The following is a 559614-nucleotide window of genomic DNA, read 5'->3' on the forward strand; positions in this document are numbered from 1 at the left end:
ACGTTAAAGCAAAAACTAGAGAGGGAACACGTTGAGATGCTTCTCTCTCGAACCGTCGTGGCTAATCGATTAGGACTCACTGCAGGGTATCGAATGATGCCATTTCTTTTCTGTGCTACCCACGAGGCACGTTCAGCAGCAGGTGGAACTTTGAGAACGCTCCTGGTGAGGGATGCCCCGTCCCTGGCAGCGCCCAAGGCCACGCTGGATGGGGCAGCCTGGTCCAGCGGGAGGTGTTCCTGCCCATGGCAGGGAGGTGGGAACGAGACGTTCTTTGAGGTCCTTTCCACTGCAAGCCATTCCGTGATTGTGCGATCTGGGGCGAAGCCCGTGCGCTGCTGAGCGCCGTGAGGGCGGTCCCGCAGCGGGGCAGGAGCGGGAGGCCCGGAGCGCAGGCGGCAGCCGGAGGGGCCGCGGGAGGGCAGAGGCGGGGCCGGCCGGGGCACTGCGGAGCCGGCGCGGCGCTCACCGGGCGGGGACTGCACCTTCGCCGCCGCAGCGCGGCGCCGCCCCCGGCCCCGCCACACCTCCCGTCCCCCCGGCCGTCCCCCCGGCCGTCCCCCCGCTCGTCCCCCCGCTCCCCGGCGGCGCGGCACCCGCTGCCCGCCCGAGCGGCTCTGCCTGCGCCGCCCCGCCATGGAGCAGGGGCCGGCGGGGGGCTCCGGCCCCGCTGCCGCCGCCGCTGCCGCCGCCGGCACCGGGGGTCTGCTGCTGCCCCTGAGCGAGACCGAGCAGCAGCGCTACTCCGAGCTCTTCTCGCGGTGCTGCCCGCCCCCAGAGGCGGCCGCCGGGGGGAGCAGCGTGGGCGAGCTGTTCCGGGCCTCGCAGCTGCCCCCGGACACGCTGCACCAGGTGGGTCCGGGGCTCTCCGGTCCGGCTCCCCCCGGAGCTGCGGGGCGCGGGCGGTTCGGAAGGTGCGGGACGGGACCGGCTCCCGCAGCCCTTCGGGAGAGGGGCTGGCGCTGCCTCCGCCGGCAAGCTGGGGGCTGCGGGCGCCCTGTCGGCGGCGGGGCAGAGCGGAGCGGGGCGGTCCGGTCCGTGCGGCGGTGCTGGGCTTGCTCCGTGCCCGCTTGCCTCCTCCCGACAGGCGCTGGCAGTGCCGGGGCAGCGCTCCGCGGCTCCGAGGGGTTCTGAGGGCCGGCCGTGCCCCTCGGTGCCGCCCTGTGCCGGGCTGCGCTCCCGCGGGCTCTCCCTGTCAGGTCGGTGGTGCCGTCGCCTTTCTCAAAAAGACCCCGAAAGTCATAAAAGCAGTTGTATGAAAGGACGTGCCGTGTGCTAAATTCCTGATTTACCACTGAAGGCTCTTTCCTAAATGTTGTTTCAGCGGATAAAAAGTCCGCGGGTAAAATGATGTTGCGGTGTTTTCTGTCAGTTCTTGAGCGCGAATAGAGGGTGCGAAGTGCGGGGCTCTCCCTGGTAAGAGCAGCAGAGCCCCAAAGTGTCCCCAACAGGGGCTATGGGGCAGAGCTATTGGAATTATTCCTGACTTCACACCGCAACACAGAGCCCTCCTGCCTTTGGAGGGAAAGCTTGTCCGGGGTGGCAGAAAGCTTGTGCCAGCCAGTTTCCAGGAACAGGGAGGAACCGGACTTGGGTCCTCTCCACCTGCGGATTGGTAATTTAACTAACACACTGTAGTTACCTCATACTTTCTGAACAGAGATAGGAGATTACTGATTGTTTATTTATTTATTAATTTAACTTTTATTTCCAGGAATTTAGTTCTTCAGTAGCTTTTACTGATCAAGCAGGAAAAAGTTACAATGAAATAGAAATCAGGTACCTAGGCACTGCCCAAAGGTACTGAGCTCTGCTGCTGTCCTGGTAGCTGGCAGCTCATCTCAAAATGGGTTATATAAATTCGTATTGCACAGGGGATTCTGAATGAAAATTGTGGTGTTTCAAGGATATTTTTCTTCCTATTTGTGCTCTTTACCAGTTCAGTTAAACAAAAATCTTACCAAGCACTATATTACTGCCTTGTATTGAGCCACAGTGTGACCTTGGTCTTGCAGGTGAAGGGAGTAGTGAAAGTAGAGATTTCGCACAGATCCAGCACCAGGAGTGTTCTTCCTCTTTCCTCTTTTTGCAAAGAGGAAGAACAGGACATTTAATTTCAAATAAAAAGGCTTATCTAAATAGCCACTTAATTTTTCAAAGTATGGAAAAAACCTCATATTTTAGCTATGTAGTTTCTTACCCTATCATTTAAGTGAAATTTATAATTTTGTTATTATCATAGTTTGTTTTCAGGGTTGCTTTGATACTAATGTGCAATTTAAGCCTGGAAAAGGGTCAGGTATTGATTTTGGTTTTGTTTTGGGGATTTTGTTTTTGGATTTGTTGGTTGGTTGGTTTTAACATTCAAGGATTTTTTTAAACTATTATTTCCAGGTATATTTATGCTGTGGTGAGAACATTACTGGCAAAGAAGCCTGTAATTGGCTTCAGGAATATTCAGATAATAAGTCCTGCGGGATCTGGGTCTGTTTTTCTTTTTCCTTCCTTCCCTCCCCCTCATGTTTATAGGGCACTAATCACAGTGGCATTCTGCTCTACTGCTGGTGTGCCTGTCCTCAGAACCCACCCCTGTCAGGTATTCTTACATTTACTGAGACTCCAGGAAAAATGAATTAATGGAATGAGTTAAAAAGAATAAATTGCAAATGGGGATATTTTAATAGGGAAAATCCCACAATGTTATTTGAGATATTTTTCTGATGTTTCCCCTTACTAGATTCCAAAAATGCAATTGAGTATTTTCCCATTAAAAAATCCTACTGTTCTATCAGTTAGGGGAGCAATACACAGAGATTCCTGGTATTAATTTTCTGCTAGTACAGGGAACACCTATTTTAGGCCAAGACAGCTCATTTGGGTTAAGATAAAATGCTTTCTTTGAAATAATTTTTGAGTATGAACATTTTTTGGTCTTTTTAAATGCTTTTTAAAATCCCCATCTGTCACTTTTACTGCTTTGTATACAGGCAGCATCCCTACTGACCGACTGAGAAATGGTCATGCTGAGTTTATTCATGTCAGAAATGGGGAGATTTGGTTTGGAAACCAATTCTGGATTTCTACTAAGCAGAGCCAGCACAGTCCAGAAGGTACTTAACACAATTCTCTGGCCTTGCATGGGTATAGCAAGAGACAGTTATGGATGGTTTTGTAAGCAATGTGCAATTTGCAGCTTTTTATTCTCAAAGCATTCATTGAGGAGTGGTTTTCCAAATCAGGATGCTTCCAGAAGAGACATTTAGTGCTGTGGCAGTCTCAAACCTGAGCTGTTGTCTTCAGTTGTACTTGTGGGATAAATAAGTGGGATAAATCTTTGAGAAGGAAGGAGCTTTTCCTTATACTCTTTGATTGAGATTTATTACTCATCAGGATGATGCTCACAAGCATCACAGGAAATCTGCCTCCACTTCCTTACCTGTAATGGCAGGGTTTGCTGTTAAGACAAAAATCAGTGGGTGCATCCTGGCTGGAGTAGTGCTCTTTGGGATGTCAGTTCCTAGGGGAAAAGCAGTGGTGGGTGCTCTCAGACAGCAAACAGACAAGGCTCTGGTTTGCTTTAAAGGTTAGTTGGTTAATGCAAGAAGTTACATGTATGAAATAGGCTAGGTAACAGAGAGCAGGTAGGGAATGCCAGAGCATGTGGCAGAAGAGGAAATGCTGGAATAGATGGAAAAAATCCAAGCGCAGCCGGGTCAGTCGGAGCAGATGGCGTGCACCCGAGAGTGCTGGGTCTTGCTAAGAATGAAGTGATTGAACACAGATTCATTACACCCAGGCTCATTAAAAGCAGCAATTCTGCTGGGCAGTAGGGCTCAGCTGAGCTTGTACTGATTTTGCTTTACTTACAGACAGGATCGAACAATGAACTCAGCAAGTTATTTCAGTTCTGGAAAAAAGGTTGCAGTTAGCACTAAAATTAAAAATGTCAGACACTTCATAGGACAGAGAAGGGCATGACAGGGACAGAGCAGCGTGGTATAATCATACCTCCCCAGTGTACTGGAAGTCTTTGGCTAGACATATTGTTTGGTTAAAGGCAGAGCTATTAAGATTGCATTTAGACTTGAACAAAACCTATGGCAGATCTTTTACCAGGGGCATTTAAAGTAACTCTGCAAAATGTTTGCAATTATTTGCCTGAAAGGTCTGTCCTGGGTTGTTTTTATATTTTACAATATTTATGTTGAAGGAGAGGGAGCAGACTGGTCACGCACCAGGCACTTATGTAGACTGTCAGAATGAGAAGAAATTCAACAGCATCTGCTGGATTTATATGAATGCAAATGTGTTGATTAGGTTGAAAATGGTGTTCCCTATGGTTTAGGCTCCTAACAAAGGAGAAAAGAACTGAATTTCTACAAAGAAAAAAAAAATTGAAAAAAGTAAATGTTTTGAACACATTGGGCCCACAAAAAATCTATGATCCTGCATCATGCTTTGTTACGTAGATCAGTATCAGTAACCCTTCTAATGAGGGGAAACAGCAGGCAGAGGTGTGGGAGGAAGCACTGTTGGTCATCAGTGGATTACTAAAGCAGGTCTGTGTGGCCATGTGGGCAAACTCTCTGGGGGTTTGGGTCTATTCCTTGTTAGATCTGTTGGATTATGCTCCCCGAGTGCACTGGATGTCAGTACCCCACACTGACAGCTGTGCCAGGTGCTGACAGCATCTGGTTTGCCCAGTCTTATTGGGGGCAGCTGATTTGTGACCCTGTTTTGAAGCTGGCCACCAGCAAGTACATTCAGCCTCGGCTGCTTGAGTCTGGGGCCCCAAGTGTGCCTGTGGTGGCTGCCAACTAACAGGGGGCTGATGTCTGCAGGCATCTCAGATAAAATAATGCTTTACAGAGTCACTGCCCTCTGATCAGCAAAGGCAAGGTACCTTGTGCTAGTTTTACTGTCTGTTGACATTACTATTGTCTCTGAATATTTTGTCTTAAGAAATTGAGGAGCAGAATTGGACTCAATATTTACACTAAAATGCATATTTCTTTTCATTAGTTTCCAACTTACTAATTCTCGCTTGGTTGTCTGACAGTATCTTTAATTCTCACTTTTATAAACCCTAATCTTATTGGTGGACTTGGCACTATCAGTACAGAGATCCAATTTTCTTAAGAAAACGCATTCTTTCCTCTGCAAACGAACACACTGTGTTATTTTGAGCTCCAAGGATGACAAGTACTAATTGTGTGATGCTGGAGCTGTACAGGCACTGCATTTTTTAGCTGGGACTCTCCTTCCAGCTCTGTGAATAGGGAACACAGACAAACGGTCGTGCTTGTCTTCCACAGACTTCGTGAGTTAACTTGTGTTTATTGTGCCTTGTCTCTATAGCTACAAATCTACACTTTAACTGTATTATGTTCAAAAAGCAGAAGTGTGAATAGGCTAAAAAAAAAGTGGTTAAGTTGATATTTCTTTGGAAAAATGCCAGGAGGGATTGGCTTTCTGAAATTTTTCTTCATTCCCCAAGTATAAGTTATTACCTGCATGATAGCTGGGGTGGAACTAACAGTCTGCTTCGAACAGGCAGAAAGGAAAAAGAGCTGTGGCAGCTACAATGTGAGCTGTTTGAGTGAGGAAAGTCTGGACTCAGTGTTACTTTACAAAAATCAAGTTCCCTCTGCTGCAGCTGTGGCATTATGTTTGTGCTGGCTGTGTGATTTTGCTGAGTGAACAGTTGATCCATAAAAAAGTGGTGTTAGAGAGAAGTTGCATCCTACTGACGTCTTTGGGTCAGGAAAAAGCCTGGTACATCACCATGTAAGCACTGCAGCAAGAGGAGGAAAGGGAAACTGACATTTCAGCGTCAGTGTTTCTGACCACAATCTCCTGAGTTGTCATTGCCTTTCTAGAATCACAAGCAAACCTGTGTTTATGTAAGTAGGGAAATAAAAACCCAGATGTAAAAGCTGCAGCGGTGTTGTTAATGAGAAAATTTCTAACTAGTAACAAACTAAAGGGTAAAACTTAACCTGGAGCTATCTTGCTGATGTGTTCCATAAAAAAATATAAAATGATGATCTTAATACATCTTGAAACTATTTTTTATGATGTAAACTATCACTTCATAGTTGCTGCTTACACAAGATTAGTAGTTTTGAGTGCCTCAGTGTTGACATACACAGTACATGATTTGTAGAAGCCATTCCTTCCAAGTGTGTTTCAGATCACACTGTAAAACAGACTCTTGGACCTGCTTGTCACAGACGTCCAGTGGGATGGTCAGGGCCTGCAGCCTTCAGTAATTAACACTCATAACAGCCAAGTGTCAATTAATTATTGAATATGCCAAGAAAATAATGCTTTGCTGTCCAGTGACTTCAAATAACACAAAAGGGGTGAGGGAAGAAGATCCACTGGGGTGAAAAAGAGTTAACTGTTTTCATGAGAGGTTGCTGCACTATTAGGTGGGGACAATGAAGAATGGTTTTCATTTTTATATTTCAGTAAGTGGTTTTGTCATGGTACTTACATAGGTGCAGTGGGGTTCACCAAAGAGTTGAGTATAACCTCTTCTAGTCTTGTGTATATCTACAGCACTCTGCTGTCAGTACTGTGATGTTTATACACAGATTGATGGTGTTGCCACAGTCTGTTTTGCAAAGGAGATGTTGAACACAATTCACTTCAGTGGCTGAATTTGGCTCAACAACCCCTGTGAAAGAGGGATAGTATAAAGTCTGAAAATATGAATTTAGCTGAGCTGAAAAATGAATTTACAGAGATGGAACAAACATTTCTTAAGCAAGGAATCAGGATAAATGACCTATTTAAATTTAAAATACTATGATATGAGAAATACATCTGATATAATATTTGTAAAGCAAGATCCTTTGATGTATTAACATCTAAACATACCAACAGTATGGTAAAATAAAACTTTAATGAGCCATATGTGCTAGTTCAACTTTTGAGACAGTCAAACAGTTTAACAGCTGAGTTAGTGGATAATTAACTAGAAAAGGTTAATTCTTTTCTCTTCCTGAACAGAGGGAATATTTTCTTTATCCATTGTATTCAGCAGCATTATTGGGTGACACTACATAAAACTGAGAACTCTGTAGGGAATAACTTATTTTTGTTTATAATTTTTTTAAATTTCACTTTTATTTTCTATTCCTGCCTTTTAGATAGGATGACGAGGTGGGAAGTTGTGGTGGGATGAGATCCATTAGTTCTGTGACCTGGTAGGAGATAGCGACCAGAAATCATCAACTAAATCATTAACTGCAAATTATATTTACTTCCTTTATCAATGTGTTTGAAAGGCAAAATGTGTTTATAAAGTTCCAAATCTTTGTATATATGAGAAATGCGTAGCTTTTGGTTTTTCAGCAGATGAAGACATTGTATTTTTAAATGAATTCCAGTTTTCAGCTAAATTTAACTTTGCATATGTCATACATACCCACACAAGTAGGTGTGTCTCTTATTAACAATTATAATTGAGCAAATTTTGTATTATAATTAAGAATTAAATTAATTCTTATAATAAAATAATTAATTAAATAATTAAATGAATTCTTATTATAAAATAAGTATTTAGATGTTTATTAGGTGATGTGGTTGTGCAAATATATTTTAAATTATTACTTTGTGGTAAGAGCCAAAATGTTACAGTAATTTTGTTTTTTGTAAACATAAGAGTCTTGTTTTAATGATGACCAACTGACAAGACAGGTCTTTATCTAGATAAGTGTGAAATTAAGCTCTTACCTCTTTGGACTTAAATAATGTTTTAAGTAGCTTATTTTTCCCATGAACCTGCCCTGCAACCACTGCAGTTCAGACGCCTGGTGCTGCCAGTTGCTTCAGACTGGGTGGGACGTTTGCAGAGGGGTGTTGAAGGTGCTCCTCTGTACCCTGGCACACTCTGGTCTGGAGCAGGCTGCTGAGAACCACGCTGAGGTTACACAGTGTGGTTCCAATTATCTCTTGTGCCTGTTTGGGCCATGCAGGCCTTTACAAGGAGCACACATTGCTGAGCAGAGCTACAGCAGTGCCCCAAGTTCAGCACTGCAAAAAATGGGGGATCTGAGTAGCTTTTGATAGCTTGACTACCAGAGCACATCTTCAGTGTTTTCTTCTGCTTTACTTTTTATGTCTGTAGGATTTTTTTCTGCCCTGCAGTCTTTCCCCCATCCAAAAAAGCTGCAAATATTGGTTCTAGTATTTTAGCCCTGCACCTGTGTAGTCCCCCAGTCTGAACATGCAGGACTGGGTTGGTCCCCTTCACTGTCAGGAAGTGGTGGGGAGATGCTCCTTTGGGCCAAGTCATAATAAAGTGCTGGATTTGGGCCTCATAATTCCCACTGCCTTGGTGGCACTGAAGGTTTAGTGTTGGCTAATGGGAAACACTTGGCTGAGCTTGAATTCAACCTGTCTGAACATGGCCCATGGTGTCTGCTTGCTCACTCTGATATGAGTCGTGAAGCTGAATTCTACTTCTGATAGCAAATATCTGTAGCATTACTTTATTATGATGATTATAAATTTCAAGTGGTTTTTTGGTGTGAGCCTTTCAAATGAATGTACCTTTTTTTTTAATCGTTTCTTTTTCTTAAAGTCTCTTTCCACACCGAGGAACATTAGATCAGCTTTGGCATAGGCAACATTTCACATTTCATGCATTATTTACTTCTGGCATAATTTACACAATGATGTCCTGTGGAAGCCAAGATGATGGTATTGGGAACAAAACAATGTGTCTAATCATTTGCAAAACAGGGTGACTGCTGTGGGCTAACAAAGAGAGTCAGAATTACTTTGTTGTGAACAGTAACAGCAGTGAAACAGTAAGATGTGAAGTACTTTGAGATCCCAAATGCCAAAAATAAGAATAAAAGGGGAGGGAGGCCAAAACTCAATTGTGTGATTCTGTATGTATTTATCTTTTTATAAGAACATCTGTGTATTTTAATAGCCATAGGCTGCTTTTCCTTTACTGTGTACAGATAGAATTGCAAATACAAATTGTGGTAGGAAATGTGCCATAAATGCTGACATACTGTGCAGAGGCACAGGAGACAGTGTAGTGTTTGACAGTGTTGCTGTTTTGAAATCCTGTGCTCTTTTGCTGAATCAAGGACAAATGTTTGGTTTGGACACAAACAAGTAGATTCTCACTGACAGAAGGATGCATTTCTGCACATAAGGTGCAAGCATGTTGGGTGGAATTGTGATAATTTTAGTGTTTTGTTTAGTGGTGTGGAAGAGAGAAAATTTAACCTGCTTTTCCAAAAGATGTGTTGATTCCAGCTAGAGGTAAATGGGATATAAGATCAAGGAAGGGCAGGAAGTGTCTTCAGCATACACCATGTGCAATGGAATTAGCAACAAGGGCACACCTTCACTTAAGAAAACTTGTGACAACTCTTCAGTCTTATAAAAGTAGTCCGTAACTGTCAACTAAAGAAGGGGTTTAATACATGTTATTGATTAAGACAACTGCACAGCTGTAGAAGTAAATATTTTGTGTGTTTCTGCATTGTCTTTAAAAGGACCCGCTGTAGTTGTAAGCAGTAGGGAAGTGAACTCAGGAAACATGCCAAATATGATAAAACAGGAGGGGTACAGGAAACATCAAGGTTTTATTGGGGTAGCCAGTCCAAAAGTCACATAACAGTAACTGTGGAAGAAAGAAGCTCATTTGAAAAAAAAAAAGTGATGGAGTGGGAGATATGTCTGTAAGAAATTTGTTTGTGGCAAAAAGGCATCGTGTGTCACAGAATTTCTGTTTACTTCTGTATTAGTTAAGTCTCATTTTGTCTGAGAGCAGAACAAAACCCAGAACTGCATTTTTATGGGAAATGCCAGAATTTGTTCCTGTCTTCTAGGGAAAATTTAATTATGTTTGCACGAGAAGTTGCTTTGGAAATGTTTAAAAACTTGTAATTTGTTGAATTAAATCAAAACCCTTTGTTTTGAACTGCTTGGATGTTGAAGCATTGTGACACCTTAAACACATGAATTTTGGGAAAGAGGTTGTTCGTGTGCATCACCTCTAGTTCCTTTCTGTTCCTTACACTAATTCTGCCCTTACAGGTAAAGTGGTGGTGGCCAGGCAGAGCCTGTTGAGAGGGGAGACTGTGGTGCCTCAGAGATGTCGCCTGCTGAGGAACCACAAAGGTGTGAAACATCAAAACAGCAGCTTCCATGGGGCTCTATGGTTCCTTTGTGTTAAGGTGACCTGGAAAGAACCCATTTCATTTCCTGGTAGAAATTTGAAAAGTTTATTGGAATCCAATTCATTGGAATTGGTTTGGGTTTTTTTTTTTCCGGAGAAGATTCAAGATGTTGCAGTATTTTCATTTAGTCTGGTTCAAGATGACTGGATGTGGTGGCTACCATCTAGCTGGGGAAGATTTCTCACCTTTTGCATGCAGTGTTTGCTGCTTCCTGGATATTAACTCCAGTGGTTTTTGCAACTTTAAATGATTTCTGCCACTGCTTTTGGGGTGAGGGAGACACCAGCTGTCAGATCTGCCATGCAGCATTGTCCATAACTCATTCTGATAAGCAAGAAACAAATATTTAAACCTCTGAAGAATGAGCTTATCCTCTATTCTTGCTGAAGGTTGTAGAAGACCTAGATAGTTTTAGCTGCTAGAAGTGTTCTCCTATTTAGCTACATGGACATGTCCCCTGCCTTCAGTCTGTCTCTTCTGTAAGCTCTGACTTCGGTATTAATGGAAACAAATTTTCCTTTGGACCTAATATATGGTAATACCCATTCAAAGAAGCATGAGAAGGAGAAGCAAGCCTATTCCAGAGCAGGTAGTACATTTCTGTGGGTCATGGTGGGCTGATGTCTGGGTTACTGGCTGGGTTCCTTTCTGGGTTTGGTACTTGTGAAATTCATGCATCCCAGCAGCTTTTTGTGCTTCTGGTGCACATAAGGAGATCCCTTATGGTGCTGGTTGGAAGCATAAAGAGTAGATAGGCTGAAACAAGTTTTCCCTTTTAAGAATGTATAAACAAAGACCTCATCTGAGGCTGAGGGAGATGAGTAGAAGCAGGACAGCAGTGAATGTCATTGCAAGCAGTGGATGTGAAAGAGATTGAGGGAGCCTGAAGGAGTCATCCTGGTGGCCAGTGTTTATTGGGCCTTCTCTTTGGGAGGAGATCAGGAGGCAAAAATAAATAAAACCCAATTATTTCGTTAACAGCTGCTCTCTGTTGTTGAGTAACAAAAGGCAGGGTCCAGGAAGCTGCTTGTTTCTGGTTTTTATTAGCTGCTTTAGGTATCATGGTGATGAGCAGGTTATAAATATAAATATCTGCTGCAGAAGGAAGATGAAACAGGCTAGAACCCAGTGACCTTTAAAGAGAGATAACATAAGGTTTAAAACTCTGCTGAGATCTGAAGCTTCCTAGAGTCTTTGGGTAATCTCTTGGAAAGCCTGGCAACAGCAAGAGAAGCACCAAACCCAAAACAAATAAACAACCCCTCAAAATTCCCCAAAACAACCCCAGTTTTGGAACCAAAATCTTAGCCAGTTTTTAGGTTGAGTTTTTCACGAGGTGCTGCCAGGGTTAGGAGTGAAGAGAGCCTCAGCTTTCTGTGCCTGACGTATGATGGAGATGTACCCCTGTAACAAATAGTTATGCGTGGGGTTTTTTGCATTTGTATTGTACCCTGCTAATACCCTCGCTTAGCCATGGACTTCTATTTAAAAACATCACTATATTATCATTCTGGAGATACAGTGTACCTCTAAAATAATACATCTGTGAAGTCATATCTGTCAAAACATACTTTGAGTGTTGTGAGAGGAAGGAACCAGGATGGGGAGCCCTGGGGTTGACTATGTTGTAGCACCTGCTGCCTCGCAGCCTGACAGGTACCAGGTTCACTGGCCAGAGCAAATGTTGCAGAAAAAGAAAGAGCAGCATTGGGCAGTACTGATGTCAGCAGGAAAATAATTCTTAGTGTTATTTACATCAAGTTATCAGTCCCTTATTTTCTTTCTCCCTCTCTCCTCCCCCTCCTCCACCCACAGCTGTATTATAGTAATTATATCTTTTATTTGATCTAGTCTAAATCAGGACTGTCCTTGAGGAGTATATTCTCCAAAGGAGTATTTTTCCATAGGAAATACTCATTAGCTGTTTTTAGATTGCATTACTTACTATGCATATGTTTGATTGCAGGGGAAGTGTGCAAGAGGTAAAGCTTTAGTTAAGCCTAGCAAGGCACTCTGTATTCAGTATAACTACTGAATTTAAATCCTGCAACAAAAGAGATTACTCTGGAAATGGAATGAAGGTCTTCTGTTCAGGTACTGAAGGATGGACCTTAAGTGAGGGAAACTTGCAGAAGGGCAGAAGTAAAAGAGGCATTTGTGAATATTTTTTCTTTTTTTTTTTTTTCTTTTATTCTTACTATATAGTTTAAATTATTTGGCAATATGTAAGTGCAAATATTAGTCACCATCTAATTAATAGCTGAGCACCACAGTACTTTTATAGTCCTTCTGGTAAGGTCAAGTTAAGTTTCAAAACATTGGTGTTTCACATTTTAATGAAAAGAAAGAGAAATGATGTGTCAGGAGCTGTAGGAAATGATGTGTCAGGAGCTGTAGATGTGAAATACATTTAAGAAAGTGGATGAGTAGTACTGTCTAGCTTTGTGTTCCTGTTTCCCATCCATATGAAGAATCCTGGTAATATTTAGTGCCCTAAATTGGGAGTTGTAGGACCATCCTATGATCAAATTTGCATTGGCCCAGAAAAGCATTTCTGCAGTTTTCCCAGCACTGTCTCATTGAATGGCTTGGGTCATATGGGACTCTACAGATAAAGACTTCATTTGGAGCAGTGAAATTATTTGGGCCAACTTTAAATACCTGAAATTCTGCTTTGCTTCCTGGTTACACTTTAGGGGAAACATTGTACAGAAATTTTCCTTTGTAGAAGAATATTAAGCTATTTCAAAAACATTTCACCATTGCTCTAAGGTGGCCAGGGCCATAGTTTTATAATGAAAGAGCATAATGGAGTTGTGTAGTTCCAAGGAAAGGTGTGTTTGAATCATAAGGTAATACACATTGCCATAGTGGACCTCTTCCCAAACTTAACACCTAAAAAATGTTTAACTTCAAATGGCTTTTCAGTACTATGTCATGTAAAATGTTTCTTTTGCTCTGCTGCTGATGTTTCTATTCTGTTAGAATTGTCTGTCAATGCTTTTAATGATAGTCTTGCTCTCTGTTGAGTTCCCCTTTTCTTGTGGTTTATCTAGAACTGCTGCAAGCTCAATGCTAGAAGTACTTATTTGCAATAGAATATTCAGTTTACCCCTCTGTAGCAGCAGTGGCTCATTTACCAAGGTTGCAAGGAGAATGTGAAGGCTATTTATATCCTTGTGTGAACACTCATCAGTCTCATTAACCATTAAATGGTCAGATGGCTGAAGACACCTTTGAGTTTCTGAATGTGCAGTGTGTGCTGCAGAAAAGGCATCCCTCATCTGGTTTCACCTTAGGGGCTGGCTTAACATGTCACCCTGTTCTTTATTCAATTCAAGATTTTATCCCTGCTAGCAGTGACCTATCAACTAATGGTCTGTTTCTTATCACTGTATGACTAACCACAAACCTATATTTCTGAAAGGTTTTGCCATTTCCTACATAGCTGTGTGCTTTCAGAAAAAAAAAAAAAAAAAAAAAAAAAGGTATTACTACTTATTCTACTTCACCTTTCTTACTGTAATCTAAAATTTGTCAATTTCCTATGTCCTGGGCTGAGGTTTCTTTGGTCTGATTTTCGAAAGAGGTGAGGCTTGTGCAATGATGCTATTAATTCAGCCCTGTAATAACTTCTGAATGTGTTAACTATTTCAGCAAAATTTCAGCTAAATTTAGAGACTTTGAAGAGTACCTAAGAGTTATGTGGAAGTCTTAAGTCATCTGGTGAAAGAAAAGCCTATTAATTATGCTGCTGAGAGGAACATTCCCAAAGGAAATAAGCCCAATCCCTATAGGAATATCACCTCAAGACAAGGGTCTAGAGAAAGTTGGGGTTTATTGGTTCTGCTGCTCGAAGACAACTCCTTGACCAATGTTGGCTGCCCAGGGAGGTCAAGTCACTGTCTCTGGAGCAGTGCTGGATTAACAGCTGGACTCAGTTAGGGTCTTTTCCAACCTAAATGATTCTGTCATTCTAAAGAGTGTTGTGGGCATGAGGTTAAAAATTACTGTCAAATAGCATTTAAAACCCACTGTAGTAGTGAATGGGGAAGAGTGGAGGGGCAGGCGAGTGTCTCCCTCTCTGCTCTGTGTCACTATTTTTGTGCCCCTCTCTGCTGCCCCGTCTCTTCCCACAAGGCTCCACCTGCACTGCTCTTTGTTCCCCGAGTTTCCAGCTGGCGGCTTCCACCAGCCAAGAGAGCTGCTGCTTCAGCACTTCTCTGCATCTGCCAGGAAATAAATAAATAGAGGGATGAGAAACGGAAGGGATGCGTTCTTGTTCTTTTTGTCAGCTTTACATAGGGCTTTTTTTAAACTGTATGCCTGGCTAAAATGCATTACTTGAGAAGATTTACTTGAAACGAGAGCTGAATCCTATCACTTCCTTGGTTTCCTTAGTTTTCTGGCATTAAGAAAAATGTGAGTGCTTGGACATTGGTGGAGATGGATTCTCATATATTCTGTTATGTAATAGGCCACAGCCACTGAGAGGTTTAATGTTGTCCCCTGAGGGCTTGCCAGGAGTTCTGTTTGCAGGCACACCTTGCTCACAGAGTGCTTTGCAGAATCACCTGCACCTGCGCCCCCATTTGATCACTGCAGGGCTTTGGGAGCTCTCTGTCCTATAAATTCCCTCTAACTCCCCATAAAGCTGAAGACAGTGTGCTCCAGCACTATTCCTGTTCCTTTTGTACCATTTCTTTCTCGCAGTGTTTCCAGCCTTTGTGACAGCCATCTGCCTGGGAGCTGGAGAGAATATCTGTTCCTTTCCCCACTCCTCCCCACTCCCTTTTTTTTTTTTTTCTAAATTGTATTTAGGCTCAGGTTCCCAGTGACCCCAAGTGATGTCTCATATTGTGGATTGATATGAACAGGTAGATTATCCTTGGCACAACAAGGAAATGAAAATGAGCCCCTCACACACAGTGAGCCAGCTCAGGATATTGCATTTGATGGTTACTTCTAAATTAAATACACAACATCATTGCCATTTGCTCGTTCGTCACTCATTTATGTGAGGAGGCATTAATTTCTTCAGCTATGTCTAAGAAGTCTGGGTCATGTAGCATTGATTTCACTGCAGGTTTCAGTGCCTGTGGTGAGAGAACTGCCCTAGTTGTGCTAGTGTGCAGGAAATTCTTCTGCTTGTTTAAGTCTCCTTTGCAGCAAGATTGTCTTATTACAAAACATTTCTCTTGTGATATATCTATCTCATTAATTATCTCCATCTCTATTTCATCCTTAATTAAGAGGATTTTGGAACCTTCTGAAAGTACTTACAAATTTATTTATCTTTAAAAAAATCCAGGGTTTTTTATTATGAGTAAAAATGAGTAATAGACTTTCCTAATTTCTTACTATTCCTGTGCTGTCAGTTTTTCTTTACTTGGAAGGAACATTTGTCTTTTAAATTTTTGTTATAGAAATGTTTAAGTATAAACATTGCAGGAAAGTACTTTTTTTGTATAAAACCAGCACAACTATGCCCAGTGGAATTTAAAAATAACAAACTCCACCATTCATTTCATGGCAGAAGTGTTTTTGCTGATACTAAATCCTGGAAAAATTATGTAAGGTTATCTATTTATGAGCCAAACTTACCTTGACTATGTACCTTTTGACTTTGTAAATGTGTTTTTAGATCTTGAGCTGTGTAAAGTGCTTGTGACGTGGTTTGTTTGAAAGACTATGTGGAATGCGAAATAATTTCAGAGGATGTATGCTTGTGTTTAACCAGCCTCCCCAGTGTAGAGGGATGTTTGTGCATGTTCTGAAAATGCCAGGACTGAGCTTCCTCTGAGAAGCAGGATACAGGCAATGGGCAATGCACACCTTCATCCCTGTAGCCCTGCTCAGCTGGGTCTGGGTATTCCTCTGCTCTTCATTACTGACTCTGCTGCTTTTGGGGCAAGAAGCTGGTAGGGAGGAAGACCAGTGAATCTGGAGTGATCAAGGATCACTTTAGTGTACAAAAGGAAGAGGGTTTGGTCATTAGTAAGAGAGGCTGCCCAGTGAGACCAGACTTCGTAGTTTTCACTTTTCAAAGCATTACAGGGAATAAAACAAAGCATAATCAGTAAAAACATGTCTGAGGTTTTTGTAGATGGCAGGTGTCATTGAAAATCAGTGATCTTCCTCTACTTTTTTCTTTAAATGGCTGCTGAGATATGGACCAGTGGACACAGGCTTGTCTTTCAGGCCTTAGGACTTGTGTCCTCAGTTCCCCCTGGGTTGCCATCCCTTCTCCTGGCCTTTCACACAGCCTTTTCATAGGAAAGGCAAGTGGCAGCCTGAGCACAGCGTAGCACTTTTCATGGGCCAGTGGTAGCAGAAACATTAACTGGTTCAGAAACAGCTTGTGACACCTGATGGCTGTGTCAGCACAGAGAAGGGGCTGAGCTGCATCAGCAGTGCTGATAAGACCTGTGAAAATCATGGTCTGGGAAATGCTTTTCTTGACACTCTGCCCTTCTTTCAAACCAAATGGACACCAAAGCTTATGAGTTCTGAAAAGCGTTGGAGAGAGTATTGTATGGTGTGACAACATCAACCACATCTTTACAGGAGGCTGAATAATCCACAAGCATGGAAAGGACCTTGGACCATCCCTAAATAGCCTTTCATGCCCATAGCAAAATCCCATTGCCATGTATTGAGCAATTTGTTAATCCTTGGTGCTAACTCTACAACTTCTATAGGTAATGGACTCTACTGCTACCTTATCTTTGAGTTCTAGGTGGTTTTAAACACTGATGTTGTTTGTATCCGGTGTAAAGAACAATTATTCCTCTCCTTTTTCAAGCCTACTGCTACCATGCCTCCTTTTAATTTAGTGCTGCAAACTGACATTTACATTTGGACATTCCTGCAGGATGTCTTGGGAAAGTGCAAGCAGAGAAAGTTTTTCATCAAGAATCTTCAGGTAGCATTTTCTAGTAAGACAGAAAACCAGGCAAATGGTCACATCAGATGTCAGAATAAAGGCCAGATGGAAGTGATTCTTCAGAGAGGTGGGAACCACTGTGGCTCTCCTCTGGGTTCGAGTGGGGAGTCCCTCGTGCCTGAGGCACACCGGTATGGTTTCAGAGGCCCTGGGGAGCTGCAGTGCCAGGAGAGGTTCTCCCTGTGGATGAGGCTGTACTGCCCATCCTGCTGATCAGAACCACTGATCACAGCCCTCAAGACAGTCAAAATGCATCAACCAGCTGCAGGATTTTACTGTCCATCACTGAATTGTGTCATTACCTGCCCCAAAACTGTCTCCTTGCCCCAGTGGGCTAATCCATAAAGAGTTCATGAAGAGTTTGAAGTTCATAAAGGCATATTAGCTCCCAGCAAGTCAGGGTTGGAGTTTCTACACATGTGCTGAAATGGTGGATTGTGTTGTGTGGTGTGTTCACCTGTGTCTGTGTTCTTTCCTTTAAGTTCTAATTTTAAAAACATACTGCTGTTAGTGGCTTCCTTGTGTGATCGTGTACACTTCTTGTTCCTGAAACCAGCATTGGTTGTGGACCAGAAAATAAAAGCCTTGTAACAGCACCTAGTGTTCAAAGGGCCCTCAGCTGGAAATACTGGCACCAAACTGAGCAAACAACCCCAAAATTAGGTTTAAACCCCCCCCCCCCCCCCCCACTCTTCCAAATCATCCCTCAGGAAGGGAATGAATTCACAGTAAATTCCTTGTTGAGTCGGAAATGTTTCTTATTAATTCCTTTAAAACCAAGTCATATATGAAGCTCTTGGGAGCGAAATAATGCCATCTCATATGTCTGTCAAGACTTACAGAAGATCAGCAATTACTATGTAAACAATTTCATTCCAGAATGCTTAATAAGGAGACTTAGGAGAAATGTTAAACTCTAGAATTGGTTTTTTGTTACCTTCCATTTAGTTCTGCCTATTCTCAAAGTTTCATCCGATGTGGACTCGTTCAGTGTGTTGGGTTTCCATGTGCTGCACCCTCATCTGTGAGCTGTGTTGTAGGTTGGGACCCAAATGGACTATAAATGTCTTGCTCAGGAATCCAACGTGAACCCTTCCCAAAGTTGTTGTAGAAAATCAGTTTCCTCTGGGGAGTGTCAAGGTTTTTAAAGTTACTCTGTGGAAGTACCTCCAGCTTTTTTAGCAAGAAGGGAAAAAAATAAATCTGGTATTCTTATGCAATCTGAATTAAATTTGTACTGTTGATGTGCAATAAGTGCAATTATATACCTCATTAAAAGTTCTTGTCTAAAAGGACAAAAGGTTTTGTATTCTTTCAGTTTGAATTAATTCCTTTTGACATTCAAGTATAGTGCCAAACATTTTCAGTGTTGTGGGAATTATTATTCTGAAAGCAGTTCTGAGGGATTTAAAACAATAAGAGCCTGGGTATGGTGCCCAAATATTGTGACATTAGAAAGAAAGGTACAGAATACAAATAAATTCTGTTATAAACTGTAGTTTAATTGAGTCATTTTTGCATGACTTGTTCATTGTGAATAAAAGGTTTTCTGTATTTCTGAGTCTGGAAGGATGAAACATACAGGTAAGCAAATAAAATTCTAAAAGGGCATGGCTATTTTAAGAAAAAGGCTGTCTTTCTGAAAAATATTTTTTTAATTGGTGTTACTAACTGTATTATTTATGTGGCATTTTGAATGCTTTTATTTTGAATGCTTTTTCCTGCATAATGCATGGTAACATTTGCAATTGTCACAGTTTTTCTGTAATTGTTTGTGTAGGAACATACAGATTATCAGTCAATTTATGTAGTTCTAAGGGTCTATTTGAGAGAAAAAAGTAGCACAGTTTGTTTTTTGTCAGAGTTAAAATCATCTTGGTTTTGCATGTACCTCAAGATCACCTGAATCTATGGGCACAAAATTCCTCAAAGCTGTATTTTATGTGTCAGCATTAAATACCCTCTTTGTGCCAGTAAGGTAAGTACAGTGCTGAGAGTCAGAATTATTTGTGACATCAGTCCCAAATGGGGTTTTGAAGTCATAGTGAGTAAATGCAGTGTATCTGCCATACATGTTGAGAAAAGGCTTTTTTTATTTTAAGAATTTTTACTTACCAGAAATTTTTCTGAGAATTAGGGAGTTTACATTTTTTGAAATGTATAATGGACAGTGCTGCTTTTAATTTCTTGTTGCTAGTTAGAGTAGGCAAGTTGTTTTCATTCAGAAATACTGTCGTACCATAAGTTATTTTAAAAGTAATTTTATCTTGATGTTTCACTTTTATATAAAACCAAGGAGTCTTTCAGATAGTATTGCAAAATTATTTGTTTCTAGAGAAAAAGTGCTTGTGGGTAAATAGTTTGATTTTTTTTTTTTCTGCTTAAAACAATTTTTTTAGAGGTTGAAACTCCTCAGTACAGATTCTGTAGAGCAACGTAGAAAGTTATTATGGCTAAGGACTTAAAGAAAGAAGAGACTTCCATTCATGCTTGTCAGCAGTGAGCCCACAACTGTGGTAAGAAGCAGATCATCAGTGGAGGTGCTTTTTTATTTTCTTGGTGGATGGGTCACCAGGAGAGTAGATGTTAAACTGGCATTTTCCCCCTGCCCCTGTGCAAGCCCTAGCAACTTACAACACCTCCCTCTTCCCCCAAAAATTCCCAGTATCTTGCATCAGCCCTTCTCTCCCTGTCAGCCTACCCTCAAAACCAAGGATGAAATGTAATCTATATCTATTTTAAGTATTTACACAGAGAAAAACCACTCCTGATTTCTGACTGTAGACCTGGTTTCATCAGCAAAATAAAACTAAACCATAGTTGAAAAACGGCAAGTGAAGAAATGTGGCAATAATGTGTTTACTGTTGTATTCAAATATTTTCCTCTTCCATTTAAACTTACTTTCAGTAAGTTGTCAGTAATAGGAACGCCTGAAGTTTAATTTCCCAGTGTAAAATAAAACTTGAGATATCCCAAACTGGCAGCACTTTCTGTGCCAGTCGTGCTGGGCAGCAGCTGGGGAGGTAGAGCAGTATTTGTTAGGTGGGACCAGGGTGAAGGGCAGTGTTGGGAATAGGACTTTCCTTGTTATCTTGCTTCTCATGCCTAACAAAGTGGTTGTTGTAAGTCTGCTAAGCCAACAGATTCCTGTGCAATGGCACTAAGGGAATTAAAAGCTCAAGCGGTTCCTGCACTCTGAGGAGTTTAAATGGTTTAGTCAAGGAAAATAGGGGAAAGAGTATATATTTGTTAAGTACTTCTGCTTGTTCTCAGTTAGGCTTCAAACTGACTTAGCAGTTAAGAAACACAGGAGTTTTCAACCCTTCAGCTTTCCTAGTGAATTTTCATGGGGTTGTTTTAATGTGAATTTGAGAGAGAAATTTAGAAGAAAAGAATTTCTAGCTCAGTTATTCAAAGACTACGTGCTTAGTAAAGTATAATTTCATTTAAATCGTCTGCAGTTTGTTTTTTTTCTTTTGAGCTGCTGTACTTTGACTCCTTTTGTGAATATGTTGTGGGGTTTAATTGCACGATAAACTATTTGTGCTGCAAGACTCCTCTTGCATTTAGTGCAGAAATTGTGCAAAGTATAGGGCAGAGGGCTAGGAGAGGGAAGATAGGCTGCTGCCTTTAAGAATTGTTGTGCAACACAGGCTTGGGTTCTGGTATTTAGTTTTCATTTACTTTAAGCAATAATTTGCCTGAAGACTTCTGCCTAAATATAAAACTTCCCAGTATTAAAGAACAAGAAAGAAAATAAAGCATTTGAAAGGAAAAATGATTGCTAACTAGTTCATTCACTGTCCTGGTGCATAGGCTTAATTTTCAATACTGAAGCAAAGTAATGCTAAAAATGAACAGATATTTGGAAAAGCTGCATGTGGCAAGCTTTTGCAAATAACTTTTTATTCTGATATGTAGTAACGTGTACAGATGTCCTTTTGTTTTTCTAGATTAATGCCAGAAAGTCCTGTGAAAGTCATAAAAGCCTTACAGCTAATATTCTTAAATGCTTTGCCTGCTGTGTTTTTTCCTCAATAATGGAGGTGCATTGAAATAAGCATAATGTTAATTGTTGCATTAAGACCAAAGAAATGAGAAACTGAATAATTTTGCATTTCAAATATCTTGAGCTCCTCTTGCACACGCAACTGTGCTGGGAGCTGGGGAAGGTGTTCCAGCAACAGCCTGAGTGGAACCGGTACACGGTTGCTCTTTCCCAGTGCATCTCTGCTGAGTTTCTTTTTCTTGAATGATGGGCCAATGCAAAGTAATTGCTTTATAGAATAGTTATTTAGAGCAGATTGTAAATATCGATTATGCAGCACAACAGAAGACAAGCACAGAACTGCCTTCTGATGGCAAATGCAGACTTATTGTCCTGTTTTTGGGTTATGCTCCATTTGTGAATTGTCCCATTTGATTGTAGAAGGATTTCTTGCTGGGTTAAAGAAGTGCTAGCTGATGTACTTTGTGTCAATCACAATAGATTTCAGTATAGCTCTTTGTGATTCAGGTCTCATTTGATACAGAATGCACAGAGTTTTTTGAATTCTGTGTCAGATGAAGCCTGGATCACAAAAAACTATACTCAGATCCTTATAAAATCACTAAGTTTTGACTGGACCTTTGTTTCTTGCTTTGCAGATAGTGGTACATTTCCTGCAGTGATCATTAGTGCCTTTGGAGAGCTGAAATCAGCATGCAACACTGGTCACAGATTTCTCTCCATTTTACCCATCTCTTCAAAATCGAATAAGTCAGCAGTCTTTTCTTTGCACAATGTTTTAATTTCTCCCTTATTAATTTGCTATTTTGAGCCATAAATTTTTGTCGAAAGTTGTGCCAAGAATGGAGAAATGAAACAGGGATTTGCATACCTATCACAAACCTCTGCCATTGGGTTGCTCCCCTCAGCTCTGCAAGTGAGAGTTCCTTGGTTTGGTGCACAGATTAACCTGTGTGGAGAATTATTGATGTCTTAGAAGTCCAAAGCAGTAATTGACAGTGTTTTGCAAGTGTAAGTTAGGATATCATTATCTTTATAGAACAAGAGAGAGAAGTTGAGCAGGAATGGCTGCAGCAGTGATGGATCATGCAGCATCTCTGATAGCTGAGAGATAGGCTGCACCATTGAGTGACTTTTGCCTTTCCAGAGTGAGCCAGCCTGAGCTGTTCCACACAAATTGCCATTGACCTGGTGGTTAGAAAACCCTTTGACAGAATTTCACTCCTGACTTACCTCTTTGTCAGGGTATTATGCCCATTTGAATTGAATGCAATGCTCCTAATAACGTGTCAATTAATTTTAAACTGCAGAAATCTTCAGTCTGCCATGAAGACTTGGAAAACAGGCTTCATCACTTGCTCCCTCTGGGGTTTTGGAAAAGGCATAATTTGAAACACTGTAAGACTTTTGGTCTCCTTTTATAATGTACAGAATTTAATTTTTGTAACCACAAATTAAATTTAAATTTAATTTAATTTAATTTTTGTAACCACATTGGTTAAAAAAAAAAGTAGTTTTTAAAAATAGTTTCTGAATCTTTAAAACCATGTTGCTTAAGTTTAATTTTGGACAATTATCTCTTTCTGTAGTGCTGTGGAAGATTTTACAAGACAGTGTTCTTAAGTGGTGTAATATTTATTTTTGCATATTGTGTTGTTTGGGTCTTAGAGTTGTTTTAGGCAATTAAAGAGTAGGGAGGAAATGTAATGAAAAAAGGCATAAAGGTGTTGCTGAGCTGAATGTTTAAACACTCATCTGTATTGCACTGGCTGGAGTGAAAAAATATGGTGTTATAAATTATATGTTAAAGAAAAATGTATAAGAAAAGCTTTATTCCATTTCTTTACTGGAGTCCAGTCCCATTGAAAACAAATAGATCCAGAGGGGTCAACTAGAGTTTTGTCTTGCAGAAAAATCTTGCTGTTGAAGAGTCGTGTGTGGGAGAGGCCATCCAGCTTTGATCCATCTGCCAGGCTTTCAAAAGTTCAGTCCAGAAACCTGGAGCTGATAACTTCACTGCTGTATCGTTTTGGCCAGCTCTGCTGTGTATCACAGGTTGGGGTTGGGTCACTATATTTTTGGGGGGTCTGAGAATATTTCCGAGATGCATATCCAGAGTCTCAGCTCAGTTTAGGGTCATTGCCTCTGCTTTAATTTCTTTCAATAATTATGGAAGCTGATTACTACTCTTGCATTTTAAAGGGTTTATCCCAAAAGGAATGGGAAACCTGACTCAATTGCTAATTTTTTAGAGCAAAATGAGCCTGCTCTAAGCCTTTGTCAGCACATCTCCCAAGGGAGGAGTTTTCCAGACTCCTCTGAAGGCCCTCACTCAGGGATATGAGCTCATGGATGTGAAGATCTGCAGCTGGGCACTTTTGGGTGCAGCCTGGCTGCCTGTGCCCTGAGCTGCTGGGGCATTCTGGAAGGCACACAGTGCTGGCAGTGTGGGAATGAGAAGTGGAAATCTCTTGAGCTGTGGACTAGGATTTTGTAAGGGTATGTGGAAGGAAACCTGAAGAACAGATCAATGCACTTAATAGTCAGTGCTGCTACTGCTGCTTGAGGCCAAAAGAGCTTGGCAGAGTTAGTTAAGCGATGATGACTGCTGAAAGGGGAGTTTGATTACTGCCTCTGCCAGTGACCTCTGCCTATGGCTTTTCAATTTTTCAAAGTACCTCATTATTTGGGTAATATTCTGTGTATTTGAACTCAAACAGCAGAAAAGTAATGTTTATCCTGAAACTTCAAAAGATTTTGAATTTCTTTACAGGTCTTGTACTGCAGTGCTGTGAGTTGTCACTAAAATGTAAAGAAGCTAAACACTGGATTTTTTTCTGTTATCTTTCTAAACAATATTAGGTGTCCTCTCTGTTTGATCTTTTGTCATCTACAAACATCTACAACCCACACAAAAATTTGTCCCACACAATTAAACCACGGCCAGTGTGGCTCAGCATCCAGGTGTTTTGTCCCTGTGCAGAGGGGAATTGAGTGAGGTGCCTTGTTTAAGTATGATCAGAGATGAAATATTTAGTTAGATCTAATTTGTGACTGGATGCATCAAGACTGCAGGGGTGTCTGGAGGAGTTGTGTCCCATCAACAAGTAGGAAAATGTTTGCTAAGAAGAAAAGGCTGCCCACCTTCCAAGATAAGTAGAGAAATGTTTTTGCCTGGATATGAGAAGATAAGGGCAATGTCATGAGGTTTGCTGTTGGTCGTTCTTGGTATGCTTTCAGATGTGAGAACGCCTACAAATGGAACAGATTGTAAAGTTATCCTGGCATAGCATCTGAGAGTGAAACTCCTGAAGTATTTCCTTGTAGTTACAAAGAAATGTGGAAATAATAAGGCAGCTGTTGTAGAGGCAGCAGGAGCACGCTGCAGTACTGTCTGTAGGCAGTAGGTCCTCTAGACCTCTCGGTGGTGACCTAAAACAATTTTGTTTTCTGGGGCTCACTTACAGCAATGCACTTACTTGGACAGATTAGGAAAAGAAAAATTTGACTGTAAAGGCACGTATTTTGGGTAGCCTTGGCTTGAGTTTCACAGTAGAACTGTTGAAAGAAATTTCTGGTAACAGTTAATTTTTATACTTTTACAAAAAAGATTACAAGCCTTTCTGCCTATTTTCCTCCATATTCTTGACTTCAGCATTTATCTAGCAGGAGTCTCCATTGTTTTTCCTTAGGTGCTAGAAGGGTCTCTGAATTTGAGAAGATGTTTTGATTGTTCCTAACACATTATGGTGTGTCAACAGGAGATGTTATCTCCTTAATGCTAAGATTTTCCAGCCTTTTTCAAGATACTCTTTGCACCTTAGGCGAGCTTGGCAAGCTTCTTTATGGGTGGTGGGGCAATGATTTCACAGACTGTTACTTATACTCAAACTTTTAATGATGATGTTTTAACATAAGAACAAAATGGAGTTGTATTGCATATGTTACTCATATGTTACTCATTTATTGAAGAGTAAGTTGCAACAAAGAGTTGATGTTTGCTTTTTCAAAGGGTAAATTAAATCCTGTCTAGCAGCACCTTATGGAATTTTCTGTAATACACATTTGTTTTGTATGAGTAATACCCCAGCTGAATTTGTACTCCAAGAAGAAATAAGGCATCAACCCAGCCAATGAGGGTTTATTTTTTCTTCAGAAAAATCTGTTATTTCTCAGTGTGTGGTGGGCTGTTAAGAGACTGAAATTTAACAAAGGTAGGATAAGAATTCTCTTTATGAATGACAAACTAAAAGATTCATTTATATGCTTTTGTGCATACTTGGAGAGTCCAGCATTTTAAAGGGTTTCAAGTTCTATTATAAAATGTGAGTGTTTTCATGGTTTTTAAAAAAAATCCCTGATGATAGGTGTTTTAGTCCATATCTGAACTGCAGCAATGAAGAAACAATTTTTCTTTTTGTAAAAAAAGGCTTGGACAGATTGCAGAAACCTTGCCTTCAAAGGTTTGATTTTTTAGGCTGAATTTCCAGTTATATTTAATTTCAATTTTGCATGTGTATAGACTCACAGCAGTTTGAGTAGATTTTAAAAAACATGCATTTTGAAATATGTTGGACTCATAGTGAACTCAAGCTTATAAATAAGTGCCGTATTTTTCAGTCAGTAAAAATGTACTCTGAAGATCAAAATATGCTAATGGATATGCTGCTTGTGTAAAGCATTACTTGAAATAATAAGCAACTTTGTTGCTGAAATAGTCTAAAATGCCCAAACCACAAGGATTTTGCGTGGCAAAAGTAGTGTTGTTCTTTAATTTTCCCATCATCATCCTGTATTTCCATAGACAAAGGACATGGGTGCAGCTCCTGTGCAAAACATGGCATTTCCACTTGAGCTAAAAAGCCGCTCCCCATTCACTCTCACTAAGATTTAGATACTATTTTCGTTCAACCTTCAGAAAATGAAAGTTTTAGGAACAGATGGATATTTTGGTTGGCCTGGTTCCAGCCCTGGCCAAATTTCAGTGTGGATAGTTACATCCTGCCTCCCTCAAGCTCTTGCAATGTCAGTTGCTTGTGGGTAAGGGGAGTTTAGGATAATGTCACTGCTGAGTGGACAAGAATTCGAGAGTCTGAGTTCTATTCTGTCACGTCCTGGACCTTCTCTGTGTTGTGTCCCTAGATATGCTCTTGAAAGAGAGGAGGTGAGCAGGAAAATGAACAGAAATCCTGGGATGACTAGTGCCTTTACCATATTTGCAGTGTATAAAATATATAGTGTTAGCCATCTGTAGGATGATCTTTATGAAACTCATGTCCAAGAAAATTAAATGCTCTTGGCAGGGACTTGCATCAGAAGAAATTTGGATAACCCTTGTGGAAATTTTCTGCAGTTTACTTGTTTGGATGAGGCAGTGTGACAGCTCCGTGCTTGCCATTTTACTTGCTCCTACTCCCTTGCTTCCACAGTCGAGATTTGAAAAGCAGATAAAGCATCTATAACTCAATTTGGTTTATTTTGCAAATTTTGGTGGATTTTCAGATTTTAACAGTGATTTTTGGCAAGACTGTGCATGCAGCATTTCAGAGAGTGACCTGCTGAGTATCTGTGTTGCCATATCTAGATGCAAACTGATTATCTACAAAGAATGGATTTAAATAAAAAAAATCTGTACTGATTGTTGGCATCTTTGTGCCAAGTTCTTAAAGCTGGAGTAACCTGTTTTCAGACTTTATTTTTGTGTTCCAAGCATTACTAAAATTTTACTTGTACTCCTACACATGTTTATTGACATATGCTGTATTTATTGAGCTTGTTAATACAAATTTGATACAGCCAGGGAATATGAAACACAGAACAACTTTAGAATGCTGTTCTTGTAGCATTCATTTTCCAAATAGTGAGGAAAAAAAAGGCAAGGAGGTTTTGAAAATAATTTGCTTCATCTCTTTCACCTCTGTAGGCTTTTCACATACTCCTAAAGGTATGTGTTTGGTGAAGGTGGTGCTAGGTTTTCTATCAAAGACAGAATGGAGTATCAGCAAATGTGTGTAACAACCTCTGACCTAAAGCTGTTATCATGAAAATAATTTACTTGGTGTGAGGATGGTCAGATATTTCTCAGGAATGGGGCTTCTTAAACTCCCCTGTGAGACTGACATGAGATGAAAGTTTCCAGATTTTCCACTTTACATGCAGGTAAATGGTTGAGTAGCCTTTGTGTATTTAAGAACAAAGGTTGAGCATGGGAGATGGCATTTCAGGTGTATTTCAGTGGTTATAAGTATTAGCCTGCCTCAGCAGCCTTTATTCTCTGGCAGACTTTTTCTTGTCAACACTCCTTAATAATTGAAATCTTTTGCTTATCAGTGCTGACTCACATGTCCTCATAGCTGTATAATTCAGATCAATATTAAGTGACTTGTGGTATGCTGGCATTACCAGTCTTCCCACTTGAAGAGAAGTACTGCATGATTCACATGCTTGGTTTTCCTTAGGCATTTAGAGCTCACTGTTACACAAGAGAGAGGACTGGACAGAGCCTTGCACTGACCAAGTGTCACAGCCCTGCTCCTGCCCACAGGCTCTTTAATGATTGAAACCAGTTGTGTTACAGGTTGGGGTTATTTTTAACCTCTGCTAAGGAATCAACATTTTCCAGTACATAAAATGGTTCTGCTGTTAAGCTTCATTGTCAGACTTGGAGTTGTTTGAACCAGGTTTTGTGTTTGTTTCATGCAGTTCTGTCAGCAGTGTTGCAGACAACGGGCGCTGAATCATGACCCTTGTGGTTCTCAGTGTTGGTGTAAAATGTTCGGCTTAGAGCTGATGGAAAAGTGTTTCCCTGTTCCCAGAGTGAAGTGCTTTCCCCCATATGCAGAGGGGATATGCAAAGGTGTGATGGAGCACTAGTGCAGGCAGGTATGGATGGTTCTGGGTCGTGCCCGGAGGAGGGAGTTTAGGGAAATCCTGATGGTGTTGTCAACAGGTTTTTGCCTAACTCAGGGGGTTGCTCTCTGCTGCTTTTAGCTCGGTGTTCGTTATGTGAAGTTGTGAAGTTTTGCAGTTTATCTGTTGCTTGCCTTGCAATTTAAAATTATGGTGTTCTTAAATGTAAAGTGATGATCATGTGGAGCTTAAGCCATGAGAATGTATTATAGTTAGCTCTTTAAAAATATACTATATATGTGTTGTCTTCTGTGCCATAAACTAAGCTGTTTTAAGTTTTGTTTTAAACATTGGAACCCTGCTTGTTTAAAATAGCTTGGTTTTTAGTAAGCATTTCAGGTGATGTTTAAAAAAGTCTCAGATAAAACATCTGTTTTTAAAAGACAAAATGACAGAATAAAATAAATAGTTACAGAAATACCACTGATACTGTGGAGCAGAGGTAAAGAACCAATCCATGGCAGAGCCTCTTCCTATGTCCATCTGGGAATGTAATGCCCCAGCATATTCCTAATGCCTTCCCAGTCAGTAATCCTTGATGTGTTGTTTCTTACTCTGCTTTAAATATTGAAGAAATAGATATGTAGCCCTGAGCTCCAAGTAGTATTACAAATGTCTGAACAATGATCCATTGAGAGAGAAATACCTGTTTAAGAATGTAGCAAAACTTGTCTGTAATAAGCAGATCAAAGAGTCTGTAAACACAAATTAAAGAAAAAAAAAAAAAAGAAAGGGTAAAGTGGGTCAGATGCATGACACAATTTTGAGATAAGCTGTTGATAAGCCACTGCTGCAAATATTTGTCTTTGAAACTATTATAAGCAGCTGGCTGACCCAGAAGGGAGCCTGAGGTCACTCCGGAGTTCAGGTCTGAGCTGTGGCATCACATTGGTTGTCCTTGGGAGAGCACTGGGTGAGGTGTGCATTGGGTCATGGCAAAAGCTTTTCAACACCTTCCCTAAAATTCAGAAGCAGTTGATAAACTGGAAAATATTTCTGCTTCATTTTAGATCAGGCAAGGACAAGTAAAAGAGATGTGCATTCTGGGGTTGCACTGAGATGGAAATTGTAGTGAGAAAATTTCCTTCAACATAGGCCAGTGATGGTCACCTTCTTTTTCTCTCCCAATGAGGTGACTTGTTCAGCTCACCTGTGCTCTCACAGGATCCCACAGCCCACACAGAGTTGTGAGAGCCTTTGAGCTGGATGTGCCCACAAATGACAAGCAGTGACCGTCTATGTGGCAGGTATCAGCAGGGTGACAGAGAACAGACAAAAATTGTGTGCCAGCCTGATACAGAGGGTGCCACAGCAGCTAAATGAAAAAGCAAAAGGGCCAGGTCTACCTTTGCCTTGAGGCTCCAGGATGATCATTTCAGCCTGTCCATAGGATTAGGGTATAATTATTTCTGATTATACTCCTTTTTCTACTTACTAAAAACAAACTTCAGCTCTTGGCTCATATTCAGTTTCTGTAGTTCTTGCAGTCTAAATTAGACCTGGCCAGTGTGTTTGTGAGGTCAGTGCTCTTGGAGACTGCAGTGGAAACTTGTTTGGAGAGAACTGGGGAGAGCTGGAAAAATGTCAGATTGGCTGGGAAAAGCTGCTTCATATGGGATGTCTTCAAGGAGCAATTATAAAAATAACACTTGATGTCAGCTGATAGAGCAGAGCAGTGAGTGGATAAAAAATATAAAAATCTGCTCTGTGTTCCAGTACCTGAAGATGTAGAGCTTTTCTATTAGAAGTTTGCATGGAGCACAGTGGTTCCAAACAGCAGCTCTTCTGAAGAGCTCATAGTTCATTTCAAATTTTAATGTTTATGAATTGGAGATTTTTTTTTTAATACTACTAAAAAGTATTTATTTTTGTAACCCTAGAAAAACTTCTTACCTGTCAGTAGGTGTGCAGGCTTATAGATCTTGCTCTTTCTCCCCTTCTTATGGTGCTTGGTAGAGAATGTGGTGTGATTCCTCTACAGAGCAAGTGTGTTAAGGTTACCTGCTGAATACCCATTGTTTACTCAGCAGTGTTCTTGCCTCACAAACCATTGAACAAGGCAATTTCCCATGACTGGAATATTGCTGCAGGCCACCTGATTAGGAGAAGGAGTTGATGAAGCCCTCTAAAGACAGTTGGAAGAATTCGCATTCACCACCTTCTTCAACCACTCTGGTATCTTCTGGAAAGACAACACAGCTGGGCACGCAGTCCAGGAAAGTCCTGCAGAGCACTGGTGATCAGTTTTTGATACAGGGAGTGGAGGAGCCAGCATGGAGAGGTGTGGTGCTGCACCTTGTGCTAATGAAGAAAGAAGGACTGGTTTGGGATGTGAAGGTTGGGGCAGCCATGGCTGCAGTGACCATGACATGGTGGAGTTCAAGAACCTGTGTGCAGGATACAGGGCAAAAAGTAGAGTCCCAGCCCTGGATTTCAGGAGAGCTAAGTTTGGCCTCTTCAAGGATCTGCTTGGAGGAATCCCATGGGTTGGGGGTCTGGAAGATATGGATGGATCCAAGGGGTTAAAGTTCAAGCATCTCTGCTCCAAAGATGACCAGGGGACTGGAGCATCTCTTAGGAGGGGACTGAGGGGCCAGGACCTGTTTAGCCTGAGGAAGATGGAGAGGGGATTTTATCAGTGTTCTGTAAGTATCTGAAGGGAGGTGTCAAGAGGATGGAGTTGGGCTTCTTGGTGGTGCCCAGCAACAGAACAAGGGGCAACAGGCACAAAGTAAAACATAGGAAGTGCCTTCTGAATATGAGGAAAACTTCTTTACTGTGAGAATGGCACATTCTCCTTCTCTGGGCATTTTTGGAACCTTCCTGTACTCAATCCTGTATAACCAGCTCTAGGTGATCCTGATATTCTGAGCAAGGAGATTGGACTCACAGATCTCCAGAGGCCACTTCCAACCCCCGCCATTCTGTGATTCCGTGTGATTTTGGACTAACTGTTTATCATCTCAAGGTTAGATTTGGCAAATAACATCTGTAACCCACCACCATGAAAATTATTTCCAATACATTCTTCATTACACTTCAATATTTTGCTATCACTGGAGGATTAGAGTTTTTTGCTGGAGAATTAAAGGAAAATATGAATGGACAGTCAATAGTTTTGCATAAAAATCCTTTGAAGTATCAAGGCATGCAAGTTGTTTCCATTTATACATGTGTCTGTTTAGCAATGCACAAGCAGAAAATACCAGTTCTCTTCTTGCTGGCTTGCTAAAAAGCACGCAGCCCAAACTGACAACAGATTCAAGGATTTGAATGAAAAATTACCATATCACATTCATATGCAGTGCCTTTAACTTGGATGGATCTTGGGAGACTCCTAATAGCATATCACACAAACTAGTTTAATTTCAGAATTGCATATAAGTGTAATCTGCCCATCAAAAGCTATGTGCACTGACCCTGTGAAAGGTAAAACCAGGAAACAAAAAAAATAATGCAGTGTTCAATTTAAGCTGCTGTGGAAATTTGAGCAGGCAGCATGTTCTGAGGATTTACTTTTGGATAAAGGCTAATCTGCTACCAACTTCTGTGGTTGGTGGAGAGAGGGGCTGCTCTGTTGGCACCTCTGAGCAGGGTTCTGATGCAGGTAGTGTGAAATGCTGGCTGGAAGGAAGCCAAGACTCTCTCCTTTAACTGGACAAGAACCTGATGTGAGTAAATGCCTGTACCTGCAATTAATCTGTATAAATACCCACAATTCATGGTGTAATAAATTTAACTATTCTGTCAGTTTCCATCTTCTGCTCTGGACCATTAACGAAAATTCAGAGTCTGGTTGCACAAATAACAGAAGCTTGTGTCTATGAAACTTATTTCTGTTGTTATCAAAAAGCAAAATTACAGAGAGGCAGTTTCTGCTTGGTTGGCTATAAGTGTGTACATGATAAACGTAATTGTATTTTTGAGGGGTGAGATGTCCTTGATAAAAATTTTTAGTCTGCTTGTTCAGAATAAAATATTCATGTCTCTGTGTGAGGAACAAGTAGAGCATTTGCAGCATTCAGCAACCTTAATTTTTCAAAGTATAGAAAATTCATGGAAAATGAACTCAGGAAGGTAGTAGCATCTCTGTGAAAGTCCCAGCTGCTCAGTATTGCATTTTTCCAGCAGCCAGTGAGAGAAAACACATCATGGTGACACTGTTGCTCCATGTCAGCAAGCATAGGCAGGGCAGGAAGTGTAGCCATGGCAGGAAGAGAGCCCAAGAGGAGAAAAGTCCCTATAGGATATACCCTATAGGTACAGCCAGGGACTTTGTGTGCCATTTCTGCCCCCCAGCAGGAGCTGGGCCAGGCACTGCCCGTGGGTCACAGCTGAGCACCCACAGCCTCCAAGGGAGGGCCTGGCCACCAGTGGGTGCCCAGCTTTTGCCAACTGCCCTGTTCAGCACTGGCATGTTTTATACAAACATCTCCCATAACACACCAGAGCTGTGAACCCAGATGGAATTTCAGCTTGGTTGTGCCCCTTCTCCATCTGCGTTTCCCCAGGCTGTTGGGTAAGCTGATGACTTCTCACATGCCTGCCACCACAGCATTGTCCCCAGAGCTGCCAGATCCTGGCGTGCCTGGAGGTTTTGCCCATGAGGAGCAGTCTGAAGTGAGCTGCTGTGCACATTCCTGCTCCACAGTCCAGTCCAGTCACCTGTGCTCCACACCACTGCACCAGGGCTGCTGGCTGGGGAAGGACCGTGCAGGAGTGGGTGGTGTGGGCAGTGGGACTGGGTGAATTGGGAGCATCCAGGACCAAGGGGAGAACCCTGCTGTGGAGCTCAGAAAGGGTACCAAGGGTGTGCCCAGCCATCCATCTCAGGCACATCCCAAGTGCTTTGCTTTCCCACTGGAAAATAAAAGAAGCAAGGCCAGTGATAGAGGGAAGGGCAGAATAAAAAAGGACACAGTAACAGAGAAAAAAGTAGAGGAAAGAGAATGAGTCTCTGTATAAGGACAGTTTAAATTAACCAGAAGCATTTGTCATTCTCCCTTTTCCATCAAGCAGTAGGAGGAAAAAAACCTATTTGATGTGTCTTGTGACCAAGTCTGATACTTGCAGGAAGAGCAAGTAGCTGGAGCTCATTCGGTCAAAGCAGTTTTGAGAGAGACTCAAATCCAGAGAAGAAGGGGTTTGTTTGAAAACAGTTGTCTTTGATTAGTAAGAATTACCATTCCAAAAGATATGATTTTTTCATTAATTTTTTGGCCTGTCATTTTTCCACTATGTATGTATGTGTATATATACATATAAAAATAAATCAGAAAAAATAGACAATTCATTTGTGCTGTTTGCTTATATGCAACTTAATACTTTCTGTCATGCTGTTGTAGCTTGGGAGCTAATCCATAGGCATGACTTTCCAGAAGTAACAATTGCCCCTGGAGGGCTGTCACAGAAGCTGCACCTCGCCAGCCAGTAGACATTGCTAATCTAGGTGTATTTTCATGAAAACAATTTGAGATTTCCCATTATGTCTGGGGCAAATGGAGTTTTGTTCTAACCCCAGTGCTTGTCTGAGGTTTGTTTGTGAACATCTGGGAGCTCCAGGCATGGGAGAATTGGCACCTATGCTTAAAACCTGCTGATACCTGCTGTTTGTTTAGGCATTGTCTGAGTGTGTGAACATGGTGCTCTTTGCTTCATGAAAGTGGCAGAGTGAAGCAAATAATGAAATGTACATAGAATTTAAACTTCAGTGCTAAGACCTTGGTAATTTTTCACACAAAAAATCGTTTGCTGAAGTGATGTGCTGGGGTCTTTTGTTGTGTTTATGTTCCAGTTACGGTGATTATCTGAATTGTTGTTGTTAGGGCTAATAGTAAGTATAATTTTCATGGTGGAAATGTTTTACTGGACAGGATACTTAAGAACTTCTAATTTCCCCTGCTGTTAAAATCTTACATAGTATGAAAATCCATAACTTGTTGTAGGATGGAAGTGTTAACCAGCAGTGCTTCTGAAAAGTATAACAACTGCCAACCTGTCTCTGGTGTACTAATGTTCTGAGTTGAAACAAATACATGTAGTAGAAAACTTCAAAAACAGCAAGCATTTTGTGTTTTTAAAGTTTTTTCTTTGTTTATGTGGAGATGTTGACATCTGGAAGAGTGAAATTCATTTAACTGACAATGTGTGTCTTCTCTCTCAGATTACAGAAGTTTGTGGAGCCAAGCGTGTGGGTTATTTTGGTCCTGCCCAATTTTATATTGCTTTGAAGTTAATTGCAGCAGCACAGTCAGGGTTCCCAGTACGGATTGAGAGCATTAAGAATGGTAAGTAGCAAATTTTGCTTGCAGTGCTATGCACTTGTTTCTCCCTTTCTTTAATTCTTGTCAGCTCTCCATGGTGGTAAACTCTTTCTTCTTATGTTTCTCCGAACAATTTTAAGGAGCAGAGAAAGAGTGGGAGGTAATTTTACATGCGCCAGGTGAGTGGTGGAAAATTGCAGGGAATTATGGATATGGGAGATCTGAGATGACATCTCCCTCTGGAAAAGGCACTACAAAGGAGCAGCAGGAATGACAGATAATCAGTGTGGGAGATGCATTTCTCCCTCACCTTCAGTCTCTAATCTTGACAGCTGTCCAGAGTGAGAGCTGATAGCTGCTTTGGGTGGAGGCACATTGTGGGGGATGTGGGCAGGTCAGGGAGTCCCTCTGTGCAGGGCACATTGTAACGCTTGTCTGCTTTCACAAATAATCCTGCCAAAATAAATGGGTAGTGAAGATAAAATCATAGTGCTTACTGTGAATAGGTGTGAAAATTAGACGTATTTTAAAACTTTATTCTTCCCAATGAATTGACAGTAATATTAAGTGTACCATTTTTGGTGCAGAAGAAAGCTTCTTGAAAAAAATCTTACCTAACTCAAGCAATAAAGAGAGAAAGGTCCCTTTCAGCTGTGAAACCTTGATAGCAACTTGAAGGAACTCAGTGTTCTTGCTTCAGTGATGCACACTCTGCCTCAGCAGGGCTTGGGCTTCAAAGCCACAGGGCTTTTTGCTGGAGCTGGATCAGGTTGGAGCCCTTAGCTCCCATATCCTGGGTGGGTGTTCAGGCCATGTCCTGAGCTGTGCTTGCACCATCCCACTGGAGGAGCAGTGCAACCAGCTGCAAGATCAGAGACAGGGCTGGAAGGGCAGCACCTGCCTACAACTCTGCAATCAGGTCACTGCTCCCAGCACAGCTCCTGCTCAGCACTCCCTGATAAGGGCAAAGAAATGTCAAATTCATGTGCATTGCAGGGCACAGGGAGGGGGTTCCCAGGTCTGCCCCATCCCAAGGAAGGTAAGGCAAGCACATGATGACCTGTGTGAGCTGAGCTCCCGTGGTGCAGAGCTCCTGGCCAAATGCAGGGGGTCAGATGAAGCTGGGACAGTTCAGTGCCTTGCTGGAACAGGAGTTTGAACCAAGAGTGAAGAGGAGTGGCCTGGATTTGCCTGTCAGTTTTCCTTACAAACAGCTTGTGCACTCTTGCATTGCTGTCCTTTTAAAAGATATTAATTAAAAAGAAAAAAAACCCCAAAAAACCAAAAAGCACAACCAAACAAAAAACCCCAAACAACAAAAAACTCCCAACAAACTAAATTAAAAACCTGGACTGAGATTTACTCTGTATGTTTTACTAGTCCAGCATATGTAAATAACCCACAAATTTGAGTGAAAACAGGTACTTGCTTCCTTATTGCTTCAGTAAAATTTCAATAAAGCTTATTCCAGTGCTAATTACATTTTCTCTAGAAAATATGTATGAGCGCCTTTAGAGTGGAGTGAGTAACATGTACCAAATTCCAATTGATTTATTTTTCTTATGGTTGTAACTGTACCTGGAAAAGATTACAGAGGTGATGGATGAATGACTTTGCGTGTGTTGAGCATTCAGTGAATTTTAACTATATTGATCTTGTAGGGTTACTGTGCACAAAAATAAATGGTGTTTCTGCAAAATAATTGAGAATTGTCTTAAGGAGTGACAAAGTGTCAGTCTCTTGCTCAGCACAGCAGATGCAGCATGGGACTTTTTAACACAGCTGTCTCTCTAGGCCTGGGTGTGATCTCTGAACCCTGCCATTTTTGATCTGTTCTTTTTATGATGGCAGCATTGAGCATACTGTGATCCTGACTGATTAATTTATCTGTCCCACAGTTTCTGTGGGAAACTATTATTTTCATTACAGGCAAGGTTTTGAAGGCAGGAAATGAGTTTGCTGCTTGCTTTAATAACATGCGCAAGGCTTATTTTTTTCTCTTTGTATGGAGAGATTATATATTAAGCTAGTGAATGTAGCTTTGTGTAACATTCACATTTTTATTAAGATACAAAATAATCAAAGTAGTCCCACACTTAAAAATGTTACAAAATATAATTAGCAGTCTTTTATAGATAAACTTTTCATTGGTTTTACAAGATGATACTGCTTAAAGTGCTTCTTATGTTCTGTAGTCTCAATTGAATTTTTCTCTCTTTTAATACAGAATTGCCTCTACCACGATTTATGGCGCTGAAAAATGACACTGAAGTACGTTATGGGACTCCAGCAGAATTCCATGGAGTTAAGTTTCAGGTTCCACATGCAACTTTGGAAAAAAATTCCTACAAAAGAGCAGATGAAGGGGAAAAACAGGTAACAGCCTTGTCTCCTTCAGGCCAACATGTCATCATGCATCCTCCTTTTAGGTCCAGTCCTGTAAATGATTACACTCACAGGGGCTTACTCAGTTTTCCAACACTAGACAGGAGATGAACTCCTGATGTGCAAATAATCCCCATCGTGCCTGTCGTCTGGTTTTGATGCATCCCAGTTGCTTCCCTGAAGAAAATTCTCTATATGAGCTTGTATAAAGCTGTCAGCCCTGTAATATTCTATCTAAGTTCTTTCAGTGTTTTCCTCCTACCTAAACCCGCACTGTTTCTCAGAGAAGAAGTGGAAAAAGCAGCAAATAGAAATCTGTGAAAGAGAACAGGAAAGTGAGTGATTTCCCATGGCCAGTATTGTAGTGGAGTAATGGTCCTCAGTCACTCTAGAAATACTCAATTCAACAAGGTATTCAATCATGAGCCGCTATTTTTGGGTGGGGTAAGGCCCCCAAGTTTTCTTTCATTTTTATCTCCTCAAGAAATAGTCCAGAAGACATCTGCTTTTCTTTTTTCGGAGTGAAACATGCCGGTTTAATGAAGCATCCAAGGGACGTTCCTGTTACCTGTATTTAGGAGAGTACAGAGCAGTTGTTCAGATACAAGAAGCTTCACAGTGCTGCATAATTTTCATAAAAACTGATTTGCATCATTTTCCTCAGGCTTGACACCTTCTCCTGTGGTACTGTATCAGGTCATGTTGTAAGTGCCTGGTGGAAGCACTTATATCTTCCCAAAACATGTCCCCACGTTTATCACGGGCTGTGCTGGCGTCGGTAACGGCGTTCCCAGCCCAAGGTCAGCCAGCAGGAGGGAGCTGATGACAAGATACACAGGTGGAATAACAGGATCAGGAAGAAGAGCATCTATGCCTCTCCTCTGTGTACTGGCACCCAAGCAGAACACTGCCCTCAAACCCCTGGCTCCATCTGGATTATCTGTGTTGTGTTATATTTTCCTCTTTATTCAGTAAAACCTTTCAGACTTGCATCCTTTTCTCAAGCAATCTCAGTAAATCAAAGGAAAAAGGAAGCTTTAGGATAGTTACCCAGTGATACTTACAAATCCACAGTGTTTAAAATACTGATCCAGAGATGTATTTTAATTTTTTGTAATTTTTTTTAGTATGAAAATGATCTCCCACAAAGAGTGCACTCACACTACGTAAATTCAAAGCTGTCCACTCACACTGAGCCTTCTACATATACTACTTCAGGCATCTCTGGAAGTAAAATACATTGAGCTGACCATTGTAAAGCTTTGTTACAGCACTGCCATGTTTATCCCTAAAGGCTCAGTACCAAATCCTGTCTTGTCCATTTTAAGCCTTTTCTTGGAAATAAAGGGCCTGAGGATGCTGCAGTGATTTTTCTTGTTTGTCCATCATATTGTATGCACTTGGACCACTTTGCAGCATTACTTGGTTGTTTCTTACAATTTTTGTCTCAGGATTGTATTTTGTGTTGGTGTGTTTTTGAAATAGGAACCCAAGTCTCCTCCAATGTCTCCAATTTGCTCCCCTCCTGCTTCTCCATCTACCTACCAGAGAATAGCCCAAAGTTATGGATATGGTAAAGCAAGGAGTGCATTGGAACAGCAGCATGGAGGTAGGATAAAAATGGCAATGCACATTGAATTCAAATACTTTTTTCCTTTTTATTTTTTTCCCTTATCAGAAGTATTCAAATTCTAAATGCTAGTGACAATCAGCCTAATGATTTTAAAATTCAGTTAGACTCATGTTTTGAAAAATTATTTGATCAATATATTTTGACTGTTCAATTCTGTCTTCCTATTCACTTTCTATTAAATTAGATTTATGTCTGACTGCTCACAGATGCTTAATACCTAATCTCTGACAAAGCTCTGCAGTATACCCCAGTGGCAGAGAGCCTGCAAGGATTGTCAGAGTGCATGATGGTTTTGGTTTCATTAGAGGGCAAGAAAAGCCTGCTCCTGATTTCAGTAGATGCATATTAATTTTCAGATTGGAAGTGAACCATCCTTTGCAGGAATGGATCATATCATCTCTGGTTTTGTAACAGAAATAATGATAGGATGAGAGTGTAGAGGCAGTCCCACAGTGTAACTTCAGCAATTCAGACAAAAACTAGACACTGCATAGATTATTCTGTCTCTCATTTTGGTGGCATTACAGTAGGTGGGAAAACATTCAGACTTTAATAAGAGGCTAATGGGGCAGAAGCCAGTTTAACTATGGCTTTACAGGTTCCTCTTGTAGTAAAGCACCTGTGCTCTTGTAATTGCAACATGTGGTGACCAAGTTAATGGCAATAGGAGGCATTGGTGTATACCATCATCCCTCCTGCTTTACATTAGTGTGTTTGCAGTGGGTGAAGATTGAAGCATGCTAGTCCTTCACCTTTTGTCCTTATTTACAAATGAGTGACAAAAGAGCTATTCAACATGTTGAAACTCAGTACAGCTGTGATAAGAATGTGTTTGACACTATAAAGTGGACTCCACCTGAAAATTGTACCAGTACTGAGTCACAGGCATTCCCCTGCTGTGTAGGTAAACTACAGCTTGTTCAGAGTGGGATTAATTCTGAAAGAAGCACACTAGTACAGTTGCTTTCTGGTACAATGCATGTTCTGCCCCAGTGAAGAAGAGTGGCAGAGAGCCCATGCTGTGGAGAGCTGGGCAGGGAGTGTCTGTCTGTGTACCTGCTGGGTGCTCTGCTCTTTTCTGGCACTCTGTCCCAGATCTGTCAGTGCTATGAGGGAGTATTTTGGGTGTTGTTTTTTTTTTTTTTTTTTTCTTCTGAATTTGGTTGCAAATTTAACTTCTGTGAAATTTCTCATGGACTCAGCAGCTACACAAAGTGACCAGGGACAGCAGCATCCAGTCCAGCTGTCAACATCTTCCAAAATTAATTATTTAAATGCTTGAATTTCTAAGGTAATAAAATCTTAGAGGTGCAGAACAATGACTATTTTTCAAAAAGCAATTTTTCCTATTTTCCAGAAAAGGAATCGCTCCTATTTTAATCCCACTGGGGATACTTCATCCAAATGTATTCTCAATGGCAGTGAGCAGTTAACATTTTGTGACCCATGCTGTACCACATGCCAGGCCTAATGCAAGCCCTGCTGGTTCTTCCCGGCCTTTAAGATTAAAACCCTTCCAAGTTTCCTGAGGAGCACTGCAAAGGGCAGCTGTGTGTATGCATGTGGAGGAGGTGCCTGTGCCCCTGCCCTGGGCTGGCAGGGCTGTACTGCTCATCTGACCCTGAAACTGGACAGGGTGTCTTCAGGGACAGCCCTTTGCACTGCAGCCATGACTGTGGACATTTTATAGTTCTGAAAGTTTCTCATGCTAGCAAGCATATAGCCATGAGGCTTCATGCTTAAATCTCCCCTCTGAGGAGAGAACACCTAAATGCTTCCCACCTTTCACCTTCTTTCCTTTTTTTTTTTTTTTTTTTTTTAATCTGAAATTAGCAGTGACTTGTACAGGAATAGAAATAGATAACAATACAGGATAAGACACCTTAGGAAAACAAAGGGGTTTAGGGGCATGATTTTTAAGCTCTTCCTAAGATCAAAAGTTTTAAGATTTCTTGGACTCCTTTTTCATCATGAGTCTCTAAGGTTCTGACTATCTAATGTAAACTTTGTAATGGTAAATTTTAAATAGGCTGGCAGCAGTTCTCAGCTGTGTAAGGGTTTGCAAGTGACTTGCCTTTTTGTTTGGATGCTTGCCCTATTTTTAAACATTGTTCCTAAATATGTTGTTGTGTCACTGCTTACTATATTTGCTGCAGTGGAGCCTAAGTAACTTATTTTAGCAAAAGAAGAAGAAATTGTTACTTTTCTTCACAAACTTTTCTCCAAATAGCACAAAGTGGTGAGTCGTGTATTTTGATTTTCAACAGAAATTAGGGAAGGGAGAGGAAGAGTAGATGGAGAAATAATGGTTTGCTATTTGATAGCATTGTCAAAGCATATTTTTTATAGACCAAATGAATTATTTCTTCTTAAAATAGTTCTTGTGCTAAATGTGGCTGTAAGTATATAAAATGTGTAAATGCATGGACAGGCTGTGTAAGTGTATATTTAAACATGATGAACAGTGATTTCTGTGGACTAGCAGTATATGAGTGACAGTGTCTCAGTAATGTCTGAAGAAGAATGGTGCAATGGGAAAGACAAGTGTGTGGCTGGAATTTTGTTGCATAAGACAAAATGAACTTTGATACTGTGATAGTGGGTTCACTTGGTAGGTGCTTGACCAAATGGACTTTGATGCTCAGATACAATGTTCACGTTTATACATTCTTGATCTTGTGGTATTTGATTCTTTTCTTTCGCTTAGCAGCATTTTTTTTATTATCCTGACATTTATATATTTAATTTTAAATGTCTGTTGTAGCTCCTTATGAAGTCAGACAGTCTACTCACCAGCAAGATGGACCATCTTCAGGGAATTATGGAGCCAAATCTGCACTCACCTGTTCAACTCCTAACCGGGTAATGAATTGCATATTTTCTTCAGTAATACTAGTAACAAAACAATAGAGAAATTTTTTTAAAAGGCAGAAAATTCTCACTTTGAAAGTGAAAAGTGTTCACTGTGGTGTTTTTAGACTTGAGACTGAATTGTGCTTTTTTTGGTATATGAGGAAAAAAGCTGATGGGATGGAGAAATTACAATAAACAAAGAAATTTATTAAATCACTATATGTAAATTGAAGTAAAACATTTTCATTGAAAGTACCTGAGATTTCACAGAGATTCCTTCTTGATTTAGATTGCTATCTGTAACATATGCACAGTATTTATGGCCAACATTCTGCATATTTTGGTTTTTCACCCCACTTGGTTAAATTGCGCCTTAAACTGAACATATTAATTTCTGGGCATTTGTTTGTTTTTATGAAAATGGGTCTTATATTTTCCTGCTGGTTGTAAAAGCAGATCTTTCCTGTGTTCCAGTGTGCCTGCTGTGCATTTATTATGCAAACAATTAGTTTGCCGTAAGGAAGGGCAAAGCTCCTTAAGCGAGAGATTTTTCTAAATAACAAAGACTCAGAGACTCTACCTTTTCCTGAGTGCTTAGCACCTCACACCCACAAAAAAAAGTCACCTGAGCCTCCAAAAGAGATCTACAGGTAGTGTCACATAATTTGTGCTAACTTGAAATGAAATTGGGTGCATTTGTGTAGCACTTTGAAATGAAAATTAATTTACAGCTTTATGATTTGCCTGTTTCAGGGATCTTTTGATGTATTTCAGAACTGGTCTTTTGTATTTGATTCTTGGAAAATAGACAGGTGTGTCAGAGAAAGGGTTTCACAGCTGATTGTTGTTCATTCTTGCCCTCCCTTTTTAAAGCTGTTATTATGCAGGCTTAAATATTGAATACTCATTTATTCCATTTTAACAAAGACACCAGCTGTACTGGCAGCCCTCTCGTAGATACCTCCATCCAACCTGCAAAAGGTACAGGCCCCCCTTAAAAAAGTTAATCAGAGAGCAAAGTCAGAGCAAAGAAATAATTGGGTTGAATACCCTTCTTCTCCAGAATATTCCTTTACCCAAAGGCAGATTTTTGCTTAAACCTTGGGAAGTGGTAGAAGTTTGAGAGGGTCTCTAGGGGCTTGTGTGTCTCCCTGACTTTGCATAATGAATTACTGGGGTGAGCAGAGGGTCCAGAAGTGGAATATTTCAATTGTTACAGCACCATTCCTAGATTAAATATGTGGCTTCATAACAAACATAAATTTTCATGCACAAAGCTGCATAAATGCAGCTTTAGGGCCTTTACTGGTTCCATCCATTTGAGGTGTTCAGTGTGCAGTTCAGGGCTGTAATGCATTGCAGAAAAAAAAGTACCCTCAAAATGAATCTAGAGGTAATAAAGTATGACTTGGACTTTTAGTGGTCAGCAGTAGCCAGATTTCCTTTGATCGCTGGTCATGTAAAGCTTCCTTTAATTGCAGGGGTAAAGATACCTAATAATAGCCTCAGTTTTCACAGGTAAGCAGTGGGATGGTCATCACTGTGGCCTTTTCTGCTTCTTGTGTTCTGAAAATTTGTCTGTGCTACATAGAAGAGTGAGAGTCTGGTTTCTTGAGGTTCCCAGTGCCCTTGTGGTGCCCTCCCTGTGGCTGGTGCCAGTGTCCCTCCCTTCAGTCTCTTTCAGTGGAGCGGGAGCAGCAGGACAGCACTCAGTACTCGGATGACCCTTGGAGGATAACGGAGGAGCAGCGAGATTATTACATCAACCAGTTCAGGTCCCTGCAGCCCGACCTCAAAGCCTTCATTTCAGGTAATTTTATCAAACACTGTGCACACTGAACAGGGGAACCAGGCTGGGAGGTGAAAAGTGTTAAGTAAATAAATTATTTTTTGTCTCTGGCAGCGCATTTGTAAGAGTTGATTATGTTTTCTTTTTAAAGGCAGACTATTCAAATCAATATTGTGGCCCTTACATTTTCTCCTAAATATCCTGATTTTAGAAAAGTAATTGCATCTCAGGGAGAAGTGTTGGGAATTTGGTAAAAATTAAAATGAGCTCTTTGCATTTCATGTGCTGGATTTGTGGATCACACCTGCAGTGTATATTGAGTTGAAAAATCCCTGAGGGTTGTGCTGACTTATCCAGCAGAACTGTGGCAATGTCCATGTGATGAGAGTGAAGCATGCTCTGGCCAGTCAAACCTTTATGGTTCTGGGGGACTGAGATTTTGACCTCTAGGTAATTACGAAACAATCCTGGAGAGCACACACATGGTAGAATTATTGTTAAGAGCATACTGAGATGACTCTGATCATACTCAGATTTCCATCCTGAATAGAGGGTCCAGGCTGCTTGTGAAAGGAGACTTTGCCACATACAGACAGTTGGTCTGGCAAGGAATATGTCACAGGTTTTAAACTGAGGCAGTTGTAATGAGCCCTGCTGTGTCACTGGGGTTCAGGAGGCCTTGATCCAGCCAAAAGTTTAAAGAATGACCTGCTGCTAACTGAAATTATTGCTTCAGCAGTTCTTCACCTCAGTTAAGTCTCCTTCATGCAGTTTGCTTCCAAGAAAAAATGATTGTTCAGTGTTGGTTCTTTCCCCAGTGGTTGCCCAAGGGGAAGAGGATTTTTGTCCCTGAAGTCTGTCTGTGCTTTATTTCCTTATGATTTGTAGCCTGTACCCAGGAAGGGCTTCCAGAGTACCCCTGACAGCCTGTGCATATGAGATGGTGAAGAAGTGTGTTTGTTAACTAGAAGTATGAGAAGGGCTGCTGTGGCAGGGTGCCTGCAGCAGGACAAGAGCTGTGTGCTAGCTGAATCTTCGGCAGTTTCTTTTTTATTTTATTTTTTTTTCTCCTCTGTAAAATTTTCACTGCAGGAAAAAGTCATGGTTGAAGCAGCACACTGGGAGAGCAGTGCAGATGTCAAAGCACTGTACTGCTGTGCACATGACTTCTGGGTGAAGCAGGGCCATTTGTGTCTGTTATTTCATCATTGGTGACATACTTGTTATGCAGGTTAGAGTTACTAGTACTAAAGTAGGTTTCCCTTGATTTATTTTTCCCATATGGAGGGAATGGAGAAATGAGGTCAACAGCTCTGTCTGGCTTTCTCTGTCATTTACTCAGGAGACAAATGGTCCAGCATCTATAGGAGCATCCGATTAATCTGGGCATCTCTTGGACATAAATTAACTGTCTGCTTCTGGCATGGCAGACCTGGTAAAAGGGAAGAATTTGGAGAATTAATTCCCAGTGGTTGATGAGGCATGCTTTCCCAACAGGTTCTGTAGCAAAGAATTTCTTCACAAAATCAAAGCTGCCCATCCCAGAACTTTCTCATATCTGGTGAGTACTGTAATATTGTTGGGGATGCCTATCACACTTTTTAAAAAGATGCTTAATTCAAGAGTTCTTGTTAAATTTTAAAAGTGTCTTCAGTTATAATTATTGCTCTTATCTCCAGAATCACTTTGAGGCCCAAGCAGCAGGGTGGTCATTGGTCTTCCTGACACACTTGTTTTCTGGAGAGATGTTCACCTACTCAGCAGGACTGGGAAGGTTTGAACCCCAACTAGCTGAGAGCTGTTCTTAAATGTATTGTAAGCAGCATCAAAGAACTGGCATTTTTCATGAAATGACACAGAGGAGAAGCACCTCTGGAATGTTTTAGATGTGTTGTTGGTTTTATGTTTCTGTCTCTCTTCTGTCAGAGGAGGCCTAATTAAACAACTACATAATTCATTAGTGCTTTTCTAATGAACCAGTGCTCTTACTTTTAATGAGCTTATTGCAAAACAATTGTGGATGGAACTGTACGTGATAAAATTTGACAAGGATTCTATTATATTTTCATCAACAACATGGTGCTTTGTAATTTGTTGTCATCATTGCTTTTCTGATAGGAGGAACAAACAGTTTTAAGCATGGATCAGAAATGCTGATAGTGATTTTGTTTTTATATATGCTTTTATGAAGAGAGATGAGAAGAAAAGCTTGCGAGAGCCTAAACATCTGTCAGGGTCAAAGGATATGTCTGGAATCTTTTCAAAGCGGATTGTCAGTTGTGAAAATAAAAAAAATAAAAGCCCAACTGAAGAAACATAGTGCTGGGGGAAGTGAATATTGGAATTTAAATTTAAGATTACTTAAAAAGAATGGATTAACCTAATATGTTAGCAAATCAGGTTTTATTTCTATTGCTGACACAAGTTGTTCTCTGTGCGGAATTTCAAGAAAAGTATGCCTTTCTAGTAGATGCTTGTAATTTTGTGGCAATGTGATTTATCAGGTTGTGTTGCTGTGTTAAACACATGGGATGTTTCAGTCCTTGTCACTGTAACCTCAGTAGTTTGAGAAATGCTTGTTACTTTCCAAGAGTAAGGAGTTATATGTTTATTTTAGACCATGTGCCCATGATAAAATATTACTCAATATTTGCAAAGAGTTAATTTATAAAATTGAATTCCTGAATTTCTGAAGTTTAATTTTAGTGTTTGTGAAGTGTGCTAGATTAAGAGAGAACCACTTAGTTGGAAGTTAACAACAATATTTAAACTTGTCAAGAGCATTAATTTTCCCCCTTTTTAAAGGTTAGTCAGTGGTGCTAAGTAACCATTGCTGAAGTCCATGTTTAACTTTTTCTGCTTGAACTGTTTTAAGATCCTGCATGGATTAGCCAAAGTGCTTCCTAATATTGGAAGGTTAATTCCACCCTTGGAACAATGTGCAATTAATGGCTGCTCAGATGGCCAGCTACATCCTGGGCTGCATCAAAAGAGGTGTGACCAGCAGGGACCCCATCTGGAGTGCTGCATCCAGCTCTGGGCTCCCCAACATGAGAAAAACATGGAGCTGTTGGAACAAGTCCAGAGAAGGTCCACTAAGTTAATCACAGAGCTGGAGCACCTCTGCTATGAAAACAGGCTGAGAGACTTGGGGCTGTCCAGCCTGAAGAAACGGGTCTGGGAGATCTTCTAGCAGCTTTCCAGTGCCTAGCAGGGTCCACAGGAGAGCTGGAGAGGGACTTTTCACAAGGGCATGTAGTAATAAGACAAAGGGAAAGGGCTGTAAGCTAGAGGAGGGCAGGTTTAGATTAGATATTAGGAAGGACTTTACTGTAAGGGTCATGAGGCCTTAGAACAGTTGCCTAGAGAGGTTGTGGACTTCCCATCCCTGGAAGTGTTCCTGGCCAGGCTGGATGGGGCTTTATGTAGCCTGGTCTAAAGGAAGGTTCTCTGCCTATGGCAGGGGAGTTGGAATTATATCTGGAATGATCTAATGGAATTAGTTGGAATGATCTTTGAGGTCTCTTCTAACCCAACCTCCCCTATGATTCTATAAATATAGATTATGTATTTCACATTCTAATATAAACATACCATCATATTCAATGGTGTGATGTATTAAAGAAATGTACTTTACTGAAAAAGAAAAAAAGTGGCAAGTCAGTTTCAGAAAATCAACTTGCTTCATCTTCCCCAAGACAAATGTGCAAGTCAAGATCAAATGACCATGGCAGAAATACTTGTCTTGTGTTAAAATATCCCTTCTCAGAGCTGCATTTTTGTCTCCCACGTGATGGCACACATGTTTCCCTGAGATCACATCTTGGAAAACATGTGCCTGTTTTATCCACAGGGAGCTGAGTGATGTGGATTGCGATGGGGCGCTGACACTCCCGGAGTTCTGTGCCGCTTTCCACCTTGTGGTTGCGAGGAAGAATGGCTACCAGCTGCCTGAGACACTGCCAGAGACACTGATGCCCGAGTACCTTCAAGCAGGTAAAGCTCCTGGGCAAGCCATGTCCCTGCAGCCATCTCCGAAATCCAGTGTGTCTGTGAGACAGGTTCATCTTCCATCCTGGAATGGGCTTCTGTGCTCTCTAATGATTCTCCAGCTGCATTTAAGGCCTGTGTTTTTAATTGTGCTTATGAGGTGATTGCTGTAGAAGTCCTAGATCAGAGCAGAGAAATAGGGATGCAAAGTGGAGCAGTTACTTGCCTCTTAATGTCTGCCCCTTTGCTCCATTGTGCTTCAGGTGTCAGGAGAGATGAAGAGGCAGTTGAATGCCTGTAAAGCAAAGGGAATCCAGCAGTGGCTTTAAATTGAAATAGGACAGGTTTATGTTAGATTTTAGGAAGAGATTGTTTACTGTGAGGGCAGTGAGTCACTGGAACAGGTAGCCCAGAGCAGCTGTGGATGCTCCACCCCTGAAAGTGTTCAAGGCCAGGTTGGATAAGGCCTAGAGCAACCTGGTCTGGTGGAAGGTGTCCCTGCCCATGGTAAGGGAGGTTGGAACTAAGTAATCTTTGAAATCTCTCACAATTCAAACCATTCTGTGAATCTGTGATATAGCTTTTAATTATTTTGATCATTTTTCCTTAAAGTATCTATGTCTTGAAGATTTGTTAAAAATTATACTGGATTGCATTAGAACTTAGTATGCTAGTGTATTTTTTTAGATACTGGTTATACTGGAGATACTGGCTATATCAAAGGTTGAATTTTTTTGTAATTTATTTAATGTAATCCACAGGTTCTTCTGTGAGTTGTTTGCATTAATGACGGGATTACAACAATTTGTGTAGCACAAAGAAGAATTAATCCAAAATACAACATACTTCAGTAACAATGTGCAGTGAAAGACCTGCCCTTTCATTTGTTCTCTTCAGTTATGTCTCTTTTAATGATAAATGAATGTTGGAATATATACTGTTACATCTAAAAATGTGCATGACTCTTGAGGGCAAGGAGGATTAATCACAGATGATAATTACAGTCCTAAGGGATAATATTTAAGACCTAATAAAATCTCCATTAAATTTGATGACACTGAATATATTAAAAGGCAGGAAAAGAACAAATCAAGCTGCAGTTAGGAAAATTAAATGTTGACCCCATATCAGAATTGTGAAATAATTTCTGGTGGAGTCATGTTCCCTGTAATCCACTATATTCATATCCAAAGCAATAAGCTCCTGCAAAACATGCACTTCCAAATCTTCATCATTTTAGTCTCTCTGATTACATTTCCCTGTCATAATTACAACTACGTTTTTCCCTCCAGGACAACCACTTTTTTCACCACTACTTTCATGCCTGGTCTCATGATAAATTGGCTTGTAAACTCATCCATGCAGATTCTTTTTGATGTGTGTTCACATTGAGCCTTTTTGGAAATAACTATCTCTAGTAGCAGGGAATCATTGTGTCAGTGGGAGAAATAGCACGGTAAGCTGCAGTTGTTCCCTGGGAGTTTTCTTTTTCCCTCTTTGTTCCTTTCAGCACTTAGTTCTACCATTTTCTTAGATTATTGTTTCTTGCTATTGCATGAGACCAAGCATTTCAAGCAAATCTACATGGAAGAGGTGAAAGGACTAATTATTTCTTGTGGGTCCTTTAAATACCCCAGCTAATAAACTAATTCTGGTTAATCTGAGGGTCTGAAAATATCTCGTGCTCATTCTTCTATCTGGTCAGGATTCATGAATCTCTTTTGAAAGGCTTGCATTAATGAAAAGCAGAACATCTCAACACACTGTGAAACTGTGAATAAGAGAAAAGCGTAGAGTCCTGGTTGTATTACTTCTGAAATAAAACCATTGACAAAAATGTAGGTTCCTCATACAGTTACCTAAAATATCAAAAGCAAATTTCAAGAGAAATCTTATGTATTCATGTTCTCATAATTTGATTTCTGTAAAATTTAGACTTTTTTTCAAATTTTTTTGGCTTCTTAGGACTCCAAAGAAGAACACAGTTTTTCATTATGTTGCTCCATTAGTTTCAGATTGAGGCATAATTTGGTTCAATTGAAGTATTTGCATCTGATAAGAGTGCTGTTAAAGCTTCAAATAAAATGACTTGTAGCAAAAAAGCATTTAAGAATGCATTAATCTTGCTAGTTTTATGGCTTGTACCATAAACTACAAGCACAACTGGTCCAAATGCTCTCCTGGCACAGCTCCATTGACAATTTGACCCACCACCTTTTTTTGGAAACTTTTTATTAAAACTAATTTGCAAAATCTCAAAAGCTATTTGCCCTGCGTGTAACCCACTGTACTGCAAATTAAGACAGGTTTCTAAGAGCTTAATTTATTGAAATAAAATAAATGCTTGCCAAAAATTAGAAATGTGGTTGTTCTGCCTTTTAATATATTGATCTTTAAAAAAAGATGTTTTCCAGTTCATAAGACAGATTTATCTCAGAGGAGCTAATCCCAGAGTGATACCAGCAGAAGGACCTGAGCTTGTGGGAAGAAATTAGCTTGTTGTGAAGATTTCTTTGAGAAGTTAGATGTGATTTTTTTTTCCTTTTTTTTCCCCCTGCTCTCTGTGTTGTTTAGTTGAAGGTGGCATATACTACAGCATCTACAGTGTTTAGTGCTTTGCTTTCTTCTGGCCTTCAATTTTAGAGTATAATGTAGATTCTACTATACTTTTCAATACTCAAAAAGTCAAAATTTCAGCTGAAGGTAATGTAAGTACCTTTAACACTGTTAAGAGAATAATATATAAACTATAAGATAGTTGATACTAGATTGGGAGAAGAAAACATTTCTTCCAAATTTCACCATTATTTCTACAACAGAAATTATACTAACTATCCCTTTCATGACACTGACTTACTTAAGATGCAAAATACAAAGATTTTCTTCATGATATTTCTCATCCATGTCTTATGGATTAGGTCTGAGATGTAGAAATGAAGAGCAAAATTATGCTAGATCAGGTTTTTAAGAAGTATGTATTAACCAAAGACTTGGTGTGTCTCTGTGTTTGGCTTTGGGTTGATTTTTTGTTCATTTGGGTTTTTTTCACTTTTCTCTTTTATTTTTCTTTTCCCTGCAGCTTGTTTGAAGCCTGTGCGTGACTGTGCACTGTTTGACTCTTACTCTGAGCCCTTGCCAAGCAGTCAGCAGACTCGGGACTTCAGTCGGACAGAGGTGAGAGGCTGTAAGCTGGGTCCTTACCTTGCAGACTCTGAGTCTCTGAGAGGACTTTATGATCTCTAAACCTCTTATTAAGCCATCTCAAACCCCCAGCTCAGCCATTTTTTCTGTGTATGGAAAGGGCTGACAGGCTTTTCAATAGGTATTCCCACATAGCAGAGTTCACAGTAGTCACTGAGGGACTTGTGAGACGCTGGAATCTTCAGAGAAATAGGCTCTGCCTGCTGGTGTCCTGCAGGGCTGCTGCAGGAGTGGCAGTGGGGCACATGGGCCATGTTCAGGTGAAGTATCTGCTCAGTCTGAATTGGTTGAAAATATGAGGCTTCAGGACAGACCTAGAATCATAAAATCATGTAGTTTGGAAAACACTTCCAAGATCTTCAATTCCAACTGTTAGCCCAGCACTGCCTTCTTACAGATGGTTGTACAGAGCAATAAAGTCATCCCTGAGCACCCTTTTCTCCAGGATAAACAGCCCCAGCTCCCTCAGGCACTCCTGTGCTCTGGACCCTCCACCAGCTCCACTGCCCTTCTTTGAACACACACCAATGTCCTTTCTTGTAGTGAGGGGCCCACAGCTGTACGCAGTAGGTTTGTTTGGATGGAACAGGGGCTTTGGACTAGATAACCAGAGCTCCCTTCCAAACCCAACCATTGTATGATGCCATGAAGTCTTCTGCAAGCAAAACTGAATTAAGGAAAAGAGTTTAACACTGAGATTAAAATTGCAAACTTTTAAAGACCCTATAGAGCTGAACTAGCTATGGCCACTGAGTTGTGCCTGAATATTGCAACTCTCAATATATGTGCTGTGGGATTTAAAGGTTTAGTGTTAAGGAAATAAATCAAGTGGCAGAGTGACTGCAGGAACCAGCCCTTCTGACACTCTTCCAAGTTTAAAAATAATGGTGTGTCATGGCAGCTCAGCAAGGCTGTTCTCCAGCTATTTCCTCCCAGTGCCTTGCTGTGGGGAGTCCCTGGGTCAGAACCCAGCTGCTCCCTCATCAAATCCATCTTGGTAGTGGTACCACCAAACAGAATCTCCCAAGCTTCTCTGGACTACAGTGTTCTCTTTGGGCAGTGCTGCAGCCAGCAGGTTGAGCACCCAGTGTATCTTGTGGAGCTGATAAAATACTTGTTGTATCCCTGGGAGGTGTGGCTCATCCTGCAGCAGCTTGCCCAAAGCACAGCAGCGACGCTGGGCTTCGAAAGCATCACTGCAGATCTGGTAGTGCAGGGTGCTGGTATGTTGGCAGCATGGGCAGGTCCTTTACCAGAATCACCTAATCCCTTGTTTGTGACCCTATTTTGGGTGGCTTGAAACCTAAAATCTAAAAGAAGAAACAGATATAATATAGAATTAAATTATATTTGAAATGCAAGCAAACATATGATTATGTATCTTTCATACGCATAATTTAAAAGCTTCAGTTTACATTGTCCAAGATTAATGGACTTTAACATCTCCTCAAAAGTGATTTGACAATAATTTTGGCTTGATTTTTTTGTTCAATTTATGTTTTTACATTCAGAATTAATACACTGAATGAATATCATTTGGAAGGTCAGTAATTCATCTTCCATTCATCTCCCTCAGTGGGAAGTGCAGCAATTCACTGTTGCAATTTCCTTTTTATATTGGCTAGTGGAGGAATTATGCTTTAGATACTTGATCACTACATTAAAAATATTATATTAGCAATGCAATCTGTTATACATTACCTCCATGTCTTTTTAAATTTCCACTTATCATCCATTCAGGCTATTTAATTTCATTTCAGATGCCTGTTTTTACTGTGACTGCTGAATTACAGTACTGCAATAAAATAGAAGCAGTTCCTGAATGCATTCATAAAGAAAATAATGGCAGGAGACATGTCACCTGCATGCTAGGCTCTGTTAAACTTGAATAACACACCAAGGCTGCTGATATTATGCTTGGGAGTGCCATGGGTGACTGATTTCTGTTTATCAAGGAAGTTTTGTCTTCACTGTTGTTTTTTTTCCTCAAGTTTTTTTGTCTCCCACTCTCCTTTGGTTCTTTTCTACAAGTTTTCTCACTGCCAAAATCCTAAAGTTAAAACATGCATAAAATGACTGGCTGGGGTTCCTCTGGACTCCCTCAGAAATGCCATGCTCACAGTTCATTGAAATCTCTGAAAGTCATTCCATCAATTAAAGTTAGATCTGTGGTCTCATGTTCTTCATTTGAGTGTCGGGGCTAGCTATGGGTGTAAAATGTTTTGTTCATACATTTTCAGAGTCCTCAAGCCATATTTTTGCTGTGTTGCTCTCTCAGAAGTACTAGGGTATTCCATTCCTCAGAAATTTTATAAAAGAAATCTCACTTTTACTGTGGAGTTTTCCTTTCTGAACCAACTTGAGGTTTTTGTGGTCTTTTAAAAATGTCTATGAAATCTAGGTTTCTCAATTAATTTGTTTAGGCCAAATTTATTTCAGGACATTTTCAGGTCAAACCTCTTCCATACTCCCTGGGCAAAAACCAGCATCACTTAATATTTAGAGAAGTTTAGAGTTTCTGATGTTTATTTGAATATTTGGTTACAGAGGGTATTCTTGTTCTTACAGATAATAGAGGTAGGATTTGTTCCAGCAGAAGCTCCAAGAACAATAAATGCTTATAAGTTGCTGCTGAAATAACAGAAAATCAAGGAATAAGACTGGGGAGAAATTCCCTGTTCTCCTATCAAAGGCTTGAATGGGCCTCCAACAGACTTGCTAATGAAATTTGTTTTTCCCATCTCTGTGACTGCAAGTTGAAAGAAAAGAGTAGTTCAAGGATCAGCCACACCAGCCAGGAGCCTTTAAAGCATAACCATCAGGCTCTGCAGTACAGCTGGAGTTCTGGTTAGAGAGACTTTTCTCATGGAGACTGGGGAAGCTTTCATCTACCCTTACACAGGAGTTAATATGGCTCTGTTGGGAGAAGCCTCTCCTCACATACAGTCCTTACCTCCTTTAGTTGTTCACTGCTGAAGTGCTCCTTTACCTCATTTCTGGTGTGGAACTGCTGTGCCTTGAAAAGTAGAGTTATACTGTCTCAAATGTCACCATTATTTGTGTTGATCTGTATTCTTAAATATTTGGCTGTGGAAAGGTACGAGCTATACAGTCAGTGTAATTAACAAATCTTCTATCTTTAGAAGTCATCAGCTGAAGAGGTACCTGATAACTCTGCCCTATTACAGGATGGAAAGAAAGATGACAAACAAGGTATTCAAATAAATAACTTTTTTTCCATTAGGGATTAAATGATATGTGTTTTTAATAAACTCCTATGTTTGCTGGATGTGTTCAATTTCTAAGCTGGCTGTGTGTTGCTAAAGATTTAAAGAGACAGCTCACGGCAGATGAGATGAAGACAAATAAATGGAGGGGTTTGCTTCAAAATTCTGTCAAAGTTCTATCATACACCTTCTAAAATATGTCTAGCCCTAAGGCAATTAATGTTGTGCTTCTTACTTAAACAAATTTTAATTGTTACCAGGAATTTTTTAAGAGTAAAGATTGCACTGTGCCAAATTTTCAGTTTCCTTTTTTGCAAGAACTTCAAAATCAGTTTTTACTCCTATTTGAAAAAAATAATCCCTGTATTTTCTTGCAAAATGAAAGTTTGAGTCAAATTGGATTGAAAAAATTCATCAATTCATTCATTTCAATAGATGTCCATCATGTGAAATTGAAGTGATCTTTCTCTCTTTTGCTTCAGTAGCTTTTATGGCTTCTAGAATTGGCACTGGATCATCACACATATTCTCTTTTCCCAATTCATACTTGCTGTCCCTCTGTTGTAGAAACAAAACAGTTGTGAGTATTCTGCTGCCTGATTCTCAGAGCTACAGATTATGTATGAATAAAAATAAAAAATATCTTGGCCTCCCAGATGTCCACATGTTAAGGTTGCATCAGAGCTGTGAGACCAGGTAGTCCACATTCCTGATTCACCTGCCACACTCAGGTGTGACAGAGTTTGACAGATTCCCAGTGTACCCTTTTCAAAGAAAGTTTGTCAAGGGTTTGTGTGTTTGTAAAACATTTTGACATGTCAGCATATTCCAAGTAATCAATGTTTTGTTGACAAGGTTTGTTTTGTTGCAAAATGTATAATGAACCAGAGAAGGACATGAACCTTGAAGGTTATTGCTGTGAATTGTCTAGGGAAGATTTACTTCTTACTAAGGGAATATTTTTCCCTGTTCAGATGATGAAGTTGTGCTTTGATTTTTGTAGCTGGCATGTTAAATCACATGGGAACCTGTTTTGAGACATGCAGTCCTCCTTCAGGGCTGAAGATATGCTGTATTTATGACACAGATTGCTACCTTTTCAGCCAAAGAACAAATACTTTTGTTCTACCTTTTATTACTATTCTGACAAACATGAGAACAGATCACTCTCCTAGCTGAGGGGTTCCCCCAGAAGTGTTCAGGGAAGTAGAAGCAAAAACCAGCTGTTCAGGGAAGTAGAAGCAAATTTTCCTGCATTTTCAAAAGTATCCACGTAAATTGACTGCACTTTGGTTATGTATGTAGTTGAATGTAGTTGAATTTGGAAGATAATGTAAACCCAACTGGGTTACAAGACCCAAAACTTTTCCCACATGTTTTGGTAGATAAAGGCAGATCATAGAGCAGGTCAGGTTGGAAGGGACATCTGGTTCAACTTCCTTGCTAAAGCAGGCTCATCCTAGAGCAGGAGAGATTTCATTCCAAGTGGTCATTTAACACTGTGTCACAGTTCATCAAAACACACTATGGTGCATTAAAAACTCCATTAGAAAGGATGTGAAGGGGAATGTGGAAGGGGAATAAGCACTCAACTCCACAAATTCTCAAAATTTGAGATTATTTGGGAACTTGAGCATAGGTCTTTCTTTCTGGTTTTGACTTTTGTGCTCTGGTAAATTGTTACTTGTTTGAGTACTTCAGTTTTCTGAGGCTATTTGGCTACTTTTCAAGTATTTTTGGCATTATAAGATGTCTAATACCAGTTCAGGTGTTCTTTCTCAGACCTGATACTTCTAGGTTTTACCCACACATACTTAAAGTAATTATCTTTTTTTTTTTTTCTTAAGCTGTTAAAGTAAGCACTACTCTCAAAACTATACCAAAGGAATTTCAGCACTTGACTATGAAAGCAGGTAAGGAAAAAATTGTCATGTGTTACTTGCATGAGAATTTTGATCCAGTATTTCTATATCACAGGAAGCCTAAATTAGTGTAACTTGATTAATTTTTGAAAGAACTTTTTGCTCTTGTACTACTTTCCTACTGGTACTAGCTTTTATCTCATAATGACTACTATTTGTAAGATAAATATTAATTACCTTTTCAGGTTGTCAAAAGGTTTTCTTGTTTTTTTTCCCTCATTGTTAGTGTATGGGTTCTTTCTGTGTGGAAAATGTTTTCAGCTGTTTTAAAGATTCTGAAGTTCTTCTGTGCTACAAACAAGATGCAAGAGCATGAATATTGTACCTCTTGGTAAAAATACATTTAAGTATAGAATAACTATGTAATGTTTTGGTAACTATTCTGAAATTGCCTGTTTCTTTGTGAAAGCTCAGCTTTCCTATTTTGTGTCAAGGAGTTACAGGACAGAGAGCCTTTGGAAACACAGACCTTGAGGCACTTAAGACACTGCCACAAGCTTTTGATTCAGGGCTTGTTTCTTTGTTGAAACCACTCCTGATTTTTCTCTCTCTAGCTCCAAAGTACACTCCTTGTTCCTGTCATTCTGGAAAATGTTAGTTTTGGAACAGCATATGTCAAAATTACTTATTTGATCCAGAAACTTCCCCAGCATTCAGTTCAGTTCATCAGACCTCCCTTGCCTTCCTCTTTGTTAATCTCTTTCTACAGTGGTAAGAATGTTTGCAAGCCCTCCCTGGTCCCAGTCAAGCTAAAATCTTGCTTTCTCTTCCTTTTGCATGAATGTTTTTTCTCATGAAGATATCCTTGATTAAGAAAATGGACCCCACATGTCTGTCACAGCAGTTTTGTCTTATAGCTCGATTTATTCATGGCTGCTCAACAGCTGCATGCCTCATTTCCCAAATCTTTTTTTCCTGGCTTCTTCCCAAACACTTGGAAGCTGCCAGATTTGCTATCTTCAGCTTCTATTCTCAAAAGATTTCTGCTTCTCCTTTACACTCACACACACTCTTGCACATCCCTCTCAGGGAAAGAAGAAGGTGCTTGCATGACTTTCCATTCTGTTCTCCTTCCCCTGGTTTTGCCCAGGAGGACAGGGGAGTTTTACTTTCAGTTCAGCAATTCTGTCTTGAGTACATGTAGGAAAAAAACTTACTGTCACCTGCACATCTCCTTCCCCTGGGTCTTTCATCTCCTGGTCAGGGAGTCTTCCCCATGCTGCTGTGCTCTCCAACAGTGTTGCTGTGTTTGTGTACCAAGGGACACAGTGGCAGAATTTCACTCCATCATCGTGGCTCCTGTCCCTGCAGGGTTCCACTCTTGCTGTGCTGCTCATTGAGGATTTGAGCCAGCACATTCTCAGGTTGCATGCTACAACTGGTGTGAAAAGTAAAAATGTTTATCTGTCCAGTCGAGTTAGATGCAGCACAGTAATTGAGTGCTTGTTTCAGAATCAGTCACCATTCTGAAAGGTCATTGTAATCATTAACCTCCAGCATGAAAACTCATTTGGGATGAAGCGGGAGAAATTCTACATGCTTCTTTGGTTATTCATTTAGGCTGTTTATGTAAACTCAGGAAAGATGATAGTCTGTGAAAGTTTTCTTCTCCATCAGAAGGTCTGGAAATTTGAAATCAGTAAGAACTTCATATGCTCAGCATTCTGAATATCTGGACAGTTTATTTAGATTCCTAAGTGCAGGATCATTGTTGACCTTAGCCTTTTAAAGGATTGAGGGCCAAATTTCCAAGCGCTTAAATTGTACATTTCTCCCTAGATGACCAATAAGAGATGAGTCGTTGATGTTGACTAGTGGGGAATGCTTTGTTTTTTTCTTTAGCTTTTCACCTTTTTCAACACAACTTTTCCACCTGATCTTAAGCTTGTAAAACAAGGAGGGAGCTGTTGAGTGTAAGATGTTAGGTTACAGTTAAAAGTTACCAAATCAGCATCCTTCAAAGTGTTAAAATAAAGTTGTCTTCCAAGAGCGCTGCAGGAGCAGCTCAACACCCAAACAAGGAACTTCACACCCTCTGTAATTACTGCAGACCAAGCTGCTCATTCCATCAGGCTCTACTACTCCAGGAATTGTGCAAACTTTTGAATAATCAATGTAAATCATTTACTCAACAGGTTTAACTTATCCATTTCATGAAAGTTAGGCTTTTGTAACCATAGCAGTAAAAATATGGAATACTCGTGAACTGGAAATAGTTTAATTAACTGGAAATAGTTCTGTATCATCTTGAATGATTTTGTCATGTATGTGTATAAACCTGTACCTCAGACATGAGTGTGCACACACTGTGGATGTACCAAAATAGCTGCATGTTTCTTGGAAAACCTGCCACAATTATTTGTATGTCCTAATAATGAAGTACCTGCTTCATAGTATTTTTCGTATTATGCTACTTCTTTTGAAAGCAAAGCTAAGTCTGGGTATTCTGTAATTGTAGCCTTGAATTTCCTACTTTTTCAAAAGCTTAAAAAGAAAATCCTTGGCAATGGCATTCTATTGCCATCATTTTTTATTAGTAGTCATTTTGGAATTCTCTCTTCCTTATGTGCTTTCCTGTTTACCTCAACAGGATGTCCTTGGAGAGTTTGAATGTCAGTTTTACCTACGGGTTTTTTATTTGAAAGGCTTTCTAGAATAGAATTACAGTCTCCATAAGAAAAGGAAAATTTGAAGAGTCTTAAACATGGTTTACCTTGGAAAGGATTTATACTTCCTATTTCTAAGTGGCATATTTAATAATTGTGCATGTAATTTAATAATCAGCAATTTCAGCATTGGAAAATTGGGTCATATGGCTGTAGGGAAGCAGTGTCTGAAGTTGTATTCTCTGGGAGTTTGACACAGAGAAGAGGGAGGAGGATTATCACCACTGCATATTTTAATATTAATTCCCTCTCCCTTCTTTAGTTGCTAGGAAGAGTTTGTTGCAGAGAAATCTGGAATGACTGTGAACTAGTTTGGTGATGACAATCTACTGGAACTTGGTTTTTAAGTGGTCACTGCCAGCTGCAGTGGGTTTATTCTGTCCAAAACACCAACTAGCTCCTCCTGATCCTAAAAGCAGTTTCTTTTGTGAAGGGCTGTTGTGTGGCTGTACATGTGCCATATGCTTGTCTTCTGTGAGCCTAAAGCCTCCTATGGATGGTCTGTGCAGCAGTACAGTGCAAGCCATTAAAAGCTCAGTATTTGCCAGCTGCTGCCACAGGCACCTCCTGCTCCGTGGTTTGGAGGATCCATTGTATTCTCAGGTAGTGCTCTGTAATAGCTGATGATAAATGCTCTGTAGTAGCTGCTGGTGATAAATGTCTGACTTGAAAGTAGGCATAAATCTGAAGGGAGCTAGAAATTCTGACAATTATTTTTTTTTTTTTTCTCTTGACTGTTGTACCTTGATTAGTAGACTGAGAAATATACAAGGATTCACTTTGTATATGCACTGGGATAATAGATGCTGCTCTAATACCTTAAGGATATCTCAGTGGGATGAATTTGAAAGCAATCGTGCAGATATGTTTTCTCAAAATTATCTGATTGTAGTAAGAAGAGTAACAGAAAAGACAATGTAAAGCAAGGAACAGCCTCAAGGAATTACCTAGAGATGATAATTCAGTACTGTTGTTTTCCTATCACATAAAACCTGCATGTGGTAGGATATTTGGAATTCATCCAAATAACAGAAACCCATTTTTACATTAATGGAAATATGTTTGATCAACATTTAGACTTAAAAGCTTTCTTTCATTCATATACCTTTTGTTCCCAAGGTCAAAACAGTCTCAGCATGACATGTTAGTATTTTGTACTGGGTGGTGTACATTTATACTAATTAATTGAAGTATTTAGGAAGGACATAAACCTTTGTGCTTTTGGAAGCAGACGAAGTAATAGATTAAGAGTTCTGGACTAAGAACAAGATGTTTTCTATTACTAGTTTATATTGTTCCTTACCTTGCTGTATCACAACTACATCCATGACTACAGGTCAGAGCTACCAGACCTATTCCTCTTCCTGTATTCTGGTAACCAGATTGAAAAGGTGAAGCTCTCACTACATGTTGGCTTTTGGATTCTTAGTGTATTCACACACTACAAAAACAAAGGGGAAGAAGAAGTGAGAATCAATCCCCATTGCTCATGTGAGATGAGTATACTCTCACATCCACATTTGCAATGTGAGTATACTCTCACATGTTTAATGGACACTGATTCTGAAGCTAAAGAAATTTATTTAAAGTATGATGGTTTAGCAGTTCTTTTCTCTTTTCTATTCCAGCTGCTCAAGAACCTAATGCACACAGAGCCAGACCACGATCCAGGTACTGCTTTCACTCCTGTTTCAGGAAAAGACATATGTTCCTCTGGTGTTAGATACCAGGCATCAGAACTGGTGTTGGATTTTTTTTTTTCTAAATTGGTGTTGTGCTGGAAGTACAGCTCAGATCAGACAGATTTACCAGAAGGAATCTGTAAGCTATGGACCCTACATGAATACTGCACTAGGGTCCCATGATCCCTGGTCATAAGGTGCTGGAAGTTTTGCCTATCTGCCCAGCCCTGCTGCCTTGTCAGGGGGGTGACTGCCTCCAGGCCAGCCCCAGGGGTGTCGTGGCAGGAGAGCTGGGACCACCCCATTGCAGGGAACATCCTCAGCAGTTCCGTGCTCTTGCAACCTGCACGGTGATTGCAGATGGAGGAAGGCACTGCACGTTCACATGGAGGGAGGCACTGCAGAAACAGCAGTGGTAGCTCAGCTCTCAGCTCTGGGTGAGTGAATTCTTTTGTTGGTATCCATGTGCTTGGCTCCAGTTGGTTGGTGTGTGATGCAAGGACTTCAGGACTGTTGTGTGCTAGAAGTGACACCTGCTGAATTCGGGTGTTTGAAAGAAAAGGGACTGTGCCAGAAAACACTGTGTATAAATGGATTACAACTTGGGTCGGTTGTCACCTACTGGTGTGTAGCCATATTGTTAATTCACATCCAACTTTTAATTTTTGGTGCTAGTTAGAGGGCTCTGCTTGGGATTTTTTTGCTTGGATAATGAAGTATAATCACAAGCTGTCTGCTTACAGTCTTGTCAAAGCCTGCTAGTAAGAGAGGATCAGCTATAAGCATGGTGATTGAGGATTGAAATCCTCTGTTCTTAGGACCTATATTCAGGAAGGCTGAACTGCCTTGTGTGCTGTTTTTCTGCTGCTAGCCAAAGCTTTTTAGTTTCTGCAGAGTTTTAAATTTTCTTGCTGTGTTAATAAATAGAAAATATGCAAAAATGTGCACAAAACATAGAACACTGAATGCTTAAACAAGCTCAGAAAAAGTCACTTGAATGTGACTGCTCTGTCACATGTGCCTGTCTCACATCTGACTGTATGCCACTGCTTCAATGCAGAAGTTGAGACTAAAGGTTCTAGAGCACATCCTTGAACTCAGACCTGCTGTGCTTGTTGGGATGAAATACCATAGAGAGATTTATTTTTTTCTTTAAAGAATGATTGGGATGTTAGGAAAAAATGTGTATTAATGGACTTCAAAACCAGATTGTAATATATTCAGTAACTGAGCAAACAAATAAAAACAGTTAAATAAATTGTGGTATGGAAAGTAAATTTGGTAAACTTGGTGGTGATAATGAACAAGTAGAATTGTTGATGGCTCCTTTGGTGGGTCCTAAAAATTCTGATTCAGAGGGTGAGGATGACTCTGACAGTCCTATTGGAGAAAGAAGTAAATCAGGAAGTCTTGTCTCTCGCAGAACCAGAACAAGAAGGTGGAGTAAATCAGTGATTCAGGCTCCTTTAAGAAGAATTGTGGGACTGCTGGGAAAGCCATCTATGTGCATGTACTGTTTACTAACTGTGAATTATTGACTTAGAAACAGGATGTTGCATCTCATTGTAACAATCCAAATGATATGCATAGTATTATTAAATCTGTGATGATGACACATGACCCCAGCTGGGGAGATACATAATTTTGGTTAGAAATTTGTTTATTTATGAAGAAAAAAAAGAATAGTTCTAGAAAAATCATAAGAAGGACTGAGTAGGAGAAAAGTTGTGGAGCTAGATCAGAAAACTGGGGGAGCAGGAATGTCAAATCCTGATAAACCTCTCCCTAAAGAATATCTTGAATGCGATTTGAATGAAGATGTTGGATTAAAAGGAGTAAAAGTGTTGATTTTATATGGAATTCATAATGGAATGGAAAAACCTAGGAGTCTTGCAAAGTTGTATGAGGTAGAGCAGGGAGACCGAGAATCTCCATTAGCTTTTTATGAGTAGTTGTGTAAAGTGGCTCATAAATGGACAAACTTGGACCTGGAGAGTGAGGGTAATAGGATGTTGCTCAATATGCTCTTAATTGGACAGTTGGCACTGGATATTAGGAACCTGTTTGGCCAAAAAAAGAATATCCTTTTGTCATTAGTGGGAGTTATTTCTGTTTCACCCAAATGTGCTTTTGGTCTTGCCCTGACATGCAGTATGACAGTAAGTCTAACATCTCATGTTGCCAGTGCTCGTTTTGAACAGTCTTGGTCTTGCTTGGTCTTGGTTTTTAGTAAACTCATAACTACAACAGCTGAAAAAATTGAACAGTATTTGGCAAAATCAAAATTCTCAGCAAATCCATCACACCACATTTGGATTAATGTGCTGTGGAGGGCCTGGAAAGAGGTACTGACCATGTATTTGAACAGTTGTAGTCACTTTGGAGCCATTCATTTTTCTGAATTTTGTGCAATTTGGTGACTGTTTCCTATCAAAAATTTATTCCAATAGTTAAAAATTTATTCTGCTAGTGAGAATGTCACAAATTACAAAATGCAAACTTGCAAGAGATAGGTTGAATCTATACCTGTATAAACACTACCCTAGCAGTTGGGGAAGGCAACAGAAACTCCAAGGGGTGCTATGTGGGGAATTTTACTTTGGTTTATTCAGAATAGTTGCTACAATTATCCTGCTGGCAAAGTTACATAAGAAGGCCTCAAGCTGTGTTACAAAAAGCCTTAAAAAATACTAGCCCTGTAAGCATGACTCATTCCTTTCTCCACACGCTTACATCCCTCTGTTGCCAAATAAATCTGTGTTGTTATAAGAGGGAGCTCTTAGTCATTAGGGCAAGGAATTTCCACCATGAACCTGACTTCTGGTCAGTGTAATTTTAGGTACTATTCACTACAGTTGTTTAAAATTAATTTCTGAAATAAAATATTTTCTCCTTTTCCCCATGTTTTTCCTTAGGTCTTATTCTAGCACGTCAATAGAAGATGCCGTGAAAAAGGGAGAAGAGCCCCCTACTCCACCTCCAAGGCCACAAAAATCACATTCCAGAGCTTCCTCTTTGGATCTGAACAAAATATTTCAGCAAAACACACAAGGTAAAGTTGGCTTTCTTTGCTCATTCTGAGACCATTCAGGTTAGCTGCATGCTTGGCAACTTGATGTGTTTGCAGAAATGCTTGGCAATATGTGCATATGCTGGCCTTGCTGCAGACAGTAATGCACTGCAGAACAGGAGTTCTGCTTGTTCACTTGCTTGTGTTACATCGCCACTGAGGGGAAAAATCACTGTTTCTATAATTAAGGTGATTATAATGATTTCTGGCACAGTAATGGGAAGCTTAACATATGGTAGTCTGTCATCACTGACTGTTTATAACTAGTCTGGCTGTTTAGACAACTCTCATCAGTAACTAGAGTATAATTGATTTTTATTACTATTTATTTTTTGTAGTTCAGAAGCAGGAAGAAAACCCCTAATGTTTAAACTGGGAGAAAGAAAGCAAACATTTTTGATGTTAAAGTCTGACATATGCGTGAGAACAATCAGAAGCCACTCTGAGTTTAAAAAAAAAGGGTAATTTCTTTTGACATGAGTGCATGTTGAGGGGAGAGAAAGAAAATGTAGACTAGTAGCTGGGGTGAGCTGAAAGAAAATGGCTTTTCAGCACATTACCCTGTGAGTGTGCCTCTTGCCTTGAAGTGGGAAGAGGAGCTGTTTGTTCAGGGCAGCAGTCACCCAGCGTGGCTGTGCTTCAGCAGTGTCCTTGAAGCACACCAGAGGTTTGTGTGCTGCACACCAATCATCTGACTCAAGGGTCATGCTTATGCTTCAGAAGAAAGGCAAGGTTTGACTGTGTCAAGGAATGTTTAACTGGGCTCTCTAATGTGGTTCTTGGAGTAGAAAAGAGTTTTACCTCTTGCTATATGGGACTTTTTGTGCAAACACTAGAGGGAATTCAAGAGTCCTGCTATGTGTGCTGATCCCTGAAACTCAGTAGGAGTAAACTTTGTTTTTTGCCTTACACAGAGCAGTAATTCTTTATTTTCTTTGTTCCTGTTGAGGAATCTGGTGCCTCTAATTTTGATTTTGTTATACATCAAAATAAAACCACAAACAGAGCCAAGTTCACATTTTCTACTGCAGCAAATCTTCTTGGAATCCAGATAACAAGTATAACTGGAAGGAAATTGGGTTTAAATTGGGTTTAAATTTCACTTGGAACACAAATGAAAGAAGGATTTAAATTCTTGAAGAAGAAGTCGTTCTGTGAATGAAAATAAACATCTTGTTTTTGATGTTAATTAAATAGTTAATTTTGAAAGTCACAAAGCGGTTTCTTTTGGGGAAGTTAACTGTGTGCAGTTTTGAGTACCACAATATAAAAAAGACATTAAGCCATTAGAGAGTGTTCAGAGGAGGGCTGCAAGGATGATGAAGGGTCTGGAGGTGAAGCCGTATGGGGAGCAGCTGGGGTGCCTTGGTCTGTCCAGCCTGAAGAAGAGGAGACTGAGGGGAGGCCTCATTGCACTCTGCAACTTCCTTGTGAGGGGAAGTGGAGAGGCAGGCACTGATCTTCTCTCCACGGTGACAGTGACAGGGCCCGAGGGAATGGCCTGAAGCTGTGTCAGGAGAGGGTTAGGTTGGATATCAGGAAAAGGTTCTCCATTCAGAGCATGGCTGCGCACTGGAACAGCTCCCCAGGGAAGAGGTCACAGCTCCAGGCCTGAGTTTGAGAAGCATGGGGACAATGCTCTCAGGCACATGGTGTGACTGTTGGAGTGTCCTGTGCAGGGACAGGAGTTGGATTTCATTGTCCTGGTGGGTCTTTTCCAGCTTAGGATATTCTGTGCTGCTGTGTATATCCAGCATGACTAGAATAATCCCGTTTTAGTGCATTAGTTTTTGTCCTACTAATTCGAGTTCAGAAATAATTGTAGTTAGGGAGATTGGTGGATAATCTGCTTCCAGACCCACAAAGGAATGCTCATTAGTACTGAGTTTTGTTTTCAGTTCCACATAGGTCATGTTGATCTATAGGTATCATTTCTTTAATTGTAAAACCATCTGTGTTTGAAGAATTTGTTTTGTTTATTTCTTTTTTAAAGGTCAGAAAAAGAAAAATATTTCAACTAAATTCAGTTAAAGACTGTGGTGAATCCCTGTTGTGGACACTGGATTTTTTTGTTTGTTTTTTGTTCTTCATTTACTCCTGCTATATAATGCTTGTAATCATCGTATGCCTTTCTCCTGGCCAGTATACACGCAGAATATTTATCTGTGATGGCTGGGATGTCCAGCAATGGATTAGTCATAAAAATATGCTTTAAAATTGTTGCATTATGGGGTAACTGGACTGGGAGAAGAGACCTCCATTCATACTTCATAGCTGCACTTCTCTGGATTGCTGCAATGAGTGTTACCCAGGACAGACATAAAAAAGCATGAGAACTTATTGAAAAGCACACCTTTCTGAAATATCCAAATGAATTTCTGTTAAGAGACAGAAATCTCTTCTGGTTTTGTTTTTATTCATGTAATCTTTATGTTAGCATCTGAGAAAAATCCTGTGCTGCTACATTCTCAATGTATTTCTTTAGTTGAATGTGTAATCTCTGGCATTTGGCCTGTGTTCATGTTAAGAAAATACTTGGCTAGTTCATGCATTCCTGGAAGGACAACAGCAGGTTTTAAGTAGAAACAAAAATGTCATTTTAAATGCATACATGACCTAGTTTACTTCTTCATTTCTCCCCTAGCCCAGTCTCCAGTCAGATACGAGCCAAGAGCTCCCAGAGTAAGACCTGAGTATTGAGGGGGCCAAAAGTGGGGCAGCTCAGAGATCCTGCAGCAGAGCCCCAGCCACCTTCTAGCCTCAACAGCAGCAGTAAGCTGGAGTCTGCCTTGGGGGGACTCCAGGGCTGGGGCAAGTCTCAGTTTGAGTGTTAAAACCTGAAAATGCATCCATGTTCTTCTGATGTTTTGTTCAGTTCTGTTTGCTACCCATGACAGCCAATAAAGAATTTACTTCTGGGCAGTGACAGCAGTCTGAGTCTTGTTAGATTCATACAGTTCCCTCTGAAATACATTTTATTTCCCATTTAGTTTCATTTCTGAGTTGCATAACTACTTTTAATTAACAGTTCTGGATAAAGGATACTTGTTAGGAAAAGAGAATTTGCTTTGATGAAACAACAAGCTTGTCATAAACAGTGTAGTTTTGTGTTATCTGGAAGCAGATTGAACAAAACAGCCATATAACTATTTACAAATGAATTTTTGACTGGAGGTTTTCAGCACTCATTTGCTTTGGAAACTCACCTCCTGCTGTGGCTGTCCCTGTGGTGAAGAACACGTGGAATGCCAGCACCATTTTTTACATAGGCTTCTAAGGAAACACTCACTGTAGCTTGGATTCTCTGTTTCTGGGGTGCTGGCTCTAGCCAGCAACAAGGGGCTAGTATTTTGGGGTTTTTTTCCCCTTTTAAAATGTGAGGTCTTAAGTTCCACACTTTATCAGCAAGCATTTTTTTGCAAGGACAGTAGTTTCTGTCACAAATGATGTTTTCCTGCAGTCAGATCTGTAAACTGTACTTAGCATTGCTGGGCTAGTGATGGCTGCCAGACAGTAAAACATCCTTTTTGCTCTAATTTGGCGCTCACAGGAAAGGAACATGGGAATAGAATTTATTGGTGTGTATCAGCATTCCCATCAGTGACATAAGTGTGTCCCCACATCACTCCTGTATTCCTTCACATGGCTGTTTCCCAAGCAGTTTGAAGTGGTACTTTCAGATTCTCTCAGTACAATTGCCTTCCTGCACCCTCTCATTTTCATTAGTGCTAAAGGAAGACTGTTCAGTATCACATTTTACCCTCTTTTTCATACCTTTGAAGAAGACTTTTCATTACTTCTTTACTTCATCAGACTTTCATTCAATTAGCCTATTCTTTCCTTGAGCTTACAGACTTGGTGGGTTTTGTTTGCCAGGTGTGAGATTTGTGAATAGTTAAATGTATATTGAGCTTTTTTATATTTGCCTTAGTTGAATTCTTTGTATTTCTGAATGGTTTTAAGTCTACATGTAAAATGAAACAGCTCATAACTGTGTTGGAAAGAAGATTTTGAGAATTAAAATTATTGTTGCTGTGGTGTCATAGATGTTTTGATACAAACAAGCCCAAACAGTTACCATGATACTGTTGCCCCAGTTGTTTTCAGGAATATCTTTTCAGCTAGATTGTCTTTTTAGCTTAGTGAGCCAAATGCAAATGACTTTCCCTTTTGTGTATGTGAAACTGAATACAAAAAAACCTACAAAAATTAACCTAGATAAGCATGATTACTGTATTATCTTCTGAATTCTTTTATCCTTAATTGTATTTGCTAGGAAATGTCTGTGCCCAGTGAGGTTAGCTATCTGAAAGATGTAGTTGCTAAAGACAAGCTATTAACAGGTGGTGCAGTTAAGTTTTTTTATTACCAAAATTACAGATTTCTTAAAAATTTTATTTGAAAGCCAAAGTGACAAGGGGGAACTTAGAAAAGTAATGTTCTTTTTTAAGGCTAAATTTAATTAAGTAATTATTTTTCAGGACTCCCTCCTCTCGTTGCTCTTACATTAGTCTTGATTTAGTAAAAACCAGCTATTTTCTTGGGATTTTGTTTGTGCTGTAATACTGTACTGTCTTGCATGTTACTGTGTTGTGCTTATTAGTCAGACCATTAAACATTAAATTAGGAAGATGAAAATTTACTTTTGAAGGACTTTTATTTTAGAGAAAAGATAATGGCAAATACCCTCAACAAATATGACATTTCACAAATTATTGTTTGCATAGTGCACAAGGACTCTAATATTGCAAGCTTAATCGAGTGAGAAGTTGTAGAGTCACGTGAGTGACTGCTTGTAAGAGTTGTGACAAATTTAAATTAAAAATGTCTTCTACATAGAGCACAGAGAACACAAAATTGAGCTGCTATTTGTATTTATCTCTATGAAATACATTTTAAAAATAAGTGCTGCAAAAATACTTTTTTGAATCAGAAAATAAATTTTTTTTGGGACTCAGCCCCTGATCTGCTACTGGAGCTGTTGGTTTTTTCTAGTCCTGTTCCCTTTCAGAATATATTTGATTACTGAACTGAGCTTATTCTGAATAAAATATTAATATCTTCCTTCTGATTTGAATGGAAGAGTTTTGTGCCTGTCAGCCTTTTAGAATTTTTTTATGAAGGACCTATATATTTACAACTGTGTAACTTCTTTGCCCAATTGGACAAGAACATAAGTAAGGTTAAATAAGATGGAGAAAATAGTGAGGATATAAATGGATGAATAGTTATTACATGACAGGATTCTGATGGGGTAACATATTTTTGCATTTTTATATTTTTATGTATATCTCTAAGGGCTGAGTCTGGACAGCACTTTACTGGGGTGGTTCTTACCAGCCTTTCAAGTGTAGCTGCTGTTTTTACAATTTATGTGAATGAATTAAACTTTTAAAAAATTATATTTTCCCATTTATCTAAGCTTAGCTCTTTCAGGGATTGAGGAATGATTTGCAGTCTATTTTCATCCTGTTGCAGGTTGTTAAAAATTAAATTTTAATCCAAAGACTCTTCTACAGAAAATTGTGAAGGTTGAAATATTCTTGACTAGCCCTACCAGCCCCACTGACCTTTTTCATGATCCCACGGGGGTTACTTTGTTCTGTGAAAAAATGCTCATCCATCATGGAACAGCTTTATAGGTTCAACAAGATGGGCTCTGCTGCGTCTCATGTGGAACAGGGTCAGGGTGCCTCCCTTGTGGGGAGGACCCTGGAGGTGTCCCCAGGAAGTGTGTGAGCCCCAGGAGGGACCCGAGGGGTGATCCCTGGCAGCCCCCTGCTCCTCCTGGCTCCCGTGGGCCTGTTCCGAGTGTCCACGTTGGAAATGGCCACAGATGGCCAGTGCTGGAACCTCCAGCTCTGCCCCCCAGGTCTCCAGAGGGGAGAAGCTCTGGCAACATGGATCTGTAGGAGGAAGGTGGAGGGACTGTGCCTCCCTGTGGGTGGAGAATGAAGCTAAACGTGAAGTGAGAACAAAATCTTGGATAGTTTTGTTTAAGGGCAAAGGCAGGAGGGAGAAACAGTCCCCAGATAGAAACACACAGAAAAGGAAAGGGTAGAGAAAACAGTAACTAGAAAATTAAATGGTTTAAGGAAAACGAGGGACAGGGAGGTAAAAATGCAGATGTGGATATATGACGTAAACCAGAAAATAGATGTTTAAAAAGAATCTGTCATACAGAATTTCTTAACGCATGCTGAAATTCATGGAAGGGACATTAAAAACAGACATCATAAAAAAATCCTCTAGTGATATTTTGCTTGTTTGATTTGGAAGTGACCCATCAGATATGCTAGCACACGATGTCCTAAATGGTCACACGTGTGAGTTCATAGTGCAAAAACATCAATTGCTTACGGCCTGGATATATCTCTTCCTAATGACTTGGAAAGTACATGGATCATTTTCCACTCACTTAAGGTACAAATAACATTCTGTATGGTTAGCACATGAAACAGACTTGTCACAAGAGTGTGTGTCTCTAACATCAGGTGTGCATCATTTGCTGTGACACAATAAACTGCCTGCTGAGCAGGTTCCCCAAACTAACTGTGAGAAGAGAGGTCATTCTGCCACTGACAATGCTTTCTACAGCATTTCTACAAACCTGGTAACAAAGTTAGTGTCAGGAGTCTAAAACAGGGTTGTTTTTTTTCCACAATGATATTACCTTCCAAGGAGACATTAGCAAGAATTATTGAAACAGATCCTGGGATCAGTGGTATTTCACAACCACCTTACTATAATCCTTTATTAGATTTATATTCCTGGCTACAGCTTTGCAGGTTTTTTTGGCTTGGGTTTTTTTGGTATGTTTTTTTTTTTACACATACCAGTGAGAATTAATAAATCAGATCTCTTGAGAAATGGTTATTTCACAATCACTTGCTAATGCTGCTGTCAGGAATGTAAATAAATGAATTTGTGCAAAGAATGGTGTTAGTGTTAGGGGATAACCAAGTACTAATTTCACTGAACAAGAATAGAAGTTCAGGAAGAAGGAGGTAAACAGAAACCAACTTAGACACAGAACTTCTCTGTGCTCTGCCTTTGGCAACCGAAGCAGGAAAAGTATCTCAAAAACCTTCTCCAGAACAGTGGAAAGCTGAAATTGCTGGCTTTCCTGAGGAGCCAAAGCCTTAGGTAGTTGGAAATAGAATAGTAGTAGAAGAATAATTCATTCTGTTAGCTTATCTTTTTGAGTTGATTGCAGTATCTTACTTCCTTTGCTTGCTGATTAAATTAATTGGCTGGTGTTTCATTAAACCTGCTCTGGGAGCTCAGGACTCCGAAGCAGCATAAACTGATGGAAATCTACCATGCAACCAGGCTCTCCTTTGATCCAGCAGTGCTGTAACATCCACTTGAAAAATGCCAAATACATCAGCCAGACTCTCTTTTGACTTGAGATGAGGTCAGTCTTGATCCTAGGCAGGATCTTTGTTCAGTTTGGTCTGCAAGGTAAAAAATGGCCCTGGAAAAGCACCCTTCCCTTCTTTCAGGAGACTGCTTACATATGTGTCCAATTCAGATGGGAATGAGGGTGTACTTGTCTGAGGTGATACTCAAGCTAAGGTGATAGACATTTAAAACTAAGATGTCATCCACATGTAGGGAAGTAATATTAAATATCTGACATGGAAATATTTCAGGAAATGTAGTTTTATATGCTGCTATTCTAATATGAATTTTCAAAAATAGCAGGCATCCAGAAGCTCAGTGTATTGTGGCAGTTTTTTCTTCAATACTGAAAACCAAGAGCTAAAGTGACTGTTGTTGGGTAAGAGAAGTACAGCATTTTGCTCTTACATTGCTCTAAAGGATCCCATGAGCCCAGACTTGTTCATCCTAGTTTGGGATTCACCACTGCTGCTGTATCTGGTGAATTAAAGACCTATTTCCATAGGTTTGTGTGGGCTGTTACAACTTCTGTTGTTCCTTCATATTCTCTTTGTACATCAAATAAGTAAAGGACTTACCTGAGTGGTTGTTAGGATTGTCATTTTTCAGTGCCACAAATAATGACTAAGTGCTGACTGTTGTCTGCTGGGGAGGCTGGAGGCAGAGTGGTCAGATAAGATGGCATGACCAGTTCTCAGGGTATACAATTGCAGCCTGCTGTTTGTTTTAAAATATTAATCTACCTTCAGATTGGAAAACCTGTTTTTTAATCTGGTGTGGTGTCATGTTAGTACTGTTAGACTTTTGTGGTTTTCAGAATAGGGCAGAAGAATGGTCTTTGAAGGTTTCCACGCAGATAGTCCGTCTACAAATGTAAACATACTGAGTAGAGAGCAATGATTTTTGAACTGAAAACTCTGTCAAAATGACTACTGCATGAAAATGCTGTCAGAGTACATGTGACATGGATACTCAAATCTGTTTTACTGGTACCTGCATGGGCTTTCCACAGTGCTGTCTGTAGGATTTGCCTTTTATGATGGGGCTTTCAGCAGTCTGGTATAGGGGTAAATGTCCCTGCTCATGACAGGGGGGTTTGATTGACTCTAAAGTCCCTTCCAGCCCAGACTGTTCCGTGATTCTGTGCCTCGGCCTGGTTTGAATGCCAGCACGTTGCTCAATAGCAAGAGGAGCTGTGCAAGGCCCATCCAGCTCCCTGGGCTTCTGCACAGGGTGAGAAGATCAGGGACATGAGCTTCTCCAAGCTCTGAGGTGTGCACCTGGAAGCACATTTGCCTATTTGTCTATTTGCTGCTCAGCCCTAGGGTACTTGCTTTTGTTTTGGAAACAGACCTTCCCCTGTATTTGTGTTTGCTCTGAGGTAAGTGGTGCTGCCACCTCTGACAGCAAGAGCCGGTGTGTGCTGGGTACTGTCCCAGGAAGGAGAGAGGAGCCCTGTTCCAGCCTATTCTGGAATAGCTGGAGAGCACAAGTCTCCTCCAAAGCACATGAACACCCACGAGTGTCTGTTCACACTGCCTTCTTTTAGGATAGTAGCACCAGAGAAGGCTGAAGCCTGGGGCTTTTTTTGTAAGTTGTTACGAGTCCTCCAAAGTCAGCTAACTTTTGCTAGTAATTGTGCTCACATAAGCATGATTTCCCTCTAACAACAGGCCAAAGATCTTCTGCAACAGCAGGAATTCTATGAATATTTCATGAGTAGCTTAAGCTAGAATTTTTAGGATTAAAAAGAGGAAACTGGGTCAAATGCACATGTTGTAAGCATCTAAGTTCTTTAATGCTAGATTCATATATGTTGCATTTTGAAAGCTGAAGAAGGAGGTCTTGTGCGGTGGCTTTTTTGTGCGGTGGTGTGTTTTTTTTCATTGGACTATTTTATGGAACAAATTCCTTTCCCCTTTGGAATTTTGTGGGCCAAATCCCAAGAGACTCGTGGAGTTTCACAGTATGTTCAATGACTTCAGGAGATTCTTTTCCAGCATATGGTGTCTGAGCTGGGTGTTGTTTTCAAATATTGTCACAAGCGAAAGCCACTGCCAGTGCCCAGATAAATGAAGTAACAACCTAAAGTTCAGATTAAAGGAAAGGAATGTTTCTTCCTTTCTAAAGATCAGTTGCATGGGAGAGATGGAATATGTAGTTACTACATCATGCTGGTACTGCAATGGTCTTATAAACAGAAGTAATCAAATGCAAGAGAAAGATCCTGATGACTGTTATTTCAAATCTCTCTTACACCTGTAGGTGTGTTAGTGGTTCCCTGGCATAACTTCAGTTCTGTTTTAGTTGTTTTAACTCTCTCTTTGGTATTGTGTGCCATATTAGGCTTCATTTTATAAGATACAGGAGATGATGAAGGAGAAAATGGAAAATCCCACCAGTGTATTATAAGTCTCTGGAGCTGTAAATAATCAATATGGTTGTTCTCAGTGTTTTCACACATGGTTTTACTCTCTTGTCACAATTATCTGTAATGGTTAGTATCTTTTTTCTTATTATTTTCAGCCATGTAGGCATTTTTAGATTTGGTGTATAAAATATGTAAATGGCTAAGCTATAAGACTGCTCTTAGTGTTCTTTGTGGTCTTTTTAAAATATGTATGGAAACAGAAAGTGTATAAATGTAATTGATTGCTTAGCATTATTGTGGTAAAGAGCATTTCTAAGCTGAATACTGTTGGAGGTTTTTTGTTACACAGAAATGCACCAGTGCAAGATGGACTGTCTGGTGTCTTTGCCAGAGCAAGTGCTGAGCATTCAGTGCAAGAGGAGCTTGGGGAGGGTAACCCTGTTAGTGCTGGTTGATGTCTCTGTGCCAGCCTAGTCCTCTCTCTGCCTCCTCACAGTTGCCTTTGGGAAGCTGTCATCTATCCTCTAGTTTTGTCCCAAATGGGTTTTAGGTATTTTAAGAAAACTAAAAATTACAGCATGCACTTCATGATTATTACCCTCCCTTTTGCTGGCTCAAACTCAAAGCTGACATTATGTTGTCTTATTGAGGCTTGATAAAACTGTTAGGATTTGCCTTCCTCCTCCTTTGAAATACCTCTATGGAGTGCTAGCATGCAAATACTAAATATAAAAGCAAAGAAATTGATTTCTTTTTGGTTAATTTAGGCTTTTGTGCTATTAATTCCATGGCAGATGTTTTCTTTTTAAGGCTGTACTCTGTCAGGGAGTGTGTTTTATCCAGAGTGAGTGCTAGTGTCCACATTGGGTGCTAAAGTGTCACTTTTAAGAAGGGTAATATTTTTAATGACAAAGAGCAAAGTCCAAAGAACAAGTGGACCCTGTTTCTGGGTTTCTTTAACTGGAATTGGATTGCTTTACCTACAGGTTTGGTGGCTGACTGGCTTCTTTCTCTGCTTTTTATCATAACATTTAGGGGTTTACAGCAACTAAATCACTACTCATGAGGTTATTTCAAACAAGCTTTTGCTCAATAAAGATCAAGTTTGGGCTTTGTTTATGAATCTTGTATACTGCCTTTTCACTAGGAGGAATTTCCACTTATCCTGGGAATTAATTCTGGGTTTATTTGGAATTAAATTTCAGTAGTTTGGTTTGGATGGGGTTTTTTATCATCATCTTCTTCTTTTCCCACTGTTCAGCTGTGAGGTCTGGCTGGCTGCCCCCACCACCACCTGCACTACCCCCTCGACCTTCTGTATCTCAGGTATGGACAAAGCTTCAGTTCTTTGCTGTGTGTTACTTGTTTATTTATGGTACCATTGCAGTGGTTAGCACTGGTTGGCTTGGACACAGCAGTTGATCCTGCTTCCAAGTCAATGAGAATCTGCAGTTTGCAGTTCCATGTCCTCCTTCCTGTGTCTTTCTGGCCGGTGTGATGCAGTGTCAAATTACAGACTAATGAATTAAACCTCTTTGCAGTGGAGCTTACATGCACCCACTACCCTTTACTTACCTAACTGTAAATGAAAGGCTAGCAAAATTGATCTACTAAAATGAGTTTCATGCCTGAAAACATGGGCTTGATACCTGCTGTTGCTCTTTGCTTCTTGAGCTTCAAAGCTGAGGGAATCTGCTAAGGGAACCGTGGCATGGAAGTGTGTGTTGCACCCATGGGCTTAAAAAAATAATGCTGAAAGGAAGTGAATGCCATGTCAGCTATGTTGTTAAGTTTCAAACCATTAGTGGTGTGCTTTTATTTTGCATTTTGGGTGAGTTTTTGGGGGTTTGTGTTTTTTAGAGCATGACAAAACTACAGCACAACACAAATTGACAAAATAATGCATGTCTGCATCAAGGTAATTCTTTGCCTTTCAGGAGATCATGGAGTATCACAATATTTTTCTGTGCTATTGGCTGTGTTAAGTTTTAGGCACAATATGCTTCATGTATTACTCCTTTAGATGAAGTGTATGATAGGAAACAAATCCACAGGGGAGCTGACAGCCCTTACATACTGAAAGCTGGTGAGATACCTTCCATAGGCCATGATGGTCATCACTTGAGCTTACCCTTAAGAGTGTGCTGTTGAGCACCTCTTACTGCACAGTGCTTATGATGGAAATGATTAGAGGCTTGTTGCCAGACACAGCTCCATCAGCAGCTGGTTGTGCTCTCCTTCTCCCCATCCCTTGCTAGCACTGAGTGCAGTTCCTGCCTTGAGGACTGTAGAACACTCTGGTTTGAGCTTGCATGTTTCCCCAGTCAGGATGGCATTAGCCATGCTGCTGCCAGCACACACCCCTTGGTGCTCCCATCACATTCCTGCTTTGTCTGACACAGAGAGAGAGCAGAGCAGTCTTCCCCTCTGGCTTCTCCAGATCCCACAGCACAGCTCCCACCTCCCAATCCCAGATCAGCACAGCTCCCACCTCCCAATCCCAGATCCACAGCTCCCACCTCCCAATCCCGGATCAGCACAGCTCCCACCTCCCAATCCCAGATCCACAGCACAGCTCCCACCTCCCAATCCCAGATCCACAGCACAGCTCCCACCTCCCAATCCCAGATCAGCACAGCTCCCACCTCCCAATCCCGGATCAGCCCAGCTCCCAACTCCCAATCCCAGATCCACAGCTCAGCTCCCTACCTCCCAGTTGTGTGCCTGCAGCAGTTGCTGCTGCAACCTATGCCAGCCCTCCTGCCACTGCTGCAGCTTCCCATAGTGCAGTGCAAGCCCTCTTGCTGCCATTGGGAAAAGCACTAAAGACAACAAATCCTGTTCTCAGAGAACAAAACCCTTGGTTTCAGGCAAGGTTCTGTTAATTCTCCATTTTCTTGTCCTGTGATCAGGTTGTGTTTCCTTAGCAGGGGAGTGACAATTTGTGTATGCATGCCCAGCATCTTCCTAACCAAATACTGAACCAAGTGCTCATCCTACACTTGGACATGCAGAATACAGGACCCTCCTAAAATTATAAACACAAGAAGATTGTCATGTGGAATTTTTGATCCAGTCCTCTCCATTACAGAGGTCTGGTTTCTAAAAGAAAAAAAAAAAAAAAAAAAAAAAAAAAAAAGAAAAAAGGTTTCTCTGTCTGCTCAGTAATGAATATGCAGCTGATGCTTTGCTAACATGCATCACTTACATTTACTCAATTTATTTCTGATGATATTTAAAGATATTGGATCAAACATCAAAATACTGTTGTACTCATGTCTCTCAAAAGTATCTAAAACTAGTTCTTGAAAACATGAATACACTTCATGCTCATCACATTGTTTATTTTTTCCCCAAGGATGCCTTTATGTGATAAAGGTAACAGAGAAAAGGTTACAGGGAAATATGTGTGATGGGGTCATAATTCAGCTGACCTGACCTTTGCAAATAGCATGTAAGCAATAGTGGCATATGGATTACCATAGTCCAGTGGGGCCCTTGAATTAAAGAGCACAGAAAAGCTGGAGGAAGGGATCTGCTTTCAAAGCTGAGACAGGATCAAGACCTGAAGAAAAGCCTTGAGGCTGGAACTGCATATTCAGCTTTTTCTTATTTCAAGATTTACCATACTCTCCTTAAATTTCTGTTTTAACTTATTTTTCAACAATGTTATTGAAAATCATACTTTAGTGTCATTTTGCTGTACTCTTGCAGTTAAGCACTGTTAGTGACAAATGTAGCTTGGAAGTGACGCAAACCCTGCATATTTCAGGTGGCTGTGCACCTTAAAGTATGCTCATGATATGATTATTTTGGCTCAGCTTTGGAAATCAGTTGATGGAGGAGCAGAGGGAAATAATTTCTTTCTGAGGTCTCTGGTTTTCTATGGATGACTGAGAAGCAGATTGAACCAGTTGGCTTTTCAGAGTGAGATTAAAGGGCTCATGGAATGCAAAGACCAAAGTGCATAAAAGAGAGGTACCCAGGGACAGGTGTTGCATATCAGTGGATCACAAGTCCAGAATATAGAAATGGCACCTTGACTTTGCTCCTATGTTGCAGTGCTTTTTAGTAGAATTTATTTCAACCTTTAGGAAAACATTATTTTTCCTGTCAGAGGCTCCAAGATAATCAACCTTGGTGAGTTACTGAATCACTGATTATTCAGTGTGCCAAACATCTTTACTCATATCACAAACGTCCTACATTATGTCCACATCCAACTCTGCTTCCATAGTCCAGCTGTATTACAAGGGACAAGGATTGTGTCACTGGGTGAGCAGAGCACAAGGTGATGCAGCTGATGCTGTTGTGGCCTTGACTTCACAGCTCAGGGGATGTACAGGATTATTGTGGCAGGCTTGAGTCTTGGGATGCTGTGAGGATCTGGCCAGTTTATGGCAAATAGCAGCAGGACTGGCTTCTCTGCTCAGCTTGCTGCTGCCAGCCCATGCTGTTCCACACCTCTGCTGGGCAGACACCTTTACAGGTGGTGGCTGCGTCTCTTTTTTCTTCTATGACAGCTGTTCAAGCTGGTGGATTTAACTCTGTGTTTCTTTTTGCTTGATGGCCTCAAAAAGGCTATGGTAGTTCCTTCTCAGCATCTCATTATCTTCAGTTCACAATCTTTTAACCCAAATTCCAACCCAATTCTGCACCCCAAGCCATTCTGAATTGATGTTTACAGTAAGACATTGTGAATTGCATGAATCTAATAAAAGAATTAACTCTTTTATTAGATTCATCAATTCATATTGCTTTCCCATTAAAAGTCATTCAAATTTTGCCCAATTTTGTAAAAAGTTCTTGGAAAGAATATGTATGGAAAAGCACTTACACATAGATGAGAGGGTTTTTTTGGATATGTTATTTTGAAGTATTTTCCTTTTATGCTTAAGGCTGTGTGTAACTTCACTGGCACCTTCTGTGATCTCTAGTAGCACATCTCACATTTAGCAAGTCTGCAGTAGCTTCTTGGATTTGAGGATAATTTTATCCATATTGGTTTCCCAATTTTATTTGCCATAAATATTTCATATCCTACAAACTGTTGTAGACTTGCTGGGATACTTGTAGGATACTGGCATGCTTATTTCCCATGCCATGCTGTAGTATATAGAACAGATAACCTGCAGCTTTTGGAGATAACTGTGGTTTTTTTCTGGGCTTGCAGAGAATGGGGTTCAGCAGCTTGGGTAAGTTTTCCTCATCCTCTGTTCCTAACTTGATGGTAAACTTAAGTAATCAAGGAGAAATGGCATAAAGGTGGCCCCAAAACTGTTGTGCAGATCCAGGGCTGTGCAGAGAAAATTTGTGCTACGTGGAGGTGTAGGAATCACGGTAGGAAGGCAATAACTATACAGCTGATTTGCAGTGACACAGATTTCAGATAGAAAGTAACTTTGGGTGCTCATGAATAACTGGAGCCAAACATGTATGCACATTTCATATAAGCCCCTGTTGTTATTTTTTTAATGGAAAACAAAATAATATTTTATTACTGTTGGCTTTTAAGCCTACAGAAGTCATTTACCACAGCTGCTTTCTGGGAGATTTCGTAACATATTTATGTTAATAGGAATTATGCATGAACACCGAAAAGCAAATATAACTTTAGGAGTTTAGCCAACATCAGCTAACTATCTGCAATGTTGCCCAATTAGATCAGTTTTCCTGTATTTAAATTACTGTATTTCAGTACCTTCCTGTTCAACAATGAAGGCGTATCTTCAATCCTGCTTGTGCTGTATAAGGGAATTTGAAAACAGTGGGACTGGAAGAAAACTCTGTGTATCTTGGCTGAAAAAACTGATGTTCCTGGTCTCTTTTCCCAGAGTCACAATTTTAAGCCTGTTGATTTTGTAAATTCACAGTGGTTTGTGCTGCACTTTTATTTCTGGAGACCTTGGGATGTGTTTTTCCCACTGATTCCATGATGGCAGTTTTGGCAGGCACTGAAAAAATTATGGGTGAAGGCAAAGCATTCAAGTGGAGTAGAGTAGGTAGGCAGCTGTTAACATTATCAAACTGAAGTACCCTGAATCCAGTGCAGCTCTGAAGATTAAAATCTCACTGTGTTACATGAGCTCAGAATTCAGCTGTCAGTTGAGTGGCCATCGTAACCTTTAGATGTTATTGATTTGGTGAAATCCTGGAAATGAAGCACTGTGAGGGGTGATGGGTGGGTCACCCTGCCCAGTCACAGCCCCTGGTGGTGTTGGAAAGCAAAGATAGTGCTCTTTTTAATATATTAAATGTTCTGCTTTCCAAATGTTACTTGATACTTCATAGCTCCTTGAAGCTTTTTGGCCATTCATCATCCAGAATTGCAAGTGAAAACTGGGACCCATTTCAAGAAGTTGTCTCTACTAACATGCCTCCACATCCTGCTGAATCCATGGAGAGCCACGAATGTGGCTCAGGCTGGATTTTTAACCATCAATTACACGTGCCCATGCTGAGGCCAGGAGGTGGGGAAGGACTCCCACCCATCCTGCTGAGACCCCTGGGCCTCCAGAGCAGGATGGCCACGTGCAGGCTCCGTGTTGGGAGGTGGCCCAGGTGTCCCCCCACACCAGTGTCTTTGGCTACAGCACAGATACATGGAGGCTGAGGTTGGACTTGCTTACAAGGTTGTTTGGAGAAAATACTCAGGCATTCCTTTATTCTGCAAAATTACATGAGGAATTTCAAGTGCTGGCAGGACACCTTGAATTTTTCAGGAAGGAACTTTTCTGTTGCATGAATAAAAATTGCCCCTGCAAAAAAGTGACTATTTTGCTTTTGGCACCATGCAATTTTATACAGTTTTATACTCTCCCAAATAACTATTTTATATTTAATGAAAGGAATACTTTTCAGCTTGCATTTACAACCATTGTGCAAGGAAAGGTTGGGATTTTTTTTATTATCTCCATGGCTTTGGCTGCACAATAACATATGTTGTATAAGCCGTGCAATAGTACTGAAGAGGCATGTAACAGTAATGAAACTGAAAGTCTTCTATAACATGAAAGATTTTGCCATCTGCCACTTTAATATAATACAAATGGATTATCTTCCTCTCATGAAAATTATATATTAAATCTAAGACAGCCAGACAAATTACGATTTAAGAAGTGGTGGAAAGTAGCACAGTTAAAATTGAATTTGAGGAGTAGTTGATGGATGCTGTAAAATCCTTTCTAAAGAGGTTTCTGGAAGAGTGGAAGAAGGCAAGTGTCTTAATTAAAATATGTTGTAACAATTTTTTAATTTGGCTTCACATTTATCATAACAACAAAGAAAGAAGCTAAGAACCCAATGCCTGTATCTCTAGTGGAATGCACATATGCCTTTCTAGCTTACGTTAATCTGGTTTTGTGGAAGTTGAAGTATTAAAACAGATTGTTAATGCTTCCATCTGGGTCCTATTCTTTCCTTGTGAATGAGCTGAACATTGCAGCAATTTGTTTGTATTTACTGCCTTTCTCCTCAACCTTATCACCAGCCCTCAGATAGCTCAGGGAAAGAAAAAGCTTATCAAAACTTCAGGGCTGCACAGTGCTGAGAAAGCAGGCAGCACACTAAGACCCTGGCAGCTTGTTGCATTTGCATCCCTGTGGGGTTTTTTTTTTTATGTTTTACCATTTTCAGTTTTTGTAATAAGCAATAAAAAGAATTGATGATTCGATGTGGGATGCAGGAGACTCACAGAAACTGGAATTGAGATGTCTCGACTTCCCAGAAATTGGCTTTAAGCACAAAAATACGAGTGTTTAGAAAGGAGCAAAGTACCTCTTAAATGAACTTATGCAGAGATGATAGAAGATTGCAATGGGCATATGCAGAGTGTTAAGCATATTTAGTAGCCTACTTTTCCTTACAGATAAGCTGTTCTCAATACTTTTTTTGCAAAGCTAAGCAGTGGCACTATATAGGTAATGATTATGGGCTACTCCAATGAATGCACAAAGAGAATTTCATTTCTATGAGTAGTGCCAGTGACTACAATGGGACTATTTCCATGTGTAAAGTTAGCCTGGAGCACAAGTGTGGGCAAAATTGAATTGTGGCAATGATTGAATATATTGGCTTGACCTCTTGAAAAAAGGTAGGAATTACTATCAGATGACAGGAATTATGAAGGCTTGGTGTAGATCTTCTGTTCTGAAAAAAGGTAGGAATTACTATCAGATGACAGGAATTATGAAGGCTTGGTGTAGATCTTCTGTTCTGGAAGATCAGTTACGGATTGTCTTGAAAAGTGGGTGTTTAATCTACATATAATCCAGCATTGCAAAGCGATAGAACTGGAAATATAAGTCAAGAACTAGTTGTTAAAATGCTGTGTTCTCTTACAGTCATGAAAATCTTTCATCTGAGGCTCTCGATGCACTCAGTGATTGAGTGAGCATTACATATTCTTGTAGAAAGGAACTGTTAAGTATTGTCACGTGGAGCAGTGAGGAGATTATCAATGGCTGGTCAGGGATCATGCTATGAAATAATGAGCATTTGCAACTCTTAATATTCTTCTTAACGATGAGGAATTATTTGTTCTAATGCTCAGTGTTTGCCATAGGCCGCAGGTTGGGCTCTATCTGTGGCCATTGCACAGAAACTTTGTTGGCCAGTTCTACCTTCTCCCTGGAAGAATGAGAAGGGTATGGCTGTTCCTAGAAAAGTCAAGACTGTGCTAAGGAAACAGGAGATACTGTCTGCTAGTATAACTGGACTGGTCTCTGCAAAAAGAATCTCTTTAGGAGATTTGGAATAAGAACACTCTGTTGCTCTTTTCTGTGGTGTCTTACCCTGCTTCCCAAAGTCAAGATACCACAGGCCTCCTCTGCAGACTCTGCAGTGCACTATAGGCAGTGCAGAAGACCAGAACATTCTTTGCCTATCTCCTATAACCCTGTATGTGCTCCCAGCTATACCAGATAGCACAGCAGCGTTCCTAGTGTCAGTAGTTTACTCCACTCTGAGGATGTGAGACACCTCCATCAAAGCCCTTCTACGCTGCCATAAATGGAGGTTCTCTTGGAAGACCATATTGCATAATTTATAATTAATAAACCAACGGTGAAGAATTTAAACCCGAAAATAATTGTGTGAAAATTTTAAGACGTTTCTGTGATTGGAGGGAGGTAATTTATTGCCATGTTTCTGAATGAGTTGTGGGCACACTATGCTAAGCATGGTATTAAAATGATGAAGAACTAAAGGCAATTCACCTCAGCTGCTCCTGAAGGACATCCTTGTCCTGTACTCCACTAGAGCACCAGCGTACTGCTGAGTCAGGCTCTCTCTGCCCAGCAGGCTACAAATACCCCACATTCAAATCAGTGAAGGAAATCTGTGAAGAATCCCTCTGCCAAAGGAAAAAGCAAGAGTTATTTTTCCTTTAAAATCTGTGTGGGGACACATCAGCTTGCAGATGCATTCACAAAGCTTTTGAGAGAGGGCTTTGTTGGGTCGGCTGCACCAGCAAACCTTCTTTGCAGTGATGCCAGGCACTCGGAAGTGGCCTGTCCCACGGGCCGCTAGGTGGCACTTTAGGGACGTGGCAGTCACTCGGTTTTATTCATTATGCAGGAGCTGATCACCAGAACTAGGGGATTTTTGGGGGTTTTTTTGTTGTTTGTTTGTTTGGGGGGTTTTGGTTTTTTTTTTTCTGTTTTATTTTGGGGTTTTTTTGTCTTGGTTTGAGGGGGTCTTTTGTTTGTTTGTTTTGTTTTTTCGGGTTTTGTTTGGGTTTTTTTTTTTTGTTGTTGTTGGGATTTTTTTTACGTGTTTTTTTTTTTGTTTTTTTTTTTTTTTTTTTTTTTTTTTTTTTGTTGTTGTTTTGTTTTTTTTCAGTTGGATGTAGCTATTTCTTTATTTTTACCTGCCCCTGCACCTCTGGCTGCCGAACTTTGCCATCCTCCTGTCCTGGCAGCAGGGAGATGTGGCCAGCCCAGTGACCCAGCCACGGCCAGCAGGTGCCACAGCCCTGAGCATGGGCTGCAGGCTGGCTCTAACAGACACATCACAGCACCCAGCTCACAAAAAATGGCCTGCTCTCACAGATTTTGAAATCTTACCCTTTTTGACATTTTTACTGTGATTTATATTTGCCTTCACTAGAACACAAGGTTTACCCTTTCTTTTCCTTTCCAGTTCTCTTTGGTTTAAAACAGTACTCTCCTGCAATGAGACCATAAAAAAAGATAAAAAGGAAAAAAGAGAGGGTTGTTCTGGAAAAGTTTGAGTTCTGTTTTTTTTTAAATTTTCTTTCTCTCTAGGCCCCTTATCTGACCATGATTTCAATTTTTCTGATTGTTTGAAACTGACACTGTAGAATACTAATCTGTTCAGTTACTTTTACACTGTTGGAACAAACTGGTTCTTCAAAAGCTGCCTTTTTTTAATCTATAAATAAATAACATGGAGTTGGTCAGGGTTTTTTTTTTTTTCCTCTCCATTCTGTGGAATAAGTGAATATATTCTTGCTTTTGATGCAAGGTTTGCTGTAGACTCCAACAAGACTGTGAGCAACAGAAGCTGCCTGCCTGGCCAGGTTAAGGCAGATATTTAGTGCTCCCTGTCACTAAAGGGTCATTAAAAGCTCTCTTTCCTGTACCCTGACACTTTTATGTGTTACGCAGCAAAGCTACACCATGAGGACTTTATAGTATGTGTATTACATATCCCTCTGAAGGGCTGGATTTACTCTTGCTGTCCCTAAATGAATGAATTGGTTGTCATATTTATGTGGTCCAGACTTACTGTGTGGTTCTGTTCATTATTTGAGCTTTACCATCCCCAGACCATTCATTAAACCCTTGTGGACTTTGCCAGTGCTCAGAGCCTTAATTTCTTTCGAATATATAAAAAGCTATTGTAGAAATCAGGGAGGTTATGGGCTATTCAGCTTGCTGATAAAGAAATATTCTGTTGCATTCAATGGACTTTTAAAGGTCTTTGATTTTTATAGATGCACAAAAAATTGCTTTTTTCCATTTCACTCTCTTTGACCAGAAACCTACATTTACAGAGAAAGACTTTCAATATATAAAAACCTTTTCAAAATTCAAATGTTAGCATGCAGTAGTTATTAAAATTTTTAAAAATTAAGATATTCATATTCAAATACTGGAAATATTACAGTGTGAGGGGCTCTTTGGGTTTTTTTTAACCATCAGGTAACACTGCAGATGTAACACACTTAAAAAAGGGTGGGAGAGAAATCTTGTTAGTCCCTCACTTCCCTCTCTCCTGAGGAATTTCACATGTGTTTTAAAGAAATTGGTTTCAAAACTTCCTCCTCTGTGCACATGTTTGATTCTGTATGGTTGCAGAAGAGCAGTACCACAGAACCACATTGCCCTTGCACCTTTCTTTACAGCTCTTATTGTGTCTGTTATGGAAGAAATAAAAATGCTATGGAAAAGTTCCTCCTTTATAAATATGCCAAATTCAGTGCTTTCTGTTGTTTTTATTTAACTTACACAAGTTGGAAACTTGTGACTGCTACAGAGCTTGGTGGGCCTGTGCAGAAACCTCTTTGCAACAGTGAGTTAGGTTCTTTGGTGTGCAACAAATTGTTACTATGGCTAAAATCCTGGCCCCTTAAAAGTTTGAGATTGTGAACTTGGTTTTAAACACAGGCTTTCACCTGTATAGAAATGAGCCTCATTTGAGGAGGGAGCAGGATGGCAGGTTGCCCCTGCTGCCTGGGGCCATTGCCAGCCTGGCTCCACCTTGGCAGAAGCTAGGAAAGAGGAGAAGAGGCTGTCTGGCTGTCTGGCTGTCTGTCTGTCTGTCTGTCAGGGCCAGGTGCCTCAGCCTCCTGCTCCTGCCTGCCTTCCCCATCCTGGGGAGCCAGCCCATAAGTTCTGGACAGAAAACAGCCCCACCATGTTTACAATGCCGTGTTTGCTGCTGTGCACCTGGGGACAGGCAGTTCTAAATCCTGCCACCCTCACTGGTGCTGGGCCCTGTCCTGGTGGAGGACATCAAAAGAAAAAACTTTCATGAGAGGCAAAGCAAGTGATTAATCCTCTGCTTTAATTTGCTTCTCAGTCAGGTATTTTGGGAAATCAGGTGTTTTGTTTTGCAGATGTGTAGATCTGGGTGGTGAGTTTTCAGCTGGATTTCTGTTTGAAATGTGAGAAGGGAGGAGGGAAGACTTGTCTGCTTTTTTATGACTTGTGTTTTCAGTACCTTTGCTGGAATCTTTGGTATGATACTGGCTTTCTCACTTCAGCCTCACAAGTTTCAAAGATAGAGGCTAACTCCTGTGAATCTTCATTGGTTTCAGGTGATAATAAGGTGACAGGGCATATCCAAGGTCTTTCTAGCTTTTTTCTATTCTCTTATTTTTTCTCACAGTATTTAGGCCATAATGGTAATTCTAGAAGAAATTCTGGCTACTAGATTGTTTACATTCAGAGACATGGTTCCTAATGCTTCACTGAAAAACTTTTCTCCCATTTTCCCAGCACAATAAAATGCAAGAATATGGTTTCATTAAAAATCTGCAAAAGACATATGTCATCCATTCAGCTGTCACCCTAGATCTCCATTTTCCCTACTGTTGAATTGTTAAAGTAACTTTTCTTTTGTGTGTAACATTTCCTTTCATTGACTTTATTGTATATGACTGCTAGTCATTTTCTGGGTGTAGCAATGACTGATTTGTTGTTGCAGACAGAGCAGCCATCTGAGGTTGAATTCCATCCTCAGATGAACAGACCTCCATCACAGGCAGAAGAAAACAGTTCAGCAAAAAAGGTGAGATCTGCACACATGGTACCATTATGGAGTGATTTTCCTTAATCAACAAATGTGGTTGTTTTAAGGTTAAAAGTAATTAAACAGAGGGCTAGGGTTATGTTTTTACATGTTTACCTTTGCTGGAGGTCAAGACACTGGAGGAGAACTGTGATCATATGTGACATCAACTCACATAAATCATTAAGAAACCTCTTAGCGTGTACACATTGATGCACGTGCCTTGAGAGTGACAGTTTGCCATTTATTTCAAATCAATAGGGGCTTGTGGAGCCTTAGGGAAAACAAAAAAGAGTTTGATTGTACTCCAGCCCTGTCTCACTGTAGTTCCTCCAAATTGTGATGCACTTCTTGGTTTCAGTTATTGAGGATTTGATTTTGATGTGAACACCTGTTTGGTAGAGGTCAGGATCTGCCACTAAATGTACATAGAATGGGAGAGATTTGCTCAAGATGTGCAGTTTCTAATATGTTTTTGTATGGACCTATCAGTTGTAAAACCTAAGCACTGAAATTAAAATGGCACCCTTCAAAGGGCTTTGCTTAGGGGTGGAGTGGCCTTAGCAGTGGCTGTGAGCATTTCCTCTCTCCTGATCATGCTCTGACCACCTCCTTCCACCATCCCCAGCCAGAACAGGTTTGGATAGGGAGCAAATACAGATCGTCCCCATTCTGGCCCCTCCTGTAGCCAGAGAGCACCTGCAAGACATTTACTCAGCCCAACCAAGAACTTTTGGCATGTGCTGGATGTACCTTGCCCAGGGAGCACCATCACAACTTCTTAGTGTAACACGGAGCACAGGCAAACATCCAATGTCATCATTTTTTGCATGTGACAGTGCTTTCTGGGCAGTGTCCTTGCTCTGCTTGTGCTCATCGTGTGCTCCTTCCAGTCTGGCCCTGCTCTTTCTCATCCCACCCCATGCTCACTCTCATCCCACCTGGTTCCCTAAAATGCAGTGATGCCCCAGGCTGTGGGGTGTGGGAGGCAGGTGGGTGTTGCACTGCTGAGCCACCTTCCAAAGCAGCAGCAGAAACCAGCCAAAGAGCCTCTGCCAAGGGATCTGCCTGGACCATTGCTTACACTGTTGTGTTTGAAAGGGGAGAGGGAGTTACCCTGTGGATTTGGTAGGTAGACTGGCATTGTGTGTTGGGCATTACATTTGTGGAAGGCATATGCAAGTTCCTCCCTTGCTGTGTGGGGCGTGTTCCACCCTTGTAGGGAGCTGTGCCTGTGCAGAGGATTCCAGAGCATGGCATTACCAGATATCTGTGCAGTCATGATGTGCTGACATCCTGATCAGAACATCTGATAATATTTTTAGATGTTTTTCAGTAATTACAAAACTGTTTTTTAATGTTTAAACCTTTTTCCTTATAATTAAAATTATTTTAGGAGCTTTAACCCTTCTAATATGAATGATTGATGGTCTTATATTGGTTACATTTTGTATCACTTATAGAAGTTTCTTCTTGTGAGTCAGGCTGCTTACTACAGTGTTATTTTTTTTCCTTGTAATTGCTTTGTCATTAAATGTTTCCTCATTTTTTTTCTTATTTTATTAGCGTCTGGTGAAAGCACAGTAGTGATGGTAATCTAGCACAGTAAAGTGTGTGATAGTGAAATTTGGTCACTGGTTTTGTCTTTGATGCTGAAAAATCCTGTCTCAAGTCAATTCAACTTTTTGAGTCCTAGCTTTCTCATTCATGAAATGAGGCTGTAATAGCCATATCCCTTGTGAAATGTATCTAATAATAAAATACACTGAAGAGGATACATTTATGTTTATAATTTAAATCATCTATAAGGTGGTAAAACTACTTCTCATTGCAAAAGAAAGGATGTCTTAATTTATAATAATGAAAACACTTCTTACCACTGAAGTCATTAAAATGCAAGACTCTGCTTTACCTAGAAAACACAGACTATTTCTCTGATGTAACTTATCAAGAGAAATAGCTGGCCTTTATACTTCAACATGTTAATTTTGCATGGATAATGTAATGTATTTGTATTTCAAAACTATTCTGTGTTCCTTCTTGTAAGAGAGGAGGGGAGAAGGGAGAGGCTCTGTGCCAGACGTGTGAGGCAGTAAGTTGGGATGCAAGTGATTAATTATTGATTCTTTCAAACTGAGCATAGTCAAAAATAAATCTTGCTCTGTTTTTAATGCTTTTGGGTGAACTGGGGGCTAGTACAGGTGTTTATACCCCTCCCTCCACCTCCACCCAATGCACACTAAGCTGTACAGCCCAGTTGTGAAGAGTCTGTCATCCAGATGAAGGTAAAACACCCTTTCATTCATGAAGGGATTGCAGGAGTTACTGTTCCTTTTTCAAAGTCAGAAACCTGAGAGGCTATTACCAAATTGGAATTAAGCTCTGTACGTCTTTAAATTATGAAATCTTCACCAGCTGTCAGCAATTTATGTGACACAAGTATTTTTCTAGCCTAATGATGGGACACATATGGCCTGACTTAATGTTGCTGTGCTTTTTCCTTTCAGGAGGTTGTTCTTGCTCAGCCACCCTCCAAACCCGCGCGCAGGAAGCTCCGGACGGAGGCACAAGGGCTGGAGACCCCTGAGCTTTCTCCCACTATAAATGTGACTTCTTCCCTGCCAGCAGTCAAGCCTCACCTCCCAGTCCAAAAGTAAAAACCTGTACCAAGCATGCCAAAGTGTAGCGTGAGATCTGATGTAGCAGGGTTTGCTCTTTGTATAATTTTGGGCTTAATAGTTCTGTTTCTGAGAATGCTTCACAAGATACAGATTCTGAAATCTACATCTGCATTCTGAAATCTACATCTGCATTCTGAAATCTGCATCTTCTGTAGATTATGAAATCTACCTCAGTCTTCTCCAAAGCAGACTAAGCCTGTAGTGACTGTCAGTGGTATTTGATAGGTAGATAACCTCTTCAAAGGTGTCCTACTTCTGTACCTGCTAGACATGCCTGAGGAGCAAGCCTAGCGATTCAACCATCTCTAACACAAGCTGTTTTATATGTGAGGGTCTGTGTTTCTGCCTTGCATGTGTCTTCTGGAATTTTGCTCCTTCATGTGGACAAATATGACCAAAAAATGCCTGGGAAGCTGAGTCATGAAATGCTTGGTGTTGGTCATATCCTTGTGATATTGTTTCATTGTGAGGCGTGTTGGAAACGGGCTTGTCACTGGTGTGAGATGAGCCACAGACCAGTGGTCTGATAATGGTCAAACCCAACATGTGTTGTTTGCTCTTGTAAATACAGCTGTCAAAGCTGTCAGCTGACTTACAGGGATTTCACTCTATGTGTATTTAATAGTGATGGAGAAGGGGCTGTACAAGTGGTAAGCAAAGGCACTTGAGGCCCTGTTGGGTCTGTGCATCTCCTTCAGCTGAAGCAGTGTGCAAGCATTATACCCCACCATCACCCAGGCCTTGCAAAAGATATCTGATTCAGTCTGAAACAAAATCAAGCTGCCCAAATCAATTGAGCGTTTCTTGGCAGACTGTTTATCAGTAGACTGAATCTGTGCTGCATAATTGGAGATTACAATAAGTAATAAGACTCCTAGGATGCTCTTAAAGTACTATTTTGTGCTTTGGGAGTACATATTCCATAGTGGTTCAAAGATAACAGCATTTGTTAACATCTCAATCCTGACTTGTCTATATCTTTCCTAAAATGTTAAAATGGCCACAGACATATATTGCTCTTCTTTTATTTTTTTGCCTAACATTTATTACTTTCTAGCCCATGGAGAGTAGTTTGCAGGAAAACAGTGAAGCAGAAAACTGACAGTTCACTGGAAGATAACAGCATAAAGTCCTGTCACCGTGCTGAGAAAGAGTCTATTGCAAAAATCAGTGTCATCAGCTCTGTTAAGAGAGAAGAGCTAATGGGAACTGTGTGCCACTGGACCATATTTAAATAGGGCATCTGTTTTAGATCTAATCTGGCATTAAAGAGCTCTTGTTTCCTCATGTAAAACTTTAAAATAATTTATTTGGAAAGGGGCTTGGATATTCAGTCAGTATTTTGTGTATTTTCTTTCTTTTTTGCTGTTGTTATCTCTCTTGCTTTGAATAGGTAGGTCCTTATCTACAGCTGTCTGTTTTTATACCTGTCTGCATAGCTGTCATTTCCTCCAGATAAGTTACCACAGGCTATGAAGCAATAAAAATTCTTAATTAATAAAATAAATTCTGAAAATAAAAAAGGTACATTCTTTATTTTAACAGCAAAAGAACTGAGGGAAGTCCATCAGTCATCTTCCCGTTTATGATGTCAGATGGTTTTGGTGGAAGTGACTGCTTTGAATAAAAGTATTAATTTTTGAAGAAACATCAGAATCAGCAGAACTCTGAGACAGAATTTTCATGCCAATGTCCTTTCTTTCTGTATAGAATGACTTTTGTATTTTATGTTAACCACTCCTGACTCTTTAAATTCTACAAGTCTCTGAAAACAGCTAATGCAAAGAAACTGCAATAAGCACAGCTATGCAGGGATCATTCTTGAGCTCAATGAGAATGCAGTGATCTTGAAATAATTGAGACAGCCTAAAATATTTCTGTCATTCAGGTTAACAAGTTTCAAATATTCCATCCGATTCAGGCATCTTATTTCAGTGTTACATTTTTCTTCTCTTAAATCTGTAGTTTGTACCTTGTCTTTGACACATAGTCCAGGGTGCAGGGAGCTATGCAGAATGGGTGGCTGCTCTTCTGGCATCAGCCGGTGCTGAGACTCTTAATTGAAATGTCTTGTATTTATCTGTCTGGCAGACAGTCTTCCAAGCAGAAAAGGGCTATTCAGACCGCTATACGGAAAAACAAAGAAGCCAATGCTGTGCTCGCCAGGTTGAACAGTGAGCTCCAGCAGCAGCTGAAGGTAAGGAATGCGTTGAAAATCAGGGACAAAGCTCCCTGCAATCAGTTCTGTGTCACCTCCAGCAGTATTGAAATCAGAGCAAAAAATAGGACAGTAGTTGAAATAAGCACAGAGATGAAAGCTTTTAATGAGAACACATTGCCATCCTTCCGTGGGTCAGGTGTTACTTGCTTCCATCTTCAGCAAGCCAGTGCCGTTACCTGTGTTTTGCAGCAGGAAAAGACAGAGAAGTTTGTCTAAATTCACTAAAGAGAAGAAAACTGAACTTGTAATTCAAGTTGTATTGCTGACTGGAAGCTTTCTGATAGAGCAGAGCTCTGCTGTTTTAATGGAGACCAGAAGGCTTGATGGGTACTCCTCAGGCACATTTTGTACTGAGGCTCAGGGGGGTTCAAGTGCACTCCCACTCTGGGCTCTGAGCCTGCCCAGATGGCGAAGCAGACCCCGGAGGAGTTGCAGTCCAGCCCAGCTCCACACTGGCAGTGAGCCCTTTCATGGGAGGCCAGCAAGAGCCTGTCTGGCTGCCCTTTCCTGGAGCAGGGTGCTGCATGTGAGCATCCCCAGAGTCCTAACACACCTCTCCTCCTGCAGGAGGTTCACAAGGAGCGCATTGCCTTGGAAACGCAGCTGGAGCAGCTTCGTCCTGTCACCGTCCTGTGACTGCCTGCATGGCCGTGCACGAGCAGGAGCAGAGCAGTGTCCAGCAGCCTTGCAAGGAGAGGAGTTCTGTGCAGCTGAGCAGGGTCTCTGCCAAGGCAGGGGGGAGCACTGGCCTTGCTGGCTCTCTCTTTGCCCCATGACACACTTTTTGCCTTTGCAGGTGAGGAAGGTACAGAAAACAAATACCTGACTATGGGATATTTCCGAGTGTGGGATGCTTTGCCTTCTTTCCTCCCACCTCCCAGCCTAATGTGTAAATGCAGTTTATCACTGAAATGAATAACCTGAGAGTATTTTATTTATGTAAAGAATTCCTGATTTATATGCGTTTGGCAGCACCTCCTGCCCCGATCGTTAAGAGGTACAGCATTCCTGAGTTCTTGCTTAAATTGAAAACTCATCCTCTGAGATGGGCTTCTGGATGTTACTGATTCCTGTAAGATTGTATCATTGTAGAGTACCTGAGGATTTAACATACCACAGGAATAGAACTTGCAAGATGTACAGAATCTTTATCCTCAATCACATGTCAAATAATTATTTTCTTAGTACTGTTTATTATGCAATCACGGATGTATTTTAATGTTAGAGAACTTGTATTTTATTAGTTCAAGTCATATAAGAGAACAGTAAAAAATACTAAAACATAATTATTTTGGAAATTAGGAAAAAAATCTTTTTGAGCTACAGCTGTTTCTAATCACCAGTATTTGAGCACTTGCTTGCAACTACCAGTGTCTCTGCATTCTTTTAGCATGTTTGAGATGGCTGGTGTATAGCTTTTTTCTTTTCTTTTTTTCCTTTAACCAACAGTGTATTTCTAACAAGAGGTTAAAAATGCATTCAGGGCATTTTTATAAAAGCCATTCTATGTACATTTGTATTAGTTTGCTTTGTTGTCTTAATAGCTGCTGTTTTGTTTTAAGGATGTGTACAAGAACTGTATTTCCAGAAGACGGAAGATAGCAGAAGTGCTATGTATGAGGCAATAAAATGTGAGATGGAAGTAATTGCCTTTTACAGCAGGCTTTTGTTAAGGTTCCTTTGCACATCAGTGGAGATGCTGCTGATAGGAGAAAGCTGCTAATGCCCATCTGTTTTCTAAAGGAAGAAGCAAAGATTAATCTTTAACATGCATTTGATCCAGGGCCAGCTGAACCCTGTAGGGAGTTTTCCCTGGATGCAGTGGTGGCTTTGGGCTCAGTTCTTACAGTGGAAGCTGGCTGTGAATGTTGCAGTATTTCTTGGGGCAATACTCTTGGATTGGGTGACTTCAGACATAATAATGTCAGCCCTGCTCCCACCATGGGTATGGTGTGCTTTACTGCAAGGGGATGTCACCTGCCTGTTGTCCACCTTAAACATGACCCTGCACACGTCTCACTGACCTGATTTAAGTGTATGTGGTTGCCTTGCAGAAACCTTGCAGCAGTTTTGTTACCCTTGTGGGTGTATTGCTTGCTCCCTGTAGCTGTGGGATGGCCTGGGGCTGAGAGGAAGGTTTGAAGCAGCTGGGTAACCTCTCCTCGGGGTGTGTCATGGAATGGCTGCCGTGGCATATCAGAGGGCACCAGAGCAGCCAAAAGTTTTGTTGAGAGATAAGAAAGGCATCACTAGGAGTGTTTGAAGTGGTAAGGAAACAGTCTGCTTTGCTGAAAGGAATGTGGAAGGGGGACGGGAATCCAGAAGTCTGCAGGTGAAAATAAGCATTGGCAGAATTGTTACTGAAAGTCTCTTTTTGTAATGCACTAGTTTTGATTCAATTAAAGATCACTATGTCAACAAGCAACAACTGTTCTTCTGGATTTGGGACTTCTCTCATGTGGCTGTTGCATAGCTGGGGTCAGATGGTCATTCTTGGTCAGTGACAAAATGTGAGGAATGCAGGCTTTTCTGGGAATCTGCAAAAGAGCCACTGCCCTCTTGCTAATAGTGGTATTGCTGAGAATTCATCATCATTTATTTCATTTGTTCATAATACTACTGAGTCATTCCTGAGATTTAATGAGGTTAAGTGCTTGCCCTGTTTGCTTTTTAGTTCATACATTGTAATTTGGTTAATAAGACCTTACTATTTCATAGGAAAAAATCATATGGCACACTTGTCTTTTGTTTTATGGGTAATTTTTAAGGAAGGCTTTTAAATTACTGCAAAGAAGTGTGTACATTACATTTTTAAGGCAGTAGAGGACTTCTTCATGTTTGAAAAACATTTATTTCACCTTTATTTATTTCCCATTTATTTCACCTGAGTTACTCATGGAATAGACACTCTCCAAGGGAAGAGTTGAAGAGTCTCCTTTTTCAAATGTCTCCCTTCTAAAATCCATGATTTTTTTTTATTCACTGGAAATTATGATACTTGCTTAGCCAACAATGAAATACTTGCTTGGCTGTTACTTTACCACTGGATTAATAAATAAAAGTATTTAACAATTCCTACATTTTAGTGTTGCAATCAAATCCTCCACTCAGCTTCAATGACTAGAATCTGAGTTGATTTGTATTCTTTTTGGTGAAATATCAGCCATGATGATGATACACCACTTCACACATCAGTAAAATGAAATATTCAAGGAGAGGTGTTGATGTGTTATACATAAGAAGCAGGAGGTTGCTCTTCTGTGTGTTTCAATGGTTAAGCATTTATGGCAGCCCACACTGCCATAAATGAAAAAATGTGTCTGTTCTTGGGAAGCTTGTTAGCATTTTGAGGAGAGGAGAAGGCATCATGGAGCTGTGACAGTGCTTCTGTCCATTGCTCCCTGCAGCCATGCTTATGGCTACTGTTAGCAGGCCCTGGCTGGTCCAAATTCACATCTAAATCCAGTTTTACAGATTTTCTTCAAAATTACTTTTTCTTTAGAAAAATGTGGGTGGAGCAAAATCATAATTTCTTGCAGAAACCTTTACATTCTCAGACTTTGGATGGGAGGTGCTCCAACATCCAAAACCATTTGGTCAGAAAGTGAGACCTCACAGGCTTGATGTCCAGGGTGCTTTCTTGAGCTACAGGTGAGTGATCAGCGTTAAGCCCCTGACATCCCTGACCCAGAGCAGCAACTGAGGTTTGTCTGCCCCAGCTGCCAGGCTGCTGAAGGAGTGGAATCACATTTCCATGCATGAGTTCTCACTGTCCTCAGTTTTTGCTTTCTGTAGGTACTTGGGCAGAGCACAACATCCCCAGCAGGAGAGGATAAGTGGGAACAGGAGCACATCCTTGTTTCTGAGTGGATGTGCTGACCATGAGCCTGGTGCCCCTTCTCAAGTCTTCAGTGGGCAAATAAATATTTTTGTCTACAAAACAAAAATAGGCAGAGCAGATAAGGATCTTGCTCAGTGTGTCTGTAAGTGTGCACTCAGGTGTATTCCATTTGTTCATGCATTTCTTTATGGGTCTGTTAACATTCATATCACCTGATACCTATATTTGTTTCAATCTATGGTAATTCTGTGGTGAAAAAAGAAATGCCCAGCTAAGTGTAGTGACTGATTGGCTTTGAAAATAAGCCATTTTTATTTGAGCCTTTCAAAATAAATAATGACCTGGTAATTAAGCAAGGCAAACAGTTTCCATTTCTGAGGCATTCCTTTATTAAACAAACTACCTGTGAACACACATTAATCCTTAAGGATCAATGTCCCTCTCCTAGTTATTAATATTATACTAGGATACAGTGGAAACATTACCAACTCTTTCCAGAAAGTTCCCAGTTCCCCCTTCCAGAGAGTTTTGGTGATGTAACAAAAGTATCTTTAGTCAAGGCAGCCTTGTTACTGGCAAATTGTTGGATATCCTGTTAAAGTCAAAATATTATCTTCAGACTGCATGGCAGTAGTTTTCCTGTTGGAAATTCTGTATCTACATCAGGGAGAGGAGTTTGTTTGGCTATCAGCCAGACAGTTCCAGCCTGATGGATGATCAGAGGGCTGGAGCACCTGTCTTGTGAAGATAGGCTGAGTTCAGCTTGTTCAGCCTGGTAAAGAGAAGCCTCTGAGGAGACCTTAAAGCACCTTTCAGTACCTAAAGGTGCTACAAGAGAGCTGGAGAGGGACTTTCTGTAGGAGCATGTGGTGATACGACAAGGGGGAGTGGCTTCAAACTGAAAGAAGGCAGGTTTGGATTAGATATAATGAAGAAACTCTTTACTGTGAAGGTGGTGAGACACTGCAAGAGGTTGCCAGAGAAATTATGGCTGCCCATGCCTTGAAGTGTTCAGGGCCAGGTTGGATGGGGCTTTGAGCAACCTGAGCAGTGAAAGGAGCCCCTGTCCACAGCAGGGGGGGTTGGGACTAGATGATCTTCATGGTCACTTCCAATCCAAACCAGTCTCTGCTTCTACAACACTGCCAAGGCTAGCCAGCATAGGGTGATGAGGCTGTGCATGGTAAAATGACCACAAAGGGATGGTTGGGATTTGGAAACCTTCAAGGGAAGCATTTAGGATGGGCATAATGTGAAAATTGCCTGTTGGGGGTGCATAGGTTGCTTTCCTCTCAGCTGAGCTTCCAAATCAGGAGGCAGAGATCTGCAAAAGTTGCTAGCTGGGAAATGAGGGATGTCCATTTTCCAGTACCATCAGCCTTTCAGTCTCCAGCATACACAGCCTTTGACAAGAAAACACATGGGTTCATGAAGCCACATATTTTATTGACTAAAGAGTAAAATATTTTTTTTTCAGGAAAAGAAGTAAATCTTAGTGATTTAGTATCTTTGAAAAGAGATTATGTATTTTGAAGCTTTTTTCAGCTATCTTGATATGTGCTATGAATATATGCATTATGTTTTATTCTGTTACAGATTTTTTGATACAAAAAAGTTGTATTGCAAGCATTATGGTTGTTAATCTAAAAAAAATGCCCCAAGGCTATTATATATTTGAATTTTAACTTTTAAATTAGATAGCCAGATTTAAGTAATTTGTTTTCACAGCTGCAGACTGTCCCCATGGTAAGCTGCAAAATGTATAGTGTTCTATACTATGCCCATCTAATTTTGGAAAATGTATGTGATATGAAGCTGGGTGCTACATTAAAATAAAAGTGTCCAATGGTTCAAATTGCCTTGCTTTTGTGGTTTATTTAGGATGTTGATGGTATAGATCTGCCAGGAGACCAGAAACTGTGACACCCAGTGGAAAAAACACCATGTTGAAATGGCTGACCTTCAGCTTTGAAAGATGAAATCACTTACACTGGAATTGTACTACACAATAGAGACAGAGAGAGACTTATTCAAAGTGAAATCATATTTCCTTAGGCTCCAGTTAAGTCAAAACTTCATCTTTGCTTTGTCAGGCCTTGCTTTGTCAGAATTCAGACATAACTCCCTGATTTAGCCCAAAGAGGGACACTCTTTCACCACTGTGAAGGAAAAACCATTCCCAGCCTCCAAGAGACCCTTAGTCAGAGGGTGGCCAGGCAGGACCTGCAGGAGGACTCCAGGTGTTCCACACCCAGAATCCCTGTGATCAGTGGGTTTGGCCCCTTGTCAGCTGTAAGAGCTGAATTTAAACTGGGAAAAGGAAAGCCATTTGAATAACTGGCCTTTGTGGGCAGGGAGCCAGAAGGTACAGCATATTCTGCTCTTTAACTAGTGTGATTTTTAAGAATTATGTCACAGCTATCCAAAGAGCAGAGCTTTAAAAGAGGAAATAATGAGTGATAAATTAATTCTTCCAGCATTAAGCCATGACAAGGGATGTTTTATTGGCCTTAAAGTATGTCTCTGGTGCATGTGAGGCACAAGGCCAAGGCGTTAAAAACTTGTCAATATTCTGTGGGGAGCTATTCCCCATCAGCAGTGGGATGGATTTAGATGGTTCCTCCATGCTTAGTTTTTACAATTAGATGGTACTCTGGGGTGCCTTCATGCAAATCTAGATTGGCTCTATGTATTTAAATTAATGGTTTCAATAATCTTTCTTAAAAATTAAAAATGCATCTTCCTGCTCCAGAGAAAAGTTCTTCGTTAAAGTGGGAAAGAAAAGAAGTAGGAGAAGCTTTAAGAGCCCTTTTTTATCTGTTTTTTAAGGTAGTGCTGCTTTACAAGTGTGCCTGCTTCAGTGGGATGTTTACTTGGATTTTGCAGTAAAGCAGAATAAAGGAAAATTAACAAAGAAATGGAATCCCTAGGTATCTGTAGCCCATAGCCAAATCAGAGTTCCGTCACCTCATGGTCTCGTTGCTCCTCCTGTTTTACAGTGCTCTCAAATGCATCTTGGAGCAGGAGGCCTTGGGGATGTGAGCTCCACTTGCAGCAGACTCTCTTATCCTCAATATTGCCTCAGTACCCACCGTTTTGGGCACACATCTGGAAGGAGTGGCATTAGCTATGTTCCAGATGTGCTAGCCCAGTAGTCCCCCCACTACATGCTGAATCAGTATTTCCAGTTAAATCCTGGATTGGTTTGTGTTTATTGATTGTTAGCTTAAATTGCATGAGACAGGAAAAATATCTTATCTGAGGACATTTGGAAGATGCTTCATGCATCAGAAATGTGATGGGCTAGACAAGACTAAGGCTATGTATTACATCTAGTCTGGTTTTTGTGGGAGGGAGAGAGGATAGGAGAGAAGGGGAGATTGCTTCCTTAGCCTAGGCTGGTCCCACAAGAAATGTTATCTTTTTACATGCCATCCTTGGTTCATGTAGGGAGCTCATGGGTGTGCTGTGGTTTTCAATAAAACATGGGTTTTACAGCTGGCAGATGTGCAGGTAATGCCTCACTGCCACAGGCCCTCCAGCAGGACCTCATTGCCCTCCAGAGATGAGCGGGAGCAGAGCAGGGTAGCTCTGTGACAGCCAACAGCATCCAGAGCCCAGCGAGCAGGAAGGAGAATGTCAGCTCTGGCAGGACCATGATGAGGAGGGAGGAGGAGAAGGAGGCCGCATGTCAGCTCTGGCAGGACCATGATGGAGAAAAAATGTGACCCTGGAGAAGTAATCATGCTCCTGAGGTGGCAGGGAAGTCAGTGTGCCTCTGCCACTTTGCTCCATGCCCACAGGAAAGAAGAACATGCTTAAAAATGCTCTGCTGGACTACTCACTGCCAGGACGCTTGGAGTAGGGCTGCCACTTGATACGTGAGTTATTCCCTTCCAAGGTCACTTCAGGAATTCAGTAGTTTGTGCTGTCTGTCACAGGTTTGGGTTGTGTTAAGGCAGTGATATGAGTGTTGAGCAGACCGATACAGAGCACGCATTGTTTACTGCAGTTTTCACGCTCTTATCTGAGAGGAAAAGGCCAGCACATGATCTCACCTGGATTTGTTTTCCAGCCTCGTGCTGTTTGTAAAGGACACTGTAGACTTGGTCAGAAATAATGGTTTCCTTTTTCATTAATGAGTTCTTACAGCAATTTCCCTTCAGAGTTATCACCTTGGATGAAGGAGGTGTGCACTTCCAAAAGCAATTGGCCCTCCCAGTGGGTCATACTGGGGGCACCACTCTCCACCAACAGAAAAAGCACTCCTTTTTGGGTGTCTCAGTTTGGATGCTAAAGAAACCAGTGCTGCCAGAATGATCAGTCATCTGAAGCTATCAGTCAAAATGTCTCCTGGGAATAAAAAAACCCTCCTTGGGAAAGGTATGTTTCCAGCATGTAGTACCATACCACATAGGGGGAAAAAAATTGTTGCTTTGATTGCTCTCCAAATATCTGGTTGTATTACTCAGAAGCTGCTTCTTCAGGGCTGCACTTTTTGAATTTGTATCTGCAAAAATCCACAGGAAATTTGATCCAAGCATCCCAGGACTTTTGATATCCCAGACTTTTAGGGGCTCTGATTTGGAACTAACCTTCCCATTTCACTACAAACTATTTACTCCTATCATTCACCCAGTCACTCATATTAGAGAAAATAGTAACATGCATGTATTTATTCATACAGCCTTTGGAACTGCTGCTGCAGGTATGCCATACTCCTGTTAGAGCTGGCCATGAAGTGCACTTGGAGCAATGTCAGAGTGAGAATAAACAAGTTATGGGTGTTTGGGTCAAGTGTGACAGACTCCAGGGCTAGTGCTGGACTGCAGGGGCTGAGGTGGAGGCAAGCCAGCAGCATCATTCTCCTGTTCTGAATTTTATCACCATAGGTAAGTCTAATTTGAGGAAGAAAAATGCAGTTTAATTTCCCCCACCTTAGTTATAAATCTAACTTAACCTAATTCGTATTTTAATGAGTTTGATCCTCAGCTGGACTTCATTACTCTTTTCTCTAGTTTGATTCACTGCCTTGTTTTCTAGATGTGGCACTTGCTTGGTTTAGCACAAACTGGGAAGGCTGAGCAAAGCACAGGTGCTTACTGGCTGGTCCTGCTTTCAGCCCATAGCCTGGGGGACTCATCTTGCTTTTGTTCTCCTGTACAAATGTATGTTGGGGTTTATGGCTTTGCTCTGATTGAGTTGACTCTGGAAGGGGCTTTGGCTGCAGGTGATGAAGCAAAGGGTGTGTATGACACATCATCTGGATGGATATAGTCTTATGTAGACTTGCAGCTCTGCAAGCTGAATATTGAAATGGTCAGTGGAAACCTGCACTCAGCTCCAACTGAGCACAGGAACCTGACAGTGCATGACACAATTTGGGAAAACTTACAGAAATAATGGTATTTGAGATTAATAGCAACACTAGCACAGGACACACAGGGCTGTAGCTCCCGGTTGGCCAATCTCTTTCAAGATGTCACTCTGATATTATGCAGTGCTAAAAAGTGTTAGAGAAAAAAGGAAGAGCCCTAAAGTTGTCAAAACCAATTCAGTAAATAGAGTTTGGGTGACCACTGCCTTGGCTGACACATTGGTGTTTCTTCTGGCATCCCTGGAACCTGAAGCATGTGGTCTAGGCCAGCTTCTGCTTCACTTCTGACCACAGTTATTTCTCTCTGCCTTAAGCTGAAATACCTGTAATGCACACTCAGCATTATAAGATCTATACAGACGTATTTACAGAACACAGAATCTGCTTTACTTTTCCTTTTGTAGTTCATTATTTGGTACATATTTTTTTAAGCTTCTCCTGTGTTATTTTTCTCCAGTATAGACAGAGGAATTCCCATCTGTTCAGCCTGTTTTCTTCCAGATATTCGTCTCTAGTTGGTTTTGTTGCTTCTCTCCTTTTTTGTTGTAGTAGTAGTAGTAGTAAGGTAGCCAAATTGAAGCCAGTTTGTTGTCATTTCTAAAGCAATGACTCTGTAAAATACAGCATCATGACACCCAGGAGTTTATAGTCCTTATTTTCTTTTTTCCCCATTATCTGGCAGCTCTACAAAAGTCAGCTGGCATCCTGGAATGGTGGGATCATACTAATGAATTGAGAATTTGTAAATAACACTATACAAGTTTGGAAGAGACAGTGTGAATCTCTGTCTCTCACTCTTTTTGCAGGGTTTGCATCAAACCTGAAGCATAATTTTAAAGCAATAATATTTTTGTAAACCAGCAGATGCATGTGTGAGCCCCCCTGCCCCATAGCACATACCTTCTGTAACAACATTGAAAATTTCTGTGAGAGCTGGAGCAGCAGGCCCAGGCTGACTGAATGCCTGTGTCTTCCTGAAAAGCAGTGCTAATAAAAGGTGTCTCTTCAGAAGGATAAAAACTCTCCTCTGACCTTGTGCTCTTTGATTTCCGTTTCCTCGGGTGACAGCATCACTGTGTGCATCTCCTGAGAAGGTGAATCCCAAGCTCACGAGTTGCTCTGGAATTTTTGGTAATGGTGACTCTGAGCATAGGCTTGGGAAGCTCCCAAGGAGAAGGACCGTCTTGCAGGTAATTTTACATCCTGAGGTGTCTCATTAGCAGACTCATTTTTTTAGTCTCACGAAGAAGAAGTGAGATCAAAGGCAGGAGAAGAGTGAGATAACAAAATCAGTTCTAATAAAAGTAATGGATGTCTCAATCTTTACTTCCCTTAAACAGGAGTATTTATTGCTCCTCTTTGAATTTTGCAAAGCCTTTTGAGAGTTGCACTCATTTTTGTGCTCAGACATCACTGCACATTTTGCCTTATGCAGCTGTCTTTTATCATTAGGGAAGAAGTAATAATTCAGGCCTCAAATTTAGCTTTTGTCTAAAAGAAATGAGGTTGATATATGCACTGCCTACACAACAGGATACCATATAATCCCCTCATCTGTTAGAAGGGCACAAGTTATTTATGTTAATCCTCAACCTAGATGTATGTGTTTGGAGCTGTTACTTTCTGACAGTAGTTTTATTATGCATCTTTTACTGCAATGGGAAGTGGGTGACACAGGGGAGATGTGAGCTTGTTTGCTGTATGTTGGAGTCTGCTGTAGGCAAGTGCTTTAGGTTTAAAGCAGTAACTGTGCAGGTCAAGGGTAGCCACACTACTCAAAGAGACTGGTCTTTTTCCTTGTCTGGGTGGAATAAATTGTGAAGTCAATACACATCACAAAGTGGGAAAAATAGATTAAATTCTAGAAGTTCTTCAGGAGTGTAAGAAATTAGTATGAAAAAAAAAATTCTAAAAGAGGTTTGATTTTCACTTTCCTGATGTTGTGTTGGCCAAGGTGTGACAAGACTCAGTGAATGATATTTATGAATCCAGATTTCAAAACCATGAGATGAGCTTAAAAACAGTGACTTCTAAAATTTTAATGGGAAGTTTGCTTCATGTGACTTCTGGCCCCTGAATTTTTACTCAGGGCCCCTTTTTAATTCTTGACCGCAGATTTCTCTGAATTAAGCTAAGCTTACTCTTTTTTAAATCCCTTGCTTCCAACAGCTGGAGCTTTAAGAAATGCAGTCAATACTGGGAGAGAACAAATAGGCAGCAGTGTTGTTCAGCTGTCAATACTCATGCAACAGCATTTCTCCCATCCTAAATCTTTGTATTCAGTGTATGAGTAACGGACTACAGGTCCTTCTACTAGTGGAGGGCTCAGTAACTGTGACTTCCAAGAACCCTTTGCAAAGGACTAAACCTGTGTGTCCTGTACTTTCTTCAAGGTTTACCTTCTCAGAGGAGACTGCCAGAATGTTTGGGACTGTGAGGTGCCCAGTGGCAGGACTAGAGGCAATGGGCACAAACTGAAGCACAGGTGGTTCCCTCCGAACATCAGAAACACTTTTTCACTATGAGGGTAGCACAGGTTGCCCAGAGAGGTTTGTAGAGATTCCCTTCTTGAAAATATTCAAAAGCCATTTGTACATGGGTCTGGACAGCCAGGTCTAGGTGGCCCTGTTTTAGAGGATTTCCAGAGAGCCCTTCCAAGCTCAACCAGTGTGTGATTCTCTGATAAAATAATATTGTGCCATTAGAAATGGGAACATCCCATCTGCATTCACCACCACACCCATCTCTATAGAAGAAATTAGAAGACATTCCTTGCTGCATTTTGCTTATGATTTGTAGCCCACATGTATCTCATGTTTAGGCAGCAGCTGATCATAATTATTGAGCTGAGTGTTTCTCTAGTGATATTTAATGAAACTGAGTTCTTGTTTCTGTGCCCTGGAGAGGCAGGAGAGCAGTGATCTTCCTTGAGTCAAACAGGATTGGTCTCAGCACATAACCCACTTTTTTGAGGACTGTAATTTTTCAGAGAGACTGAATTATTTAATCAGCAGTGACCTAATAACATATATGTGGCAGGTGCAACAGGGCTCAGTGAACTAATGAAGTATGGATGGCCCTGGCTCAGGAGTAGGGGGATGAATCGGGAAGCTAATATGGGATGAGCCAGCCAAAGAGATTATTTTCTTGCACAGGCAATAGGGAGAGCTCCACAAAGCTGTCTGAAATCCTGCCTTCCTAGAAATCCACTCCTTTAAGCTTGTGGACTGGATTCTTTGGCCCTCAAAGAGAGTCAGAATGCATTTCCCCTTATCTGTAACCAGCTGACAAGGAAATAGAGACCTGGACTTTATTCAGCATTATCATGAAGACAACTGGGAAACCTAAACTGTTGGGACTGACTGGGGGCAGGTGCTGAGCATTGCCAGCCAATGTCCCACACTGTGGGACAGGCAGCAGGGGGCCCTGACAGGAAGCTGCTAGTAAATGTAGGTATTAATGGGGTGGGTTACAGTTTTAGTCATAAAATAAGGAAATAATTGGTTTAATTATGAGAGGAAAAAGTGTTTGAGGCTGTCTTTGCTGTCATGGTGTTTGATTCTTTGCAACTGACACTGCAGATGAGAGTCTGAGATGCCAGAAAGGAAAGATAGTGCAGGCATTAGGGCATGAGCCATGTAAATCTGGATTCAGATCTTTTCTGTGGTCTGGGGAAGCCATCAGAGATGGACTTAACGTTCCTTGGTTCCACCTGGTTAGGAATTAAAGCTCAGGTGACCAGTTGCTGGGCTCCCTGTGCACTAAGGAGAGAAGAGCACTTCTGGAGGGCAGCCAGTACCTCACCATGGCCTGTCACCCTTGTGTCTTAAACCACCTTGCAGCAGCCCTGCTCTCCTGCCTTCCCAGCCCTGCAGCTGCTCCTTCCTGCCATGGCAATGCCCTGTGAGCCCTGCTGCCACCCCAGCTAGAGGAAAAAAACAAGCTAAAACCAACCTGGCAAAAAATGCATTGTCTTACCCCAAACTAATTCCTTCCTTTGGCTTGCAACAAGGCCATTGGTGCAGCTGGGGCTGAGGAGAGGATCAGCAGCCAAGCCAAGGAGCCCATGCTGTCCCCGTGTCTGCCCTCAGTAGCCACATACCTTCTTCTGCAAACAAGGCCATTATTATGGGCTCCTGGAAAAGAATTAAGGCTATTTGAGCAAGTAAGGGCAGAGCCAAGCCCTTACCTGTGGTGTTTTCAGGGTCCCCTGGATGAAGGAGGAATTGAGAAATCTGATTCCATGTTCTTAGAAGGCTAATTTATTATTTTATGATATTATATTATATAAAGAATGCTATACTAAAACTATACTAAAGAATAGAGAAAGGATACTTACTGAAGGCTTAACAAGATACTAATTAAAAAACTCGTGCCCTTCCCTCAGAGTCCCAACACAGCTGGCTGTGATTGCTCATTAAGTAAAAGCAATTCACATGTTGGATAAACAATCTCCAAACTGCATTCCAAAGCAGCAAAAGAGGGAGAAACAAATGAGATAATATTCTTTTCCTTTTTCTCTGAGGCTTCTCAGCTTCCCAGGAGCAGAAATCCTGGCGAAGGGATTTTTCAGACAATATGACAGTGACACTTTCCCTGAGCTGCTGGGACATTCAGAGCAGCCGGGTGAGGAGGAGCCATTCCTCTGGGCACTTAGGGAGCCACAGCACGGTGTCCCCTCAGGGCGTCCCCAGCGCGAAATCCCCTCAGGGAGCCACAGCGCGGGGTCCCCTCAGGGTGGCACCAGCGCGGTGTCCCCTCAGTGTCCCCAGCACAGTGTCCCCTCAGGGGGGCGCCGTGACTCATTGGCCCAGCTGGGCCCTGTGTGCTTCTAATCCATCCCAGGCCGTGTCTCACATCCAGCTGCTTTGACAAAGTTTGAGAAAGTTTGCTTTACTCTTGATTCCTCATTTTTGCACAGCTCACTCCATCTGAGTCTGAAAGTCAAAGCACTGAAATACATCAATAACAGCTGTGCTCGCAAGCCTCCTGTCCCAGCTGATAATTAAATGCACAATGTCTCAAGAAAAACTCATATCTAGAGAAGACAAGTCCAGCTTTAAAAAAAAAAAAAACAACTGAAAGAAACATCTGAATCTGCAGGTGCTTGTGCAAATTAAAGCTGCTCTCCCCTTCTCAGGTTAAAGATTTAGCTGAGGTCATGAAGGAGCTCTCCTATTGTTTAAAGCTGCTGGTGCATAAACTCATGGTTGTGTTAAGCAGCTATTGGCAGGGACACAAAGTGTCCACAGCCCCAGCCATCACTCCAGACATGTACTGTTTGGATGGATGGATGGATGGATGGATGGATGGATGGATGGATGGATGGATGGATGGATGGATTCTCTGCAGGCACTGCCTCAGCCTGTTAGCTTGCCCTGTACCTTCCCAGCCTGCCAGCCAGGGCAGGGACGGGGATCAGAGTTTGCAGGCCCCAAGCTACAGGGAAATGTCATTTACTCAAGGCTGGCTGAGGGCAGAGCTTGTAGCCAGCTGGCCCTACCCAAGGTAGAATTGATGATGCCTGCATGTTAGTGGTAAGAAAAGATCCACTTGATTATAGATTATGTCTATCATGTATCTCTCTGGCTTGCTTGGGGAGCTGAGCAAAACATGATCAGATTAGAGCAGCTGACCTGAAAAAATGTTTATTTTTCCTCTGTTCAGCTGGGGCTTTTTCTGGGTTTCATTTGCTCACAGACTGCATTACAGGGAGCAATACCTGCATACTCTGAGACTGGCCTAGCACAGTGCAGTGCTCCCAGCAGTAGCAGTGGGGGACAGAAGCAGCACTGCCTTGGGTACATCTTGTCTGAAAAATATCTGTGTCTTATCCCTGGTTTCCATGGTCTGGCTGGGGGCAGTTCTAAAAGCTGGAAATGGCCTCAGACTCCTCTGGTGGAAGACCACCTAATTTTCTCAATGCTGATATTTCAGTTGAAAAGCAGCAGCCTGGGTGTGAGCAGTGTGAGCAGTCTGGGGTCCCGGTGAGAGATGAGGCTGCAGGGGCACCCAGAACCCCCAGGACAGCTCTCCAGGCAGCATCTGCCAGGCTGGAGGATATCCAGTGCCCACCAGGGTGGGTACAGGCAGAGCTGCCATGTGGAAGTGCTCCAGCTCTCATGCATATGCAATAAAGACACCAGAGCATTTTCATCAAGAGGTCTTTCTGTTCCTTCAGTCTATGAGATCTTTATCTGTTAGTTTTTGGACAATATTTATTCCTTCAGGCTTATATGGGTGGGAAGAGGACGGTTTGATGGGAAGAATGGCCGGTGCTTGTTCCCAGGGGCAGGAAGGGCATTTTGAAGGACGTGCTGTACATCAGCGCTTTTGTAGAAGGTACACACACTTGAACTCTTGGAGAAGTGTGCTTCATAAATCAAGGAAAAGCTTTCCTGAAAATAGAAGGTTGAAGCAAACAGGGGAGGTGGTGGGTAAACACTTGTGTGGTTCATGGCTGCCTCATTCTTCACAGAATTAGCTGTTTAACACAGCATTGAAATGCTCTGCAGGAATTAAAAGGAGACATATCTAGCCTTTGTATTTGTGAAATTAATTTTGAAAACTGTGGATCAAGTTCAAACTGCCATTGGGTTTGTTTCCCAGGTCCACAGAAGTCTTGAAACCACAGTTTTGAGAGAGGCAATTAACTCCTTAACCTCAAGATGTGCATTGACATGAAGCATTGTTAAGGGTTCCCTCGCTAATCACTTCTGTGGTCTTTAATCAGCTGACACACACATTCCTCGACTCCAGACAGCTCCTCAGACAGCCAAAAGTAACGACCCTCCTCTAAAGCAACCTCTGCAACACGTCCTTAATTCTTTCCATATTGCACATATTTTCTTAATATACAAAGCTGTGGTATACTGAGTTTGTGGGGGCAGCATAAAATTAGTATAAAAACAAATAATACTGAATCTGCCGTGCTTATTTTATTACTCTGATTGCATTTTATTTATTAAAAGCCCTTCTTTTTTTCCTCCACTTTTTTTTTTCTTCACTTCCGTGAGCTAGCTGACGAATTCCCCAGCTCTTACACTTGATCTTTGAAGAAATTAGGGGATTTGTTGGAAAATTAGTTTGAGTTTACAAACTTCTTGAGGTAGGCTAGACTAAATCCCATTTCAGTAATGAGCTCTAGATGACAGGAGACTTTAGCAGGAACTTCATTCAAATAGTTATCACCTCCACTAACTTCACCTTTTGAGTGAGGCTCCAAGGGGTCAGGTATATCTCCTGACCTAAAATAGTTCCACCTCGCTGTAGTAGAGGTGGCCTTTGAGTCCTAGTAAAATATCTGTATTGTAAAACGGGAAATATAGTACTTGAATATCTGTATATAGGCCTTGCCCCGGTAGGTCCCAGTTGTTCTTGATGGGCTGCAGCTGTGATGTCCTTAATTGGGTGGCAGCTGTGGCTAATGAAGATAACTGGGATAAAAGGGGGTGGGCTGGCTGCTCAGGGAGGGCCTTGGAGGAGCTCTGACTAAGAAGTAGGGACAACACTGCTGTGAAGAGATGCTTGTGAGAAAACCACTCAGAAGGTATGGGACTCTAGAAATGTAATAACAACAATATGAATATGACAAGTGGTGATCCCGGCGTGACAGAAGATAGGACAGCCGAGAGCTGTGGCAGCCTGAGAGCTGTGGCAGCCTGAGAGCTGTGGGTAAGACAGCTAAGAGCTGTAGGAGAACATAGCCTTTGAGTTGAGGAGCTGTGACAGCCAAGAGCTGTGAAGAATATGGCGTTTGAGCAAGGAGCTGTGTGTGTTGTATGTGGCCTTTGAGTCGTGGGAAAATGTATGTATTGTAATGTGGCCTTTGAGTCATAAGTAAAATATATGTATTGTGTTGGGAAAATATAGGTGGCCTTTGAGTTACAGTGAAAGATATGTATTGTAGAATATGTAAATATGTCTATGTAAAATCTGTTCCTGTAAGTAAATGAAAAGGGGGAAATATAGTAGAGGTGGCCTTTGAGTCCTAGTAAAATATCTGTATTGTAAAATGGGAAATATAGTACTTGAATAGCTGTATATAGGCCTTGCCCCGGTAGGTCCCAGTTGTTCTTGATGGGCTGCAGCTGTGATGTCCTTAATTGGGTGGCAGCTGTGGCTAATGAAGATAACTGGGATAAAAGGGGGTGGGCTGGCTGCTCAGGGAGAGCCTTGGAGGAGCCCTGACAAAGAAGCAGGAACAACACTGCTGTGAAGAGATGCTTGTGAGAAAACCACTCAGAAGGTACGGGACTCTAGAAATATAATAAGAACAATATGAATACGGCACTTTCCGATGCTGAGCTTCTGGGTGTCCTGGCTCCCATAGGGAAAGGTGCTCCATGGGAAAGCTGTTCAGTTGCCTCTCCAGGTAAAGGTTGCTCAGATGAGGCTTTTGCTGCAGTTGGTAAATGTTGCCATCAACTAACACTGCAAGGTCTGGGTCCTGGGACTGGAGAATGATGGGCATTTCTCAAGGTAAACATGGGGATTTGGTTGAGAAGTAGCTGTTAGCCTGGCTTTCAGCACTGATGGTGTGATTGTTGTGTAATGTCAGCTGAAGAGGCCAAAACTCCCTAGGGGAAAAAAAAAAAAAAAAGAAAAAGAGGCCAAATGAGCTTGAATGAGAAATATGCTGCATGCTGGTTAATCCTCCTTGATTTAGTGCTGACTGGAGGACCAGGAAAGCTCCATTTTGTTTTCACATTTAAATAAAAGACAATTGATGCAGTTTCTTCCAAAATATGCAAATAGTGACTAACTTAAAACATTGTAAATCCTCAATAAAGAAAACTAGTTATAATTTCAAAATAAAATTTTCTAGAAGTAAATATATTAGGTCATTCCCAAGGTAGTCTGTAACCTTAGCTCTTTACACTTTTTGCCTGTTTAGTATGAGGTGCCTTAAAGGGACTTGAATGTGAGAGGCTTTAAAATTGAAGGCTTTTGTCTTGCCTGCATGACAAATATGGAGGGTGAAGCAAGGGCTTTATGAGCTTCAGCAAGCTCATGGCTACTCATTGTCCCTCATCCTGTCATCACATCCCTATCTTGCCCCACCACCTGCCCCTAGCCCCTTGGTGCTTTTGATTTGGAGATCTCTGAAGGTCACTAGAGATTTTTAAAAGCTCTTTTTTGCCTATTGAAAGGATGCTCAAGTTTTCTTTTCCTCTCCTTCTTGATGCTCCTCTCTGACATTGTTTTCCCTTTTCCTCAGCTTGCACAATTAAATGGGACACTGCCACCTCCCAGTTCCCCTGCCCATTTCCTGTTGATCCTGGTGAACTGTCAGTAGTTACCTGTGTGGGTTGTGTGTACACAGGGCAAAGTTTGCTGACTCAGGGCATTCCATCATTTTTCCTTATTAGAGCAATAAATCCATAGGGAGAGTTCACTTTTTGCCATAGAACTCATTTTAATTGAAAACTTAGAAAGAAGGGAAGGACCTCTGACAGCAGTGGTTCTCTGCAGTTCTCTACATTCCTGGTTTTTTCTTTGACTCTGACAACCAACAACATCAAACAACCCTGTTTGATGGCATCAATTCTTATGAACCAACAACATCAAACAACCCTGTTTGATGGCATCAATTCTCATGGTCCTTACTTTTTCTTCCCATCAAAGACTACCCTTCCCAACATTACCATCACCTCATGGAAACTGGTTGGGTGTTATGGGTGCTTGGGGAACAAAGCTAAGCTGACCCCGTCTAATTTTCTTTTTCAATAGGACTCCCTTTCATAAAGAGAGGAATGAACCTGAAAATAAGGCTATGGAAATAACAATGCTAACAGCTTCTATGTTGTATTCATATTCTCAAGTCCCATACTGTACCAAGCTGTTCTTCTCTGCAGCACAGTTCTTTGTGTCTTCTCAGAGGCTCCTCCTGGGCTCTCGACCCACCCCTATTTATTCCAGTTACCTTCATGAGCTACAGCTGCTGCTCAACTAAGGACTTTGCAGCTGTAGCTTGTTTGGAGTAACTAGGACCCACACAGATCTTACAGGGACTCTCTCCATAACAATACATATATTCAGACCCCCACATTTCCCCCCTTTTCTTTTAACAATTATACAATTACAATACATGTACAGTCCCAGCTCTCAGACTGCCACAGCTCTCGGCTGTCTTAGATACATACATAGAAAATATACATATCCTTATACAGTCCCAGCTCTCAGGCTGCCACAGCTCTTGGCTGTCTTTGAACACATACAAATCCCTAGATATTCCAAGGCTCTTTTCCTTAAAGGCAATATTCTTACAGCTTTCTGCTGTTACAGCTCCTTAATTCAAAGGCCATATGATATTCTAAAATCCCAGCTCTCAGGCTGCCACAGCTCTCGGCTGTCCTGTCTTCTATGATGTCAAGGGGTTCCATACCTTCTTCCAATGCTTGGCTGCATGTTCTTCATCACGTCGGGGTCACCAGTTGTTGTATTCTTGTTGTATTAATATTTCTCAAGTCCCATACTGTACCAAGCTGTTCTTCTCTGCAGCACAGTTCTTTGTGTCTTCTCAGGGGCTCCTCCTGGGCTCTCGGCCGACTCCTACTTATTCCAGTTACCTTCATGAGCTACAGCTGCTGCCCAACTAAGGACTTTGCATCTGTAGCTCGTTTAGAGTAACTAGAACCCACACAGATCTTAACAGGGACTCTCTCCATAAGGACCCACTTATTTAATACATAGATCTTAACAGGTACTCTCTCCATAACAATACATATATTCAGGCCCCCACACTTCTATGGTCTTTAAAAACACATACCCATTTCTACAAATTTCCATCTTATCAGGCGTCACCCAGTTTCTCTAAACCCAAGTTCATGGTTTGAAATAAAAAGTCTCTGCTCTCTGGAGGATATTTATGTGTGCACTTCCCAGATCAAACACACTTTTCCAGAAGCATTGCTGCTGGAATGAAGCCCTAAGGCAGACTCTATGCCATGGAGGTGGGGGCAGATAGCAGCAAGTACTTGAGCAGACTGCGGTGGCACAGGGGCTACCAGGGACAGAGCAAGGAGTTTTTAAGGTCTGAACAGGGGAGATATGGGAACAAAGAGGGTCTGCACTAAACTGTCTTGCAAGTCTGTGTTCTCCAGTGAGCAACTTTATGAGTGAAGGTTAAACCCTGGTATAAGCACATGAAAACATTGAGTATGCACCAAGAAATAGTTGTTTAGCCATTCAGCCTGTTATGTTTGGTTGAAAGGATTTGCTGCACTGCCATGACCTGGTATGGTTAATTTAGCACTGGCTTGTACTTTGACCACACTGAAGTTTTCACATGTCCTCGGTGGCTCCTGTTCTCAGTCAGAGCATACCTGTATACAGCACAGATGAGTGATAATGCCACAGACAGACAAATTCTTCTCATCACATGATCTGCTCTGGGACTTCTGTCACTGTAGTACACAGCAGTCCTGAAGGTGAGCCAAGTTCTGTCCCCTCTGCCTCACCAGCTGTGAAACTGGGGCTCCCAGAGGCTGCAGCAGCCAAGTGCCAGTCCTGTCCCAGTGGGTGGTGAGACCTTGCTGCACAACTCTCTCAGCACCAGGGACCCCAGGCGAGAGGTGGCTGGGCACCTTGATGGATCCAGGTGCCCAGGGCAGTCTGCCAAGGGACAGGGGTGGCTGCTGGCACAGAGGATGGAAATGGCCTCCCCTACCTGCTGCTCTGGCCAGTCTTCTCTGGACAAAAAGCACTTGTTTGGAAGGAAATTTGAGATATTTATCACTTAGAAACTATATTGGCTATGTAATTCCTTGCTGGAAGGGATAGTTTGGCAAGATAAGCACAACCAACATAATTGGGTCCAATTTCTTTAAACACACTGCCCTGTATAATGAGAATAACCGAGGCCTTTTGCTGCCAGGCTATTGAGTCACAAATGTGAAAGAAAGAAACTCAAAATAAACAAATTACTGAGGAGTTTGAGCTGGCTACTTTGGATCTATTTTTAAGCCAGACTTTATCTGTAAAAATCTTGAGATTTAAGATTTTGCCTTTACCCTCCGTAAATAGCAGTTGGCATTCCAGTGAAGTTCAGTGTTGAAAATTCAAGAAGTTGCTTTGGTTTGGGTTCATCTGTAGATATATTGTCAGCAATTGTTGATTTTTTGCAACATCCATAGCATCTGCAGTTGTGTAAAGCACGTGAGCTTGTGTTGGCCTTGAGTAAATGTGGCAGCTATAGCAGCAAAGTGCTGTTCACAGTGTCAGCTCACATAAACCTCTCTTTCTTCCTTGAGGGCAGCCCCATTTCCTAAAAGTGCAAACCCACACAGTTTGCATGGGAGTGCGAAACACAAACTGCTGCACTGTAGCTGAAACACGCTCCCCGACCCTCCGCTGCTTCTCGGATCCTTCAGCAGAGAGGGAGGGTGGCTTTGAACTGTCTCGTCTGAACAGCTCAGGGCTGTTTTTTGAGCAAAACCTGACAGATTTGTGAATATCCACAGAGATGCTCAGATATGACCCTAAGTGAGATTTCCTCACTTTTATAAACTCAGAGATGAAGGCAAAAACCATCCAGCCCATCCTTCTGCCATCACAGGTTTGTTTTCACTGATTTCCTACAGCAAACATTGCATGAGTTGTCCTAGTTTAAGTCAAGGTGAAACTTGCCTGCCTGCATAAAGAATTGTTGCTTTTTTACAGCAAAATGGCAGTCTTGCTTTGCAGTGCCAACACAGATGTCACTCACCACTGGCAGCTCACACTGAGCGGGCTGCAGCCTGAGGAGCCCATTCTTCAGACACAGAAGGCAGCTCTGAATCCATCCAGTTATTTATTGTAATAAAGCTTTGAATGTAATAAAGCTTCATTTCTTGATCTGGGAGCACTTCAGGTGGTGAAAAGGACAAGAGACATGCAGACGTCCCCTCATGGCTCCAGCCCCCTCTCTGTCCCTTAAGGCTGTAGCAGCAGGGTATCTCGCTGCTCTTGAGGAGGTTTTTATTTCATCTGGGAGCAGAAGGAGGTTCCATGCAGCCACCAAAGCATCCATGGGACCAGGTAGCCAGGATGCAGCAGCCTGGCTCCTTGCACCCACCAAGTTCCAACAATCGGTCTTTGGTCTGCAGCTATTTAAAGGCAGACAAGAGTAAAATAGATTTGAAAACAAGTTATGATTTTTTACCCCGTTCCTTGCTGTGGCTCACTGCACGTCTGTACAAATATGGGCTTGAGGGGGTCTGGGTCCACAAAGACCCTCTGGCCTCACTTGTGTGCCCATCTTTGGGTGACACATAGCAAAACCAAGCTTGTAAATGTTCCAGGGCACCTTTCCTGGCCTCTGCCATGTGCCACAGGGCTCTCCTGCAGCCATGGCTAGGGGCATTGCTGCATGCTGGCAATGCATTCACACTCCCATAGGATCATTCACTCTTTCTGAAAATTTGAAACCATGAAGAATACTATTTATTGATTATCTTTTATCAACAGGCAGCAGGGGCACATAGTGGGAGTGAGACAGGGGTCTGGGTTCTGCCCTCCTCCTCCAGCACACCACAGTCAGGTGCCCCATGGAGACCTCTCCTACAGCAGGGAGCCAAGGATGAGGGGAACTGGAGCTTACTTCTATCAGGAAGCATTTGCAGAGCTCAGACTGACATACTGAGGCAAACAGCAAACGCTCCCAGACCACGTAAATAAGCCATCACTTTGAGCGAGTCTGTAACTGAAAAGCAAGCAGATTGGAAAATTATCTAAAAATAGTGGAGCAAAGATTAGCAGCACAAGAATCAGCTCAGAAGCATCAGGACACCCCTGGGCTTATTCAAATCACAAGTTCTTAAAGGAGGATTGTAAAGATGTTGAAAATACACAAACCGCTCTACACATTACTTGGGTTTGCCTGAACTGCAGGAGAGCATGACGTTCCTGGCAGGGCACAGCAGATACCTGGGAAGTCTTAGCATTTTTAATGAGGGTTATGAAGAATTTCATTATCATAGAAAGGAATATAATAATTTTCTCAACAAAAAAAGCTCCTTAGTCAGTAACCACTGTCTAGCACTTGGAGGCAATTCAGCCATCTTTAGCTGTCATTTCAGAAAACATGGCAAGAACAAGATCAAATTCATATTGCCTTTCATATCAGGAAAATTTCCCATTAATAATAGGTCTGTCTTTATAATGTGTGTCTTGGAGTTAAATAATTTGAGCTATGTGGAGTTTTATGAGATATTTTAGAGGGGAGAGTCTGCAGAAATTTCTGACCAGCTCCTCTCTTCACCTTCCTCAGTTCAGACCTCATTAAGAATTTCACAGCCTTCCAGTTCATTTCAGTTGCGCTTGCATTTTCTCCCACCTTTCTGCAATCCTGTTTAGTTTGGTTTTGTGTTGGAATCATTATCCATTAAGTATTTATTACTTTATTGAACCAGCATGGCTCATGAATGCATATTTTCTTTCCCTTATTCTTCCTACTTTTTATAGTGTATTCATTAAAACTTGCATTCCTTGTTGTGGGAGTACAAAACCAACCTATAATACTAATTGCTGTTGCAGGATCTTGGTAGCAGAAGTGCCCTTGTTTTCTCCCAAGCTGACACCTCTCTTGCAGTTCTCTTTGAGTCCTCACCATGGTAGCCTGTAGCATGAGCTTGCCATGAGATCCTTCAGAAGCTTTCCCCCTACAGCTGTAGAGGTGACTCAGTTGTCCAGACACTGCTGTGATGAGATCTCTGCTGTGATCAGTAAGGGCTTGGTGATGGATGAGCTGAACCTGGAGCTACCTGCTGCTACAGGAGGGGAGAGCCTGTTCTCCTCCATCCTGGATGCCCTCTATGCCTTTCTCTAGACTCCAGCCTGCACTATCCACTCCCCAACTCCCTGACTCCCTTTGCACCAGTTCTGGCACTCATTGTAAGATAAGCCAATTTGGAACAGTAAAACAGCAGACCTGTGAGTTAGTCATTCACCTTTAGGTGCCTTGTGAAACCACACCCCTCCAGCTAAAATCACATCTGCACATTGAGCTGTATCTGGACACAGTCTGCACCATAACAAGGAGTATACAACCTTTCATTTCTTAAAATTTGAATCATAAGTTCTAGAGAGTATGGAAAAACATCTCAGCAGTGGATATGAAATGGTTACTAGACTATAGACCACTAACAGCCAACTTTTGTGTCACTTCTCATGAGGTGGCATTTCAGTGGGCAAGCTTGGGCAGCTACACCAAAATTACCCGCTCCTGTCAGCAACACAGCTGCTTCTCCTGTTGGTTTGCCCTGCAGCTTTGGATGGGTCATCCCTTTTAGACCCTCTGTGTCCAGCTGTGAAGCTGTTACCTGGTGTGCACCAGGATGGTCCATAGGCTCTAAGCAGGCTGGGAACAACAGAGGTGGAAGAGGGAGATGTTATAGTCCTTTCTCTATTTTGACTTGCTCCCATTGTCTCATGCAAACCCTTAGTTCCCAGGAGGAAAATGTCCTGAGCTCTGGCAGTAATTATTAAGAGCACAGCAGATAAGCAGTTTCAGTAAGCTGAGCAAGGATCACAGGGCAAAGTGTGTACCTGGGAAGTTACAGAACATACTTTTGTAAAGCGCTTTAAAGATGAAGCATGCTTCTTCATCATGTGTTCTCATTATTATTATTATAGTCTTTCTATCTACAAAGGAGCAATGGCACCTGCCAGGGCTTGCTATTGCTCTCCCTGCGTCACTGTCAAAGCAGGGGGACTCAGTTTAGAGAGAGGAGCTGGGAGTGCTGCTCTGGCTGCACCACTGCTGTGCTGGGAGAGCCTTCTGTACCTCTGTTTAAATGGGGACAATAGCTACCTGCAGCTTGTCTGTGGGTGCTGTGAGACTGGACTCATTAGCACTGGCAAAGTACACAGGTACTGCATAAAAGGGACAGATAAGCGCTCGGTTTCGTTATTTGAAGACCCAGATCAAAGAACCAAGGGCAGCCTTGATTTACCACTGGAGGTACACCTGCAAGAAATGTCCGATTAGAAATCAAGCAATAAAACCACTGACAGTAAAAACAACAATGAAAGCATGAAAAAAGTTTGCAGCTGGTCAGCTGGAACACAATGAAACAAGGAAAACCACAAAGCAAACGCTGCGTTTTTTTCTGACACTTTTTTCCATCTTGTTACAAAGACTTTTAAAATAAAACAAAACAAACACTCCACAGGATATGTAGCTTGGGCTTTTTAGGTTTTTTTAGAGGAAACAAAGAAAGAGCAGAAAGGGCTTTCTTTCCCTTCTAATAACTGCAGCTTTTGGAGGAAGGAGGTTCTAAGTTGTTAATGATTGAACAATAAATTCCTGGTAGTTAAAGTGGGGGTGAAACACAAATCTGTCTCTGCCTCTATTCCCTCCCACTCTGACAGCCAGAAAAGGTCGTCAGGCCTAAAGGTACCAAAAATATTCCTGGTCCCCAGCAGCACACTATAGTCTTCATGCCCCAGTGTCTCCAGGTAAGCACCTTCACAGGGTATTATGTGCAGGCTGACACGTTTTATACATCCCCTCTAGACAGTAGGCACTCACATTCCTGCAAGGTTAAGAAAGGGCATTCATTCCATCAGAGAGCAGTAAAAGGAAGCAGAAAGGTAGGTCACAGTTATCCAGGGTGGGAGAAGAGGTTGCATGGACCTTTCTGGGGAGCAAGCCCTGGGTTCTGGAGGGAACTGCACCCTGACCTCTGAACAGCAGGCATGCCTCCACCCAGGCTGTGGGCAGGAGGAAGCCATTTCCCACCTCCAGCACCACCCATCAGCATGACACGAGTTTCCTAGTTTGTGAGGTACCTCAGGACAGACATCATGAGCCACTGTCTGGAAAACAGCCAGCTAACAAGAGGGGAAAGGTGACAGGGAGCTGATGGTCACGTAGAACATGAGCTGTAAATCAGAGCTGTGTCAGGGAAAGGGATCTTTCCCTTGGAGCAGCAGAGAGAAACCCTTTAGCTTCACTCTGTCAAATAATCAAGCCTACTTCAGCCTGTTTCAGGGCATTATGAAGGGAAGACTGAAGGGCTGGGGTTGTGTGGGTTCAGAGGGTTGTGTTAAAGACCCTTGCAGGATAGGGAGGAAGAGGCAAAGCAGACATGAAAGACAGTGGTCAGAAAATGTCATTGAATCACTCAGCAAATCTAGGAAACTTGTTTTGATTAAGTTTATATAGAAATACTTAAAAAAGATAGAGGAAAAGAGACCACCAACACAGCAAATCCAAGTTGAGCTAATGGAAAGAAACGAGTTTTTATTATTCTAGCAAATATTGGTGGATATGATTGAAACAACCCACTGAATCTAAACTCCCTCCCTTCAGGAAGCTGATCAAGCTCCAAATTTCCCTGCTGGCCTCAGCTTCTCTGAAGGGCCAACCCAAAGCCTTAGAGATGAACAGTGGGAACGTGAAGAACATCAGGAGCAGATCCAGCTCCGTGTGGCTTTGGCTTGTGTCCCGGCAGACACAGTAAAATAGGGGCGAAATCAAACCTGTGGAGGCTGGAAAGGGTTGAGACACCAGTGGAGCTCCTCTCTTCCAGACCTGGCAGTCTGAAAGCAGGGTGCAGAGCTCTGCCAGGCTGCCTCAGCTCTCTGTATTGGACCTGGAGCCACACAACTTGAGGCGCATTTGTGCTTTCAAATCAGTCCCCCACACTGCCAACATAGTAATTAATGCTGAGACCCACCCCAGACACCATCTAAAATAAGTTTCAAGAGGAAAACTGGCCCCTGCTAGGAGGACAGTTTGCCCCACACCTTCAGGGGCTGTCCCCCAGCACTGTCGTGACAGACCTAATACTCTCTCATATCCCTGTACACATTCCAGGCTCACAGAAGCCTTAGCACCCCATCCCAAAAAGCTGCTGTGACTCTGATGCTCATCCCTCTGTGGAGCAAAAAGAGGATCTTGTCCTTTCACATGACCATCTTTCCACAGAGACCACAGAGAGAGGGCTCCCTCAGAGCAAACACCCTGCCTGCTTATGGTGAACAGAACCACTCCTACCCAAAAGGGTTAGGAGTTGTCAGTGGGCAGCCATTCCAGCATTGCAATACTCTTTATTAGAGAAGCATTCCTGTGGTGTTTAAAATAACTGTCTCTGAAATTAATAGCACCTAGAAGGTGTCTGTCCTTGGTACCACAAAAATCCCATACCTCATCCATGGAAGTTCCTGCTCAGAAGGAATCAGTGTGGCTGGGATTTCAGACCTTCCTGGAAGGGGTGCGTTTTTTATGAAGCCAACCAAATAAACTCCTTCCACAAGCAATGGCATCAAGGCTAAAATGCTGATGAGTAAACACAGGGTGTGAACTGGACAGGCGTGAAAAGAGGGCTGGTTGATCTGCAATTCCTCTAATTGAAAAGGTGATGGATTTTACTGTGTGATGATTTTACTAGAGACCAATAAATTGCAATTGTATTGCCAGGAGGAAAGAAGACTCTCTAAGTGTTTCCTGTACCAGATGGGACTAAATAGGTTGTGCCTGTGGGAGGGGAAGGGTGTCCCTTGCAGGAAGCTGTGCTGCTCCAACACTGAGCAGCCAGGCCTTCGAACACCTGGGGCATGTCAAGGCTGGGCAGCATCAGTGTTTCTGAGGGGGTTCCTTGAAACACAACTTACCTGGTCTTTTGAACACAGTTCAGTGAGAAGCGAGAATAGCTGGCTGAGAAAAAGGTTGCAATATGAAATAAATTCCTAAAAATACCGAACACATATATAACTCTCTCCCACTGCAAACCCATCCCTGCTCAGTACCTCCCCACACTTCTGCTAAACCAACCAAAACCAAAAAGAGATTATATTTCAAGAAAAATAAAGTAGCATAATTAAGTAGGTTACCATACACAGCATACTATTCAGGAAATTACAGTGCAGTAAGTTACTGTAAAAACATGAGATACATGTGCTCTCAATGACTACCTGTATTTGTACCCTTATCCTCTGCCAAATTCAGCAAAAGCAAGAGAGCAAACACCTCCCAGCTGAAGGAAAACTTCCTCACCTTAATGGAGGATTAAGAAAGTCCCCCCTAGGGCCATGCTAATGCCACTGTGCTCCTTCTGCCATAGCCCTGTGGGTCTGCCAAGAGCTGAGGGTGCTGCTGGATCTGCCCCCTCCCCAGGAGACAGAGACACCAATATTAGCAACAGGTTATCAGTGTCACAGCCATTTTTAATATCTGCTTTAAAAAATATACTATTATTGAAATAATGCACGTGATCTTAGTTAAAACATAGCATTTTCCTGTGAATTTATATTTCCTCTGAAGTTTATTTCCCTCTCAGCTTATATTGCTTCCTAGATGCAGTGCCTTTCACTGAAGAATGTTACTCTCATGGTGCACCCTGTGCATTTATGCTCCAGCTACTTGTAGCAGACGCTGTGTAAACGTGTCAAAAAGAACTTACACTCCCTCCACATGATGAAGAATGAAATCCTTCCAGGATTTCAGGTCCTGACAGCATTTGAACCAGTCTCTTCCATGGCCTAAACTTGTGGGTATATAGCCAGAGATAGAAGAGACAGGTTTCTTCTTACATGCTTATTATTCCCCTTGAAATTAATATGAATGAAAAGGAATCAGATCATTCATCAGCTCTGATAAGCTCTGTGTGACACAGATCACATCTGAATGAGCAGTAGCTGATAAAATACTGATATTTGAAGACAATAGCAGTTCTCTTTTATAGTGTCAGATCTTTTTGTGCTTTCCACCAATATTCAAGCAGATTAATTTTTTTATGTTTTGTTTGTTTGTTGTGGGGTTTTTTGGTTTGTTTCCTTTTGTTTTTGTTTTTGTTTTGTTTTGTTTTCTTTTGTTTTGTTTTGGTTTGGTTTGGTTTGGTTTTTTTGCCAGAAAAGCCCTGTAAAATGAAAATAATGTGAAAACTCATCTGATTGTCATCACCTGTGGACTCTCACTGGCAAGGCTGGTGGCCTTACCAGTGAGACTGAAAGACTGAAACCTCTTTTATGGTCTTGGAAATAGTTTTTAGTCTGAGAGAGAATAGATATGAATTCTATGACCAATTACACAGATCGCATTTCATGTAATAACCAAATTGTAAACAGCTCCATAGTTGCCATCTAATTCATGAACAAAAAATAGTTGAACTGTGAAAGCAAAGTTGTGGGTTTCCACATTCCCTTCCCAGTTGTGTTTGACAGCTAGAAGAGGAAAGCATTGGTCTGGATTACAAATACAAGACACAGCCTGCAAGAACAGCACAGAGATTCTAAGCCTGGATGGGAATACTGTCAATTTTCATGGAGCAGTATTTTCAGTGCTCAACAGTTTGATCTTTTGTTCATTTTGGACTGGCCTCTTTTTTTCTTTTTTAATGTTGAGATAACCTCTATAAATGAGGAATTCCTCACCTATGAGTACAGAAATATAAAAGTATTAATGACCATCAGATGAGAAACAGATGAAGGACTCTTGAAGCCAAATATTCACATCTCTGTGACAGGGATCTAGCCAACATAAGCACATAATTTGCATCAACATTTTTGGCACCTAATGAAATAGTCTTTTTAAAGTAACCACCTAATTTCCCTATTGACAAGTAGATGCCTTTGAAGGTCTCCCAGGGAGATATGCTCTGTGGAACAGAAGCACCTGAATCTCTCTCCATCAGGTGAACAGGAAACTCTGGCAATATCTGTCTGCTCTCAAGGCACCTATTTGTCAGTGGCTGGAGCCTCTCAGTCACTGACCAGGAAGCCTAAACTTGTTCTAGCCACCACCTCAGCTCTGCAGCCTGCAGCCTCCCCTACCTGTTTGCTGAAACAAATTGGTGTTTAAGATATTGTATGAATGCACAGACACGAAAAGTTTTGTCAAATCAATGTTAGTTTTAAATATGTCAAAATTCAACTGCTGAAGAGAGCACCCTAACTGATACCATAATGCTCACATGCATTATTCCTTTTTTCCTTTCACAGCCAAGAAGCTTAAAATACTCAAAAGCATTAACTGAAAGAGGGTGGGTAGCCATTACTGCTTTTTATCCCATTGATGTCTATTTAAATGCCTTTTTATGTATTTATAGGACAGGACCCAGCAAAATACACACAGACACACAAAAGTACAAACTCATATATTCATGTTGCTGAAATTACATAGCAAGTCTGGAGATTAGACCAGAAATAGAATCCAGATCTCTGGATGCAAAACCTTTTGCTTTAACCATTTGAGAATAGATCCCCCTAGCCTCACAGACTGTCAGATTAAAATGAAAGAGGAAAAGAATCACAGAAACCTCAAATCAAAGCATGAAATTGAAAATCTGTCAGATCCATAAAATGAAAATTCTCTCCAAAGGAAAATTCTGACACAATCATATTTTCTCATGAAATTGGAACTGGAAATAAGGTCATACTGAGGGAAAAAAAAAGAATAATATCAAGAAATACCCTCCAGAACAGCATCAGCCACTTCAGTAAGAGAGTCTGAAGGGTTTTGACAAGTACTGTGTCTAAGCCAAAAAACCCCAGGGCGAGATCTTCCACAAAAATCAGAAAACTTAAAGGGACATTGTCAAAGTTGGTAGACCAAACATTTGAGCTACTTTAAACTCAGAGCAATACATGAGAAGTCATCTTTTTCTTTACTAAAAAGAACAGCTGAAAGATATTTATGAAGAATATGGTGACATAGTTTGCATATTTATTTTCTAACTAAGGATAACAGGCTATGCAACCCTTTTTTTTTTTGGCTTGGTTTTAAAGCCTTGCTTACATTATAGGTTGAAAGATTACTTTCTAATTAAAAATTAGGGGTTTTTCTCCTGTATTTATACTGAGAAAGTTATGGAGAAAGTCAAATGAAAAAAAGTAAGTCGAAATGGGACACAGAGAGGGGGCAGGAGGGGGAAATGTTTATTTTTAAGTGCAGCATGGCATCATTCTGTTATAAAAATCTGGTGCAAACTGATTTTCTGAAGTGCTGAGAACCTACAGAGTCTTTGAATTCATCAGGAGATCTGAGCACTCAGCTGACTCCTTGGGAAATCAGGCCACATTTCTTTAGCTCCTCAACCCTGCAAGAATTTCTTCACATGTCCAATTTACCATACACAGTTACTCCAGCTGGACTCAAAGTGACTTCATGGTGGCTTCATTGTTGTATGTGCAGAGCTTAGTGGCTGGATATCCAAATGAGATTGCACAGATGTAATTAATCTGCTTAAAGATGAATAAAGACTGAAGCCAGCAGTGTGAGAGGATCACTTGGCTCCAGTTAATGCAGGAAACAGGTACTTAGTGGGCACAGGCCATCCCTGGCAGGCCCAGCACACAACCCCAAGTGCCAAAGCACTGAGGAGAATGTGTGCAGCCAAACCACTGCAGGAGGTCACAGTGGATCCCACTGACTTACATGAATATCTTTTTTTTGAATTTTCAAGTGCTTGCTGTAGCATTTTCTGCCACATCTGTAAGGAGGGTCAGCACCTCAGATGTACATCTCAAAAGCCACTATGCTAAACAAGATTAGATAAGGGTTTTAAAATTACAGTATTGCTGAATAATCTGACAGCATGCAGTTGGTTCAGTTGTTACTATTGAATTAGTAAATATGCAAAACAGTATTTGCACTGGTTGGTACCTTGCATATTTATCCACATTTTCCTGGGGATCCTTTTTCTACTTCTAGAACAATTGCGGTTTTGAGCTCATTTATGCTGTGGGGACATTTATTTAAGGAAGACCAAAGCCTTCATATTAAAATGAGACCTGTGGTGGGACATTGCATCTTGGGACTGCAAGGCTTCTGTGTCTTTTTTCCTTCTCCACTGAGAAGAGAGCAGTTTCCTAGAAGCTTGCCTGGCTCCTGGCCAGCAGTCTCTTCTCCACTAGTGGGTTTTTAAAACAGGAGCTGGAGGTTTAAGCAGCCTCCCTATTTCCCATGGCAGCTTCAGCCTGCAGACATGAAGGTGATGTGGATGTGGCTGCAGAGCCATCCTGCTAATCCTGTGGTGAATATTCAAGTGGAGCAAAGCTGGGCACTGGAGAGGCCATTTGCCAAACTGCTGTCCATCCCGTGCCAATGGCCAAGGGACAACTGATGGGATGAGTGACACTGACAGAGCTGTGCAGCTCAGCTCAGCTCAGCTCAGCTCAGGGAGTACCTCTCAGCATTGATAGGGATGCCCTCACCTTTTTAAAGTCCAAACCCCATTGCCAGGCTGTGTGAGAAGGCAACAGCACTGCCCAAAGCTGTGACTTAGCAGTGAGTGCACCAGCAGGAACTCCTTGACCCACAGCACTGCAGAGACACAGAAGATCAGGCTTAGCACACAGAGATCTTCTCCAGGGAGTTGAGACTGACTGACACCCATCTCCTTGGTTTCCAGTCTCAGATTCCCTTTTGCTAATGGGAAAAGTGATGGAGGTCTTGTTCCTGCCTCTCTCAGAGATGTAGGCTTCAGTCAATCACTCAGTGAGAAAGTACTTCCAAGAAAAGATCTCTCAAGCTTGAAGCTGTCCCACTTCACATGTAATCAGTAAATATTAATTAGGCAAGGAAGAGAGGTAAAAATAACCCCCTCACCATGGAGATTTTTTATGAAACTTACAGATAATTTTTTGAAGTGGTGCCCGGATCCTCTTTCTTCTCACCAAATAAATGTCAAATTCTCTGTGATGAGAAGAAGCTATTCTCCCCTGCATGGTCCATTTCAAGGCAGGGATGAATTTGATTTCCTCATGCTGTCTGAGGTTGAATTGAATGCAGATCCAGTATTTTTGGGGTCATCTTCAAAAAAGTGACTCTTTCCACCCCATAGCTAGAAGGCAGCCCTAGAGATCTCCTCCTTTCCAAAGCAGGTGCTCATATTCTTTGCCCAATCAACTCTCTTGATTGGAAAAATAGGAAACAAAAAAAAAACGAGGATGGGCTCTGAGTGGAGGAAGACCAGCTGTAACCAGTGCTGCTGCTGCTGCTAAGAAGCTTTGTGAAGGGATCTTGCACACAGAGTTCAGCTTGTGGGTTCCTAACCAGTGCCAGCCAGGAGGATTTCTTTGCTCTGTGGGTATTTCAGGAGAATTCTTGGTAAGTCCCTGTCCTAGACCTAGCCAGGCTGTCTTCCTCAGCTGGTGAGCTCTGCATTTACAAAGAAACATGAGTTCCACCTGAAATGACTTTTCTTTCTCTGTGAGGAGTAAATGACTTACTAAAGACTGTCTTTTTCCCGAATGCAATTCCATCTGTAGAGACATGGACATGGATCAACACATAACTCACAATTCACACGACATCACAAATACATTTCTTTGTGCGGACCTAATTGTCAAGGCAGATTTGGAGGATAAATTCAGAAAAGTACAGAGTGATTTTTCATGGCCATTTTCATATCATCACCTTTGTTAAACTAGCATTAATTTCTTGCTAACCAACAAGTGGAGATCAACTGGGACATCTTGGTTTAAATAAAAAAATAAACAGATATCCATGATTTGTCAAGTCATGCTGGAAAATAGCAAAAAAGGACAAGAACAGTGTAGCTGAGTCTGAAGCCAGGGAATGCAGAGAAACCTGGATTTTCTAAACCTTGGGAGTATGTCAGGATATACAGGATATGTCAGGATATTCAGTCATGTTGTTGTAGTTCAGCAATCCTATCTATGGCTGTAGTTCAGGTTCTCTTGCAGTAAAAATATATTAAACAAGTAGCAAAGAAGGTATTTGGACTTCAAGAAGGTCTTGAATAAAGTTGACTGAGAGACCAAGAGATAAATTGTGCTGAACTTTGGGAATGGGTTTATTTAATTTAACATTAATCTGGATCTATTGTTTTTCTCTCCTCCCTCATTTGTCACTGGGATCATTTGCATAAGGTTCACCAGATGATGGTGAACCATCACTCCCAGATGGTGGGAGAAGAGCAGTGCCAGTGAATGTGGTGTCATCCACCTCTCTGCTGCATGCAGAAGGATCCTTTATGACATTTTAATTGTTTCTGAGTAATTAACAGCATACCCCAGACACAAGGGAGAAGAGCTAGCCTACCTTATAAAGCTGGATTTTTAGAAGTATTTTCTAAAGGTTCTTCTGGAACCTTTAGGATTTTCCAATGGGGCAGGGATTCCTGCATGGGGAATTTAAGTTTGATGACAACTCTGTTTTTTCTGGGCCTTAGAGGGTCTAAGAAATTGATTTTAATTGATTTCTTTGAAAAAATACACCAAAATTCACATCTTGATCTTGACCTAGATCAAGATCACTGAACCTAGTGATCAGTGTTTAGTCTTCAGTGAAGTCACTGATTGAGGTGAGTAAGAGCAGAGCTTGATGATTTTTATGCAAAATTTCTGTAGTAGTAGATATACACAAAATTACTATATATGAATATTTCTTTAAAAATATTATGCAGTAATAGAAAACACACAACCAGAAAAAAAATCATTTTATTTTCCTCTTCTGAAACAAAATATGATAATAACTCTTGAAATATTTCCTCAGTTAAAGAGAAACTTGCTGCTCAGCAACAGGGTTTCACCACCCAGAATCATAATCCAGTTGCTGCTGGTGAGAGTGGGGAAAGCAAAAAGGTATTTAAGCCCTCTGTAGTCAGCAAACAGTGACTTGTACAGTTCAATACTCCAGAAGTCCAAATGCCTTTGGATTTTCAGACTTGCAGCTGCAGAAGCCATGTGGTTGTTGGTCTTGGAGCAGACCAGCCCATTTGGTCCACAGGCCCTGTGATCAGCATGTGCTTCATTTGCTGACAAGAAAAGCTAAAATTCAGATTTGGGGTCTACCAGGAGCCTTGAGAGGATCCCATAGGAAAGCCTGTGGGACAAAAAGGCAGGATTTTTTGCTACTCTTTGGTGTAACAATTATCACAGAGTAAGAACCTCACTTACCTTGCACCACCTACCAAGGAAGGTGCCTTTCCCTGCAAGTCTAAATATTCCAAAGAGGGTAGAAATGTATATAACATCCCTCCAGTTGTGGGCACCCCATGGGTTTGCCACATGGCTCACAGGTGAATCCCACTGCAACACACACACCCCAGAGGCTTCTGGAGACTGTGACACTGTGTCCTGTGTGTGCGAGGATACTGGGGTCTGGAGAGAGCCCACGGAGTTCTGCTAACCAGGATTTCATTTCTCAGTCCTTCAGACAATAATTGCACTCACTGCCAGCCAAGCAAACACTGTGCATGCTCCAAAATGGAAATGGATGTTAGCACTGGAGGCGGTCAAACACTCCTTTCATTGGCTCAGGAAAAATAAATGTGAAAATATTTTTGAACTTTTTATCTTAAATTGGCAAGACTGAGGCAAAAATTTTGGCATTTGTTTTTGTGTGGGTGGACCTCTGCAAATGTCAGGCAGTGAGGAGGTTTCTGCACAGCTACTGAGCTGAATGAGACCATTTGAGAGGGCACAGCTTCCAGTCCTCCTGCAGAACTTCAAACACAGGCTCTACTTTTCTGTACAGGAAGCAGTTCTTCTAAGCCAAGAGGCTGTTCACAGCACAGGAGTTTAAACATGAGTGCAAACTTCTGCATGACCAGGTCAGAAATTACTATCTGAGAAATGCTGCTGGCATGTTATAATTAGCAATTTTTAAGAAAAGGGCTTAGAGATACAATCACAGTTCTAACATCAAGGATTATTCAACAAAATAGAGACAAAAGGGGAATTATTTTTCTTTTATTGTATTTCTCAGTGTAAGAATTATTAAAGGACTCTACTTTTTTCATCATTTTCCCACAGTCATTTATGATAATCTCTTGGAAAAATCAAACTAAAGCGTCAGTCCTCACAGGAAAAATTTGCCAACTCATGCATTTGGTTTGTTATGTATAGTTGTTGATGTGGGCTTAAGACAGTGCCACAAAATGAAGTTTACATCTGACCTTTGAGAAGTCAAAACTTGTTTGGGGAAACTGCATACAAAATAGTTAAAATGTTTTCCCAAAGTGTATCCCTGAAGCAGGTACTGAGATGCTAAATCCAGCAGTTACAGTGAGTCCTGTACATCAGCCTCAAGCCTGTAGTTGCATTTTAGAATCACCCAGGGGGGAAAAAACAACTTGTTTTTGCAATATGGGTCAGAAAAAACAATATTGTTTTTGCAATATGGGTCAGAAACACTAATTAGCTGGAATTGTTTTTCATGATCAGTAATTCAGCAGTTCTCCTTCTGCCTCTGTTAGAGAACTGAGTTGAAGAGTGGTTGCATTAAAATAGCAACAAGCAACATCCAAATTCTAAACACCAGTCAGGCTTAAATTTATCTCCTGTAGTGCTTCCTTGTGACAGTGGCGATGACAGTGTCGATTAGATAGGGCTGGCACTTCACACCGTGTGTCACTCCTCATTATCTGATGAGAGTCCCTGCAAGAGGCAGGTGCTGGGGAATGAAAGATTAGGTGCAGCTCATGTAATCAGGCTAAATCCCTCACTACCTCCACTGAGTGATAATGAAATATAAGCAGCTTTCTCCTTTCCACAAATTCTTCCCCACTTTTGCTGTGCTCATGAGTCTGTGGGTGTAATTACCCCAGCTCATGGCAGAAACCAGCATTTCCAGGATGAAGGTGGTTCTGGACTGCAGACCTGTATTCCAGACAATTTCTGTTCTCCCAGGAATATGTACAGTCCTAATCATGCAGCCTTAAGCCAACCTGCAGAAGTGCCCCTCCCTCCTGTGCAGATGTTTGAGCTTTTCCTCCTCAGTTTTAGCAGATCCTCTTTAATTCTCCCTAATGACTCTCTCACTCTCCAAAAATAAGCAAATGGATTTTGCAAGTGAATGAACATAATGAAAAAGCGAGGTGTGAGGCTTGGAGACACAGTCTGGATTTTGACACTTGCTGCATTTTTCTAATACCTCTTAGTGTGCTAATCAATGTTTGGCAGCATTGCTACTAGAAATGAAGTTCCAGTAATGAGATCTAGCAAACTTCATGGAAAAAAGACAGTAATCTTTCAGCGCCAATTACTGCTGAGAACTTCTTGGGCTTTTTGCACCCTTTCAAAAACAAATCACTCTTCAGATTTGAAATGAGAACACTGGCTTTTTGGGAGAGAGCCAGGTCATGCTGAGTAAGACTCAGACACCTGGCTATGGTAGGGATTCATGTATGCTAGACACAATTAAAAAACAAAATACACAGCTAGCTTTGGGTAGGAATCAACTACCACTTGTTGCCTTCTTGGAGTGTCCCAGATAGAGGTTGTCTGCAATCACCGCTTCTACAGAGATATTTGTGGGAGGCCATGAAGGTGGCAACTGGAGTCCCTGCATGAGAAATTACAGACCACAGGGAAGTGAATGGGCAAACCCAGAACATTCTGTACTTGCCAGCAGTCGCAGGTGCAGGTTACAGCTGGTGAAATGGCAAGTGTGATGAGAGTAAGTGTTTCACTGGAGGGCTGGGATGTTAAAGAGGAAGAGGAGCAGAAAGTAGTTCTGTCTATCAAAGAAAACAGTGAGGGAGAAGCACAGTGGTGTGTGGGGAAGGTAAAGAACAGCACAAAGGTGGTGGCCAGAGGCATCCAGAACCACTGGCCACAGTCAGCACCTGTGGGCACCCCTGCTCTGTTGTGCCAACAGGGTCCCACACCACTGACCAAAAAGTTTAATTATGGCTGGATGAAGCACTGGAGGATGCACTGTGGAAGGTTTGTGCTGCTGGGAGCTGAACCCCAAGCTCATTTTGACTTTTTTGTCATATTAAATGTTAATCTGTAAGATCCACATGGCTGCTGCTTGGATGGATGGTCCCCACCATGCTGTCCTCGTGTGACACTGTGGCGGCAGGCAGAAGTTTAACTGCCTGGTTGAAATGCCAGTCTGAGCATGCCAACCTTCCCAGGAGCTCAGGTGTGCCAACAGGCTCCTTCCAGAGACTGAAATCCAGCCAGGGGCTCCTGTTCTCTGCTGGAGTTCTGGATATTTGGCTGAAAGAAAAAGGATGCTCCTGTTCTACACTGCGGAGAGGTAAATAACTATACTTGGTACAGTGTTATGCCTGAGCCATGATTTGGAAGGAAGAAGATTTTTCCATGTCACTCTGAGTCACCTCATGCCCCATTTAGTGGGCTCAGAGGAACATCTTCCCCACCCCAGCAAGAGGCCATGGCCTTGTGCTCACTGGGAGGCAGGCAGGACTTGGCAGCAGCTGATGCAAACTTTCCCAGACTCCAGGGGATAACATTTAGTCACACAAAAATCCCAGTTGGTTCCTTCATACTTCAACCCCTGCCCTCTGCAGTTGAAAAGTTAATTTGGGAAAAATGGCTGGATGACAAAGCAAGGAAAATATGGTACAACAGTCTTAATTTTATTTTTAACAATTGTCACTGTTGAAGTAATACTGGACATAACCCTTATTTAGTACTCTACCATTTGATCTTCGTGGTTACAAAACATGTGTTCCTGTCTACTGAAGATGAAAATAGGGAAAAAAATCCACTGCTGACTGTCTGCTCAGGAATGGGACTTGAGCAAGAGGAATCAAGTAAAATACGTGTTTTTATAAGTGGAAATTTTTTTTTTTTTGCATTGAAATCCACTAACTTCTACTCTGCATCATTGCTTCTCTATGTGACAATTGGAATATTGCTGAGTATTTTTAGTGTTTGCTAATTGCACCTGACACACAAAAAGAATATTACATGTTTGGCATTTATTAAATGTCACTGGTTTTCCAGTCTTGCAACCTGGCCCATCAGCTGAACACCTCTGAGCTCCTCTGAACTCTTGCAAGGCACCAGGCCAGTTACTGCAACCTTCTCAGGACAGGAATCTGCCTCTTCTGCATGTGCAATCACTGTGATACCAGAACAACCCAAGCCTTTGGAAACTGTGCTTAGGCTAGGCTTACGAGAAGAGAGGAACCACTTCTGCACTAAGGCATACTTGTTACTGATCGAGCTGAAAAAATCACTCCTGAAAGAATCCCTGAAACAGGAAAACATTACTGCTCCACTTTCCTAAAATGTCACATGCAAGTAGTTCTTCTGATGGCTTGATTGTCTTGTTTACAGAGAACAGTTCACCATCACTGCAGAAAAGCAGACTAGCAAGCAGACATACAAATGTCCCAATGTACACATCAGCAAGTAAAGCCCCTTTTCCACTGTCAAGGAATGGAATAGGCAGATATCCACTATTCAGGCCTTACTTCACTGCCACATAATGATCCTAAAAGTAAATATTTTTCCAGGATAGGTAATAGAGATGTTCAAAAGTCAGAGTATGGGAAAGGTAATGATAGTTTTGTCTGCACAGGAAGCTAGGTCTTCTCTCCAGGGATGAAAACATATCAGATAATTGAGCTTTTGACCACTCACAGTTTGAAGTCTTTCTGCTACTCCAATGATGCAGAGGGTGGGAAAAACATCCAAGTCTTGAGCAAAAGTCACAATGTGCTCACATGAAAGTCACTTTTCGAATAATTTGTATGGATACACAGAATCTCTATCCCACAAACAGATGTTTGGGATCTTGAACAATGAGCTGTGGCTCAGCATTCATTCTCATTACATGAGCATGAAATCCCAGAGGAGCAGGGAGCTGGCAGTTGTTGTAAGCTTTGTGGCATGTCCAGTGGAGGCAAAGAGCCTGTAAGTTTCTAGTGGCCTCTTACAAAACTGTGGAAGAGAAAAACAAAATCAAATGCATACAAGAGACTAGTGGAGAGGGCACATTTTGCGAAAATTTTCTAAAAAAGGTCCTCAAGACTAATTGTATGAAGTGATTAGAAAAGCACAACAGCCTTTCAGATATGCTCACCACTTCTCAGAGAGAAATGAGTTTGAATTGGCTAAATCCAGTGCAGTGCTCTGTCCTTCAGCTGAGTAAACCCTGGTATTAGCCCAAGCACACTGCATATTGTGTGCAGGATGCCCATGGAACAGACCATAAATCACTCTGTGTGCATAAAAAATGGAAGCCAGATGAAGAACTGCAAAACTTGGCCACAGGTGTCAGGTTCTGATTTGCCTAGCAGAGATGGTCCAGCCCAATATGTGTTTGATTGGCCTCAGAAGTGCAAGGATTTGGATGTTTTAACAAAGCAAAGTTCAGTGCACCAGTCAGACTGAGAACAGTCACATTCCTGGTCTTTTCTTTATTCTGTATTTTATTTTGTAGCTGACTAACACAAAAGACTCCTCCGTGTCCTTTGCAGGACCCTGACATGAAAACCACCTCCAAATCTTCCCTGCCATCTGAGGGAGACGTATAGAGGGAATGAAGGGATGGATGTCATGTTGTTGGTGTGTGAGTGAAAAAGCAGCTGCAAATTGCTGTGCTTGGGGTTGATTTGGAGTGCTGACTCAAAACTGGCAACTGTGGCAGCTGACAGCAGCACTGCCAAAGCCAGGGGGACGAGACCCCAAGGAGGGAGCACCCAACCTGGCCCACGGGCTCTCTGTCTTACCCAGCCTGCTTTCCCACATGGCTAATGGGCTTTTATAGCCTCTAGCTGTTTGTTTATCTTGGGGCTTCTAATTGTTGTTATGGTAATACCTAAAATTTGCATTCCAAAACTCATTTTGTCCCTACCTACTCAATCGTCTAGACAGCCCACACTGGAGGAGAGAAATTATCCATAGTACTGAAACTGCAGCCTGGATTCCTGGCTTTTTATTTTTTAGAACCAGGCAAACACAAAGTACTTGTCCTACTTTCTAGTCAGTAAGCTGAAATTCAGCATGTTTAATTATAAATCAAATAATTGACTACAAAGCTATTGTGGTATGGCCCTCCATGCTGTTGATGGTTTTAATTGCAAACTGTTACATGATGTGCTTCAGTAACAAAGAATGAGCCCTGAAGTAGCAGAGGAAATGTCCTACTTTGACTCTATTTTTACAGTCAGGATGCAGAAAATTTTCTGGGGCGTCCCTCCTCTCCACGATGGACATGGACAAGAGAACTGTAGGCCACACAAGATGCCATTGGGGGCCATGGTGTGTTCAGAGGGACAGCCCAGGAGCTTGCTGCAGACTGTTCCTGCTGCCCCTTCCTCAGGACCCACTCTCAAGAGAGTCATGTTCCTCCCAATAACCAAAGAGGAGCTTGCATGGCTCATCCTGGAGCTGAGGATGAGACAAACCATGCTGTGTGCACTGAGCACTCTCATCACACCAGATGGAACCCCTGGATGGCAGTGATGGAGGGGAATGACTAGAGGTTAAAGCTCACAGTGCCCATGGTGTTTTCATTGCTTGAGAAAGCAGGGGCTGCTCTCTCCCCTCTCTGGACACAAGGATCCTAATAGCCCCATTCCCCTGTTAAAAAACAATCATAAAGTAACAACTCTTGATTCCAGGGCATGTAAAAGAGTCCCAGGGGAGCTGGAGTCTTTCCTTCTCTCAGGCCTTCCACTGGTGTCAGGCCCAGGGTGGGCACATATTGAATCTTCTGGGAAATGGTGACACCTGCTTCTGCTGGACTAGACCACCACCCTGGAACAGACTGCCCAGAGGCATTGTGGTTTCTCCATTCCGGGATACACTCAAAACTGAGCTGGACATAACCCCGAGAAACTTCTTCTAACAGGAGTTGCTCTGAGCACGGGACAACCTAAAGCCCCCTCCACACTGGTTTTTGGGGGCATTTTATAACCTTGAAAGTTCTTCACAAAGCAGAGAGTAGGGGTGTTTTCACTGAATTGTGTCTTCAGTGGTGAGAATAAGACACAAGTTTGGGTTCTTATGCACAACAGTACCAGGCAGCAGCTTCTCTGTCCGCTCCTCCAGAGATCCTGCTTGCTCCTTTCCACTCATCCCACCCATGTATTTCCACCCTCTTCACCAAGCACCCCACTAGGATGATAAGTATAATCTGGAGGAAGGTTTTGGGAAGTTCCTTGTACAGTACCTTGAGCACATTGAAGTGAGAAAGAAAAATGAGATTTTCCTTCGTCAGATTAACATGAACTAGGAATGATCCTCACCTGCACTGGAGCCAGGCAGGACCCATCACATGCTCAGTTTGGGCAAATGGGTGCTGATGAGGAAGGGGCATCAGCCCTCCAGTGCCCCAGGAGGATGAGGAGGTTGGGAGGAGGTGGGGAGGTGTATGTTCAGACAAAAACATCTCAGGAGTAAAAGGCCATGCTGGCGGCAGATGTTTTTAAAGATGAGAACAGGTCCAATTTCAACAGATCAGGAGAAGTGAAGAGGGGAGAAAAATTGTGTAGCCAGAGAGGCACAGGACCTACTAATAGGAGAGAGAAATTGCAAATCTCTTTTCTCCTTTTCTGTCCAAAACTCTGGTCATCCCTGTGAATCTGTACCTGGATAGAAGGCCTTCCCAGAAGTTGCTGTAGACTTATTTGACTTCTTTTTCTTTTCATTCCCAGTAGGATGGAAAGAAAATAATAATAAAAGATACTAATGGGAAAAAATAAAGAAAAAAGAGAGAAATGAAACCCTGATGCACCAGCTGCTCACCATCCATTGGCTTGTGCCCAGCCCATCTCCGAGTGGCAATCAGTCCTTTCTGGATAACTCCTTAGAAAAGAAATCTTGAAAGCTGCCACCAGGATGGACTGAAAAACCACTAAAAACACTGTCTCCTTCACCCATGGACAGGAAAATCTGGAGCCTTCCTTTGTTGAATGCAGAGACTGAGCAGACCCAATTACCTGCAGTGCCAAATAGTGTTGCAGCAAGTCTTTGGGCAGAATAAATATAAAATCCTCCAAGTCAGCTACGACATATTTCAGGCATATTTAGTCATTGAAGCTGAATATCCCCAGCTGTGTTAAACTGTTAAGCTGTTGAGTTTCCGTTTGCAAACCACTAACAAAAAGTAAGCTAAAATAGTCTTGCTGTGCCTGCTCTTGCCTAGCATTGCTGAGGAAAATGAAACTTAAAGCCCAGATCATTTCATGTTTCTCAGAAAATCACCCAAGTCCTTCACATTGATGATGTGTTCCAGTACCTTCCTGATAGAGAAGTTTTTTATTTAGCAGTGTCTATGATGTGAATCCTTAAATAAGGACAAGTGAGCAACTATTTTATTGTATTACAGGTTCTCTTTGACCTTACTCTGCTGGGCTACTGATGTGGCTGTGCTGAACAGACCTGTGCTCAAGGAATAGTTTTGGTCCTGCATTTCCTTAATGAGAGAGATCTCTTTTCCTTTCTCTTGCATGCAACAGCAGTTTCTAGGCAGTTTTGACTTAAAATCCTCTATTTTTATATGACTAACTATAGCAGCTAATCATTTATAAAGCTAAATGGTTGAGATTATTGTGAGAACTTGAAATCCAATCTCCATTTTTTTAAACTGAACTGCAGCCTATTCATGCACGAAGACAAAAGCTCAGAGTGTGTAAGAGGGGAATCAACAGGGCCAACTAACAGACAAATCTGTGATTTCAGGCTAATAGGGAGGAGTAAAAATCTTCCTGAGCTTTTGTGCTATTTTGGTGTGAAGTGTTTGTGGGGGAGAGATGTTTTCCCCTCTTTCACCCTCCCTGGTGGGCACTGGTCTGTGCACACCCTGTGCCAGTGTCCTTCCAGCTGTCACAGGCGTGCTGGAGGCAGGTGATCCTCTGCCAGTGAAAACTGATGCATTGGGGTTTTTTCTTGATGGGTGGCTTTTCAGCAAGGTCACCTTGTGCTGCAGGGTCCAAGTGTGGCAATTCAGGGAGTCTGGACGGCCTAGGCTGCTGGAGCTGTGCTGAAGCAGGGTGGCTGCTGGTGAGGAGAATAAGGAGGAAGAGGAGAATAAGGAGGAAGAGGAGAAGGGGGTGAGGATTCAGGCCTGAGCCCTGCTTCCAGGCAGCAGCGGCCTCCTGTCTGCCAGGGACACGGCAGAGATGCCAGCTGCAGAGCTCCTGTCCCCTGGGAAAGGAGGAGCCCATGCTCTAGTGGGGTCCAGTCGCTGCTGGAGCAAGAGCCCTGTGTGGGGCTCGTTCATTCATTCCACAGTGCAGCAGTGGGTTCTTCTTTTCCAGCCATATTTCTCTGAAGCCCCAAGAGCAAGTGATGCTGGCCACTGTGTTGTGTGAAGAACTACTGCTGTGATAATATGGATATAAGGATATAGATAATTACCATAATCTTTCTTTATTAATCTCTGATTAAAATCCTAAGTAATTTATATGCAAATTAGCTGCTTTGATTATTATCCTGACAAATGGCCAAGCTGGCCCTTGGCATGGCAGATCTGGCTATTGTCCTTGTCAGCTATGCTGCTCTTGGGCCATTGGCACTGCAGGAAATGGTGCTGAAAACTCCTCAGCTGCCTCCTAAACTCTCACAAGATGCAAAAGAAGCCCATGCCAGGAAGTGGTGGGAGGAACCCAACAGCTCCCTGGCTGGGAGAGTTGGGTGAGACCTCTCCCTTTCCCTCTTGACCCAAATAACCCATGCATTGTCAGCACAATGTTTGGGGGGCTGCAGACTAGGTCACAAGTGCTGGATGGTTTCTGAAGGATGCTCCTTGTACAGCAACAAGGAATGAAGCTGGGGGTAATTTTCTTTTTCTTACAAATTACTGCAGGGTAAGTTACCTCTTTGGCAATTTTCTCAGCCATGAAAGTGAGTGGGTAGCCCAGCTCTTTCTCAGCTGTGTGCAAAGACAGGGAAAAAATACACAGCTAGAGCGTCATGAAGGCAAAAGAAATTATTAGCTAATTTTTTTTTAGCTCTGTGGCTAAGAAGTTCGAGGTAAGCTATTGAGTAGATGAATTTAGTTTTGTTAGCTGAAAACACAAATACTCATCAATATTTTTCAGAGTAAAAAAAAGGTTTTGAATGATTATATCCTTCCAGGCCCTTCCTGGGGACAGCTGGAGAGAGTTAATTCTAGAGGCTGAGGCAAGCCTGTGATGGTTGTTGCCATCCTTCTGCAATGCCTGGAGATTATCAAAAGGCATTAATTCCCATAGTCTGTAAGGCAGACTACACCATCCCAACATATCTCAACAACAGTGATGAACCAGCCAAAAGCACCTGAAGACTGCTGGGGCCACATCCTGAGCAGAGTTCTCCTGCAGGGTGCAGTGGCAGGGCCAATGTAAAGGGCCTTGGTGCTTGGTGTGAGCAGCAGGTCTGAGACCTGAGAACTGTTTTACATTGCAGATAGCAGTCTGTACTGGACTCACTTCCAATTAGAGTCCCATGGGATAGGCCTAGGAGGGCACTGTGCTCCTGAGGGCAGCAGGGCCCATGAGGGATCCTTTCCTACACATCCAAGCTGGGAATCCTTTCGTGCTTGTGGGACTGAACCACCTCATGGATGGGAATGGGGCATCTGTGGTTGTTCTGGGCAGAGATTGCAAAGCCTTGTCTTCAGTGGGGCATTGTCACAATATCTCCATCCAAAACCTGAATGTCTGGTTTTATGGCTTGAGCAGGACTGCATTTCTGAGATGTCCGTGTCTCTGGGCTGGATCCAACCCTCACAGCACACTCAGAAGTTGATGGAAACCAAGGGAGGAGCGTGGTCCTGCATGGTGTGGGCCAACATGGCTTTTTCCTGGTGCTCAATCACTGCAAAAGCTCTTTCTCCTCATCACCATGGTGCTCCTTCAGCCTCAGGTTGACATATCAGTGGCTGAGGATGCCTCACCAACTTAAACAAGCCTGCTGGGCTGTATCAGAACCTAAAAATGGAAGATTCATTAGCTTTTAAGAGCACAGCTCACTAATGGAAGTGCACAGGAGTTCATGGCTGTTCTTGTGACAATAAATTTTCCATCAAAATAAGAGTTTATAATTCTCTCTGAGGACAAACAGAATTGGGTTGGACTATAGCAGCTTCAGGCGTGAAAAAATTACTTGTCTGTTTTTCCAAGGCCTGTCAGTAGCTCTAACAAAAGATGTTTCTCTTCCCACAAACTTCAAGACATTACAGCCAGAGAAATAATCCTATTAAGGGCTTGCTTGTTTTGCTCTTTAGTGTAATAACTTTTTTTTTAAAAGGAAAACTTTCCTGCATTTTGAAATGAAAACATAATGGTAAGATAGGAAGTAGCAACCAGAAACAGACTTCAAATCACACTGCAAAAAACCCACATTAAATCTTGTAGTAAATGGGCTTGGCTATTCAAAAATTCTTTCATATACTGGAGGGTTTTCTGTGAAAACCCCCTGCTGGGCTCTTAAAAGCAAAACTACAGAATTTCTGAGTGTTTGGACTTGCTCCAAATTGTGCTATTGAGATAAAAATGCTTTAAAAAATAAAACCACTACTATTTTATCTTATGCTGATAATATGATCTAATTCGATTGCTGTTTTTTACCATTGACTACATAAAGTGAATTAGACTGCCTAAAAGGACAGGAAAATCGATCACTGGAAACAACTGAAGCAGGTAGTCCTTAAGGAAATAATGTCTTAATTCCCTAGGCACTTCCCTGGGAAGGAAACACAATAGTACTTTGTGAGGGCTGAGCTGGTGAATAGAAACATCCTTTTTTTTTTTCCTCTTTTTTCCCTCCACATGGGCACTGAACTGGGAAGTTCCTGCATAAAACTGCAGCACCAAACTTGAGAGCGGCTTTGGAAGACTTCAGAGCTGAGCTGCTTGATTTCCCATCTGTTACCAGGGTCAGAGCTGTTCCTGGGAGCTACATGGCAGCTTCAGAGTTACATTAAATAAATATTTCAAAAAGGTTTTACATGGAAATACATGAGAAAATATACCTCCCCTTCTAAGATGTTTGGCAGTGTATTAAACACTTTCCACTGTCTCAGGAAAGCCCAGCAAGCACACACAGCTCAGTGCATATAGTTTGTCAAAGTCTAATGAACCTTTTAGTGGAAATTCTCTGTGGCTTTGTGGGGATTAGGCTAGCAACCACATTTGTGCTTCAAGATTAAATGAATCAGTTTCCACAGGCGACCTGACTTCCAGAGCATTTTCCTGTCAAAATTAATCTCCAAAGTAATTTGTTATCTGTTGCCTCCTTTCCACTCACCCCCCTCTCCTATGTGTACCTTTGGTGGATCCATCCAGGTCTCTCAGCCATTTCACAAAGCTGAGAAGCAGGAGACCACCTGGCAGGAAAAATATTTCCTATGGGGACCTCTCCTCTCCACTGGGCAAACACCCTTCTGGTCACTTGTGGTTTGCATGGCTTCACCACCCCCCTAGAAACAAACAAACAAACAAACAAACAAACAAAAAAAAAGGAAAATCAGAGACTATTTTCTATAAAAGGACAAAACTATTGTCCTTTATGTGAAAGGAAGAAACTCAAGCATAAAGCACATATCTTGTAAAATTATTAATATTCCTCAGCAGTAGAGAGCTACATTTTCCTTGTAAATTTCTGAAGAAAACTCTGACAGTCTCAGATGTAGGTAGAGATAAATCTTCCACCTGATTCTAATACACTTGGCAGCATACTCAGTGCAGCTTCACCCCCACCACCAACCTTGTTTGCTGGAAACTTGGTCCCTGTGTGGGTGCATTTGCTGAAACTCTCCTAATGTTGTAGTCATGTTTCTGTGGTTGCCCTGTCTGTCACCAGAGCTGCACTGGTGCTAGGCAGAAAGACAGCACCTTTAGGGAAAGCTTCCACGTGCAGCATCTCCCTGATGTGGGACAGGACTGAGATGGGTTAGGAATTTTTATTACTGTGTTTTTGTATGTATCACTCCCCCTTATGATTTGTTTCTTTGGGCAGAAATGTTTGGTAAGGAGTTGCATTGCAGATGAGGGGCTGAGGTACTGAATGCAAGTTCTCCAGATGTTTTACTTCCTCATGGAGGCAATGGGAGATCATTGTTTTCACTCTCCATGGCTGGTCTTGAGTAAATCCCATGGTATTAGCAGGAGAGGTGGGAAGGCACACTGTGATGCCAGGATGGGTGAGTACATGTTCCTGCACAATTGTGATGTCAATGAACTATTCCTTTTAACTGACTACAAAGCTGCAGCTGCAGATAGCAGCAGGATGGAAGGGCAAGAACCAAAGTGGTTTCTGTGCAACAACCTGCGTCCTGACCATCCCTTCCCTGTGGTGGATTACAAGGAGTAAAGTCTTCATGTATCAAGTGATAATGTTCAAAGAGAAACAAGCAAACACTGTAGAGCCAAGTACTCCTCAATATTCCACCATACAGTAAGGAGCAGAAGAGTTGTCAGAAAGTTTAATGACTACATCATATGATATGTCTTTCATCCTGTACTTGTTCACGTGTTTGCTTCTACCCCAATAACAATGGAACAGCTTCCCTGTTTTCAGGACAAGCTACATATCACAGAATAGAGCTGCAGAGTGGCTGTGTAATCTTTTTCACATGCTCATGCCTTCAGAACCCAACATGGCTGTTTCAAAGCTGTGCAGCAGCACCTACCACTGTGGAAGCAGCAGGATGCTGTGGCTGCCATAGTCTCTCCCTCCTGCTCCACTTGAAAGGGATTTTAGGTGGGTAAGACTGAGGCATTTCCTATAAATCCCTTCTAGGGTTTCATTTGCTGTAGTGTGGGTCTCTCTGCTTCCCACCCCTGTCATTGCAACTCCCTCTGATCTGTGTGGTCTCCAAACCACAGAACGAATTTTGGGAGAGCACAAGTTGCTGGCTTTTCTGCATGTCTCCAGAAGCCTTTTTTTTGTGCACTTTTGTGGTTTGATTCAGTGCTGTACTCAAGCCTCACTCGTTGTACTTCTCATCAATGTAACCATGCTTCCTGCTTCCCGTATCTCTACACTCTCTAAGAGCAATCATCTCATTTTATGAATGCTGATTAAGCCTTGCCCAAATTGGTCTGGAAAAGACTGTGGAGCAGAGGTGCCCTTGAATTAGTGGAGGACACAAATGACTGAGGAGCAAGCTTTTGAAAAGACTGAGAGCTTTTTCTTTGGCTTCCAGAGGGCCAGCGTCCATCACCTTCTCAAAAAGCTGCATAAAACTTCAAAGTACTCAAGCACACACACACACTGGAGACCCCTAGCTCTAAGACATGCCACAGGAAATATTACACTCCACATGCCATAAATTTTCTAACTACTTTTGAAAGGGTTGTGAGAGATGGTCCTGCCCAGCACATTTCAGAGTTTCTCACATGTGTCTGCACTCAGTCTGGTTGGGGGTTTTTGCACCCCTTGGGCAAATGCAGTTCCAGCTGGGCAGTTGGTGTGGTTCAGAGCTCCTTGATGGCTTACCACAGATCTGATTCCTTCTCTGCCCAACAGCAGGATCAGCTTGTACCTAAGCTGTTCACAACAGATGTTTGCCTAAGCTCTTATTCAAAAACAAACAAAAAATTATAGACATGTTACAGTTTCCCCAGCCAATCTATCTAGTGCTTAATCATCCTTATTATTGGAAATTTTTTCATGTTCATCCTGAATGTTTTTGGCAATTATCAGTGTCCATTATTTCCCATCCTCTCATCAAAATTATTCCCCCATATTTGCGGATAACTTGGATGTATTTAAAGATGCTTATTATATCCCTTCAGTCTTGTCTTTTCTAGACTAAACAACATAATTTCCTTTAGTCTTACTTCATAAATTGTATTTTCTAGATCTCTGATTGATTTTGCTACTTTGAAGAACTGTACTTGGGACGTATTTCTTTTTCATGCTCTTAAGAAAAAATTAAGATGTGCTTAGAACTGAACGAAATACCCTAGGCAGGGCCTTGGCATCACTAAATTGCCACGAGGTATGTCAGATAGTTCATAAGTGGTGTATCCCAGTACAATGCTTTCAGCTTCTGCAGCAGCAGAAGTTGCTTTCTCATGGTACAGTTACCCCATAATCCTTCTCTGCTTTTTGGTGCTCTGTTCTGGTGTTTTATATGAGTCCTGTCCTCATATATAAGCAACTTGTTATCTGAGCGACAGCAGGACAAATGGGGAATTTCCCATTGATGGCATTGCGCCTCACCTTTTTCTGACTGCTGAAGACGAGCAAGATCCTTCAAAGTCTGTCCTTAATCCTCAGCTCCAATTCAAAGCTTTTGTGATTGGATAGGTGGTGACTCTGTTCTCCCAGCACAAGGCAAAGTGCTGTGCAACACCAACTTTTAAAGCTTTTCTCCTGATAATCTGTTCCTCGTTTCCATTGGCTCCCCCGCGCTGCCGCCTCTTGCCACAGGGGCTTGGCTCTCTGGAGCAAGAACCAGCCTTATGTTCTCTCTTTGCACAGTGCCTGGCATGACAGCATCTTGAGCCATGATTAACAATCCCAAATATAATGACAATAAAAATAATACTGTCTCTCTAACTGAGAAGATCCAGTTTGCAACAAAATGGGAAAAGGAGAGGAGTTTATGAGTGCATTAAACTCTCCTCTGTAGGTCTAAAAAATGTAATGAAAGGCAGCTTTTAAAATTGAACTGCTATTTCTTTAGGAAAATACTCTTTTGCTGAGGAGAATGGTACATTCCTCTCTGTAAAAATGTCACATTTTCACCTGGGGCATATTCATGAAAATTAAAACTTTGCTTCTTGTTGTAAATCTTTGTAAATTTCCATGAATTCGCCCCAGGTGAAGATGTGACATTTTTACAGACAAGAATGCTCCAGTTTTGCTGAGAGAGGCAAGAAGGCCTTTCTGTTAAAAAAAAGGCAACAACAGCTTTCTGCTTGTGAAAAATATCTATCCCTTTTACTGAAAAACAAGAAGAAAGGGGAAAAGGAGTTGAGCTGTTGCAAAGCCGTGTTTTCTATTCCCCACCTTCTGATCTGCTTTTATGACTAACTACTGTGCTCAAAGGCAGAGAATGAAATGTAACCATGCATTGAATTTACAAATGCACTTTAGAAAAAAGACTTCATTTTCTGCTGAGAACTGGTAACTTTGCAATTAAGGTATCATCTTTTCTGGCACTAATGTTGTTATATATCAGTGGTTATCATGAATCAGCTACTACAACTCTCATTCATTCAAAACTTCTAAAATGGATGCAAGATACAACCATGAAAGAATCTATCAAATAATGTAAGTAATTTTGTAATTAGGAAAATAGCAAAATGAAAGTCTAGTGCATTCTGTAAGCTTTTTTCCATTTCTATCATTGATTATTCACTCTGTCCCTGACATGGTACAGGCACTTTAACCTTTATGGCCAAAGTTGCCAAAGGAGAAGGGGACTTACGGGTTTGATTGCATGAGAGAGAGCAAAGTAACCCTTGTCAGCCCATTTTCTTGACTGAGCCACCCATGGGAAAGAGGAGTACAAGGGGGTGATCATGGTAGTGTGGTAAAGAACAGGCTGCCCCAGGATGCTCTGGGACATACCTCTCTGACAGTCTGGAGCAAGCTACTTTATGGCCATTAATTAACATATCATAACTGGGGGTGGGCTCTCAAGGTTTTCACAGAACAATTTGTTTGGAAGGCACCTTTAAAGGTCACCTAGTTCAACCCCTAAGTTTTCATAGGGCTTGGCAAGCCTTTCCAACCTCTAAGAAGCAACACTTAAAACCCTGTCCCACAGCAGAACATTTGCATGATTAGTTTGTCAGAGTGAGAACCAAGATTTGCTTCCAGAGACCCTGGGATGGAGAAGGCAAATCCTTTCATGAGCCAACAAGTCAAAAGCCACTGAGTACATGTATCTGCTGAGGGGCTTTGCCTGCCCTCTGATGGTGCCACCTCACTTTCTTTCTCAGGTACCTCTAAATGCTCTGGTAATCCAGGACTGCTTCAGCCTGAAAAAAGTAGAGGTCTAGAGCTGGTTTAAGAAAATTCATTTCAGTTCTTTGCTTCCTTCCCACCTCCTGCCCATGTTGTGCCTTTGATGGATGACTTCCTGGAAACCTAGTGAAGTTTTTAGGTATTTGGAAATAAAAAGGTGTGTGCATACATGATAACTTTCTTGTTATCACCCTGCTCTTGGCTTGGCAGCTGCAGAGGAGAAGGGTTAGGCTGCCAAACCTGCTCAGAGGTGGCAAATGTGGCTTCATGATAGAAGAAGAAACCAGTGCAGAAGGTCTATTCTCCTTTGAAAGGGCTGTGCCATGAAACCACTGCAGGAGAGAGGCAAATTTGCAGAGCTATGGATAATGCAGGGGAGCAAGAGCAAAGCAACCTGGAAAAGTCTCTAGAAAGGGGAATTATGGAAAAATAATAGGAAAGACCAATGCTGGGCTCCTTGTTCCACACAGAAGCCAACAGACCCATGCATTTGCTAATAACCTTCCCCCAGCTTGATCAAGGGTGGGAAACTCATTGCTCCCTGTCACACATCAGAGCTCACAGCTCCTGGGGAGCCTGTGCTGTCCCAGCCCTGGCTGGTTTGGGAGCCACTGGCCAGCTGCTCTCCCTCCTTGATGGGCTGCTGTGCAAACACGGTGTAACACAGGGTCAGACCTGGAACAAAGACTGAAAGGGGACATTGCTGCAGCTTTTAGCTGGCACCTGACCTTTTCATACTGTAGCTGGAACATCAGAAAGCCAGAAGGGGGTTATTTGCTGCCTGAAGTCTGGTCGATCTACTGTGAATCTTCTGCTTGCTGTGTGTGCTGTGTGTGAGTTCAGCAGCAGTCCCTGTGTGTCTAAGGTCTTGTTATTGCCCACTCAGTTGTAAGGAAATGAGAAGCTAATGCTAATGCAAAAAGAAGGTCACTGAAGCATAAAAAGAAAAAAAATCTCAGACAGCAACCTCTATACCCCAGAGAAGTGGCACCCTATGTTCCCAAACTGGCAAAGTCCTTTAAGCTTTATTAAAACTGATATTTGAATAGGCAAATAAGTGCACTTTAATGCAGTGTAAACCCATAAAAAGTGTCAGTCTAAAAATATTCTCTACAATGGAGTTTCCCCCTCACTCTAAGCACTGTAAACACAATAATTACTGGTGCTGCCAGGGAATGGGACTCCCATGAACCCCTCCTCAGTGGTTAAACACCTCTGGCACAGGTGTGAGCACTCGTGGCATCCCCAATGGCATCCCCTGTAAAACTATGGCTGTAGGGGTGACACAAGGTTGTGAAGTCAGTGGAGTTACCTCTATGAAAGTAGTTCCTCTTGGCTTAGCAGGTGTTGTTCATGGCTCAAATAAGAGAAGTCATCAACACTGGAAGTTTTGTGCTTCCACATCACTGCTGTTGGTGATCACTGCCTGGCCCTGAGGGGTGGAAGCCAGCAATTTCCCTCCCAGCCCAAATTGCTGACCTCTGATACCCAAATGGAGACATGTGATGGATTAGTGCCAGCTCAGTGCTTTCTGTGAACATTTCCTGAACTCACCACGGTGGCAGGACAATAAGAAAAGCTCAGTTCAGACCACAGCAATTACAGTTAACTATATTTTTCTCACTGATCGTTGGCTTTACACACAGGTCCCAAAAGGGATTTTTTTGCTGACCTCCAAATCAAACTAAGAGAAATCAATAGCATTTAGGTGTCAAAAGATAATTAGATCCTTTTGAGGACTCAGACATGAGTTTCCAAGCCAGCAACTTATTTCATGTTCACTGGTGGCTAAATTGAGCCAGTAGGTCTGGAAATCCCTGAGAGTGAAAAATGTACAGCTCATAGCTATGACACTCTCATAGGAACAAAGGGAGCAGCAAGGCAAGTTTCAGTGTTTTCAGTGCTGTGTTGCCTTGCTGGGACAGGAAAATGAGCTGATAAAGTACACAAGCCTCGTTTGTGCTGAGATAGCCACTGCCCCTCCTCTGGCTTGAGGAGTTGCACCTCTGGTCTGCCACAGTTCCCTGCTGCAGAGGGATGCAGCCATGGAGAAAATGCAGTATTATTTTACTTAAATGGCCTCCACTTCCCAGTACCAGTTGCCCTAGGAGTCTTTACAATTAATCTTACAACACAAGAATGGTGACCACCCAGCAGTCTAACAGATAAATCTGTTAGGCAGCGTGCATGCTCAGCCTGCCAACAGCAGTAAACAAACGCTAGTGAGTGAACTTTGGCAATAAATCAAATCTTAAAAAAAAAAAAAAAAAGAAAAAAGCAAGCCCAAACAAACCAAACCACAAACCTAACCCCAAACCCCAATCCAACAGCCCTTTCCCCCTTGCTTCTGTAATATGCCCCCAGCCTCCCCACAAAACAAACCCTATCAAATGGCTTCTGCAGTGTGTCCCTGAAAGTTTATTGGGCCTGACTTACTTTGAAGTGGGGGAATGGGATTTAAGGGGAGTAGCTTGTCTTTTGGCAGAAACTACAGGAACACTTCCCAGGATCCAAACCAACCCAATGGGAGACCTTGCCCCTGTGGGGTGTTCCCAGCTCCAGAGAGACCAACTCGGGAGCTTTCTTGGAGCTCTGGGTAGCTCCCTTGTCCCTTCCTGCACAGAAGAAAACCATTTGCCCTTGGCCTTGGCCTCAGCCAAGAGCTGGGCTGGAAATCTGGGTGGGATTTGCTGTTATCACAGTGTTGTCTTTGGCAGTCCAATATACCCTGCAAGGATTGATGGCTCTCCCTATTGATTTGGCACCAGATCCCTCCTCTCAACTGTGGCCATGTAAATCCTCTGGGGGAAATGGGCTTGGGTCCAGTAGTAAATGCATAGAATAAAACATGAGATATATGTAACATTTTGTTATCATAATTATTTTGAAATAATTTATTTACCTGGAAAGAGTTAGCTCATGCTCAGCATCTGGTTGTCAGTCGGTCCCTGCATTTTTCTTTTTTTTTAAACCCAGTTTTCCAGCTGAGTAGACAGAGGAACAAACCAAGACCAAACGATTTGCCAAAGGTCATGCAGAGAATCAGTGGCTCACACAGGATTTATAGGGAGATTTGCCCTGGCTGCAGTCAGCAGTTCTTCTTGTCTCTGTTTGGGTTTGCTCTGACACCAGGGATTCCTAATTCAGCTTTGCCAGTTCATAAGACTTTCTCACGAGTCTATTAATATTTGCTGTTTCTTAGAAAGCTGGTTAATTGTTCAATGATTTCAAACTTGGCTTGGACGAATTAGGCTTCTAGTTGTGGTGACAGCAGAGTAAAAAATAGCTTTGGACAAAAGCAGATTGGTGTATCTTCTCTATGCTTAGAAACTGGAATAGAAGTTTCTATTCTTTTAAAACCTCATGATTTTTTACCCTGACTCCTGAGCTTTGGAAAAATAGCCTCATAGCTTATGACTGCTTGGATCTCTCTTGCTGCTGAGCTGCTCATATTTCTGAGTTCCTGTCTCTTATATCCCCTGTGGTGTGAATTGCTTTCTCCACCTTCTTGACACCTAATTCAACTATGTTGTTTTACTTTTCTTCTGTAATTATTCTTCAGTTTTGAAATGTACTTGATATTTTAAAAAATAGAAGAAAGGACATTCTGCTTTCAGGTTTGTATTAGTTTCTTTCTACTCAAATGGCTCCATATTTCTCTTTCACTCATTTCAGAAAGGTTTCAACACCAGAGAAAGCTGTCATGATGTTCAGGGATACTAAGTACTTGCTAATCCCTTGCTGTCTGTGAGCTAGAGCTGCTCAGAACTTCTGAAAGTGAGACAGCAAGCACGGTGCACAGGACCAGGCTTAACAATAATGCAGCAAGCCAGGCAGCTTCAGCTATCAGCATGATGGAGATCCTCATGCAAAATAAGTTTTTGACAAAGATAAGGGGATAGATTTTAAATTGAACATCACCAGCAACAGCTATTTTTGGTTTTAATCAGGACTGCACTGAGTTACGTATAGATTTTGGCTCAATGTCTATGCACAATATACTAGTAGGCCTGAAACTGCCTGTTTGTCCATTGCATAACAACCTTCAATCCCCCTTCTTACATGGAAGTAGACCTTAACATCCCTGCAGTGTTAACTGCCTGGTACTGCATGTAATTATATACAGAGAATTATCCCTACACTATGATTAGCCAAATGCATTCACATGCATGTGAATTACTCTTTGTGCTGACGCAGTGAAAGGCTAGAGGCCGCTTTTGGAGAGGAATGTGCTTGTGTGGTCCTCCAGGAGCACCCCCTAATGGGAACTGTGTTTGCATCTTTTCTGTCTTGAGCAGGGAGAGCACCTGGAGCTAGAGACAGGCACTGCATATCTGCCTTCAGAGCACCGAAGGTTCTGTGATGGTCCTCTCACTTGGATTTTAATTCTTGAGGCTGCTCATTAATGTGGGAAATGTAGCTGCAAACAAAACAAAGCTCTCACATCTGATAGCCACAATGACTCTGCAAGGGAGGCTGTGGTGAAATGGAGGGGTTGTGTCTGGTAGAAAAGATGCTGCTGGGTTTGCATCTGGTGGAGCTTTACAGCTCCAGGTCGTTCTGTATGAACAAGCCTGAGGAACCAAGCCCATCTCCGTGAAAGTGCTGAAAGTCTGCAATAATTTTGAGCAAGTTGCATAGCTCATTAAAGTTTCTCCAATAAGTATTATTTCTCTTCCTTTACAAGGCACTGAGGCTAGGGGTTCACAGTTAAAGGTTATTAAAATATTAAGTGTAATTTTCTGCTGTATTTAACTCTTCCAAAAGAAAGTGCAGGATATGGCACGCAATGTGAAATATAAATACATGTATTGCAGGGCAAGCAACTTCTCTTAGGAGATGGTGATCCCTCAATTATGTGCCTGGGGGATATGTCTTTGAATTAAAAGTTCTTTTTTTTTCCTTCTCTTCTTGGTCCACCCTTGCTAATTAGCAAACTAATCACCAGCAGCCAGCTATTACAGGCTGGAGCAGAAAAAAGGAAGTTTGTAGCCTTCAGACATATCAGCCAGATCTGTGTGACTTCGCTGGTTTGGAAAAAATTCAGATGCAAGAAAGGTGCTGAGCATACAAACACCAATGTGTATCTATTGATGAATGCTGCAGTGTCACAGGCACAGGACAGAGCAGCCAAAACAAATAAATGCTCCTGGAATGAAAGCGTTCCTTGTGGGACAGCTCACTTACAGCACTCTCATGTGGTTCTGTCCAAGGAGGCTTATCACAACACAAACCACAGCTGACTGGGCTCGTGGGGCAGGCAAGAAATCCTGGGCACCTCCACCAGTGCTGCTGGCACGAGCCCAGCTGTGCCTGTGCCCTGGGCTGTGCAGCGTGAGGGGTGTCTGGAGTTTCTTGCAGGAGGCACAGGCACGGCTCTTCAGCAAGGTCAGCAGCCTCTGCCTCCGTAATCTGCCACAACACAACGCGCCTGCCTCCCTCCATCCTGCTCTTCTGGGTTTTCCAGGGTTCCTTGCACCCAAGGGGGTGCTTTAGCACCGCCTCATTTTGCAGCTCTCGGCCAGCATCTCTGGCCACTTCTTCCTCACCTTCTAGACACTGGCTCTGACTTGCTCTGAGGATAAATCATCCACAACTAAGTTGATATTGTAAATAGTAGCTTGCAGTGAAAAAAAAATGAGAAAATATTGAGTGTTTTGGAAATATGGACAAATTAAATCAGTATGAAAAGCAGTCCTGTAAAGTAATATGATTTACGTTATTCATATGAATAGTCTTATGTTCATTTAATTTCTCTTTGAAGAGGCATGGTGCTTCCCTAAGACTTTCCTACATATGTGGTAAGAAAAGAAACAGGTGATTTTGTAGAGTGAATTTAATGTTGTCCTTGTCTGCATTAGTTCTGTGCAAAGACTTCAAAAGAGCACAAAAAATGCAAGAAGAATTAGTATTTTACAAATTTTGATGAGTCAGTATTTCAACAGGAACAAGTCAACCCCTTCATTTTCACACATTACACACTGCAGGGAAATGGGTGTCTCCAGTGTTAGATCCAGTGTACAGTGCAGGTCTCTCATGAGGCCACTGAAAGAACAAGCACATTTCTGTTCATGCTTTTACCATGAGCTCCTATAGACAACACTCTTACAGGCGAAAGTACTTTAGAGAGCGCCTAACTTCCTGTGTGCTCCCTGCCACATTGGGAGCTCAGTCTCCTCCTCTCTCCAGTCCTTGGAGAGACCACAGTAGAAGCATATCACTGAGACAGTCTTCTGCTTTTGTAGCTACCACTGAGTGACAGAGGGACTTTTGGAACAGGTCTGGTTTTGTACAAGTTTAATTCAGTTTATCTATGTAACTATATCTATCTATTTCTCTATCAGTTTATCTATCTGTATCTATCTATCTATCTATCTATCTATCTTTTACCTATAAACTGAGTGTTTTCAACATTTTTTTAATTTATGATCTCTGGATAATGTGACCAGTGAAGGTAGAAGGCCATATGTCAATGAAAGTAGTTCCTCAACAGAGGAACTGGAATAAATGTCTGGCCAACAGACACTTATTTAAAAACAAGTTTGTTTTTCTCAATTGCTTTTCCCAGTCCATGGAAGTCCAATAGTGACAAGAGCAGTGAGAAGGTAAAGGAGGTGTTTGTTGTTGCAGTAGTGATAGACAGCATGAGGTGGTGCTGTTCAGCGTTATCTTTTTCATTTATTTATTCAGGGTCTAACTCAGCTAGAATGTTGTTACATTCCATATTTTTTCAAGAAGGCTTTTTCTCCAAAAAAAAGACAGTGGGTCTTGTTGCAGCAGTTTTATTAGCTGCAAAAGTTTGCTTGCTCTTGTGGCCAATCAGAGAGACCTTTTCAGGGAAAATTTCTCACAGGAAACTACTGCAGATTTGAGCTAAGGCACTGGGAAGGAAGGCATTGCTTGCACACCATATGAGCGCCAGTCTTCCAGGTGGAATTCTTCAGTTGTGAAGAAAATCTACATTACATCTGAGGAGGTCACTATCAAATCCTCAGAGGACTGCATAGCAGAAGAAGTTCTGGGTCAGGAACTGAACTCAGTAATCCTTGTGGGATCCTTCCAGCTCAGGATATTCTGTGATTCTATGACTCTAAGAGAACATAAGCCAAGTGCCAGTGAAAAGGATGGTGATACTTGCAGAGAAATCATACAGGGGAAAAAATGCATCTCAACAAACATTTAGAAAACAAAGTCTGCCTGAGTACTGTTACAGGATTTTGCCTTGGATCCACTGCTGGTGTTCACTGCAGTGCTGAGCTCTTACACCTCTGGCTGACTCCTATCTAGGAGCTTCAATCTGCTGGAGAAGAAGAGCTCCCTAATGCCCAGCCAAGGCAGCAGTTCAAAGCTGTTTGGCGTCCGATTGTAAAACAGCCACTAAGTTTCATGTCTAGAACTTTCTATCAGCCTTTGGCTATTTTATCTCATTCATTTAAACAAATGCAATGTGTCACTGACCTCAGTTAGACCCACAGTGAGACGTGGCCTGAGCTTACACAGTAAGTGGATGCAATGTCATTCATTCATAAGGTTTCAGCTGCATTCTTCATTCCAGGAATAAGCATAGCCACAACACCCACAATATCTTACAAACCAACATCCTTGCCAACTACATTTCCACCCTATTGCTTTATACAAACTGGACAAATTCACTGACAGCAGTTATATACACAAATGTTAAAGGCAGGAGACTGGGAAGTACCCTCTGGCATCCTAAATACAAGAACTGTCAATGCAGGTGTGAAAGGAAAGTGGGTAGGTTTGTATGCTTTTTCTGATTCATATTTCTAATCACTGTCACTGTTGGAGGCAACACTGGGATGGGTGAGAGGTAGGATACTGGGTTTTGCATATGCTCTCATTTCCTTCCTGCTGGGATGTCCAAGGTGCAGCTAACAGACATGGGGAGCTCTGTGCAGAGATACCCAAAGGAGCTAAGGACTTGTCCCTCCTGTACCTGAGGCACTAAGTGTGTCAGGTCCTCCTGAAGCCCGTGGCTGTAGAATAAACATTTTGTATTTTCCTGGAGGGAGTGTAAGCCTGATGTGTCGCCAGATACCAAAGAGTCTTTCTCTGCTCAAAACCAGGATAAAGCCACAGAAAGAGGAAACTGCTGCTCCAGAAAGACTTTTTCACTGAAAAATCCAGTGTCTAACATCACCATGCCAGAAACTGTGTTCTTCCTAAGTCATTGTTCTTTAATTCCTCAGGGTCAGTTCTCTGAAAACTTTTTCTGCGCTGTGACTCCACTTTCAGCAGCCCATAACTTACCTCTCCAACTAATCTGCTGTCCCACTACTGAAAGTGCCTGCAAAACTCACAAAAGAGTCATGCAAGGAAGACTTTTCTGCAGAAAACCAAGCCCATCCTGTTTATCAGCAAGCTGGCAACTGAGGAGTGTGAGCACTTTCATGGTGCTGTTCCCCAGTAGGATCTGCTCCTCCATGGAGATTTTGACCCTTGGCTGAAGAGCTGCTTCCTCTTGCTATTCAGCTGTAAAAGCAGGCAAAAGCAATCCCTGCCCACCTACCTAGAAGTTTCCCTCTGTGAACCCAGATTAAAGAAAACCCTCACTTTCCAATCCTTTCTGACATAACCCAATACAGAGTGTGACCAAAGCTGGAAGGTTTCCCACTCCAGCAATTCAGCAATCATTCAAGAATTAATTAGGCAATAAAATAGAGGAGATTCAGCTCATTTGATCTAACAGCTTGCCAAGGAATGGTGGCTATGTCTCCATCTGATATACATACCTTGTAACTCAAGTACTGATTCCATATAGTCTCCAAAAATACATTAAAACCAGCTGTGAAATACAGTGCTGCCATAAACTAAATTAAAGAGAAAACTCTTTTGAAACCTTAGCCTAGAAAAGCATTAAGAGATCATCAGGTCTGCATTAAATAAGGCTATTTATGTGAACTGTCAGAACCATAAGCTGTATATAATCAGAAATCAAGAAGCTAGGACAGTCAGAGGCATCTCTGAGCTGCCCATTTCTTGATGGGAACACATGGAGAAATGCCCATTGTCTGACTGGAGAATGAGATCACCACTAAAATTACTAGGATGGAAGTTTTAAGAGAAGTTCAGTCAACTTACTGGAGTAATCCCCTGACCTCACTGTAATAACTCCTTGCAAGCACAATACTCTTTCAAAAGGGTGTTCAGAGACTCTCCTCCAGTATAAGACGGTCCCTTAACAGTGAAAATTGTTGTTGCTGTATTAATGACAGCAGATAAAAGGCTCTTTTCAACACTGTTTAGTTCCTACCACTGGAATCAACTATGCTCTTGCCATGGCAGAGATTTCCACTGACTTCAGCAGCACAGAGTCAGGCCTACAAGTTATGCCTATGCACCACATTTGGGGGAGATAAGATATATTGGACAGGATGCCACTTTCTTTTGTTCCCCTCAAGCAGCTTCTCACAGATGCAAGCATTTCTACCTCCTGCTGTAGCCTAAACCCGGATGTAGCTTGCATCTGTGGCTTCTCTTCTTCCTTCCATTTGATATTTCTGCCAGGCAGCACTTTTCAAAGGTGATTTTTTCCCCACATCCTACCTCTGGAAAGCAGGATTTGGGAGAGGACATGCAGCCATTTTTCACTCCTTGAGCAGCTAGTTTTGGAAATCATACACTCATGATATTATTTGCAAACAGTACTTCTGTAAATCAGTAAGCTTTAGAAATTCCTTGGGAAAGTGACAAGAGTTGGGAAGGCTGCAGACCAGTGACTAGAGATGTTGATCAGTGGGACACATCTCACCAGTACAGCAACTGACCTCAGGTATGCAGTTCTTCCACCCTAACAACAGTGGCATGGACAGTTTTATTATGTTTGGAAGGACCTCAAGGCCTCAAGAATGCATTGTGCACTGGCAGAAGAGGAGTGTGTTTGAAGATGTTTAGTACAAATGATGAATAACTTAGGGCTGAGATGAATCCATGATGTACATTTATTATCTGGTTTATATTTCCGTGCTGCTCAGCTTCTTTGTGAGACTACAGGGAAATGTTAACAAATTAATTGCATCCACTGCTAAAAGGGATCATAAGAAGTGTTCTCAATCATCTGGCTTATACAGACACTGTGTGTGGGAGGCTGTGCTGTTTACTACCAGCTATTGCCTGTATTAGCATGGCACCTATAAACCTCAGAAATAGAACAGGCTCCATTTCAGGGATACCATGAACACACTAAAAAAAACAGTCACAGTTTCAAAAACTGTTCTGAGGTATAGATCCCTGAAGACACCTCAAAGGAAAAATCAACATAACTCAGCTGTTTTCATCTCTAAAACTTTCACCTTTTCTTTCTAGGTGAAACTATGACTCAGAAGCTTTTCCTTACTTATCTACTGTCCTTTCAAGTTTTATCTACAAGTCCCTAGATAAAGTTAAGCCTAAAACTGAATATGTATCTTTTTATTTCAACTCCAATTGTGTTGCTGATGTGATGGTGTTAACTTGATAATATTGCAACATGAGGTACATCAGTTGTACTGGAATTGGTGTCCTTCTAACTACTCTACAACAAGATAAGCTTCAAGGGCAGGAATTTTTCCAGAGGATCTTGAATACAGACAGCAGATTTACAGATAATATTTCAGTCAGGTATAAAGCACATCAAATGTGGTGCTCTGTACTGTGAGGTAGCTCTGTGAAGTTGGAACACATAATGCAATAAGTACCTTTAAAAAAAGTAAACAAAGCAGATTTTTGTCAAGAGACGACCTCACTCTAAAGACCTTATTCATTTTCCAGCCAGGCAGTGTGAGCATTCAGGGCCGGGGTACAGCTGCTAATGGGACTGGGTCAGTACTTTGTGCCTGGAGTGGCTTTCCGCCCCATAAGTCACAAACTCATGAAAGTCTATTGGCTGCTTCCAGATGGAAGAGAAACATCAATACAATCCCACTAGATCTCTAGTGGTCCTCAAATCCAGCTGAAAATGTTTTGGTATTTCTGTTTCTCCCCTTCTTCCCATTAGCAGAAAAAAAAAAAAAAAAAAAAAAAAAAAGCTAAATGTTCCTGTTAGAAGTTGTCCCTTCTTGTAGATGGACGATCCAGGGAACTACAGGCCTGTCAGCCTGATGTCAGTGCAGGCAAGGTCATGGAGCAGAAGACCTTCAGAGCCATCAGGTGGCACATACAGGACAGCTAGGGGACTGGGGCCCAGCCAACACCTGTTTAGGAAAGGCAGGTCCTGCTTGACCAACCTCCCCTAATGGCACAGTGATCTGCTTAGTGCATGAGGCATGAGGGAAAGGCTCTGGATATGATCTACCTGACAGCACTGGGGCCATTGCCCACAGCATTCTAATGGAGAAACTGGCTGCTCTGGTTTGGATGAAAGGTAGAACAGTGGCTGAATGGCTGGGTGCAGAGAGTGATGCTGAGTGGAACTACATCCAGCTGGTGGCTGGGCACTGGTGGTGTCCCCCACGGCTCAGTACTGGGGCCAATCCTGTTAATATCCTTACTGATCATTGGGGTCCAGGGCACCCTCAGTCAGTTTGCAGATGACACCAAGTTGGCCATGTGTGTTGATCTGCTGGAGGGTCAGAGGGTTCTGCAGAGGGATCTGGGCAGGCTGAGGGATGAGACCAGTTGTACGAGATTCAATCAGGTGAAATGCCAGGTTCTGCACTTGGGTCACAACAACCTCATGTGACTCTACAGGCCTGGGGAAGAATGTCTGAAAAGTGCCCAATGGAAAAGGACCTGTGAGTGTTAGTCAAGAAGAAATGGCCTCAAGTTGTACTAGGGAAGGTTTAGATTGGATGCTGGAGAAAAATTCCTCAATAAAAGGGTTGTCAAGCATTATAATGGACTGCTCAGAGAAGGGGTGGAATCACCACACCTTCAGCTATTTAGAAGACATGTAGAGGTGGCACTAGGAAACGTGGTTTAACGGTGGGCTTAGCAGTATTGGGATAAAACTGGAATTGATGATTTATAGGTGTTTTCCAGTAAAAATGATTCTATGATTCTGTAAGTACAATTTCAGCTTCTGAAGATGTCTTGGGGCTTTAGTGAAGTCAGTACAAAGGAGGCCCTGTAATTACCTGGACAGGCTGCTAATCCTCTCAAGGACAGCCTACACCTTCTCATTCCACTCTCCCTGGTAAAGCATATCACCACTCAATACAACACCTGTGCTGAGTTTTCTGCATTTTCTGGCAAAAATACATGGTTTCTTTTGCTCATTATTGTTTATCGCAGAAAATGGAACATGAGACAGGAACATTGCCCTTTACAAGGGAAAGATTGAGAATCCAAAGTGATCTCATGACTCCAAAGAGAATCAGATGATAAGCCTGGGAAGCTTACCCAGCTATAATGGTGCCTTGTACCAATCAACAGCTCAGGATTAGTAGGATTAAAGTAAATCTTATTTCTGGCCATCCATGTCTGAATTTAATTTTGGCATCTGGTCAACAAAGCAACCGCCTTTTGCAAGGTAGCATGACAAATTTCTTTCTCCAAAAACATTATGGGGGAAAAATGTTCTGAAAAGTCTGTGAAGTGCTCTGTGTTATCTGTGGAATTGATGCTAAAATTGGACCAGAACTAAATGTTCAACTTTCATTTTATAATAGAGTGCAACAGAAGCACATCATGAAGTCACAGGTTTACATCTGTTCAGCTGAGAAGAAGCATTTTCTTTTGTCTTTTCCATATACCACATTCTCCTTACACCACATCCAAGTTGTCTAGATTAAATGCTTTGTGCCACAAATAATCTTCCCTTTTGTAGCAAGTGTTAACCACAGGTTAGCCACGTTGGCTGACACACTTCAATGTGTCAGATGCAATGAAGAAAGAAGGTTCAATGACATGAAAGGACACGGCTATGCACAGAAGTGAAAGAACTGGTATTTTGCAATTGTAAAGATGCTGAGATTGCAAGCATTAAACAAAGAATGAGACTTACAGCTACATGAACATACTTTTTGAATTATCTTTGCCAGCAATTTTCCTCTTAAACAGAGATTCTGTTTCTAAAAATAACAGTTTAATTCTGATTATTTATAGTGTTAATTTCTCAGAGTGATTCTTAAAGAGTAATTTCTTAAAGATCTCTCAGGGTTTTCTTGAAATTCTGATTTCTTTTGTGCTTGTGGCTAAGAGTCTCATCTTCAGGTACCAGATGGATGCATGATACATGTGTGGACATGTCTGAACCAGCATGGTGAGGAAGGCAGAGCTCAGTCCTAGCTCAGGAACAAGTGAAATATATTTCTCCTGCTCTCTGGTTTCCCTTGTATACCATGAAGTTGCTGACCCTGACAAACACTAATGGTTAAAAAATACACACAATATTTGCAGTAGGTAGGAAATGTCATGTCTGCATTTCAGATGTCTGCAACTCAGTTCAACTTTGATAGGACTGTTTGAAGTACTGGGAATGTATTTCCTGCAACAGACCTTTTAACCTACTATCAGTGAAGAGTTATTTGGGACCATTAACAGTGGTAGGGGCTGCTCCTTGAACTGTAAAAAGCTGAAGTTTATAATCCCTTCAGGCAGGGATTAACATCTTTATGTTTGGAACTACTACTAAAATATCTCCTCACTTCATTCCCCATGCTGGATGAGCTGCCTGCTCCCCTTTTTACAGACTGAAAGTTTCTGAGCTGTGTGTTGGCCACTACAAGTGACAGAACTGGTGGCATCACTCTGACTTATGGGAGCAAAAGATCTGACTTAGATCATGTGGTTATTCTATTCTATTAAAACCATTCCTCTATGAGTACCTAAGGGCTGCCTGCAACTCTGCCTCCTGTGCTCTGGGGCCTGCTGGTGCTGTCCTCTGAAAACAAAGAGTAATAACAGCTTTTTAATCTGAATACAACCAGGTATAAATACCATGCTGTTAAAAAACAACATCAGACAACACAAATGCTGCTCTAAACTCTAAAACTCCCATTTTATGGGAGTTCTTGGTCTAGAATGGAAGCACTATAGAAAGTTCAGTAAGAAATCTAATACCAACAGTGAAGAGTAGTAAATATCTTTAAAGGGATGAAATTCAGAACTCAAATGTTGCTTGTGAGGATACAGACCCACACCAAACTTACCAAAACAGAGTTAATGGGCTGGTCAGTCAGCTGGTACAAAAGCACAGCATTCTGGCCAAGCCTTGACTGAGGTCAAACAATTGTACCTACCCTCCCATCTTTAATTTCACTTCTTTGTTACGCATATAGTGTCAATTACCTGATAATTACCTCATAATTTACTTTCTACAGTCCACGTGCTTTGCCTTTACATAGGATTCACTTTGACAGTTGATGTGAACTACTCCAACCAAATTCCAATGCATTTGCATGAGCTGTATAGATTTTGTCTAGCGTTTATAGGATGTGTTTAAACTTCTGTAGAAGAAAAATTAGAGGCTATTCTTCAATAGTGACCCCCACTGGAGAGTAAGCCTTAACCTTTATTCTCCTCATCTAAGGCATTAAATTAATTACAGAGAGCAAGATAAGTAGCTCTCAAGAACAATTTGTGCTTTAGTAACTAATTTCATGTAACCTAAGACCTTCTACTTGATCAGTGATGTTGCAGTGAATTTTTAATGTGTTATGCACATGGATTTTTCTGAATTGCCATTTCTATTTGATTTTACTTTACAATGCTTGGTGTTGTATGCTTGTCAAGGCAGACTCGAAGGACTGGAATTCTGTGTGTAGTTTTGAAGTGAAAACAATATTGTTGAGACATTTTGCCTGTGGTAAGATTTTAAGTATTGTGACAAATGTTAAAATAGTAACAAATGTAGGTAAAGTTGTAGGAACAAGGTTGAAAAAAATGTACCTTTTTCCTCATGCTTCTCCTTCCTCTTTGTTATCAAAGCTCTTTATTTGAAGAAGAGATTACATGAATTCCAAAAGTAGCACAGTCCTAATTATTCTGGATGCCATATCACTCATTGAATCAGCATCCTGACACATTCTCCAGTCAACAGCCTCACTGCAACATCACTGCCCTTGCACAGAAGGAAGCCTGGTGTGGGTAGCATGGGCTGTACTATAAGGAACCAGAGGGAGTACTCTCAGTTCTTATTTAGATACTCAGAACAGTTTTATTTGCCTGTACAGCCATGGTTGCTGTCAAGATATGTGCAAAATAGTAAATATTCTTAACTAAACAAATGTTCTTATTAAAGTAGCAATGAACACATATCATTTGGAAACTAAAACCGATAGCAGACACTATGGCAGGCATGGAGAAATCCACATAAAATACATGGCCAGGACAACTACAATGAGCCAGAGCAAGGATCTTGATGTAGGTCTTACTGTCATCCTAGTGAACAGGATGTGTTCTAGGGAAGTGTTCTCTGGTAGAATGTAACAAGTGATGAATGGATGTTACACTGCCTTCAAAAACATTCCATGCAGCAAAAGTCATAGAACAGGATTCAGTGCTACCTTCTCTAAACCGGTTATCCTACTACTAAAGTTCCTACTACTTAGACTGGGTAAAGACACCAAAGTACTTTAAAACCACTGTGGTTTTTGTAATTTACTGCGGCCACTATCCTTTTTTGATGTTTCCCCTCTTATAGCTCCTCCTCACTCAAGGCCATCCATAGGTCATTGTTTCTTTGCCTTCTAGATGTGAAAAACAGGAGACTCCAGAAAACTTACTGGAAACCCTGATATCACTAATCTAATACAGAAGATGTTGAGATATATTGTGAGCATATCCCCCTCTAAAAGCGAGACATTGGGACCCAGATTCATTCGCCCTGACTATTGGTACTGAGTTTATCACTGAGATGTCCAGACTAGGAAGACAGTGCCTCTATAAACCAGGGGCAGACAAGGACAATTTTAGAGAACAGTCCTGGTCTTAGCAAGATGAACAACTCCTTGCACCATGACATCAAGTAAAGAGCATGTACAAGGGTTCTAGATACCTTTCTTATAATTACAGTTAAGAGATTCATGTTATGGTCAGAGTATCCCCCAAAATGTGCTTTTTCAGCAACCTCTCTTCCTACTCCTTACCCTACCTGCCCTCAATGGCCTCTTCCCACAGGGAAGAGTCTGTGTTGGGGTGGGAAAGAGATCCTGCAGTACGCCCAAAATTTACTGTCATCTGCTGGAAAATAAATCTGTGCAAAAGAAATGAAAACTTTAACAACTTTTACAGCTCTGATCAAATGCCCTGCACTCACAACATGGCTTTTCTATTTCCAAAACCATCTATTTCACTTGCTAACTTCTAGGTTATTTTTCTTTGAGTAATAAATATTCTATAGCACCCAAGTTGTTTTAAACCTCTTTTCTAACAAAAAAAAAAAATAAATCTCCTGAGCCCTCTTGTTCTCTAAACAGTATTATATTGGATTAAACTTTTCAGCAGGCATTTTGATGCATCCGTGCAAATGTCAATAAAACTATAGAAATAAGGGCCAACAAGAGATGCTTTTGAAAATTGGAACACTTGTGCAATAGTTTAAACATGGATCTAGGTGGGTTTTGTGCCTGCATTTGGATTTTTGGGGGAAGGGTTGGACACATACATGTATAATGTTTGTGAGGCCTGTTTAATAACGCTGTATTAATCCCATTTGATGTCATCAGTCATATTCTACTGCCTGTCCAAGCTCTCCCAGACTGCTCAGAGACCTCTAATTAAAAATATGTATTGGAAAAAATGTATTTGCTCTAGGTGCTGAAGCAAATCAGACAAGTCAAATATTCATTTTTGAACTAGCTAAACTTTTCAATGTGATATCCTGTGTCTGATTTGTGGTGCATACACACATGGCTCAAATGATTGTAACTGTGTCAAGTTTTCTGATATTAGTTGTCAGCACTGTACACCTGATACTGTGTATGGGGACAAAACACATGTCAGAGAATGGACTTGTGAGTAATAGGAGTAGCTGTCTCTTACAGCAAATGCAAGTGCCTGTATAACATATCCAAAATCTCAAAACACTTCAAAATATTTTCATCAAGACATGTGCAAAGCACTCAGTAAAGTGGTGAGCTTTACTGTGTCCCTCTGACATTTTCATCTCCTAATATAGGCAGACAGAGGTCTTTACCATTAATGCTAAAATTAATGAGCTCCCATCACCTCTTTTCTACAAGTTGCGAACTTCACTTTTGTTGTAGTTAAAATTTCACCTGAAAGTCTTAATTGAATTTATAAGCAATGTTGCTCAGCCTATATCTGAAAATTAATACCTGCAAAAAACCTCTTTAGGTTTCTAGAAAATGGTTTGCAAATTTCACCACTAGTCCATCGTTGCTTATTAATTCTGGTGCTCCTTTCCAGGCTGCAACCTACTAAGGGCATCTTAAGCTCAGTTATTTGACTTCAAGTGATTTGTTGCCATGGAAACAGTAAGACATAGCTTTGGGCATCTTCTGGGCCAAATTTTAGGTGAAAGTCTCAGTGAGAGAATTGTCATTGTGAGACAGGCAAGTTTCAAATCAAAGCCAAAGGATCACAGCATAACAAAGGACTTCAGACAGATCTGGCTGGACTTGTCTCTTTTGATAAGCAGGGACTTCTAACTCATGGAGGAGTTGGGATTAGCCATGGATGGAGCAGACAAACACACACAGGACCTTGTAAAGATGATCTTAAAAGAGACAATATGCCAAAGCATATCCATACTGATGTAAGCAGGAATGTGGAGTGGAATGGTGTTTGTTTGCATGTATATAGTGTTTCATTCGTGTACTTGTTATGTAGATATTATTTCCATTATTCATTGCATTGACTTTTCTGTTATTCCCTCCAATATTACTGATAAGAGCAATAATTAGTGTATTATTCTTCCTATTTAAGAAAACCAAAAAACATTATCTTAACAGACCTGCTTTCTCAATAAAGAGCTTAATGTAGTTGGAGCCTTCTGAAATGCTGCTACATTTCAGCACATATATGAGGGAAGAAGGAGTGCACCCAAGATGACTTGAGCAGTGGGAACCATAAGTGCAGTTGAGAAGTTTCTTGTGCACTACCAAAACTCTTTTAATACTGTCTAGTTTCTGCACCTGCAGGAAATACTGTGTCATCTGCCAAAACCCAAATTTCAAGGATTAGCTAATAACATTTTCTTTGAAAAAGAGAGATGATTCCTAACCAGTATTGTGAGCCTTTGAAGTCTCCGTAATCTATTTTCCCTGGTTGCTTTTAATGAGCCTTTGAATGTTACTCTGCAATTTCTTTTTTTTTTTTTTTTTTTTTTTAATTTGGTGGGGGAAGGGAATATGCACTCACTTTCCTCCAAAGAATTTAAAAAATTCATTACTGCAAATAACTTTCACAGTGCCAGAACTCTAAGTTATGCAGTATCCTTTGAGTGCATCTATGGTAAATAAATCACAGCTTTGCTGGAATCTCCATCCAAGAGGTTAATGAGATGTAGAAGAAAATCCCAATTAAATCATATCTAAGTTTGAGTCTCTTTTTTCTTCATGTAGGCCAGCTATCAGTGGAGTTTCTTCTGATTCTCTTTGGTATCTTTACTATTCTCTGCACTACTCTAAATGGCTGCATGTATGCCTGTGCTATGGTTTCAACTGTGTTTACAGAATTAGCACAGCTAATACTAAACTAGACTAGTTAACTTTGGAATCTGTAACAGGTAAGCAATGCCAGCAGGGAATGCAGATGTGATTTTTATGTTTGACTTTTACAGAGGGTTTTACAGCCAAATTGCAGTTGTTAGTAAACTAGCAAGTTCCCTGATCTCCAGGGCCATGCCCCAGTCCCTGCCCTGAGTACGCAGCCTGGCTGGTCTAGCATGAGTCGCCACTGAGGTTGGCATATTTTACATGGATAGCTCCTTTGACCTCAGGGAGTTTATACCTGAGTCTCTCCAACAGCCAGACACAACCTCCCCAAGGCTGGACAGCTGCTTCTCACTCTGGCTTGCAGCCCACGGCCAGGAATAGAGCTGTAGACACGTGCTGCAGTTGTGCTGGCAGAGCTGTGTGCATCTCCTTTCCCTCCGAGACACGTGCCAGCTGAGCGTACCAGGGTGCCAGGCGAAGAAGGCATTGGTAGGAGGTCTCAGCCTCACAAATCAAGGCTGCATTGCTACACTGGGGCTGTGGGCTTGACTCCACTGTTGTGCTCTTGAGAGCCAACCTTCCCTCTGCAGGCTGCTGTGCCTGGCAGCCCCAGCCTCCCCCCCACTCCTGTGTGACCACAACCACAAACTCTCTGTTGATGCCTCCAGAGAGGAGAGAACAGGCCCCAGCCTGTGCAACTTCTTCATTAGTGCTGCTTGAAGCCATAATTAGATAATATGAGAGGGTTTTCCTCTTGCCAGCAGACAGACTTAATGTACAAAATCCAAACTAATAATTTTCAGCATATTGCAACTCAACTATAAACAGGATAGGGCTGGGGTTTTTTCTGTACACAAGGAAGAAAGCCCATTAGGCAGAAAACAGAAAGAGTAGCTATAAAGGTGGGCAACTGTGTAATAGCTCTGTTTATCCTTAAAATAAATGCAGACTCTAATGACGTTCCATAATTTAATGTCTTTCTGTATCTCTTTTTAAAACCCCAAAGACATCTTTTCTCCACCATATTTTTCTGGTTTAAGAGCAGATGACTAATTATGCTTCTATAAACTTTGCCTTCCTTTGAAATAGTAATCACTGACTTCGTCAGACTTTTCCTATTATGGTGCATTTTCAGAGCACTTAGAGTACTACTTGTTGTAAAACAAAACAGGAAGCTAATTTGACTGGCCATGATGAGACCACAAGTGGTCTCCAACTAAAAATGATTTATATCAGATGAAGATTCTTCTTAAAAGCTGGGCTACTGGCTGTACTTTCAGCACCAGTTCTGCTACATGGAGGAACTACTCAGCCTGCTCAAGAGTATGAACCAACCTTCACTGGTTTATGGTAAGATTTAAAATATTAATGTTTAGGATGCCTTTCCCTTCTGCTAGCAGAGGACTGGAAGTACCGCCAAGCCACCAAGCATAAAACTACTCCTCTTGCCTCCGTTGTGGACAAAGAGATGGAAGAAGGAATTAGCCCACCTACAAAGTAATTATATATCTTTTGTTATTTTGATTTCTTTCAAAATCAAAGAGTTACCCCTGGAAGGGAAAATCTATTCATAATGGAAATCATACAGCTGGAAAGAGTACGTGCAGGGCAGCATGAGCTTTTGCATTTACTTACCCCAGTAGCATTCAATTCTAATTTCTCCTCTTTTTTGCTATTTGGACTCCTGGAGCACGGGTTTTCCAATAAATTAAACTTCTGAAACACTGAGCTGGAATATGGTCTGTACACTGTAGGCTAGGGCTTATGATACCCTAATGCACTCTTCCTCCTGAGATTGGAAACTCACCAATTTGGTGAAACCAACTCGAGTCACTCTTGCTCTTCCTCTGCTGGAGTCCACCTCAGTGAGCCCCAGACAAGAGCCTGGCTAAGGCCTGGGGGGAATGGCTGGCATGGGGCACTGCTGGGAGCCCTGTGCTGCAGCCTGAGCCTCCCCTCAGCCCTGTAAGAGAGGGAGCTCAGCCTGCTTTGCCCAAGCTGCACCCACGGCTGAGTGAGCTGAGGTCACCCCACAGCACAGAAAGGTGCAGGCCAGGCAAACGCCCACCCAAGCCAAGCTCCCTGCCCCTGGGAGAAGCAACAGAAAGTGCGGAGGCACCGACCTGATCCAGCCTTTCCCAGAGCATCTCCTTCTTCAGCTCTTCATCATGAGCATAAGAGGAAGTGACATTTTACTGCCCTTGACTTGGTGACATGAACTGCAAGCTAGATTGGCTCCAGAATAGAGAAACTTGAAATTTCTTTCACATTTAGACTGTATGACAGAGAGTTAGGACATGTTCAGCATGCAAACTGCACGTGCCAAATTATTTTGGAATGTGTAAAAATGTGTGTTGTTAATACTGGATAAAAGCTCATCTGAGGATGATGGGGTTTTCACATTCTGTTCCCAATAAATCTTCTTTTCTCTACACTAGTGTACTCCCACTGTTCTGATACAGGCGAAATGTCAGCTGAGGTCATATGAGTCCTGAATCAAGACAGCAGACTTGGCTTGATGTGCACAAACTGCCTGATGCCAGCAGGCAAAATTAAAGACAACAGTGAAAATACCCACAACATAGGTTAAACCCCCACTGCTATCAAATCAAGTGCAATTAAAGAAGTCAGAGCAAAGAAGAGGGTGGATGGAGCTCACACTGGAAGTAAAGTATCTTCTTCCCTTCTGTTTCCCTAGAAGGCATTATATTTCTTTGTAAATAATACAATTTATTATTGTCTCCTTCTCCTTTTACTGCGTTTTATTGGGATATAACCCCCTGTGTTAACTTTTTATCATTGTGAATGTTCCTACTTGGGACTGTAGAGATTGAATTAACCAGTTCCCTGCACAGGCTGGAGTCAGGTGTCTCAGCACTCCAGCTAAGGTTGCTGGTGATGCTGTCTCAATAGAGCTTTCCTATATAGAACAGAATCTGACTTCAGTTTGAGAGCTTTGTCTTCTGAAGAAGCCCCCACCTGCCCTTTCCCAGTGCAGAGTGGCACAGCCCACGTTCAGAATCTTGTTTCCCTGAATTCTGGCTTGAAGCTGAATGCTGCTCCAGCACTGCAGGTACTCTGCTGTGTTGTGTTCTGATATGGAGTCTAGGAAAGCTATCCCAGCTGTCCTCCACACAATTCCTTTCTTCTGAGATGACAAAATGAGCATCAGTATTCTCCAGGATAATGGTGGGGATACTTATACCTGTCATACTAGAGCTGCTGGAAATGTTTAATGTGTTTTAGGGGACCCTGAAATTTGCCAGCAATACCCAGCATAATTTTGATTTGGTCTTGGATTTATTGCACATTCTTAACCACTATTATTTTTAAAGGCTTAAATGGCTTTGATATTTTTCTTCCTTGACATGTTTTTGGGCTTGCAGTCAATGGAATATATGAATGTGAAACTAATATTCATATCAAAGGAAATTACAGCATTTGCTGCTCAGGGGGGTGTTCCAATGAGGATTTTTTTTTTTTTTTTTTTTTTTGACTAGCAATACCAGGTAGTAATGATGGAAAACATTGAGTAGGTATGCACTTAGCATGAACTTGATAGAAAGATTAGGAAGTTCTCCTATTAAAACAGACATTTCTTGCTAATAAAATTCAATTAGCATGTCAGTCTTGACTTCAGGCACATTTTAAAGGAAGTGTCAATTTAATAATCATTCTTCAGTTTGAAATGTCATCCCTACTCTGATTACAAGTAAACTCTATAACAACCATAATTAGGAGACTTTGGAGAAAGGAAGTTAGTTTGAATGTATTCAATTCTGTTTTGCAGCAGCATGTAGAGTCCACTAATTCCTTTTGCCACAGTTACAAGGACTCCTGCAGGCCCTGTATTTTTCCCTCTTAAACCAATGACTGAATCAGTGGGCTCATAGTTCAAGGGTGAAAAGGTTTATGGCAATACAAATAATAACAGCTACCAGAGAGAGCAGTAGTGGGCTGGATCAGTGTAAGCTGGTGACAGCATGTCAGTGCCTGGGGAGATGCAGTTGGACAGGAGAGAGATTAATGCAGAGAAACACTCCCCATTCTAATGCCTGTATGCAGCCTCAGCTGGAGGTGTGAGAAAGATTAGGAAACAGCTCTACTGAGGACAGTAGAATTCTTCTTCTCAAAGAAGAAAACAAGGTGCCCTGGCCCAGAGAACAAGAGAAAATTCAGACTGCACAGCTTTATTAGTGATGGCAAACTGGCAGCAACAATGATTTTGTGAGTATTGTGAGAGAAACAAGGATGAGCAAGGAATACTCCTACCTATAGAACACCAATATCTGGTCATATTCATATAGCAATTCCTAGAAGAGATTTGTGGTCTCTAGCATGCTGCACACTTAAGGAAACAGGAACCAAGAGTGAGAAGATATGTGTCTCAGTACATCAGTAGTGTGGCCTTCACTGAAGGATAAAGCCATCTCCTGGATGTCCTGGACATACCATCAAAATTGAATTAGCATGTCAGTCATTAGCATGTAAGTCTTTTGCCTAACTCAAAGTTAGGGATCATCTTCAGGATTTCCCAGTAAAATCTTAATGTCCCACATTTTGGAAATGGTTTTAACTTTTACCTTCTGAAACAAAAGGTCAGGACTGAGAGTCTTAAATGAGTTCAAACTCAGGTTCAAACTCACAGGGAACTGCCCTGATTGCTGCTTTCCTGCCTTATGGACTTTTACATTTTATGTGGCCTTATTGTGATCAAGGAATGTCAGTGTTGGGTCTAAGTGCAGAATGGCAGCTGAATATTGAAGGGATTTCCCAAAAAAGGATAATTTTCTAGCCTAAGTGGGTACAGGTTTGAGACTGCTTTGTCTGTCACATCTTTGCTGAGAATAAATAAGTGATATTTTTAGGGTGGCCTAGCATAAGCGATGACAGATTCCACGTTATGGCCAAAAGGCCACAACTTCATTAATATGATGCCTAAAGGCACCTTCCTGACAGCTGTGGAAAGAGGAGGAAATGACAGTAGCCTCCAGCACTCATCAGCCTCTCCTCCCTTTCTGGCACTGCAGCAGGCCAGGCAGCCCTGCCAAACCGGGTGAGATTGCCCAATCCCACCTCCCTGCTTCCTGTAGCAGGAAACCAGATCCCTCCTTATCTGCCAATGGCTCTGCCCTCTGTCTCCAAGGGCAGGAATATTCCCTAGCTGGTGTTGCTGGAAGTCACACATCAGCCAGGCTACCAGCAGCCAGTGTGAGCCAGGGAAGGAGCACAGTGGTGGGAAGGGGTGGGAAGGCTGGGGAGCTGCACAACAGCTCCTGTGGGCCATGACCAGGTGCCTGCTACCACCAGCAGCACCAGTGGGAGATCAAGCAGGACCTTTCTTGTACTCTGTCAGGCCACTCTTGCACTCCCACATTGTGTGTGTTGGAAAGCAAAGCACTGCCTTTCACTGACACAGGTGAAAGCCAATGCCATCCACAGCAGCATCCCAACCTGAATGTATAGCAGCTAACACAGGGAGTACAGCTCATGCACATGCAAGAAAGCAGTGCAGTTCAACATGACTTTTTTCCTGCCATAAATAAATAAACAAGGAATCGTTTCACCTATTTATCTCTGTTCATGACTCATATTCTTTCTGACGTGGCTCAGTCTCTGAGGTCAGCAAGTGGTTCTTGAAATCGAGCGATATGGCTGGTTGGTCCAGGCTGATTTGTCCACAAATTAAATACTCTGAGTCTTGGGGCTTAACTCCAGCCAACAGAAACCTCCAGTCAGTGCAGAGGGATTGGCATCTCTGTGGGGCACTTCAGAACTGAGACAACATTCAAAATCCCCCATGGAAGATTTTTTCCCTCTCCTTTTGCTATACAGACTCCAAAGACCCATTGGGTGAGTCTGAGGCTAGCCTTTGGGACTGCTCCCCTCTTACTACATCTGCTGTTGAACAGACATACCAAGAGCAATCCTGGGGGCAGCTGAGAAGCTGCTGAATTTGGATGTGCACCACAAAATATTACTGATAAAAAACCATATAGTAACTGTATGACTGGGGCAATCTGACTCCCCAGCACCTGCAAAGACAGGAACTGTGTTCTGACCAGAGGAAAGTGATATGGTATCTCCACCTGCCTGGTATAATGTGCCAGTGCCCCTTACCCAAGCTGTATATGGGTCTGTTCTGCTTGCAATGAAAAACTAAGAAAAACAATAGAAAAAAACCCTAAGAAATGCAACATCTAGACTTGTACAAGAAAGGACAGTAATGCTGTAAACTTTCAAAATGAAAATATGCTCCCTGTGATGAAGATGCACAGACTTGGCAGAACCTTCCTCCTTCAAACAGGTTCATTCCTGTGTGGTTTGGTGCTGTGTGTTGTGTACTCAAGTCACACAATTGCCACAGGACTCATAGGTCCCTAAGGTAAGCTGTACCTTTCCAAGCTTGGGACAAAAAAGGACCTTGGAGTCTATGTAATGTGAAGTGGTAATAACACACTGGGGAAAGTAAATGAAGAGGAAGCACCAGCTTCTGGTGGCTTTTCTGAGGTTGAGTAGGGATATACTGCCAGAAGCAAGGTGCTGTTTTCTAGGGAAGGAAGAGAGCTGCACAGCTCTTGTCCTGTCTGAGCTGACCAGAGCAATTGGGAAGCTGTGGTAAGATGCAATCTGAAATCCTACTCCTTGCAGCTTCTACCTGTCACCTATGGCTCAGTTCACTGGCTTACCATGTTCCTGAGAGAGAGGCCAAATGAGTGCCTGAGCTGATTTTCTCAGAGGTATCTCCTGCTCCTGCTTGGTAATGCTATACTCCTGTTTCTTGGTCCTTTTCTTGTGATCCCATATCAGTTTGGGTGGCTGCTGCTCTTTCTGAAACATTACAATTTAACAGTTCCCCCCTGCTTTATGAATCCCAAGTGAAATATTAAAATACCTTTCAGTGGCTTATAAATAACATATCATGACTCCCCCAGCTAGGAAGAGGAGTACAGTCCATGCTTCATTACAAGAGCTAAAAGCCTTCCAGCTGCAGAGGAAACTCAGCAATGTGGGGTACAAATACCCCAGTGATTTTAGTAGTGGCTCATCTTGGGTCCAATAAATAGTTTTAGTACTGTTTGAGCACTTCCCTTGGACCCCTGACAGCTCTCACATCCCTGCTTGCTCCCACTGGGATCACACCTGAATTTCAAGCCCCCAGGGAGTGTGGGGAAGGGGTGCTGAGATTGGGACAGGCTCTGTGCCTTCCTCCCTGCCCAAGCATAGGGCGGGGACCCATTTCAAGCCAAGTCAGAAACCAGAGCTAAAGACCTGAGCTGACTTTGTGTCATGGTGTGTTCCTCGTTCCAGAGGCAAAGTGGGAAGGCACACGAACGATTCATGCTAAAAGCCAGCAGCAGGGCCAGCAAAGTTCATCAGCTCAGGCTCTGATTTCTGTGAAAGCAGCTGTGTCCCCCCTCTGGACCTAAGCTTGTCCCAGGAGCAGGTTGTTGCATCTGCAGAACGTGGAGTATATGCATCACCAGGCTGGCAGTGGTGCTCTCTGCAGCTCAGGCTATTTGACCAGAGGTAATTAAAAGCTGCCTCTATGTGGTCATGTAATGACAGCCTGTACCACAACACTCAAGTGCAAGGATGACAAGTTAAGGTCAAGTGGGCAAACAAGCTGCTGTTTCCAAACTGTGGAGTGCCTGCATCTGCATCCGCCTGGATCTCCTTTTACAGTACCTCTTTCAGTGGTATTACTGAATCCAATTACTACCAATCCTTTAGAGTTTGCGTTCAGATTTCATGCCTGCCAGTTAGGCACGTTCACCTTTCAGAAGTGTGTGAAGGCGAACTGAGCTGCGTTGCGTCAGAAGCAGCGCTCCTTGTCTGACGGGAAGCCAGCTTTCCCCGACACCTCCTAAGAAGCCGGTGCCCAAGTGCGTGCACCTGACTCCAGGGAGCGCAGCAACCCCCGCGGTGCCCCAGGAGGTGACACCCGTGGGCGGGCACCACCCTCCCGCAGTTGGGGCCTTGCCGAGCCGGGTTCCGTTCTGCCCCTCGGAGCAGCTTCTCTCTCTTCTGCGCCCCCGGGCAGTGCTCCTGCCGGAGGGCAGCGGGCTGGCCGGGCTGAGGAGGCAGAGCCCGCCCGGAGCCGCGGTCCCGGTCCCGGTCCCGGCCCGGCCCGGCAGGGGCCGCCGGTGCCTCCCGCCCGCTCCCGGCGCCGCCCCGCAGCGCCCCCCCGCGGCGGCGGCAGCTGCTCGGCACCGCCCCGGCCCCCCCCGCCCCGCCGCGCTCCGGGCGGGAGGCTCGGCGGCTCGCTCCTCCTCGCGGCCGCGGGATTCCTGTCTCCGCGTTTTCGGGCCGCCCCTTCACACCCGCCGCCGGAGCGGGACGGCGTGAGAGGGAGCGAGCGAGCAGCGAGCGAGGCGGCGCGGATGTGCCCCGGCTCCCGCGGCGGCAGCGGCGGCGGATGCTCGGCGGCGCGGCGGCTGCCCCGCAGCGCAGGAGCCCCGCGCAGGGAGCGAGCGAGGCGATGAGCCGCCCGCCGGCGGCCGCCCGCGAGTGACGGCGGCGGGCAAGGAGCGGCGGCGGCCAGGAGGAGAAGGACGAGGACGAGGAGGAGGAGGAGGGCAGCGATCCCCGCCAGTGCCCGCGGGAGCCCGGGAGAGCTCCGGCCGAGGGCTCGGCCATGCCGTTCGCCAAGCGGACCGTGGAGCCGCAGCGGCTGTGCCGGCGGCAGCCCGCCGCCTCCGTGCTGGAGGAGAGCTGGGGCGCGGAGCCGCCGCCGCCGCCGCGGGACTCGCCGCCGGAGGAATCGGGAACGGCGGGCGAGGGCGCCGAGGCGGCTGGCGGCGGGGAGAGGGAGGCGGCAGCGGTGCTGATGGTGCTGGACCTCTGCTCGGTCAGCAACGTAGCCCTGTCGCGGATCCTCCGACAGCTCTCCGACGTGGCCCGGCACGCCTGCACCCTTTTCCAGGAGGTCGAGGCTGACATCCAGGGTACCCACCGCCGCGTACGGGCGCTGCACGGCCGCATCGCCGGCCTCCAGGGAGCCGTGCGCGGCCTCGACCCCAAGCAGGAGGCAGTGCGTAAGTAGCGCGGAATGCGGGATGGATGGATGGGGAGCACCGCGGGATGGATGGAGCGCACCGCAGCGCGGGGCTCCGGCGGGGAGAGCCTCCCCTGGCCACCTGCCGTGCGAAGTTTGGGGCAGAGCCGGTGGGAAAGGAGCCCCGGCGGGGCAGCAGAGCGGGAAGGGAACGGGCGGGCGCGGGTCGGGTCGGGTCGGGTCTGCGGGCGCCGCTGGGCGCCGCGGCGATGCCGGCGGGAGGGATGATGTCAGTGGTTTGTGCCTTACGTAAGGAACTGGCTGGCGGGGCTCTCGGGACGCATCTTCTGCAGCCAAGGGTTTGGCCAGGGAGGGGGACGAGGTCTGTCAGCTGGGCGCCGGGAATGATGGAGATGATCCGCCGCACTCGGGCATATTTGGGTTTTCTCCCTTTGCCGGCCTGTCTCCCTTCCCCGGCAGATATCTTCCCCTTACAAGTGTCTCTGAATTCCCGATCGAACGCTCTTAAGTAGAAATAATAAAATTGCTTCGTCGTTACCTAACTGTCGGGGCCATAAAATGAGGGAAGTTTGGCTAATGACTTCTTTCTGTTTAAAGAGTGGCCCTGAAGAGTGAAGAGGGGAGGGTGGAGGAGGGGGAGGAGGATAAAGATCAAGGCATTATACAACTTGTGTTATGAGCAGTGCTTGAATCCTGTTTCTTCTCCACCCAAACTATAAAAGCAGTGAAAAGCTCTGTAGTCGTAACAGCTGCTGATTTCTGCTGAATATGGCTCGTGTTCACAGCAGTGTAATGATTTTGTACTCTCGCTGGTGCATCCGCTTCCCGAGTACTTGTGGATACGTGGGGTTTTTGATAGATAGGGCTGTGGGTTGGAAGTCTGGAGTAGCAGAGATTGGTATTGGTTCTGACCATTCAGTATCTGTTTCGGGAAAAGCAGTGGCTTGAAAGGAGAATTTGGCTTAGTTTTTGCCTTTTGCTGTACCCCTCTAAATCCTGAGTAGCTCCGCTAAGTACAGCAAAGTGATTTTACACCAGTATAAGCAAGACCATGCCCTCCTCTAGGTGTTTTTCATAAATATGCCATTTAAAAATTTGTGCTTTGGATTTCCTCCCCTTTGGAGCATTGTGGAATATACGTAATTCTTGTAGGATCAATGAAGCTGTCCTGATTAACAGAATCAAGCTTTAAGAATTCAGCGGTATTTAAGCTGCATACTCAGCATCTGTACAGTGGCAGTGACTTTGCTGGGGATGTATTAATGTGCATCAACCACAGATGAGACCAAAATGAGGGAGATTTTTTGTGGTTTCAGCATGAGTGTAATCAGAGTAGAGTGCTGGGCTGTGATTGGAAACTGCAGTGAGAAGGAGGCTTGGCTGGGCTCGTGAGGGAACTGTCTGAGGAAATGAAACTCCTCGTATCACATTCTCATCTTTTGAGCTGAGTCTTTTGAGCTGAGTAAGTGTGGGTATATACTAATGTAAGTGAGAGCAGAGCTTAGCTGTTCTAATCTGTATGGCTTTTTTCTTTCTGGATTGTGCAAGTGCAGCTTGTTTGCAAATCACAGAGCAAAATCTTGATATTACAGCACAGTTATGTCATCTGCTTAATTAGAGAGTCTGGCTTTATCCCTGTGATGATAATTTTTTTTAGTGTTTGGTTTTCTTTTAAATCCTTCTCTCTTTAAGAGGGGAGAAATTTTTGGCCATGATCTTCCCTGTGTTTGCCAGCTGTTCCTCCTTCATCTTGTGTACAGCACAGTGCCACTGATAGATCTGCAGATGTCCCTAGGTCTGGCCAGGCAAGGGATCCTCCACAACACTGGCTTTGCCTCCACCCATCCTCCTGTAGGTGTGTGTCTTGCCTGCAGCTGTGCAGCTGCTCAGAGCACACCTCCCTGTCCTCATCACCTCTCTCCATGCACACTGTACCACATCTTCCCTGGAGGTGAAAGCCTCAGTACAATCCAATGTACACAAACAGTCAACTTCTTTGCCTCTTCTGGCTGCTTTTATTCCCCCTCCAGTGTTGGATCAGCAGAGCTGCATTTACACAGTGCTGCATCTGAACATCTCAGCTGAGACCCAGAGCTGAACAGCACCACTGTACACGTTATCTCCTCACATTCCCCCAAAATCCATACGCACCCACAGCAATGCTCCCTCTGTCCTGCAGACCGCTCACTGTTCCCCAGGACAGATAAAAGTGCCTGGCTGGAAGCTGCCCATCTTCCCTGGAGTGTATAATGACAGTGTGCTTGCTCCTCTCTGGGCTGACGCCTCCTTCTTCATTATTACTTTCAGCAAGACTATGCTAATGTTTGTTTTATGCATGAAGTGCCTACATAATTCACTCCTGAAAGTATTACACTCAAGTTACTACACCCAGTTGTGTTTTGAAACCAAGAGAGCAATCTCAGGTGGTCACAGATCTGCCCAGGACCTGATCAGCATCACATTAAGGCATACTGATTTCTATCTCCTGTGGTGAGCGTGGAAATGATGGGATGGCCTCAGGGCTATCTTTTAGCTGTCCAGCCCAAATGACACATCTAAGAATAATTCAGAACTGGCTGGAGGTTTGAACTCACAACCACAAGGAACAAGCTGGTGACAGTCATGCAGCCACCCCACCCATGGCATGACTGTAATGGCTGCATTGAATTTATTGCATGTTAGGAGCCTGGAGGGGCTGGGCTTATTGGTGCATTGATTGAAACACCGTGTACTGGGATGTTAACACCAGGACAGTGCAGCCCAACCACAAGTTTTTCAAATATTCAGTTTAAAACTACTAGCCTATCTTGCCACAGTGAGACAATCTTCATATTCCAACTTCAAATGTAGTACAGTGATTTGAGAATAATGCTACTGAACACACCCCACATACTGAGCTGTGGCAATGGATGGCCTTTTTCTCCAGGCCTCATAAGCCAGATGTATTCTGAGATTCCCCTGTGGACACTTAGAAAAAGGAAATTATGGGCTAATGCCATCTCAAGAGCTATTGGAGCCAGTGGTTAGAGGGGCATTCCTTGCCCAGAATGCCATTCCTTGGCAATTGCAGAGATGATACCAAGGGGAAGGGGAGCAGGAAAGGAGTTATCTTGAAAGTAGCATATAATACAGTTTTGCATAATAATGTTGTAAATTATACTGAAAATTATGTATCATTATATTAATGCATCTATGTTGGATTCAGGGAATATTAATGAAGAATTAAAATTAATTAAAAATGGCATTTTTCCAGTAATGCTTATCACTACTGCTGTCATTTTCACAAGGCTTTAACATTCTCAGCGCTGTTGCTGTTGCAATGGTGAACATTTGCAAGTATGTGTATACTCTGCTTTAAGAAAATTATTTAAAGTTCTCTACTAAGATACTGGTAAAGGTACTTACCTATGTGTTGCCTTTGTTTTCATCACTGTTTAGTGTGATTGGAAAACTTTGTTAGGCACAATAAAGGGTGGATTCTGGGTAGTTACAAGCAGGTCATCTTCAAAAACTCAAGGTCCCTCACCTCTGCCTCCCCAGATGCTGCTTGTCCTTTCATCTTTCTTTTAAGCCTCTGGCCAGCCAGCATCTTGCAAATATGAATCCTTTCCCATCCTCTGAATATAAGAGAAACAACAGTGAGAAATGCTTTCCTGCTCAGCTCCTGAACTAACTACTTTGCCCTTCTGCCAGTCCACTGCTTTTCATCATGAGCAGTTCCAGGGTCTGCTTCTAAAGCAGAACCACGTAGGAATAACATAATTGTTGTCAGTCTGGATGTTCTGTAGAGTTTTCTTGTTGGCAGTGTGGTACTGCCCAGTTTTATTATTAGACACTTGATTATCTTGGTAATATAGAAACACAGAAATGCTGGACTAGTGTGTTGTAGACTTGAGACTCAGTGCCTCCATGGTTATTTGGAAGGGTGATTTCTCAGTCTAGGGCTCTAGAGATCTGGCAGTTTAAGTGGAATATTGTACTTTACAGAAATTGATGATGTAAGCCAACTTGCTTTCTGAATAATAGGCAACTACCGGGCAGCAGATTTTGAAAGCCCTAGCTAATGAGATCCTTTTTGCACCCTGGCATCCCAGAGAATTCCACACATTCCAGGCTTTTTTTTTTCAAAAGCATCAATGTGTTACCAGTAGCCAATCTTTCTAAAAGCTGTATGGTTTCCAGAAGTTGCCTGCCGTATCTTCATTGCTTTTCCATTCCTGATTTTGCTGTTTGCTAACAGTCAGTGATGCAGCTGCTCCCAAGTGTGGGGATCTCCCGTGTTACTCTGCTCTTCAGAGGCCCTTGGATCTCTACAGTGAGCTCCTCTATAGGATTTTCTCTTTTCCTGAAGTGTCAGTACTGAGATAAAAAAGACAGCTCTCAACTGATTCTTTATAATTTTAGACTCTGCATTAATTTATTCTGTTTGATTGAAGTTGGTTACTGAGAACAGCCTGGCAAGTTTCACTCTTGCTTTTAGTCTCTTTCCTTATGCCTTTTAGGTGGTTTTGTTTTGATTTTGTTTGGTTTGAGGTTTTTGTTGGTGTGGCTTTTAGCCACACTGGTGTAACACTTTTCTGTTTGGGTTTTGAGCACTGCAGGGAAATGTTTAATCCCTTATAAGGTTTTTTGTGTATTTTCTGCCACAGTCCTACCATTTTTACAAAACATATATTGGAGCCAAAGCTCATCAGAAAATGCACCTCCTCTTCCTTGACTTAATGCGCTGAAGTCTCAATTGCTGCTGAAATGTAATCAGGAAATTATCATGCTTCCATCTCAGAATTCAGTTGCATTGTAAGGCCACCCCAGGCTTAGGATTGCTGAGCATCCTTGCAGACATCTTCAGGGAGGTACATAAGACCTTAAGAGTAGATGCAACTTGAAAGAAAAAAAGCATCCATGTTGGGAAGATAAGTGTTGCACTTTATCTCAGCTTCTCGAGAGCCTTGAGATTGAAAGTGCAATTTTCATGGTATGGATTTTCTGTGGTACTGAGGTGCAGCTGTAGATCACCATGGATTGGATATGTTTACACAAAAATATCTCAGATACTGCTGGAGACAAAACAGAAGAGATTCCTAGCTTCCTTCAATTTTGTATTATTGTCCATCTATAGTTAGTGAGTCTAAGTGTGAGCGTAGTTACAATTTTAGAGATGCACACTAATGTAACCTGGGGGACATGAAGCAAGAGGATGTACTCAGGGCTCCTTTTGTACACTGAAATTATATTAATTGGCAAGTCTTTGTTGGGTGCAGAATAAAACCTCCAAAGAAAAGCAGCTGTACACTGGATGTAGTAATCCATCACTTTGAGCTCTGTTTCCTTTACCTGCCCAAATGGAATGACACAACCTCTTCACTTATTGTTTTGGAAAAGGAGAAAGGCTTTTGGCTTTACTTGCCAGGTTTGGTTTCTCGGTGTTGAGCTGGCCACTGTGTGCTCATTTGTGTTACAGAACTCACCTCTCTGGTACACTTGCCTGTAGTTTGCCCATCAGTGTAAATAACCCAAGCTGAGGGTATGGGAATGTTGGAGAATTTCCTCGGTGCATGGTTTCTTCTAAATGCAGAGGATTGATGGCACATTAGCAGAGTGGAAAGGAGAGGGAGGCCAAAGCATGGGCTTTCCTTCTTACCTTTACTGCTGTCAGAACAACAAAGGGACAGAGGAAGAAAAACCTGCTCACTTAAGGATCCCATCCCCAATTTACCTTAACATTGCTAGAGCACCATTAGCTAGAGTACTGTCATTTAGCAGAAAAATGCCTTATCTTTGTTTACAGCATGGTGATAGAATACCTTTAACACAGGAACACAATCATTCAGAGGCTTTGCTTGAGGTATTTTTTCTTCATGCATTTGGTATCTGATAGAAGGTAATGGAATGGAATTTGTCAGGTGGCTTTGGCAGGGATGAAACTTTTTGAAAGCCCAGGTTGTCACTTTTAGTCCTGTTAGCTTGTGGAATGCAGACTCTGGTCTCTTTGCAGATAAAAGCATAGTGTAAAATCCTTTGTTCTGCCAAGGCCAGAGAGATGCTGGGTGGAAAGGCTCTGAGAGCTAAGGGCTCAGGTAGACTCACTGGACTTTGTCTGGCACAGCCTGGTAACAGATGAAGAGCAGAAGGCAGTGGTTTTCCTCCAAAGCCATTCCCTGTTATACAGGTGTGAATCTTCTGAAGTTTTGCTGAGTGTAATTTCTTTGGTCTTCCACTGGTGTAGCTGAGAAAGCCTTAGCCTGTTCTTAGCTCCTTGCTTGTCATTCCACAAATAGTACTTCAGCTAATGTACCAGGGTTGAATGTTTGGGGATTTTGTTGCTAAATGGAGAGCTTGCCAGTCAAAAAAAAACATATCAGAAAACATTCAGTGCTTGATTTCCACCTCACTGCAGCTACACATCTGTGTAATATCATAGTAGTTACTGCAGCTTCTTTCTTGCTCATGCTCAAGAGCCAAGCAAGAGTCTCCGGTGGGTTTATTAGAAATTCTGCTGGAAATGTTTTAGCTCCTTTAAAACCAATAAGGTCTCCTTTACACAGGGAGCAAAACTGCAGAGAAAACAGAACCAGACCTGTAAGAGACATGAACTTACTGTGGATCTAATGGTTTAACAGAAATTCTTCCTACAGCCCCTTTTAAAACTCCATGCTTCTATTTAAAAGCCTTAATAGCATAATGTTTGTGTTCATACAGAAATATAAGATAAATGTTCCAGTGAAATTAATGGAGTCATTCCTGCTTTTGGTTAGTTTCCCTGCTCGTACAGGGGAGATATGGTGCTTAAGAAATAAATGGACTCTGGTAACTTGCTGAGGGCATGGGGAGGTCATTCACCTGTTGATTCAGATGTATAAGAGACGTTAGTTTTCCTTTTTGAAAGATGAAGGGCCTGGAGTGTTTCCAAAAAACTCTTGCACAGTTCTCAAATGTCCTTGGACTGAGGGAAGGACTTGTGGGAAGGACTTGCAGGAAGGAAATATAAATACCCAATTTCAGGGTGCCACTCAGCTGCTGTTCTGAATCAGCACAATCAGGTTTTGTTGGCATTTCTTACATAGGTTTACCTGTTCTGAGGATTGGATTAGGCTGATCTGGCAAAGATGTGCAAAGGTGCAGAAAAAGAGTGAGAACAGTCCTTACTGATCCCTGCCATGAGCCAGTCCCAACCTCTTCTTCTCCATTCAGACAAAAGCAGACTTCTGAAGTGTGTCTGTTTAAAGGCAGCCCCTGGCTCTTCCTCTCTCTAAAGTGGACAGCAAAAGAGATCGGGTGCAGGGGAGCGACAACTGTTTAAAAAAGCCCCTGATCTGACACATTTCCTTCACCCATGTACCTAAATCAAGCAGATACTCCCAGGGAACTCTTAATAGCAATGTTGTGATCTCCAAAGAGGGCAAAAAATAGAGCCAGCCGATGTGAGTAATACATGTGTGTGTTTGAAATGCATTGTTGCAGGGTTGCGTGGTCGCCAGAGTCAGAGAGCTGGGATTTCTCAGAAGCTGCTCTTTCCAATTGCTGGCATCTCCATGTAATCAGAGGCTGACATCAGACTCTCCATTGGAGCTACTTGAGCTATTAGGCTGTGAAGAGCAGAAACTCTCTGTGTTACCCAGTGTGTATGAGGGGGGAAGGTTTTTTTCACTTCCTTTGATGTGTTAGCATCAAGAGAGGGAGTCTTCGCTTCATTCCTAATTGCTTCTTGTCTTTGAATTTATATACCAATATGTAAGTAACTGCAAAGGGAGATAGCAGAATTTATAAAAAGTTCAAAAAGGCAGGGCTTAAAGCATGATTAAAATAAAAGATAGCATAGTGTGTATGCTGTTTTTAGCTGAAATATCTCCCTAGAATTCTTTCCATTTACATTCTCATTATATCTAACTGCTTCTAATGCACTGCTTAGTTTAACAACTGGCATGTTTTTAGGGTAGATTTTATAGTAGATATACACCCACTGTGTTCTTAACTTGAGACTTTAAATTGCAGTATCTGTATTGGACAATCTTTTCTTATACCTTCTTGGCTGAAGGCAGGAAAAAAGCAATACTGATAGGAACCTAATTAAGCCTGTAGTCTTATTATACCAGGAGCTGTGTGCTTGAAATGCTGCTCAATTCAGTGAGTGCTGCCTGGCACTGCCATGTTAAGTCCCAGCAGAGAGTGACATACTTTTTTTTTAATAAGATCACTGTAATTCTTACAAAGCCACCATGGTTTTCTCTTTCTTTTCAGCTGCCAAGGCAGTTGGACTTTGAACTACAGCCACTCAGACCAAATCCCTGAGAAAGTTTGGTGGAGATGCCTTGCAAGTGTGTGCATGTGATTAAGGGGAATGAGCATGTGTTTGTGCTATAAAAATGCACAGAGTCTTCAGGCCTCTGCAGATTTTCCCCCTGCCTTTTCAAAGTGTTTTTTGTTATCTTGACAATGCTTGAACAGACTTTTAAGTTGACCTGGACAGAGAGTGAGCTGGGGAGGAAAAGGTGCTAATCCTTCTTGAAGATGTGTGTATCAGTGGCTACAGAATTGGGTCATTCTTAGGAGCAGAATATGTAAGGTGCACTGAAAAATTCCAGTCTATCCAGAAACTTTGGATTGCTTTAAAGGCAAAACTGGGCTCTCTGTGCATGCTCAATTTTGCCTGATTTTTTTTTTTTTCCCAAAAAGGCATTGCCAAGCATTGTTCTCCTCAGAAGCCTATAACTGTCCATGATTGCAGAAATCAGATCTTCTGGATGATGAAACTCAAGATAGGCAGCAGTTATTCACTGTGATGCTCAGAGGCAAACTATTTTAAGATGCTATACATGTTTCACTGCATCCACTACTTAGTGATCTAGTGATCTATGATAAGGGGTGATTCAATTTTAAGTGAAGCAAGAGATTAATTATGATTTAATGTTCACTATGCAAATCAGAATCAGTCCAAAGAATGGATACTACCCAGTTCCATTTTTTCAGCTTGTAAAGTTCATTTACTTGCAGGAAAAAGAGGGCCTATTCTTGTCATAGGCATGGTCTTTTCTTTGGTGAAGTGGTTTTTGGTTAAGTGTTGTATACAGGAGGAGAGTCAGGAGATGTATCTTAATTAATTTCTAAGAAAACAAATCATATGTCATGGATTGACCACTGACTTTCACATGGCCAGCCTTAACCCTGGAAACTGCATAGCTCTGCACAGCCCAAATTTTTAATGCAAGCTTTTTTTCTTTCTTGTATTTTTTGGGGCGGATGACTTTCTCATACTTATCCAAACCAGCCTCTGACTGGTTCTTGTGCTTCAGGCTGTGCTAAACTCAGCTCCTCTGGCCCTCCTCTACCCCAGCAGTTAAAATCATCACAGAGGCTCCTATCTCAGCACACTGAGGAGATCTCACCTCCCCTCCTGTGTTGACTATTCCTTGCAACAAGTATTGCTGCAGGAGCCTGAGGTCTTGGTCTCTGCATAAAATTGCCTGAAGCCTTGCACATGGTTAGCATGCCAAAAAGATTTCCCCCATAAGTTGGATTATCCTGGCAGCACTGTTTAAGTCTTGCTTCTTATCCAAAACAAGTATTAAGGAATAGCACATTCTGTGTGAATAGCAGGGAAGGAGGTGGGTGTGCCTGGGTATCTCACACCAGCCATTCACGATTTTTATATTTGTTACTCAGCTACAATTTCAACTACATTGCCACAATGTAGAAATCATAAAAGAGGCTGCCAGGTAAAGGAGAGGACAGATTATTCCTACTGCATTTGGAGGAAGGTCTTGTTCTTTATTAGAAACTAGAAAATCCACTGGGGAAGGAATCCCTTATAAATGTTCCAATCTAATAAAAAAAAATGCTCCAGTTGGAGTTCACATTTACTTCAATGTGAAAGTCAGTCTTTGCATGATATAAAAGCTGGAGAAAACTAGGCTTCATTAGTTCCACTGTTTGCAGAACTGGTTGTTCGAATTCCTCTTTCCTCTCCAGAATTGCTGATTATTTCTTTTCAATTTCAGTATTGTTTTTTTTTGAAACTTAAGCCTCGAATGAGTTTCATTTTGTGCCATCCTGTCCTTTACTCCTCTTCTCATGGTGGTTTCACAGGGGCTATACTTTTACTTCTGTCTTAATAGCACAGACACCACCCCCTCACTCCCTTCATGGTGTGAATGAACAGTATTAATTTTTACAACTGTGGTTTATTCTCCATTGATTATCTTTAATGTGGTGCTGTCTTGTTCAGTTAATAAACTACCTGCTAAGATGTAATTATCCCCCTCCCCCAAACATAACCTGCTTTTAATAGATGTTGTAAATGCACTCATTGTGCCTGGCACATTAAAAGCACTGGTTTAAGCTCCTGTACTTTCAAATTGCACTGTGGCTGAAGTGTATTTTGTGGCAATCATTACTCTGCTAATATTCTAAAATAAGTATCACTACTTCTTTATTCTGTAGTATTTTTAGGCCTCTGTTACAGCTGCCACAGGCTTGATATAGCCTTGGTGCCAAGACAGAGGTTGGGTAAGCTCTGCTCTGGACAAAACCCTGCTAAGGGAGACTAGGAGGCTCACCTGAAGGTTTATCATTAATTATAGATCTCTGTTAGCTGATGTGAATCAGTGTCCAGAATGAAGTATGACCTAGGGTATTTACCCAGTTTGTGCTGTAAATATTTTTAGGGACCTCTGTCAACACACACACAATTTAGAGTGTGATTCTCTCTCAGATACAACAATAAAATCATGTGCCTGCAGGCACATATGAAAATGAGCACCTGTGTTTGAGAAGTACTGTGTCTGTAAATGAGTGAATGGGTTACAGCTACATTCAGCAGCTATAATGTGACCATTTATGAAATTGTCCAAGTGGAACTTAACACAAATTATTAGTGTAGATTAAAAGTACGTTTCATTTATCTGCTTGTTCTTAAGAACCCAGTAGAATGGCAATTAGTTAAAGAAAATAAGAGGGAACTGCAAAATATCATAGCTCAGGCTGATGATTTCCTTTATGAGTCTTTTTTGGCTTTAGATCTGTCTTGATAAGCAATATCTTGGACTGTGAGACTAAAAAGTTAAAATAAGTAAGCGTGCCCATTTTTGTGCAGACCTTTTTGAACAACAATTGAAATAGGTTTTCCTCAGTGAGGAAGAAAAACAAGAAGAGATTCTTCCTCAAAATTCTGTGTTTCACTAGGGGAGGAATAAGTTTGTGTTCACACACACACACACACACACACTATACACACACACATACAGAGAGAAATGCCTATCTAGATAACAGAAGAAGACCAGTGGAAAGATTGGACAAGATCATATTGATCACTGAGATTAGAAAAGCTTGGTAAATGGAAGAGGAAATTTACAGCCACATTAGCAGCAAACTGGTCAAATGAGAGAAAATATTTCTCTCATTACATAGGCAAAATTGAAGGTAATTGATGTATCTTGTTTTTTGCTTGTTTTGAATTTGTATCTTCATCTAAAAGCATCTAATTGTTGAGTTCACTTCTTTCCCATTCCCTCCTTCTCTCAATGGAAGCTTCGTTTGGACTCAGAAATTGTAATGTTATTAATGGAAACTCTTCTACTGCGTGTAATGGGTGATCAGAAGTGAGATACATCTTGCTTAGGGTTGTGGGAATTCTGCTGTTTGGTACTTGCATACTTGCAAGAGTAAAGACTTTGCTTTTGAATGAACTGCCCCTGCTGTATTACAGCAAGGGTTGAAAAATAAAATTAAAATGTAGAAAAGCCAAGTTAATGAAATAAAATCTTCCAGGAAAACAGATGGGTAAGTGAAAGGTAAAGTGATGCAGGTCTAGGTCATAGGTTGGACTTTATGATCTCAAAAGGTCTTTTCCCACCTAGTTCATTCTGTGGTTCTGTGACACAGTGTCATTTGCAGATGCACTGAAGGAATGTGCTGTATTTGTTTTCACAAAGAGGTGTCTCCTGTGCATTTGTTCTTTTTGAGACAGTCCAACCTTGGGCTTGTTAAATATGTCTCTACAGAAGTTGGCACATACTGACCTTGTTTGCTGCAGTCTGCTCTTCTGCAGCTTCTTGATTCTAGTGGCGTGAGCCAGATGGACAGAGCCCTAGAGCTGAATGCTGGATAGTATAATTAAGTGCTCTAGTACTGAAGGCTGGAGCTGACTGAGACAAACTTTGGCTGATACTACAATATTTCTTTGTCCAAGTTACATCTCCAGTGTCAAAGTAATTCCTGTTTTTCCTTTCAGTTCATATTCCTTGCGTATGAGGATGCTGAATTATATACCAATATTATTTTCATTGACATAGCACAGAGTTCTTTCTACTACTTTGTGCCCTGATAGCACTACAGGTACATTTTACAAATTTGTAGAGCTTGTGGAAGCTCACCTGAATTTTCCTTTCATATCTGTACAGCCTTCTTTCTGCTATGTTTTGGAGTCATGGTGGTCAGTTGTGAGTATCCTGTGAATTCTGCTCCCTGGAAGCCCCATGTTAGTGTGGTTCTGGCCAAACACGTTGTGGACACTGGAATGTGGTTTATGAGGAAACACAGAAAACAGCTTTTAGGTGGACTCTGCTGCTATCTGTCAAGTGGTTGGTAGGTGTGTAGAGCAGACTCATACCCATCCAGGTGCTGAGCTCCTCCTCAGTGAGCTGAGAATGTTTAGTTTTGCAGGCTGGAACTGAGAAGGAGGACCCTAAAATGCTGCTGCCTAGGGGACCTGGATTCACCCACCAACTTTTCATGACAGCTTGGGGGAGGTTGTTAGTGCCGTTCAGATCACCCAGTGTTAGCACTCTAAACTTTGGGCCATCCATCCTGTTCAAAGGTGAGCCTGTCTTTCACTCGTGAGCAGAGGAAGTTTCTAGTTCAGATAAATCCCTTAAGTTCTATGAATGTCACAGTGTGAAGTGGGTACTGCCACAGGCTTTTTGTCACTCTCTTCTCAGGTCTGTGGCCGAGTGACAGCACATCCTTCCTCTCAGAGCAGTTATCACACAAGCAGTGAGAGCAAGTTGGGTTGTGGGGTGATAGATCCATGACACACAGACCTGGTTTGTAAATGACAGTCAATCTGCAAGGCCGAGACCCTTCCACATCAGGAGTGCTTCTGTCCTACATGGGCAAATGCTCTCAGGTGCCACATGAAGGCAGTACCCCCAGGTGGGATTCTCCAGTCTCACTTTTCAGCGAGCAGGAGTCCTTGCAGGCTGGAACTGAGGAGATCTGCAGGCCCTACTCTGTGAGGACTAACCTTAGGTTGGGCTGAGTTTGCAATTGCCAGTCTTTCTTTTGAGGTTTGGCTCACAGAGGAGATTGAGCTTTCTTCCCTTACAGACAGTTTGTCCTGGTTAATTACAGTCATGTAAAGATGAAGTTTTACCTTGGGACTTGGTTTAATTAAAAAACAGTCCTGGGAAGTTTATTAAACATCTACATTCTCTCTGGGTGCCAAGTTCTAACGCTGGTTTTCTTCAGGTGCTCTCCCAGCTTCAGTCAGAAAGGGCCACCTGAACCTGACATCTGCACTAATGAAAGGGGAGGGAGGACACACTGTCATTCTCTGTCCAGCCAGGTTTGAACCTGGCAGCTCATTTTTCACAGCTCGGGCTTGTGTCTGGCTTTGGGAAAAGGTTTTGCAGGTAGTAGTGCCAGAGGAAACGTTGCACTGCAGAACCTGATGCTTGCCCTGTGTAGTGGAAAAATCATGATCATGCACGTGAAATGTGGACTTAGAGGAACTTTGTGTGGGTGGTCCTGTTTTTACTCTTTCTGCCCCCCTTCCTCTCCCTTCCTGCTCACGTATGCTGAAGTCTGTCATCTATTTAACTTGAGCTTTTCTAATAATCCTAGATAATATACAACGAAAACAATAACAAGGTGCCTGGATATACAATCCCTCTGAACTGTAGAAGCCACAAGATCTCTTAGACATTCTTTTTGTTAGTACTGGCTTGTGAGAGACCTAGCACTCCATGGTGCCCATCTGTTAGCAGCATGTTTAAATGTGATTAATGTGAAAGTTGCAAGAATTGCAATAGCTTTTGCTACTCTACAAGAGAATCTGTCACTGTTAATCTCTTGCAGTATTAAAAGCTTAATATAGTAAATCTAATGTTGTGGAAAGCTGTAGCTTTGCTTTTGTTACCATCACCTTAGTGTGTTATTAAACTACTATTAACTTTTCCTCTGTAGTTCACAAGCATGGAGGGAGTGTAGATATCATGCACATGCAGAAGAATATTTAAATGAACTTTTAAGTATGAAGTTTCTCAAGAAAGAGATGCTTCAGCATAAAAGGGCTTTGGACAACATTAGGTTTGGCTGTCATTTCTGAGTTCTATGTAGACAGAACAGGATGTATTAGAAGTCAGCCCTTTCCCAAAATGCTGGTGAAGACTGGGAAAGTCACAAGCAATGTCCTGATTTGGTTGTTCTTTGCTGTGCCTTGGTAGACATGATTTACCCACCCATGGCAGGAGACATACCTCATTAGTAGTTTAATCAGAACTGTTGCATCTTTAACAGAGATGATAGGTAGGATAAACAGTATTATGTCACAAGCAGGGACAGTCTACTGGAGCAGGCTGACACTTCAGGAAGCAAATAGGGGAGGACCCAGGGAAGGAAAATTACTTTTTTCATATAGCTGCTTGTGTTGGAAAGGATCAAAGAAACCATAATGAGTCAGTATCTTTCTTTTTCTTTAAAGGAAATTTCAGAAGAGTGATTCAATTAAATAGTAGTTTACTCAAGATCTGCAGGTGGCTTGTAAAGTGTAATCATATCCCCCTTACCTTTTAAACCCAGATCTACAGCTTTGTTCATTTTAGTGGAGGTGGAGATCTCCATTCTTCTATTTACAGTGGCAGTTTGGTAGAGGAGAGGGCTTGTTATAAAACTTCTTGGTTTATGGCATGATTACAAGGTGCTTTTTTTTCCAGCAGGGACAGCAATAGTGCTTTGGTCAAGACATTTCAAAACTGCTTGCAATCTTCTTGTAAGATCATTGGGCACTGTGGGACAAATTGAGACCTGCTTTTCAGTGAAACACCCCCTCACTCCATCATGCACAGCATCTTCACAGCTGCCAAGCAGCTTGTCCACTTCCACTCATTGCAAAAAGTCAAAATCAGATCAGATAGAATAGTGCTGTCCAAGGGGTAGATCCAGAATAGATATAGTTGCAGAAATCGGACTGGACTCTATGGAATTTTTTGGTTCTTCCATGTGTCCCTCTATAATCTGGTCTTTGGAGCATTTAAGAGCTTGAGGTGCCATGATTAAAAGCTTCAAGGACCATGCTTTTTCATTTACCCTCTGAAAGGACAGGCATCAAGGCCCCTGCTCTGAGCCATTAGGAAGACTTGCAGGGAAGATTGCTTGTCAGTCAGACTGAGTGCAGCAAAGGGGCTTTCTCCCTTGTTGCACATAGTTGAAGTGAAACTCTTAAATTTGGTCCCTGAGGGCTGTTGTGGCACACCCTGCACCTGTGAGTCTCATTATTGCTCCTGCTCTTTGTCCTGTGAATTGAAGAGTGATGCCCAGTATCCTCCATCCATTCTCAACAGGAGAGTCAAATGCCAAAGGCTTCAAGTGGTGAGCTGAGGTGAAGGTCATACAGCATGTTATCAAATTAGGGGACTGCTTTGCTCTGCCCCCTCGAGGCCCTCAGCTCTTTGGCAGTCAGTATTAGCTCACACTGTGAGAAATTCCAAGAACTTCTAGGATGGTATTCCAAAGCCTTGCAAAGCTGTGCACAATAGTGTGAAATCTGTTGCAAGAGTCCTAATGGATCAGCTCCTTCTTGTACTCATGGTTGCAGGGATACCCCTGGAAAAGGGCATTTTTTTCATAGCTTGAAAGACTCTTGGAGACAGGGAGTTAGGGGAAGCAGGATTCAGCTGCATCTAAAATACCTTGTTGTTGCCTTATGTTTTAGTTCACTTCTTAGCTGTTAAAATGTGGAGGAAACAGGATTCAGTAAGCAACTGTTTGTCTTCAGTGAATGCCTGCTCAGGCAAGGCAAGTGTGATTCAGCTACTAGTTCGTAATGCTGATATACCAGAATTGGCAAGCGCAGAACGCTCCTGCTGCTGGATCTGCCCCAGTTGCTTGATGTGCAGTGTTGAATGCATGAACATTCACCAATGGTGTTGCACAAACAAATAAGTTAATAAAAAGCAGCTGATTGTGTCATTGTAAGATGTAAAAACTCCAAAGTAGCACTGAGATTATTTAAAAACAGATGTTCTTATCTGGAAACTCCTAGAAGCATAGAGTGGTTAGGTTTTTTGGTGGGGGAGAAAACAACGACAGGATAGACACAAAATAAACTCTCTGCTTTGCCTTTAAATGATTTAATGGTGAATAATTTCATAACAGTTTTTCTCTTGAAGTCTTATCCCAGGTCTGAGTTTGACAGCGAATTTAGCTTTGGATTATTTCAGAGATAATTGGCACTGCACTGGCATTCTCCAGTGAGAGAATTAACTCACGAGGAAAAGCTTCTTTAAGGGGACACACTGGAAAGAAAACACTGTGCAAAAACTGGAATTATACAAACCAGCTGTCTGGCCTCATACGAAATGATGCTGGCCTTTTGTACCTCCGTGTAAGTGGTATTTAACCCTTGCCATCATTACTGTGTGCTGCTGGGACAGATGAGCTCCCCGGCGGATGGCGGAGCGGGAACAAAGCGGGGCGGCTGCGGCTGGGCCGGACCAGGCCGCAGGTTCATTATCTGGGCACACAAAGCTTCCCTTGCCACCCTCAGGAATCACTTTGGGGTTTGCTTTGCCTTCCCGCCCTCAAGAATCACTTTGGGGTTTGCTTTGCCTTCCTGCCCTAAGGAATCACTTCGGGGTTTGCTTTGCTCTCCCTCCCTCTGCCCTGGAACTCAGTCAAAAGACCGGGCACACGGAGCAGTCACAGCAAGCTGGATCGTTTCCATTTAAATTTCTCTGTCCTCTGGAGGCAAAAGTTGTTGCCATGATTATGGCGTGAGGTGTGTGAGGGTGTCCTTCTGCCCCGTGCTCCCCGGGTGATGATGTGGTGCAGGATTGACTCCTCTGCCCATTTTCCTGGATTTCTTTTCACCTGTGGAAAGGAGCCCAGAGCATTGCTCCTGGGTGCACACAGACTCATTTTTAACTGCTTCCACAGCTCAAGAAGCACTCTGTAGCTATGGCCAGTGGGAGGAGATTTATATTCATGTCCACTTTTTATCAGCTGATAAGAAAAGTGGAGTGGTGTCTGTTCACATCCTCTTCAGTAGTGAAAACACCTGAGGATGAAGGATGACAGCCAGTTTGGGTAGTTGTAGTGAGCCTTGCTACTGCTGCTGCTGGAGAGGAAATGAAGTGCTCCTGTGGGGTGTTCCAGGGCCATGGAAACAGCACATGGCAATGTTAGTGCTCTGCTGTAACAGTGGAGAGAGCAGCACAGGCTCCCTCCCATCCCAGGCATGGCCTGCTGCGGGCTGGGGTGGTGTGGAGAGAGGGCTCAGGGGAGGAAAAGAATGTTCTTTCTTCCTTGAGTCTGATGGCAATCCTCAAATACTCAAAAAAATAATTTTGATCAGAAAGTCGTGGCTGGTACCAGATCGTTCAAGCAAAGTGTAAGTACTGTAGTAAAAAGTAGTAACAACTGCCCACACATGAAGCTTTGTCATAGAGAAGGAGGGCTTGGCTTTGACAGGTCCTTTGGAGCTAGAGCTTCTTATGTGTTGTTTGTTCACTCTGCTGTCATTGCACATGCTACTATTAACTGAGCTGGGTGTGTGGTTTTTTTTTTTTTTTTTTTTTTTTTTTTAATTTCTTCCTAAATTCTTGGCCTTAGTGATGAAACATGGCCAGCAGCTCTGCTGGTTACCTGTGTATTGCCTGGGAACTCTCTGGAATTAATTTAATTTCTCTGAATACCCACTTGTTCTTGCATTACAAAGCTGGATAATTAAAGAATCTCGGAATTCTCTCTCTGTACTATTCATTCCTTTGTGTACCTCTTTCTTGTGCCCTTATATCTAAATTAAATACATTAGACCTCTCCAGTGTCTTTCCATCTGTAGATCTTTTCATGCCACTAATTATTTTTATAAGCTGCTTCTAGAGCTCTTTTATTTCTCAGTATCATTCACAACTCAAAGGAGGCTGCAGACAGCAGTATCCTTATGAGTGTGTTCAGGGAGCTCCTTTCTCCTCTGTTTCTCCCTCCATCCTCCCCATTTTTCCAGGCTCAGTGCTGTAGCCTTCCCTCACTAAACCCAATGACTTCAGCCATTGTAAGTGAAGAATACAGAATCCTTCATTTATGTGTATTAATCTGATAAGTAACTAAAGCTACAGGCCTAAGCATCTTGGTGAGCTGCCATATCATTTGCTAATCATTAACACAGTTGAAAGACTTTTTCTTTATTAAAAAAACAAAGTATAGTCTTTAAAGAGCAGTATTTTGCAAGAAGAGAAAGCTGTGTTTGTTTTGAAAGGAAGATTTATTGGGATGATATAATCCGACTTGTGCTATCTCCTCACCTGTTTTTCCTCAGGGAGACCATCAATCTTTATTAACATTTCTAAATCAAAAGATAGAAATGATAGACAAATTCCAGAATGGGATGAAAATGCTAACAAGAGCTGAAAGAGACATCCTTTCCTTTTAATACCTGCTGAAATTGAATTCAAAGAGGATCTAGTTCACTGTAGATGTGTGTGATCTCAGAGCAGTTTTGTGGCTTCAGTCCTTTGTAACACGAGATCCGACAGAAAGAGCAGTGGTGCACAGGTCCCATCTGGAAGGATTTATCAGCTGAACTCTTAATGCTGGGCTTGCTTTTTATTTTTCCCTCTAATCTTTTTGCACTTACGTGCGTCACATGAAACAACTCTGAGTGGGTCCTGGACTTGGCTGTGTCCAGCTTCTCAGCTTGCTTTACCATTTCCTTCCTTGAGCTGCCTCTAGCACAGCTGATGCTTTCCTTATCCTTTGGGTGTCCCTGCCTCTGGCTTTTGCACTGCTGGCTCCACCACAGCATTCATACACACAGCTAGATGCTGCCAGTTCTGTCTGATGATGGGTGTTGTGCTGCACTCCCAAAGCCAGCACAGGTTTGACAGAACTTAATTTTTTAGTTCCCTCCTTGATGCCATGCCTGCATCTGACCTGTGAAAATGCATTCAAAGAAAAACGAGGCTTTCTAAGTGCTTAGAGGATAAAAGTTTTAGAGAGAAATTGTCCTTTAAATAGCATTGGAAGGACATCTGCTGAAGAAGCAGCAGTTAAGCTTGTGCTGTTGAAGTTCACTCTCATTTCAGGAGAACACTTCAGTACAAGTCACACACAGATGTTCAGTAGCTCATCTGGGGCTACCTGAGGTCTCTTCCCTCTGAACATAATCTATGACATCTTGCCTATGCATGCAGAAAAAAAAAAAAAATTGCTCCATGAATTAGGAAGAATATTAGACAGAAAAGACAGAAAAGGTTGTTTTATGCACTGGTGCCTCTTTCAGATAGAGAAGTGGTAAATCAGGCTGAAAAAAAGATTGTTTTCAAAATTGTCCTTCCCTTTACTTTCTTCACTCTCACAAAAAGTAGTCTTGTGACCCCAGCAAGGCAAAGCATACAGTTTGTCTGACTGTGGTCTTTAGACACAGTCTGAGCATGGCAACCTTATCTATAAAGTCTAACATCCACAGATACATACATGCAGGTTAAATATTTATTCATCCACATATTTAAACTGTAATATCTTAAATTGTTTGATTTGTTCACACATTTAAACTTTGTTTACAATGTTCTTTGTGGCTATTTGTAGTTTATTGTATAGGGAAAGAAAGGGGAAAACCCAGGCTCTTTCTTATTTACAGATAAAAGGTACTATGCTGTGATTCCAGTGACTGATTTTCTTTGTTGACTCACTAACCACAAATTAATCCACAGCTCTTCAGCACTGAACTACACGGGGTGAGAGTTAAAACTGTGGGCTATATTGAAGAATCAGAGCATTTTCTGATTTGTTTTTCCTTTTTGATCTAGTGCAGTGTATTGCCTGTGTTAAAACTAAACAGAATTAACTTTGTAATCTCTAGTGTAAAGCATCAATTTCTTTTTCAAATAAGCTTTGAATAACAGGAGATAGTTGCTATTGACATTTGGTCAACAAAATAATAAATAGAAATGTCTGATAGTAATAATTTTTAATACAGAAACTAAAGAATGACTGTTCCTAAGGGAAATAAGACACTGTTTGGGAGTCCTGGAACAGCCAACCTATGTTACACAGTGCAGCACATCCTGAATTTATGCTGTGTAACAGAACTTTTGGCAGAGCAGAACTGCCATATATAAATGAAGTTGATGGACCTGGGTCACATCTTTCCTATGGAAGCAATTGTTGCTGGATGATTTTAGAGTAATCTCCTCCAGGGTAGTCAGGGAGGGAATTTGTTCCATGGCTGGGAGAAGATAACATATCCAAACATATCTGTGCATTCATGGTAGTGCAGAAGGTAATGTTTGGGAGCAAATGACAGATATAGTCCTGTGGTTTAGGCTTGATGTACTTAATTTGCCACATCTCTCTGGAAAAAGCCTTAGCCCCAATTACTGGTTTCTCTGTGAAAGCATGTAAGAAATCAGCTGGTTTTAGCAATAGAAATTTTGTCTCAGAGATGTTCACGAATGCCGAATTGTGGACCGACACCAGGAGATAAGGTTTTGTTTATTTGTGGGGTTTTTGTTTGTTTGTTTTTCTCTGAAGAGAAGAATTGTAAAATATTCATATTCTTTGTGTGTGAGCATTAGTCACAGGGTGGTGGGTGAGGGAGGTTTCTTCATGGGTCAGGCTTTGCTGCTGTGGCTTCTCTTGCCCATGCAAAACCACTGTGAAATTGGAGGAATTTCTGCTGACACTTTGAGAGTTTCTAAGGTGAGGAATGGGATGAAGCATTGTGATTGGGACTAATGCTTTGGAAGGGCCTTCAGTGCATATGGACCATACTGCACCTTCAGTGCATACGGACCATACTGAACACACAATATATAAAATGTCTCTGAGGAAAGAAGCAACTTTAAATTTAGTCTCACTGCTTTATGCATTCAAATGCAAGTAAGAGAGAGAGAATGATATTCAAATAGACACAGGAGTCTCAGAAAGGACAGGTGCCTTATTTTAAACAGATACTACTTACAGTTTAATTAGATTCCCATGTTAGTTCCTAGGTCTGAAGGGAAATGGAAGAGGTATTCAAAATTCCAAAGGATATGATTAGAAATTGTACTAGTCTGAGCAGGTAACAAAATCTGCTTTTTTCTCTTTGTCTCTCTCAGGAGTGCAGTGGCTGGTGGGGAAAAATTTGCTTCTTGTGATTGGGTGACCTGATTTTGTCTCCCACTTGCACAACACAGCCTCTTGTAAGAAAACGACTGGTCTTAAATTCATACATAATTGCACAGCAGGGAGACTGGGTTTGAAAATGCAGATTTCTGTGTATTAGGGAGCAGAAATCTATTTTGAACCCTTGAACTTCCTTTGTTGTTTAAATGGCCACCTACAGAACCCCTCTGCAGAGAGCCAGTGAAACACAGTAGCTTCTTTTATATGGAACAGTATCTTCCCCCAGCCCTCTCTTTCTCCCCTCCTTTCTGATGTGAATGTAATACTCTATCCTTGCTACAAAGGACACTAATTATGGAACTTAGAGCCTGTGTATGTCTAGGCTATACAGTAGCACTAAATGAGGGTATATTCTGCTAATCAGTGCTACTGAGCTTGGGAACAGTGTTATCTTTCTTTTCTTGAGAAAATGATCTATGTGCTTTATTTTACATGTTTTCTTATTGAATAGAGCTCAGTTAGTAGGTACAAGCCTCCTCCTATCTGTATCAAAGGGGCTAATGTTTATATCTTTGTCCTCAGATGTTTAAAATCGTGTTCTTCTGCTACAATTTGGCAACTTAAGAAAGCATCAAATATACACACCCTACTGTTGCTGTCCCATATAATTAAGTGCTATAAAGGTAAATTCATGTTGAGAATATGATTTTATAGAGCTTGTACTTTATCATACTTGCCAAAGCCTTAATGTAAAGGGCAATTTTGACAAATGTGCTGCGTCTAACTCATATGAGTATCAGCAAGAAAATTTAGACAGTGTGGGATACTTTGTTTCATATAAATGACTTCCTAAACATTCAACTTTACAATTTTGTATCTTTCATGTCAAGAACAAACCAAAGAAACTAAGCTCAAACAAATCATCTTAACTGTAAGTGTGTAGAAAAACAAATTTTGTCGAATGGATGATTTGAAAAAAAAAGGCTTTAGTCCTTGTAGACCTGGGTTAGCATACACCTGTGCTGCAAAATATATTCTTTTACTTCACTTAAGCTAAGGTAAAATAAAGAAAATATACCACTTGGTAGGATTGACTCTTTCACAGTTGTGGTCTTGTCCCTATGTTGTTGTAGAACTGGATAAAGTGGTGTTCTAGCCCTGCTGGGGGTCTTGAGTGTGACCTGTCCTTTGAAACATTTTGGGAGATACTGCAGGGAGAAATGTCTGTGTCCTGGCATGGAGGCAGAAGTGATGTTGGTGATGTTATCATGGCAACTTGCTGTGGTGTGTAGCTGGGAATGGATTGTCTAGAGCCTGAATGGCCTGAACTGCTTCATGAGATCTCACAGCCCATGGCAGAATAGCCACAAACTAGCAGTCAGCAGGGCATGTGGATTTCTTATTCTGATGACAGGAGACACGTGGGCGGGCGTCTCAGGAGGAGGTGTTTGCCCTCAAAGGGTAACTTTGCTTGGAAGAGTGTTAGGCTGCATGCAGCAATGATGGGGCAGGGAGGATAATTTCTGCAAATTTTCATAGGGTAGGGAGGCTGCTGGCTGGTTTTGGAATATGGCTACAAGTGTGGGGAGTGTGGCTGTATCCTTGTGCAGGCCTAAAGTCAGGCTAGGACTGTTTGTTTTCTTTTGCAAGCAGAGACAGTTTTGTGCTTAAAACACTGAAGCAATAAGACAGATTGCTTTGCAGGAAAAAACAGTGTGTAATTGTGCTCCTTGCCTCATGTCTGTGGAAATTGGTTTGATTGTTTTCACACCCTTTGTCACTGCATGACATGAGCAAAGGGTGGATGGCCTAGGAGTAGGTTGTGACCTCTGGAAGATGAGAATGAGTCAAACAGTGAAGCTGAGAGTACTCTGTAAGTTCTTCATTGCCTTTAAGTGTGCAAGAGAGAAATGCATGCTTCTGAGCACACTGTGCTAAGTGTGCAAATGAAGCTAAGGCATTTTGTTCTTATCTTGTTACGACTTTATTCCTGAATGCAATTAACAGCTGTTTTATTAATCTTGTTCATTTTGTACATAAGCTGTACTGTTCCAGAGATGCTGTTAGTACCTGTTTGGAAAAACACTGATGGAAGAGGATCTTGTAACGTGGCAGATGAACAGTTGCCCTTGGTTCAAGGCTCACTGACACTCTGGACAGTGTTGACTGGGATTTTATTGACCATCTTGGACTGCCAAAAACTAGAGTCATATGCTCATTAGAGCATTAGCTCTCTGTGTTTAAAAAAGCCCAAGTTACTAGCTAGTCTGGTTGTAAACATTAGTATTTTGACCTCATGGGTTTTGCAGCTGTAAAGGTGAATGAAGAGCACTAAACTACCATTTATAAACAACCCACAGAGCCCTGGTACCTCTGAGTAGATGTTACTTATGCAGACTCTGTTTTAGCAGCCAATGGCATTTGGCTACTGATGTGTGAATACTTGAACTTGGCAATAATGGACAGAGATTGGCATAGGAGCTGCCTTATAAAGTGATTCTACTTGGAACTGATCTAAGAATCTTAAAATAAATCCAAAGCACAAATAAATGGTGGTTGTCTGTCTAGAGGACTTCCTGATAAGCATATTGCTGCTTTCTGTGAGTGCAATTAGAGGCAATTTTCCATCCTACTTAAAGAAACTTTACTGCTGCATTCACTATGTACTTCCATAGGGTTTTTTCCCTCCAATTTTCATAGAGGAGATCTTAGTAGATTTTGTTTTTTAACCTGGAAGTGGTAGTTGTACCTTCTATTTTTGCAAAGAAAGTTAAAAATTATAGAATAATAACTGTTAAAATTGGTTGAATTGAGGTACTTTTCTTTCAGAATTGCCCAGTGCATGTGACAGTGCTTAGATCTTTTTCTTTTGGCATTCCTCTTATTAACTCATTTCTAAATTACAAGAATCGGAGGTAAATGCTAAGGAGCAACCATATTCCTAATTTTTTTTTTCCTCTAAACCACTCCTTTTAATGCTTTTAATCTCTTAAGCTACTGAACAGACTTAGTTAAAACCTTTCCTCATTTTATGATTCAGAGGCTGCATATTCTATGACCAGCATTTCATATTATGCATTCCATCTATCTGGAAATAATGTGACAAAGGAAGTGAGGAATACTGTCTGGTTTTGATAGTTATAAGTTTACTTATAGAAAACACAACTCAGTGTTTATGTCTCCATCTGAATGTACTTTAATAAAGGAGTTGGAGCAGCACCACCATCAATACCATTGTCTGTGTACAGACTGAGTAGAGCAGCCAGTGCCTTCGGGATAAGACCTGTAAATAGTTATGTTTGGTTATGTCCTTAAATCTGTCTGGTTTTCTGTTTCTTTTGATCCAATGAATCTTAAGGCTTGTGAGCTTGGCTTCAGGCTCTAAAATACAAAGGCTTTTAGCACAGCAATTGATAGTAGAAGGACAATAACCGTTTTGGATTCACTTGGAGCCCTCTCCTTCTTAGCATTAATACTATTAATTTTATTCTCATTTTGTGACATGTACTGATTTTTTTTTGTCTCCTGCAGAACTGCAGTTATTGGAACAAAGTCAGTTTGTTCTCCCATCCATCTCAAGGCTAGGCTATGTCTTTCCTCTCTAAACTAGGATTTCTGTGATTTTAGTAATTCTGTTCAACCTCCTGGTTTAACTCCACTATGGCAGGCCCTTTCTCCAAGCATTTCTGGCCATGCCTTCCCACATACCATATCTCAGGATGGAAATTCCTCATGTGGTAAGGTTTGCTCTTAACAGCAGAGCCTTAAGTGTTGTCAAGCCTGACTGAAGGCCTTTAAAAGCAGTGTCAGGAAGCCTGCTGATTTCCAGAGGCGCTGGATCAGGGTGGCAGTGGAAAGGGAAGAGGTGAGAAGATGGGAGGAGGGAAAAGGGATCTGGTTCAGAACCAGGAAAACAGTGTTACTCCTAAGTGGTCAGCATGTCTGTTCTGTTTTCCACCCTTTGAGAGGAGGGATCCCTGGCTGGTCACCTGGCATGGGATCTGGGGTTTATCTGCCATTAGATATGCTCCGTGGCTCTTTCCAGTGCCTGCTTTTTTCACTTTCATTGCAATGTGCACTTGAAAAGCAGGTAATGGTCTTAAAAATTATCTACTCCAATGTGTCAGGGGTGCATTGGAAGCTGAGCAATATTTTCTCAGCACTTAAATTTATCTTTAGATTATCACTTTCATTGGCAATTCAAAGTTCATGTAGCCCCTGTGACATTGGGAGGGCCTTTCACTGGTAATCAGGGGTACACTGGGGTAACTCTGGGATATGACTGCATTGTTCATCTTAGCTCAGGGGAATCTCTGTGCTGGCTACTACCTCCCCTTTCATCATGTTCAGGAGCATGGTCACTGTTAAAATTTGGGGTTAGTTTTGGCAAGACCTGGAGACAGGAAAGTCAGAGTGTTTGCTCCAAAAGCAGGGGCTCTGGGTTGGGGATTTTTGTGTTTTTTATCCTCTCCCAAACTGCTAACTGGGATTGTTTATATTTTACAATGTTATTACTCCTGTTATGAGCTGCCTAAGGCAGCCACATCAAAGTACTGCAGAGCGTGGATGGTGCCATCTTGAATAATAGCAACAACTGCTGGTCTCCCAAACCTTGGTTTGATTTTATTGTTCCAGTAGGAAATGAGTTGGTGTGATCCCTCAGTCTGTGAGAGTCTTTGACTAGAGATCATTGTTCGGGCACTCAAATCCCTATTTTAATTAGAAAAGAAGGAAGTACTTTGAGCTGATGCTTAGATAAAAGCTGCGAATGATATTTATCACTCTCTGAAGGAGTTTTATTTTCTTTCAATTGAAGACTTCACAGCAAAATCCCCATTTGTTGTTTTGTTTTTTTTTTTTTTTTTTTTTTTTTGTGGGTTTCTTTTTTTTTTTTTGTGGGTTTTTTTTTTTTTTTTGGTGTCTCCCATTCTCTCTGAGGCGGCTGAAGCAATGGCACTGCTGTCTCTGCTCCCACCAGGCACCCCATATGATGTCCTGGCCATGTGGGTTTTGCCATTGATTTTAGTGGGGATGCCCTCATTGTCCACATGGGAAGAATTGACATGTGGTCCCACAAGGGCTGCTGTTACTTTTGGGGGACATGGGCCTCTGCTACCTGGCTTTGGTATGGTGGGAGTAGAGCTGCTTATTGAAGTCATCTTCTGTGTTCTGGGGCTCCAGCAGCCACTGCAAGGCACAGGGCTGGGAGGAAAGGCTTCAGTGCATGCTGTCTCAGCTTATGTATCTGAACTGAAGCCATTTGTTCCGTGCTTACAATGGCAGGAAGTATCATGTTGAGGTCCCGACCGTATGCACACACAGTGATTTTTGTAGTGTGGATTGTGAAGTGAAAAATGCTTGTAATTCTGAATGGACAGTGTTTGTGTTTCAGCCTGTCATTATCTGTCATTGCTGTCATTCTCTGAAGAATAATTTAAAATGGGGCTGTAATTTGTGACCTTCCCTTCCACTTCCCTTTCCCAGAACTTCCATTTCCCTTCCCTTCCCCGAACTTCCCTGAACTTCCCTTCCCTTCCTGGAACTTCCCTTCCCTTTTTTTTTCTAGTTTTCCCTTTTGGAAACATAGTTTGGATTGTCCTATATCCTAGTGTCTGTCAGCAGCCTTTAAAAAGTGCTTAAATGGAAAGGATTAATTTGCACCAGAGTCTTTAATGCCTTCCTCCCAGAAATCCAGCCAGTTCCTAGCAGGAATCTGCCTCAGCACTCATAGTCCCAAGAGAGGACAAGTTGAAAGCATGTTAAAGTTGTTCATTTAGTTGCTCATTTTTGAAACCTGTGTTTCCATGGGGCAAAATTGATAATATTTCATGAACATGCCATTTTTGTAACAGTGGTAAGGTGCAAGTGCATCACAACTGACTTGTGAGGTCCTTGTATTTAAGTTTCAAGTGTGTGACTTTCAAAGCTTGGCCCATCTGCAGTTGCTGTTAGTGGTAAACTATTAGTGATAAACTCTGCTCACACAGACTTTCTTGGCTGGTTCCACTGTACTCTGCCAACTGTGCCATCCTGCTTCGAAACTTGGGAACTGTGGATGTTCAGCAAGAGCAAGCTTGAAAAATACCATTCTCACATAGATAAGAAAGCTCTCAAACCTCAACTTCTGTGGATTTCCAGAACAATCTTTCTGGCCAAACCATTAGAAGTAATCAAGAAGCTAAATGCTTTTTAAAAAATTAATTAAAGACAATCTAGCTACTTGATTGGAACTTTAGCTATGTTGGTAAGAAGGGCAGTTTTTTGCCACTTTGTTACATGCTATCCTGTAAAAGAGAATGCTTGGCAAATGTCTTTGTACTGTAAAATTTTGCATAATTTTTTCCTTTTTTGTAACTTGCATATGATTAAGGAAGGGAGAGGAGTTTGTTCCAGGGCAGAGGAGAAAATGAAAGACACTAGGTAAGGTTTTCCTCATTTATATCAGCACTTATACCAGTGATTTCACAAAGAACTCAGAGAGATGTAGTAATGGGGAAAAAGGACTGGACAATTAGAATGGAAATTTTGTTACTAAAAACTCCAATTTTTTTTTTTTTCTTATAAAAATCTGAGACATGAAAACCAGAAAACAGGAAGGTTTTTGAGAAGTTTGCATTGTCATGTAAACATTTTTATAATATAAAAAGTCACAAGTCTGTGAAACAATTAATCTGCAAAATGATTTCTTAATTTTATGCTATTTTCTTGTAAAATAATAATTTAAAAAAGGGTGGAAATGTTGACATTAAAGCCACATAAAGTTTGCTCTATTAGGCTGTTGACCAGATGCCTGGATTGCTGTATCTTGTCACCAAGGAAACCAGAACAGTTGGTAAATGTAGAGGGCTGTTGGAAACATAAAAACAAATTAGCAAGTGACAAGTTCAAAGCTACGTGAGGTGAATCCTTGGCCACCTGGGGAGCTCCTCACCTAAACATTTGGGCCACTAATGGAAGGGAGATCTGCTGAGCGCTGATAAATGCAGGGGCATCTGCTCTGTTCCAGGAAATTCCAGAGGGAGAAAAGTCGTGGCATGTTCTTTCGGCTTGGGTTACTTTTGGTGTTATTTGTTTTTTGGGAGGTGCTGCCACATCAGATTTGTGTAGAGCGGATGGAGCCAGCTCCTGCCCTGTCTCGCCCATGTAACACAGTGTCCTGTAACCTGAAAGCCCACCAAAGGACAGAGGGAAAGCTGCTGAGCTGCACTGAGTGGTGCCCTGACCTAGTAAGGGTCTTGTATTCCTTGGTTCACACAAGCAGTTAGTAGGCCAGAAGATTGTGTGGCTTGTGCAATAAATCACACATAATCGCTTTGACCTTCAGTTTAACAGTGTTTTCCCATTTCTTTTGGATGTAAGAAGGTCTTGTAGAATATAATTTATGCAAGTATAGTTTATATCAGTTTTACAAGCCTTGCTTCTGAATTTGGCCCAGAATCTATAAACCTTTGGCTTCTAGAAGCTAATGAAACCACAAAAAATGAACAAGTGGTGTTAATAATGAGTCAATCAGAGCATTGGCTTAGCTATTACAGCTACTAAAATTGCTCAAATAAGGTAAATGCAGAGCTCAGACAGCTCAACACTGTGCCACTGAAGTCAGTTTCACAGCTTTCACTGACTTGTCTCTTGATTTTCAGTAAAGCATATGACAGTATTCCTCAGAACTTTCATGGAACTAATTTTAATTTATCTGGGCTTATGCACTGCCTAGCTGATTGAAAAAGCTGGCAGCGTTTCCAGACATTGAAGTCTTATTAGAATAAGGAACAGGCAGTTCTCCTGGAGCCTGGAGCTCTGTGTGTGCCTGTGTGTGGAGGGGGGACCCCAGCCAAGGTCCAAGCCAGGTTTGCAGCTGAATGTGCCCACGATGAGGGAGGAAGGTGACATGGTGTTCTTTCACTGCTGTTCTCATCTCTCATTTCTGAGATGTCTTCACATTTGTTTCGCTCCAAAGCTGAATAACAAATGACTCTGTCCTTCCTGGTAAAATGTCTTTTCCATTCTTCTGTTTATCCTTTTTTTATGTCTTATTGAGAATTTCCAGAGTTCACTTGCAGTGATGGCCTGGGAGCGTGATTAAATCATGATTTACTAAACCCTGCCAAACCTAAAGTAAAATATGTTTAACATTCTCCAGCTGTTCATCATACATAATCCTTGACTTATTTTTATTTTTTTTAAATATTGAGCTGGTATCCTGTAAAAACACTCCTGGGAAAGCTGCTCATTTGCTTCTATGCCAGCAAGAGGCTCTTTGCTTGCTGAAATAGCAGCATCATATGCCTGACACCTTGGTTCTGATGGGTAACAAATACCAGCCAGTGGCTTCCCAAAACACAGCACTTCCAGGATGGAAGAGTAAACTCAGTCTTACATAACAATTCTCACAACACACACTAAATGAGACCTGTAAAGCTGTGATGGTATGCAGGTGCTCTGGCTCCAGGAGCAGAGAAAGGAAAGGTGGTCAGTAATTGCAATGCATGTAGGTAATTTTGTCATTCCTTAAAAGTTAGGAAATGCTTTCATTGCAGCAAAGTTTGGGATTTCTCTCCTGTTATTTTCCATGATCTTTTTCTGTGTTTTGGGTCTGTGCTATTAGAATTTGAATTGTGGAAGCTTCAGGTACCTGCTTAAACCCAGGCTTCTGGTTTTTGTATTGAATTATTTGTTGCATTCCTTAGCTCTGTTTGTCTGGCTGGATGTTTCCCCACATGCTGAGTGCCAAGTGACTGCTTCCTTGCCTTCCTCTTAAAAGTAGCTGCGCCCATCATGAAGACTCCAGGCCACGCAGGCCAATATCAATCATTGGCACTTGTAGCATCCTCCTGTCAGATGGCTTTGCAGGAGACACAAGTTGGGACTCTGTACAAGGTGGTCTTGCAGGTCTTTGCAGGGTTTGGAGCCAGACCCTTCAAGTACTCATTGGGAGCAAGTCTTCACATGTGCTGGAAGGTTTTATGGATTTTCCTCAAGTGATCTCCTCATGAAGTTTTCTCCTGATTCTGCTGAGACAGTTGCTGTCAATAATACTTAAAGTCAAACTTGCTTTGGGCCCCTTGACTGTGGTAGCACCAAGAGATGAGGCAGACAGACATTTGAGGACAAAGCAGGAGGAAGTATTCAAACTAATTTCAAGGATCTTTCAGCAAAGAAAGATTTTTGATTGCCTCTGTCCTATCTTACTCATGGGGAAGTCCTGATATTTTTCCCTCATGTGAGTTTAACAGAGATGAGAACCTTTAACTCAGCCACACCTAAGAACAACCTCTGAAGAGGCTGTGTTTGGGGCTCTACTTTGAAGTAGTGGGTCCTTTTTTAAAGTTGTATGTTTTGCATTTGGGAAAGGGCCCTATGTCATCCACATAAGATTTCCAGTTGATCTCAAGGTAATTAAAATCTCCTTCAAACAAGCTGGAGCCTGTTTACGTATACTCAAGTGCTATGTGTAGATTTCATTTTCTTTAATTGCTCATAGTGTGAATGATTAATTTGAGGGGAAAACTCTGCTGGAGTAAAATAAGGATCTGTTTCTTGTCATTGTGTACTGTTTTAACGGGGAATGAAATCTAGGATTTGAATGACTTGACAGTCAGCAAGACTGTCTTGCTTTTAACAGCTCAATTTAAAACAGAGCAACAAGAAAGGAATACAAACCTATGAGCAAGGGATTTGAGTCTCTTGACATCTGATTTTAACAACACCAAGCACCTCATAAAGTGCGACAGTTTTTCTTAGTGTGTGGGTCAGGGGGCTGGTGATGCATTTGTTCAGTACTGGTTATCAGTGCCCTTTTGCATTCACTGTGTGCTTTTGGTGGGGAGGAACACTTTCATTAGATCTGTCTCTGCTGAAGCTGTCTCCTAGCCAGGTGATGCCAAACCAGAGTGTGCCTGTGCAGCTTAGGAGCACACACAGTGGTGTCTGGGGGCTCTGACAAGCTGACTTCACCCCTGGTGTAGCTGCTGTGAACCACTGGCTTCAGTAGGACTCGGCTGGAGAATAAGTGGCCCCTCACTTGGCTGCTCACCACAAGCATTGTGACTGCTTCTGCTATTAGAGAATAAATAGATTTTTTTCCATGGTTACAGTACATCTAGTCTTTAATGTTCTTGCTGATTACCACTGACCCAAAAAGTCTGCCTAGCATGCCTTTTATATGGAGTATATGTCAGTGAAGCTTAAAGTCTCTTCTCCTCCCCTAGGCTTCACTCTGCAGTCATGTCTTTCAGACAGCTGAAATGCCATACCTCATTCGTTGGGCTTTTTAGGGAAATGTTTGATCTAATCATGTCTGAATATTTTAAAAGGTTTTCGATAATGGAATGCTAGAAATGTGCTTTAAAAAGGTCTGTATCCCTGAAAAGTATGTGCATATATTTAAAGTTCTCCCTTCAGTGTCTCCCAGATTTGTGCCTACTGAGAAATTGTTTCTTGTTTCCCATTAAAACCAGGTCATAGTGGTCCCTGTGTTTCATGTGTCTTTTATGGTTCTGTTTATGTTTGGTATGTATGGTTATGTATGGTTCTGTGAGTTGCAGCATTTGAAACTTGTGCTGAAAAAGACTCTGTCAATGGCACAAACAGTTCCATCATCACTCCTGCAAAGTGTCTCAACCTGTTGAAAGGAGTCCAGAGGAGGACCACAAAAATGATGGGAGTGCTGGAGCACCTGTCCTGTGAAAATGAACGAGGAGAGGAGAGGAGAGGAGACCTTACCTCATAGCACTTTCTAGTACCTAGGAGAGGTCTCCAAGAGAGCTGGAGAGGGACTTTTTACAAGGGTGTGCAGTGATAGGACAAGGGGTATATTTAGATTAGCTATTAGGAAAGTATATTTACTGTGTGGGTGGTGATTTACTGGAACAGGTTGTCCAGAGAAGCTGTGGATGCCCCGTCCCTGGAAGTGTTGAAGGCCAGAATGGATGGGGCTTTGAGCAATCTGGTCAGTTAGGTCTCCCTGACCATGGCAGGGAGGTTAAAATTAGATGTTCTTTAAGGGTCCCATCCAGTCCTAACCATTCTACAATGGTGTGATTCTAAAGTAACTTTCATTAGTTCATGTAATACTGTAATTTGAAGCGTGCTTTGTCATTCCGTTGAAGTTATGCTTATGCTAGATAAGTCTGGGGAGTTCTATCTAGAGGGCAGTTTAAATAAAACTTCTGGTGCTTCTGTCCCTCTGCACTGAGTTCTGAACTACTGACAAAAAAATATTGCCTTTGCTGTATTAACCAGATGCTTTCATGTGATCCATTGTTAAGCTAGTTTTTCCTAATATGAAATTTCTTATAGCTGGATGATTCCTGAAAATAAACAGAATAAGAAATCCTAAACTCATGCTACAACTATGCTGCAAAACAGATCCTGTCTGATATAAAGGTGGGCCTAAGTTATTCTTGCTGCTTTTCCAGAAGTTACAAGGGATGCTTTGGTCTATGGAAGTCACCTACGTGATGTTATAGCAGAAGTATTGTTCCATCTAGTTCTGTTCAACTGCGTGTGCTCTAGCATGTCATGAAGCATCACTGCTGCAAATGAGCACAGGTGGGGCTTAGTTGGGCCTAGTGTGACAGGTTAGGATGCAATGGGATAATGGAAGGGAAGAAGAATACAGTAAGGAAAGAGGATGAAACCTGGGGTGCTGCTTGAGAGGACAAAAAGAGGTAGGTTCAGTGCAAGGATATAAATGGCATGTAACCTTTAGCTGGAATTGAGCTTCAGCAGAAGTTTCATGTGTGCAGGGAGCTGCTGCCCTTCAGGAGGGTAGGACATTGGGAGGCCTTTTGAAGTGTTCTTAGTAAAAATTCATGTCCTTGGCTCTGTCTAGAAGTGCAGTGATTACAGGGGTGAAAAAAGAGGACTAGCCACACTCTATGGATCAGTGTCTTGAGGAATCAAGTAAATTTACTTTTTTGTTGTTTTTTCTTGAGAGAGGGTGGTGTCAGATCATCATTATCCCCTTGTTGCTCTCTAAATCAGCAGTTTGCCAGAGGAGTATACAGACTTTTCTCAGAATTGATTTTCAAGGGAAAAAAGCCAAACATTTCCCATCAATAAAAACTTTTATTCAGAGAGAACACCTCACAACCAAAGTTAAATACCTAGATTGGTAAACTTAAACAGCCTCTCCTCAAATCTCTATGCATACATGCATCTATGTTTTTGTATCCTTTGTTTTAGCAAGTAATATATATTTTTTTTTGGTTACATGCAGGACCTCTCTTGAGGGATAATGACAGTGAAAGGAGAAAGAAGCAGTAAGTTTTTAACAGACCTCCAGCTTCTCATAATATAGTGGAGAAGAGCCAGCTTCACTGGGTCAACCTGAATCTCAAGCAGTATTGGTGAAAGCTATTGCAAAGCTTGCAGCAGCGTGGCAAGAGGCCACCATCCCTGCTGAGAGACATGAGATATGGAATATATTCCGTGCCTGGATAGTAACCTGCTCTGGCAAGCAGGCTAGTTCAGTCGTGTCTCAACTTCCCATGAGTGTTTATAAAACTCTTAGGGGAGGGATAGTCTTTTCATAGATATTGGCTAATACCTGGGTCAAAGAGGCTCTGATGTTAGTGAGGAAGAAGATGTTAGTGACAGCAGAAGAAACTAAGGATTTTAATAAATAATTGATAGCATGTACTTGCTGTGACCATGCTCTCAAAAAGTGAAGATGGAGGGACAATGCATACAGAATATTTGAAAGAGAATAGATGAACTTAAAATATAAAATTTCATCCTGTCTTCACATCAGTATCAGTACAACAACACATTTGATGCTTGTTTTCCTAGATGCTCCACAAGACTTTGTCCTCAAAATAATAATAATGGGGAAAAAAAGGAACTTGATCTGCCAGTTTCTGATCAAAGTTGTTTACGAGCTTTTCGGCTTGCTTCCAGTGGAGTTCTGTATGTTTATCTCTTGAAATAAGCAACAAACACTCACCTGGGATGTTCCTATGTCCTTCTTGTGTCTCCTTTTCAAGGTGGAAACAGTATTTCCAAAAATAGTATGTGTTAGGTCTGTTCCTAGTGACAGTGGGAACCTATGTATGAGTGCTCTGCCCTCTCTTCAGGAACATGCCTGAATGTTATTTGGCTGAGGTGTTCAACCCAGCTATAGATATACACATGTACAGATACATACATGTGCATGTTCCATCTCCTCTTTGCATTGCAGGGAAGACCATAATAGAGGTGTAGAGCAATCTCTCTGATGGTGCAAAATCATCCTTCTAAAGTAAAGGTAGCTGTGAAATTAAGGTCTGAAGTTTGAAAATGGAATGGGATCACCAGTACTGAAGGAGGCTCTGAACTTTTTGTCCAATGTAACAGTTAGTCAAAAGCATCTTGAGATAACCTGGTTATCTTGAGATAACCTGCTAAATATTTCTAAATAGAATAAGGATGGAATGTGAATGATGTTCACCTGCCCAGCCTTTGCTGCTCACGGCTTGATAGCCATGGATGTGACATGCTGAGAGAGAGAGAGAGGGAAATGTTTGGGAGGAGAGTCAGAATCATCAATATGCCCAGAGGGAATCAGAGCTTCTCCAGATGACCTAGCCCCCATGAACCTTAATGCAGTTGAGCTTTAAACTGCCTTGCAGCTTCTCTCTTGTAAAGAAAAAGCCACAACCAACCGCAAAAGTTACATGAAATCATTTTGAATGATGGTTTCATTATTCAGCTCCAGTGGATAAACTTCCTGTGGGCTTAATTGAAGTGCAGATTTCTCCTATATAGAAGTCACGGCCCTGGCTAGAGTCTATCCCTTTAGTGGGCCTTAAGAATTATTTCTCTTTGCTAGCTCTCCAGTGTGCTCCTCTGAATTACTTCTTTAATTTCTTTCTGGAAGCTCCAGCTCTTGCTGTGGTTGTGTGCAGATTGTGGTTATGTGATGCCAAACTTCTTCACCACATCTGAGTGTGGAGCCACTGTAGACCCTTTGGTACCTGGGTGAGGGCTGGCTCCCCTTGATGTTTACAAGTCCTTGCTTCTCTCTCATTTTAGAATCGTGCAGGGTTGGCCAAGGGGCCAAGAGAAAGCAATCAGGGAGTGCCTATTGTCAAGGAAAGGGGGAGAAGGAGCCAGGCAGAAAACTGACTGCAGAAAACTTGTCATCTCTGGTCATCTTGCCAGCTCCATTGTGAGTCAGAAGAGAGAATGGGAGTCAGTATGAGGTGCTCCAGGGTTTCACCTGAGAATAGGACATCACTTTGATGCTTTTTATACCCCAGAATGGAAGAAGATTGGTGGTAATGATGTTCAGGTTTTTATGCATTCCTTAACCTTCCATTAAAGGAAGAGGGATTCCTCTTCTGAGCAGTGTTTGGGATCCCTCAGTTAATGTGCTACCTTTTAATGAGGGAGTGTTGGAAAGCACCATTTGTGAGGACACATCAGAATGCAGCGTGTCCCACAGCTTGTGTGTGTAACTGTGTCATGCAAGATGCAGAAAATTCAAAGTGCCAGACCAATATAACTAGAGAGTCACACTGGAAAAGATTTTGCTGCATTGCACTGAAGGATGTATGAATGAACTAATAAATAAGTAAATACATCTGAAGGAGGAGGGGAGGGAAAGTCCAGTCCACTGCTTCATAAACTTCAGTGCCACATTAACCAGTTTCTCTCTTATTGCAGACCTGCTATGTGCTATGTTATCACAGTGCTTTAATGTTTAATTCACTTTGATTTGCACTACAGAAATATCAAGTGTTTCTGCAGGCAAACCGAGGCATCTAAGGAGCACTGCTGGGAATAAAACTCTAGGAAGACCTTCCGAGAAATTAGAGAGGGGGCACTTCATTGGTTTTTATTCCAGTCCTGCAGTTCTGCTCTGTGGCTTTGTTTTTCCCCATCCATTTAATGAGTATGCGGGACAGATTGATTTTAATATGGTGTCCTCAATTCTGTGCGTGACCCGTGGAGGCTGTCTATAGCAAGATTAGAAAAACAAGCAAATGTTTAATTTTGTAAGGGGGAGGGGAAAGGATTCAAAGGCTCTGCTGCTGTTAAAGAACATGACTGCTGCAAAACAGACATTTTGAAATCCTCTCCTCAGAAAAAAGGGTTTTGATCAACCCTTTTGTTCCTGCTACTTTCAGATAGCCAGATAATGTGCATTTCATAAGGAATCATCAGCAAAAATTAACAACCATTAACACTTTTGTTAATGTCCTGTCAAGTAGGTGGTCAAATATGAATGAATTGTGCCACAGGGACACTGCAGACTCTCTCCATTGCTGCTTCAGCTGTCTGATGAGTCCACTCCTTTCTGCATGGCTGTGAAGGGTTTAGGTGTTGGCAGACAGAGACACCAGGGAGCTCTGAGCAATTAGGTGTGCTACCTGTGCACTGTACAAAAGCTCAGTTCCTCCTGAGGGCATGGTGAGATGAAAGAGGTAAAAGGCCAAAGCTACCTTGGTGTCACCACCTTCCTAAGGACATGATGGAGTTTCTGAGCACGCTGTGTTGGACTGAAAAGTGTGTACAAGTATCCTGAAAGACCATCTTACAACAGTCATTTAACCCAAGATATGAGCTCTGCAGAAGTCATGTCTGGGAACTTTACTTTGTGCTTCAACAAGCTCATTTACCCCACACAGATTTGAGCCACCGTAGTGCTAGGAAACAGCTGAACACTGAAAGCAGAGGCTGAGGGCCAGCAGCTTTTCATGAGTGTGGATGCACCACAGAGGAGATGAGCCTGATGGGCTTCACATCTGGAGGGGGAGAAGCAATTCTCCTTAGGGTTGGCACAGTGGGGAGGGAATGCCCATGCCCACAACCTCACCTGCAGGCCTCTCTTTGCTTATTTTGGCTGAGGGACACCACAACAGCACCTTCCTGGGGCCCACAGCCCCTGGAACAGCTCCAGGTCTCACATGCACCATGGGATGCGATCATCTGAAAATCCTTCTGCCATGCCAACAGAATCAGAAAATCCTAGTGTGTGTGAAGGGAAACAAAGCCCCAATAACCGTCCACAGAATTACTATAATTCATCCTATTTTTTTCCAGGCTCTCTGCACAGTTTTCGTGGTGGTGCCGGCAGACTGCAGAAGTACATGTGCAAATAGCTAAGTTGTAATTTGCAAGTGCAATTAGCTGGTTTTGTGAGTGCAATCACAGTAATTGCAGGAGCCTAACTTATGTGCTTCACTGTTTTTCATCTTCAGAGCAAAGACTAATTAAACATTAATAATAACATTAACAGCAAAATTAACATATATATATTTGAGACCATGAATTATTTGCTTTTCTGCAAGTAACATAAGTGTGAGGGAGACAAAATGCATGTTGAGCAGAAAAGAAGCTTGCTGCATTTTTTTGGACTCCCCCCATACAGCTGCTTCATCACTGTGCTGGTGTTGTAGCTGTAGCAGCAGACAGACTCAGGCATGAGGATTAGGGCTCTTTGTAATGAAATCTAGAGAGTGCATGCTATAGGAATGCAGGCAGTAATGTGGGAAGTCATCCTCAAGATTCCCACTGCATACAGCACTGCAAAAATGCACATAGTGCTTTATGTGAGGAAATACTACTCCTTAAGGTAGTTTACCAGTGCTAAGATGATGGTTTTGGCCATCAAATAGTGCAAATTCACTAGGCCAAATCTGGCAGATGTAGGAAGGATTCAAGGGGAAAATAGGTTCTGTGGAGATTTAGGTCATTAGGTAAAAAGGAAATTGGAAGCTGTTCTGAGTGTTGTGGGTGGTATGGAAAAAAAGACACAGAGCTGAGAGTGGGAAAACACCCAAACTCAAATGTCTATTTTTGTTCGCAAGAACAGGAAGTTGATTTTTCATTTCTTATCTTACCATATGATGGATGCATGCAATACAGTGTGAGGACACTGGCTGTTTCTGGATGGCTTTCTGCTCTTCATTTACCTTCACTGCAGCTCTGTCACTCTGTCACTGCTTTGAGTGGCACAAGGAGTGAAATGTTGGCCAGAAATGACATCTTCTTTTCTTCAGACGAGTTAGGATGAAATTTAAGTTTAAGTAATTAATAATAATTAATGAAATCATTAATGTATATTTAATTCAATGATAGCACTGGTGGTCTGTTAACCCCTTACCTGAGTTGTGCATAAACCAGCTGTTTATGACAAGCTTCCATCCATGCTTTTTAGCCTGAAGATTTATTTTTCACCTGATTAGTGGCCACTTTTGCAGCCTTCAGGCTCTCTGTCCTCTTTAATTACTCCTTTCTGTTCATAGTCTGTCATTTGCTTAGTTTCTGTAAGGCAACTTAAAATCAGTCAGGACAGACTGTACTGGTCATTGGGAATTTCAAGAGGTACAAATGATCCATAGTTTTTATAACGACTGAAAAATTAAAACCCAATAAAACTCTGAGTTAAAATATAAAAAGAAACTGCCCAGGAAGAACAGAGGGGCATAGAACTAGAATTCCTTAATACCGTGCTATCATGGTTGAAGGAGCTGTCATGACTCAATCACAGGCTGAGATGGCTGCTTCATCAGGTGTGAAGCTCCATTTATCCTCCTTTCTGTGAAGGTATATGAGAAATGATTCCTTGTTACTCAGAGGCAGGCTGGCGTGCTGCTGAGATGGAGCACTTCTGACATATCAAAGCACAGGAGCTGTTGCCTGACTTTGGCTTTTATGAGTTGCTGGAAATACTAGTCCAGATCTCATAGCTGAGAAGTTTAGGTCACTGTTGGGTGCAAGGAAAGCAAAGTAGATCATGAAGTGCAATGAGGCAATATTAGGGGACAGGTAGCTTGTGCCTGCTCTTGTATTTGTGTATCCTGGCAAAAGCCCTGCTTCCAGTGAAAAGTTCCTTGTAAGCATGTGTGTTTGGCAGACCTTAGATAAACCAAGCTGGAGAGCAAAGGGAGAAAGATGAAGTGCTTTGCACTGTCTGCAGGAGTAGATAGGGAGGCAAATCTTGTACCAGTGGCATCACCTTTGAAAGCCTTTCAAAGTCTGGGATTTTGTACTTGTCTTTCTGTACTTAATTGGCAGGTGCTTGCTCTCTTATTTGGAGACACAGACTACCAGAGGAAATGGCCCCCTCTAATTGAGCTAAAGGTGGATTTTTTCTTTTCTTTGAACAAGCAAGGGGGAGGTGAAAGCAAAAGCCCCAGACTGCGGGCAAAACTCAGCTGAGACCTCCGCATTTTGGACAGCTGGTTTCTCCTGCAATTATAGACATTTTGATGATGGGTTTAGAGTTCCTATATAAGTAATCCTTATCTCTTGTTTATTGAATGCTCCAGCTGAGCCAGCAATCTGATATTTGTCAGTAGCTTATGGGAGGTTGAGGGCAAAACAAGAGCATGGAGGGGGGAGCAGCCCCCTACCTCCCCGCCCCTTCCTGCAGATAGAAAAGCTGCTGGAAAGGGTGTGGAAGAGAAGGCAGCTTAACTTTGCTATATTAAAACAAATAATAAAAATTATATGTTGCACAATATAGCAAAGTTAAAACAAGTTCATGTTATTGTGCATGAGGATGATATGAAAAACTGCCTAAAGTTTTCATAGAGAGAGAACTCAGGTTGCTAATAAGCTAGATCTAGGGACATGGGAGAACAGCAAAACAGACCCTGAATCTGCATTTCTCCTTGCTGTGTGTCTGCTCCAAATGTCTAGGAAGTTAGAGCCTAGCTGACAGCACCCATCTGCATTCTCTGGCTTTGTTCAGGAGGTAGAGCAGTAATCTTTACCAGTGTTCTGGCCATTGGAAGAAAGATGCTGAGGAAATGCTTCATGGAAAAACACTTGAAGCTAAAACCAAATTTTTGTCATTCCATTGGAATAATATTTTCACCGACATATACCTCTATTCTCTAGGATTAATAAGGCCACTCTGCATTTCTAAAATGCTGGTTTTAATGCTTGATAATCTGTAATGGCTGCTTATCCACCAGGTGACATTAATTGGGAAAGTTTATTTTCAGTCACTTCCTTCGGTTGACTGCCAGTGTTGGGGTTGAGTCACAGGGCTCAGTGCTGGGGCCACTCCCCTTGAATATCTTTATTATAATGACCTGGATGAGGGCATAAAGGGCATCCTCAGTCAGTTTGCAGATGATACCAAGTTGGGGATTTTTTGTGTTGTTCTGCTGGAGGGTAGGAAGGTTCTGGATGGGCTGGATTGATGGGTTGAGGCAAATTGTATGAGGTTCAGTAAAGGCAAGGTCTTGCACGTGGGTCTTAACAACCCCATGCATGCAGTGCTACAACCTTGGGCAGGAATGGCTGCAAAGATGCCTGGCAGAAAAGGGCCTGGGGATGTTGATCAACAGCAGCTGAGCATGGGCCAGCTGTGCCCAGGTGGCCAAGAATGCCAGTGGCACCTGGCCTGTGTCAGTAATGGTGTGGCAGCAGGACCAGGGCAGTGATTGTCCCTCTGTACTCACCACTGGTGAGGCCATACCTCAAATCCTGTGTTCAGTTTTCTGCTCCTCACTACAAAAAGGAAATTGAGGTGCTGGAGTGTGTCTGGGGAAGGGTCTGGAGAACAAGGCTGATGAGGAGCACAGTCTTACATGGAGCAGTTGAGGGAGCAGGGGTTGTTTATCTTGGAGAAAAAAAGGCTCAGGGGAAACCTGATCACTCTCTGCAACCGCCTGAAAGGAGCTTCTAGCCAGGTGGGGGTTGGTGACGAGAGGCAGGACAAGAGGAAATGGCCTCCAGTTGTGCCAAGGGAGGTTCAGATTGGGCATTAAGAAAAATTTCTTTATGTATAGAGCTGTCAAACATTGGAATAAACTGTCTAGGGAAGTGTTTGAGTCACCATCCCTGAAGGTATTTCAAAGACATGTAGTTGTGGCACTTAGAGACATGGACTAGTGATGGATTTGTGGCTTTGGCACTGCTGGGTTGTCCTGGTTCTGGCCAGCACAAATTTTTGCAGTAGCCAGGAAGGGCATGGCCAGGACCTGGAGATTATTCTATGCCACTCTTTTGTACACTCTTGTCATTAATATTCTTGCTGTTACTGTTTGTTTTCTTATCTCTGCCATTTCCAGTAAATTGTTATTATCTCAATTGGTGATATTTACCTTCTGTGCCTCCAATTCTCCTCTCCAGCTGCCCATGAGGGGCACATGGCTCAGAGAATCTCAGTGGGAACACAAAACTGGGGAGTACAATTTCTAAACCATGATATGGGGTAACAGTGGGACTCAGTGTTTTTAAAGGTGTTTTCCAAACTAACCAGTTCTGTGATTCTAGGTATTTTAGTCAAAAAGCTACAAGAATGTCAAGGAAAGGCATGAGATCTTCCTCTGGTCTCTCTAAAGTTATTAGAACCAAAAAGGGCATGTCCCATTCAGAAAACTGTAAGTGCATGCTTCAGCAACCTACGAACACAGGGATTTCTTTGAAAACATTAAGGTTTATCTGGTCAGTGAGATGCCTTTGACACAATAGAGCTGTTTCAGGACTAGTTGTTTCAATATTCCCTCAAGAGGGCAACAGTCCAAAATGTACTGTCCTCCAAAGAGCAGCAGCTACCTCCTGAGTGTCAGATGTGGTCGTTACAGTAGATGCAGACAGAAGTCTTTAAGAACAATTAGAAACCAATATAATTATTTCTGCTCACTTAATTCATTTAAATCTCTTCACTCTTTCCCCTGCAAATCTCGCTATACAGGAGCTCTATAATAAAGATAATGTATTTGAAACTTTTTATTTTTGTAAGTGCTACACATTACTAATGAATGGTGTGAAATAATCCTGACTGGTTGGGAGGCAGTGTGGATGCCTGGAGCGTCTCCTGCTTTTATAATCCCTTGTGCATCACACCATATTTTAATAACCTCTAAGTACTCTCTTTCAAACTGTTTGCTCCCAGACTGAGATTTGCTATGAACTTGCAATGTTGCTGGCATTTACCATTTCACATCTCTGGTGGTGAACACACCAGCCTCACTGTTTTGCTCCTCATCTTCTAATCTTACTTATCTTACACTGTTTTTCTCCAAATGTCCATTCTTTTTTATCCCTTGGCCCTTTGTGCCAGCCACACTTGGATGGCAAATCTTGTTGGCTTCCATCTCCCCTGAGAACTTCTCCTGGGAGGGTAGAGCTGGGTCTGACACATTGTTAAGCAGCATCCTCTCCACTACTGCTCATCCCAAGTGTGTTTAAAAGGAGGTTGGCACTTCTGGAGAGAAAACTTGCCTCTACCAATGTGTTGCTATGGAGGGAATTCACTGAGCCCTCCCATTTCTTTCTCAGTGGAAGAGAGAGGAAGATTTTGGTACATCTTTGAAATATTTTGTGATATTTCAAAGATGGGCTGAATTTGTCACTGAAAGAAGTTTTCAGATTCATTTGTCAGGTTTGGGGGATGACAGGGTTAATCCTGCGAAGGGATACTTGTCCACCTTTGATGGGTTTTGCTACAACATGCCATCAGTTCATATTACTGTTGACAAATGCTTCCATGTACTTGACCGAGTCACAGTTGCAGTCACTCTCTGGGCTTGAGTATTCCAGCATTTCCTGACTGTCTTCTTGAAACTAGGATGAGTTTCTGGCATATTCCCATTCTGAAATCTCGTTTACCACTGCCTGGATGATCTGTCTCTATTTTATTCTTCTACATCCATGCCCACAAAATCAAGAGAGAGTGTTTTAGGGAGAGGCATCAATCCTCAGGTGGGGGAAAAGTCAGCTACAAATGCAATTGGGACTTGTATTTTTCTTTCACAATGCAGCAGAGAGCTGAAAATGAAACTAAGGGGAAGAATTATCTTGTAGTATAGCTGTTGTGAGGACAGAGATAATCTGAGGGGAGATCAGGTAAGACGCCCACAAGTGATTTGAAAACCAGCCAAAATATTAGGGAAGGACAGAATAGTAATTTTAAGCTTTTGTTTTCATTAAAAGTAATGCTCTGTAGGCCTTTTACTTTGCTACAGGAGTGAGACCAAAGAGTAAATACTGTTGCTACCATGAAGAAAAACCATAAAATTCCTCCTTTTTTTTTAAATGAAGAGAAATTATTTGCAAAGGATATTTCTCCCACAAACTAGCTTGTTTTCAGAGGTTATTTCATATTATATGGCAGAGCATTTAAAAAATGCACATATTTTTAGTTTAATAAACAATTAATACAAACATAGAATCATTTATATTGAAAAATATATTCAAGATCATCAAGTCCAGCTGTTAAAATTCATGCTGTCATAGGCAGCTGGGTCTGGAGGAGATCTTGGAGGATCATGCAGTCCATCTCCTTACTCTGAGGCAGATCAACTGTACCAATGTCATTCCCAAAAGGTGTTTGTTTAACCTGTTGAAAGGCCTCTGATATTGAAGTCTTCATGGTCAGCATGTTCAGGGCTTTGCTATTTTTATTATTGGAAAGTGTCCCCAGCTACCCAACTGGAATTGTGTTCTCTGTGATGTAAGCTGGCTACTTCTCTGTTCATCATGAATATAGAAAATTGACTTTTCTCCATGACAGACTTCATGAATTTGAAGACTGCTGTCCTACATCTCCTCTTTTTCTCAGACTAGACAATGCCAGTTCTCTTTGTACCCTCAGATAAATTTTTAGTCATCGCATCTTTCTCATTTCTTTTCTTTGAACTACTCACAGAAGTGTTTGTTTCAGAGTAGTGCCTTACCCAAGAGTTGGTAAGGAGAGGTGATGGACAAAGTGTAAGTTCTTGCTATTTCCTTTTAGTTCAGAGGCTCCAAATACTGAAACTGAAGATTGGTGTAGGCTGTTCTGAAATGTCAGGTAGTCAAAAATTGCAGAGAAACAGAGTCATTGTGTTAGACCTTATTAGTCTATTTGAAGTGAGTTGCAACATGCAGATAGTCAAAATCTAGTCTTAGAACAGCGATGTTTATTAAAACAAAAAGCACCCAACAAATTTTGAACATAACAATGCTTTTGGTTTATTTTAAACTTTTCTCTATTTTGAAAATTTTCTCATCTGTAGATGCTTCTTCACAATTATAAGGTTAAATTTTTTTTCATTTCCTCTTATAAAAATGGTAATCTTAACTTCCAGTCAATCACCTGACATCAGGAGTTTGGGTTGTAGGAAAACAACTTTATGCAATTAATAAAGTTGCCAGATGTGATTACTGGGTTTTTTTGAGGGGTATCAGCTTGATTAATAAGGAGGTGCCAGTATAAAATTTAATTTTTTTTCCTTTTTGGAATATTACAGTTGTATTAAAAAAAAAACAGTTCTGGTAACAATCCACAGTATTCTGCTGGATGTTCACTTCCTTGCAAACAGCTAAAGGCAGGGTGGAGTTAGGACTCATTGCCAATATTTGGGCAGGTCACTTCTGTCTCCCTTTCTGCCCTTTGTGGGAAAGCTTAGGGGGTGACTGTGGCTGTAGTTTGAGGGAAGGGTCATTCTCCACCCATGTTTGGAGGATTGAGTTATCCTCTGTATGGGGAGTATTTTATGACAATGCCCTGAGTTGATTTGTTGTTTTAAAGATTATCTTCTGTGGAAAACCCTTATATCTCTCTGCTCACTTTGCTGCCCTGCCAGTCCCTTCTGTCTTTACTTTTACTGCTGACATTTTGTATTCTTCTTATTGTTGCCTGCTTTGGCTGACCTGATCACTTTCGTAGTTTTGTTGTTCTTTTTCCCTTCCTGCCCTCCCCCTCAGTTCTGTTTTCTGCCCATGATATATTGCAGTTTCCAGAACAACAGGAAAGAAAGATGGGAGGATTAATCAAGAGAATCTAAATTAAAAACTATAAAATCTGAAAGTCAGGCTGGATGGCTTAGGATGTATAACCTCACTCTCCAAGTCACTAGTGAAGACTGCAAAGCCTCCAATGAAATGGATGGGTGATCTTGTCTGGATAATCAGCAGAAAATTTTCTACTCATTCCCCACAGCCCCATCTGGCAGGTCCTTTCTGGCATCTGTGATGGGGATGCCAGAACTGAAATGGCACATTAGTATCTTCCCACCCTATTAAAATATGTCCTTCTAAGCCACTCTTGTGCCTGCTAGTAGGGAAATGTATCTGGCACTGCTCTGACAGAGGGGTTTGCTTCCTTCTTATTGAACATGCACACAGCAACCAGCTTCTCTTTGGTTCAAACAGCATGGGCTCACATGTCTCCCCAGAAAAATCACCTATTAAAGTGATACTGAGAAGCTAGGAGAAAAAATTCCCTTCATATTTACACTACATCTGCCCACTGTTTGTGCTGAATGATGGAAAATGCACCTGCTCAGCACAGGGGAGAGGGAGAAAGGCTGCATTGAAGAAAACCCACCAGGGATGTGGTCCCACTGCTTTGTGGGGGCCATCAAAGTGGGGGCTCCCGTCACCTGAGCACATGCCCACCCTTGCCTTTCCAGCATTGTGCTACCTGCAGATGCTCTTGGGAGAGCCTTTAAAAAGCTGCTCAGTTAAACAAGGACTGGAATCTGGAGGTGCAGCACCTGGAACTTCACTGTGTTGAACCTCCTGGAGTTTACATGGGATGTTCATGGATGTTCTAGTGGCAGTGCAAAGGTGTTTCCTGAGCTGCAGGTATTCACAGCACAAAGGAGGAAGGAACTACTGTGCTGTGAAATATTTTTTATCAGTGTAAGTACATCTGTAGCTACCATTTTAATTTTACAGGTAAAACATCACAGCCCCAGCTGAAGTAATCAAACTATTATGGAAACTTGGAATAGAACAGGTCCTAGAAGAATTAAAACCCAGAGGGACTGGCTTAGCTTGAACCACCAAGTTATTTACGCTAAGCCAGAAGCTTCAGGCTGCTTTGCCTGAAGCAATTGAGGGAGATCCTTGCCTTTCAGGATGCAGTAGGGATGAGGAAGAGGAGTGTCTGGTACCTGCAGCAGACAGGTGGCTGAAGACAATGGGAGAGGGACTCTCCCATAAGAACTGCTGTATCCACAGCAAGACTACTGTCCAAGGACTGAGTCATGTCAACAAGCTTTTAAATGTGTACCAGGTAGTGTAGCTTGCCTTTTCTCAAGGAAACTCTTGCAGGATTTTATGGTGATTTATTGCGCTCTCCTGAGCAGAAGGGAAAACGTTCCCCTGCATTGTTGGAGGCCCACTGCACAAAAGAGAAAATCTCTCTTCCAGGCCTTAGTTTATGATTGAAATGTGTAAATTTAATAAAAACATGCCTGAGTTCTGCTAGCACTAGCGATCTTAACACAGTGACCAGCAAATTGCAAATGCAAGTCCTAAGATCAGTACACTATGTTTGGACTTTTCAAATGAATAAGGTTGAAAGTGATGAGGTGGAGCTGAGGGGCAGTGTTTGAAATTTACATTTGCTTTTAGCTCACATCAAAATAAATATGAATAAATCCATCAGCTCTTCACCCTTTTGTACTCCTTGGTGCATAGTGGTTCTCTGTTTTATTTCTGTGGTGCTATTACAGGGTTAACACCAGTGTCTGTTCACCAGTGGGCCATTTCAGAAACTTTAGTAACTCCATCTTCAGAAACAGAGGGATTGTCCTTGCAGTTCACCAGATTATCTGTCTGCTCCTAAGATGAACTAGTTGTGGAATAACCTTTTTTGGAACAGGTCCTTCTTCTTACAAGAGCTTTGGCAAACGTTTGACTGGTATTTTTTTCTCTGTAGCTATTAATATGTTGGCTTTGCTCTGTGAAGTTGACATGGTGCAGAGTGCTCAGTCTCATGTGGCACCTCCAGCTGCAGAATCTTTCCTCTCACCCCCTTTGTATAAGATTGTACCTGCAGAGGAGGGGGATGTGCTTCACCCCCTCCTTTCCTCCCATGTGAGCTACGGGGATTCTTCAGATTTTTGCTAGGCAGTTCATGAACATGGAGGAAACACTTAATTGAGAGGGCAAAAGTTGCTGAAATATAGGGTTTACTGCCTCTTTGGTGTTTTTTGTTTTTTTTTTTCTTTTTTTTTTTTTTCCTGAAGAGTGGGGACTTGATTTAGACTGCTGATTTTTCCGTCATTTTTTCTCTAGTGAAAGTTTTGTTATCCTAACTGGCATGATGTCCCTCTTTTCAGAATGGTTTGTCATCTTGACATGGCCAGTGAGATCATGAATAAAGAATAATAAAACTAAAGAAACAGATGAAAGCAACAAAGAAATTATTCTTTACTCCTAGATAGTACAAAGCTGGGTTACATGAGTTTCTTTTGTACAAGGGGATGAAGCCCTCCCTGAGATACTGCTGGCATCAGCCTTACTTGTCTTTTTCTAAAAGCTGACTGCTCTAAATCTGCACACTCACCCTTCATGTTATTATGGGCTCCTAGAGTAAGGCATTACTGTTAATGTTTGACTCAGATATGTGAGAATGAATATTTGTTTCAGAAAGCAAAGAAACCTACTCATGTCTATCCATTCTCAGTCAGCTGTGAAACCAGATTTCCCAACCAGGAGAACAGTTCTTTGGCTCTTAAAACCTACTCCGTGAGACCTTTGATAAGAAATGGCCAAGAAACTCAAAGCTTTTAAGAAGCAGCAGCTTGTTATTTTTTTAACACGTTTAAATCTCTTTCAGTTCTTGACATGGTTTGCGAAAGTTAATGTTGACTTGAGTGCTGACTTGTTCATTTTGTAACTTGGATGGAGGAGAAGAACCTCCCCACCTTTGCTCTGTAGAGCCTGCTGGGAGTGCTGAAATGCAGCCAAGTCTTTAGCCATGCTGGTATTGCTGGCTGTCCGCCTGCCACCAGTTTTGCAGCCTGCAAAGGCCAGGCACATACTGCAGCAGGCAGCTTCACTGGAGCACCTTGATGCTACAACCAGAGTCCTGTGAGGGTGCAAGCTCAGTTAGCACAAATCTTGTGAGGGACACACGTGACAAGGCAGTGAATGCATTGCAGCTGCACTCTGACACAGCTCAGGGCTGGCTTCCCTCAGAGGCTGCAGGTATGGGGTTCAGCACCCAGGGCGGGCAGCAGCAATGCCAGAAGCTGTAAAGCAAGGACTAACCTGTTTGAGGAAGGGTGGCAGCTTGTTTCTTGAGGTCCTTGTGATCTCTAAAACGGAAGTGTCCCTGTTTGCCATGGGCTGCCATTGCCCTTATGATTTTTAAGCTCTTCATGTTCATGCAGAGCTCGTGGCCATCTTTCTCTGTGGCCTGCCTGTTCAGTCAGAGGGTAGGCATACAGAGCTGGGGATGGACACAGGCAGTCCCTACATACTGCTCAGGATGTGTGCTCTTCCTGACCCTTTCCCTCTGACTTCTGTGCACAGATGTGTTGCTCCCAGCTGGTCTGTGAAGGCTCAATTAGCTTTGCCATTGATCCCTGCATGGGATCAAACATGTCTGGCTTCATTGGTGCTTGTGTGTACTTATGAATATGAGCTAGCTGGGGAGCTAATCTGTACATTTTGCACTAAGATAATTCAGTTTAATGAAACACAATTTTAAAACTGCAGGTGGGACATTGTTCAGGCGCTGTGTCATGCTGGAGCCAAGACAATAACAGTGCTCGGAGTATTGAGGGCTTGGATTGAGACCATTGCCAGGGGGAAACTTCACTCAGCTCCGGTTGGACATACAGAAAATCAGATCAGCTGTGATCAGTAGGGTTTCTTCATAAAAATATTACACTGTAGTGGGTCCTGGTGTGGGGGATATTTTAGTCTGGGGGGGGGTTATTTTCTTGTTTCAATTTTAGTTGTTTTTTTTTTTTTTTTCCCCCGTGTATCAGTTGCTGTCATTTTGGTCTGTGTTTCTGAACATCCTTTTAGTGTTCCCAGTTAGCCAGTGTCACTGAACCGGGACTGCAACAGTCTTGCTCCATTAGCTATTACTGTTTCTGAGAAGTTAATGTAAATGAGGGCAGTCAGGAGGAGAAAAGCAAGAGGAATTTGACTGTTCCTCCTATTACAGCTCTGCCTGACACTACATATTTTATTGTACATCCGGCACAAAGGGAGATTGATAATATAAGATGAAAGGTCTGTGTGATCTCATGGCTGGTAATAATGACTGAGGGACCACTTATTTCTTCCCTCCTTGCTCCCAGTCTCAATCCCATTGTGAATGTTCTTTACTTCAGTGCATTGTTAAAAGACCACAGGTCTGGGCTTCTTTACAAGGCTTTTTTGTGGTGCAGTCTGGTCTGATTGAAACCACATTTTTATATGTGTCAAAACCAGTTCAGCACTTAAAAAGAAATCAGAGTATCGATTGGATCATATTTCCTAAGTGGATGTCACTGGCTAATTCTTTTGTTAAACCATTTAGCTACACAGTATTAAGCAAGTGGTTACTATTAGGCAGTTACATATGGGTCCTATTAATTCACACTTTCTGGCTGCTTTATGACTAATATCTTGTCAAATAGGTTAGGATTTCAAAATATTTAAGTCACCAAACTTCAGGGACCCTTCATTTCCCAAGCAAAAGCTAGTCCACCTTGGGGACCACAGGTTAGCATAGTATTGACATCTGAAGGACTTCTGTTTCTTTAAAAAATGCCTCAGAACAAAGCAGCCTTAGAGGTTTGTTGGTTTTGTTCTTTTTTTTTTCCTCATTAGGCTTTCTACAGTTCAAGAAAATTGATATATATGGTTTGGAAAAAGAGCTAAGGATGAAGAGGATAACTTCTGCATGTCCTGTCATCTTCCAGCACACATCTCCAGGAGTGAAATGCTTACCTTCTTGCCAAACTTTCTTTCACTCCTTTTAGATTAGGCTCCTTGTCTTTTTGTCAGTCCAAATGAACATCATTTCACCTCTGATGGGTATTGGATTGATGACTGCTGTCATGGCCTGTGTTGACCCTTTGCTTTCCCTGTTCTTCATCCCAACAGGCTCTGTGGCCTATTTGAAAGTGCTCACACCCTTTTTGGAGTCAGGTTTTTAGGGTGGGGAGAAAAAGAGGATATGCCTTGAGGCCTCAGAACAGGGGTTGCAGTGAAGTTTGAGGGGCCTGCACTGCTGTTTTAGCCCTTGCTTTCCCATGGGCTGTTCTCACATAGTTCCTTCAGAGACCTCTGTTCCTGCAGCTCTTTCTGCTGGAAGGACAGCATTTCTTTGGGGAGTCAGTAGCTCAGCCAGGGTGAGGAGCAGCTGAAGCGTGGTTGTCTCACAGCCCTGGCACTTGGCCCCTCTGCAGGAGCATGAGCTCTTCCTCTGGGCTTATGCTGCTGCCAAAAACCCAGTGGCAGCAAAAGGAGGATCTTGCAGCCTCTTGGTAGGGGATGAGAGGAGATATCCCAAGTGGATTAGAGGAATGAAATTAAACTAGCTCAGGACAGTACAGTAACTGAAGGACTAAATGGGAAGGCACATTTTATCAAAGGAGTCTGAGCTGTAAAAATAATTCGGAGCCACTGACCTAAAATGTAATGTGACTTTCATAAACCCTTCCACAGGAGCATCCATAAAGTCCTGCTTTTTCTATTGGTTGTTATGAACTTGTTCAATCTGTAAAAACAAAAAACCACCCTCACCCACCACAACCCTAAATAGAGTCTCTCTGTAACTGCTCCATCTCCCAGACATTGCTAACATCTCCAGGGAGGAGCACTGTCTTCTTTGGCATCTGTAAAGGGAGTAGTATATGACAAGTATGGCCCAAAAACTGTAGTGAGAGTATACTCCTCATGCTCTGAGCTCTGTGATTTACTCTGGCATTTGTTCCTTTTTGATATGTTTGTGGGGCTGAGCTATGAATGTGCCTTGTGGAGCCAGGATGGAGTTAATTTTGGCACTGTAAAGTGGGCAGAGCTGCACTCCTTTTGCCTCCTGCCCAGCTCTTCTTCAGAAGGGAGCTTTTTTTCCCCCTCTCTTTGTGTATTTTCAGTAAGCATGCCGTGTTGCAACAGAATAAGCCAATGAAAGTCAAAACTTCCTCTTTTCCAGTCTGTAAACATTTCCTGGAACAATATGCTCAGCTTTGAAATCCTTTCCAGAGAGTATCTTAAGACCTCCCTCTCTCTTTCTATGAGTCACTTGATCATAGCAGCATTCCCTTTACTTCTGTTCAAGCCACTTCCAGGCAACCTTGTTAAAGCAATGAGGATTTAGTATATGGGAAACCACTGCCAGGTTAGCCATTCCCTCAGGACATGCAGCTGTTTACCATCTGCTGGAGCTTCTTGGGAGTCTTTGGGCTCCAGTCCCAGGTTGCAGACTCTCAGAGCAGGAAATTTTTCTTGGACACTGTGTGTTATTCAGAAGGATAAAGTTCATGGGCACAATATAGTAGGTTGCACGCTTTTTATTGTATTCCTCCATCTAAAACAAATAAGTTAGCTATTTGCTCATTCTGCCCTGCCAGTAATCTGTTACATATTAGACCTTCCTTCATTGTGTAGAAAATGTGAAAACTGAAGGGGAATTTAAGTAATTAGAAGGAAATAAGCTGTCTTTCAAGCTGTCTACTCTTACTTGTTAGGATTGCTCAGGGGTTGGTTAGCCCTGTAATGGGGCTGTGCCAATAGCAAGCGCCACAGGTGAACAAAGTGAGCTGCAAGTTGCAAACTGGGCAAACTGGAGCTTTGCAGCCCATCTGTGCTGGGAAGACCCTCCAGTGGCTGTGGCTGGGTCCTGGTGCATACAGGGGGTGCAGTGAGGGTGGCCTGAGCACTGGCTCCAAGGTCATTAAGAACATTGTGCTCCTGCCCCAGATAGCTGTACCTGTTCATTGCTTACTGAGGCTGCCAGGGAGGGTCAGACTCTCCAAGCTCTAGGAATCCTGAGCAAACACAGAACACAGGGACAGGACTAACCTGCAGCTCGGTCTGGGTGGGAGGAAACCCTCTGCCTGTGGCCATGGTGCTCATTTGGGTTAGATTGTGATTCAGATCATTGTGTAGACCAGGAGTAACCTTCTGCTGTTGTTAGGCATACGTGCTGACTCCCCAGCTGCAGTCAGAGCTGATGTTTACTGTAAAGGAAATTAGATTGAGTTTAACTTTCCAGATTTAAGGAGGTGTTGGGTGGAAAAAGAGCTGAAGCACCTCTGAAGCTTTACACTTATGCCTTTCAGAGAAGAGGAGTGCTTGTCATTTAACGGCAGCTTTGTGAAGTTGCCCATGTGCATGTTGTAGTGTTTTGTCCCTGAAGTATCACTTTACATATTTCTCCTTGCATTACTTGAGGAGGAGGGCTACTCCCTTTCTTTTCTTTCCCTCCTCCTTCTTCTCATGGTCATTCCAACCTGGCACACTGTGCTGCAGAGAGAGAGGGATGCTGGCAGATGTGCCTGTGTGGGGACTGTGCATCTCTGGTATTTATTTCCCTGGTTTGGTCTGAGCCCAGATCTGTGGGTAGTGTGTAGAAGACATCCATTTAAGAGAGCTTTGTGTGTGCTTCCCAGACCAATTAAGGGAAAGGATCTCATTTTTTTACCGAGGTGTTTGGCTGAAAGATTTTCTTTCTAATGATGATTTGAAGGCTCATGGGGTTTGGTACTATGATTAATTACACATTAAGATGCCTAGAGCCTCCAAAAAGCATGCAATTATTATTTATTAAAATCAGAATACCAGTAAATATAATGAAGTGGAGCTTTAAATAACATGGGTAAAAAAAAAGTGGAGGACATTTTCTGCTGAACACATGCAGTTCTGCACTGGGCTGGGGCTCTGTGGAAGAGTGAAACTTGAAAGGAAGCTTTCCCAAGAGACTCAAATCACTGAAGATCAAGACACAGAAAGAAGGGAAGAGAAACAGAGAGAAGAGGTCTTCCTGTGGCTGATGCAGAGCAGGAATCTGATGTGAGGAGCCCCAGTTCCCTCTAGGCAATGCTACTTTTAGTGAACATCCTTTCCTTTTCTTGTTTCTGCTCCTGTATAGCCAAACACCTCCAACACTCAGCAACTTGCACAGCTCTGGGGTTCTCCCAGACATCTTGCAAAGACTGAGAGGTGGAAAAGCACAATCAAAAAGAAGGTGCTTTGTGTTATTCTGAGGAGTTTACTATGAACTTCAGCCTTGAAGGTTAAAAAAAAAGCCAACAGCTCATCTCCTGTTTTCAGTCTCTTTTTATCCATACTTGTGTAATTGAAATTTCCATACTTCCATAATTGAAATCACTCCCTCATTTTCACAGGAATAATATAAGGGGTGTGACTGAATAGCAGCTTTGAGAAAGTAATAACACTTTATTCTGCTTGATGATCCATCTGATATGGACTTTGCCCTGTACAATGTGGCTGTTCCAAGAGCTGTTGAGTCTGGGAAGGCTTGAATGTAAAAACAAATACTTGAGAGCAGGGGAGGCAGCCTGGTTGTGGTAAATGGCTTTTCCTGCCAAAAAGCTGGTAATAGCATGTTGTCCAGGCATCTTTTCTTTCCTAATTGGAACCACAGGATTTTGATTACAAACCTTAAGCATAACAGTACCTCCTTTAATTTAAGCTCCCTTTCTAACTTCCATGGTGTGAATTCTTGCTGCAGTGTTTACCAGTGCAGGCTGCCTGTAATTGTTCCCCTTTGCATCTCTAGGTCTCCTTGCTTTGCACTTCAGGCTTTTCCATCCTTTTATCATTTCAGTTATTCCAAACACCCAAGTTCTGCATGAAGTGACATTTGGTGAGAGTCTGAGATTGATGTCAGTGATTTGTGCAACTTTCTACAAAGATGTAATTCACTGAAAAGAGAAATTACTGAGTAACTAAGTTAGGATTGCAGCTCTTTGGCATTGGATAGCATATTGAGTTCATATGGTACTTCTTTAGAATTTTTTTTTTGGCTTTCAAAAGCTGATAGTGTCAATGTAATTATAGATGCACCAATTCTGTGATATTTTAATGCTTTTGACCAGGTAAAGGAGGTATACCTTATGTTGGTACTAGATCTCTAGATAGAAATAGCTTTAAGAGGCTGGTGTTTTGAGGTCCCATTGAATTTTAGTGATTAAAAGATCACTGAGAAATATGTGAAGTACCCTGGATTTTCAGATAGCCTGTCCCCAGGCGCAGTGGACTCAGGGAAAGTTCTTCATCATTTTATATTCAGATGTGTTGGTTGGGAATATCCTGATACAAAACTTTTCCATCAGAAAATGCCACCTTGAAATTGGACGAGTCTGTGACACTGAGTTAGTGACAATGCAGTTTTCACAGGCACCATCCAGCTTCTTGAGAAAACTTTCTCTGCAGTGTCCCCACCTTGGCAGCAGACACAAGGGAGCCAGGAGCAGGGAGGTCTCAGGTCTGTGTCCTTGGCAGGCTGGCCTTGCAGGACCTGAGCTGTGCCTGTGATGAGACCCAGGTGGCTGGTGCTCTGAAATCAGCCTAACTTTTCTGAAGCTCTGCACATCCCATGTCCCTGAGCATTCCTGTCCCTGCTTTCCAAGGCTCAGGGACCTGTAGGAAGATTTTTCAAGAAGTGCTGACATGAAATACCGGTATTGCATCCCATGACAAGCATTGACTCTGCAACCTGCTCCTGTGGCTGTGGCAAGTTATTTAACTTGGACCTACAAGTCTCCATCAGTGTGTTTGCAGTAGGTTCAACAAAAACACTTTCAAACAGATTAAAATCAATGGTGCTTTCTTCACCTGTGGGCTGTGCAGTACCAATGTGTGCCTCACCTGCTCCCTCTCCTCACAAGTGCTGTGAAAATACTTCAGTAGTATTTCCACTTCACAGTAGCAGGCTCCAGTCCCCAAGTGCCATGTGTGGCAGCACGTATGGCATTAATTCCTTCTGCAATAGCAATGATTAACACACACCTCCCTCCACAGACCCACTCCACAACAAAGAGCTGGCATGGCTAAGACACTGCCTCTTACAGACAGTGTAGAGACCTCTGCCTGCCACTGGCCTGGCTTTTAACCTTCCCAGTTAATTCTCCTAGGCTGCTTCATATAAGAGACTGCTGCTTTGAATGATAAATTTTAAATGGGCAAAATGGGAAGATCAGTAAAAATGCTTGTGAGGGCCTCTCTGCTGTCACACCACTTTTTGGAAACCTGTGATGCCCTGAGTTTGGGATGTAGAAGCCACTTGTACTTAACTGAGCCTTAGTTAACTAGTTGTATTTTCAATTTCTCAGTGAAGAGGGATCCACCAGTTAGATTTGTGCTCAAGTCATCCCTCCACGTTAACTTGAGGTGATCTCTGCTCCTCTGCCTTAATTTCTTTAATCATGTATGTTTGTCATCAGAGCCAAAAGAGGAATGTCTCTACCTTAGTTAAACCAAGGGAAAGGAATGAAGCCTCTTTTTGCTTCTCCTGAGGCTGCCATGGGAGTATCTAAATGGTACCAATCAACAGCTTTGAAATGCTGGCAACACCAGCTGGGAGAGATGGCATGCCAGTGTGGGACCTGACACCACTACCACCTTTTCTGCCATCAGAGCTAAAAATCTCATTTTTAACACTTTGGAACAAATAATATATTTTAATAGCCATTAATTTGTAGCTGACACCTTCTCTCAGTGCCTCTGACAGCCTGCATATTTCCTTTGTAGTGTCATGCTGCTTCTGTTTAGAAGCTAATAATACAATTTCCATAGTTATTACACTGTTTGGCTCTGAGGTTTCCTAGGAGTCTAAGCAGTGCCAGAAATTCTTAGTAGAAGCTTTGGCAAGCTTTAAGTGAATGACATTCATTGGTCATTGTGCTGATGAGGGCTGGGATAGGGCAGTGGTCAAGATACCTACAGAAACTTTGGTTAAATGTCGAAATCTGACGTTATGATAAGTTTTGAGTTTTTTCTACTGTTAACTGTTTCCCTTGCCAGAGGTATGGGAAGGAGGTTTATTTGGAGAGTGCTTGGCCACTGTTATTTTTTGTGATATCTGACTGACACAGGAATTCCACATAAATTTGAGATTGCTTTGAGTCTCAAGAGCAATAAAAAGCAGTGCAGATGAAAGGACAGAAAATATGTTCTGGTAAAATTTGTATCCTTGCCTGATGCCCATCAAGTATGGTAGAACATTAATGCCAACATTGCTCATGTTCAGGTTAAGAGACTTAAGCCTTCTTCCCCCTCAGCTGTTACCAGAAACCACATGAGTAAAGTTGCAGAGGAACACACTCAGAAGCTAGGAAATGCCCTTTTGTTTGTGCACTATAGCAAGCTTTAATTACCAGAATAGTAGCAATTATGGCATGGAAAATTTCAGCCAGAAGTTTGAACTGAAAGCCTTAATAAGCAGCTGAAAAGCTACACTGTGAAGGGTTGCTTTCTACCTCTAATGACATGTTATTGGATCCCATATGCCATATCAAATCTTACCATATCTTTGGCTCCCTTTCCACACACTAATTAACGTAAACACTCCCACTCCTGCTTGCTTTGCAGCTTGGTAAATTTTGGGGGCAGTTGGGCAGCTTGGATTGTGGCAGTGTGTTTGCATCAGAGGGAAAGAATAATTTTTATATAGTTTTTTTTTTTTTTTTTTTAAATGTATCTGTGGCTGTGGACTTCAGCAAAGGGGGTTTGCTTCTGATGAAGCTGTAATAGGTCACTCACATTGCCTGGCAGATGACAGGTTATTTCACTACTGAATTACATACAGAAATTCACCTCCTGTTCTGGCTGAAGTTTTGATCATGACTGTCCCATCTTTCATTAATATAAAAAAAAATTCAGCCTAATAGTCTAAACCTGGCTGCAAATCCAAACTACAGCTGAAAAGGAGGTAAGAGAGCAGCTGTAAGACTTATCCGTGGATTTTTACAAATAGATAAGTCTGATGTTTGCAGTATAAAGAGCACTGCCCGGGATGTGCCGTAGGATACAAAAAATCCACTTGTCCTTGAGGCTGCCTAAGGACCGGTCTGTGGTAATTGTCCACCACTTTTGCAGGTTTCAAAACTTGCAGTCTGAGAAGTTTCTGAGCCTTGTGGGACCTGCAGAAAATGGAGTGAACGTGAGCGGGTCCCGTGCTGCGGCAGCACTGACGAGCGCCTTGGCAGTTTCCACTGCTGCTATTTCAGATTCTGTGGGTGGCAGGGAAACAAGCAGGAATTAGGTCAATTTAGCTCTTGCTGCTGCTTGGGAGAGGGAAGAGCAGCTGCTGAGGCAACCGCAGGAGTTATTCCCTCTAGAAGAGCAGACAAAAATTGAAGCTGGGGGAGGGGACAGGACGCTGGGCTGTGGTGTGAGGAGGGGGGAGATCAGTTGCTGAGGGTGCCCAGAGCAGGAGTGGCCTTGCCTCAGGTGCACAGGGCATGTGTGGGCTGCCTACGTGTGTAGATAGCTCTGAGGATGGAGTAACAGCATCTTCTTGCATCCTGGGAAGGGAAAGGAGACACGTGTGTTTAGTCTCTGCTCTGTGACTGCCCTGAAAATGTTTCCTCTTCCCTTACTGTCCTCTGTTAGCAGTGCTGAGGCAGAGCTAAAATCTGTATTTATGGAAAGACACAGATGTTGTGGTTTGGTACTGGCTGGATCCTTGGTGACTGAGAAGACAGAAAGGAGCTGGCATTCTAGCCAGGGCATATGCAAAGCTACCTGCAGGACACGGTCTCTGCTGGGCATTGCAGGGATGCTGTAGTGCTTGTTGGCAGGTCTGTGGCCCTGTGGGAAGGAGCAGGTACCCTGAATAATACACTGCATGGAGGCAAACAGGGTGCAGTTGTTTTCAGTTCAGAGTGATTTAATATTTTGCTTTCTCCCCCTTATCCACCCAGATGAGTTCCTTGGTCCAGGCTCAGCAGGCCTCTAGAACCAGCTCTATCAGCAGGACTGGAAGGGCACTGCAGCATGTGTGAGCAGGCACTGGGCAAGGAGGAAAGAACCTGTGGCAGCACAGGGAGCCTCTGGGGCTGTCCAGCTCCCCTCTGAAACCACAGCCTAAGAGGGAAAGATTGCCTATGATAAATATAAGATTTCTCTCACTTGCCCACTTTAGAAATAGGACCTGAGAAAAGGTCTTTTCTGGAGCTTTGCAAAAGAGTAAACCCTTAATTTCATTTGCTGTCTCCCAGGTATGTGCCATGGGTGTAGTCAAGCATCCACCATATGGACAGCCCCAAATGTAGGCTGCAGTGTTTTTGCTAATAGCAGTAGCCCAGAAGAAAGAAAGAGGGCTCGCTCTTCTGTTTTATAATCCATTGACTTTCAGACATAGTAAACTGGTAAAACAAAACACTCACAGAAAGTCTGGGTTTACAGAAGGTGAAAATCTGCCACCAAGAATGGTAATGTTGTTTTAATTATGCCAGGGCTCGAATGAGGGTTGCAGCCAGGCTTTCTGCTCTGCTCTCCAGGGCCTGATGGGTGCCAGGGTTATTGTCTCTGTACGTCTCACCCGGTCCCACCAGCTGCCAGGCCTCAATAAAGTTACATCTGAGTCACTGCTTCCCAAAAGGATGACAAGTAGGTTGTGTGTAGCTGAATAGGACGATGCTGGTCCTCCACTGATCCTGCCAGCTCAGGTCTGGACTCGGGCCACAACTGCAGGATAAATCCAAATGAGTGTTGTTGGCTGTTTAAGCGAGCTGGTTGGCTGGGGGAAGGAGGAGAGAACGAGGCATGCAGCTGAAAAGGGGACTGGGCTGCCAACAGAAGAGCCCCTGGCCCTGTTTCAGCTTTCAGCAAACAGAACGGATCACTGGAAAGACACAATGGACCTTGTTTGCAGTTGGGAGAGGGGGGATGCCTCTTTGGGGGACTGTGCCAGGCAGAATAGTTGCTGCTGATGTGGGTCACTGCTCTTGGTGTGCTTTGGTCCTATTGACACCATTCATTTGGTGACACTGTGAGTCTCTGAATTTGTTGTGCAAATATGGAGAAGTAGGATGCTTTTGAGTTTTTTGGTGGGTTTGGTTTTTGGTTTTGCTCTTTCTGTTTGCTTAGATCAGCAAATATATGTAGCCAATGGGGCAGATACACAAAGTGAGCCTGGCTGAGGACTGCTCCCCGCTAAGGGACCACTCTCCAGGCTGGATTAGTTCCTGTGGGGGAAGACAGCTTGTGTCTGTGGCTGTTTTCCAAAGGCTGCTGGTGGTGAGTGCAGGAAGTCACTGCTCAGGTACATGGCAGCTCCAGGTGACTCTATACTATGTAGTGAGGGCATTCCTGCTGTCTGGTTCATATCTTGGCATCTCACATTGTTGTTGTTTTGGCTTTTGACTGCCTCCAAGGAGGGGTCTGGGGTCCATTCTTCTAGGTGCACCAAATAATGCCCAATTTTGCAGATTGCTGTGTTTTCTGCCTTCTTAGCTTTCTTTCCACACAGGAAATATGCTCAGGGCTTAAGCACATAAGTCCTCATTTTCCATGCTTAATACTGGCCTGTTTGTTTGCTGATCCACCTAAGCTGTGTGTGCATCAAAGTAGAAGAGGAGAGAGTCTCCTGACATGATGGTGTGTCTTTTTCCCATGGTCCAGATTTGGTTGCAGAGTCCAAACACAAGTGATATCAGCCATGACATGGCTGCTTTCTTCCAGCTTGCTTTTGTATCAGAGTGCATTCAAACATAATGCAATGATTTGTGGCAAATGTCTGCAGAGTATTATTTTGTAGTCAAGTTAGTCAAAGTCTGAAATAACAGACAAATATCTGATGGAATATTTAATTAGAAAAAACAGTGGTAGAATTTGCATAAAATATTTGCTACAAATACATTTTAATCTGATTTCTAGCTTGTTGCTGTGCTTTGAATTTGGCAAAGCAAAGGTATTTTGGTTTTGCAGACAAAAGCTTGAGAGTTCAGTCCTGGCTGATTATTTGTAAAGGTTGACCTAGGTTATGGGAACTAGTTCATTAGCTGAGGGTGATAAAGGAGGTAAAAGATAAAGGTCATGATATCAGTGGGATTAGTTGGGTGAATTAAAGGACATGTGGAAACACAGTTAATCAGGATAAGGGCCACACAAATGATACCTCCTACTAACAGCTTTCAGCACTCTGATGCCTTGAAATATAACTCCTGCACAAAGCAAGCAGGAGAAGGAAAAGTACCACATCCAACAAGCCACAGAGCTGAGCACAAAAGATCAAAGGGATACACAAGTAAGTATTTTGGGGTATTTGACTGTCAGCTAATTTTAAAAATTCTTTACTGCAAGGAACATCTTCATGTCCCCTGGAATCTATTCCTCACTATTTTTCCTGAAAGCAGTGTCTTTCTCTTACTGCCTGCAGTTATTAACTCCCATCAAGTGTAACAGGATATGCAGGAAAAGTAAAGGTCCTGCTGCAGTTGTGTCAAGCTTAATTTATATACTGCAAAACTGGAACATCTTTTATATAATAACTGACAGGCTTACCAGCTCAAATGAACTGGTTTGCTCCTGCAGTGCCACCAGGCAGAGGCAGCTCTTTTGGAAAGCACTGGAGTGTCTGCAGTGCTGAAAAGAATATGGATGGTAGAGGTGAGAGGACAGCAGAGTAACTGGAGAGGTGTGGGCCAGGCAGCCCATCCTATCTGCCTGCTCCTGCAATCCTCCTCCATAAATCTGTGCCTGCTCTATCACTTTGGCATTTGCCTTTGTGGTGAGGAGCTGGATCCTGACTGACAGAAGCACTTTTGGCACAGCATGTAGAAAACCTTGGGAAGTGCCAAGAGAAACATGAGTGATGTAGCATGTTCACATTTTTAATTTGTCTGAGTTTGAGTGGTGTATCCAGGGTGTGTCAGTTTGGGGCTTAGACAGACTTTTCCTGGGAAAATAGCTTCCACAGACTCTACATAAACGTGGTGTATAGACATACACACAGAATGGAGCACAGGCAGACATCACCACATATCTGAGCAGTGTGTAAGTCATTTATTTTTAATTAAAAGCAAAACAAAATGAGATTTGCTTTCTTGTTCTGGCTGCCATCAGCTCTCTTCATTTACTATGGGATAACAGAAGTGATGAGACGTTTAAAGCCATACAGAAGTTCTGGGGAAATGGATGGTGGCAGTCTGGAAAATGTTGCTTCTCAGGTGTAAGTAATGTCTAAGTAAGGAGAAATTACAACCAACTCCCATGCACAAATAAATGTAAATGTTAAAAGCAGGTTTGGCGTAGATAAGTTGGTAATGCTCTTGGAGTAATGCCCTCTAGTTAGTACTGTTAGAAAAAAAGGGGTTACAAAAGGGAGTGCATGACTTGAGTCTGGTTTGAAACGGGTCTTTGCAGAATAAGCATCACCAGAAGTAAGTGAATAACCTCTGAATTCTAAATTCAGAGAAAACTCTAAGTTGGAAAGGACCTGTGGAGGTCATCTGGTCCATCCTCACAGAGGTTCACAGCAGTTCTGATTTCAAAGTACTCAGCTTAATAATTCAAAATGTTAACATAAAAAGCAGCACTGAAAATAATCTCCAGAATAAGCCATTTGAAGAGACTGCAACATCACCAAAATGCAGTGGCAATTGCATTGAAGCAGTGTTAGGATCTACAGTAAATCAGTGCCCTGCTAGTCATATTTTTTTCTGTATGAGATATCCATGTGAAGTGCTCATACTGGGCTTATACTTCCCACAGAGCTGAATCTTTCCCTTTCAAAAATCCTGTGCACAGACTCTCAGAAGCACCATTGTTGCTCACGTGGTGGGAACTCCCTGCAGGAGCTTTTCTTACCAAGAACCTGTCTAGGAGAGACCCAGCATTTCCAGACTGCTGAGCCAGACCTGTCCCAGGTATGTGCTGCTGCAGTTCCAGTAGCTTCCTAGGAACTGCTGTGGCTTGAAATGAGGATGAATCAGGCCTACAGTCTTTCTTCTGAACTATGAATGTCAGTGCTAGCCTGGAGAAATACAATTTTCAGGCTGATGTGGTTTGATACCAAATTCTCCGCAGAGAGTGGACAGCCCAAGGAGTGAGCTGCCTCCCCTGGGACAGGGATGAGCAATGGGCAGGCACTTTTTCACTTTTTTTGTTCACAGAGGCACTCTCCATGCAGGCTCAGTGACATCCAGGCCCCAATGATCTTCATAAAGCATTGCAGTTTGGGCCTTGTGCCATGGAAATCTCTCTCTTTTCTCTCTGCATTACTCATCTTCCTGAGGGCCTTTTGCTCTTAGATTTGCTGCTGTTTCTGGAAAGCGTCCTGTTGTAGAGCCTGCAGAGAGCACGCACCTTCCATCACACACTTAAAAGGGCTGGTCACAGATTCTTGCTGTCAAGCCCACAAGCAAAACATTGAAAATGGAGAAAAGCAGTACCTTTGCTAAATCCTTCTAGCATTTTAAGGATTTTTTTTAATATATAAACTGAGTGCAGTACTCTGAGAAGGAAAAGTGATATTCTAATGTGACAAATGGCTCTGTTCTCCCTGCTGACAGGTCTGGGGTCATAGCCCTTCAGGCACCTCAGAGGAGGGCTGTTCATTTCTGTCTTGTGCTCAGGGAGGAGGGTGAGGCCACCTAAAATGTTCCCTGTTGTTACCTTGTACACTAACAAGTGCCGCCTGCCAGCTGTAAAGAGGGCAGTGGAGACCCTCTGGTCATCATTTGAGTCTCTGCTTTAGAAAAGTGGTGCCAGGAGAGGGCATTTTCATCTTTCTTGTTTTCTACTCTCCAAACTCAAGATTGCCGAAGCACGTTTTGTCTCATAGGAGGGAAAAACCTTTTTTTTTTTTTAATTTGACCTCTCTTCTGAGTATATCCTGTGTAACTTGTGTGTGGCACAGAGAATTGACACACAGTCCTAGAAGGTCAAGTCAAGACTGTCATCTTGTTTCTCCTTAGCCTTCAAGTAATAATTTTCAGCTACTAATGGCTATGATTTGTTATGTATAAGCTGTAATAACATACTGCTCAAATTAATGAAGTCCTACTTCCAGAACTCTAGGCTAACCATAACTTAACTCTTAAGAGCTCTGCTTAGGGTTTAACTAAGATGGGTATGCCTCAGATGTTAAAGAAAAGAACATCATAATAATAAAAAAATAAAATCACCAAGTGTTACAGAGTGAAATTTCATTATGGTTTCTGTAATACTCAGTAAACATTTGTTGAGAAAGCTCATAATTCAAGCCTTTTTTAACACAAGTAACAAACAAATTATAGTAATTTTCAAAAGCATCGTGAAACAACAATTGTGAGACCATCTGAGGCTAAACAACCCCTAATGAGATGCAGTGGTAGCAATAGCAAGACAGACAGAAAATCTATAAAGATAATTAGGAAATTATCCATTTGAGAGAATTTTAAGTATTTTTTATGTTCTCATCTGTAGAAGCCAATACATGTAACTTCCTTCTCACATCTTCCCCACCTTCAATTATTTAACAATAACATAAAAGTTGCTATAGTATAAAGAGGCATCTGGCAATAAAGCATGGGGGCACAAGCATTGGTTAACACTCTAACTGACTCTTCTTTTGGCAGAGCTAAAATTCCAGCACAAAATACTAGCCCCAGGGGTAAACAAACTCAGAAAAAGATTTTAAGAACATTTTTTCAGGAATAATGCTATGGTGCTTACAATGGACAAGAAAAGCAGGATAATAAGTGCCAGCAAATTCACAATGTCCTGATTTGGTTTGCACTGTGCCTAGAACTGGTTTCACCCACTCTGTGCTTTTAATCTCTCCTGATAGTATGAAACATGGTGATTTTATTATGCAAGTATCACACAGATAAAAAGGAAAAAAAATGATGTCTCAGCTACAGCTACCTGTGAATTTGATCTTTCAATATATGTAAAAAAGAAAATAAGAACTCTCCTACAAATGCCATTCTTGGCAAGTCAGGTAGTGACCCTCAGAAAATCAGGTGGTGCATGCAATGCACATGAGAGAGCATTTATTATTACGCAGGCCTCCATTGAAACAGTATTACCTATCTTCTTCAGAAGAAGTACCTTTAGAACAAAAATAATCCAAGATAATGAGGCAGTTGAAGACCAAGAGTTGTCTGAGCTGCTGAGTCTTGAGCAGTTTGGGGACTGAAGAGAAGACAGGCATTCATGACTGGATCTGGGAAGAAGAGGATGGGCCAGTGCTGTGGAAGTGTCTACTATAGTCCATCTATCTGCCACAGTGGGATCCAAACATATTCATCTTTGAAGCAGATCATTCTGTATCTGCCCTTCAGTGGAAGAAGAATGGGCTGACTGAAATGTATCTTTTGAACACCAATTTTATCTAATTATCTTTGCTGCTTCACACAGCTGAATAAAAAGCAAAAGACATTTTTTTCTGAGGGAGCGAATCTCATTGTAGTCCCTTTTTTTGTTTCTTGTTCTTCTCTTTCCCACTGTTTCCCTTCCCTCAACCATCCCAAAATAAGGTCTCAGAGCTGAAAGCAGTCAGTTAGGTAAAGAGAAACTATTGCCTCACTTATGTTGGTGTTAAATTCCTTACTCACAGCACAGTGGGGAAGTCAGAGCTGTGCAGTGTGGTACATATTGCTGGGATTGCACAATGATCCTAAATTGCTAGTCTAGTGCAACTAAAAATATGTAAATTATATCATCCCTGATGAATGTAAAACTGAGACAAGCAAATATGGGAGTTCCAATAAGAAGCTAGATGCCTTTTTCTAGGATAACAAAGACTTGCTAATTTGTCTCCATTTTTAGAAAGTAAGAAAAAAATCACTGTAGTGATACAACAACCACATTTTATCTAAAGTGCTTCCTTATCAAATGTAAGTATGCAAAGATATAGTCTTATGCAGTCTAACTTCAGCAGGTTGAAGGTTTTTTACTTATTGGTGAGAAGCCAAAAGTAAAGTTATATAGTAACAAGAAGGAATAAATAAATAAATGACTAGGGATCCTAGTTTCCTAGGAATTCTGAAACCTCTTAGATCCAGAGGTTTCAGAATTCAAGTCTTTCCCCTTCTGTCAGATCAATGGTGAAGTTCTTTGGGAGCAGCCCCACAATGTTAAATGCATTAGATCACTTAGATTGGGAATCTCTTGGTAATATATTCCTCAAAACAGTAAATTTGCTCCTGTCAATGACCTAAAAATAATGAAGGAACTTTCTGAACAATCTTCATGAAGTCTGCTTTAGCCTATGGTAAAAAAGAAAATAAAATATTGCTTATGCTGGCTGTGCACAGGTTTGATTTTTCAGGACTTTCCCTTGGTGCCTTGCTCTATGGATTATTTTGGCTGGGTGAGAAAGTGGAGAAGTATGATTATGTCATGCAGGTTACATTATAAAAGTAGCTAACTTTTTCTGCATAGTGATGGAAAATGGTGAACTCAGACTGCTGTGAAGATTATGTTCTTTGATTAATGAAGAAGCTATCCAATTTAATGCACCTTACTTTTTTTCTCCAAAACTTTTCTCTAAATTATTTGTTTACATTGTAAGAATCATGGAAAATTCCATCTTGTTTATGTAGTGTGTAAAGGCTGGACTGACACTGAAGTGTGGGTAATTTTTAGAATTCTACAGTGCCAAACCTGGAGTACTGCATTTGTCACTGCAGTTCTATTTTGAGCAGGTCCTCAGGATCCCTGCTGCTGCTTTACTCATCTCCAATGGCCCTCTTCTGAGATCAGTCCAATTTTTCACTGTAGGTCTACAAGAAGTCACTCAGACCACCTCAATGTCTTCAGGCTATGTCTGTCTGCTTCCTAATATCCTCTGGTGACAGATCCCCCAGTCTCCCTAGGAAATTTATTCAAGTAATTTCCTGCTCTTACTTGCCTTTTTTCTTCTTACACCTGACCTAGATGTCTTCTGCTACAACTTAATTATTCCTTAATTGCTCCCATTATTTCTTGTCCTATCCTGACTATTCATGGAGAACAGCCTCTTTCTCCTTGCTGTAGTCTTTTGTGTACTTGTGGCTTAACTCTTTGAAAGCTGCATGGAATTGGCTAGTCCAATCCCACTCATCATTTGCATCCTGGGCAGCGAGAGAAAAGAGAAACTAGGGGCTTGAGACTTTGTGAAGAAGACTTCTGAATATGTGGAAATCATCTCTAACCATTGACAGGCTCTTGATATCTGCTCTGAACTCTAAAACAGTTTATACCAGATTTTCACCTTGCTGATGCTCTGTTGAGACAAAAGCTGTTCAGTGGACTGATCACTAATGGGAAGGAGAAAGTTTGAGATAGTGATGTGTAGGGGGATAGAATATAAGTAAATAAAGGTAGTATAAAATGTAATCTTACCCCCTAAAGAGTTGCAGCTGAGCCAATTATTAAGGATTTGGAGCAGGCCTGATGCTAACAGGCCACAGCTGTAGCCAATCAGGAGAGTGTTATAAAAGGGTGGATTGGTTGGCCAAGGGGAGCTGGAGTCAGTTGCTGCTGTGAGGACAAGGAAGAGTCAGGGCCTAGAGGAGCTGACTACGAGAAACATCAAGGAGGTTTGAAACTCTAGCCATACAGAACCTTTGCAATATAATGACAACAGTGATCCTCCTTGTTCTCTACCAGCCCAGAGAATGAGATCCTGACTGAGACATGGTTGCATGCCCAGTGTTAAGAAATAACAACAGCAACCATATCTGAATTCTGCACTAGTGGCAAAATACTCTCCCCTCTGTCTTGTGGTTTGTCTGGAGTTCTGCTTTCCAGAGTTTTGTGTTACAATATGGCTTTTGAAGACACAGAGTCCTGAAGTAGTGTAAGTGAGGGACCTCAAAAACCTTTCTGTGACTCGTTGCTGTGTAAACAACACCAATACAAAAATGATGCATATGTGGGGAGGGGGGGTAGGAGCATAAGGAAGGAAGGTTGGAGTCTTAGGGTGCAAGAAATTGGGACAATTAAGCATGAACCCAGACCTGACACCCTGCCCTGATTAATGTAACAATAATTAAAGATTTTCAGCGGAGATCAGCGTTCTGGTAGTTCCCAGCTGTGTGGAGAGGGATGAGTTGTGCAACGGTAACCAGCCCCTATTCATCACAGGCAGCATGCAGCAATTACCAGGGCTGCCTATTAACTGAAGCAGACTTTTGCATTAATTGATTTACTGGGACCTTTCATTCCCTTTCTCTTTTGTTTCCTCCTTTTGTCCCGTATGTTTTTGTTTGAAAGGCTGGTTCATTTGGCCGCATCACACAGCAGTGCTTGGCCATGGGGGATGTGTCCTTGGGATATGGGGTGGAGCTGCCTGGATTTGGGACACTGCCCTCTGCAGCTGTCCCATCCTTCCAAGTCTGTGGTTCCCAGGGTGCTGTGAGACAGTCTTTCTTCTGAAATCCACTGTAGTAAGCAAAGTGCATTAGGCATCCTCTCTTTCTACCTCCCTTCCCCACACCTCTTCCTGCACTCCTCTGTTTTCAGTAGTGATGTCGTTTGCCTCTCATTTCACGCTGAATATGAGAGAGAAATCTCATTATTTCTGACTTAGGTATTCACATGTGTCTCTCTACAACATGTCATGCCAGTTGCCAGCTTGTTACAACATCAGAAGAAGAATTCAAAGTGCTGATTTATCTGCTATTGGAAATGTCTCTAGGGATGAAAGCAGGTATGGTAAGGAGGGAGAAAGGAGAGAAGACAGGGAAAACAGCACAGTGCTGCAGCTTTCCAGAACAAAAATCTAGCCTTATCTTATTTTTCTTGCTTATTTGCTCCTGTTCTGCTAGGTGGACAGAATGATCAATGGATGTGAAATAACCAAAGATGTAATGGGTAGGAAGGTGTTTTTTATTTTTTTTTTTTAATCTGTGAAGGAAAACTGTGGGAGAAGGGTGCTACAAAGTCTGGCTGGTAGCTGTTGAACAAAAAGAAGAGAAAAGAAAAAAAGTTTGATACTTGATCCCAGTCTTTTGTTGGAGAATGAACAGTAGTTTTATTTTGGTGCTGAAAGGCTTCCAAACACAAAGAATCCCCGTCTGCTCCTTGCAGTGAATATTGGAATCAGGTGTCCACTTTTGGTCCTTGGTCTTTTTTTTTTTTTTGTTTCATGTGTCTGGCTCCCTGTATCACTTGTTGCAGGAGTTAATGACCTCTCTAGCCATAGGCATGACATTTCTATCTGTATTCACAGAAAAGTAAAAGGCAGTGAAATGCTTTGGTATCCTCAATCATTGGTATTTATTTTTCATGGGCATGTAGCAGTTCAAATGGGGGATTCCCAAATTCTTTGTGCAAAAGACACAGGCCAATTGAGGCAAGATGCATGTCTGGAGAGTTCCCAGCCCTGCTGGAGGCACAGGCAGCTGCAGCAGGTTGCTCAGAGCAGTGTCCAGCTGGGTTTTCAGTTCCTCAGAGTTTGGAGACCCTACAAGCTCACCAGTCAGTCTGTGCCAGAGTTTGCCCAGCCTCACCACAAGAGCGCTTTTTTCCCCCCTATATTACATTTTATTGCTCAGGACACAGACCTGCCTGTGGCAGATGTGGGGAGAGTGGCACAGCACAGGTGGCCACACAGAAATGCCAACAGGTGCTAAAAGATGTGTAGCTGCTGCTCCAGCCTCAGCCCTGTGGGAAAGAGGGCACTGGGAGGTAGCAGGCAGTGGTGTCTCCCCTTTCCCCATGTTTGTGGGGAAGCAGAAGCTTTCAGTATCCAAAGGGAAAGGCAGCACAATCTGGCAATTCTGTTAGGGAAACACTTTCTGGCTTTCTTTTAAAAATAAGAAATAGTTAGCCTCAGTTTATTTCTTTTTTTTTTTTTTTTTTTTTGAGTGGGGGGAGGCAGGAAATGTGCTTTTCCCAGTCTTGTGTGTATGTGTTATGTATCAGAATGTATGTTGTTCTGTGGTAATATACAAAATGATTCATACAGGTCTTAAGCTGTGCTCGAATCTGAGGTTTTGTCTAGTGAAATGGTTAAACTGCTTTCCTCAACGCTTAAAGGGATGTTGTGAAAACAAACTGATATTTATGCAGTGCTTTGAAGGTTTAAAGTGTGCATTATTTATTTACTGTTATCATCAGAGAAGTGATTGATAGCTTCTGCTTATGCTGGTATTGACATGAACCTGTGAATAATATATATCAAGAGAATGTCAGTTTGTATGCAAATGGAAAAACCAAATGGAAGGGATCCTTTGAAATGATAAAGAAATAAGATAAAGCTATGGAGCAACCTTAAAAACATATTGTGGCGTTAAAATTTCTACTAAATCTGTGTTGTGTTATCAACAACCTTGCACACTGGTTAGTGAGGACCAAAATGTTCATAATTTAACACAAGAAACATTTTTCATTCAGAAAGAAATTACACTTAAAAAAAAACTCCATTAGTATTTTTAAATTAATAGAAGACTGGCAGTAACTCTCTATGACATCTACTTAATAAGCTGTTTAAGTGATTTAGTGATCAATGAGCACTGATATTCCAAAAAGGGAAAGGCAAACTTTGGCATTCCTTTTGGCACTGCCCCCTGCTTCATTTCTGCATGTGGGTAAGAGGGGCATCCTTGGGAACCTGTGCCTGCCCTAGCCACAGCACCTTCACTTGCAGAAGGCTGCAGGGAGGAAAGATGCAACAGATCTTTTCCTTTCCTGATGGAAAGGGAAAAAGGCAAACCATTCTCTGAAAAAATGATTGAGCAGAGCCTTTAATCTTAGGCATGGAGGATAAGGCTACTCCAGTGCAGGCTGAAGTTGAGGTACCTTGTATAAGATGGGTGAGACCTGTCAGGCCTTGCTGAAGGAACTTTGAAAATGCAGAGGATTTGATAGAGAACCTCTGTGTTTGAGGAGGGTGTGGAATGCCTGCTTGAATGCTTCACAACAGCTGACCTGCAGAAAGGAAAACTTTCTGTTCCACAAGGTCATCAAGTAACAACTGTCCTGGTACCTGGAGAGGCCATGCCTGAGAGTCTGGACTGCAATGAAGAATTCCCTTTGCCCTCTCTTCAGACATCTCTGCCATGGGTGTCTACATACAACCATGGAGGCCCATTCCTATACTGTTTGTGTGTGTAGGGTATGCATGCAAACCCATATGGTATGTGTATGGAGAATGTCATATGCCACATATGTGGAGTTTTTAGATCTTTCCATACATATACACATACATACACAACCTTACTTTTTTTTCCCCCACATGCACTGATGGAAGTATTTTTGAAAAATGAATAATTTCTGCTGCTTCCTTTTCACTGAATTCAAATACAGATGCTTGACAGTGAGAAGCAAGTTTTTATTTAAAAAAAAAAAAGAGGCTGTTTCCCTAAATCCAGTGAGAGAAAATAAAACTCAATGATGGTGTTGACATTTAATGGACCAGACTTTAGTAGGAATAAATTGGTATAACTTGGCTAGTATCACTGAAGCTGCACTGATTACCTGTGCATGTGAATCTGAGTCCAGGTTTTTGGTTTTTCGGCCTGTTTTAATATCTTCAAATGATTCTTATTATTAGCAGAAAATACTGTGCTAAGGATCAGCCCTGTGTACACAGTGTTCTGCTCTTTGCGTTGGCATGTACGTGTGGGGCTTGGCACTGGTGGAGCAGGGAGTGCCTGTCTTGCTCATGCAGCACAGTTCTGCAAATTGGTAATTTCCCATTCCTCTTTCAGGTTTGTAACAGTGTTCACAGGGGTCTCAGGTTAAGTGAAGAGACAAGGATTTGATGCCATGCTTCAGAAGGCTTGGTTTATTATTTTATGATATATATTACATTAAAACTATACTAAAAGAATAGAAGAAAAAGTTTCATCAGAAGGCTAGCAAAGAATAGAAAAGAATGATAACAAAGGCTGCTGTCCCAGACTCTCTGTCTGCGCCAGCTGGGCTGTGATTTGCCATTAATGATATACATCCAGGATGGGCCAATCCCAGATGCACCTGTTGCATTCCACAGCAGCACATAACCATTGGTTACATTTTGTTCCTGAGGCCTCTCAGCTTCTCAGGAGGAAAAAATCCTAAGGGAAGGATTTTCATGAAAAGATGTCTGCGGCACAGGTTCATAATTACAGAGGTAATGGGTAAAGACAATTCTACTCTGGAGGCAACTTTATAGCTGATGAAAAGTATTAATAGTACCCATCATAACATATTTGTCAACATACCCTTCAGATGATAATAATTGCTTCCACCAGAATTTGGTAGCTAGTCCTTGCTCCTCTGCCCTTCCATTGCCTACTTTTTGTTCTGATTTGACTTGTATTGTGGTTACCCCCAACACTGCTTGGTTTCCAAAACTGAGGCAAGTGGAATAAAGGGTGTGCTGTACCTTGGTATTTGTGGGTCACTTTAGCCAGACAGACATTTCAGGGAGGCCATCCAAATGCTTCTAGCTTGTAGAGCTGCTCTTGGGAGAGCAGGTGAGGCTGAAATGCATTCTGCAGTTGGCTTTCCTTGTCAGGTTCGATTGTGGGAGGTTACAACAGGACTGGAAAAGCTTTGACTGGGATTTCCAAGCTGCAGAAAATGTTATTGGGCAGGCCAGTGGAGCCTTCCCCACCCTGCTGGCCTCCCATCAGGATGGCTGCAGTGATGTGCTGCAAGCTGACAGCTCAGGGACCTGCAAGGAGCTGCTCTCTGCAGTGCAGCTGCTCTGCTGGGCATTGCTAAGGAGAACCTGGGATCTGCTGAGATGCCACTGGCTCTCTGCAGTGTGGCAAAGAGGGATTCATGCTTGAATACCACTGCTGCAGCACTTGAAAGGCACCCTGGCACAACACCCACATTGCTAGAGAAGCTCCATTTCTTCTTTTTGTCTCTCTTCCCTTCTTTTAAAATCTGTGAAGCAAAGGGGAACCTTTGGTCTGGATTGTAGAAATTGGCACATGGTATTGTCTTTTTAGGGGATTAAAAGAAAGCTTCTGTGCTTTTCACTGTTTTACACTCCTTTTCCCATCTTCTACTAGGTAATTTTTGTATCTTAAGACAAATATATTCTCTACTTTGCTGTCACTTTTAGATTAAAATGCTAGTCAGTACAAATGTTACTCTGTTGTCTTCAGTTTTGATTAATGTGCATGATTTGGGGGGAAGGAAAAACTTTATTTTAGAAATGTCACTGTTGATGCTTTGGGACCCTAATACCTGTACCCCATTTTGCAGTGTCTGCAAGCACACACAGACCTGATGCCTGCTATAGCCAGTAATAAATGTTGATTCTCTGTCAGGGAGTGGTGAGCAAACAGACATGGATGCTGAAATTGAACTTCTGAGCTAGACCCTACCCAATTGGAAGCAATGGTCTGGAAGCACTTTGAGGACCTGTTGCAGGAGTGTTTATGTTCTGCAAGATAGAGATGGACCAGTGAGTGAATAAAAGTTCAAGGCACTCAGGGACCAGAGGAAATTGTCCTACAAGCCATGGGCTGTACCTGGAGTAACTGGAAGCCTGTCTTCTAATGTATGAGAATTTTTGTGTCTAAGATATTTTCTTCATGCCATTGCTATATTGTCTTCCTGATATTAGAGTTTCTGTCAAAAATAAATGCTGTTGATGTTTCCCTCTACTAGCATGCATTTATGGAGGCTTAAGACTCTGACTCACTGATTACTGTCATGCTAAACAGGATAAGTTAGGTGGCTACCAAAACACAGGGTTCAAGAGGGAGGTCAGAGTGTGTAGTCTTAATGCACAGTCTGTTCTAGACAGGTTTTCATATTGATCTTTCTTAAACCACAGCATTCACTCCACTCTCCTCTGTTTTACTTTTTGAAAACATAATGGTTATGAAATGAAGCAGAGTTACCAATATTTGACAAATGAAGAGGATGGATTTGAGGTTTCTTTTCTGCTTTTTTTTAACCTTCAGGACAAGTAATTACTTGCTTTAAAATATATTACTTGAGAGGCAAAAGACTCACCAGGAGGTCAAGCAGTGATGGAGTTTGAAGTGGCTTAATTATAGCAACATGGGAATTATTCACTGGCCTGTTGCACTCTATACAGCTGATAAATACCTGTAGAGCACTGAGTGTCATAAACATCACCAGTTTTATTCAGAGGCAGGAAGCATGATGTTTCAAAACAAGTAAACCTCTTCTGTCACCCCAGGAAACCTATGGGATAAACAAAAAGCCTTGAGAACTGTACAAGCAACTGTTTTGTAAAGGGAAATATGTCTTGAGATACAGAACAGGATGCTCAACACAGCTCCTGTTATACCAGCTTGCTAATATCCAGTGCTGGCCTGCAGGCAAGTCTCACTCTTCTCCTGCACCTGGTTATTTCATTGTGTATCACCACTTCAGCCCTATGTCACCACTCCCTAAAAGCAAAGTCAGCTCTTCTCCAACTAACCTTACAGCTTTCACATGAGTTCTGCTTTTTGCAGCAATTCCAAGCCTGTTGAGAAGTTTCTGTCTCCTATTGTGGAGGGATCTTCTGCAAAACCAACAGCTCTTCAGTTTTCTCTGCCTGTTCTGGTTTGATCACCTCTGGAGATGGGGTTTTCTGTGAATGGGATGAAAAAAAAAATCCATTGATTTACTATACAGAGGCTTCTGTCTGGTATCTATTATTAAATATCTTGTGCATGAAAAAATCCGAAACCCCAAATCTCCAAAACTCATTAAAGTCTTTTTTGAAAGAATACAATTAAGGTTACAAAGAAAGTGTGTGGAAAACACCAGAACTGATGATGTTCATGCAGCCTTACTTCAATCAGCAGAGAGGTGTTTGTTACACTGCAGTCTTCATTCATATGATGAGATGTTGTACTTTGGTGTAGGAGGATTAATATTACTAAAGACCTTTTATAATTGGAAGGAGTGTTTGGCAGTGTCATTGACCCAACCAGATCTATTTTAGGAAGATAGTGAAGCAGTCCTCTGGATTCCTTGCATATTCACTGGAAAAAGGTGGGTATTTTTAAGAAAGGTCATCAATGTCCCTCCCCAGAGTTAAGACACTATGTTAGGAAGGCTGGATCCTCCCCTCCAGTCTTCTCATGTTTATTTTCAATACAAATAAAAGACTGAGTACTGTTTTTCTGTTCCTTCTGACCCAACCTTCTGCTCCTTCTCTGCTGTTGTGAAATGAAGCCAGCACACAACACTGATGTCATGGTCTGCTAAGGAGGCAACACCCACTGCCTTGAAGGCTGGGTACATCTCCATCCCTGGCGTGGCACTGATGGGCTGTGTGTGGCAGCCAGGTCCTCACCCCTTCTCACAGCCCCAGTGCCTCTTCCCCTGCAGCTGCCCCACTCCCAGCTGGCTCATTTCTCCCCAGAGATGTGTCTGGCAGGGCAGGGGCACTGCTGCATGTCACAGGCAGAGGGTGGAGACCAGGTGAAGGTCTGTAAGCTCTCAGTGTGTTCAAACAGGGAGGAGAGCTGCATGTTGCAAAGCTGGCTTTGCAGAAGTCATTAGAAAGCACTTCTGTGGGGGAAGCAAAGGGGTGGGGAAATCCCATCTGTCTTGCTTTGAGAGGTTTGAAATGAAATGTTAGATCTCCAAGTGCTGGTCCAGGACATGAGCAGCGCCTCCACCCAAAATCCTAATGTCTTCCAAATGAGCCTGGGTTTCCAGTGTCAGATGACCTGACTAAGGAAGCAGAGTGTGAAGGTGGCTCTGTGTTAACCCTGCAGTGGCTGCCACAAGCCCTGTCTGTTACTGGTTTGGGGACCTGCCACAGCTCCTTCAGGGCACTGCTGTGCTCATGCCACCACTGCCTGAGGGAGGGCAGATTCTGGGCTGCCAGCCTGGGTTATGGGCTGGGGTAGGAGGTGGCCTAACAAAGACAGAATGTGCTTTGAGACAGAAGGGAGTGCCCATGAAACGCTTGCCATCCTCATGCTCTCTTGCAGCTGGCAGTACAGTCCCAGTTTGGGCATTAGGAGGTGGAGACTGGTGAAGCCATGGGTTTGCTCTGGGATTTTGGGCAAGTTGGTTCCCTCTCTGCAGTGTTCCCCAGCAGGTTCTGTCATACCCATTTAAGCAATCCCAGGCACATTACCCAGGGCTGGGAAAGCTGCTCCCGTGGTGTTTGTGCAGTGCCTGTGTCCATGAGTCTGTGTGTCACAGCTGGTGAAACTAATGGCCACCACTAGGCACAGGCCTGACACAAGTGGGGGAAGAGGAGGATCCTTGTTCTCTAGACATTGTCATTTCTGCTTGTCAGGTGTGAATGAATCTGATGTAGCTGACCCATTGCATGAGCTGTGTGGGCAGTAGCTTCCTTGGGACACTTTGTGGAGCTGAATTTGGCTCTTGTTCCCTGGACTAAAGTTCTTCTTGGTGATTCAGCAGCTTGTGTTCTCCATTGGAGCAGGGAGGGGTGAAAGAACAGAAGGGTACAAAACCCAGAGAAATCAAGAAGCAGCTTTTTCATGAAGACCTGAATTGTGTTTTTCTGTTTCTTAACCATGTCCTTGGTTTTAATGCAATTAGTGTAGTCTGAGGTAACATGAATTCATTCAGCTTCCTTGCCTTCAGGACTAAATTGGTTTCTCAGGGAGATCTGGAAATCCCTTCCCTAACCCATTACTGTGCAACATGATATGATGTGTATAAAGGGGAGCACTGGAGCTGAGCTTAAGAGAATAGACTCAGCTGCATGAAAATACCTGCATGTCCAACTCCCACTAACCAGGTATCCAAGCGTATTTGTTTTCTGGGATGAGGTGATGTAATTTGGAGAGAGGGAATAGGCCAAAGAAAGCTTACCTTTCTTTTCCCTAAAGGAATAAAAGCATTTTTTTATCAGGAAAAGCAGAACATTTATTTGCATTTATTAAATCAAGCTGCCTTTTCTGGTATCTATTCTATAGCTGCCTCTTCTGCTATGTCCTCTCCCTTCCAGATGCTGCCCAGGCTCTCCAGTTGGCCCTGCATGTGCCTGAGGGGAATGGCATGACCTTGCAGTGTGATCAGAGCTGCATCAGCTAAGCAAAGGGCATGGCTTACAGGAGGAGACTGAAGTATTTAGACAGACAGTCTTGGGCTGCTCTTGTGAGAAATAAAGGAGGAAATTATTTCAAAGCAAGCGTCAAGACCAAACAATATCTTTTTTCAGGAAAGATGACGTTTATTTTGTATCAGTATCTGTGAGTGTTTCCAAATGGAAAACTTCACTTTTTTAGCATAGAGCCAAAGCGTTTTGTTTTCTGGATGCCAGAATCTCGTTGGTGGGTTTCTATGAAAATTGAAAAATGTCAGCCAAAAGCAGACAGTTCAGTGTAAAACTCTTGTTTTTCATTTAAAAAAAGCAGCCTGAATAGGAGAATCATGTAGTAGTTCCTTGGCATCACAGCATTTGTACAGCAGCCCTGGAATGTGCATTCCATGTATGAATGAAGAAATGCTCAATGTAACTCTCTCTTGGGACATGCAGGAGAAGGGGATGTGCTGGCATGGATCATTCTGTAAAATGCTAACTGTGAAGACAGGAAGGGAATACTTATGCTTGTTTTACTGCTCTGGCAAAATTAAATGTACTTTTTGTTATTCCCATTAAGAAAGAGGAGAAATACTTTTTCATGAGGGACATAGGTGCTGATTTGCTGTAGTGGAACATTTCCCTTGCTGTTCCTCTGTTGACATTGATTATTTATGCCACCTGGGCCTTAGTTGCTGTACAAGATTTCTGCCCTGGAAACCCTGACAGTTCCCTGGGGATACAGGACTGCTTCTCGCTCCAGGAGACACAGGCTCAGCTGGGCACTGGCAGCTGAAGGCACCCCCAGCCCTCCTGCTCCTTCTCCTCCTGTGCCACATGGGCAGGATGGAGGGAGAGGATGCTGTGCCACCAAGTGCGGTGTGTGCTCGCTGTCTCGTGGGCAGGCACTTCTTGGGGTGGTGGGCTGGAGAAGGCCAGAGGGAATGTCTCTGCCTTGCCCACTCCTGCTCTGCCTGCCTTCTGATTTGAAAGGGAGTGGGGTGGCTCACTGGGGTCAGCTTTTCCTTTCCCATATCTTTTCTTCCAGTTCAGCACAGAGGAGTGGGAAAGTGCATCCCTTGGGACTGCCTTGGTTGGATTGGCAAGACTGTTGCATAGTCAAGCCCCAAATAAGCAGTGAAGGAAGTGGGAAAGGACAGGAACTTGGATTTTGTGTCTCAGTGGGTTCAGCTAAGTGTCTATCTTGGGATATGCTTGTTTGTTTGTTTGGGATTCTTTTTACTTGGTTTTTTTAAACTTTGATAGGGCTTTTGCTCTTACTGCTGTGTTTGGCCATCAGCCTGCACATGCATCTAAGCAAAACCAGACTCTTCATTTTTATTGTCTTTAAAAGGAAATCAGAGCTTTTTATAGACACTTAAAAATTTGATGCAGACACTTCATTATAACCATAACTCTTCCCACCTTCTCAAAGCACTGACATACACCAAGGTGTTCCCAATTCACCCAAACTCCACTATGTGGATAAATGTGGATAAAGCTGTGGAGAGAAGAAAGCTTTGGAGAGCAAAAAACCCTAATGCAACCCTTTTCAGTGTGCTGGAACTAAATGATACAGAGGTGGGTGGGAAAGGGGAGGCTCCCAGCCCCATGCTGTTGTTCAGAGGGCTCCTTGGCTGATCCTATTTCTATCACAAGCAGTTGGCTCCATGCACTCCTTCTGTGTGAAGGAGACGATGTGTTTGTCTTTTGCTGTGCCAATATGGAAGAAGAAACTTTGTTCCTCCTCTTTTTCAAAACAGATTCATAGTTTGGACAAATATATAAATAAATAAATACACACACATACACACACACAGGGAGAGAGAAAGGCATATACAGATTTATACTGTTACATATTTGGATATAGTGGTGGGGACATTATCAGCCTGGACCCAAGTATCACAGCAATATTTATCCAACTGTTTCTGGTTTTCAGGTCACCTGGAGATTGTTAAGAGCAGCCTGGGATGTAATTAATCTTCCTTATCTTGTTTGCCAATGTTTCTGCCACTTATGTGTCCTTCAATTTGCTCAGTGGCCTAAACTGGAGTTGTGCTTTGTGTTCCTCTTCCAGAATGACTTCTAGAAAGGCAGGAGGAGTATTTCTCAAGCTCCAGCTAGTTGTGCAAAACACATCATAGTCATCATGATTATCAATGTAATTTATCAGCATAAAATTAAAACAGAAAAGTACAATTTTTTTATCAGGAAAACAGTCATTTCTCAATCCTTGAACTCAAAAGACTCTTCATCCTAAATAAATCTTGGACATGAAGAAAATTTGTGACAAGCAAGGAACAAGTGTAAAATACACATTTTTATTAGAAATTGCTTACTCCAAAGCAACATATTTGAGCAAGAGTGTGTGGCATGACCCATCACTTGGTTTTCTTAGCAATTCTCTGCCTGAGTAATGCCAGTTGTCTTCTGTAGGCAATTGGATTCCTGAGTATTTAATCTCAATAAATAACTCAGATGAGAACTTTCAAATGAAAAAATGGATGGGTTTAGAAGGAATTTGCCTACAGGTCTGAATAAGGGTGCTCTTCATTGAGGTTTCCATAGTGAATGCTGGAGTGTATATGGAGGAGTCTGGCAGGCTGTCCAACAGCCACATTCCACCTTCCCATAAATGGTCAAAAGTCCCTTTACACCTGTGGGGAATGTGGTCTGTCATTACCCCAAACAGTGTTAACTGTTTTCACACCCTGCCTAATAATTAATTTTCACCAGAGGTCTCCATTTGTTGTCCCTGTCAGTGATGGTGTGATGATGGGGCCAGTTAAAGGCCCTTGCTGGGGAGCAGGTTGGGATCAGGAGGGATAAAGAATCCTTTGCCTGAGATTTGCAAACCAGAAAAACTGGAACATTCACACTTCACATTAATTACATGGCAGATCCCCTGAAGAGCAATACTGTGGAAATACCCTGAGGAAAGCAAGCTGGGAGATAGAGCTCTGTTTTGCAAGGGAAAGCAGAATACTGACTGGGCTGTTGACTAGTGTTTGTTTGGATTCAGTGCTTGCAGAACAAGATAAACACACCCATCCAAGGAATATTTGAAGGTAGCATCATTTACTAAATTGTATCTAAAGGAAAATAACACAATTTAAAAAAAATCCCTTTTGCTTTCTCTTAAGTCCTGTCTCTCTTATTATCACTGTAGTTAGGACAGGATGCTCATGTTTGACAGGATAGTTTCTTCATCTACTTTATTCTTCCTCTTATATACAGTTGCAGTACTTACATTGCTATTTATGCTTTTTTGCACAGCTCTGATGTTTGCTTTTTCTTATGACATATTAACATGAAATAAATGCTAGGAACTAATAATGTTTCTAGAGTAAGATATCAGGATATCAGGTACTAGAAAAAATATCAGAAGAGAAAACCTTTTTCAGTCTCAGGGTTACATATTTCTATAACTCATAGCAAACATAAAAATAAATCTGCATGGTGGTGAATTCTCTTTTAGGAAAAAGCATATGAAAATTTCCAAAACAGTCACCTAATTTCTGCATGCTACAGCTCATCTATAAGAAGGAGCTTGAAGGTAGACCGGTGGGTATAAATTTCTAAATCAGAGATCATTATTTTGTTCTCATAACAAAGCTGGGGCTAATTCTGAGGTGGCCGTTCCAAAATAAGAATGGAATTTAAACAGTGTGTTAAGATTCTTACATACCTGTTTTCAATTATCCTGCTTACCTACTCATGATTCTGGTCAAAACTGCCTCACATGGCTGTTGGTGTGGCAGGAATGTCAGCATGGAGTGGATCAGATCCTGGCCTCAGGATGGGAGTGATGAGTGCATCTCTTTCTGGAGTGCACATGCCCAGCATTGTTTTCCTTTCATATTTTGGACTAAAATGCCATAAAGAAGACAGGTAGACAGCTGTAGGGACCCCTGCAATGGACCCTCAGCAGTGGGGAGTCCTACCCCCTGCCCCATTGCGTTCCAGAGGTTTTGACTGTGTCTGTGGCAGCCTGGAGCTGGAGCAGCTTTGGGGTTGCAGCCCAATTCTTAAACCTTATGACCATTTCAGGGCTTGACAGGCTGAGGACAGGGGAAGATCCCTCTGAAAAGTAAGCACAGCTTTGTTTCTGGTTGCTCCTTTTCTCCTGCAGCAACAGGTACAGTCTGTGCTTCAGGAGGTCACTGCAAGTGGGACTTGGTGGCACTTCTGCAGCTCATTTCTGCCCTTGTTACAGCTATTTGTAGCCGTGAGGTATTTGGGAGAAGAGCTCTTCTCAACTTAAATAGTTTGACCAAAAGAAGCTGCAGGAAGGAAGATTTCTACATGGAGATATTTCTCTTAACTGTGGCTCCAGGGTAAAGGTTTGGCAGCAAAACAGGGAATTCTGCTTTATGTGTGTGACAGTATGAACAGTTTTAGGCATCCTGACTTGGCTTGGCATGTCTACTGTTTTACATTGCATGTTAATCCCAAGATTCTGATTTTCACAAAAATTTTCAAATTCTTCTCTTAGTTTGAAATAAATCCAAGTATCTTTTGAGCTAATATACAGCCTTTGTTTCGGCTGCCTCTCTTGAGAACATCTTCCACATTTATTGCCTTTAACTTGGAGCAGTTCTACCTGTAACTTACCTGTTTTCTCCCAGCTGTATAATTTAATATGTTTGCAGCCTGTTTAGGCATACCTCACCTTCCTTTACCTGTGTTGCTCCACCCTAGCCTGGTAGAGCTTACCTTGATCACCCCATCATGAAAATCATTGAAAATCATCTGCTAGGTCACATCAAAATATTTTCTTTTCCAATGAAAATAAGCATAACTTGCCTTGACTTCACCTGCCCAATAATTTAAGACCCAGTAAGAGCCAAGATCTGTTTTCACTTTTTGTTGCCCTCCTCTTGCTCCCTCTGAGGCAATAATATTCTCTCTGTCATACAGTGACTAATACAGAGCATCTGCTAAGCCTCCATCTTCAGAACAGCAGAAGTTGTATCCCATCTCTCCTTTTTTTTTTTTTTTTCTGATATTCTGCCATATATTAGTGGCTTTAATTACCTATTTTCCCACTACAACCCCTAAAATACCTTGCATCAACAAAGTGCCATGTTTTTATGGTACTTAGCATGCTCAGCTTTGCTTGATTCCTTTTTCAGGGATCAATTTATTTTGTGCTCTTTGTGTTGAGCTACAATTTGCGGTGATGAATGGAGTTACATCTAACTGGTGATCAGACACAAGTGGTGTTCCTCAGGGATCAGGAACCTCTTTAATATCTCCATCAATGAGCTGGGTGAGGGGATCGAGCGCCCCTACGCAAGTTTGCAGAGCAAGTTGGGTGGCTGTGGTCTACTGGAGGGTAGGAGGGCTGTGCAGAGGGATCTGGACGGGCTGGATTGATGGGCTGAGACCAATGAGGTTCAGTAAGGCCAAGTCCTGTACTTGGGCCACAGCAGCCCTAGGCAGTGCTGGGGAAGGAGTGGCTGGAAAGCAGCAGAAAAGGACCTGGGGATGCTGGTCAGCAGCAGCCGAACATGAGCCAGCTGTGCCCAGGTGGCCAAGCAGCCAGTGGCATCCTGGCCTGGATCAATAATAGCAGGACCAGGGCAGTGACTGTCCCCCTGTACTGGGCACTGGTGAGGCCAAACCTTGAATCCCTTGAGGGTGTCCAGTTCTGGGCCCCTCACTACAAGAAGAGCATTGAGGTGCTGGAGCAAGTCCAGAGAAGGAAGGGAAAGGTCTGGAGCACAAGTCTGATGAGTGGCTGAGGAAGCTGGGGTTGTTTAGGAGAAAAGGAGGCTCAGGGGAGACTTTATCAATCTTTAAAACTACCTGAAAAGAGGTTTTAGCCAGGTAGGGGTCATTCTCTTTCCCAGCTAACAAGTGACAGGACAAGAGGAAATGGCTTTGAGTTGTGCCAGGAGAGCTTTAGATGAGATATTAGAAAATGTTTTTTTCATGGCAAGGCTTGTCAAACATTGGAACAGCCTGCCCAGGAAAGTGCTGGTGTGACCATCCCTAAAAGTGTTCCAAAAAGTGTGGATATGGTACCTAAGGCTGATGTTTAATGACAAACATGGTGGTGGTGCTAAGCTGATACTTGGATTTGATGATCTTAAAGGTCTTTTCCAACTTGAAAGATTCTATGATTCTCTGATTTGCTGACTGAACCAAATTCTTCAGCACTGATTGTGCTCAGCCTGGATTTGATGCTTAGATTAGAGCCTGAACCCATGTGAAGGTATTCTCTTCAGTGTTTCTTCACTGACATGGGTGTACAAGTGCATGCTCAGTACTGTGAACCAAAAGCAGGTCTAAAGGACACAGTTTATCACTGCCCTCATGTAAGAGCCCTAATCACAGGTACTGTAGGTTGTGCTGATGCTTTGGTGTGACACAGAAACAATGCCTGGGGCAAATGGGATGGGATAACCCCTGTAAATCTGACCCCTGCATTCAGTACCCTTTTCCCAACATATTTTTTATATCTTATTTGAACTCTTGCTCCACAGCCACTGTTCTGTCCTTTTATTTTGCAATTGATAACTTTCTGTTTGTCTCCATTAGTCATCTCTGATGCTGGACCTTGTCAAAACTTTGTTTGAAAAAAATCTAACCTCAGTGTGCTATGCAGCATCTGTCACACTTTTCTTATCTGCCACAGCCGCATTATCTTCAAAGATATCCGGCAGGTTAGTTAAGCATGACCTCCTGTGTCTAAATGCATGCTGGCTGTCCTTCATCAAACTGTCTTTCCAGGTGTTCTCATGTCACATCCCTGAAAGTTTTCCTGTGCCAGATGGTAATCCTACCTCTCTGTAATTTCCTGATTCAGTTCTTGACCTCTTTTGGGGGTAGGGGAAGGAAGCCAGAGTGCCACTTTGAGTTTAAAACTTTCTACCAGACTCAGGGTACTTTATTAGAGTATCTGCTTTACCCCCTAATTTATCACTGTTCTTGCTCAGTCTCATTAATGGGGACTGACAGTTAATGGCCACTTAATCCATATTCCTCTTTCCAAACCAGTTGGTGTCTCAGAGGGATCACAGGTTTTTATAATTGAGAGGATACCTTGGTGCTTTGCCAGGAAACCAAAAGCCCACACTGATGTACTCAAAAAGAACAATGTTGTAGCTGCCCTTATTTACTAAAGGTGAAAAAGCTTGAATAAATGGCTCAGACCTCCTGCACTAGCATGCAGAGCCTTGGGTTTTTTCAGAGAGATGTGTTCGTGGATGGTTAATTTCCTTGAATTGCAGTAGTTATGATGGTAAAAATGGTGTTGGTGCCTTGTTTTGGCCTTGGATAAACAACTTGCAGTGCAGAAACACTAATTTTAAATAAGGTGAGCTGTCCTTTAAGTGATGAGCATTTCCTCTTCTGTATGCCAGACTGGAGATTATTTCCTACTCCAGAAAGCCATGCCATTTGTTAACTCTTCTTTTCTTACATGTTAATGGACTACAGTCCATGAAAATATTTTTTTCACCTTGGTTTATTTTTAAGCTGGTGTCCTAAATGGAAGAACTGAACCACAGACCAGATGCATGGATCTCCATTCCTCCTTTTCAGTGAGTCAAAGGTTCACATTTCTCAGCTCATCACTGTGGGTGAGACATCAGGAGTAAGAAAGATGATTAGTGTGAGTAGGTGTGGAGGGGCCTTCTTTTTTCTTGTGGCATTAGAGAAACAGAGATTAGAAATGAAAGAATAAAGTGACAGATCAATTATATCACGATAGAAAATACTGAAAATTTGTATTAGAAAACATGCAAGTAAAGACAAATGCCTTTCTTCACTGATTTCCAAATTCTTGGCTCTTTTTTAAAATATTAGATTAGTCCCATTTTAGGTCCATGAGAACTGAAAGTATACTCCTGGGTTTCCGTGCTTAATGCTATATTCAAGAGGCCGTGGTAATATTTAAGTAAACCTCTTTCCCTGTCTATTAAATACCCAGAGCAAAAGCCTTGTATGCCTCTGCAGGTCAGAGTAACTGGAATTACCTTCATAGAGTGCCCTCATTTGCTTTTTAATTAACCTCCATGCCCTTAATGTTGTGATAATTAAGGGATGTATTTAAGATCTCAGATCAACAGCACATGTACTGCGATCCAATACAGGAGATCTTCTCTGGATAAGGGGATTTGTTGAGTCAAGGCCAAAGAGCAGACTCTCTTTTCAGTCAATTGGTCAGTGTGATAAATGGGCTTTAGTCCTTTTCCACACAAGAGCAAAAGCTTGCAGGTAATTTTATGTATCCAGAGGATGGGAGTTTTGCTGCTGATTGCCGCTGCACGAGCAGGGGCTGTTTGTAACATTTAAAGAAAAGTCGGTGTGCAAGGCATTGAGTCACTGGGGCCATAGGATGAACTTGGCCTTGAATAAAGCAAGTCTTGCTCTCTTCCCCTCAGTTCCCATTCACTGCTGCTTCAGTTAGAAAGCTGCCAATATTTCTAGAGTTTGGGAGGACTGTGCCTCCAGGTCAGGCTCTTCAAAGCCCAAAGGGTGGCTGAAATGCTTAGGAGATTCCCAAACCATCATTAACATTTTGGTCCCTTATCTCTGCGAAGTAACTGCATAGTTTTATGTGTTTCTCTTATAAAGCCTTTACAACCCTTTTTCTCCCCCAAGTTTTGCATTTATTGCTTTCGTATACTCATCCTATTTAGAGATAGGCCAAAAAAAAAAAAAGGCAGAAACATGAATATAAAACTGAGAAAACTCTTTCAACAAACATTATTACCACAAACTTGCATACCAGTCTGTTTTGTTACTATAGCAGCAGCACTGGTGAGGTATGTTCAAGCTGTGAGGCCATAAATCAAGTGCAGACCTTCTAGTTGTATCCAGTAGGATCCTGTTCTTCAGTCTTCCCCTACCTGTGTTTAATGTGTGGTTCTGGTTTGGATACTGGCACGTCTAAAGCATAATTTATAGAGGAAATCATTTTCCTCTCCAGACACAAGCCAGAAATGCCAAATTTTATGGCTCCATCAGCTGAGAAGACATTTTCTCTTGTGAGTCCGCTTCATTCTGGTTGTTTAATAGCTATTAGTAAATGCAGAGGCCCGAAAGCCTCCAACTCGTTCTTTTTAAAAATTACCAGAATGTAAATTTATATTCAACATTTGTTTGGAAACAATCCAGAAAAATTTGGATTGCCTCTTCATTGTTAGGCAAATAACTGTATGAACAGCCTGCTCAGTTTTGTTAGAAGAACAAATGTGGACTGAAATGATTGGCAAGACACAAATAATTGGTTTGGCTATTAGCCTGGTTTGGATTTTTGGTCAGTTTGTCTGTATTTGTTTCTTTCTCCAGATAAAATAAATGAGCTTCCCAGTTCATCTTTCATTTTCAGTTGAGCAAGTCTAGCCAGTCACTTTTCTTCCATGATTGATCAAAAGATCCAGAAACAGAAATGCAACCTAACCATGTGCAGTATTTGAAGGAAGGCTGTCACTTTTTTTTTTTAAATTAAATTGATTAATTGCAGAAAATTCCAGTTTCTGACTGACATACTATTCTGCAGATGCTATTCAGAGAAAGATTATTCCTTCAAGAAATTTACCATTTGTTGGGTTTCCATATGTTGGGTTTCCTTAGGCCTTTTACTACATTTTGCCATGCTTTTTGAAGCAGGGTAGAATATAGGTGAGTAGAAATTTGTGTTAATGTAACTCTCAGCTTTTTTTGGCTCACAGTTATTTTAATGTGATAAAATGCCAGTGGAGCAAACATGGTCTGTGTGGTCTTTTGCTGATGGACATAGCATCTATGCTGGCAAGGCTTGAACATCTAATTTCCACTGGCAAATGGGAAGGCTTAAACATGACTAAAGGTGACAGGCCATGAGTTTGGTATGGACAAGAACATGCCACTCAGAAAATACAGAGTGAGCTGCAGAATCATGGAGGAAAAGAGCTTTTTCCAGAATAAAGAGGAAAAACCTCCATTCCCAATGATATCTCTCACCCCCCACCTCCATCCTCATTTGCTTTGATCTTGGGTAACTGCTGAGAAGTCAATATGTATAAATATGTTTTTTCTGGCTGGCTGAGTTTAATTAAAGCCACTGGTCAAAATACTGTTGGTGAACAGTTTGGTTTTGCATTCAGAGCAGTTTAGTCTTCATGCTAAATACAGGACTGCACTGGTGGTTTGGTGACTTCACTGTGTACTGCTCTTGCTCTTCCCATCCTCATCCCCTCCATTTTCATAGCACTGCAAATGAACTCTGCTATTTATCAGACTCTTTCATTGTGCATTCCCTTGCCCTCTTCTGTAGTGGACACAGGGCATCTGAGATGAGCTTGGAGCAGGTAGCAGCTGGACAGTAAGAGCTCAGTCTTTAATGAATGTGAGATCATTCTGCAGAAATGTGTCCCCTGGTTTTCATGCATTGAAGCAGCTACATTATAAGTATGAACTCATGCATTGTGTCCTCTGGGCACTTTGCAGATACCCTATCTCCCCCCTTGCACTGGCTTGAATCCTGTGTACTTCCACTGCATTGGAGTGTTTAGTCACCTATACACACTGGATGTACCACCTGGGTTTTATTTTCAAGCTGATCTCCTTTGTGCCTTGGGCTTTAGTATGGATTCAAATGGACACACCCAAACACATCCTTCTTTCCTTTCTGCATACTTACCTTTTTTTTTTCATAAATGCTTTTTTTAAACATATAACTGTAAAGTGTAGTCTTTTTAGCCATGTATTTGTTCTCATAACTTGTGCTGAACATAATCTATTACGTGATTTAGCAAGGAAACTAAAAGTTTGTACTTTTTTACTATTTTTACTTTCTGTTGTTGTTACTGCCTTTGTGTACAGTTAAGATTTCTCTGGTGGTTTCTGTGGTGGAATGTACATCTATGCATGTGAGATTCTTGCATCACATGTGTTTATGATTACCTTGGAGTACATTCCCAGGTTTCTGCTCTAGTGGAGTAAACTGCATTTAGTTTGCAGTTCTGACCTTCTCACCTGCACTTTGCTCACTATAATCTTACTCTGCAGGAATTGCTTTGAACACCTCAATTCAATGAAGTTGTTTTTATACAACACACTATTTTCTAATAAAAATAACCTGCTATAAAAATACTTTTCTTTTTTCCCCTTCGCCATCTCTTGCAGCCTCCACTGAGTCACAGCAAGGAGTGAATATTGTGCTGATCTAAAACTTAAGAACCACAGGGCTAGGGCTGCTTATATTAAGAACAGATTATCTCATGAATCAGCTAGGCTACAACAGAAGATGTTTCACCAAGGTCCTTGAAAGCTTTCTTTTGCAACTGGCAGGAATAATGAAATGTTATCACACCTTAGAAATAAAAGACTTATGTAGTTCAAGATGTAGGATAGAAATTATTTGTCCTACTAGGGAAAAGCAGACTAAGACAAGGGACAAGGTAAAGTGGGAGGTCAAGAGATGAGCCAGGTTGTCTCTTTGCCTTTCTCTTCCATTTGTTTCCTTCATTGTCATGAGGAGAATGGTGGAATTGCTCAAACTCTCTCACTTCTATGAGCATCCCCATGTGAGGTACCTATGGCTTTTATTTTCTAGAACTTAAAGTTTTCCTCCAAATTACCTGTTAGTGATTCAGTCCAAGAAGTTTGAGTACCATTTAGTCATATCTAGTAAAATATAACTGGTACTATAGTTGTTTCAGGAAACTTATTTTCTTTTTAATCTGAATATGAAAATATTTGGTTACAAGCTTATGTTGGAATGGCATGTATAGATATTGTCACCCAGACCCTAGCAGGAAAACAGTGCATTGTGTTGCCTGTCTATATACACACTGCAATTTGAACACTTGCCAGTTTTCTGTATTTTCTAACTACTATGTTGAACTCAGTGAAGTCATAGAATATATGGTATTTTAAAATGTTCAGCAGTGGCACACACACAGCAGATGTTTTGGGAATGTATTTTCAAGCAGAGATAGCAGCTGATGTTGACTGCTTTGGTGCAGTAAAACAGTAGGCATTGGCCAGGGGGGTCTCTCATTCTGCCTCCTCCTTGTCCTCCCAAAATTTTGTTTGATGGTGCAGAAACTCAACAGTAAAGTCACAGGCTAAATCAGCTGCATGTCAAGAGAATTTTCTAATTTTCTTTTATGTGCCCAAAAGGGTAAGGCAATTCATTTCCAAAATGCAGAGGGAGGAGTGAGAGTGTGGCTCTGCTTGCTGTAGTACTGGAGAGCCATGGGATGTGCCCTGAGCAGGCCCAGCAAGGAAGGAGACAAGGCTAAGAAGGTACCATGAGTCTGTTAATACCCAGTCTAGGAGTAATGTAGATCCTTTTAACTGTGGGACAGCTCTGATGTAAGGACTGAAATGTGATTTGACTGAGAGTAAGTCTGATTGCCCTGGCTTCATAATTAAGTGAGACTTAGTCAGTCTGCCTCTGACTAAGTATAACTGCATCAAAAATGTAGCAACCAGTCTGTGCACAGGGCTGGTTCCAGGGGACTGATGTGGCTCTGCTGGTTCACGTTTGCTCCAAAAACAGCACCAGGGTAACTTTGTGCTGGCAGGCTTTGTGCGGGATCGGGTGTCGTTCATCCTCCCACAGCTGGCATGAGGCCAGCATAAACTCCATATCATGTGTTCTAGCTAATTCATCTTAAATGTGATTATGTGCCCTGGGCTGATCCAGATCAAATGTGTATTGAGAGCAAAGAGCCAGGATTAATGATCATGGAGGCATGACCTGAATTCAGCCATGGCTGGGACAACTTGTGATAAAGTCTGCTTTCTCTGACAGAGCTGCTCAACAATTCTTTCCTTGGGGACCAGACCTGAGAACAGGAAAGGACCAAGTCACTTATAGGAAAGGTTTTTCAAGGTGGTGGAACTGCACTTTGTTCCTCTCCAAAGGTGCCTGTGTTTATTCTCCTCCTTTGAACTATGTAACTGTACACATGGGAATTAGGAGAGCTCTGTAAGGTAGCAGCTTCTATTTTGCTGTGGTCTCTTCAGATCTGATGACAAAAATTTGAACCCTTCAATTGCTAGGACAGACATGAATCTCTCCTAAATTCTGTATTTAAGAGCCTCTCTTTGAACAAAGCTGTTGCAAGTTTCTCTCTTTCTTTCCTCAGTTTGAGGTCAGGGCTGCTGAGTGTGCTCCTGGCACCTCTCCAGACTGGAATGCAGAAGTTTCTTCCTGTTCCTCTTGCCTACCAGGCTGTGGTGATCCCTCTCCAGAGTCCCAGCAGCTCTCCACTGCCTGGCCGCGTCGTTCACATCTGTAAAGGGTGCCTGTGATGGATAAGTCTTTTGGTGGGAGACCTCTCAGGACATGGCTTTTCCTGGCAGGTCACTGCCAGGAGGACAGGAAGAGGAGGAGGATCTGTATGTCTGCTCCCTGTAACCCAGAGCACCTTCTGACTGCAGAGCCATTGTAAGGCCAGCAGGTTCCCTGGGGGAGAGGAAAAAGCTCAGGCATTGGTCCTAGCATTAGAAGGGCTGCAGCAATGGAGAGCATACAGTAATGATCTCCTGTCTGCTTACAATCCACTTGCAACTGCCCAAACATCAGTGTTGTAAAATGAAGCTCAGATGGTGGCTGGAGAGAGGCCAAGGCTGCCTGAGCTTGTTATGAAAAGCTGGAGGTAGTTTTGCAGTGAGAAGTGCACAAAGGTACCTGTTTTGGAAACATGTGGCTGTACTTCACCATCCTGCTTCTCCACCCTGATCCTCATGCCAAAATACTTGGTCACCTTTGTTTCCTCTTCCTCTCATGTCCCAAACCACCTGCAGTAGAAGCTTTGGCCAGACTCCCATCTCCCACCCAGAACTTTCCCATCTCCCTAAATCCACCTCCTATTCTTCCACAGCCTGACTTCTTTCATCTCCCTCCCTATAGCCATGCTGTCACCCACTTTGAATGGCCTCCTCTGTTTCCTCCCTTCATGCTCAAGCACCTTTATCCCCTCAGAGGTTTTCTTCTCTGCATGCTTTGCTTCCACACTGTCCTCTGACTCATTTGCCCCACCAGTGCTGCTAACCTTGCCCACAGAGTTTTATTTTTCTTTCACCAACCATACTTTAGATATGAAATCTACAGATGATCTTTAGGTAAAGTCATGTCCTGGCCCTGAAGACACTCCTTAACTCTGTTTTCTACGTAGAATTACGCAGCTGAGAGACTGCATGAGAGGAGTCAGCACTTCATAATATTTCAGATATACAAATTGAAGCATTTGCTTACATCTTTCTTACCATAGCTTTGCATATTACTTTGGCAGACAGTGGTGAAATACTTAGATCACAAACTCCCCCAGGCAGGGAGCAGGTCCTCCTATCTGCTTTTTACTTGACACTGGTACTGTTATCACATCAGCTTCTCATGATGGTAATTGGACCTGAAAATGGAGGGATTTTTTTTCCTCCCATAAAGTTTGTGAGATTTGAATGAAATACATTCTCTAACACCTAAACAGATTGCTTCTGAAATAGTGCCAGGGCACTTTATGACTTTTATAGTTACAGATACTTAGGGTTTCCACTCTTCCCTTTAGCCTGGTCAAGCCAAATGTCCCCATGTGGTAAAGGGACACAGCCCATGCCAGACTGGCACCTGATGTGGGGTTGTGAGGCATGCAGGATATGACCCCAAGGTGAGACCATGAGCAACACATGGAAACAGTTCCCCAGGTTCACTGCATCACCATTAACACCTCTGTTCTACAGGATTTAATATATTGATGTTTTTGAGTAGAAAACCAAAGTTTAGTAGGAAGTGTTCCTTAAACAGAAACCCAGTTTTCTGCATAATTGTTTTCCAGAAGAAAAATTTCTATCAGTTCTCATAATAACAGCAACTGAACCTTGGTCTGCTGCATTTTACACCTCCAGGATCTTTGGAGCTGTTGTGGAAGGCTGTACATAGCTGAACAGCATTGAAGACTCTGCATCCCTTACTGTACATAGTGGCGATGGAGAGCACTATTTGGAGAAAATAAAGGTGGTCAGACTGTCTGTGTAATTAGCAACAAAATCAAGGGAAGTTTGGAAATTCATTCCATCATATATTTCTAACCCATTTTTAAGTGACCTAGGAAAAGTGATCTCAGTGTTGGAGGCTACTGGCACAAACCACCTCTCCTTCATGTGTCAGACACTTAGGGATGGTTTCATTTTTGAAAAATGAAATAAAAAAAGCACTGAAAATATCTGTGTGTGCAACTGCCAGTGGGCAAATTTAAAGTAGTGGATTGCTCTTCAGTATTAATCATGCTAATTTATATCTAGATGTGACTCATTTATTACTTATGAAAATCAAAGCAGAATGATTTTCTTTACGGTATGTAGGAAGAGGGCAAGTGCGTGTGCATGAGTGTGCATTATCAAAAGAGGGAGTTGCTTCACTAGGCACACTTCTCTGCTGCCTTTCACCCCTGCAGTCCACAAAACAAGAATTAATGTAAAATCAGTTTTCAATGCTTTCATTTTTCATTTATTTATTTATTTATTTATTCTAAGGATTGCCTATCCCAGTAGTTTGCTTCATTTGTTTCCTTGGGATTTCTCAAGTCAAGATCTATGACAGGACTACAGGAGGTTTCATATTCAGCATTTTGATGTTTCCCATGTTCTGTTCATTTTCAGAAATTATCACAAGAATAGCTTGAACCAGTTTGACCTGTTTGTTCGTCTCATAGCACAATGGGACTCTAATTGAGGCATCACAGATTACTGAGCTGATGCCATTATTATTTAAAAGTAAGTAGGTACCTATTAGGAATATTTATTCTCTGTCTTCTATCAAGAAAACAATCTTCTAAAGAGAGTTGTGTTTTTGTCTTATTTAGGGTATTGATTACCTACTGCTTTGAAATAAAAGGGGATTTATATGCTCTGCTGCTAGACAATCTGTGAAGGACTTTTATGGTAAGATTAAGCCCCCAGGCTGGGAGCCAAGAAGAGAGAGGATGTTTTGCAGCTTGGCTTCACCTTTCTCACATGATTCATTGGATGCTATTTACATCTGTTTGTACCTCTGCTGAGTTCTTGATTTCACAAGAAAGTTGTAATCGTTGTAATTGTCAGGATGCTGAATTCTCTGGCCTCCTGGGCCTGCAGGAATTCTTAGCATGATAAGGAGAATGTGCAATAGTTCTGCTTTGCTGGCAGCCCCAGGTGTGCAGAAGTCTTGTCCAAGTCACCTGAGATTTGCTTAAAATAGAAAAGGAAAAACAAGTCACTATTGTTATAATTATTCTGTAACATTTTGAAGTGTTTCAAGTCTTTCTCATTAATCTGCAGTGAGATTATCTAGAAGAAATTTAGTTTTAAATCAAAACAGGCAATCAGGTGATACCAAGACCTGAGGCTTCTGGCAGACCAGCAGACACTGTAGTTAACATGGCGAGAGTCAATGCCTAGTGCATTACAACTAGCACACAGTTCTGTAGATCATAGAATTATTGAGGTTGGAAAAGATCTCTGAGATCCTGAACCTCCGGATTTTGAATCCCCTGCCGTCTGGTTGTCTCTGGGGTGTTTGTTAACAATGGTTTCTACAAGATCAAAAGCTGTGGCTGGTATAAGTGATCAAGTTGGGCCCTCCAAAAAGGACGTGAGTGTACAGACGCACCCCTGCCCAAAATGTTTGAGTTTATTGGTGGCATCAGGGAGTGCTGTGGAGGAGAATTGTTTACGCTGCGAACAAGTGAATGACCTCCTTTTAATGGTGGCTGAGCTTAGGGAGGAAGTAGAAAGATTAAGGAGTATTAGGGAAAGTGAAAGGGAAATAGATTGGTGGAGTTCAGCCCTACCATCTTTAAAGGAGGTTACTAATCAAGAGACTGAGGATTTATATGCCTCCCACTCTCAGACGCTAGAAGGGCACTTGGTGGATGAAGAGGAATGGGAATGGGTCCCTGTGAGGGGTAAAAATGGAAAAATCTGCCCCCCTCCATCATCCAGCCCAGTACCACTACAGAACAGGTACGAGATATTGGATCCAGAGATACAACTAGATGGTTTAGGAGAGAATTGTCTACCTAGTGAACCTCCTAATTATGTTTCACCTGCAACACGAGTTATTACCTCTAGTACCAAAAAGAAAAGAAGGGTAATCGTCGTAGGTGATTCCCTCCTGAAAGGAACTGAAGGTCCTATATGTCGACCAGACCCATCCCACAGGGAAGTCTGTTGCCTCCCTGGGGCCCGGGTACAAAATATTACTGAGAGACTTCCTGAACTGATTCAGCCCTCTGATTATTATCCACTGCTGATAATTCAGGCTGGCAGTGATGAGATCGAGAAGAGGAGCATTAAGGTAATCAGGAAGGACTTCAGGGTACTGGGTCAGGTAATTGACAAGGCAGGAGCACAGGTAGTGATGTGCTCAGTCCCTTTGGTGGCGGAAGATAAAGATGGAAGAAATAGGAAAATTCGTATCATCAACAAGTGGCTTAAGGGTTGGTGTCATCGACATAATTTTGGATTTTATGACCATGGCGAAACTTTTACAGCATCTTCTCTGCTGGAATCAGATGGGGTACACCTCTCCGTTAAGGGCAAAAGGATTTTAGCTCATGAACTGGCAGACCTCATTGAGCGAGCTTTAAACTAAGCTTGAAGGGGGAATGGGAACCAGCTGAGCTAACTGGAAGCAGCCCTAAGAATTGTAAACGTAAAATAGGGGTGAACTCAGTTGCCCAGATGAAGTGCATGTATACAAATGCACGCAGTTTGGGCAATAAACAAGAAGAGCTGGAGGCCATGGTACAACTGCAAAGTTATGATGTAGTTGCCATCACGGAAACGTGGTGGGATGACTCATATAACTGGAGTACTACATTGGCTGGATACAGACTCTTCAGAAGAGATAGAAAAGGAAGAAGAGGAGGTGGCGTAGCTCTTTATGTTAAGCAAACCTTCGATGCCATTGAAATTGAAACAAAGGAAGAAGGGGTCGAATGTTTATGGATAAGAATCAAGGGGAAGGCCAACTACGCCGACATCATATTGGGAGTCTGTTATCGTCCACCTGATCAAGAAGAAGTAGACGATTTATTCTATAAGCAGTTGTGCAACGTTTCAAGAGCATCAACCCTTGTTCTTGTTGGTGACTTTAATCTACCAGATATCTGCTGGGAATTTAACACAGCAGTAAAGAGGCAATCAAGAAAATTCTTAGAAACTATGGAAGATAACTTCTTGTTACAGCTGGTAGATCAACCCACCAGGGAAGGGACTACATTAGACTTGTTATTTACAAACAGGGATGGGCTGGTGGGGGATGTGATGGTTGGAGGTCGTTTAGGGCAGAGTGATCATGAAATAATAGAGTTTTCAATACTTGGCGATATTAGGAGGAGCACGAGTAAAACTCGTACATTGGATTTCCGGAGGGCGGACTTTGGCCTGTTTAAGAGATTAATTCAGAGTGTCCCTTGGGAAGCCGCCCTTAAAAATAAAGGAGTTCAGGAAGGGTGGGCTTACTTCAAGGCAGAGATCTTGAAGGCGCAGGAACAAACCATTCCTGTATCCCGAAAGATCAGTCAACGGGCCAAACGTCCAGCCTGGCTGGGTAAGGAGATCTTGGAAGAGCTTAGGAATAAAAAGAGGACGTATCAGAGTTGGAAAAAGGGTCAGGTCTCCAAGGATGTATTCAAGAGGGCTGCTAGAGTTTGCAGGAAAAAAATTAGGGAGGCCAAAGCCCAGTTTGAACTCAGGATAGCGACTGCTGTTAAGGACAACAAAAAATGTTTTTATAAATATATTAATAGTAGGAAAAAAGGTAAGACCAGCCTTTGTTCCTTAATGGACACAGGTGGTAATTTAGTATTTACAGACGAGGAGAAGGCAGAAGTGTTCAATGCCTATTTTACCTCGGTTTTTAATGAGAAGATAACTTGCCCTCAAGACTCCCGTCCGTCTGGACTGGTAGATGGTTTTAGGGAACAGAATGGTCCCCACATTATCCAGGAAGAGGCAGTTATAGAACTATTGAAATGCCTGGACATTCACAAATCTATGGGACCAGACGGGATCCACCCCAGGGTGATGAGAGAGTTGGCGAGTGAGATTGCAAAGCCACTCTCTATCATTTACCAACAGTCGTGGATTACTGGTGAGATTCCGGATGACTGGAAGCTGGCCAATGTGATACCTATTCACAAAAAGGGCGCAAAGGATGACCCTGGCAATTATAGACCAGTCAGTCTGACATCTATACCTGGCAAAATAATGGAACAGTTCATATTACGTGCCATCATGCAAGACTTGCAGGATGGCCAGGGTATCAGACCTAGCCAGCACGGATTTAGGAGGGGTAGATCATGTCTAACTAACCTGATCACTTTTTATGATCAGGTAACCCGGCTAGTGGATGCAGGGAAGGCTGTAGATGTTGTTTTTCTGGATTTCAGAAAGGCCTTCGACACTGTTTCCCATAGCATACTCCTACACAAGCTAGCTGGCCGTGGTCTGGATAGGAATACCCTTTGCTGGGTTCAAAACTGGCTGGATGGCTGGGCCCAAAGAGTGCTGGTGAATGGTGTCACATCTAGCTGGCGACCAGTCACAAGTGGTGTCCCTCAGGGTTCTGTGTTGGGACCAGTTTTGTTCAATATTTTTATTGACGATATGGATGAGGGCTTAGAGTCTTTTATTAGTAGTTTCGCTGATGATACCAAATTGGGTATGAGTGTAGATCAACTAGAGGGGTGTAGGGCTCTCCAGAGAGACTTGGAACGGCTGGACAAATGGACAGAATCAAATGGGATGAACTTCAATAAGTCCAAGTGCCGAGTATTGCACTTCGGCCATAATAATCCCCTGTACCGATACAAGCTGGGGATGGAGTGGCTGGATAGTGCCCAGGTGGAAAGGGACCTGGGGGTGCTGGTTGACAGTCGATTGAATATGAGCCAGCAATGTGCCCAGGTAGCCAAGAGGGCCAATGCCATCCTGGCCAGTATCAGAAATGGTATGGCCAGCAGGAACAGAGAGGTCATTCTTCCCCTGTACTCGGCACTGGTGAGGCCTCACTTGGAGTACTGTATCCAGTTCTGGGCCCCTCACTTTAAGAGGGACGTTGAGTTACTTGAGCGTGTCCAGAGGAGAGCAACGAAACTAATAAGGGGCTTGGAACACAAGCCATATGAAGAGCGACTGAGGGAGCTGGGGTTGTTCAGCCTGGAGAAAAGGAGACTAAGGGGTGACCTCATCACTCTCTACAACTTCCTGAAGGGTGGCTGTAGTGAGCTGGGGGTCGGCCTCTTTCTCCGGGCGACAACGGATAGAACAAGAGGACACAGTCTCAAGTTGCGTCAAGCTAGATGTAAGTTAGAAGTAAGAAGGAAATACTTCACAGAAAGAGTGGTCAGAAACTGGAATCATTTACCCAGTGAGGTGGTAGAGGCATCATCCCTTGAAGAATTTAAAAAAAGACTGGATGTGGCACTTGCTGCCATGATCTAGCTGAACAGTTAGAACATCGGCTGGACTAGATGATCTTATAGGTCTCTTCCAGTCTTGAAAATTCTGTGATTCTGTGATCACTGAAACCAACCATTAGGATGTTCTTCCCAGGAGACAAAATGTGGAGATGCAGGAGGAGCAGTGAAGAAACCTGCATGTTCCATAGTGGCAGCAGTAATTTCCTACAGCTTCCCTCTGCTTTGATGAATGGAGATACTGCAGGAATTTGTAAGAAGGAAAAAAAAGCACAGTCTGAAAAAAAGGCAGAGGATTGAATCTTCCTACTTTCAGACACACGCAGAGTCAAGGGGTTGCAAAGATGCTGAAGAATTTAAAATTCCTATCAGTGTGTCAGTGGGCGTGTTTTGCAGTGCTTTGCACTGACTGCATCTGAAGGAAGCACTGAGTAACAGGTTTCTGGGAGCAGGGGTGGAGGTACAGGTGCACTGTCTCCCATGCTTTCCATGGAGTAGTAACACCATACTTTGTGTTGGCGTGAGCAGCTCTGAGTGCAGGCTGTGCATTTTCCACAGCCTGGAATTCCCTATTCCGTGCCTGCTCCATGGTCTGCCTTGCTGGAGCCCTGCTCTCCCTGCTGGTGCTGTGTGCAGAGCAGAGCTGCTCCCACCTGTTTGTGGTTGGTTCTTCATTGTACACATCACCTCGGACTCGGTGGGGGATGGGAGCAGAACTAACTTGTCAGGATTCAAAGATGATAAAAATAATGCTCCTCAAGGGCAGCCAGAGAAGCACAGATGGGGAGGATTTTGGCTGCTCTGTGTTTTCACAGCCTCAGGTGGCCAGTGGCACCACTCAGGGTGCTGGCAGAGCTTTCCAGGCACCACAGCACGAGGCCAGCGCCCCATCTGACAGACCCACCCTTGCCAACATGCGACCTGGCCCGCAGCACAGTCCTGATTTTTGGGGTAAAAAGATGAAAATTTCAAAAGCTGAATACTTCCATGAGTGATTTTTTTTTTCCCAGGATGCTGCAAAATTAACATTTACCGTGTGCGCAGTGAGATGCTTTGCCAAAATTGCTGGTGCTGGCACATGAGGAGAGGGCTGCCCCTGGCAGAGCAGCCTGCTGAGCACCCACCCTGCAGCCAGGGCCTGTGAGCTTGAGGCTGCTGTGCACTGAAAAACCCCATTTGGGTTCTAAAGCCCTGGCAGGAGAGCATCCCAGCTTGTGGCAGCACCTGCAGGAACTTTTACCTGCTTCCTCTCTAAAAATCAGTTTTATGGAACTCACATGGGTAGTTTTTCCTTTAGTCTCATTGCTTGAATGAGTGTTGTAGTGAGGCAGTGACAGGGCAGGAGGGGATGTGGGGGTGGTTGGGAACCCCAGTGCTTGCCAGCAGGTCACTGCCACTGACAAGAGCCTGGACCGCACAGCCTGTGCCCAGTGTGCACTGCAGGCTGCATTCCCACTAGGAAAATCACCTGTGGAGGGTTATTGAGTCTGCAAAAACACAGTCAGGGGCTGGGAGTGACATGTAGTTAAAATGAAATAAATGAGGATGTCACTTGAGTTCAGCCTTTTCCAGAGTTGTCGGAGATTAATGGTTTATTTCAAATTCCTGACATAGTTCTCAGTCTCAGATTCTGGCTGCATCTGTTAATCCTCCTGGTTGTGTGAAAATCTGGCAAATAGGAATCCTAAAGTATCAAAAGGCAGAACATGAATTAAGATCTCCTCAAGATAATTTTCCAAACCTTTTTTAAATTGAGATTTTAAAATTGCTTCCATTCTGGCTTGAAGTGTAAGTCACAGCTTTTGCATTGCCTGGGGCAGACAGTGCTGCATAGTCTATGTGTTTTGAAATTTCCAATAATTTGCTATATGTGTGCATGACTTTATTAATTGGATTATATTCTGAGTGTACATGTACTGTACCATATTTATGGGAAAATATAAAAATAAAATATTGCTTATAATATGCCAGTAGAGAAAAGCAACTGATAAAACAGGTTTAAATCATTTGCCCCCAAAGTGGTAGTTAGAGATGGGCCTTGAACTGTTACTATTGTTCTCCAAAACTTCCTCCTAGATGGGATTGATCTTTCTCCTCCAAGGCTCTTACTATGATCCAAAACTCCCATTTATTTTGATTTCCTTCCTTTTCCTGTCGGCATCTCCTTTTGAAAGGGCTGTCATAATGTTGGGTGGAAACTCAGTTTTGCATGGTAATGCTGATACCATTGTTCTCATGGGTTTTGTAATGGGTTTCTCCAAACTCCAGGGTAATTCTTGGTTGGGCTGATGAAGTTTCACATTTGCTCTTCTACTCAGTGCATGCGTACAGCAGGTTTTTAAATATATTTTGCAACTTATAAGCATCCCTTGGCCTGCAACACTGAATCACTGTGTTTTGCACCCAATAGAGCTCTGATTTCCTCAATTTGTGACCCACCAAAGTTTTCTGATTTATATCAAGCAGTTGCTGCTTAGCTGGGAACATCTTTGGAAGGGATGAGATACTAAAGGCTAGAAAAGAATCTGTACTGCAGACAGCTTCAGTGTTACCAGCCCAGCATTTTTGCCATCACAGCGTTGCTGGGTTTTGGTGTAGGTTTGGATTGTGTTACACCAGACAAGGTCTTGGTTTTCTGTGTGTGGCAGTGCAAAGCAGAGCTGCTGCAAGAGGCCTGCAGGGTGTTTGTTATTTGCTCATCAAGGAGCAGCACTGTGCCCCCTTCTGCATGCTCCTCTTGCAGAGCTTACCTGGCAGAAAACATGCAATGATTTCGTTAGGTCAGCTTATATCTTGTCTGCACCTGTGGGGCAAATCCTGGAAACCCCTTCTGCCACTGGCTTCCCTTCTGCTGTGTTTAATTTCCTTGCTGGAACTGCCATAGCCTCCAAGTAGGGATAAACGTCATAGCAGTAAACCTGATGGTGAAATTGTAGATCCTTAATAATTTTATGTTTGAGCAGCACATGAAACAGGTCTAACATGCAAAAGTAATTATTCTCTCCAAATTTTTCAGCTCTAGCATTTCCTAATATTCTCCACTTAGTGACTAGGAAGGTTCAGAGAGGAAGATGGCTCCTATGCAGTGGAAGTATTTTCTCTGTTGCAATTGTGGCAGCTCATGTGGGCTTGTAATTCTTTGAGGCACACTAGTCACAAAAAGAAACTGCCTGAGAATGAAAAGGCTGGGTTTTTTTTTAAAAAAAAGGTAATTTTGATTTGTGTTTTTGCTTAAAGGACATTTGCCCTTTTTACATCCAGTGCATTCATTACATGCTTCCATAGAGCAATTCTATCCTTTCAGTCAGGATGACCTTTATTTTATATTTAAATGCAACAGCAAAACAAGGAGGAAAAAAAAGAAGTAACACGAGTTCTTCTTCAGAGCTCCTTCTCTGCCTCAGTCTCTGCACACGAAATGCAAAATGGCAGCTGCCACTGCAGTGCAGTTGAGAGTTCCCATTTAAAAATGCAGTGCTTACAAAAGAAGCTGAAACAGCCATAAGCTACAAACCCCAACGTCTGATAAATAGAAAAGGACAAAATCAGGTCATGGAAGCAGCACATTTATTTTGCCCTTGTATCGCATCTTTCATCTGTGGTCTGGAGTCACCATGCCTGCCATCCTGGGTGAAGTGGGAAGGGACACAGAGGACCTTGGATCCCAGGGAGATGGGGCAGCTGTGTGTTTGGATATGGCACCATTTTTTTAAGAGGGGAGGTAAAGACTTGCAGGCCTGGCTGAAGCTGCAAATGGCATTTCGTTAGGCACAGGTAATTAACTGAACTGGAATTAATGCTCCTGTGTGCTGCAAAAAGTGCCCTAGGATTTTAATCAAGGCTATTAATCAGCATATTGGTAAAGCAATGCTGAATTCTGCAGCCCTCCTTATGCGGCAGTCTCAGTTGATTAAAAATTCACCAAGAGCCTTCATTTTGCTTCAACTGCACCTCCAAGAGCACCATGTGGCAGCAGCATTTTGCCAGGTCCCAGCAGTCTGGAGGAGCTTCCCTGTGAGTGGGCAGCTCTTCACCTGGGGGCAGTGCTGGGGATTCCTTGCAGCCCAGGAGCCCTGGCTGGCTCAGCCCTGCCTGCCCTGGAGCCCCAGGTGAGGAGCCCCAGGTGAGCAGGGGGGCAGGTGAGAAGGTGAGCAGGGGGGCTGGGCTTTTACCCTTGCTGCTGATCCATCCAGTGCAGAAAGGTAACTCATGTCTGCATTTAGGCAGTGCCACATTAGAAAGGACCCTCGTGGGTGAGTTTCTGGTTGCCCAAAAATGGACAGGAAGGAGAGTACGCCTACTACTTCTCCACTGGCACCACTCCCCCTGCATTTCAGAGGATTTCTGGCCAATTCATACATGACCATTGATAGCCAGTGAAGTCACAGCACCATAAGCTAGGAGTTACAGTGATAGGCATTAAGTTAAGTTAGTGTCAATAATTGGCAGTTTATGAGTTTGGCTATTTTGCCATTCTGCCTAGTGTTATGGTATTGCCTGAAACTAAATTTGAACACTTGCATGTGCATGCATGGAAATGTGTGTACATGTGCATATGCACCACTTTCCATTGTGTAGCTGAGTGATTGCTATGTACAAGCTCTGATATTTATTGATAGGCGAAGCAGAACCCTGCTGCTTGGGATTGGGAAGTTCTACCTGCTGAAGGAGACTGCCCAGTTCAAAACAGGAATACAAATCACCCCTAGGTTTATGTTTTCAGGCTTAGATTTTTTTTGAGGAACTAGCTATGGTGACACCAGCTCCCCTTGCAAAGTATCTTTCTTGTGCTCTTTTACTAAAAGAGCCTCATGTCTCATCTGTGTGGCAGGGTAGGACAGCACCCACAGACTGTCCTGCCAGCCAAAGACTGGTACCAACCCTGGTAAGTCAGGAGACTGGCCTTGGCTGGATATTGTTGAGAGCTTTTAGAATAAAAATCAGTTAGTTCTTTTCAGCTCTGAAATTCTCATTAATCTCTTCTCAGCTTCCCTCCATTCCTACTGCCATACCTAGCTTTTAAAAGCAAGACACCCTTGGTCTCCGCTAAACATAAAGAAAGAAACATGAAATAGAAGCTATAATTGCTTTTCTAAGAGTGGTTCTTCTGCCATCCCCCTTTTCCTGCTGTTTGGTCACCTTTATTTTTCCCTCTTTGCCAGAGGTTTGATGTCTTTGCTCATTTTAACTGTCAACAGTACACAGCAAGCTTTGTGGAGCAGGGACCTTGGATCTGGTTTTGATCTTATGTTCACAGATGTAAAGGGAGTTACTCTAAGTTTCTGGTGGTGTAATTGAGAGCAGAATTGATCTCCTCCTCAGAGATATCAGGAACACGGCATCCACCCCTCACATCACAGGAGTGCTCTTTAGTGTTGTAGTGACTCTGCAGAGAGACTCTGAGAGTTAATTTGTCACGCATGTCTGTGTGTGTTGGTCTGTCCTTCCTCCCTCTTTGTTCTTTTTTAACTTCCTGGCATTTAATTTAGGATTAAGTAATATTTAATTATGCTGTGTTGCAGACTAATTACCAGAAAATTCATTTTTCTAATATCCTTCCTCCCTCCCTTCCTCCCTCCTTTCCTCCCTCCATTTTTTCCTCCTTCCCTCTCATCTTCCCCTAGCCTTTGCTAAGGGTGAAGTTTACTGCAGTGACCTTCCTTGCAGAGGTCATCATGAAGTGCTGGAGGAGCACATAAGGGTCTTAAATGCACCCTTATCAGGGCAAATGAATATTTGCTCCAGGGCATTTTTGGCTGGTATGGAGCCAGCCCAGCTTGATGCTAGTTTCCCTTGGTTTTCCCCGTTGCAGGAAGCATGTCAAGGCGAGGGATGCTGCATTCCAGTGGCTGAAGAGCACAGCACGTGGATCTGCCTTCCCAACATAATGCCTTCTGAGAAACCATTGCACATCAGCCCTCATTAACAGCCCCCAGACTGCTCTGGTATCTGCCAGCAACAGATTCAGCTCTGGGTTTGCTGAAAGCAACACAGTGGCTTAGAGCTGAGCTGGGTGCAAGCAGAGAGGGTTTGGAGTGAAGGAGACACTGCAATCTTAATTAGGGGTGGGTCTGCCTTATTTTTGCTGTGATTCTTTGGTAGCCAACAAGGTTATACCATAAATGAAAGCTGGTTTAAATCAGGTGTGTCTGGAGAGAGAGATCAAAGGCTAATACAGGGAAATAATTTCTTGTGACTGATTCTGGGAAGGCAGTGCTCAGTGTTCTTAAAGGCTATTTACAACTAGCAGAAATGAGAAAAAAAGTGTTAAAATTCCTGCTTCTTTTTGCATTCGGAACGCCAGTTTGAATTTGAAGAAATGGGACCAGCTCTAGTTCTTGACCTACACCTGCGGTGCTTAATTCTCTGTGGCGACTGTGATGGATGCAAACGCACTGGAGCTGGCACTAAATCAGGGCTAACTGTGGAGCTGCATCAGCACAGAGCTAACTGCTTGAATATTTAGCTGCCTTGTCAAGCAGGCTCTGCTGCATGTGCTGAGCTGGGTGCTTTCTTGTCTCTACTGCTAGCAAGCATCCGAGGCACTGAGCTCAAAGTCCCTGTGTGCCTGTGGCCACAGGAACTGTTTTCCCTGCTATGTGATAGCATCTGCGCTCACAGGTAGGACATCCACCCCCAGGGACTGCTGCTGAGGGGGCTGATTTTACCCTTCCCCTTTCCCTGGCTGTGCATTCCTGCCCCTGTGCTGTAATTCATTTTTGCAAGATTAGTTTCAGCCTGGATTAGTTCCCCTGGTCTGGCATACCACAGAGCTGAGCAAATGCTTGTGCCAGCACAAGGCAGAGCAAAGGTAGGGATGAAGGAGCACAAAAGGATGTCTTGGAGAAGCAGGGCTGGGGAAAAGCAACCATGAATTTTTTGCCTTTTGTTCTCGCTTGCTTCTTCTTGTTTGATGAAGAGATACTGCTGTTGTGTCCCCTTGTTTGCTTTTAATTTCCTAATTACAGAAATGGAGAAATGGTGATAGGTATTATACCTAAAGGCCAACTTATCTCTGAGTGAGCCCAATTGCTTTTAGTCACCACATTTTGCTTCCAGAGTTTCATATAATTCACTATTGAATGTTTTCCCCCATCTGCCTGGCAAGTTTGGCTGTGCTTATTTCCAGTAGTCTGTATATGTTCATGCCATCCATCAGTGGCACCAGCCCCCTCGCTGCCTCAGCTGAACCCCAGTGCTCAGCCTGCAGCCAGGGCCTGCTGCTGAGCTGTGCAGGAGCTGAAAAATGTCTTGGTGGTGATCTGTGAGTCTCTGACAAATCCCTTCTTTGTAGTTATTTCTCAGCAGCACTACTGCCTTTAAATACATGCGCTACCATGTGCTGTTGCCGTGGGACAGCACTGCTGTGCAGGTCTGGGTGCTGGACTGCTTTGTATGAGGAGGACCTCCTTGCCTGTTTCCCCCACTGCAGCACAAGCTGAGGATGGGTTTTATTTTTCTGAGCACATCAGGTCTTCTAGCACAGCATGATGTTCTGCATACTGTCAACTACTTTGGGCTGCTTGTCAAGGAGGGGTGCAGTGCAAGTGAAATGCTGCTCTAATTTTTGCATTATCTCTCTTGTTGCAAATGTCATTATTTAATTAGGCTGTGCAGTATTTTCAGGGGAAGGATTTTGGAGGGAAGACACAGTGTTTCTGCATCTCAATGCCTCTATAACATCTGGGCTAGCTGAACACAACACGCAATAAAAAAGCAGAATTAGTGGCTTGGGTCCAACAAAAGAAATGGCTTCAGCAACTTCAGACGGGCTCCATATTTGGCCATGATGTGTTGTTCCTCTCCCTGCAACCATAGCCATAAAAGGGTGGCTGACCAGTCAGTTTCCAAGGAAAAGTGTGACCACCTTTCCTACAACATATGGACTAATCCCTGCAGGATCCTTAAAAAAACAACTTTAGTGTTTTGAAATCATTGAGTGAGTGAGTCCTTGCAGCCCTGCACAGATAACTGCTGCTTTTCTGCTTTTTTTTTTCCATAATGGCAGTATCTGAGAAAAGAGATTTAGTTCCATGCTATCCTTAAAAAATAAGTCATATTCAAACCCTTCCTTTTTCCAGAGAAAAGTCCCAACCACTTATCAGATTTCTGGAGTGTTGTAGAAAGGATTGTCAAATAAATCCCCACATTTCCCCTCTGTTGTTAGTTCATGCACTAACTACTTTCATTTTTTGCCTGGTGGACTTTCATTTCTATCAGCACCTTCCTTTCCCAGAATTACACAAGACTTGTGGTGGTGTTGGAGATAGGAAAGTCCAGAATGCTTTGCTATGTTGCCTTTGCAGTAAGGATTTATTTATTTTACCTTTCAAAAGGTGACCCTTAAGTCGCTATTATTTAAATAATGCTGTCTGTTGCTTTTTTTTTATTGCCAAAGTATTTTTCTTTTACTTAGAGGGCCCGTACTTGTTGGTAACAAGTATATGAAGTGCTCTGACATGTGAAGTACCTCCTGAAGGGAGGACTAGGCTGTTCATATTGTACTGTATTAAACAAATATTTTCGAAGTTATTGCAGGGTTTAGAAGTTAAAATAACCAGAGGCCTGTTGTTGCGAAGTTTTATGTGAGTAATATCTCATATTTAGGTAAATGATGTTTAATAATGCTGCTCAGGTTTGGCGTAATCCCACCATGCTCGCTCAGGTTGTGTGGGATGTTCACCTGGAGGACAGCTGCTTGCTTTCAGTGGAGCTGTTGCATTTGCTACCTTTGCCAAGACCAATTACTCAGACAGATCTTGGCAGCCTTGAACCCAGTGCTGGTCTGACCTGACTTGTAACACTTCCCTGCAGAGCCCAGATGAAGAAAGGTCACCCTAAGCTCTGTTGTTGGATTCCCTCTCACACCATCATTGGGACAGATACAGGGATTCATGTCTCTATTGGAATTCAGTGACATACCTCCCATAGGTTGGTAACATGGAATGGTTTGAATCTTTCCCTCATTTCCAAGGGAGTAAGTGCCTGCAGCTGAAGTTTAGAAATTTACTTGTATGGACAGAGGAAGAATTTTTACAGATTGCAAGTTGTTACTTTTTCACAGAAATCTATAGAAAAACATCATAAATTTTTAGTTCTTTAATTCTCCTTTTCTCCTAAATAGTAAAAAAATAGCCAGCTATGCTTTCTGAGAAGTTTATCTGTATCTGGTATCTTTTAACTGAATCTCATCCTGTGTTTGTAGATGAAGGGCTTTTCTTCCAAACTTGCCTCAGCTTGAGGATAGAGTCATTATATGAAGAAAGTCTCCACATTAATAAGAATTTTTGTTGTAAAAATGTGAAACAGCACTAAACAGACTTTTGTTTCTTGCTAAGTATAAATAGATATTAAAGTGGAACTAAGAGGCTGGTAGAAGGCCTTGCTCCCTTTCACATAACTGTATTTTCACAGATTTTCCAAATCTCTTGTCCATTCTGGAGCATCAGGGAAGAGTAGAATTAAGGTTATTTTTTGTTTGCCTTTGGCTTTCTTTTCTTCTTTGTTGTAGCCCAACCTACTTAAGGACTTAATTTAATCCCTTATCTCTTCCCGAGTTGCTAATCTTTTAGGGAGTCCTGGAGGAATGCACCCACCCCCATGGTAGTCAGAGCAGGATATCTGCTGCTCTGCAGGATTATGCATCCCAGGGTCCTCCTCATTCAACACTTAGGCAGCTTGCAGGGGGTCCTCCAACTTGCAAATGGTCAACAGAAGGAAAACCAAAAGGCATTGCTTGGTAAGAGGGTGAGAGTAGGTGACAGCTGTTCTTGCAGTCTGTGGTACAGCCAAAGGCTGTGGCCACCTTAGGACAGCAGGGCACTGGTGAGCTGTGCTGTTCTGGCTGTGAAGGGACAAGAGAGTCAATCAAAAACAGAGACAGAGTGTTCAAAGTCACAGCAAGAGAGGGCAGTGGAAACTGGGGGCAAGAAGAAAAAACATTTGAGCTACTGGAGTGTGTCCTACAGACAGACTGCATTTTTTTCAGGCTGAAAAACTCAAGACAACTTTTTTTTCTGTATGTAAGGAAAGACTTCTCCCCTCCCTCCTGTCTGTGTCCCCAGCTCCTCCTCTCCTTCCCCAGCATTGCCAATATCCCCAGCTTTGCCAACAACTAACACTCTTGGCGGATATAGATGTTAATATACTGACTTGGTTTTGTTTGTTGGCAGGCAGTAAGGAATGCCATGCTTGGTGGCACGTGTTTCAGAGGCATTTAATAATCATCAGTGTCCCGTGGTTTTGAGCAGAGTAGCTGTGAAATGCAATAACAGCCTTTGTCCCATGCAGTGCCCACACTGATAAACCCAGCAGAATTTCCCAGAATCTGGGCCTGGATGTGTGCCTCAGGCATGTCCAAACTCCTTGCTGGGCACGACCAGAGCATGCACCTTTCTTTCCCATTCCCTGCTGTGCCAAGGAGTTGGAGCATGCAGGCTGGATGGGATCGCTACATCATCCTAGCAGATCTCATGCATGTCCCTTGAGACTTCGCTACCAGATAACCTCTACATAACCAACTATGGCACGTGGGGAAGCTGACAGGGATAGGATTTGTAGCACTCTGTCCAAGGGAATAGTGCTCAAGTGTCAGCTTCGTGCTGAGGTGCAGAGATGAAGGTGGGAGGAGGAATAAGGGATGCTGCCATGAATGGCTGTTTATATCCTACAGACTGCAGGATCTGGAAGTGGTGTGCACCTGCTCAAGTTGTTTGGCTGTCAGATGAAGAGCTGGGTGAGATGCCAGCACACCAGTTATAACTGATGAAGGTAGGAACTAAGCAAGTGGAATGAGGTAGGGCAAAGTCTCAGAGTTAAAAATGTTGTGCAATAGAGCAATGTAAATCATAATTGCTGAGAAAAGCCCTGCAGGTAAAGGATGTAGACACAGGAAAAATGCTGCAGCAGCTAGAAAACACCGTAAGGAACAATGACTTTGAAGCTGTGTTTTCTTCAAAGGCTCAGTAAGCCATGCATAGGATGAATTCTGGGCATGACCAGCCATCTGAGTCTCTGGCATAATTAGTGAGGAAGATGAGTGAGGATTTGGAGAGGGACATATGTACTGTGCTAACCTTATCTACTGAGAGCATTTCTTAAGTGAAACAGGTGGAAAAGATTTGCAAAATATTTTTTTTCATGGGAAAGGTTGGATAAAAAAGAAAACATCCTACCCATAACATGTTTTTTATTCTTGTGAGGTCTGAACTCATGTAAGGATTTATGGAACCAGTAATATAATACAACCATCATATAAAGGCTTTCAATGCTAAGATATTCATTCCTTATGAAACAATACTGAACACATAGGGCAGGCAATCTCTCAAAAGTATGTGCATAATTTCTGTGCATATTCATGTTGTTGTTTTCTGGTACAAATAGTTCTGCATGCATAACCATATACAAATTTAGTATGATTAATTATTCAGACACCACTAGAAAGTGCTAAGAGCCTTAGGAAAAAAAAAAAAGAGCACAAGGTCTTTGCTCTACAGATTTTTTGCACAGAAAAAGCAAGATAGGAAGGAATTGTGAAGGCCAGGTCAGTAATGTAGGTCTATAAATTTAGTGTAGGAAGGCTGCATCCTCCCTTGTAATATATTCTGAACTTTTGCATTCTCTAGCTTGTCAAAGAAAAAATGAAATAAATATTTATCTTCCCCAAATGATCTCTGGTTAGGCTTATCTTGACTATAGATTGAAAATCAAAATATAAATCATAAGTCTTTTTTATGCAAATACCCATTGTTAACATTTGTCAGACAGCGGGAAAACACTCAAAGTCTTCTCTTGTCTTTATGGAGGATGAAAACAAATCACACAAGTAAGTAATACTGAAAGTGCTAATATTCTTTGAAGCTTTTGAGCAGCATTGAAACCTGAAAGTGAACTGTCTATAAAAATAAATAAAAAAACTTGGCATATGCTTGGCATACTAATGACCCAAAGCCACCATTTTGTAGGAATCTTCATACACTGAAAGATTTGCCAAGCACTGGAATTGGCTAACCAGGGAAATGGAGGAGTCACCAGCTCTGGAGGGATTTAAAACACGAGCAGATGTGGCACTTATGGACATGGTCTAGTGGTGGACTCGACAGTTCTGGGTTAACAGTTGGACTGGATAATCTCCAAGTCCTTTTTTAACCTAAATGATTCTATGATTCTAAAAGTAACCCTGGCACAATGGAATTGTGGAATTTCATGTTTCTGTTGTAAAGCATGATCTCCAAGAGAGAGAGAAAAAAAGGCAGAAAATGGGAAAGTTTACATTGACCACATTAGGAGGAAGTCAGAGGAAAGCTAAATTAGGTAATTGAGGAAATATTTCAGACTATTCTCTATCCCTGGAGGGCTCTAAGTTTCTTTTTTGAAAGCTATCACTTTGTAAATATGAGGTACTTGGAATTCTTAAATTATTACTGTCACCAACTTTTCTGACTGGCATGCTTGAGAGGCTTTTCTGACTGGCATACTTGGCTGAGAAGGGTTAGTGAAGGGATTTTGTAATATTTTTCTTCCTCCTAATTTGGAGAATATTACTTAGCTCTTAATCACAGCTTCATAATCATGACTGTATAGTACCATCACAATCTCAGTGACTGTGGTGGAAGAGGTTAGTATCTAGATAAACCAAACCATGTTCTGTATCTATGAACATGGCAGTCTTGATACTTTCTAGTTTTGAATCTGTCTGCCTCCCTCCCTGCCTCCCTCCCTCCCTGCCTCCCTCCCTCCCTGCCTCCCTCCCTCCCTCCCTCCCTCCCTCCCTCCCTCTTTCTTCCCCTTCCTTTCTTATCCAGTCTGGCATCTACTTTTTCACTTAAAAATGCTCAAATTTTCTTACTTTTTTATGTATTACATGGAAAAGTGGATCCCTGGGCACTTGAGAACCTCATTTTTTGCATGCCTTTGACATCAATCATAAAATGCATATAGCAGAGAAATATATAGAGAAGCCTCCCAACTGCAGCAGAGGAATATATAGAGAAGCCTCCCAGCTGCAGCAGGCAGCTTGAAATGAGAATTGAGGCTGTGTCTGCAGGATAAATGGGTGCTGGATCTTCCATATTTCTCCTATTTAGTGGTAGCAGGCCTGGTGGTCTCCAATGGCATGATAGCACAGTGGAGGTCAACAAGAATTCCCAGTCAAGAACAGAAAAAGTCTAAGTAGATATCTTTAATGTAGACCAAGTCTTTCCTACATCTTTCCTTTAGTGCTTCTCTCATGTCAATTAAATAAATCCAGATCGCTTTGGACAGTCAGAAGTTTTAATCCTTCTTTCTCTACATTTTGTTTACGTTTTGTCCTTAAAAGAGGAACCATGGTCTGCAAAGGAGACCTTCAGTTTCCATCCCATACTTCCATATGGATGAGAAGAGATGAAGGATGAGCATACCGAGGTTGCACGGCTGTGCTCTGATCCATCATTGCAGAGAATGCAGGGATGCACTTGCACAGAAATGTTGCCTTTCCTGCATTGTTGTTTGTTCATTTTCAAGCTGAGGGAGCCCAGAAGGGCTCTGCAGTGTGGAATTTTTCTTCACTTGGGGTGACCAAATGTGGTGGTGTTTGCAGGGGTCCCAGGACGAGGGAAGAGAAGAGAATCTTGACTCCATGTTTCAGAAGGCCAACTCATCACTTCATGATATATATTGTATTAAAAGGAAATGATATATTAAAACTATAATGGAAGAAGAGAAGAAAGTATTTCATCAGAAGGCTAGAAAGGAATGGAATAAAATCTTGTGACTCTCAGAGTCTGAGATATCTGGACTGTGATTGGCCATTAATTAAAAACAACTACATGAGACCAATCAAAGATGCACCTGTTGCATTCCACAGCAGCAGATAATTATTATTTACATTTCGTTTCTGAGGCCTCTCAGCTTCTCAGGAGAAAAGATCCTAGCAAAAGGATTTTTTATAAAATATCATGGTGACACTGCAGCTTTCAAGCTCTGCCAGGTTCTTGGTGGGTCCCTCCTGATCAGGGCAAGAGGATGTTTAAGTGCACGTGGGGGTGAGGGTGCTCTTTGTTTCAGTGCTTATTTGGCATGAGGTCAGCGACGTTGAACAAGTCGTAAAGAGCTTGGCTGAGGAGAAAGTCCAAGTTCAGCTGCCTTTGCTGTGGGGCTGGTGTCAGAAGGATTTACCAGCTCTGGGGACTTTTGTTCGGAAAGACTGACTGCTTTTCCAGAGACAATGGCTGTGCTGGGGCCAGGGCTGGGAGCAGTGGGAGACGGGCCCACGGCCGCTGAATGGGCCCAGCCGCTGTGCAGATGGAGGGATCAGCCAGCAAAACAAAAGTAAAGCTGCTGCCAGCACATTGCTGAAAGAGAGGGGCAGGACAATGGGCCTGGGCCGGCGTGGGAGCTGCCTGGGTGGATCCCTGGAGTCAGGGGCGCTTTGCAGTGGTGTTGGTTCCCTCAGAGGAAGAGCACAGCTCTCATTTCAAACAGGGACAATGAAAGCAGGCCTGGCTGCTGACTCTCAGCCTCACAAGTGTCAAATCTCAGCAGGGACTGGCATTGCCCTCATACCTGCCCAGCCACTTCTGTAAGGTTTTTGCTGCATAGCAGGGTTCCAGTGAAATTGCTAGGATCTGTCCTTTATTGAAGCAAATCCTGTGCCTCTGTGGGCAGGCTGTGGCTCACAAGGATTTTGTGATTTTGTTCCCAGAGGCTAAAATGGTATTTGTAAATCACAAATTCACAAGGTTAGTTGAGTAAGGCATCTTTGCAGGTAGAGTGTTTGGTTTCCCACTGCTCCAAGTGAGGGGCACAGCCACCACAAGCCGAGCACTGAGTGCACACGGGGACCAAATCTCTGCCTTTCGTTGGCAAGTCACACAGGTTTGGGCAGAGCCATGTTAGCCAGGTGCCAGGGCAAGGCCCTGACATGGCTGTCTGCTTGGTGGAGCAAGGTACCAAACACTGTGGAGGGGTGCCTTGTTGTCTGGTCAGCCCAGTCATCCATAAAGATGCTTTTTCATAGAATCATAGAGTGTTTTGGGTTGGAAGGGACCTGAAAGACCATTTAGCTCTAGCCACCCTGCCATGGGCAGGGACACCTTCTGCTAGACCAGATTGTTCAAAGCCTCATCCAACCTGGCCTTGGTTGAGTTGGTTTTTTTTGCCCTTGGAAAAGAATCCTTCCTTTTGAAGACACCAAAATATCTTCTTTTGCCCTGGTGGTGGAGTAGGGCATGTGTGTCACTAGAGTTTTAACTCTAAAGTGGAAGGGTTGGCCAGTACCATGCCAGGAGATGACTTTAAGGGAAACAGCAATGATTGGCCATATTTTGACCATTTGATCTTAAATCAACTTCCACAGTCTGCCTTTATTTTTTGCCTTTATCTCCACAGTGAATTTAGAGAAGGCACCAATATAATCTCTCAGCCTTCATTTTGGAGGACTAAAGATGAAGACTTTTAGCCCTGTCTTGTAATACAGGTTCAAAAATCCCCAGTTCATGGTAGTTTTTCTGTTCCAGACCTTAGCTTGAGAACATTCTTGTAAATTTTAGCCCCAAAAGGACTGTGGGATTTTATGTGATACATCTCTGAATGTTTTATTACTTCTACTAGGCTAACATAAATGTGTTTATGAATATGTAGAGTGCACGCACATGTGCAAACTGCAGGTTTGATGTCTGGGAATTGTTATACATATCACATTTTATACTTAGCCATATTTTCTAAAACAGTTTGGTTTATTTTTAACTCCTTACTATATCAAAGAACACAAGTGACTCTGTAATTTTGGAGAGTCCCAAATCAAAATTACATATCACAGTTCATATAGAAAAGGCACCAAACACAGCCTTTGAAATCCCACTAATCTCCGGTTTTCATCTCTTAGAAAGAAATACTTCCTGAAGTAATTTTACCCCTGTCAGAGAAGCAAGTGAAAGAAAGTGTTTCCAGAGAAGTTGGTATTTCAGATGTACAGAGTTTCAGAAGAATTAAAAATATTACTCTTTTAATTGCAGAGAGTATTCCTGGCCTGAATGGTGGGGCATTTGAAAATGGGCTTTTAAAAGCAGTGTTGGAAAATGAGAGCAGATATAATAGAAATATGTTCATGAGCAAATGGTAGCAGGTGCTGGAAATTCCCCAGTTTTCCACCACGCTCCTGTGAGGTGAGCCCTTCCCAGCTGATCTGTGGTGCTCAGAGCTGCTGCTGTGCTGCCCAGTGGGGGAATCCTTTTGTCTTGGCTTCCATGGGCATTAGACATGCTGCTTCTTAATACTGCCTCCATTTAGAGGCTGAATAACACCTCACTGAACTTAAAAGGCCATTTTCTTCCAAAGCCAGTCTCTAACACTAATGTAAAAATACTGTGTTTTCTATCTCTCTTTTTACAACGCAGTGGTTTCATTGGTGGCAAGTGTAGTGAACCTAGCCTGTAGCACTCTTCAGTTTCCCAGAGAGGTACTGGAAACGTGGATTCCTGTTATGTACTGACTTAGAGCTGACCAAGATCTAGCTTGTCTTGCCTCAGTTCCACTCTGCCATTTGCTGGCTATCCACAAGTTCAATTGGTAATTATGTCAAGAAGAGGGGACTTTGCCAAGTGGAAGGAAGCTTGGGCTGTGTGCACATCTTTCCCCAAATATGTTTATGACAGCTTTGCACTGCCAGACTATTTATGAGTGACTCTAGTCCCAAATCTTCCTATTAACAGAATGATAGTCATTTGAGATAACTAATCTCAGCAGTAATGCAAGGGCTGCTTTCTAAAGTTTTGCATCACAGGGAAGGTCCATCTGCTTCTATAAAACAGAATTGAAGGCTTGTAATATGGCAATATCATTCTCCTGATGATTACACCAAACAAGGAGCACTCTTCAGAAATCTTCCTGCTTTCCTATGATATGATTCCCAAGAACTCTCCAGGAAACTTCCAAGGCTGTCATATTGCCAAAACTTCAATAGCTATTAGATTGGAAAGAAGGGCATTCCAACTGATTGATTTGATGTGCTTATTTAAACAGATTATGGCAGGTCTCCAGAGCCAAAGGTGTTAATGTGACCTTGACATGGTGTGGTGTTTAATGGTCAAGTGGGGTTTCAGAGTTTGAGCACAGAATTCTCTGACTGCTTGGGCATGTTGCCAACAACTTCCATTAAAGTCTCTGGCTTATAAAGACTTCACATTATCACATAATACTCACTTTACCATACTACATTGCTAAAGATACAGATGAAAAAGCAGGGGAGCAACTGAAGGCATCTGAAAGATGTTTTATGGACAGATCTCATTTTGCTTCTGAAGTACATTCTGTTTTCCTTTAGCTATGGAGGTTTACAAAGAAAATCCAGTTTAGAAACTTAGAATTAGTATTAAATATAGCATTAAAGATCATCGTGTTGGAAGGCAAAGTCACCCAAGATAAGCTGGAGTAGTTACTGCTGCTTTTTTTAGAGAACAGCATATTCTTGCTTGAAAGATAAAGAAGGAAAAAAAGGCAGATAGAAATTATAAAAAAATGCTACTTCCATTGCTGTTTCTTGGCAGCCTCAGCACGGGAAGAAGGCTGAACACAGCCTTATCACTCACTCCAAGGCTTGGCAAATTAGGACCAGCATTAAGCTGCTCATGACTGCTTTTAGCTTTCTTTTTGGTTATGAGCTCACTACAAAATTGTCAATGAAATGCTGTTGACAGCTGGCTGGGCTTCCTTAGACAAAAGGAGGAAAGAGAAAATTAAGATGTGGAAGAGTCTTTCCTTTTTGCTTCGAGCTAGGACTAGCATTTATAGTACAAATTTTTATTTTCATAAATAGTTGCACTTAAAAAACAAAACTCCATTGGTTTCCCTGAAAATTTTTGTGGGGAGGGAGCAGGGAGGGAGCAGGATATTTTGGTCTGGCCTAGACATGGACTGAAAACAGGCAGTGGGGAGCATCTTCAGATGCACAACTTCTTTGCTGCATTTACTAACCCTCCATCATTGAAAGAGCAGCCTAGCCCCAAATGAGCATCAAGCCTTAGGGAAAACACCTGGGGAAGCCTGTCTTGGGTCACCAATGCATGGTCAAGAATTCATCCATTTGTTTGACATAGTCATGGTGTGGGCAAGAGTCACAGTCTCGGGAAGTGAGGCTGGATGAAGCCTACCCTGTCACTGGAAGAGGAACAAGCTCAGTCCCTTCCCAGAAACTGTAGCCAGAAGATTTGTTGCATCTTTTAATTCATTAAAAATGTTTATATTAGAGGGTCTTTATATCGATGAATTGGTCCAGCTTTCAGTTTACAGTTGGCAAACAAGACTTGCCTACGTTGTCCAGGTTGAAATTGAATGGATTTCCTGGAGGTGGATGAGAAGGGAGTTTTTTCAATTGAGGGCATTGTGGCAGGTGGCCACACTGCAAAGGAAATCTTTTTAAAACCATTAGAATAGATTTTTCCTTGGTGCTCTGCCTCTGCTTGTCTTAAATCACCACTATTAGGAGGCAAGCACCCAACATCCATCATAATTACAGCCACAGGAGTTTGACCTCATGTGCATTTTAAATTCCTGATAGTTGTGAGCTGGTTTCAGACACCCAGTGGATTTCCTTCTCTTCAGAAAGTGACTTTTAGGTTGTAATGTGGGAGAAACAGGGCTGAAGATGCACACCACAATTTAATTTGATTGAATCATAATTTGTCAAAGGAAGAATGGATACAGACATAACCTTTGATGACACTCAAGAAAACAAAAATTAAAAATGTGTGCCCAGTGGTGCACTACAGTTCCACACCTGCACCATCTCATGCATCTCTGCACACACATTTCCAATGCCAATGTGAGTATCACAGTGTGCATTTACAAAGCCAGTTTGAATGCTAGGTTTCATTTACACAGGACTAAACATAAAAATGACTGTCTATCTGTCATCTTTCTCTCCTTCTGTGCAGACATATCAATGATGAAATGAATTGCAGAAATTTATGAGCAAAAAATCTCATGAAAATTGGAATGGGTTATGCAATAAACATTTAACTGCATACATAGAAGTTTATTGGTGCATCATTGCGTCTTTCAACACAGAATTTGAGGTTATGAAACATGAATAAACATTGTGATTGTGACGTTTCTAAATACAAGCAGTTGGAGATTGATAGTGAGGCTTGAGAAAATGGCTATTTGACTTTTTCATGGAATTAAATAGGCTAGTAAGAAAAATCTGATGGGGTGTATAAATTTAGGAATTACCAGAACAAATTAAACATATTCCTATGTTTAAAAAGCAATTGCTTGATTTATCCTGACTACTGGTGCACTGACTATCAGAAGATGATGAATCTAGACTCTTCTCATTGGTGTCTTGTGACAGGACAAACTCAAATGACAGGAAATTTCATCTGAAAATAAGAAAAAGCTTTTCCATGGTGAATGTGATCAAACACTGGAGCAGGTTGCCCAGTGAGGTTTTGTAGTCTCCATCCATGGAGATCCTCAGAACCCAGCTAAACATGGCTGTGAGAAACTGGCTGCAGCTGCCCTGCCCTGAATAAGGGTGGGCCTGGATGTGCTCCAGGTGTGCTTTCCAGCCTCTGCCTGAGCCTGATCCAGAGAGTTTCTGTCCCCTGTGGGTGTCAACACTGTACCAGAAAACATTTCTTTTGGGGGACTCTGTGAAAGCAGTCTGGCTTCTCATGTATGTTTAGAAGCTGGGCACTTAAATTCCAGCTGGTTATCTGGCCTCTGTTATGGTCAGTGTCAGTTTATGGAAGAGCCACCCCTTCTGTGTTCTGGCTGTTTTAGGTGGATGAGGATGTATCATCTTGTGAAGGTCTCTGTTCTTCTTTCTTGACCAACTCAGACACAGAGGTGTAGCTTTTAATTCCCCCTGTTGGTGATTCCTACCACGAGTTTCTCTCAGTGCCTGCCCAGCTATGATGTACACAAAATTAGTAAGCACCTGGGAAAATACCAACCATAAATGCACAGTGCCAGCTGCACTTTCTCCCTGTGCAGAATGGGAATAGTGTCACTGAGCCACATTTGTAAAGCATGTCAAGAACTGAGAACAGACATTCCCTGGGGGACTCTGGCTCTGTCTGCACAGCAGTAGTTCAGGGTAGCAGGAGTAGGCACAAAAATTAAAAGTCAGTGCTCAGAACTTGTCCCTACACTGTGCCTGTTGCAGGGGCTTGCCAGACCCAGCCTTGCAGACTGACACCCTTCAGCAGCTGGAATATGTTAGATGTGTTCCTCAAGCACATCCTGCAGCTTGGTTTTGTATGAAAGTAATCCCGTTTGCATGCTCCCAAAGCACTCAATGATGTTAACTTAGATATGTGTGAGAATAGGGAGGAAATTCACTCTCAAAGCACATTTGTGACCAGGCCCCAAAAATGCAGGCATATTTAATGAAAGTTAAAGACCAAAATAATTAAAAATAAAAAAAGAGCAAAAATTGACCAAGTGCGTTGCTTTTATAATTAAGAGAATCATCCTAAGACAGGTGATAGTACAGTAGGGGATGAGTTAATCAATACATAATAGACTCATGATTCACAGAATGGTTTGAGTTTGACAGGGCTTTAAAGATCACCTGGTTCCAAAACCCTCCTGCCACAGGCTGGAACACCTTCCAATAGACCAGGCTGCTCAATCCAGTCTTGCCTTGAACACTTCCAGGGCAGGGGCATCTGCTGCTTCCCTGGGCAATCTATGACAGTGCCTCACCACCCTCACAGTAAAGAATTTCTTTCTAATATCTAATTTAAACCTACTGTCTTCTGGTTTAAAGCCATTGCCTCTTGTTCCAACCCTATGTGCCCTTGTCAGCTCTCCTGTAGATCCCTTTAGGTACTGAAAGGCCACAATAAGGTCATCTCAGTCTCTTCCCCAGGTTGAACAGCCCCAACTCCCAGCCTGTTCTTATAGGAGAGGTGCTCCATCCCTCTGACCATCTTGGTGGCCTCCTCTGGACTTGTTCCAGCAGGTTGATGTCCTTGTGCAGAGGACCCCAGAGCTGGGTGCAGCACTCCACCTCTTTTGATGCAGCCCAGGAGCCCTTTGACTCTCTGAGCTGCCAGTGCACATTGGCAGGCCATGTCCAGCCTCCCACCCATAGCACCACAAACCCTTCCTGACTGGGCTGCTCTTGATCCATTCATTGCCCAGCCTGGATTGATGCCAGGGGTTGCCCTGATCCAGGTGCAGCACCTTGCACTTGGTTTTCTCAAACTGCATGAGGCTTACATGGGCCCACTTATTGTCCAGGTCCCTTTGGATGGTATCCCATCCTCCAGGAGTGTCAGACATACATGGTTAATTCTGCCTAAAATGTCATTTCAGAGGTACTGAAATTGTTCAAGAAAAAGAATTAGATTTGATTAGTATTTTTGACAGAAAAGAAGAGGCAGTGAGATTTAACAAAGTCAAAACATTTCATTGCAGCAATATTCTGAATACAAAAATATGTCATTTTCAGATTTGATAAATGAAACTTTTCTACCTTTAATTCTAAAACAGTGTGTTCATTTAAATATATGATCTGAATTTTGTAAAATCATAGAGGAAGGTTTTAAGCTGTACTAAGTACACTATAACAGAAGCAAGGATTTTGTTTTAGTTTAATGCAATATAATCTGTGTCTTTTTGTGATATATGAAATATTTCTTCTTTTTCACTGGGCATGTAAAGAAAGAATTTTGGATGAATAACAGGTGTTTAGGTTGATCATTGAATGTATTTCCTATCCATACCACAATTGTATGTGGCATTTATTCAGCTCTTCAAAATGCAACTGTGAGTTTTGCAGACAAGAAGATAATTTGATATAAGTAAACTCTATTGATAATTTTCTATTTTCATTTCTGAAAAAAAAAATTAAAAAGCCTCAGAGGATATGATATGGGAAATTCTGCCTAGTTTTATGGCACTGATTTTGACCACATATGCTTATATAGATAATGGTGGCTTTTCTGCTCTTGTACAGCAGAGTTTCCAGGAATGTCACTGCATTTAGTTGTGCCCTGTGAGTATTCTCATATTGATTTTCACTTCTGGATGTTGGGTTTTCTTCTCAATAGTGAGCTACATGAGCAGCCACAGCTCAGCCATGGACTTCACAACCTTAAGGTTAATTCCACTTCCATTGTAAAAGCAATAAAGCTTTTATTTCAAGTGGATGCCTGTAACAAAATAGGATCAGTTTCCTTCCATCCTTTTCATAGATCTTGCCTTTTTTTTTTTCTTGTGGCTAACAATTTCACCTGTGAACAGATCCACATCCTGCATCAGTCTGCAGATAGGGTGGTCAGCACCTGGCAGAGGAGTTTCTGTGTGCAGGAGCTTTCCCCCCATTTAGATGTTGCTTTTCACCATTGTTCACATCCCCTACCAGTTGCCCAAAAATGGTGTGCAAGCACTCTGTTACTAAAGGTGCCATGCTGTGAATCCATCCCAAGGCAAGGGGCCCTGCTGGTGGCAATCTGGTGTCATGGCCTTTGTCTGTGCTGTGACCCAAAGCAGGCACTCCTGGCACTGGGAAAGGAAGGGAAGGTAGGAGGTGGAGTGGAGTTTCTGACCTTTACACTCTTCCCTTACAGTGAAAAGGATGGGTTCGCACATTGGTGCGGTCCCGCTTGGTCACACATGATGTTTTCAGAAATACACAGGAGATTTCCCTAAAAATGCAAACAAGACATCACGGAAATTCACACGTACATTTTGCATGACCTCTGATTCTGTCTTGAATCACACAGCTTATCCAAAATTGGAGGGCCTGGATCTCTCTGGGTGGCATGTTCCATCCTGCCACGGAGGAGAGAGAGCACTGGCACTCACCTGGCATTGTAATGTAGGTCGTGCATGTTGCAGCACAGCAGCTGAGCAAATGTGAGCACTGCCAAATGGGTCTGTGCATGGTCCTGAGAGAAACAACAGTTTGCTTTATTGCCACCTCCCTACTTCCTCCTTTTTTCATTCTCTCCCCTCTCCAAATTCAATGAGGTACAAAACAAATCCCATGGCTGTCAAAAAATGTGCTGGTTCTGTTTTCTGTTGGTGCCTACTCACTTCAGAGCCTAGAGAATTTACATACCTGCAGCAGACACAAAGTTCAGACTCTGGCTCTTTGAAATATGCACTGCTTCAATTTCTGTCCTTACCTCTGTGTGTTCTTGATGTACACACAGCTGTTGATGAATTGGAAGGAGGGGATGCTCTGCTCTGTTTTAGGTTGGCCATGTATCAGACTGAATTTTAAGACACTGAATGCTTGGGGTACACTTGTGAGTATTTATATGTGAACATGTGTTTGTGTGGGTCCAAGCAGGGATTTTATTGAGGTTTTTGAAGGGTTTTGAGCGTGGCTGACTCTGCATCAGTGCAGAACCAAAATGCTGGCTTTGCAAAGCTCTTGAAAGCCTGAGGAGATGAAGCCACAAGCGATGGTTACCTTTGCTGGTAGGAATTGAGGAGACAGCCATGGCACTGTTGATATGGAAAGTGTATGGTAGAGAGGGGCCTTTGCTGTGTATATGTTTCAGTGACTCAACAGCCTGTGGGACTCTTAGTGAACAAGACATTGAGATGTCTTGGAGGAGAACATATAGATGAAAGTCAAATTTCTCACTGGTATTCCATAGGAACTAGGAAAAATGTTCGTACTGCAAGAAGCCAAGTCAGTAACTCCATCTCCAAGTTGCTTTTCCTCTGCTGTTCAGAAAGAAGCTGGAGGAAAGGCAGAGGGATGTAGTGCTCATCCTCAGCACTCACGTGGAGCTGTGAGGAGCTGGGAGTTCATGCCATGGGTTGCTCTGTCACAAAGGCTTATCTTCACAGAACACAGCTACTTCTCCCAGGGTGCAGCAGAAGTACAAGCCAGTCCTGATAAGGGGAAAAAAAAAGCAGAAGTTAGCATCAAATGTCCTTTTTCATTTCAATTGCTTTCCAGATTGCCATGCACCAAATTGTCTGTTTATTTGCCCCTGGAGCACTTAGTTCTAGTGTGGATGATGATACACTACTTTTTTGGCCCTGTTTGGAGACAATGAGTGGGTGTGTTTGTTCTGGTAGCTTTAGGGTAAGAAATAGCAGAAGAGGTACCACCTCCTGTGTAGCTGGGAGGAAGGTGAGCACTGATTCTGTTATTACAACAGACTCCATCCTGGGGTTTGCCCTCTCCATGCATGGACATGCACAAATAAGAGGAAGAGCAGGGAAATGAATAAATGGAAACAGAACAGCAGTACTGAGCATGTTTAAATGTTTAATGTTATTTTCAAGGCAGCCTCTTTCATTTCACAAAGGACACTGCTGCTTGCATGTTCAAGAGTAATTCACCCATAAAACTTAGCCCATTGCCAGGATGGGATATAGGTGTCACTTCCCAGTACACTGCACTGCTTTACAAATTATTGTGTCTTTTTAGGAAAAGGAGGGAAAAGGTTGTGAGTTGGGTGCTTAAAACTCTGAGAAAAGTACTTTCAGTGAGAGGATAATCTTCTGACTCTCAGAAAACAGCAGATGTGAACCCAGCCACTGAACTTGCCCCCAGAGTGTTCTAGGCCACAATGGAACTATTTCTGTTAAAACTGCAAGACCATAATGTCTCCAGATCTTGTTGGAAGCAGCCGAGAGTAACGCTTAATTTTCATACTTGGCTAGGGCAGTTTTAGTTAGATTTCTGGTGGCAGTTTCTTCACCTCTTCACCTCATCCATTATTCCCACAGGGTGACTTGGAAGGCACGCAGTGGGAAAGATGTTTTTAATTCACTGCTGAGCCCCACAGAAATGTCCACAGATTGGCACAATCGAAAATCCAGGGGCACAGCCATTTTCTTCTCCTGTCTCTTACTGTCTCTTAGCCAAGACTGAGTTTCAAATCCTGTCACTTGAGATTATATCATTCTCTTTGCTGACTTTCCCTTGAAAGAAGAGATGCTTCCTCTCCAAGTCCCCAGAAGCCAGAGGGGAAAGACAAGAAAAACTGGAGAAAATAGGCCATCTCCCTAGATTTGCCCTCAAACCTAAAACAGACCTATAAACCACAAAGTTGGTGTCTCTGAAGATAGAGGGGCCCCTCAGGCAGAAGCCGTAGCCGGCAGCCAGGGATGAAGGTGCTGGAGGGTGCAGGGGGAGCCCATGGGCAAAGCCTGTCTGCAGAGGGCAGAGGGAGCGGCCAGGCACCCACAGCTGCCTCCAGCTCTGCTTTTGGTGCAAAGGGGAGCAGCAGCTGGCCCAGCTCTTGGGAAACCCACAGCCTGCATTGCTGCCTATCTATTGCTGCCCTCCCAGCTGACTGCAGCTTGTGCCCCGAGGAACAGCACAGTTCCCCCCATGGTTTGTGATCTTATCTGGGGAATTCTGAATGTGTTCTTTTGCTGGGCTGGGTTGGTTTTGTTTGGTTTGTTTTCTAGGACAGCACACTTCCTGAGAGGATCAAATTAAGATGCATCACTAACTGCATTTTTTTGTTCCTTCATTGTTTTCTTCCAATCCTCATTTTCTCATTCCCTTTCTTTGTGGATAGATTTTAGGCATGATACTCCATGTCACTGAAAAGCAATTTATGAGCTGGAAGAACAAGTAAACCACAGGAAACTAACTGCAATTTAGGAAAGACTGGGAAAGCAGAGAGGCAAGCAGCAACTGTTGTCACAACTGAAATAGGCTGCAGGACACAGCTGATGGTTTCTGTGGGAGAAGCAGGACTGTGCACAGATAAGCTTCCATAATCATCAAGAAACTAAAGGGAAGAAATCTTTAGTCCATAGGCAGTATTCAAGAGGATTTCATTGCTTTCTGTTGGCTTACCCATTCTTGGGTTAAATAAGTCTGGGATGAGATGGAAAAATGTGCCACAGGGACATGCTTTGATTCTTTTCCACTATAACCAGTCTGCAAGGTCTCGCAGATTTGTTTTCCTATATGAGAAGAAAAATAAATATTCAAGAGTGAATGGACGAACAGATACCAGATCCTTAAAATGGCTGACTTGTTTCATGTCTCTGGCTGTAGGCAGGTCATACACATCTGTGTTTCTCTGCACGTGCTTGTTACACATCAAAATAAACCTTGTAGCCCTGGTTCATCGAGGTGTACATGATTCATTCCAATGGAGTTGGTCAAATTACTCATTTTCTTACAGTTAGGCATGTTCTTGAATATCTTCTTGAAACAAGACTAATGATTCACCTTTAACACAGAAAATACATTGTGGGGAAAAATTAAGGGATTTTCCTCACAGTTTGGAGAGCAGATAGGAAAAGCTTCTTTCCTATCTCTTTAAAGAAGATCCATACCCATATGCAAAATACAAGATAAAGAAACTAACTTGAGGGCAGTAACATGGCATGGGCATGTGTGTTAGAGAAATTCTGTGATAGGCAGTGTCATCCAGGTGCAATGTCAATCACAGAAAAAGTAACAGAGCTACAAATACCAGAGTTCATGTTGAGTCACAGAGCAGTGAAAAAACAGGGAGCAAAGCATTCCTGCATTTTCAACAGTACTAGGGGCTCTTGTGTTTCACATGGAAGAGGGAAAGGTGCACAGTTAGAGGTTTGACATGGTTTAACTGGAAGTGTAAGTTGGCAACCCCAGCCAATGGACACTTGCATAGTTTTCCTCATCCTGTGGTGCACAGGAGATGAGACACAGTAACCTAAGGATCTCCACTGATTTACTGAAACCACTTGAGTTGAGTTTGCACCAGAGGGAATTTCAAACTCTGAGCTGAGGAAACCTTTAATCCCATGTGTGTGTGAGTAGTGTCTAATTTTTTTGTGTTAACTAATTTTATCATTTATCTAGAGAGCTTTCACTCTTCACAGTCTTTATGTTCTCCTTGTGTCTCATGAAACCTTTCAGGATTTCTATCTCTTCCATTATTTTAGGTTTTCATACCTAAATCATTGGTTTTTGCTATATGGTTTTCCAACTTCTGTGAATCTCCTTGCCCCTCTCCTCAGCCGTGTGAGGTTCACATGCAAACTATAGAGTTTCTGTGGAGCTTTTCTACAAGTCCAGACCCTTTTCTACTAATGCTTTTTTTTCAAGGTATGGTGATCTACCAGTGGGTTAACCTACAGGGTGACTATTATGTATTTGACCTTTAGCTCTTTGTGAAAGAAGCACCTCACTTGTAGAATGTCTGAGGTAATGAACAAGAAGTGGCTTGTTTTTTTCTTTATCTAGGAACCATTTCTTTTCATTCACATTGGCTCAGTATTGCCTCTCTTCCCTTCTTTACTAAGATGAGCAACAAGGAGCTTAACAGTCAGAGAGAGAATGGCATCAGTTTGGTATTTCCTATTAAAACCCTGTAAAACTGTGGAGTAGTTGACAGTGCCAGGGATTTCCTGGGGAGAACCTGGATACTCTAGTCTCCATCCATGAAGCAGCTGCTCCTGTTCATGTTCACACATTGGCCACATCGTGGTGAATGGTAAAATGGTGCAGAGCCCTTCTGTAGAGTCCTGAAGTGCCCCTTTCTCAGCCAGCACTGCAGAGATGTCTGCAGCAGCTACACACCATGACACAGCACAGCTGCTCCTCTGAGAGTCCTCCTCCAGCTGCTAATTCTTTGTCCATCATTGCAGACAGAACCCACCCATGGAAGCCTTCAAGGCACAGCATTTTCCTAATTTCTGGTCTGCTGTTCTTTTTCCTCCTCACTTTCCCAAACAAATAAACCCCAAATCCCTGAATGCATTGACTTGATGACATGTCTGGGCAATTATGTCAGTAATGATGTCACTGATACAATACAGATATATAAATGCATAAAGCATGCTTTTCTGGCCAATTGCCCTGAGGAGTGTGCTGTGTAGATTGACACATCTAAAGACTGTATCAATTAAAGAAACATTGAATCTAAACAATCTGGTGATGGAAGGGTGAAATTAATGTGCATCTGGTTTAGCTTGCATTGGCCTTACTGAGTTTCCCATTTTTTTTTTCCATACAAGCACAGAATCACAGGATGTTAAGGGCTGGACTGGACCTTAAAGATCATCTTGTCCCATCTCCCACTGCCATGGGCAGGGACACCTCCCACTAAACCAGGTTGCTCAAAGCCTTATCCAATATGGCCTAGTACACTGTCAGGGTTGGGTCATCCACCCTCTAAGCACCCTGTTCTAGTATCTTGCCACCTTCACAGTAAAGAATTTCCCCAAAAATCTAGTCTAAATTTCCTGTCTTTCAGTCTGTACCCATTACTCCTTGTCCTATCACTACAGCTCCTGGTGAATAGTCCCTCTCTAGCTTTGCTCTGGACCCAAAGCAACACAAGCTGGAGACTTCATCTCAACACTGGTTAGAGGATTGTCATCCTCAATTTATTGTCCCATTTCTTCACCAAGTTTCTTGTCCATCTTTGGGTGCCATCTGGGCTCAGGCTAGGTGAGTTTGGTCACCTTCCCTCACTGATGTTCTCTGTCCATACTTGCTTCCCTGTGTGAACAGGAGAGCATCTCTGCCCATTCTAAGTTTCCTTTACTGTGTCACCTCTCAGACTGGGACTAAGCCAGCTATACAAGAGCCCCTGTGCTCTACTGTAACCACAGGTTCCTCTCCTGTACAACTGCTTTGGCCTAGATGGTTCTCTGTCAACTACTAATGCAGCTAATTCTCCCAGTCTTCATGTAGAAGCTTTCCTTCTCCAGACTGAGTTATAGTATGTTATTTTCAGACTGTTTTTCCAACCTGAATTGTACTCATGTCCTCTGGGGCACGGGCAGCCTCCTCCAGTGTGGTATTACCAGGAGATCTTGCTTCTCCCCCTTTAAAGCAAAGATTCATGCTTACCCTTTTCCAGCCTCTTCAACCATCTACAAGTTCTCAGGGATGAACTCTAATGAGCCTGTTAATAACTGCCTCTGTTAGCTCTCTAAGTACTTTTGGATTGATTTCCTCAGACTCATGTGTTTAAGAGGATCTGTCCATTTAAGTACTTTCTAACCTGATCTTTCCATGACCCAAGCTGAGGTCATTCCCTTTAGTGGGGGCTTGTTGTTATAGAAACATTATTGCTACTGACCTTTTTTTTTTGGTAAACATTAATATAAGCAAGACATTAAACACTTTTAACAGGTTTAAAACTCCTTTTTAGACATGAGCTTGTCTCCAATAGAGGAGGCTGTTCTGAAACCTGTGGCTGGCAGGGATCAAGGTCTCAGGCCAGACTTTCAAGCAGGTTTTTCACTGTGAGTAAACCTTTCAGTTAAATGTTCTGGCCCAGCTGACAGGACAAGTACTGAAATGTGTGCCCCATTCCTCTTCTGACATGGCCAGTGTTCTCAGAGCAGGAGCAGGGAGCAGACAGAGAACCACTCTCTTCCCACTTGCTGTGGTTGGACTGTCCCGCAGGCTGTTTGTTCAGGTGGTGCTGGATTATCATTATCAGACCTCACACTATAAAAACTGAGTTTCTATGCTTTGAATTAAAAGAGTGATGACACAACAGATTAACTTTTTCCTATTTCACCTCCTGCACGTACCTATGCTCTTTACCACTACCTCCATCTAATAACAATAACAATAATGACAGAAAACAAAGCAAATTCACAGCCCATGCAGGAAGCTGCTCTCATGAGCCGCACACTCAGTGTTATTTTTTATGTTGTGCTTGCCAAAACCAACATGAGTCTGCCTGAGGGATGTGAAAACATCTCGAATTTATTTGAAATGAGTATTTTCTGTGGCACCTCCCTCCTCTTCCCATACCATTTTGATGACCAGCCAGTCCATAAAAGTTTTCTGCAAACTCTGTTCTGAGGGAACAATGTGCAACAACTTCAGCTTTGCACAAAAAGGCAAAGGGTTGCCTTGAAAACCAGTGCTATATTTGACTAGTTTCTGGATAACATAATTTATTAGCACACTCCTTAGAAACAAGCTAGGTCCTTCCTGCCGTGGTTGTTTCTTGACTGATTAAAGTAAGAGTGTGTGTGTGTGTGTGTGTGTGTGTGTGTGTGTGTGTGTGCACCTAAAGTAAGCGGCAGATAGAGGAACACAAAGTCCTAGTCCCATGTGATCCTCACTGAGCTGAGGACACGGGTATGTGCAGGATAGACTCTGGCCACTGTGATGTCAAACATGGCCATGGCTTTGTACAAACTGAGCATTGGACCTGCAAGATTTCTCTGCTCTGTTTTCAGCACTGTGCCTATTCCCACTGTGGTGTTTTAAACATGGTAGGTGGATTTTCTTTGCCAGTGGAGAATTGGAGAGCAGAATCTCATTGGAAGTGCATGATGGGCAGTGACAGGCTAATTTATCATGTTAGCCTTTGATGGCCATAGGTGTTTCATGAAGTTATCATAGATATCCAAATTCTTGCACCAGTTCTCAGCAGATTGGCTGCATCAGCTTTTTTTGCCAACACTGTCAGTCAAGGACTAGAAATTTACCATGGTTATTGCCTACTTTTTATAAAACAATTTCCTTTGCAATTTCTTAGCTTTATTTGGTGTGTCTTCCTGCAACCAAGAAAGCTAAAAGTACTGTGATGACTACTTATATTCACTTAACTTGAGAAACTGATGAGTCTCAGTGACCAAATGCATCCTAAGAGAAAGTAGACCTAACATGATTTATTAGCATGGTGATCATCCTTTATCTCAGAAGAAGAGGACCTGTCACAGCAAAAGTGTGGGGTTTGTCATTTATCTTTAAAATCACATCATTCTGGGTAGTTTCATTCTTGCTGGTTCTTCTTTTCTGATCAATGTGAACACAGTTGCCACTCATCAGACCCACTGTGAAGATTCCTTGTGAAGTTCTGAATACAGTGAGTGGAATTAGAGTGCAAAAGCTTTTAAGTGGTTCTCTGTCAGCTCCCAGTATGGGAGAATGGAGGTGAGGGCATGGCCAAAAGAGGGAGGGTTTCCTCATCAGCTGACAGGACCTGAAACCCTGGGACAGAGTGCAGTGCTCCTGGAGTAGCCAGCTTTTCTAAGCCCCCCTCATGCACTGGGGGCCAGAAGCAAATTGGGAGCATCCCCTTGTGTGACAGAGAGCATGAGCTTCAACTCAAGATCAAATGTTAGGTGCTTATACAATAAGTTACAAATATATAAAGTATTTAAAAGAAAAAAAAAAAGTGTGGATTTTGGTTTTGACAAAGAGATGACCTGTCCTGTTGGCCACTTCTACAACAGACAGACATTTCTGGGAGCTGCAGTCAGGACAGATTGATGTTCAGTCTGTGTTGGTTGGAAAATAATTGTGTTTGTGAACATAGGGTGAGGGTGGGTTTTGTTCCACAAAGCCTTCTTGAAGATAGCTAGGACAGTCACTTATATCAACTCAGAAATAATTGCTGAGGGTACATTAGACTTGAGGTCTGATAGGAGAGAGAAGATTGCTGAACCTGGCAGAACTGGAGGCTGGAGTTTTTTATCCGATTCAGACTAAGTGAGCTCAAAATACAGATTTCTATTACAGCAGTGATGTAAGCTGTAGACACCTATAGATGTATGTGTGAGAAAAGAAAAGGTGGATCTCTGTGAAACACATGTTGCAGTCCACATTTAGGACTTCTGCATGTGATCTGAACCCTTTTGGGTTGGGCTTATCCTGTTTCAGTCATTCTGCCTTTGATCATTTCTTGTTACTGCCACAGCATGCCTAATTGAAACACACTCTCTGCTAATCCTGCCTCAGAGATCTGCCTTCCTGGACCAGGAGTGCCTACCTTTTGGTCCCCTTTTAGCAGTGGAGGAGGCTCCTTGACAGGGTGAGTGGATGTTGTGGCTGTCCAGCTGGCTCTTTGAGGGAGCTGTGGGGCCATGTGGACAAGCCCCAAGCTCCCTACAAGCTTCTGTGTTGAGTTACCCACGCACAAGGCAAAGAAGCGAGCCAGATGGGGTTTATGTGTTTAAACAAAGACACATTCTGGACAATCAGAAACAAGTGAGTGGCAGTTTATACATTAAACCCCAATTTAACAGCAGTGCTTGCTCGCTGACCTAGAAGAAACAGGGCAGAGAGCCGTTTGTGCTGCCCCGATCAAACAATTCCCTGTCATCCCTGCTTCTGACAGGGGGGCATGTGTACACAAGGTGAGGGTGTATACAGGAGCATCACTTTCCCAGCTTGTGGAAAGCCTTCCTTTCAATGGGACATGGCCATGGTCAAGTACTTTTAGAGTCAAACCATATTTTTGGCACCGTCATGTTCTTGTATGTGCTTCTCCCTAGACTGTGAGAGGGGGTGTTATTACATTAATTTCCACTGGTGGGTCTCTGCTGCAGAGTGTAGGTGTGTGGTTTTAACCAAACCCTTGGCAGTGTATCAGTGGTTGTTATGGATCCTGCCACAGAAGACAGCATGGGTTTAGTTGTAGCTAAGCACTGTTCATCTATACTTCTGTAAACTAACTAGATTGAATGGAGAATCTATCCTGTGTGACTGGATGGATGTCTGTTGAATACAAAAAAGAAACTGTCAGAATCTCCAGAGGCTGTAACCTCTTGTGTATACTGAGTATCTTGTTTGACTGCATGTACTTATGCACTTTACAGTTAGACACTTGATATAAATAAGAAAAATATCAAGAGAATGGTAAATTCATTAACTTAATCTCTCAAAAGCCAAACAATAGCATTTAACCTGAACTCTGTCCATTTGGATTATGGTAAAATAAACTTCCTCACTTATTATTTTCTAGTAATATAACCTGTCAGCACATGTATCAGTCAGCAAAGATAATGTATTATTTAAAAAAAACCAGTTCTGTCAGTAGGAATTGAACATGCTGATCACTTTGCAGGAATACATCTTTTACTTTAACCAGTGGAAACCAGTGGTTTTTTTCCCTCAAATGCCCCAAATGAAGCCAAGCATTTCTAAAAAGGAAAAGAAGGAAAAAAGAGTGGCCCCTTGCTAGCATGCTAAAGTTTTCTTAGCTTGAAAGGGAGTCACCACAATGGTAGAGGAAGCTCTCAGCTCCTCTGCGCTTCCTCATCAGAACAGCAAATTCCTTCAGACCAGGTAGGAATGCCTTGTCCCTTCAGTGGTTTGTGTGTTGTTTTTATAGAGTTTTTCACACAGGATTTTGTACATTTGGCTACACAATAAAAGTGTTTTCTCCACTGTAACTGTACCAGACCACAGTGATATATTTCTTCTGCTCAACTTCTCTCTCTTCATTATTTTGTTGCATTTGTATTGGAGAAGAGATTAAATGGAGAAGCTTCCCTGATGGCTCACACAATGGATGTTAGCCTCTGTCCTGATTGTGTTAAGCAAAGATGTTTCTCTGTGTCCTCAGAGATTGAAAAGAAGTGGAGGGAAAGGATGCTCATTCATGACATATATGTTTATTGGTGTCAGAGCTGCAATTCCCAGGCAGTGGCATGTGTAAGGAGGAATAAGGAGAAAACATTATTTTGAAATAAGTTCTCTCCAAGGGAAAGAAGAAGAAAAACCCACTCAGTCTGTATCTGTTAACTGTATGGAACAAGCTATATATAGAGTGTGGCTATGACTGACCATGTGTTACTGTGTACTAGGGCAGGCCAACCAGAGAAAACACCATCTCAGCATTAGCAGGATCACTGAATGGTCTGGAGCTAATGAAACACTGGTGGAACATCTCACGTAGATGTCAGGTCTCCAGCTGAGACCCTTGTGATCACAAAACACATATGGGTAGCTCTTTCCTCTTCTGTGCTTGTTTTTGTCAACACCATGTTCCTCACAAGACAAAATGCTCAAGTTATTCCAGGGCTTGAGAGAGACAGAGGTTGTAGTATTTCTGGTCCAGTGAGAAGCAGGAAGTCCTAGTTTCCTGTTTCCTCAGCAGTAAGAACCTTCTCTTTTTCTTGTGGCTTCTTTTCTTCTGGTTTTTTTAACCTGACAATTATTCTTCTACTTCATGTGTTCTTACTGTAGCCGCTTACAAATAAAATATAAATCCCTTTTCTTGCATGGACCAAGAGCTCAGCACTTGCAGTTGGGATGTTACAAATCCTGTGATATTTGACAGATGTCTGTGTGCTCTAGCTTGTGCACTTATGATGAAGTTCTGTGATAAAGTTAGACTTCCAGCTTTTACTGTGGAAAAATGGACCATGCATGTTGCAGCTCTCCAGGATGCAGATGAAATGCAGGACCTACAGTGCTTTTCCAGTTGCAGGTTTTCTGGGAGTGTAATTAAGATACTCACAGTACTGTCATTCCTCTCTGCTGGAGCATTTGCCCACTCCCTGTTGCAAACTGACTCTCTAATGAGTGTGGACTTTGAGTGGATTTTTGGGCGTGATCCTGCTCTTCATCTGACTCACAGCCACAAAAGCAGCTGGCCACAAGCAAACTGTCCCTTGTCAATGCCCCTCTGTCTGTGGGTCCAGGAACGTACATGCATTGCCCTGGCTGTTACCTTCACTGCTTTTCCTATAGATATCTCCTTACTCCTTGTAGGCATGGTGTTGCTGCAGTCATGGTGTTGCTTCTAGAGGTGGTGATGGCACTTCTGGAAACCCCAGACCTCCCCCACCCTTTCCTTTCCTTCTCTGGGGCCTGGATAAGGAGCTGAGTTTGACTCTTCCCAGAAATGGTTGTCATTCCAAATGACATTTTGCACAGGCTGAATAACAGGTTTGCGGTGTTGTGTTTGATCCACTCAACTCCCAGGATGCCAGAGCCACTCCAGGCTGAAACACAAACCCCAACCAAGCATCACACCTGGGTGAGCTCTGTGTCAGGCTACAGTGAGCTTTTGAGCTTTGTCCCACCGAGGGAGGTCTGTTTAAAGCAAAACAAAGCAACTTTTTGGATCGCTTATCAATTAGGATCATGTGGAAGGGGGCAACGTAATAACAGGGTAGAACAACTTGTCAGCTCTGCAATTAACATCACTACATGTTACTTATCTCTCTTTATAGACACATAAACACATTTCAATCAGCCAACTCGTTAGAAAAATCATGACTCATATATATACAGCATAAAGATTTCGGGCTGCTGAATACTGCTCACCATTATTCTTAGTTTATGAAAACAAAAGTCTTAATTATGCTGCCAATAACAACAGCATCATTAGCAGCCAGATGTTTTCTCTTTAAGTTAAAACACACAAAATAGATTGTTTGGGGGCTTATTTGAAACAGAGGTATGCTTAAGGAAGTTGGCACTGAAATATCAGGCTCTTTACAGGTCAGGATGACATTGGGAAGACTTTGAGGAGCTCTGCAAATCTGGCATCCCAGCCACATGCTGTCCATAGCTGTTTCTCAGCATTGTTTAGAGTAACAGAGTCATCTGATAGACAGGAATCTTATATCATCTCCCTGTCACCTCCACATCAGTGCAATAATCCAGAGCCAGAGCATGGGCTGATGACTTTCACACCATCCTGGTGGTGTTACACTGTTGGTGAATGTTCATTAGTCCTGTATCAGCTACTGTCAGAGTGTCCTGGTCTGGGACTGGGGTTGCAGCACTGTCCTGGGCCCTGGGGCAAACTGCTCATCATGAGCAGCTGTCCTTGGCATTTCTGGACATCAGGAACTCCTGGAAAACACCCACTGCACACAGAGTGATGCTGGCTACTTCTACCTCCACGTGCAAGACATTTTCCCCCTACCCCTTCCAAATCTGCTTATACCATCATGCGGATATTTAGGGGAGGGAGCAGGATGTTTTAGCTTTTCCAAAAGCCTAGTAGTGGACCCTCAAAACCTGTAAGATGGATCCTTGTTGTGCAGTTTGTGATTGAACTGGCAGAAGGCAGGCACAAGCTCCATCCTTTCTGCCTCCTCTCCATTCCCCATGGCTGCTCCTCTGTGCAGTATGTTTTTGTGCAAAAGTGCCATGTTGCAGTCCCAGAGACAGCTGTCCCCAGGTTCTTTCGCCCACCCCTGCCCTGAGGGGCCTCACCTCCCTCCAAAGCCACCCTCTCTGGGCTGTTATTGTGGCACAAGGCAAGGGAAGGGAGCTCATTCACAGCTGGCTGGACCCTGGCAGGACCTCACAGTGCTGCAGGTGTGGAGGGCCTGGCTGGGGATTGGCAGCGTGGGTGGACAAGGGTTTGTGCTCTCCTCTCCCTGGTTTATCCCTCCAGGCAGAATGGTCACATTGCCAGGCTGAAGGAGCCAATATCCTGATTAACAGAGAAGGCAAGCAGCAAGTGACAGACCCCCCCTCCCACTGCATCTCACCAGCAGAGCAGGGACAGGTGTGTCCTCAGCTGTGCTGTCCCTGTCCCCCAGGGCAGACACACATTGCATAGCTCGAGCTGTCCCACACCCCTCTGAGCAGGGGACCCTGCATTGGCGTGGTGACAATTTATTTGCATTGAATCTACTTCTCCATCTTTTCCCTCAGAAGCAATTGTTTTCTTGTCTCCATTGGCTCTTGCAGGGTCCAAACTTCAAAGTAAGGCTGCAGAGAACAATTCTTGTGTCTGATCCTTGTGGTGCGGCCTATTTTCCCCACTTGCACGTTACAGCACTTGCAATTTGAAGATTTATCTTTACACCTTTTTGCAGCAAGCATGGTATTTTTCCTGGTCTTTTAAGTTAAGCCTATCACTGGCTCATTTTGCTATTTACCAAATTTCTTCTGTTTTGACAACATCTTTCTGGCATTGTACAATCCATATGAAAATGCAAGTATTTGTAGGAGCATCCCTTCCTGCTTCTTGCTGCGATGCCTTTTAACACTCAACCTCCTTTTTCATGCTGCCATATCAAAATATTTACAGCCTATGTTTTGCCATCATCAGACTGTTTTTTAATTCAGTTTCAAAATTAAGGGCAGGGAAGATTATTATAATTTCCACATTAGTCACTCCATCCAGTTTCTTTGGAGTGAGGAGTGAATCAACACCCTTTCTGACTTACTGTAGGGGTAAATATATGTAATTTGAGTGATTTTTGGTTGCTTGATAAAGCTGTTTGCTGCTGTGGGGATGTGTGAGGAAATACTTGCAGTAGGCACATGCTTCTTGCCTTTGGTCCCTGCCAGTTTCAGTTTTGCAATGCCAAGTTTGATGACAGCCTGCCTTAGGATGTAAATGGGTTTTGTAGAAGGACCTGGCAGACAGTTTCCAAGGCACCATCATGTAGGGCTGGATGTTATAGCAGGGTTTATTTTGCATCCTCCCTGTGCTGTTTGCTGAGGTGTGGCTCAGTGAGAGGATGGGATCCCTCAGCAGCAAATGCCACACTTCATCCCTGCAGTGGGAGGGGTCTCCTGTTTGGCAGCATGACTGTGGCAGTGGCATGGGTGCCAGTTGTCCTTGGTGCAGCTGGGACTGGCACATCATGGCCATGGAATATCCAGGGAGCATGGTGCACGTGGTGACACCCCCAGGACAGACACTACTGCCATCAGGATGCCTGACTCTGTTCACAGCTAGCATAGAAGTGAGAAAATTTTGAGTCCTGGCATGAGTTACAGCTTGTATGGCAACAAAAGATAAGCTCACTGGAGAAGATGGGCCAAAAATGAAAATAAATTTTGTTGGATGTTTCTGTGCTGTCAGGTTGGTTCACTCCCTGCTTTGCCCTTGGGCACAGCTCCACTCTTCACCCATGCTGTAGGTATGAGTGTTTGCATTCAGAGCTCCAGTCAGAAACAAAGCAAATATTTCTCTTGGCAGGGAAATCTCTGGGCCCCACATCGAGAGCAGTCATGAACCAGCACACGTTTGGCCCTGGGGTGAGGGCAGACTCATGGCATGGAGGAATGACTGGGACTGAACTTGCCATGATCACCAGGGCTTTTGCACAAGGCTGGTGCACAACAGCACCACTGTAGATGTTAAAAATTTGGCCCAACCTGGTTGCAGCAGGTCTGCTGGAGCGACGGGCTCATTATTCAGTCGCCAGCACGAAAGCTGTGGCTGCTGCTCTGCCGGAACTTGCTCATCTGCTTGCTGGGAGAAAGCCTCTTCCAGCGGCTGAGGATGCAATCAGGCAAAGCAGATGAGTCAGGCTGATTTTATGTTTGCTTTTCAGGTAGACCAAGGGGCAGAAACCATGCCAAATTAGCAGCCCCGTCTTTTGAGAGAGGTCGCAAAAGACCTGGACTTCAAGGCATGGCTTTAATATCTGAGGGCTTTTCTAATGACTTCTTAACTAATTGACTTGACTTTGGTGGGGAGACAGCTAGTGGCTGAAAAGGATTAAAACTGTTAGAAATGAACAGCTTTGAAGTGGCTCAAACCCTATTAAAATCTGGATGGCAGATTTCTTTCTAATGGTGTTTTTTAACCACTACAACCTGATAGGGTGAGCTCTTTATGCAAAACTTTATGGATAAAAAGGAAAGTCTAGGTAAGTGAAACAGAGTCTCAGGTCTGCTGCCACTCAGTTATTTGATAGCTGTTGGATGCCGTGTGTAACCCACATATCCCACAGATTTTGTTTTCAAGAAAATATTTTGTGTTATGGGAATATTTTCCTTTTATCATATTTCTGATCTGACATAGCATTACTCCACTGTGGTGGAGCCAAATACTATATCATTTTCTGTGGCCAAATGAAACTGGCTTGGAGAAACAATCTGCTGTAGAAATTACTCCAGTTAGGACTTTTTTGCAGCAAGCAAACGGTGATCCAATTCTGTAAGGCTCTAAGCAAGACTGTGGCAGATGACAGCCTTTAAGTAGAGTTTATGGGAATTTTCTAAAAGAATTATTTTATCTTAGAATATGCTGATTTTTTCAGATGTAAAGCATCATATGGAAACATGCTCATTTCAGCTGATTTTCTGTCAATCACCCCAAGCACCAACATGACCTTGCCTGTCAGGCAGGTTTCAAAACCTTCCTGCCAGCTAGGTTTCCTCAGAAACCTCACAGGCTTACTGCCAGCTTACCTCCCCAGGGACTTAGAAAACTGCCTGAAAGATGGCATCAAAGTAAAAACTGCAGGGCTTTTAGGGACCTCAGCTCAAGAAAATCCCTACTGAATAGTCTACCCTAAGGAAATGGACTTTATCATTTCCATACTCCCAAGCCAGCTGGCTCCTCTGACATCTTCATTGTCACTGTGGAAGGAGACTTGCTGTCAGACCTAGCCCTTCAACCAGGTCTCCAAGTGCTCTGGAGCTTCCTTCTTAATTTGAATTCCCCATCCAGTTCATGGTCTGGAAGTATGTGTGTGTCCATGGTCCTGGTGTGTTTTCCACTGTGGTGCTGCCAGAGCTGTGACTCTCCAAGGTCCTTAGTGTCCAAGCAGCTTGGCTGTTGCTGGAATCTGGGAGAGATGTTGTGCATCATGAATGAAGTTATCCTGGATTTTAGTCTCCTGAAAATGTCTGTCATTTGTCTTTTTGGCCATGTTAAAATTTTGAAAAAGCCTTGGGCTGTCTGAAAGTGTTTGTGGAGCATGTATTTGGCTTCTCATGCTGATCCATTTTAGCTCTGGGTTCAACAAGTATGTGCAGGAGCACAGTTTTAAGTTCATGAGCAGTTCTGCTGAGACAAGTCAGTGTATCCACTACCTTAATGCCCAGCTTGTGCTGAGCACTGCCCTGAGCTGGGCCTGTGGGAGTAAAGTGTGTTTTCTACAGATCACAGAGCAGGTCATGGTTTCCTCGAGGGCATTTCAAACCAAGACCTGATGGCTAATGAAAGGCAAATTGTATTATTCTAATTTACATGGGCACTCAGCTGCAGACCTCTGACACATGCTCAAGGAGATCATGTCTGGAACTACTTTTAATCAATCATAACTCCTGCTGGCATGAATCTGTTACAGGAACAACTTAATTAATTCAGTGCAAATGAACTTTGCAGCTACCACGTAATGAGAACAGATATTATATAGATATTCTTCATATAGCTGTGAAGACTCAGTTAAAGCATCATCATGCCTGCACAATGCACTTGGTGCTTGTGTACAGCCATAATTTCAGTAAACCAGAAAATGCCAGTGCTCTGGTCTGTGCTGAGTGTCTGTACCACAGTACCATGTATGCATATTTTATGTAGCTCTCCATCATAGCTATAGATTAAACTCTCTTCCTATTCTAAACCAAAAGTTGAAGGTATTCCCATTAATAAGATTGATTTTGTGGTTTTCTCATCTTCTTTCACAACACTGTGTGTTATCAATTTGAAAGAAACTTGTACAGAGCTCCTGAATGCCTCCATAGGTGAGGATCAGTGAGGGGATCTAGAGTGATGGGCTGTGGATGCATCTTTCACACACCAGGGTTACCTAATTTAGGAAAGACAGAGGGAGAGGTGGGGAGAGAGGAAGAGAGGGAGGGATGGGGGAAGGGAAGGGAAGGGAAGGGAAGGGAAGGGAAGGGAAGGGAAGGGAAGGGAAGGGAAGGGAAGGGAAGGGAAGGGAAGGGAAGGGAAGGGAAGGGAAGGGAAGGGAAGGGAAGGGAAGGGAAGGGAAGGGAAGGGAAGGGAAGGGAAGGGAAGGGAAGGGAGAAGAAGCTAAAAAGTGAAATTCAAACCATAAAAATGCATACTAGTAGATGGGAAGCTGTCACATTTCACCAGTTTCCAAGGTGGATATGACTGGCAGTTACCCAGTCCCTTCCCACAGTCCCTGTGCCATTGACTAACCTAGCTGCCAAGCAGAGAGGGCTTGTGTAGCCTTTCTGGCAGTATTTTTTTCAAGGGTGGTTTCCAATCTTACTATAAGTAATCTAGAGAATGTGTTAGTGCATTTTGTCATGCCCTCTCTGTGTTAACACCATACTGGCTTTGGCCACAGGGCTATGAGAGACTCCTCACAAACACTGGCCGAGCCTTTTCTGAGTGGCCCTTGGCACAGAAGCAGAGCTGTCGCCTTCCTTTACACAGGAAAGGTTTATTCTGCTCCGAGGGCATGGGAAGCCTGGGGCTGTCACCATCCTGTTCTTGTCAGCCATTTCTCATGGAAACACTCCTGCTGAAGTACACATGGTATTTCTACCAAGAAGGAATCTTAACAGGTTTGCCAGTGCTGTGCAGGCTCATGGTAATTACAGAGACATCAGTCAGTGTTCAGAACATTATGCAAGACTCAGCCATATGAGTTCACTTGATTTTAGGGAGCAAAATCCTGTAGAAATTACTTTCAGGGTCTGTGAGTTCCAAGCATAAGGAGGGGTCCATGTTTTTCTGTGATTAATTGCATGTTTACAGTTTTACTGAACAAAACCTGGATTAACTTTGTGATAGGAAAAATGTCTGCTGAACAAAAGCGTCCAATTAACATGGCCCAATTAAAACTCTAAAAGAAATAATCTTCAGTTAACAAACACCAGATGTACTTGTCAGGGTTATCTCACTGCTGTTACATTAATCATTTATAAGCTCTGTTCATTTGAGCACTTACTTGGTAGAGAGTACTATTGAAAGATTGTCTTTCTAAATATTACGCCAAAAATAACCACTTTCCTGATCTTGAAACTGTTAAAATATCAGATTAATAAAGAGGGAGAGATATTGGGAAGGAAAGCATACTTCATCTTTCTTTAATACAAAATGACCATTTAACCTATTAAACAGGTTGAATAAAAGAAAAGAAAATCAGAAATGTTAATTGTATAGCATTTTACTGCTTTGGGGGAAAATTAAGTCACTCATCTGCTAAAGCAGCACATGTATGATAAGTGTAGAATTGATCTGCCAACAGAGAGATGGAGGAATTTTCTAAAAAATGTAGACCATAGCCAAGCAGATCAAATCAAGGGACAAAAAATTCAGAGATTTACTGCACCTTTTTTGCACCCTGGACATTCATGTCAGGGGGGTACAGAATTGCAATTTCCCCTTCCAGGATTTTCCAGTCCTCTGAGCTTCAAGAGGTGCTACTGAACAAAGAGACATGTCACTATTCTTCCCACCTCACACAAGGTCCCAAATGAGCAGGGCAGTCACCCTTGGCTTGAGACATCAGCTGCTTTCTGCAGGAGGGGAGCACCCATGTGACTGTGTTTCTCAGCTCAGCTAGGTCAGACGAATTTGAATATTAAACCCCAACTCACAAAAGTGGCTCTTCAGTCAGTTGCTGAATGCTTCTTCCAATGTGCAGGATGGCAGCAGATGTCAGTGGCTGCCATTTATTTTAGAGACTGAGGGTCCCCTCTGCAGCAGGCCAGTGTATTTTGATGGGGTTTGTTGTGCAGCAACAAGGCTCTGAACACACCCTGCCCGAGTCACTCCCATTGCTTTGGACACAACTCAGCAAGTCTCCCCACTGCTCTGCTTGGGAGGACATTTGTGAAAACCTGAGTAAGGATGAAGAATTGTTTCTGGAATGATTCTGGGAAATGAAACATACAAGGTCTCTGTGGTCAGAGCTCTGTTTTCCTTATCTTGTGCAGCTGGGCTGCACAAATCCAGAGCTGACCTCTTCAGCTGATGCCTCCTCATGATCTTAGTTTGGGCTCCATGCCATTTCCAACAGTTTCACTTAGCTGCCCATCAGCCTGAAATCTTCTTTAAAGATGAGAAATACTAGATTATCTCACCTCCTCAAGAAGCTGTTATAAGAACAAAAACCAGTGATTGTGCAGAGTGTGCCAGCTTTGTTTTTCCTGTGTATTGTCTGAGTTCTTGCCTGCTGCTGCTGCCCCTTGCATGAGTCCTTTACTCTGTTTTGTCCCACTCCTTGTTGCCCCCACCTTGATGGATTGTGGAACAAGACCAAGTTTTGGCAAGAGATGGTTCAGGGTACAGATGAAATTTTCCTCATCTATGTCTCTGTTGGCATTCTGCTTCCCACAGCAATACAGCACTGTCTTGTCCATATGGACTTTGTCCTTTAGGCGAAAGATGACAATGGTTTAAAAACTATTTTATGGCTTTACACCAAGGCAGAATTTCATGTGACAGTGTCTTTTGGTGATGCATGACATAATCACTTGATTATGAGTGAAGTGATTGGGAGCAAAGTGTATCTGCCTTCATGGTTACTACTGGTCCTTGTAGGATGGGGACAAAGGGACTCAGCTCAGGTCACAGATGCTGCTGTATTTTCAGGCAGCATCAAATCAGCAAGACAAGCCTTCCTCCAACCAAATATATTGAAAGGCATTTTACATCCTTCTAAGGGGCTAAAAAAATACCTTGGATGACTCTTGCTTTAAAAAACAGCCACAGTGCCTTGTGCTGAAACAAGGACATAGCAGATTGAACAGTAGCCTGAATTTGGTGATTGGTTTCTCTTTTTGGCAGAAATGGAGGTGTTGAAAAATTTTCTGATCTTGAAAAGTGCCTTGAGAGGAAAATCTGGTAGAGAGTCCAGGAGAGAAATCAGGGCCTTGAAGTTGGTGGGAGGCTGCTGAATGGGGAGGGAATTTCATCCAAGAATCCTGGCTTGCCTGCACCTCAGCCTTTTCCCACCCTTCTGGACTTTGTGGTTGTGTTTAAGTAATTTTCTAGTGCAAGCTTATGATAATGTAATTCCTCACATTATTAACTAATTATAGCCTGTTATTTTAGATGACTGATGGATTAATTTAAGTTCAAGTGTGGAGAGTAGTGGTGTTTTTATTCTACATGGCACTTTTCCAAAAGGTCATGACAAATATATTTGTTCCTGATGTTCTCTCCCCTCTCATTTTTCAGTATTTCTAATTGTTTCACATAAACTGAAATTGTTATAAACAACAAATGGCAATGGTAGAAAGCACTGCCTCATGCATTATGGCACAGAGGGAAATACTTTCTTTTTTCTCACTGAACTTATGCCAGTTTTAGTGGAAGTCATACATATGCAGGCAGGGAATTGGCAGAGGTGTATTCAGGAGCTCTGTTGAATCTGTGGGAGTATTTGTGTACGTACTTGTATGCAAAAGATAGAAAGAATGTTGAAAACTGGGAACAGTATAGTCTGACAGCTGTGTGGTGACTTGTACAGTCCTAATTTAACAATTTGCTTTAAAAGACACTGTGGGATCCTGTTTTGGGATCCCCTGGGACCTCCATTTGTGCACAGCACACTGTAGTTTCCTCTGTCTTCTCTAATAACTGCAATGTACCAAAGTCAGCATTGCCTGGGCTGTTCATTTTCAAATGAATTTTGAAGTGAATATAGTGTTAATACAAATTACAAATGGACTGAAACCAAAGTCTTCTGAGTTTTGGTGTGACAGCAATGGCTATGGTATTACACAGTGCCCCCTTGTATTCATGCCTGAAAGCTGAAAGCTAACCTGAGAAGCTACACCTAAATTGCTATCACAAGTCATGGATTAAAGCACTGAGCATTCTCCCTGTGCCTCACATGGAACCCTCATGCCCCAGTTCCTTTCCTGAGCCCACACATTAGGTGAGGTTAGGATGAACAGGAACTGCTTGCACCTGGTGAAACAGTTTCTTGCAGGCTTCCTACAGATGGAGGCAGACACCTCTGGTTCTTTGGCTCATTTGTGAATGTTTCCTTTATAACAGTAGTGAATAGGAATATCTTTTTTGCAAAATGAAGGTTCTAATCTCAGCAAGTGAAGGAGTTTAGATCTTTGACGTGCCCCTATGATTACCATGGCAAACTCTGATCCTGCTTGCTGCACAGTGCTTGCTCTTCTCCCCAGTCCTACAAGGCCAGAATTGCTCGAGTCTATGAATTATTTAAACCTATTGGATGATCATATTTTCTTTTTGGGTACCAGTTTGATGTAAAAGGAGAAAGTGCTCTTGTAGCTCACGCTGTGTTAAAGCCAAGTCGAAGGTGATGCCGGGGCAGGTGGTCCTACCTCACTACCTTCTCATTTTTTCTGTACATTCTTGCTACTTGAGGAGCAATTGAGACTCTACTTTGACACAGAAATCAGAATAAACCTGTGTGATCAGTTCTTTGACAATCTCATTGTGAGAGGTTACTTCCCTTTAGATCCCAGGGAAGCTTTGGTGTCTCTGTACTGCCCCCTCTTTCTTCTACTGTACTCATTCATCATTTCTTCTCCACATGCTGTAACACCACTGAGCAGGGATACTGAAAGAACAGTGCCCTAGAAACCTAGAGTGAGTTTTACTAATCAAAGAGCAACAGAAAAATGGTGGGAATTCAACAAAGCAAAGCCCCAGCAAGAATGTGAAGCCTATGAATAAGAATTCACTCTGCTAAGCCATCCTGAACCCAAATCTTGATTTGTTTTTACTTTTCCAAGAGATGTTTCCATTCTTTGGTTTCTTGCAGTTATCACAAAGGGATCTGTACAGCCTTAAGCAATAAGGCAATGTTAAGAAAGAAAGCAAAACTACTGAGACTGCCAACTTGCAGTCAGACATCTAAGGGGTAATTAAAATGCAGTCCTTCTGGATAGACAGTGTGTAAGAACATTCCATTATCATACCAGTGGAATAGAATCTTCTAGGGATATAAGAACTGTGACAGTGAGTGCTGCACATTGTCTGTGTCCCTGTTTCTGGCAACAACTGGTATTGGTGGGTTTTCAATACAGCACAGAGCATGAGATGAACACAGCACAAATCATTGCATGCAACAGCATTTCCCATTGGTAGCAAGAGTAAAGTCACTGTTTAACCAAAGGTTTTATAATAGTTTTTCTGAGGGTTCTTTTTGGCTGTAAATTGAAGCCTCATAATTTTTTTGTAGTCCCTATTTTTTTCTTTTTTTCCCCCAAGCTGAAAGCTTTTCTGCTTGTGAAAGTATTAACTGCATAGGCAATCAAAAGCTGCTAATAAAAGAAAAAGTATATACATTTTACAGACAAAATGCACAGATGAAACCAATCTAAGTAGCAGATTGTAACTGTACCTTCAGCATTGCCAATTTGTGTATCTATAGGTAACCAATTCCTTTTATTCCCCATTATAAGCATAATTGTTCTGATCAAAAGAACAACTTTTATCTAAAACCAGAAAGGTAAAAAAAAAGCTTTTAGCTGTGCACATTATCAGGAATTTAAAAGACCTTTTAAAAAGTTCATTTTATCCAGCTGTATTGCATGAATAAAAGGAAAATTATTTATAACTTTCTCTTTTTTATTCATTGCCTTTTCTTCTTTTTGGTATATCAAAAGCACCTTCTTAAATTTTTGTTTTCATTTGGTAAGATTAAGTGTTTGATTTTTTCGTTTGGTTTTTTTGGGGGTTTTATTGTTAATCATGTTTCTGAAGTTCTGTGCTGTGTCCATGTGCTCATAAATTTATTCATTCATTTTTCAGACAGAGATCCATTGGCATATGCCAGTGTTAGTGTTAAAAAACAAAGCTTACTGTGCACAGCATCAAAGTGTGTCCATAACAGGATTAACCAGGGCCTGGGTGTGAGCAGGGGGAGACAGCTCTGCCCTGGCTCTGGCCAGCTGTGACCAGGTCTCTTCATTTATTCTTCACTTTCCCTGAGTACCTCCCTGTCAGTACAATGTGATGGTTTCCTAATGTAAGTGAAGCTGGAAACTTCTGCCTTAGGAAGGGTATGAGGCAAGCAGGGCCCCACATGATCAATTATGGCACAGGCAACCATCACATTGGATTTCAGACTTACTTGGTCCATTGAAATGAAAGTGTAGTTCACAAGGGCAATATTGCAGACACAGCAGAACACAACTATATCAACTTGCTCCTTTTAAGTTCTCAGTTTCCTAAATCATTTCAAGGTGTAGAAATAGCATTCTTCTTTTTTTTCTTTTAAATTGGTTCTGTGAGAAGGTCTGAATTTTGTAGGAAACTCTGTAGCACCATGGCATAACATGGTCAGGGAGCCCAGGTCATTGTCTGTCCACTTTGGATAAAAGAGATTTGAAACTGTTTTCTCAAAAGGTTTGCTTTATCAAAATGATGGGAGCCTGTCCTGGACTGCAGGGCCTTTTCTGGGAGGCAGGCATGCATCTGATCTGTTTTCCCACCCCTCTGTCAATAGACAGTGGCGCTTTGCTGCTCGGCACCATTAAATTTCTGGCAGCAGAGACAGAGATAGCTGCAGGTTTCCCTTGAAGTCTGTCCAAGTCCCCTTTGGCCAGAGCCATGAGCTATGCACAGAGGGATCTCTGGGTCCCTAGGAAACAGAGTAAGCCTGAAACATTCCTCCAGAATTTATTAACTTTTTCTGCAGCTTGACATTTTTTTAGTGGCTTGGCCCTCCTGGATTTCACACTGCTATCTTTACTGGCTGCTCAGAACCTTTATAGTTTTGTGGTTAACATTAATAACAGAGTATAGAAATATCTGGTTTATATTTGAAGTCTTTGAATAAATCCAGATGACATCTGTGGGTACCAGTCCCCTCCCTGGCACCAGAACAGGCTGCTCCTGGCTGGCTGCTCCTCCTCTCTCTGTCCTGCCCCAGCACCTTGGCAGAGATGCCTGAGTGCACACCTGACTCTGGGGCCTCAGACCATCCATGTGCACCACAGCTCCTGTCTTCTCCTCCTGTGAGCTGTAGAGCTTTGTCCTCTCTCCCAAGGATGAGGTGTGACAGCCAACACCTGTTTGCAGAACAGGATTCCCACCTGTTGGCACTGCCAGGACCTCACCTCCTGTCACACACACAGACCTGGGCCACCCCTGCCTGACAGCGGGCATGGTGTGAGCTCTCACATGGGGCCACCTCTGTGGTGTGGACTGGGAACACAGGATGCTCCCACATAAACTTCACTGCTGCTTTTATTGCTTATTGCTCTTTTCTACTGTGTGAAGTTTGTTCCTTGTCAGTAAGAAAGAGCACTGACCACAGAAGGAGTGAGTTTATCAGGGAATGTATCTGACCAAGTCCATGGTGTCTAGATGATGAGAAAGTTCACAGAAATATCTCAGCTCCACACTTCCTATTTCCCATTACAATTATTTATCAGTTGGTCTTCCCCTGAATAGTAAAGGAATTAGAGGATGCTTTTGAGTTTAAAAAAAACCCTCAGCCTTGCAATTTTTGAGCATAAGCCTGAAAATTATAATTACAGCATTAAATTCTGTCATTCCAGTCTTATATTAACTCTGTTGGGAAAATTGTATCCAAAAAGCTCATAGGACACTGATACTAAACTCTTAATCTCCATTCAATTCAAAGGGTAGCAAATCTGTTTATGTATCATATCCTGGTTTCTTCTGGAGAGCAGTTTCTGTCCCAGAACACTGACCAAGTTTAGGAGCAGTGATTATTTTCCAGAGAGGGAAATAAAATTAAGGCAAATCTTTGCAACAAACTTACTGCAACAGTTTGGATCAAATCATGTATATTCCCCAATGATGTTTTGCACCCCATATTGGAATGGTCTGTTTTCTGCTCTGGATTTTGTGAACCAGTCCTCCCCCCAAAAGGCAATGTTTTCATTTAATAGACAAAGAATGAGTTGAGGAGGGCAAAGGGTTCCTTGATGCCAGTGAGATAAATGGAAGGCAGTATGCTTTAAGGGAGGTCCTGCAGTGATTTACAGCAGACAGCAATAGTTAATAGGCCAACATCAGCTTTCTACTTCTCCAATAAATGTGTCGGGTTGGAATGCAAGTGTGCAGCCCCACTGTCAGCTTTATGGCCCAAGGAACTTACACTATTGAAAGCACAACAGCTTTCTCAGCCCTCTTGTGTTGGCTGCCAAACTTTCTCCTTGATCAGTCTCTACCCTTGGTGACCCTTCTGAGGGTTGTTATTTTCTGTGCTCTGTTCTGATGTCTCTGCATTGGTTGTGCTCAGGCCAGCGGGTCTGTGGCAGAGAGAAGGATGTGGAAGAGGGCTGCGCAACAGCTTTTGCGTCTGCAAACAAAGGTCAGGGATTGCCACAGCTTGGAGCTTTCTTCAGGTGGTGTGTGTGCATGCATGTGTTTTTGGGTGCCAATGCTCTTGTTTGCTTAGTCTGAGTAAGAAATTACCACAACTGTTTGTGAAAATGCCTAACAGGCAGCATAGATTATGCTGACAGTCAGACTCTTTATTTTTCCATGCTTCTTTTGAGAGGTAGGTAAAATCCTTTAAAATCTCTCAGAAGTGTTCTCTTTTTTCATGCTCCAGTGGCCTGTGATGCTATTTCTCATTGTGTGGTACTGCTTTCAGGTAGGGCATGTGAACTTGTGTCTCTGGCATCCCCCTGCAGTGTGTCAGTGGCTGCAGCTGCTGAAGAGGCAATGCCCCTGAAATGATCACTCCTCCCATGTCTGCACCCTCTTTGCTCCTGGATTCTCAGCTGATTAAGGCTCATATCAGTGGAGATGGGGCATGCTGAGCTGGATCTTGTGCATTAGCAGAATGTGGGAAGAAGTATAAAGGGAATTAGAACAAGGTGGACATGTCAGAGAAGGATTCTTTTTTTCTGGAAGTTCACCAGTGAGGTGAGAGCACAGTCTGAGAACAACAGCAGCAAAAGTCAAATAAGGCAAAATAAATGCTTGAGTTCAACTGGCAAGCAAAAGTGCTGTAAAAACATCATGCACATGACAAAGTTGTTGACTGTTCCCAAGAACAGTGTCACAGCTAATTGTCTGGGCTGGTTCCTACATACCAGTGAATCCTCCACCTGCCCATCCCATCTCTGCCCAGGTGTAATCTAATCTGAGGGCTTCCCTGGGATGTCTGCTTTGTGTAGAGGCTGAAAATCTGAAAATGTCCATAATCCCCAAAACAAAACCCTACTAAAGCAGCTCACTGCATTTCCCAGCTTTCCCTTTTGAGAGCAGGTAAAGTGCAGCATGGAGCACATGGACCAGGTGCACTGCTGGGTGTTTTGTTCAGGCTTCTGGTGATGGGACAGAGCTGGGAGTGGTGGGCAAGGGAGGTAGTGCAGAAAAGATATGAAATTCAGCCAGTACTTGTGAGGATGGTCTTTCTGCAGCAGTAAAAGCTCTGTATTTGGGTGTCTTTAGGGTTTTGATACTGGGGGAAGAGATGTTTTCCTGTGGGGAGGAGGAGCAGATGAATTTGACAGCTGCTTAAAGTGGAGCATGCATTAATTTTTAAATTGTTTCATAATTCATTATTTTTAGTCTGTCAAAAAAAAAAACAAACCCCAACCCACGTTGTGCCCACAGATACGCAGATACACTGTTATATTGATCATAGATGGTGAATTACCAGAAAACAGAATTTAGTATGTCTTTCTTACTTCCTGAAACTCATTGTCACTTAAATTGAAGCTAGAAGAAAGGAAGGGGGGAAATATATAAAAATGCTGTTCAACTTATTAATGAGGTGGGATTTTCTGATGGGCAAAATTCACAGGGTATGGAGGAGGGAACACAAGCTTCATTTTCCTGTTTGTACCTCTTCACTACATAAAATCATTCAGGAGAGATGCTTGGTGGTGACACAGAGACCCTTTCTTGCTCTCTCCATGTATCCCCTGCCTTGTCTGCCCTGCATGCTGTTTGTTGCAGCCTCTGAGGAGATTGGGTTTTCCTGCCCTGAGGAAAAAGGGAATTCCCTACCTCAAGTGCATTTGCACTCAGAAATGACCATGCTGAGCAGACATGTGCCTTTGTGGGCACAATTCATTCAGAAATATTGTTCTGAATCATGGCTTTTAAAAGTGTTTTCTCCCGTCCTTGGTGCAGCTCAGCAGTGACTCTAGCAGGATTCTGCTTGCAGCAGAGAAACTGCAATTCTGGGAGAGCTCTTGGAAGAGGACTGATAATTGAACAAAACCCAGAGAGAGAGGGAGAACCTCTCCTTTCCTCATGAGGAATTTTCTAGGCTTCAGTGTACGCTTGCTGGTACTGCAATGCCCTGAGGACATGCAGTATCTAGGACTTAATGTGGAGTTGTATGGATTAATAACTGTTCAGTTTTCTAATGTGGCAATGTGAAAAAAAATAAATCCTTAATGGGGATTATTGTCTTGGTTGTGTAAATACATAGTTAGCTATACTTAAAATGCATTTTATCAGCCTCTTTGGAATCATTGCATTCTCTCATGTAAATATGTATTTAGGGCATTTTTAAAATGCAGGGTTTTGCCCTGATTATGTAAATATGCTTGTACACTAAAAATGGCAATTTCTTCTTTGCCCTCCAAGTCCCCCCTTTTTTCTTCTTTAGAATATGTAAGTCAATTTCATGCTTAAGAAAGTGAGAAGTGCTAGTACAGAATGGATGAGAATATTTAGGGCAGGTCCTAGGCAGCCCTTCTCAAAGAGCCTGTCAGTCCACCTAATAGAGCTATCTCTGCATTCCAGTCCTTGTTTTTGCTGGGCCCGTTCATTAAGACTGTCAGAACTACCAGACTGGAAATTACTAGGCTGGCATTTTGGGCACAATCGACACATTTTCTGTACCTTGTGAACTGGAATACAAAGCTTTCTTTATAGAAATATAATGTTCTGCTAATGACAGTATAGATAGTAACCATAAATTTCATTCCTTTACATCAGAGAGAATGTGGATTCCTTTATCTTGTCTTCACTCCTATTATTCTCTTTTTTTCAATATTATCATGAGTCAGTTCATTCTGATTAATCACATTAGTCAAATTTCAAGAACAAAAGGAGCCAGTTTTGACACCTGGGTGGAAATAATTTCATTTTTCTTAGCTGTCTGAAAGTATGTAAGATGTCCTCTAGAGACAATGAAGAAAGACCAGGACTTCTGAAGAGTGAGCCAGCCCATCCTGGCTGATGGTGAGATGAACTCTGCTGGGCAGTTGCATGTTTCTTTTGACTACAGAAAGAACCTAGGCCAAACTTTAGGACAGGTGAAATAAATCCTGTCATTTCTGCTTACTCAGCTTTATGGTGCCTTAACTCTGTATAGGGGCAAGGACTCCTCATGGCTATCACATGGGAGGATTCCTTTGGTGGTACATCAAAATGTCCTGGTCTCTGATGGTGCAGAGTAGATACACATTAGATTGCAAAGTGTCACCCATGTACACCTGGGTTTCCTTCCTTCCTTCCTTCCTTCCTTCCTTCCTTCCTTCCTTCCTTCCTTCCTTCCTTCCTTCCTTCCTTCCTTCCTTCCTTCCTTCCTTCCTTCCTTCCTTCCTTCCTTCCTTCCTTCCTTCCTTCCTTCCTTCCTGCCTGCCTGCCTTGGTGGATCTTGACCTTGGTTTCACCCCAGGACGCAGTGAGAACATTCCCAGGGGTTTGGGAATTATTCTGAGTCCCACTGCTGACAAGCCAGCAGCTGGCTGGGGTTGGCACTGGGCTGCAGAGAGAGCTATGTTTGCACAGTGCTGTCTCTGCCTCAGAATTCCCATGGGATCCATGCTGGAGCAGCTCAGGCAGCTCAGCTGCTCTGCCCACAGATAACTGAGTGCACTGGAGTTTGCTACACTGGTTGGAGACTTCATAACCTGTCCTGATGGGAGAGGAACTTTTGGTATAGCATATCAGCTCCATTTCAGTGCTGACCAGGTGATCTCAAGCTAAAAACTGAGGCACTCATCCCATCCATCCCATAGCCTGTCCTGTGTACCTGCATGCTTTTTCAGCTGTATTTGGCCTGGTTGCTAACATTCCATCTCTGCTTTGAACATATGGGGCTATAGAGGGAGGGGAGAAATTTATGGAGAGAAGGGAAAAAGCCAAAACCAGGAAACTACGAAAATGTTCATTAAGAAAAAGCAACAACCAAATTGTTATTAAAAAGAAGAAAAGAAAACCTACATTAATATGTTCTTTAGAGACAGGCTTTTCTGTTGCTGGCATGTTTATTCACTGGGATTTTCCATCATCATTTCCATGTGGTGCATTCTGATTGCTCACAGTTTTGTGGCTTTCTATCCAAGCCTGAGATAGCAAACATTTAATCTTGGGAACTCCCTTTCTGTTCTCTCATCTTCCCAATAGTATTGAGTGAATTATGGTACAAGTTAAATAAAATTTTGTTTGCATGGTGAAGGGAAAGGAGGGACAACAACTGACTGCATTTTGAGCCCTGCAGGCAGATCTTTAGCTGGTGTAAATTTTCACAGCTTCAGTGACTTTAGCAGAGCTCTTAGCAACATCCAGTGGCTGAGGAAATACCTCCTGGTTTTTGCTTTCTCTGTTGAAGGCCTGCTGGGAAGCCCAAATTAGCAGCCGGATGAGAGAGAGAGAAGAAGAGTGGTGACACAAAATGTTTTTTGTCATTTTAAACAGAAGATCACTGAGGTAAATGCCTTCATCCTGGAATATTTAATTTTTGGTCACTGTCAGCTGTTGTCACTGAATCAAGTTATTCTGCAAAATGGGGCATCCCCATACTCCGATGAATAGTATTTTAACCAGAAAAATTCATTAGGAAATTTTTGTTTAAAATAAAAAATTCTCAAATGGTGGGTGATGAAGAGGCTTCCTTTTAATCTGTTGTCTCTTATAGGTTGCAAACTGGAAATTACGCACACAAAACCATGAGCACCATCTTTCATAAACAAATCAATGCTTACTTGAAAAACCCTAGACATAAGAAAACCAATTACTCAATGGAAGAATCTTTCTGTTGGCTTGGTGGCCTTTGGATGAGTTCAGAAGAATCTTTTCAGAAGCAGAACATTCAGGATGATAACTTTCCTTGCTTCAAAAGTGAAAAATTGTGGTTGCCATGGGAGTAAAGACCATTCCATTTGAATATCAGCTGCTAATGTCCTTGGAAATGTGCCCTTCAGCCAGCACATGTGCTTGCTTTACTACACTGATGGTCTTATTTCTGGTAGCTTGAGTTCAGACACCAGTGGGGAATTCAAGCTTATTTTTGCATTCAGGTACATTGCTTCCAGAATTTTAAATCTAACTACTAGAAAGATGTTTCATCCTGGGAAAAGGCCTCCTTTTAAAACCATTACCACCTAAAACAGGGAATGCAGTTTTCAGATTTAGTGATATCTAGGCTGGTTACTGGTTGGTAAATCCTACGATTTTCAGGATATATATATTATTTAATAATAAACTATCTGTACATGAATTTAAAATGCTACATTTAGATGCCTTTTTGAGTCTCTGTGGAACAGTTCTTCAATGGGTTAGAAGAACCATTATTCAATTTATTAATGGGAACACTGCAGTGGTAGTGGTGAACTGGACAGCAGGTTTAGTAGATTTACTTTAGCTTTATTCTTATAAAGCATCATTACAGTGTAGGGCTCAACATCACAAATTCTTGGTCTGCAATAACTATGGGTGACCTAAATCTCTAAAAGTTAAGCTAATAGAGTATTTCTCAAAAAGGAAAGGGAAATGTATTAAGGAGATGTAACAAGAGAACTCAGAGAAGGGGAATTATGGATAAAACATGTTGAAGAAGTCCATGTGTAGCGATAGTCATTGCTAAGGTTCAAAGAGACATCTTTGAGCATCCACTATCTTTTTTATTTGCTGTCTTTGTGAGGATGTTTGCTGCACTTTATGGAAAAGCAGGCTACTAACAAATTGCCTTGAAGACATATTCATTGAATGGATCTGTGGACATTTACCAGGGGGCAATGAATGTTATTACTAAAGACAATCAAAGCAAATGCAAGAGAGCAGACATTCACTCTGTGCCTTTGCTCAAGACCTGGTGGCCTCAGCTTCAGGCTGCTCATAGCAAGGGGCTCAGATTATCAAGCAGCCCCAAGACCAACCTAGTCTCCTGGCCAGACACATGATACAGTGCATGTAGGTCACCCCTTCCCCTGCCACAGCTCTTCTTCTGAGCTAGATAATTTATTATTTGGTCATTATTTGATCTTTGGAGTATGTAAGAGACTGCAGAGTATCATTGTCTTCATTTGCAAAAGTTCCTCTTAGGCTCAGTTCTGATTATCACGAAAAGTTCCTGTAACTATTGACAAGACAAATTTGACAATCAAAATTCAAAAAGCTTATTGTTTTCATTAGGTTCAGTAGGATATGGATGGTCATTACCAGGGTGGGTAGGAAGGGGGAAAGGAATATCAGGATTTTTTCCTGTTGCTTTTCTTGGGAGCTATTCCTAGAAGTAATTACAAGGCATGCAATTTATGTTTCTGTCCTCTGTATGGCAAAAGTGTAAAGGTTTTCTAGGGAAAGGAATATCACACAGTGACTGGAGTAATTCAAAATCAGAATTCCTTTGTGGGAGGTGTCCTGCCAATGCCAGGAGGGGGCTGTATGGCTGGGACTAGGTGATCTTTAAGGTCCATTCCAAACCCTTAACATTCTATGATTCCACGATTCTACCTCTGACTCACTATTCCCCTGCTGGCAGTTACCAAAAAGGAATCTGCTAAAGGAGCATCCAGCCAATGCCAGAGGAGGGCAGTGAGTCTTTGAGTCTTACTGAACATCTATTAAGCAGTTTGAGATTGAAGAAATGTTTTATACAGATGAACAACCAGTTTGTGTGTTCCTGTATATCATTAGACATCAACAAGATCTTCTCAAGGAACAGGGGAGCTAAATTTCACTGTGTGGCTATTTACCCAGGCTGCTCCTTTCTCTGTCTAATCCCAAGACCGTTGACTTTTTAAGTGTTCTGTTTAATTCTGCTGGGGCTGAGAAGTAGAGTGCTGGTTCTAGCTGTGCCTATGCCTGTGCCACTTTCATGGTTGGAGTCATGGGGACTGACTGAAGCTACTCTCAGAGATCAACAGAGAGTGAGAAATGTGAGTTTTCTGCATAAATGTGAGGAATATTGTATTAGCTCTACCATGTCTGGGGGACACCCTCTCCTGGCATGGGGTTGGACTTGTATGACCTTTCAAAGTCCAACCCAAAATTTTCTATAATTCTATGACATTTACTTGCCACTTGAGTTTGGACAGGGTTTTCTGCCATTTGAGCTGTAAACAACTCCTGTGCAGGAAACATTAGCCAAGAGCCAGATTAACTGAATTGATAAGTCAGCTAGAGTATCATGTCAGATAAACACAGCGAATCCTCATTCTAGCTGTTTTCACACACAGTATTCACACTGATCTGGTTGGTAGGTGGTGATTGCCCATCTGTGATACCTGCTGGAGAAATTTTTTTGGAACAATGCCACTGTATTAGAAGTAAAATCCAAAGATGTGGGTAATGGCTGCTAACAGGTGTCTGTAAAATCTAGGAATTGAGCCAGACACTGTAAATTTGGGAGCCAACCTCATTTGTACCAAACTGTTACAGAAATCTTGAGCTAGATTATTTAACTTTTGGATTTAAGCATTGGTTTTATGTTCAATCATTGCTCAATGATGTCAGCTGAAAATGAGGGAGGAGTTGATCACAAAGTGTTTCTCATTGGGTAAAAGATATTAGGGCTGTGAGTGTACTAGAAAGAAGCAGCTCCCATGAAACCCCCAAGGATATTGTGTGCATGCAGCTGGAGGGAGAGCATGCCAGAAGGCATTAAGCAACTGCCAGAAATTTCAAGAGCTAATAGAGACTTCAACAAGAGGAAAACTTCAAAATGTTTGATCTCATTTGGACCGGCTCCAAATGGTAATGCTTACCTGAGCTGATCTTCACCATTTTCCCTCAACATTGATAGAAAATTGCTTGTAAAAGCCAGTTTTGTAGAACAGCTTGTTTGGAGAAATGCAGTTGTTTGTAGGTTAAATTCTAACCAGACCAAGTGTAGCTGAGGTCCCTGAGCCTGCAGTCTCCAATGAGCTGGGTTGGAACCAGCCACAGGAGACATTGAATGCAGGAGGGAAATGGATGGCAGACTGAGTGTGTCCTTTAGTGAGGTGGGAAATAAGCATACCCCTGGAAGTCATCTTGTCTCCAACTCTAGCCAGAGTGGCAAATGCATTTTGAAAACCACACAAACACAGCAGGAAAACAGTTTCCTTTGGAGAAACTTCAGACAGTTGGCTCTCAGTAGGGCTTTGAACAACTGATGGAGCAAATTTTGTGTGCAGTGGGTATCTGACTGGGAATGACAAGTTTTCTCTTCCAAATTATAGGCAGGAGAGTGATGTCATGCTATAATAAAGCATGCAGACATGCTGGGTCAGACTGTGCGGCTTCCAAAATGTAGAAAGAAAGATGCAAACATGAAGGGCAATGTACTCCGCTGGAATTTTTATTCCAGAAACAAAGACATGGTACTTTGCCAATGTCGTAAAAGCAACTGCACAGACGTGAGACCTTTCAGATTTAGGCAGCATTATCTCAAATCCCATTTGAAATGTTTTGCTGATTGTTTCTTTTACCATTTCCCCCCAGAAGATTAACTTGTGTTCGGGTCCTCAGAAGACGCTTTTGTGAAGCTGCTAATTGCAGAGCTGAGGAAAACGGGTCACACGGTACACTCAGCACTTCCTAATTAATACACAACAGCAATGCTGGCTGCAAATTCAGCTCTGGCTGGCTGAACGCTAATGACAGCACCTACTCTAATAAGCCAATAGTAGTAAAGAAAGTGAAACAGCCTGTTAGGACCCCAAATGGGCGATGAAAGTTTTACATCTTTTAATGTAATTGTGTAATGGCACAGACTGGCACTCAGCCTACCAGCGTCCATTTAATTAGTAAATAAAACACTCTGAAGGCCTTGGCTATATCATGACACACTTAGAAATCCATCTGAAAGTTCCTGGCTGCATCCAATAAACCCAACCAAAACTTTATAACTTTATGGCTGACAGTAAAAGTCCTCGTCTGAAAGTGCATGGGAAGATGTGCTTTATATCTGCATTTCTTTAATTTTAACATGTGTCTTTTGAGCATTGCCACTGCTTGTCCATATGTTTAGAGGACCTTTATTTTCACTATATTGGTATTGAGGCACTCTTTTGTGATGTCCACATCTCAGTCTGTGACTTATATAGAAGGCAGCTGTGCTGCCCTATGGGTTATGCAGTTCACAAAAGGCAGCTTCTGTTTAAGGCTTTGTAAAGCTGCAGAGGGGCCATCTGAAATGCTTTTTTTGATCAATTCTGACAAAAAGCATTGGCTGGAGGATATTGCCAGCCCAGAACTTGTTACTGTAACTAGTTGAAACAATATTTTTTTTTGCAATGTTTAAGCCTGTGTTTTCTTTTAATCTCTAAAAAATTTATTTGACCTCTGTAAAAATTCTGTTGTGAATTTAGAAGACATTTAGCCACAAACCTCAAACATGTTTTATATTGTGTTTTTCTGAACCATAAGAAAAACTGTTTTGTTTTCCTTCCCTCAAAAATGCTGACCCTGAATAAATAGCTCACCGTTCTCTTTTTTGTCTGTGATCTAATTAATCTGAATTTTCCCCTCAGTACCGTGCTGTGCCTATACTTCTCCTGGGCTGTTTCCCACCACGCCCTCGGCAGCATTAGCCATAGGGAGGATCAGCACAACCATCTCCTGTGGCTTCCCCTCCTGGGCAGGGCAGGAGCTGGAGCATGAGCTGGTGGTGGCTTCTTCCCAGCTCCAGGCAGAGAGTCACTGCTCTTGTCAGTAGCTGCAATAGTTATTTTCTACTGGAGAGATCCCTGGGCACCACACCTCTATGGAAATGGCACAACTTTGGCTTGGGAGATGTTCCAGTCAAGGACAAATGTTTTCAGCTGTAGTGTTTCTCCTACCATTAGCAGCATCCCTTTGTGATGGTCATGGTGAGTTACTCTGCCAGCCCTGGGAGGCCTCAAACCTGCTCCATGGGGAGCTTGGTGACATGTTCCTCTGGTCCTGTGAACTATACATTTCAGATTTTGGGGTATAGTTGGAAAAGAATGGTTGTCATAGGATCACAGAATGGTTGAGGTTAGACAGGACTTCTGGAAGACATCTTGTCCAATCCTCCCTGTCAAGTTGGGACACCTATAGCCAGTTGCCAAGATTCTGTCCAGTGGCTTTCAAATAGCTCCAAGAATGGAAACTCCGGGGCCTGTTTTTCCACCAAGTCATATTTAAGGACTATGATATTATGGCACGAGTCAGGGGAGGCTTAGGTTAGTTATCAGGGAAAAGTTTTCCACCCAGAGAGTGGTTGGGCACTGGAAAAGCCTCCCCAGGGAAGTGGTCACAGTACCAAACCTGTCTGAGATCAATAAGTGTTTGGACAATGCTATCAGATACATGATGTGATTCCTGGGGTGTCCTGTGCAGGTCCAGGAGCTGGACTTAGTGATCCTGATGGATCCTTTCCAACTCAGCATATTCTGTGATTCTATGATTTGAAAGGCAGATTCACCAGGAAAGGGGTGTGAGGGAAGGTGGAAGGAAGAGGCCACTGAGTCTTTCCACATGCAGCAGCTTTGCACTCTGGTGCTGCAGATGGTGCAAGGGCATGGATGTCCAGCTGTAACACAGCAGACACTTCCCAAGGAAGGCTGTATGGAAAGTTAGAAACTACTTTCAGAGACTGTGACTACATTAGCAAGTAGCACACTGCAAAAGGGGAAGACCAGTTGGTGCTGAGAACTGATATTATCACCATATATACTCTGACAGTTTACTATGAACTATGACAGTTTGGTACTGGGGAGCTGCATGTCCATTGGTGGTCAGAGAACACTGAGTGCACTCTTGGGAGACTTCTTCCAAATTAATTTCAAGGTAGAAAATGTCCAGTTCAAAATCTCCCACTCTCTGATGTGACCCAAAATCTGTCAAGTGAAAATGACAGGTAGATTTGCTTCCAAAGCATATTCTTAATTTAAAAACCAATAAACAATAATGTAGATGCACCAGAGAGGACAGCATCTCTTTTAGATGTGTTAGGAGACAAGAGAAGACACAGACATTGCTGAAGTTTTCCCTTCTGTGGATGACCATTGTTTTTGGGTTTTTTGGTTTGTTTGTTTGCTTATATTTTTTTACTTTATAGGAATTTATGATTGTCTGAAAGTGCAGAGGTCAAAATGCTGGTTGCTTGGGAGCAATGTTCCTTGGAATCTGGCTGCTGTAAATTAAAACTATGTCACCATTGTAAAGCAAGGAATTCTCAAATAGGCTGTAAAAATAGACACAAGGCATTAGTAAAACAAGTATGAATTGAGGCCATGCTGTTTGCATCCTTCAAACTCACCCCTGTGGTCTATAGAACTTGGAGAATCTCGCTGTCAGATAACCGCCACATGCTGTGCATTGTATATAACTGGAGCGGAAGAAAAATGAGACAGGCACGCCCTTTGTGACTTGCATTTCTTAAAAAAATATTTCTCACTCTTGGTAATAAAAACTTAGAAGTTTGAGGATTACATCTGCTTATTATTGTAGGGTTGCTGACTCTTAAAAGAACATGTAAACAGTTCTCATATATATATATTTATGTATATATATCCTTTCTGTAATGCATATGAGATAGATAGATAGATAGATAGATAGATAGATAGATAGATAGATAGATAGATAATTACAACAGAAAAGAGGGACTCATTTTTAAGTGATAAATAGGAGTCAAACTGCCTCAGCTTCTCTTTGATATCTGTGTTTGACAAAGCACTTTGAAATTTTCGCTGTTTCTAGATTAGGTCATTCTGTGTGTTCTGTTATATAATCTGTAGTCAAGTAAGAGTTTTCAGTTGCACCTTGTGGCTTGCCATAAGGAATTGGTAAAGAACTGAAGCTAGAAACTGAAAGAAAGCAGGTTTAGATTAGATACTAGGACAAAATTCTTTTACTGTGAAAGTGATGAGGCACTGGAAAAAGTTGCCCAGAGAACTGTGGATGCCCCATCCCTGGAAATGTTTAAGGCCAGGCTGGATGGAGATCTGAGGAACCTGGTCTATTGGAAGATGTCTCTGACCATGGCAGGGGGATGGAACAAGATCATCTTTAAGATCCCTTCCAACCCAGCCCACTCCTTGATTCTATGAGCCCATGAAGACCCTTCCTTGCTGCCATGGGAGTGAGGATTTCAGCCACAGTATTTAAGGAGGATTCAGGAACAACATCAAAGGTTGACACACAACTGAAAGAGTCTCCTTTGGTTTTGTTTTTCTTTTTTTCCTTTTTTTCCGCTCAAGCATTTTCACACTGTTAAAAGACAGGGGAATATGCTTACCTAGGCTTTGCTGCTGTAATATTTTAAGTCATAGGAAAAGAGCAGTATCTTGATTGTTGAATCCCACTGGACAGTAAATTAACTAAAAGTTAGTTAATAAAATCCACACTTCACCATTTGTGTGGCAAGCTGCCATTTAAAAACACTCATTGGAGCTGTCTATCACTGCTGTGTTTAATCTTTCTGAATTCTGAAAATGCTGGCCCTCTTGGGATGCTGGATGGCCTTTTTCCTGGTGCTCTGAATCCCCTGCAGAATATAAGCATATCTAACTAAATCAGTATCTTAGCCAAAAGAGTCTTGTACTGAATAATGGGGCTTACACCACTGTATCTCATTGTAGCATCACTGGAGTGACATAAATAGAAATGGAGCAGGATTCAGCCCTATGCTGCTTTCAAGTAGTTTTGCAGTTTCCTTGTCAATCTATTGGTACTGCAGCCTACATGTAGAGCAGTCTATTTTCTCCAGTACTTTAGCAGAGCCACACTAATTATGATGAGATCCACTTGGGTGTCTATTAGTATTAATTAAGGGATTGCAACTTTCAGATGAATAATCTTCTGTCTTCAGCACACTCTGAGCAGAGCTATCAGGTACATGAAAGGTAAAAAGCAAGGGACAGATCAGGAAACATTTTTTCAGCGTAAAGACAGTTGCTGACCCTGCTGTTTTCCTATCTTCTGTCATGCTAAAAGACGATAAAAGGTGAATTATTTTTATTTCAGTTTTAGTGTCAGATTTGCATCTCCATTTTAAAAAGCACTCAATCCTAGAAGCTAGAAGTCCTAGCATTGCTGAAAAGGTAAACTTGCAAACAGATGTTCTTGCCAATAGTGTTCATCTGATAAACCTGATTTTTTTATCCTTGCTGGTGGCTGGCAGTGGGGAGGAAAAGGAGGACACTGAAGGGTGAAGGGAATGTTGACATAAGGAGAATATGAAGATATGCTGAGATTATTTCTTTAGTGTTTCTCCTAAGTATGTCTCCTCTCACTGGACCTCTTCTCTTGCCCTTTACCTAAAGGTAAAGAGCGGTGCTCATTTATCATACCTGGTATATCTGGTGATTTCATAGGGCTGTGGCATCCTGCTGGTAACTTCAGCAGAATAATTCCTTGCCTTCTACTGCATTGCTGGCAAGTATCTAGGTCATTGCATCCATGCAAAAACCTTAGTGGGATTGTTCCTAGACATGGTGTAAGGCATGATTAGTGTACTCATGGAGATCTCAGTGTGTGCTTGGTACATCTGTTTATCTTGCCCAGTGGAGTCTGCAGGCTCAGACTCTGCCTTGGGGAAATTCTCTGACAGCCTTGCCAGCTGGATACATCACAGTTATCTTACCCTCAGCTTCAGGAAAATAAAGCTGTCTTGCTGGGCCTGTTTTCCTTTGTGGCATCCTTGAAGAGTATCCATCACATCTTGACTTTTGGCCTTTTCATTGGGTAGCAAGCTGTGCACTATGTGCAGTAAAAATGTGAGTTTTTTTTTCATTCCAGCAATGGTATCTGTGCATGCTGCACCCTAAATTGCCCGGTGCTGCTGACCTTGCATAAACAGCATTTGAAGGATTGTTCATACAACTTGTTTTTGGCAGGTCCTTGGCAGTGCTGCCCACATCTCACAGCAGGGATGTGATGGCACATTGGGTGGCTGGCATGAGCTTTGACATAGACTGACTCTGAGATCCAGCTTCAGCTTCTTCCACCCCTGATGATGTAGACCTCTCTAATTTTGAGTACTGACAAGTGGGGAACCCACTGGACAGACAGACTTTGCCACTGGTACCTGTTAAACAGATACCATGTAGGGTTTTTTAACTGAGCAGACCATAACATACAGAGAAACCATTTCTGTTGTCTGTGTTACTCCTTTCACACTGAGAGACCCCCAAATCCATCTTATTTTATGCAGAGCTTTTTTTTTTTCAGTTTTACAGTCTATTACTTTACCTTATCTCCCCTTACTTGTCCTGTCCTTTAAGATCCACTCAGTTAATTGGATTTGTTGCCCATTTTAAAGGGTATTCTTTTATTTGATTGTGTTCCACTTTCAGAAAATAGTGTAATCAAATACTAAGCACTTGAGTGCCTGAAAGCTTGTCCATTTTTGCTAAATCTGGTCTGTGGGACTAATTAACATTTCTGTTTCAAGCTGCTCAGCAGTACAGGCAAAAATTATTTTTGCTGCTTCAAAAGTAAAGACTTTTGGAAAAAATGGGACCAAAGCTGGGTAGAGAGTTGAGATGGGGAGATCTGCAGATCTGCTACCCCTGTGGAGCCTGGAGGGCTGAAAGCAGCACTTCCATCAGGGGGAAAAGATGATTGTCACTCCTTTCTTTGGAAATGCCTTCCCTGTTTGCCCATTGCTTTTGTGAAGTGGCAGTCACCATGCCTGGCCAGGGCTCTGTATGGTCAGTAGAAGGACTGGGGCCATTTCACTTCTGCAGGCAAAACACTTCTGGTGTGCTGCCCCCAGAGACCATCCACTTTGCCTTGGTCCACAGTCAGCCTTCATATACAAAAAGAAATTAATTCAGCTTGTGAGTCTTAACTCTGTTTATCTCAGCTGCAAGAGCAAACTTAATCAACACTGAAGAGACTATCTGAGAGCAGTTGTCAGCCAGAATTGATCCAACAGAAGAGCAAGAAAATGATAATCACTACTTTATGATCTGTTGAGCCACATTCTCTGGGTAGTTGGTCATGCCAAAGTCTAGTCTTCTAAAAAACCAGATTCTTTTATTGATGCCCCATCTCTTGAACATATTCTGAGAATGGAGGATTAATATTCTGGAAATAATATAGATCAGGAAACAATATTATTTGTTATTTGTTGAGCTTCAATGACATTTTTGTCTCTAGCAAAAAGGGAGGGAAGTGTGGGGGTGTATTACATGTGTTGCATGGCATGCATTCAGTGATGTAATGATGGTTAAAAATTCTTTGGCCTTGGAAAAGAGCCTGAGGGATGCAGTGTTATACTTCTAGCTGAACTACAGCTTCCACATGAATGGCATGGCTGTATCTTGACTTTATTACTGATTTTCTCAGGATTACTCCAGTGAGGCAAGTGAACAAACTTGGCTTTCTTACTGGATGCTCAGCAGCAAGCCATATGCAAAATACCAGTTTTCAAACCAGTTTATCCTGTCCTTTTCTAATACATTAGGAGTTCTAAAAGAACCAATGCCAACACATGCTAAACCACTCAAATTCTGGGCCCTAGACAGTGGACAAATGGCTCAGACCTTTGGGCAGAGTTAGAATTAACCAGTGCTTTCCAGCACTGGTACAACCAACAGAATCAGAGTCACAACACTAAAAATGCTTTCAACTTTTAGAAGTGGAAGGTTCCCCCTAAACATAGGCTTATAGTTTGATATCCTAGCATTTATATAGCACATTAAAACAGTTGATCTATTTTTTAGCCACAGGGCTCTTAGAGGCAGGTGAAAGATGTTCTGGGCTTGGAAACATCTACTGTTGCCCTGATGTAGGTGCCTTGCTATGAGTGTAGGATTATGTCTTATGGTGTGTCTTGTTTGTGAACTCTTTGTTGGCTCAAATCAGGCCAGCAACTCACATACTCCTGTCTCTGTTCACCGTGCTCAAGTGTTGACACTGATATTTTAGACTCATCTAACACACAAAACTTTGCAGAAAGCCAAGAGGTGCTCTGGGCTACCAAATGAAATCCAAATGAATCTTCATTTCCAAATATATTGTATGCCTGCAATGGTATGATAGGGTTAATGTCTTCCCAGAGTGCTTGAAAAACCCAGCTGGAATTGTGCTCCATGGTGGGACTTTTTGAAAGGGCTGAATACAGTAACATTTTAGATGGGTTTTTTTTTCCTTTTTCTTTCTCTTCTTAGACAGTGTGAATAAAGTGAGAGACAAAAAATCCTTGTATGCTGTAAACTGTGATCTAGAAATTGAGGGGGCTGATGTCGATGGCTGCTGGCAGTGTGTTACAAATGTCATTTCTGGCTGGAGTTATTCCAATAGTGAGGGTCCTGCCATTGCAGCTCCATCATTAGTCAATACCCATGATTGTAATGTGCTAAAATATAATGCAGGCATTCATAAATGGGTGATAGGAGAGGAGGAGCAGTGAGAAATTTCACCCACTGAAATCTCATTGCCACCAGGCTCATCCCATTGCCTGGTCCTCGCTGGTGTTTGGGCTGAATTACCCTGTGTTTTGGGTACCTAACTAGCAAAGGAGGGTTTCCTCAATCATAAATGGCTCCCAATTGAAATTTTTAAGACTCTGTTCCCTTTGAACAAATTCCAGTATCAAATTTCAAACCACCAGTATTCCTGAGGCTAGAAGTGTAAGTGCCATTGACAAAATGGTTTGCAGGGAGAATAGCAAGGAAATTTATGCATTGGGCACCTTGAACAAGGAACAGGAAGCATACCATTTTTCTCAGTTGCAGGAGGCAGAAAAAAATTTATATTTGTGCTGGAAACAAGGGAAGGAGAACTAGATTCCTGCAGAAACATAAATGCTTTGAGACATGCAGGTGCCAGGCTGGAGCAAGAGGACCCAGCCACACACTGGCCATGTTCACTCTGAGCCAGATCAGGGGGTCCCCCCATCACACAGACCCCATATCACCTGTTTGAGTATTGCTGGAACCATAAACTTCCTTTTTATTCCACTGTGATCTGCTGTTCACTGGTGCTGGCAAATGTTTGTTTTTATTTCTACCAAATAAATAAATAAATAAATAAATCTTGCAGCCCAACTTTTTAAGGCTGTTCCTCCCTGCCTGTGTGCAGAGGACTGCAGATCTGTGTGCGATATAATGAAGGCCTAGGGGAGAATATTAGCACTTCTGAAAAGAGCTCAGGGAATTCTGGTTTTTGCTCTGACAACTGAAGGCAGAGGAGAGTTTTTCCTTTCATGTTTGTTTTCAGTACATAAAGTGATTGAAAGCAGCTTCCTAAAGAGGAGGATGGGGAAGGAGTGCTGAAAATTTTTAGAATTTCTAATCTGCTCCCTTAATTTTGCTGCTGCTGCACTCTCACATGGAGTCAGAGGAGCAGAAGATGGGGACGCTGCTCTATGGGCACAGCCAGGAAGGCTCTGCAGAGACACCACAGTGGGGAGGGAAGGGAGCTCCTTTGGCCAGACCCAGCAGCCCCAGTGTGCTGAGCTCCCTGCAGGCAGCACCAGGCATGGTGGTTGGTACCACCCCAGGACCACCCTGCTCCCTCCCTGAGAATCCTCAGCCAGCAGCTGGCTGAGCACCACAGGGCCCAGGGGCAGGAGAGGGGAACACCAACAGGAAAGAATGAAAAAACAGGGGAGGACAGGCTGGCAGCTGTCTTTTGAAGGAATGCTGTCATGTGGGCTGGGTGGATCCACCTGGGTTTCGTTCAGCTCTTCATCCTCAGAAGCAAAGCACTCAAATTCACCAACACAGATGGAATAGGGAGAGACTTGCTGCAGCCATGATGGCACATCAAAGCCAGATTCCCTGGAATGCAGGCCACTTCTATAGTGCCTGCATATTACACTCTCTTATTTTTTTAGTTACTTAAGTGGCAATACTCGAGTGTTGTGCACCCTGGGATAAAATAAACCTGACTCACCCCTAAAGAGAGGAAGGTAAGGCAGGTTTCTGCAGCACTTCTGCTCAGCTGGTAATGAGAAGGCAACAAAGCAAAAGTAAAGCTTTGTGAACTCTCTGGAGTTCCATAGAGCCTGTTCCAGTCTGTTGTATTTGTCAGGAGAAAAAAACAGTTGAATACTTGTTTGCCCCTCAAAATGTGCTAACTGGATATTTTAGAAAAATTTCAAAAAAATTCTGATTAACACTGTAAGGATGAAATCGACTGGATCCTGTCCTTTGGCCATGGCCATTTGGGCCTTCCCTACCTGTGTCCTGCAGCACTGGGTGCTCCATGAGCATTCACCTGGAGAGGAACACAGACCCTGATCCAGTTTGCTGGCTTACCTGGAGTTTTGCTAAATCCTAATCCAAAACACCTCTCCTGGCTCAAGTCACAAAGTGTATTGAGAAGTCTCTCAAGCAACTTTCAGAGTTAGGACTGAGTCAAAGGCCCTCTAAAGAACTAAAAATCATGCCCTGAGTTTTAGTTTGGCCTGCATCAGGCTGTCTGCCCCATCCAGCTGCAGAGAGGAGCTCAGGACTAGTCTGGACTAGTTCCCAGGACTAGTCTGTCACCTTCTGGCACAAAGTAACTGAGACAGAGTGACCAAGAAACCTGAGAGACCCTTGTACTCCCTCTTGCACTGAGCTCTGAACTGATCCACTTGTTTTGAGTGATGCTGATTAGGATGGTTACAGCCCCAGGCCTGCTATTAATAATCTGCTATTAATATCCCTTCTGCAAGCATGGAACAGGGTTTCCCCCCACTTGCTGCCTTCTGCTTTATTGGACTCTTGCTGAGACCTCCTCCTTCACCTGCATATGATCAGCCCATGTTATCACTCCCATGTGTGAATTCAGTGCATTGGAAATGTATAACTGTGACCCTGCTTGGTAAGAGAGATGACAAAAAAGTCAGGTGGAGCTGGATGGGATAGCCACAGTTGCCCTTACCTTTTGCATCAGGTTACTTGTTGAATAACAATTCAGAAGCAAGAGCTTGGCATCCTGAAATAACTAACTGCTTTTAGCTAGTTCTTAATGAAAAAGGAAGAACAATGGTGTGTGTTGACATGTATATGGCACAGAGAGGACTAACAGCAGCCAGTTAATAATCTTTGTCTCCCTCATTGCTGGCACAGGTTTAAAACAAATGCACACAAAAACCATCCCAGGCACGTGTGCTCACAGATGTCTGTGCACGCCGGCATGGTTTAGCATGAAGAATCACATAAATTAGCAGGATTATAATTACTCTTTTTAATCCTTTTGCTTTGAACAAACAAGCTTTAATCAGCAGACAGGGAAGCCTGTCTAAAACCTGAAATATAATCCAAGGTCAGAAATGAAGGGTCACCACCCTTGACCGTGGGCTGAACAAGCAGGTGTGACCAAGAGCTGCAGTGAAAGGCAGCCTCTCCCCTTCCCCTTTCCCTCTCCCCAGGCACCTGAAGGGCACCATGGCCAGGCAGGGATGTGGGCTCAGCATCTCACAGCAGCCCAGTGTTTGCAGAGCCCTCAGGGCTGCAAAGGCAGCCACAGATGGGGGCACGTCAGAGCCTCACTCCTCAGGAACAAGGCAGGCAGCCATGCAGAGGAGGGGTGGAAAAGGCAGGAAGCTTATAAACGCAGTTCCCCTCTCCAGGGATAATTGGGGAGGGGTTAGAGTTAATTAGTTTATATGGGTAACAGAGGTTAATAGGGTTCTTGTTTTGGTTTTTCTCTTCCTTTGATGGAGTGTGTCAGTTGTTTAAAGCTTACAAGCTGCTGAGATGAAAAGCAAGTTAAGTATGTGATCCAGGTGTTGCCAAGAGTTGAGGCAGAAGTGTTAAAAGAAAAAGCTTAGAAAGCTGGATGGGGAAAAAAAAGAAAGGAAAGTGTGCATGAAAAAAAATCCCAGCCCAATCCTTGCATTATTTATCAGGTGTTTAGCCAGCAGAAAAAAAAAAAAAAGGCGATAGCAAACAATGGAGATATTAAGAAGAGCCATCCAGCATATCATTTTATTGACATGCACAAAAGTAGTGCTGTACAGCTTGCTGTTCCTTATAATAAACAGGAGGAGACTGAGAGCTCAGTGCTTGTTGCATGAGCTGAACAGCTGCTTTTTCTGCCCAGGCAGAGTACCTCATGCTGTGATGTCCCTAGACTCTGAAACATACCTTGCAGCTATATGAAAAACTTTCTGACTTGTGTCAGATCTTGAGCAGGAGCCTTCCAGAAATGCTGGGCTCACAATCAAACGTCTGGTCTTCCCTCTGGCACCATGGGGATGTGAAAACAGACCAGAATTTCCTCATGATGCTGTATTCATATTAAAATCTGTAAAGAAAGTCAAAATAGCCATAACAAATTATTCCACCACCTCTGACTTGCTGATTCCTACATGTTCCCCCAATTCCTAGTGCCATTACAATTTTAGTGAACATTTCTAAGCTCTGTTCTTCCTTTATATCCTGCTGTCTCTCTTTTTGTTTATATTTACTGACCACTCTCTTCCACTGCTTCAGCCATCACCTGTTTAACCTGGAACTGTAGATATGAAGATGACAAGGTTTCAAAACCTCTTCTTCCCAGACACACCCATGAGATCTCTGTTTAGAAGCACCAGTTCACCTTTCACTCCTAATGTTAGCTGGTCAGTTTAGAAGGGAAATGTTGATGGTTTTTGGGAGGGAGTTTCCACACCACAAGGTTTGTCTTTGCAGATGTAACCGTCATCCTTCCTCAGAGTTTGGACCAGTTGCAAAAGCAGAAATCACCCTTAAGAAATGTGTGATTCAGTGCCTTGCAACCAGCAGCAAAATTTGCACTGCAGGTGCTGGAGGGAAAAACACCCAGTTAGCCCAGCAAAGAGCTTGTGTAATGAACTAAATTACCAGCAAATGGCATGAAGTTGTTTTATCCTGTGTATCCTCAAGGTCTGAGGTATTCAAGGTGCCCTGCTGGAGCATCAGGAGGAGAACTGCAGTCTGAGAGAGCCAAAGTTGTTGAAGGAGATCCATGGGCATAGGAAGGCACTGAGTGCTCAGATCACCACTGTGGGAAAGCTTCTCAGGAAGCAATCCTCCTCTAAGCTGCACATACTGCTGGATGCTACTAGCTCCAAAATATTTTGTAGACAAGCCTCTTGGCTGTTTTACAGGAATCATCTAGTCAGAACTAGCATAACCTGCTACTGCTTTTGCTACTGCCTAGGGAATGATTTAAAAATGTCCCCCTCAAGAAAGAGCAAATAGTACAGCTCCGTATTCAACCTTGCCAAAAGGTGACATTTGGAGCATCTGGTCCCTGATGTCTGTGCTTCAGCTCTTTCTTAGGACATTTATTTAGTACAAGTCAGATGTGGGCAAGGAGGAGGAGAGAGGATTCCTCTCACAGTCACTGAGAACTTGAAAAGAAAGTCCTGCCATCCTGTCAAATGCATCTGCCTGCTGTTGAGTTCTTCACAGCTCACCTTGTTTGCCAGGTTATTGTAGAGCAGTGTGGTCACTTCTGCTGCAGCCTCTCTGCATCTCTCTTTTGCCCTGCGCTCCTGGAGGGGAGCAGCCTGGTGGAAATAAATACTCCAAGAGAAAGCCCTGAGTTCATAATACTCCGACCTGGAACATCTTTGGAAAATACAAGAGGAGTCTACCTGGTATCAAAGCGGAGGGAAAAAGGTGGAGAGGCAGTGGAGATTTTGTTGCCACCAACCAGCTCTTCATTTTTTGTGAAGAAAGCTTCAAGTGTGAAGGAGCACTAAGAGACAAAAAAGAGCAATCAAATGTGCTAAAAAGCACTGCTTTCCACTTGCAAAAAGTCCTGTTTAGTACATGTTTATGAAACTTGTCTCAGATCTTCTAAAAATAGCCTTATAGGAGCAAGTCTTCAGTAATCTTCAGGAAGCCCTACATGTTCCTAGCATAGAAGCACAGCTTAATCCTGATTTTCACACAAAGAACAATTATTTTTAGTGCTTTTAAAAATAGAACTTTAGTTGCCCAGTGCTGAGTTGTCAAAGGAAAACATGAAAGATGTGTCACTTCACAGGAATGTGGCACAAGTTGATGGGTTCTGAATGACCAGAAGGTCTCACAGTAATATGGTGGCTCAAGTGTGTCAGGAGGTGTTATGATGAAGATTTCAGGCAAGGCTTGTGGGGCAATGTTAAGATGAAAAAAGGGGTCTGAGGAACACCCTGACAGTGGTGAAGGGTGACACAGAGGAAAGGGACATCCTAGGGAGCAGTATTGAACCTGTGCAAATGAAAACAGAACCAAAGCATAATGCCTTCTTCTGGCTGAGGTGCCAGACCTCTTCAACAGGAGAAATGTTGCACAGCTACTTGGATAGTTATAAGGAATGTAATTTTGTATGGTTATGTCATTGCAGAAGCCCAGCTAAACTCGGTCCTAGTGAAATCAAAATCCCATCTCTCATGGACTTAAACCACTCACTTTTCTGTCATCTGGATTTTGATAGTACTGTCTTCTGTGGTTTGTAGATGGGTCTTGGAGAATAAATACTGTGGAACCATTCCTGTTTGTTATCTGCTGAAACTTAGTAGATTTCCCAGATATCCCACCCACTCTGCATGTACTAAAGCTTTTGCAAGGAAGTCAGGAGTGGTGGCAGCTGGCTTCTGCTGGGAGTGCTAAAGCTGAGCTGAAAGGATCAACACCAGACAGATCCAACACTGGGCTAGCTGGAAGGACCCACCAGAAGCATGGCCAAAAAGAGCTCAGCCTCAGCATTTGCTCCCTCCTCTGTGGGTTTATCTCCAATAATTGCCTTAATTCTCTGGCACTTGGACTCCTGGTGCAGGTTTGTCATCTGGGTGACTATTGCCTTTCAAAGGTGTCAAAAATCCTAATGAATATTGCTGAGAACATGGAGGAAGACAAAAGGAAAGCAAGAGTTTCCTAAGCTGACTTTGCTGATGCAGAAAATAGGCCATGTAACTACAGTTCAGCTCCGATTTAGAATGATCTGTATCATATATTTGTAGCTAGCTTTTCCCAAATACAGCTATGTCCAACAATGCTTCAGACAACTACCTTACTAACATATACTTCCCACGCATAATTTTACTGATCTGCTCCAAAGGATGCAGCTGGAAGGTCTCAATGTGGCTGATATGCCTTGAAAGTGATGGGGTAGAGCTCATCTGTCAAAGCTGAGAGAGATGTGAGATACTTATCTCTTACAGACAAAACACCTGGTTGTCTGGCTTTGTGAATGCTAATTTTGCAAATTCAAAAAAAAAAAACAACAAAACCCAACCACAAAAAGCCCCTCAGAAAGCTCCCATCAGTTTTCCCCAAAACTAAAATAAAAATATTTCTATCACATTTCCAAGAGCCTGTAGTTCAGTTATACAGAATGCAACTTAAATTCCATGGAAGAAGTGGTGAAGAATTACCTTCTTTTTCCATGGTTCTAAATATGTTTAATTAGTGTTCACTAAAATATGCTTATATGATATTCACTTGTAAATTTGTGAATTTTTCCCCTTTGTGTGAGAGCATGTGCGTGTGCATTTGTGTGTGTGTTTTGTGTATATTTTCAAGCATTTTTAGTCACATCATTCAAACTGTGCTGGGTACATAAAATCCCCTTTAATAATCTAAGTTGTCAAAACTAAGAGCATTTTATAAATTGTCAGTAAAGCCTCAAATTGAATAATGATGAAAATATTGAGATATATTTGGTCTGCTGCTATAAACATGCCTTGCATATGACTCAGCAAGTGTACTTTTTGTTATTCTTGCCTTCTGTTTTTCATGCAGTCCATTGCTTCTACTCCCCCAGGAAGATGGATTTTGATATGAAGTCTCTAAAAAGTACATTTCCTTATAAAAATAGGACTTTCTTAGAAAAATAGGACTGACTCACTGAAACACAACTCTGTTGTAGCTAATGTGGGTAAACAGAGATTCCTTTCCAGGGAGAAGCAGCTCGCACAGGAAAGGACCACCCCTGCTTTCAAAAACGGGCGAAGCTGTCTCACTCATGGATACTTCCAGCTGTAATGCCTGTAACTTCTCCACCACGAAGTGTCAGTAATATAGCTCAGTCTGGAGCACACAGTTAATGAAAAAACAGGATTTTGTGACAGCTGCTGTTTGTGTTTCTCTCTTTGCTTTGCATTTAATGAGCAAAGACACAGAAACCTCCGAAACAGAAGTAGCAAGCTGCAGTAGCCAATTAAACAGGAGAGGATAACACCACCTCCATCGTGCCACCGTGTCACAGATTTGGATACTGCAGGTGGGAACAGAGATCCTACACAGAGAGCTAACTTGTGCCCCAGGTTTAAACCAGCATCACACCTAAGGCTGGGCATTAAATATACCATGCAATACCATACCATTTTGGACTTTCCAGAAACAAAAAAGTAATTCTTTGCCCTAATAATGGAAAAAAAAAAAAAATTCTTGCAGGGTTTTCCTGGTTGCTCAGTGCTGAGCCACAGGGCTTGGTTTCCAGAGGCACTGGGTGCAGGCACCTCTGCTGGGGCAGTGTGTTAATCAGCACTTGCTGTGATGTGGAGCTGGAGCCATGCTCTTAAAACAAAGCTCTTCCCATGCATCTTCCTAGAGTAACTTAGAAGCAATCACTGCCAAAGTTTTGGAGGCAAACTAAATATTAGATGTCTATAAGCTTAATGGCAAGCTGGAGGAAGGCAGGCAGGAGGAACATAGAGCAGTTCTCTAACAAGCCTCATTGTCAAAGCACTCCAGCTTTGAAAGGGAACATTAAGGTGTCATTTACTCTGTGCCCTGGCTTCCTATAGAGCCCTGCTAATGAAAGACCTCTTTGTGTGAGCGGTCACTGACTACAGAGAACAGTCAAAGACTTTGTGGACACGACCATAAAAAAGAGAGCCTGTAGGCCAGGGCTGATCCTACAATTAGCTCCTGTCTGTGTGAGTGGAAGCACCTGCTCTTGCTGCGGTGCTTTTCAAAACCAGAGACTTTTAAACCTCTGGCTGCTCCAGGGGTTGCTTTTTCCATTGAATGACTTGCCTGTGCTCCCACGTGGGCACACTTTACATTCCAAGCTCTAAGAGAAAGTTGCAAGAGGAGGTAAAGACGAGCCCTGCATCTTCACCCACACACTTGCTGAGGGCAGTAGGCTGCAGAGGGGCCATGCAGACTCTGCAGATGTGACTGACAATCCTCCTCTGGCCCATATGACATGAGTTTTTAAACATCTTTGTCCTTGCTGGCTGTGCTTGCTGTGGCAGCAGCGGTCTGGGACAGGGGAAGGAGGGTGGAGGCGCCCATGGCACCCAGGGCTGTGCTCTGGGCTCCTGCTGCACTGCACAGCTCAGGATCCACATTTTGGAGCTGCCCTGCCCTCGTGATGCCAGGCAGGGAGGTGATGCTGATGCTGATGCTCTGCAGCTCAGGGCTGCAGGTGTGGAAAGGACTGGGTTGTGAAACAGGGCTGACAACCCTTGGTGGCACATCTCATTTCTCATATGTATCTCAACACATATGAGAAAACAGCCAAACTTCTACAATGAGAAGTTACACCTGTGTTAAATATAACTAAAATGCAAGCACAAGTCCATTTTAAGTGTGCCTATAATGCACACAAAGGTGACTGAAGAGAAATGAGTGTAAAGGTGCAGATGTTTTTGAATTTCAGCTGTTGACATCTATTTGGTACAAATCTGTTTTCATGCTAAATAAATCAGTACCAAATCACACTTTACTTAATTGTCTGAATGTTTCAATTGTTTCAGGAGGTTTTCAAAACCCTGAAATTGTTATTGCTCCATAAATACTGAGCTGCATGTTTAAAAAAAGTCAGAGTCACTGCAAAATCAACCTTGCCAGAAGATATCTCTTCTAAAAATCAGAGTTAATTTTAAATGTGTTGTCAGCTTACTAAGTTATTTTGCCTTTGATTACCAGGAGAATTTAATTTTCCAGTTTCAAGTGAAATTCCTTTAAGCAAGTCAGGTCTGAGCCTTATTATCAGATAATGTCATTTGTGGGAAAGATCTAGCTATGCATAGATGGCAAATCTCTGTATAAATGGAAAGCATAGTTGAATAGCACATCTGCTATCACAGGTTCCCTTCCTTGCTTCAGACATGGGCAGGCTGGACTGACTTCAGGAGCAAATTCCTGGGCACTTAAATACACTGGGCAAGATGAATTTCAAATTTGAAATGTTTGAGGATAAAAATAGGATAAAAGTGGGATTAAAAAAACCCACACTTTGGTGTCATGGAAGAGGATCTTTTGCTTGCTGTAGAGGATGCCTGAGCTTGGCAAAAGCTCAGCAGAATTAAGAGCAAAGACTTTCAAATTTGCATTACATTACTGTCCATCTGACTTTATCTTCATTTCAATGGATTTTTAAACATGTACCATAACCCACCTGTCACTGAAGTGGTTATTTTGCAATTAAAAAAAATTAGGCCACTCCAGCCCTCCAACAACAAATTGGTAGTAGAAAGGAGGGAATAAAGGAAGCATTTATTGCAGTAATTGCCCAATGCAGTTGTTTATTTAGTTCCTGCAGTGCAGCATGAATTAGAGGGCTGCTGCTGAGGGTTGTCAGTCAGGAGAGAGGAAGGAAAGGGAGCTCTCACAGCTGGTGGCCTTTCACCTCTGGGAACAGGAGCTCAGTCCATCACAGGGAACTTCTCTACACCTTGATGGCCAATCTTCAGGCAGGAGAAGCTCTGAATTGGGCACTTGAGAATATGTAGGTCAGAGCTGAGGCAGTGATAGAGCTTGCCAGAGGGATCTTGTATAGCTCAGGAAGGGGCTAAGTCAGTGTGCACAAGCAATGAAATTAATATTCCATTAAACTTGGAGTGTGGGAATATCCAAGCTATGCAGTAGATGGGATTTTGAACAGCCCCTTGGAGTTTGGGAACATATATAATCAGCATCATGAAAAAGAAACCTGTACACCTTTTTAAAAAGTTCAGTGATGTAGATCTCACTGTATTCAGTGATGTATCCCACATTATTCTGTATTTTCTTAGTCCAGTTATCCTCCCTTTGCTAGTTCATGCTCTTCTTAATTTTAGCCATGTATTTTCCTGAGGGCAGGCTTTGGTTTCTCCTTGCTAGGAGTAAGGAAAAGAGGGGTGGGGAAATACTTTTGGCAGTCACTGTGTTACAAAGGCTGAATTAAAAAGTCCTGAGCATTTTCTCCATGAGAGAGTCTCCTAGTCAAGCTCAGAGGATGCTCCAAGTCCCCTGTGCTCCTTGCCTTCCCAAGTGCCTGCCTTGCTGGCAGAACAAACATGCATGCCTGAAAGAGGGCTGAAAGACAGCAAGCCTGGGGATTTTCATTTTAAAAAAGTAACCAGGGTTTGCATTTTGCAGCTTATGTCCCTTAGTCAGACAGCTGACAGGCTTCTTGACTCTGCTGCAGGCAGGACTGCCAAACCTGTGACTTCAAGGAAAAGCATTCTGGACCTTCTCAATGCAAAAGACAAACATGAAAAGAGACCACAGTGGCTGCACTGTCTTCTCTACAGAAAGGCTGGATCTCCTGTAAAGCCCACCTAGTGAAAAATTGTGTGTTTTGTGAAAAATGGTGTATTTTGTGAAAAATAGCATGATGCTGTCAGTGCTGATGCAGTCTCTGTTTCTGAGAACCCAGCACTTTGCAGAGCTCTTTGCTTGAGTCCCCCAATTGGATTTCTTGGCATCACAGAGTGGTGAGTCCCCATGCTGAGCACCAGATACAGAGGAACTCACAGGTTATGAGATGTATTTCCCCATCTCTTCAGCAACACTTATTCTGGCCATTATTTCAGCTCCTTCTCCACCACAACCCATTGACCTATTGGATGGACATGGAAATAATTTCCAGAAATGAGCATGTCATCTGCTACTGTTTGCTGAAAGGCATCCCTCCTCTCTAGAGGGAATTACAGCTTCCATCTGCTTCCTAATAGGAAAAATATGTATGGGCCCCCGTGCAGCAGGGTCACTGTGTTAGCAGGCTCCCTACACTCCTGGAGGTTCCTCAGTGTAGACATTTGATTCAAGGAAATCAGGCCACCACTCTGCAATTACTTCATTAGATCTACAGATAATCAGATAAAGGATGGTCTGAAATTTGAAAAGCCAGGCTGTTGGGACACTGAAAGGCATCCAATTCTTCACATTCTCTTTTAGCTCTGTTTTGTTTAAGTACAGCGAGTGCTTGAAGTTGAGAAATGTTAAGTTCGACTGGGGAAATGTGTTTATTGTGCATTCAAATACTACACATGTCATCCACAAGGACAAACTGCCCCAAATCCTTCATCTCATGCATGCTGGAATCCTAAGTGTGCATCTTTCTTACAGCTTGGTGTCTGTAGGAAAGAGATTTGAACAGAAGAGTGGTGAGGGGCTTGTGATGCCACACTCTTCCTCCATCCCTGGATCTCTGTCCCCACCACTCACCAGGGCATCTCTCTGCCTCTGCAGCCTTGTTTGTGTCACAAAGTGGTTTTCTGGCATCTGTGGCTTTAAGACAGGAGCTCCACATCAAATAAAGGAATTAATGTAATGAGGAAAAGCCACTGTTTGGCCTAATAACAGTACAATTAGTAATACTAAGAAGCAGATGAGGGCAGGCTTCTTGCTTGGCTGTAATCTTTTGGCATATCATATTTTAATTACAGACCATGCTACCATCTGGAATATTAATCATCTCTTGCTGTCATTCTTCTTGATTATTTTGTCCAGAGAGAATGAAGTCCACCTTTCTCTGCAGTTGTTTAATTTTTTTTCTTTTAAACTGGCTACGATATTTTGAAATACACTGTAGTCATTTTGATAGATTAGGCTTAAGTCAGACCCCAGTAACCAGAACTAAATGATTTGCTCTTAGTTGCATATATGAAAAGAAATGCTGGGGTTTGGGTGAGGGCTTTTTTTGTGTTGCTTGTTTGTTTGTTTGTGGTTTTTTTCTTGTTTTAAAAATTAAATTCAAAACTCATACCTTTTCTTTAGGATTGCTTTAAGTTCTTTGCAGTCACTCATTTCATTACTCACAAACACAGCCAAGCAGAAATAGATAATTTTTAGAAAATATGTCAAGTAAGTGATTTCACTAGTAATCTGAGAAGGAAGAAAAATCATAATTTTTGTTTTTGTTAATTAAGCACTTGCTAAGAATTCAATACCATGAGGTGGGTTGTGTAACTAGAGAGCAATTAGAAAGAGAAATGAAATAACTTGAAATAAGATGAGACACTGCAAGTGAAATCTTGTCTCTAAAACCAAATTGAGTTTTATTGTTGTTTCCCGATTGCTGATGATATAGAGATGTTCATTTTTCCTGAACATTTAGCTGAAACTCATCAAACTGCAGTATGCTCTTGAGAACACTGATACCAGAGTCTAGAATTCAACTGTATGCATCTAGATATTAAGTGTGGGTTTGCTTTTACAGAATAAAAATCAGGACATCGCTCCATGATTTTTTTTTTCTCATGCTGACTGGGCAAATCCCTTTAAATCTCCGTGTCTTAATTCCCTGAAAGATCCATGAATAATGCCTGCCATTGGAAAGAGCAGAGACATTACCATTGTTTTGAGATCTTGAACTAATTTCTTTCTCTAGGCAAAAAAATAAACTTTTTGCATTGACATTACTCTCTGTCTAACTAGTGCTCACATAGATGGAAAAATTTGCCACTTTGGACAGACTCTGCAACTTGCTATGCTGGCTTATTGATCTGGTATCTTTTCTCTTCTCTTCTCTTCTCTTCTCTTCTCTTCTCTTCTCTTCTCTTCTCTTCTCTTCTCTTCTCTTCTCTTCTCTTCTCTTCTCTTCTCTTCTCTTCTCTTCTCTTCTCTTCTCTTCTCTTCTCTTCTCTTCTCTTCTCTTCTCTTCTCTTCTCTCTTTATTATTAGAAAGTCTCCTTTCTCAAACACCAGTCAAGGAATTTGGAGGAGACACTGTCTTGGAAAGAACTGGAGAAAGCAATGAGATCCATGAGCACTACTGACAGGGAGACAGGCAGGACTTGCCAGGTTGGGAAAATGCAGAGAAAATAACAAAGTGAGATTTGACTTGTTAAAGCACAAGTTTAAGCTCTAGGGAAAAACATGAAACGTGGTTTTGATGTTTTGAAGTGTGGAACACGGTTGCGCTAAAGGAGCATGTGGGAAGGTGGGCAGCGCTTCACTGACTGGCTTCAAAGAAGATTTAAAACATAAAGCCTTATGGACAGACTTCAGGACCCAGGGAAAGAAGTAATTCCTGTCTCCATGAGATTTGATTTGTAACTGGAAGTTTGGTTGCCAGAAAAACAGAGGTAATTTGGTTAGAGTTCAGTAAAGGGCAACAAAGATGGAGCTGGAAGGTTGCTAGGCTGCCAGTTGTGCTTTGCAAGAATTAAACCTGGCTTGCTTGGCAGTGCTACAGCAGAGGAAGAGATGCAATAGTCTGTGCCTGTAGAACATGTAAAGATTAAGGCAGGAGAAGAGTACTCATAGAAGTAACCAGCAGCTCTTCAAAGGGAAAAGCATCCTGATTTTTCCTGTACTGTGCAATAATTTCCAAAAGCAATACTGAAGATAAGGCTGTTGGAGCAGTTCACATCAAATGGCAGCAATCAGTGAGTGTAAAGCCTCTTCTGGTTTACTCTACTGAAAATACCAGAGCAGCTCCAGGCTCAATGGACAAAACCCTGCATGAGTCACAGCTTGACCCATTTTCTCTGCTATTTATGGCAAAACATAACTATGGCCACACCTGCCATAGGCTGCATGCTCTTTATGGCTGGATTGGAGAGCAGTGCTATCCCTGCACCCGTGACTGTGTTTCCATGTGAAATTTGGGTGATGGGTAGGACATGGCTGCCTTGGCTCCTGCAGACAAGGCAGGGCTGTAGGGGCAGTGGCGGGACCTGCCTGCCCTTGGCTGCAGTGAGACTGCATGACCTGCCCTGGGAAGAGCTGATGGGCTGGACTGCACATCAGGACAACAAGATGCCATGGTCCCCCCTGACCATGTCCCAGATACCAGAGATTGGTCCAGGAGTGTGCTCCCCATGGTCCTCTTTTGAGTTTTGGCACCAAACTGCAAGTCCTGTGGCCATGAGGTCCTCAGTTCTGCAGAGTACCTCCCACTGTCCTGCACCACTTGCCAACACAGAGTCCAAGAGGAGGTTCTCTGAGGCCCACATGCCTTACACAGGTGACAGCCATTGCCTTACCTAGAAACAAGGCAGAAACAAATGCTAGTTCAGTGCCCAGCCTCTGGGCCATGGCTGTGAGTCACCCTGCAACAGGATTTCTGCTGAGGTAGATACGTTTTGGGAGAGTTAACAGCATTTCAGGAGCTCTGCAAGGCAGCTGGAGTAAGTCATAGGGATGGTTGGTCACTGCTGACTTTGCATTTGGACTGGTGATTTAGAGGAAAAGCTTGATAGCACTTCAGGATTTGCCAAAGCATTCAGCCTTCCTTCCCTCCTTTTACTCCAGGCAGGCAGGCAGACCACATAATGCAGCACCATAACAACAGGGAGACTATAAATAAATACTCAGGACCTTTTTTGATACTTGTTTGTGTCTTAAGTTACAACAATGCAAACATGAATGCTGCTGATGGGTGAGGAGGTAATGGGAAGAAGAAAGAAAACCAAATGTACAAATTATTTCAGATAAAATGTGAGCAACTTCTCTATTGGCAAGAACATTGTCTGGAGCTGTAGGCTTTCATTTCAGCATGCTGGATGTGTATAGCTCATAATAACATATGTGGGAAAACAGCAGTGATTTCTGGACCAGGAATAAAGTTGGGATTAAAGGGAGACAAGTATCCTTGGTTGAGGCAGTTGAGAAGTCTGCCTGTCTCTTTTTTCTATAAGAGACATCAATCTCTTTCTGTGACCTTTCCAGCAGCCCATCCCTGAATCCCTGGAAAGGGGTGCTGTCTCCAGCAGGAGGGAGGAACTCACTCCTCCTGATATTAGGAGGAGACCCAGTGAGTGTTCTGTGTCTCCCTTTGGAACAGGGCTTTGGTTTGATGGGGGTTTAGCAGGATTTTTTTGCTTTCTAGAAGCTGAGCTGGCAGCTTCTTTTGGATTATGTTTATAGTACCCTGGTCTGCTATAGCTGATAAAATATAAATGACAGAGTCAATTCTGAGGGCTGTAAAATAACTCTAGTGCTGGAAGTGCAAAGGCGAGTGTGCTTTTGCTTGGTGAAATATTTGTTGCTTTTCCAAAGAGGTCATTATTTCAATTTTCATGTGAATTTTCATCACTTAACGGAATGTATTATTTTACACATTTGCACGGCTTTTGAGGTAAGTGCTGGAACATAATACTGAAATAGTGCTCTTGCTTAATCCTTCCCATGAGCTGAGCTGCCAAATTTGTTCACTCAGACTGTGGAGGCAGGCAAGGCAAAGGTCAGACACCACCAAAAAAATGGGGAAATCCAGGATTTACACAAATGCAGAGCTTCAGAGCTTCAGAAATTGCTGGTTTCTTTGCTAAAGACTTGATACTGCTCCATGTCTGGGTCTTTTGGAAGCTCACTTTTGCTTGGATTGACCAACTGAGTGATCATCCAGGGCTGGTTTCCTTGGCACATGGAGATGTGGGTTTCCTGCATGCAGCTGGCTGATGACAAGAGGGGATGGATTGTTTCCCCATCCCACAGAAATCCCACCATATTCAGAGGTTAGCAAGTTTTAAGGGAAAACCATAATTTTTTTCAAGGCAAATTGCCACTGGAAGTGGAACATTTCTCCTTACATCCAGTTCCAGCAACTCATCTTGGACTTTAATTTAAGATGTGGATCATATTTGAAGGATTTACCAGTTTATGCCAAACCCAGCATGGGTTAATTCCTCTCGCTACTGACTGGGAAGCCCAAATCAATCTCTTCCTGAGATGCATGCTATATTTAGTCAGGAAATTATAAATAATGCTATTTGAAGTACATTCTGCTTCTTCCCCTTTCCTCCCCCAATCCTTCTTCCTCCAAAATAACTACAAGGCATAAATAATTTGTACATTTAACCTGAATATTCCTTGCCTACTTAGGTGTGCTCATTTTCTCTCCCTACACAAAAAGTCACTAAGTGGGTTGAAAGTTGTTATTTTATTGATGTACAGTATAAATAAGTCACACTACATAAGATGATTTGCAGTTGTGTGCATGTGTGATTCTCTGTCCTGTTTTCTTATCTGATCTGCCTTTACCACTTGAACTATTCACCTTAAGAAGTGAATTCAGTGTTTGATATTTGAAAGGAAATATTTCCACCACAGGCAGAAAAATCCCACTAGCTGCTATTGTGTGTTTGCTGTTTCTTGCTTTGCTTCATAATTGTAATGTCTGCATTTTTTTTTGTCCCAAATACATAGATTGCTGCCTTTCTGGAAAAACAGGATTGTTTGCTTAATTAAACATGAGGTAATGATGACATAAGAGATTTTAATTTGTTTCTCATCTATGTAAAATTTGTAACAAAAAAAATTGTCTTCACCAGTAAGAAATTTTTTTTCTGTGGAAATAAAACTCCTTCCCTTTAGTGTGCCCCCAAAGTGATGGTATTGATTTTGAAATCACAAGAAAATCTTTATTCCTTTCAAAAGCCAACTTTTGCTGATGGAAGTTTTCAACAGACTCCCATAGGTGCAAACATCTTGTTCACCATCACTTGAGAAATCCTGATAAAACCATGGATTTATGATCTATGAAAATATTTTAGGCCGAGAGTTTTTGATGGAAATCACAGGAGACAGATTGTATGAGTTACTCAATAATGCTGGGCTGCAGGATGTTTGCATCACAGCAGCATAAGGAGGTTGTAAATCAAAGGAGAGCTGAGCTCTGTGTTATCTGCTGAGGCTGTGCTCGCTGGGAGCCCCTGCTCAAGCAGCAGAGCTCATGCAGGTGTCAGGGGAGCTGTTTGGGAAGTGCTATTTGGCATCCAGAGCCAAGGATAGTCTTATCTAGTCTTATCATAAGAGGGAAAACACCCAGACAAATCATCAGTGTTCAGTGTCAATTATTCTGCAGAAGTTGCCTTGCATGTTTATTTATTTATTTATTGTGAGAAAAGACCCCCCCCCCCACATGTTAAATGTTTCTATATATACAGAAAGGTGCTGGCTGGCTACTTCTCGGTATTTAATGTTTCTGTTTGAATTCATCTTTTGAAAAGCAAAATGGACTTGGGAGTGGGAGGAACAGTGCTAATGGTCTTGGGACAGACACTTTCCTACCTGGAGCCTAAACTGAGGACTTGGGGATTTAAGAGCCTACTCAACAGGGTTATTTGCCAGGAAACAGGGAGAATGAGGAGAAGACTCCACCTAATTGCCAAGGCTGGTATTCATCTCATCTAATAGGAGGTCCCTGAAAGAGAGTTATCTGGTCAAGGGTTCTCTGGACTTGGTCCAGAGTCAGGACAGAGCTGTGGATGCATCCAGGTGAGTATTCACTCCACTGTGATGGAAGTGTTCTAGGAGAACCATGGGAGCTGCCCTGCAAAGGTGCCTGTGTCTGTCTTGATTCAGAGGAGTCTGGATAACTGGAGTAGAGTAGGCACTTCACTTTTAGACAACTGGTTTCAGATTAATTGAACTGCACCCCATCAGAAGGTTTTCAACAGGGTTTGGTCCCGTGGAGCTATGGGAATGAACACCTCAGGTGTTTTCCAGAGGTTCTGTAATGTGTTACCTAAGCATCCCTGAAATCATGGGGAGCTGAATATCTGTCCTCTGAGAGGAATATACCCATATACATATTTGTATCCTGTAAAGCATCCATCAGGGCCCTTCAGCATGTACCTTCAAGCCACTTGAAAATCTGCCTCTGATACAGTTCTGCAAGCATCAAATTATGTATGTCACGTCACCTTCTGCAGCAGCTTTTATCCAGCAAGATCCACTGCCTAAAACTGCCGTGTCTGAAAAGGCATCAAGGCAGGAGCAGCAGTGCAGGTGTTTAGCACAAGTATCAGAGCTCATTGGAAGCACAATGCTTTAGTTTAGGAACTATAGCAGTTCACTTTTCCAATTCAAATGAAAAGGGTATGTTGTTCCAAGGCAGTTTGATTTGAAGAAAAAAGTCAGAAGTGATTTAGTGAGATATATCATCAAGATCTTTAATGACCAATGTTGGCTGGGACATCAGCATTGATTTACAGTTGGGACTTCAGCAGTTCATCCCTTCACTGAAGAAAGACCAGAATCATTAGTTTAAATTCAGTGTCCCTGTCACAACCAGTAACTTAAATTAGGTATCTGAGCACATAGCAGCAAGCACAGAAATATATTCTCCTCCACAGCCAAGTGTGAGCAAGAGCTGAGCACTCACAGCTCCTATTGTAGAAAATGCACACCAAGAGGATTAGTGACACATAACATATGCTTGATATTTAGGGCAATTTCCAAGTTAGCGGGTTTTTGTGGACTTACAGCCATCAGCTTATGTCTGTCTGCCTGTCTGTCTGTCCAGCAGAATCTGCTGCATAGGTAATCAGTGATCCTGCATGTGAACACATGTGCAAGTGAGTATAGTATTTGTAAATTCCTAATTAGGTTTAACAATTACTTCTGTAGGGGTGGGTGTGATCAGTATGAGAGGCAACAATGAATCACAATATCTTCCACCTGCAAGTAAAAAAATCACCATTTTCACTCGCTTCAAATTTATTTGCACTTGTTACTGTACTTTGGCTTGGATTTTCATGTGCTATTATAGAAAAAAGTCTCTCTGTCTCTGCAGTTTCCTCTCCTTATCCTCTCTTATTTCCAGTAGCCAGAACAGCACCTTTGTACTGCAGACAGGTACTGATGGTTAGCAGGAGGGATTCAGCTTTGCATTGCAGATTACACAGCTGCATAATCTCCACTCTAAGAAGCACAGTGATACGCATTCAGCTCGGGGAGAGCTGGGAGTTTGGTATTTCTTACCTGTTTTCCAAATCTCTTTCATGACTCTGAAGAGATGTGAAGAAAGGCGTTAAAATAAAAGGGAAGCAGTTTATTTTTTAATTTTTTTTCCCTCCTGATGCTGCTGAGATTGCCAGTGAATATTACCTGAGCAGCAGCTAGCAAGTTTCTGCAGGAGTGTGTTGATGGAGCAAGTAAGTAGCAGCAGCTCTGAATAAATCATTTATGTGTGCACTGCAGACTGTTTCAGGGATTGGCATCAACAGTGGCGCACTAACAGACAAACAGAGGAAAAGGCTTTCACCCAACTTTTTACTGAAACCTCAGAGGAATAAAACAGGTCAGTGGTGAATATTAAATTACCTTTTGGCCATCTTCCAGAGTGATCTGGCCTAGTTAGGAAACATCAAGAAGGAAGAAAGCTTTGCTTCTTCACATCCTGATTTCTCCAGGGAGGTGAGAGAAGGAGATCTGTGTGAAGCATTGCAAAGGCAACCTGATTTTATAAGTCAGCAGTTCTTCCACATGCACAGAGACAGTCCTGTGCAAATCCGCACACCAGCTGCACACACTTTGTTGCAGCAACATTTAACCTACCTGCTTTTTCTTAATGCCAACTTGTATATTCTGATGAGTAAGACTAGATAAACAGGGTGTTTGTTCAGTTTTGCAAGACCATCAGTACAGCCCATATCAGAAGGGCATAATGTGCCTTTGCTGCCTTTGCCTCCTTGGACAGGATCAGTCCCTTACTGGGATGTGTACATCTCCTTGTCCCAGCCATGTGAAAGCCTAGCAAGGCTGATTGCAGTGGAAACTGCTTAGCAGCCACAGAGATACTGTATGGAGGTACCACCCTCCATTTTCTGCATGTTGGATGCTTGTTCAAAACATACAGTTTCATTCAAGAAATGATATATTTTTAATACAGGCCTGGTTATTTAAGGATAAAGGAACAGTGAAATTAAAGCATCAGAACCTGTTGACTGTCCCATGAAGAAAATGAAGAGCTGTATTACATGTTAATAGGTAAAGAGCCACGAAAAGGCACAGCAGAAGATGTAACTTTTAACACAAATGTAAAAGCCACAAAGCAAACATTTTTCTGGCACACATCTCCAGCCAAAATTTGAAAGTGCCACAGTAGGGCCAGCTGGGAACTGTATTGCTGTGCATCTTACTGAGGGTACTGGTGTTTCCCCCACTGGTTACTGAGAGGCCCATTCCCCAAAGGAGCCTGGCCAAGGGGTCATCCCCAGGGGAAGGAGGTGGTAGGGGGCAGCTCAGCTGTGAGCCATTCCACACACCATTTTTCCATGGTAGTGCTCTCTAAGCACTGAGTCTTCCCAGTCTGGGGAAATTTTACAATGGCAGAAAAGATTCCACAACTGATTTCATTGTGTTGAATACATGATTTTCTAATGGGGTGCCAAAGAAAGGACAGATTTAAAAAAAAATTTAAGCAGCCCTCAGTAGTGTCACAAGCTCAAAGCTGAGTGCACCATGTGAAAGTTTCCATGCAGAGGTCACAGAGGCACCAAAGCACCCAGCTTTGCCTCTGGAGCCGATCCAGGCTCCCACTTCTCACCTGTTCCCCACTGGAAACAGCTGTGCACTGATGGCTGTGGCAGGCAAACAGGGACATCTCCATGGCTTTAGGGCTGTTTACAATCTTGACCAGGTTTGGGCACTGGGCTTCCTCCTTGAGGCTGAAGGGCGAGCTGCTGAGCCACTAAACCCTCAGTTATTTTCCACATCTGGTTTGATTCTCTGCAGATAAACAGCAGCCTTGCCATTAACAACAAAAAATTCATTGAGGTTTGTTCAAGGACTGAGAGCAAATATTTTTCCTGTGCAGCTTGGGGTCATTTTAAGGGAAAAACAGGGCTGGAGGTATATCACCCCTTTAAAAATTATTATTACTTCCTAGAGAAAATAAAATTTAAAGCACCTCTTCCTTCCATTTGTGAAGTTATTTTTATGGAAAAAATTGCTGGCTTTGGGAAGGTAACTGCTTTGTGACTAACTTGGAATCAGAACACAGGATTTGAATAAATGTATGGATTAATTTACCTTTTGTCCCTTTTTTTTTATTAATGAAAATGCTCATTCATAAGTCATACCTCAATAAAAACCCTGTAGAAATGCTTGATATGCTTTCCTGTCTGCTCCCTCTTGGTGCCAGGACTTACACACAAAGGGAGGGGACAGAGCAGCCAGCAAGTATTGCAATTATAAGTCTTTTAGGAAATGTCCATGGCTGTATAAGCTGCTGATTTCCCTCACTGCTGCTTGTGAGGCTGAAGCCTCTATGTAGGTCACGTTCTCCAAGACTGCTGCCTCCCTTACAGCCAGACTGCTGTTGACTTGGGCTGTCTTAATGCATCAAAGAGCCTCTGCTATGCTTCAGCTCACCTTCTGAACTCAAGCTGCATCGCTCAGCTCTTCATGTAATCACTGAGGTGGGTAACCTGACCAGGGAACTCGAGCATTAATCACAGTCTTTCTAATTCCCCAGGCAGAGACGAAAATTTCTCACTTTACCATCCCTGGTGGTATTTTTAAATCTTTGAAATCTCTCCCTAAGCCTGTTTTCCCATCTTTTCTGTGTTTTATAACCCAGTTACCATTATCAATGATCATATGCAGTGTACCAAAAGAGGCAGTTAGGATTTAAAAAAAACAAACAACAACTTTTAAGAGGAGAAATGGAGACCCACAGAAAATGAAAATAGGAATGCTGCTGGAGAATCTCTCTCTCTGCTGCACGATGATAACAACACTGGAGGTGCTATTACATGATGGAGCAGACTATTGAACAGCCAGTGGGTTTGGGGTGGGGACTGCTCCTTAGCTTAAAATTACTTTGTCCTCCTTGCAGTTCAGCACAGCATCGCATCCAGAGGTGGGAATCAGGATCGGAGATGCTGGAAATACACAGCTGACAGTGCTCAGGAAGCCTAGGGAAGTGCTGCAGAGGGACACTGGCTGGTTGTCTCCCTGTGCTGCAGTTTGTCCTTCTGGCATGGCAGCCGCAAGGCTTGTGAGCAGTGCATGGTGTGATCAGGCTCTGCGGGCCTTGTCCTGGCCTGGTACCGGCCAGGAGCGCGGCTGTCCCTGTTAGTCACTGGGATCTGCCCAGCGCAGCCCAAGAGGTCACGGTCACAGGGCTGGGCAGGAGATGCTGGGGACATGCAGCCTAGAAATGGCTGGTTTTAATCACAACTTCGGTGTTCTCTCCCCTCTTCCTTCCTAGCACATTTTACCAGCCGTGGTTTTTCTCCATTTTTTTAACCCCCTCTCCCAGCCATGGCGGGAATGTTTCCCTGTTCGAGCAGCAGCAGCACCAAGCGGGAAAGCGGAGCTGCTCCAGGATAGGAAAGCGGAGCTGCTCCAGGATAGGAAAGCGTTAACCCGGCACGGAGGGCGGCAGGGGGATTACCGCTCCCCACCACGGCGGGGATGGGGACGGGGTCGAGCGGGGATTATTGGGCCGGAGCCCCGGGGCCGGGCCATCTGCGGCATGCCGGCTGTGCCCGCGCCCGGCCTCCCCCGGCCCGGCGGGGCCTGCTCGGACCGCAGGGCCTCACGGGCCCGGGGACACCTGGGCAGCCGGGGCCGCCCCTCCCTGGGCCCGGGGACACCTGGGCAGCCGGGGCCGCCTCTCCCTGGGCCCGGGGACACCTGGGCAGCCGGGCCGCCCCTCCCTGGGCCCGGGGACACCGAGGCAGCCGGGGCCGCCCCTCCCTGCCGGCGCTCCCTGGGGGAAGGATGTTCGCTCCAAACCCTGCCGAGCTCTACCGTCCTGCTCAGAGTCGCACCTCGTTTTAAAGATGCCTCCTCCTTTTCCTTTTTTCATTCCCTCACCCAAGGCATACCGTAAAACTTCCACTAACATGTATTTCTTATCAAACCCGATTTACAGAGTGCTGAGGCTTCCCAGCGTTTGTCTTCTGCAAGCTCGCAAAACTGCTGGAGTATTTAATTTTATTTTTTTTTTTGAGTATTCTGTTTGAGCCTTTTTTGATTGGGGGTTCCATGAAGCACCCGGAGCATCCCGCCAGGCAGGAGCAGGCAGCTCCGGGAGCTTGGGCAGCTCAGGGAGCTTGGGCAGCTCCGGGCTCGGTGCTGGCCTTGAGCTTCCTCCCCAGGGCTGCTGGTCAGCGAAGGGTCTGAGCCCTTCCCAAACACCACTCACCCCCCAAGGAAAGCTTCATGGGCTGGTGGAGAGACATGAGAGTGGTCTTCATGTAATAGCATCTGAAATTCAGCCAGCCTTCAGAGGTAGCTGACAGCACTTCTGGTTATTTTTGCTAGGGGTATCCATCTTTTTTTTTTTTTTTTAATGACAGTAGCGATATTGCTTAATTGGTTTGGTGTTAAAATCCGCTGTAAACCCTTTCTGATTTGTTTGGTTCTGCTACTAGGGAGAAATAGCTCTATTTGTCTACTCCTTGCAGAAAAAAAATGCAGACGTGGCAGGATTTTTTTTTTCCTCTAAATGAAACACCAAATTAAATAAATAAAGGAATAAGACCCAGGGCAAAATGCAGATTCAGTCAAACTTTTTTTGCATCGGATGCATGATCAGTTTAATAAGGGAGATCTAACTAAATGCTCAGAGGCAGGGAGATAGTAGAAGAGAGGGTTAGAGTGTAAGTATCAGGGTGAAGCTTGATGTGTTTAGCTTTGCAGTTAGCACTTTCAGCACTTTTCTCAATGACTTGAAGTGTTGGTAGGATAAGGTTTGGTTTTGTTAAACCTTGTTAGTGTCAAATCTATTGATGCCTGGTAAAGATTACACTAATGTGTAAGCCTTTGGGGGCTGGTGTGTGTCAGGATGTGAGGCTGTGTTAAAGCAAATGCTGATAGATTAAAGGGGAGGTCAGTGACAGATATCCCTGAACTCTCTGGCCAGGGTTGGTCACTTTAAAACATTGTCTGTGGATGGCACCTACCTAGTGACAAAAAAGTCAGGCATCTAGATTTAATCCCCAGCACATACATGCCCCTTTTTATAGACCCCCTGAAAATCAGGCATGTGCCTTCTGCTGTGTTCAGCACAGCTCCTTCCTTTGGCCTGACACTATTGCTTTATAGTGACACCTCCCAGTGGCACTCTGCAACATTTCACTGAAGTCCACACAGAACTGCTTCTTAATAGGCTCATGAAACCAAGTGCTGTGTTTGTGCAAATGACACCTTATAAAATTCATCAAGTTTTGTGGGTGCCTTCTTCATAAGAACCATCCCATTCCTCCTTCTCCCAAATATTTGGGTCCCCTATTTAATAAGAATTAAAAGCAAAGAAGTACTTTCTAGTTATGTCTTCAAAAATTTGGCAGTATGGTGCAATTTCTGCAGACATAATGACATCCTGTGACTGAAGAAAGCAATGTCCTGTTCCAGATGTTGCTGCTGTTGTTAACAGGTTTGTGTTGTGAGAGCAATCTCCCTGCTCTGTTGTGTAATGGTGTGCAACACCTGTAGCAATATCCAGGGGCTGCACAGACCTGGTATATACAACTTAAATACGTCTCACTCTCTTAGACCAGCAAAAAAAAGGGATTTGGGCAGACTGAGATACCATCTTGTTATGGTAAATTGCTAGGTTTCCCACTATCAGAAAGCTGCCTCCCCCCATCTCTGTGTTTAGTGGTCTCTACTTACTTCTGCTTAAAACTTCCCTCTTTTACTGTCTGTGACAAAATCACAGAAGGGTAAGGCTGGAAGGGACCACAGCAGCTCATCTGGTCAAGCAGAGTTATCCCACAGCACAAGGCACAGGATTGTGTCCAAACAGTTTTTTAGTATCTCCAGTGAGGGGAACTCCACACCCTCTCTGGGCAATCTGTTCCAGAACACGGTCACCCTCACAGCAAGGTTCTTCCTGCTATGTAGATAAAATTTAATGTGAATTAATTCCTTGAGTTACAGATGTCACTGCTTACCCTGTGGGTGTGTATTTGTTTGGTAGTGCACACACTGAAGTATCTCTGCAGATATTACTTGCGAAATTATTACAAGCCCATTGTGGGTGTGCCCTTAAATAGAAACAGTCTTTGAAGCTGTTTTTGTTTTGTATAAGAGGGACTTTTTTTGGTTCAGCCAAGCTCAATTCTATGTGTATGTAAAAATTATATTCTCAGCTAAATAAATGTGTAATTATAAAACCATTGAATTAAAGGGATGCAGACCTTGGGACAGACAGACCAGGCTATTTTTTTTTAGCAGCTCATTCTGAGTTCAGCAGGAATGGGATAGGTTCAGTCCTCCTGAGGATGTGGAACTGATACATAGCAAATACAGGCACTCTCTGGCAATAACTCCTCCAGAGTACCTGCTGTTGTGAACTGTCTTCCAGAACAAGTAGGGATTTTAGAAAATGGTGGCTCTTCAATAAATCTACTTTATCTATGGAATAGAGAATCTGCACAAAATGGTCAGAAAGAAATAGCATGTTTTTGTCAAATTCCCCATATTAAAAAAGGCCTTTGAAATCAGTTTGCTCCAAACCAAGGAAGAACTATATCCCAGTTAAACATGAAGGGTTTGTACTATGACTACCTACCATTTCATAATGTATATTTATGTTAATTGGTGGAATTTGATCTGTGGACCATCCCTTAATCATAAGAGATGCCTTATTCCTCCAGCAGTTGTGCTCAAGTTATCCCCATGGCAAAAGTGCTGGGGTCCATGTGGAGCAGGATAAAATATGTGAGGGAGCTATCAGACTTTGATCAGTGAAATTCAGAATGAAGATGGGCACAATATGAAACACAAGTCTGCAGGCCTGTGTCTGGCTCGAGCCATCGAGTGCAGAGCAATTCAGGGCTGCTGTCAGCTGAAGCTCTGGCACAGTCCTTTGACATGACTGTGTAATGCAGCGAATCTGTTTCTCGTCATCTGACGCTCCACTGAGACCTCTCGCTATGCTTAGCTGAGAGCTTTGAACATCCTTGCTTTTGTTGGCCTCTTATGAAGTCCCTCAAAAACACAGTCAATTTGATACTTTACTCTGCTGTTGCCAATTATTCTGGTTGTTGTTGGATAGCAGAGAGGTAGTAGCAGTTGGTTTACAGTGGGTTTTGTATTAATGCAGTCAGGGCAGCAGGGCAGCAGTTGTGCAGCCTGGGCAGCTCCTGGCTGGGCATGGCAGGACATGCCATGGGACACCACCTTGCTCTGCTGGTGTCCATGAAATAGGGCAGCATGGAGGAAGATCTCCAGTTCACAGCCCTCCTTGTGCTGGAGGAGCACCAGCTGCAGTCCTCCTACTCCTTGGGGCCTTGGGGCAATTTCCTCATCCCCTACACAATGTCCTCTGGAGCTTTTTGATGCTAGGTGCAGAACAGGAGTACAGATGCCTGTCCTGGTGATGGTGGCTTGGGGCATCTCAGCCAGTGAGTGCTAGAAATGCTCTCAATGTTGCCCCTGGTAGATCTGTGCTCACTTTCATAAATGAGCAGTAAATGAGGAACAGAGTATTTTCTTCCCTGTGAAAAAACCTCTTGTCTGGCCTTTGGGTGCCTCTTACAGCCCCTTCTTTGGGAGAGCTTCCACTTACTTAAAGTGGGATGCACAGGATGGCACAAACCTGAGGCTGATGCGTGGGCAGTCCTGGCATGTGACCTGGAAGGAGGTAGTTGTTCATGCCCTGAGTGCTTGTTCTTTACCCCTGCAAAGCTTTCAGAAAAAAAAACATGGTGTCCCTGTGCCTCTGCCTCATGGTAAGGCAGAAACACAGAAAGCGAGGGGTGTGCAGAAGTCACCCTGGCTTTGGGATGGACTCCAAAACCCAGCTGCAATTTCTCAGTAGCACAAGTACAAATGTCAGACATCGATAAGATGGAGGAAATAAATGTTTTTTGCAAACTGGGAGAAAGGAAGACTGTGGAAATGCTTTATTTCCCTTCTTACATAATTACATCCACAAGTAGTCAGGAAGAAACTGTGATTTATGTCTTGAGTGAACAGTAAATCACTGTAAGAGCCCATGCCCTGTCTGTGTTTTACTCATTGGGAATGGCCTCTGGCCACCAGCAACCACAGCTGCCAAAGTTTTCTATCTCTGACAGACTCAGCAGCAGTTTGGGCTTGGGTGATGAATTTTGAAATGTGATTGTCCTGTAAAGCTAGCTTGGAGCATACACAAAGAGCCAGCCCATGGCTGGAGGAGATGACAGCAGGTGCTGGCCATGTAGAGAAGAAAAGGCAGTGATGCCCAACATGCAATGGCTGGTGGGCTGGTGGCACACACACACACACGTGTGCCTTGCTGGGTTTGGAAAACTGCTGAAGATAGGAGGGCTTGTTATTTTGGGAGGGGATATTCTCAACTCCATAAATGCACCCAGGAACAGACACCCCAGCTTTGCTGAGTGTTTCGGACAGTCTGGAGGCTCTCTCTGTCATGAGGGTGAGATACCCTGGCCCATGGAGCTTTCCAGGGGTGCTGTACAGGCTGGACTGGGAGACCAGTGCAAATCTGCCATGCAGCACCTCCAGTCCCAGTGCTATGCCAGGGCAAACCCCGTGGGCAGCCCTGCCCTTGGGGAGAGAGAGTCCTGCTGCTGATAGTGCCTGGCTTTGGGCTGCAGCATGGAGGATGTTCCCAGCCCTGCCAGCTGCCCTCCAGTGAAAGCACAGCCTGCTGGGGGTAGTTCCTTGGGCCAGGGAGTGCAGAGCCTGGCTGGAGCATTCAAGAGAGTTGGGTAATAGGTGCTTCAGCTTAGAAGCTGCTAGGCTTGGAGAGCTGCATGAGGTATCTGTAGCAGACACTCAAAAAGCAGTACAGGATGTATTACAGGTGTCTAAATCCATCCTGGTGTCCAGCTGCTGTACCAGGGTTCTATTTTGTGTCAACCAGAGAGCTCTGTGTTGTGTACCCTCGGGCATCTCAAATGGCACTGGACACCTTTGCTTAAGCAACTGAATCCCACCCTCAGTGGTTTGCTCAAGATCATATATAAAGCCTCTGTGATGGCTGGGACCCAAGCCCAGACCTCTTCACAGGCTATCCAGCATTTTGATGACTGGAATGTGCCCTGTCTCAAGAATTAACATATCCACATAGTGGGTTCAGTCGGATTTATTTTCTGCTTTCCTCATTTTTGAATAATTTGACAAGCCAAGGGTCATTAAAGGAAGTTTTGCAGTGGGTAACAAACATTTCTCCACAGTGTATGCCATGTACCGGGAAAGAGTCAAAGTCTTTTCACCTACCTTTATTATTCTTTCTTTATTTTTATTTCAGCTTTCAATGTCATTATGTCTTCAGTGCTGGGTTTTGGAGGGAAATGCACATGCTGGTTTAATATCCCTGTGCTGAGCCTTACCCTAACTGTGTGGCTGCTTTGGGGTTGTTCTGCTTTTTGAGAAAAAGTCCATTAAAGTCTTCAGCATGAAAATCATATGAGACAAAACAGGATGAAGAGACACCCCAGATGGAAATAAAACCCCATGGGGAGGTGGGGTTTATGAAAACAGCCTCATGTGTGGCACAAGACTTGATGAAAGTGTCAGTAAGACAGTCAGAAATTCCTCTGGCATGCAGTGGGTGCAGTAAGGTTTTCAAAGTGGCTGTTTAGTGTGGGGCTTTCTGAGGTCTGAAACATTTCCATGCTGCATATTTGGAGCAATAGCTGACAGTCAGGACAGCCTGGGATCTCAGCTGTCATTTTGAGAAATTAGTGGTCTGCTGAGAAAAGTAAGAAAATTAGAGGCCTGGATAGAGAGGAATAAACTGAATTGGGAAGCATGAGCTCAATAGTTTGTCATACCACTTTGGGTGAGACTTGTATTGGGTAAGAAGCCTGCTGAAAACAATTATCTGAAAAAATGAGGCTGCTCAGGTTTCTCCTTTATAAGTTTCTCTGCTGATTTAATCCTGCTCCCCATCCATTCTGTGAGTGCTGTGTCCAGTCTAATGAGGCCCCCTTCGTTCATCTTGTTTGGGCAGCCGTCCGAAACCTCTCTTATCAAGAAGGGCTCTTTCAGCCCCAGAGACTCCTGAGGGATTTGGGGGCAGAGAAGTACAGAGTTCAGAGGAGCAGCAACTACTTGTGAGAGTTAATGAGGGGAAATGAACTCATTTGTGATACATGTAAACTTGAAACCCAGTTTCAGGGAGCACAGAGAGGGCTGGGGCATCCAGCTGCTTGTAACACAGATGTACTGATCTGGGAAGAGGTGAGCTGCTGGCTCTGGAGAGCCTGACTGTGCACAGAGCCCTGTTTCTGGCTTAAATGGGATTCCTTTGAAAAAGAGTCCAAGTCATGATAAAAAATTCTATGTGCCCTTTCCAAACATCCTGTCCCAGAGCTCAGATGCTGACAGTGTGCTTTGTATCCTAATGGTGCTTTGTACTCTCAGCTTGTGAAGTCCTCTGAGCCTTTAGCCTGGCTTCCCACTGTGGCTGCTCTTCATGGAACAGCACTGATTTACACCAGTCTAATCCCTCACCTTTGTGACAGGTACTGCAGAGAGCTGTAAGTACTAACAAACTGAAAAAGCTTTGCAGCCCACTACTCAGTGTCTCATGCTTTAGGTAACTTCATTACCACAATACATTGCAGCAATTCAAATAGCAAATATGGAGCAGTCAAAGAAACTGTACTGGTTTGTTCCCAGTCTTCCCCTGAGCAGCATCCCCCTCCTATACCCCTTTCTCTTTGATTCCTAAAAAGCCATCTATGGCTTTAAATAAACTGTAAGTGGGGACACGACTCTGCTTGATGTTTGGTCTGCAGTGGAAGTAAAGTGTCACTTCCAATTTTTTGTGGGTGCAGAACAAAGACGCCTGTGACCAATCCACTGTGCAGTGCACTCGTTTTGTTTGAACAGAGCGCTTTGGTGAGAAGCATATTTCAAAGGGCCAGGGAAGCAGATTTCAAATCCTGTCAAAGAGAAATTATTTTACCTTTTCTAATTCCCCTCCAAGGTACCTTGTGTTCCTGCCTCCTGCAATAACCTTGCACAGTAGGTGGAGAGAGGCAGCTGGAGCAGCGTGCCAGGGATGGCTTTGGCTCTGTGGGGCTCCACCCCAGGACATGAATTGGGCCGTGTACAGTCAACCAAAGGGCTGCACACAAGGGTGTTTAAAATGGAGGAAGTGTAGAAACAGAAGAGCCAGTAGGCAGACTGCAGCACTCCTCATTTACCAGCAGCAATGCACAACCACATTCATCTAACCAAATTCAGTCACTGTTGTCAGTACCAAATGAAATAGCACTAGATCTCTGTGAGATAATACTATCTGTGTAGCTGTTTCACAACATTTTTTCAAGAAGAGTACAACAAACAAGGAAGGGCTTTATTAAAATTAGTCCCAGATTTACTATGAATAGGAGTTTAGGCAGGTTTAATACATGCTATCAGAAAAAAGTATTTTCCTATCAAATAACTAAGTGGTTGAGTAAGTAATTGAGATAAATTGCTGGGATGACTTCCAATTGTAGACTGTGGTGAGTAAATGAGGTAGGTCATGCCTCCCTGACAGCCTGGGTTTCAGTTTCACATCAGGCAGTTCTGTATTGCTGTGTCTGTCTCTTCTGCACCATTTATTTCATATACTGCATGTACATCCTTCCTCCCCCCATTTCCACTCTCCCTTGCATATATTTAATCATAAAATTTCTCTGCTGTTCTCATTCCTTGTATTTGACATGTGCTTTATCCAGGCTTCTGCCTCTGGGAGCTGGTCCTTGATAAAAAGGGACAAAGCAGACCATCAAGCTACCATGCTTTGTACAAGGCATTATTTTTTCCATCTGTCAAAATTAAATGGCACTTGGGATTTTCCCTTGGCCTGTCAATATTTTCACAAAATTCGGGGCTATGAATGTCTGTGAAACTCTGGAAAAATAGTTGTGCAATGACATTCCCTTGCATGTTGTCATGGTGTCACATAGCTCTCTGCAATTTTTTTTTTTTTTTTGGATTTTTGAAGATTGATCCACTAAGAGGATTACTATCACTGCTCACTGCAGCTCTGTCACTGCTGTTGCACACATCTACCTCAGCCACCAGCCTGCCCAAATAGGCTCCTGTCTTTCAGACTAAGCATTTTTAGCATCCGTTTAAATGTTTGACATGTAGAAGATATTTGGGTCATTCACAGCCTTGGCCTCACTGGGATGCAAGTGGGAATCTTGGGCTCCATCTGGGACAGGATTTCACTGTTTTCCAGCTGGAAGTGACCACTGCAGACTCCCTTTCCTATGATGGGTACTCATCTCTAAAATAAATGGCCATTTACATCCAGGGGATGAAGGCTCAAGGTTTTCTTCCTTTCCTTCCTTCTCTGAGCTGTTTGTGGCTAACAGACAGCATGTGGGATCAGTACATCTGTCACTCCCATTTGATTATGCACATCCCTCTCTTTCCCACAGCAGCAATGAGGACAGAGATAAAATACAATTGTTCTCCCATTACACTGTCACGAAGGCAAGAGGAGACACTGAGTTTATAAGGTATTTTTTAGCTAAAAGCAGAAGATGGTCAAGGCTTTTAAGAAGAGATGCCATTTCCCTCAATCAAAGGCACATGTTCAGTTGCTTTCTTCATCCCATTTTCAGTTTTGAAGGGAAATTTCAGTAGCAGACAACTTTCAGAGACACACAAAGTGCAGTAAGACTGAGAAATACAGGGGGGTTGCACATATCCTTTCTAGGTTAATTTCTCCCTGCCTTTGCCACAGCCATGTCCATCCTCGCTCCAGCTGCCACCTCCTTGGCCACCCTCTCCAGCAGAGCCAGAAGCTCCAGATGGATGGCTCAGCCCTGCCACCATGTGCTGTGTTTTTCTGGTCAGAGCGTGAATATAGCACTGCACTCATGGGCAAATTATATGTTCCTTCATAGCTGATGGATGAAGCACATGAATATGGAAGAACAAACATAGAATTTCTACAATTGTCTCAAACTCTGTGTGCGTTGAAAGGAATTGAGGTGGTTCTCCTGGGGCAGCAGATGGCAAGCTCACTTGGGGATAATACCCATTGGATTCTTGTATTTGTGGCCACTGCTTATAGAGGTCACTAATCCTGAAGTTTGGCTGCTCCCAGGGGGTCACTAAATGCGTTGCTTTGGGGTTTGGAAATCAAGTACAGTATGTGCTAAGTGTTCTAACAGGAAATTTATGTGTACTATTTTAATATGTATTACATCTCAGACGCTTGACAAGACAGGCACATAGATGATGAATGTAATTTGTCAGTAAAATTCAGCAGATGTATCTGCAGGGTTTAACTCAATATCAAAGTGAGAAGGCAGCATTGAAAGTAAAGCAGTGAAAATGACACTCCTCAACTATTTTCCATGAAGTGATAGTAATTATTAGATAAGTAATAACGATTTGTGCCAATGCAGTCAGTAGAGAGTGGTAGTTCCCTAGCTTGTTATTTGGTCCTGTGGGTAGAGCTTGCTGTAAAATGCACATTAAATACAATGGGATTATTGCTCTGTTTTAACAGGTCAGAATAGGGCAGTTCTTGCTGGATGGTTTGCAGGCTTTTCAGATACCAGTTGTGCTGGGACAATGATGTGGTTACTATTTTAGGCAGTGGGTTACTTGAATGTGACTTGTATTCTATTTGTGTTAAAAAACCTTGCGGTCATTTCAAGCAGTTATTAGTCTGTATTATAACAACTGTCTTTAGCTGTTTGAAATGCAGAGTCCTGGCAAGCAGAAATATAGACTTGCCAGGCTAAAAGCAAAATACATTAAATAAAACATCAATATTTATGACGCAGTCAGTAGTTCTTCTGAAATAAACAAGAAGAAAATCTTGTGAAAAAGGATCAGGAAGGCTGGAAACACTAGTGAAAAACAATAAACATAATATAGTTACGATATAAAGCTTGTGTAACTCAGGGCTCAGCTCTTCTGAGAGCCCCAGCACTGTCACCTGGGGCTAAGCAAAGGCTTCAGACAAATTGAGTAATGCCCTTGGGCTAAAAAAGGGTCAATGAGAAGATCCTGTTCTGCAATTCATGTTTTGGAGCTGGCACACATATACCATAGCAGCTGAGGTATTACATTTCTCTTTCTCCTTTTTGTCTCCATTTCTCACATTCCATAGAATCATCACAGAATAAAAGAATGGCCTGGGCTGGAATAGACCCTAAAGATTGTGTCATTCCAACTCCCCTCCCATGGGCAGGGACACTTACATATAGACCAGGTTGCTCAAAGACACATTCAACCTATCCTTGAACATTTAAAGAATGGAGCATCCACCACTCAGCTTCTCTGGGTTTCACTGTCCCAGTGGCTCACCAGCCTCACAGTATTCTAATTTGAACCCACCCTCTTTTAGCCTAAAGCCGTTCCTTGTCCTGTCCCTATGTGCCCTTGGAAAAAAGTCTCTCTCCAGCTTTCTTATCGGCACTGAAAGGCAGCTACAATATCTCCCTGGAGCCTTCTCTTTCTTCTCCAGGCTGAACAAGCCACAATCTCTCAGTCTGTCCTCACAGGAGAGGTGCTTCAGTCCTCTGATCATCTTCATGGCCTCTCTATTGACCTGCTCCAGCTGCACCTTATAAAAAAGAAGGGTAACACCAGTAAGGATCTCCAGGGTTGATTCAGTTGTCACCACCAAATGGTGGGATGCTTAGCAATGCCCTGCCAACGATGGCCAGCTCCTCTGAAATGGGAGCAGCAGGCTGGAGCAGCTTGTTTTTAGGGTACACGCAGCCAAGCGGAGCAGGAAGGAAGACAGATGATGAAATAATGGCACTGAGATTTCCTGTCAAAGGAATATCACTGTGTTCTGCTTCCTTCTCTTGTGTCAGGTCACCAGAACTGGTACTGGCTCTTATTTTCTTCTTTCTTTCCTTGAGAAGGTAAAATAGAGGGGAGGCAGAAATATTCATACTGCTCCTGCTTAAAAGCTACCTTTTATGTGGTCCAAGTCAGCTTTGAAATTGAAACCTCTCTGGGATAATGAAACAGAAGAGGCTGAGTTCCTATTTAGACTGATATTATTTGGCTGAGGGCTGTCTTTACTCAAGAGTAAAGACAAAAGTAATTTGGGAAAGTGACAGACAGCCATGACCTTGATTTACTTTGTAACAGTTTGGGTTGAAATGGAAGAGTATTGAAATTTGGATTTTTTCAAAAATTTCAGGGACATCATTAAAGAGGAGGACTTTCCGTTCTTCCTTTCAGTACGCTCTGTGCTGTTAAAAATAGCAGAGGAAATAGATGTGTGACATTCATCTGCTGACTCCTTCCTGTCTGTTACCAGACTCGATTGCATTTGAAGACTGGTCAGAGCAGGAAAGTACTCCAGGACTCTCAGCTTCCCTCTGAAGGATTCTCAAAATGGGAAACACCCATTTATATGATAAAATGCATTTGTTAAACTGTGCTTGTGGGAGACGTATAACAAGAGGAAAGAAGATAGCGGAATTCCCAAACAAAGTGCATTTGCTAAGGCAAGTGGAGAATTCGTATAATATGGAGCATATTCTGCCCCATTTACTTTGGAGGTACCCCAAGGTACACTGAAATGCATATATGAGGGCAGTAGTGCTACTTGAGGATCATTTATTTGAGCACTGATCTTCAACTCAGTCACCCAAGAACTGGAAGCAATCTGCATTCACCAAGTAAAACAGTTAGTTAATATCAGTATAACAGGAGGGGAAATGGTGGGAGAGGTGGGCAAGCTTCTGTTTCTTCTGACTGAAAGGATTTCTGCCTCTTGGAGAGTTCTGAGAGCTCTGTATAAAGTTCCACCCCTAATTTATTTCTGTTGGGAACTTTCCACCACCCAATCCCACACTTTGTTTGCCTGTTCTTTCTTACAGGAATGAGCTTGTTTTCTTTCCTGCAAAAACATCTCACAACCAGGAATGAGTGTGGAACTTGTCGGGTCTGGGAGCTGTTATAACCAGCCAGCAGTCTGCCAATGTTGTAGATTAAAATGTCTGTAGATTAAAACAATGCCATTGCTTAGGAGAACCAAAGTAAAATGAGAAGGCTGTGTTCAAAGGTTTCATCAGGAAATAAGGTCCACAGGCATTTGAGGTCCAAAGTGCTGACCCATGAGAAGCAGACTTAGGAAGAGAAAACAAAAACACTAAATAAATTGTAACATTAACCAAAGAAAATGAAGAAGTAAGAACTTCATGAGTATTTGCAGACTTGTACTTCACTCTCTTTTTGCCTTTTCAGAAAATCCAGAGGACACTCATCCTTTTCCCATGGCAAGGGGACCACCACTGGCACAGGGCCAGTCAGCCAGTAGATTCCCAGTGAAAATTTTACCTGTTTGTCCTAATGGGAGTGCCACAGATTTGTTTTTTAAATTACTTTGTTCATCTTCAATTTGTAGGTATATAATTATATAGAACCTAATCAAATTATTCTAGCAAATATGGGGAAGGAACTCAAAAATTATGGGGATTGGATGCAGGGGGACAGGCAACAGGAGGTTCACATTTTTTCCTTAAGAAACTGGGTTAAACACTTACTTCATTTAGAAATGAAATATGAATGTGGTGAATTGGCACACTTTCTTCTTCTTTGTCTTTTGATCTAGTATATGATGTATAATCGATGTTTCTCCAGAGATATTATTGATGCTGCTACATGCATATAGGATCCCCCTTTGCTACAGACTCTGATATCCCTGCCAGAGCAGATAGAAAACCGAGTGATGAGTGATGGCAGAGGACATGGTCTTTTGTGTTTATCTGGATGTTCACACTGGCAGAGCTTCTGCGATGGTCCCACATACCTGTGCACCACAGTCATTGCTCCTCAGTCTTGGTCACTCTGCCTGTGCCACAGACCTCTTCCTGCTGCATGCCTGGAGAGAATGAGTGCAGTCTGGTAGGGCTGTGACGTGGAGAAGAGAACCTGTAGAGATATTTGCTGAAAGATGGAGTGAGACACTCTGTAGTGGAAATCCTGCCTCTCATGAGTGTGTAATGTTGTTCTGTCCCAGATGACAGGAGATTCAGGTTTTTAATTCTGGCTCATTCAGAAAGGCTCTGGTGTTTGATAAGAATGTGTTACCAGCCCACATGCAAAGCACAGGTCTGAAAAAGAATGGGGAGGGAGTTATGAATAAACTCTGAAGGCAGGGTTTTTACTGACTTCCTTCAACTTCCCACTGACTCCCTGTGTCTAGCACAGATTTCCTCTGGGACCTGATGCATCAGCATGTTCCTAATTCAGAGAGCTGATGGGGGTTTCATTGTTGAAAGACCTTTCCAGTCCCCTCCATGTGAGACATTTCTAGCTTACAAAGCAGTACCATTACATGATGTGTGTGACATACCACTACCCCTTTTAGAGGAGGCTGTATAAGTTTTGTGATGCTTGTGGAGCCCTGTGTCAGGTACTCACTGCAATCAGCACTGCAGCGAGGGCTGTGCTCCTGTGCAGGCTCTGTAGGCAGGTGGCACAAAAAGCAGCCAGAGCACATTTGCTAATGCAGTCGTATCACAAGATCACAGAATCATTTCAGTTGGAAAAGACCTCTAGGATCATGGAGTTCAGCCATTAACCTAACACTGCCAGGTCCACCTCTAAACCATGTCCCTGAGTGCTACATCGGCACATGTTTTAATTACTTAGCCCATCGGCCCTTTTACTCGTGCAGTATCCGATCCGTCTGCAGCTTTGCTGGAAGGGGGACAGATCCAGAAGGCAAGTCTGTGTTTATATCTCCATGTAGCCGTGCTGTGTCTGTGCAGCAGGTACACGGAGGCGTGTGTGATACATATGCATGTGCACACGGGCTCCTCTCTCCTGGCACCGCCGTGGCTGCCGCTGCCAGCATGGGAGCAGCGCGCAGGGAGGGAAGGCTGCGGATCGCGGGAGCCGCCATCCCTGCCAGCGGCAGCCGAGGGGCTCACCCCGGCCTCCCCGGTACCCGCCGGGGCTGGGCAGGCTCGGCTCGCTGCTCTGCGCTCTGCCGGGAGGGGAAATGCAGGTAAGGGGAATTGCCCTTGGCAACCGAGAGCCGCGCTCTGCTCTGCGGCTGGCCGGGAGCTGCCGGCTCCTGCAGCCGCCTGCCAGCGCCGACCGACCGTGCTTCCCAAAGGCCCCTCAGGGATGCTTTTAAAAAGGCTGAGCAGAGCCGAGGAGCATCGGGAGCGTGTGCGCTGGGGGCTCGCAGCCTGGCTGCCGTGTAGCACACGGGAGTGCTGCTGGCCGGGGGATTTTGCTGCAGCATCATCCCCAGCGGTCAGCCGGGAGCAAAGGAGCTGAGAGGTGAATGATGCGTGCCGGGGAGCGCTCCGGAGCTACCTGCTCTGCTCGCTGGTGATGCCAATGGAGCTTGCAGGGATAGAAACTAGACTGATCTCAGCCCTGCAGCTGGGTCTCCTGGTCTGCAGCAGGCGCAGGGTTATTAAATCCCGATGACAGTGTGCAAGAGCAAAGTATTTTTGTAAGAAGCGACACTTGCTCAGGAGCCAGAATCACCTGGGTCCTCCAGATGACCTCGTCCCAAGTAGCTCTGCTTGGGATCCTTTTTTATTACAGAAGTAGAGTTGTCTCTGATGATGTCACACTCAGGAGGAGGGAAATAAAAAAAGAAAAAAAAAGAGAGATTGCAGTCCTAATGCAAGCAAGGAGGATGCAGCAGACCACAGAGAGAGTCCTCTCCTCTAAGGAAGATGAGGTGAAAGGCAGAGCCCCTTGGAGGGTCTGTGTCTCCCTTCCACTTCAAAGAGTAAGACTGTCTGCCTTCTGTAAACGGAGCTGGTTGTGTAATGCATTATACATCGCAAGGTTAGACCTCTTGTGATTTCTTAATGGCAATGCTATTTTATTTCTCAAGTGGGTGCCAGCGGGGACACTGGAAAAGCGCAGAGACGCATCCTCTGTCCCACACTGACAGCGATGCACAGGCAACTGCAGACCAGGAACTTGTGGAAGAGCAGTGAGGACCAAATCTGGAGCCAATGCAGGGGGAGAGGAGCAGCCTCAGCTTTTTTAGCAAGTGAATGGGGAGGGGAGGAGGGTAGTATGAGCAGTGATGTCATTTTTAACTGGTTCCTCGCAGAGCTGGGGAGTGAAGTTAAAGGAAAAACCTGCAGTCTCAGAATGGCTCTCAGCCTTGACTGGAGACTCTAAATGACTGAGGGTTCCCACAATGGTAATGAATTTTCTTTCCTATGCAGAACTGTTCTGTTATTTTGGATCAAGCAGAGGGCATTTATTTTCTCTCTCTTTCTCTCTCTCTCTCTCTCTCTCTCTCTCTCTCTCTCTCTCTCTCTGTATGTTTTGAGGGTTTGACTTTCACTGTTGCCTCTGGTTTTTTAAATACCTTGCAGGTTATTTGAAGTTTTTCCTGGGTAGTTTGAGAATTTTTCAGTGATGTGGGAATCCATGTCATTACAGGAGAGTTTAGCATGCAGCATTTCTGCTACTCATCAGGAGGGGAGATGCAGAGGTTGCCAAGCACACAGCATTCTGCACAGGAAATGTACTTTTAAAATCACAGGTGGAAAGAAAGGGACTTGACTGGCATTTGTTGTTGTAATGGATGGCATTAATGTTGTTTGCAGGAGGCAGAAAGACTTCTGGTCAACTATAGACAGAAATGAATTTTGCTTGGGTGATAATTTCTATGCTTTTGATTGGCAGGTTTTTATTATGAGCATTTTAATTCTAGTGGCACTGAATGGAAAATGTCAACATAAAATATTCTGGCTATGTTAGACAGTATATGTATGTATAATTCTTCATGGCATGCATTAACCACTTGTGTGCTGCTCTCTCCACTGCATTTGCCCTGTTGCTGTCTTCCATAGAAATCAGTGGGATTTCTGTGCTGTGGACAGAGGGTTATTTTGTCTCTGGTTCCTGGAATCAGCAGAAGCAGTCAAGCCATTTTTAGCTAATAAGTTTGTCAAGACAGGTCCCTCAAGGGTAAAGTGTCTCAGCCCAAATGGCGGGCAGTGAAAAGCATTCCCAGTTTATATTTCCAAGTATTCAGCTACTGGTATCACCGGTACAGTTTGGGTTTGTGGTTGTTGTGATGATGCTGGGTCCAAAGGCAGAGGGTGTAATGCCAAAAGTCCATTTGCCTATGGAAGGCTTGTCACATTCCTCTCTGGGATTCCATTTCCCAGTGGTGAGACTTGCTTGGCTTCTCACCCAGAGGAACACTCAAGACAGCTGAGGAAGCCAGACTGCAGTTTTGCTTACTAGGAACTTGGGATGTTCATGTGATTGCCACAGACCTCCTGCTGTATCTGTCATGACAACTGTGAGCTTAAAGATGGGAGATCTGGGCTCAAGAATGAGAGAGGCAGGAAAGAAATAGGAACATTGTGATTCCTTCTGAATATTAAATGCTCCTTCAGGAAGTTCCTGCTGAGGCTGAAGGCTTGAGGAACCCATTGCTGCCCTAGAGCAAGCTCTTACAGAAGAGTAGCTTCAGGAATAAGGAATAAGCCTCTCTTTTAGCAGCTACTGTGAAGATGCCGGCAGCCATTGCAGGGGCCATTTTGGACTCCTCCCCCTGCAACATGCCATGGTGCAGAGGAAGAGTCAGTCTGGTAACCTCTCCTGCCAGTCCTCTCAACATCAGCCTTGATGTTGGAACATGTCACTCAGAGACAAAAGCCAGGCTTTGAAAATGGCATGTTCCTCCCAGCTTGGTTTTCATCCAGATGTATGCTTGCCTGCACTAACAGTGTTTATGTGGAGGGCAGTGTGCCTGGCAGGTGGAGGGAATGGTTAACAGGCTGAACTGAGCTAGTCACCATGGCACATTTCCATCTCCCTAGTGCCAGGCTGAATCTGCTGCTGTGGATAGGCAACTTGGTTTTCCTGTGATTTTAGCATGGCACCCTTCACCAGAAGGAAATAAATTCATTTTTTTTAAGGAGAGCAAAGAACTGTGCATCTGGAACAAGCAGCGATTCATCATCCTCCTTTGGGGGCTTAGGCATTCCCACTTCCCTCACTGCCTGGTAAGAAAACTAGTTCTGGATTTTGAACCAGGGCACTAATTCTGGCATTTTTGTCTCAGCTCAGTTCATCGGAGGTGAGAAATTGCAAATTTATGGCACTAGGGACAGAGTCTGATATGCAAAGAAGAGGGGAGCTGCATGTGACTGCAGCCAGCATGCCCGCTTCTGCAGCCTGCCCCCTTAGGAGCCAGCTGACTTTGCAGCAGGGGAAGGTTAGCAAGACCTTTCCAAGCACAAAGAGGAATAAAGCACTGGGACAGGCTCCTATGGAGCTTATAGGATCCCCTTCTTTTAGGTTTTTTAAGAATAATAAAATCGGGGTGAACTAAAAATACTTAGTCCACTTTAGAGTAGTGGAATTACACTTGGCTTTGCATTTTGGCATTTTTAGGACAGGTTTGGTCACACGTCAGTCAAAATTCACTATAGGAAACATTTTCTGTGTCAGGAGGTGAGTACCTCATTTGCTGTTAATTTTAGCTGTGTTTCAGAGTTGGAAAAGTCACAGACCAGACAATTCTCTCATGGTTCCTTCCTGCCCTCCATTTCTACTGCAGTGTTAGCCCCATTGAGCTCCTACCACCAAAGGGATGAGAATGGTTCAATGCCTCAGACCACTCAGCTGTAAAACCTTGTACTACTACTGTCAGCAAAAGCATTACTGATGTGTCAGTGATGGACATGATTGTTAGGGAATGGATGGGACCCAGGGCACAGACGTGACTGCAGAGGTTGCAGTATCTTTCTGGACTTCAGTCAGCTTTGAATTTTACCATTAGTTGGCAACTGTGTTTGCTTACATCAGGCTCTGGACAAAATCACATTTGGTTTGGAGTGGTCTCTTGAGAGTGCTGGGGCTGTGGAGCACTAGGGAAACAGACCTCACCTGAGTGATGTGGCTGACCACTGCTCACAAGGAAGCAGCACGTTTTTCATACTGTAACTGTGACCCAGTGTGACTTCCAGTCTACACTGTGACCCTTCTGCATGCTTGTGTGGTGGAGTTTACTTACTGTTCCAGTTGTTCTCACCTTGCATGGTCTTCTCAGGGGAGGATAACATACCCTCCCTGAGAATGAACTCAAGCTCACAGGTGTGTCAGAGAGGTATTTTATGGTGCATGCAGTGGTGATAAGAAAGAGGACCAAGGCTGGGTACATCTGTCCTAGGAAAGGATCCTTCTCAGGAATGCAGAAGAAGTGCAAATAACTCAGTGTATGTTTGTGGAAAAGAAGGAAAATAAGAACTTCCCAGCCCCAAATTGAGCAATTAGTTCAACTCTGTGCATGTGACCAAGAAACACTAAGGTCAAATGTCTAATTGCATTTATGCCATTGTCATCTGAGTCATTATCTTTCCCCCCTGGCATTTCAACAGGGTGAAACTGAAGTGGGTTTGGACTGCAATACTCTGTAAGTCAGAAACTAGGTAACCTCCATGGCTTGCTAGCAGGGCCATTTCCTCTCCTTTGGGCTCTCTTGGTAGAGTAGGCAGTGGTTATATTCCTCTGGAATACTTATTTTAGGCTACTTGTTTTGGGAAAATATTTGTAACTATCCACATAATCTGGATGTAACTATAAAGCAGTGTGCTGTTTTCTGCCAGTAATTGAAGGAGGGGGGCAAGGCAGTGGGGCAAAAGGTGAGTTCTGCACAATCTCTTCTTGTTTCAGAAAGAGCTGGTGTTTTTTTTCCACTTTGCACAGCAGTGCTGCACATAATTTACCTCGTAATGATAATAGTATATAATCCTCATAATAGTGATAATCTTCAGAAGCAACTGCAGATTTCAAATTCTTCTGTTTTTAGTGCAAATTTCATTTGATGGCATCAGAAAACTGTCTTTGCATGTGCCTGCCTATTTATCCCTACATAACCTCATTGCTAGCTATCAGAGCCAAACTTTTGATAAGAAGAAAGGTGATGTACCAATGTCAGAATATGCAGATTCACATCTCACAATTGCACCTCATTTTTTTGTGTACCTGACAATTTTTTTTTTTTTTGGCACAGCACAAGCAATCAAAATTTATCATCCAAATTAAGACTGTAATTATATTTTGATAAAGATCTGGCAATTCAGTGAGAATGAAATTTAAAGGGTTGCCGGGATACAGATGACTCTGGATTATGGGGAAGCGTTTGCATGTGGAATTCTAATAAGACCAGGTTGTTCAGCATCCTTATCTAGACTTTTCCAATAGTGTCTGATAACACAGACAATCAACTGTTTCTTTGCTATTATCTGGCAAAGTGATCAAAGATACAAGGCTGCCTTTAATGAATGAAAAGGCAACATGCTCAACATGGAGTGTCACAGATGTGTCCCCTGTTGGTACACAGGGAAAGTGAGGGGACAGAGTGCTGACCATGCCCACACTATTGAGCCTGCCAAAATAAACTTCTCCTGAGGTTCCCTAGGGTCTCAGGATTGCCAAGGAACCTTTGTGGTCCAGGCAGTGCTTTCCTGGGAGGTGTGGGCCCTGCCCAAGGTGGGGGCTGCTGGGAGCCTCCTTTTACAGGGCTGGGTTGTCACTGGAGGGGTGAGAGCTGGAGGACATGTCAGAGATAGGTGGGGGATATCCAAATACACTGGAGTTTGCTGTCCAGGCAGGATGGCCACAGAAGTAATGGCACCACAGAGCTGGGGGAGGTGACAAACAGCTTGATTGAGCCCACAGCTGCCAAAGGGAAGCTTCTGGCTCTCATGCAGATATATTCTACTAATCCAGCAGATGAGTAAAGCTCGACCTCAGCACTGCAATTTGATGAAGGAAGAGCTATAGGACTTTCTCTAAGTGTCTGCTCTGTATGTGACATTAATTAGTTATTATGGAAAGTTATTGCTATTCAATAGTGTGGCCTGCTGACGAGGTATTATTCACTGCCTGTGCTGTGGTAGCACTCACAGACCTTGGAGAGCTTCACCCGCTGTGCTCCTGACAGCCTGAGCAGCTGATGTCCCCCTGCTGTATCCCACTGGCCAGTGTGGGGCTGTGTGACCACCCTGCTACAGCCCTGCTCCACACTGCCTGCTTCAAATGCAGCCAGGGCAAGGGAGGCTGCTAAGGGAAGGATCCATTTTCCCTTGCACTTCATTTGTCCCAGCCCCTGTCTCAGCTCCACCCGACCAAAGCCCATTTACGTTCAATGTCTTACTCCAAATGCTGAGTTGAGCCTGCAATAATTATTATAATCTGTCCATCAGTTGATTAGGAACTTAATTGTAGCTGATGGTTGCATTTTTACTACAGATCAGAAAAGTTCAGTGACTGTACACTTTTTTCAATTAACTGTGAAACAGTGAGTGTGTCATATAGCAATGTAAAAAACCAAGGTTTGGTGGTATGAACTGAATTCCTGCTGAACTGAATTCCTCAGTCACCACAGGTTTTGGTGACTGAATTTTATTCTCAAGATGTTTTTTCATAATATGTAAGAAAGGGACTGCCCTTGCACTAGGGCAGTTTGAATGGCAGGAAGAGCAGATGTGAGGGTTAATAAGCATTTTGGGAGGGCAGAGCACATAGGAGATGCTGCAGCTGTAATATGAGAAAAGTTACTACAATACCTTGAATAGCCTTTTAAACACAAGGTGTGCTTAAATGATAATCTCCTCAAATTCAACCTGCACAAACAGTAATGTGCTTTCTTTTTCTTTCCATGATGTGCATGGACTTGTGATGCCAATCTCAGACAACTCCAAAACCCCAAGGTTATAGTCCAGGGCAGAGGCTCAGTCACTGGATCAGTATCACCAGCCTGGGTTTAGTGGGGAAAAGGTGTTAATCCTGGAAATGTGCCTCCAGTTCTGGCATGTATGGAAGGCTCAGTACTGGTTCTTTGGATCAGTCCAGGATTGCCCTGTCTTACATCCTTAACCCGCCTTTCATAATTTTTCACTCTTTCAATGGTAGAGAAGTCCAACAAATACCTGAGAGGAAAGGGGTTCTCCCAAATTTGAAACAATCTTTTGCCTTTAATTGTTCTGTCTCAACATATGGCTGCCTCCTTCTGCCTTGGCAGTGTCAGGTGTCTATTCATATGAGGCAGAATTAAAGGAAAAAAAAGTCTGTAAGTTGTACTCAACTGCATAAATGTAGCAGAAAGTGTTTAGCCTACTCAAAGGCTGGCTGATGTGTCAGTCTGGTTTACCCTAGTCAGATGCTCTGAATTTTCACTGGGTTTCTACTTTCTACTATTCATGCAGCTTTTCCTCTGCATTTTTTATGGTGCCTCTTCACAACACCTACACTTACTGGCAACTTTTCAGGAATCCATCTTCCCTGCCCTGATCCTTTCAGTAAGCCTTGCTTGCTTTCCAAACCAGTCATCCTGCCCTGGGCTGGCCTTGTTGCAGTCTCTGATCCTCTCTGCAGGAAGGTGATTACATGACCCAGTCAGCTGGTGAGTCCCAGGCTGTTTCTGATGCCAGCATCACAGTGAAGTCTCCATGGGATTATTGGAAACTTTTTTGGAGTCAGGCAGAGCCCTGGCTTGATCTTCTGGCAGCTGTTTAAACAGAGGCTCTGTGCAGTTGGTGGTAATACCTCCAAGAGATGCAATAAACTTTATTTATATTATGAATTGTGGTCTGTGGGCTATCAGAAGAGGATTTGGCAAACAAAGCAACCCTGAAGAGCTTGGGACCCTGTGAAAAGGTTTTCAGCTTTGCTCAGTGGAGATTTATACTTCCTGGGAAGACATGTTTACTCTGTAGGTCAAGTGGGGAAGCTCAAGGGGAGGAAATTGCAGTCAATGAAGCTAAGAGTATAAGCTGTAGTGCCCCACACTTTAAAATTCCTTTCATGTGGTCTGAATCTAAAAGCATGTGTTCCCCCTAACAAGTCTGAATGAACATACTGAAGCTGATTTTCTTCACAATTCATTTCTGCTTGTGCAAAGGTATGGGACAAAGCTCTGAAAAGAATGTGAACTTTAACCAATAAAACTGTGCCAACCAAAGCCATTGCTACCATTTATCAGCATCATGTACTTTTTGAAGAATATGGACATGCAAAGAGCAGACTGACTGCTAAAATGCAGCTCTGTCAGCATGGCTGCAGCTGCTCTGCCACTATAATGTACTCTATAAATACAGAGCTCATTTTGTTGCATTAGAATCCGAAGAACTTTCACAGTTTAAGAGTGGGAAATGACCCCAGATAACGCAGCTGGACAGTCACTGATAACAGTCACTGCCTCATATGCACAATACATTGGCTTGTATTGACCTCCCAACACAGTACTGCAAAGGTTCTGCATGCAGTGACTTGTCAGACTGAGAGATAACATGAATTTGAAGCTCAGGTATAAAATTAGCAGTGTTTGTCATGTTGGTAGAAAGAATAGACTAGACTAGACTAGACTAGACTAGAATAGAATAGAATAGAATAGAATATTTTCAATTGGTAGGAGCCTCCTACCATGATCATCTACTCCAAGTGGAAGATTGCTAGTATGAAGTAGAATGAAACTCTGGTCATCACCAACTGTAATATTAAAACCAGTTTTATGTAGGCACCTGGCTATGTTAGGTACTGCTGAAGTATGTATCTGATGGACAGCTAGCCCCAAGTGTCCCTGGTTTCATGTTAATGGAGGATTAATTACCTGATTATTTGAGCCCCCATCAACATGGCTGGCCATGATGACAGCTGAAGGGCTGGAAAAGAGCTGTAGTTCAGTGGGGCTTCAGCTCATGGCAGGGGGTTTGGGGTGAGTATGGACATGGCTGGAGGAAGAGTCATTTTTCTCCTTTGGGGATGAATGAATCAGCACAAACTCCACAGTGACAGTGCTGTTGCAAAGTTTCAGTGGTAGGCAACGAATTTTCCTCTCAAATTAAAGAGCTTCTGAATACAAAAATTGCCCTGAGGATTATATGAAAAAGCCCAGCTTTGGGCACATATCTGTCTCAGTGGTTCATGAATGGCGTGATAAAGGTATTTCTGCCCACAGTCTTTTTTCAAGGCTTATTTCTGTGAGGCATGTCTGGTGTTTTGGTTAGCATTTGTTTCTTCTGGCTGCAGTATTTCTGGAGCAACATCACCCTAAACTCACTGAGTGTCCACAGAAGAGCATCAAAGGGGAGGGAAGATGAATGTCTTTGAGCCACCTCTTTAGCAAATATTTCCCTTTGTCATATAGTCATAAGTTATCGTGGATGTGGCTGTAACTTCAGTAGTGATAGAACTTTCTTAAAGCCTTGGAAATAATTCCACTGTCCTGTACAACTATCTTCAAAAGACGTTGTTGTATGACTCTAAATGAGATCTTCAAAGTTTAGATAAGTTATTCTGATGGGCTGAATTTTTGTTGTAGCTTTCCCATCCAGAAGTATGTGTAACAGTTAGCCAAAATTAGGGAAGAGTCCTACTAGCTGTGCAGAGGTTGCTCTGGCCCTTGTAGAGTGAAGAAACAATGTGGTATTTGTGAAGTGTTGCTGTTGTGCAATGTTACAAACACAGAAGGAATCTGGATGTTAATAGATGGGATAAAGGATAACTCAAATGAAAAGCATTTAAATTAATCTTTGCCTAATGCCATTTTCTTAGCTAAGTGGTGGTTGCACTTTTGAGGTATTTTTTCTTCTGTGCTCTTGCACAGAATCCCTTTTTTTCTGGATGCAATGAAAATATGTTAAGTATTACAATACCCAAACTTCAGAAATTTTTAGTGTAACAAAAACCTTGGCAAGCAGAACTCACCTTCACTTACTGTGAGAAAATGTTCTGCATCCCAGAGGAAATCAATACTTACTAATGTGAATAAACATGAAGATGAAATTATCAAACTGGCAAGTGAGGGAGACAATCTTGATTTATCAGAATTAGCTATATTTAAATGCAGAAGTTAAAAATCCTTGAGTGATAATGACTCTGGCAGATGATCAGTGAGTTCTTGTGGGTCTGGGCTCTGGTGGGACCAGGCACCCTCATAATGGTTGGCTCTATTTTCTATACTATGTGGGTTGAATTCTGAGTCATGAACCACCAGTGCTTTAGAGCTGCTTGTGCATGGTGAAGGTTGGTTGTGCTGTAGGAACCCCTGGTTTTGTGGGGAAAACTGCAGCCTGGGCAGTACAAACCACAGCTCATCTGCAAAGGTTTGGAGCATGTCCTAGTGGTGAATAAGGACTACTTTTATCTGTAAGGGTGGAACACTAAACAGACCCACCAGGTACTCCTGGACTAGCACATGAAATGCAGGACCTGGAATTGTATGTGCAAATGCTTAGTGTAAAAGGGTGATTTCTGCTCTTAAGACACACAAGTAGAAAAGGCTGGGAGGTCCCTGGCAGGACAAGAAATGGCTGTTGAAGGCCAGAGGGTAACTTGCACCAGGCCCAGAGCAGGGATGTGACAGCATATCCACCCATTCAGGCCAAACTCCATCCACAAACAACAGCAGCCCAGGCAACTATGACTGAAAATGCTGCCTCAGTTCTTAGCTTTTCCCTGCATACCATCACCTATATTTTCTCATTTTTTCTTTTTCCTTTTTTTAAGCTCAGCAGCAGAGGTAAGACCTTGTTTTCATATTCTCTGTAACACCCTTATGATACTTTAGATGCTACATAGAAATAAGCAGATGGCAGGGAACTGATCTGTATTTGTATATAAAATGTCTCTGACTTTATGAACAAGATCCATATTATAAAAAAGGAAAAAAAAAGAGTTGGCTGGGGTGGCTCCCCCTCCGCCTGTGCTGGCAGATTGGCAGATGCTCCGGGAGCTGAAAGGATGTGAGGAGCAATTTCCACCTCCCCCCTCCCAGATCCTGCCAGATCAGGGCTCTGCTGGATCCGTGGGTGTTGTCTGCCTTTCACTGTTCAGCATGTACAGCATCTCAGCCTCTAGAGCAGTCTGGCACCTCTTCCAGCACTTCCTTTTTTTAACACCACTTGGAAAATCCACACAGAAAGGAGAGGGGGAGAGAAGAGAAGGCAGTGAAATGGGAAGGGGGATAATGGGGCCACACCTGATGTCCTGGCATAGCTGGAGGGTCCAGAGAAGTCAGGCAGATCCAGGACTCAGGAAGGACAGAGTAAGGACAGCACAACTGCACCTGGCCCAGCCTATGGTGTCACTTTTATGAGTGTGTTTATCCCTTCCTTCATAAAAATGAATATATTTTGTTCAGTTTCTCAGGCAATGCTTTACCTTTTGAGTTAAAACTACCTTATGCCTTGGTAGCTTGCCTGTCTGTGACCCAATTTTACACTTTACTTTGTCATTAAATATATTCAACAACTAAATGTGAAAAACATCCATAGCTTTGCAGACTCATATTTGTTTATAAGTAGGCAGCCCTGCTCCTCCATAAAAGTGGTGTCTCCCCTTTTTGGTGCCTGGTGATGACAGAACATGTCAGCTCCTCACATGTTGAAACCAGGACATTCTTCTGGCTGCCGTGGAGGTCTCAAGACCCTGGCAGGGGCCTCAGAGACCTTGGCAAAGAGTCAAAAACACCTGTGCCTTTGATCCTAGCCCATGGAAAAATTTACCAACTTTGTGTGAAGATTTACAAGCCACAAGGGTTTGAGTAGAATGTTAGTGAATTTATCACAGGGTGAAAAAGTAGAATTTTGGGGTTTTAGAATGGGGGTTCAAGAGGCAAGATGGAGGAATCTGGGCGTGTCCTCTTCTTCTTGTCCTCCATCTTCTGCTGTGATGGTGGCACTTTTGGATTGGTTTAAAGTAGAGACAGATTGTCTAACATAGGTGATAGGTATTGGAAAATTATTGTAAATAAAGTACACGTAGTTCTTAGTACAAAAAACTAACACTGCCCCAAGGGCGGTCGGTGTGCCTCAACCCAACCTGCTGGACAGACCTCAGCGGGGTGGAGAAAGAATGTATTAGATAAGAGAAAATAAACAACCTTGAAAAACAGAGCTGAAGAATCTCGACTTCTTCTTTGGTCATGGGGCTGGGAAAAAACTCTTTAATACCTCGGGAGCCATTTCAGCAACACAAAACCTGAGACTCACAGTCAGTCTTCTCATGGTTCTTGCACAGTGAACAGAGGGGGACAGGTGCTGCTAGAGGACTCTTCAGATCTCTCTGAGGCTCATTTGTACTCAAAATCAGTGAGGAGCCTATCTGTTAGCTACAGAAATTCTCCAGGGAGACAAAACTCCCCTGAGGAAAGTAACTTTTGTGATTACTTTCAGTTGTCTGCTTCTTTACGTTTGGAAATATTGTCAACTCTGCCCATAGTGAATAAATCTGAGTGTCCCCGGAGTGCCCTCTGCCCTGATTCACCATTCCACTTGATACACGATACATTAAGGTCAAACACTGTTTGCTACTCAGTGACCCCACTTTTAACTTATACTTTCTGCATGATAACTTTAATGACAATTCTCCCTTCTCCCAATGCCCTTCTCCCTGCTCTCCTTTGTTCCTTGCCTTATTCCTTTCCTGAAAGTATTTCCTAGTTAAATTCCTTTTTCTGTGGGCTTTTCTTTTCTAAGAAGCTTATTTCCTGCAGATTAGTTTTATTTAATTTCCATCACTGCTTACAGCTGAGAGTTTGAAGACTTCCTGCCCAGTCTTGCTGTCATTCCATGGTGGCATTTGATAGTTGCATCTATCAGGTGTTGATACCTGACATTTCTGCTCTGGTTTTCACTGGATGCAATGAAGTGTGGCCATTTCAGCCATGCCTTCTGGTTTTCTTCTTTGTGCAGGGGTTGGTAGATGGGCATAATAAAATGTCTGCCCACACTTAAAAGGTAATAATTTCATATGCACATTAAGGGAGGAGTGTTTGCCACTCTGTATTTGCTGTGCTAGAGCCAATGTGTTGAAAGCTGCCCTGTACTGGGTCAGATGCATGCACAAAGGCAGAGGAGTTACAAATGTGCAAGGATTAGCTATTTGCAGCTATGTGCTGGATGACAGCTTTCACCAGAGAGTGCTCCACACCCCTGCAGCCTCTGACAAACCCTGGAGCTCTTCAGCAGATGTGGCTTTTCAGAAACCCCGTCAGAACTCAATTAGGTTTTGTGCATTAATATGTGGCTTAATAATATAAATGTGAGCACAGACAATAGGATATGGTTTGGGCTCATAAAGCCATGTTAGCCATAACAATGAAGCTTAGCCTATGTTATGATCTTTATTAACACTCTACAACACTTTAAAGGAGTAAACACTTTAAAATTCATTTTAGCTTGATTCATGCTGCATTTTATGTGCTATTTGCCATTGGCTGTGATGTCTCACTTCCAAGTGGGAGTTAGTGGGTCAGTGTGAGCCACAGGGGCTCCCCAGCTGGCATGGTCACAGGTCTGCACCTCTGCAGGGACATGCAAGGGGACACAGCTACCCATGCCCACCTCCTGGTTAAATCTGCAAGCTGTCATTTGCCATTTGAGGCTTGTGGACCATTTGAGGTAAGAAAGGGCTTGAAGTACAGTAGAAAAAACAGCGCAAGTCTGCAGAAAAAAATTTAGTGCCTAAGGTGAGTAAGCTGAGAACATGTTATTCAAATAATAACAACAGTGGGAAAATAATTTATCTTGACATAAGTTATTCATCCTGCAGCCTAGATATACAACATCACTGACAGAGTTTCCAAATGTTGTCTAGATGGGTTTCTTTAAAAAGTCACCCAGTGTTTCTCAGTTCTTTGTATAGAAAGTCTTTTTGTCTGTGTATAGAAAGTCCTGTAAGTAATACAGGCCATTCCATATATTGTAACACATCCATGCATTATGGATGAAGGGCTGATTTCAAACCCAGAAGGCCTGGAGGGGAGAGGCTGCAATTCCTGGGTAAGAGCTGGAGCTCTGGCAGTGAGGGGTGCAGGAACATGTGCTGGGCATCACAGGATGGGTGGAAGGGACTCACAAGAATTCTAAGCTTCCCTAAATCCTAATCAGATTTTTTCATTAAAAACAATTCCCTTGAGAAAGTATAGAAGTGAAAGGGGCATAAATCTCTATTTTCAGGCATCTCTCCTTCCCCTTACCAAACAAAAGGATTGTGTTCCCTATTGTTTCAACAAATGAAACTCTGCAGTTCAGCTGGCCTTGTTCTCAGTGTGCTTCTCTGAACTCTTACAGCCCAGTTTGCTGAAATGTTTAACACAAGTGTCCTGTCAGAAGTGGGACTGGGGAAGGACAGTGTGGAAAGGGGACCCTTCTCCTGGCCAGAGCAATCTGCTCCAATGAAAGCTGTTCTTGCCCACAGAGAGAAGCTGGAACTGGGTGATCTCTAAGGTCACTCACTTACAGCCCAGTCCAGTCTGTGGTTCTGTGGTTTGTGGGCTGATTCAGATGGTTGTCTAAAACTGGGCTTCAAGCAAATGGCTTGGGAGCCAGATCCAGATCTGAGGAGGCTGGTAGGGGAGGACTTGGATATTTACTGAGACTGGGGAAGAGCTGTCTGGAAGAACCCAGAGCTGCACCTTGAACTGCATCTGTACCTGCACCCCTGTGCCAGCCAGCTCTGGGCCACCATCAGGGTGGCTCCAGAGAGACCTTGGGTAGGAGAGTGTGGGATTTTTGTTGCCTGTCCCAAGAAACACACTGCCTTACCATTCTGGGGAGGAACCTATTCTGAGATAGGGATAGAGAGACAGAGCCATGTCTCTCAATCCCTCTGCAAAACAGATTCATGGAGCTACAGGAGCAGCAAGAATACTTCTCTGGAGGAAGAAAAAAAAATAGTTGCTTTTGGTCCCCCTGAGATGCTTGACTTTCTGTCTTCCCCTGCAGGGCTGTGAGTAATTTGAAGGGACATGCTGTAATAGTATTTATCTACATAGTATTGCACAGTATTTACTGAATAGAATTGGAAGGAACTGTTGCTACTTACCTCGACTTGCAGTTAATTGGCATCCAAGGCATCTAGCCAAGCACACTGAAAAAGACTGATGGGAAGGAAGAAGTGTGAAATATGAGCCCCTCTCTACTCCTCACACATGGCTTGTTGTTCCTGACTCCTGGGGGTTGATTCCTCAGCCTACAGGCAGTGCCAGTGGAAGGGAAGAGGGACCCAGCTCATTCATTTTCTGTGCAAAATGGCATCTTTGATTCTAAATGCTGCTTCTGAGAATCAAGAGAAGGTATGGAGACTAAGTCTTAGAAGGTTGTAGTTTTGTAAAATATCAAGGAAAACAGTAATATATTTGCTGTACTTTGAATAAGTCATCTGACTCTTACCTTCCAATATGGCAAGCACAGCATATTCTTTGTTGAGTGTCATCTTCCAGTGTGCTTTTTCAAGGTTCATGATGTTTTACTGATGGTCTCTGTGTTCACAAATGTGGAGAGGTTCATACTGTGCATGCTGATGTGGAAACAGGTGCTGCAATGACCAAGTCTCTGCCCTTCTTGAAAAGAAGATGCTCAGCATAGACTCAAAAGGCTGTTACTTGAAAACAACCACTTTGGGTGCAAATATTCAGACAGAAATATGCAGGGAAATTGAATGTTTTGAGTACAGAAATAGGCAGGATACCCTAAAAGTGCTTGACCTAGTTTGACCTACCATAAAAAACCAGTTTGACCTAACATAAAACTGTCCATAGGATGGTTTTTTCCACAAGATCCTGATGGTAAGCATTAACTAAGGTAGGTAGAATAGTAAAGGAATTTTGTAGAGCTTTGTTCTTGAGTGCTGGCACGTGAAATCAAGGTGACTGATCTGAGAGCAGCATCACAGTGAACAGCACACTTCTGTGTGATCAAAAGGAAAGCATTATGGTGACCTGCTGGAGCAACTCAGGCAAGCTTAGTAGTGATTTGGGCTGAGTCAGTACAGGAGAAAAATAGCAGAGCAGTGGGAGAGAATTGCAAAGGATATCTAAAAGCATACTTACAAAGTGTGCCATCAAGACCACACACTACTCTGCTGGAGATAAGAGACTTCATCTCTCTGCATATCCAGAGTGGGAATAATGTGAATGGCCAACACAGGAAGAAATCTGTGTTGACAAGCACTGAAAGTGTGTCAGATTGAAAGAAGTGCTTTCAACTAATTAGGGATGTAGGGCTGAAAGGGCTCCCTTGGGACACTGATTTCAGTTCCATGCTCTGAAGTGTGTGTGTGTACACAAATACATAGACATGTGGGTGTATGTGGGATGTCACATCATCCCTGCTGTAACAATCCATCCTTATCATAGTTCCAGTAACCTTAAAATAGTTCTGGTTTGGTTTTTTGTCTAAGACTGTCTATGCCTTCACTATTTTACTGGTTAGTTGGGTCTTTTTCTCATGGATCATGACAGCAATCTGAATTGAATATTAAATTAATATTCCTGCAGAATAATTGACCTGACTGCAGCCTTAAGCTTGCCAGGCAGCACTGCCATGTTGTCTGCCTTTTACCATTACCCTGCTGGGCACTCTTGGAGGCTGTGTAAAGCATAGACCTGAGAACAGGAATAAAAGGAGAGGAAGAAATTGCTGGCTAGAGAACCTTCACAGGAATGGAGGCTTGAACATATAAAGCACTCTGTATTTCTAAGAGGTTATTGTCTATCCTGCAGCGACAGCTTTGAAATACTTTGAAATATGAAGTTCCATTCTGGCCACTGTAACATATTTGACAGAGTTAGGAAAAGCAGTTTAAATTATGTTCAAACACCACCAGCAGTGATTGAAAACAGCAAAGCCAAGAATGGGATTAGCATGTGGTACTCTTCACATAAGTGCATATTGCTTAACAGCCTAATCTTCTTATGTGTCTAAGAACCACACGCCTCCCAGCCCTCTTGAATTATGTCTGTTGTGCCAGTCAACCAAACATCAGGTAAATGCAAAATTCAGGGATCTGCTCATGGAAATGACATCCAAATCATATGCTTTCCAGTATCTTAATCTCTCCTGCTACCTGAATGACAAATATGGGGTTTTGCCCACTTGCCCTTTTTTCTCCTGAATAGCTGTTTTTTCCATGTGTAGCATAATGCAAGGCAGAAAAATGCCACAGGGATGTGCTAAGAAACTGTGATTGAAACATGAGAGGTTTCACTGTATTGGCAGGAAATAAAACAATACAAAGAGCATAAAAGATTGTGGTCTTTCTCAACAGATTCTGCTGTCAGTGAGGTTTCTGCCTTTTTGCTTGAGTTTGAAAAATTTGCTAAATTGTCTGCCCATGAGTGCAGAACAGAATAATAATTGTACTCATGCTGTTGCCCACATGTAGCTAAAGACTTAACTTGTTTTGTCAGGTCTCCCCTCCTGTTTTTCTGGAGGGCAGCTGCAGCCTGCACAGACGCAGTTGCACTGGCTTTGATTTGCATGTGCCAGTGCCAGTGGCAGGGCAGATGATGTGCTGATCCAGGCTTCAGGTCCAGACCGGTTGCCCAAACCATCTCTTGGGGTCTGTGTCACTGGAGCTTTCCACTCACATCCATCCCGAACTCAGGCTGCTCAACACAAAAACTCTTCAGAAATATTCTGAATTTCTGCCCTGATAAAAGCAATGAGAAATAATGATGCACAAGGCTATTACAAACCGTGTTTTCCAGCACAGGCTCCCAGAGAGAAGTAGCCAAGGAGCAAACCATCTAAAGTGGGTCATCAGTCACCCATGGCCCTGTGACAGTGGGCACTGGGAAGACTCAAAGGGAAATGTCTGCCCTGAAAGGCACCCTCACAAATGACAGAATACACCAGGAAAACAGGAACAAAAGATGTGGCCAAGGATGGGGGCACCCTATCAAGACCCTGAACAAATCCCAGAGATGTACTTGGTTGGTGAGGACACAAGGGGCTTGGCATGCAGTTTTTTCTTTCATTGAGTTGAGCATCTCTTGTCTCACATGAGAGATGTGCTCGGAAAGCTCTGTGAAGACCTGCCTCATTTCTCACCTGTCCCAGGGAAGAGAAGGACTGTCCCACAGACAGCTTCCCAGGGAAGAGATGGACTGGGAAGCACAGGCAGGGTCCTCAGCAGCCTCTGCAGTGCCAAGGAACCAGAGTGCCTGTCACATTCCCACCATCTGATGTCCCTGCCCCAGCAAAAGAGCTTTAGAAGATTACCCCCATCATTCTCAGGTGCTGCTCTGGCACTGACTTGGTGGGGAAGGAGCATGGCATCCTGCCCCTGCCAGGGTGACCAGGGTTTCCAAGGGCACTGGGCTATGTCCCAGTTTCTAGCTGCAGTTACTTGGTACTTTTTCCTAGAGTTATGAGGGAAATTGTGTGCATACCCATGCTTGTAGGTGTACTCACTGAAGTTATGGTAAGGTTGCCATTGTTCAGCTGGGTGCTGGATAAGCTGACAAGCCAGTAGTGTTATTTGCAATGAACAGCAGCCCCACCAACACACTCCCTTTGCATGGGCATCTTTCAATTGTTAATAAAGATGGGACAGGAAAGTAGCTTATCCAAATAGTACTCACAGTTCCTGTTGGTGGGGTTTGCCAGTGGCAAATAGGGAAATGTCTGCATATATGCATGGCTGGGAGGGAACACAATTGTTGAAAACAGAATGATTGTCCCACCTTCAAGGAGTTCCAGACTCCAGTGTCCCTGCTGGGTAAGGCTGGCACCCCCTTTTTGCCATCACTGGAAAGTGGCAGCTGCAGAGGGAGCTGCTTTGCAAATACTGAGCTTGCTGATGGATGTGGGACACGAACAGCAAAGAAGCAACTCTAGATTTTTACCAGTGTTGTAGGCTTAAACCCCCTGAGTGCTCCAGTGGTTACGAGTACATTGGGGGAAGTGTACATTCGGGACATACAGGGCTGGCTATAAATAAAATTCACATCTCACTCAGCACTTGCCTCAATGAAACATTTATGCACTAAATTGCATGATGAAGTTGGATGTGCTGCCAGGCTGCCTAGTTTTTGAGATAATCTGGTCTTCCTCAGAATTAATTTTCTTGCAATGTTTTGCACACCAGTGCAGCAGGCAGTAGCTCACTGCTGACCTGGGCAGTAGCTGAGGAAGAGGCTGATCACATTGAATTCTGCTGCTGCTGGCATAGGCCTATCTATGCAAAGCTGGATGAACATCCAGCTTCCTTATGACATTGAATCACACAAGAAAACCTCACAATTTTTACATGAAATAGCTAGAAAAAAAAATGGCATATGCTAAAATGACAGGCCAACCACCTTAATGCTGGAGAAGAAGCACTTTCCTAAGCAGAGCCTGGCATGGGGCTGTGGCCACAGCAACCTTTGGGTGCATCCTGCACCCCTGCAGCAGGGTGGGCAAAGAGGTTTTACTAAATGCACAGCTCTCAGCACCTCTGCCTCCTGCAAAGGGCTTGGCTCATTACAGCCTCTCTTTAGCATAACTGGGCTCTGGAATAGGCTTATTCACTAGTCTGATCGTTTTAAATTTTGGGTTTTGTCTTTCGGAACTTGGATACTTTAACAAGGATTCGGCAGCTGCCAGTTCAGCTTTGCCTCTGCAGAATTCAGGGCTGACAGCTCTGGGTGCTGGCCCTTCACATGCAGGCAACCTCCTTGCTCTCTGCTCCAATTCCCTCCAGGCTGCACACTTCTTCACACCTTACAACAAATCTTGTTTTCTCTCTGAACCAGGAAATATAGGAAATTATCTTTTTTTCTTTCTTCCCCTGACAGATAATAGCAACTATAATACACACAGAAATAATAGAAAGTTGAGAAACAGAAGGGTCTGGGAAGGGGGGAGGCAAGTGTCTGTAGAAGCAGACGGAGTTGTGGGGGGAAACCCCTGGATCTATCAAATAAATAGAGCAGAAATCTTTCTTGCTTGGCCTTTGTGGTGTTATTATTAGAACAACCACGCCTGAGTGCACTAAAGCCGCACAACCTTCAAGCATCCACATCCAGCTCTGCCATGGCAGGATCCTTTTTCTGCTTGGCTAAAAGAGGGAGAGAATGAGAGGACGTGAAGATGAGAAAGGTCTGTACATTATAAATATGATCCACTTCAATAAAACAGCTATTTGGAAATCTTCAAAAATCTTCTCTTGAAAAGAGCCATTAGTGTATATCTGTTTGACATTGGTTGTTAGGAAACCGGCCAGTGTTAATGGATCCCCAGAATGGAATAGAGAATCCATTTAAATGGTCTCTTGTCATTTTGTCATCCCACAAGACAAAAAAAAAACCCAACAAAACAATTACTTTAACTCAGGAATGAAATGTAGTGACAGTTTATGTAATTCACTTTGTATAGTCTAAATTGATCGAAGCACACACTAAAAATATGTTAACAGACTATATCTGATGCCTGAAATGTAGCATTTCCTATCTCTGTATCGGCTTTTTTCTCATTCAGTGTGATGTCCAGCTGTTAATCATTTAAAGACTGTGGCTTTACAGTTTCTGTATTGCTTTATTTATTATGCATGTTACGATGATGCTGAGGGGCTACAGCCACGCACAGGCTCAGCGTTGTAAAAACAGCCTGCAGTGTAAAACACTGAGTGAAGGAAGTGCTGGCTGAAAGAGATACCTTATCCTCATTTCACAGAACAGAGATATAGGGAGCCTTACTATTTAATGCCAGCTCCCAGCAGAAGCATATGGTAAAGCTTTGACTGCACATTTCTTCTAGATCTCAGCCCAGTGGTCTTTGTTTGCTGAATTACCACAGGGGTGGCTTTTTTCTTTTAGTGGAAGTAAGAGATTCAGTCCTGTGAAGAAAATTAGATGTTCAGTAGTCCTTAAAGCTCACAGTCCACTTCCACTCCTGTGGCTGCATCCTCTGGCTTCAGCTCCCAGCAATGGTGCCCAGCTCCCAGGGGCAATCAGTGAGGGCGAGGCAAAATGTCATTGCAGAAGAACAGGCAATGTGCAAAGGACAGGGAGGGACATGCAAAGGACAATGTGCCAGCAATGAAATGGAAGCAGGTCCTTTTTTTTGGCAGGCTTTTACTCACTGGTTAGCTTTTTCCCTCTTACTTCTTTCCAGAAGATTTTTTCAGAGTTTTGCTGCTCTGAGGTTGGGATGCTGTTCCACAAACATTCAGACTAACTGCATTCATTGTGAGTTTATACTTACTTACTTATCCTTGGGCCAGCATTGTCCTCCACCCTACCCAGTGCTGCTCCCTCCCTCTGAGCTTCTTCCCCACTGCAGGCTGGGAACATTCATCCCCTTGCAGCTTTTTCTGCAAGCACTTTTGGTTTCTATTCTGGACCTTCTAGAAAATCCACTCCAACATTGGAGTATTTTAAAGGACTGGTCAGCTCAGTGAGTATTGTGCAGTATTTCTGTTTTCTTGGTGTCAGGGGGGTACATTCCCTGTTACCATGAATCAGAGCTCCTGCAGGGAAAGGTGAGAAGACATGGATGGGTGCTGGCTGGGGCCACAGCACAGGGCACTCTAAGCTTCTTAATGCTCTATCATTTGAAGATAAGCAATGTATTTGTGGTTTTTCTCCTGGGACAGCACTCTGCACAGTTCTGCTGGCTAAGGGAGACTTGTTGGGTGGCTAAGAGGTTATGCTATTTCATCTGTCAACAGCAATGTGTGTCTGCAACAGTAGGTGTGTAGCACAGCTTGCATGAACTTGGTTTCATTTCTAAGTCTCACACAAAGTATATTAACCCAATTCCTACTCCTATTTGTAAAACACTGTTGCCAAGACCGAAAGAGCTTTCTACAAGCTAAATTTTGCAGCAAAATCTATTTTAGTCTGATGAAATGTCTTAAAATTTCGTAAGTAGGTAAAACTTTCCACTCACTTACTGATATTCATCACAGACAACTACCAGCACTTCAGTCTAGACAGATTTTTCTGGGAGTAGGAAGGAACTGCTTGTGCCTGCCTTTTCATGAGCCTCCAGGGTACATTGTGTGATCAGGAATATCACATGCCCTAGGCAATACAAAGAATGGGTGGGGTATCATTACTACTGCCTACAAATTTTTGTCTTGAGCTGAGATTCCCAAGGAGGAAATGTGGCTCAGAGCGGGATCAGGGCCTTTGTGGCTCATACCTTGTATGTAAAACAGACATAGTGCTTTGTTACCTTCAAGGGGTAAATGAGATATAAAATCAGCTCCTGTGAGTGAGGCATTTCCCTACTGCAGTGGTAACAGACAGACAAGCCATCAAAAGCTCTGCCTGCAATTTGGCAACATTATGTTTTTGCAATGTCAAAAATTTAATTAGTAAATCCTCATGATGAACAAGCACTGACAGGTTGCCATCATTCATCCTACTACCTTCCTCCTCTATCATTTTTTCTCCCCCCTGTGCCATTCCTTGCACTGACACCATGCCAGTCGCATGGAGCAGCACTAAAAATGTGCTGAAAAATGACTGAAACCCCACCTGCAAAAATCCACTGATAAGCAAAGCAAGGCTCCCTACCAGACAGAGAGTCTGGGGTCCCTTCATTTTTGCTGAACCTCTGAGAACCTGAACTTCAGCAGGTCTGTTCATCATATCATACCACCACCTCCATCATGACACCTACAAATTTTGGTGAACTGCTGGGGTTTTTTTCTAATCAAAGAAACTGATAGTCTCTCATTATCCCACACGTGGCAGCATGGTTCCTAGGTTTCTCCTCTTCTGTCTGCACCTTTATTCTTCTCCAACTGTACTTTCCCACTTCTTTCTCCACACAGAGCACTGCTATGCCTTCAGGCTGAGTGAATGTTGTTTTGCATTGAAGAAAGGCACAAAACAAGATCAAAGCATCTCCACCAAAGAGCCATCCTCTGCTATGGTGCACTGGCTACCCCTCAAAAAAGCTAAGAGAGTGCACAAGCAGGAAAGTAGATGAGACCCTCAGATATGGGAAGGAGGGTAGTGCTTGGCCAGTGCGAGGCACACTGGTTCTTGGCTGCTGACTGGGAAGGGAAGCCCGGGAGGTACCTCCTGTGCCTGAGGGTGCCTGTGGCACACTGTGCTGTCCTGTGAGCACAGCAGCTGCAGCAGCTCCTTGGCACTGGACTGGAGCCTGTCTGTATCAGTGCCTGTGGCAGAAGGAACAAGCCCAGTGCTACCCTGAGGATGTGCCACCTGCTCTGCTGTGCTATATGGGCTCAGGATGAGCCTGCTCCCTGCTGCTGGCTGGGGCAGAGTGCTGGCATCTCCCATGGCCCTCCACTCCTGCTTTAGCCCTTGGAAAAATATCTGCTATGTACCCTGAGGCTGGGAGTAGTCCATGGGACTCCCATGAGTCCCAGCACTCCTGAGAAACTATCTCAAACTTTTAGTGGACTTGATTCATGTAATTTTCAGAGGCAGACTTCTGGGATTTCTCTTTGGAGGAACTGAAGTGTTCCTGTCCCTCAGAAGTCCCTGTCTGTTAAAGAAACCTCTTTTGATAGGTGACAGTCAAAGTCTCCCAGCAGGGCAAGCAGTTAATCTCAGTTGTTACGCCCCAGCAGGCAGTGAACTAGCAACCTGTGTCAGAAACTAGTTGTGTGTAACATGATGTAGTGAAAGAGCACATTGGCAGGAGAATGAGTAAATGGGAGACCTATTCCTCCCACTGCCTTTGCTCAAAATGTCACTGTGGAAAGACTGCATAGCTTCTTTGCATTTTTGTTTTGCTACCTATAAAATTATTATCCCTTTGTCCATTTATATAAGAAACTGATATAGTATCATTTCACCTGCTTGCCTCCATGGAGCCATTTGCAATCTGGTAAAAGGGCATTGCCTAAAGGCTAACTGGTATAACATGATGTGGAAACACAGAGAAGATAATGTTTGCTGCTATTTTATTGAGAGTGAAGGTGCTGTAACAGACCCAGTGCCTGTTCTTGACAATACAGTTCCAAGCAAAAACCTTTCCTTTTTAGCTAGGTTGATGGAAGAGAGACTGGAAGTCTTATGTTGCACTCTATTTTTTATCCTACAGCTGTCTCCAACCTTGATGCAGAGAGCAAACTGAGTGTCTACTACCGAGCACCTTGGCATCAGCAAAGAAACATCTTCCTCCCCTCCAGCAGACCACCCTGCGTGGAGGAGCTGCACCGCCACGCCAAGCAGCACCTGCGAGCCCTGCGCAGAGGTGGGTGCTCCCCCTGCTCCAGATCCTCACAAACACCTCTCCAGGCTCCATCCAGACAGTGGGGGGATGCTCCCCCTGCTCCAGATCCTCACAAACACCCCTCCAGGCTCCACTCCAGGCAGCAAAGGATGCTCAGGCACAGGCACACAGAACTGTGGGCGCTCATCCACACTGGGACTTAGGTGCTCCTGCTAAGAAATCTAAGAACTGTAGAATTGCTGGATGGTTTGGGTTTGAAGGGACCTTAAAGATTATCTAGTCCCAACCCCCTCACAAGGGCTGAAACAGGAGCCCAGTGGTATCAGTCTCCACAGAAACTGGGCTGTCTGCTCAGGGTTTCCAAGCATGATACTGGAGGATGCCTGTGCCCTTCAAGAGTGGCAGCTGAAAGTCAGGTGACAGATATCCTGGATGGCTTGGAAGGGTTGGGCACATCTCCCCTTCCCAGGCTAGGGAACATCTTCTTACATCACCTAACAAACTGCAGATTGGTGGTCTCAAAGCAATACAGAGAGGGAGCAGGAGCAACAGGGTCATAACCAGGCTCCTGGATTCCTGCCATAAAGAGAATTTACTAGATGCAAACATCTGAATGGTCAACAGCACATTAAGGGGAAGGCAAAAGATGGGGAAAGGCCAGTTTTCACTGGGAACCTAACCAAGGGAAAATTATTACCAAGACATAAGACAAAGCAGGCAAAAAAGCCTGTCTTTCTCCTGTGCCATAAGGAGGGACAAAACCCATGCAGGTTACACTTAAAATATCCAGCAGCAGCCTCCTGTCTTGAAGTGTTTTGCACCAACAGCTCTAATTGCCTTGCTCATTTATTACTGTTATTAGCTTATAATAATAATCGATTACTTAGAACTGCAGAGCATCTGTTAGCTGGATAAGATGTTCCAATTAATCACCACATTTGACTGTCTCTGCAGGTTTTAGGTCAGGAACACACTGCACTATGTCTTCATGGCATGGCAGAAAGTGAAACAGCCGAATTGCAGCCACAGTAGTGCTGGAATAGAGAAGTTCTTTTCTGTTCTCAGCAGCTCTGCTTTGCAGTTGTCCCAGAGCCAGGCTGATCTTTGCCTGCCATCTTGTGGGCAGGAGAAATCCTGACAGCATCATGTGAAGGCAGCTCCAGAAAATGTGCTATCATTTTAAAGTTACAAATCTTCATTTTGGCAATTTCCCGTCCTCCACAATTTATGGGGCAGCTGTGCAGGTTCAGCAGGCACCTTGTCATGTGCTGCTGTATCTTATTTTCCATGCATACATGACGATGAAATTTTAGTCTGAAATTTATTCTAAACATGTTTATTGTGTCTCAACTCTCTCTTCTATCAGAATTTCATTATCTCTTTATCTGTTTAATCAGGAGCAATTAAAAATGAAATTTTAGGTCAGAAAACAACTATGCTGGCAGTAAACATTGTTGACTGGAGCACAGCTAGTGGAGCAGGCGAATATGTTATCTCCTTTCAGCAGCACTCCATGCAAACAGCAACTATCTAACTATGACCTAAAATAAGAGATGGGAAGTCCATGAGTCCATTCTCCCATTCACTTGGAAGGTTCCAGAGACTTGGGACTGATGCTGGAAGAGGACTGAATATTGTGAGCCCATGCTGAAGGAAGACTCCTGTGGGCCCAGGGTGGATAAAGATCTTGACCTTCCCAGGATGATCTCCTTCTTGCTGGAACCTGAGCATTACCATTGCAACAACCTTCATGATGTCAAGCCAATGCTCAGGACCTAACACTGCCATGCAGCCAGGGAATAAAATCCCACCTGGAGCTGTGCTTCTGGTTTTTCCCCTAAGAGTGGGGAAATTTTATATGGGTAGGATGCAGGCGTAGTTATTGCATCTCAACATTTCAAGGCAATAGGAGCTGCAGGCTCCTGATGGAAATCAGGCCTTGGGTCTCAAGTGCCTAGAAGAGAGCTCCATTGTCTCTTGGGATAAATGGTGTAAATCTCATCTGAGGCCAATTCAGCTGCAGTGCATATGCTGGGGTGCCCTGTATGGGCATTGCTCTTCTGGGCACACAGATGTCCACTAAGTGCTCCTCCCCTTCAGCTGCAACAGGGATGATTTGTACCACTCACTGGGGAAGAACCTTTGCCTTTGGAGTCCATTGTCCTGTACCTGTCTCTGTTGTGCTGTTAGTAGAGGTATTTGTATGTTTTTAACACTTGGAAAGACTTGTGTCTTCTTTCTCATCCAAAACAGAACATCGAAGCCGAGGTGATAACAGAGAGCAGAAAGTCCAAGGCCCCGTTGCTGTGGTGGCTCCCCCCTTTCCTCCCTTCCCTGCCATCTGCAGCCAAAAGAAGCAAGCGATAAAGGACCGACATTTCCTACCAGTAAGTCTTTCACTACAGCTACCACATACAAATACATTTCTGGCATGGTGGGACCCAGGTGTGGCAGGGCTTCACAAGTGCCCCCTCCCCAAGCTGATGCAGTACAACAGAGCTGGCCTTAAAGACTGTCAAAGCAATACAGAGAGGGAGCAGGAGCAACAAGGTCATAACCAGGCTCCTGGATTCCTGCCATGAAGAGAATTTACTGGATGCAAACATCTGGATGGTCCTACAACAGCACATTAAGGGGAAGGCAAAACCCCAGGGTGGCAGTTTTCAATCAGAAACCTCTTCTTTTTTACCCATGGCCAGCACACAAATGCTCTCATTCACACTTTCCTTCACAAGTCCTCCAAATTCAGCACTCAGGCTATAGAGGTAGCACTTTGAGGACCCTACCATAATTTCAGAAAGTGCTGTAATTTCAGCCCTGGCATTAGCATTGCCATGAGCAAAGAGTTCAAGGACTTTTGAGTGCCAGCTTGAGGCTTGTGTTTGTGCAGGAGGTTCAGGACCATGACCCCAGCTACAAAAAGCCACACTTTTCATAGTCCTGTTTGGCAATGTTCATCTCCATGCAGTTTTTCAGATGTTTCATGTCTCACACATGTCCTTACAACCAGCCAAGCAGGAACTCCAGCTGAAGATCTGGTCCTGTATATCTGTGCTCACTTCTCACTGCTGCAATAATTTGAAATCAAGTTAGTATTGACAATATGGTATTTATCACTGTTAAAAGAAACATGCTGGATTGACAGCTTTAATTCTGATTAGGTTTATAATTCCCACTGGCTTCAGCTGCACTTTGGTATTTCTGTGGCTCTGGGTGTTTTACTCACAGAAGTGTCAGAGTAGCTAATTTTGCCCTGTACTAAGAGCCATTGCATTATTTAAAAGGTGTAGGTCAGACCTGGACTTGGCTTTTAAGTGAAGTGTTTGTTTAATGCCAGCTCTAGGTCAGGTTGTGATAGGTCTGCTCTGCATCTGCCAGGTCAGGGACACTGGCATCTCAAGAGATGCTACACCTGTGAGTACATTATAAGCTCAGTGATGATTCAGTCACCACACTGAATCATCATTTACTTAAAAATCCAAGTGCATTCATCCTAATCCATTGTATTAACCATATTTAAATATTATAATGCTAAAGCACCCACAGTGTAAAAGACACAGTGTAAACGAGTCACACCTGCCCAGGGACCAAAATATCAGCTAATCAGTCCATAGGAAAAGTTCTGTTTCTCATTTAAAAAGCATGAAATACATAATAAGATTTGCATTAGTTTGACTGTTTTAGCTTTTTGGCTGCTTACCTGGTTAATTTTGAGGACAGCATCACCATCACTGCTTTGAACAGGTTAAGTTTTCAGGCCTTATGATTCAACTTAAAGGAGATATCCTGATGGTAAAGGACAGCACAGAAGGGAGTTTGAAGACAGAAAGAAGAAGCAGGATTACCTGTTTCTTCGTGATAAGTTATCATCAGAGCTAGTGTTGTGGTAGAGTCATTGAAAGGTAAAGGGAAGGTGATGCCATGTTAAGGATCAAAACCAGTTACAGATGATAGTTTGGACAGGCTATTGAACATAAAGCTCTCTTACTATCAGATGGGGAACGAGGCATGTCTTTTGAAATTGCATACACAGTGCTCAAAGGCCTGAATCTCTGCTGTGTTTGGAAAACAACCAGTGTATTTTATACATTACTTCCATCTGTGGAACACAAAATAATAACAACTAGTGAGCAACTCTCTGAGCCCTGTATTAGTTGACAAAATTAAGTCATGCTGAATGCAGATGTCTTGGCTATATCTGAAAGTCCACCTTTTTCTTTTCAAGAAGGAAAACATTAAACTTTGTGCCCACCCATATCAGACCTCCTTTTGGAAGCTGACCGGGTTCAGTGTTCCCCTAAGGAGAAGCAAACAAGAGCTCTTGGAGGGCTGTTATTCTGTTGATTTCAAGGCATCTGGCAATGTTCTGCTCTGGAAATTGCAAAAACACTGCACACAGAGTACTTCAAAGTGCCTTGACCAATTTCTGAGAAAACCCCTCATAAATGGGGCAACTTAAAAATTGAAAGAGAATACGGCAAGATGAAGCTGCACACGAATGTTCTGTCTGGCAGAGATTAATCAGAGATTGTTACAAGACATTGCAGCAGTGAATAGCTAATTGATATTGTTCCATCCTTCATGATATAATGATACCATTACAAGAAAAAGTTGAGGATGCTGTAATTGGCTAGCTTGCTCTTTCTGGCATAAACTTTTTTTTGACCGACATCTGCAAGAGTTTATCTGCTTCAGGGACTGCCAGTAATGTTTGATATCTGATTCCAGTTGATGGTATCAGCAAGTCATCCAAGAACTAAAGATGCTAAATCCACAAGAATTTTTATTCATGGCACAGCAGTATGGTGTGTATTCCACTCTTCTGATGCATTGGGAAGGTGCTGAAGGGAGCAATACTACAGAACCAAAAGAGCCCCTTTTTGTGTTTATTTTAATTAGGAAAGGGATCAACAAGAAGCTGGGAAATTTTTGAAAGTTACAGGGTCTGACTTTTCCCAACTGGCTATTTAAGTTAAATGCATGTATTGAGATACTCAAATAAGAACCTTGATTTTGAGGAATGCTCATATTACAACTGTAAAACCTGTGGGAACTACAACTACTGAAAATTACTGAGAAAACAGGTCACTTAAATCTGAGTCAAGGTTCCCTATGTGTTTACCTTTTCACTGCTGCTGCCAATTAGGTGGCTATGAGCTCTTGCAAAGATCTTGCACATTGTATACTAAAACTAGAGAAAATCAATCACAACAGATGAAGATTCACTTTTAATCACAGCTCTGCTCACAGGGAGAAAGATGCCAAAGTCCCACAAATTCCAAGAAAGGACAAATGAATTCAAGGTCAAAGCAAGTAATGCCAATATAAATGGGTCTGGAAAGACGTTTTGGACTGTTCTATCACAGGATCATTTTGTTGTGGAGAAAGAGAACTAGAAATGGAATAGGCTCTTTCATGTCTACTCTTGTTACAGGAAATGCCCTGATTTGGCTGATGAAATGTCCACTTAGCCCAAAGGCCAGAAGGGGATCCTTCAGGACAGAGTATAAGAACAGGACGTGGTTTATGCTGTTTATTGTCCCACGATTTAGCCTTCCAGTTTCATACAGAAACTGGTTACAGAGTTTCTGGGCCAGAGATCAAACACAGAATAACAGCCACCAAAGAACCTCTCTGAGTTGACTGTGAGATTTGTTCAATATAATTTTTTAGCAAATTTACACCTTCAGCCTCACAGCATCCTGTGACAATGACTTAAAAATCTGTATGAAAATGTAGCTTTTGTTTGTTTCAAACCCAGTATCTCATAATTTCATCAAATCCCTTCTGGTTCTCAGATTGAGAAACAGTAAGCATTGCTCTCTCATTCCCTTTCTCCATGCTCCTCATGACTTAACTTTCCTATCCATTCCAGTCATTCATTTTTAAAGCTGAAAAATCGGCATACTTAGTCTCTCTCTACACTAAAGAAATATAGAACCAAACACATTTAAAAGTATAATTCATTCAGGCATTTTTGCCAATGAAGAAGAAAAACTCAAATTAAACCAAAAATAATCTGAGGAGAGTATGAGAAAGTTATGGACTTGCTAAAATGAGGAAAATATTTCTTACACATGTTCCCATGACAACCCTGCCTGTAGCACTGCTGAGGCCAGTCACTGAGTGTGAAGATGCTGTGTCATTCCAACTGCATTTCAGACCTCTCCTTAATTTTTTCTGCATTTCTTCTTTCTTGGGTTTTCCCAAGTCCAGCCAGCAAGGCTCTGAAATTTCTGTATTCCAGTTCAGAGTGTTATGGGACCACACTGTCTCAATCCCCACGTGGCACAGCTATTACAATAAAACCAAGGAGATGGAGCAAGGAATTCAATATTTGGAAATCTACACTCACAATTGCACAAATTTTAGGGTCAGTTTATTCATAATTATAATCTGAGCAGGAATCTAAGGTACGAGAAGCAGGAGGTTTTTTTCCAGACAGGGTTTCTCTGTCCCTGATGCCTCAGGCTAGAGCAAATAATGCATTGGGTAATTTTATTCCATCTCCTTGCCATTTCAAAAATATTCCCTGTGGTCTGCTTTAGGATGCTTTGTTTACAGCAAAGTGAAGGAAGCACAACTGAATTTACTAATTTTCACAGAGTTTTCTACTGAAGCCAGATGAAACCTCAGTAAGAAACAACTGAGTTAAGGGACAGACATGAGTTGGGCTCTGCACTTTCTGTGTGCAAATCCTGCCTGAAGCTGTTAGAAATAAAACCTACCTGACTTTATTCATCAGACAAATCTTGTATAGCACCATTTGTGCAATGAGCCTAATAACTACTACCTGTATTGTGGGATGTTTATTTTGTACCTCTGTCTGCTGAAATGCCATGTGTGGTATGACTTCTTTCATGAAACATGTCTCAGTTTTGTCTTTACCTTGTTAAAACACCGGAGCCACACATTAATTGTTTAAAGGATTATCAGTGCTTTAGCTGATCGCATTTGTGATGCTCCAAAAGAAAAGAAAACACCCACAAGCAGATAAAAACTTGAGGAGAGTGAAACATACAGAAATATAAGCATTGGGAGCAGGCAGGTGAGCAGGGTTGTGATTTGCTGCAAAAATAGCACTGCCAGAAATATTCCCATTATTTTCTCTTCAGCATCAGAAGCTGCAGTATAGTTATGAATTTCTAATTAAGTAGTCAACTGTGCTTTGAAAATACTGGAAAGCTGGTAGCCTTTTATTAGTGTTTCTTCTCCTTTCTCTAGACCTTCTGGTTTTTCTACCATATAAATAAATACCATTTTCCTTAACTCCTGTGAGTTAAGGAAGCAGCAGGCTCTCCCTTTCACAGGCAGAGAGAGGGATACACAGAGTTCAACTAGATCCCCAGGAGTCAGTACTGTACCCATGTGAATGTGGGATTGAACACTATTCACACTTATTCCACATGTTGCCTTTTCAGTGCATGAATGACTGTTCTTAAATGAGATGTCAGCATGTGCTGTACACCTTATTTCTGTGCTTCCACACGGTGAGAGCAAATTGTATGTATGTTCTGTTTGCTGGAGACAACAGAATATATAATGCTTGCAAATGCTGAAGCAACATGCTGATGCTCTGCTTGGGTGAATACCACCCACTATATTCATAAGGTTATCCTGGGAGGGAAATTTCCCCCACCCACTGCAACAGAAGCCTGAAGTTAGAAATAATATTGATCCCTTATGCTTTTTGTTAGCTGCAGCTTTTAGGCAGCAGGAGTCAGAAATAATCCTCTGGAGAATAGCACTGTGCAGCAGCATGCACCAGCCACCTCCTGCCCTCACCCAGACTGTGCCAGCCCTGAGCTGCTGGGGGCTGTGACTCTGCCTCCTAAATCTCTTGTGAGATAACACCTTGCCTGCCTGATCAAACACAGCTGAGGGGGAAGGAATCAGCGCAGCCATGTCTAAATTCAACAAACATGTTGGGGATAAAAGCTCTTGATGAGGCTTTAGCATTCTCCATCTTTAATTAACAGAGGAAAAATTGTTTATTTATTCTTGGGTTTATGTTTTCCCTATCACCACTGCACTGTGTTCCATAGGCCCTGTGCACTACCTTTGAAATCCCAGAATCTCCTGTAAGGTAATTACTATAGGTAAGGCAGGCTAGGTACATGATGTAACACAAATGATGCTTCTTGAACTGCTATATGTTGAAAATGCTGAACAATGTCTCAGTCATGTCTCAGAGCTTGGGGGGATGGAAAAGAGAAGAGGGGCAGAAGTGGCATTTTTGTCCTGCTATTGACCCATTCATTTCTTTCTCCAGATCCCAGCTCTGGGACAATAAATGGGACAGACTCATAACTTGCCAGGCTGGCAAGTTTTTCGACTGCTGATTTGCTTCTTTGTTGCTGTCCTGATGATATTTTAAGGTTTTAATTAATTAAAATGGTTAATGATGAGTCCTAACTTACATATGTGCTAGTAATGCTCTTCCTGAAATCGGGGTGTGAGTGTTCAGGGGTGCTTCTTCTCAGCCCAAGTTAAGTGCTGAAGGAAGGTGAGCTGAATTGCTCCTCAGCAGAGCCACTATCTCTTTCTCTACAGGAGAAGCTCTGTTGACCAGTCAGACTTGGACATCTGACTATTTTGTTGTAGCACACAGAAACCAAAGACTCTCACACTGAAGTGACACGGAGCACTGAGGAATCAGGTCATGTGCATATGCAACAAGATTTTTACTGCAAGGCAGTTTCACGAGCACAATAGCACCTCTGCAAGTGAGGTTGATGGGATAGCTCAGGAAATAAAAATGCTCACATATGTCAGTGACAAATCCCTATTGAAGCAATTATGCACCAGTTTAGTTTCAAAGCAATCTTAGCCCATTAAAGAAAAATGCACACTTAAAAGTATTCTGGTTTTGTATTTAACAGAATAATTATCACTGTTTCTGTTTGCCAAGCACACCCACACAAAAGAAATTCACTTTTAAAACAGCCTAACTTCAGATTTGCCCATCAGACCAGAACAGCCTTGGGTTTATAATAATAATTTCTTGCTTAATTATGTGTTTACTCAGGACATTTAGAGATATTCTGGTTTCCTGAGTGAATGAGAACTTTTAAAAAGCAGCAGCTCACTCCCTCCTCCCTCCCCCAGCACGGAGGTGTTGAAATGCTGAGGCTGCTGCTCTGTGCCAGCATGCCTCAGCTGCCCCCGTGACAGGCACTACATGGGAACAGGCACTAAGTGACCTCAGGACCCCTTGGCAAGGCACTGGTAGGAACACCTTCCTCAGGAGCACAACTGTGACAGCAGAAACTGAAATTTTGCTGGTCACCCTCATTTTTGTCCTATCTCTAATGATAGGAACTTACCTAGGAAGTCTGTCCTGCCATGCTTAAGCAGGGACCTGAGCCTCTGGCACATCAAAGGATGGCTGTAGGTATGTGGAACCAGACCAGGTGTTTCCTCAGAGGCAGCTGGCAGAGTGGCACATGGTGAGGTAGGGAAGTGCTGCACTGATGGACAGACAGATGGGACAGACAGATGGGTAACCATATCTTGCTTGTCTGACTGTAGCCCACACTGCTATCTCTGAGAGCAAAGTTGAGGTCCTGCTGTTGCTCTCATGGACAGGTTTGCCCCTGAGTGGTTTTTGCATGTACCTGTGCTTGAAGCTCAGGGCAGGAGGCCCCTCCTGTACTCTCCTCTTTGTGTACTGACAATCACAGGCCATGGGATATTGCAAAGATTTTCAAATCCTGAACTCTTGTCACCTCAGCTGCATTAGTCTCCCTGTGTCCTGACCCTCCCAGAGATCCTCTAGCACGTTCCACGAGGAAGTTGAATTTCAAGCATCCTGGTACCTGCAGTCAGTCTGCTTACAGCAGGTGTCTGGAAACTTGGTCAGAGGACCATCCTTGGGTATCTGAGGAGTAAGGAGACTAAAATTGTTGATGTATTCAGTATCTCCACAGCCTTCACTGCAGGAACAGAGAGGCTGCTCCTGAGATAAGGACTTTTTCCAGCTTGGGAGAACTGGTTTTCCATTGGCCTGGGCAAAAACTAAGCTGCTGGAAATGTTCACTGGGAACAGCTCTCTTTTGACTTCCCCCACTCTGGTCTCCTGTAAGCCTTATGGACAGCCCATCTGGAGGCTTCCCATGGGCACACAGAACTGGGGAAAAGCAGGAGATGTTGCATATCTAGGAAGAGAGTAGGACAAGGTGCAGGATTAGGCCTTTTGAGACTCACTACAACTTTTTGTCTTGAGAGGAGACCATATAATGCAAAGTCTTTCAAGGTCAGGTTTGTTCATCTGTCACAGTAGTGTTGATAATGATTGATAATGACTGGGAGGAAAGACATTGGTAGAATTATCTGGCATTATTAGTCTAACTAATGCATGGAGAAATAATAACCCCTACCAAGAAACATGTTCCAGAGTTGTCAACAGACCTGTTTTAACTTCTTTTTGTTTCCTATTTCAAAAGAAGTCAGTTGTCCTTCACTCCTTAATTTTGAAAACTGGACATTGCCACAAACAAACCAGAGTTTCTGACAGAAGAGGATTTTGGAGGTGTAGGGATTCACCAAGACCTAGGATGTTGTGGCCATTGCTATTTGTCCTTTCAAGTTACAAAAAGGGACAAAAAGCCAATTGGTTATTATCACCTTGCCACAATGAATGCAAACTTAGAGAAATAGTGATATCATCAGAAACACACAGCAATCAATGTATATGATAAATTACCATCAGCATCATTATTTATATCCATTTGTTTAAAAATTAAGAAAAAAATGGAAAAAATCCCTTACATTATGAAAAAATTTAAATTTATAATGTAATTGGATATGTATCTTCCCCTGCTTCAGCTCCAGGCAGAACACAGTTTGAGTTACCCAATCAATACAAGGCATTCTTGGGACAATTCAAGTATGTCTGTACAAGGAGGCTGAACCAATTTCACTGCAGCTTTGTCTAATTCAAGTAAGCAAAACCAGTACAGACTTCACAGGGATCCAAACCAATCTGTGGTGGGGCATAAACCCATCCATAGGAAACAGGGTGAAAATCTCTGCTCATTTTGGTTCTGATGCTAATATATCCAGACAAAAATTATGTGCTTTTACAAGAATTGTTTTGTGTATGTTTTTAATTTTAATTTTATTTTTTTTCACATTTCACATTTATAGTTTAACAGCACCCGTTCGCCCTCCCCAATTGCGTGTTGCCACATGACCCCCTGGAGTAGAAAGGTACTGGAAAAACAAGCAATCCTCAATTAACAACCCTGTCTCACTCTTCTCCCTTCCAGATCCTAACCCTTCCTCTTGCTTGCTTTTCACTCGCTAACTTTACTGCGCTAAAAGAAGCCATTTCTGTTTTTCTCATGTCAGTAAGACACAATAATAACTTTTTTCCCCCCATTCTGTCATTCTTCACACCTTGGATAGGTTTCAGGAGCTCAAGGCCACAAAGCTGCCTCCCCCTATCACCTCCTTTAAAAAGCCTGAACTCAGACAGACTCAAGAGCGTTAGCAATTGCATTTAATTCTCTTGCCATGTTTTGCAACTGCCCCTTTTTTTTTTCCTAAATGGTAGGAAATGGTTTGGACAATGCCACACCAACAGCAGGTATTTATTCTCTGGCCATTTGGTGATGCCACAGCTTGGAGAGCAGGAGCTCTGGCAGCCAGGGTCACTCTGCCTGCTTTGTCCAGCACTTCTTTGTCATCTAGGGAAGGATGAATTCAGCAGCAAATGCAGAGTGTGTGTGTGTGTGTGTGTGTGTGTGTGTGTGTGTGTGTCCATGTGCCTCTGTGCTCTGTGTGTGTGCAAGGATGGGTTTTTTGCATGCATGCATCAAACTTGGGGGGGGGGGGGGAGTTACCTAGGAAACAAAGTCTTTTGTGCTTGAAGTTTATATGAGCTATTCACGTCTGCCTGCCGGGAATCGGCACAAAAGCTGCAGGCAGAAAGAAGGCTGCAATGTTTGACTGAAATCCTACGTGGGAAAAGAGGGTTTTCTGCGGGCGGGAGAAGAGGAAACTTGTGTTGTCTTGGGTCTGGGGGTGCTGCAGGAGGTGACACTGACCAGGTAAGTAAGTGCCTCCGACAGTTTAAACAGCAGCTGCAGAGTTAAGGTCTTTAATGCTTTTGAAGCCGAGACGTAAATTCTGTTTGGCAAGCCTGAGATGGTTAATTCCCTCAGGATTTGTGAGGAGCCTGGGCGGAGGAATGGCCAAAGTACAATGGCAGAAAGGGCATGATCCTGCAGTGTTCAACACCCACCTGCTCAGGGCTCTGCCATGCAGAGCAACATTTTATTTTTGCCCTGTTTGCTACCGAAACTAAAACTGGCAAATAAAGTGTAAACAGCAGGCATGAAGGAGGGAAGGCTGGTAGTTAAGCAGCTGGGAATTCAAGACTGAAGAGAAAGCCTGTCTGAAAGGGATTGCACTTCATTTTTAAAAAATGAGAGGCAGACAGATGTCCTGAGCTGGCCAAACAGTTGTCACAGCTTAAAGAAGAATGTATTAATGGAAGAAGGGAGGGAAATTAGGCAGAAGAAGGTAAAGGTAAGTTTCTCCCCTCCATCCCTTCCAAACAAAACAAGAAACTTTTTTTTTTTTTTTTTTTTTTTGCAAACAAAGAGACTCCCCCCCCAACCCAAGCTGGCAGCTAGCACCATACGAAAACACACTTGCTTTATTTCTCTTTGCAAGACAAGGTACTGGGGGATTTGTTGTTTCTTCCAAAAGAAAATAAACCACCTGTGTTTCTTTCATGCTGTTTACTTTTCCCTCTGTTTCTTCATGTTCAGCATCTACTACTTCTTGTAATATGCTGTAAAAATATGCATGGTTTCTAAACAATCTTTTTAATTTCTCCTGGTGGTGGATAGTCTTTTATTTGGTTGTTATCTCCCTGTCCCAGCACTGTCAACACCTGCCACTTGCACCACACAGCTGCTGGGTGGCTGTACTAAGGTCTGCTCTTGGTCTGTGTTTGTACAAATGAAATGCAAATGGTCATTCTGAAATATGGATGGGTCTTCTTTAAAACTTTGGACCTTCTGATGCTTGAATGAATGGTTATATGAGGCCAGTTGCAGATGAGAGCCCACATGCCTAATGCTTGTGGTAACTGAGGACACGCCATGGCTACGCACGAATGCAGGATGTGCCCCTTCTGACAGAGGAGATGGCCTCTAAATGTCACTGTGAATGTGCTGAGTTCCAGTATGCTGAGGTGTTTTTCTCCTATTAGCAGGATGTTAAGTTTCCATTGAAGAATGGGTGGTGCTGTGTGACTTAGAACGATTCCTTCCTGCTTCCCTGTAATTGGTTTCTGATTTGTGTGTCTGCTTTGTTTCAAAATTAGCATTGTGTGCCTGAGTGGGAGACACTGATTTTGAATGTATTCATTTGCAGTCCCATCCACCAGAAGACGAAGATACAGATGTCATGTTAGGGCAGAGGCCGAAAAATCCAATACATAATATCCCTTCTACACTGGATAAACAAACCAATTGGAATAAAGCACTACCTCTCCCAACTCCAGAGGAGAAAATGAAACAAGATGCCCAAGTGATTTCTTCTTGCATTATCCCCATCAATGTCACTGGTACAAATCTCTTCTATTTCTTTTTGTATTTATTGCATGGTTCAAGGGAGGTCAAGTACTTATTTTGTTTATTTGAAGTCATGGGATTGTGCAGTCTTGGGGCAGAGATCCTAGCTTGAAGATTTAGTTTCTGAAAGACAGTGGGCTAAATTCATCCCTTATGTGTGACTGCTGGAGTCACTGAAGCTGCATCTAGGATTAATTTGGCCCATATTTTCAGTCATGTTATATGGTGTAACATGAGCCTAGTTCCCTGTATAAACAATGTACTTTTGTTGTGTATATAACCTACAATCTGTATTAACAAAGACCTCAAATAACTTTTTGAATGTAGCTGACTGAAATAATGCAGAAAGCCACCAAAATTAATCATATGATCATCATGTGTAGCAGGAGAAGAGAAACTAGAGAATGTAGGCTACTATTTGCAGTGCTTTAAACATGCAAGGCATGAATGTGTAGCATGCAAACCATCGCTCTGAGATCTCTTTACATGCAGCTATACTGAAGGTATAGTAATGGCATTTTCTTTCATTTCTATAATGTTTGGATATGTTTGACTAGATTTATTTTAAGGAGAACTTGTTTATAGAAGCAGCAGGTATCACTTGTTAAATGTGATAGATTACTTATTTTCAGAATCAAAAATCAGGCTGTTTTTCTCTTTCTCTTTTTCTCTTTCTTTCCTTCCAGAGGGCTATGGTAAATGTAAAGTTGATCTGAATTTTCCTCAATAATATTTTCAAGTACCAAGTTTTGATTAACTTAAGAGCATAAAGTGGGTTAACTTTCACAGTTATAGACTTCAATGTAAACAATCAGGAAAAAAGAAGGGGGCTTTCAGTTAGCCTTCATTCTCCAGAAAAAATATTTGTATTTAATTCTATTTTCCCAGTAACTGGGGGTTGGGATGAGGTCACAGCCCCTCACATCCATTGTTCTTCCCCATGTCTATCAGTGGTACACAAACCTTCCTGCAAGATAGGCTGCAGGATTCACCATGGTGCTGGGGAGAGTTGTATGCCCACAGGCCAGCCCCAGCTCACAACCAAGGCTTTTGGGCTTACAGCATCATGGTCACAAGTTCCCAGCTCCCCTCTGTCCTGGCAGAGGAGGTGACACTGCACAGTGCCACCAGCCCTGCCTCCCTGCGGAGGTGGCAGCCAGGAGTGGGTGTCCCTTTCTCCAGAACAGTGCTCTGGCCACAGCAGGGCTGGCAGCTGGCTGGCAGGACTGCCTGCACACACCCTGCTGGGCTGCAGGTCAGCTGGTCAAGGTCATAGGCTGGGCACTGCCTCTGGAAATCCCCACAGAAAGTCAGAGATAATGTGGCTTATTTCCACAAGGTAAAGCTGGCGATAAAATGATGCTCCTTCTAGTTTCAATACAGAGCCCTTTCTAGCAGGCTTACCTAGTGCAGCCAGAGAACAGTTAGGTCTGGGACCAATGTTAACTTTTCCAGTAATAGCCATTTTTGCCTAGACTCCACCTGCCATACATTGGAACCAAATTTCCACTGATCAGTTTTACAGATCAAGAATGGTATGTAATCTTCTGGATGTTTATGTGTATCATTCTCATTAGCACTAATGGGAATAATTTGTATGCATCACGGGGAAGAAATACCCTTTTCCACTTTCCTCTCAGAGATGACCCCCGTGCATCTGGCACACAGAGCATGTTCAGCTAACTCACAGTTGCTGGAAAACCAGCAATGATGCTGATTGATTTTTTGTTTCAAAGAGTTTGCTTTTAGTTCTCTGATTTTGTTTTTTAAGCTTCTCCCAACCCTGAGAAATGTTCACTTTTTTGAAAATGATTGTTGTTGGAGTTTACGGCACTTTTGTTCCATATTAAAGAAAGTTCTTCCTCTGCTTATTCCAGGGGCATTGGTGGTTACAGGACATCTGTCTGAAGCCTCTATTTCACTGTAGTAGATTTCAAGAAGAACTTTTACAAGAAAGTTACTTTTTAATGTTTTACATTGTTATGTAATGTAATATGTATGTGTATGTCTGTGTATAATTATGTTTTCTATAATTATACGCTATTAAACTAGAGCTTCTTATCAGGATTTCTTTTTCCTTTTGTTTGCTTTAGTTTGTTCGTTCTTCTTAAGATTACAAACCACTGTACCAGCAATCCTTATGTTAGTGTTTTTATGGACCTGGCACATTTTTTCCAACCTGTCCCATGTCAACTTTAGAGAGCATGAGTGAGCATACAGCTCTGCAAAAAACCAGTGCAGAGGGGCACTGGCCTTCTGGTCAGTCTCCTTTTAACTTTTGACTACACAGCGTAAAATCAAACTGAAAGACACGTCCCTTTGCTATTGCCATGGAAACATAAAGAAAACAATGAATTCTCACCTATTCTGTATGAAGGTGGTCATAAACAGATGTACTCAAGAACTTGTGCTTCTAAGTCTAAAGTGAGGATCTTGATTCCATGACCTGAGCAGACTCCCACCCTGTGCTGGGCATGTGGGAAAATCAGGCCACTTCCTGATGTATGCAAGTAAATGGCAGCTCCCTGTTAATGTCACTCTCAGTCATGTGTCATTGTCACAGAGAATGCTCTCTAAACTTGCATGGTGACTTGGGCCCATTTTAGCTGTCTCCTTCCTTTTTGAAATGTTAGCTCCCTTGGCATATTGGTCTCCTAAGAAGCACCCAACTACTGCAATATGGCATTAGAACCTTAAAATGTTTTCTTATGCTTATTTGCTTAAAATACGTCAGGCTACAGGTGAACAGATAATGCTTTGCAGATAAGTTACTATCATTGTCCCTATGACAGATAGATAAATAGCTGTAAGAAAGATGCCCTGCTACCAAGAGCTTTCTATTTGCTTTCCTGATTTTCTTTCCTTTTTCTGTTCTTTTTTCTTTCATGCCTTCTGTTATTTTTGGCAGACCAGGCTGCTGAGGGGGAGCTGGAATTAGACGTAAAACTGTGATATACTGTGATATAATTTACATAAGAGCTACATAAGGGCTCCCTTATGTTTATTCACAGGCTTAATCCAAGCTCACATGCCTCCACTGTGTTCCAGCCATGAAAATTTGTTTACTATTTCTAAAGGCTAATGAGACCTATTTATGGGTTGCAGGAGTTGGTTTTGACAGAGAGGCTAGTATACGCTGCTCTCTTGTTCATTCACAATCTGTACTACAGCGGAGACGAAAGTTGAGGAGGAGGAAAACCATCTCTGGCATCCCCAGAAGAGTGCAACAAGAAATAGGTGTAGTATAAATACACATCTTCCATAGATAGCTTTCTAACCAACTTAAATTGCAGGGATATGAGCTGGTAGCTAGTCTTCCAAAGAAACAAAACCTTGAAAGTGTAAATACTTGTAAAATTTAGGAATGACATGTTTTGTTCTTTTGATTTACTACAGTAAGAAAAGCTATATTACTCCATATGGCCTTGAAGGACTGGGGGCCTTACTGAGTAATATAGATGTACGTGTTCAGCTCTTATTGTGTAAATGTTAATCAGTTCTTTTTTTCTTTTTCATTTTATTTCTGTTATGAACCCATAGTTATGTGCATAAAAAGTAACTAGATTAAGTGAAAGTTTTTTCTTGCTTCAGGGGAGTTTAAGGTAAAGAACTGACAGATGTTACTCCACAAAGTGATGATGAGTTGTCACAACAGCTGGATAACTTAGATGAGTGGTTGAATATCCACCAGAGATACAGCTGCTGGTACTTTACGGGAGCTTTGCTAAACATTCCTTTTATTTATCACACTCCTCGATTCCTTCCTATTATTCTTTATCATCAAGAATATTTGCCTTAAACCTACCAAATTACCCCACTTTTTGTCAGGGTAAATTAGGAGCAACTCTGTTGAGGGCAAATTCAGTGTGAAATTCTTATTAACTCAAAACTAAACTAACAGAATTGCTATTTCTTAATATTCATCTGCACCTGAAGATGGCTCTGGTGTTTCAGTTGGTTGCCATGAAACTCAACTGGAAACAGAAGAAATGTGTTTATGATAGGGAATAAGTAATCAGAGAACCTATGAATGAAAGATCCTTTTGTCTTGCAAATATTCTTGATAGTAAAGAAGCAGATAGTGGAAATACTGAACAGACGGGAAGGAGAAAAAAGAATTATTTTTAGAAGCTTATGGAGTATTTTGTCCAGTAGCCACTCCCGAAAATTTTAAGTAGCTGAAATAATCTTAAGAACTGAAAACTTAGTATTTGTCGTAATATTTAGCACAGCAAGCTCAGCTCATTCTCACATTGAGAATGCATTGCAGAAGTCATGTTGTAGGACTAGAATTTCCCTACCTCACCGGCAGGAGATCTGCCTTATGAATTCTTTATACAGAACTTAAATTTGGTCCAATGCTCAGAAAGATTAAAAAATAAAGAATACAGAAGATAATATCTTCTTGGGTTGCTCTGTGGGTTGTCTCATGCCAGGAAATGTGGAGCTCTCTCCCACTCACCCAGCTTTCCATGTGTCCTAGATTCAGACGAGTCGCCAGTGGCGAGAGAGCGCAATGTGATTGTGCACACAAACCCAGAATTCCCTGGCTCCAGCAACAGGAGGTTGGGGACCCGGGATTCGGAGTGCCAGACGGAAGAAATCCTGATAGCTGCTCCCTCCCGGCGACGGATCCGTGCCCAGCGCGGGCAGAGCGTGGTCGCCTCCCTCTCCCACTCCACTGGCAACATCCTGGTGCTGGCAGACAATGGGGATGCAGTCTTTGCTGCCGCTGTGAGCAACCGCATCCGCTCGCGGAGCCTCCCCCGCGAGGGCGCCCGGGCCAGCGAGGGCCATCAGGATGCCACCACCAAGAGTGCAGGGTACGAAGCAGAGCACTTCCTAGCTGGTCAGGAGAGGATCCCGAAAAAGGGGAAGGAGATCTTGAGCAAGCAGAGTTCACAAGAGTGCCAGCCCATTGGTTTAACTTGTCCTCAGCACCTGCATAGCCCTGAGCACAGCATCAGCGAGAGGGGGAGATCGCGGCTGTCAAGGATGGTCGATTCAGGCAGCTGTGAAATTTCATCCAACTCAGACACCTTCGGGAGCCCAATTCACTCCATCTCCACAGCAGGAGTCCTGCTCAGCAGCCACATGGACCAGAAAGATGACCACCAGTCCTCCAGTGGCAACTGGAGTGGGAGCAGCTCCACATGTCCCTCCCAGACATCTGAAACCATTCCTCCTGCTGCCTCTCCTCCCCTAACAGGCTCTTCACACTGTGACTCCGAGCTGTCACTCAATACCGCTCCCAATGCCAACGAGGACTCCAATGTCTTCATCACAGAGCAGTTTGGTGACCACGCAGACAAGGTCAGGGGCCACAGGGCAAGCTCCTTCACATCCACTGTGGCAGATTTACTGGATGACCCCAACAACAGCAACACAAGTGACAGTGAGTGGAACTACCTGCACCACCACCATGACGCCTCCTGTCGCCAGGATTTCAGCCCTGAGCGCCCAAAGGCAGACAGCCTGGGATGTCCCAGCTTTACCAGCATGGCCACCTATGACAGCTTCCTTGAAAAGACCCCCTCTGACAAGGCAGACACTAGCTCACACTTTTCTGTGGATACTGAAGGATACTATACCTCCATGCACTTTGACTGCGGTCTGAAGGGTAATAAAAGCTATATTTGCAACTATGCAGCCCCAGGCTCCGAGAGTGGCCAGACTGGGAGCGTGACTTCCAGCCTAGCTGACTATGCCTGGCAGGAGTGTGTGAGCCACAGGAGGCAGGCACGGCAGTGCATCTCACTGAAGAAACCAAAGGCAAAGCCAGCCCCACCAAAACGCAGCTCGTCTTTGAGGAAATCAGAGGGCAGCACCGACCTTCCCGACAAGATAGAACCAAAGATCGGTGGTGGGCAGCATGTCTCTCACACTGCCAGGGAGATGAAGCTGCCCCTTGAGTTTTCAAACATACCTTCCCGAGTGGAAGGCCCCAACCTGCCAGCCAAGCAGGAGCTTCCCTGGCCAAACCAGGATGATGGTGGGTTAAAGGACACTCCATTTGACACCACCAGTATCCCCTCCTTTAAAGATGAAGGTGCTGAACAACCTCACTATGCAGACCTCTGGCTTCTGAACGACTTGAAATCCAGCGATCCTTACAGGTCCTTGTCCAATTCAAGCACTGCTACGGGTACTACAGTCATAGAGTGCATCAAGTCACCAGAGAGCTCTGAATCCCAGACGTCTCAGTCTGGGTCACGAGCTACAACCCCATCCCTCCCCTCTGTTGATAATGAGTTTAAGCTGGCCTCCCCGGAGAAGTTGGCGGGGTTAGCCTCACCCTCCAGTGGGTACTCCAGCCAGTCAGAGACGCCCACCTCTTCTTTTCCGACAGCTTTCTTTTCAGGACCATTGTCTCCAGGGGGGAGCAAGAGGAAGCCAAAAGTTCCAGAGAGGAAGTCATCGCTGCAGCAGCCACTCTCAAAAGATGGCACCGCCTCAGTGAGCAAAGACCTCGAACTTCCGATTATACCTCCTACTCACCTTGACCTAAGTGCTCTTCACAATGTCTTGAGCAAGCCCTTCGCTCACAGGCACCAGCTGCACACCTTTAGCCACAGCAAGCAGAGCGCGGTTGGGGACGGCCTGCAGCCCGGCCCTCCCTCTGCCCTCGCCATCACACCCTCCGTTCTCAAGTCTGTCCACCTCCGGGCAGTCAACAAGCCTGAAGGAGTGAAACATAAAGGCAGTACCCCAGACCTGCTCTGCATACAGGAGACCACCTTGATGGCAACTGAGGTCTCTCCAGGCAAAATGAGGCCACTCTTAGCTAAGAAACCAGTATCACGCCAATACTCTACAGATGAGGCCATAATGCTGTACATTGACACTTCCCCAGCAGAAGCAGGCCCTGGAAAACCACCTTTAGAGAAAAGCTCCTCTTTTGGTGGGCAGAATAGCTGTGAGAGAGAAGCTGTAACTTCAGCAAGCATGGGTCTGGTTGAAATCAAACCTGGGAATGACCAAACACACCTGGCCGCTGAACACTTACCAGAAAGCTCTCCGAATCAGACATGTGCCATCCCCATGGATGGCTTTCAGAAGGGCTCAGCTGTCCCCACAAGTGATGATGAAACAAAGAAATCTGTCCAGGGAGCAGAAACAGTGCACGATCTTCAGCAAGTGCAGGCTCAGCAAGAGCTCTCCACAGGCAGCGAGGGGAAGGTGGAAGTTAGGCCTGTGGATGAAAGCCCAGCTCAGGCTGAGGGACCAGCCATCACCTATCATTTTAAGCACGAACCCGACGTAAGCCACCATGTGCCTGGGAATATCAACTATGAAGCAGAGATGGCAGCGGTAGATTCACTCAATGAAGAGGGTAGCAAGCAGGAAAACGATATCACATCAGGTATCCCAACCAAAAGTGCCTCTGATGACAGCAGGGCAGACGAGACGGTGGGCGGCACAGATGAGCCTTCGCTGAAAGGTCAGTTGGGAATTCTTTCTGTGTCATACCCAATCAGGTGGTTTTGGATGGGATGGTAGTGGAATCAAAGCAGAGTGGCACATCAGCTTCCCTCTGTAGGTTTAAGCATAGACACCCCTTGCTTTGTCTGTTAGTTGGCCAGCTAGCCAGCTCACAGCTATTTAAACTTTTCCAAAGTATTCAGACTGCATTTGTGGTATTTATTTCCTCCCTTGTGCTACATTTCAGCTGAAAAGATAAAAGTGAGGAGCATTGGCCCTGGGTACAAGAGAGTTTGATTATCACAGCTATTATGTAAATGGGAGATCTTGTTTCAGTGCTCCTTTTATGGGAATATCCAATATGGAACAGACATGACTTTTAGATTAGAGGGAAAAGGCTGTATAGTAGTATCACCCACTCAGTTGTGAGCGGAGCTGGTGCCTCCAACTGGCAGTGCTCTTGCAAAGTGCAGTGGAGTCTGACTCATAACGTGGCTTCTCTCCTTTTTAAGAGTCTTCTCCAAGCGACGAGTCCATCATGTCTCCACTGAGCGAGGAGTCACAGGCTGACACTGAGGATGCCTTTGTGTCTCCAAACAAACCCCGCACCACTGAGGATCTGTTTGCAGTCATTCACAGGTGACCGAACCTTGTGGCAATGGGAAATGGTAACATGCATCCCTGCACAGCTGTCCACTAACAATAGCTGCAGGATGGTTATTCTATGTTTAAGTCTTGTCCTCAAACTACATTTTTCAGTTAACTCAGTTTCATTTTCTAAAAGGCATCTTTAAAACATGTTTTATTATGGCCTGGAGTGCAGTCTGAGTACCTTCATGGCATGTGTGGGGTGCTTTACAGATAAAAACATCAAGCTGTTCTCTCTAACCAACATACACATCTTCAAAGCAAACTACCTGCAGTGGTTCCTGTCTTCTGCCTACCAGTCTACCAGCTCTAGTCTGGTGAAAGAATTGTTGCAGGGAGAAGGGTATGAAAAGGTATCTCTTCAATTTTAGAGTATTTTGTAGTCAGCTGAAATTTGGGATCACAACTGAAACTGAAGTTTTCTGATACTGAATAGATTATGCTGCATATTATTACTGTCTAAATTTCTGTATGTATTGTTGTCTTTACAAAGACTTGGTTGTGTATACACTGTCTTGGAAGAGGCTGGATGATGTTGAGAGGAACTCTGCAGCTCAGTGCCATGAGACACTGATAGCCTCCAATATTTTACAGAGGATTTGAGAGAACTGGCTAAATATAAAAGCATCTGTGAAACTCCAGGAGAGCGCTAAGCATTATAGTACAAAAATAATATATGAAAGAGTTCTCCTTTGTGTTTTTACAGATCAAAAAGGAAAGTTCTTGGGAGAAAGGATTCTGGAGACCTTTCCGTAAGAAACAGATTGAGAGCTTCATCTGGGACCAGCAGCCAGCCTCCCACCAGCAGCACACTGCCTACCAGCAACCTGCCACCAGCCAGCAACGTGGGCACTCCCATCAGCAGTCAGAGGTCCCCCGGGCTCATATACAGGAATGCTAAAAAGTCCAACACATCCAATGAGGAGTTTAAGCTACTGCTCCTTAAAAAGGGCAGCCGATCTGATTCCAGCTACAGGATGTCTGCCACAGAGATTCTGAAAAGTCCTATTTTGCCGAAGTCTCCCGGAGAGCTGACAGCAGACGCCCTTCAAAGCACGGAAGAGTCTCCTCCCACAACGAGCCCTGATGCATTATCGCCGCTCTCCCCCTGCTCCCCCAGGGTCAACACGGAAGGGTTCTCCTCCAAGAACTTCCCCATGTCGGCGTCGTCGCGCGTGGGGCGGTCGCGGGCCCCGCCGGCGGCCAGCAGCAGCCGGTACAGCGTGCGCTGCCGGCTCTACAACACCCCCATGCAGGCCATCTCCGAGGGGGACACCGAGAACTCGGACGGCAGCCCCCACGACGATCGCTCTTCTCAAAGCTCTACATAGGCTGTGCGGGTGCCAGGACCGGGCTGCCAACACCACTCAAGCTCTTAAGGATGTCAACGTAAGAGGCCAATGCTGTAGGAATCACAACAAAAAAGGAACAAAAAGAAGAAAAAGAGAACAATCACAGGGCAATATCAATGCTTCGGTGTGTATGCATTTGGAAGACGCTGGGGAAACAAAAGGACTACAGCTGTAGCTATTTATTACACTACATTTTCTAAAAGGATGAAGAAATGCTATGCCTGTTCTGTTTTCTTTTGGCTTCATTTGGTTTATCCCACTCTCATTTCCATTGCCACTGTAGATTTCAAGACTATTCACTTTCCATGGAGTTAAAGGTGACTTTGGGTGGGTTTTTTTCCCAGAAGCTGCCCATCTAGAAACAAATCCCTCACTGTAGTGCTTCCCTAGGGAGAAAACACAAAAAAAAAAAAAAAAAAGAAAATGCTCTTGAGAATTGGTATTTTTCTACACTAAAATGAGCTGAAACAAACTTTAGAAAAAATTAACAAACATATGTAAATATCATATTTTTGATAAAAATTTGTAAATAGAAGTATCAAAAAGTGGACATGGCAAATGATTTACTGCATAACAGCTTTGTTTATAGAAGACAAATGAATTCAATTGTAATAACTGTATTCTGTGAATACCATTTTCATATCAAACATGAAACATGGCCACCAATAACCACTTTCAGTGTGACAGGCCTGAAAGATGGCATTGAGCAGTGGAAAGCAGGAATTTTCCAACTTAGTTAAGGAAATTGAAAGGCTGACTGTGAGGGGATTAAAGAAACCATTTGTCTTTCTAAGGCAGTTCTAAAGAAGCTAACTGGAAAGCAGAGCTGGGAGGGTTACCGTGGGGAAGATGAGTGTGTTTCTGACAGAACAAAGCTGGGTCTGATGCTAAGCCCCGAAGGGTCCCACCCCACAGCCTCCCCTGGGCCTTTATTCTTGCAGGGATTGCTTCAGAGAGGATAGATGTGAGAGGAAACAGTACTTAACTTTCATATTCCTATTAGGCTATTGGGACACATAACACAGTCATAACCTGGTACCTAAAATCTTTAAACACAATTAGTTTCTGGTTCATAAAAGGAAACAAATAAATTATAAGCATGCAAGAAGCGCTTTCAATTTATCAATAAATATCTGCAATGAGTTTTCAGTGAAGCTTTCTCTTTGTGCTGATGAGATTCATGCTACCTAAATATTTACAAAAATGACACTGTGAAAACATAGCTGGGAAATAGGTATGTGTATGCATTATTTATATTCATTGCTGAGCTGAGGAGGGGAAAGCTCCAGTTCATTGTGCCAGCCACATACAGTAGGGATCTTGTCTGGGTTTACCAGAAACACAGAACAGGGTGAGGGACTGGGTTGGGGTGGGAAAGGAGATAAATCAAAGTAGCTGCTTTGATACAAATGAAGGCAGGGAGATAAAAACTGAATTACTTGAAGTTACTTGAATATTCTCATCTTAAAACCACAAGAACCCATGAGTTGCTTTATACTTTTAATTTTTAAACAGAATAAAACCAACAGGCCTGATTCTCCTTTGGGCCACCACAATTTCCACTGATGTAGCCCCATCTGTGCCACTTAGAGGACAAGGCCCTCTTTAGCCAAAACTCATGCAGTTGCCATTGGTTGCTGTAGTATATGGTTAGGAAAAGAGGAAAGATTAGTGCAGAGAAAATAGTGAAGGAGGAATGGAGTATGCAGTAGAACAGATCAAGTAGGATGGCAGAAAGAGCGTTCTTTGGTATAAAGGTATAAAGGAATCAACTAAAAGCTGGCTTTAAACATAAGTAAAGGACTGGAGGTGGGATGTGTGAATTTTTATTTTAATTATGTAACGTATAAAGCTGAGAGTTATTTAAAGAAGGTAGATCATGTTTTAAAGAGGAAGGTTCTATCTAAAACTGTTACAATTTCAAGGAGTCAAAGCAAATCAGAGCAGTTTAACATACTCAACAATTTATTTCCCAGAAGGTCCACATATGATTTTGTCTAGAGATTGCCACAAGACATGTATTATTCAGTTTCCTACTGTCCTCCTATGTCACCAGATTGCATTCAGTTGATGAGGTGGAGTCACTGTGCATGTGATAGTTGTGTTGGGATGAGGGGTGATCCACCAGTTGAAGGGCTGCGAAACTGTCTAAAATAGTTTTAAAAATGTAATGGGAGAAAGGTTTTGGAAACAAAATCCTAATCACATTAGTAGCTTAGGTAGGAAAATAAGTCTGAATACAAGTGAAGTGGATGATTGAGAATGTTTTAGGACGAAATGCTCAGCATAGAACAAACCACCTTCTGGAGAATTTGAGAAAAGCTAATTTAGATAATGTGCAGAAAATCCTTAGTTTGTCATCTTCAGTCATTTTCCACAAAAATTTTACCAGAAGCACTTTTACAAAATGTTTAATAGTCCTGAGTTAAATAGTCATTCAAAAAAGTAAAGAGAATACAGCTGAATTGACTTTGATGATACCGTTGTTTATTACCAATCAATAATTTCACAGACATCCTAAATAAATACATATGTATACACTAGGGTTTTTTTTTTTACCAGAATAATGAGGCAATATTTCACATACAGAACAAACACAAAACAATCCCACTGGAGTATAGTCTCCTTTTGCTTAATTTTCTAATTTATATTTAGCAGACTGAAACCCAAACAGATTCTAAATTCTCTATGAAGAAAAGAGTTGAGAACAAATGTTGAGAGTCAGAGGAAGATGAATGGCAGGGAGACCTGTAGCATTCCAAGTGTGCCATTAAGGCACTGAGGACAGGCCACAGAGCTAAGGGAACATCACTCACCTCTTGAGACAGGGTACAGTACGTGCCTCAGGTAACTGCTGAACCATCATTTCAACCTACTGTTCTGTTGCTTGCACTTAAATTATGAAAATTATTTCTTAAGTTATACAGCTGTGTTCTGAAAAATAACATCTTCCCCTTTTCTTCTTTGGTTTTTTCTTCTTTTTTTTTTTTTTTTTTTGCCTTTCTGTTTTTCTGTTTTTGTTGTTGTGACAGCATAGAGGGCGAGGGATAGTTGTAGCAAATAAAGCATATGTTTGCTTTTGCCAAAGGTCAGAGATTGAGTGCATTTGCTGCAATGGTGGCAGATAGAGAAATACTGTAGGTTATGACTTAAAAGAATTTTAAAAAATTTAAGAAGGTTACAGTGTAACTATTTTGGTACTAGCACCAGTTCATGCTGGCAGAAAAGACAATGGTTTATGGACTTGCATCCATTTTGTATTTTTGTAATATTTGTAAATATGAACTTTTTAAATTGTTGCAAATATGGTTTCTTTTGTAAAATGTTTTCAAAGTTTACATTAAATCCAAGCCTTTGTATATTTTAGAGCTGTGCAACACTTTAAGTCTTGTATTTATTTTTAGTAAAAACAGTGACAGTTTCATTGTGAACCCCTCTCAAAAAATGTGTTGGAAAAGTTTGATTACCTAGAAAGTGTGTATAGAAACTGCAAATAAACGTGACTGCAATTAAATCACATTTTCTCTTTACTTTCTTGTAATGAAATGTGAAGTCTAATCTACAGACCACAAGTATGCTATTTCCCAAGGTCACCTTCAGCACATTACCATTTCAAACCTATTTAATTCTGCTTTCTCTTCTACTGATTTTTCATAAATTGAGTAAAGGAAAATGTCTATCCAAAACGCCACTGACTTTAAGTGCCCACCAGTACAACTTTGCCAGAATCTAGTAACTGCTGAATTCACTATGTGGCTTTTGCAGGTAAGAAAAAGCTAAGGGAAAAAATAGCTGGGATGAAAAATGGTGGAGAGACCACTACTTTATCTTCAGCTGGGAAAGGAAACAAATTGCAACACTTCAGACTCAAGATATCAAGAATCCAGGAGCAGGATCTTATCAGATAAAGCAATCCTTGGGAAAAAAGGGAGGCCACAGATTATGAACACAAACTCTGAAGAGCAAACACTAGTTCATTTTAAAATGGTTCAATTATCAGGAGATTGAGATGTCAGGACATGGAAGCTAAGTGTTTAAACAACAGACCCTCACAGGTCTCTTTGAAAATGGATATGAAAATGCACATCAGGAAACTCAGGTTTCAGCTGTCATCTTGTAAGTAGCCTTGAAACACTGTACATGGTGCTTAAGAAATGCATATGGAAAAAAAGGCTGAAATGTGCAGGTCTGGTGCTACAGAAAGCATGGCAACAGAGGAACTTTGGGGAATACTGCTACAGGGCTATCTGCAATTATAGTTTTCAGCACTATGAGGACTGCTCCAATGATATGGTACCCTTAGAGCAGTCTCCAAGTGTGACTCAGCTGGCATAACATTTAACCAAATGGTCACATAGTTAATGATTATGTAGATAATTTCCGGTGGTCTTGTGTGCCTTTCCCATCCCAAAAACACAGGTAAGCAAGATCTGCACAAAAAGCTTAGCCCACAGGGGCAGACACAAGCTGGTTTTCCATCTGCCCATTTCCGCCTGTATTTCTTCATGCTCAGTGAAGGAAAGACTAAACATTAAACGACACAAAATATAACCAGTGTTTTTTTATATATGTAAGGTCCCAGGCCCCAAGAGGGCAATCCTGGGCTACCTGGTCTGGGATAGCCACAAAATGTTGTATCCTAGAGGGCAGTCATGGACTGTCTACTCAGAGGTGCATTTGGGATACCCTTGAACTAAATTATGGTGAAACAATGCCAAAAAATCAATCAAAAAGTTTTATTTATGGCAGCAATTATTTAAATCTTATGATAGGTTAATCAGCCTGTCGCAGCAATGATTTAAATAGTTCTGAACAGTCCATGGATTGACCTTTTTAGGAGAGGACGAAAGGAAAAAGGAATCCATAATTGTGGATCCCACTGTAGTCTGTTTCAAAATATTCTTGCTCTCTCAGTAATCATCACTCTCTGATGGTGGGTACCACCAATCAGTCAGAGCAGTTAAGTTGCTAGCCAGCAAGCCCAAGACTCATGGGGTGACACACACCCACATTAGCCCAAGACTGTGTACCTAGGATCCCACCCATTCAAACCAGGGAGGACAGGACCACTCCCTCACAAGACACGTGCTATAGTCCCAGGGTCAGCAGAAGGAAATCATGAAAAGGCTAATGGATGGTGTCCCCGCACAGGCTAGCAAAATCAGTGCTGGAGTGGTCAAATTAAGACACCCGAAAAAGTGACTACAGAGAAATGTGATGTAAGCCTGAGTGCACCACCCCCTTGACAGACCAAGGCAGAGACAAGAATGCACTGGAGAATGCCCAAGATGGAAACCAGAAGCCTATTCCCACATAGATGGGGGATGGGCTGAGACTGGATTAGGCAACTCAACAACAACACACAAGGATAAAACCTGAGAATCCAAGTTGATACAGTAAGGATTGGAAATTATCATTTCAGGAGCAAGGCTGACAACCTTTGGGCTCTGCTTGCTGCAGCGAAGCACACAGAGAAACTGTTGCTAAAGGAACTGCAAGAGAAATATTCAAGTAGACTGGAGGACTCTTAAATCAAAATGACAGTAAGCCTCACTCCCTCCACTGAACATAGAAATTAAATTAAAGTAAGGTACCCCTTGGACATCACTCCTTTGTGGTAGCAGAATAGCTAAAACAAGGTACCTCTTGAGGTGTGAAGAGTGGGACTTTGGAATTTACTTAAGGCACCCCTGGAGAAGACCACTCCTGTGCATTTGTTGAACTGTGTTTGCTGCAATACTGCTTGGAACTGCAAATGAGAAGATCTTGCTCTGGACTATGGATCACCGTTCTGATACTAAGTGTGGTGGTCAATGTAGTTACATTGTTACATGTTCAATGGTATTTGCCTTGTCCATATGCTCGGCAGAGTAGACTGCTAGAAGCAAGAGTCACTGGAACCTCACCTGGGGACAGCCAGGTGGAACTTAGCCTCAGCCATGTCTGCCTTCCTTCGCTTAGGTTCTCCTGATCCATTGGCTTTGAGGTTTTTTTATGTCCTTGTTTTAAGAAATTATTTCCCACACTGGATTTCTTTTGAGGGGGAAGATTGTGCATAGAATGAAAGAATTTCCACTAACAAATCTAACTGATGTGGACAGACATCTCTGTGAGAAGCAGCTCACTTTTCCGTAGAACTGAAAGAGGACAGTATTCAAACAAAAAAAACTATTTATTGATATCACTGATTCAACTGAGTTGTTTCTCCCCTCCGAGAGGTAAACACAGACACCTAGTTTAAATGGAAACCTTTTTATACCCTTTCATGGCCCAGCATGATCCTGTCCCCTCTCCCACTGGCTGGGTAGTCATGGACTTATACTCTCTCCTGAATACATACTCTTCTTCTTGGGGTCCTAATTTTAAATTTATCAAGGCCTGTTCAAGGTAGCTGGATCCCAAAAAATAGAGCCCCTGACACCCCTAATCCTGTGCATCATTTCCTGATTCCATCATCTGAAAGGTTTTAACTGCCCTCTGTAATTCTGGATATTCTCGTTTGAAATGTCCCACCTTTCCACAATACAAGCACTTCTTGGGACCTGTCTACCAAGTGCTCATTATCTCCCATCCTCTTCCCTGGGGTCTCCTAACATTCGCTTGAAGGCTTCTTTGGGCTACTCCTCTTCTGACGCAGCTCACCAGAGCCCAGGCTAGCTCTTGAAACTCCGGCACTGCACCACGCGTGGGGAACTGCCTTGGGATGGCGATTTACCACAGGCAGAGCCTGTAGAGCCACTTGCTGTACAGCGCCAGATATAAGCTACAACAGGGACAAGGCAGAGGAGAAAGGAGGAGGCTCTCTCTCTTGAGGTTCCACAGGAAAGGGTTTATTCCAGGTGAAGGGTATAGGAAGGAAGAGCCCCGAGCACCTCTGTGCACAGGTTTTTAAACTGATTCAACTCAGGGTGGTTACAAACAGTTGTCCAATGGAGAGATTTCAGGGGATGAGTAAGGAGCGTACATCATTTGTTTGGGACCAATCAGGGTAGGGGAGAGGAGAGGGTGGGTGATATGAGCCACTGGGACTTCCAGGAGTATTCCAAAGGAGTGTTGCAGTAAGGGACTGGCCCACGGTGAAAGTGGCAAGAAAAGTTCAGGGATAAGGGGCGGGGTTGCCTTGACAGGCAGGGAAAGAGCTGGAACAAAGAGCAGGGAATGTACAACAAAAGGAACCACAACAAATCTGATTCCACCTGTGCCCATAACCATGGGGGCCCATGGAAGCTTCCATTAAAGACCTGCTTTATTTATTATCTATAATAATATTGTCTGGAATTCTCGATTCAGGAAACAGTACTGCCTCTGCACAGTGTGAATGCAAAAACTTTGGTTGAGTAATAGATAATAGAGTGGACTGCTAAACAAAACGCTTGTTTTCTTTAGCACTCAGCAAGCAGAAGCATAAAGCAGGATACAGCTGGTCTAGAGAAATAAAATTCCACTGAAAACTCTAAAATTCTTCTGTAACTACTTCTAGGAATCATCCATGTGATGGTTTAGCTCAAACTAAGGAAACAGAAGACTCTACCCTACATCAGTATAATGTGCTTTTCTGGAGACAAACTTTATTTGTCTGACATAGAGCTGCATCAGTCTATATTTGCAGAAAATCTACACGTGAAAATTACACTTAAAAAGCTATTATTTTCATAAAAGATAAAAAAAGGAGCATGATGCACATTAGTACAGAACCAGAATACCCATATGTCTTCGCATTTTAAACACTGATTAGAGCGTGAAGATGAAAGACATTTCCAGTCAGTATTGCAAAACTGCATTTCACTTCTGCAGAGTGACTCCTCGCATGACTCCTCAGAAGACAGTGTTACAGGAAGTGATGAATAGTTTGGAGACAGATCTTTGATAAGAATTACACACTTCAAAATAGTGTCTCTTGCACCATGCAAAGGAAACAGCTGTAATTCTTAATTTAAAATGTTACAAATGAAAAAAATATTAAGGAGTATTAAAGAGTCAGAAAGGGGGATATACTTGTAGAACCCAGGTCTGACTGTCCTGAGACAGCAGCAGCCACCAGAAATAATTCAAGATCAAGGGGATCCATCCATTTCCCATCAAGGAGAAGGTAGCAGCTGTAAAGAATGGAGCAAGGGAGGGTAGTCCATGCTTGGGATAGCAAGCAACATCCTTTTTTCCCCACCTCATTCCCCAAGGTCCCTCTGCACAACAGGCAAGAGGTTTTGCACATGGAAAGCCAGCCAAAAGCTGAAGTGAATAAGGGTCCAGTTGCACCAAAGATGTCACCACCATCAGAAAATAAATAAGAAAGCCTGTGGGTAAGAATTGCAGACCAAGGAAACAAAGGGAATCTTGTCATTGATGTCTAGTACAGGCAGCCTGATAAGAGAAGCCTATTGACAAAGCCTTTTTGCTTCAGCTACAGAGCGTGCTCACAGGCTCTTGTTCTGCTGGAAAAACAGCACAATGCTGCATGTGATTCAGAAGACTCCTGGACCCAGTGTTGTCCAGGGCACTCAAGCTCCCCCACAACACTTCAATTTTACCCTCAGACACATGCCCCCCTCACCCCTTGAGACCCCACTCTAGCTCTATGGTCTCTCCAGCACCTGGCCAGGATTCCCCTGGTCCTCAGCAGCAAGGTGCCCCATGGTCCCACCTTTAAACACACTCCTGACTCTGGGCCATCTCTCCACTTCCTGAGCCATCCAGTTTTACCTTCATTAGTGCTCACACGTTTACTCACACACCTGCACTCCAGAACTGCACCATGGGCACACAGGCCCTCTGTTGTGTCTGACCCCCCTACACAAATGTATGCACGTATCCCAGAGAAAAGCTAGAAAAACATTTACTACACCAGAGTCTTCTTCCTCCCCAATTCACCTCAATCCACCCCTTTCCCTGATTTTTATTAATTTCCTAAACAGAACTTTCCATACATTTCCTTCACTTTCTTTAAAAGTTCTTGGTTGAACCTGCAAGGATTGCTCTTCCTTTTGCCTTGTATAGTGCTGCTGAACTGTACTTTCTTTGATCCTGCAGGCTGTCATAGGCCACTTTGCTGCCCCAAGCCATAAGCAGATCAGGTCCCATAACTACCCACATCCAATATTCTTACACTGTGTCACTGCATTTGGGACACTGGAATGAGCTGCCCAGGAAGACAGGGGAGTCACCACCCCTGGTGGTGTTTTACAACAGAACTCAATATGACTTAGTGCCATAGTTGATAACATGATGTCAGGTCTATAAGTTGGGCTGGATGCTCTCAAATTTTGTCTTTTCCAACCTAATTAATTCTTTGATTCTTCCCACCACTCCCTGAATAAAAACCCCCAGAGAGATTTCTGTGCCTGCAGGGGGGAGCATGAGGACATCCAAGGGGCATCTGGGCAGGGCATCTTCTGGACCTGCTGATCCCAGCCCTGAATCAAAAAAAATAGGGGGCTCTGCAGACCACCAAAACTTAACGTTTTAGTGTGCTAAAAGAACCAGACACGTTTATACCCTGAAACCTGGAGCAGTGAATGGCACGGGCAACAGACTCTGCCCTCACGCAGGGCCCCAGGGAGCAGCTCGGCAGCCCCGCATTCCCCAGGAACCCAAAAAAACTGCACGAACCGGAGCTGGCTGCCCTCAGCGTGGCCTCGGCCAGCACGGAGTGTGGCAGCGCCAGGGAGCCGAGAGGAGAGAGCCCGGGCATTTTCCTAACTCCAAAGCCGCGCCCGACAGGGCACCTCCGGCGGGCTGCTGGAGGAACGGGCCCGCCGACGGACCAGCTGCTCCCAGAGCGGGCCAGCGGGCTGGCTGCCTGCTGCGGGAGAGGGCCGACTCCCAGCGGGCTGGCTGCCTCCTGCGGGAACCACGGACAGGGCTGCTGCGGGAGAGGGCCGACTCCCAGCGGGCTGGCTGCCTCCTGCGGGAACCACGGACAGGGCTGCTGCGGGAGCGGGCCGACTCCCAGCGGGCTGGCTGCCTCCTGCGGGAACCACGGACAGGGCTGCTGCGGGAGGGGGCCGACTCCCAGCGGGCGGGCTGGCTGGGTGGGTGCTGCGGGAACCATAGACAGGGCTGCTGCGGGAGCGGGCCGACTGGCTGGCGGGCTTGCTGGCTGCTAGGGGAGCGGACGGCGTGGCCGCAGACTGAGGGAGTGGGGCAGCCGGCTCTGCGGCTGCTGCGAGAGCGGGCCGGCAGCTCGGCCGCCCATTTGGTTGGCCGGCTGGCTACTGAACGAGCAAGCGGCACCGCCCCGCGCTCCCGTTTCCCGGGCGCGCCCCCGCGCCCAGTGCGCAGCCGCACTGCTCCAAAACAGTTTCTTGTTCACGTCGGAGAAGCCGCTTCCGTTTCCAACGCCGCATTCCGGCCACACCTGCCGGTACCCGAGCCCCGCTCGCTCCGCCGCCCACCCGAGGAGGACGCCGCGCTCAGCCGCCCCAGCAAGCCATGTCTGAGGAGGGTAAGGCTCCCGGCCGGGCGGCTCGCCCCGCCGAGGGGGTTGGGAAGGACGCGGCGCCGCCGCGGCGCGGGGAACGCTCCCTCATCGTTCGCAACAGCCCCAACGCCCGCTGCCGAGCCGGTCGCGCCACGCCCACCGCGCCCGTCGCTATTCGCCCGTTCCCGCGCGGCCTGCGCTGCCATTGGCTGGCGCTCCTGCCCGTCGCCGTCGCGTCAGCGCCGGCGGGGCTCGCGGCGCGGGGGCGCGGCTCATGGCGGGCGCGGCTGCGGCTGTTCGCGATCAGGGCGTGTGGGCCGGCGCGGCCCGGGACTCTCCCCTGGGCTGTCCCCGGGAATGCGTGCTCCAGGGACAGGACTCGCCGGGAAGTTCTGCTCGAATAACGTGGAATAATCTGGCACAGCCACAGCTTGGTTGCCTTAGTTGCGGTGTTGATGGTGGGGGAAGCTTTTGTTGTCCATAGTCCTCAAATGGCAGCTGAGCGTAATGCCAAAATCTTGTGGAGACTTTTCCGTGGAACAGCGAGGTCTCGGCTTTGACAGGTTCTCTCCGCACTGTAGTTACTGGTAAGGGAACCTGAGTTCCCTTACAAAACCTGAGTAAGGGAGAGATGAATGCTGCTCTTAAAGGGAGATGCCTGACCTAGTGAGTTGGCTATGAGAGGGCACAATGCACAGCGCAACTTAAAGGTCTTAGACTTGAGACACCTTGAGTTTTGACGAAAACAGGTCTATTTTCACCAGTTATGTTCTTCATCTTGCCTTTCAGAGAAGTGATGTTTATACAGACTCAGTTTATGCCCATTTAGGTTGTTGCTGTCGCAGATTTATTCTCTAAAGACATTCCAGTTGTGTCTTGCTCAGATGCCAAATTTTCTTTTATGATTTCATTGTTCAAGGAACTTTTCTGATTAGGAAATAGCCAATTCACTGTGCAGTTCTGCAAGTGTCAACATGAGCGAAAGGAGTAGGACTGGGATGGCAGGAGGGTGGGAGCAGAGCAATTGTGATTATTGTGATGTAATTTTTATTAAGTAAACGTGCACAGTGATGTGTTTGTTGGTGCTTCTCCTTTGTCCTTAATTCTTCAGTTTCCTGATTGGCTTTCTTTGTAACTCAGTAATCCTAGCAAATACTATGCCTATGCTAGTCCCTGGCAGTAGAAAAGATATGACATTAATAATATTGTTCAATCAAAAGGTGCAGTATGAGCTCCAATCTTAATAAACACTGAAGATTTTTATGTGAGAGTGTTTTTACCTTGACTTTCAGTGGCTTTATCATCTCAGTGATCTAAATATGACAGGCAAAGGTACAGGAAATCTGGCTTTATTATTTTGCTTCTCTCCATAGTAATTGGTTTGTATGAGCTGAATATTAGTTGCTGCTGTCTTCTTAGTTTGTTGCAAATTCTGACAGCAGCACTCTAAATTAATTGTTTCTGTGTTCAGAGGCTGTTATTAAGCATTTTATCTCTGGTAGAGTATTCTGGTGTCTCTGATCCCTGACAACATATCTAGAGGAAGGACAAAATAATCAGAATTATGCTAAATTCAGATATGATTCAAGATGAGTGCTACCATTTTTTCTGAGTGTAGTATTTAAAAATCTTTGTAAAATCTGGTTTGACTTACACAGAGCTTCCGTGGCTGTCTGTTTCACCTGGATGTGGTGAGATAATGTTTGCAGAAATACAGAGGTGTGTATAACTGAACTCTTAGAAAATTAAGAAAACCCACCAGATTTCTATGAATAGTTTTTAGTGATTTTGCAAGCTCTCCTGGAACTCTGTAGTAGAGGCTGAGATAGGATTTAGTACTAATTGGTGCTTTCAGCCATCTCTTTCATCAACCTCCCTTTACCATTCAGTGCTTGATGATCACTTACATTTGTGTTTCTGCAGCTAGTGAGAGCATTCCTCAGGTAAAGTTCTTCCTTATTCCACTGGTTTATGTTATGTATTTTGTTAGTAACATACTTGGAAAAAGAAAAAAATAGTCTGTCATCTTGTCTTCAGACTTCAGCTGATGCATCAGATCTGTTTCTATTTCTGTGCTTCTAGCTCTCAATATCATAAATCTGCTTAAAGCTCTCAGTTATGTCTGCAGTGAAACTGAGTTTATGGGCAGATGATTACTGAGAGCTGTGATGGGATGATACTAACCCTGAAAGGCACTGGTGTCCCTGGGCTCTCCCCTGTGTATGTTCACTTTTTTGTGTGTGTTAGCACGAGTGTCATGCCATAAATAGCACAGGATCTAATTATGGTCCAAGTTAAGTCTGGCTATCTCCTTTTGTGGTTTAGTTTCAACCCAGGTAAGTTCTTTATTTGGGTGGGGTTGCTTTGCTTGATTTGTTTTGCTGTGCAATTCATAGTTGCTGGAGAGGCTTTTTGAGCTTTATTGGTTTTCCTTTTGATTCTGCCTTTGAAAGAGTTTGAGTTTGTTGTTTGGTTGGTTGGTTTTAGTGTTTCTTGACGTTGAGTACTAACACATTTTCAAGTCCCAAATAATTTAAAGTATATCTTTCTGTTGGTTATTGGAAATAAATTCTTTGTGATGCTTGGCTTCACAGAGCTGTATAAAAAGCTGTAATTTAATGTAGTATAGGGTTAGGCACAGAGTTGAACATTTTTGGGTGCAAATAATTCAAGTGTAAGTGCCTTTGACATGCTTCAACTTGATGATTTTGTGTAGAAGGGAAGATGATCTCCTGATGAAAGAATACTAAATGATAAGCTTAAACATCTTAGAAGTTTAAAAGATCATCTCCAAACTTGGTTTTTAATTTGGCCATTTCACTGGACTGCTCTGTCTATAAATGTCTTTCTGTACAATACACATTCTTCATGAACTTCGATCTTTCAGCATATCCTACAGCTCTACTGAAAGTTCTAAGTCATAGCCTATATCATAACTCAGAGTATGCATTGAGTCTGAAAAGAAATTTGTTTGGTTATGTTTTCTAATTTTAGATGACTCTTACTTCAGATTTCAAACAGAAATTTAGAGTTTTCCTAAACTGATGACTTGATCCAATGATTAGATAAATCAGCCAGTTTAGTAAGCCTTACTAATGTGCAATCCACTTCACAGTAAAAGCCATGTTTGAAATATGTAAACTTGACATATTTCCTTAGTCACACTTTTAAAATTTATAATTTCCTTTCAAGACATACTGGAAACATTTCAATATCTATGTCATGAAATTTTCTGTCAGTGGAGTGAGTTAATGTATATGTATTACTGACTTGGCACAAGAAATGCAGTTGCATCTTCATCCAAGTCAGAAGTAAAAAACACTTGATGGCTGTTTGACTGTTGTTTCTTTTCCCTGGGAGCACAAATTAATCCATAGAATTTGTCAGTCTGTGGTTTCTCCCTGAGAGTCAGAGTTGTATTTCATACTGTTTGGTGCTATATATGTATGGTAATATTCTCTATTCCTGGGCACCTTAAGGAAGCATCAGAAATACTTAGAATTGCTTAGAGGACTAAGTTGCAGTGTCTTTCAGATTATGGCTAAATCCAGCTAAATAGCTGGATCTTTTTCCTGTCACAAATTTTTGAAGGTATGAATAATATTCTGTACTCTAATATTCTATAAGTAAATTTTGTTTAATTCCCAACAGTCTTATAAACAAAATATTTTTATCACATATTTATTCCTCTTGTTGATGAATGTAGTCAAATCTATAGCAGAGACATTTAAGTTTCTCCACTGACTTTAGAGGCCAGGCAACTAGAATGCATTAGGGGAAGGAGGAAATGGTTGGTATAAAACAGGTGAGTCTGCATTCTTGGGGCTGCTTTTCTTATTGTTGCAGTGTGACCAGTCACACTAATAAGCCTTCCTGGAAATGGGTGGTGTACTCTCATCTTCAAGTTTCTTGACTGTTCATGTAAAAATGCTGTTCTGAAGACAAAATAATTCCCTTTCCATGTGTGAAAGCCACCACATTCAGCAATGGGTGATGGAAATTAAAAGGCCAGGGGATGAGGAGGATCCTGGCCATCACCTGAAAGGTTAAAATGAGAGATTACTGCTTGTTGCTGCATTGCTTCCATGTCATTGTAGAAATCTGTTGTAGTTTTGGTTTTGTTTATCTTTTTTATTGAGATGGTTTTGCTTTCTGTATTTTTCTGTTTGGCTTATGTTTGCTCTCCAGCTGTGAGTTGGTGTAGCTGCAGGCTTTGGAAACGCTTTCTGCACAGAATCCACTGCACTGTTGAAATTCTGATTTTGAAACTTATTTAAGGGAGGGTGGTAGAGGGTTTGGAAGACTAAGCCTTGCTTTCAGTATCAACCACTTTTAGAAACTCTCCTAACTTCTGATCATACCGGCCTTCCTCTAGTACAGATGGAGCTGCTCTGACCTTGCCATGTCTTTGCTGGTTGCACAGAATTTTCTCTCTTCTAGACTCATCACTCTTTCAGTGTAGATTTGAGTGATGTAGTTGCTGATCAGGTAGGGTTGTTTTGCTAATGTTATTTGAGTGAGGCATGAGATCTGTGGCAAAGATTATGAATATACAGGTAAATTCTGGGCTTTTTATGGTTGCATAAATAATATACAGTTTGCATTGCTTTGTCTAGTTAGGGATAGAAAGAGGATTGCAGGACAGCAGAGACTCAGCTGTAAGTAGGGCATTTGTCAGACCATGCACTAATCTGGCATCCTGGCTGGGGAAATTGGCAGAGAGGATTGTCATGCCTCCTGCTTCGATGCAGATGCACTTTTACTGACTCTTTGTTAATTCTTTCCCAAAGTAGGTAGGATACTAAATGATTGTCAACAAAAAGATTTGTGCCTGTGAGGCAGTTAAATAATTCAGCACATGCTAATAACTCCCATTAGCCTGCAATGAACTTCAGTCAGTGAATATCACTGAAGTGTTTTGCTAAAAGCTGCACCTAAATAAAATTCATGAGTAAGCCTGTTGTTTACTTCCAGACAGCTGATGAAAACTGGCCAAGAACTGTTCTCCCACTGGCAGCCTAAGCAGCATATCCTGAGTGTGTCCTCAGCTAAACTCCTCTGTACAGTCAGCTCTGCCCCAGGTCGATTTCTGGCTTTGTTTACACCTGTAAACAAAGCTTTTGACTGTGGAGCAGTTGATGGATGTTCCTGAACAGACTATCAGTTTCTTAATCTGATTGGCAGACAAATCCAAACCCTGCTGTATTATGTCTTTTGAATTAGATGTGACTGTTGGCCAGAGGGGAAACTGAATGACCTGTGGAATTCACCTCTATTCTTACCTTTTGGTCTCTTTAAGAAATTGGGAGAGAATGGGATTTGAATGAATTGATTATGCAAGTGTAGAAACCCAAATTGCTGTTCCACTGATACAGTTCTGATTCATTCCTGGAGCTCAGTCCATCCTGTGCACTGAACAGGGCAGAGACAATGTGGAAAATACAGCCTGTGTCACACATAGAGTGTCATGTATGTGTGCTGGCTGAATTTCAGTTTTATTTCCTAACTTGATAAGGTTCCTTCCATTAATTTGTTTCAGCAAAAATAAATTCTACTCCCTCCCTGACCCTGTCAAAAACACTGGATCTAACAATACAAACTATAATACAGTTATTCTGAAACCATTTTTCTCTGAGGTAGGGTGTTTAATTGGAAAAAATCTACTACTGGAGATTTGCCGTTCAGTGTTTCTATACAGTATTGCATTGGGAGCCAATGTTTGGATGGATCTGAATATCAAGTATACAGCTAGAATTTGTAGACTGATTTGTTCAAGTGTATTAAGCAAGTCTTAATTATGACGGTAAAATTTCAAGGCCAGATTGATACATTTTTTTCATATGCTTGAATATGTAAACAGTGGAGTTTGTACAAGTGCTTGTTACTGGCTTATAACTGTTCCTGTTGAAGCTGGACACTTGAGGGAGAGCTGGGTACTGAACAGTTTCAGCAATTCCACCAACTAAACAATAGTAAGCTGCTTCCATTCTAGTGTGTGTTAAAACCTCAGTGTCTATGTTTAAAAGGGACTTTGCATTTAGATGCTGAAGTGAAGCTGGATTTATAATAGCCTGTGGTACAATTGAGATAATGCTGGGTGTGATACAGGCACTACAGTTGGCACCTGGTATGCAGAATGGCCTGCAGTCCTACCTGTTTCTCTTTCTGCTGTTAGATTATTTGTGTGTGAAGACTGAGGAGGAGGATGAAGCTCTGATTGTGGACCCTGGAGACAGCGGGCTGTCCGCACAAAGCTGCGTGCCAGTGCAGCAGAACTCTGAAGCAAACAGTGCTGTTCACCACATGAGTCAACTTGCCTATGGTAATTACTGTTCATTTTTATTGTGATCCGGTAGTTAATGGCTAGTTTTAATGCCATATGTTCTGTGCTTTTGGATTCAGTGCTTTCTATATTACCCCTGTCTTTAAAACATGTTTTATTAGAAAGCTGCTTTATAGAAATTGCTTGGCAGTGCCTTTAATGAGAAGTGCCTTTTACTCATTACTTTCAAGATCCTTATAAATGGTGAGCCTGCTAAAATATTACATTTTAAAAAGACAACTTTTTACTTACTTGTAAGGGTAAGTATACCTAGGAATAAATTAGGAAGCAATTTGGAAAATAAATGTCATGAAAGAACCTAGCTTAAAAAATTAGGTTTTTAGATAATCTATCCAGAGTAACTTAGTCATGGAGATGCTGATGTGTAATGAAATGATAGAAGATGGGTGTTTAAGATGATAAATTATTAGCAGTAAGTAGCCATTGTGATTGTCTTTAATTCACTGTATTTATTTCAACATGCAAGATCAGAGTATCTCAAGAAATCTTACCCAATGCTTCATTGGCCCAGACAAAAATTCTTTACAGCTGTTATGAGCATTTATTGAGTTCTGTAGCAATGTTACCAAGTCAGTGAGGAAAATTATTGTAACTAAGTGAAAGCGCTTCCTACTTTGGGGGATTTCTTTTTTTAATTCAGCCAGTTAACTCTATAGAGAATCCCATCATCAGTATTTCTCTTCACAGACACAATTTACATGTGTTTCCTAGTGTTGTTGGGTGCTTCTGAGAACCTTTAGACTTTATGATCTTCTAATTGACAGTAGAGTATTGTGTACTTGTATGTTTACATCTAAAAACAAATTTGGGAGTGGAGGACAGTTTGCATGGTTTACTTGGGGTTTTGTCTCTGTTATTGAAAATAAACAAACAACCCCACCAAAATTAAAAACTTCTGCCCAAGAAGCTGTCACAGACAGTTGCTAACCTTGGTTTTAGGACATGAGTAATTATTTTATTATTAATAAATTGATCATGATGAGAGCAGTTGTTTCTTAAAAGGTAAAATATGGTTTTGTTATCTTTGGGTGTATAAAATCAAGTATGGTGAGATATATGAGTGAAACACCCCACAGGTTTATCTCAAATGAGAGTATCGAACTTTAAACTGAAATTCTGTCTGATTGGTTTTATTCAACCACTATCTTAGACCAGTCTCTTGTAGAGCAGTGCCTTTCCTTCAGATCTCATTCTGTCTGTCCAAATGAGTTTCTTCTACTTTTGTCTTGTATCTTCTTGCCTACAATAAGAAGCTGTCAGAGGAAGCTCAACATCGTGCAGAGAGAGATCTAGGTCTTCACTTCTCCCTGCCTGCTGCAGAGCACCATTTTTTTAAATTTTTTCTTAGCCATTTATGCTCACAAAGTCAGTATTACTTTTACTGGCTCTTTTAAAAATATCATTATATTTGAAAAAAATATTAAATTGAATTGATAATTTCTGATCTAAATTAATTCAATAAGTAACTGTTTGGCATTATGCTGGTAAACAAATTTCAAATAACCAAGCAGTCTGAGAGTTTAAAAAGAAGGGTGACTGTACCTATTTTTACTGTAGTGAAATGTTTAATGCAGTGGGAAACTTTCTGATGAGCTTTGCTTTCTCTTTAACAGGAAGTGAAGGCTTGCCAGTGCTTGCTGATCAGACAGCCTCACAAATGGGCCACTCTGCAATGAGAGGAAATGGTCACAGCCCTGAGAAAATGGATTTTGTTTTTTTGCGTAATAAAAGAAAGCGACTTTCTCCTGCTGTAGTGGAGCACAATGTGGTATGTTTCACCAAACAATAGCCCTTCCTTTTGAGAAGATGGGTAGGATATCTATGCATGGATGCTTCTAGCAAGTCTTCAGCCTCCTACTCTGCAGTCTGTCCATACATCCAGAATTGCCCCATCCCAGGTGCAGAATCCAGCACTGTCCTTGTTAAACTTCATACAGCTGGTGGTTGCCCAGCCTCTGATTTGTTCAGATCTCTCTGTGGGGCCTCTCTTCCTTCAAGGGAGTCAATGGCTCCTCCCAACTTAGTGTCGTCAGAAAATTCTGTGTCCACGTCATTTATGTCCACATAATTTATGAGTGTATCCACACTCTTGTGTCCTTTGTCCACGTCATTTATGAAGATGTTGAGGAGCACAGGGCCCAGGATGGAGCCCTGCAGAACCCCACTAGTGACAGGTGCCCAGTCTGAAGTCACTCCATTCCCTGTAACCCTTTGTGCCTGGCTCCTGAGTCAGTTGATCACTCATGCTGTGATGTGTTTATCCAGCTGTGTGCTGGACATTTTGTCCAGAGGATCCTGTGAGAGGCAGTATCAAAAGCTTTACTGAAACTCAAACATTGTATCAACTGACTTCCCTTGATCAGCTAGGTGGGTCATCTTGTCATAAAAGGAATTTAACTTTGACAAGGAGGTCTTCACCCTTCTGAAGCCGTGCTGGCTGTGACTGATGACTCGGTTGTCCTTTAAGTGTTTTTCAGTAACTCACAGAATAATCTCCACAATTTTACCAGTCACTGAATTCTGCCTGCTGGAAACAAAACAGAAGTGTTATCTACCCCCCTCCCAGCTTTCCTTTTCTAAAATAAAACCTGATCAGTTAAAAAAAAAATAAAGTATCACCAGCAGACGCTGTAAATCTGTGGTGAGTGATGGATGGGATCGGCATGCATCCAGTAAAAGGAAAATGCCAGGATTGTCCAGGTGGTGGCACCGTCCTTCCTGCTTAAAAGCAGTGTGCAAGCCATGAGGAAATTGCCTCTTGTAGAAATTTTCTACAGCTTCTGCTTTCAGTTATACCCACTGAAGTCTCATAATTTGGACTCAGAGGTCTTTTTCAATCTAAGTGATTCCATGATTCTGTGATTGCATAACCTCGGCTGTATAGTATATTTAGTTAGATGAGAAAGTTCTGCCTTGGAATAAACAAATAAAAGTGCATGTTGCTGTTAATTTTATATATATACATATGTACACACATATGTACACACATATATGTCCTCTTCCTGTACCATGGTAAAATCACTTGAAGAAACCAGAGGTCTGAGAGTGTGCTATAGCAAATCCAGGGTCAAGCTGGTAAGGAAACCTTGATGACTCTGGTAGGTCTTGTTTTCTTGGGCCCTTCTATAGCCAAGGGAGGGAATTATAGCTACAACCAAAAGTGTCCAAGTTTGATTCCTCGGAGAATTCTTTAACTTTTCAAAATATTAAATGTTAATTATGTTATTTCCCAGATGAGTACCAGGGAAGAAGAATATGAAGATAGTGACAGTGTCATTTATGAGTATGAACCAGACTATGAATGTGTAAGTGAATTTTCTTTTGTTTGACTGTGTTTGAAAAGCTGCTTTGGGGATGCATGTTTTGGGGTAGGCTGAAGTAACATGAAAGATTTGAAGTTGGTATTTACTTACTTAATGTGATATCCTAAATCCGTGTATATATCAGTACCTTACACTCCTTTTTTCTCTTTTTATTTCTTTTTTATATTTAATTATTATTTTAATGAAAAAGGAAAGCATTTTATCTGAAGCTTCTTATACTGGATATCAACAGAATCCTCTTATGGAGGTCCTCAGTTATTGCCAGGTATGGTTTTTTCCCTTTCTATCTGAAATGGTGTTTAAACAATTTTAGTTATACTTCAGGAAGTGTTGTATTATAAACTTGACAACCAGTGATGTGATCCTTTCCAGTTATTTGCTTCTTAATTGCCCACATAACTAAAATATTTTCAAAGTAAAACTAATCTCTTTCATATTCTCTGAACTTTTCATAAGAATAATTTTCAAAAATTGAGCTTTAATACAAAATGTAAAGTTTAGTTATTGGGAGGAGTTTCACAGTAATGGGAAAGATATGGCAGTGGTACACACCCAGCTATTGAATGTACATGTTGCTTGCCAAAAATCCTGCTAGTGTTGGTTTTCTAAGTTCTTTCCTTTTGATTTCTGAAGCAGTACTGGCAAAATTGAAAATAACTGCACTAAAAATTAAGCATCCCATATTTATTCAGGTGAGCACTTGTGTGATTGGAGTCATTCAGGCCATGCTTAATGGAAGTCAATTTGTAAGTGATTTGTAGCCAAGTGTTAATGTCTTGTAAGTCTCCTTAAGCATTCAGCGGTGCTGTGGAAGGAAGTTGGCTAAGTTTTAAGGAGGGAGTTCAGCTTTTAATTGAACTTTCTTGGTTTCTTCAGATTTAGGTGGGTTCTTGTGAAACAATGCTATTTTCAGTTTTATATTTGTTGACAGGCCATGTATGATGCCATTCAGAAGCTGGATAAAAAATTTGACCTGCTTCATCGTAAGGTCTTGGAAATGCAGCATACTCGTATAAAGCCATTCTTGCTCAAACCTGTGAGTATTAAAGACCTAAGATGCTTGTTTTTGCTTTAATTCTCTCATTTCCTCTGATGCTTATTTTAAAAATCCCAATCCTTTCACTAAGATTGAAATAAGGAGCAAAATCGTAGACTTGGAATCTATTTCAATTCAATTACTTGAGATTTCTGATGATGTGCCACCTTCAGTTTCCTGTGTTATTGACTGGTGGCCACAGATTGGCAGTGACTGCCATCAAATTCAGGATGCTGTGATAGATGGTGTAAAATTCTATTTGTATTGGCATGAACAGAAGTGAATTGTGTAGGTGCATCTTAAACTTCAGTATATTGCTGTTGTACCTTTGCAACATGTGGTGTGCTGTCTCATTGGTTTCTGCAGTTAGAAGAGAGTTTAAGCATCAGTCAGGTTGGTTCCATTGGTTTACTGAACTTTAGATGTGAGCAGTATGTTGTCATATCCATTACAGTATAGAATTTGTTTTTTTAATGGAAGCTCCTTTTTAAACATTTTTAATAATGTTTGATATTGAGTACACCGTATTCATTTTGTTCCTAAATGGTTGATCTATTGTTAAGTAAGGAGACACAATTTAAGTATTCTAACAATGATCTTTAAAAGGGAAACATAACAGATGGTTTTTGAAAAAGGGTTATAAAATCCATAATGACTTCTTTTGTCATCAACACTACAAAGCTTTTAATGTGGCAGAGATGATTCTGCTGTCAGGAGATGTCAAGACAGCAGTAAGGCCATTTGCTTTAAGGGTGGGTGGAGCTGGATTTCTCACACCTGTCAGCTATCAGTAGGAAACTAAGTTTTATTTAGTTTGTACTTTTATTGTCAGCTCCAAGCTCGTGCTGGCTACTCATCCAAAACCATGAGGTTCAGGGAATAAACTGATCTTGTCAAGTGCAAATGAACCCTGTAGGACCTCTGTGCTCTTACCCTCCCCTCTGATATGTGGGATGGCAGCTGCTTTAATGTTTGGATTTTTGGGTTAAAAGTGACCTGCATTGCTTTTTTTTTTCTTTTTCTTTTTTTTTTTTCCTGAAGGCTTTTATCTGCCAGCTGTTTTCTTAGGTTCTGCCATTTAAAACTATCAGGAGTGCTGTTGGATTTTTTTATAGCTGTACCATTGCTGTACTTGTGAAGGGCTAATGGAATGGTTTGGGGTAAAGGTATTTTTTTACCCCAAAAAGCTGGAGAAACTGACAAACTTTCAGATACATAAGATTTCCTTAAGGTTACAGATTTTTTTTTTAAGGTTACAAGGATGAAATATAATGAGATTCTCTAAACAAACACACAAAACCACCAAATTTAAATAAAATAAGAGAAACAAATCCACATGTGTCATCTTCATTTGGTGGCTCCTGCTCAGTGACTTGTGTTTTGAACTAGAATGCATGCTGTATGATTTTTAATAAAGGCACTTGAAGTGATGGAAATATAGCCTATCTCTCAGTTTGTCCATCTCTTTGGAATCTTCATTGTAGATGAGATCTGAATATTTAATGTTTTCAGCTAACAAGTAAAGAAAGAAGAGAAAGTGTTTGGGTTTTTTCTTGTTTGAAAGGAGCTACCAGGGCAGTGGACCCATTCCTTGAAAATTCTTTAGTCAATGACTGGGTCAATGACTGAAAAATTTTAAATTTTATTTTGCCTATTTACTTTTTAATAGAGGTCTAGAAAGTTGTTTTGCACCCCCAGGTGAAAAAAAATCTGAGAAACATTGAAGCTGACCAGATAAACTCTTAGTGTTGCAGATACAAATGAGAATAGAAGATAGTAGAGGGAAGGCTAAAACGTGGTTTAGCCACGTTTTAGTAGAGGGAAGGCTAAAGCTCTGAGTTGATGACAGAGACTACTTCAAGGAAGAATATGCTGCTCATAGCATCATTACTATTCTAGTAATCTAGTTTTCCTGGTTTGCTAAAAAAAACCCCAAAATTATCAGCTACGTCTAATTTAACCTTTTAATTGTTTTCTGAATCACGTTTGCAGAAACCAGTTGGATTTACATACAGAAGTTCCAGTCATTTGCCTTCAGGAAAAATAAGAGTACCAAAGCACATGGAAAGAGATTTAAGTCTTCATCGTTCTTCATCAGGCCAGGGAAGGCATAGCCCAGTTGTAAGGGTTGCTTTACCAAATGGCCACGTTCAAGTCAATTCCAAAGTAAAACATGCCCCACAGAGTTTTCAGCTGGAATCTCAGCAGCCTGTTGGAAGGCAGAGCCCACCACTCCCCACTATAGTTTCTACACATTCATTACATTCATCATACACAGCAACTAATGGGATGCCTGACCTTTCACCACAATCAAATCTTGCTCCCAGTATAGTGGAAAGTACTGTCAACATTGCATCTTCACCCGTGGCATCACCATCAATGCCAGCACCGTCTGAGCCCAGTCAGGAGAATAACGCTATGGAGTTGAACTGCAAAAATGCATCTGAGGATGTGAATATTAGTGAAGAACTACCATCTTCTTCAGTCTTCATCAATCCTAGCTTTGGTGAGAGCCTTTGTGATAAATATGAGAAACAAAGGCTAAGAAAATGTCTGGTTTACAGTAGGTGCTTTGGGTTCTTTTAACTCTAGGCTCTCTTTTTCTCTCTTAATGTAACCCTTTTTTATTCTGTGTATAACTCACAAGTAATATGTGCATGCTACCCATGTGTTGGAGGAGGCAAATAGATTGCCACTAAAGCTGAGTGAGGCATATGCCTGTATGCATGTTGGAAGAAAGCAGCTTGCCTGATCTGTGTGAAGGAAATGTCTGTTTTCTTCTCATGTGGGATTTTATTCTTTCTGTACATCTTTTCTGTACTCAAATCCTCCAGTGTTCGGTTTCTTCCAAAATACTTGATTCCAAAGAAAAACAAGAATTCTATAGATCATTGCATTATAATACACATATCAAATAGCACCATGTATTAAAAACTGATGGCTTTCTAAAGGGTAAATGCCCTGATTTATATGCAAGGCTGAGCTATGATTTCTCTCCTTTGGTCTAAAAAATACATTTGTACAGCTGAAGAGCTGTGTGAATATTAGGTGAAATATTCAGATATATATCTAAAAATTTGTAAACAGTTAATGTTTTAGCAGTTCTGTGTATGCATGTGCCACTCTTTATAAGTCAGTGTCTTGAAACCGTACCTGGTATCTGCACAAATGTAAAATAGGACACTGTGAACATTGTGGACTATTGGGTGTCTGATGTATTTTCTTGGGTGTTTTGATTTCAATTATGCTGGTGGTTAATGTGAATCAAAAAGTTACTTCTGTTATCATTCCAATTTAAAGCTGCTTTTGTAAGAGCAAGGATAAGTAATAATACATAGTAAAATTAACTGTAGTAGAGAACATGCTGAGAGTCAAGAGAAAGAGTTTGAAAAAATGTTCTGTTTTTAACAACTCGTTTGGGATTTTAATTTTTTTTTTGCTGTATGTTTTTGTTTTACAAAAGAGTTTGTTGGTGACCCAGCAAGAAATGTGAAAGTTCCTGGAAACCATTTGGTGAAGGCTCAGCAAAAGACCAAGCCCAAGTACGCAGCGCGGCACTTGGTGCGCGTCTTGTTCCCCAAGAAGACTCTACTGTGCAGCGTTATGGGAGCGAGTGCACGGGGGCGCAGGACACTGGATCCAAACAAAGTTGCTGCAATACGAGGTTTGGTACCTTTCAAAATGCACAGATTTACTTCTTTCATGCTTAACAAAGTTTTGAACTTAAAAGGAGTCCTTTTCTGTATGTTTCTGGCTAATTGCTGTCTGACAGCTGGTGAGCAGATAAATGCTGCAGTGGATGTGCTCCACTCTGCAGTATCCGTTTGTTTTGAATGTCCTGCTTTGTAATTCTCAATGTTCGTTTTTCCTCAATTTGAATGAAACTATTCAAATTTCTTCTTGTTTTATGTACATTGTGTTCATCAGTCATGCTTGCTCTGTCTAGATTTTTAATTGCAGTTCATTTTGTGTTTGTGTGTCCCATGGATTTTGTCAGTGGTTTTTTGTTTGGTTGATTTGGTTTGGTTTATGGCCATGGTATACTTGGGACAAACATTAACTGGTGGTTTTGAAACACTCTTTATGTTGAGTGAGAAGTGGTGAAGATGGTGGGGGGATTTTTTTAATAAATGTCAGTTCATTTACACAGATCCCATGGCATGTATGTGTTAAAGGATTAAAATTGAGTGTAAGATTATATAAGCCATGTGAAATAGTTGTAGCAACAACTTTACCATGTGTCTGTTCTTTTGGGGGGGATGGTGGTAGTGGTGGTTTTGGGGTTTTTTTAATAGTTAGTATGATAAATCACATATTTCCCCTAATTCTACCAGGAAATATTAAATATAATAGAAACATTATTCACAACATCTCAAAATGTATCACAGAACATCTTGAATTCATAATGCTGGTTATTTTCAAAACATAAGTTTATTATCTTTATTTATCGATGGAAGTCTGAAGCTTGTAAATGGAGAACAGTAAACATATGAAGCATTAGTTAACTTTCTCTCTCTTTGTAAATTAGGATACTTTTAGCTACTGGGCTTTGTAATGATGCTTCAAACATTTTCTGTATTTTATATGCAGAATTTCTTGCAACTAACTTTCCAACCTATGATTTGAGTGAGCGTGGAAAAGACTGGAAAACCTGTATCACAAATGTCAATTCTATGATCCGCTCCTTACGCTCCGAAGCCAAAGCAAAGGTGATGAGTTATTAAGTACTAAGCTTGCACTTTTTTGTCAGATTCATTATTTGACCTGCTCATGGTACAAGTGCTGTATTGGAAGTTCCTTGGGTTCTGTCTCTGTGTGGCTCAGCGCAGGCATGCTGACTGCAGCGCTGGTTCCGTGTGGGGAACACTGGAATATGCTGCTTTCTGCTTTGCCTCTTCCTGCTTCTGTGACCAGAGTTCAGTTAAGAAGTGTGGATACATAGGATACTATAAGGAAAGCACTGCAAATGTTGCCCAGAAGTAGTGTCAAATTTGATTGAGAGTTTAAACAGATAGCTCTTAGCGCTTGTTTTTGCAGGCTTTTTTTCAGATATATTCAGCTATGCATTTCAGTTTTATATTGACTGAAACATTACTCCCAAAACACCTCCAACTACATTTACTTCTAAAATGCTCTGTGCACATCTTTGTATAATTATTAACTGTTTTACTGGTAGTTTTCATGATAGAAATTCAGGAGTAACTATATTGCAAAGATCTGAAATCTAATTTATACTAAATGTGAAGTTAACTGGAACACCAATTAGAAAACTGGTAGGCTTCTCTCAATGTGTGTAGTAACGTTATTAAATATTTCAGCAGAAAACTGAGGGAAAAGAAGAAGTGTCTGATGCTCCTGATACATCTCATTGTGTAGATTTAAATGATAATGAAGATAGTGGAGACAATTCGCAAAATTCTCAGAAAATGATTGGCTCCGCAATTGACATGTTGCAGAATTCAGAATTGGATAAGTTTCCAGAAGCTTTTCAGACATCTTCGGTCAGAAAACATCAGTCTTTGGAACCTATGGGTAAACAAAGAAATTTTTGTGTTCTGACATTGCTTGTTACATTTTAAATAGTCAATGAGAGGCAAACAATGGTTCTGTAGGTATAATTGCATAGTAAAGGGATTTTCTGAACTATATGAGTCTTCTTTTTCTCTTAAGGCAGTCGTTTGGTGTACACATAGTAAGTCTTTTTGGGAAAGAGCAAGGGCATTATATCTAGCTAACAGAATATATGTTTGCATCTGCCAGAATCCCATAATGCATATCTGCTGTGACATTGGGAAGTTCAACTTCAGTTACTCTGTTCAGTGTCCTGGCTTTTTTCTTTTATTTGGTAGATATTCTGCCTTAAAAAAGTAAGCTAGCTCAGAATATCTATTGGAATGATATTGCAATTTCAGAAGAAAAAGCACACCTTTCTGCCAAACTGACTCTTTAGGACAATAAAAATCTTAAAGCAGCCTTTATATTATCACTTTTTTAATGTAAGCGTTCAAAACACATATGCATTGAGGAAAAAATTTGTGTACAGCATGTGATGCTTAGATACCCTCAAGGAAAATGGGCTGAGATTATTTGGTGTGGGAAGTAATTTATTCAATTAGGGTCACTTTGGGGTTGTTTCAGATCTGTTCCTGCGCCCAAGATTTGTTAGTCAGATCCCACAGACCTCTGTATGAACTAAAAATTTTGCATTTTTTTCTTATTAATGTTTGCAGTAAAGTGAGGTAGAAGCAGTTGAAAAATATTCACTCTGTTTCTGCTTGCAGAATCTGAGCACCACTGAAATAGCTGAACTTTTATTTACTTACTTACTTACTTGGAAAAGCATCATCTTTTCACCTGAGATGAAACAAGTTAGAAAGCAGTAATTAATACTGCAGCTTGCATTGCTGAAGACATATCAGAAGTACAGTTTGTGGTTGTAAACCAGGTATTCTGGCTGCTTGGCCACATGTCTGCAACATGTTTCATGTTAGCAGAGCTGTAGTGTTATGGCTTTGCTTTGGTCTTTCCAAGCAAGTAGAGAAGTTTCTGGGTGAGCTTTTTGTGCCAGTTTTGATTTAATACAGCCACTTTGAGGCATGGTCAGTGTTGGATGAGTAAAACATCTCTCTTTCCTCCATGACATCTTCTGCAGAACCCCTTGGGAGCCCATGGCGCAATGTTCAGTTGCCTTTCTCGGTCATTTATGTCGCCAAGGGGAAGACGCGGCCAGAGCTGTCAGCTCGCTTCCTGATTCGTCACATGTTCCCTGAGGAGGTGCTGGTGAAAAGCAACGTGTATGGCAGCCTTGATCGTGGCATGAGCCCACTGGATTCCAATAAAATTAATGCTCTCAGAGGTATGTAAGAAAAAAATCTCTGTTAAATCATAATGTGGGGAAACTGGTAAGAGTATTAACTTTGTATGCTATGAACAAAGCATAGAGCTTCAGAATTAGTCTGTGAAAATATTCTTACAGGTATTTCTGCAAGCAGGGGAACAAAATGAGAGGAAGTAGATAAAGTTATATTTTAGTAGCTCAAGAAATTCTCCACATGATGAACCTGGTTTGTATGGGAAACTCAATTGCCTTGACATTGGCTTGAAAGGGCAGTGCAGTGGGCGATGGGAGCAGTGCCTGAGGATTCTGGAGGACATCAGAGATAATTCCTTGATACAGGGACTGTGTAGATGAAGCAGAGGACAGAGATGTCATGTACAGCAGGTTATGGCTCCCTTCACAAAAGGGGTTCTTGTGTGATAATTGGTGGTGGCATTGCCTGTAGAGATTATGAAATGAGCCCTGAGGTCCTGAATAGAGTAAGAAAGGTCTGAGTACAGACTCTGTAGCTTGGGAGAGCACACTTTGACATTTGGGAAAGTCACAGATGGGAGCTTGTGAGAGAAAGCTCTGAATAGGACAGAATCTCAAGAAAGTTGACAGATCTTTAAGAACAGCCTTCTGCAAGCACATGAAAGTCCATCTTGATGCTTAGGAGAGCTGAGATATGGGGAGACAGGTTGGGCTAAGCAGGGAATTCATAACTGAGCCCTGCAGAAAAAAAGCCATATTTAGAGATTAGAAATAAGGAGAGCTTATGAAGTGGAATTTAGCAACTGTTGTGTTGTAACCCATCAGGTAGCTAAACACAGGTGCTTGCTCACCTTCTTCCTCCCTGTCCTGTTCCCCTGCCCCACCCACTGGGATGAGAGAGAGAAGTGGGGAAGGAGGACTGTGTCTGAGGGAGCAGGGTTCATGCTCAATAAAATGGAGCTGTGACTCACACCCTCTGGGCTGATGTCTGGGCGTAGCTTGAGTAACAGACAGAGAATGCCAGAAACCATTTCCAGCATGGCAAGCACGAGCCTGGGAAACATTGCCACTTAAACATCTCCACTTTTATATATATATATATATGTGTGTGTGTGTGTGTGTGTGTGTGTGTATACACACATACACATATACAGACATGTAGGCATATTTTATTTCTTGACATTTTGAGCTTAAGAAGCATTCAAAAGATGTAGTAAGTGTGTCTTAGTACTGCAGAACACCATGTAGGCCACAGAGCAGATGAGAGACAAATCCTGTGTGTTGTGGTTGCAGCCAGACCTTGTCACTTGACTCTGGAGCCAGAGGACAGTCCCTGCCCCTGTTTCCTTTAACACAGCCTGACTGGATGGCAGCACCAGCTCCCTGAATTTTGCCCTGCAGAGCAGGAAGGGGCCCTGCATAGCCTTACTATAATCCCCAAAATCGGTCAGTTTTGGTCAAAGAAAAGACATAACTTTAAAAGCTGCTTAGTGGACCGTGTACAAAGGCTCTGTAGACCTTGAAGAATTCCAGTTCTGTGCTGTTCCTCTGAGGTCAGGTATTCTTGAATTTACTGCTGGGGATGGAAGTAAGGAGAGCTTGTCTGCTCTTCAGCCAACAGCTGTAGTTTATAACTATGTCAGCATAGTTAATAACAGGAGCATCCTAAGGCACACTTCCTCTCCCTTTCACCTCTCCTTCTGAAGCAGAGTGAACTGCAAGAGCACAAGTTTTTATCTCAGTTACTTTCTTCCTTCAGACCAAAGTTTTTCTGGCAAAATGGGTTTCCAGATTTGTAACTACAAGTTAAAATTTTAACTGTAAGCAATGGTACTATATTAGATTTTTATTCACTGGTAAGAGAAAGCTGACACAATATCTACTAGCTATACCTTTCTTTCTACTATCAAGGTAAATCTGGATATTAATCAGAGAAGAAGAAGCAATGTTGCTTTGATTTGAAATTAGAGATGAGAATTCCTTTTTGGTGTTTATTTAAGACTTATCAGGTTGCTTAGAGAAAACATGGAATTCAGCTCAGCAGGAAATCACTCCTCAATAAGTTTAAAAACCAATTTAAATTTTGGTTTTTTAGTTACTCATTTTACTCATGGAAGGGAAGAAAGGTACTATAGTCCCACCCTTTTTATGTCATTGCTACCAAACTCAAGTGTTTGTTTACTGATCTTACTTGCAGTATGGTAAGGAATGAACTCTCACAATTTTTCTGTCACTGTTGTTCCTGTACATCTGTGTTATGCTGAACTGGTGTGACTGATTTTAGTGAATATAGTTGCCAGAGATCCTCTGAAGGAGAGCTTGGTCCTGCCTAATTCTGGTCATTGTGAATTGGAGCCCAAGATTTGTCTTCGCTAGCTGACCACTTTAGAAGCTGAAGTTACTCAGCACTTCAAAGGATCAAAACCACACACATGGTCACGTTTTCTTTTCATATTTTGTTTTTGTGCTTAGACCTTTTTTTACTCATTTTCAAATATAACAGAAAGGGGGAAAGCAATATCTGCCCTGCTTTGCTTTTCGAGGCTTGTAATATGTCTAGCTGTCCTGGTTTGGTAGCATGCACTTGTTTTAGCTTAAAGAGTATCCAGAAAGAGTATATAGCTTACCTAAATAATTGATAACTCACTATTACATACTTGCTTATTTTTAGACTTCCTTCAAGAGAATTTTCCATCCTTTGATCTCAATGAAAGTGGGTTTGATTGGAAGGCGTGTGTGGCTGCCATAAACAGCACAATCCGCAGCCTCAGACACGAGCTCAAAAAGGCCACGACTGGAACGCGCCACAGAGCCCCGAGCGCAGAGTCCCCCCGAGGATCCCACAGCCGCAAAGCCAGCGGAAAGCATCTCTCAGATTGAAGCTCTCCAGCAGCTGCCTCAAAGCTTAATTTAGCAGGTTTTTGTTAATTCTCTGTAGAAGCCTGTAATATTGAGCTGTCCTGTTCAACTGAGTTGTCAGCAGCACTAAAGAGCATCACTTCATGAGACCAAAATTAGCAGAAGGCTTGGGAGCCCTGACTCTTTGCATAGGTAGTGTTTGGGCTCCTCAGAAATTATTTTCAGTGTTCCCTGTAGCATTTGCAATGTGGTCTCTCCTAAAAGCATCTTCTTCTCATGATTCATTGAATCTGAAAGATTAACCTGGTTAGAAAAGATGCACTGTGCATCAATTCAGCAGAAGCAGATGGAAAAGAGGAGAGGAAAGAGTGGTCCTCCTTGGAGGGTGAATCACAGCCAGCTAAATTATCTCATTATGTATGAGGAATGAAATTTGCTTTGACAATTGGATATCTTCAGTGAAAATATCAGAAAGGAGAAAATATTTTTAATTGCATTTAGGTAACTTGTCGTATGTGGACTTGATGATCTTCATTTCCAACCTTAATGATTGTATGATCTCTCACATTTTTGCCTCCTATATCAGTGTCTTTTGCAGGGTAAGAGGCAAACAGCAATGTAAGTACATCTGGTAATGTATGGGGGAATGATGCCTTAAATTTTAGCTTTCATATTTTCCAGATTCTATACTGCATGAGTACATAACTCTGAACTTCATATAAAGTGTTAGCAGGTTCTCTTCACAGTTTAGTTAGACAAAACAATCCTTTTCCAGTCTGAGAACCAAGGACACCATCACAGCTTCAGGCCCAAAAAGTATAAACAGCAGTGAATTGAGGAGAACAGTCTGAGAGGATGGGACTTCATAACCTGAAGCTGTAATTGGACAATTAACCCCAGTATGTCAATTGACCAAAACTTACAAAAGTGTGAAAACTCATGACCCGTCGTCCATCTTGGGTGTAGCCTTGGACAGGCTCTTGTACTGCCCAAGGTGTATCCTTTGAAGGCTGTCATGGTTGGACCCTGTCACAAAGCCAGTGCCCCCATGAGGATACCCTCTCCCTGGTGTCTGCTGTGAGATGTGACCAGGAACAAGCAAAGCAGGCTCCTACTTAGAAATAAAGAAAACTTTATTAACTAAACTACAAGAAAAGAGGGAAAAAAAACCACAAGGAAAATGAAAACCTTACAAAAGCATTTTCCTCCTCCCATCCACCAAATTTCCCAATGCAATACATTCCCCCAAATCACCAACTCTCAGTCCAGCACCACCCTTTGGAATACTCAATCTTCAGTTCATGAAGAGGAGAGGAGTCCTTCTTGCACCATAGGCTTCCCCTGAAACCTCGTGTGCTTCCATGTCACTCAGCACTGCCCAGAAAGTCCTTTTGCCATCGTGACATCTTCCTTCCATGCCCAGTGCTCTCACCACTGTGCATGGACCTGAGCTGCTTCTAGGGTTGTCTTTTAAGGATGTCTCCCTCCAAAAGAGGCACAGTCTCTCCTTCGGGACATCTGTCCCCCCCAAAGTTTTTTCACCCCCTGGGGCCGAGGGGTCCCCACACTGAACCCTCCCGGTTCTGAGACACTGCCTCCCCCTAAATGCAGTCTCTGTGTCTAAGAAAAAAAAAGGTTCTGTCCATGGCCACACAAGAAAAGTCCAGCCAAAAGGCCACTCCGTCATCTCTCCCCCCACTCAGCCAGTCTTCTCCACTTACCTTGTGGCCCATTCCCTCTTATCTCATCTCTTATCTCTCTTCTCATTCAGCTCCAGGAAAATCAGCATTTGCAAGGTTTCTATCATGCAGGAAAAGGGTTAAAAAGGTTAAAAATTTCAGTCTCTGCCTGTCCCAGAGCTGTGGCACTCCCACGCTGCCCTGCTGGGCACCTTCTCACCGTACTCCCCCCTTCTCCTCCTGGGCTGGCTGCTATCAAATTCAGACACTGGCTCTCCCTCTCTCTCCCCTGGCGGGGTGGGGGTGGCTGTCCGATGTCTCTTGGGGCTCCTCCACCCTTCCATCCTCCAGGGCCTCCTCACCCCCATCTCTGTCCAGGCCCAGGCCTACCGCAGGGCTGCCCCTCCCCTGCCCAGCAGCAGCGGCTGGACGGGGGAAGGGAGATCCGACCTCTTTGCCTGGAAGTCCCAAGAGAAACTCCCAGGGCCAAAGCTCTGCTTTTAACCCCTGTGTGTTCTCGGAGGTGTGTCCAAACCCCACTGGCCACATCAGGTGCCAACATCAAAATCTGAGCACCCATTGGTTTGACTACAGCATCCCAGAATTCCCATTTTCCAGTCAAACCAGCACAAAGGCCTTTTAACAAATACCTACTTTATTCCTTTAACACTGTCTAGCCTCTGTTCCAGGTAGCCTCTCAAGACATCAGTTACACTGCTCTGCACTGATTTAGCTCTACTAAAAGGACAAAAAAAAAAAACCACAGTCCAATGGTTGGTTCTGGTTTTTCTTAATGAAATTTAAGGAAAATACTTCTTCAGGGTCCTGAACTTCACCATCTCATGGTTACTGTGGCTAAGGCTTCAGAATTTTAGTAAATCCCTTGTTGTAGGTGTATGAAGCCCAGAAAAGCACCTGTCAATAATAAATGTTCATGCCCTTGCCTTTCCTTTGTGTCTACGCAAGACTAAGATTTATTAGTGCATTAAGTTACATATTTTTTAAAAATAGCAAACTAACTAATTTTAGCAAACTAATTTTTAAAATGACTTGGATGTTGAACTTTTAAAAATAAAGAATTAATTACCATATATATTCAATTTCACATCTCGGTTTAATTTGTAAGTTAGAATTCAACAACAGTAACTGTACAGAAGTTAATGGGTTTTTTGTTGGGTAGTTTCTTTGTTATTTGGAGGTTTTTTTGTTTGTTTGTTTTCAACAAAAGAAGCAATCATAGAATCATAAAATATGCTGAGTTATAAGTGACATATCAGGATCATCAAGTCCAACTCCTGACAGTGCATAGGATCATCCCCAAAAATGACACCATGTGCCTGAGAGCATTGTTCTTGAACTCTGTCAGGCTTGGTGATGTGACCACTTCCCTGGGAACCTTTGCTAGTGCCCACCTACTTATTGAGTGCAGAACCTTTTCCTGATAGCCAACCCAAACCTCCCCTGCTACACCTTCAGGCAGTTCCCTGGAGTCCTGTCACTGCTCATAAGAGGGAAGAGATCAGTACCTACCCCTCCTCTTCCCCTTGGGAGGATGCTGAAGACCACAATGAGGTCTCCCCTCAGTCTCCTCCAGTCTGGCAAAAACCAAGTGACCTCAGCTGCTCGTCATACAGCTTCTCCTCCAGACCCTTCATCATCCTCATGGCCCTCCCCTGGACACTCTAAAATAGCTGCATGTGTTACTTATATTGTGGTGCCTAAAACTGCCCCCAGCACTTGAGCTGAGGCTGCCCCAGTGCAGAGCAGGACAATCCCCTCCCTGTCCCAGCTGGCAGTCTGTGCCTGATGCCCCCCAAGACCTGGCTGACCCTCTTGGCTGACAGAGCATTCCTGACTGACACTCAAGTTGCCATCAACCAGGACCCTTTCCAAAGCTGCTCTCCAGCTTCTCCTTCCCCAGCTGATGCATGCAGCCAGGGTTGCCTGTTCCAGGTGCAGAGCCCAGCCCTGGCCCTTGCTGCACTCCTTGCAGTTGGTGTAACCCTTTCTGTTCATGTTTTCCAGCATGTCACACAGTCCTTGCAGTGTCTGCCCTGGCTGACTCTGTGGGCCTGCCTTGCTGCTTGTGTGGGTCTGAGTGCTGGCTCAGAGGTCCAATTTCTTCACAGAAGGAAACTTCTTGGAAGACTGGCATAGGGAGTGGATTTTACCTCTGAGAGTTGTGGAAACTGTGGCTTCCAAAATAACACCTGTACATAGCAGAATTAGATTTAATTAAATCTGTCCTCTCCAAGACAAAGGTTTCATAGTTCATTTGTTAGTAATAGGATAAAAAAGTGAATTTGCTCATTCTCTCTTCAGCTTCTGTTCATAACAGACAGTCTTTATTGTACAGGGTAATGGACCAGATTTTTAAGTGCAACTTAGGATATGCAATGGCCTTATAAATATGAAATCAGTTGGTAATTTAAGTTCCTTCTGCCATCTCCTTGCAGAAGTCCTCCATAGGATTCAAGAAACAGACTGAATTTCTGATTTTCTTTTCTTGGTAGAAATGTTGTACTGCAAATTTGGTTGTTCTGGTGTACTATTAACAAACTCTTCTGTTACCTGCTATACAGTCCTTGTAAATGCCAAGAACTTTGTTGTGTATAGATATTACTAGTTCCAAACCTCAGAAGAAGACAAAAATGCTTATATTTTTTCAGTAGTTTTATGAATTGTTTTCACTGCCCTTCACAGATTTTAATGGTGGAAGGATATATTTATTGAATTATGTGTTCTGAAATCTGTTAAGTGTGGTGCATACCTATAGCTTCCAACTTGAAATGAAAATGGAATTGAAGTAGAAATAGTTTTCTTCTTTCTGTTTCAAATGTATCGTATTTTGCTAACTTTTATAAAGTATAATTAAAGTATTTTGCTGTTAGGAATTAAGTATTTTACAAATAAAACTGCCATATAGCTTTTTGACTATGTATGTGTGTTTTAAGTATTTCTTGCATCATGAATTTACAGTTCAAGTTCAGTTTCATCTGAAAAGATTCTTCTGATGTCCTTTGAAGAATCAGGGCTTTAAGAGATCTTCTGATTGAGGTGAGATGATTTTTAAATTTAGACTGCATTAACTTTAAAGCAAAGCAAACTGTTCTGGACTTGAGTTGTCAGTTACAGCTGTGTGTGAGTTATCCTAAACAGCTTTCCAGGAAAGGGTAGGAATTGAGTAAAATTTTTAAGACAGTCCTTTAAACTGATGAATTAGTAGATGAGGCCTTGTTTATGCAGTGCAATCAGTTTCTATGTTAGAATTGAATAAGAATTGAATAATTCTGTGTTAGAATTGAATACTTGAATAAGGATTCAAGGCATAGAACAGGGCTGGCAGGAGGCACTGAGGATTCACTGCGGGTGCTGCAGAGCCCTGGAAGTGACTGAAGGAGTGAAGAGTTTTTGCTGCACGTGGTGTCAGGGAGCAGCTGGGGCTGGGGCACAGCAGCACAGGCAGCACAGAGCACAGGGCTCTGCTGTGAGCTGCTCCCTGCCCAGCAGGGGCCACTGCCAGGGCCACAGGGCACGGCTGGTGAGTCAGGGAGGCCAGCAGCCAGGGTGTGAGTGTCACACAGGAGCCAGTGCTGAGCAGCACTGGGGACACGGCTCTGGGTGGGACACTCTGCTGCCCCTGCCTAGTACAGGGGTTCAGGGCCAGCCTGCAGCACAGCCCTGCAGAGGTGAGGGCACAGGGGTGGCCAAGAGGGTCAGGGACAGGCTGCCCAGGGCACCCGGGGGGTCTTGGAGCACCCTGCAAGCTCTGATCAGAATTTCTGCTGTTTTCACAGAGTGCATGTAAACAACCCATCTTAGAGCCGTGTTCGGCCTCTGTAGCGAGAACTCATTCCTTAGAACAATATCGATGCTTGCTATTTTCTTCTAGTGTTTATTCCAACAGGACTTTAGAATAGGCTGCAGAAAGAGCCAAACATTTGTGCAGTTTTTTATTTGTATTTTTGTATAGATAAGGCAATGTGATAATTTTGTTGGTCTCTCAAATAATTACGATTTTCTTTTCTTCGGTGTATGGTACGATGATACCTTTGCCTTAGCAAGAACTCTAAATGTCACCTGAACTACAGGCTAATGTAAGTGTTTAAATTACAATTTCAGCATTGTTTTGGTTTTTTGTTTGTTTTTTTTTTTTTTAGTATTCTCCCCCCAGCTTTCCACCTCAAGTGGTGAAGTGACACTGGTTGTGTGTCACACTACTCCATGCAATTCATTTCAGCACTGGAAGCAGGTCTGTCTGTCTGTCCCTCGGGTGGATTGAAGAGCTATAGCACCACCTACCGAGACCCAAAAGTTTTTCTGAGAAACCGAAAAACCTCCCTGAGTGATAGGACCACTAAATATTCTGACACAGTGATGCCATTCTGAGAATTTGATTGGTGCTCTCACTGGTAATTTGAAGTTTCACTTGTACCTCTGCTTTATCCATTATAGCTAAGTCTTCCTATTTAAAAATTATCTAATTTGAGTAGGGATTGTTTTTTCAGTGAGATGTTACTTTTTTTTTAGTTGCTTTTAACATCATCTGTAAATCTTTAAGGCATGTGGCAACTGTTGACATACAGTTTTGTAAGAGTAATAAAATGTGGGAGTGATGGAACACCAGGTTCAGCATCGTCTTTTCTCACAGCCTTAGCAAATTCTTTGGCATTTAATCTGGTATTGTGAACTTTCCAAAGGTGGTGTCTGCTTTGTAGGCCCCATTGCCTTGGTTTAACCCCAGATGGCAACAGCCTCATGCAGGTCACTCCTCCCAGTGGGATGGGGAAGGGAATGGTAAAAGGGAGAAAACTCATGGGTTGAGATAAATACAGTTTAATAGGTGAAGCAAAACAAGGAATTCATTCACTGCTTCCCATGGGCAGATGTTCAGCCACCCTCAGGAAAGCTGGGCTTCATCACTTGTGAGGGTGCCTTGGGAAGACAAACACTGTATCTCTGAACATCCTCTCCTTCCACCTTCTGCCCCAGCTCTCTAGGCTGAGCATGATGCCATGTGGTGTGGGATGTTCCTGGGGTCAGCTCTCCTGGCTGTGTCCTCTCCCAACTCCTTGTGCACCCCCAGCCCTTTCACTGCTGGGTTGGGATGAGGAGCAGAAAAGGTCTTGACTGCAAAAACACTTCCCAGCAACAGGGAAAATCTATCTGCATTATCAGCCCTGTTTGCACCACAAATCTGAAACACAGCCCCATACCAGCTACTGTGAAGGGAATTAACTCTGCTCCATCCAAAGCCAGCATACCATCAAGGAAGAGAATTTCAGAGCCATCAGAAGGCAGCCAGAGGCCTGAGAAATTCCCAAACTCTATGAAGCCACCACAGGTAGTCCAGAAGGACATCATTCTGCCTGTACTGTCAGGTTTCAGAAGGTGGTATAACAATATTGTGGGCTAGAAGATACTTAAAAATATCACTGGGTGCCTCATTAGTGACAGGAAAATTTCCATGGCAGAATAACAAACCAGCCTGAATAAGGAGATTTGCAAATTATTGTTTAAGAGTCTGCAAGGAAAGTGTTTAAGTAAGCTGGATTTTGACAGAGGTTTTTGTATTGCATCCTACTTTTGTTCTTTTTGCCCAGAACATCAATCTTCACTCAGGTTTGGCAGAAAATGTTCTAAAAGGGATTGGCTTCGGTTTCTGATCCACAAGATAGTTCTTTCCCTTACCAGCTCCACAGGCAGGACATTTTAGAAGGAAAGGGAAAGCTGTTTAAGTTGACACTGATGAGGGTGGGGGCAGAGAGTAGATTAATATTTTACATTCCTGACTTGCATACTGCTATGCTTATTTTAATGCCTATAGAACAGTAGTGAACAGAGCAGTCAGGTGCTTGGACATGAAAATAAAGTAGGCACCAGTTGTCAAAAGAAGGATGGAAACACTGAAGAAATTAATGAAAATGCATTGCTGACATGATTGGTTTTGTTTAAATGTTTTCCCAGATAATTCATTACCTCTAAATTTTAAAAGTGAGAAAAATACAAGTTTGGGGTTTTTTAAAGAAACCTTAAAAAAGAACCCAAACCCAAACAGATGTCACAACAACCAAAAACCCCAACAGCCTTCTGCCAGTTCATCTAAGAGGTCAAAGATAACACTTCAGTGTCCTATTTTCTGTTCCTCTTTTGCCACTGCTCTGAATGAAGAATTAGTATTCTGTTTTGTGGTTATGACCTTCTTGAAAATAAATTTAGCCACTGAAGGCAGCAATTTATTGAAATATGTTTGTTTTCCACATATTGCAGAACACTTAAATTCCATTAAGATGGTTTTCCATGCAGCATTTTTTCCATCCTTGAATGTATTTGGATAATAAATGAGGAATATTTTTCTGCTGTGTAGTCTCATGGAGGTGCTAGTTGAGCATTTTTTGTCCACCCTTCTCTTTTTAAGAATGTCATTTTACAGAGCTACACTTTCAGCATTCATTGGTAGCAGAGAGATAAAATATTTGTAAAAAAATTTACTTTCCTCCTTGTAGCCAGTGAGGTGGTTTTCCATTGAGAACTTTGTTTTGAATGTAATTTTTCTTTGTCTCTTGCAACTGTAAAAACAGTAAAAGATACTTGCACTAATAACAAGACAGCAGAGATGGCATATTCTTTTTAAAAGGGAAAAAAACCCCTACCACATCCCAAGCATTGAATTTTTTTTTCTAATTTTCTGGCTTTTCTGAAGTTCATTTTAAAGACGCACTTGTCCTAAGAAAGTCTTTTCTCAGAAACTGTGAGTAAAACCTCGTCTTGCTTAGTTGAAAGCAGATCTAGTCAAACTTTTGCTTGGCTTTGAGTTTATTACATTTGAGTCTATGTCCCAGTTCTGCAAGCATCTGGATGTATAACTTCCATCCTATTTATGATTCCTCAAGGTAGGAAAGATTAACATATGGAAACACAGTTGAAAAAAATCATGCAGATCATTTTTTTAAAAATGTAGTAACTCATCAAATGATCACAAGGAATGAATGTAGGAAATGGATGTTGTGAGCACTCAGGAAAGCTTTGCAGATTTAGATACTCCCTCATCCTTGGGGTTGCTGACCTCGTCCAAATGGAGTAACGCACTCCAGTCAGTAATTTGGCATAGGAGCTTGCACAAGCACCTTGGACTCTGAACAACAGGGGCTGAGGTGCCTGCACAAATGCTCTTCTTCTGACTTCTGTGGAGCAGGAAGAAAGACCAAGAGGAGTGACAATGCCTGAGGCTGTCACAAATCTCTGCTGAGGGAACGTGAGCCAAAGTGCCAAGACAGGCAGTAGAAACATCTCCATAATCCAAAGTACTGAAGATTATATTTCTGCATTTTACAAAGCAGTGGGGATTCACTGGTTGCTATTGTGACCATGTTCTTAGATCCCTGTAACTGAGGGACCTAACAACATGCTTTCTACTGTCTGTCTTAATTTCTCCAAAGAAAGTCTATTCAATGCAATGTCAGGAAAATGACAGTGATCATTAACAAAAGCCACTGATTTGCAGAGTAGAGTGATGCTGAAACCATGACAAGTAATCTTTCTGGGCCAGGGGTCATTTTATTTCTGTTTCTATACACAATGCTTTGTGTAAAGGGGTTTCTGAGTAGAAAACCCATCAGCATTACAGTTAATTAAGTATATTCTGGTCTTTACTTGAAGGTCTGACACAAAAACAATTGAAATGGAAAGTATTCTCTCTGCAGATTCTACTGGGCATAGACAAAATTGTTTGTAATGTATAAAATTTTTGAATGTAAATGTATTTTAATATATAATTTTAAATTTTATAAGGGTTATGTGTGAATAAAAGATATTAGGCTAGAACCATTTTGAAATAGCTTTTGTTATGAATATTATGTCTTCAGCCAGAGGAGCAAATGCAAATGCACCTCATCTCCAGCTGCAGATGAGTTGAAATGTGGAGTCCCTAACCCTACATGCACACTTTGAACACTTTTTTTTTCTTTCTGCTGACAGCCTTTTAGCAGCATCCCCTCAGGAGGCTTATATTATAAAGTGTAATCTATCTTCTGTTTGATGAATTCTAGGATATTTAAAGAAAAAGTGCTGAAAGAAGCAGACTTGCTGCTGAACCCCTTGTCCTGAATCAATTTCCCAGCCCAATGCGCCTGTTAACTGCTGAAGCCCTGCTTATCCTTATGTTAGGATTAAATATTCTATATCTGATAGACTGCAGATATTTCCTTTACCCTCCTCACTCTGCCTCCCCCTTTTCTGCCACACCCTGTAGCCTTGAGTGACCCTTCTGTCCCCACTTTGTCACAGAATGAACCCATCCAAATCAGCCCCAGCTGGAGCAGTTCCCCACTGGAATGTCCATCTGATTCCCTTCTTTCCCAGTCCACAGCATACCTGGCTACACAAAAGCACTTGATTTTTTGAACACCAATCACTTTTTTATTCTTACATTCTTTCTGCTGACTTGGAAGGATCAGCTGGGAGAGCTGTTGTTTAAGAAAATACAGCTTAGCAAGTGGTGACTCAGTAATCCGTATTGTCTGGTATCTTCTGACTTGCATCAGAAATGGAACAACAATAGCAGAGTCTGACTCCATGGAGACTCTGAGTTTGGCTTTTTGTGTTTGGTTTTGGGGGTTTTTTTTAATAAAAGCAAGAACATTTGTTGGTGACTGGAATGTCTTGGGTTATTACACTGAGACCATATATTTTAGTTTAGTTGAGCTTTAGTAGGCCTTCTAAAAAATGCACAAAAAAAGAGTTGTTCAGCAGAAAAAAAAAAGGTTTTTATGTCTGCAAAAGGCATTGCTTTTTTGTGTGATTTCTTCTTCTTAAGTGCATTGTGAATGTAACTGAAAATATACTGCAAAGGACTGTGTAGAAAGATATAGTCTCAAATAAATCATGTAAGAGATCTTTCTCAAGGAGCAAAAAAATTATGAAAGTGAAAATAAAATACCTCCAGGCCTCGATGTTGAAAACAATGCAAATGTTAGACTACATTTCATTTTTGTATGCTAGTCATCCCTTTCACTAAAAAGAAAAACTGATCCCAACCTTTTCTGCAGTTAAAAACATTTCACACTTCAGCCCATCACCACAATTTTTATTCTGATGTACCATAGAAGGGAATTATTCTCTTTATGTTTTTTTTTTCTTTTTCCTTCCTACATTCATATATTTCCTGTGAGACTGTGAGCCCTCCTATCTGTGTGTGTCATAAGACAAATATTTGAATTGTATGTCATTTTAAAATAGGCCTTTGGAAGAAAAGTGTTTTAATTAACATTTATTTGCAAAGGAACATTTAGGATCCTTTATATCCGAATATAGGTCAGGGCTCCCAAAGAACACCAACGATGCCTGTAAACTCTGCTATTGACACCTCAGTGTCACACTCCCAGCCTCATTAATTCTGCGTGGTTGTGAAGCACTAATTATTTCTATTAATTTCAGTAATGTGTGGTGGCTGCAGCAGAGGTGTGGGCCTGTGCTAGAGGGTGAGGGCCACATGGAACAGTCAGATCTCGTGGGTGACAAGCAGGAGCAGCCTTTGCTGCAGAGGGGCAGCAAAGCACAGGCTCTGTACCTGGCACAAGGTCACTCTGAAGCTTTTTGCAACCCAGGAGTCTCCATGCAGCCAGTGCGATGGTAGGGAAAAAATGCAAGCACCTCCACGGCTTTTGTAGCCATGATGGTAATTGGCAGATCATTAGGAGCAGCGTGGGAGGGATGGGGCAGGGCTGAACAAAAATCAGATTTGTCCCTGTGGTCCCTCAGCCAGGCTGTGCTGGCAGCAGGCTCTGCTGGGGCATCCCTTACAAACATCCTTGGAGCAAGCACTGGATTCCTCCCCTGTGCCTGCAAGGAGCACAGACATTGTGGGGACTTCTTCCCAGGTTTGCATTGAAAACCTGAAGCTGTGGGGATTTATTTCCTCAGGTGTTGGAGATAGAAAGAGTAAAAGTAATGAAAATCTGCTAAAGACTGAAAATAATAAATTCCTCATATTCTCCCCATCTTCTCCAACCCCCTGGAGCACATGAATTCATGGGCCAGATAAGCAGGATACTTTATGCACTTGGCCAGGCAATCTTGGTTTGTATCCAGGGGACTTTGCAGGTGTAAAATTAACCACAGGAGAGCTCTTCTATTGCTCACCGACTGCAGTGCAAACATATGGAGGACTACAAGTGAAAAATAATTAAAACATTATTTGAGTACATGCCTGTTCTCTTGTCTTATATGTACAACACATGTAAATCCATCCTTTTTACTTGTTCAATATCCTAATGCTGAAAAGTTTTTAAAACATAGTTTTCTCTGTAAAATAGCACCTTTTTGAGATAATTTGCCTGCACTGAGAACACAGCAGTGTCCAGAAATGCACACAAAACCAAAGGTTTTATTGCTTGGCATGAACAACAGAATACCTTGGAATGATCCTGTGAAAATACTGTGGCAGACTAACTTGGCTGCCAGCACCTTTCCATAGCATACCTCTTGAAAAAATAAATCTGGATTTAACTGATATTAAAAGGTCATGGTCCATCAGCTACACTAAAATGTTTTTAAACCTGACCCAATACACACCCATCCAATAAACCAGGGAGGCTCTTTCTGAAATTTTCTTCTATCCAGTAGAGAAAATGTATTTTGGAGTTCATTTAGACAGACACACTTACTCAGCAGACCAGAGTAGTTCCAAATTAAGAGGGTTTTTTTCATTAAAAAACCCTCAAACCCTTCCTAATTATATCTTTTTTTTCAAGAGACAGGAACAGCTGCAAAGGTGGTGTTCTGATTTCTCTGGTAAGTAGCCTGCATTTTATTTACTTATTAAGATCATTTAACAGTCCTGAAAGGTGCCAGCTTGAGAGATGAAGAACATGCAATTCTTCTTTTTTTTTCTCTTTTTAGTTTTTATTGAAGTGGCCAGAGCTACTGTGGCACAGGCAGCTGTGTCATTAGCTTTCGTGCTGTGCCTTGCAGACTCAAAAAAGAGATTCAATCAAATCTCTCCCTCAAGTGGGAAGTGTTGCAGAGTCACTGAAACTGGGCTGGGACCAAGGGGAGAAGAAAACAAGGAATACAAATATCAGAGACAGCAAAGTGCTGGGGGAGAGAGTGTGGGTGGACAGAGATGAAGCACAGCACTGGCAGGGAAGGCAAGGATGTGCCTCCAAAGAGGGAGCAGACCCCACAGTAGCTTCATGCAACAATGGCACGGCAGATCTACTCCCACCTCAGATGCCAATCTGTTGTCTCAGTTTTCCCCCACCTGAATAAAAGCAAATTATGCTTCCCTTCTGACAGCACTGTGCACTTAACTGAGGATCTAGAGTATGTTGCTCTTAAAATAGATTAATATGCATATATATCATTGTATTTGTGTGTATAGTGACTGAGGATTTCTGCCCCAGTGTTTGCCATCATAAATGACAGAGCAAACTATTAGTAATCCACTGCTGGCAATTGCTTTGGGGGTGGGGGGCATGTCACAGCAATTACATCTGCAAATATGGTATGGGTTATGTTCTAGTAGCTCTTATTTTTTCTAAAGCAGCAAACAAAAAGAAACAATACAAACCACTGCCTGGTTACAGATATGAAATCCATTAGATCAATTAGTGGCAGAAGAAGGAACATTTGGATCCATATTTGGGGTCATTATCGAACCTGCTTCTTACATTTATTACAGTCAGCTTAATCTGATGCCCCTCACCCAATCTTGTGCCTGTGATTGCAAGTGTGCATGTGCACAGGAACAGAAAACATACATCCATTATTTGCATGTAGAAACACAGCTGGTTAACATCATTTCAATAACATGCAGGCGTGTGTAAACCTTCACGTAGCAAAGTTCTTTTTAAACACTGCCTTTGGAGATTGACCTCTCAGAACTATTCCCATGGCCTAGCTTCCCACCATGAGCATGAGCAGAGTGGGTTTGCAGCTCAGCTGTAGCTGAATGCAGGTTTGCAGTCTCTTACAGCTCTCCTTTAACCTGGGTTTGATTGGCACTGCCCATCCTGGTGGAATGGGGCTTGGCTAAGTGAGCTGAAGCCCAAGAAGAGCTGCAGGAGCCTGAACCAGTGTCAGGACACTGCCCTGCCAGAGGCCAGGTGGGTTAAAGACTGTGCCAGTCCACTGCACCATTACAGCTGTACCCCCAGAGTGTGTTACAGCCAGCACAGACCTAGGGCCAAGTCTGCTTGTCTGACCTTTGCTCAGGAAATGAAACCCCCATTCTTCTCAGGCCCCTTTGTTTGGATGGGGACAGGACTTCTCAGGTTTCTCCTGCAGGCCCCTGTGCCTGTGCCCCTTTCCTCTGCTTAGGGTGACTTCTGGAGGGAATCACTGTGAATTGCTTCATTTTCCTCTTCCATTTTCTGCAGTGAGGGAAGATGGCAAAATATCTTGGAGACAGTATAGCTAGGGATGATCTCAGAGTACAAGTGGAAAAAAGGCAGCAGAAGCAGGCAGTTGGAAGAGGAGAATTAGGCAGCCCTGTCCCACATCCAGAGCAGGGGCAGAGTATGAGGCTGGCAAAAAGGTCAGTCTTGCACTGTCTCTCCTTGGTTTGGAGGGCCCACTTCAAGACTTCTTCACAATCAAACAGCTGGGAAACACCTGAAGGCAGTTTAGTTAAATCTTAACTGGCCTATTTTGGGAATCTGACTGGGTGCCAGGCTGGCTGCTTATGAGGAAGTAAATACTTAAAAACAAAATGTTCAAGAGTTTTGCCCAAGCCGTGTGTGCTGGCAAGAGGAAAAAATTAAACACAGCAAAGTGTATGGGCCAACAGCAACCCAGCTTGACTGGAATGTGGAGGTGACTCAAAGGAGAGATACACAAAATATGATGAGGCATAGCAGTGTGGAGCAGCCTCTGCCTGCCTGGGCATCCCTGTGGGCCTGCCCACCTGTATGACTGCCCCCTTTCTTCCAGCTCAGTCATCCTCCCACCTTGGAATAGCACTGCTGGGTGACAGGCAGGCATGGAAACATCAGGCTTGTGTTCTTCATGAAATCCAGCTAGTGATTTTAGTGGCTAGAAAAATGGGAGTGATGGAGATCCATCTCCAGATGGCTTTTGGAGTCTGGGTAGCACACTCTGATGGTACCAAGGCAGCCCCTATGGGTACTGCCCAGCTAGGAGGAGTGATGGGGCCACGGGTGCCAGGTCACACCAGCCAGAATGAAAGCTTCTCATGTCACCAGGACAAGTAGTGAGCATGGCTGGTCAGGCTTCAATAGGCCATTTTTCCATCCTTCTTGAAAGGCATCTTGGATGAGGAATGCACAATTTTGACAATGTCATGCTAACATTAATGTAAGTGCAAAGAGAAGCATTCATTGCCCTCATGGGAAATGGGTTTGAAGCAATCAGACAAGGACAAGAACAAGGAGCTGGGGCAGACAGCTGGGCCAGGGAAAGATGTGCCAGTAATGGATTGACAGGAATGTCCTGTGCCCAGTCTTAAGGACAGAGTAACAGCTGGTTAAAAATGATCCTTCCAGAACTGCTTTGCCCAAGAGCAGAACAGCAGAACACTGCTGGCAAAGGCAAGTGCAGTGCTTCTGGTCATCATCTGAGAGAGAATGATACAGATGGTGAAGAGAAACCAGATGGAGTCAGAGCAGGTGTTGCGTGAGCCACTGAAGAGCTCTTAGCATCAAGGCATCTATAAGCATGGGAGGAAAGACATTTGCAGGACCCACTGCCTGCCTTCCACCTCCCTTTGAGGCAAAAAATGTAGGTTTTAATGGAGTATTTTACATAGATATTTGCTTTTTATGCTTTTATTGAATCTTATGAAACTCAAACAAGTGAAAACTACACCACTTGTAGTTCAAAGTCAGTCTGGGATGCATACATGTGCATATTCCCTTTGTGTATTCCCTCCAAAGTGTCTGGTGTGTTGTTCTAAAGTGTCTGGGTGTGTGTGTTGTGTTGGTGTTCAGTGAATGCTTTGAAGAGGACAAACATTTGTCAATTTTAATGCCTCCCTGACCTTCTGGTATAAAAAATACTGCAACTACTGGGCTGGAGACCTTAAAGGCCTATTTACTGCTATCACCAACCATAAAAGCAGTCCTGCAGAAGTCAGCTATCTTCTCTTCTGGGATTTAGATCCCATTCCTTTGAGAGCCAAAGGCCAGTGGCAGCACATAAGGCTCTCAGCCTGAAGACCTTTGTTGTGATAATCCAACACCCAACCTATAACTCAGGCACAATATATGCTAGTGGATGGCAGTGGGCATGCTAAACTCAGCTAGGAAGCTCTTCAGGGCCCAGGGAAGTCATGGAGCCTGCCCATGGCCTCATGGCAAGGCAGCAGGGGAGGGATGTGACCACAGACACACAGGGAGAGATGTCCAAGTGCCAACAGGGACACGTGGATGTCTTACAGGGAGAAGCCCCCTGCCACCATGGTACCTCCAGTACCAATACCACTGTGCAGCACAGACTTTTCAGTGACCTTTCCCTTCCCATGCCATGCTTATAAATGTTGCCATCCAGGCCTGAAGTGGAGGTGGGCTTGCCCTGTTGACCAGGAGGTACTGCTAAAATTGAAGCCTAAAATCTTCAAAATTCTGCCTTCCGGCAAGTTTTGCTCTCTGTTTGCTTCTCCTGGTAGCTGTGCAGCTTGTGCCTGACTCAGGCAGATTCTCCATCCCCTGAAAGCAGCTTTTGAGCCAGGAGCTGATGCGTGCTCCATCCCTGCTCCCACTTGCACGCTCGTGCCAGGCTCTCCCAAAGCTCGTGATCACACCAGCCCTGCAGTGCCTATCTGCTCGATAACTTGTGTCCATGGAGGAATACTAATAAGCTGATTCCTTAGCACCCCCAGATCTGTGGGTAGGAGGGGTTTCCTCTTTCTCTCCTGCTGACCCTCAGATTGCTGTTTTTTCACAGCACTGCTGGTGTGAGCTGATTTGAAACAGAAGGGGGAGGTCCCTCTTTGCCATTTTTTAATTGGTTTCTAAGCCATTTGTGCTTTATTTCAGCTCAAGACCACTACAGCATTTTCTCATCTGTTATGTCTCTCTTTGGTAAAGAAATTTGGACAGAAAATGTCTCCTGTTAAAGTGAAGGGAAAAGCTGGGAAAGAATGCAGGGTGTTAAACACAGTGTCATGAGCTTGAGAGCCTTACCATGTGTTCCTCAAGCTGGGTTGCCTGCCATAACACTGCCTGAAACACAGCTTTCCCTTCAGGCCCACCAGCAAAGTTAGGGCCCTTCCTCCCTATTACAAGTGGCATCATCTGGGAATGTCACAGCCCAAGGTGTACAAGCCCCACAGCATGGAAAAGTTTTGTTGCTGCCTTCACAGATAGAGACACAGAAATCCATCAAAATATATTTCATCATCTTTCTTTTCTGTTACCAAGCCCTGTTAATGTAATGAACAACTGCTGTCTGTGCAGTGAGCTCCTGTGCTATTCATCCAGGGGATTTCAATGGATTTTCTCATGGCAGCACAGGGAGAACTACACATGCACTGGTCTTGGGGAAAAGAGGGTGTTCCCAGCAGGGAAGGTGGGACACATGACAATATCAGGGCCAGAAATTGATGTGCTGGAGACGCCTCTGTCACTGCACTGCCTGAGAACATGGTTTAGGCAAGGACAAAGCCCTGGCTTGGGCTCTCAGGGGGCAAAATGCCCAGGGACCTGTCTCCCCTAATGCTCAGTTCCTGGGTAAGTGAAAAATCTCATTGTCCATGCTCTTGAAAATGTGGTCCCTGGGTGCTGCCATAGTAAATCACCTGTGATGTGCTTGAACCCAATGTGCAGTCACCTTTCTTGATGAAAAGAAGGGTTCCTGCAAGCTTGTTCTTGAAAATTGCAATTATGAGCTTGCTTCAGCCACCCATGCACTCTGCAACAGTCAGCAAAATGTGTTCAGATTTAATGTCAACAGCTCCTGGTGCAACATTCCTTTGGGGCAGAGATGAGCAAAGCCAAGTGGCAAAATCTGCTCAGTTGTGATGACTCTTGTCCTGTCCTTTAGCAGGGCATGAGAGCACAAAATACCCATCTCTTCAATGAGGGGAGGGAGTAATGAAGCAGCTGCAGAACAAGGAAGCCAAGCTGGAACGGGGATGTCAGATCAGATGTTCGTGCACTTTGCAAATAAATCAAAGCACCAGTAAGTAATTCACACCATCATGCTTCACCCATCCCAATTCTTCCTAGACTTAAAACTTGAAGCCATATCTCTCCCCTCCAAAATTAGTGCACTGTTACCTGGGCAAGAGTTTAACAGCTAATATCACAATAATGCTTTCCTATTTCAAATCTGTGTTTCTTGGTTGCACTGGCCCAAATAGCTGGCTTGCTCTTGCTGCTGCAACTTTAAAAAATGCCCCTCAGTGCACACCAAAATGTTGTGCTTTGGAGGCAAGGAAAAAACCTCCAGAGAGTGAGGCAGATAATGGCTTTTCTGAGAGAAAAGAGTAGAAAGCATCTACAATGGTAATGTCCTTCTAGGACCCGACTGTGTGTGAAAAGGTAGGCAGAAGACCTTTTGTGTCCATTGTGGACTGACACTTGGACCTTCTGTCAGCAACACCATCTTCCCTGTTCACCACAGTTAGTGACTGCAGCATGCCAATTGAGTAGCTCTTGGTCTGTGCAAATTCAGCTTTTCCATCAAACCAGCAATGAGTTTCCATCAAACCAGCAATGAGTTGCCTTTTTCCTCCATCTTAAGTCAAGACAAGGAAGCCGCAGTAGTGGTTTTTATTCTGTTGGGAGACATTGTTGCCTGAGGAATCAGCTCTTTGTTTAAGACTAGCTTTATTAAAGGAGAGGAGATTGTGGGGATTAACCCCACCTCTTGCCATTACTGGGGGTAGTTTCCCAGGATTCCACAAGGGGGGAGTGCAGGGGGGTTCCATTTTCACTTAAGAGGTGCATAAGAACAGAAGTCCCTGAAATAATCTATCAGACCAAAGGGTTACTAAGTTCAAGAATTACCAGAAGCAGACACCTAGAAAGAGTACAAAAAAAAAGGCTGGTGCAGCATCACCCTTGTCCTCACCCACGTTTTCTGTCCCCACTTACTGCTGGACTTGCCAAGCCAGAGGCTGTGTTTGAGATTCAATTCCATATATCATGATAGGCCCTCCCTCTGGAACTTTTCTAGTCCCCTTTCTAGTTGCTTTGAGCCATTCATGGCAATGAGTTGCACAGCTGTGATTATGCTCAGTATGAAGCCAGCTCCTTCTTGTGTTAGTTTTCAAATCTGCTGCCTCTTTGTTTCATGGAGTGCCTCTGAACTCTTGTAGTAAGAGAATAAAATTTGCTCCCTGGCTACCTTCCCCATGCCAGCTGTGATTATATTGCCCTCAGTCACAAATTGCCTCTATCACCTGTGCTACTGCTGTAAGGAAACAGGGTCTTTGTTTCTTTATTCCTTCTTCAAATGTAAGAGGTTCTGTGCTTCTTATCAACCCCTTCATCCTCCTCTCTACCTCCTCTGTATCCCTTTTGGTAGAGGCTGAGCAGAGCTGCATACAGTAACCATTGTGTCTGTGCTCCATTGTTTTCTGCATAAGCATTGCCTACATTTTTCCTCCTGCATGTACAGCACAAGAGCAATGCTAATTATTCTGCCCTGCCTGCTGAAAACTAATAAGATAAGTGCATAGCCTGTCCTGCCTTTCACTTACTGAGGTTGTTCATGAAAGCTGGGACTGAAAGAAGAATATGCAAGTTTGTCATGTTGGTACACACTCCCTGGATGCTTCATTCCTTCTGGTGAGGCACTGAGGAGGTGATTCCACATGCTCCAATGCAGGCTGGCCTCACAAGCATTATCAAAACCCAGTAAAAACAGTTTGGTTTTCAGCCACAGCCCAGAGTATCTCCAGGATTTACAGTGTTTTCAAAAGATAAAAAGCTCTCACTTTCCTCAGGAAGGTGCTTTAAATTTCCTGGAGAAATTTTAAATCTTTCTCTTAATAAATTTAGCCTAGATCCAGCTCAGTAAAACATTAAGCATTAAACATCTGCTGAACAGGAAGAACTACTACAAATGCTAAAAACGTGTAATCCCATTCCTATTTAGGTCTTCATTCATCATGGCAATTAAATGTGTGCATTAGTGCTCTGCCGCATTAGGATCTAACCACTTACGTACAATTAAACGTTGTGCTGAACCAGGTCCCAAAGCCAGATTTTAACCTATATTTCTGTCTACTGTGTACCTCAGCTTTGTGAACTGAATATTTATTATTTGAAAGGATATTTTTCCATGAAGAGGGATTTACTTTAAAATATGTCATATGCACTTTTTTAATGATTCCAGCTTGCAGAATTATTTTGCAATGGGAATAATAATTAAGGTTTAGTATATAAATATTTTAAAAATAGGTTTATCTCTTGCTTAACCACTTCATGACCATTATAGGCTGCAGTGTGTTTGCAGGTTTGGCTATGTATAAATCAAAACATGCTGGGGCTATATGTGAAGTAAAGAAATAAGAGTTTCATATTGTTTTACCTACATATATATTGAATTTATTATAAAGATTACCTAAAAAACAGGATAGAAGCCATTTTAAATTTCATCTAATCCAGCCACTATACTTTGAGCTATAAGCTTGAGTGACCATTAAGATTTACAGCAGCACAAAGGCTTCAAGAGAAGACACAAACACTGGTGTGTGCAGTGCTGCCTGCAGCTATCTCTGGTTTCCTTGGGTTTGCATTGTGAGCTTATTTAGCCAGGAATGCTTCTTTTAGCAGCAGCATCTGCAGCATATTGAATATTGGAGCATGCTGCCATCCATTCTGCTTTCATCCAGTTGAATTGCTGGAGTGAATGAGATGCAAAGAAGTCCTAAGACTTGCCCACACAATGAGTCAGTGGCCCAGTGGTTTTCAAAAAGAGAATAAATTTTCTTTGTCTTTGCTTTAACAACTTTATTGCAAGGCACCCTTTATACACGTTAGACTATTTATCTTTTTCAGAAAGGGTGGGAATTCATGGATACCATTAATGCTTCCACTTGCATATTTGATCATCACCTTTCCTGATGGAAAAACATCTTCCCTAGGAATTACTAGTGAAATTTTTTCTCTTTGTTGTATTAAATCAGTTGAGAGAATAAAGTAAATAAGTGAATTTTCCTTGGCACAAACAAAAAGACACAAATTGTTGTTGGCATTGTCTATTATACAGTCCTGTCTTTCCTCTCAGTTACCAGACATGGTGTTGCTGCCTTTGGAAGCTTTTTTTCTACAAGACCTGACAGTTTTTCAGATCAGCCTAATGACCATAGCATCTGCTCATGTCCTGTAACTACCCTGCCATTTACTCCTAAAACTTTTTGCCTCATGATTTTTCTCTATTTTTTGTAGGATTTTTAGATGATGATGATGATGATGATGATGATGATGATGATTTCTAAATGGAAATCAAAATGTTTTTCTATTTACTGGTCTTGTGTCTTTATCTTTTAAATTCAAAATTTTTTAACGAGGCTGAAATTCCACAGAGGTGATGGACTCATACCAATGGATGGCAGTGTTTGCATCCTTGGAAATACAGCAGCGGCAGCAGTACATAACACCATGAGCTGGCACACCAAAGTGCACAGATTTAACTTGAAAACCTGATAATGCCTCAAGAGTCTTGAGTATACCCACATACACATTAGCTGCAAATATGCTTTTTCTCCCCAAAACTTCACTGGCTTCTTGGGGTTATTTTTTTAATCTTCCCAGAATGGATTTTAACAACATACCTCACACACCATCAGGAGCTGAGTTCAGCTGCAGCACATGTATGTGAACTTGTGGTCTGACCCACCCTGGGTTTCTCCTTTGCAGGACCAGCCTTGCTTATCAGCTCCACTCAGTGGTAATGTCATCTCTGCTGTGTCCTTGGTTATGACCTCTCCAAATCACTCCCCAAAACAGTCAGAAACAGCTGAAATTTGAATTGGAATTTTCACTTAAAAGAATCCAGTGAAGAGGTATTAAGCTATTCTGAGCTGCTTGGTTATTGCTATTTTGGGTGACAGTGAGTGAACCCTCTATTTGTTAATACTAGTAGTGCTGCTTGCCTCAAGCTGGAAGAAATGGGCTCACACAATGTGCTTTTTTTCCCATGGCATCCCACACTTCCAGGCTTCCATGGGAATATATGAATAAATCCAATTAAAATATTTTTTTAATTCCTTTTTTACTCCCACTCTGTTCACCAGATGTGCCAACTCATCTCGGGCTTTGGTTGCCAGCCCAGGCTTCCTTTTTTTGTTTATTGAGTTATCCTCAGTAATGTGTGTTCCCTCAGGGCCAGATCCTGGATTCACTTAGAGTCCTACAGCCGTGGTCCTCAGTGGGTGATGGCATTCATGTGGTAAGTGGGTGTGGAGCAGGGAATCCATCCCTGCCTGTGGGGACGGGTCAGCATGTCCATGATGAGGCATGCAGGGGATCAGATCTGCTCACCCTCGCGGGCTGTTGGGAGTACCTGCCATAGCTAGCAAAAATTAGCACAACTGAGATCATATACATTTTCATTAATCTTCATGAGCCTTAAATAAAAGGAGCATTGCTGGCAGCTCTGATTAAGAGCTTTCTATTGATCATAAAAGCCTAACGCTAAAATGAATTGTTTAATGTTGAAGGATTGAGATAACAGCCAAATAATTTGATTTATCGCAAAACCAAGACATAAGAAGAAAGAAAATACTTCAAATAAGAATGCTACAGTCTCTGTAATAGGCCCTGAGCTAGTTTCAGGCAGATCAGTAAAACAGCCCAGCCTCCATGGCCAATCTGCACCTCAGTACAAAGTGGTCACAGCCACTTGATGTCTGATGAGTGCCTTGGCCAGCACTGTGCAGAGGAAGAGGGCTTGAGATGCTTTAGCCTTGCACAATAAACCCATTCCTCTTCTCTGTGTGTGTGTGTGTGTGTGTGTGTGCTTTCACATGCCCCCACTATAATAGATACACATTTTTATGCAAAGCAAGAAAATGAATACACAAATATTATCTATTGTGTGTGGAATTCACCCTGCTTGACCATTTCAGTCATCTGAAAGCTGGGCACTTGAGTTGGTTATTTATATTTAATAGCCTCTATTATTACCAAAAAGAGAGAAAGCAACTCCTTGGTGAATATCCCTTTGAGGGGATCTGACTCCCCTTCTGTTCACTGTTTTGGGAGGGAACCAAGGCTCTTACTAGTTGTTTGATTAAGCTAGATACTGGTGCTCCTCAGTGTGTGTGGGATGATAGAAGGCATGAGAAGTAACACAGTGATGAGCCTGCAGAACTCCCTCACAGCAAGAAATCTGCCATTGCAGTGTGTACTGGAGGCTGACACAGAGCTTGCCACCCCAGGCACAAAATGCACTTGCAAATCCCCTGCCATATTCTTGATAATGAGTAAAAAGCAGAGTCGCTCTCCTGACCCTCACTCTGACTACATTCACACTTCTTAGCAACACGATTTTCTTTCAGCATGGTGGAGTTCTTGGAAGGGTTCTGGCCATTTATCAGCAGCCCTGTAGTCTCTGGGAATAAGGGAATAGGGAGGTGGTAGACAAGTCATTTGGGAGAAATAAGACATATTCCAAATTTCTCCATGCCTGCTTAGCTCCCAAAATGTCTGCTCTGGCTCTGTTAGCAGTTAAGCATCTGTCAAGTTGCTCTGCTCTAGCCAAAGCTGACAGTGGCCAGCCAACTGCAGGCTGGGCAGTGGAGCTCTACCAGGGAGTAAGGGAAACCTTCCTCATGAGCTGTGTGAGCTGTGCAGAAAAAGCTGAGAGAAGCCCAAAGACCAGGAGCTCCTTCATTTGTCCACTAGAAGATGATATTTGTCCCTGGGTGGACAGAAGTTTGCAAAGGAATCACGGTGTCTAAATGTGTGTGCCAAGAATGGGGAAGTATGTGCTGAGCATGAGACACATGCAGGAAGTGTGTGTCCACCTCAGCAGGGCTTAGAGTACAGGAAAGTCTCCCCTGGAGGGAGGGTGGGTGTGTGTGTGTGAGTGGCACATCCTCCTAGCCTAACTAGCCTAGCCTATGCATAAAGTTTTTCTGCACTGTGCCTTTTCCATAAATGTGTTTGTATGTCTTTCTGCTTATGAGCATACGCTTCAAAACAAGTGCATATGCTAGTTCAGTCTGCCACCCAAATTCTCCTCCTAGTCTCCCACCTGGTTTATTCAGGACTTGTCCTGCTTTGGTTCCCACTTTATTGGTTGCACGGCTTTAGATTTTTCCATATACATGAGCTTGTATAGATGCCAGATAGCATCAAAGATCCCCACAATAATTTCCTCCTGGAGATCTGCCAGCAAAAAAAAGGGCAGATAAGAGCCTGTCCATATACTGTTGTGGTGGAATTAATCTGCTTTTTGTTTTTAAGCAGCAGCCTGGTTCTGCTCTCCTCCACAAGAGGAAGAGCCTTCCCAGTTTTCACTATTCCCTGGCTGCTTGTTGAGTCTCTCTTCAAGTCACAGCTTTCAACTACTGACCCTTTAAATTTCCTGGCATGGACTCACATAATGTCTTTCTGCTCCTTATAGCCCAGTGGAGATTGACTCTGACAGCACCACAGTGGTTATGGCTTTGCTTTTGGTTATCATTCTTTGCAGATTTTAGCCAGGCTTAGTCAGAGGCAAACAAGTGTAGGGGAAATTCTTATTTAGTGTTAGCACCCTAGGTTTGGTAGCTGTGCCTTTTCAGGGCATCTCACTGTGGAAGATTTTGCATTTGTCAATAAAGAAGTGAATGTCAAAGCACAAAGGGGGTATTTTTTCTCCTCTGTTGTTTCTTTATGTGTTTTAAAGTTCTGAATTCTAACACATTATGCCCATGTGAAGGGCAACATTTTAAGCACTGTCTGCTTGCTGTGATCTCAGTAAGCAGTGGATGCCACTAATGGAGTCCCTAGCACATTTTTTGAAGAGGAATATAGATGGCACAGAGAAACAATTTCATAGTAATAAGCAAAAACCAGTTATTAGCAAGACACTGCTCTGTAGCTAATGGTGTTAGGGATAGTGAGAACCTGTTCTGAGTTCTGGGTAACAGCTGATTGCTCTCCTCAGCAGAAACACCACCAAGCCAAACACCACTGATCCTTTGGTAGATTTTGGGGAAGCTGTCACAGGGCTCAAGTACGAGCTGCAGCACAGCTCTGGGAGTGGGCTGTGCTGCAGCTGACAGGAGGGCTGCTGGCAGCTTTAGTGCAAAGCTAGGCCAACCTGAGCAGCAGAACAGAAAACCCTGCAAGTGGCACGGCCATGCAGCCATTGCCACTGTGCTGCTGTTCCCATGCATCCATAAGCAGCAAATGTTTGTGTTTCTGTGCACAGCAGTGATAGCATGGCAGAAGTAAGAGCTGAATTATTGTCAGGTTGGTTTGGGAGAGGGTTGTTGATTCATTAAAAAGCACTATCTATCTGAAGGATTTTTTATAACCATTGGAAGAAGACCAGCAATGATACAAGTGGTCACAGGCAACTTTGTGAGCGTATCACACTTCTGGCTTGCAAATAGATTTGCAGTTCTGTGAAGTCTCTGAAGAAAATCCTGCTTATTTTGACCAAAAAAAAGAAAGAGAAGAAAAATAAAAGAAGTAAAATGGGGGAGTAGGAGACAAATCAAGGGAGAAAGGAAGCAAGGGAGGGAGGGAGGGAGGGAGGAAGGAAGTGTCGGAAGGAAGGAAGGAAGTGTCGGAAGGAAGTGTCGGAAGGAAGTGTCGGAAGGAAGTGTCGGAAGGAAGTGTCGGAAGGAAGTGTCGGAAGGAAGTGTCGGAAGGAAGGAAGGAAGGAAGGAAGGAAGGAAGGAAGGAAGGAAGGAAGGAAGGAAGGAAGGAAGGAAGGAAGGAAGGAAGGAAGGAAGGAAGGAAGGAAGTGTCGGAAGGAAGTGTCGGAAGGAAGTGTCGGAAGGAAGGAAGTGTCGGAAGGAAGGAAGTGTCGGAAGGAAGGAAGTGTCGGAAGGAAGTGTCGGAAGGAAGGAAGGAAGGAAGGAAGGAAGGAAGGAAGGAAGGAAGGAAGGAAGGAAGGAAGGAAGGAAGGAAGGAAGGAAGGAAGGAAGTGTCGGAAGGAAGGAAGGAAGGAAGGAAGGAAGGAAGGAAGTGTCGGAAGGAAGGAAGGAAGGAAGGAAGGAAGTGTCGGAAGGAAGGAAGGAAGGAAGGAAGGAAGGAAGGAAGGAAGGAAGGAAGGAAGGAAGGAAGGAAGGAAGGAAGGAAGGAAGTGTCGGAAGGAAGTGTCGGAAAGAAGTGTCGGAAGGAAGTGTCGGAAGGAAGTGTCGGAAGGAAGGAAGGAAGGAAGGAAGGAAGGAAGGAAGGAAGGAAGGAAGTGTTGGAAGGAAGGAAGTGTCGGAAGGAAGTGTCGGAAGGAAGTGTCGGAAGGAAGTGTCGGAAGGAAGTGTCGGAAGGAAGTGTCAGAAGGAAGGAAGGAAGGAAGGAAGGAAGTGTCGGAAGGAAGGAAGGAAGGAAGGAAGGAAGGAAGGAAGGAAGGAAGGAAGGAAGGAAGGAAGGAAGGAAGGAAGGAAGGAAGGAAGGAAGGAAGGAAGGAAGTGTCGGAAGGAAGGAAGGAAGTGTCGGAAGGAAGGAAGTGTCGGAAGGAAGGAAGTGTCGGAAGGAAGGAAGTGTCGGAAGGAAGGAAGGAAGGAAGGAAGGAAGGAAGGAAGGAAGGAAGGAAGGAAGGAAGGAAGGAAGGAAGTGTCGGAAGGAAGTGTCGGAAGGAAGTGTCGGAAGGAAGTGTCGGAAGGAAGTGTCGGAAGGAAGGAAGGAAGTGTCGGAAGGAAGTGTCGGAAGGAAGTGTCGGAAGGAAGGAAGGAAGGAAGGAAGGAAGGAAGGAAGGAAGGAAGGAAGGAAGGAAGGAAGGAAGGAAGGAAGGAAGGAAGTGTCGGAAGGAAGTGTCGGAAGGAAGTGTCGGAAGGAAGTGTCGGAAGGAAGGAAGGAAGGAAGGAAGGAAGGAAGGAAGGAAGGAAGGAAGGAAGGAAGGAAGGAAGGAAGGAAGGAAGGAAGGAAGGAATACATTAAAAGAGGGAAAGGTTGGACCAGCTAAAACAACCTGAAAACCTGAAAAACCCAGCTGTTGGTGATCTAGCTCTTAAGAAAAGAGCTGGCACTTGAGGATGTGCTGACATTGATCTATGACTATGTGTGATGGTCGAAATCCTTAAAAGTGACTAAAGATTTCTTGTGCCTCATTTCCCAGTGACAGAAATGAACCAGGCTTGCAGAGAGCGGCATGCCCAGAACACCCTGGCACACCATAGGTACTGCACACTCAGCCACACTCCTCCCTGGACAGCCTCAGTCCACAACAGGCTGGGTTGATGACCTCTGTCATTCCTGCCCCTCTGCACACTGACCTGACTTTGGTCCGGACCTCTGTCCTCTGAGGGGGACAGCTCACACCCTCCCAGCCTGGTGATTCCCCCCAAGACCCCCCTCAGCCTCCCTCTTCAGCACTGAACCTCCCCCATCAGAAATTAGGGATTTGGGGTTTTGTTTAAAAGTATAGCCAGCAGCAGGTTCCCATGGCCCTGCTCCCCTCAGATGCCCTGTCTTGCCAGTTGCCATGCAGGAAGGTCTGCAGGGCCACCCTCCCACTATCTCCCCACATCCTGCTAATGGCAGTGCCTCCCCCAGGTCACCAAGGGCCACATTAAATGATTATTAATTACAACAGGACCAACAGTGGTGACAGTGGGCCCCAGTGCTGGGACAGCCACCCTCAGTGGCCATAGGATTTGCCTGGCTGCCCACCCTGAAGGGCTTCCCCAAGGAAGCTGTCCTGCAGCTTCCCCAAGCTGTTCTGCAGCTGCTGTCACCCAGAAACTTCCACAAAAAACTCTTTCCAGCAGCACTTGCCTGGGGTATGGAGCCATGGCAGGGTGGTGCCTGCACCACCTTCCTTGCTTCAAGCCACACTCAGCAGGAAAGCTGCAATGTCGTGATCAGAGCTTGCAGGACGGGGTGGTGGAGAATTTCATTCCCCCTCTCCGGAAAGCCCAGGCCAGGCTGAACTTGAGCCAACGCCACTCAGCAAAAGCCAGGCCTGGCCTCCCGCCATCGCCTCCTGATGAATGAGCTGCAACATGCTCGAAGGTGAGAAGGCCCAGCCAGACCCCTATCTCGCAAGCCTTGGCAAAGCTGTGGTAAAAACCTGTGAAATAGCCTTTTTTTTTTGTTTTCTTCCCTTCTGTTTTCACTTTTTGTTCATGTTTTGGGCTCTGTGCCCCCATGGAGCATGCCTGAGCGGGTCAGGGCTGAGGGGACAGGCCGCGGCAGAGCTCTGAGCCTGGTGGGGTGCAAAGGAGGGCGGGCGTCAGTCTTGAAGCATTCAAACAAATGCTGCACTACTCCTAGAGTGATGTCAGGCCACCTTTTCTGCTCAAATTGTAGTAAAAATAAATACAGCTAGAATGTGTGGGCATGGTTTGGAAAAGGATAAAGGGGACATTTCAACATTGGTCTCACTGAAGTGGAAATGATTTCTGATAGCCAGCTGGAAGCTGGCACAGGCACTAGGCTGAAGTTGAGAGTTCATGCAGCTGGGGTTTCATAATACCAAATTGCTAGTCTTTCATTTATTACTTGAGTCGAATCCTAAAATCTTATTTATATGATTAGTCCCTCTGGGCCATATCCTTATTTCTCTTACACCAGACTGACTCAGAGGAGGGGGACATCTGTGAGGCAAAGCCTTCTCATTAAAAGGTCCCTCTAGAATGGAAAAATGAAAGCCAGCTATGGTAACGTCCTCTAGCCTGCGGCGAGGAGGCTCAGACCAGCACAGAAATGAGTTACACACCAGGCAGCTCTCTTCAGCACAGCCCTCCAGAGTCCTCCATGCCTTCCTTCTTCAGATGAAGGTTCAGTTCAAGTACCTGGTACTAATCATCCAGGCCATTAATTTTTTTTGGGCCAACTTACATCAAAATCTGCTCCCTCTCCACACCGGGCAGCCATTACTAGGGCAGTATTTTGTGCAGAGACGGCTGGGTCAATAGCCTAGCTCTTTCATTTGAACCCATAGCCATGGGGACATTGTGATGAACAGCTCAGTGTATCACACAGTGTGGATTCAGTCATTTTTCTGCAGACAGGCCCAGCCTGGAGCAGTGGGGGCAGAAGATGTTGCATCGTGCTTGGCCTGGAGGCCAGGGGCTGCTGGCAGATAAGATCACCCCCCTTATGGATTTGGAAAACGGCTATACCAGGTGGGACACCAGGAATTGGAGACCCCTCCATCAGAATGATGGGCAGAGGGTGGGGAGGGACATCTACTCTGACTGTGAGTCTGGCAGAGAGATATCTGAAATCATGGAGGTCTGAGCTTGTCCATCCATGTGATGAAGCACAGGTTTATTATTCATCAAAGAATCAGGTTGGGAAAAACTCTAGCACCATCACATCCAACCATAAACCCAGCACTATCAAGTCCACCATTAAACCATGTCCCCAGAGGCCAACTCCACATATCTTTCGAACACTTTTAGGCCTATTCCAATGCCTGTTCACTCTTTCAGTGAAGAAATTTTCCCTAATATCGAACTTAAACTTCCCCATGTGCACCTTGAGGCCATTTCCTTTCCCCCTGTCATTTCCATCAAAGTGCTCCTTTCAGGTAGTTGTAGAGAATAGTGTCAACCATGAGCCTCTTTTTCTCCAGGCCAAGCAACCCCAGCTCCCTCAGCTGCTCCACATAAGACTTGTGCTCCAGACTCTTCACCAGCTTCTCTGGATGTCCTCCAGAACCTCAGTATCTTTCTTGAACCAAGGGAACAAAAACCAAACCCAGTATTGAGGTGCAAACTCACCAGTGCCACCTCAGACCCACATACTGCCCAGGCAGCTGAGCCCAGTGGGCAGAATTTTTTAATGTGGGGTCAGTGGAAAAGGAATTCCTTCAGGCTTGATTCAGGGCCTGGCAGGAATCCAGCACAAGTGTCCCTGCTTATGCTTGTCCTGCATATCTAATCCTGTGTCTATCTATCTATAAAACAGTTCAGGGCTCCTTGCACCTGTAGACTAGACTCTGCTGTATTTTGATTTCTGAGCCTTCACCTTAATCAGCAGCCCCCTGCAATAATAGCTGTGGAATGAAAAGGCAGAGAAGAAAAGGCAGGAGAAAGAGGATGAAGCAGAAGGAAGTGGCCAAGCTCACTGGCACACAATATGAACTCAAATGAAGGCAACCTGGTTTCTGTGTTTATTCTGTATAAATATTCCAAACAATTTACAGAGATGGGGAGAAGGCTCTGGAGCAAAAGCCTGCAGAATCAAGGCTGCAGTGCACTTATTAAGGGATGTGAGAGGCTCTAGGATCTCAGGCAGAAATTCCCCAGCAGAAACGTTATGCTGTGGGGAATCACCAATTACTCCTGTTAGCACCTGCAAGCAGGCATTTTAACAAAGCAGCATTCTCTCATTCTGTCGAAATGCGCAGCATATCCCGCCAGGCTAATTAAATAGCAGCCCCTCCCTTACAAATAAGGGCACTGCAGAGGGTGTGCTTGAGCTCAGCCCCTGCACACAAAGGGTGACTATTCCCAGGTTGGATTCCAATAAGGAAATAAAGACTTCCAGCACAGGGATATGCTCTGTGCCCGATGCCACCACTCAGCTCACTCATCAAAGCCAGCCCTGCACCAACCTCCCTCCTGGCCAGACTGGAGGAGACTGCCCAGACGTACTGGGAGCAGGAAAGTTCTGCTGGCTTCAGCTTCCCAGGCACTGCCTAACTGCAGGGCAGCACCATGTGCCACAGGGCAGTTTTGTTTGTCACCCTGCAGGGTTTTGTGTCGGTTCTATAAAGCACAGGCGCAGTGCGTCCGGCGCAGCACGGTACCGTGTGCAGCACAGTGAGGTCGCCTGCACCTGGACACCTCTGGGACCCGTTACCCTTGCTGAGGGTGGGATAAAAAGTACTTTGTTTTGTGCCTGCATTTTTGAAAACTGAGAAGAGTGCTCAGGGATTTCTGAAGCTTGAGTTGATTAGCAGTTAATGATGTGTATCCTGAGGAAAAAGTAAGATTAAATATTCTGAGTGTATTGAGCAGGGCATTTTAAGCTTGAGATTTATAGCTATTTTGTTAGTATTTCATGAAGTGTTTAGGTCTGTTCAACTCTTGGTTACACAGCCGCTCAGTATTTTGAACACTCATTTTATGCAGATATAACTTAAACAACCAGTGCTGTATGAAAATGTGTAAGTGCATGTGTTGTAACTGCACATTAACTCTTGGGGAACGCTATTGAAAAGCAGACACACAGGAGTTACTTCTCCAGCAACCCACAGATCTGTGCTGAAGTGTTGCTGCCTCATCCCAGGGCCATTCTAGACCCAGCTGCCTTGAGTACTGCACCTTCCAATCTGGGAAGAATGCTGTGGCCAAGTTTGTCCTCTTTGCTTCCTCAGCCCTTGCCACTCTCTCTTGACTCATCTCAGCTGCAGTTGCCTTACACTAAGTCTTGAGCACAGTTCTGCACTTTTCCCTGTGTTGTATCTCTGAGTTATGTTACCCATTCGTGGCCTCTGCCCTGCAGGTGCATCCCAGTGCAGTTGCCTTGGTGTCACCCCACAGCATTTCTGTCCTCGGCCCTTGGAATATGGTGCAATTTTCCTGCAGGTGGCTACTATGCTCTTACTACATACCTGTTCTGATGCTTTCCTTCCTGAAGACATACTTCTGTCACATTTCCTCCAGGAAATCCCATCCATCCATCCATCCATCCATCCATCCATCCATCCATCCATCCATCCACTTAAAAGAAAGGAAAAAAGAATGCAGTGGCCTTTTCCAATCTTTTAGAAGAGAAAAAAATTTCCTAGAGATTCTCAATTTCTAGGAGCTTGTCTCCATGACAAGATGAAAGTGTGCTTACAAAAATGTACAAAATAGCAGAGAAGTTGTGCAGAGGCTCCAGGCCTCACTAGTGAGTCTTGGAAGGGCACTTGGGTTGCTGAGCTGTCCTGATTCCTGCACACCATCCTTTCACTTCTCCTGTTATCCCATCTAAGCAGATTCAGTGAGGCATACGTAGATCAAGACACACAACATCCATAACTTCACTTTGCCTTGGAGATGTAATGCAAGATCAACACCTAACACATCATGCTTAGCAAATGTTGGCAATACAGTGCATAGAATGAGGGCCCTAACTTTTTTCCCTTCACTTGGGGACGTTTCCCTCACACAGTACCATGTGTGCAAAAAAGAAATTGTTTGCCAGCACATGAAGTATAGCCAAACAGGCTAAGCTGAACAAAAGTTTCAGGTCCTACATGGCTATTAAGAGTTTCCAGTTAATTGAACACTCAAGTGACAAATGCACACAGCCACATTTGGTCAGATAATCTGCTTAAAATCAACCTTTCTACCCCAGGGAAACTCTAGAGAAATAATTTATAGTGCAAGTGTGCGGTGTATTTCACAATATGTAAAATTTATATCTCATGGTTAAAAAGGCTAAAACTAGTACTGGCTGAAAGAAATGAAGCAACACATCTCTCAAAAGTTCTTAATTTGAATGAACTAAGTCATAAGTCTGTAGTGCATATGCACTGTTAAAACTTGTACTTGGTGTGTTAAATACACAGACAGAAAAAACAGAGTAACTAATATTGCTCAGTAGATGTTCTGTGCTATTACAGTAAATTCCAATATGGAGCTCATACCGATTTGGTTACTGGGATAGCTGTAAAAACCTTCCAACATTTTCTCCCCCCTCTCACCTTTTCCAAGTGTGAAGCTAAATGTCTATCTTGCAAGAGGTACTGTAGATCTGACTATAAATTGGCTTCTCAGCCTGACTGAGCCCACTCTGTGTGGCCAGGGGGATTAGCAGAAGTCAGCTTAAGTGATTTTTTTCTTAGAAGAAGCAGGATGCATTGTATGTATGTGAGCCTTCCGAGGGAGCTCAGCAGCAGCACAGCAGCGCTGCCGACAGGGTTAATAGCACTGCTAATAGGTATGGCACCTATTCCACATGCATTCAAAACACTGGTGGCTGCATCACTGCTCTCCTTATTTTTCCAAGGGACAGACACCAATGAAAAACAATAAAATAATGGTTTATTTTCACTAACATCCTCTTGAAGGAAATGGGACTTAGTCAAGAATTATCTGCTAATTTGGAAGAGAAAGGGTTTTTTAATGCATTGTAAAACAATCATTTGAATTGAGTTTTAGCATTGGTAAAAGTCTAAAGGTCGTGATCCTCCTTTACTGTAGGACTGTATCTGGTGTATATCCAGATTCACAAATAGCTAAAGAATAAAAATTCTTTCTTTGGCAGCTGGAACAAAGTGTCTTAAGCAAAATCATGTGTTTGAATCTACATCCAGACATGGGTCTTACTAGTTCAGGTCTGGAAATTTCTTCTACAGTCAGACAAACATTGCAAGCCACATATTTTAAACAAAGCACGGGGCTTAATTTCGATTGCTTTATCCACCAAAAAAAAAAAAAAGCTATACATATTCAACATATTCATAGAAATTATCCTTAGATCATTCCAACAATAAAGTTTGAATCTAGAAGAATAAACTTTCATTGTTAAATTGATTTGACCTTTTAGGAACCCCTTTCTTTAGACAGACCTTTCAACCTCTAGAGCTGGGGATGGAACACTTCTTCAAGCAGCAAACTATTGTACGTGTCAGAGCTTGAAAAGCATTTTGAAAGCAAATGAAAGTGAAATAACCTCAGATGTTATCACAAACTCCTGTCCTTTCGAATTAAAAAAATGGTTCATGACTTATTACGGATTTCTTGTGAACATGTCTATTGAGTGAGAGTTTTACCCAATATTTTGATGGAATATCAAAATTGTGGGTTCTTCTACCTGGTGACTCTTTGAGATGCACAAATTTCAGGGGTTATATGGTAAGACTTTTTTCTTTGATTGGATGAATAAAACATCTTATATAAGTAAAAAACAAACACCACTAGTGAATGAGGTGCTTCTGGCACAAACACTTGGAAGACTACTCATTCATTCTTAAAATTCATGCCACTTTCCCACACGAGGGTTGTCACATACTTGGCAGTGGTCCAAAGAGCATAAACCATAATATAGGAATAAAAGCAAATGAATGCAGGTCTTTTAGCTGCAAAAGATCAGATTTTGAAAAAAAAATTTCAGTCATTTCTATTAACAGTGTTTGCCATAAAACAAAACCTACTTACACAGATGGCTGCGTGTTAGTTCTGGGATTTTTTTTTTAACCCTTAACTCCTGCATTTTATCTTCTTTTGTGAGTTTGAGTCAGACCATCAGTGTTATTTTCATAGAACTGTTTGTGTTCTAATTAAGCAATAAAGAGCAGAGCCTGTCCTGGGGATTAAGAGTAACTTGGAGTGTTGACACAAAGCTGAGAGCCATTAGTGACACCTGGCCATTAATTTCCCAGGAGATGCTGGAGCCAAACTCATCAGGGCTGTTTCTAACAATCCTTGCTGGGTTTTTAATGGGGAAAAACATATTTTTGACTTTTGGGAAGTACCGGAGGGCAGGCAAAATTACTACAGTTTACCATAGAGAAGATTACAAGAATAAAGGGAATATGGATGACTACAGCAATATCTGTAGAAAAATACTTCCTTATTTGTTAACCCACACACATATTCCCACAGAAAGTAGATACTCAAAATAAATACAAATCTGACAAAAGAGGTGGGAGATATTTTCAGAGCTACCAACTTATAGTAAACCAAATTTCACTAGTGAACTGAGCCGACTTCCAAGCACCACAACACTGTTTATCACTTTTAAAACCACTTCCATTGCTATTGCTTGATAACCATATAGAATAATGATATGAAAAGCTTATCCAATTAACATATTTATGCTTTACTTGGCAGAGAAGGAATGGTGGGTGTGCCCATTTAAGTATTTTCGCATTCCTTCTGGAAATACATTAACCATTCCCATCCCTTCCCCTGCCTCCTCCATGCTGTTACAGCACCTTTATCAGAGAGCCTTGCATTGCTTCTGGGAGAACATTTTCACTAAATTCTTACAGGATATTAATGGACATTCCTGTATAGAATTGCCATATGAATGTTTCAATGACCTAGATAAATGTGCATAATTTCCTTTGTGTGTAATGGGCATGAGTGTTTAATTATGACAAGTTGTGACTTTTGTCGTTTATCTCCGTCCCCCAGGGAGCCCTTGAAAATGAAATTCCCTATTGCCTGGCATGCAGCAAGTGCAATTTTACAATAACCCTACACTAGGACATCATAATCCATGTTCCTTCCTCCTTTTATCCTCCACTTAGTGTATACAGAGGAATAACTGAAAAACACTGAATTTGGAGTTATATGAGACAGTGAGTTTTTACACAAAGCAGAAGGTTACAAATTAAAAGAAAGATTTAATGGAAAATGGGCTGCAAGACAGCAATCAGGATTACCTTTTTTTATAAGTCACTTAAATTACTGACCACACATTAATTCTGAGGTTAAGTCCATTGGTTAAACTAATCACTATTAATCAATGAAGCTGTTAATCAAATTGCTGGGTGCACAGGACCGAGTAAATTGGACAGTCAGATAATCTCTTGGGTTGAATAAAGATGCAAAAAAAGTTTGTGTCCCTCTCAGAAAAAATAGAAATGAGCTAACTAGTTTGCATGCTCTTTGCAAATGGTATCTGCAACATCAAACCCTGCTATGCCTTATTTTTGTGGAGTGTTTTTAACCAGCTCCTGCCCTTCTCCCATATGCATGCTTTTCCCTCACACTTTCACCCTCTCTCTCTTATAGGTACATGTGCAAGAGAGGATGGAAAAGGCTTGCAGGGGAGAGGTTTCAAGTGGAGGATTGATGGCCAGTGATTGTGAAGCCAAATCACTCACTATACTTGCTTTGCACTACATGATTTCCTGCTGTTGTTTCTAGTTACAGTAGATAATAAAAAATGTTACAAAACCCTCTTAACAAGAAAACAAAACACAGATGGCATGTTGAATGTAAAGTATCTGGGGATGGTAATCGAGTCTGGCCTCAAAAGCTATTTTGTTCCATCCCAGTTTTCTTGAGAAAGTGGCAAGGGGACAGCAGGAAATGCTGCACAAGTTTCTGGGTTGTTGAGGGGGAGCACTGAGGGCCAATGTGTAGTGTTATTATCCTCCCATTTCTTGAGGCCTTGGCTGGGAGAGCAATCTCCCAACAGTATTCTTTGGGAATATACTACAGTATTCTTGGGTCAAACTGATAGCCAACTATTTGAAGACCTGCACAGATAGATCTAAAAGAAAGAAAATGTGGTTATTATTTGTGATATAAATTCTGAAAATGAAACATTATTCAAGGCTTAAAGAGCAGATGATGTCTAACAGAAAACTTTTAAAATCGTCCCACTGAGAAATATTTTTATCATGCATCATATTTTAAGTCTTTCTCCTCCTTTGTTCTTTGCTAGTAGAGATAGTGAGCCCGATCTGGAAATCAACTGCACAGTGTAGGTTTGGCATAACCTCACTGCCCCCTTTGCTGCTTGTTTGCCTGCCTTTGCAGCCCAGTGCCACAGAGATCCACTGGGTTCAGTTTCAATGCAAAGATCCCTGCAATGAATACACTCATCTGTTCCCTGGGCCAGCCTTGCAGACTGCTACCTGCTGAGGGAATATTACCCATTTGCTTGTGAGAACATGAAAACAGATAATGGCAGATAACAAAACAGTTATGTCCTAGTTCTTGTTGGCGAGTGAAAAGCAATGGAGCGTATCTTGGGGAAGATTCATGCCGAGATGCTTTGGTTTTATTCCCTGGTGTGAGCTGATGCAGGTCACAAGGGCTGCTGCAATTTATGCTGGCTGCTTGAGGCCTCCTTTTCCAGCAGGCATGAATTTCACTGAGCAAGACGGCAGCTTTCACATTTGTTGTGTTGTGTGTCTTCAGGTCTCTGGGGTCTGGATGGAAATGACTTACTGATGATAGGTATCAGTGTCTGCATTTGAGCACATATTTAGGGGTATCTTTCTGTCTCTTTTCCTCCATGGGGCCTGCCAGTATTGCCCTCAGCTGGTTCAGGCCTTTTGCTCAGCAAAAACAGCAGGAAGCAGGGTAGACTGAAATTATCTCGGTCAGAGCATGGTGGAAATAATACCAAGGTCATGTGTTTGATCCCCATCCGCTTAAGAGTGGGACTTGATGATCCTTGTGGGTCTTTTTCAACTCAGAATATTCTGTGATTCTGTGAAGTCAGAGGAACAAGCAAGAGGTTCAACATATTTCTTTGTTCCTACTGACAGAGGCTATTCCTTTCTCACCAGACATATCCTGAAAGCACTGCCATGTCTATGAGTGGCTTGTTGACAAGCTGATTGAATGTAAGTCACAAGGGTGCCTTTGAAGTGTCTTTAAAGCTGGCATGGATTTTGCCTTACTAGTTTGGGTATGGAAAATCCCCAAATCTAGACTCCACAGTTATTTTGATGTGAATGTTAGTTTAAACATCAACGTTACTACTCTGGTGTTGCTCATGACATCCCAATGACTCCAAAATATCAGAGTTCAACACACATGTTCTGGTTAAGTGGCATCTTTTAAGCCCTGTTATTTGAGCATTATATGTCACTTTTGAGAAGCAGATCTGAGTGTGGAAAACACTCGCTGGCATTCTGTTGCACTTGCCTGAAGGTGGAACTTTCCAAATTTTTCAATGGTAATGGTATTTCTGACAGTCACAGTTGAATCTATTCACCATGAGGCCAAGTAAGAGTCTTATCTGTCAGAGGGAGCCTGGCAGAGGCTGTGTGGAAGGTGATTACAGCAGAGGCTGAGCACTGCAATGAAATCCACCAAGACCCTGTGACTCCTCTTAATCGTGTCTTGTGTAACCCTATTTCACTGAAGTGCCTAATACAGAGGGACAAGTGGATTGGGACTCAGAAGTTTTGCTCCTGTCAGTTTATAGCAGGGCTTGCACCCTTTGAACTTGCAACTCTTTGAACCCTGTCCAGGATGTCACAGAAATTACCCATGATAAAGGTGCTTGGAAGGCCTCAGTACATTCAGCAAGGACTGTGACACAACATCCAGCACAATTTGTGAGTATCTCTCAGCTTCCCTGCTGAGATAGGGGTCTGTTGCAAGGTGATGCTTCTGCATGAGTTGTGAAGGGTATTGTGCCTTGTGATGATCGGTCTGTGGTGTTCAGATGTTGGAGCAGCTGTGGGAGAGTCCTGCAGTGGTACTGATGTGAGCGAGTGGCAGCATGAACAAGGCTGACTCCATTTGTTCTCTGTGGACTGTGAATTCCCCCAGAGAATGAGGGGGGAATTCTCTGAGATGAGATGGCATGTGCCACTCAGGGACCACGACAAGTGCACTGATTCCCTGCACCTGAGAGGATGATTGAGCCTCCCAGGAAAACAAAGTTATGGACAAGCCTCACATCAAACCCTCTCTGATGCCCCTGGGTGATGTAAGAAATGCATCACACGCTGATGTTAGAAATGCCTTTTCATATTTCTTGTCAGATAAAACATTTGTGAGCCTGGAGTCATAGAAGGAAGCCTGGAAACAGAGAATGTGAGCACATGGAGTCCTAAATGGTGTATGAGGCCAAGGTTTGGAGGTGCAGTGGGCACAGCTCAGTGGATGCTGAGCTAGACAAGAGAAGAGGGAGGATTTGGTCTTTCTTCAGTAAGGGAAACCTGGGTAAGAAATGGTCATCAGAGAGTCCAGATCCTGCTCCTGCAGCCACCAGCTGTGTACCTGCAAGGGCTTTCTCACAAGCAGTGGAAGCCCCCAGGTACTGCTGCAATGCACAGACCAGCCTTCCCTTGACACGGGGTGAGTCTGCTCCTCTTGTGTCTTTGGTATAAAGTCTTTCTGTGTGCTTTCACTGCAGCTGTGTGAGGCTGCACAGGCAGTGAGGTGTGAGGCTGCACAGTGGTAGAATGGGTTCTTGGACCCCTATTTACAACATGGGGATCCAAGAACCTGGACCCCTGGGCATAGCCCTCTTACACTGTATAGCACCGGTGCAGGAGGGCTTTTTCCCCACAGGGCCAAAATGCGTTTGTGGGGGTCAGCAACAAAGGCAGGAGGTGCATTTGGCCTCAGGCACCCAGGCAGATGACTGCAGACCTGACACCTCATTCATATGGAAGACAAAGGTTTGAACCTGAGTCTTGGATATGCTGTTACCTCACCCTTACCCTTCAGATTCTTTTTCTTTATCTCCTCTGTCATTTTGGATCTGTTCTCCCTGTCACTGCTGCCTTGACTCTGAAAAACGTCTCAGACACAGCCTCGTTGAAGCTGTATGTGCAGTTTGCCGTGCTCTGGTTGTTCTGATCAAAAAGGTGGAGGTTGTTGGAGAATTCAGAAACATTATGAGGCAGCATGGACTTGTGGCATTTGTTCATGAGGCCAGACAGTGGCTGAAAGCCTCACACCCATCCCCCTGGAGGCAGGTACGAGTTTCTCCTCCTCCTCATCTGCTGCTCCAGTCTGCCAAGCACCTGGTCTGTTCCTGGGAATTACCCTGTGCCATTTGACCTATCACCAGCTCTGCTCTCCTATGTACAGATCTCATGGGTCCAGATAATAAAATTATAGTACTTACATGAAAAATACAAAGGTTGGCATGGCTATGAAGCACTACATTTAGTACTGTAGACTGGATGTATATATTCATGTATATATGTAAATAAAAACAGACCTAGGGTTTTGTGGTGTACATTTTCAGCAGTCTGTACACAAAATCAGAGGTGGTTGGCTCTCAGCAGGTTAAGAATTAGGATTATTTGGGTACCTTAGTTGTTTCTTGATGCATATGCAGTCCCATTTAAGAATAATTTTGATAGTTTTTTTAAACCAGGGGTATTTTATGTTATTTGACAGAAATGCAGAGCTCATTCTTGACTTGGCTTTTAAAAGCTTCACATATGTGTGTGTGTGTGTGTGTGTGTTTGATGAGGATAGCAGCACAGGCAAAGGAAGAAAATGATAGTGTGTGAACATGCATTACCTTCCCAGCAGGGAAGGTTCTTGCCCTTGAGGGTCATGTTGACCTCAGGCATTTAGAGAGTGAGATACCTGGAAATTTCATGTTGAACAGCTCCAGAGAGCAGGAGGGATGACTGGGAGGGGCTGGATGCTCAGACGTGGGCTGGGAAGCAGACAGTCGAGGAAGGACACCAGGCAGCCCTGTCTGCTGCAGAGGGAGATGAAGCCGTGCACGCACAGCCCTCCTCCCCCAGCTCAGAAGGCTGTGATTGCCTGTGAGGAGTTATCAGCCCAAACACTCTGAATATTTTGCTGGGGAATACGTTTTACTTAATTGAGCGGAAAATAAAAATTACATGGACGTGGAGGGTTTATAACAATGCAATGATGGGGGAACATGTGCTTCTTAAAAAATAAAAGCCAGAAGTCCCATTGCTACATGCAGTACTCAGGGTATAAAATATTTGCATGCATTGCAATGGCTGGAGCTTGACATGTCTGCATAACTTTGAAGGTCTGTGTGATTCTCTTATACAGAATTTAAGACCAATTTGGTTTAAAGCTAATTCCTTTTCCCTTAATTCCGACTCAACTAATAGGAAGCCAAAAAACAAAGGCAGCACAACAGGTTCCTGGATACACCACATTTTCCCCAGAGATGACTGGACTAGGTTTCTGATGTGCTTTGCTGATGCAGGAGTAGCAAAGCTGTTTGACTTATTTGATAGCAGGACTGTGCATTTCTTCACAGGAACATGGGACAGTCAAGGTTTCACACTAACTCTGAGTTTGTCTAGCCTAACCCTCTTGTTCAATTGCCCCTTTAGATAGTAAGTGTGTATTTCTCACTTTGCAGAGCTTTAAGGCCTAGCAGTAAATGAACTGAGAGGGAGAAAAGAAAGACACTCCCCACCAATTTGCAAAAATACATTAATTTTTCTCTTTCTACCAGGAGGAAGAGAAGCAGACAGAGCTGATTTTGTAATCTGAAAAATTTATTATGTCCTAAGGATTCATTTAAGGGTGAAATTCTAGCCATTCCTTAAAATACAGTCAGGCATACATCCTAGTGAAGTGTGTGCAGGGAATTGTATTCCATGAATGAAAGCCGGGCGGGCTCCGGACAGGGGGCAGTACTGTCCCTCTGCTCCGCAGCCCTTTATACAGACACGGCCTCGGCTTTTCCGATTCTTTCCTGAGTGATAATGCTCTACGTCAGCGGCTCCTTAAAGTGCTCCTGCATCTGTTCCCAAGGAACAGCCGTGCCCTGTGTGTGTCTGTCTGAGAGCTGGCATAGGGAGAGAGCACCCGGACCATTCCTGCTGAGGTTCTGCAGGGAGGCTGCATTGGCATTCTGGGGGGCTCCGAGGGTGCCCCTCTGCCGTGATCCTCAGCTGAACACACTGCTGCTGCTTTAGGAGGGCTCTGGGTTTTTTACATTTCATCTGCTTTAGCTGTTTGAAGGCACATACACCTTTCATCACATCCTCGCACTCAGACTGTCATGATCCATTTTCCACTGCGTGCATCCAGATGGCTTTTACAGGTTAGATTTCTCCTCCTGACTTTTTTCTTTTCTTTTTTTTTTTTTTCAATACAAAGATGTCACTGTTTACTTTAGGCTCTAAGAGTGCTTAACTAGGATATTATTTTCTGTTGAAAGTTTTACTTTCCTAATCATGGCTGAGTGACTTTCACAGACACATCCTTGGCCACTGAATAGTGGCTCAGCAGCTTGGCAGTTGCCCCCTTTCCCCCAAAATATTCAGCCTGCTGTGGCTGCTGGTGGAGACTTCACAGACCCCAGTCCTCCTGTCACCTGCAGCGTCAGAGCAAGAGAGGGACAACCTCTCCTGGCACACAGCTGGAGCTCCCAGAGCACATTCTCAGTATCACAGGCCCATCTCTGACTCCCAGGTCGTGTCTCCTGCCGGTGGTGTGGGAAGCCTGGCAGCTCTGATCCCTGACACAAGGCTCATCAGCTGAAACCCAGCATGGAGCATGTCCCGAGGATGGGGTGTTTGTTCTGCTCGTGTCCTCCATTAAGTAGTTAGTGAAATGTATGATGCATTCAGCTTTTTTCATATTACACTCCATAATTGTATTAATAAAAGGTATTTACCCTTCATTATTTTAATTCTCCAGAGGATTATTGAAGACAGGATATAATTAATCCAGATGCTCATGTGAATCCAGGGAGGTTGCGTGCAATAGCCACTGTCTTCACTAAAAGTCATTGCACACATTCACCACAGTCCAACCTCTATGGCATTTTAAGAGGAGCATGTCTATTTCATGAAAGGGAAGAATTGGTTATTATCAGTATTATCTGTAGCACTCTGGCTTAATTAAGAGTGTTAAAGAAAGATAAAAGGTAGGAGAAAAATGCAGGAAGATGAAATTATTTGCCCAAGGTCACAGAATGGATATTAGCATCTGGATCTTTATTGTCCCAGGCTTGTACCCTGTCCATTAGATCAGGCCTCCCAAATCACCCTTCTTGATGATCAAGTATCTTGAACACTCATGTAAATCTCTCAAGGAGAAAAGCAAAAATGTCTCAGCATAGTCAGATAAAATTTTAGCAATGCACAAGGCATCAGTGGAATTCATTATAAAGAACATTTATTGAGAAGCAATGTTAAAAAGGAAACACTCATGCTTTAAAACAGTCAAGGCAATGAAACTCTGCTTCATATTGGAACTCATATTTTTGTAAAATTAATCAATTAGATCATACTCCTAATTTAGAGTATTTATGCTTTCAGCTACATTTCTGAGCTAGGGACAGGCTTTCTAGGATTCACAGCTTCTGAAATAAAAGTAATTGGTTTCCAAGGAATGTAAAGTGCTAAGGAAGTAACCACTTATCAACCTATTCATCCAGGAGCAGTTCAAGGATCAGCTTTACATATCTGGCAAGATTTAAAAAGATACAGTTCCTTAGCAGACAACAACGTTAACACTCAGGTTACAGTGAAAAGGACAATGCAAACTCTTTGGGAGTTTTAGTAAAGACACCAGTATAAGCATCATTCCTTCTGAGCAACTCTCATTCAAACACATCCCTTGGCTGTGTGCTCTGCTCAATCCCCCCTCCCAGTTCTCCAGGAGGCCCCTGTCCACTGAAGCAGCCATCATCTCTGCCCACCCTACCCCTGCCCCACAGGAGATGCCAAGGGGCTGCTGAAAAGACAAAACTGTGGGCCTTTAGCAGCTCCTGTGTACTTCCAAAACAACGTGGTGAAGGGAGCAATTGAGGGATGGAGGTCTGGTCCTGACAGCAATCTCAGCATGGGCAGTAATATCTGAAAAATCAGTGTCATTCTCAAAGATCTTCAGGAAAATCCAGATGGTAGTTTCCCAACATGTTGCTTCATTGAAACAAAAGTTCTAGAGGTGCAATCTGCCACTTCTGAGGCAGAATTTTTGTCCAAACTGTGGACAGGCCCCAGAGTAGCCAAAGGCCAGTTCAGGGCAACGGTCTGGGAGACTGAGATAATTTCTAGCTGATATGATGGAGTGAGCTATAGAGTGTACCAAAACCAGCCTAAAGGGGCTGGCCCAAAGTACCTATGGAGCCAGTGGGTGTGATTAGTTTGAAACTGTCACACAGTTTAAGTGAGCTGGATAGTTAAAGCACCATTTGGAGTCAGTCAGGGCTTGGCACAGTTGCCTGACCATGGGTGTCTAAAGAAGTTTCATCCACATGAAACTGGCAGATGTGGCAACACATCTGTGGGTGCCCTGTGCTCTTCTGGGCCACCAGCTGGGGTCCTACTGTCCTACTGTCCCTATGGCATCTCAGCTGATAACAAACACTAATATTTAGATAAGAGTGAAGCTTCTTGCTGCCTTTTAGACCCTTTGAAGAGGATCAGTTAGACCATGTCAGTCTGAAATGCCACGGTGGGCACACCTTTCTCTCAAACACAGGCTTGTTTGATGTGCCTACCTTGGCAAGCCCTGCTGCCCAGCAGGGCCAGCAGTTTGGGTGCAGCTTTCTATTGACACAGGTGTGAAACCCGCCCTTTCTGGCACTGAGGCAGATCCTGTTGGGCAGGGGCTCTCCAGAGCACAGCATAGATGCATCCTTTGTTTCAAGGCTCTTGTTTGAATCAAGTGAAGCGAGGCCCTGAACTTTGTGCTCCCATACCCCAGGCACCACTCCCACTATCACATCTTTGCTTCTGCAGGCTCTCTGGAGAGGCAAATCATCTCTAGCACTCAGGAGGTGCAATCCTAAACTCCATTGGCCCTCTACAAAGAACAACTGTCTGGTGGCTCCAGCTCAAGGTGTATGCCATCTGAATTGGATGGATTGGTCTGTCTTGAGCCTATGGAGTCAGTGGAAAGGATCCATTAAAATTTATCAGGCTGCGGAATCCCATCAGTTTTTAATTGGAAATGCAAAAGAAAGCACAAAGAGTAGGATTCACATGGCCTGTTTTTAGTGGGTATTTAGTCTAAGTGACTGCTAAGACACTTTATACCACATGGGAAGGTATGTGCCTCCAGGGGTTAAATCATAATGTTTCTCTCTCCCTTACATTATTTTTTATGCTTAAATGGCTATCTACTTCAGGGGAGGGGAAGAAGGTAGGCGATGGGAAAGTTCATTTGAAATATCCATCTCCTGTCTAATGGGCTAATCCCCTGCCCTGCTAGAGCAGCAAGACCACAGCTCTTCCATCTAACGCCTCACCACCACAGTGCAAGCAAACACTGCCCTCGAGCCTGCTAAAGCAGAGCTGCTTGACAACACTGAAAAACCCACAATTCACAGTCCTTTATTTTGTATGATCACCATTCAATTCTTGCTTGAATCTAATAGAAAGCAAATTTGAGTCCTATAAGAATGCAATAGAAAGCTATACTTCAGTGCTTGCCTCTGGTTTTGAGTACTTGGTGAATGTTTTTTTCCTCAGAGAGTGGAATTTAAAATCAAAACCAAAGAAAAATAAATTTGTAATTTAATGGGTTAAGATGAAAACTCTGGGGATTACACTGACCTTGAGAAGGTGATAAAGGAATTACACGTTTCCTTAGACACTTGAGTTAAAGTCTCGTTTGATCATTTCCACCCCTCCCAAAAGATGTAAAACTGCTTCCTGATATTCATTATAGCTGCCAACTCAGATACACATACACCCAAATTTTGCTATTCTTACAAGGTCAAAGACTTCAAAACTCAGCAGAAAGAGACATGGATAACTCTCCTCAGGAACCACTTTTTAAAGCCCTATCATTTGCAAAAATCCTCCTGAGTCACAACACTGTAAACCATTTGAAATTACATTAGGTACACAACATGTAAATATTAATCTTGCCTCGGACTTTGCTTTTCCTAGATGTGCTTGTGTGATTTTTTGCCAAAGCATCATTGTATTCCTATGCTTCTAGATAAGGTTTTTTTACACTTTTTTATTTCCAGAATTAATTTTTTCAAGGTACTTGAAGTGGGCCTCACAAGATTGTCCAACAAGTGTTTGTGTTATGCAGAGTTCTGTAGTACTGTGAAGTACTTCAGGCATCTAGATGCTAAGCTGTGGGCACCTTCAGCCACAAAGCAGGAACCAGGCTGTTCCTGCAAGGTGAGCAAAGGATTTATAAGGGAAACACCAGAGATGCAGAGTGGGCAGCCAGACATACACTGAATGGAGAGAAAAAAGATGGGTGTACATGTTTCTTCCAGCCAGGACGCAGGGAAGATATCTGACCTGGCTGTGCCTTGCCCAGTCCTGACCTTTCTGTTACCATGGAGTTAGGAGTGCATGATGGACTCTCTGAAGGAAAACAACAGTCAGCCTCTCCTCCAAAGCAGCCGGGAGCCTACACGTGGCAGTGTCTATCCTGGGTGCAGGAAAACAGCATTAAGATCCTTGACCTTGCTGATGGAGAACAAGGGCTTAACAAACCCAGCTCTTCATCATTGCTCATGAGTGTCCTTAAAGCCAACACACATAGTTTTCCTTTGGAGCACTTAATGATGCTAGAATAGAGGAAAAGTAGGGGATTAATGGCAAGCCATCCTACCTCTCTTCAAAATGAGCCACATGAAAGCCACCTGATAGCTTTCTTTGGCAGGGTGACTGGCAAAGCAAATGCACAATAGCTGCAGTAGATGTCAAATTTACAGTTTTTCCTGTATTTCTGCATGCTACACTTACAACAATACTAGGGAGACATGAGCTAAATGGTGCCCTTGAAAAGGAGATACATATCTGGTTAACAAACTTACTTTAAATCAATAGATAGCAGTGAACAAAGACAATGAAAAATATCACACCTGAAGGAGAAACCTGCAGATTCTATAGCAAATAAAAACAAATGGAATTATTGATAAGTGATCTAAGCATTAGCAAGTGATGCTCCTTCTCTACAACAATCCCTGTCCTGGGTCTTGTTAGCACATGACAGAAGAGACCATTATAGCTTTCTACCTGACTGTGGCAAGACCTCAGCTGTTTCCAGGCCTGGGAGATTCAGGTAAAGATAGATACATTACAGAGCAAACAGAGAGCAAAAAATAAAGTTGTGATACATCTGGGAAATTCAGCATGGGTGAGTGGGTGGGTGGATAGATGGATGGCTGAAAGGGAGAGAGGGACGAAAGGGAAGGAGGGAAGGACTGAGTAATTAGTTTCCTGAAAATGAAAACTGAAGAAAAGACAGGAATCTTGAATTTCTTAAAATGTGTATAAACTTGCTGTAAGTAGGATCTTGCTCATTTTTTCGACATGACCAAAGGCAAGACAAGAAATTATCATCTTAAGTTGCAACATGAGAGATTTAGGTTAAATGTAATGATTGTTAAGAATTGGCCGGGACTACTGAGATTGGCTGTGAAGTGGTTTAGGGCTACACAAGACACCTATCTCTCAGTAATGGATATTCACTCCAGCCTGAGGACAGGAGGATGGATTAAAGTTAGCTGACCTCCTGAGATTTAAGCTAAGCCTACCTTTGTATGATTCTACAAAATGAAAAACAGGCAGTTTGCAAAAGAGATGTCATCTCAAACCAGTATCACTGGGGGATCCTGCTCTTCCACTGTTGCTATTGGTTGGTTGTGGTTTAGGCCAATTCCTTGCACCTGCAATTATTTACACAAGTTAAGCAGACATACAAAGCAGCATGTGATGGGGACTTTTTTCAGTGCAGTCTTTGTTTTAAGCCAATCAATTAATTTGGTATCTAATCTCTGTTCCCCTTCTTCCCTGGGATTAGTTTAAATATTTGAACATGTTAATAAAGAATTTTAAATAAAAGCTAGAACACATTTTGTTGTAAATCTCTTTGTTTTGCAGAAATGTACTTTGACATTTTGTCAGTAATTGAACAGCTTTTCCCACGTACTTTATCTAGTGCAGTGTTAAAGGCGAGGTCTTGTTGAAATAAGAAAAATGTACACAAAAGTATGGGAACCCCGTTCTGCATTTCAGAATAGAGCTCCTGCCTCTGAATGGAACTTGGAATTTTATTTCAGAAAAATAATGCTGTTTTTTCTTGAACAGTAGAATTTGTTCTTTTTGTAGCACAGGGGATGTCTAAGGGATTTCTTTCAGAAGGGCTTATAGAAATGCTTACGGAAAATACTCTTTTTTAACAATTTTTTTTTGTTGAGTCTTTGAAGGAGTTGTTTTCTCAGGTTCAAGAACTCTGCAGGCCAGATAATGAGAAGTAATTAAATCATAACCCATGATTTGATAACCATAATCTGATAATCTCTAGGAAATGCAAAAATGCATTCACTATGTGTTCTCACATGGCTCTTCCTGGAGTGTTAGGGATCCAGGTGCAGCATTTCTTCCTAAAAAGAGGAAAAAAAAATCAACAATCCCTACAAGGTGCAGTGAGATACTACTGAAATTAAATTCACTGGAAAATATATAATGATAGGCTGATTGAATGCTTTCTACTTTCTATTTGAAGGCACTGCTTGCAAACTCAGCACTATTTTCAGCAGTTTCTGTTCCACCGTGTCTCATCGGTGTCCCTGCTCTTTAGGCACCAAGTGTGTGTCAGACCATTGTGATGATCTACTTGGGGCCTCAGTTGTCAAGCACACACGAGCTGTTGAACTACGGATATTCCTTGCCCTTTCCTGCTGACTGGGCATTTCATGGACAGTGCTTTGAGGTCGTTCTGTTTCTGGCTGTAGCAGCTCTGAGGGCCAGAAGAGAGTTTGAGCGCAAGGCAGAGAGCTGTAGGTGTGAGGTGTGCACTCCTTGGTTTCTGTGTGGGCAATGTTGGTGTGCACTCCTTGGTTTCTGTGTGGGCATGGGGCTTCTGCACTCCCATGGCAGGTGGGAGGGAGTTTGGTAAACAGGGCTGTCCCATGTCCCCTGAGATGACTCCCCTCCTACACCTCCCCTCCTGCTGCCACTCCAAAAGGGTGCCCTTGGCCGTGTCACCTATGTCAGCCTCATCTGAACACTCTGGACATCCCAGGGAGTACAAACTGGCACAAGCTACCCAAGTTTAAACTCTAGTGCATAATCTGGAGAGGAATTCATCTGAGCTGCCCATGCTGTCTGCTTTACAATGAGGCACATTGCTCCCCACATCCCCTGACTGGATCTTCACTAATGGAAATTTAGGCACCCAGCTCTGATGTGGAGACCTACCATCAGAGACCTCAACCTGGACCCAATCCCTGCTGTGCCTTTGAGATTTCCCTCTTACTGTGTGAGCACTCAAAGATAATTGCTATGGCTTCTGAAATTACCCCAGCAACCCTCTTCTGTACCTCTGTCAGACCCTGCCGGTTCTGCTGACTGGAGGACATCTAAGTGTTCTTCAACATTGGGATTATTTTCAATAAAGGCAGAAATTGGATCACTGATTGTCTTTCAAAGAAACAGGAGCCTGGTTATGACTGGCACACAAATAACAAAAGGAAACTTTTTGAAATGAAAATTAAAGCTAAGACAGTTACATATACCCAGTTTATTTGTTTTATTTTTTAAATTAATAGTAGCTAAGTTTCCAGGGTGTCTTTCTACTCTCCTCCAGCCATTTGTTTTTGCTTCCTAAAAAGCTCTGTGTTGTTTCTCTCCATTATTTAGCAGTTGCCATTTTCCAGAACAGAATGGCTGTGCTTCAGGTTTTGGCAGGAACAATCCCTTTTTCTATGCTTCATGCTGTTTGTGAAATGCTTTGGGAAAGTTTCCACAGAAAAGCATTGTGAAAACGCAAGCTTATTATTACTGCAGTGGGGAATAACAGGTTCGGCTGTCGACTGGCTCTGTGAGCAGGTGCCAGAATCTTGCTGGGAAATACTGATGGATTTTGCTGATTCACTGCTGCATATGGGATGTGTTAGCTGGGCTCTGAGTACCAGGGGGCTACAGGGACCTGCCTCAGCTCTGCTTAGGGGTCTGGAAGTGGGAAAGTAAGCAAGTCTAAGATTTATACTACAGTAGTGCATAAAGCACAGGTTTTCAGAGCCCAGCTCTCAGAAAAGTGGATGGGTTTTGGCCTTCCTTTGTGCCTTGGAGCTCTGTTTCGAAGCAAGCTGAGAGAGCCATCTGCTTGCTGACTGCTACAGAGCCGAGCAGTGCTTGTCTCTCCTCCACCTCCCTGTAATTGTTTGCAGCATGCTGAGCTTATCCCACCTCTCTGCATGGAACCAGGGCCAAAGTTTAATAGATCTGCAGGTGCTGCACTTTGCAAGGCCTGAGTGCCTCACTGCCTGCCATCCTTGGCACAGGCTTCTGGGGAGGCAGGCTGAGATGGTTGGAGTCTTGAACAGGGCAGGGTCTTACACAATAACATGACCTCTGCACAGCAAATGTGAGGCAGCAAGGGTGGCTTTTTTGTATAGCAAGTAGCACATCTGACCTGAGCACCTCTGACAGTGCCCAGTGTCGGGCTCTGCCCCCTCTGTGAAGTCAGGACCCATGGAAAGAGCTGGCAGAGCTGGGTGTTTGCTCACAAATCTTGCTGTGATTTGCTTGCTCCCACCCATTTCTGTAGGACTGAATGGGGCATGCTCAGCTCTGAGAGCATGAGCCACAGCCAAAAGCAGCAATGAACTGCTGTACCCTGCTCTTTAGGCAGCCCACACTGCTAATTCCCAGGGAATTGAGTGTAAGGAGGGGAGAACACTATAAATACATGAAGGGATGTCATATCCCTCATTCCTGGATATGTGTAGAAAATGTGATTTGATATATGTGATATGTGATTCCACACTATCCTGGGCTACACATAGCACTACAGTCTCAGCTGGGGTGTCATGCAGGGCTGAAGGTCTGTGCTACCACTTCTGTTATTTAAATAACTCCTATAATGGCTGGAAACAGGGAACATTTGGGAGGGAGAGGCTGGTCAGTCTTGCCACTGATGCTGTAGCTTTCTCTAGGAGATGTGCCCACAAGTTGAGATCTCTGTGGGTGTGTGAGGGGCTCTTGCTGCTGCTGGATGTTGCTGGCTCCTGTGTGCTGGGGCTGGCACTGCCATGGATGGTGTCTGACACCACAGGACACACCAGCACATGTACACTTGCTTGGTGTGACTGACCCCAGAAAGTGCCTGCATGCTCAGGGCAGCTGTGTCACCTTGTCTGCCCTTTTTTGCCTTGAGCATGGTCACCTCTGTCATGCAGTGGATCCCTGGAGCCCCAGCAAGCCCCACCCCTGTTCCTCTGGCAGGCTGAACCAGAGGGCACTGGGACCTGTGGCTGGGGGCAGCTGAGCTGAGGTGCTCAGAGAACAGGGATAGCTGTGCTGGGGAGCAGCAGCGGGGACCCCCTCTGTGGTCTTGAGTGGTTCTCGCTTTTATTCTTACTTTTATAAGAGGCACTGATCCCTCCTTGTCTACCATGAACAGCCCTCCTACCCTGACCATGGAGCTCATGGAGTTCATGGCTCTGTCATGGCTGTCATGGGATTTTCTGTGTTCCCTGTGCAGCTCCCCATGTTTGACTGGGCCACTGAAGGAGGCTTTGGGCTGGGAAAATGCCCCAAAAGTGGCAGGCATCTCTGCTATGGATATATAGCTCAGACCCAACAGCAATGCTTAGCAAAAGCACCTGGTGCCCTGTGGAAAGGGCTCAAGTAACAATTGAATAGCAGATCTGGAAATGTCAGTGTGTCTCCAGAGTGCTGTGAAACACTGTCAGTATCTTTCCTAAGGTGCAAGGAAGAGAAGTGATGATATTTCCTCCTCCTGCATTGTTGAACTGCCAGTGGGACTGGTGGTTTGCCCCTAGGTCATGTTGCTTCTTCTGTTGTCCTCCCAGTGGACATCCAGGGGACCTGGACAGCCTGGGTACTCCCTGCTGGCACCCAAATTGTCCCAGGAGTGCAGTGCTTTGCTCCTGGCTCCTGTGGCAGACAGCCTTTGTCTGCCTAAGCCCCTCTTTGCATGGGGAGTGAGTGGCAAGGGCTGCTTCAGGAGACTGGATAAGGCTCAGGAATGCTTCATGCAGCCTTTCAGCTGAACAGGTTTGCAGCTAGCAGGGACAGCAGGAGGAGAGGGTGTCAGGCAAATAACAGTCAACAGCCATGTAGATGAGTGCTGTGTCAACACAGGGACTGCATCCTCACTTATTGGTCAGCATTGTTGAATGTACTTTAAAAAGAATTTTAAGGAGGAGGAAAACTGCAAAATCAGTTCAAAGGATCTTCCTTAGTGTGATATTTCTGGACTTAAGGTACTCTTTCCAAAAAAGGTTGTGACCATATTAAAAAAAAAACCAAAAACCTTTGATTTTAGCAGTAAGATTTTTACCTTTGTCTCTTAATTGATTCTGAAGACAGAATCTGCATTACTAACATTAATGTAATCTGATAGAAGTAGACATAGAAAAGGTAATAAGCATTCATTGGCAAGAGAAAATCCTACAAAACCAGGGTTTCTTTGCATTATTTAAGTTTGTCACTTCCCAAAGAAAAAATTGTAATGCAGAAGCATCCAGTAATTCCCCCAAAGTGTCATGGACATGTCTCAGCTGTGCCCTCCCTCTCAAGTCTCCTTCGCCTGGCATTCCACTCCCCCTAGACTCTCCTTCACATTTCTTCCTATGGATGGAGGAGCCAGCCACATTTTCACATCCTTGAATATTCCACTTTTAGCAGCCATTTCCTCGTTTTTCTTCATAAGGAAGCGCTTTTCTTGCTCTGTACTTCCATTAAGAAAATGTACAAGCCTAATAGTTACTAAACGAAAGTGACTAAAGCTATCCTAATGTTTTTATGGACTCATTAAAGGTCTTATTAATATTTCTCCATATTGGAAAAAATCTAATTTTTTACTTGTGACATAATCAGGAGCTGTACCCTAGTTTTCAGGGGTGAAGCATTTGCACGTTAACCTTTCCTTCTGCTTTGAGCAATCATTCTTATGAACTTGCTGAACTACAAATCAACCCAGGGCTTTTAAAGCAGGCTCGTTTTCTCCCAAGGTCTGTTGAACCCTCTCTTCATGCTCTGAACTGTTTTTCTGCATAGCTGAGCTGGAACCAAGGGCCCTTGTGGAAATGTGCCAGGCTAATGGCACCTTGATCCTTCCATCTCTGGGCTCCCCGTGTCCTGGGGCTCTCCTGGGCCATGATGGCACTTTGCTGTCAGGGCCACAACTCTGCTCACTGGGGGTCTTTGGGGCTGATTTCCAGCTGCTGATCCTTATTTGCTTGCTGCTCTTTGCTTCCTGCTTGCTTCAGGTACTGATCTCCTCTCTGGTGACCAGTGAGAGGACCCAAGGGAACAGCATGAAGCTGTGTCAAGGGAGGTTTAGGTCAGATGTCAGGAGAAGGTTTTTCACCCAGAGGGCATTACAACAGGCTCTCCATGCAGGTTGTCACTGCAGCAAGCCTGACAGAGTTCAAGAAGCTTTTGGACAATGGTCTCAGAAATGTGGTGCGACTCTTGGGGACAAACTATGCAGGGCCAGGACTTTGGTGGTCCTTTTGAGTCCCTTCCAACTCAGGATATTTTATAACTCCATGCTCATGGTGGCAAGAGCTAGAAAGGAGCTCTGGGAATAATTTGGATTCTGGAGCAGCCCCAAGACACCCACATGCGAGCCCAGCACCCAGAGTGCATCTGTGGGAGAGCCACAGGGGAAGAGGCTGTAAACTCTGCTGCTGGGATGGGGCTGGAGATGATCCCCACTGCCTACCCCACATCCAGCACTGGGAAGGGAGGTGAGTACCCACGTGTTCCCTACGCAGGGGTGATAAGTAAACTTTTAACTGGTTTGGTGACAATAGCTAGCAGAAAAAGGAAAGCAATAAAGCTACAAGAGCAGAAAAGCAAGACAGCACACTGGATGTGCTCACCCCTTACTGGGGCTCCAGCATGAGCAGGAGATACCAATGTGTGAGTGTTGACCACGGTGTTGCACAGAGCACCCCAGCACTCCTGACAGCCACATGTGAGCTATCCCAGAAACGCATGGTATGTCTCTCCCATCCTGATGCGTCTCTTAACAATGATACTTCATAAATCTCTGCTTTATAAATTCACTGCCAGTGGAGGAAAAAAGTGTCAGTCAGTAATCTGTTGTCATGGAAATAGTTGGGAAGTTTGATGTATGGAGATGCATTACTGGGATGGGAAATACAAGTGGGCCTGTCTTGATTTTTGCCCTTGAATTCCTCTGCTCTGGAAGTAAAGGTAGAGGTTACATCAAAGCCTCAGGGAGCTGCATTCACTTCCTGGACAGATGCACTTCACTAGCCAAGACAACTACAGCCAACTTGATCCTGGTGAATTTGTTATAGTGCAGCACTGCATTTTCTCTTGGATGCTGCTTCTCACCTGCCTTGTGCTTTCTGCCTGGGAACAAAATGTCTTTTATAAAAGAGTCCCACACAAGATGAAAAGTGAGACAAGGACAAGCAAAGATAAAATGAAAAATAAATGTTAGAGGAGGAGAGTACAGAGAAGCAATATTCCATTTACAGTATTATGGAGGTTTTAATTTCCTGAAAACGTTTTATATGCCAGGCAGGGACATGAGAGAATGGCAGTCACATTATCAGGCCTCTTATCAACCTTGATTTTGCTTAGCCTTACCTGAATGGATTATTTTCTCAATAGTACAGTAACTAAATTAAAAATAGAAAAAATATCCCCACTTTGGTTCAGGATAACATATGATTGTTTTTTCATTATTTCTCAATTCAGGTGAATTTTAGCATAAAAACATCCTCTCAAAATAATGCATTTAAACAATTTATTCTGAAACTCTCAAAGCAAAATATCAAGGAAGTATCACAAATGTCTCACTCCTACATTTTTCCCCATTTTTCCATAAAATCTAACACCAGTCAGTGCATAGTTCTCACTGGAAAGTGAATCTTTCATTTGTTCTGCTTACTATTCATCAAAACAAATCCTATCTCCTTCTATTGTAGTTATTTAATACACACTGAGCTGCCATTCTGCCTCTGCAGTGATAAATCCTTCATCTCCTTTTATAGTGGCTCCATAGGGGCCAGCAAGATGCAAAAAAACATTTTTTCTTTTTTTCAGAAGCACTATGAGGTCAATTTCTTGAGGGGTTCCAGGACATGGAGGCTGAGGTCACATAGGTGATGTCCACCTGGGAGTGCTGGTCAGTGGCAGTGTGTCACAGTGTCACAGCGGGGACAGCATCACTGCCTGCCTGCCTCCCCTGGCCCTCTCTAACAGCAAAGCTGGAGGACAGGATTTATGGCTCTGCAGAGGGTTTTGCAGCATGTGACAAGGGCAGCAGATATCCCAGCACTCTCTGACTGAGACATTGTCCCTTAGCCCACCAGTGACAGCAGGGACCCAGAAGGAACATATTCCTGACAATTTCAAATTGAACCTCAAGCCTGGACTAGTGAAAAGGTGAGCTCTCATTTAGTCACACAGCATGGGCTGGGTTTCATCCTTATTAAAGGGATGAGAATGCAGTGGGAGCACCAGTCCCAAACGTAGCACCAGCGCTGAGTGGCCCTGCTAGGTCTGATCATCTGGGAAGGGGGCAGGGAGACCCACATGCCTGCAGCTCCCCTGATTAGCCATCTTTCCAGGAATGTTTGGCACTGATGCAAACCCAGGAGCACACCTTCCCTCCAGTTTCTGTTAAACACTTCAGCTTTTCCATGGAAAGCTTTTGTATTGCATTGAATTGAAATCCACCTGGGTCCGGTCAGTACTTTACTACAAGGCTTAAGGAATCAATATATAATTTTAACCAGCATTTCTTTATCACACCTGTTTTTCCCCCTTGCCCAGCCATTGTTGTTCCATTACCAACTAACAGCCTGATTGTGCTCCCTCCTACTGATTTATGTCTAGGAGCAAACATGGAAAGAGAAGTGCTTTGGAAAAGCTGTCCTTGAAGTCCCAGTCCACAATAGTTTTTTCTTTTTTGTTTTTTTCTTTCTTTTTTTGAGGACATCAGAAAAACATAAATTGCAGCATATCTTCAAAGTGTTTGGGGTTGTTTGCCACATGACTCATACGGACTTTAATGGGAGTCACATGCTAAACTCCCATGCGACACTTGGAAAGTTTCAAAGTGCCACTGCTTTGCGCAAGAGCCCTGAATGAAAAGCTACTTTTGTTTTCCTGCTCCACAGCACTGGCATTGTCTAAATCCCAGCCCTCCAGTAGTACAGTGCTGGGACAGAGTGAGAGAAATCCAGCTGGGGAGGCAGCACTTCTGCCAGGCTTCCCTGACTCCTGCCTGCCATCTCTCCCCAGCTGCCAGCACAGCAGGCAGGTGAAATCAATGCTGCATCAATGCCTAGGAAACCCTGCCAGAGCCCCCTGAAAAACAGAGACAGGCTGGTGATGGGCCTGGCACTGAGATATTTACATTACCTCTCCTATTACTAGTGCCTGTCTCTTAGCTGCCCTCTTTTTTGCAGGGTTACATGTATTTTCAGTGGTGCCTGTTTCTCCCCTGGTGGTTCCCAGTAAAGCTTCTTATTATGGAGCCTTGAAGTCATTGCCATTATCTTGCCATCTTAAAATACAGCAATATAGCTATCATTGGGAAACAAAGGGGGAATTATGTTTTTTCTTGAGAAAAGAGCTCACCTGGCAAGATGCAGGGTTCTTCCAATTTGAACAAGAAAAGAGCAAAATCTCCTGCCCTTCTGCACCCTTTTTCCCTGGAACAGGTCATGTATTATTCTGCTGTCAGGTCAAATGGCTGAGTGTGATTTAGAGGGATAAAAACCGTGTTAAAGCAAACCAAGAGCAGATTGTTCCAAGTGCACACATGGCTAATCCTTGCCTAGGACTACGCAGCCTAGGCACTGCTGATATGAGAATCTCTCCGGGTTTCTTTGAAGTATGGGCAAGCATATTAAAGTGGTAGGAAAGCACCGACTCCTTCAGGTGGTAATTTGTGTTTATTGGCTGTGATTTTTATGAGTTGGGGAAAGAGGTAGAAATGCCAGCGTAGAGTAATTGAAATGTACTGGGTTGGTGTAAGAGTCTGTTTCACCACCAAGGGAAGGTGACAAAGCCCTTTCAGAGGAATGTTTTTCAGCATTCACTAATGTTGCTGCATAAAGGGTCCTGGTGCTAATGCTACCTTTAATGGTGTAAGTGCAAAGCTGTGAATCATCCACCTGACAATTACAGCAATACATCCTCGGCCACTCAGAGCTGGGACCCTTCAGCATTTTAAAACACTTGCTTTAAAAAGCCTTTCAGTGCTGTGGGTGGGACGAGGGATCCTACAGACAACCCCATCTGCTATACCTCCCCTGGATTGCTTTGTGGGCTTCCTTACTTTTTGGGGTGTTCCTCATCCTAATTAGGGTGGGAAGCAGAGGCCACACCAAATAACAGCTGGCCCATAGCCGTTTCCTCTGTCTGCCATTGTCCAGCCACATTTGCTTGTGAGTTATGCATGCCTTGAGCCGGGAAAGAAAAAATACATGGGATGTAAATCTGGCAGTCGAGGACCCCAGTGAGGCTCCTCAGTGCTTTCAGCAAGCCGTTTATGCAAGCAGGAGCTGCAGGAGCAGGTGTCAGCAATACACCTCCAGCCTGACAGCCACAGCAGTGCTGCAGTGCCTTCCTGTGCATATGGCTATTTTTCTACCTGGAAATGTTGCATAGATAGGATTGAGGAGTTTGGATATTTTTCCAACAGCCCAGCTGGCATTATATCTCTGCTGCACATCCAGAAATGCTGGACAGAGGGCCGCTGGCCTTGCAAATAAATCATCTCTGCGTGCACGTGCCATGAGGCCGGCGTGGCTGGGATGTTTATCACCCAGGCTCTCTCTCCCAGCCTGCAGATGGCCTGGACAGATGCACTAAATCAGCCCCATCCTGACGGGCCGTGCAGCACATCTGGGAAGCGCATGCTGGGAAGGCCAGCCCAGAAGTGCTCCCTCCCCAGGGGCTGCACACAGGCAGCCCTCCCCACGCTGCCGGCCTTCCTGGCCCAGCATTCACAGTCTCACCCTGCAGGGAAGCTGAGACAAGGCTGGAAATCTCTTCATCTGTTTTATTTTCCAGCAAGCGTTTCTTCGGCCGTTTCTCTTCTCTCAGCAAAGCAGGAAAATGAGATAGTTGCTGGCAAAGTCTGGGAGCATCCCTGGGTGCTCTGCCCAGCCCCCACACTGCATCCCCCCAGCCAGCACTAAAGCACCACCCATCCCAACCTCTGCTTTCTCCTTCCTCATCCCCTGAAGTTTGGAGAGACCGTCTAAAGAACAGTTTAATCAGCCCTGTGTGGAAAGAGGGCTGGCATGAAACTTGTCCCATCTGGAGATATGTGTCTCAAAATCAAGATGAGGGGAGGAGGGGAATTGGGGGAGGTGGGGGCAGCAGGGAGAAAGGGGGTGGATTTGCAATTGTTCTCTATGACAGGTGCCAGGACAAGAGCAGTGCCCCGAGGGGCAAAGTCTGGAGGTGGGGTGGTTGCTTCCTTGGGATCCCCTCTGCACAGGGACCTGAGACAACACCCTGAAGCCCTGCCAGGCACCTGTCAGCTTTCCCCACCGTGTGAAAGCACAAACTGCAGTAACCCCTTCAGCTGGTGAGCCTGTGAGCCCTTTGCTGCACCAGAATCCCAGACAGGACATGAGGATGTCTCTTCAGTCCTGTGGCCAAACCTTCTGAAGGTACAGCTCAATATGGGCAGCATTTGCTTGTATGATTGGTTTTTTAGTTCTTCTTTCACATTCTTTTCGGGGAAATAGTCTGCCTGACCTTGACAGCTGGCTAAAAAATGTGGTTGCACGGTTTCTTGGCATAATGTGCAGAATTTGTCTGAAGCAGACTGTTTCATAGAAAACATTGACTATTGCCACTAAGTTTTTGGGAGGGAAATGTTGAGACATTTGGAAAAAGTACAACTATTTGTGGTCAATTGTCAGTCCTCTGGCCTTGCTGAAGCCTCCCCCTACAAGGCAATTATTTTAAATACCAGAACATGCAAAATACTTGGATAGTCAAAACAAAATCATCAGTGGTCTCCAAGGAAAATGGTTTCAATGTTTCAGAAAATTTTATAGGCAATTCACAATATTCATCAGTTTATAAATTTTTACATTATGTCAAAATTGTGCCCAAATAAAAAATATTAGCATAACATCCGAGGGATATCAAACGAAATCAGATGTTGGGGGCTTCTCTTTGTTCTTCACTACAGTTTTAGAGCGCTTGATTTCAGAGCATCCAGTGTATCTCTGCATACAAGTGAGGGAAGTATCATAGCTCTGTGTGTGTATATGTTATCAGATACATAGCCAGATTTAGGAAGTAAGAGATAAGAAAGGGACCTCAATCCAGCCAAGGGGAAGGCAGGCACACTGTATTGTTCATTTTGTTGAAAGATTGGAAGAAATTAATGCTTTGAGTAAGATAGTGAAAGTTGCAGCAGCAACTTTATTATTATTATTATTATTATTATTATTATTATTGGAGAACCTGCTGCACAAACAACCTACCAATGTCTTCTTCTTAGAGGGACCTAATGAGTTAGGAAGTGCTTTGTTTTCTGGATTAATGAATATTCATGTCACTAATGAAAGAAGGCTTTAGTAGAAAAGGCTGAGCTCATCCTGGAGTACAGGATCCCAATGGTTGGATTGCAGTTCTAAGGGATGGGCTGAATCCTCTCAGGCAGACGCTGGATGTGAGGTTGAGTTTGAAGTTTTGTAAATCCAGCTTTTACTCCCTCAGCTTTTGTGAAATGAACAAAAATCAGCATGTTATATTTTAGGTTGTTTTACTGAAACTGAAAATTATCTTTGAAAAATGAAAAGCCTACAGCGCTTTTCAACATATTTCCTTTTAAAGATGCTAACTGGTTTCTTCTCCCATTTAAGTCTGTTTTGGTGTCCAGATACAAACTGGGAATCTATCACTTCCCACCCTACACTTTGATGACCAAGTATTTCATTAGCATGGAATAAATGGAGAAAAGAAGTCATTACTCTTCTCTTGGTCATACCTGGTATCCTCCAAGGAGGAATTTACATGTGAGAGAAGTTCATTGGCTTAGCTGGGATGTTTATTACTGTCCTCTGTATAATAAAGCCATCAGTCAGGATGGAAAGAGGCTAGGGAGAAGGGAGACCCAAATCATTGCAAGAGAATTTATGTGTAGATAGTTTGATATTGCTTTCCTTTTATTTTTAAATGTGGACTGGAGTATGAGGTCCAATAAGATATACAGCCCTGTAGCCATACACATGTGTTGTTATAATGCAGCCTTTCATTCAAAAAGGCTGGCAATGCTTAGGGTGGCAGATTTATTGTGTGTACTGCAGGTTAAGGATCATAGGTCATTTTGCAAATATCCTTTTCAGGTGTCTGTAAATTCCTGCAAAAACACACACAAAGTGCAAGAACACTCAGAAGAGTTATTTTTTATTACCTCCCTCACTCAGAGCCCAAATGAAAACAAGATAAACATGTCCTTACTGGGAACACTGGGAGTGAGTTAGCCTCTCAAAGGTGGGAGTCCTCTGCTGTCCTAGATGGCTGCAGCACCAAAAATTGTCGTCTCTTCCCTGCATGTTGGCCTCTGTTTCATTTCACAAGATGCCAGAGCAGACCATAAACATCCTCACTCATAAGAAAAGTCTGCTTTTAACTCCTGCTCAGACCATGTACCTTCACCAAGAGGTAGCACAACCACCCCAACCACCTTTTAAAAGGCTACCCTGGCCCCACGTCCCACTCATCCAGTCCTTAATGGGATGCTTAACTGTATCCAGCCTGAATTTTAAAATATTGTTGATAGCTTATGCGGATGATCAGGCAGTAGCTGATGTGGGGCCAGGCACGCAGGGCTGGCCATGAGCATGGTTCTGAGGAGAGCTGCCAGCCCCCACGCAGAGGGGTCCCCCACATCCCCAGGGTGCCTTGGTCACAGGACAGCCCTCCAGCACCTGGAGGGTCCCTGCTCAAAGAGCTTCCCTGGGCTGGCCAAAGCTAGCCCACTGCCTTGCCAGCCCTGGCAACAATGGGGTCTCATTGTGATGCCAGCTGCCCACCAGTTTCACCAACTGGGGGCCAGAGGTGCTGCAATAAGTCACATGCTGCCCCTTCCCTCAGGGGGGAAAGGCTCAGAGCCACGCTGAGATTTTATGGGCTCCCCTGCTGCAGGTGGGCAACTCCTGCTGGAATTCCCATTGCAATTCCCTTTGCAATTCTCAGTGTGATTTCCAGTGCAATTCCCAGAACATTTCCCAGTTAAATTTCCACTGTGATTGCAATTCCCTTTGCAACTCCCAGTGCACTTCTCACTGTGATTCCCATTGCAATTCCCAGTGTAACTTCCACTCTGATTCCCACTGTGATTCCCCTTGCATTTCCCAGTGCACCTCTCTCTGTGATTCCTTTTGCATTCCCCAGCAGGACCCCAGGGCTGGCCCTGCTGGTCCATCACTGAGCATGGGTTTTATCTCAAGGCCCGTGGCAGTGGCCAGCCCTGAGAGATGAAAAGGACCCGATGACTATTTTTTCTCCCTAATGTAAGATCTGGCAGCCAAGCTAGCCAGGGGCATTAGTGGCATAACATGAATAACAGTTTCTGACAGAAGGAGGTCACACAGCCCATTTCAGTCTGTCCACCTACGTGGAGGAAAGAGGCATGACGAGGCAGGAACACTAAGTTCTTGTTGAGTTTTCTGACTGTTCACTGTGCTATTGGAGATCCTCTGGCACCCATTCAAGCTTCATTGCATGTTAATTACTGTAGCTGGTAAGACTTCCTTTTTTTTTAACCAAGAAAAGGAGTATTTTGCTGACAAGATGCCGCAGTGCCCTTCCAATACAGATTTTGGGTGGAATTGTGGAAAGTCTCCTTTTTATGTGAAAACAATGTCATCTTACTCAGTGGCATGGCTCTGTATTCACCAGAAGCAATGGCTTTGATCAATTAATTGCATTAACCACCAGTTTGATAAGGTAATTCACACAAATAAAAGAAAGTCATGTTTTTTGAGGACTTCAGCACCAAGTTATGCATTCTGAAAATACCTGGGGTTTTGTTTCTCCTTACCAGTCAGTATGGCATTCTTTATCCTGGATGTTCATGTCTTAACTAGATCTCATCAAACTCAACAGGGAAACCTTGCCTGGCCTGGGAAGGTATTTGTTGTGACCTGATGAAGATGATCCCAAGGTGCTATCAGGTGGTATTCTCAGTATTCTCACATGCAAATTTATCTCTCTGCACTGACACTGTGGTGACTTGGAAAATAACATTTTGATTATCAAAATCAACATTTTGGCCAGGTGGGACCCTCTTGCCTTGACCCAGGGCCCTGGTAGATGCTGTGCCCTCCCTAAGGTGGCTCTTGCCTTGGTGCTGCAGCACAGCATTTCTGCCCCCTCCTTTCTATGCTGCACCTGGGGAAGAGACCCTTTTCTTGATCTTTCATGTGTGGCTTTCATTACTGCATTTGTTGTTTGTGTTAATTTGTGCCATGCTCCATTCCACAAGCCTGTTTTTCTTTTGCTCCAGGGTTATTTGACTGTGTTTAACTGTACAACTCTCTTGTTGTATTGTATTGGCTTGTCACGCTAATGGGATTTTATCACAATCAGTAACACCTCCCAATATCCTAGATTTTTATGTGACTGTGTTAAACACTTCCTTTCTAAGGTGAAGAGCTGCAGACATGACTCAGGGCTCATTATTTAAAGCATGTATGAAGAGAGATGGAGATTTTCTTCCTTATAGAATTTTTTAAAAATAAGCTAAAAATATCCAACACTAATTTGGAGAAGGTGTTGCACACATTTTTTCATAACACCTCGTCTACATTGAAAGGGTTAAAACCCAATAGACAAGGCTTCCCTTAGCACTCAGGTCCTGTTGTTTGGGTTGCAGGGAAAGCTGTGCATATCTTTTTCCATCCTTCAGCCTTCTTCCCTGAACTCTGTGCTTGGGCAGCAGAGGTCAAGGATGTGGCTGGGAGGCTGCAAAGGGCAGTTTCATAACATGCACAGGCCCTGTGAGCACAGGCCTCCTTTGCTCTAAAACACTGGCTTTTTACAGTGCTGCAAGGTAAATTGGAAGCTTTTTTGGTAGTATTGGGTACTAATGGCAGCACAACATTCAGAAGAGTGGAAAAATGTCAGTGGAGAGATGCACTTCAATCCTCATCACTAACACTTCATATTTCAGAGTAGTCCTAAGAGCACTGGTAATGCTAATATTAGAATTAATACACTTCATTCAAAATGAATCTTTATTTTGAAAGGAAAATCCATGCTGAAGCCAAGTTTTGAGATGTCAAATTTTGTAGCTGTTTCCACTTCTACCACAGTTAGAGAAACACATTACAATGAAGTTTTTGAAATGACCTGCAGAGTTCAGGTTCCTGGAGTCTTGCTGCGATTCAAAATCTCCAGACTCTTTTAGAAATCACCCTTTATTTGCTACCCCACTGTCTTCACTCAAGCAAAAATGCACTTCATTCATTTCTTTGCAACTGATCCTTATTTAATTTGGCAAAGAGGAAAGCACAAGTTGGTTCAACTTGTTTGAAAGTGATGCAGCATTTGCTCACTGTCTGCATTGAGCTGTGTCCTTGAATTTGCTTTGTCTGATCATCAGCCATTTTTCAGCCCAACTGTACTTCTGGCACAGCCAAGTTGGGCTGGGAATGAGCAAAGCCAAGGGAAGATCATGTCTCTATCGAGCAAAATGCCTGGTTCCCTAGCTACAGACAAGGATGTGCCAGAAACCCCAGCTTAAGTGAGAATTTTGTGCTAAGCGCTAAGGTCACTGTGACCTTCAGAAAGATTACTTCATGCATTTTTATTTCAGTAGGTGTCAACAACCGTGCTGAGATAGCTTGGTTTGTGCTGCAGCCTGAAAAGGGTAGGGGAAATTAGACACTTTGCATTGGCTGGGATTTTAAATGGAAAAGTCCTGCTCTCTTTTTGTTTGCTCAGCCTAATACAAACCTGCTTTTGCTTTTATCTTATCATGACATTCAAATTCAGAAGCAGAGCACAGGAGCTCAGCAGGGCAGCACTGACTCCAAGGCAGACCTCTATCTGCAACCTTTTGAGCCTGCCCTTTTGCTGCTACCTCTTGGTTTTGTTTAATACAAACTAACCCCACCGAGGCACCTGCAGCAGCCCAACCAGACCACAGCTTTGTCACTGAGCTGGGATAGCTTTGTCCACAGCTTTGTCTCTGAGCTGGGTACCCCAGCCCAGCCCACCTGGCCAAGCATTTCCTCCTCCACCTGTCCTTGCCCTGGGGACTGGCATGCAGGTTCCCCCTCACTGATCTAAGTCCTCCGTGGGACAGACTGGGCATGAAAATAAAATCATGAATATGAAGAATAAGATTTCATCAAAAAGGTTGGTTGGCAGAAGGTTCAGCCTCCCAAATCAGCTTGAACCACAAATCATGTCCCTGAGCTGCGCAGAAATACCTGCCTCTACCTGGCCTGCAGGTGCAATAACCCAAAAAGGTATAAGTGTGCTGCAATGGTTTCAGAAAGCAAGCAGGAAGCATTTCTATCAAGCACAATAGCAATAAATGAACATTATTTGTAAGCATTAACTCTTTCCAAGTTAATGTTTGATCTCCCCTTGCTGTCCTGCCTTTCAAAACTATCTGTCCTCAGTGTGCAAGTATAACTACATGGCAGTACAACTGATAATGGTATTAAAAAACATAATCAAAATGTTTTAATGTGAAATGTTGCACATACTGTATAAAGAATTTCTAGGAACAACACCTGGACTGCTTCAAACAGAAATGCATAAGTCATGGTTTTTCTTGTGTTTGCCCTGCTCTGTACTTACACAGCACTTTTTTTTTTGGCATGGGCATTTATGGAAATTGCATTCAAAGATGTGCCTAAGGACTAGGGAAAAATTAATCTTACAGGAATGGTAATTCCTGCTGAAATATCAGTGTGGCAGGAATCAGGAGATTAGAAATGGTGTCCTACAGTATCTGGGTAATGATGACCACCTTGCAGCTTTCAAATATTGAACACCTGTAGAACAGTGTTAGGAATCAATTGAGCCTCTGAATTTAAGATTTGCAATGTCATTCAGATAATCAAGTATATCTGGGGGACCTGCAGCCCACTCTTTCACTATCCACACGTAGCAACAGAAGACAGTCCATGAAATTATTCATTGCCAGCCACCCACTCTTCTCAACTCCTAAGGGTCTGTTCCATCTGGAAGTAACTCTCTTTGACTGCATCCTCTTCTCATGTGTGTCTGGATTTTCCCTTCATAAAACAATACTCTTCAGCACTAGACACACTATCATTGCACTATGTCTCTTGACTGACTTTTGGTAACGGAATTTAAACTAAGGGTTTGTTAATCATGCACAGATATTATTAAAACAAACTCATATCCCCAGGTTTTTAAAAAAGATAAACAGCATGAATTCAAGTATTATAACATGCAGCAGAGAGGTGGAATCTGGACATTGAAATTGTAATATGACATTTTCCTGTTCTGCCATTATTACCACAAATTCATCTTGCAGTTAGTGAAAACTGACTACTCTGTGAAATTGCTGTCCCCTATCAGCCCTGTTTCATATAGGTTATTGAGCTCAGCCCTGGCTCAGATGCAATTTGATTCCTCTAAAAGTGGGATTGTCTGTGCAGTCAGTTCTAGGTGAATTCAAAGTCTCTGTATTTATGGGGAGAGCTGGCAGAAAAACATAAAAAATTTGGGTTTTCTACACCTCTGTTAAGAAAACAAAAGAACTTTGGTCTACATTATCTATCAGTAATATTTTTTTAGATGAAATATTCATAGTTTTTTTTCTCTCCTTCCTATCTCCTTGCTAGTCTTAAATGACCAGAATGAAGCTGCTGCTTTGCAAACCCACAGGCAGAGTATTGCTTGCAAGCATTGGGCATGATAGCTCTGGGGTTAGGGCAGGCTGCGCCCTTAGGACATCCCAATATGTTTCTGTTCATTTTTCTTGCATATTTCCTATTGTAGCCTCTGCCTGCTGCATCTTGGACATGAAGAGTGACAGTAATTCCAATGGATGAACATCACGCTCTGTGATGCAGGTAGCTCAGGTGAGGTTTTACTGTTGGATTTGGAAGACTTGGGTTAATGGTTGGACTTGATGATCTTAGAGGACTTTGTCAACCTCATTAATTCTGTGATTCTGTGTTCATCATATGCACCAGGCCCACTCAGAAAGAAGGAAAATTGGTCTTTTATACTGGTTTTTATCCCTCTCATGCCAGCTCTATAGCAGTTGCTGCTAAAGACATATGCTTGAAAAACTGTACTCTTATTCAAATACCCCTACTTTCTTTTCCATCTAAGATATAAAGTAACTTTATCTTTTCTTCTTAAAATTAATCCCAGTGATACTTCATCTGGGCTTCCAGGTTCCTCATGCCTTTCTCCCAGTCTACTCATTCATCTGTCCCATGGCTCTTTCATCTCTTTATCTGTGCTTCCTTATGAACTTCTGACTTAGGACTTTTGCCTGGAAAAAGTTGACGCTTTGACCCTCTGTGTGTTATTAATATTATTAGTACTTAGTACAAATACAATGTAATAATACCTTGCAGTAATATGATGAGCCAAGGCCCCCTTTGCCTCCAGAGCATTTTGTCCTCTGCTGTCTTTGTTTGTTTGGTCTTAATTCAGAAAGCTTCTGGGCTTTCTTTGGGCTAGCTAAGGACCAGATGGAAAGAAGCTCCCTGGTCATAGTTCCTCTTGGTCTCAGCAGCTCTAGGGCTGTGAGGGGCCAAAGTTGTGACCCTCTCCTCTAGGATGTTCACAGATGTCATGGTTCAGAGCTCTGTCTAACCTCTCAGAACACACAGCCTGGGAAAAGCTGCCTCACAGTTCACCATCTCATTCCAGACAGCCATGGAGGTCATCCTGTACTTACCCATGTGCTAATATTTTTTTCCTGATATCACCTCTGCTTATTTCAAATTTGCTTCCAGACTGGGATGCTGTGCCAGTTCCCCTCCCAGGAGGAGTCCCTGGAGGCACTGATCCACCTCCCACCCATCTTTACCTGCCTGCAGCCCAGATACCAGACAGGGAAAGCAAGTGAGTTACACAGGGAGAAGCAGAGCAGAAATTGCACAGTTTCAGACACCAGGAAAGACAAAATTAATGAACCCATGCACACAAAACCTGCCAATAAAGCATGGGCTAGTCCATGCCACTTCCATCACCCCAGACATCCCCCTTTGAAATTACACCCTCTCTCCCTTCAGCCCTTCACCCCGCAGCACTCTGATTTCTATGATACTAACACTGTATTGCTTTACATTTAGGACATTGAGGTTGCAGAAAGTGCTTTGTACCATGAAGAAGTTATCTCCACTTGACTGAAAGCTTTCTGCAACTACATATTGCATCCAGTGTTTGCAGTCACTGATCCATTATTTGTAAGAGGCACAAATCCTACCCTTTGCTTTTCGGCTGGCTGAAGATTTAACCTCCCTTCATTGAAAGAAAGCATGACAGCGTGAAAGATTTCCAACAATTTTCTGTTTTTTGTTTTTTTTTTTTTTATTGTTGTTATTATTATCACTATCCTTATTGTTGTCTTTTTGCATCTGCTCTAGCTGGGACATGTAGAGCTTGTGAAGCCAACACCACTCAGCACGGACGAGTTATTTTTGCAGTGATGCTGCAAGAGAGGTGAAGCATCTATTCCCTCTATCCTATTTCATTAAAAGGCAGTGCATTTTATGACTTCTCCACTCCAGCTGCAATGATTCAGTGCCAGGTGCTGGAGCTTATTCTCCTCTCTGCTTTGCCTGCAGAAGCAAACCAGCACTGATCTGCAGAAGTCACAGGTAGGATGTTAATCAAAACCATAGGGAGCCAAAAGTAGTTCCTAGAGCAGGAAACTGTTTGAAGAATTAAGATGATCATTATTTTACCTATGCGTTTAGTAAACCCACCTACATCAGAGGATGTGGGAAAGATGAAAAGAGTGTTATGTAATCAAGTCTAATGTTAATGGCAGTTTTCCATAAAATCATAAGTTCTCTTGGGGTCAGTTGCTATCCCTTTCTCTGCAAAGGCTAGTTGCTAAGTGAATGAAAAATATTCAGTTTCCATTATAGGTTAAAGCATACATGTGTGTGTACATGTGCATTTAAGTGTGTTGCAAGTATGCATGTACAGAAAGCCATAATTTTTTACAAACGTATGTTTCCTAAGACTACTAAATACCCTGGTGTGAGATGAAATATTTTCTTTAAATGATCATAAAAGGTGTTTCTAAAATGTCACCACTTATATAATTTTCCCAGCTTGCCCCACAGTTCACTTCAGACTGAAACTAATTTAAATTACTTTGTAGCTCCCAGCAATAAAAGGAATTTAGTAATTTGCAGTTCATTTGCCCTTGCTATTCTTGGAATTGGTATTTGAGGTTGTCCAATCCTTTGCATTAGGAAATGTGTGGAGTGTGAGTAGCAGTCATGTCATGCCTGGCAGATTTTGCCAAGGAAACTATTGGGTTTTGCAGCTTTGAAATTCTGGGGATAATTGATGTGTGCTCCATTCCCACAGAATAGCTGCGATCCTCAGCAGTGCCTGGCTGTGGATGAGTTTAGTGAACATTTTATTTCCCAAGTGGTGGTTAAGCTAACTTAATTAGGGAAGTGCCTTTATCCCAGCCCAGACAAAGGCTGCCCTTGATGGAGCACTGTTGAGAAAACAGCTCTGAGGTGAAGGCCTTATGAACCAGACATGCAGAGGTGTCTCCTCCCTGGCCTTGAGCCTCTGGTGAAGATGAAATCTTGGGGGGAGGAAATAAAAAGTTAAAGAATGACCTTTCTAACTTCCCAGATGCTAACCAAACATGACCCAAGCCTAAGCAGATCTCTTCACCTGGGGACTCTCCAAGAGGGAAGCCCCAAGACTACCAGCCTGCAGGCTGGCAGGAAGGAAACTGGGGAGCCAGGCAAGCCCCCCACATCATCTCTGAGATGTGCCCATGGTGCCTCATTGAACCAGGGAGTCTGAGGCTGCCAAGTGTCCTTCCCATGCTGACATCCCAGGGCAGGCTCAGAGAACAGGCACACCAGCCCAGCAGATTTAGATGCCCTCTGGGGTGGAAGCTGTGTTGTTCAGGGCACCATCAGCTCTGCTCTGCTCTGCTCTAATCCCCAGGGAACACACACCACCGCCACTGGAGCCCTGAGCATCCACCACCACATCATTATTATCACTGGGCCTTGCACAAATAACGAGAGAGGACAGCACTCTCATCTCAGAATCCAGCTCCAGTGCTAATAAAAGGGAGGAGATAAAACACTGCCATACAAATGAGACCTTACACTAATGGCTGCAAACAAACAAGTGATGTACATAAACAGCATTAGAGAGAAAGCATGGCTCTGGATATACCAGCTGCTTCTGCCTGTGCTGTAGGGTTCTTTCCATTCTCTCTCTTACTTATTCAGTGTAAAATCATGGGAGGGAAATATGTATGTAAGGAACTGTTATCATATTGGGGTTTCTTTTAAAAGTGAAGTCTCTTACCCAGCCTGGAAAGAGCTTTGTACTCTCAGAACTCCGTGATGTTATCAGAATACAAAATTCTGTATTCTCACTATCTCCATAAAACAAATAAACAAGTTTTTTCTCCATTAGCCTTAAACACATTTTGTTACACTAGTTGCTCTCAAGCCCTAACTTTCAGCAAAGGACTGAACATGCCAGTCCTCTCTGCCTGTGCCAAGCACAGGAGCAGGAGGTCAAGGCTGCTGGAGTCAACAGTGCAGAGCAGTTTGGGTGTCTCATCCATGCCATTGCTCAGTCTGGCAAACACCCCAGAGCTCTACCCACTTTCTCATTATCAAGAGAAACCAGTTCCTCCATGGGAATTCTGGTTTGTGCTTTAAATTCAGTTGCTAACCTGACAGCTTTCTATGTCCTACAGCACTGATAACCTGCACATTTGGGTTTCTGAGCATGAGGCTTAGTCCTGTGGATTGAATGCACCCCTATTTTGATAACCACACATGCAGAGAAATACTATGAGTGGGGCGGAGGTAGCAAAAAAATCTGTGGAAAGAAGTTAAGCACCAGCTTGAAGATGTTTACCTGGAGAAAGACATGTAATGAAATGTAATTTTTGCTTTTAGGTGAATTTAAAGCAAATAAAGCTGCCATTCTTCCTGAATTTTTTCACCTTTTTTTCAGTTTCCCTCTCAAGAGCTCTCCCAGATCTGGGGGTCTCTGTGCTGCCCATCAGCAGCCATTCCTGAGTGTCCAGCATGTCCCTCGAGTTACTGGAAACCATAAGCTTTACCTTCCCATTGCATGAAGGTAATTTGGGACAAAGGCTCCAAGCAAACAAGAAATGGCATTAAAACAACTGTTGTGGATTGTTTTAATTTAATTTTCCCCAAAACAACCCAGCAGCAACATATGGCTCTCAGTGAGATCTTGCTATTACACAGTTTGGCAGCTGGGCTGACCGAGACACGAGAAGATCGGGCACTTTGCAAAAGTACTGTGTGTGTGTCAGCATCTCAGACTGGGGAAGCAAAACCAAGCTCTGGGCCCAGTTTCTTCTGTGTATTGCTCTTGGCTCCCAGGACTTAGCCCTTGGGAGGGATCCCAGCTACAGAAAATGCAAATAAGATCTTGCCACAGATAGAAGAGAGCTTCAGGGACCAAAGATAGTGAGTTTTATCAGCACTGCCATTTCCATAATAAGTAATAAATGTACTAGCTCACGACAAGACTGTGATAAGGACTTTGTGGGATATTTTCCAGTCATGTGGAATATAAGACTGTAAGTAATTATTGAATCATCCAGTCCAGCTTCCTGGAAGTCATCAGCTACTGCACCCTGAAAATGTACATCAAACTGGAAATCCTGGTGAGGTCAGAGGGCTCAGACCTGAAGAACAAAGCCTGTGTCATGGGCAGAGTCCCCTGCTTCAAGTGCCCTGGTACTACACACCCCAGGGATGCTCCCAGCTGAACCAGCCTCAGTCTTCAGGGTACAGCTGACAGCTTGGCTTTAATTTGGTCTGCTCTTCAAGCATTTGTTTTTGTTTTCTCCTGTCCTGAAAGAAATTTGTTCCCAGCTCATCATGTTCTCCCTACTTGTGCTTACAGGCCTGGGCACAGCTGTGGTTACCAAAGCAAAGTCAGTGTTCAGTAAGAAACCTGAGAGGAAAACTCATTTTGGTGATGCGCTCTGAATTTCAAGGGAATTATACCCCAGCTAAGAGGAGAGGTTTCTTTTACTGTCTGACTCCAGTGCTTTCACAGAAATGGAGCTAGTTAAACGAGTACCCTGTGGGGTCATCTGCTTGGATTACATGCTCAGCTTACCCTGGTAATGTGCCTTGGCAGATAAGTATCTGATCATCTTTAGCAGGACAGCTTCTAGTTGCACAGCAAACTACCTTGCCAAGTGTGTTTTACATGATGCTGACACGTCCTTTGCCGTATATGTACTTTGTATTAAAGTTCCTCTTTGCTGCCTTGAGCATGTCCTGTTTGCTGATTCCCTCAGGAGTAAACCCCTGTGCACCCAGGTGTCTCTCACACCTCTGAAAATCAGTGGGTAAGGGATTTGAGCACAATGCTGCCCAGAAGAGGAGGTAGGATGAAAAAGGGACCAGGGGCTCCTGATGCTGAGCCACGCAAGTTGCCTTCCCCCCTCTGACTCACCATGTGCCACAGTCTGGAAAGATCACTTATAAATTATTTTCCCTCTTAGGCAGATGGGCAGAGATGCAAGTGGCCTCTTTAAGACAGGTGCTGACTGCTGCCTTCTCTTTATTTATGGTGACATATATGACACCTCACCCTGCACACCCCTGAGCACTGCTGAGGTCAGGCCAAAAGGCACACATGCCCTCATGCCTCCCTGCATTGCATACCAAAAAAATAAACACTTCACAGAAAATAGTATACCTTGTTCTTTGATGCTGAGTTGGTAGCTGTGGCAGGAAAAATATCTATTTCATTAATTCAGTGCCAGGGTGACAGGTGCCAAGGAGCACAGGGGAAGATGAGATTGGGTTTCTGACAGAGAAATCCAGAAGCTGCCCACTGTATGGATGACTATGAGAGATCCTGGTGGTTAAGGTCTCATGGCAGTCAGTGTACACCTAGTGAGTACCTCTGTGGAGCCCAGTGGTGTATTCAGCTGGTAAAATGTGGCTGTTTCTGCGCAGGCTTCTAAGGTCAGTAGTGCTCTGTTGTGTTCTGCAGGCACCTGGAGGCATTGAGGATGCAGCAGGACATCCCAACAAGTATCCATGGTCACTGCTTTCCTCTGACCCTCTGGCAGAGCACCCAGCCCAGCAGAGCCCACTGAGAATCCCCAGTGGCACCAAAAGAGCAGCCACTGCACACATCCTGTGTCTTATTGAGGGCCTGGCCTCAAGTGTGCATGCATTGCCTCAGCCACCACAGCTTGTTTCTAAGGAATGAGATTTCCTAAGACTATTGAGCTTTTGCTCAGAGACTGCCACTTGACCTCTAAACAGTATTCTTGTGTTGGCATGTTAAACGCTGGAGGAGAAAAATATTCATGAAAGACCTTTCCTGACAGATGGTTTCCTTATTCAGAAATCTGCCTTGTAACTCAGAGTCTGAGTACTGCAAAGCTGAGGCTTACATTTGCACACCATGACTTCTCCTACATCACTGAATGCTAGGTGATTTTTTTGTGTGAATTGTTAATAAAGCCCTACCACAGAAAAAGCAAATCTATTTGCTGTCTGTGTAATTTCTGCCCTTACCTCAGCTTGGGCAGTAGGGACTAGTAAGAGCTGCTTGCTTTTCCTGCTCCAATTAACTTTCAGGTTTTAATGAGCTAGTTCTTGAGCTCGCTCAGTCATTGCAAGGTTATAAGGATTAAAAGAATTACAAGACATTTGTGGTCTCGACTCTTGGTGCTGTTATTTTAAAGCCTGCTTTAATATCACTTCAGATATCACTTGGGCTCTTTCTCCGGCTGGGAGAGGCTGGGGGAATTGTGCTGCTCTCAGATCTGGCAGCTGCCAGTGAGACCTCCAGTGTCACCCCCTTCCACTCTCACTTTCTTGTGGTTTCCCCCTGCACAATGCTGAAATACAGTGTTTTGTTACCTATCAGAGTGTCATGCTCAGTGACATTGTGAAGCTATTAAATTGTGCTGGATCATCCTTTGTGAAGAAGAGGATGTTGACAGGGCAGAAGCCCCATCCTTCAGCTATTATCTGGTGTTCAGTGTCCTCCAATTAGTATGCACAATAAATCTAGTCCAAGACCCCCCACTGCTTTATGTAATTTCCATATTAACCTCACTGCTTCTCAACATGTTCCTATTATTAAGCCATTTAAAGACTTCCCTTAATTCACTTACCAGAGCTATGTCTCATTTTCTTTTTTTCATCTGTTTGCATACATTTCCAAAGGTTCACTTGACATGACGTCTGCTGTTGTTGGTTAATTTTTTAATTAAAGATTATTTCCAGTATACTTTCTTTACACCATCCTCCTTACATGTGTTATCCTCCTCATCTCTGTCAGATTGCAATGGCTGGATTGAGAACTGATTGATTGTCATTTCATGTGCTCAAAAAGCCAACCCTTTAAGGCTGCCTTGCAATTCTCAGGCTAAAATTGAGTTTTGTGACAGTTCTGCTCAATGAAAAATGTAAAGTTTTTCTGGTGTTGCATTGTATAATCTCCTCTGCTGTTCTCTCTCTCCATGGGGTCTGGCAGGAAATAGTCAGGAGTGTGCTCCTTTCACTGCACAGCCTCAAAGGCCAGTGGTTCTTAGCTCACTGGATTAGTTGGGGATGCAGATCCAAAGATGAAGCATAGGTTTTCAGGTCAAGGAAGGTTTAAAATTACTTGTTTAACTATAACTAAACTATACCTGTAACTGTGATAGTTGAGAAAAACACTGATGGAGGTGCCAGAGATTAACCACTGGGTTTTTTGTAGAGGTTGGATTTTATTTACGGTGGTATTTTGGTGGTATGGTGGTATCTCTGAGTTGTTTTAAGTGAAAACTGATAGAGTTGGACTTGCACAGTCTGGAGAAGAGACAGCTTTGGGAGGTCCCAACAGCTGCCCAGTGCCAGCAGGAAGGTCATCAGCATGGAGCCAGGGTCTCTGTGCTCGGTGTGGTGGGAGAGCAGAGGTTGAAACAAGAGTCAGGCTGGTGTGAGGAGATGTCAGGCAGTGGAGCAAGTTGCCCCACAAGCTTGTGCTGGCTCCAGCCATGAAGGTTTTGAAAACCAAGTCCTGAGCAGTCTGGTGATGATCCCAGAGCTAATCTGGGGTAGGCACTTCTGGAGGTCTGTGCCAGACTGAGTTACTATTCCATGGCCTCATGAGATATTAAACACTTGGTTTAAGTGGGATCCAGACACCAGGCAGGTCACTTGCTGCAGTTCCAAGACAGTAAGGACAGTGAGTAGGCAGGTGGCTCTCATCTCTCAGCATCAATTCCATCCCTGGCTCCACGTACCCAAGCAGGGGATGAGGAGGCAGCAGTGTGTTACCATACACTGAAAGATGCCTGGAGCCACCTGAGCACACCTGCTTGGCTGAGTGGCTGAACCCCAATGGCTTGTTTATGACAGGCCATGGGAAAGATCTTCCCCAGGGTGGGCTGTGGAGGAAAAACAGGAAATAATGCTCTCCTGTCTCTCTTTTCTGCAAGGACTGGAAAGTTGTTTCATTGTATATAGTGGTAGCTTGTGTGTAAGAGGGAATGTCCTTTTGCCTCTTCCTTTCTCAGCCACCTTTCTACAAGACCGTGTAGCTTTTCAATATATCATATATTTTAAAAGCTGTGAAAAACCACAAAGAGGGAAAAATAATTGGAAAATAAACCCTGTGTCAAATTCCCCCCACATTCTGAGCACATTAATGTGAAAATGTTCAAAACTATTAAAGTAAGAGAAACCATGATTAAAGGTTTATAGGAAAGGTATATAAAAGATAAATTATATATCTTCTTCCATTTTATCATTTCTGGCAGAGGAATGAGGAACCAGGAATACTTATACAACCCTCCACCTCTCTCTTTTCAGGGCAGGCTGGGTACTAAGCCATTGTTGTATATCTAGTGTGTGAAACCCCTGCATTTTGCTGTCCAGAGCTCAAGAAATACCCTTTATTCTCTTCATAAGTAAAAAACCTGATTTTGTTACTAATTTAACTATTCCTAAGGCAGGGAATACAATGCAACACCAGTGAAAAGCCATTTATGTGGACTTCTGCATCCTAATCTAAACTCTCATATCAGAGGTGATTTTGAAATCCCATATCAGAAGGTGGAGAGCAGTGGACATGGGTTTCTTTGTGCTCTCAGTTTTCAAGAAATGTCCTGGTTTAGTTTGGATTTGAGACATCTGGGGAAAGGGTTTCACAAATCTTGAACAGGAAAGTAGCACCTTTCCTCCATCCAGGGAGGCTCTGAAGACCTTGAAGTTATCCAGAGCCCAGGGTGGGAGGTGCTCCTGCCACTTCTCCCCATTGTCACCCAGATGTGGGCTCTGGTTTTCATGGGCTTGCTTGGAAACAGCTGCAGAAATACCAAAATGTGTCATTTCTCATCCAGCCCCTTCTTGCACACAGCTCCCCACCCACAGCCTGGAGGGTGCAAACGGCCACGATGGCGTTGGCTTTGTTACACTGGCCAACCCTCCCAGCCACAAAACAGAAAACAAACCAGCCTTGGCTTCCTGGTCACTTTCCTGGCCTGACAATTGGAAAGGTCCTACTTTCATGGTTGTATTGCCAACTGGAACATCAGAGACCCCAGATTGTGTGACCCAAGGAGGGGCTGCTCAGTGCTACCCAGCTGCTGGTGGGAATCATCTGCTTCTCCAGGAGGCTGGTTCCTGGCTCATTCCCCCTCCATTACCTGCAGCATCAACCTGATGCTCTCTGTAGCTATTAAAAAGCAATTCAAAAATGGGAAATGTTTGACAGACACAGAAAAGGAGAAAATGAGTAATTTCAAGGGATTTAAATAACTCTCCATTTGAAAGTCTTTCCACTTCCAAGTGGCTTTGGCCACTGTTGGCTGACAGGTTAGCTTGTGCTGCAGTTGCATCCTGCAGAGCAGATCATGTTCCTCTGGGAAAGGCTGGTTGGCTTTTCACATCCAGCCCTTCCAGGCATTTCTGTGCTTCATGCTGATGAGGGGAAGAGCGACCATCATCCCTTCCCCAGCAGCTCATGTTCCCTTTTTATTCTAGATTATTAAAAGAAAAGAGCATTTCTATCAGCTCTGGTAATCTGCTTGAGAAACAGATGTTTTTTGAAAAAGATGGAAGCAGCTTAAACATCTATGATGGGCTGATTCCTAATTCCCTGATTGAAAGCTGAAATTATCTTCATGCAACTTTGAAGAGGACATGGTATTTGTCTCCCTAGGCAGGCAGCACTCTGCAATAAGCCCCTGAGAAGGCTGAGTCTTAAAAAGAATTTATATCCCCTGAGGGAAAATGCCTCTGGTTTATCTACTATTTTTAAAGAGAAAAAAAAATAATTTCACAGAATGAATTGATTATGGAAATTTTTTGAAGTATAGAAGATATTAGGTTTGGTGACCAACAGGAGCTTACTGACAATAGTACAAGTCAACTTTCATTACCCTCTTTTCTTCATTTTTCTGCTGGCTTCTAAGAACATCTGAGATGTTAGGATCTAACTGCAAATGCAAGTGATATGTTGCAATCTCATTACAATAAAAATACATGTCAAGCTAACAATTCTACAAAAAAAAAAAAGTCCTATATGTGTATGGTAGTTTTAACTATCTCAGAAAAACATCTTTGGACTTAGATGTTGTAAATTTATTTTATTTTGCAAAAGTTGTGTGTGTTGCCTCCATCAAACACTGCCAAGCTTGTTCTCAGCATCTCTTTCTGACAACACAAATTCCTGTCTGTGAGGGCTGAATCCCATTTAACCCATCTCCATCGCACATGTGAAGTGGAATGGTCTCTAGTTATGGAGCCAAACTTAAATAAAAAGAAAGAGCATTTGTTGCTTTGTAAACAGTTTAAATGCACAGGTGCACAATGTAGGAAAAAGGCTCCATTAAAGAGGATGTAACACAGCCACATAAACCTGATAGCACCTCCTTTCCCTGTCTGGATTTGTCCAGTACTGTTGGCATTATCATAGTGGAAGTGATGGATTTGCCCAACTTTGGGGGTCTGGCTTTCTGTCTCAGGACTACCACAAGTGTTATTCATCCCTGTGAAGTGTAATTAGGAGAGCCTCTGTCCCCAGGAATTGTGGTGGCTGGCTGTCCTGCAGAGCAAGTCACTGTTATTCCACTGTGTCTGAACACATTTCAGGAGTGCAGTGTGTGATTAATAGCACCTAGAGATGGCTGACAATTTTACAGAAATGGGAAAAAATCTACCTTTGCTGCCACATTTTCTTTGTTTTATTGGTGGGACTGATGCTTTTTGACTGGCTACCTGCTCCAGCTCTGGGCTCATTTGATGTTCCAGGGAAATGGGATCCATCTCTCTCCACAGCACATCCTGCATCCCCTGGGAGTGCTCTGCAACACTGCCTGCAGCACCCAGCCTGTGTGTGCTCAGCTGCTGCTACAAGGAAATGCTGGATTGCAGCAGTGTGGGAGCTCCTGGGCTCAGGGGCAGTCAGGCAGGGAGAGAACACAGGCAGGCAAAATGCAGGCAGGAGGCCAAGTGGCCCTGTGGGCTCACAGGAGCTGCTCGTGCTTGTCCTGCCAGGTCTGAGTGACAGCAGCGCCCTTGACTTGCCTACAGGGACAAGGGCTCTGCATCCCCAGTGCTCTGTCAGCAACCCTCAGTGTCTGCCTCCAGAAGAGGTGGGGGGAAGCAATTTTATTTCACACTGATCTACGTTGGGTTGGGGCTTTTTTCTATTCAAGTGCCCACCCTGTGATGCAGCTTCCAGCTGGATGTGCCAATGGGGTGCAGGATGTTCCCTAGATGGAGGGCTGCAGCTTAGCATTTCCTCAGAAAACAGCCTGCTGCAAACACGTCAGACACCGTCCTCTCCCTCCGTCCTGGTACCCTAAAGAATAAACAGAGTCTCAAGATGTACAGAATTATCTCTGGAGCCTTGGTCCAGTGTGCCTAAAACACCACCATGGCCGTGTGGGAGCAGCAGCAGTGGTGCTGCTGCCCTGATCTCCCCAGGCAGAGCTGCTGCTGCAGTTACTGAGACACTGGGGCTCAGCCATCTACCCCTGAGTGCCCTTTGCCAGGCTGGCCATGGGAGCCGCTGCTGTCACCCATCATCTCAACCCACCACAAAGCACCATGATAAGGACAGCTGCCCAATATGATGGTTTCTGCAAGTTCATGCTCTGCACTGAGCAAGCTGTCTCTTTCTAAACTCATCTGGGCAAGAGAGAAAAGGAAAGTCTCTTTCCTTTTATGTCTGAGGCTGCAGTACAAAATCCCATAGCGGGCTAAGAAATCCTCTTCATGCATATAGTGTAGTTCTTTGGCTTGAACTTTCCCCATTTAAATGCAGCCTGGTGAGTGCATTAAAAGAAAAAGAAAAAAAAGAAAATCCATGCAAAATACTCCCCTGCACATGTAGTCCTTCCCCAAAGAGCAGGTGAGAGAGAGAGCAAACCACATGTGACAGATGTTAGTCACACTGCCAAGCACACTGCTGGCAGGAGCCAAGCCAAAAAGGCAGCCAGGGAACCCCTACAACATTGCTGCCTCAGTGGTTTCAGCTTCCAGGCAAAGATGCTGCTCCATATTGTGGTACATACACAACTTGCAGTTGTTTTTTCTTCTGCTGTTCATGTCAAGGGAAATCAGTTTTAGAGATAATAAAGATATTATTTACTTGAAGAAAGTGTATTTTTAAAATAGCAATTAATAATTTTACTGAGCAATCTATAGTCATTTATATTTTGGTTGTTTATCTTGTGTGCCATACAGAGCTAGCAATTTCCTAACTTGCACGGTATTCTGTGCAAGGGTGTATTTTGGCTTCTGCTGCTGTGTCAGGCTAATGCCACTGTTGCTATGGTAATGGTGATGTTTGAGTCTGCTTTGTCACCTTTGTCCTGCTATTTTTTTCTTTACAAATAAATTCATGTTGTGGAGGCCTGGAAAACAGGCAGAGGGTTTGCTATGGAAGCTCAGCCCCTTCTCTTTTTTATTTATTTATAACAGATTTTAAAGCAGTGTGGCAATTTCAGAGATTAATAAAGCCTAACACCAGCAGAATTCGTCAGATCTGCTGAAGCCATCTCCCTATATAAATGTCACTGAATTATCCCTCTATGGCAGACCACACATCCTGGTTGGGAGTACTGCAAGGCATCTCATCTTAATTAAAAGATGCCCATAACTATCAGTCCATCATCATCCTGTGCAATTTCATCCAAACTTTTAGAAATTCTCTGTGATTTAGAAAAAGTCTACCAAATTTTTATCAGCTCCACCATGACTGCCATCATTTTTTCAAGGCTGACTCATTTCCTGCCATTCTCCCTCGTTCCCAGGTATCACTCTCAGGACCATGCTTTTACTTCCAATTAGCCCACAGTAAAATGCATTTTGCTTGTCTGGGTGCAGCAGGCTGTGTGATTCAGCCAGCCTTTCTGCTTTATTTACCCTCCTGCCTTGCTCTGGGTGTTTGATCAGCAGTGATTTCGCATTTATTTCCACATCACTAACAAAGAAGCTGGGGAGTAGCTGTGTGTGGCACCCTGAAAAGCCCCAGTAGCAACTTCACGTGAGGATTTGTCTGTTTTCTTTGCTCAACATGTCACTCTGCACTGGCATTTCCCCAGTGTGGCAAAGTGTACCAAACATGAAGCAAGGCACAAGATCCTCAACCAGCTCTGGTAGGATTGCTGAGGTTAAGCTGTTTTAAAATGTGGATCTCCAGTGGAGTTACTGCGCACTGTCCTTGACTGCTGGTGGATGGACAATATGTACTCCAGTATCCCCACCTTGGACTTGTACTCACCATCCATGTGAAGCAAATTGGGCCTGAGCCCTTGTTTATTCCTAGAAAAAACAAGGAGAAATGGTGAAGGTCTGGCTTGCTCAAGTGCCCCAAGTGCCTGGCACCCACATCTCCTTTCCACAGGACTGGGGCAGCACATTTGGAGAGGAAAGCAAACCAGGGCTTGGCCTTTGAAGGAAGGAATACAGTGAATCCACCCCATAAAAAAATATTAATTCATCCTGTTCTGAGGAAAGGAGGATCCCAGTTCCCTTTGTGGCAGGAGAAGAGGCAGTTTCAGCAGGGGGTTTGGGGCTGGGTGGCGGTGCCAGCCTGCACACAGCTCTGGGATGACAGCAGGCTGCAGTTAGCCTCTAGAGTTAGGAGCATGCTTTACAGGAGCAGCTAGCATTGCCCATACTCTTTCTGAGCCAGGGCTAGAAATCATGAATCTAATCCATTTAGGCTTTATTCTGTGCTAGGAATTGGCAGTGTTTTCTTCTGACCCATGTAGGCTTCCCAGTCACAAGACCTTCCCGTTGGCATAATTTCTTGCTCCGGCTCTCTGTGTCATGCTATGGTAGCAGGCAGCATTGAGGGCACAACATTAACACAATGTGCCTGTAGGGCTGCAGCCCACAGATGGGCATGTGCCTGCTAATAAACCTCCTTTGCCCCTGAGATTCCTTGTCCTTGTAAATATAAAGGGGGAGGATGACTTTCTGGCAGAGGGTCAGGGCCCAGGGTGTCCCACCCGTACCACGTACCAGTGGTGGTGAGCTTATTGTAAAGAGCGTTCATCATTCCTGAATCATTCATTTGAGGCAAATTGAACAACATGGCAATTACCCCCAAGGTGCCCAGGGACCATTTGTGGTCTCTTGTGTGCAAATGATATGATGAAACTGTTTTGGAAAGCAAAAGAAAAAAGAGAGTCTTTATGTCCCTCACTATCTCGCGGCCCTCTCGCTATCTGCAGGCGGTGTGGTGTTTGATGTTTGTTACACGCACAACAGAGGCGTTGGCGGTGCCTGCTTTTATAGCACCAAAACAATATTAACTGCAGCAATTTAAGATAGCCTGTAAAGAAATCTAGAGCAACTGGCTAAGTCCAGAGATACAGTTACTGCTGCTGGTTTGACATTTCGTCCTAATGGGATCAAGGCCACGGTCTGCAATCCTCCCTGCCTCTTCCTAAAGCATAGTCGGCAGCTCTTAAGCAGTGTTTGTTCCTCAAGGACTCATAAAGCCACCTTTTAAGATGGGGAAAGGCACAAATCATCATGAAGTTCTGGTTTCCAGTAGTTTCTGGTTTTTCTAAAGCTTTCCTGAGGAGAACTGAAGGGAAACAAGGGTTTCAGCAGAAGTGGCCCCTGCTTTATCAAGAATGTAGAAACGAGACAATGGCAAAAAATAATTTTTAAAAATCACTCTAAGCAACTATATCACTGCATAAATGCCAAATATATCAACTGTGTTTTGTCTCCTCTGTCATTTCTGAATGAATGCCAGGATCATGAATATCAGAGCTATCAACACCACAACAGCTTTATTAGACTCAGGCCTGCCTGCATCTTTAAATGAAGGCCACCTTTAGGAGAAAAGAGGAGGAAAAATCTCTTCAAATCCACCATATTTCAAGAGGCTTTTCCTCTAATTCATTTGTAGCTGTACCCTGGCACAGGAAAACTAGCAGAGAACTCAGTTTCTCCAGAAGGTTTGCTGAGTGCACTGAGCGTCATCAGCAAGCAGAGCTTTCCAGCCTGGTGAGCTGCATAGGACAAGAGAAGGTCACAGGGATGGCCATGCTGGGGGACTTTTGCACCACTCCTGGCATCAGGTCACCCATTCCTCTCAAAGTCCTCCCATGCTGCCTCTCCCTGCCAAGGTGGCTGTGGCTGGAGGACCAGCCACGCTGGGGGCAAACCACACATTCACCAGCTAAACTTCATTTTCGTCAATAATTTCTGCTTGTTTTTCCCATCCAGGAAGGAGTAAGTCATGTTTATTATTTGTTTCAGTTATTCTTTCCTTACAAATCAAACAAAAAAGGTCAACAGTTTTATTTCACCCTATTTGATTCCTTAATGTTGAAGTCATTATCACTGTGGTTTTCCTGTCTCTCTGTGATTGACAGCATAGAGGACAGCTACCTGGCAGGTAGGCAAGATCTGTCTCCTAGAGGTTAGATGTGGTGTTGTCTGATTCCCTCTGCTTTTTGTTTGTGATTTTTTTCTTTCATATTTTTCTTTTCAGAAGGGTAAGGCACAGTTTTGTTCCTTTCTCCCCTTTTCCTCCTTCAAAGATGGACTGGAACTTGACCTTCTGATTGTTCATCTCAGATGCTCTCAGGAAAGCTCTGAGTGGTAAATGAGGTCACAAATGCAGGAAGAGATTACTGTATTTTTCTTTTCCTTTTTAAAATCTTGAATAGATGAAAATAGATGGTAATCAACAAACCTGTGGCTAGAGGAAAAATCCCTTTAACTCACATTTTACTTCAATTACATTCAGGACAAAGAAACACATTGCACCATGTGCATGAATAGATGCTTTATTATTCAAAACAACCTTCAAAGAGCATTACGTCCCCTATAGAAAATATGCAATCAGTGTTTAATTCAATGGTAGGATGCAAATTTAAATTCCCATAAGGGGAAGGCTGTTAATGCCATTTAAATTGGTTGTAAATTACAGATAATACGCTTGAGACCCGAATACAGATTAGGAGAGTGTTGCTTTATGAATCCAGCTCTGCTTTGAACTTACTAAGTATTTATTTATGGACAACAAGACAGTGAAGGCTTGTTTACACCTATATAGTCATCTGACACAATACATATGCAGGAAAAAAGTATTTTGTTTTTAAAATACAGAAGGTGTTAGCTCCAGTTTGATGAAGAGTGGTTGTGTGGAGATGCTTTTTGGTTGCAACCATGTCTGTTCTCCTCTCTCTCTGCTCCAGAGTAATGTGTTTCTGTATCTTATGTTTCGCACAGAAATTAGCCCAGAGCAATTGCCATTTCCTTATTTTATTAACAGTGGAGGGAAATGCTGGGTGCCTAGTGTAACCCATTGGTGTGTGCTGGGGACACCAGCCCTTTGCAGGGCTCAGAGCCTGCTGCTGCCTTTGCTGCGGTTGGTACCTTGGTTGTTTCACTGTAGTGGCTTTGGTGTGTCCCTCCCCATGGCCATGGCTACCATGGAAGGAGCCTCTCAGTGAGAGTTTTTAGGGGATTTTTTGTTTCCAGAGAAAGCAATGTTCTGTGGCTTCATCCTTTGTGCACCAAAATAATCATTAAAAGCAACCAATGCACTTTAGGACCAACAACAACAAAGTGTTTAAAATGAGCTGTGTGTCTCACGTAGCACGACGTCTGTTTGCTGTTATTTTCTGCAGTGTATTCTTGCCCATTCTTTGTATAAAACAATAACTTGTAGAACTGAGATTTTTTATTTTGTAAAAGGCAGCTAACGAGTCATTTGAGAAGCAGCTCTGCAAACCACTGATGGTATGAATGGGCCCTTCTGGTATGGATCCCATTAAGGCCACTCTAGCAGTGTTTTTGCTGGGCTGTGTCATGAGAAATTTTGGAGCACATTTCTTCATGTTGTATGTCCCTAGGTATACCAGTATTTCATCAGCATATTGCAAACTGAGTGAAAATACTTTGCATTGCAAAAGCAACACACTTTGTGGTTAATTTATTTCAAGGCAGTAGAGTTAACATCCCCAGAGTCATGGAAAAGTGGCCATTGCTCTCAAGCACTATTTTACAGAGCGGTTTTTACTTTGAATGTGTATGTGTGGGTGGGAGGGTGGAGGGGCAGAACACACCTCTTATAATTGTTTCTGAACCGTCTGGCTACATCACAGGAAATGCCTATCTCAGTTAGTTGAAGCTGGCACAAGCGCTTGCAGATTCATCCTGAGCTGACTCCAGAGAGGAAACCATTTACCCACCTTGCTTTCTTCCTACTATTTTCAGGCCCATCCAGTTCTCTAATACAGATGAAGCACCGGAGCATCTTGTGCTTTTCTGTCATCTTAAGACACTCTCTGCCAACAGAAATATCTTCTTAAAGAGAGTGTAAAGGCTTTTATGTTAAACTTCTGTATACAGTAACCAGCTCATGCTGCTGCAGCCTGTGCTGGGAGAGCACACAGGTCTTTCTTGGAATTTTTTGAGTCCTCCTGATCCCAGCTGAGGTCTGGACACCAGTTAGTGGATGTGGTGTAATGGTAATGCTGCCACAGAAAGATAATTTCATTGTATGCAGGGATGATACCATTTTTCGATTTCTACTTGTTCAAGTGCTCTTAAAACCTGTTTGTTGCTAAACCATTATACTGGAAGAAACATATTCTGTAATTTATCTCAAATTACTTCCAGCTCTGCTTTAAGGCCACAAATTTCCAGAATAAAACCACCCATCTTACACTCCTGATCTGCTCCATTTATTTCTAAATTCATAACTGTACCTATGTCTACAAGGAAGTGCATATGGTTTACATCAGCCTTCATCAACAGAGAAGCAGGTCATTTGGTCAGGTTATAATACCTACATCATATAGATTAGATCAAAAATAGGTACCCATTGGACTCCACTAAAACCACACTATATGGGATTACCCTTCCCTACTTCCAAGTTTTTTTAATTTCTCTGTTCACATTACTCATTCTTTGAATAGGAGCTGCACTGGTTTTGCTTTGTGTTCTTTTTCCCCAAACACAAAAATATAGGTACTTTACGGCAATACTATCTTTTGTGACGTCCAGACTTGTGATTTTACTAAAAACATGCTACCAAGTATATTTGACAAAACCTGTTTTCCATAAAGTGACGTTGATTGGCATTACTAATGCTCTCATCTTTTCATTTCTTTTTATGGATTGCATCCCCAATCAGTCTTTCCCTGAACTATGCCTGGGATCAATGCCAAGATAACCAGTTCAGTGTCTCCTGCATCATTCCCTTGGCTGTCTAAACTATTGGCCCAATGCTTTCTTTTAAGGCCCTCTTGGTCATCTTCTTATTTGCTTTTTATTCTCTTCTCCTACTCTCATTTTTGCAGGATTTTCCCAGGGCTTAAAGATTTAGTTCAGAGGACTTGTCTGCTTTTTTTTCTATGTTACTCTTGGGTGCAAGTTACTTAGGATTACAGATATTAAATGGTTCCAGATTATGAATAACCACAGTCTAGGATTTCCGACCTGAATATGCTACGTAGAGATAAGGTGAGATCTCTCTGATGAAGTTCAGACATTGATACAGATTTCATACTGGACTCTTCCAACTTGTCCAGGGCCCAGTTCAGCCTTTGCTTCTTACTTTTCCTGGTTGTTTTCCCCAGTTCAATGTGAGCACACACACATTGCTGAACCAGCCTGAAATTTATTACTGTGCTTTCAGCGCTGTCTTCTGGAACCTGACCATACTCTGATTTAAGTAATTTTGTTTTTAAATTGAATCATTAGCAGGAGAATTTTAGGATGCAAGTTCTGAAGTACCCTGGAACATCTAAGAGCCAAATTTCCTAGGCTCCTCTGAAGTATGAATAACTTAAACTGTTCCATTAATTAGAAATGCCTATGTATATTTTCATTTCCATGTCCACATCATGGTCAAGAGGGAACATCACAGCAAGGAGGAAGAGAGCAGAATCTTGTTCAACATATGTGTGCTAAGGTTTGACCTCAGTACACAATGGGCTTGATTCTGCACTGTGTGTCCCACTGACTTGCATTGCAGGAGATACCCAGCACATTATTGCCTCAAGGTGCCAGAATCATCTTCCCCAAAATCTGGAGACTTTTATACTATAGTAACTTAACTGTCTCATTTAATTAAAGCCTCACAGAAGCAAGGCTGATAGACAGACTACTGTGTCACGGTGGGATTGCTCCCAGACGTGACAGAAGTGAGTTCCCTGCTGTCCCTCACCCTGCACACCTACCCCTCTCACCTCCTTTAATCATGCTCTTCCTAGCATAATTAAAGGAATTTCCTCCTGAGCCTTGTCAGCTGCAGATATCAATTTGCAGCCTCCATTTGACCTATGATTTAACACGTCTTCAGAATGGAGCTGGGACATGTCTCCAGTCTCCTGTGAGTGCTGCTGCCCCATCCTTCTCAGGTCACACAGGTGTGTCCCCATCTCCTCTCTCACTTACCCGGGTCCGTTGCTGTGGAGCAGAGTGGAGCATCCTGAAAGGTCAGGTGTTGGTGCATATCCCACAGACGGAACAGATCAGAGTAGTAGGGGGTCAGGGAGGGCTTAAAGAAGAGCTTAAAGTCCCCCTGGATGCACCAGCTGGTAGCCCATTTCACTGTGCACAGGGCTTTCCAGTGTTTATGACTTCATACAGAAAGCCAAGTTTGCTCTTTGGGTTCCTGTGTAAAATATGTGATAACATATCAAGCAGCCAGTGTCAAGAGACTTTGGACTATATTCATAAATGCTTCACTGAATCCCTGAAGACACAATAAATTATTGCTTCAGAAGTATCTTTATTCACCTGTTCCAGGCAAATGGGAAAAGGACAATCAATTTCCCTTTTTGAAATGCCAGAAATCCTAAACTTATGAAATTTCCTGACAGTCCCTACATTTGCACTGGGATTTTATGAGGTTGTATCAGTTGACCTTCCCCTTTCAGAGTTCAAGCAAGTTGAAAAAAAGAAACTGTAATAAATATAGCCACAGACAGATTTAAGCACACTCTGTAATCCAGAAAATGGAACTTATTCTAAAGGCAGCTCCTTCTGAATTTTTAGTGAAAGAATTGATAGCATTACCCATTGAAATGGAATTTAAATGGAGTTTAAAGGGACAAAGTTTTGTTCTGTAAAAGCCTCTGATTCTGAGCCAGCATCTTAACAAATATTTAAAGATGAGATAATAGGAAACTTTTGTTTGTTTGTTTGTTTGTTTTCTACTAAGAGCAGGGGTTTATGAAGGAAGGAGGGAAGGTGGTGGTGGTACTGCCCCAGTGGCTGCCAAGTGGAGTGATGCAAGCCAGCCATCACTCCTCAATGCTACAGCCATGTGCAGCTCAGAGCAGACTGTGCAGCCATTCATCATATCAAAGCACAGACATTTGTTCTTTAGCTTTTCAAGCTCCTTCCTTCTGTCCTTGGTCTGCATTTTTCTCCTGAAATGCATTTCCCCGTCAGTCACTTTCACACATCCCCCCATGTGTAGGAAAATCCTTCAGGTTTTGCAAAGCCCATTGTTCCCATCTTTTTAAATTTCTCTTGAAAACTTTCCTTAGCCACCACACCTACAAATCTCTCCCACCTGGGGCTGGTTAGGCAAATACAAGCTGTGACTTGTGACTTATGTCTTACTGTAAACCCTCTTCCTTTTATTGCTCCCACACTTTCCCAATCCAGCTATAAGCAGATTTTGCCTACCCCCTGCACCCTGCAAATGTGCAGATCTCATGGTAAAGGGACCCTCCCTTTCACAACCACCTACAAGGCACTGAGCCCACTGGGAATTTGCACAGGGAATTCCATTGTGGAGCCAGAGCAAGTGACCTGTCAGCGTACTGTGCCCTCCACATTCTGCAGGCAAGCTCTCAGCAATCAAGCAGTTAAATATCCATCTTTTTGCAAAGTTCTGTTGCTGTTATCATTCCTCACAAATGCCACTTTGTACTTTGATTGTTATTTGCAAAACGCTAGGTGCTTTTCACGGAAAAGCCAAGATTTGGGCAGTGAAGCGAGTCCAAGCATGCTGCCACCAGGCCACCCCTTTCAGATGTCATTCTGAGTAAGGCACAACTCCAGCTGCCTACCCCTATTTCAATGAAAATCTAGGGGTAAAAATACTTTTAGATGTCTTGACAGCAATACTGTGTGCCAATAAATAAATCCTAGTTTATAAAACTGTCTGTATGAGGAAGAGGGAAGCCATTTTCCCCAATGCACTTCATCCCTGTCCCTAAATATGCAGTACACACCACTTATATGGAGGTGAGACCTCAGTGATGAATTGCAGAGCAGTGTGCTAAATGAATTTGTGTTGCACCCCCAACAGCTTCCCCTGCCCTCTCTCAGGATTTACTCTAACATTCCTTTGAACAGCTACCATTTAAAACCAGAAAACTAAACCAGAAAGGTCACCATCACTGAAAAAATCCAACACACTCACCCATTGACATTTTTTTTTCCTTCACACACACAAAAATTTCCACGGGACACTGCATGGCCATGTGGCAAGATTAGAAAGATGTAGTGCTGGACCAGATACCAGTTTCTTTAAACATAACATCACATGACCCTAAGGCTTTTATCCTGCAGCCATACAGAGAAATGCAAACAGGGAGCAAAGAACTGCTGTTTGGACGTGGCAGCCTTTCACCACAAGCATGGCACAAGATGGGAAAGCAGAGAATCCAACTGTGCAATGTTCAAATTTAATCTTTCAGGGAGAGAAATGAAAGGGCCGTGGCACTGGGAAAGAAAGCTTTCCCGTTTCCTAGTGACACTCCATTTAGATCTGGAATAGCTCCCAGAAAGGACTTTAAGTATGAGAGACCTTTGTTTTTGAAAACACAATTTTGGCTCATTTCAGAGAGGTTTTATGGTTTTCTGTGGGCATGGATAACTGGATTCGTGACAAGTCCTTTTGTATCCTTTATCAGCAAAAGGATACAGAAGCTGTCACAGTACTTTTAAGTTTCCAAGCCCACATTGCTCATTTTTCCCTAATATGTTTGATTGATGTACCATCACCATTATCTGGTGTAAGCATAATTTTCTTTACATTAATATAGCATAACCCATGTAATTTACTTGTGTGAAGTCAAATTGTTTCAATTTCTTTTGTTGTCTCACAAAGAACTCTTTTACCTCCTTGTTGTGGTTTAACTCCAGCCAGCAGCCAAACTCCACACAGCCACTCACTCACAGCCCCACCAGCGGGATCAGGGAGAGAATGGAAGGGTAAGAGCTGGAAAACTCCTGGGTTTAGATAAAGACAGTTTCACAGGGAAAGCAAAAGCCAGGCATACAAGCAAAGAAAAACAAGGAATTAATTCACTGCTTCCCATGGGCAGGCAGGTGTTCAGGCATCTCCAGGAGAGCAGGGCCCCACCACGTGTAACAGTGACTTGGGATGACAAACTCCATCTCTCCAAACGTCCTCCCCATCGTCCTTCTACCCCCATTTCCTGTAGTGAATGATGTCAGATGGTCTGGAATATCCCTTTGGTCATCTGGGGTCACCTGTCCTGGCTGTGTCTCTCCTCCCAGCCTCCCCAAATTCCTCACCAGCATGGCAGTAGGAAAAGCAGAAAAGACCTTGGCTCTGTGTAAGCCCTCTCAGCAGTAACAAAAACACCATATTGTCAACCCTGTTTTCAGAACAAATCTAAAACATAGTCCCATACCAGCCACTGTGAAGGAAATTAACTCTACCCCAGCCAAAACCAGCACACTCTTGCATTACATCTCATTGCTATCAGGATCAGAAAGTCTCAGAGGGCAGGAGACCATGAAAAAGCAGGTAGCAGTGAATTTGTAGCAATGTAGGTAAATATCACATATTTAGGCGCATACCACTATTAATCCCAAGAGCCAGCAATGAGCTATAATGCAAATCATGTGTTGCATGAACCTATTGGAGCTGACATCATCCCTTACAAGTGATGATGCACATAAGGTGTTGTCAATTATTTCTATCTATGTTGCACCTAAATACGCACCAAAAGGGTGTTTGACTATCACAGTCAAGGCAGGGAGCATAATTCAGCAGAGAGTCTGGTGAGCCTTTGGTGCTGTTTTCCACAGAATTCTGGAGAAACTGGCTGCTCACAGCCTGGATGGGAATACTGGATAGGACCTGGACAAGCTGCACCAGTGGGCTGAGGCCAATTGGATGAGGTTGAACAAAGCCAAGTGCTGGGTGCTGCACTTGAGCCACAACAACTCCAGAGTGGCTGGAAAGCTACCCAGTGGAAAAGGAGCTGGAGCCAGCTGAGCATGAGCCAGCTGTGCCCAGGTGGCCAAGCAGGCCAGTGGCACCAGGCCTGTGTCAGCAATGGTGTGGCAGCAGCACCAGGGCAGGGATTGTCTCCTGTACTGGGCACTTCTGAGGCCATATCCCAAATCTTGTGTTCGGTTTGGGCCCCTGATTTCAGGAAGGAAGTTGTCCAGAGAAGGGAGAAGGAGCTGGTGAAGGTTCTTCAGCAAAAATCTGATGAGGAGCAGCTGAGGAAGCTGGGGTTGTTTGGCCTGGAGAAAAAGAGGCTCAGGATGGACCTTATAACTCTGCAGATGCCTGAAAGTAGGTTGTAACCAGCTGTGGGGAGCAACCTCTTCTCTCAGGTAACAAATGAGAGGAAATGGCCTCAAGGTGCACCAGGAGAAGTTTATATTGGAAAGCAGGAAAAATGTCTTTAGTTAAAGGGTTGCCAAGCATTGGCACAGGCTGCCCATGCAAATGGTTGAGTCACCATCTCCCTGGAGATATTTAAAGGAAGTGTAGATGTTGTGCTTAGAGACATGCTGCAGTGCTGGACTTGACAGTGCTGGGTTAGAGGTTGGACTTGATCATCTTAAAGGTATTTTCCAAGCTAAATGATTCCACAGTTCTATAATTCTGTGACAGCTTGATGGTGACTGTGACCTGAAGTCATGACAATTGGCTAGCTCCACAATGGGCATTTGGAGCTTTCTTCCCTGTTATGGATCAAAGTGAAATGGAGCCATGTGATTTCCTTACTGCTGGGGACGTCTTTGTCCTTGGAGAAGGGTGAGATGTACTTCAAACATCTTTAATAAAAGAAAATTATGATAAGCCATTCTCCAGGCAAGAGTTGTAAATACCACTGTGTATATTGGCTTTTAAAATAGAGACATTAGCCAGAATATCTCAGACTGTGTAATTTAGTGTCTTTTATCATTTCATCTTCTAGTTACAGTACCAAAAGGAGTGATGTCTGGAAGATAAATTTAATAGGCAGAAGAAAATCCCTCACTTAAAACATATTTAATGCTTGAATGGTGTAATAGAAAGGCCAGTTTTAATATTTTTTCCAAAAATGGATTTAAAACTCACTGCTTCCTGAAAAATGGTCAAGTTTTTGAAAACCACCTAATCTTTTACAAGTTCCAGATCTTTCCCTTCTTCAACATCAACAGACATATTGTAGTCTGAAAATCCCAGTATACTTTTCATGACACAGTGGTGTGCAGCAATGGGTTAAGCAGTGGGTTGTTAAATACAGACAGTAATGTCTGTTTCCCAGTAGAATGGTGGATGCAGACTTTATAAGTTTCTAAGGTGAAATTATTACAATGACTTTGACTGGTCCTGAAGCTCTTGTACTGAAGCAGATGTTCATACTTTACCTCCATGTGTGATATAGCTATTGAACAAAATTAAATGGCAAAACAGACACAGTCAATATGTGATGAATGCAATTTGATGACCTTATGGAAGCAAGGAGGAAATCAGACTTCACAACTCTTAGTGGTCTTCTCATTGCTTGTGGAAGGTTAAGGCCAACAGGTGAAAAAGATTGGGAGGTTATATTGAAAACAGGGTAGTTTGAATGAAAGAAACATATAGCCCCTGCCATGCAGTCTATAGGCAACCTGTAATTATCAAAACAGAAACCTGCTTTTCACATGGCAGGTAGGCTACAGACTGTGACAGAAAACAAGGACTATGGCAGCTCTGCATTTGTATTTCACTTAAAGAAAACACAGAATTAAGCCAGGAGAAAAGAGCATGTCAAATTAACCCTCTCTTACAGGCCAGGAAAATAATTTCAGTAACTGTCAATATCACCCATTTCTATGTCCTGGAGGACAACCAAATGTGCAGAGGCACAGTGAGTGAAGGTAAGGCCAACCAGCAGGACCCAGGAGGCACCCTAGGCATCCTACTTTTGGTAGGACTTACAAGGGAGGTTTCTGAGGCACTGAAAAATTCTTTACCTTGTGAAAAAACCTGCTGAGGTGTGAGTGATAAATCATCCAGAGAGAAATTGGTCCTTCCGATCTGCCATGCAAATCACATGAAGTGGCAGGAGTGCAGTGTTTGCTTGGCTGCAGAGCATGAAGGGGACTCTGTCCCCCCGGCCTCCAGCACTGGGGGCCAGATCCCATCTCCTCCCACCATCACACCTGGTTAGGTGCCAGGGCTGCAGGCAGCATGTGCCTTTGCTACCAGAATCCAGACTCCTCCTTGCAGTAGGACTATGCCTGGCTTTTCCTGAGCTGGCATCTGCCCTTGTTCTTGATCCAGCCTGGCTGGCAGCCTGTGTGCCCCAGCAGACTGATCTGTGCACCAGCTTTTCGGGGCCAGGTGCCTGAACTGCACAGGAGAAATGTGAAGATGTCCCTTACCTGAGCAGTGTTAGTGGTGCCTCAGTCCCTATTCCCTCTGTCACACCTAAAGATGCCTTGAAGAGTGTGTGTGTGTCTGTCTGTACAGTGCAGGGCAGCTGAGTGAATAGACTAGATTTTTGTTCTGTGTGCTCCTGTCTGAGACATGCAGATTTCATAGGAGAAATCATGCAGAAGTTAGCCCAGAGATGAAAACATATTCCCCACAGGAAGGTGTAACCAGAACTATGCATCTTCACCAGGCCTGTGCCTCACCTACACACGAGACAGCAGCACTGCTGTCTCCCCAGCTCTGCTGGAAACACCTTTGCTCCCTGCTCTTGGAAGAGCATTAACATTTCCTAGCAGTGACTCTCAGCCATTCTGTGCCTGATGGACCCTCCCAGGCTTGTCTGCCATACCTGTAATTTCTGACACAGGAGCCGCCAGCTTACATCAGCAGTGCTTGTCCAGCCCTGAGAGCAAGAGCTGACCTTCAGCACTACTGAATGTCCTTGGCTTTCTTTGCTCTGGCTTTCGGGGTCATCCAGTTTTCCTGCAGGATCAAGTGTTGCACGGGAATGCATTTTTAGGAGGCTACTGCACATGTCTGATTAACAGAATGAGTCAGGATATGACACTAGTTCCCAGTGTGTCTCTCAGATCTCACAGCATCACTTCTTGTTCACAGACCACTCAACTCACATTGTACTTCTGGAGCACAGGTTTACCATAAGGCAGTTTCTGCCCAAAAATGGCTCTCCTGCTGCAGCATCCATGTGCAGCTGGTAACCAGGCAGCTGAGACAGCTGGTGAAGACCTCATCCTGTGTCCAGTTTAGGTGAAATGGACATTGTAGGCTTTAGAGGGGTTTTTCACCAAGTATTGTCCAAAATAATGTCGATGGATGCTGTTAAAGCATTTCCCCCCAGTCTGTACCCCTGGGGATTTACATGGGGGTTGAGGTCCTTGCCCATAGCACCATGTCAGGGTCCACATGTAGGAATGCCAGTGTTCTGATCAGCCATCCTCAGCACAGGTGTAAAAACCCTCATTTAAGACTAATTATGGCAAAGTAATTATTTCTGAGCCATGATGACAGGCAGTCCCAATTACCTCTAAATGGGTTATAAATAGGAGGGGGGAGAAAACCTTCTGTAGGGGGAATCTAAGATAGAAGAGGCCAAGGAGAGCCCAGACACAAGCAAAATAAATAGGAACCTTTTCAGGCAGGGGATAAGGTTATTTGTTCTCAGTTTTCTGTAACCCAGAGTTCTTGAAAGAAGGCAGACAGAAGGCTTGGCTCTCTCTGCTCTGCTGCAGATGCAGAATGGCCTTTCAGTAGCCCCTGCCAAAAAAAAAAAAAATTACCTTTATTGGAGTTATTTTCTGAAAGGTGTCTCTACTATTGTTTACAGCACCAATGTTCTGGTAACTGTGTCCCCAGACTTTCATGTTTGGCATGTTTTACATTCTCAAGAGAAGCCCATCAGACAGCAGCTACCCAAAGGAAATCCTGTTTGATTCCTCCCTGGGTTATTGAAGGCACAGCCCTTTGGTGAATGTCTCATGCCTTTGGGTTTCCTCCCAGTCCACAGAGCTGGACTGATGGGCAGCTGTATTTTCAAAAGCTAAACATAAAGATGTTCAAGAAGATTTCAGACTCATTAATAATGTTTTACAGTGTTATCTCAAAAAAAAAGCTACTTTCCTCAAACATTACAACTAACTTTCTGATTTTAATATACATTTGTCCCATGGGGTTTTCACCCATTAAGATAGATTAAGTGACTATTCTAATGTACAATAGCAGAATTTGCCCTGTGGTTTAGTGGCTGGCTGTGGTTGACTGATACCCAGCCCTCTGAATCCCTGCTGAGTATCTAAGCTCTATGAACTGCAGTGAATGCATTTAATCTACATAAAAAGAACACAAATTGCATGTTAGCCTTTTTGAGCCCAGTAATCAGTTTTACAGTTTACTTGGTATGCTTCTCCGCAGTCCTAGCGGCTCCAAGGAGGTTCCAAGGATTCTCCCTTTTTTTCCCCCTGCCCATCTCATGTAGAAGAAAAGTGTTTGCATTTTGATTGTGCTCATTCCCTGACCCCTGTAATTTAACCATTGTTCATATTTAGTGCTGACTGGAGTCCTGCGGGGCAGCTGATAATGATAATTTGTAATAAAGCATATGCAGGCTCTATTTTTTATCCTTGTTTTCCCTAATAATGCAAAATTAAATTTATTAATTAAAACAGATGAAGCAAAATAGGATTCCAAAATACGTGGATTATCCCAGCCTCGCATTTAGTGTGATTATAATATTTGGCATGTATATGGCACTCCAAAGCAGCATCACAGTTAATCCTCACCCCACCGCCCCTCTGAGGTGTGCTGTTATTCCCAGATTTGTGGGGGAGGATGCCCAAGCAGAGAGGGTAACTCCAGAACGAGCCAAAGCCTGCACGGGCACAGCCCCTTTGTCCTGCCCCAGTGTGATTTTGGATGATCCTGATGAGCGGGGAAGCTGCAGAGCCTCTGCAGGGAGGGGTTTGGGGCGATGCTCCCAAATGGGCTCTGGGAAGGGAAAAGAGGCTGAGAGCATCCTGACAGTGGCATCGTGTGCACACCACCAGGGGCAAACCCAGCTCCTCATTTGCCAGCTGTGTCATGCAGCTGAGGAGCTCATCCCAAATTTATTATCCTCCCAAACACATACGTGCTCATATGTGAGCTGAGGAGCTCATCCCTAAATTATTATCATCCCAAACACATACATGCTCGTCAGGACTGAAATCAAAAACACAAATCTAAACTAATAGCTGGGGAAAAATGTGCAAAATGCTCTTTAGATCAAATAGTTTCTCTGGCAAAATGTAGTTTCAGCTAAATATTTTGTGGGGATAGGGTTGTTACCAATATTGGTGAGATGAGAAAATATTGTAATCTTCATTCTCTGCTCAATTTCATCTCAGGTGATTTTGATATATTTTGCTGTTTTCATACACAAAAATCCTTTGGTGTGTGAGTGAAAAAAAAAAAAAAATGAAATTGAAGACACCAAAACATGACGTCTTGGTAGCTCTGCCATTTATTTTGGAGGGGTGCTGGATTTTGTGGGACACTGCAGGATGCAACTCTCCGTGCTGGGGCTCAGGACTGCTCCCTCCCCCTGCACTGCAAATTTCAGAATGGCAAAATCCTGGTTCCTGAGCAGCTCTGGTAGAGACAATGGGGTGGGCACAAGCTGGGATTGAGACTGTCCCTGGCAGGTTTTCTTGTAGTGATTCAGAGGCTGCAAAAACCCTTGGCTGCTCTTTGGGAGCAGTAGGGCACTGGCATGGGGTGCTAGGAGAATCTGCATGCCCCATCCCTGGAGTGTTCAAGGCCAGGTTGGATGGGGCTCTGAGAATCCTGGTCTAGTGGACGTTGTCCCTGCCCATGGCAGGGAGTTTGAAAACAGTTGATCTGTAAGGTCCAACCCAAAGCATTGATTCCATGATCCTGCAGGGAGCAGGCTGGCGTGGAAATGTCAGACCTTGCAAAAGCAAATGATTCTGCCTGAAAAGCTTGGGTTTACCCTGTTGAGGGGAAATAAAAGGCAACCCTGAAATGGTGGTGCTCTGCTGAGAAGACTGGGGGCAGGCAGCCAACACTGCCTTGCTGCTCAAGGGGCTGTGAAGGAAGGACAGACCGACCTCAAACTGAGACAGGAGTTGATGGTGGGTGGCAGCCTGCTGTATTTTCTGAGACTCCCGTTGAAGGAAGGAAATTATGAATCTAACTCCATGTTCTTAGAAGGCCAATTTATTATTTTATGTTACTATATTATATTAAAGAATGCTATACTAAAACTATACTAAAGAATAAAGAAATGATACAGCAGAAGGCTAAAAGATACTAAAAACATGTGAATTGTTTTTGACTCCTTCCAGAGTCCCAACACAGCCTGACCATGACTGGTCATTAAGTCAAAAACAATTCACATGTTGGATAAACAATCTCCAATCACATTCCAAAGCAGCAAAACACAGGAGAAGCAAATGAGATAATATTGTTTTCCTTTTTCTCTGAGGCCTCTCAGCTTCCCAGGAGGAAAATCCTGGTGAAGGGATTTTTCCAGAAAATATGACGGTGACAGCAGCCTCTTCCAGGGAGTTCAGCCTGGGATTTCCTCATGCACCACAGGCTACCCAACAGCATGGGGACATGTGGGGTGGCTTTGCTGAAGGGACAGTCATAAATCAGCCTGTGCTGTGAGGTGCTGAGGTGCTGAGGTGCTACTGAGGAGCCTGAGGGGTGAGAAGATGAGGGTCACTGATAGCAGACAAAGCTCATGCAACTGAGAACATCTTGCATGGCTGGGACACTGGCTCATAACCTCTATGGGCTGTAATAGATGAGGTTAAAGGGATCATCTCCTTATTCTTCTCAAAAATGTCTATCTTCAGCAGACAGTAAATTCTGTCAGCTTGAGATGGTGAATATTGCTGAAAGCTGTGAGGACTTCACATACAGATCACATCTTTTTTACCCTACAGGAAATCTTTAGAACATCTGGAGGGCAGCTATAAAATTTTCTTTTTTTATGTTTTAATTACATTTTGAGATTGTTAAGCTAAGCATCCTCTTCTTTAAAAAGAGAAAACTTCATGCTCAAAATATACAGAAAATTAAATATCTACCAAGAACTGTTTTGGTTAGTTGTCACTTGTAAGTTACTATATTATAAATAATAGGAGAAGGAACATTAAAACACAAGTTTCAACAATTTTCACCAAGAGTCCAACAAAGAAACAGACTATAGGTGTTGACAAGAACTGCTTAGCAGGGAATGATATTGCATAATCCAGAGCCTGTGAACATCAGCTTTACATAAACTCCTTCCATATGAGACGTTAATCAGGATGGAGAACTGAAGGGTCTGAAAGCAATCAACATTTCTCCTTTCAAACCCCTGATCTTCAGTGTGAGGAGCTCATGCTCTCCCTGTGTGGTGGGAATGCAGGAGATGTGAGGTAGCCATGGGCTACTCAGAGCTGGGCACATTCTCTGAGTGTGCTGGGCTGAAAGCCCCACCTGGCCCAGCCTGAGCCCACTGATGGAAAGGGCTTGCTCAGGGTAGAGGTGTGTGGGCCAGTGAAATGAGCTCCTAAACCAGGGTAAACCAGAGCTGGATGAAACTGGCATGGTGATTCAATGGTAAAAATAAAAGAAAGAGTAGAAGGTGTCTGAAAGATTTAAAAGGACAAGGGGTAAGCCAGCAGCACAGGAGACAGAACTACACATGTACTCACACATCTTAGATAAATATATGGATTGCTACAGTTCCTACAAACTGACTTTTGTGATAAATGAAAATATTCACTATGTTAATGGAATGGCTATATGCAAAATAAAAATATATCTTCAAATATACTAATATGAATATATTTCACATGCCTAAGACTACATGTGAAAATATATAAGCATGATTCACATATCTTTTGAACCAGAATTTGTAAGGGAGGATTGTTTTTCAGAAACCTAAACAGCTGTATTTGACAGTTTCCAAGTGAGATTTTGATTTTGCATTTTCAAATTACATTTCATTGTCATAAATGCAAAATGCATTTGCAAAAAATAAAAAAGCACTGTTTGCCCTATTACCTTTGTAAAAAGAACTAGTGGTGAAAAACAGTTTGATTGCAACACATACGCTGTTCCCAAGGGAACTGCTGCTTGAAAGGACTTTCTAGCTCTGATTAGACCAATGAGACAATCCTTTGCTCTCAGCTTAAGCTAGTATGAAACCAGAGAAAGACAATTGGCTTGAAGAACCTGTGTTATAGTTACCTGGCAAGCTTCTCTTCCTTGGCTAAAAGGGACCAAAGCAAGGTTATTATGACCAGAGCATTGCACTCAGCTCAGAGCAGCACACTGGCTGAATATGGCACTGCTGGGTTGGTATCCCCTCATGATGTGTTCCTGCCATGCCCCTTTAAACCAGCAGCGACTTCATCTGTTCACCTTAGGGCCAAAACTTGCCTTAGACTGTGGGACACAGCAAGTTCTGAATTAAAATGTCTTTTCTTTTGGTGCTAAGCTGACCAAGGTGGCACCACCCTGGGAAGGTTCAGGGCACCGTGCCCAGATCAGCTGCTGCTGCCGGCAGGTGACATCTCCATCATCTCCAGCCCACCAGGGAAGGCCACTGGGCTGTGTGTACCCCTGCTGCTCCCAGGACCTGGCACATGGATGCTCCAGAGACCAGTGAGACCTCTCTCCCTCACATTCTCCACAGCCCTCCCCACAGGGGCTGGACCCCTCTGCCTATGGTGATGTTACACTGGGTCAGATCTTCAGCATGCACAACCTGGAAATGCACCTTTAAGTGCAATAGTCCAAATTATCTATTTCTTTGTGTCCCTCTAAATGCTTTTGGGATATATTTTTGGAGTTTCCTAATTTGATTTTTTTTCAGCACCATTAATCTTAAAGGTTAATGCAAAGTCAAGCCATCTTCTTTTACTTAAACAAAGTCACTCACACATATACTTTCACTAACCACCTCTTGGGGAGCCAATGTTTATATGTGGAATGAGTTTACCTCCAGTGTGCCCACTGCCCACCATAAATGCCAGTGCATTACCCTTTCAAGTAACACAGTCTATTCTGGACTTTAGGAAGGTGAATCTAGAACAATCCCAAAACTGGAATGTTTATTCCCACAAATAACTACACAGAGCCATGTGGGAGTGCCTTTGGAGAGCTGCATCTGTGCTCTGCAGAAGGAGGCTGGCGGTCAGAAATAGAAGAGAAAATCACTTGGTTGCATGTCCATCTTCTCTCTCCCACTCTCAGGACTGTCACCACGTAACCCCAGCCCATGGTTTTCTCATCCTGCATGGCCACAAACATGCCTCAGCCTCTCTGGTCTTGGCAACTTTGCCACATACCAGTTACTTTCCCCACACCAAAAAAGAGTCTCAACTGTTTTCCTTTCCCTGACCTTTGGCCAACACTCACTGTCCTTCTATAAATAATTCCCCACCTTTGTTTAAACTCTGAAACTGAAGGTATTTATTGCTCATCGTCATATTCCCCAGGATTTTCCTCTCTGCTAAATATAATAGTGACCTGTAGTCACTCCTCATGTCCTACCCTCCCACCTGTCCGTCCTTCCATCTGTCCCTCCTGACCTGACTCCACAGACCAGAAGAGCATTTTCAGCCAAGCCACGGGAAAGGGGACCTTATATCTGGAGGGATGGGGAAGGAAGAAAGGACAGAGGGGAGGCAGAGGGCAGGACTGCCATGCACAGCTCACAGATCACCAGCGTTCCCACTTGGAGAGTAGTGCCTGATCCCATGGAACCCTGCTCCCAACAAGGCTATTATACACAAGCTGCAGGACAGTCAAATTTCATTATCCCTTCTGCAAAACATATGGAGGAAACAAAATGTTGGAGGATACTCCAGTGACAGCTAATGACATTACTGAAATTACTATAAATATCATCTTTAATCTAATCAAAAACAGTATATCAAAGGCATTAAAGCTGCAGATGCTTACTGTGCCAGGGGGGAACCAAATGAAGCTTTACAGATGTGTCATACTGTGAAGTTGTATTTGCATAATAGAAAATGAATGCTGGTTGTATCTCAGATTTCTGCTGCTTTTTAAGCCAGGGGGGATCTGGACATTACATTTAGTGAAGATCTTCCCAGGTAGCCCAAGGTTTGGGCAGACAAACAAAAATACAAATTATCTGCAGGCCTGACAAAAAAATTTCTAATGAATGGTCACTTCATCCCCTTCTAATTATTACCTGGGCCACTCTGTCACATACTTTAATTAGCATCATTTCTCTTGAAAGCACATTTCAATGAACCAGTGCTGACTGCAGAGTAAGAACCAACAAAGTAACATCAATCAGTTAATTAACTAGTTAACACATTTCCTTCCTTCTTAATTCCTGCTTTTGATTTTCATTTAGCTGCTTTTAGCATCTGAATTTTCAGGAGGTTTGTCTCTGGGCAACCAGTGGTAGTGATGTGAGAGAGGGACCTTACCAACATGACCTTCATGATATTATTTTGCTACTGTAGGGAGAGGTTTGTGCTCTCGTGGGGTCTCTAGCACCAAGGGGAACACTTCTGGGAAATAAGAGAACAGGTGTACATTTATTAAATACAGGCAGAATCCTGCTTACTGCTGGAGAAATGAACAGAGACAGCACTACTCCCACCACTGGGCTCAGGTTTCCTCGCCAGTGCTCTCCAGAGCAGGAGAAGCTCCCAGGCTCCAGCACAGAGCTGCTTCCTGAGACAGAATATTTCCAAACTGGCAGAGCTACAACAACCCTGGGCTTCTACAAGCATGAACCAAGGCACTCTGACCAACCTGGGTGATGAACTGCTTCCATCAGAGTGCTCTCCTGTGTCAGCCAAGAGAACTATATTGCAGGGGCTTTTGAAATCTCATTAAAACACAGAGAGTGTAATAGCATTTTTATTTGACCTCATTTCTGAAGAAGGTACAGAGCTCAGAAAATAAGGACCTAGTGAGGTGTGGTTTTTTTGATTTAAGTTGTCCCTACTCAGCCATGCCTTCCTCCAAAGACCACTTAAACCTCAGTAGTGTCCTTGCCTTGATGAGCTGCTCTGGTCTCCCAGCAGCCCTTCCTCCAGACAGCCCAGTTTGGGTCATGCTCCCACTTCCCTCCCTACTGACATGGCAATAGCACTTGTCTCTGATAAAGCTCTCATGCAGCTGGGTTACATGGAAGGAGGTGTGGATCCAGCAGCAACGTGTTTTTTCTGCCCCCAGGCAGCTCTTTGGAAGCAGATTTCAGGTTTTCCTGAATGGACCACGGTGGGAATATGCATTATCACAGCAGAAAAGGGTGATGTGGTCCTGATGACTTGGCATGAGCGTGGTCTGTGGTCAGCCCTGTGCTCATAAACCCCAGCCGGAGCATTGCCCTGAGCAGAGCAACAGAGCTCTGCCTTCACAACACACCCAAGGCTGGATTTCACTAGACTGCACACTAGATTGCACCTGGCATGAGGCCCACAAGTGGTCTCTACTGAAAAAATGGATTTTGTCCTAAAAGATTACATGCCTGGATTTATTTAAACAGCCATTTACAAGAAGATATTCATTTAAAAAGAAAGCATCAGGAAAAGAAAGAGGTTCACCGGAAAAAGGATTTCTGTTCAGCCTTAAATTAAGTGGAAAATGATGTTTGTACTGCTTCATGGCAAACATATTAGAAGGATTTGAGATTATAATGTAGAGTAGGTTAATGGCAGTTTCATAATCTAATCTACTGTTGAATTCCGATTTCACCAACCATCTTTGCTCCTTGGGCTTAGAAGTCTTTGTGTTTCCATAAACTCCAGCAGATTGAAAGAGTTCAGAGTTAAAAGCTCAGTGATTTGGATTTGCCATGCTGCTAAAAGCTGTGGCTTAGGAGCAATGAATAACTGCAATATGGAATCTCTTACACACCAGGGAATCTCTAGCTCCTTGAATTGGTGACAATCCATCCCAGGGATTTGCACCCCAACTCCCATGGGCTGCTGCCTGCACGCCCACATTCGGATAATTCCTCAGAGGCAAAACACACCAGCAGTTTTACTTTTAAACATTTTCTCCAGCTTCAGTGGACAAGGATGTCAAAAGGCAACCCCTAGAAATGAAGGTCACATTGCATGGTGCTCCTGGGCACCCCAGATGGGGGTGTAGCATGTGCACAGCCAAATTCCTCTTGGGAGGATGGGAGGCAGTGCGGATGTGTTGAAGTGGGTCTTATGGGGACCCCCAGGGTGTGAATCCAGCCTTGAGGCAGGGCCCATGTCCTGGTCCTCCTCTGAGCTTTAAGGGATGCTCAGCATACTGTGCTCCATTAGCAGCAGACCTGAGGTGCAGAAGCTCTGCTTCGTGTTGTGTTCTTCCAGCTGCTCATGTGAGAGGACATGAGCTGACTGTGCCTCCCAAATGCTGCATTTAACTCGGCTCCACAGAAAATGTTGACAGACAGAACGTGGGTTTAGTACTCTGATACTTATGGGGAAAGACTGGGGAAGGAGGAGGAAGATGTCCAACTGTTTAGAAGGGGAATATTTAAGGAAGATGCAGGAGAAGAAGCAGTCGGCGATTGGTACGCCTAACCTACAAATGTCAGCTTTACAGAGTGAGTCAGTCTAAAAATAACCTCCAATTGTCTCCCAGCTACTCCAGCAGCACAGAAAAAGCACAAGTGCTGGAGAAAAATCACCAGAGGGGGGAAGAAAGATTCTCTGTCTGGCTTTTTTTTTTTTTTTTAATTAAAAAAGCCTATGCTTTTAGAAATTTCTGACTAAAAATGAAGCAAATACCAGACTCTCACAAGTATAAATGCAAGTAAACCTTGTGTAATTGTATTCACTTGATTTATTTTGCCTCTATTTATTTTACCTCTGAAAGGCAGCATAGGCTGAATTCCAGATATTCCATGGAACACTATAAATGTAAAACATGGATATCCTTGCATAATTGCATGAGAACTTCCCCTACATCCCCCCCGACTAGACTCTCTTTCCATACTCAATATTTTAAATTAGAGTATTGAATATCTTTCTATATAATTTGAATAATTCCTTTTTTAGCAGTCTCCCTGCTCATTTATGTCCTATGAACTATTCTTTTCTCTTTTCAGAGGTCATTGAAATACAGTTTCTCTACAGCAGCATTAAACTAATCCATGATAATATTCCAGAATAAATTTTAATGCACCATCCAGAAATATGTGGAAGCTTTTTCCCTCCCTGTTGTCTGAAGCCTCTGCTCCACAATAGGTGCACACTGGCTCCAAGATGCAGTAAGAGCCAGAACAATGCCAACACTATTCCATCCCTATGCACTTCCATTTGATATAGCAAACCAACCAAAAAATACAAAAGGAAAGATCTGAGACATGTGAATTTGCAAATAAGCAAGCAAAAATGCTTTTGAAAGACATGAAACCTAAATACCTCCCCAGTAATATACAGGACTGGTACTTACCTACAAATGTTCTAGAGATGAATCATGCTGCTGCAGATTAAAGGAACTATTTTGACAACTAATACTACATGTTTCTCTGATTTAAGGTCTCCCTTCCAGCATGGAAAGAGGTCATAAGGTCTCTCCACTCTGGCACAGATTTTCAAGAAACTTTTTTTTTAAACAATTAAGCCTAGAATTCACCAATTTTGAGGCTTGAAACATTCATCAACTACTCTGTAATATTCCCCTTTTCTACTCTGTGACTGGAAATAAATACACAGCAGGGTTCCTGAGGGTTCCTGACAGGGTCTCCCCATGTGTTGTAGACTCCAATGGCATTTCCACTGCCGTAAGAAGGTCAAACCCAAATGGACCAAGCTTGATGCTCATGCTGATGCTGATGCTGCTAAAGAAAGATCAGTCTCAAGGATGTGGAGGAACACGAGGAGGCAGGCAGGTGCATGCTGCATTGGAATCACCCTGTGTGCAGAGTGGGATGATGGCAGGGGCTGGAGTCCCTCAGGAACCAGGTGCTCAGCTGGTGTGTGGCCATGAGTGCTCCTCCATGATGGGTTTGGGGCAGTGGTTGGGTCAGTCCCTCTTTTCCTAACACCACGTGGGCAGGACAGGTAAGGAGGACATGAATGACCTCAAGTGACTCTCCCTGGTGGGGAAGCAGTGACAGACACCTCCATACATGTGTCCCCACACGGGCTGTACCAGGCTTTAGTGCTCTGTGGTCTGAATGCATCGGAGCTGGGGAATGGAAGGACACTGCAGAACTGATGGCAGCAAATCAAACATATGGGCACACTGGAAAAAAGTGGCACAAAGCGTTATTCAGCTGTTAATGAATCATTTGAATTTTCCCTGGACTCACTGGAATTGGCCCCAGAGATGGACTCACATCATGGCAATACAGCTAGGCTTGGAAAGACCACCAGGTTTGGGCTCCAATTGTTCAATATTTCAATGTGGCAGAAGCTCCATATGTGGCTCAAACATGCCAGATGGCCTAAAACACACACTATCCTAAATACTCCAACACCTCTCTTGCCCTGCAAAGCCACAGAGCACCAGACATACAGTAAACATGGAACTGAATCCCCTTGGATGCGAGTTAGTGATGGCAAAATTGAGTACTCGGTTAAAGAAATCAGTTCTCCAGTTTGTGTGGCTAATTGGTTTGTTTTACTCAGTGATACCCACTTTCCTGGTTCATTTAAATAATATCTCTCTGGGAGGGCTGATGGCAGGAGGCTTTAGTGACCAAGAGCCAGGGCTGTTTATATTTACATCATTGGTCTGAATCCAACAGAGAGCCTGATAGTGAAAGAAAATATTAGCCATCTGCCCAGTGCTTGACAGCCTTGCTAGCAATAAAACCAAGGATTGATTAGATATGGAGGTTTTCTGACTATCCCTTGCTAGGGTTGGCCTTCCAGTTTGCTGAGGCACGTCCTTGATGAAGCAGAGCCATCGGTCCTCTTGACACCCTTCCCCACCTCTATTGGACCTGCAACCCTGGCAGTGTCCACCAGAGAAATCCAACTTGTTACCAGTACTAAAGGAAAGATACTGAAGAGAGAGAAAAATGACTCTGTGTAAGCTGCTGCTTATTCTGGTGATGCATCACACTGTTCTTGAACTAACAGATGCCACACAGTGTCCAGAGCTCACAAAGGCACAGTTGGAAGGTAGACCTTGCCCATTGCTCCAATATTGTAATGTTCTTGCTTGCCAAAAGAGAGTCCTCTATTTTAATATCTCCTACTTGCATTTTGTCACATACTAAAATGCCTCAGCTGCAAAGCTAATACTTTATAGCCTTAGACCTAGGGTATAGGTAGCTCCACACATGAGCTGTCCTCACCACCAGCAGATGCACATGAAGTAGGCGCAGCTGTTTATGGCTTTGTTTATGGCTTTGTTTATGGCTTTTTTTTCCTTTTGCAGGGGCAGCAACTCCACAGGGACTGCCTTACCTAGGGATCACTCCTCTGCCTAGAACACTGCCTTTGAAACTGCTAATGAAAAACCAGTGGGCCGACATGCTAGTGGCTAAAACATCTATTATTGGTGTAAGTAAGTAGAAAAAAATATCTTAAACATGACTCAGAGAGTGTATAAACCTGAGAATAGATGGTGTGCTACACTCTCTGGAAGATGTTGGGCTTGTAGCAGAATCCAGCAGCAGGAATGAGTAAGGAGAAGATGTTGCTCCCATACCCAGACAGCATGGCTCATCGCCACACTGCTCACTGGGAAGCAAGGGGAAGGGCAGAATGCCACACTTTGGGCAGGTGATTTGGTTCCCTTTGTTCTCTGCTCTTCAGACAGAGATGCCCCCAGCCCACATTTGTGCATGTGGGTATTGAAGGGCACCCATGTGCAGTGCATTTCAATAAATAACACCCCTTGCTTCTCAAGCAGCATTTCTATGTCAAAAAGTTTGCACCACCTTCCTTTTATTGTGTTCCAGGCAGAAAGATCCTCCCCACAAATGATAGACTTGCATCGTGCCATCTACACTTCATCACACAAGGCAGTAATAAATGCATGGAGGAGTACTGTGCCTCAGGACAATTTAAGCACTGTGCAAAGGTCACTCTCTTCAGACCCTAATTGCTCAGCAAAAGTGACATTTAAAATGCATATCATTAAAATCATAACAAATTTATTTACCTTCTTCCTTATTGGGATTGTTTCTGCATACATTACACATTTGATATATCGAGTGCTCTGGAGGTCAGGATGTGTTTGCATGGTAAAATAATGTCTTGTGGAATCATGGTGGCGTGGGCTGCCAGACTCCCAGTGCTGCTCATGCACTCACTGCTCTTGTAGGAGCTATCACAAAATCCCAACAGCCAGAGAGGGCCAACAGTCCCTGGGTTTTGTGGGAAGACAGTGTGGTGGCTGCTTTAAGACAAACAAGTAATATTGCAAAAGTAGCAAGGAAATAATATTGTGAACACTTTTGGACAGGAGGGAGAAAGGTGCAGCAAGAAGCACATGTGCATGTGCATCTCTGCCTCAGTTCTGAACCATTTGTTCAGTGCCAATATTGGCTCACTATATCTTTCTTTCCATCACATGTATATGTGTGTATCACTGTATCTTCCTCTCTGTCTCAGAAGATGGCATTCAAGCCAATATCTTTTAGGAACTGGAGACACTTCTCATCTAACATGTTGAACAGATGTTTTCTCTCTCACTTGCCATTAGATGTCAAACACCACTTCTTACTTCAGCACCCTGAAAACCACATTCACCATGAGAGCTGCTATCATAGTACCTCTGTGTTTCTATTTGCTATGACATGATTAATTGAAGGCAGAAAAGCTAAATGCAAGCTCAATTGCGACAGAATTATTCCAGGTAGCCTCGGTTTTCTCTATGTCATTTATGAGCATTCATTTCTTTTATCCATGAAGTTATTTACTTACCTTTTAATGTCCTTTGGGACACTTGGATTTGTATGCCATAGAATAGGAAAATGGTTTTGTGACTATAATCATGGCAGTTTAATGTCAGTACCAGAGGCTGAAGATCTAGCTTGCATTCTTAACTGAAGATGAAACAAATCTCACTAGTTATTAATCCGTGTGCTTAGCTCCCTTCTTCTACACAAAGACAGTGGAGGACTGAGAAGTCATATACTCTACCAAAACGTGCAGAAAATGTTTACTTGCTGCTTTACAAGGACTGAAGCAAAGCCTACTGGATTCTTTCCAATCCATTGAATTTTAGTTGTTTGGTTTTGGGTTTCTTTATTAAAGCTGGCGAACAACAAATTTGTCAAAAAATGTAGTTTTTTGAAGAAGCAACTTGCAGCATTGAGTCCAACTTGGTAAACAGATTTATTTAGCTGGGAAAGAAATAGAAAGCATTCATAAGAACATAACTGAGACTTTCCATGTTTTTCTTTGGAAATTATATATTTGTTCCATGTGTGACACTATTTAAAAGCTATAAAGAGAGATCTAGGTTGGCTAGACTGTATAGAAGAATTTCTTCTTTCTCTTTGTTTTTTCCAGACTGGCCCCTGAACAGACGTTTCCTATGTGAGTGTTTTACTCTTTTCCATCCCATCTTCTCTATTGAAATCACTTTTACTTACTTCTTGATGCCTGTCTTCATAATTTGCAATGCTTTTCCCCTGCAATGGATTCAGTTGAACAGATTCTAAGTTACTAATCTCCAAATTTATCACATCCAAAAGATACCACCATTGGTTGGCAGCAACTTCTAATAGAGCCCATGCAAAATGTAACAAATACTGGTTATTGCTGTGCTTTTGTATATTGATATTAAAACACATTTTAAAGTGGACTAGGGGTAAAATCTGTAACTAGTGTGACACTTGCCAATGGGTCAAGTATTATTTCTTCTTCACTTTATATAGGGGACCGTCAAGCGCCAAAATAGACTTGCCTTTCATCCATTACAGAATCTTCAAATTGTAACCCTTCAATCCAATGCTGCTGCTGGACAAACCCATGCCTCTGTCAAGAAGGATCCCCTCTGATCAAAGCAAGTCATGTAGGCAAAGGTTGCATTTCCATGGCTGCATTGGCCTGTTGTGATCCTGGAAAATGTGTGAAAAGTATTCCCCCCTGAGACCAGGATAAGACCCAAAATTCTGGTTTTTCCTGGACATCCCAAGGTCTGCAGTCCAGCACCCAGAGGAACCCGCACAAGGACGGAGGTGTGGGCAGCTTTGCAGGCGGGAAGGCTGGCATGCAGACTGACCTCCTGCCCCAGGGGAGCTGCCACACTCCTGGCGGGCTCCCTGGCATGCCCCGGGCTCACCGAGGGTGGGAGCGGCTCCCGGGCCGGCCTGGCTCGCCCTGCAGAGCAGGAGCAGCCCTGGGGCTGGTGCCCTGCTGCCTCCGAGTGATGCAGCTGCTGCTTGGAGAGCCTGTCTGTCTGACCTGCCTGCCTCTTCCTGACACCGAGCTTCTCCTCAGCTGCCTCATTTCCTCCCTGACAGAGGCTGCCTGAAATCTCTCTGCTCACCGGGCTTCCAAGTGACTTTCCATCCATTTAATCTATCATTAAAACTTAATGCAAGGTCTTCCCATCAGAAAAAAAAATAGATAGAGGAATAAAGCATTCCTTTCCTTTCATGATGTTTTGTGATTTGAAACAACTATGCCCAGATTATTGTTTGATAGCTATAAATCAAGAGCTCAGTCAAAAGCCTGTACCAGCCCTGCACAGGCGCTTCTCTGTGCTTCCCTCACTCTTTCTTTCCTTTTTATTTTTAATTCTGTGCAGCAGAAGTAAATGGCATAATAGTGGATATTGGAAATAAACTCTTGAGCAGTGGAAGGACCATCATTAGTGCTGACAAAAGCAGCTTTTGAGGCTGTGCCAAGATCAAATAATGAGAACTGGTAGAAGAAGCTGGCATAGCTTATGGATGTGAGGTTCAAGTTACCACTTTTTGGAAGCAATTAACTTTTGTGATATTTTGTATAGATGGGTCTAAGCTGAGGGTTTCCCTTCAATTGAAGCAGAAATACCTTTGTCCATAATATTAATTATTTCTTCTTGAGTGCTGCAAGAGGCTTCCCCAAATTTACTTGCAGGCTGTTTAACCCAAGTCATTTCCCTCCCTTTCTTCACAGCTCTCCCACATCCAGACTTTCCTGGTGAAAGCACATGAAAGTCAGCCTTACCCCAGAAGGACAAGAACACCCAACTTTCCTGTGAAAACTCAAGAGGAAAGAGTTGGACTGCTCTTTTCAAAAGGGAGTTTGTCATGATATCCCTGCATCTACAGCCAAAATGTGCACTGACCACGAGGACCCCACTTTCACCTTCATCCATGGAAGAATTTAATTAATCTTTCTATATTGGCAGGCGAACAACATTTCCTGAAGAGAAAAAAACCTGTTAATTTCCAGAGGTAATTAACAGTCACTGAATGAGACTAAAGGGCTTTCATCAAAATTACCAATCAGCTCAAATTTGAAGACATTCTCTCCTCCTCATTGCTTCTTCATCTCATTCAGCCAGTCCTGCTGAATTAGTGCCTAATAGAGTCTCAGACATATTCATATCCTGTCAAATTCCCATCCTCCCAAGGAACTGTCCCTTTCAAATGGTAATAGAGAGGGCGTATGATGTGCACTCATTGCTATTTTGGATTTAACAGCTGGCTGTGTTGCACTAAGGGTAGCTGTGGAAACTTAACTGAGGGATGTGTGCATGTGTGTGTGTGTGTGTGTGTGTGCACATCTGTGTGAGTAAACGCCTACTCCTTTGCAAATGATACCATTTATCTTAAACAATGCTCTCTTATTAACTCTAAAATTCTAATTCTCTTTTTAGACCCCCACAGCTGCTGAAGGGGAGAATGGTACAGCTTCACAGCAACGAGGAGCATGGCCTCACCCCAGGACTGGGCTGTGCAACCCCTTTCTCACACAAGTTTCAGCAGATGAGCAGGGTCACCATCAGTACTGGCTCACTGGTGGCCCTCACCAAGACCTAAGGGTTTAAGGAAGGCTTTCTTCAGGCTCTCCTCACTTTGGCCAGGTGAGGAGAGGCAGGGGGACAGGCAGCCCCAGGGATTTACTTGTTTTTGCACAGTTTCAGATGCTCTCAACACAGCCCAACACACACATTGGAGTGCCTGAGCAGAGGCAGATGGTCTGAGGGCTGCCCTCCACAGAGCAATATGAGCACAGAAATTAGGAGTCCTCCCAGGTCACTGCAATATAAATTTCCCACCTCCTGCTTTGTAAATATTTTGAGGCTGAGCCAAAGACGGGTGGTGTTTGTAGGGACATTCTCAGTGACTTTAGCTGAATCTGGAGTACTTTTAATTTGGACATCTCAGGGGACCTCATGGTGACAACCAACAAGGAGAATTTCTAGTAAAACGTTTCTGTGTGCTGTGCCAGGGCACTTCTGGAGACAGCACTAGATGGGCACAGAGCATGACCTCTGTTAACAATATACACTACATGAAAGCTAATAATTCTGGCTAAAGCATATTCAAAATAGGATGCTTGAAGCAAAACTAATGCATTATTCACTGCTTGTTGGGAATACAAGAACATGGAGATAAACATCTGAGCCTTGGGCCTTTTCTGCAATGTACTGTACAGGGGCTCAGTGGGCTTATTGGCAGTGCTGTGACTCTTACTGCTGTGGAGTTTTCATTACTAATAGCATTTAAAATCTTGCCCTGTGATCAAATTTTTTAAAAAGGGCACGTATTCATCTTTGCTTTCTTGTCACATACAGTGATGGGAGGTATTTCTAATGCTGTATTCATTCCCTTGGTGTAAAATGTGTCCTTTTTCCACCTTTACATTAAATCAGACAAATATTTGGTGAAACTCACAGGGTGAAATAGTGCAAAAATTGCCAATTTCTCAGTAAGTAGCTGAAAACAATTCTGAACAGAGCACCAACATAATCAACTCTGATACAGCATGCAGGCTCTGCTAACATAATGCTTCTCAAAAATAAAAATGTGTAAAATAAGGAGAAAAATATGTCATTTTATATACTTGTGATATACAAATAAAAATACTTGTGAAAGAATTTAAGAGCAGCATTGTAGAAAAATCTGTCTGGTATTTGCCTAATTGCCTGTAGACAGCCTGCAATATAGACACCTGCCTCTGAACTAATCACTCTCTGGTCCTTTTGTGGTCAACAGAGAAACACTGACACTTGGGAGAGTGATTTATCTCTTCCTAAACTACATGTCTAAGAAAGGTCAAATGAATTGCATCCTAAAAGTGCTTATTTCTTCTGGCTGACCATAAAGGTTGAAAAGTGACTAACTCAGACATAAATTAATACACTGTGGACAACCACACCAGCCTGTGGGTTAGTGGTGGGGGGGATATGCTGAAGTGCACCCCTATTCTTCCATTTGCCACAGGGGAAGGGTCTAAGAATAAAGACATAACCACACCTCTTCCTCCCCATAGATTTCCACAGTTTCATCAGATGAGAGATTTTTGGTTCAAGGAGTTTTGCCATACATCACAGGAAGGGTATTGTATGCCCAGACCTGCCTCACAATATCCTGTCAGATAGATAAACTCCTGTAGGTGCTGCTGCAAAGAAGTTTTGGATCCTGATTTATAGTAATGGTTAATCCTTCTTGGAGTCAGAAGCAGCTTGACTGGATCCCAATTACTGCTTAACAAGGTAGGTCTTGTCAAAACAGTTTTGAGGCCAGCTTCTTCAGATGCAAGCTGATCTTTAAGTGCAGCTGAAGATTGGCTTCAGTAGCACATCTTTGCTATGGCAAATTCTCTTTAAGACTTTTGGGGGGCTGACATGGAACCAACTTTCTGCTGGAAAACAGACTGAAATGTAAAAAGCAGCATAGTTATATGCATTACTGTTATCCAAAATCCTCAGTTATCTTTAGCTTCCCTATAGCTTATCCTTTTAAAAACCATATAGTAATGAACTTTGCCTACGTGTGATACCTTTGTTCTTCTCGCTAAATGCTTTCAGGATGATCAAATTACATATGATTCCAATGAATGCTCACACATTTAATTGAAAAGAGAAACAATTGTGAGAATGCTGTTCTTGAAGTCACTGTGCTTGATTTCAATATCCATGAGTTTGTATTTTCCATGTTTGATTGCAGAAACTTTGCCTAAAAAGTCCACACTTGAAGTTCAGACCACCTTAGAAAATGGTAATTTTTAAATGTTAAAGGAAATCAAATACACATTCACATCTGCTAGCATGTGGCCCTCCCATTGTAAAATAATTAAAGAACAACAACTAGATCGGGCTGACAATCACTGCATCAAAACCAGTATGTACCGTGGTCACATTACAAGCAACAAAGCTGAGCTTGGTGATTTATGACAAGATCACTAAAACCTCGTGATATATTTAGCAAGTGGTAATGGTAAAGGTTATAATTCCTCTGAGGGACAATAGTGATGAAATAAACCACGAGGGTCAAGTGGATTATGACCTTGTGAAAACTCAAATAATGGAGATGGAGCTTTATAAACTTCCTTATAATAGATAATGCCTTAAACAATTTAAAAGCTGCTCAGTACTCAATTTGGACTTGCCACAGGCTTACTACTGCCTATATATTACTAGAGGAAAACCTGAAAATTACTTCTGTCACTATGAATCTTGCATCTGCTCAGAACCCCCATTTTAGGTGCAATGAGTGCTCTTGCTGTGCTCTGAATGCTCCCAACAGACAGTGTGTGTGCACTCGTCTGTCAGTTCTCCCCACCCAGCATTTGCAGTGTGGCTGCTTATGCAGAATTTAAAGCTTCCAACGCATCCTGGATTGCTATGTTAGTAATCACACCTGGCAGTATTAATTTTGCTACTGTATAGTACTATCCTGGGATCAAAGAGTGATCAAGGATAGGCTGAGAAGAATGCCACTGCTGATTGCTTTACATGCTTGGCAAAAGGGAAGATGTCACGTTTGTCAGCACAGACAATACACCAGGCTCATGCAGATCCTCTCTCCAGAGTTACCTGAGACACCCAGCTTTAGAATACTGTTTATATGGGAGCTGAGGAGCACACATATGTGAATTCGTGCTGAGATTTAGGTGGAGGTGGAGCAGCATCACAGGCAAATGGTGAGTGTCATGATCAACCTGAGTACATGATCCTGCACAAACAGTGTGAAAACAGCCTATGGGATCAGTCCCATAAAAGACTACGACCATGAGTCACTTGACCAAGGTCATTCATATACGTAATTTGGGCTCCTTCATTTTCATTCTTGCTGTAGTTTGCCTCCTGTGTGGCAACCCACCTCACCAGAGCTAGATTTCTGTACCAAGATACAATATTGAACTAGCAGATTTCTGGAGAAAGCTGCATGGATAAAGCAGCCATACTGAGGCATACATGAACAGATTTGCAAATTAATGCATAGAAAAAATTCCTCTGCCAGAAACATGGAGAAGTTTGAGACCGTGCTATCTCAGCTTCAAAGACATGGATAGGAGGGAAGAGAAGGAAACATCACAATGCTTACCCAGTTGTATAACAGCACTGACAATGGCAGGCCTGGGAGGGCATCAGTCTGAAAGCACACGGGACAATCAGCTGCCATTGAGAGAGGGATTTTTGATTGATTTTAAATTAAGGTCACTGTCCCCAGGCCACAGCTAGATTTGATTCTTTCTGTCACATTTTAGAAGAGTGACAGAAACTTCTTTGCAACCAGCACTCTCTCTCTTCAGTGACTCAATGCATAATGATGTTTTTTTCAGTGGGCTTTGATGATTCCAACTTCCATGATATGCCACAAGTTGGTTCAGCAGTGACATTCTCCCACTGAAAGCCACTCATCCCTTTTACTGCTCAAATCTATGCAGTGAGGGCATTAGGAAAGCTGTGGGCAGCACAAAACTAACCCAGGTGTGACATTTAATCTGAGAGATGCATTCACTGCTGGCAGGTGAGCAGTGACTATCAACATACACCAAGGGGAAAGGGGAAAACCAGAGCAAGCCCAGCCATGAGCCATTTGTCATGGAGGGACCTTTCTGAGCAAGCGGTGATTTGGTTGTTCTCTGTGGATTTCTCTCCTGTTAATTCATTCATTTTTGCCCTCAAAATGATATCAGCTGCCTGCTGTCAGATGGCAAAGGGCTCCACAGCTGTGTTTGCATGAAGAATCACCTCTGTACAGTCAGGAGCTCTGTTAATGGCCTCTCCCTTTGTGCTGGAAGCCAGGGCCACCAGCCCCTGCCCACCCTCTCCACGCTGCTCGAGATTTGAGGAATCTCTTCACATGTCCCCTCTGGTGCCTCCTGCCAGTGTGCATGCACCTAACTACAAAACCCTTTCTAGCCGTGGATTATCACTGCTGGCCTCCTCAGAATCTTTTACAGCTCTGCCATGTCTTTTTTGAGAAGGTGGGACTGGAATTCCAGCAGTATTGAGAGCACAGGTCCAGCACACATTTTCCAGTGTAAAATCTTTTCCTTTTTATTGCTCTCCTAACAAGTGCTGACATTTGAGTCACTCTTTTGGCCACACTGAGCATGGAGCTGACATTTTCTCAGCTGTGCATGTCCCTGGGCTCTCAACCTAGGGAAAGTGATGGCCAAAATTCTTCCATGATGATGGGCAAGAAATAAATGACCAACTGCAACTGTACAGTTGTGCTGTCTGGGGAAAAAAAACCCAAACTACCTTGGAATAACAGTAGTGGATTTTAAATCCCAAGATGGTACGAAATTCCCTCTCAGGCAGCTTGACCTAAATTCCTATGGGCAATGAGGAAGCCACATATTTGGAGCATTTGAAAGAAAACTAGACAAATGCCCATAAATTATTGTATGGGGGACATTCCTACTCTCTTTTGCAAGATGGATTAGGCAGATGACCTACTAAGTTTTTTTTTTCTTCTTTCACTAATTCCTAGGATGTCATGAGTGTGTGTGCTTTACCCTTTCTTAAATCATAATCTGACTGATCCAGCACCAGTCAAAGGTTTTGAAAAGCCCATTAAACCGCAAGAGGAAATCTTGAGCGGTTTGTTAATATCAACAGAAATCCAGATGGAATTACAATTATCTTTTATGTACATTCGAGGGCATATTATGT

General features: G+C 42.9%; 3 protein-coding genes across 3 annotated transcripts; all 3 read left to right on the top strand.

The window, feature by feature from the left end:
• Positions 1–636: 636 nt before the first annotated feature.
• On the top strand, positions 637–95871 carry REPS2 (RALBP1 associated Eps domain containing 2). The gene is made up of 18 exons (XM_058825525.1): positions 637–852; positions 34243–34366; positions 36570–36718; positions 38213–38336; positions 41125–41222; positions 42888–43023; positions 44500–44563; positions 46856–46998; positions 50072–50166; positions 53337–53406; positions 55268–55333; positions 59637–59679; positions 62606–62742; positions 73797–73861; positions 85208–85291; positions 87799–87944; positions 90064–90169; positions 90761–95871. The coding sequence occupies exons 1-18, from the start codon at positions 637–639 to the stop codon at positions 90827–90829; spliced, it is 1935 nt and encodes a 644-aa protein (XP_058681508.1). The 3' UTR covers positions 90830–95871.
• Positions 95872–169176: 73305 nt separating this feature from the next.
• NHS (NHS actin remodeling regulator) lies at positions 169177–416187 on the top strand. The gene is made up of 9 exons (XM_058825258.1): positions 169177–169576; positions 391729–391881; positions 394114–394247; positions 403009–403071; positions 405250–405442; positions 408555–408686; positions 409933–412890; positions 413384–413510; positions 414226–416187. The coding sequence occupies exons 1-9, from the start codon at positions 169177–169179 to the stop codon at positions 414848–414850; spliced, it is 4785 nt and encodes a 1594-aa protein (XP_058681241.1). The 3' UTR covers positions 414851–416187.
• Positions 416188–425795: 9608 nt separating this feature from the next.
• On the top strand, positions 425796–450253 carry BEND2 (BEN domain containing 2). The gene is made up of 13 exons (XM_058825613.1): positions 425796–425875; positions 427614–427624; positions 431464–431610; positions 433245–433399; positions 434865–434936; positions 435145–435219; positions 435886–435990; positions 437983–438496; positions 439454–439654; positions 440581–440699; positions 441312–441522; positions 442643–442846; positions 445473–450253. The coding sequence occupies exons 1-13, from the start codon at positions 425796–425798 to the stop codon at positions 445679–445681; spliced, it is 2103 nt and encodes a 700-aa protein (XP_058681596.1). The 3' UTR covers positions 445682–450253.
• Positions 450254–559614: the final 109361 nt, after the last annotated feature.

The sequence above is a fragment of the Ammospiza caudacuta genome, chromosome 2, assembly GCF_027887145.1.
Source record: "Ammospiza caudacuta isolate bAmmCau1 chromosome 2, bAmmCau1.pri, whole genome shotgun sequence".
Classification (NCBI taxonomy): domain Eukaryota; kingdom Metazoa; phylum Chordata; class Aves; order Passeriformes; family Passerellidae; genus Ammospiza; species Ammospiza caudacuta.

Coding starts and splice junctions, on each gene's coding strand:
- REPS2 (XM_058825525.1), top strand. CDS start 637: ATGGAGCAGGGGCCGGCGGGGGGCTCCGGCCCCGCTGCCGCCGCCGCT. Junction 34,367..36,569: donor GATTGAGAGCATTAAGAATG/GTAAGTAGCAAA, acceptor CTTTTAATACAG/AATTGCCTCTACCACGATTT. Junction 59,680..62,605: donor AGAGCCAGACCACGATCCAG/GTACTGCTTTCA, acceptor GTTTTTCCTTAG/GTCTTATTCTAGCACGTCAA.
- NHS (XM_058825258.1), top strand. CDS start 169,177: ATGCCGTTCGCCAAGCGGACCGTGGAGCCGCAGCGGCTGTGCCGGCGG. Junction 169,577..391,728: donor CCCCAAGCAGGAGGCAGTGC/GTAAGTAGCGCG, acceptor TTTATCCTACAG/CTGTCTCCAACCTTGATGCA. Junction 403,072..405,249: donor TGACCCCCTGGAGTAGAAAG/GTACTGGAAAAA, acceptor ATTCATTTGCAG/TCCCATCCACCAGAAGACGA.
- BEND2 (XM_058825613.1), top strand. CDS start 425,796: ATGCCAAAATCTTGTGGAGACTTTTCCGTGGAACAGCGAGGTCTCGGC. Junction 431,611..433,244: donor CATGAGTCAACTTGCCTATG/GTAATTACTGTT, acceptor TCTCTTTAACAG/GAAGTGAAGGCTTGCCAGTG. Junction 434,937..435,144: donor ATGAACCAGACTATGAATGT/GTAAGTGAATTT, acceptor TTAATGAAAAAG/GAAAGCATTTTATCTGAAGC.